We start from the raw sequence: 576716 nt of genomic DNA on the forward strand, positions 1-576716 counted from the left end.
GCAAGAGGTCAACCCGGACACATCAAAATAAACAAAGCACAGATAATGAAGTTCAAAAACACGTTAAATTAGGTAATATGACAAGCCAATGTCAAAAACTGTGATTCCTCAGCGATTGAGAAGATTTTATGGAGTGTTTTGCATACTTTACATATTCATATGTCATGAACTTTAGTTTTGGTAATTTTCGATTTCCTAACAATTTTTTCAAAGATCCCGAAAACAGTGATAGACTTGTGTCTGAAACATTCGTCCGAGCTCTTGTCAGAGAGTACATATTATTCTTAATTAGTTTTAATTGAAAATAGCGTGCAATTCTATCGTTCCGACAACCCTTGCTCGTGTGTGATCCCCCCCGCTCCTCCTCCCCAAAAAAAATCAAATACTTTGTCTCTTATAAAATCTACAGAAAACCTTAAAATTTTTTCTAAGATAAATCTCGCTCTTGCCGACTGGCGTAAAGCCTATATTGGCCCTAAATGGCACATTTGAGGTCCCCAGTCTTCTCAAAATTAGTATTAAAGTCACCCCATATCTCAGAAATAAAAAGAGACAATAGGAATTTTTTGTTCGAGTTTAAAGAACCAAAAGGCTCTTTAAGGAAGACTAATACGTGTAATTTGAGCAATTTTCAAGACACTTTTTCCCGAGATATTGGAGCTGTAAGTTTCATAAAGTGGCTTAGACTTGGAAGGTGATTGTTCTGGTTACTTCCTGTTGAAAGTTTTCAAGAATGTTTCGAATTTTTTTATTTTTTCTTTATCAGTCTGAAGTCGTAGTTGCTAGAAACTCTAATATCTAAAGCGCAATTCTATACTTAAATCAGCATTAGAGAACTCGTTTGCAGTCCTGAAGCCTTGGAATGCATTTTGATGGATTTGTAGCATTTTCAAATTGGGGATTTTCTTTTTAATGTTATGAGTCTGTAGCAGATAATAGCTTTGAAACCAATCGGACAGCCAGACGCTATAAATTTGATAAAGACGGACAATCCACTAAAACAAAGATAAATCAGTACTGTGTCGAGAAGCACAATATGGAAAATATAGTAATGAAAAAAACATGAAATAAAAAATTATCTAAAGCAAGAAGAATTGACGTATGAACTTCGTAGTTGGACAGGTCACTAGGCCCCAAAACACAAACAACAATTACTAGCCATTATGTAACACAGATGCCAAGGAGACAATTTCCGGAAACGTCTCCAAAAAAAAAACGTAAATAGATGTAAACTAATACATAACTTGCTAACATGAAAGATAAAAAAAAATCGAGATCGTCAATGGGCAAGAACCAAATATAGCCAAGCCTAAACACTTTTGTCGACGGTTCTTTGAAAATATATTAATTTTAGCTCTGTTGATACACGAGGGCGCATTAATGCTATGGACCGTGAATGATGAGTTCATCATTCACGTTCAATGACCTTTGTTTCTTAGAATATACTCCAATCCTAATAAACGCGAAACACCTTAAACCCCCACAAATATGTCTTCCTCTGTAATAGGACTAATTAAATTCCCATATGCATAACGACCGCCAGAGTATTTAGTAAATTACCTTAAATTTCAAGTCTCAGAGACTTTGAATTTAAAATTTCAACGAGGCGCTCGGCTACGGCATTACTGCCGTATCATCGCTTCCATCGATTTTCTAGAGCAGAAACAAATCCGATGGGCTGAAATGGGCATAGCTCCAGAGCCAAGCCCCTTGGTGAACACTGCGAGAGGTAGCAATACTCTGCACATCGACAAAGCAAACAGACTCCTTCTGGACATCTTCAATTCTCTGAAAGAAGACGTGTTTTCCAGCGTTTGGAAAATAGTCTGTTTTGACACATGTAAAAAAATGCAAAACCGTTAGTGAAAGTCCAACGGCAAGGGGAAACGAACGAAAAGGGCTTTTACCCAAATCACCGTACCAAAAGGGCGAATCTATCATTACAGCAAGAAAAGTGTACAGAAAATAGTATATCCAGTGGTGGCCATAAGTATGGAATATTTTTTGAAACTTTATTTAGCTAAAGGGCCTTTACTTTTTTTCTTCCATTGTGTTATATTTAAATTGGGATAGGTCAATTCTACATTTTAAATCATACAGTATTTATAGAATGTTGCTATCAAAAATTTCACCGATAAACAAATTTTTTTAGATGGACAAAAGTATGAAATATCATAGATTTAAATTTATTTTGCATTTAGTATTCAGTATTGAGTGTTACAGTTCGATAAAATTTGAAACCGAAATGGTTAAAAAAAATATCTTTCGGAAGATCTTCGATCACGAATAGTGGAGATGTCAAATAACGGAGCCAATCAGAAGGACATCGCAAAGACATTTAATGTGAACCAGGGGTGTGTATCAATAATTTTGGGAAAGTTTAGGGTATTTAATGCCGTAAAAAACCATCCGAAAACAGGACGTCCCAGAAAAACAACAGCCCATACAGACCAACGTATTAAAATTATATCCTCCAAAGATCCCGAAAAATCATCGCGCTTAATAAAGGAAGAAATTACAACTAATAGTGGTATTGAAATTAGTGATCGTACTGTGAGGCGTCGTCTATGTGATACTGGATTGTTTGGACGATTGGTAGTGAAGAAACCATTAATTTCCAAAAAAATTCGGAAGGCCAGAATTAAGTTTGCACGCTCACATCTGTTTTGGACACCCGAAAAATGAAATACCGTTCTTTTCAGTAACGAAACCAAAATCAAACTGTTTGATTCAGATGGAAAAACTTATGTTCTGCGACCAATAGGGAAGAGATTTGATCCCAAGTACCAAAAGCCCACTGTTAAACATGGCGGCCAGAGTTTAATGGTGTGGAGATCTTTTTCGAGATCTGGAGTTGGCCTATCAGTCAAAATTGATAAAATAATGGATAAGTTTTTGTTCAAAAATATCATAGAGCAGCATATGCTTCCATTTGATGAGGAAGAAATGCCACTGGTATGGCGGTTCCAACAGGATAATGATCCTAAACATTCTTCGCGGTTGATCAAAAATTGGTTTATTGAAAAGCAGATAAATGTTATAGAATGGCCTTCACAATCTCCTGATTTAAATCCCATCGAACATCTGCGGGACCATTTTAAACGAAAAATTAGACAAAGACGCGTGTCAAATACTGAAGAATTGTGAAGGATCATACAAGAAGAATGAAAAAACATTTCTTCCTCAACGTGCCAGAATCTAATTGATTGAATGCAGCGTCAATGTCAGGCTGTCCTAGATGCTAAGGGGTATGCCACAAAATATTGAGTTTACTTAAAATGGCAGACTCCATACCATGATATAAAAATATTCCATACTTTTGTCCAAGTGTAATTTTTCATTTTCATTTTTCTAAAAAGTTTTTCAATTAGAAATCTTAATTTTATGTTATAATTATAGGAAATTAAATAAATAATAAATCCTTCAAGCATTTGTATAATTTCTGTTTAACACTTTTTAATAAATATTTTATCAAATTAAAATAATATTCCATACTTATGGCCACCACTGTACATTAACATAACATCTTACATACATGGAAGAATTTAGCGTCATGGTAATTAAGGTAGACATTAAAGGTATGTTCAAATCGACATTGCATCTGGAGAAAATTCTTGGGCAAATGAAAATATATACAGTGTTTACATAAAGTATGGAATAAATGTAGCATCGGGTGTTTTTGATGCTACTTAAGATATAGGATGTTGGTTATATCTTTGTAATGAAATCACAGGTCAGAGAGAAGGTATACAAGTTTACGTTTATTAACAAGGAATATACAGACTAATGAATGTAATGAGCGCGGACACGACGACTGCGTTACAATGACCGACCGTATCCCAAAAACAAGGGCAAGAAGAAGAGAGCCCTCCATGCCTTGTCCAATCTTAAGTACCAACGCCCATGGTGATAAACCATGGGCGTACTTTCGCTAGGGTGCCATCTGCACCATTTGCCGCATCAAACCGTGGCATCTTAGCCGGGAATTGGAACTGCAGCTGTGGGACCGACAAGGTCTATTGCGGGCAATCCCAGCACCGACAAAGTCCACTATATGCAGCTCCAATGCCGACCCGGTTTTATTGCGGGGATTTCCAACATCGACAAAGCATGGCATAGGAAATTCTCATGCTCTGGCCAATGCCTACCAGTGCCGTGTCTCAAAGGGTATTGCTATCTTAAAATTAATGAATATTTACAAAATAGGTACTAACTAAAACATAGGGTTAGTTGCGTAACCCTACATTCGGCCATCCTGCGGCGACAATTGTCCCCAATTGTCATCCTCGGATTCTCCATGAACCGCTTCCATTCTTTCTTCGAGGCCCATTCCCCATGGCTGGTTTGCGGTTCTTGTTGAATCTTCGGCGGTTTCTTCTTCCTGGGTCTTCTCTATCTGTCTCCTTGTCTCCTGCCGCAGCTCTTTGCGATCTTCCTCGAACCAAAATTGCCTTTTTACCAGCGCTTCGGTTTTGTTAATCCCGAAATGCCCTCGGTCGTGTGTCTGCCTAAACACTCGCGTTTCCATACTCCTGGGAACTACCACTAAACTTTTCCTATCCACATTTTTATACAATAAGTCATTGCTTAAATAGAAGCCGTCGGCCTCGTTGCGCGCTTTTGCCTGAATAATTTGCCCTAACTCTTCATCTTTGTTGTGCTCATATCTCAAGCGTGCAACCAAACCGCCGTCTTCTTCACTAATATACATAATTACAGGCAAAGAGTTCCTGCTTAGCGCATCTACAGGCGACATGTCTTTACCTAGCCTATGAACTACTTCATACTTAAAGTCATCTAGCAACAATACCCATCTTGCTATTCTTAAGCATAATTTCTCCTTTCTTATTGTCGCAGCGAATGCTTGACAATCAGTTACAATTTTAAATGGTATGTTTAGTGAATACGCTCTAAATTTCTCTAATGCCTTTATAATGGCCAGCACTTCTAATTCATAACTACAGTACCTGGATTCGGCGTCGGTCGTCTTACCATTAGCATAACGTATGGGGTGAACTTTGCCGTCGCTTTCATCTTTCTGCATTGAGATCATCCCGTAACCCAAACATGACGCGTCTGTATGTAGCTCTGTGTCTACCCCCACCCAATATATCTTCAGAACAGGTTCATTAATTAATGAAGCCCTCAATCTTTCGAATGCTTCTATCTCCTTTGCACCAAAATGAAACTTACAATCCTTTAACCTCCGATAGTCCACACATACCCGAATGGAGCCATCTTTTTTCCTGACCACGACAATTGGACTCGCATATTCAGAATTGGACGGCCGAATAACCCCTTCTGCCACCCATGCGTTCATAAGATCATTCACTTCCTTCCGTTCTGATGCAGCCAATCTACGCGGTCGCGAGGTTATGGGCTTGTCGGAATTCAAAATGATTTTAGCCCGTACGCCCACATCTCGCGTTGTTTCCGGTCTGTATTCCTTGATCATTTTTTCTATCCCCTCTTTATAGCGTTCTTCTTTACTGTGCTCTAAGTCAATCTCTTTTGCTTCATTAATAGCGTTGAATATATGGGGCTGCCTGATTTTATTAACATCGGTCTCATCATCGTCGTCCAACTTTAGAAAAGTGGTCTCCCCTCGTCGAATGCGAAGCTCGACGCGATCCAAAAAATCTGTCCCCAAAATAACCGGATGCTTAAGAATAGTGTCGGGTACGACATGAAACTCTACGGCAAAGTCATCACACCCTGCTGTCATGCTAGTGGTAAACGAACCCATTGTTTCGTTTACCTCAGACCCTACGCCCTCAAAACATAATTGCCTAGTTACTAACGGGGGTGATCCCAATCTCTGGTATTCCCCCTCACTCATTAGAGTTAGGTCACTACCCGTATCTACTAACGCTAAAGTCTTACCGTCCTTAATTGTCACCTCCTGTTGGCACCGTTCCTTTCTAAGTTGCGACACTACGTACACCTCTTTGGGCTTTCCCGGACACTCCGCGGCGATATGCCCAAATGTGCTACACTTAAAGCATTTTTTCCCTTTTTCCCTCAAGGGACACACCACACTCACATGGTCCTCGGCTCCGCAGTTGAAACAGCGCCTCTTCGCCACGCTTCCCGGAACTCCAACTTTCCCCTTGTCCTGGCTCTCCACACGTCCTGTTTTGCCAGTTTTCCTCTCTGTTGGTTTTACCTTGGACCTCGTCATCTCCTGCTTCATCATTTCGTAGTGCCCAAACCTTTCTTTTAGCTGTTTGATGTTTTTAGCGCCGTACAACACAGCTTTATTTACTGCATCATCAGGGATGCCCTCTATTATGTACTGAATGACCGCCCGCGCCTCAAGATTTGCTGGCGCCGCAATCTGCAGCATTATATACGCATATTGTTGGAGCGTTTCGTCGTGTTTCTTCTTCCTCTTACTTAGGTTCCTATGTACCTGCAGGCTATCCACGGCCTCTTCAAATTCGTCCTTCAGTGCTCTCTTTAGCTTTGCCCAAGTTTTCCCGCATCGCTCGTATTTGACAAACATGCTAGCTGATCCTTCCAGCAGCCGCTTGCAATAAGCTATCCTCTGGATCTCGTTCCATCCACACAGCTCGGCCATCTCCTCAAAATCTTCTAGCCATCGTTGTATATTTGCGTGACCATCGCCGCTGAACTTCTCCAGGGATCCTTCTACGTCTTTAAACGTCAATAATACACGCCGTGACACGTTCCGTCTTTGTGTCACTGGTGTGTACCGGGCGCGTTCGTCATCGGTGCCCTCGTCATCGTCTTCGTCGTTGTGATGCCCTTGGCCGCTAAACGCAGGATTCAGGACACGTGCGTCTCTGTGCCTATTACCTGTATCTGTACGTCTTACATCATCAGCAGCTTCGGCATCCTCATCGTCTTCTACTTCGTCGTCGTCTTCTTCATCGTTGTATGCTCCTTCTTCCTGGTCGGATACGCGGTCTCGCTCAAGTAGAAGCGCTGCTTTTAGTCTCGTCACCAATTCATGCTTTCGACCCGTCACCCTTAGGTTTCGTCGCCTGAGCTCCTCTCTGAGCTCTGACACCCTCTTTTGCGGAAGCCGGCTGTCTTCCAGTTCTACTACGGCGACACCTCTTGCGACCTGGTTAATTGTATCTTCCATATCTGGCTTTGTTTCTTTAATTAACACTTTCACACGCACTCCCGACTTTATACCTTTTCTATTACTGTGATCCCGGACGAGCCCCCAAATGTAGCATCGGGTGTTTTTGATGCTACTTAAGATATAGGATGTTGGTTATATCTTTGTAATGAAATCACAGGTCAGAGAGAAGGTATACAAGTTTACGTTTATTAACAAGGAATATACAGACTAATGAATGTAATGAGCGCGGACACGACGACTGCGTTACAATGACCGACCGTATCCCAAAAACAAGGGCAAGAAGAAGAGAGCCCTCCATGCCTTGTCCAATCTTAAGTACCAACGCCCATGGTGATAAACCATGGGCGTACTTTCGCTAGGGTGCCATCTGCACCATTTGCCGCTTAGCCGGGAATTGGAACTGCAGCTGTGGGACCGACAAGGTCTATTGCGGGCAATCCCAGCACCGACAAAGTCCACTATATGCAGCTCCAATGCCGACCCGGTTTTATTGCGGGGATTTCCAACATCGACAAAGCATGGCATAGGAAATTCTCATGCTCTGGCCAATGCCTACCAGTGCCGTGTCTCAAAGGGTATTGCTATCTTAAAATTAATGAATATTTACAAAATAGGTACTAACTAAAACATAGGGTTAGTTGCGTAACCCTACATAAATTCAATTAAAAATCAGGTATTGCTTTTTTGGAAAAACGCTGGGACTTTGCGACTCTAATTTTTTATTGCGGTTTTTTGATGGTAAATATATGTATACAAGGTGACCCAAAAACAAGTTACGACCGCCAACTTCATTTTCTCAAATAGAAATACTTTTTTTCCCATTTTTAAATTATTTATCGAATTCTCAGTACACTTTATGTAGCATTGCCTATACCTAAACTCAACAGTTATCGAGATATTTACGTCTGAGCATAGCAGTAACTGAGACGAATATTATGACAACTATCAATAGATTTTCACGGAATACAATATGGTGTAAGTAGAAACAATAAGCGTTTACTAAATCAAATGTTCAAATTGAAATCCTTTTTGTGCTTGGAAGTATTCCAAATGGTGGATAAATTCATGCTGAACCATATTTCTTGTTCCCGAATCAATATTAACGCATTCTCTTCTGATTCTAGTTTTTCAGTCGTCAATCGTTTCAGGTCTAATTTGGTACACAATATTTTTTAGATGGTTTAACAAAAAATAGTCTAAAGGATTAAGAACCGGAGAACTTGGGAGCCATTCAATAGATCCACGCTTTCTAATCCATCTGTTGAGAAATGCTATATCGTCGAGATACTGCATAACCTGAGCTGCATAATGCGGTGGTGCATCATCACCCTGGAACCATAAATTTTCGTCATACATCATTGGGTTGTTATAACTGGGAAATAAAGTTATTAAACTGGGAATTAGATGTAAAAATTCAAGGTATCTTGGACCGTTCAAAGTCTGGTCAAAAATGTAGAGGGTAATGATTAAATTTTTGATAAAACCCGCCTAAACATTAATTCTTCCAGGCTCCTGGATATGGTGTTCTCCCATCCATCTAAGATTTTCCTTTGTTCGAAAGCGACAGTTTTGTCTATTAACGTCGCCGGTTAATGTGAAAATTGATTAATCTGAAAATAGAATATTTTCAACTTGGCGGGGAAAATTATGGCACATATCCATTAGGATTTGACATAATTGCATTCGTCGGTCTGGATCGTCTTCATTTAAGGCGTGTACAAGAAGTATTTTATGCAGATGACATCTTCCTGGTTTTAAAACCTTATGTACACGTGAAGTAGGAATATCGTAATCGCGACTAATTGCCGAATGCTGCTGTGTGTATTTTCTTGCACAAGGTGTTCGGATTTGGAGTGTTTTGACAGAAAAATCCCATTTCTCGGCTAGATAGGGAAAAACTAGCATACATGTCAAGAGCTCGATATTTGAAAAAAATTTAATGGCAAGATCGGTATTTCGATATTTTTATAGTCCATGGAACTGGAGGGTGTTTTTCAAATTTCGACTATTTTCAAAATTCCTCAAAACTTTTTTGCTTAGGACAATATTGAAATACAATGCAAACGTTCTTAAGACGCTTTTGGTCGTGATTCCATTAGCGTGTTTAGTTGTTTGCTACAGTATACCGTTCTTCAGCAAAAAACTAAGCACGCCGCTGAAATCATATCGACAAAGTGCCTTAAGAATGTTTTTGTTTTACTTCTATATTATCCTAAAAAAACGTTATGAAAAATCTTGAAAATGTCCAATATTTGAAAAATGCCCTTTAGCTTCACGGACTCTAAAGATATCGAAATACTGTTTTCGCCATTCATTCTGTCTCAAAAATCGAGCTCTTGAAACGTATACCATATTTAGCCAGTAAAGGAGATTTTCCTGTCAAAACATTTCAAATCCGAACAGCCTGCAGAGCTAGTAAAACATTACATGTTTTATCGTCATTTATTGCAGAACGTCCAGCGTTCAGCTTATCTTCCACCGAACCAATATCTCGAAACTTTCTTTCAATTTTGCTAACTGTTCAATTGGTTTATTGGTCTATCAGGATATTTGTTAATAACTAAAACACACACACCTCCTGTTGTGTTCGCGCTTTATCACCATATTCAATCATCATAAAAATTTCACTAGTTTGTGTTATGAATGAATACATCCTAATATAACTTTTAATTGAAATGAAACCATCTTGAAGTCAAATCAAAACTGACGAACATGCAAATTTAAATATTATTGAAATGTTATGTATTAAATGAATAAAAATTACCTCTTCTATGGAGACAAATAAACAAACCTACCAAATAAGACGTCGTCTTCATTACTGACAGGTTCAGACGTAAATTTCTCGATAACTACTGAGTTTAGGTATAGGACAGTTTACATAAAATATACTTAGAGTTTGATGCAGAATTTAAAAATTACATAAAATATAAGTATTTCTATTTGCAAAAATGAAGTTAATGGTCGTAACTTGTTTTTGGGTCACCCTGTATACATGCATTTACCATAAAAAAAACGCAACATAAAATAAAAATTGACGTGTCTCAACATTTTTTTGTTTAAACAAATACCTAATTTTTAATTGAATTTGTTCCATACTTCATGTACGCATTGTATAATTTTTTTAAATGCCCACCTTATAAAAATAATACAATTTTATTTCGAAAATCTCAAGATCTTTGCTGAATATCATATTTATAAATATGTAATAAATATAAATAACTAAAACAAATACTAATGTAAAGTCGATTTAATTGGACCACTTTTATTAAACTGATTTTTTCATTCGAAATAATTTACAACTGGCTAAATTGTCAATTACACCAAATGAAACGACTGTTATTAATCGTCATGTATATTAAAGACAAATCAGCACAATTGTTATATATTTCTCAATAATGAACAAAATTTTAAATCAAAACTATGTTTCAAATTAAGCGACCAGCCGTATTAATTAGACCATGGGTCGACCAAATTGTACTTAGATATAAACAAGGCAAAAATATTAAAAATTAATGCTTTTCTTAAACAAATATCTTAGAACTATAGTAGCAGTTAGGTAAATATTAGCAGCAGCAAATTAACTCGTAAAACAAAAAAAAAACGATGATCCCATATGTCGGAATTGCTGGTATAAGTTCCATGATTCCAATCATGGCAACATACACACTTCAACCAATCCGCTTTAGGTCCTTTTTTCTTAAAATAATTACATTTGCATTTAGCACATTAATTCTCTTAGTCTTTTGATATATAGCTCTTTAAGATATCTAAAGCTAAGATTTCTTCTTCGTAGACTGATTCCTCATTATTGCTTTCCTTCATCCTACGCTTACTTACACGTATCTTTTCCGTGTTCTGCTTCTCTCTATTTTCTGCTTTACAAATCCATCTGTTTGCTCTATTTTCTTTAGTTTTTTTTTTCTAGAGTTCTGGGGTAGATTTTATCTTTATGTCGACTCATGAGAGCGTAATACCAAAATTTGCCTGCTATTTCTTTTGTGTGACTAAAATTATGAGGAATGTAATATTTCTCTGCAATTTGACAAGCCCATCTGCGAACATCTATAATTGTTGGACCAAACATATACGATGTTCATTTCAAAGTGAACCATCTGAAATACCTCTTATTATTAGAGAAAAAACTTAAAATAGTAAAAAAAAACGTCTTTTTAGATATCCAGAGGGAAATTCAATTTGACATTACAAAGAATTGTATGTTACCTGTTCATCCTCAGCAACCCCCACTTTGATACTTCAAGAGGCATCCCCCATCAAGATGCACATCATTTTAAGTGGAATTTAATTTGCTGCGTAACTGTGCCAAGAATATGGAAATCGACTAATGGAGTCAGAAGTTAGAAGGAAAAATGTGTACTAGTGCAAGTTAAGTTTGATCAAATAATATTTTTTTTTAGTATTCAAAACGTGAGCCGTTATTAGCGAGCCAATTATAAATTCTGTTTTCAAATGCCTTGTGAATATTGGCCAATGTTTGCCTAGTAGTATTCCTAAGTTCCAGGAAAATTATATATTTTAATTGTCGAATACTTTCAAATGGAACTCTAAACATTTAATTCTTTAAATAACTTATGAGAAAAAGTCTAGTGGACTGAGATCTGGAGCGCGTGCTGCCCATTTTAATGCCCGTCTACTGCCAATCGGTGTTTCAGGAAATCGTTAATTGAGCCATTCTCGAAACAGCCTTTAGCTTGATACGAACAAAATCCTTAATCAATGTGTAATCATTATTTGATGGTTTTTATTGTCATTTTTCTTAAATAACGCTGAATTTATTAGGTTTAATAATTTTTGTGTAATATGTAATATACCCTTAGACAAAGCACAACATAAATAAATTTTTTCTGCATTCGAAAATCTGTACGACTTTTGGCTGGAATAAAATTTTATTTCCAATAATTTAAACTTTTAAACCAACTTCTTCATTTTCTTATAACTTACTGCTCCTTTTTTTATCCTAATGTTGATGGAATTTTAATTTTTATACCTTATTTAGAAAATGCATACATTTACGTTACAGAACGGATTTATTTTTTTGTGATTAACACTACGAGGTTTTGTACAGAGGTAAATTAGGTTTAATCGGTTCCAAATGACTTCCCCTATAGCTCAAAAATTTTGTAAAGCCATCTACCAAACACCCTATATAATATGCATTTTTTTCCACAATCGACGTATCTCTAAAACCGTGGTTGCCGTAACAATCCGGACCTTAGCACTAATTTTTTTGCTTCTTCCGCTTCTATATTCAAAACAGTTTAATTCCGTGTTATTTCTTCGTGAAGTGACGTATTTAAGATGCTTGACAATGTAGAGCTAATTCGTTTGAGGTGTATTTACAGGCAATTGCTCAGCGAATTCCCGAGATATTGGCGCTCTCAAAGTATGAAAAGTCGAAGCATGTACGATACTTTGCGTAAATCGAATAAAATACGTGCTATATTGATCCTGGTTATTATATTAAGGTCCCAGGATTTCATCCGAGGAAACAGGGATCAATATGGGATCTAAATCAGAATTTTCGGGCTAAAGGTCCTTAAAAAATTCTGTTTGAAGGTATTTTTCAGGTAAGTGCGAAATCAGAAAAATGGTATGAAAAATACGACAAAGTAAAAAGCCAAAAGCGAACCGAAGCGATTGATTTGAGATATATTTTTTTGAAGCAATTGCTCCACGAATTCTCGAGATTCGATTCGATTTTCGTCGCCTGATAGGAATCCGAAATTTAGCGCAAAAAAATGCAGTTCGAAGCTCTGAAATTTCACTGCTTCCGCAAATGTTCAGTTTTCACTACGTAATAAATTGCTGAAATTGAAATTAACATAAAGTATCATAATCCTCGTGAGCTAATCTGGGTATAAAATTGAAGCTTAATAATTCCACCAATTCCAATATTCTGTTTTCGATAGGCTTAATATACTAGTACCTATAAACCGATGCAACATTAGTCGATTATTAACTGGATATGGCATAGTATTAATAAGCCGGATGATGCTTCATTACACACCAATTTCAAATATATATATAATTGTGATTTATCTACTTCGCCGACACGTACCTATTAGACTCGTTACTCTGGAACGAGGCAAGGAAAAAGTACATCAATTCCAGGTATCCAGCTTGTTTCGGAGTATCCAGAGTTGGAGCATTCCCGGGGGAACGTCCCGAACAACCAAAGCAAAAGTATAATACCCGAAGAGACGGCTCCTCGAAATTGAATTAAGTTATTTGTCAGCTGAAAGTATTTAAATTCAAATTCGGCCGGTTCTGTCGTCGGGATTCAATCCAGCAAAATTATTTCCAGAACGCTTTAGTAGCACTTTCAGCATATTGAATTGCGAAACAACACAACGATGCAAAAAGCCTCGCGAAATTAAAACAGGGAATTTTATGTGGAAACCTCCCTCTTTTGTTTTTGAATTGTAAATCGAGTTATAGAATCCAGAGTCTGGAAGGAAATGGGCTTGACTGCTGAATACCTAATGAGGGTGAAAGAAGCAATAGACAGCTTTCAATAAAACGAGGAAAAGCACACTATTCAAAGAGGGTTTAAATCTCCATTGCCGTCACGGTAATAGTTGTTTTTGTACAGGGTATCCGGAAATAACGAAGAAATATTTCGGCAGGCCATTCTAGATATTAAATCAATAAAAGAAGTTCTTATGAATATACCCCAAAAGTTGCTTCTTAAAGTGTTTGAACCCTCTGATGACGGTTTTTTCGCAACATTTTTAAATCGGTTTGCGCTAAAACATAAAATTTGGCACACTAGTGAGTTGAAATGGGAAAACTTTTTTGTGCTAATAATTGTAGATTTTAATCAAGGGGGTCACATCCAGGGGTCTCCTCTGTAAATGTTGCCCTAACTTTTTTTGTTTTTGAAATTTCTTAACTTTTTAAGTCAAATTATTGAATCGCAAATACACACAACCAAATTTATATGGAATCACCCAGTATGTTCCAAAGAAGTTACTCTCAGTGAAATTAGGAGCTAGAAATTAAGAGATTACGTTAAAAAAGATTTGTATTGCAAGAACTCAGAGGAAAAAACAACTCTCTATGTAATAATAAAAATTAACTAAAGACTCTCATTTTCTAAAAGCAAGATTTATAATAAATCCAAATTATAAATGAAATTTTAGGCTTCTTAGGTGTTCTAGTAGCATGTATTTCCACCCCTAGCTTCAATACAAGAATAGGTTCGACGAGACATGCTTCCCATAAATTTCTCAATTTCATCTTGAGGAAGATTTTTCAATTTTCAAGAACTACTTGTATCAGTTGTTTTGCATTTATCGGATTGCGTTGACGAAACTTAATTTTATTTTTAATCATGTTCTATAACTGTTCTATGGGATTCAGGTCTGAAGAACGAGCAGGCCAGGTTAAAACTCTAGTACTCTCCATTTCCAAGATATTTTTCGCGGCTCTACTGATATGCGCTGGGGCATTGTCGTGCGTTAATAAAAAATTCTACGGCCCTTCTCCAAATTGTTATTATTGGTTGGAGCACTAAATCTACGTACCTTTATCCAGTTAAGGTGGATCGAACAGAGATTAATGGAGTATTTTCCCTTATAATTATGCCACCCCAAAACGTTACTGTTCCCCCTTCATATTTCGAAACATATCGGACAGCTTGCAGCCTGACTTGCCCCTCGCCGCCTCTTAAAACCGGAATCGCCAATCATCGGATCTAAGACCAATCCAAGTTTCGTCCGAAAACAGGACGTTTTGCCACTCGTCCGTTGTCCAGTTTTGGTGCTGTAAACACCAATTTAATCTGTCGCGTTTATGTTGCCTTGTCAATTTAGGGACCTTTAGTGGCTTTCGACTAAGTAATTCTCTAGCTCGAAGTCGTTTTCTAATTGTTTCGACGAATCCGCGCATCTCTGTCGCTTTTTGAAGTTGCCTTCGAAGCTTTGAATTTGTATCTTTCGATTGCGTCTAGCTGTTTGAGCTAAAATTCTGTCGTCTTGATCTGTAGTAATCTTTTTGTGACTTCTTAGCCCGTTTTGTAGTGTTCCCAGCTCTAAGTACCTTGAACAGATTTTTCACCCTTCAAAACCATTCCTTGTGGAACACTAACTATAGGAGCAACAGATCTCTGAGACATTTCTTATTCCACTAACGCAACTATTTTTCCTCTCTGTACGTTTGATAATCCCACAATAAACATTTTAAGGCAATTTAAAGAAAAGAATGCGAATTAGAAAATCTGGGTCGTGCCTTCTCAATTAATAAAATCAATACTACTAACGTACTAACATTAATATGTTGTTGAACTCAACGTGGTTTTTCAGTCAAGTATTATCAAACAAAGGTTTTTTACTTGAATGCAAAAACAAATCAATAAAAACACCTTTCTGTGAAATACTGGGTGATTCTATATAAATTTTGGTTGTATGAATTTTCAGTAACAAAGATCCTCTTATTACATTTCGTTGGAATAGACCGTTTTCCAGAAAAATGGGTTTTCATAAACCGAGGTAAGATTACGTCGACATAGAAATGCATCTTAACCATAGTAGGCATTCTTGTAATAGAAATATTTTTCTATTACCCAGGAATAACAAAACTAATATCATTAAGGATTTATCGCTTATCCACAACAAATGTAGAAAATAGCCTTCTTTCATCTCAATCCATTCTCTTAATTCTTTTCATTATAAATTTCGATGTTCATCATGTAATTGTGCCTCGGTTCATAGAAACCCATTTTCCTGGAAAACGGTCTATCCTAACGAGATGAAATACGAGGAACTTTTCTACTTAAAAATATTTGCGATTAGGTAGTTTGATTTAGAAATAATTAAGAATTATCACAAGCAAAAAAGTTAGGACAACATTTACATACAAGATCCCCCGTATGTGACGCCCCTGACGAAAATCTACAATTAATAATACAAAAAAAAATCAACTTCTTAAACTAAACCGAACTGCATAATTTTAGAGCAAATCGTTTCGAAAATATTGCGAAAACGCCATCTTACAGTATGGCAAATAAGTTTGAAATATCCTCAACAACTCAAGATCTATTTGTCATAAGCAAATATAACGAATCTGATGAAATAGTTATTTCCCCGAAAAATGAGAAAAGTAATATTTTTGCCCACGCGATTTCTCTTGCACGAACGACCGGACGCAGGAGTTCTAATAAGCGTTTAGAGGGGGAAAGGAACTTTTCCCATCAAGAATTAGGAACAATAGTCTTTCTACGATCATACATTGTGATCTCAGATATTTTGTTCGATGAACAGATGTCACAGACACTTAGTAATTAGTGGGGGAATACAACTTTCAATTGCATTTGTACGATAAAATAGTGCCACTTTGCAGCACTAGCTTGGGAAAGCGTAACTTTCTGAACTCAAATGGGAGCAGAAAAGTGATCAAATGAGTCGTAAGAAAACGTGTTTCGCCTCACCTTACTTTCGAACATTCCTTGATAAAAGACTTGCTGACACATACAGTGTGGTAACTATTACTGGAACAAATTCGGTACCTTTGTGACATTTGACTTTTGCTAAAATTGCTTAAACACGTCAATTTTGATTTTATCCGATACGCTTTTTGGTAGTGTTTCGATGCTACAAAATGCCACCATACCAACCCCTTAGGTGGGATGGTAGTTACCATTAAAAGTTTAAGTGGAAAGGGAACTCAAGTTATCCATGATATTAACGATGTTTGCAACCTGAATTTATCCAATGTGTTACTTTCCTTCATAAGGCAAAATAATACTGAAAATAATATCTTTCCTTTGTTGAATTTTGCCTTTTTCACGAAATGTCTGGAATACCACAATAATACGAGTATTGTAGCAATACAAAATGTAACTCATTTCGTTTAATATAAAAAATATATATATTTCATGTAAGTTATAAAAATTACAAACAGTGCTTTATTTAACTGAACCTTATAAAGTTTAAATTTTAATAATGATTGGAGGCAAAGTCCTAACGCAAAATGATTCAAATTCCATTATTTCGATGAAAGTATGCTCATTTTCCATTCAGTAGTCAAAAGACCATAAATAAAATAGAAAACAACCAGAAGTCATTGTCATGTAAAATACACTCCTAAAAATCAACCCCAAAAAAAATGTATGACGACACAAAAGCTAATACACTCACGACTCAAAACGTCTTTTTTGAAAATATTGAAAAATAAACATATTCCACCTTACATTATTCATGATATAATGCAAATACATCAAGAATTGCTTAAGGATAATATAGACCGACGAGTGAATTTTGCAAAAGAACTGGAATGTTGTTCATCAATTGGAAATATCTATGGAATGGATTTTGTTCATTGATGAATCAACTTTTACCTTAAATGAACACGTCCATAGACATAATCACCGATTTTGGAACGCAATAAATTCTCATTGGATCAGAGGTCAGCAGTACCCTTTAAAAACGAATATTCGGACGAGTGCCCTACGGAACCGAATATTCTTCATTCACAATTTAATGGCCAATAATATTTAAAATTTCTTCAACACCAAATGGTTCTTACATTATCTAATTTCTTCCCTGGCGAAGTAAATCCAGGCATGCCGGACTGACGGATTTGGTTACAAGCCCGGAGTACCACCATTTCATTTTGCTCGTATTGTTCACTTCTACCTAAAGAAAACTTTTCCAAAGTGATGGATAGGAAGAAGATATTCAACAGAATGGCCACCGGGATGTTCCGATTTCACCCCTCTCGATTTTTTTTATGGACTCATCTGAAGTCTAAGGTTTACAACACGAAACCAGATGATATAGATAAACTCAAAGAACCGGTAAGAAAACAAACTAGGCAAACGACTCGAAATACTTTAGAAAATTTAAGAGATAAATTTTATCATTGTTTACGGCTCTGCCAAGAAGTCAACGGCAAACATTTCAAGCAGTTGCCAAATAAAAAGAAATAATAATTTGCTTGTATATAATTCTGCGTATATTCTGGTATGATTTAGTGCTATGAAGAAAAATAATATGTCAGATAGTCAGGTTAAAAAGAACTTTAAAATGATCTATCACTTGAAACCCTTTTCCATTTAAAACTTTTAAGGATACCTCCCACTCTAGCTAAGAGGTTGAGATTTATTATAGCATCGAAACACTATCAAAAAGTATATCGGGTAAAATAAAAATTCACGTGTTCAATCGAATTAAAAACAATGATATTGAGAGGGAGAAGGATTATCCGGATAGAATATCTCTGAGCCACACAGTAAATCAGATTCGATTATATCAAGAACAACAATTCGAAACATTATTTACGCTATATATGTAAGAAATCAATATGTAACAATCGCAAACCTTCTTAGACGAATGTTTGAAGAATTATGACTTTTTCACTTTTCACTTAAGCCCTTAGGTGCAAATAGTGGTGTAGTAAGCTTGGATTTTTAGCCTTTTTGCAACGAAGCCTTTATTTAAAGGACTAGCTTGGCATTTTAAACTGATTCTAAAAAGTTTTAAATCCAGTTGGTTACAATAGCACCTCGAAGATCGATTATTGTGGATAACGCTTCGTGCCACTCCGGCCTTTGTGAAGTAACTCCAAATGAATCCTGGTCAAAATATACTACTTATCAGAAAAATTGCAACACCTAGAATTAAAGCGTATATTTTATCAAAACTGGTATACGTACCTAAATGCAGGAGTAGTACATTTGATCAGATTTTACATATAACGCCATTCGTTACATACAGATAATATTAAAACAAATAGCTATATCAACGTTCGACGTATTAGAACCATGCTATTCAGCAAGACAATGCCGGACACATGTTGTTCGTTGAGCTATGACTCACCTATAAAGTTGCAATATTAATGCGCTGCCTTAGCCTCCGCGCTCTCCTGATTTTGCCCTCAAAAAACATCTATGCGACATGACATGAAAAACGGTTACAATGCTGGAAAATCCAAAACGTGTCTTAGTAGATTTACCAATTGCAATTTAAGTTACCTGGGATACGCTACTTCAAAAGGAAATTAACTAGAGTCAATCACATACATATATGTACGTACACCTAGCAAACTCGTATTATTTCATAGTTAGAACCATGATCCAAGAAATATTTTTAATTATATTGAAACCCTCTCATAAATTATCATTATTGGTAATTATAAATTTATGTTTTGATTAATAGGTTGGAGGAAAAAACATTAATATCAAAATTTTCGATCTCATAAAATTAAACATACAGCAGAAAAATTTTATCGTACTTAGAAAAAAACATAAATTAATATTTTGTCGGTCCACCTTCTGCATCTATAACTGCTTGCAACCTTCTGGGCATGAATGAAACTAAATTTCCTGTAATATCTGGGGCAATTTCACCCGAAGCCGAGGTTAATGGTCTTTTTAGCGATTCTTGCTTTGAAATTTCGTAATTTTGTGCTTTTCGTTCTAATTTGTCCCATATGTAGGAGTTCGATAGGGTTCCTGTCTGGCAAGTGTGGAGGAAAATGAAGTTTCTCGGGCACGTTGTGAAAGAGCCATTTTTTGGCATCCAAGACGGTGTGTTTAGGATCGTTGTTTTGTTGGAATCCATTGCTTTCCCAATCCCAAACATTCAACCGAAGGGAATAGATTATCACGCAAAATTTGAAGATTGTTCCGATAGTCCATTACACCTTCAGTGAAAACTAAATTTCCCACATTAGCCGCAGACATTGAGTCCCATACCACTTACGCTGCCTCCCCGTTGCTTAACTGTGGGTAACAAGTTTTCAGGTTTCAGCTCTTCATTAATTTTTCGGAATATTTTTCTTTACCATCGGAACCAAAAATATTGTACTTGCTTTCATCGGTAAACGAGGCCGAACTTTAAAACTTAAGGCCCTTTTCTAAACACTTTTTCACAAATTTTAGGCGTTTTCTTCTATTTTACTGAGAGATCAGGTACTTTTGCTAGGAACTTTCCATGAAATCTCTTTGATCTCCGAACTCTTCTTATAGTTTCAGCACTGACACAATTTTCAGTTTCCCTACAAACTTGATCAGCCAATTTCGAAGCACTAATTTTCGGGTTTAATGCAACTTTCCTAACAATAGTCCGAATATCGCACGATCTTAATTTTTAGGGCGTCCAGGTCGAAGTTTGTTAGGGACTCTAAGTTATTGGTTTTTTTGGTTTCTATTTATTTTTTATTGTTGTTAATGTTAGGTTTATTGTATACTGTCATTTATTCCCTTAAGTTACGCCTATGTACTGCGATACTTATTCGGAGAATACCATCTGGGTGCCAGACCACATGGCCCATCAGGCCAAAGCTAAGGATACGCTTTGGTTGGGGAATGTGCTACTAGTCGAAGAAGCTTTCTCTATAGGGACTATTGCTTTGATGGTCAATTTGTTGGACCCGCAATATTCCCAGAAAAGCGATTAGTATAGATATTCCCCAGATGGCCACGAGTTATGGGATTCGTTGTAGCCATAGCTTATAATGGTTCTTGGTGGTGGTGCGCCCCTGGTTGGAATTCTTCGGGGTTAGTACTTAAGGGATAATCGGAGCAATTTTCGCTCTCTCTTTTTCTGCTTTTCCTGTGGTCTTGTCGGGAAAAGCTACGTCGGTGTCGGGATGTGATCCGAATCATACCGTGTAACCCGCCCAATAAGCATTCTCCCTATTCTTCGTTACTTAGACAAAGATTCTTACATTCTTTTGAGATAAGTGCATAGTTAATACAGTCCATTTTTACATAAAACAAATTGTTTTTGTCGTGTTTCATTTATCGAAGGAACACCCTTAACAGAGTTTGTTATTAGATGAATTTGTTAAATTAAAGTTTTTCATAATGGTGTGCACTGTAGAACGAGCTAGTTGAATGGTTTTTGCTACATATTTCACCATAAGGTTTTCCTTCGTTTCGTAATGAAACTATGAATTCTCTAATTTCTTTTACAATTTCTCTTTGCGACGCGACGTTAGAGATTCAAAATTCGATTTAACGTGTTTTATTGAAAATTTTGCATTAGACTAAAATGTCATTTGTGCATATTTTTGCAATTAAAATCCATAACGCCCAAAAAAAGTTACATTCTTTGTGGTATTTTTGCTGCATGTTCACATTTATGAGATCAGAAATTTTGATATTAATTTCTTTCTTCCGATCTATTAATCGGAGCTGAAATTTTTAATTACCAATAATGATCATTAATGAGAGGGTTTTAATATATTTAAAAATATTTTTCGGATCATGATTGATCATGAACTAGGAGATAATATGAGTTTGCTAGGTGTACGTAGGCTGATGTGACTGACCAGATTTGCTTAGCAACATGCGCAGAAGGGTTTCTGAGAGTGTAAATTCACAAACCGATTATACGCATTATTGGAATTTTAGAGATTTTCTGGACTTCAGTTTGCACGCAAGTTAACTCATTTGTTATTTGTATTGTTATCAATATACTTACAAAGCTTCATTAAAATGGGCGCATTATTTATAGGTGCTGCAATTTTTGTGATAAGTAGCATATAAATAAATGTGCAGGGCCGTGATATTATGACAACATGTGAACCTACATGATTTGCCCGTACACCAAAATATTAAAAATTCCTTTAAAATTCCACGCGATTTTTCGAAGCTTCCAAGAACATTTTGCTAAACAATTTTTTTAAGCGAATTTTACAAAAAGTTGAAAATACCTCCGTATATGAGGGCAGAGTAGCGGCGGTGTTTCGTATGGGCGACTACAAATTAGCGAAACGAAGAAAACTAACTTAACCTTAGCTGAACTAATTTAACTCAAGTAAATCCTTTAAGTAAGTAAAAAATCCACTTATAGCAACAATTAAAACTCCAGACAAAGCTGCACCGGGACTCCTCCAGGATTAAAATAAGCCGGAATGCTACGCGCGAACCGTTTCTAATAATAGGCGTGATTTCATTAATTCAAATCCAAAGACTTCGAAAGTTCCTTCAGAAATTTCTATATCTTCATAATCCCCCTATTTCGGGCGAACGGGAAGTGCTTCTTTTGTGACTTTCGAAAGGGCGAATTACGAAATATACTGCCATTGTTAGGTAAAGTTGATGCTTTAAAGGTGATGATTTTTCTCAAGGAGGGCATATTTTTTCATTTATTTCACGTAAAAAACATAAGTTCATGAATCAAATTCCCTAATATCAATTTAGCAATCCAAGGGCGTAAAATAAAAAGAGGGAAGCTTGATTGATATCGGTGATTACTACAAATCGTAGAATCAGCTCCGGCAAAGTTGCCAATAAAATCGAGGCCATATTTTCCGATCCGGAGCTTGTCTCTACAGCATAAATTTCCACGGGGCCATAAAATGTGTAGTGTTCGAATATATTGCAGCTACTGATGAAAAATTATTATTTGTTGATCGCAAAAGAATTTTCTGGCACGTGGCTCTCAACTAAATGCAAGGAAATGGAACAAAGAAGACGCATAAATTGTTTCCCTTTGAAAGCTCCGGAACTGAAATATTTATTTTGGCAATAAAGGCACGCATTCCTCATTGTGCGTTTTATGAGAGACTTTGGTTCCATATTTGCCATCTCCCTTTTCGTATTTATTCAGCTTCTTGAAAAGGAAACGTATCATTGCTTTACGGATTCTTTGAGTGTTCCCCCAGAATGGCGTGACAGAAAGAGCGAACTTCTGCTAGAAAGATGTTTTGATATCCAGATATATGCTTTTCCATTTTGATAATAATTCATCTGTGTAAGTCCGGATATAATGCAAATATGTTTAATTTTAGGTGAGAACCATCCGATCTTATCACCCAGAGGTATTGCAGTGAATGAGCCGAAACCTAAAAATATGAAAATCAAAAGTTTAACTATCTGGACTCAAGGGCTACTCACCCGACACGTCTATTAAAAGTTTGCTAGGATTTATAAGTGATACGAGTTCGAAAATTTTCAGCAAAATTAACTTCAACGTGTACTAGTTTTTAGAAATATTTTCGACTTCCCGTCATTTCCGGTTTGACCGGAAATGGCTGTCACCTTGCTTATTTGAAATGGGACTCCCAGTATTGTTGGGAAAAAACCCAACATAAATCAGCGTTATTGCTGGGTACCAATTAGGCCCTAAAGACGTTGGAACAATCCCCAATACATCTGCTGCATTCCACCCCGCGATGCAGCACTTACCCCCACGTGTTTAAACCCGGCCACCGTGATGGCACTGGTTCCTTGAATTATCGCTGTCCCGATTTATGGGGGGCACCAGATAAATCTGTCAAGGGAACCAGAGAGCCACATCTGGGTTTTGACCGTGAAGATTCTTAGGAGAAAACTTTCCACAGAACTAGAGGGCGGTGTCAGTTGGGATTGGTCAAGATCTTTTCGTGGTAATCTCCCTCCAGCCCCACCATCCCTGGGACGCAAATAATCTAGGACTCCCAAAAAACATTCTCTCAAAGACAATACTCGCGAAAGCTTCTTCCCGTTTTGTGGACACTCTCGATCCTTGAACGCGGACTCCCTCAAAATCTCTCTCATATAACTTAACTCTAAACCAGTGCTCGCGAAATCTCTCTCTCTCTCTCTCTCTCTCTCCCGTTTCTTGGACACTGCTCGATCCCTGAAGCGGAACACCATCAAACCTCTCTCACAACTTTACCTCAATCTCTACTCCATAACTCTTTTACAAGACACCCTTCAACCCTTATACGTATCATTCTCAGATCTCGGGCGACCCAATACCGACTCTGTAAATATATGTATAAAAAGTGTATATAAAGTTGTAAATCGTAGTGTAACTTAGAGTGATATCTATAGTATAAAGTAAATTACTTAATTCGTGCTACGGAGTTTGTATTTCCTGAACCCTTGAACCCCGTTTATAATCAATTGACGCACCAGCGTCTGGTCCTTCGAATTAATAACTCACCAGCAAAATAGGAGATACCTCTTCGGGTGCCTTGTGAGGAAGTCGTTTCTGTTAGGCAGTGACTAAAAGCCCCTGGCCTAAACAAATATATTATTTTATTTCTAGATTCTACATTTTAGGTAAGACACATTTCCTGTATAATGTCATATACTTACCCCTTACCCTTTTTGAGAGATTTCAATTTGAACAAAACACTTACCTCCGTAATGACCAATTTTAAAATTGCATATCTCCGCAATGACTAAAAATATAATCTTCGCATTTTGCATAATGTCAATACGTAGTCTTAAGGGCACACTTTAGTATTTATATAGCTTAGTTTTGTACAGGGTGTCCAAAATTCAACTCTTAACATTTACATTTTTAAAGTTGCACAAGTTTATTTGTCTCAATGGAACATCCTATAACTTTAAGCAGTATCAAGCAGAAAGTGTAATTCTTTATCGAACCGTATAAGGGCTACCTATACCTACCCCAAACCATTTTAGAAATAATTAAGTTTTATGTAAAACTAATATCACACATTCATTCTGGAAAATTTTTACTCTTCACGTAGTTAATATATACACTGGGGTATTTCCTTCGTATCCCTGCAAAGTTCAACAATATCTGCAAAAAAGGATCTGGAAGGTAAATTTTTCATATATTCAAAAAACTTACCAGAACGAATATGCACTACTACTTTCACATAGAACTTCATTTTTTCGAAAATGATTTTGCATAGTTATAGGTGACCCTTGTACAATTCGATAAAGAATTACATCCGCATCTTGATACTGCTTCAAGTTATTGAGTGTCCCATTTAAAAAAATAAACTTCCGGATCTTCAAAAATGTGAATATTAGAAGCTGAATTTTAAACATCCGGTATAATACTACGCCATATAAATAGAAAAAAGGTAAACTAAAGACTCTACATTGAGTTCATGCAAAATATGAAGATTACGTTTTTAATAAATACGGAGGTAGAAAATTAAAAAATTAGTCATTACGAAGGCAAGTTTTCCATTAAAAGTCAAATATCTCAAAAACGGAAGGGTGTCTCAAATATTACGTATAATCTAAAAATAAGATAATACAGGGTGTTTCCTAAGTACGGTACATAACTTCGGGAGCGTATTCTATAGCTAAAATAAAAGTAATTTTGTTATATAAACTATATCCCAAAAAAGCTTTGTTGCGAAAATACAGGATGTGAAAATTTTATTGTCTGAAATTTGTTGTCTCACGCACAGATAAATAAACGGTATTGGTGACTAGTAAAATGTCGACAATTTCGCTGCCAAAAAGGCAAATGCACATTAAAAAAATTTATATCTGCAAACAAGTATTTCTTCTCTTAAGAATAATAAAAATTAATGAAAAAATTTAGCTACAATGTTTTTTATTTATTTACTCAAAAACGATGCGTCCTACGAAAAAAAGGCAACAGACCTTTTTTCTTTCAAATCGAACACATAATTAAAAAAGGAACAAAATATTAGAAAAGAACAGTGGCGTACCACATTTTTTCTTTAAAATATCCAGGAATTATCCTATCCGCAAGCCACTGGTTACACAACATTAACTGTTTTTAGACTAAAATACGCACCGTTACTAACTCTCAAACCTCACAAAATTTCATTAAAATGTCTCAAGTAATTTCGGAAATATTTAAAACATTATAATTTTTAAAGAAATTTTCACACCCTGTATTTCCGCAACAAAGCTTTTTTGGGATATAGTTTATATAACAAAATTACCTTTATTTTAGCTGTAGAATACGCTTCCGAAGTTATGTACCGTACTTAGGAAACACCAGTATATTACGAATCCTATTTAAAATAAGAAAGTTGACAGCTATTTCTGGTTAATTCGACATTGACGGAAAATAAAAAATATGAAAAAAAATTTTACACATCAAAGTTAACTTAAAACCAGATTTTCAAATTCACATCACTTTAAGAGTCTAGTAAACTTTTAATAAACGGGTTGGATGATTAACGCTGTAAACTGTTCTGATCATGCATCTTATGCAAAAGCAAAGAAAAATTTGTATGTGGGCACCAAAAATGTGGCGGTGGGGATTAATTCTAGAAACAAATTACCCTTAGAATGTATTTATACCTTATGAGGGTTTAAATTAGTCGAAAACTTATAAGCAGTGTGGTGATAGTTTATTTAAAAAAAAAACAGGGTGTCTTCTTTTAAAAAATCGGATTTAAGGGACTTAAAATGTGAAAAATTTGGATTTTTTTCACACACTGCATAAAATATCTCTAGAATTGAACATATTTTCTGGCAGAACGACCCTTTGTTTCCATATAATAAAGTTTTCGAACGGTTCAATTAATACTACAAAAATTTATTGAAAATTTCGAAAGGATTATTTTTCTTTTGATATATACTTTAAATTACATTAACTCAAAAACTGTCAAAAACATTCATACTTTATAATTACGATAAAATTTTTATAGTTACAAACGGAATTATAACCCGTAACAAAATATAAGGTGTGTCATTTAAAAAAATGTATTTTCGTCACTCCGCGATTTGCTAGACCACCTTGTAAATCCTGTCGAAAATATTAATAATAAAAATTCATGAAAAACTCAACAACTTTTATATTAAACTTTGTTTTATAATCTTTAGGATTATTGAGATAAGGTAATGGAAATCGATTATCTAAGATTTAAGGAGATGCGCGTCAAAAACATGCTTTAAAATACCTTGCATTGAAAAAGTTAAATTATACTTAAAGATGGAGGAAAATTGAAGTTACTGTTGATTAACAAAGGACACAAAAAAAATCAAAAATTGTTAAGTGGAAATGTGCCAGAGACACTGAAAATTCAACACCTTTAATCTAAAAATTCTTTAAAAAGCCTTATTGTCAGTGTTACGTAAAATACCAAAATTAAACCTAAAAGAATAAAAAGCACACTTTTCACGTTGTTTCTTAACCCTGTCACGGATCTTCCTAACTAGCCTAATAATATACTGAAATACACTAAACCTAACACTCTCTAAAAATATCTAAAAACAAACACACCTTTGTTTCCTACAATCTCAATGTGAAGGATCATTTTGGGCGCGATAATAGTCTTGCTCCGCTCCGGAATGACGTGTCGCATATAGTGACCCTCTTGGACACTATCACGTTCGTTTCCGAAAACTTAGAATATATTATCTTAACACCTAAGGAACCTTAACTGAGATACACTTGACAGTCACCAGCCTTGTCAGTGGGAACCGTTGGAACCGTGAGAACCTTGCCAAACACTAGGGTGCGGCTGCGTATACGGAAAAACTCAGAGAAATGCGCGTAGAGGGATTGCTTCAGGTAAACTAACTTCAATGCGCATAGCAAATACAATATATAGCACACATCGGAAAAGTCCAAATATGTATTTATAAATCTTAAAACCAATAACAAGTAATTTCAATCGTAGTTTGTACTGTAGTATATTAGTGCAAGTCCTAAATCTGCATACATATTTTTAATTGAAATGAAAAAATCTAAAAACAATTAAACAATTTTCGTGCATATATAAAAAAGTTAGAATTTTGCACTCTGCTCGAGTATTAAATTGATTCAATTTCATTTCTTCGATGATAGCTGATATTTAGTAGGTGCTTTGAAAATACTGTATTTTACCATGGAACAATATTTATCTCTGGATGAGAAGAATCGAGCGGTAAGCGTTTTTCAATCTAGTTTAGAACAAAATGAAGTAGTTGAACGCACGGGTTTTTCCAAAAGTGTCAAATCAGGCGATTGTGGAGGCGCTCTAAGGAAACTAGAATTCAATCCAAATAACACCCAGGACGTGGATGCATTACAACTGCAGCTCAACATCGATTTTTTGTGTTAACAGATAAAACGCAACCTACAATTACGGTACCTGAAATGGTTGCAAATTTACAATGGGCGAATATAAGTCAAGGTATTGTTAGAAATCGACTATAAGAAGCCAACCTTCATAATCAAAGATCACTGATATTTCCATCTTTTTCCAAAAGCAATCGCTCTGCACGATTGGAGTAGTGTCAAGAATATCGAAATTCAAATGGAATTGATTTGGTTACATTTTTATTCACTGACGAATTCAGATTTGGATTTCACCAAGATTCTTATTAAATAAGAGGGTGGAGACATGTCCAGGAAGCCTACTCATATAAAGGTGGTATAATAACGGTATGTGTCGGAATAATGATTGACGGCACAATCAAACTCGTTTTTCCAAATCGATTTCTAAAAGCTCGTCAGTTGATAGATACCAATCTTGACCCTCATCATTTTCTGGCACTTTTGGCCAAAACTTTCATCTCGTGCATGATAATGTTCGTCCACGTCTCAACGGTATTATGACAGACTGGTCGACCAACGAAGCCTTCGTCGCATTTTCGTGGCCAGCACAATCGCCAGATCTGAATCCGATTCAGCATGTCTGGGACATGTTTCAAAGAAGAATTCCAGCCGCATATGGCCAAAATTCACGATGCCTTTCGGTTCCGGGAGCTATTGTAGGAAAACTGAGGAAGGGTATCACAAACGGAAATCAACAAAAGAAGAACTGCGATGTATTTATAAAAATTTCCTTAGACTTTTCCGATGTGTGTATTAAATAGTGCTCTAGCTAAGAAAAACCACTGAACTAATGAGAAACGTGAATAAAAGCTCTCTTAAATAACTTAAAGAGCCATAGTGTCTTCGTTATGACTTTAGACCCGAAAAACAAGATGATGGATAATCCGTAAAGCAGCAGCAGTCAATAGGAACAAGTTGGGGACAAAGTTAGTTGAAGACTTGGATCGTTATGATCTCAAATATTTCATCACGGTAAAATTTATGTGAGGGTCTGCAAAATATCGCGAATTCGGCGAAGGAACGGAATGTCGGGACTCAGCTAAGTGTTACTGAGATTTATAAATATTAATGAGAAAAGTTAGTTTAGCACACAATCCATTGCGGGGTAAACTTTCAATTAAGTCGATTAAATTGCCGAACTGAAGCCCTTTCTAAACGATTACATTCAAGCGAACGAAGCTCGTCTTGTCAAATTTCCTCCCTAAAGGGTTTTATATTGTTAAGTTGGAACAACCTGACACAATATAAATCAAGAACTATTATTAGAAAAGGCCTTTCGATCCCCCACCTGTTTCATTCATTTAACTTTCAGACACATTGACAAAAGGAATCCATTTCCCTAAGTAAAAAAAAGAAGAAAACCAATTTACTCCAATGCCACTTACGCCCTCAAAAACTCGTATTTATCTTGTTGTCTAAACATCCAAGGAAACGAAAAAGCCCCGAAATCTTAAAGGCTTTTATCTGATTCGAGTCTTATAATCGGGGACAAAAGGGCCCCTTTTGCATTCAAAACCGCCATATTTACATGCGGAGACTTATCGAGTCCCTACGAGCTCCTTGTAGTTTCCACCCTCAGCCCTTATTTATGCAAATTTCTGGAAAATAGAAAAATGTAATTGTTTAATTAGCCGTTACTGTTCCACGAACTGTGCCGGATTTAGATTTTGATACAGATCGACACGAAGGAGTCGTTTTTCAACATGCACAGATAGCAGTCTCAAATGCATACAAAAGCTATAAAAGAAGTGAAAGTAACAATTTAAGATTTATAGCAGGTTGAAAGGAGGCAGTTTAGGAGAACATTAAAAGACTATTCTATTAAATATCCTCCTGCACTGCTACCAAACCTCTCTGGAAACCTTGGATATTATAGCTACTTAACACTCCAGCATGTTTCAATTCACTCCTCCCCTAAAAGCTCTAATTTTAGGCACCATCGGTTTAATTTCTCTAGAATTTAACAGCTTCAGCCGATTGTTAGCTTTAGAGCAGCTGAGCCTGCATATAGGACCAATATCAATATTATGCATCCCAGTGCTTTTGGGGCTTCAAAATCTGCAAACTTTAGATTTACCCCAAAATTCTAGTTTCCTGCACAACTATTAGTTTATTAAAAGTCTAAAGTTGGGCGTTTTGAGTCAAGGGAAAAATTTCCTGAGTTACCTTGCCATCATGAATTTGGTTGCTGAAATTTGCCTGAAATTTGTGAATATAAATTTTAACTCATTTTCCATGGTCTCTCGTGATACTTTGCGGCATCTTAGGATGGCCATAAGGCCTATTGGCAATGTAATGCTCTGAAATGTGTAAATCTGGCCAGCTTCAGATATAAACCATATAATAACTTAAATACATTGACGATACTACTTCACACTCGATAAAGTTTAATACAACTTTTGGATTTGAGTTAGCATCCTCTCAACGTCAGCTTCAAGAATTTATTCCATCATCCCCAAATACTAAAGTATGTAAGCTTGGCAAAGACTGGATTAATCCCCACGCTCAATTTCCTACTTACATCGTTCCAGAGGTTGGAAATTGCAATTTGAACCGCATTTCTCTCCAATCTAAGAGATCTGAATATCCCCAACAACCCCATCGTAGAAATCGCAAAATCTTGAATATCCAGAGCATCCAGATTCGTTGTGAGGAGAACGCCCTCCTACAGCTCAAATTTAGTGGAAAACCCTGGATCAGCTGGAATAAATGAAAGGGAGAGTGCAAAGAGAGGCCTTTTCCAGTTTTGGCAGGAATCTCGTTTCTCGATTGCGATGTGCGGGACTCAGATATTTGGTTTATGTCCGGGATGTTTCTCCATATGCATGAGCGGATTTAGCATTGATCCACTGTTTTTAGCCAGAATGTGCTGACCACGCGGGTTCTGGAGGCTTCATATTATGAACAATTCAAACTTGGGATAATGCTGGAACTGAAGCCAATCAATATTTAAATCGTCAATAATATTACGCACATGATCATTTGAGTGCAATGTAAAACCTACAGGGTGCTCCAACAAAAACTTTCCATCACAGTTATTTTGATAGTTGCAAAAGTATCCTAGAACGCTGAGATGCGTTGATTCAATTTTCGAAAGGGACATATGATGGCAAGAATTGTAAATTTATTGAAACAACCCCCGTGGGGGGTGCGATCAGCTTTGAAATTTCAAATCGGACCATGAGTAGCATGACTCCTCATTTTAAAAGTGATAAAATTATCTTTAACATCATTCAAAAATCAAAATTTTTTTTTTTCTGACCACCAGTTCTGAGAGAAATAACCCCCTAAAAATGCCCCGAAATATTCACAAAACCCCTTTAAGGGACCCGAATACACAAACTTTTCATTATCATGACAACAATATTTACAATAATAAAGCAAAAAAAATATATTAGATATTACTTACACTTTGCTCAGGAGTTTGAAATTTATTTAGTACTTTGCCTTCCTTTGAGCTGCATCCAGAAACCTTAAGGGAATTGTGCATTACCATTATATTTCTGAAAATGGTTAACTCTACGGCAGAAAGGGTTGAACTAATTTCGTCGTATTTCAAGAGCAACAATTGCGCTCGGGTAGCACCACAAATTTTCAATGAAAGGCACCCGGAAAAGGCTACATCCCGTGTTTATGTAATTCCTTAGGTACGAAAATTTCAAGAAACAGGGTCCATACATAATAAAAAGTTGCAATTTGAGAATCCTCTCAGAAATGAAGCCACCGAAATCGCTGTAGTTGGCCAAATGGAAGTTGATCCATGAAAATTGGTCCATGAACTCGACGAGGACGATCCCGATCGTCGCCTTCAGTCGGGTGAAGTGTTGACTGATAGACTTGTGGCTAATCCCCATTTATTTTACTCGATTTGCTTTCGGACGAATGTACCTTTTTCGTAAATGGATTGATTAATCGCCATAACTGCCGATACTGGAGTGATTCCAATCCGAGGCTTTTCATAGAAGAACACACTCAATTCCCTCAAAAGATGAATGTTTCGGCTGGAATTCTCGATTACCAAATAATCGGGCCGCTTTTTCTTACAAGAAATCTTAATGGAAAATTGCACTGAATCTTCTGGAAACTGGCATCGGCCCGATGTGTATGGAGGTCATCGAAAATGTTTGAAAACGTTTTAGAAACCGAAGTGTGGTTTCAACAGGATGGATTTTACAGCAACAGTACGTCAAATACTAGATGAAAAACTCCCCAAGCAGTGAACACGTGGGCGAAAATCCACTGAGTGGCCATCTAGGTTACCTGATTTAAACCCCTCGATTTTTTTTGCAGAGTCACTTAAAACAAAAAATTATCCAACCCAACCGGATTTCCTGCAAGAATTAAGGAGACAGAGAGTTAAAGAGTGTCACCTAATCAGCCCTGAAGTTCTTGGAAATGTTCGAAGAAATATGGAGCAACATTTATTTTATTGCGTGAGCGAGGATCCATTAAGTGGCCACCCAGGTCACCTGATTTAACACCCCTCGATTTTTTTTGTGAGGCCACTTAAAATCAAAAATTTATCAAACCAAACCGGATCCCCTGCAAGAGTTAAGGAGACGGGTAATGGAATAGTGTCACCTAATCGCCCCTGAAGTTCTTGGGAATTGTCGAAGAAATATGGAGCAACGTTTATTTTACCTTTTCGATAGGTACTTTGGGCGTTATTTGTCTCAGAACTAGTGGTAAAATTTTTTTTTATTGGGTATTATGTTAAAAAGAATTTTATCACCTTTAAAATGAGGGGTCACTCGACCCTCAGTCTCATCGGAAATTCCAAAGCTGCTTGCGCCCCCCAGAAAAAGTTGTTTCAAAAAATTTGAAATTCGCTCCATCATGTGCCGCTCTCCAAAACAGAATCAACGTGTCTTAGCGTTTTAGGATATTTTTACAATTATCCAAAATAACCGTGCTGGGAAGTTCTGTATTTTACGCCCTTTTGTTATGTACACTGCATACCAAAACATTAAACCGAAAAATTGTCCCAACGAAATAAAAAATAATAATTTTCACTAAGAAACTTACCCTTGTTGTGCGTTTCATGTGTTGTTCAAGTTGTATAGATTTAATTAAACACTATGATAAAGTTCGCATTAAAACTTCACCAGACCTTCGCGTTCGCGTGTCCGTTGGACTAACCTTTACCCGTTAATGACCATTCATTCATTTATTTTTCTAGTGCTAAAGTCCGCATTTCATGCCGCCCCTGCCGCAATTAGAAAGTTGAATGATTCGCTAACAAGTCCCTAATTAATTTCCCCGAAACCAAAATAATTTCAACACATTTTTCAGAAAAATATCTTTGGTATGGGGCAATAATTATATCAATTGCCGTCAGGATCGAACAGGTAGCTAGTGAGGCACGTGCAAATATAACGAGCAAACTTGAACTTCAATTTCCCATTGTGTTTGAATACTAAAGGGTAAGTGACTTGTTGAGTAATAGTAATAATTTTCAGAAAAAGAACTTTCAGGGGCGCATTTGTCACCTCAATCGTCCAGTCACGTTCAGTATAAAGCGTATTATACGACGGAATTAAAGTCGCTTTTATCCCCATTATGTTACCCCCCTGACAAGTTACACTGAAATCTAATTTCCTCAGTTTAAGCTGGTAGGCAGGATTTTTTAAGTGGGTATGTATATTGCTTTACCATGGCAACACCCAACAAATTCTTATTAACACAATTTAATTAAGTACGATTTACACTTCTTAAGATCCCTTTCATGAGAATTTCAAAATGGCTGTCTGCGACGCTGTTGACGCCAGTTTCATCTCTGCATTTATTAAAAAGTAATTTAAAATATGACGCAAATTATGTCTATTTACGTGGTGCTCTCGACTCGCAACTCCACCCTTTGCGCCATTAAGGGCATAACGTAATTATGTGTGAATATTCATGGAACTTTTTTAATCTAACGTGCAATGATAAAGCACTAAATCTCGTTATAAGGAAATGGCGGGGAAGAGCCATTTTCGTTTTATTTGGGGATTTAAGTGCATGTCATGTTTAGTTTCATGCAAGGTTAAGCGCCTAAAAATAGGCAAAATGTTTACGAAAAATTCATAACATTTAAAATTTTAATCGTTTGATGACAAATATCTTTTTCAAAAATAGTCCAGGGTTTCTAGAGTTATCCAGGAAACAGTTTATGCCATTTTCATTATTTTCGATTTTACAGCTGTGAATACTAAAAAGACTCCGTGTTTCTGCTATTAAAAAAGACATAAGAATTTTGAACCTCAATAGTTCAATCTCGATTTTCTCAAAAACTAAAAAAGAAATTGCAACACGGATTCGCCCCGGTCGTCCCAGATTTTAACTTTATTTGTAATAGACACAAGAAAGATTAGACTTAAAATATAAACAATTTTTTAAGAAATATATAAAATTACAGTTAAAGCCAAACAACGCCAGTGATATTTTATGGGTTAATAATTTATCCAGTGGATGCCAATTTAATTAGATTGGATAACTACTGTTATTAACTCACTGACTTTTCATCAGCTGTTTATCTTTTATCCCCATGTGTCCTGAAGGACAAGTTAACATTTTCAAAAATACCAGAAAAACATTGGCACAGATCTTAAAATCAATGTTAATGAACACAAATAGCAAGGTGACTTTTAAATAATTTTAATAAATCTTGAAGCCGAACTATGAGGGCTCAGTTCGGTTTTAAAGTCAACTACGTCCCTGAGTTGCTGATGAGTTCAAAATCTAGAGTTTCTCTTCTACCGTTCACATGAAAAAAAAAAATTTCGAACGAGCCAGAGGCGGACTTAGCGAACTTTCAATTCGACGTAACTTAATGAAACTAAAATTTTATTTTCAAAATTCTGTAACAATTTTTTAATGCGAATTAAGTATTTTTTAATAAATTTTAAACCTAACTTTACCGCACTCTATTTGAACTGAAAGAATTGTGTTTCAAAAAACCTCAGTGCTTCGATATTTAAGTATCGTACCGAACCAGATTTCGAAAACAAAATAATTGCACTTAAGACAATTTTTGTTAAAAAAAAAGTTTTTAGATCCAAAATATGATGTAGATTTTTTTATTTTTTCATGAACCGAATTTCATAAAAACCAGAGATGTACTGGACTAAATTCCGAAACCAGGAATGTACGAAACTATAAATCAGTAAGATTTTCGAAGAATGCGTAACAATCTTCAGAAACAAGTGCGTTGTTGGTTTCTATAGAAAGTGTAGATCCGATTTTTTTTTATTTTGCTGGAAAAAGAGCACAAACTTGCCAAAAATCAGAAGTATGTTAACGCATATTTAAACATCTCTGTAAATGAATGCAAACAACAAATTTTACTTTTCAAATTTCGTATCAATTATTTGTAGAGGCGAACCATGCCACTAACCTTTTGACGATTGATTTTTTCATTCAAGCAAAATCTAAAATTTCTCTACTTTCCTTGGAATAAGATCCCTAAGATGACAGAGGCTTACCTGGCCACATTCACAACCACCAGATTTATTAGAAAACAGAGGAGTACTGAGTCCAATTTCGAACATAGCGTAAATGCGTACAAGGAAATTTTGATTAAAAAAAAATTGAGACGAATTATAGTTGATTGTTTTGTGATAAACTTTATATCTGAGGTCTGCTTCTGACCCTGAAATTATTGAATGAATTTCGAAAAACCAGGGATGACCTGGGCATAATCTTCAAAGCATGAATTTTCAAAAATATAAATTATCCGATTTTGAAAAATATGTAACAGCAATTAAATGCGGACTGCGTTATTGATTCTATGAGAAGTCCACACCAGAGGTTTCTTTATTTAAAAAAAAAAAACAGAGGCGTATCTCCTGACATAGATATACTAGCTGAGTCGGTTACAAAGAAAAGGATTTGATTTTCAACATTTTCTAACGAATTTTAGCACAATCTTGTAGAGGTGAAGTTTCACCTTTGAAAATTTAGAAACTTTTTGACCAAAAAATCAAAATTTTTAATTTATAATTGTTCAGTACAATGGACTAATATGAATCACATATTTGGATTAAGACCCTGAAACTTAGAAAATACACATCCATTTTACAGCACTTCTGCATTAATTCCCCATCACTTTACGCGCAAAATCGCAAAGATAAATATCAAAATGTGTATGTATGTCAGAAACTAAAACAATTAGGTTTGAACAGCCTTACACAGGCGGTTAATTTAAGCGATTTTTTAAGATAATTGCTGAAACGGAGTTGCTAGATATTGGTGCTCAAAGCTTAAAAGCCCAAGCCAAAGAAATTTTCGAGAAAAATCCGAAATTTTGAAGCACCGATTTTCGCTTTATTCATCTAATGTGGATTAATTCTAATTAATTCGCTCAATTATTTAATTGAATAATTGAATAATTATTCATCTTGGACATTAGTTCCTAGGCCCTTGCAACTGCAAGTTCATGGCTTCAGATCTTTCAATTCGTTACACTTTCAAATTCAGAAAACCAGGTATAAAAAGAGCGCTTAAGCTAATGAAAATATCCAAACCCTATTTACGTGCAGACAAATGGTATACAAAACCTCCCCCTTTTATAAAAATTCACTTCCCTTTCGGAAATTCTTCCGACTAAAATACAAAGCTCAGTAGAATGCTCTAGATGTTTTCGCTTTAAGCGAACTATTTACTGGTATATTCCATAACGACCGTTTTAGTTCGAAAAATTTTGCCCCCGTTAATTTGCAGAGAAAAGTTTAGAAAAGTTAAAGCTGGCCAGAAACAATTCTGTTAAGTAAGTAAAAAATCCAAGTATGATGAGAAAAAATGTTAAAACTGCCGAAACACTTTTACGTGCGAAACCAAAAACGTATCTGCATTTATGGCTGCGAATTGATAGAAATGCTTCTACTCCCTTGGATGCAATCAAGTAAAGAGGTTTAAGAAATTCAATTCAACTAATTGAAACGTAACTCCACACCAAAAAGTGGGGCTTAATATTCCTCGTTTTCGGGACCTGTACAAAAGCATATCGCTTAGTTATGGGGGATTTCTAGTGTTATGGAATTTGTATAATTATTGCTCGCTTTAACGCAATCAAAGTTCGATTTATTAAATCAAAGTTCCCCCATTGAAATTTGCATATCAGTTATTTACAAAACGGTTTATGTGTCAATTACATGAAAAATCTCCGAAACAATTGATTGGATATATCAGTCTTTTGGGAGCAGGACCGCCAGTTCCATTCAATAAAAGATAATTTGATTACCGCAGGCTAAAAGCGTTTGAAAATTTGGGAATATTGAGCCGGAAATAAAATTTAAATTATCTTTAGTAAAATATTAAAGCTAGTTGTATTAATGGGCAACACAGCAAATATAGCCACACATATTTATACTCATATATTGGGAACAAAATTATGAAATTGCGAAACGTAATAATAACAATTAATCAAGAGTCTATGGCACTGCGATTTTATTTGGAAATTTAATACGGAACCTTTTTTGAATGGACGACAAAACAAATAAATTATTAATTATAGTGCGGTTTAATGGACAATTAAAGCAGAATGGGAAAAACGTTGCAGGGCTAATAATAGGTCGTCCAGAAGACACCGATAGCCAATTGATCGAATGTTCAATTTCGCTAAAGAAGATAAATTCGAAAAATCCAACGGACTATTACTCTCTATCTATATAGAGAGCAATTTGTTTTCGAGCTAGGGTCAAGCTTCTGTAATTGAATTTTCTGGCTAATAAGCGATATAACCCCGAAGAACTACCCTTTAGGGATTTTTGCTCGAGCGTACGACATAAGTGCTCAAATAGTAGGAAAATGTGGAACGGAATTAATTCAACCCTTATTTCGTTAGGCTAACAAGGGCATAAATCACAGGCGAACGTTCCTCCTCAGGTTACAAAGCAATCTGGAAAAACCTTCCCTCATTTTTCACCTTTAAATGATTTCTCTCCTGGGGGAAGTAAAACGCAGATATAACGGTTGTTACGTCATAAATGCGTGACTCCAGACTTGCCTTTTCAGAGTTATTTAAATGCATTACTCAAGGAGAATAATTTGACGCATTTCATTGTAAAATAATAAGCCTGGAATTAAAAAAATGACCACCTCTTCCGGGGGTAATTAATACTCCAGACCTGGGACGAAGTTTCATTGCTTATTTTTTTTATAAACGGGGGTTTGCCTTAATTAGAAAAGGGTTTAGAGCGTTTTTCACGCCGTTGAAATTTGATTTATATTTCAGGATTTGAGGGTCGAAGGGACCAGACTCTTTAAATCCGTAAGGTTCTGAAAAGCCAAATTAACCGATTTAAATGTAATTTTCATTCGCCATAGTATCAGGAGAAAAAGTTGTGAATTGTCCGACCTAGCTATGTAGCTCAATCTGGTTAACTATTGGTCGATATTGGATTATTTTAAATTTCCAGAATTTATGGGATTGCATCTTATTCTTTTTCAATCCCGGAAAGGCAATTTTCCACGTGACTACCCCTTGTTCTTATTATGGAATATTATGAACCTATTAATCATAAAAATAATCCCTCAATACACTATTCTAGAGCTCTATCTTTACAGTGCTTTCGTAAAGTATGGAATTCATTGAATAATATTAAAGGCACCATGTTTTAAAAAAAATTCTTGGAAACGTCGATTTATTTAAAAAAAAAAAAAAAATTTTTGTATTAGTGGTATTGATGACGTTATCGGCCATTTTTTTAACGAACACCCCGGTGTTTTGACTCCAAATATTAAAGAGGATATTCTTTCAAGTATAAACCGTTAAATAATGTTGAAGTTATATAAGGAATTTCTTTGAGAAAAATAGCATTGAAATACACAAACCAATCTTTGTCATTATATCTACGGCAATGGACAAAAAAAGGGCCAAAACAAGGAAAATTATCCACGGCAACCGAATGCTTGTCGTTAAGTCAATATCATTTTACATTTTGTATGCATAATTATCTGTTTAGTACTTACCATTTAAAATTGGTTAAAAATGGCCAAGTTAACTAAAAGGGGAAGAATTGAAATCCTCCGCATGTTCGGATTTGGAGATAAGGTACGTATCCAAACAGAAGCTGCAAAATTATTTTATACAAATCATCCTGGCAGAAAACCAAATAACAAGAGCAAAGTTTTTAAAATTGGAAAACATTTAAAGTGTTTGGACATATCCGAGATCTACGTAAAACTAGTCGGTTTTCGATATGGGAAAACGAATAAATTAATATTTTAATAGCAGTGAAGGAAGATCCATAGTCCACTGTCAGCACCGGTTCATCTATGTTTAATAAAGTCCCTTCCACTCTGGACAAAACATTGAAAACGAATAAGTACCATCCGTATAAGGTGGAATTAATTCATGAGCTAGCTCTCTGAAGATAATTTCGATCGTTAAAATTAGTTTTGCGAACGAACGCAAAAACTCTACAACAACGATGAAATCTTGGTAAAAAGGGTATTTTTTCCTGATGAAGCCACATTTACTTTAATTAGTGTTGAGAATACGCCTTGCTCCGAGGATCATTTCGAGAAAAAGAAAAAAAAACATTCCTGCTAAATAACTCTTCAGTTCAACCATTCTTTCCCAAACTTAGGGAAAATTTTAAAAGAAAAGCATAAAAATATACCAAAGGAGAAGTCAGTTGTTATTGAAATAACCATGGTTCTTCCCCGTCTTGTGACGATTAATAGGCTACCGTGTCAACGGGGAAGTCCCTTTTCACGGAGTAAGCACGATTCTTCCCCATTCCTAAACCATTAACGAAATAACCGAATTAAGAAATTCTCCTAAGTTTAGCATTGAAGAGAACTGATATTTTCTCACCCCGTGACGCTCTATGCTAGGGATCTCATGTCCAAATTTCAACCTAATTAGTCAACAGGGTGAGGTGTAATTTGGAAAAAACCAAGGATACAGCTGCGCTACAAAACATCTACATTTCGGAGGAAGAACAACAGTTCTCAGTTGCCCTTTGAACCTGTCGCATTCTGCGGAGAACTTAATTAAATTTCCTGAGAATAGCCACTCTTAGAAAATTTCAATTGCAGGAGAAAAGGAAAACATTCACTCAAAGTTACTGCCATGGGTTATTCGTAATTTCCTGCTTAAGTTAAAATGAATGAAGTGTAAATAAAGTGAACAGTGTAAGTAATGAACCCAGAAGGACAGAGAAAGGATTTGTCCAAAAAACTGACTACTCGAACGTTAAAGAGAAAGCTAAATGAGGGACATGGGTATGATTGAGTGCCATTCGCATTCACAAAGAAAAAGTGCCAGTTCTATTGATTCCGACTAAATGGTGCAACAATTAGCTCCTCCATAGATGGTGACCGCCAAGGGTTCCTATTTACGTCTTGAGGTGTGAGTACGACACTCACGAAAAAAGAAAGACAATCCAGGTTAATCGATGGTCTACGTTTAAGCACTTTTAGGAATTGCCTTCCTATATAGTTAGTTCTAAGTTTTAAGCGATTCCAGAGAATGCTGTTTTCTCTCCTTTTGTTATTTTATGTTTTTTAGTTTCCTAGATTAAGATTTAAAAATACTAGTTAAGGACTTTTTAAAAAACTTAGGTGCTAGTCCTTGGTGAACAATAATTTATAAAAAATAATATTTTTCTTTCGTTAACAAAAAAAGATTATCTGGCTTATCCGATTGTTTTAAATGGATAACAACGATTCGCCAAAAGGCAAGCAGGTTTTTGCCAGACTCTCCGGAAGTGAAGATACTGAATCTGAGGTTACTGTGGTGGAGGGTGTAGAAACTGCTGGTGCCGCAGTAACGAGAGTGACCGGAACGGTGTCAGGGTTATTCTTGCAATAACCACGCACTCCAATAATAGCTACATCAACTGGCAAAACTGTCGCTATTAGGCTTCTAATAATCCCCATTAAGCAATGGATTTTGACAGCTAGCACCCTCAAAAACTGACTGTTTGGTTGTGATAAGACGCGATACAGTTCTGGATCCTTATTTTTTCAACGGTGCTCTAACTTAAGAACGGTATTTAAGTTTTCTTCAAAAGTTAGTCCTAGCCCTAGTTACTTTATGTTCCAATCTAGAAGAACCCGATCTACCAAATACAAATCTACTATTTCAATGAGACGGAGTGCCTCCCCATTGCAGCACCTATGCGAGCATATTTAAACGGATATTTTCCAAATCGTTGGAAGAGGAGCTATAATGGAGCCAGCTGTTTCACCTGACCTGACGGCTCTTGACTATTTTTTGTGTGAATATTTAGGTGCATTCCACTGGGCGATTAAATTTGAACGATTTAAAACGAGAGTTGTCAAGAAATGCGGTTCATAATCCTTCAACGACAATGTCCAAAAATAATTTATTTACTGTCTTGCTGAATAGCAGGCAGCGAATGGAGATCAGTTTGAATATCGTATTTGATGTGGCGTTTTTCCTTTTTCTAAATTTTAAAATTGAATCAATGCCGTTTTTCTCGAAAAATATTGTATATAGGGTCATTCACGGTGAGTGTCCTGTTAAAAGTTTACAGGGTTCTAATATAGCTAGAAATCTGAAATTTTCGATACTGATGTACAGGAGTTTGATCTGTTGAATTAAAATATTGGTATCGTTGCGACGTTGACAAATCTATGGGTAACTGACAACAACTTTGTTATTTTAAATGGCACACCCTGTATTTTATTACATTTTCGAATTTCCCGAAAGATTTAAACTCCAGTTTATCTATCATGTGCCATAGCTATGTTGAACCGTTTTCGAAATAATTTTTTTTTATTGATTTGAAAACAAACAGCTTTGAATTGAAAAGGGGCATATCTTTTCAGCTATCACAGCTAGAGAGTGAAAATTTGAGTTACAGACTGTTATTAGTTATCCGTATTTTTTAATATTATACATTTTTTGAATTTACATACAGGGCGTGAAAAAATTAGTGCGATATCAGAAGGATATAAATATGAGTATTAAATGAGAATCTTAAATAGAACACCCCATATTTTTGGATGGCACCTGAAAGATCAATAAATTCTCCATCGAAAAGTATTATACATTAATATAATTGTTTTCAGTTGTTTTTGAGATATTGGCAAATGTTTTTATATAATAATAATATATAATTTAATATATAATTTTTATAAATTTTTTATAAACATTTTCAGCAAAATCTCTAATTTTATTTATTTTACGTAGAACTAATTTATTATAAAGGATGTTACAATTTCGTTTATTTTACGTTGTTAATCTATAGTCTCCTCCTAACCAGATCAACTAATATGTGGTGCCTTTTACTCTGAAAGATTCTAACATTTATTTTGAAAACGGTTCATCATAGCTATAGCATATGATAGATAAACTGGTGTTTAAATCTTCCGGGAAATTCGAAAATGTAATAAAATACAGGGTGTGTGTCAGGGCCAACAGTAATTACTTATAAGCCTACATATTGGTGGACTTGGCCAATTCCCACCTGTTCTATGTTATATGCGTGGGTTGTCAACTTTTATCTAGTTTATGGGACTTCAGGGCTGTACGGACGCCACCGCGAAGGAACTGTAGGCAGATTTCGCACATGGCTCCAGGGCGTGAGAAATCTTTGTTACATTGGCCAGGCCTCACGAAAATCACTAATTCTGGATGATGATTGCAAAAACCTTTTGAGGTTTTGTATTTCCATCATTTTGTATGAAACAAACACACCGGACCGAGGGAATCGGTCTACGGCAGTTCTGATTGGCGAGTACGTAGGCGGAGGGAGGCTGAAAATTATAAACTTGGTCGCCACCACCGCCGAAACCGAAAAGCCTCAAGAATTTTCCAATGAGTTTTTTTTTCGAATTCTCTTTTCAACCATACAGAAATAACCTCACTCCATTTTTTTCGTTATATTCTTCAGTTTTTATAAGCCAGTGAGGTTCTGAGCAATATCCAGTTATCAAAATAAAGTGTATACAGGGTGTTTCCTAACTACGTGTAAAAAATTTAAAGGCGTAATCCTCGACTGATTTTGAATCAAAAATGTCTAATAAACATATGTCCGCAAATGCCTTGTTTCCAAGATACAGGGTGTTTGACTGAAAGACGTTGAAAAAGGTTTTAAAGGTTTCCAAAGGTTTGGTGGTATTTACTAACTTGTTTATTGTTAGTTTTTTTTGCTACTTCCACTACTATAAACAAGATAGTCAGTGTTATTTTGGTGTTTTACTTTCTAAAGTGAAAGAATTTAGTTCTGTGTCCCAAAAATCAGATTATACCTCAGTTTTGAAAATTTTTCAAATGCCTAATTACACTAATCAAGAAATGGCCAATATGGTTTTTGTTTACGGCCTTGCTGATGGTAAGTGTTTGGCAGCGAGGCGCATTTACATGGAAAGGTTTCCAAATCACCAAGCTCCCAATCACCAAACCTTTAAAAACCTCTTTCAACGTCTTTGTGATACAGGATCTCTTATGAAGTAATGGTGGTCATTTTCAGCAATTCTTATAATTAATCATTAAAGCATTTCCCCAAAAAATTGTCTTTTCTAAAATTCAAACACCCAAATTGAGTCATTTTGGAAATAAAATCTCTTTTTCTTGTCACATTTCAACACCCTGTATCTTGGAAACAAGGCATTTGCGGACATATGTTTATTAGACATTTTTGACTCAAAATCAGTCGAGGATTACTCGTTTAAATTTTTTACACGTAGTTAGGAAACACCCTGTATATTACTGAATTACAAGGCCTTTGTTTTGTGAACCTTTGCTTCAGGGTATAAACGGGTAGTTGTATTCCGGAGCAAAACAGTGTGCCATTTAAAATAACAAAGTTGTTGTCAGTTACACATAGATCTGTCAGCGTCGCAACCATACCAATATTTTAATTCAACAGATCAAACTCCATTACATCAGTATCCAAAATTTCAGACCTCTAGCTATATTGGAACCCCGTAAGCTTTTAATAGGACACTCACCGTGAATGGCCCTGTACGACCTCCCTTTATTTTTCACTGTTTCAAAAAATATGCTCTTTAATATTTGAAATTAAAAAAATGACCAAAGACGTCATATCTGGAACAACGATGACGTCCTCGAAATGACCTTTTTTATAACACTGAGTGTATTTTTAAAAACTAAACCGACGTATCCGAGGACTTTTCCAAAAGGCGTTAATTTAAATATTAATAAATTTGGTCCATATTTTACGAAAGCACTGTATAGGCGCAGGCGAACAGAATTTAAGCGAGTGACACGGGAAACTTAAGTTTTATTAATACATACATTATCTGATACCTTCGGTAACGGTCCTTTGCACGTGGAATGGTGGAACTTGTAAGCTGCATGTTCTTGATATCCCGTTCCTGGCCTAAAAATTACCTGTTAAATCCATGCCGCATTATCATGAATAATGTCGGGGTTCTTCATTTAAGGGCAGCAATAATGGTCTCCTCGGGCAATTTTTTTTATACAAACGACCATAATTAAAAAAGAATAACACGTTTTTCAGGTGGCTGAGATTTGATTTATACTCCTACGGTTGAACCCCAGCCAATAAGGTCAAACAGCATTCTCGATTCCGAAGGGCATAGTTTCTTGCTCTCTTTCTGTATTTAGTCGAAGACTTAATTGAATACGTGAACGTTTGTTTTCTTGACGCGAAAAATAAATTATCCTCAAAGATTAATTGCCCCTTTCAGCAGCGTTAGATTAAGCGTTTATTGGATGGCCGTTTAATGACCGTTCTTGAAACAACAAATGACAAATCTTTAGGGGCTAAATATGACCCGATTAAGGGGGAGAATTAAATAATCTTCAATTAATCCTCTTTCACGTAACAACGTATTAACAAGGAATGGAGATGATGTATTTGCCCTAAACAAATCTGATACCGTACAAAGTTCAGAGTCTAATTAAAACTGCTAACCTTCATCAAGAGTTAAATTTGTTACGGCTTGTGACTAAACCTTAATTAGCATACATTTTACGATTTAATGTAAAAGTACGATCATTCCAACGCAAACACAACGGCTGTTTCTACGTCAGGGTTAAGAGAAGCCACTAAATTGTACTCGTTTAGTACAATTCTCATGGGCCGCCGTATTTTATCATCGATTTTTTCCTTTCAATGGAAATCGAAAGTTCCTGTTATTGCTACGGCCAATTCATTCCCCACAGCAGAGACAAACACTGAATAAATCAGTCAGGTTTCAGGTAAATAAAAGTTTGTTCATCCGAAACAACCGCACTCCATTATGAAGGGGGAAATCGGGAAATTTTCCGTTTTTTCCCTATCTCTAGATAGAGTGCTGAAAACGTTTCACGTTTTAGACGAACGCTAACTCTGCAGCAAAGGAAAATGTTTTTTACATTAATATACTCCCGTTCTAATGCAAATTTATCCTGAGGGACTTTTGCCCGGGAAATTGAATTTCCCTTGTTTATACGTCGCGACGAGAGGAAGACTCAACCATTTTTTAAATTAAACCCACCGGCTCCGGTTTGTCGAGGAATGTTGCATGTAGTTCACAATATGATATAAATATTGACAAGAATGTTTTTTTGGGCCACTCACACGCTTTACTCAACCTGGAAAAACACTATTTTTTAATATTGAATAGCGCGTAATAGAGTCAATATAAATGGAAATTTACCAAACATAACATGTAGCAAATGAAAACACGAAGCAGTTTATTCAAAATATTCAACCGATTTTAATTTAAATCGAACAGACTCCGTATAAATCGACATATATTTTTACAGTTTTTGGACATTCGAATTAAGTACTTCTCCTTTAAAATAAGTTTCTTGAAAACTAGAAGAAAACACAACTTTTTGAGCTCTTTAGAATGATCTTTGTCTATGATAAAATCACATTTACCTAGGGCCACACGGGATATTGATGTGAGATCATTACTCGATTTGGCATCTAGCAAGGTCCTAAGCTCTACAGTAATTTTCTCTATGTTATATTTTCATCTATATAATATCAATACTTACAAGTTTGGATCAAAGTTAGGAGCGCTCGTTCACCGTAATGTGAAGAAACTTGCCCAAGAACATTGCCCATCCCGGTTATTCCAATAGAAGAGGTCGCCACCTACAAAACAAATGTTAAAATATGTAGCGTGTAGTTCACAGACTGTTGATAAGGATAACGTTTAAAACCTATGTTTTCCATAGAAATGTAACTATATCATCAGTTTCATGTAGCAAAAGGTGCAGGTAGGGTGATGAGGTCCTTTTCCAGGTTTGGATTTTAGCTTCCAACAAAGCCTTTTAATAAACATTCTCTCAGGTTGCTGGAACTCTTAAACTCCGGCTGCAAAAGCGAATTGAGGTACAAAAATAGAATTTTCAAGTATCTCCCCAAAGACGGACAAAACTAGCACAAATAATCCGTTCCCTTAGGATACGGCGCGAATCCGGAATCTGGAAATTATAAAGAACAAGCACTCTAGGGTTATCTTTGTGTTTGACAAGTCGGATTTTCCTTGAACGGGTATATAAGCTGGGGCTATTCACTCGAGATCCTGTCCTCATTTAGGTGCATCACAAGAACTATCGATTTCCTTAGCAGTAACAGGCCCGCATAAGCTCGATAAGTCAACAGATAAAAAGGTCTAGCTTTCCTGTAGAAAATGGGGCTACGTTGGAAAAGCCGACAAAATATGCATATTTAATATAGCAGACATATGAAAGTTTGACGAGAAGTCGGTTTTATTGGTTGCAGTCGGCATTTGCAGTGAAGATTGCCCCCCGAGGAGTTTCGCTCCAAAATACTGCTTCGCAGTGAAAACAAAGTTTTGTCCCAATGTAAGCTGGATTTAATTGTGTTGCTTGCCATGAGTAATGGGATACAATAAAAGCTGAACGACAAGGCCTGTGTAACGCTTTTTGTCATTGGGGCGTAAGCCGATTTTGTACTATTTAAGTCGCAATTGGTACAAAGCTTCTCACTCCCATGTACTAGCAGAGTAATTGATTACGCCCCCGAATTTATAGTTTATCGTCTTATTATGACAGGGTTAATTTAAACTGCTTCGCAAGGCTAATTTGTAGATATGAGAATTAGAGTAAACCCGAGAATTCAGCACTGAAAATTATCGCTATTGAATCAACATTTATGCATAAATAGCATTTACAGATGCAAGATGACGAGGAATATGACGGCACTGTATAAACTTATTGCAAGATGTGTTTCGTCAGCGTCATAACAGCTCTTAGTAGATGCATTATAAATTTCAATATTTCAACGTGTTCTAGTTCAGACTAGTGTGCAATTTCACCTATCCGACGCCCCCAAAGTGGGCCTGAGACGTGATTCGCAAAAAGATCCGTAAAAGGAATAAAACTAAATACATAATAATGCCCGAACATTATGATGAATGTGACAATGCCGAATTTAATATCCGCCAAATGTTGATGAATGTGTACTTACGGCGTAGGTGCACGGAACGTGCATTCATTTCACGTTGAGTGATTATTTCTAACCGTTATACAGGGTGAATCAGAATCAATGAGCCAACGCTAAACTGGAGACACTAAAAGCTAAATTATTGTCATTAAATTTAACATGACTTATACTAATGTCGCTGCTTAAATTTCTCAATAATTAAGGAAGTTTTAACAGTATAAATGTGGAAATTGGTAGTTTTATGCTTTTGGTCCGAAAATGACCAATTTCAAGCTTATATTGCCGTTACTTCTAAAGACCGCCAATTTCACCACATTATTTAAGAAATTTAAAATATTTTTTTAATACGTTGCGTCACGCTTCAAACAAATCAAGAATCTGAAGGAAAGCTCAATTTTACAAAGAAAATGTATTCTGGAATACGTCGTGCAAACTTATTAGTTTTTAGGTTATTTGCATTTAGATGGTTCAATGTATTTTATTATATTATGATTCTTTTTAGATTGTTTTTGCTTTTTTTCAACTTTTATTCCTTTCAAACTTTGCGACAAAGAATACAAGAAGCCACGAATACATTTCAACATAATAAGAAAACTTCGTTTAACATTCAGAAACATTTAAGAAAATGTGTTTTTAATGCATTTGGGGCAAATGGTGGATACTTCCAACTTTTCATTTGAAATTTGTCATTATCACTATTGCCAACAATTGTTATTGTTATTTATTGTTGCTTTAATTCTCCGTACCTTTTCACCTTTTAATATGTCACAACAAAACATATTGAACTTTTTAAATGTAAATAGCCATTTTATTTAGAAAATCTAAAGGACAGTACATCTTCTCTGTAGAATTGAGCGTTGTTTAAAATCTCGACTTGTTTTAAGCACGACTCAACAAATAAAAAAAAAGTTTAATACATTAATTAAATAAAACGGTGAACCAACGCCCTCTAGAAGGAGTGTCGAAATTAGTTAAAAAATTCGTAATTTCCACACTAAACAAACATTAAACTGTCAATTTTCAGAATTCTACTAGCCAAACTTTCTTAATTATTGAGAAACTTTAGGATAAAGTCTAAAGTTTAAACTTTAAACACATTCTATCTTTTATGCCAACGATCATTGGTATAAGCCATGTTGAGTTCAAATAGAATATTGTGAGGTCTAGTATCTTCCGTTCAGTATTGGTACATTCTTTCTCACTCATCCTGTATAACTCTCTACTTGAATTTTTTTAATTTTTAGGTCATGTAATTCGCCTATGTAAAGAAACATACCAAGACGAACGAATTATATAATTTTTTTATTTGCCATTCGCCACGAAGAAAAACGAATTACATAATTATTCTAAGTTCGCCATTGTTTCAAGAAATTTATCGCTTCGAATCTAATGAGCGTGCCCACAGATCATGCCAGATTAGACAAATATGTATCATTGAATATTATTAGTAAGGAAAATATGTTATTCACAGTATTGCTAAGACTTTTATAAATATATTCAAATCAATAAATTTTTTGTTAATTTAAGTTTTAAATTTGATTTTTGACTTTTCTTGAAGTCCCCAGTAGGCAAGCAATGGCCTACTGAGAATTATAAATGGAGAAGTCAGTTTCCGTATTCTAAAAGCACCTCCTGGCACTCAACTTTTAGCGCTGTAATTTACATTTAGATTTAATAACATCAAGCTAGTTTCCATAGAAACCAAGAATCTGACGATACCAATGCAATATTTCCATGGCCATTACCTTGTAGTTGAAGCACATTAATATTTATATTTAAGCGCTAAATTATTAATGTGTATTGACAACTTTAATTGGCATTTATAATTTTTATTTGCATTTAGGTCCTTCTACTGAGCCCTTTAAAAATAGCTCTAAGTTTAAAATTTAGGTTTTGAAAAATTAGGCATTGAAAAAAATTTGAACTGTCTTAGAGTATGTCGTAAAAAGCAAGTATTTTATATGAATATGTTTTTCAGATAAAGAACGTTAATAAAGATATTTTTAACACTCTATCGAGAGGTGAAGTTCATTTCCTGTCTTGTCTAGTAAGTAATTCCCTCAAATGTACACAGACACACTTTTATACTTTAAGAAGCCCTAATAAAACGCTGATAATAAAAATAGGAGTTACGAAAGCTATTTACGGGCTTATTAGGGCTCAGCCCTTAAATTCCCTAAAATCACTTTTCATTAAAATATAATTTTATTTACGACAAAGGGCAGACGACACGTAGTATCTTCATTATACTTAGTTCAACCCAGCTGCCTCGCTATGCCTGAATTTTAATAGATAATACGGGGGGAGAAATCGTGTTCAGCTTTGGTTTGCAAGAACGTCGAATTATAATTTATCATAACGACCCTATAAACGAATCTCTTAAGTAATTTCTAAGGTTATATCACATAGCGCCTGAAGTAATGATACGTATTATTTATTTAATGTAGGAATATATAGGGGAGATCTCGGATGCAACGAGGGTAACGCATAAACAAACAAATCTAGATATTGATTCTCTTAACAATGGCGAATAATATATTTTTTGCTATTAATTTTAATTAATTGTTTGGTGCTGCTACTTTCTTAATATCATTCGAATTATTCGTAGTGCGTAGTATGAAACGCCATCTGCCGGAACGCGTCACTTACTAATTCTCCATGGTAAACCTGCCGTGCCATTTTAAGACTGTTTTGAGTGGTTTCAAAGCCTTATTTACGTTTGTTTTAAAAAAGACAACATTTCAATACACCCTGTACGACATAAAAATTTATTCCGCATAATCTGCCGAGACATGAAGCACATGTATTTAATATACGAACGTATGTACGCCGATATGGGGAATATGGCAGCTCTAAAACGAAAATACCCGGTGTTTTGTCGGTTTTATTTCCGGGTTTGTGTCATTTCGTACGTGCCGTTGGCGGTAATGTTCATAATAAAATCGCAGCCGGAAAATCAAAATATGCTCCTGTAGCATAAACGCATAATGCCAGATAAATTTTTAATTCCCATTACAGAACAACAAGGTCATTGAATTTCGAAACAGAGCCAAATGCGGCCGGAAGTATATCTCGTGTCCGGAATGTAAAAGTTTGAAATTCTCAGCTGAGTCAAGAGGATAGTTCGGACTTTTGTCGTTTAATAAAATCCCGGAATAACAGCCGTCATAAAATTAAAAACTTTCGACATCTGCTGACCCAGGGCTGGAGGTAATTTAGCTTAAACTTTTTCCTTCGGGATTTTGGGATATAACCTTATTGATATTGATGATTTGAAATAGACATCTGACCCTATAAATAGGTTCTTCATAAATAGAAATTTTAGATTTCTAATCCTTTGAATGAAGTATTTTCAGTTAACGTAAAAAACGTTTTTACATGCGTTTTGTAAGTTTAAGACTGATTGTTCACTTTTTTTTCTCTTTTATTTTACGCACTAAAATGCCTCATTCACAAGTAGGGGTTGTTGCAGATGTGAAATTGCACGCCACTCCCGTCTAAAACTGACTGAGAATGATAATAACGTTGACCCTCCACTATGGGGTCGAACGCAAGCCCCTTTTAACGGTTTCTCATCTCAATCGCTGAGGAATGATACGTTTTTGGCATAAGGCATATTGTCATTTTAAAAGGTTGATATAAAGTATGCGAATGGGGTGATGATTGATCCCAATTTAACCTTACGGTATTTGTTAGTATTTACCGTCTTTTTATGCGTTCAAAGTTGACCTCTTGTTCAAATGTGGGTAACAGCGTGTTATTTATGGTTACTGAACCACACATTGGTTTTCATTAAATAAAGTGTTCGCCCTTTTGTTTCACACCTCTTCGAACATGGTTCCTTGGTAAAGATGCAATCATCGTTCCTTTTAATTTTGTGGTCATTATCAAAAACCCGCTGGCATAGATTTGACCTACGGAATTTTTTATTGTTAATGTCAACTTAACGTTCTTTAATTATATTTTTTAAAGGTCCAGAGGTTGAGCCAACACAAAATTTCTCACATTTGCAAGACATTTTTATATATGTTTATCACATTTTCCTTATATTCATTCTCGCTTCGTGGTTTTGTCTTTGCAAAGATTGAGCGTAGATAGTTCTCCATCCTAGAGACTGTTATAACGGTAAATTTGTTTGCTGATCATTTAATTTGGTCCCGGTCAAATCTGTCACGTAAGGCCTAAAAAGATTTCTAAAGGGCCTATTTTAATTTTGCCTCTCTATAGGCTTTTCAAAATTTTGGAAAAATTGTTTATGAAATTAGTAATAATTTTATTTCCTATGAATATAAAAAAATTATACTAACAATACCTCTAGACCTACAAAAACGGAAATTGATGAATACCAAGATTTCATTAAAAAAAACAAAGAATTTTATAGAACAAATACTTGCCGGTAAGTAAGCATGAATAATACTTGGTTGTCTATGTTTGGACAATACATCAACCTTGGACACATGGAAAGAAACTAAATCCACTAAAGTAACCACCAAAATAGATAATTGGATTTTAAACAAGACTATTTAAATTATGTTCAATGATAAAACAATAGCACTTGAAATCAATGTTTTAAAACGATAACAAGACTCCTATTTATCAAAAGCGGTCCTTCGTCGGTGGTTGAGAAGAGGAGTGTTCACATATTTTACATGCTCAACATTACAGAAAAAAACGTTTCTAAAACATTGTCACGAGCTGATTGATTCGAATAGAAGGCAGAGTAGAAATATAGTTAAAACGGAGGAAAAATACACGATTCGAAATGGAAATTTAATGGAATGCTATTTTGCAGTGGTGGATCGAATGTTTTGTGGGCTTTCATTTTAGGCAAAAACGAAAAGAATAGGTGCACTTTCATAAACGAAATTCGTGCAAATGTATTGTACAATTGGGCAAATGGCTCCTAGCCAAATTTGCCAATGCGACTTTTAATTTAGATATTAAACTGGAGGATAATTGGTCACTCGGTATATACAAATAAATAGCTCTCATTTAGAATTTCAATCTCTCAGACGCAATTAAAAAATACACAAAATCAATTCTTGACAAATGGCGCGTGAAGGTTTTCAGTTGAGATTTTTTAGATGATCGCTGGTGCGCCAACGTAGTGGCGCTATCTACGTGAACGTGTGTCTGACTCTTTCGCAAAACAAACCTTGCGATAGTTTTGAAATAACATTTTAATTAATAGTTTAATATTAAATCATTTTTAAGTGTTTTAACAGAATTTTTGGAAAGTTTGCTTTGATACCAATCTTTATCTTGGCAAACTGTAGGCTAGGCAAAGAAATAAGCTAAGTAGATAAAACTGTTTTTGATGTTATGCAAACATTGATCTAGATTTTAGTGCCTACCGACATTAGAAATTTATCAAAACTTTGCACTTCATTGCATTCCATCATGCAAACGCATGTTTCTGGTTGATGCGAATTTTCCAGTACGAGTTTGGTATGCGTGACCCCTCGTTTTGTACTAATTAAACTGGAAATTATTTACAGAAAGAGCTGGTAAGCCCGCTTACCCTTTGATTTACGCGTACAATCACATTGCACGGATTTACTGGGACGTGAGTTATGTTAATAGCATAATATACGGTAATTACATCGAAATGAAAAAATTGACAACTCACGTTCTCGATTAAATATTTTCGTATGGTGCGTGAGGAGGGCACAAAGGGCCCGCTCTGCTCTCGTCCGGTTTAGACAAAAACCTTTGAATGAAGTTCAATTAAAGGCTCATTTCATAAATCACAATGAAAAATAGTGGACGCCGAGCCGAGCACAATCCGCGTCAATTTTTTAATTAAACGCCCCTGAAACAACCGCTAATCGATTTTTGGGAACGGCTGATTGGGCGGGATTAGTGCTCTTATCTCCCCGTGTTATGCACCTAAATGAATAACGACCTGTCACCTTCGAAATTGAATTCTGATATTTATCAACCGGTCGTTATTTCTTTTTTGGGGACATGGAGCGCTTCCGGATAAGTGAAAACGGCATACGACAAGTTTGTGTTTTAATACATAGTTTAATTGAATACAGATTTTTTTATCGCAACAAATAGTTTAAGTTTGGAATTTTTAGCGTTTACACGATGTGGTCAAATCTTACTAAAAAACAAATAGCATGCCAGTAAATATATCTTTTTCCCATCACTCTTAAAACGATAACAAATAATGTAGGTAAAAATAGTAAGTTTATTATTATTTCACTTTTGTTCTTTAAATATAATCAAAATGTTGATGTCAAATGTCATTTGGGTGGTTCTTGTTACTTTACTTAGTTGTACAATGGTATTCTATCATTTTCACAATGGTGCGGAGAAAGTTAAGTTCAAAAGAACAAACCAGAGCTAGAGGTACGCTGGAGGCTGGACCAAAACAACTGAATGTAGGCAAATTGTTCCACGTTCCTCCAAGTGTGATATCAAAACTATTAACAAGGTTTCAGCAAACTGGAAATGTTACAGAAAGACGGCTCACATGGCAACCGCAGAAAACCACTGCTGCGCAAGATTGACTTATTACAGTTTCTACGCGAAAAGAACCCCATTCGACATGTAGGCATTTGGCCGGTACTCGAAGTTTCCATTGAAACAGTTCGTAGGAGACTGAAAGCAGTAAACATGGTCTCGAGACGCCTTTTAAGAAGAGTTTCCCTTACCCAAGCAAATAAACTTACATGGCTTGAGTGGGCAAGAGAGCACATCAATTGAGGTGAAGAGTGGCGTTTTGTATTTTTCACGGACGAGTCCAAATTTGGCCGTTACTCTGATAGTCGGCGTATTCGCATCTGGGCAAACCCTGAACTATGCAGAAACTTAAGAACTGTACAAAAAGTGTATCCTTTTAAAGAAAACACAATAATAGTCTAGAGCAAAATTTGTTATGGTGGCAAAAAGTAAGCTGTACGTATGTGAAAAAGACGAGAATACATAAATCTACGAAGAGACTATCATCAACAACATTCTGTCAAATTTTCAAGCTCCTATAGAGGACATATTCCGGTTTTTGGACAATAATGTCCGACTATATGATGCAGTAAACGTTATAGATGTGATTGAAAATGTAGGTATCAAATATTTGCCGCTTCCATCAAGATCACCCGACTTTAATCCCATTGAACAAGTGTGAGACATGTTGAAAGAAGTGCTGAATAACATCGACTGGACTCTCAAACAATGCCACGGCTTCAAAACTTTTTCCACAGTTATGGAGAAATTTACCACAACACAAGATAAACCATCTCATTGAAAGTGTGCCATATCGATGTAAAACAATTATAGACGTTAGGGAGGCCATACGACATACTAAATTTTCGAGATGCAATTTTTGTGTTATTTTCAATTTTGCAAAAATTTTTTATTATTCGTTTGGTCTTCTTAAATAAATTAAAAAATATTATCAACAATAATTTTTTAATTATTTTTTGGCGAGAATTATAAAAAAAATCCTGTTACTAGCTCTAAGCGATAATCAAAATTTATAATATCCGTAACTTTTGTGGACAATTTTAGTTCAAAATTAAATCTCTATTTGCCTAATTTCTTCAATCATCAGCGTTATTTTGTGGGTATTCATTGCATTCTGCACCGATCTGCAATGGCCAGTGGTATGATCACGGGGCAGATTGGTTAAAAAAAAATTATTTTATGATTTTATTAATCATATACTTCATACTCATTGTATCCACTTCTGTGTCAACGCTAAAAATGCGAGACTTTATCTGTAGTGTGTGGCGCGAATTTCGAATTACGCCCGCTTTCCGGGTAATCCTCTAATCTTCATTGTTCTGTCTGAATACGGCGACTCGCATTGTTGATGCAATTGTCTGCGGTTGAATTGATTCAGCTCTAAAATGAATTTCGAATAGGTCCGCTATTACTAATCAGTCCTCTGCAACTGCACGAAAAATATTGAAATCTTAAATGTTAATATGAAAACAAATTGATTCAAGAATCAATTTCCTCCTCCTTTAAGTTTCACCAAAGCATCACAAAATATCATACCATGTTTTTACAAAATTCTTGACAATACCGAGAATCAAGTTTTGTCTCGAACATCATGTGAAATACAACACTTCTGTACCTCTCGGCGCCATCTGTGAGCAAACGTACTAAGTTAGAAATGATTCTTTGACAATATGGCGAATAAACAATCACCTAAGATATTTTTTTGGTTTATTTAATTGTTCTAAATATACAGCAAGTTTCAATGAGCTCGGTAAAATACCTTATTTTAAGGTGGGTATATCATGTAAACCAGTATTAGATCACAATACAATATGAATTTGAAGTTGTAGAAGATGTTGAAAAAAGAAATTGATTTTACTAATCTGTAGACTGTTTCCTTACAAATACAAGGTGAAGAAGTATTAGATGTTCTGAAAAATATCTGAATCTAATCTTCAACACCCCATATCTGGAAAACATTCCTATAGTTCTGCTGGCATAAACTGACCCGTCTTGTATATTTAGAATAAAGTACGTTCAAATACGCCATAATTGTAAATGCACTTTATATTTGCCGTATAAAGCAACTGCCTTCACAACGATGTCGTGCATGATTAAAATTCAATTATTACCTGGAGCTGTTAAAGAAAATTACTTCCTGGACAAGACTGAAAATTAATTTTTAACAGCAGATATTCCCAAGACAGTTACCCAACTAATAATTTAATTACAAAAATGCATACTTCTTTGTAGTCTGTTTCTAATTAAGCACAAAAAACCGCACTTAAATTTAATCTGAAAAAAGTCTTTTCCATCCCGTATTTTCCAACATCAAAAGTGGACTTAATAAAATGCTAATTATAAGTTACTTACATTACGATTTCGGAATGCGGACGGCTTAAAGGCAAGTCTCTCTCACTAAGGATTCGCAATTAGAATTCAAAAGTTAAAAAGCAATTTTTGCAAGATATTGAATATCAAGCGGCGTCTCCGTCGAAGTGAAAAAGGCTTTCAGTTCAAGGCAATGGTGGAATGTAATAAGGGATGCTGTTAATAAATTCAAATTTATGCTGCTGAAAACCACACAAATGGTCCGTCCCTGGATAGATCCGTTATACAACAAAGGGTAATTATTTAAACGTCTCGTCTGGCTATTTCCCAGTTCAAGTTCCATTTACGTGTTCGATATAAAGTTGTGGCAACCTCCAGATTTATGACATGTATCCCCCATTAAGCCGCATTGTTCCCAGGCTTTGGGGCGATAACGCCACGCTCGAGCCCCGATTTCCGGGACGCTTAGTCTATTTTCCTTATTTTAAAGCATCCACAAAATGCTCCCCGCCTTTATAGGATCACCCTTTTATGCAACTGTTGAATAAATAAATTAGCCCCGGCCTGACTTGAGTCGAAAATAAAACGATCAGCCACCTTGTTCGCTCGAGCTTTATGACCTCCTTTTGTATCGTCGACGAAATAGTTTGTCAAAGTGCCAAAGCTCTTAACTCTATTAAGATCAAAGCTCGTATAAAGACTCTTCCACGGGGCTCCAAAATATGGCATTAAATAAGAATTTATGTCTTTGAAGGAAAATCGTCAAATAATGGCCCAGTTCCGAAAGTGGCACTAAATAACTTGTACCACCACTTTGTGTTGCATGTTGAAGATCAAGTGAAGCGATAAGGAAATTTATGGGTAGTGTTGGCCAAGTTACTCAAAAGGGATCATCTATTATAGATTTAGCATAATTCTGGCCGAAAAGCGCATTAAAAAAGGCTGTAATGCCTTCCGGATATTGGGGCCGACCGATCGAATTATATCCCAGAAAACCCGAGAGGAACACTGCTTGATGGCGGATTTGCCCTATAAATCTTCAGGTTACACGAACTCCGTGTCACTTTTAAAGTTAAGTTCTTTGTGTGCTTTCGGGCTGCAAACTTTAAATTCAATAATTCCGAATTAAGGTTATGCCATATTCTCGCCTCGTTCCTTGTTGGTGGTACAACAATTCTATTGTAAATTTTAGTTTTAAACTCTACAGAACAGTTTAAAGCTTTCGTATTAAATTTTTTTTTTAATTATTATATAACTGATTGTATGAGAAGTCATTTTAGACTTCGTCGGTGCATTATTAATTCATCGATTTTCAATGCATTTAAATGTGAAAACTCTTTAAAGGACTCAAAAACAGTTCCAAAAAAAATTTTAAATCACGTTGAAGAATAATCGGGTAAAATTACTATACAAAGAATTCCAACAGATGGCGCAAACACCTATTGCGCCATGAATAATTCAACGGAATTGTGATTGGGGGTTCCACCTACAGCAATTTCAAAAGAGATTTTCATTCACCATTATCTCAAGAAAATTTTGTATGTTTACCGTTTAAAAAAATTACATTTGTTTTTTTTAATTTATTTAGTTATACAAATAAAATTTGAGATTTATTGCAAATCATCAGAATAAATTTCACGACAAATTTAACTACCTTTTCATTCTAATTTCATTAACTATGGATAATCATTAGACTAGTATGGGTTACCTAATAGTAATACATATGTAAGATTCGATATTAAAATGAACTTCCAAAACTAAAAATTAAAATTTGTAAATATTATATTTTTAGTCATCGATTATTTCAGGTATCAACGCTCATTCTGACACTCAAAATTTTGAACATGATTGCACAACTTAATATTAATTGAACCAATCAACGCCTTCTTTCTTTTACGAAAACCCTATGCTAGATAAATATCATTATCTTGGACAACGGTGTATGGCTGCTTATATGATTCTAGATAGATTTAATTGCAAAATTCTTTATAAACAATCAGGAAGAATACAAAAACTTTGAAGAATAAAAATAGTTTAGATTGGTAAATGTATTTCTTTAGATCAATGCACATATTTCTCTAAATCTCATATGTATATTATCAAAATATTTCTATTCACCTTTTTCGCAAGGAAATGTTAACTATTTATATTTACGTCTGTTAGTACAATTATTTAGTTTATTCGTAGGTGGGGATGGTATTTAATGACAATTTTTGTTACAAATTGTCAATTTAGTTACGTTTGTATAAGCATGACACGTTCTTAGTTAGCCACCTAACAACAAAAGTATCTTTGTCCCGTAAATAAGGAAATATTCCTCTTGGTTTTGCTTATACATTTCGAGTTGGGGAAAAATGCGCTGCGCCCGTAATCCCGGGTGTGTATCTCACTGGTACGGCACCCGTTCTGCTAAATCATCTGGAAATATCTGTCCAAACTTTCCGTTCTATTTCTAAACAGAGAAGTAAGACGTTTTAAAAGCGTTGCATTTTCCCCCGCAGCTGGCACAGTTCCGTCTTCGCTACATAAAATCTGCATTTTAACAATATGGCACATCGTTTCCATATAGAGGAAAACAACCGGCACGAGAGGGTTTCGGGGAAGGAAACGATTATGAGGTGGAAAATATTGTATTCTCGTTTTATTACCTTGGTCAAGTTGTGGCCACAAAACCGTGAATAAATCTTATATTTCTATGTCACCATGCTTTAAACTTTAGAGGTAAAACAATAATAGTAAACATGTCCGAGTGGCATAAAATCCTAAAAAGCACTCCATCTCAACCCCGTCTCTAGAATGGCCTGAATTATTTGCAATTTACTTGAAATATTTAGCCGGCGGTCTCGCACCGGCGCCCCAACTTTTCTTTTCTAGCCCAAGACTGGCTCGTATATTGTCCATATACCGTTCAAATTTAATGTTATATCAGCGTATATAGCTCCCTTAGGTTTTACAAAGTGTCTGCACAATTCTGCAGCTCAAATTGATGCTTCGAATATTCCATTCCTTCCAGTCAGGCAAAGGATAATTATTTGCTTTATTTGCCTCTCTTTTTGGCTCTACATTGTATGCCAATTTCACACAGATGTTCCCACCGATAACATATTTCTCGAGCCCGCTGAAAAAGAGCGTAAAAAGAACCGCATACAGCCGTTTCGTATACATTTTACATGTACGACCGGCCAAATTCTGCCTTGCTCCGTAAAAAATAAACAGAGTAACAGACCTCCAGCTCTCGGTTAAGCTCTAAGTTTCACTGAATATTTCATTTAAACTGTTTACGAATTAGAGTGAAAGAGATTTCGAAATCGTTCTTGCATGTCCAACTAGGACGTTAAAATAATTGCGTGTAAAAATAAGGTAACCTGTATAAGTGACGTTCATAATTTACAAGGATTTAACGCCCTGTTCTGCTGTATTAAATTAAATTGTTAATAAGGGGGTAATGGATTTGAGAATATTTCGGTTTTGATCCTTAAATTTAAATTTGCAAGAGTTTTAGTGAGTTTAAAATGGTTCCTACATTTGTTTAAAATAGTTCCTTATTATAACACGTTATAGATTATGGAATAACACCCCAATCCACATTTACAAAGAATCGATTTTTTTCACCATATTGTTAAAAATGTATACAATTAATTTTCCCGCATTTCAGTTGAAACGCCTATGATATCTGCAATGCTTCTAGCGAATTCAAAATTAATTTTAAAGTTATTTCCTCGGGGTGTTAAACCCTCTATAGTTAGAGGAAGTCACTTCTTTTAGGGAACTGAATAAAAATTTAGTGTGATTTAGCAGTGAGTTTGCATATAAATATAGAGAAATAATTGGCGAGTTTCCTGGAGTTTTTCAACCAATTTCCTTTTAAAAACAAGCGTTTCAAGTCCGGAATATCTTTTATAAACCTCAAATTATGAAGATTAATTACCTGGTTGTTAAATAGATCGGAGGCTTTACTTTCTTTGATGAGTTGTATTGAAATATTCATTATAAATAAGGAAATATCAAGCCTAGTGGATAATTCTGTTGTTAACTTTAGTACGGCTTTAAACCTCATTTGGCATATCCCTAATATTTGAAAACTATCTTGGAAATTCGAAAGGTGTTTGTGTGTGCTCCCAGAAAATGGTATGTGATTTCTTAGAAAGAGGAAAATGTTTAATAGCTTTTTCTAAGATTGAGGGTTAGATATAATTCTCATTCACCGATATTTTATCCCACGAAACAGCTCTGGGCCGGCGCAGAAAAGAAGTGGAATCACGGGGTTTTTTAGTGAATACGCTCAGTAAGCGAATCTCACATTATCCAGCGGACAGAACAAGCTAGGTGTCTTGAAGATTTTCCTCGAAGAAAAAAAAAGATATAATGCCCATTTCATACATTTTCCTAAATTTTTAAGCAAAAATTTGAGGTCGAGGCTTGTTAATGTCTTGATTTTAGTCTTTATTAAAGCGCATATAAATAATATAATTATAGTAAATTGAAAAGTATGTACATTGGTTAAAAAATATTGCAAGTTCCGTACACGTACAACGACACTATAAAACAAACAATAGTTGAAAACTTACTTAAAGTTCACAATCTGTAGTAAAATTTTTCATCACCATATTATCAAGAATTCCAACAAATAATTTTTCAATAAATTTTAAATTATTTTTATTTATTGCTACACACCTTAAAACAAAAACTAAATTCTTTCCTACTGAAGCAACATCTAGTTCTTCACCGCACAAATACTGAATCATCCTAGCTGCTTTAAAGTTGGTATAAGAATTTTTTCCTTGGAGATAAAATATGCGCCCCTTAAATTGAATTTGTACCCCAGAAAAATCAACATTTCGACGTACTGCATCGGATATTTCGATATACATTCTTCAACATCGTAACGACCTGGATAATGCTAAACATGCAGATTCGTTGGAGCGCCTTCGAATCCTGCCATCTGTGGAATAAGATGGAACGCCGCCTCCTGGAAACCTTGTTGTGCTTTTGTGTGTGAAAATAAAAATAGAAAGTCCTAGCCGTTTACCCGATTTACTTAGGGGCAATCAGTCGTGTCGAAAGATTAGCCATATTCTTCCATATGTTATACAAGATAGAGCTAAGAAGTAAGTATAGGGAGTCCGGGATATAATATAATCTCTAAAATCTAACTAAAGACGTTGTAAGCGGTATAGCGTGATCCTCGCAAGGTTATCTAGGCACGTTATTTATTAATTTTCATTATCTCCTCGACGGCCTTTCGCAGGGCCCTTTCTGCAAACAGCTTAGTTTTTGTCAGTCGCTCAACTCGGAAAATGCGAACTAGCCTTGTGGATAATTTATAATTTCATTCCGGTTTGAGCGTCTTGTCCCTGTTTTGTCCTATAGGGGGCTTTTTTGTACTAGTATATGGTTTGCAGTTGGTTATAATAGTTAAATCTAAAAATGTCTCCAAGAAAGTGAGTCCCATAAGCTTGTAGAATGAGTTCCGCAAAAAACTCTGCTAATACAATTTCTTTTATTTTAAAGTTAAGGCAAGTTTTCTGAACGGGACTGCCCTGGATGAAAGGAGAAATATGATAAATCTGCTAGATCAGACTATTGAAGTTGAATTAGAACACCAAATGAAGTTCATTTTGAAATTTATCATGAACAGAATCTTTTTCAATTGCTATGAAATTACACAGCTAGAGACCCCGCGAAGCCATCTCTACACAAAATATTTAAAACTCAAACCGGTTTCCCTTGTTAAGATCGATTTAATTTTGAATTTGCGTCAATGGTTACAATGCAACTACAGGTCAATAGATGTCGCGAAACTGGCTGTTTGACACAACATGTCCAGTAACTTCATAGAGCAAATTTTGTATTTCTAACAGGAATTATATAAATTGTAGATATTTCATTACCAAAAAAAATGTTCTTGATACCATTATAAGAGATAGAATAAAAATCTCCAGAAAGCAATATAATGTTCCTTATTATTTCTTTAAAGTATGATTTTAAATTTGTTTTAGTTGTATTCACAACCAATTAAACCAACTTTTTTCGTATGCATATAGATATACTTAATATTCTTGTGGAGAGATAGTAATTTGGATTGATGCGATAATTAGTGGTGAAAACTGATTAATTAATGAGTTAATTTCTTTTCCATTAGATGTTCATCAATTTTTCAATCATCCAAAAGTGCATACGGAATGACGTAATTTTTATTTCATGACTCAGTAACTACAAATACTAGTTCCTCACTTACAAGAATTTTGTCACTGTCAAAGTCATTGTGAATGTGACTTTCAAAAAGGTAGTAAACTTGTTTTGCATTTTCTATATTGCGTTCTTGAACGAATCAATTAAAATTTTTAAAGAATCTGATTCCAAAAAGCATAAGAAAAATGAATGGAGATAGTAATAAAACCGACCAGTTCGATGCCCTATTTCTCTCAATCGCCCAACATCATCCTGGAGGTGCACATCAGGTATGTTTTTTACTTATTAAAATCAACTTCCTATGAATAATATGATTTTACACCACATTAAGCTTTTAGACACTTTTGTCGAGTTCTTAGGCCGGAAAACAGACTTTTTCACAGGCGCTATGAAAGGTGAATGGGAGAAGGTACTATGCGACTTTAAATTATAAAGTTTAGATGATATCTCATGTTTGTATTGCAGCTAGTAATGAATACATTCAGGAAACATGAGAAAATCAGCTTTGAGACCCACGAGGCGGAGTTGAAAGCTAGACGAGCCAAAGAGGCAGCTAGGAAAGCTAAGCAAGATGAAGAGGAGACTATAAAACCTGCACAAATAACTGAACTTACTAATGAAGAGGCTGATCGCTTACAGAAAGAAATAGATGACACTAAGGCAGGCCCGAGTACATCAACTGCTAGTAAAGAGACAGTTATTTCGCCTCAGAAAGTCGAGGATGATGAAGATGAGACAGAAAAAGGGAAATTGGTGCCTAACAGTGAGAATGGGTGTGATTTGGAAAAGTACAAGTGGACACAGACATTGCAGGATGTAGAGGTAAGCACCTTTAAGGGGTTTATTTTATGTCTTAACCCATTCAGAGCTAAGAAGGTTTCAAGTGTGTTAATAAAAACCACATTACAGGCCCAGTGCTATACATCTATGATTTCTTTTCTTGCACCTTTATATTGATGACATATATATTCAAGATACTTTTGTATCTTTACTGACTAGGTGTCATATATGTTAGAAAAAATACCAACCTGCCTGCTACTATTGAAGCATGGCACTTGGGTCAGCAATTATTGTCACGGCTCTACATGCTAGTGTCCCCTTCTTTAAACTTCTTTGTGAAAGGCATTTTATTAATGCTAACTTTAATATACTAATAAATGATATCATTTATCCTGAATGGGTTAAGCAAAAAAAATTTGAAGGCAACTCCTGTTGGATTTTTGATGTAAAATGTTCGTCATTGTGATGATAATTTGGGAATGAGTGGCGAATCATAGCTGTATTGCATTGAAAATCTTTAGAGAAAATGAAATATCACAAACAATGCATTTATTAAGCTATGTGTTACAGTACCAAATGGATTTTGGACATTATATATTTTACATGTGACTCATTTGTAAAACAATACCCTCCTTTATGATTGAGTTACTGTCAACTTTTATAATAACTTGGAACTTTTTAGTAGGTATGACTTTCATGAAGAAAACTCCAGTTACATTTTATGTTTTGATTACCCTTTAAAATATTTTACTTAGGTATTTTGAAGGTATCTTATTCAATAGGAGCACCAAACTTTAAAAACTCAAGTAAAGACATAAATAAATGCTTACTATCATGACAATTTAAAGAACCTTCAAATTTACCATCATTTTATTCTGACGCTCATTTAATTTAAATATTACATAAATATTCATAAATACATTAAATACTGTACATTATCCTATTCATATTAACTGGTGTTCTCATATCACAGTAATAATAATATTATTTAATTAATTTACTTAAAATATTCACAATGCCCTAATGAGGCTTATATATAATTAAACTTAATAGTACATTAAGGCAGTGTTTAAGGGCCAATATTCTTTAAAAAATGGCACTTGGACACCATTGATTTGGTTACAAACTGCTACAAAAATACAATATTATTTTCCAATAATGAAACTGTGTTAAGTACAGAGTAAATAGTAATAATGCTATTTAAGACAAGTACATAGCTTAGCAATCTTGCTGGTATCAGTATCTTCTTTGGTCTCTGGCTCTCACTGCAACAAATCCATAGTTACGATAAATTCTTCAGACAAAGGAACAACTTACTCTCCATAACATAGATGGCCACAAGTATGCCCACCATGAACAGGGCGGACATGCTAAGTACTAAAATAGTAAGCTGATGCTTCCTACAGAAGCTGCGTTTAGGAACCTTGGAAGGTCTGGAATTCACATTGATGACTGTAAAATGCATAGAACTGGCTACTGAAACATTGTCTGGCTCCGGTCCTTGTCGCGTCTTGGGAAGGGCCGCTATGAACTCATTGTCTTTATTAGTCTTCTCCAGGTAGTATTGGATGTTGAGGTCTCTTGTACTTATCGCCTCATCCTCCGGGTTTTGAGGGTGGATTTGTGCGAGGTTCGCGGCAGTCAGTAGCAAGGACCCCGATCTGGCACTCTAGAGTTGCATTACCATAATTACTCTTAATTGTTCTTGAGCTTGTATTGTTATTGCCACCTACATATGCACGATTATTGTCTCGGTCAAGATCAAATGTAAAGGTCGTTCAAGACATTTAAATTCATCGTAAGTGTTCACGGTTTGATATATGTAGATAATCGTAAAGGTTGTCATTTATTTATGATAATTACCAGTGTCAATGGGGAAAATAATTATTGGTCTTACCTGGGTGCTGTTATTGCTGGAGGTGGAACCCTGCGAACTGTTAGAGCTCCGAGCTAGTGTGGGTCTGGGGATGTGCCAACTCTTCTCGAGATCTGCGGAGATCTGAAAAGAGACATTCAGGGTTTTCAGAAGAATTTTTTTTTAAATAAATTAAATCAGAAACTTCATTTTTTTTTTCTATGAAGAAATTAAATTGTCAATTCTCTATCAATAGGAAAACTGATCAGGTCGAAGCGTCGACATTGTGCATTGTGAACTATTATTGAGTATTGTAGGTTTCAAATTCCACCCTCTAAGACATCTAAGGCTCATAGACAGAGCTAGACTGCCAAGTTTATACATTTTCTAGGGAATAATGTTATATATCAGTAATTTCTAAATGAATTTAATTCATTTGTATATGTGATTTAAAATCAAATATTTATATTAGCCAAATACTGGTTAAATAGCACGTTTTCAGTAAAACTGCATCGTTTTTCTGCAAAAACACGAGTATGAGGAACAAAGGAAATAAAGAACAAATTTCAAAATTCATTTAGATAAACAAAACCCTTGGGCAACTCCGTATGGGGATGAGTTTCATCTGGTCCAGGCATCTGTTAATTGAGGTTTCTTTTCCGTTGGTCTATATTTCATGCATTTTAAACTGTTTTTTTTACTCAAAGTCATGTGTATTATGTCTACTAGTACAATATAAATGATTTTCGTTCTTTCTCGATTCTCACTCATGCATTTCATCACTGAAACTGGTTAACCTCTTGGAATCTTTAGGTAGATTGCACTCAGTCCTCGTCGCGTTAAAAATTTTTCCCGTTAATTAAAATCTACAGTGACACAATCTAACGCCCTTAAATTTTCTCGTAATACCCAATGATCTAACATTACCGCATTGATGTGGTAATCAGAGGTCTAAAATCGGAAATTTCAAGATCACTTTCTCTTCTTTACCGTGCAGACGAGACTCTTGTGCAAAGTTGCACGTACGCGTATGAGCAATCTTCATTTATAGAAATATTTATGTACGAAATTTAATAATAACCAACCAGACTTCCTGATTTTTTCTGGTACGCAATAAACGACCTACAATTTAAAAGCCCAATTTTTTGTGCCACCGCACCTAACTTATTAAATGTCGTCAATGAAAAAAGTTCAGGTTACATTACCCAGGGTACGTAAAATGTGTTGGTTACAAGGGCGTTAAGTTACTTAAACTTGTTTCGAAACAAGTTTTGTGGTTGTTGCAAGGTTGTTACTAGCAAGAACATCTTCGGTTGCAGCAGATGGTGAAAGAATGTGTGATTCTGGGATTTCCAGGGCGATCACATTTTTGCACAAACGCGATAAAAGTTATGTCAAAGCGTTCTGTTTTCAAACGGTATTGAAATTGGTGGAGATCCGGTAGTGTAGGAGCTCAAAAATGCTCATAAATATTCATAAGGCAAGGCCGTTTGATAAACTTTGAACGTAAACAATTGTGGTTTTTGAGAAATATTTATGAGGCCATTCGAATTGCGCAATAACTATACTTAAACTTCAGTGATACCTTGCACGAAAAATTCTCGTGACGACTATCCCCAAAGAGTGTCGTGACTAATGTTTTTTTAAATTAACAATTTGATTTTCAGGGATAAGTAAGATAGGATGTTAATTGTCCAACTGATAAATTATCCCAGAAATGTTTGACCAATGACGGGCAAGTCATGTTGAATTTGTCCGAGAAATTTGGGAATTTTTTCTCACACTTTTATAATGATAGAATGAGTGATATATTTATGTGATGTAATGACAGTTTTGACATATAAAATGAAATACCATTACGGATTATTTCCCGGAAGAATATGGGCATAAGTAAAATATTTTTCTATTATTTAGAATTGAGCAAAATTTTGCGGTAATTTTTTAATTAAATATTTGTACAATTAAAATAAATTTCCTCGACTGAACATTTTATAACTCTAAATAGAAAAGATTCAGCAAGTCAAGTAATACCTAATTCACTTATATGTGTCATCTTTAACCCGTTTACCCTGTAGAGGCTAAATTTAGATCTGGCAAAGACATTTAGACGGGATGCCTTGCTGATGTGCATTTTTGTATTTGCACATACGTAGATCAAACTTAGAGTAGTGACAAATACACGGAAGTATTGGCCTATTAATACTTGAACAGGAGACAAGCGGTATCGATTCCAATAATTTCGCGGCATATTATTACCATAAGAATGATCGTTATTCTTGGATTTATCGGTCTTAAGTTGGGCAAAAGCGTTTTAATTCAGTTCCTTGTTACCACATGGTTGTGTAGAAAAAAAAAACAGTTTTGCGTACTACTTTGGGGATATTTAAATTGCGAATTGCGGTAAAAAGTGAGTTTTTAGTAATTAAAAATTGCAATGGAATTTCTTAAGCACTACGATTTTGTCTATTTTTTATTTTTATTTTTGTATATTTTGAAGCCTGGAAAATGTGACAAACATCATTGGTTTAATGCATCAAAATTAATAGGAATATTCGAAATAATAGAAAAAATTTAGAAGAGTTTAACTATGTTGGGAACTAAACTAACCTAAACTCACCTGAACTATAAAGATATTTTAGATTTCTTCAAGAGGTTTTTTAAGCGAAGTATAAAAGTAAAAAAAAATCAGAATCGAAAACAACTTAATTAAGAGAAAATTAAGATATTTTCTGTCAACAATTCAAATTCAGTAAATTTTTTTCTGCAGGCAGGAAAAGTTCTCAAAATACATTTTACCAATTTTTTAAGATTTGACAGAGAACGGAACTTTTTGACATCAAAAATTCAAAAATTTACAAAAACCTTCCAAAATTTATTGAAATTTTAAAATGAGCCATGATATCAGTCCTGACCAAGGGACAACATCGCTTTCTAGAAGATAACATTATGGTAGATATATTTCGATGAAAACACATGTAAGACTCTAAATTGTATTGCCAGGGTTTAAATTCGAATATTTCTTTTTGTTGTGTGCGACGGCAATGTCAAGTCGCAACATGATGTATTACAAGGTATAACCACTTAAAGCAACGGATTCTTGAAAGCGCCGTTGCCAAGTGTAGAGATTTTCTCATAAGTTCTATTCTATATAAATGATTGAAGACTATTTCTTATTTCTGATAATTTCAAAATATATCAAAGTCAGGATGGAAAATGTGTAGGTCTAGATTTCTGGAATTGTAAACTTTAAGAATAAAAGGTTTATTAGTTTTTGTGTCAATTGTATAAATTTTGTTCCATTTGAAAAAAAAACTTAAACATTCTTTACCCTTAATTTTTAAAAGCTTTGCTTCAATTTTTCTGTTACAACCATCTCAACCTTGCAGGCTTGACTTGATCTCTAAAAACCTCTCTGATGACATGAATTTGAATTTCAGGGTTTGAATTAAAAACTAAACTACAGACTTTAAAAACTAAAATTTTAATGTAAAATTATAGCACCCATCGACTCAAAAATCCGTTAAAACGTCATTATTTGTTAACTTATACGAAAATCATCCGTCCAAGTATTATAGGTTGTTTATCCTATTCTCATTACAGAAGAATAAGGAATACTCCCAAAGCTGTGTTGCCAGATGTATTTTTTTTCTGATTAATTATGTTATTTGTTAAGGATCAAAGGGAACTTGTATCCCTGATAATTTCAAAATCTACTGCAATTGGGTCGAGAACTACATAGATCCGTATTTGTAAACGAGAAAACAGGAACTTTTTTTGAACTGGCATAGCAATCGCATTAATTTTCATATTTTTCAAAAAATTTTGAAAATAACTTAAACCGTTCTGAGATGTAGTTTTCGAAGGCCTTGCCTCAGCATGGCTCTGAAAATCGATTCAAAGCCTTCACTCAAATTATTCTAAACTGCAGATTTGACCTCTGAATTAACTAACGTGTGTGTGTTCCATTTCAATATAGGTTTGAAATTTCTAGCGTTTATGTAGAATCAGGTACAGTGCACATGAAGTAAATAATAAAATTTCAAAATGGAAGTTTGCAAGGAAATCTGTTTTGCGGCCTTTCGACTAGTTACGATGGATTCCCGTTAGATAGAAATAGAATTAAGCTCAAATAGTCAAAAAACAAAGCATGTAATTAAAGAAATTATGTGTAAACAATGAGATTTGGTTTTGAATAATGAACGTTAAAGCGACCACCTGGAATAAATGGGTAAAAAAAACCTCCTCAGTTTTGGACAGAATGACTGTAAAATAACTTTCTGCAGGTGCGTAAGTCAGTCTGTTTCATCAATGTTTTTTCTCTAACTAAAGTTTGACAATAATTTTTCAAATTATGAGTTTCATTCATGTATACGATATATCAAAGGTGTCATGAAAAAAAATTAGGAAAGGCACGACAAAAGTGAATATGAAAAGCAAAAAGTAACAATTCGTTTCAAACATCAATTTACATTTTTGTATTTCAAATGACTCACAGTATGAACAATTATGTTTTTTTTTTAAACGTTTAATAGATCCTGATCAATCCGGATTTACGCTTTCACCTGACGTAAGTGAAGCAAAAAAGCAATTTCAAATTCATTCCCGGGGTGCGCGCTATGATAATTAGCTTTTCAGCACCAAGCTACGCCCACTGTATTCAAGTCATTTGCTATCTTTGACCATTGACCATGGCATGTTTGAGTCGACCAAATCCATTCATTGCTCCTAGCGTGAGTTATTAGCCACATTATGCAACAATGATTGATTCTTATTAACACGCATATAATGAAGATCTTTTTAGATTGTGTTTATGGTGGAATTTGTGGCATTTTGTACAGTAATTAGTGGGTACAATGTAAGACAATAAATCGCTACTTGACCGTGTATTATGCAACATAAAAAAATTAGATAAGATACATGGTTTCCAAGGCAAGGTTTCATTGTAATTCTAATTGTGAGTGGCCTATTTTCGTCGACGAATGAGGTCGATTTGGAATGAAATAGTTTGTTTTGCTAAAGATGAAAGTTTGTTGCTGTAATTTGGGAAGCAAGTTTTTTCACACCGGATATAAATAAGTACAAAAAAAAATGTGTATTGCATACCTAGTAACTGCATCATTGCGCCGCGCATCCTTGACTTGCTTTTTAATTAATAGCTATATAATTAGCGCATGGAAAATTGCCATAATTACACTCGCAGTGTAAATGTCGACGCTTTTGCACAACGGCTTTACAGGAGTGTTTTAAGTGACACTGTGCTTGCCTACCTTTGAATTTTTTCGGGCCGTTACGAAATAGAATTAATATAATCGTGCATAATTGAAACGCAACTCTTATCTCTCCAGATGTAGTAATGTGATATGTAAACGAAAATCGTTGCTAATTATCAGTATTGTACAAGAATAAACGATATGCTCAGCCGACCTTTGCGACTTTTTAATAAAAGCTTGAGTAATATGTAACTTAACACACTCGTGTCATTGTTGCCTATTTTTTGTAACAAAATTATCTGTCGAGCCTTCAAAAATGAGATCTAAGTACCCCCATATGTCTACGCGCACCCACACAACGCGAACGCACTGATTATGGTTGATTACTGTTCGAATCAATATTTCATTTTTTAAATAAATATCTATTTACAATGAAATTTATGGTTACCATATTAACAATGCTAATTGTTGTTTTTTACACGTAAGCCATTACATAATCTTGAGTATGTATTTGTATTGGAAATTACTGTTAATGATTGTTCGGAGTGTAGTCAGGTTTGAAACAAGTGCTAAAATTGCAGGAAGTAAAAATTGGTTTTATTATTGAAAAATATTTGTGTAGGATAATGGCTATTTTTAGAGTTTTGGCATTTCTTTGTGCAGGTAAGTGTCGGTTTTATCGGGTTTTTCGTATCTTGGAGATATGAACAGTAGTATAGAAAAGTAAATTTGGTTATTTCTGTGCACAAACAAATCAAGAGCTCGTTTCTATCTCTCGGTCTTCATGATTATATTATTAATGATAAAATTTACGCAATAAAATCCGAACAGTAACAAATTTATTTCAAGAATTTATAGTTATTCAACATTTTCATGGTTCCTGGCTGTAACTTTACATGACTAGACCGAAAGCATCTTAAATGGAGCGTGCTGGGTAACCATAGCGATATAAGGTCAAGGCCTCGTAAAATATAGGGCAAGGTACTTTTTGATGTTTCGCTTTATAGTTTGCACGTCCTACTTGGGTTCAATGATGGATTTTGTGTGCCATTTTGTTTCTTCTCTATGGATTTCTTGTTCGAAATCGTTTCTTTGCTTCTGAGGATGTTTTTCATAATATGATTTTCGACGTATCGGTGTCACGTAATAGCAAAAATCATCGTTTCTAGCTTAGAGAGACAATTCTAGGCTTAATTTGAATTATGTGGAATCCTGGAAATTCTCTCGATTATAGTATTGTATGTGAAAATGGATTAATATTTAAAGAATTTTAAAACATATTTAATTTTTTGAGCTAGACTAAACTGTTCTAAAATGTGGGAATCTTTCTGGAGATTTTCTGCTTTTTAATTGATTTTTACAGCTGGAGTTAATCAAGATTGCAAACTTCAAACACTTTCATAATATATCTCACAGTATTAATCATTTAATGTTATTAGAAGAGCAATCTTCGATCCGACATGATATTTCTTGCATTCACTTACCTGACATTTGGGCAACGAGAAAGTTAACATAAAATTCTAATTAATGAAAACTTAATTCGTCAATCAAATATCGAGAATATAGTTGTTATATTTGCATGCACATAGGTATTTAATGACGTCAACCTTTCGCAAAGTCAATTTTATTAAATATTTAATGGGTAAGTCTGGAGAATGCCAAAAAGTCTGCGTTCGGAATTTTTGCTTTACCATTTATGTCAACTTTTGGTTATTCGCATCTTATAGAAGTTGGTTTTATTATTTTATTTCGGTTAATTCAGGTGAAACCTAATGAGATTAATTTGTATTTTAATAGTTATAATAGTTTCTATCGCCTTCCAAACTCAAATCTACACTTAAAACCAAAACTTAAATAAATTCAAATTTCCAGACCTTATTCAGTCATCCTAGGGGCATTTACACCCCTGAAAGTTAAGCTAAGGTAGACTTTGAAATTTCCAATACGAAATATACAGAGTGACCCAAAAGTAACCTGTCATACTTTTACTGTGCCTTCATCGATGAATGTTCAGGATGTTAATAAAATATGTTTCCTAATTTTAACCAATAATTAAGAACATCGTTTTAAACAGAACTCTTTTGTATAACAGAGGTCGTAAATACAACCATTTCCCCGGAAAACTAAAAGAACATCTTTTGAGAATTGGCAACGTCGCGTCGTGCTTAATTTATTTTGATACCTCCCTAATTAGCCGCATAAACTAGATACGTTGCATTTGCACAGGTTTTTTGGGTCCAAGAGGTTTTATGATTAAAAGGTGAACCTTATGAGATTCCTGAACTCTTTATATGTGAAAAGAATAGAGCAATTGCTTCTTTAGCGTTTTATGAACGTTTGAACGAGAAGTTAACTTAGGCGACCTTTAAAGGGTCATATTTCCAGAGTTCAGTGCGATGTTACCGGTTAAGTTTACTTTTACAGTTTGAGTTCTATCATTAGTTTCAATTAAGCTTTAAATTGCTTTTAGCAATGTTAATGCTGAATAATTTTAACTTCTTTCGTTACACGTCAAACAATCAACATCTGACAAGTAGATTTTTGAACATTCTATTAAATTTTTAAGCTTATCATAGTTTTTCGGTTACCAAATTTAACATTTTTTTAAAACTATTAAGTTTTCGACCTCTGTTGTACGGGACTTTCTTTTAAATGACGATCATTGGTTAAATTTACGAAACTCATTTCGCTAACATCCTGTATAGTTTGTGCCCGCATATTAAATTGACCTTATCCTCCGAAGAAATTTAACATATTATATGACAACCATTTCGGTTTATTTAAAACTGATTCAATATTTACATTAAACTTCCCCAACTTTGGAAATTGGCCAATAGAAAAGCATTAGACGAATATTTATCCCCTCATCTTTGCCCTATAATCTCATCCTATGAAACGAACCTAATAAGAGTGGCAGTGTCAATGCCATTGAAGTGATTTTGAAAATTAGACATTGCCTATTTTCACCATAGTTTTGATTCTAAAATTCACATATTGGTGAGATAAGTAACATAAACGTGACGGAAATGCATTCAGCTAAGATCAAGAATCAAGTACTTCAATACTACAAACAGGACAGACAAAATTTTAAAATGCTGGCAATTGTGATTTCTAAAAGTGCGTATTTTTGTAATGTTTGGTCTTGTACACGGAAATTCAGTACAATTAATACATTTTATCAATACAAGTGACTGACGTCCTCAAGGCTCCATTACCTGATCCGTCCATTCTCGTTGAAATATCTACAAGTATTCATGAGTTCTCATGTAAATACCCGGTTTACTTAGTTCTCTAGCCAATTTAATAAAAACCAATGAAGATTCTAAAGGAGATGGTAAAACATGTTAGGTTGCATTGACAAAAGTTAATCTCTCGTTCTGGTCAGATTTAAGGAAATACCAATGATGCTTCGAAACTCAGTCAAGACGTTACTTTCGAATAACTTCCAAGCAAATAACCCTACAAACTGAGTAACACTCTTCACGAAATATTTTTCTTCTCGTTTTAGGTCTTCTAGGACTTCTGCTCTCACACCTTATTTCCTGTTCAACGTTCAAACTCCACCTTGAATACATGCAATTTTTTTATGTTGTTCATTTCGGGCTACTGTTTTATAAACTAACAACTTCAAATGACACCACGATAAATAACCTAAAGAGTTCATTTCGGGTGTTCTGGGAGGCTATGCATGGGATCGTTCTCTTTCAGCGTTATCCATAGCACCGGGTATAACATTCCATATAGTAGTTCACTTTTTATTTTATCATTGTGTTTTTATATTTATCTTATTATTTTGTTAATGGTGTAGCGTATGAAAAAAATCAAGAGAATTCTTTTCTTGAAAATTGAACAGCGAATTAAGGAATAAGTTTGATTGCATTAAAAGGCGTTGACACACTACTTGAACCCCTTGTATTTCCGGAAAAGGTATTTTTGATGCATTTTTAATATGGAAAATTAGAATTAGTTTTTCATGCAGCGTATATTGTTAATGTATGTTTATTTTGGGACTCCATGCAGTACTGCTGTCACGAAAACGTTAAGTGAGAGACCTTCTAATCCCAATACATTTTATATAGAAAAGGTCAGGTCCACCCAGACTCTCAATCCACCCTTCTCAAAGACCCTTAAAATCAACTTACGTTATCCGGGATAAAACTCTTATTATCCATATTTCTGGTCTGTTTTTTGACGGGGTGTACTCGACAAACAAGAAGCTCCCACCCTCGGATACCATCCACAACACACCACTCTCTTCGACTCCAAATTACGCGTTCGGAACCGTTTGAAACGCTCTTGGCGCTCGATGGGCGCGTAAGCTCGTTCTTTACTGCACGCGGGGCCCCCCAACTTTATCTTAAGTAAGCTAATGCGGTACCACTGGGGATCCCGCCTGGTTGCCACAAATCCATTATATTTCTATCACAAATAGGAGGCCACCATCGAAAAATGGCAACGTAGGGTCACACGCGAGATCATTCATGAATATGTAATAGTAATCACCAGCTGATGCCGGATCTAAGATAACGTTTCAGGACTTAGGGCTTTGCCCCAGTTTTAGTGACGATTGTTGGCATCCTGTTCTATTAAAGCGAAACGAGTAGAACTCAGTCGCCTGTAGTCAAACACTTTAGTCACTGAGTAAACGAAGCTCAAGGTGGTTCCTCCCATTCTTCCAGTATAATACCTTAGTTTGAATTCCCGTTGGGCATGTAACAGTATTGCACAATAAGTTGCCACCAGACTGCCGTGCAAATATGCACACAATAGTGGTACTTATAGCTTCCACGCCCATCCAAAATTTCGTTATGTCACTGAGCATTGTTCGAGCCAATAACCTTTCAAACGGTTTTTTTAAATTATTGTTTTCACTGATTTGACTTGCGAAAATTCTTTATTTGTATATGTGTTTGTTTATTCGTGTAGAACAACATCACAATAATGAAACTGAGATCACTTAATGGGTTCGGGATACATTAAACCTATAATGGTAGTAATTTAAAAGCTCAGGTGATCGTTTAATTGATGATGTTGAGATGTTGAGAGTGCTTTTGTGGGAGACTTGTGGAGTACAATTATTTGAACCAGGTTTTAACTCTTTTTTTTCTTTTTTGTTAAAAGTTGTCACATTTCTAGGATTCGAAGAGATCCATAAAAATCCGCACTTGACAATGCTACGCTTGACGGTTGAGACCGGTTTGAGTCAGTTCAGGTTAACTTAAATTTGTGGATAAGTGTTTTTAAGTTAAAACCTTTTTTTCATATAATTTTGAAGCATTAACCCCTCTACTTCTAGTTGCACTCAGCTTTTGTCCATTTCGAACTGTGGTCCAGTAAATTTTTGAGAAACAAACTCGAAAATCTCCGTTTTCGTGGACATGATTATAGCTTTATATTAAAAACCCTAAATTCGTACGCAGAGCTCAGTCTTAGTTAAATATCACCATTAGATTTGTATTTTGGTTCCCGTTTCACCTGTTTAGAAATTCGTCCAGTACGCCTATGGCTTTTGAAAATGGAAATCTCAGTTTTTATAGACATAATAATCTAAATGTATAATTTTGACCTTAAAAACCCTTTAGATTCAGTCTCGTAGCAAATTGTTTGAAGATTCCATTCATTTTTAAAGCTTTGACTTCTAGATTTATACATATATTTTCTCTCACTTTTTACCTGCTTAGAAATTCGCCCTCTACGTCTATTACTTTTGAGAATTAAACTCGAAAATCTCAGTGTTCAAAGATATGATTTTGGAAAATGTACTCTACGTGCAAAAATAGCTCAATTGGCGAGACGTGGGGGCTAATTAATTATTTTTAAAAGCCCGGAGAATCTTCAGCCTTTTTTATAAAGATGAAATATACAGGTTGTTTGGAAAAGTTGGTGCAGCACTTAAGGAGATGACAGTAGATCCAAAATATTTTTTATACATTTAAATTATCAAGTCAATAATATTATTTTTTACTGAATTAAACTTTTTTTAAAGAAAATAATTCTCTACTTTTGTTTTCGAATATTGTGAAGTTTACTCAGAAATAATGATTTTTTAAATAATGTATGACTCAAAAAAGTAACTTCTTTAACATTTTGATGTTAGTAGGCATTATTTTTGGTAACAGTTCATTGTAGTGATTGTCTTTTTCTGTAATGAACATAGTCTGCACGCGGACGACGGAAATCAAGAAAATAAATTTCTATATTAAATTTTAGGTTATAACTTTTAGATATAAAATATGTAAAGAACATGCAAGGGACAATCACTAAAATGAAACTATCGCTGTGAAAGATGCCTACAATATAAATATGTCCAAAAATGTTGTTCTGATTCATACATTATTTAAAATAATAATTTTGTATTTCTAATTAAACTTTGCTAAATTCGAAAAAAAGTAGACAATTTTTTCTTTAAAAAAATCTAAATAATTAAAAATTTATATTATTTACTCGATAATTCAAATGAACGAAAAAAAAAACGAAAACATTCTGTTAATTCTATCTACCCTTATTCATAATCAATTATGATGAAACTTATAACGATTAAATACCCTCATGGCATGCTTAATACATTCGCTTTTAATTTCACTATGTTAATCAGAAGTAAAGTTATTTTTAAAAATATCAAAATGAGAAGACTCCTTTGGAGGGCTATATCTCAATAACGGTGCTCCATCGCATCAATATTTATAGAAGCTTTTTTTACTATTTTTGGCTCTACTTTTACCTCACTAAGTGTTGTACCAACTTTTGTAATTATCCTGTATATTATGATTGCAAATTGCAAAAAATGTTCACTGGTTTGATCCATTTATCTTTAAATTAGTCTACAAGATATTTGTAGTGAAGTATTTGAGTAACTTTTTTCAAAATAATTATATAGATATATACAGGGTTATTCACGCTATACGGCTCGGAATATTGTGGCCAAAATACGAGGTTTTCTAAAAATTTTTCTTTTGGGTTATATGGGGATCTATTATGGCTACTTTTTAAAATTATTTTCATATTATACAGGGTGTCCCAAAAGTGCTAAAAGTATCAAAGTTGTGTTTTTTTAAATGGAACCCCTTGTATATTGTTGCATTTTTGGATTCTCCGATCAAAATAAATGTGTGTTTTAATAAGGTTTACAATACCTAGCACTTACGGTTTTTGAAATAATTTAAATTTTGTAAAAATTTGGCCTAATTTTCATGTTTTAACCACTTAAGCAGTATTTAAGTTATGTAAGCGTAATTTACAGTGTAGTGTAATAATGGATCATACTTTATATCCCAATCATGAAAAACTTGCCAGCTTATACAGGGTGTGCAAAAATTAAAACTATTCAAATGAGGACTTTAAGTGGCTATAACTGGATTAATTTAAATGCAATGCCATATTTTTTAACTTACCAGGATATGTAGTTTTTAAATACCCATCGAATGGTACTAGGGTGTTCATAGCTAAGTCTTCGCGTTTTTGCAGAATGCACTAAATAATGGCTCCTTGCGCCATTTGGCGTCTTTTAGTTCAAAGTTCTAAATCACATATCAAGTATAACATAAAACGGAAACAAAATATTTATTACAGATGTTCGAAATGTCGACCGTCCATTTCCAAACACTTACAAATTCTTTTTTCAAAACCACCGCTAAATCTGGACAACATTTGCGGAGTAAGTTTCAAACGCGTCTCTCATACGTGTTTTCATGTCCTGTGGAGTTGTTGGAGGCGTATTGTAGACAATTCCTTTTATGTATCTACACAAAAAAAAATCTAGTGGAGTTAAGTCCGGGGATCTGGGGGGCCAATTTTGAAATCCGTTTCTTCCTATCCACCTGTTTTTAAAGTTGGCATTTAAAAATTGCCGAACCTCGCGATGATACCCACCAGTTTCACGCGACACTTCCTGTCTCGTGAAACTGGTGCAATAATCTCTCAAAAACGGCTGGCTTAGGATGTTTTCTTTCGGGAAATCTTTGAGCATAAACTCGAGAAGCCAATAAACAATTCTTATGACATTCTCCAAGAATAAAAATCATGTCAATACGCTCTTCTTTTGGATAAATCTTCATTTTGACTATTTGCACTCGTTATAACACACACGCCTTAATCGGTAAAAACTAAAATGATCTTGACATTAGAGAGGATTTTTAGAGTAATAGAGAGTTTATGGGATTCGGGGTAGCTTAAATACCCAATCAGGGGATCGGTACCCATTAACAGGGTCAATCCACAGTTGGTAACTTTTTAAATCCTTAAACCGTATCTTGAGACAAAGGCAAAAATTGAGAATTTACGGGGAATTGCAGCTGTAAAGAATTTGACCAAATATGGATGAATTTAGACCTTTGTCTTGATAAGGATAAAAGAGTGAAAGTTCCTTTATGCAGGGCAACCCTTACAGGAAGAAAATGGATTCCCAACATATGGTCATCACGGACATGATCGGACGGATTGCATAGGCATAGGCGTAGCCTGAGGGTACATTACACACTCTAGGAAAAAAATACCTTTGCAGACTAAACTAAAAAATAAACTAAATTAACTATCTGATATTTTGAAATATCATAGGCAACTAGATACATTGGAACTTTGAACTAAAAGACGCCAAATGGCGCAAGGAGCCATTATTTAGTGCATTCTGCAAAAACGCGAAGACTTAGCTATGAACACCCTAGTACCATTCGATGGGTATTTAAAAACTACATATCCTGGTAAGTTAAAAAATATGGCATTGCATTTAAATTAATCCAGTTATAGCCACTTAAAGTCCTCATTTGAATAGTTTTAATTTTTGCACACCCTGTATAAGCTGGCAAGTTTTTCATGATTGGGATATAAAGTATGATCCATTATTACACTACACTGTAAATTACGCTTACATAACTTAAATACTGCTTAAGTGGTTAAAACATGAAAATTAGGCCAAATTTTTACAAAATTTAAATTATTTCAAAAACCGTAAGTGCTAGGTATTGTAAACCTTATTAAAACACACATTTATTTTGATCGGAGAATCCAAAAATGCAACAATATACAAGGGGTTCCATTTAAAAAAACACAACTTTGATACTTTTAGCACTTTTGGGACACCCTGTATAATATGAAAATAATTTTAAAAAGTAGCCATAATAGATCCCCATATAACCCAAAAGAAAAATTTTTAGAAAACCTCGTATTTTGGCCACAATATTCCGAGCCGTATAGCGTGAATAACCCTGTATACAGACGCAGACTATGTTTACATTGTACCAAAAAAAAAACTATTTTCTTTGTACAAAATTTAAAACCATCCCGGTTAAAATATTGAAGCTAACGTTTTTCCATCTTTTCACGCAATTCCTTAATATGTTATAAAATGGTTGTTATTGGTTTCTCATATTAAATATTTCAGAGATTCCTTGAAATCTGTATATATTTTCCTGTTAGTAATTTTATATCGTCTTTGTTTGAATGTCGTTAATGACGATTTAACATAAGCATTTTCTTAATGTCCTGTACCATCTTTAATTTATGGAATTTTATTCTAAACAATGACCTAGAAGAACTAGACGTAACAAACAATCCCCGGCATTCCGCTAAAAATTCCTTCGTAATTTTTTGACTGGAAGGTTGCCATATACTGATGTTCTTATAACTTCGTTTTGTTGCCAAAAATGCGAAAGAGGCCAGTTCATTTCCCTCCGATTTCGCTGCTATGGGGCCGTTTCTCATTATCATGGACCAAAAAGGGCCATTGAAACTGTAAAAAAACTGCTCTACGTTCATCAGTTCTTCATCTTCCCAAGGCTAATTGTGATTGATTGTCTCATATTAAAGTCTTTTTAATGAGGTACAAAAGCTTCTCTGAAACTCGTCAAACCATTATCGGCTATACAAGGGCGAGAATAACGACAATTATTTTTCCATACAGACAGTCTCATAATTAAAATTTCAAACAATGCATATGACGGAACCGACTTCGACCTATCCCTTGAGCAAATAATAACACGTGGAAGACTAAATCGAAACAAGTAGTTCTTGCCTCCGATCTTAATCTACAGCAAATTGAAAATCTCTTTGAGATTGGCCGGCAATGACGTCAGAAAGGTAATTCGCTGGAGACCTTGGTATGGGTGATATTATGATCCAATTTGATGACTATTAAGCACAATGCTATAAGGAGGTTAAAGAAGACATTAATCTTTCTTCATAAAACAAAGATTTTTCAATTATAACAAGCAAAGTGGACACGCCCTAATGTAATAAAATTAATTATCAATCAAAAGGTATTTTGCAATTTCAAATCTTTGGCCGGAGTTATACGGAAGAACCTGTGTATTGACGTGGAAAAAAATCGCTTAGATTTGGAGCGATAACTCACTTTCAAGGCGTTTCTTCCTCTTTCGAAGCCATCACCGTGATCCAATTAATTACAGACCACGCTAATTAATTACAGGCGGCCCTCCTGTAAACCTTGATGGATACTTGATTCGAAATTAAATCGAAAGCCTTCCGCGGTTCACCAATAGCTCTATGTCCACTATTAAGTTGGTAGAACTGGGAAACGATGAAAAGATTTTTTTAAGTGTTTGCTTTCATGGATTTACGTACCGCATCCTTATAAGAGGTCGCTAAAAATCTTGGCGGATTATTCAAGGGATTTATGATGCCACTTAATACATCCCGCTTAGATTCAAGGTTTAACTTTTATACTTTCCGTAGTCACAAAAGATTGCTAAATAATTGGTCAATTTGTCCAATCTCATTTACATATTACTACAAGCTGATATTTGTCTTATAGACTTGATCTTCAAAATACAAAAAGAAATGATTTCCTACAAGTCCGTGACGAAGTCATGAGTCATTAGATCTGAAATTCGATGAATGACTTGATAACTTACTCAGGCGATTTCATTTTAATTTTTTTAACCTGCCTCAAAGTGACTTATATTTCGTTAAAGAGCTTTTAAAGGGTAGGAAAAATAACGCTCACAGCCGATCCCAAACCGAAAAACATATTTCAAAAGGTACTTAATCAATTAAAGGGGGAAATACATGTATTTTTTAGTCATTTTTTTCTGGGAGGTTACTGCGTCCTCTCAGTTGCAGCTTTATATACAGTTGCGAGATTAATTATTCGTCCACTAGGTAATTTTAAAAGAATTGAAGATAACAAAGCCAAATGCTACGTTTAATATGAATTAAACCTATCCTCTATTGAATTATTATGTTATTAGGTAATTAACAGTAAATATTAATATTTATTAAAATTTCTTGGACAATAATAGTGCTTAAAATATTTTTAATGCGGAGCGAAATTATTCGTCCACTTAGAATCAAACCCAAAATATTTGTTATTTGTTTTTTTTTTGTAAATGAGTTATAGATAAACTGAACATTGTATTTCTGATATTTGAGTAGTATTCTTGTGCACAGAACGCAAGTTAGTTCCAAAAATGGGTCGTAAATCTTCGAAAGTTCCGCCTCAAGTTAGAGCATTGATTGTAAAATTGAATAACGAAAGAACATGCAGAACGTGCAATAGCCAAAATTGTTAGAAGAAGTAGGTCAACGATACAGTCTATTATAAAAAAAAATATAAAACGACAAAAACAACTGAAACATTGCCAGGAAGAGGAAGAAAATGTGCCTTTACCGAACGGATGAAACGAGAAACTATAAGAAAAGTGACAATAATTTCCAAATATTACGGCAACAGATTTGGCAAAAAGTGTTGCAACAGATTATGGACGAGTTGTACATGTTACTACCATAAGAAAATTGTTAAGAAATAATGGTTTGAAGGCACGAGTAACTAGGAGAAAACCCTTTGTTCATAAGATGAACAGAACCAAGCGTGTTGAATTTGCTAAAATGTATCTGTAAAAGACCTTGAATTCTGGAAAAAAGTTATATTTACAGATGAGACTAAAATTGAGCTGTTTGGAAAGTCAAAGAAAGTTTTGGTGTATAGAAAACCCGGAGAAGCTTATAAACCTAAAAATTGAATCCCAATAGTAAAACATGGGGGTGGTTCTCTACTTATCTAGGGCTGTATGTCCTGGCATGGAGTGGGTAGACTTCATTTTATCGACGGGAATATGGATCGCTTTGTCTATTTAAACATTCTTAAAAATGATTTACGAGAAAGTGCAAATGAAATGGGGATTTTAGATAATTATATTTTCCAACAAGATAATGATCTCAAACACAAAGCACAGATTGTTAGAGAATGGTTGTTATATAACACACCAAGAGTATTAGAAACTCCTCCTCAATCACCGGATGTAAATCCCATTGAGCATTTGTGGTCAGAATTGAAAGAAAGAATGAGGAAACACAAATTATCCAATAAACAGTAGCTTAAAGCCAAATGTCTGGAAAAATGGGCAAAAATCGAAGATGTTACCAGAAAATTGGTTAAGTCAATGCCTGAGAGATTGAAAGAAATTATAAAATCAAAAAGGTATCCTACACGATACTGAATTATGACATTTTATAGGATTAAGTTAGTGGACGAATAATTTTTACTTTACAACAATTTACAATTATATGTTTAAAAGTTATTATTAAACATGTATTGGTATTTTTCGAGGCTTATATGATATATTTTGTTTATGTTATAAAACTAAAAAGATTTGAATAATATGGATATTATTCCAATTTTTTTAATTTTATGTGGGTGGACGAGTAATTAATCTCGCAACTGTAGTTATTGTTGACTATAATAACTACAAAATATTTCTTTTTTTTTTAATACTTATTAACCGCGAAACAATGGCGGCTTAAAATGTGCAAGTCAAAACCTTCAGTACACTGTGGAACTCGATAAAATCATCTGTAACAGAAGTGTCAAAAAAAATCGGTAATTTATGGAAACACCCTTTGCACGAACCTAAAAACTTAGGAAAATTCCTAAAATTCCAAAAGAGAATCGTTAAAAAAAGGTAATGTTTTCTTTAGAAATTATTGTTGATAATTTCTTTATAGCGGTGAGCAAGAACTATTCGAGAGGTTCATGCAAAGGCCAACGAGTTAAGTATATTCTCTTAAAATTTGAGCCAAATCGATTTAGCAGTTTTCGAGTTATCGTGTACGGCGTTGCGAAATTTCGGATTTGGAGAAAAACACGTTTAAAGTTTTAGAGAGAGAAACGCAAAATTTAAGAATTCAAACCTGTATTGGCGTTCTGTGAATGGCTTCCTAAACATCTTCTAAGCACATCTTCCCTTAACAAGTCCTCATGTACCAGCAAAATATTAATTTGCACATTTTGGTGAAGAGGAAGCGGGTAGTTCTATTATTCCAATCCGAGTCTCTGCACTAGTTAAACGCTCCGACCGACCTCATGTCATTTCACTTTTAGCAAGAAATAATAGAGAAGAAGACCCGAAATCCGTTTCACTGTTTTCCTAGAATATTCTAAATATGTTTTCTTACCATTTTAAGGCAAAGAAATTCTCAACAAATTTGTTCTATATACAGTGTGTCCACGGATATAGTGCACAAGAGGAAAGACATTTTTATTATTCATTTTACGACAAAGTTATTTTTTATAAAATATGCTGATTATTGAGAAAATGAGTTTGTAACATAAACATTTTAGATTAGGTGTATAGGATGTTAATAAATTAGAAAAACATAAAAATGCTTCAAGATAGAAATACCATTATTTATTATTTTTAACAATAGATATGTGAAACAATGTTGAACTAAAAAAAAATTTAAATACCAATTTTGGAATGAAAATTCGAAAGTATTAAATTAAATTACCTAGTTAAAAATTATTTAACATTACTACTTGCCACCTCGACACACTTTTCTGCTAACTTAATCAATTTACTGTACACTTTACCAATAATTGCCGGCACATTTAGTTCATGTATTGCTTCCTGTATGCGCTCTTTTAATTCTTCCTTATCATATGGCAGATCATTCGTATAAATCTTTTGTTTTAAGAACCTCATAGAAAAAAGTCTAACAAAGAAAGGTCAGGCGGTCTAGCTCGATCATGGATCGGGCCAAACCTCCCTATCCACTTTATGCCAAAATGATTATGTAATCATTGTCTGATCAAGGCACTGCAATGAGCAAGACATCCTTCATGTTGCCAAATCATGTTATTACGTACTTTTGATTCTAAAGTATTAAGAAATGGTAAAATAAATGTTTTCAAAATGTTCAAATACACGTGCTGGTTTAAATTTCCCTCTATAAAATATGGATCAATGGTCCAATTCAAAAAAATTCCACACCAAACATTAATTTTTTGGTAATGTTAAATTCGTTTGTTTATTACATAATTGAGATTCTCGAAAGCCCAATGACGACTATTTTGGGAAGATACGTGCACGTTTGTGCAAAATGTAGATTTATCGGTAAAAAAAATAAATCTGTGAAATTTCTGGTTTTCAAAATAGGTTTCATCTATCAATAAACACAACACTAAACGTCTCTTCATCTTCAGGTTCAAGTGTATACTGCAGTTTTTCGCTTAAAAGGTTTAATCTTGTTTTCATTAAAAATTGTTAGTAATTCACTTTTGCTTAAATTCACTATTTTTGCACGCTTCCTTAAAGATAATTTCGGGTTATCTAAAACTGGCTCTATTGCTAGTAATCTAGGTGCGTAATTTTCGTCATATATTATATTTTTTTGGATTTCTTTAAATTTATCACCAATCCAGTTTCATTGAATTTTTTCACTAATTTTAGCAATGTTTTTTTCGATACAGGCGTATTAGGAAATTGTTAATGGAAAAAAATGTATAGCGTATTGAAAAGGCACATTTCCCAATACCGTGGCATTGTATTAAATAAATACATTCTTCTTTGCTTAACATTTTCAAAATGTTGTCACAAAACCAATACTGGTGGATATTAAAAAGATATTGTTATGGATAATGACATAAATGTCATGTCATCAATCGAATATCATGTTTCTTTTTGTTAAATGTAAATAATCTATCTTGAAGCATTTTTATGTTTTTCTAATTTGTGAACATCCTGTACATCTAATCTAAAATATTTATATTTCAAACTCATTTTCTCAAAAAGCAGTACTTTTTATAAAGAATGACTTTATTATAAAGTGAATAATAGTAACGATTTTTTCCTCTTGTGCATTCCATCCGCGGACTCACTCAATACTTCCGCCCCTTAACGAAATTTTCTTTCTATATGAATAATCTATTTCCAAGGAAACACTTGAAATGTCTCTTAAACTACCCAGCAATTCAACGAAAAATGTTATAATTGTGCAACATTGAGCGCATCTGAACATCCCACGTCACTATAATGTGTCATATAGTCCCAAAAAAAACTGATGCCCCGTTGCCAATTTTAAAGAAATATTAGTGCAGCTGAATTTCTCGAGACAATTCATGGGTGTTGGTGACAATCAATTGTCATCGATGTTGCAGAATGAGGCGTTCTTTGTCTACTTGAAAGCACATCATTTACATGCCCCTTTAATCACTCAACAATTCAAAAGAAAATATCACAATCCGGTAATACTGACCGCGTCCAAACATGTTTCGTCACTGATAAGTTGTCGCACAGCTGTAAAAAAAGGCTGGTGACGCCTTGCCGATAAAAAAAAAATTCAAAGCATCTGAGTTTTTCGGGACAACTGAGAAGGCATGGTCACTTCGAAACGGACAATTTAATTACGCCTTTAGCAAACTCGACTATTCAGAGCAAAATGTCAGTCCGGCAACATCGCTCATAAGGTGTCGTGTATTTTCAGAAACAATGGACTAATGCGGCGTTGCCAATTATAAGGAAAAAGCTAGGGCAGGCAAGTGCGTGTTCGTTATAATTAAGATCAGTTCTGATTATTTGTATTGTAAAATAGGTCGTTCCACCACTAAACTAAACGCATTCGTGAACACGCAGGATATGACAAAACGCCGGAAAGTCTCACAGAACAAAAAGTGTTACGCACTTTTCTGCTTCAGGGCACAACAATATTGTTTCATGAAATGTGCAGAAAATCTAACTTCGTTAAAAAGCAATATCAAACCGAGATAACCTGCTTCATGCGCCATTCTACATGTATGCCCCGTCCTTTGTGTTCAAACGAAAGATCAAGAATGCATTTTAATTAAATTGCGATAATGTAGCTAAATTATATAATTACTGCTTAACTGTACAGTTTTTGCCTCGCCGATTCAATTATAATTCTTTACCTAACTACTGCACTTACATGACATAATGCTCGATTCAAATTTATTGAAGATGTATTGTAAACCAGTCCTCGCAGTTAAAGAAAAATCATAAAAACTAATTACTCTCGAGTTTAAAATGCGGAAAATTGGATGTGACGTTGAGTGTTGGCTTCCATGTTGTCTTAACCTTAGCCATAAATCGGGCTTAAAGGGCCGAAAGACCTTGCAGGGAAGACACGCAAATGTCAATCAGAATTTTTTTAACCTGAATTCCTGTTTCTGTGAACACACTGCTATTATTTATGTTGATTTAATCAATGCGGATGATTTATGAGCAAGATCGAGAATCGATTATCCTTTGTTTCGTGCTCCGGTCGTCGTTTGGAAGCTGCTTTAAGGAGATCCATCCTTGAATGGCGAAAAAATCATTTAATCGCAGCTCCTGAGAATTACAGTACTCATCACTAGCGACGACAATAAATTCCTGCTTAGATCGCAGTATAGACAATAATGGAAGATTTTCTTACGACAAGGCCTTTAAATGTGTTTACACGAATAAATTTGAGCCCGATGTGGATATTTAAACGTTTACATAGCCATTGTCTAAGTGTGCGTACACACGCGACCGTCAAACGAAGATGGAGACTCACTGGACCTCAACGAAGTCGCACAAATTCAGGTCAAGTGCGCCATCAGGCCTCGCACACATCACAATTTTCCCTCAGCGTAATTTATAAATGCATCCTTATGAATTCCATTGAGCATTTCGCAACTAGTTGTGAGTAAACATTTCATGAAATATCGTCAATTATTACGCAAGGTTGGACACGATTCGGTTTTTACATCTAATTGTTATTCTTTCCACCATCACCTAAGTGGAAACAGAATCATGTTGCTTCCTATAATGTCGAAATATTCGGAAAGAGAGTTTCTTTGATCATTTGGGGGTCAGTGTTAAATGTTCAATTAAATGCAAATTGAAGTATAAAATGGAACCAGAAGTGACGGTAGGACCGTGCCGTTAAAGAATGGACAGAAGCAGGTGATGCTTTATCGCACAGTCGGTTATATAACATATTTGGATTAGTCACTTAGTTCAACTTTTCCTTCCACCCTGACCTCTTCATTATTTCTTAACGGTTTGGTTTTGACAAAACTACAGGGTAAACAACAAATCAGATGTAATGTAATCTGGTAAATTCAGACGTCCATTGCCATGTTTAATACGGAATTGACCTGAACTAAGTGTTTTTTTAACCAAATAATTCATATTGGAAACATCAAATGAAAATTTGTAACGTATGAGATATATATGCGACATATGATGTCTGAACCTTGAGTAAATATCCCATTTTAAATCAATATTTCAGTTTCAGAAAAGTCTCCAATTTGACTCTTACCACATGTTCAATATCTTTGCCAGAAAGTTCCGCTCACCATTTTAAAAGTTTATATATTTTGCGTGTTTAATTTTAGCCACGAAATTTCATTTCTGGTCTTTATTAATCCGTATCAATTGCATGTTCAATCATTTTCATACTAAAAAGTTGAAGTTTCAAACGTATGATGTTCTAAAAGTTCATATAATTTAGATTTTCTTCTAGGCACCTACGAAAGTCAACTCAATCTATAGAAATGGGGACCATCAGTAACTATTGAGTAAAATTGAACCCACAATTTATAAGTACTTACTTAATTGTTATATGGGAAACCTTAAATAGGAACTTTAGCGATTTTCAAGCAATTTTAAATCTGAAATATCCAAGATCAATCTTAATAGAAACTTGCGATAACATCATGTAACTTTAACTAGCTCACATTTTAAAATAATTTCAATTAATTAAACGGATATTTTTAATTTTCTCCATGAACCATCCATTATTTATTTTGTGCTGGATTGATTGACCATCAAGAGGTTACAATTTCTAGGAAATTTTGAATTAACTTAGTTCCGGCTGAAAAGTCGTTTTTAGTCATTTTTAAGCAAATTTTTTTCTATATTTTTCTACTTATACGTGTATACATAGTCAGGGAAGTTGAATAATATGTCCGAATATAGTAAATTTGCCTTAATCAAGAATTTGCACTTTTGTTAATGGCAACCTTGCACCAATCTTGCTATTCAATGTACTTGGCTATTGGTTGCGAGTGCATCAAGTAGATATTGGCATAGTTGCCAAGACTTGATGGTTTGTGTAAATCTTAGATTTTGGTTGTTACTTACGTTAATTCATTTAAGGCACGATGGCTAATTGCCTCGAAAAAAATTTAGGAGGAAGTATGGAAAAAATTCAATTTCCATAATAACTTTAAATATCAAAAGGTGTTGGCTTAAGACGAGTTTTTTTTAACGTCAACCAACTATTTGGAGAAATTCGCGAATATAGCAGTTCAGAGGCAAGTAATCCCCATAGCTTATTTCTTCTCTTTTCATATTTCCAAGGTAAAAAAGCACTTATTCAGAATGTATTCTATCCAAAAATTACACCCTATATGTTACTTCAATAGGTAAAACGACATTTAAAAGTTTTTGCTTCCATCTCTTAATTTTCTGCGCACGCTGTAGATTCCTAATTATCTGTACTTATAAAGGACACATGCAACATTAGGGATTTTCCGAAGATTTAAATTGCTCTTCTAATTTTCTTCAAGAGTGTTGATGGTACTGAAATCTAGACATGCAAACTTAACCTGACCTTAACATTTCTATGACCTTTCGAACTTCCTTATGTTCCATCTATTTAACTGCAACTAGTTGCTTAATGGGCCATTTATTTCTTTATTACAATTTTTTAACCACAAATACTTTGAGGACACTCCCTTTCCCTCTGCAATGATATCACTGCGTTTTTGTATTAGAGCCAAATTCACCGTTTAGAACCTTCATGTCAAGGTCTAATTCACACTTTCCCAGAATTTTTGATAAACCAAAAGCGCTCGCATAATATAACTTGAAACACATCCCCGTTGATGTTAATTCGAAATGCGTGCAAAGACCAATCCCCTTTTACCAACGGTATTAGCCTGGAAACACTCACTTTGCGCTAATGAGATATTATAAATATTTGAATGGGTAAAAACCGACCATGACTTATTGTGGGAATGCGGCGAACAGATCTAAATAATGCATTTTTGCCGGAAAAATTGTAGTTATGCAAGCGCAAAACTTTATTACCGTATACGTTTCTCACCTTATAACCCGCCCTGTATATAAAATTGAGCAATAATGCGTGGACTACGCACTTTGCAATCGGAAAATTTATAGGAACAATTTCGAGGAAAAGAAAGACAGAGATACATATACTATATATATATATATATATATATATATATATATATATATATATATATATATAAAGACTGCCTGCCCAACCTTGTAATACCAATATACAAGAGAAACATAACTCCAATGCAAAGAAAAATGACATAATGTAGATGGGCAAATTTATTTAACACATTGCCATAATACACCTTACTCAAGATGTATGTTTATATAGTAACAAACTTGAGATCAGTTGGATAACGTTTATTTGCTCTCGTACGTATTATGGGATCAAGGTTACTGACGAATTGGTGAAGACACCAAGAAAAGGGCCGTACTCTAAAAGCAATTTAAAACTGGATGTTAGCAATATGACTGACCTAGAACAAGGTTAAAATAATTATCCCAACAACAAATATATACAATCACGGGATTAATAAACACCGACATAAAAACTTGTCATTTATAGCTCTCGATCGCGACCCACATGTGAAGAATACGCATTAATGCATATAGTATTTAATTAAAACTCCGCTTTATTATAAATTGAAATGGAAAAACATTAGCTCAGTTGTATAAAAATGAAAACGCACATAAAGAAAAACTGCATTATTCGGTATTTCTGCATAAACCAAGGCCATCGTTTAAGATATTTCAATTATGGTGTTGCAACTGAAATTTTGTAAAAATTTTGAAATCGGCGAGTCATGTGAGTTGCGTAACGTCATCGCCTTGGCATCGGGCATCCAGGAATTGCATTTTAATTGCCGTTTTATAGACCAGTATCAACAGATTTCTTTAACTAAACTAATATTTATTGAAACTATCTAAAAATCATCGCAGATAGGTATTTTGTCTTTACTTTTTTTCCACGTTTTTAATATCCGTGTGGAATTCGGATGGCAGTGAAAACTCTAATATACCATTATTATTGTTTACAGTCGAGTTTAATTAATTAAAATTACGTTTAAAAAATCATTATGAAAAAATTCCGCACATATACATAAAGTTTCGAGTCATTTCGTTGACAAATTTGAATCATTTGGACCAAAAGATCTCCAAATGGTGTGTAAAACCGCATTAGACTGTTAAATTCGTTTTGCAATAAGAAAGGTTCGATCAGTTATACTTGCCGACTTAAATTCCCTCGAGTATAATTTTCTATAAAACTTCCCCCAAAATTAATTTCTTAAATCTGATTTCAATTTTCTAGTTCCTACAGCTCAATCCGTCCAAGCTTAAAGCGTCTAAATCAGTTACTTAAAATCTCTAACTTCCCCATATAAAGAAAGTTTCGCAATTTTAAGAAAATTCGTTGCATTGTTAAGTGTTACTCTCCAGAAACTCTTGCAACCTAAAACGTCTTCAAACTCGCTGAAGCTAACCTTAAATGGTCTAATAATATGCGAAATTTCCATTATATTTCCGCTCAATCAAGGATCACTTCTTTGAGCAATTTTCCCCTAGAAACTTTTCCGTAAACTCTATGTTTGAATTTCATACCTTATACCTGTTTATTCTGTGAAATTACCCAGTTTTATAGCTTTAAAAAAATAATGAATTAAGAAAAAGTTATTTTAATTTAACATGTGTATTGACAATTATGATTTTTCTTCAACAGTTTTAAAGGAAGATGAGCATTCGACATACAACTCCTTTAGATGTTTGTTAGCTCACGAATAAATTAACAGATTTTTGTGAAGAAATAGACATATTTAATAATATCAACATTTAGGTGTCTAAGAATGTTATCTTTAAATGATACATCCTATATGGGTTCCTATACCAATCTTTAATCGCTGATAAGTTTCATTGCTTCAACATCGGTCATCCGCCATAATTCTCAAAATCATTTCAAAATAGATATTTTACTGCATGCATTTTTAATTTAGTGCGATGTTACCTCATGCAACGTGTTACAATTTACAAAAATGTCTATTAGAGCAGGAATTTGTGTGCCATGTAATCGTAAAACTTTTCAAGTTGCACATTAAAGCGCAATTTCCGAAAATTTGCACTCTCTGATGAAGTGGCAACATCCCATTGCTCTTTAGTTTCTCTATTGTAATCGCTGAGCTATGTTACCAAACTGTGCCAGATTTCTTTAGGAAAACGAAAATATTTAGTTTTATTTCTCTGATTTTTAAAAATTACTCTTCGTCAAATTTCACACCCTAGTTTCTGTTGAGTTAAATAAGGAAGTTATTTAAAACGAATTCTTATAAGAAAAATGTATGTAGGAAGGCTTTTAAGTCTTAATTGTTTTTTTAGAATTCACCATTCATGACTACAAAGAACTGATCTTTCCTTTCAAGCCCATATATACCGCAATATGGTTTCTTCATGGCAATCTTCAATCTTGACAAAATAGGATATCGTTTTCAAACGTTCAAGGGTGATAGCCCATAATATGACCTAAACACATTTTGAATCCTACGGCCTATTATTGTGGATATCTTAGAGAGGAGAACCTTGAACTTTTTCTTTGAATAAATCGATAATTTTAGTTTACCGAACCCGGACGCATATTTTTTTATTAGACGAGACCACTTGCGCTGGTCTGATGGGCGTTTTAAACTGGTTCCATGATCAATGCAGTCCTGGGTCACGATCAATTCGGTAGAATCATTTAAGGCGGATTCGCAACATTCATTACTCTAGACATTCCGTGAATCGGTACACATCGTTTCTGTGAAATTGGTCTTACGTACTATAAATGGTAATTCTATCATTGATTAAGATCTACCGCTATCTGGTAGTAAATACCGGTTTTTTGTTGGTATTTAATAGTTATTACTATTGTCTAAGAGAGGTAATCAATCCGGGAAAAGCAATAATAAAACGATTAAATCAAGTAAAGCGATTGTTTTTTGGTGTGGCTGCAGACAAGGTCGCTATTTTTGGTCATAAATAATATAATTATATTCGATTTTTAAAAAACCTTTTATTTATGTTTTTGAGGCTCAATGAACCTATTGTCATTATATAAATTGCGTATAAAGGTTCTGTGTTTACTATTTGGATAACGCTTTTTAAACATTTGCCGAAAATTCATTGTTAAAAAGAATTTGAAAACAAAGCGTCTGAAGTTTTACGACCAAAATTTGAATATTAAAATTTTGATAGCCTCGGATTGTTATAGTCAACATTGGCGCTACATTACCACCGAGACATTTCAATCCGAAAAATTACGTTTTTGCATTATTTATTTAAATTTATTAGACAATTGTCCAGGATATTATCTAAATTCTCTGAATTAATGATGAATCTTAATTATTACCTTTAGAAGCTGTAACAATGCCATTTCAATTTTCAACATTGCCACACTATAAACGCAATTATTTACATTATGATTTTATCGTCCAGAACCACTGATTATGGTACAAATTTTTTGCGCTTGTTCAAGTTAGACGCACGCATGCCTTAAGGGGGGTAACCGCCTCATTGAATGCACGTTCTCTTTTAATGAAGAGAGAGCACTAAGCCATAAGTCTGGTTTTAAAGCTTAATTCGCATCCAAGCTTAATATTTATGGCAATAATTTCTCACCATATGAAGTACGTTTATTAAAACTGTTTGCACTTGCGTTAAAGAGTTCTCATTAATGTTCAGTGTTTCAGTAAAATTGGTAATATCGTACAGATATGAGGCTCCATTGTTACGGAAATTTTGAAAAATTGCTCAGATTATCGGTGATATCAATTTATTAGAGGAAAAATCTTAATTTGGAGTTTCAGTTCTCCAAAATGATATTTCTTGACAATGGTGAACTTTGGGCAATGGGTACTTTGCAATTAACTAAATTCTTTATTTGTAAAACCTGTAGAGTGCCAATTGATGTCAAAAATATTGAAATCCAGTTTCTGCAGACTTATAGAGCGCATTCAGACAGTTAATTTAAGATGTATTATGAGGCCCATGGGCCTCGGATAGTCGAGATATTGACGCCCAAAAATTGAATAGTTGTAAAATGTGGACATATTCAAAAGAATTTTATCGTTTTTCGATGGTTGTTTTGAGTTAGTTTTTAACTAGCATGAGTTAAACAAAGTCCGCTTAAAATGTCTTGGCTTAAAAACCATAATCATATTTTCCCAAACGACAGAGAAGTCTTGTTTTATATCCAATTCCTACCGTGCTTTTGTAAACACAAAAATTACGAAACAAGGACATTAAGTGGTCATATGTTTTGCATACTACCATAAATTTTGCTTTATATGCAACCTGGAAAATCCTTTGCTTATATACTTCCCACCTTATCTACTTCCGTTTGCTTTGCTACTCAAATTTTCCGAATATGTGCTTTGACTGCGAAACAATGTATTTGCTTGAAAATTTCCCAAACACATGTTTCGTCGTCTCGACATATCGAGAAAATTAGATCCGTGACTGGTCATCCCACAGAAATAAATCACCATCACTCTTAGATCACAAACCCATTTCGACCGGTAATCATTAAGTAATAGCTTTTAATGAAAAAAATGGTACTTGTTCAGGTACTCGAAGCCAATCAGTCTCACGCAGGTGTATAATAATCTTGATGATCGGCCTTGGATTTTTTCGGAGCATCTTCTTCTATCGGGTTGTTGATGGTATTCTGCATATGATAATTGAGCACTGAGTAATTCACTTGACAGTTTGTAATGAGACACGGTGTAAGTTTAAACTACTTAGGTGAAAAACAAATAAAACTAATTGGTCCGAGATGATCTAACTTTTAATTAAATGATTTTAATATGCGGATGTCGATGATGGCTGGCAAAAAATAAGAGAAAAAGTTGAAGCGTGAGTGATCGCTATTTGATATGGTATGGGTTTTTATTTGTTTAATAAATGAATCAGGTCTTGGTCTTCTTGAAACCTACCTGCCCGTCGGATTTCCCATAGTGAACGTGCAGGTAATAAATTGTGTGTCACGAATGATTTAGTGGCAACATTGATACCCTGCAGACTGTGACGTGAGAAACTAAAAGAGTTCGATTAAAGTGTGGCCAAGTTGTGCAGTGCGATTCAGAAAGAAATTTTATGAAATCTGGCAACACTCTTTTAACTAAATTGATAGGCACCCAGTCTTACGTTCCTTAACTCGTACACACAACGTTGTCAGTGTTACTTAATACTCTTAGGAACGCTATGTACAGAAAATGCTCAAGCGAAAAATTTTTAAAGAACACTTCTTATATGCAGTTTATATGTATCAAATCGGCCTACATAAATCTGATAGTTCAGCTTAAAACTCAACATAAATGAATAATTCATAACTCTCTTTGCGTCGCTTTCAGTTCAAATTGAGTACATTATTGTTACCTTTTTTAGTGGCATTCCTCTAGCACTAAAATCACTTGTACTTCACTACAATCCTAGAACCATCATACTAAGTAATTCCTTCAAATAACACCATCAAATTTACCTCAATTAAGGAATTATTAGTATGCAATACCAAAGCTTCATACATGGCTTGCATATTGGCATTGAAGCAAGTTCAGGGTTGTAAATAACGAATAGTTTTATTGTAATATATAAATTCTTATTAGGGAACGTCACATAATATCCTGGAATAAATACTGGGTGTTGTCGACCTTTGTTCTAGGAGTTCTAGCAATCAGAGCGAGACTGTGTCGTCGATCTTGAATACTATTGCATAAGCTGTAATTCTAATACATTAAGGAAAAAATTGCATCTGAGGGTCAGGTAATGAGTAACGAGCATGGAACATTTGCTAGTGCTGTCTTTATGCGTTTGGCATTGTAGAGTCTAGTCGATTGATTACGCCCCTGGCGTTTCCGTTGCAATTAATCTAATTAAGTCATATGGTAATAACACGGTAATCTTGACGTAGTAACTCATAAACATGAAAACTCCGGAATTTTTCATTTGTTAATCAACGCATCGATTTGATTTATGCGCTTCTTCCTAGGTGAGGGTGCCCTTAAACGTAAACTTCAGAGCCAAACAGAAGGATGTCGTGGTAAATATCACCAAGAAGCATCTCACTTGTGGTGTGAAAGGGCAGACACCTATTATAGATGATGATTTTCCGCATGAAATTAAATTGGAGGAGTCTACATGGGTAATACAAGACGGAAAAGTAATCCTCATTACTTTAGAAAAGGTTAATTTAAGTTAAAACAAAAATGTGAAATCTTTAAAAATATATTTTTAGATCAACAAAATGAATTGGTGGAATAAACTAGTCAACTCAGATCCTGAAATAAGCACTAGGAAAATCAACCCTGAACCTTCAAAACTGAGCGATCTGGATGGTGAAACTAGAGGGTTAGTTGAGAAAATGCTGTTTGATCAAAGGCAAAAAGAGATGGGCCTGCCTACGAGCGATGAAAAGAAGAAGCAAGACGTAATCAATAAGTAAGTTATAATTGTTGTTGGTTGGATAAATTTTTATTTGGAAACTTTAACACAGGTTCATGGAGCAGCACCCAGAAATGGATTTTTCAAAGTGCAAGTTCAACTAATTAGTATTTTTTTCTAGTACCATCAATTGGTATTGATACATAATTATGAATTTTTCACTTTACTATGGCCATTAAAACACATTCGAACTTATGAGTATCCAATTTTATTGAAAAAAGACTCAAACCTCCATATAGTGCAAAAGCAAGGAAACAACTAAAATTAACAAAGCCCCAGATAATCCTATCAAATACATAACTCTATTGGAGTCTGCAGCAATTGTCGGTAAAAAGTCTTCACTTCTAGTCTGGGGCGCGCTGGTTTCCTTATAGTATTGAGAAATATCTAAATAATTCCCTCTGAATAACTTAAACTTTTACCTATGAAAGAGCCTTACCTGCTTGTCCCTCTAGATCCAAAAAATCTAAATGACCATAAGATTTCACATCCAGAATTTCCTCTAATGACATTTTAGAGTCTTCTGGGCCCTCCCCAGGAAATAAATAATCTGACACAGTTATGTTGCTCTCTGGTAGGGTAATTAAAACTCTTCTTGGGGGTTCATGAACACTATTAATGTCTGAAAGATGAACTAAGGTGAGCATTCCAACCTTCAATAATTTTTTAGAACAGTACCATAAAAAAAAATTAGTTCATTCCTGTAAATTTTTGTGAATGATATGACAAATAAACAGGAAAAATACATTTATTTTAATAACCAGAAATAAATTTCCCACCAAGATTATCATATTTCATTTGTAGATCTCACCTTCACTCAGCTCCTCTTCAGTCAAAGAATCCCAATGCATCTCCATTCTTGTACTCAAACTCCTCATTATATCCTCCTTAACTGCCCTCACAGCCTCTCTGAAAGTACTTTTAGAGCTGATCCAGAATTGACTTACAACTTCTCCTACTACCCTTATCTGTCCCCCTATACTTGTAGGCACTATTTGATCTCCTATTGGAACACATTTTTCAAAAATTGTCACTCCAGTTGGCTTGCTACTTTCACTATTATCAACTTTACTTGTGGAGATCCTTTTTCTCTTTTTGCCCAAGTTTTCAATTTTGTCATCAAATTCTTTAGCTTCATTATCAAATAATATAATTCCATCTTCAAGCTTACTATTGATGCCATCTAGCATTACTTTTATGTGTTTCCGCAAAGGTCCAGAAGTCTCATTTTGTCTCAGATGATAGATTTGATCAATTTGATATGTGCACAAAAAATTCACCAACTTCATACCTTCTTCAACTACCTTAATGTCCATTGGATACACTCTTAAAGTTACTACATCATAAATTTTTGCCGAATATTTATGGGTTTTTGAACAAAAGTGCAACACAATTTTGTCATTGCAGCCAGTTCCAAACAAATAAGGCTGAGCTGCTAAATTCTTTTCAAGAGCATTTAAGATGGACTTTATCTTGGGGCTTAAAGGATTCAAAATGTCCTCATCAGTCACGGCAAACACCCCTAAAACATACATGCCACCAGGCAGCATCCTAGTGGCATGCTTTGCATGATCTGCCATCCAACTCTCATTGACTTCTTGAATGCTCCTTATGGGTTTACTAGGCTTGCCTTCATTCTTGTCCTGTTCGCTTTGGAAAGGAGGCGTCTTTGCCAAATAGTCTATGTAGAATGTTTTCATGCTGATCTGTTAAATAATGAGATTTTGAGGTTTTATAGTAAGAGTGAGGGCTGTTTTACCTGGCCTAAAATGAGGCCCACGGCGCATTTGTAGTTATTGGCGATGTTTGACAAATAGGTAACGAAGAGTGTTTTTGCTTCAGATTGACGGGCCATTGTGGGTTACTAGTAAAAGGAATGTTAAATTATTTTTTTTTCAATATTAATAGAAAACCTGAACAGTACTTTCGTAAACTAATTGTGACAGTACACGTCAGACGCGTCGCACAGCTGATATTGACAAATTTAAGATGACGGGAACAGACCATAGTCAAAATATGATTTCATCTCACCTCTACTTATCGTATAAAAGTGAAATAAAATGTTACCTCCTTTTAATCGAATTCACATGTAATTTCTGATGCATAACAAAAGTTATTCGGTGTTTTAAATATCAATTATTATTTTTATTATTATATTATTATACAGTTTATTATACAAAAAAAGTTTTTTTATAAGCGTTTACCAATTGTTACAGTTGTTGTGGTAATTTAACAGCTAAATCATAAATACGAGAATAGTATCAATTATATGAAACCTAACATTTCTGGAAAATACAAATGGGAAATTCTTTTATCAAATGAATTAGGAATTGTTCTTTTAACAATTTTATTGTTAATTATTCCATTCCATCTGTTACAATGTGTTAAAGCCATTACTTATAAATTAGGTTCTCTGTGCCAGTTGTTCTACTGAATGTGAGACCGCATAAAATGTCCTGACAAAGGTCCCTCGTCAGAATATCCGGCAATTTCTTGGGGAATAACCGCGCTCTCTTCAACTCCAGTACACGGACGGCACATACATTCAAGGGGTGCTTTGGTAGTTACCTAAAAATCAATTTGTCAATATTATTTTTGAGGAAATATTGTTTGTTTTTGTATATATTAAAATGGACAAGGATTTCTCCTGTACCCTCCATAAATTGAATGACGTCATCATATCAGCCTATTTCTTTTAAAGAAATATGGCAAAATATTCAATACCTCAAAGGAATCAGTAAAAGTAATAATAATTTTTCTGAAATTGTAACAATGTGGTACAACTTTTATTTCTATGTTTTTATATTTATATATTTTTCAGTCTTCCAATGTGGCAACGATGCCTCAAAATTGACACTGACAGTAATTTTGACACATTAATAATGGTTGCTTGTGTAGTGGTTTCTTTAACAATTCCTCATAAATCTTTTTAAATAAATTTAATACAAAAACACGTGAAAGTTTGCAATTAAAATAATATTTTAGCAGCAATATTGTCACTACCTGATAGATCAAAAACTAGCTTATTGCATCACTTTTCAACGTCGCTTGGTAAGCAATTTAGCCCCCTTGATACAACCTTTGTTTTCTTCGATACAAACCTTAATAAACTTCCTATCTCCCGGTTTCGCTTTGGGGCAAAAGAGAGATACGGAAGCTTCGCGTTCTCCTGATTCCTGGCAACACATACAAGATCGCTCCATTTGCCAAATTTTACTCCCCGATACCTAAAATGCCAGCTTGCAATACTGACCTTTTGGCTATAGTTGCATTACTACCTGGATATAAGAAGCACATCTCCCAGTACAGGCAAAGCTCGGTATTGGCTTGGGGACACATCCTGGATATTGTAGTACATGGATTACTGGGGTTACTTGGCATTCGTCAGTCACACTTGCTGCTGCTATTCCCATTTTCTTATCCGCCCTCATGCACATGCTTGTCAGAATTATCACCACCACAATATGATGCCATAACACTGACAAGACTAAAATTGCCTTTGTATTACTTAATTCATCTTTGAAACAAAAAAAAAGGAATATTACCAAGCCTGCAAACCTTCACAATAACTACCATACTTTAGCACAATCGTCAAGATACTCTTAGGTTTAATAGAGGATTTTCCTTTTTATAAAATCCCAGCAATGTATTTTTGATGTTTCGTTGTCAACAGCATGTTCAGCTCTGTTTTTTGCAGAAAAGTGATTTTATGGCTATTTCATGTAGCACAAGTAAGCTACTATTGATTCCATGGGCCCCATGTGGCTAGCTATTGACCTCCCTTTGAGTTTCAGGCTTTCAAGTGCTGGGTAAAGGTTTTTATTATGTGTTGTTCTAAATTGGTGACACGCGAATTAAATGTGAAGGTTTATTGTAAGTGTTGGAGATTGCATGGAAGTTTATTTAAAGTTTGTTGTAGTTATTGAGATGAGAAAATATGTGATTTGTTATTGAATCAGAAATACATAAGAGAGCAATAGTATTTCTTCAAATGCCTTTCTCTACACATATAATTTCCTTAAAAAATTCTTGTATTTTCTCTCCTCAGGAAAGAAAGTATAGTCCATTGATTTTTCATTGTTGCTCTTCAGATTTACTTACACTAAAACCAGATAATGAAGAATTGGATAATATTAGTAAATTTTTCAATTTGAGAAATCATTTGTTTATTTTCAGTGGTTTTTTAAATATTGCTTTTAATTTGTTTTACCAGGGCATCGGAAGATTCCATTCTGGGTTACTTACCCTCATAATTTGTATAGGCCAAACCTAAATTTAGATTTAAAAAAATTGTCAATTGGAAATATCTATTTCTGCCAGGTGACAAGTCTTAAGTGTTCAAGATTTTAAGCTTAGCTTTGGATCAGGGAGAATTTTGAGGTTACATTTTGGACTATTCAAGAACTGTTGAATAAATCAGTATCAATCAGTTAATTAATCTGCTTTGTTATCAAATTTACATTTTAAACTTATTGGAAAAATTTCCTACTTAATACCAAACATATTCAATATTAAGAAAAAGTGGAAAATAGAAATATTAAAACAACTTTGAAACAGATTTCTATAATTAAAAGGTTAAAAAGAATACAAAATATTTACAGTATGTCAATGGGATTATGTTTACAACTTTGAGAGTAGATTCCTCTTAATAAGTAATGAAAAAATGTAATTAATAAAATGCTTGCCAATATTTAATTTCAATAACACTAGGTCAAAGTTAATTTTTTTTTAAATAATTATGATTATGCAACAATATATACAGGGTGTTCCACTAAAGAGTTTACAGCAAATATCACATTGCAGGTATAAAAAAATATATTTTAATAAAAACATGAAAGATTGTGTTAGAACTAGAAATAGAAGTGATAATATAATATACAGGATGGCATATAAACCTAGTACCAAACAAACTTGCAATTTTTTTTATCATACACTCTGTATATTTTTGTATATTTGAGTTCCTAGTCAAAATATAGGCACAGTTGATATAGCATATGCTGTATTTAAAATTAAGAGATTGTGAAGTGCATTTTAATTCAGAATTTAATCAATCCATTTTCACACTTACAAAAAATAAGACCCAGTTAGAAAATAAATATTTATTATGATATTAAAAAAGCAGTATTTAAATATATGCACACTGTCCTTGAAATTCTAAACATGCATTAAATCATCCAAGCAGTTTCCTTGTACAAGATTTTGGTATCATATTAAGCGTGACTGTATGCTGAGCCTCTCCAATGTGATCTTTCATGTCTTTTAAATTGATTCGGCGGGTTTCTTAAATAATTAGGGTCAGATAACCATACAGAGAGAAATCCAGTGGGGTTGATTCGAGCTTTCCTCACGTATAAAGTACTTATGCTATCTGATAAGTGATGAAAAGGACTTCTTTAAAAGCATTAAATTTTTTAATCATTAATAATTTTACAATCTCTTGATGTTAAATATAGCATATGCTATATCAAATATGCCAGATTTTCATTAGGAACTCTAATATGCAGAAATATACAGATAATACCATTTAAAAATTGTCCTGCATTCAAGTCCCAACCTGTGTTTTTCATTATCATTTCAATTTGTAGCTAAAATAAAACCCTATATGTTTCTATTAAAATCATTTTTAAAATTTCTACAGGGTAGTGAGATATTTGCTGCAAACTATTGTACGACACTCTTTCTATAATAATTATATATGTAATACTTGATGTATACATTTTTTTATCATTAAATCATACATAAAGACGAATTCACAAGTTCGCTATTTTAAAATTCTAAATAATTACTATTTTGGGAACTATGTGCCAAATCATTAGTATTGTGAGTATGTGTGTGGCGCTAAACTGACGAAATCTCAATACACGCATGTGCTTATTTCCCAATTATTCTGTGAAGACTAACGAATATTTGGCTAGAGAGATCTATTTACACATTTGCATTTCCCAAAAAATGAATACTCACTATTCAAAACTGGCTATTCAGATCTGGCTTAACGTAAAACAGTAATCTCTCAAGTAATCTAAAACAGGAAGTTGGATTTTCAATTCAATCACCTTTTAGATCCAGGTTTATTGTTGTTAAATTGCGTTCTTGCTCAATAATATCTGATTTAGCTCCGATTCATCTTTACACATATAAATAAATACTACATTCATATGGCACTACATTCAATTATATTAAACATTTCTCCGTCATTTTAGACCTACTTAAAAATGCCACTCATTCATAATGCCTTTTAAGAAACAACCAATAGGCTTAAAAAAATGCACTAAGGCAGACTCAAATGAATCTCTTACTACTGCAGAATTAAAAATCAAGGACCATTCTCTGAGGAAACAAAGTGCCAAGTTAGATAAGGAAATTGCAGCTTTAAGAGCTCAAGGTAATATTTAGCATTACACCTCAATAATAGCCGTGATAATTGTTTTTGTCAGGTGTTACTGAGGATTTAAAACCAGAAATGGAAGCCTTACATGAATATAATGACATTAAGGACATCACGCAGGTGATATTGGGATATCTGGCTGATTTGGAGCATTGTTCTGTGACTGAGTTGCATAAGAGGTATGGTCTGCCATTGGAGGGGGATCATTAAATTGAGGAATTAGTCACGTGAGTACTTGGAACATAATATATTAGTTCTCATTATTAGAGGCATAAAATTGTAATTTCTATCGGCTGAAGTCTCCACATTTGTAACATTTACACTCTGAAGGCTCACGTAGCTTGACATCTAATGAGTTCTCTCCTTCGGTAGTAAGACGAACTCCGTCAGGGTCATAGCAGTGGCTCAATGTTATTACTCGTTCTCTTAAGTAACTTTCACGGCAGCAGTAGCACTCCTGTATTGACAAAATCAATTAATTTTTTTAAATATTCCATTTGTAGTTAGCACCTTCAAAAATCCTGTTGGAGTTATTACCGACGGCTGCACTTGGCTTTTGCAGGAGCCTTCACACTTGTTGACGCTCACTTCGCCGTTGCAGGTGCGTTGCAGCCTCCCCAGCTCATCAAACTCCTCTAAAATCCACTTTATACAATTTATTTACTCACTCAAAGAACTCACCTTTAGTTATGTGTATTTCCGAGGGCAAAGTCTCACACGTCTCCTCAGGAAGATCACTGACACAATAACTGTATTGAACCGCCAGGAATATTGTAACAACAACTGAAAATTGCTTGACTTGGAAAGGCATCTTTCGTGAATAAAGTTCCAAAAGGGCGTCAAAATCTTAAAAAATCATGCCTGCTGCAATCGCGGGGCACGTCCATCTAATAACGTTGGTTTCGTGTGCTCTCGCCCTTTTATATTGAGCCATTTAGATTTACGGGCTCCTGCTGCCTTGACTACATACCCCGCTGTCCGATACACATTTAGGATTTTATGCTAAAGACCTCAGTGGCAATCTGAATATTATATATTTTTCGTAATGTTTATGGCTTTAAACAGGCAAGAAGCATGTCGGACACGTCGGAGGAAATCTGTGAGAGACAATGTACCGATAAGGAGGGCGACAACGTTTGCAGGGATTTCGTTAGAGGAATTTGCGACAGGAAGTCTTGTAAATACAAACACGATAACGACATTCGGCCTCTCAATTTCTGTCATGACTACCAGAATAATATTTGTCCTAGGTTGAATTGCAAGTAAGAATAAATTTGTTTTTAGAAGAATTTTTCCCCATTTTGCGGCATAATGCTGGATTGGTTTAATTTTATGCAGAACTACACCGGCTGTATTTAGTTATTATTTCTTATATATTTTCATATCGCTTTCATCAGATAAAAAACGGATATTGTTACTCTATGAGCACTTATGCACCTGCAGAGAGTAATTTTACAGCGACTGTCCAAAAATGGTTAAGTGTTTTATCCATTTATTTCATATGTTGAGTGACACTACACAACTGAATGTCATTTTTGCTTAATTTCTTCAATTATGTGAACTATTTTGTGGCGACTTACACTCATTGACTATCGACCGGTAATCATGATTTGTAACCAATGGACTTACCGTGAAACATATTTGTTTGTTAATTTCCATTTGTCATTGTATTATTTCATATTAATTGTACCTACTTCTGTGTAAACGCTAAAAATTCTAAATTTGATCACCATGTCAACATTGCAATAAACGTTTATTTGACATTTAAAACACTTTAGTGCTGAGTAATCTGTGAATACTAACGATTACTTGAATAATAATTGACGTAAGTAGTTTTCTGATAAATTTCAGTAAATATGACATTAGCTCAGTGATGTTAAATTTCGGAAATATTCGAATGTTGCGAATGTATATGATACGGACAAACTAAGGTTATTTTATTAGTTAAATCCAAAAAAGGGGGTTCTTTATGCCAACCATCCAGAATTACTTACACTTGCCAGTCGCGTGGCCGAATCTTAATCACTGCATTTTTCTTAAGTACTTCGGTACCAAATCTATCGTCCATGGACGGTGAAGTGGTTCTCTGTAGTATTACTTTTTTACTTCCAAAATGGAGAATCACTACATGGCAATATTTACGGTCTACATCTTTATATCGTCTGCAAATCCAATATACTTAATTAGAGTTTCAAAAATTCAGTTGTCCTCATGACTTATCATAAAGATCCAGTTATCAAGATAGGAAAGAAAAAATGAGCCTCTCGAAAATATTGTAATAGAAAAAGAAAGTAAGAAATAAGGTGGTTCATCAATATTATTTTCCTTATTAGTTGTTTTGCAAATATTTTTAAATGTATCTTTACTTATCTTATGTACCATACAGAATACAACAGCTGTGTATAATAGAGTAATAGAAATTATTATAAACCCAACAACATACCTAATATGGGTAAATAGTAAATTCCCTTCAAATATTATACCTATTTCTAGGTATTGCTTGTCAGTCTCCTTAATTTCTGTCCAAACTTTAAATATTTTCGCAGATTTATTCACTGCACTCCTGAGGAAGTGGAAGCATATAAACGCACGGGTGAAATGTCCAATCAGATATTAGCGGAAGCTACCCGGAAAAGTCAACTTCCCGGAACTCCGCCAGTTTGTAACCAGTTCAAAAAGGGACTATGCCGGAGAACGCACTGTAAATTTCGGCATGTAACGCGTGAGCAGGAAGAACAGGAGATCCTGGAACTTATCCAAAATAATATACAAAGGAAACATCATTCTGGCATCATTCATGAATCTCATTCTGTTAATGGTGAGTCATAGGTACATCTATTAAGTAGACTGCAATACCTTGAAGATCAGCATTATTCCGAAAATCCAAAAAATTAGACACCCTTATTTGTAATTTTTTAAAATTGGTTTGTCTGATTGATATGTGTTCTTGAAGCACTTTTTATGGCTCTACAGACAATTTTTATAATATTATATAAATATTTTGATTTATGAGTTCCATGATAAATGTGTTCCAAACATACCCAGTTCGATATATTTTAAATTGATGTCAATAATTATTAAAAATATGTAAGATCTGGTTTAACATAAATTTTGAAAAGGTTGTGAAACATTGCATTTTCTGTGGCCAAACATAAGTCCAGATAAAAACTCGTAGAAATACTGGATGCTGTGGATTATAAAATGAGAAAAATCAAATATCTTTACAATAGCTCTTTCTTGGTGTGGAATTTTGCAATATTTCGGTTTTTCTATTATAGAATCTGAGAGAATCTTCCCTACAGCCATCCTACGACGAAACGGTCCCAGTTATGACGACTACCAAGAAAGCGGCATTCCGTTGGCAAAACGTCGCCTCGTCGTCGCTGAAGAGATGCTCAATCGCGAAATTCAATTAGAGGCTGACCGGAACCGAAACCTCTTCAAAGGCTATTTCACTGGCAGTCCGCCCCTTGGAGTACTCGGTCGCGTGGATGCCCGCACTCTCATGCTTGAGGAGGAGAACAACCTGCTTCACAAAGAGGTGGCGCAGCTAAAGAAACAAGTGCAAGATTTGACGGCAACTAATGAGTTTTTGTTGGATCAAAATGCCACATTGCGGGTTACAAACATTCAACAAAACGTGCCTGCTGTCACATTAACCAACAGTGCGCAGCCGCCCCAAGTTATCCGAACAGTAACAGCCAGCGTTGCCACTGTTCCTGTAAGTCTGGCGACCGTCACCACTGGAACTCCTGTGTCTGGCAATCCTGTATCCATTGCGGGGTGTCCTACTGTCAGCATAGCATCCCCTGCGCAGATTTTGGCTCCCAGTCAGCAAATATTAGTGACTACAAATCCCGGACAGTTGGCCTTGACCAATGCCTCGCAACAGCAGCAATTGTTGGCAAATACTGCTCAACAATTAACAGTCGCCAATGTTGCCAACGTTTCTCCGCACTCACAGCAACAGCAACAGTTGGCTTTGGCGGCGAATACCACGCAACAATTGACGGTGGCAAATGTGCCTCCACAGCAATTGACATTAGCCAATACAAATTCGCAGCTGTTGCAGTCAAACTTGGCGGCAACCAATCAGATTACAGCCGCCATTAATACGTCACAGGCAATTGCAATGTCGAATAATGGTGCGTCGACGCAGCCGATGGTGTCGTACCCAATCATGGCGCAGAATTTGAGCCATCCTCTGGCGCATTAACAGAGAATGGTGGTTTTGGTGCGTGTGCGCGAAGCGTGAGTCAATTATTTATGGCAAAGACAATATTCATGAGAAAAAAATTTGTGTTTTGTGAGGAAAGAAAGTTGATATTATTGAACCGTAAAATAAACAACTATACGTGGCTTTCAACCAATATTTAAGCGATAAGTGAGTTCTGAACCTTTCGCAGTGCTACTGTGACGACTCAACCACACATTTTTTTGTTTAAGTTCAAGGTATTTATTTAAGATGCGAACAGAGCTTATATATTATTTGGAATTGTGGAATATCGATTCATTTATGTGTGATTGAATGTGAGTATTCACTTGATATTAAATTTCCTGAAATGTATAAAGGGTGTTACAAATTCGATGCCTTAATATTGCTATATCTCTAACCACAAGAAATGGAAAGTGGTTAAATGGAGAAAAAAATTGCAAATTTTGATGCGCAACGATATGCTAAGATCGAGCTAAGTCCGATGATATCCGAACACAAAATCAATTTTTTTAAAATCTTTTACAGGTAAGCCGGCCATCACCTAAGTAGGTTGCCAAAATTCTTTTACGAGGTATATGCAGTATTTTTCCCACGACCATGGAACATATACAAAAAATAAGATAAGAAAGGTTTGACTGGCAGGGATTTAACCTCGAGATGGAAATCATATATATTTTTAAGACACGTAGGAAGACATGTTTTGCCTAATTAACTAATACAAAAGTACATTACTATTTAGTCCGTGACGCTGTGTCTAGTTAGCTTTCCTTTGAGAGCATTACCATTTGCTTTCGCGATTACTTCTACAATATTGTTCGTTTGTCATGTATACTTTCGTAGAGGGTAGTGAGAAAAATATTTTATTGCCTCTATGCAGTGATCATTTTATGAACTTCACCGTTGAGATCTCTGTTAAGAAACTGCAATTTTAAATCTTTATCAGTTCTGTAATCATCGTTGGGAAATATTCGCTTCTCACATCTGTATTTACACACATTCGATCCGAAGCCACACCTAGAGAAAAATCGCTTTTATTTCAATACTTATTGAGTATTCCTAGTTCAAGGTATCGATGTTTAGTGCAACATGAAGAGATATTGTCGATACAAGTAAAATATGCTGCTTGAGAAGTTAAACACGCAATTTTTTTTCTGTCATATCTTCACGTTTCTCTATCTTGTACATATTCCCATATGTATAAAAATCGACTTGGAGTGTCCCTTAAGATCGCCAGATTTGTCGTTCATTGATTAATATGAGAACTTCTTAGAGCGTAAATTTTTTAAATTAAATTAAAAACAAAAAGGTATTTTGTTTTAAATGCTTATTTGACGAAACTCAATTACAGAGGAGGTTCTAAAAGAAAACAAGACTTTAGATTTAAAAGTCTTACCAGTTTTCAAAGTTCTGTATTTATTTATTGTATAATGAAAATAAATTTGAGAAAGTCACGTGGTTGCGTCATTCTTCGCGATCCCTTCGCAAAACAGTGAACAAGGGGGCGTCTCCTTTTTTACACTAAAGACCTTCACGATTTTTTAGAAAAATCAAAGTGGTGGACGTTAAGAAAATTAATTAACAAGGACATTAAAGTACAAAGTGATTAGTTTTAGTAATGGAAAATCTACTAAAACCTTAATTAGTTTTAAAGTAATTACTATTTATTTTCAACCTTCCTATTTCTGCAAGTCCTTATTTGAATGAATAATATAAATATTATAATTCTTATATTAATTAAAAGTGATTTATAGTGAGAGTAAATGTGTATTTGTTATTATCTCATTCTTGAAGTTTTATTTTAGCCAATTTGAGTAAATAGATCAATCAAAAACGGATTCTAACAATATAAAACGCGTTTTATTATGTCAGCACATTGTCATCAATTCTACACCAATCAGTCTTCTTTGAGTAATTGACTCAAGTCAGAATTGAGTTGAATTTCCAAAGGCTCTTTACCTCTGAAATAAATTAAATCATTATGCTTTCCAACTAAATCACCATTATTTACTTACTTAACAAAGAGCCGAGCACCAGATATTCCTTTCAAAAAAGCGTTACTTCCTTCAACATACAATGTACCCCCCTCTCTGAGCCCTAAAACAGTGCTTGAATCATCCTCTTCAAGATATTCCTCTATTCTTTGCTGACGTGTTTCCCCTTTATGTTTTGAATTAAGATCTGCATCTAAGTAGTGAGGGTTAATGTTGAACGGAATTAGTTTTAGAGCCTCAAAACTTGAAGGATATACTATAGGCATGTCATTGGTGGTGTTGATGCTTCTGGTAGCTACATTGGTACCTTATTAAATTAATAATATTAATTGATATTTAATTTGCTCTTAAATACCTACCTGCACTTGCAGATATGTAGGGAATTCCATGCTTTAAAACTCTATTTCTAATTGGCTGGATTAAATTATTGTCATATAGTGCTTTCAGTAGTCGGAATGTGTTACCACCTCCAACAAAAATTGCTTCAGACCTTTGAATTGCTTCAACTGGTTCTTCCAAATTATGGATACTTTCAACCTTAAAGCCTGTTTCATGTTAAAATTTTATAAATATATAAATATAAAGAAGCATTACCCCATTTTTGGAAGGGTTGTTGCACCATTTGCAAGTATTTGTCATGGTTAGTGAGAGCATAAGGGATGAAGAGTACTGTGGATACATTATTTCTGAGGATGGTAATTTGTTATAGAATGAGTGTTATCGGTTGTCACAATTACATTGTTGGCTTTGCATATTAAAATTGTAGTAGTAGTGATACTTACTTCGCAAGTAAATCATTTATATCCTGAGCTGCATATTCTAAGAAATCAAATCCATGGACTCGAGATGAGGATAAGAGCAGAAGCTGCCTTTTAGCCATTGTTCAGTTGTTGGGCAGCAGCAAGAAATTTGAAAATCTGCTTAAATGAATTTACCTATTATCAAAGCCATTTATTTTCTCAGGTACTTAATGGGAATTTAGTGATAAGATAAGGACATTTATACCCCAAAGTTAATGATTACTACACTTCCCTGATAAAAATTCTGTAACTATTTTGATATTTTCAAGGTTATAGTACACATTTTGATCCCACTGATTTAACCCTTTTAGTTATTATCCCATTTTTGCAAACCCTTAAGACCTCTTATGACTCAAATAAAAATATTAACTATCATGTTGTTATTCAATGATGAGTAGGCTCCACGGCAGGAGCTGTAAATGAAAAAAAGTCGAAGAGATGGAGTTCTCTGGGGGAATTAGTAATTCTTGGGAATATTGTGAATGAGTTAACTGAAGAGAAATAATAAATGCAACGAAGGAAATCTAGCAAGTCAGTGGCTGATTAGTAAAAACTACTTCCCATTTCTGATTTTTATATGTGTTAGTACGAGATTGAATAGATACTCTGAATCTGTGTTCCGATTGAATATATATGGAATTCTTGTAGGTTTATGAAGTTCTATGGGCATTATAAAGGAAATTTGTGGTGGTTTTTGGATTTTCATCATGTTTCAGTACGAGTCTACGCCCTTACATTTTCCTTGGGCTTAAAATTTACAATTTCCCTATCAAACTCATAAATTTCTAAAAATGTAAATAATTGAAATTAGCTGTTTAGGTTATGTTTCAGTATCGGTAAGCGCAGGACAATTATTAATAAAAACATTCGCTCTTACCTGTCTTTCCAGCACACACAAAGATGCAAATATAATAATACCTACTAATCACGTGATATGCTGTTGGCGCCATTTTCAATATTTTACCGGCTCTATCTCAGTGTGTAACAAACGAATTTATGCTGAGGTAAAGAAAAATCAAACTGAGCCTTCTGTTTTTGATGGATAAAAAGTTTCTGAAATTAAGGACCCATACTCTCAACGAGTAGCGCCCCCAAGCAGACAACCCCCGAAAACAATTTGGAAATTGGTCAACTGGACAGCACGTAGCCCGTACCCTTTGGATCTGGCACTCTGTTGCGGGCATATGCCCATTATTACTGTCGTAAATCATTCAGGACCTTGCACTATGGAAAAAATGCGATTGCGAGGTAGAATGGAAATCAGGCGAAGAGCAGGAAAAGTGTTTAGTGGGTATTTCCTACAACCCGTCGGGCGAAATCTACAGTCGGATATCGCATAACACCGATAATACCAATAATCTCCGATTAGCGCTTAACGCATTTACCTGATATGTTACACAAATAAAAAAAATAATTTGGGGAAGATCCCAATTTTTTTGAAGAAAAAAGGACGGAGCTTCCATGAGTAGGGGAGTTGTCTGATGTCTCACTCTCGGCAATCAGTTGGCTTAGGGTTAGCTCAAGCGGCAGTTCCGGACCCGAGGAAGCCTAGTGGATTTTGTGGGAATAGAAGAAAGGACATGCGTTGTGTGAGTAGCGTCGGAAACTGTAGGATACAAACTTTTAGTAAAGCTATAGGTACCATTACACCATGTCTTCCTCCTGTGGGCCCCTAATCTAAACCAAAAATATTTTTTAGGCAGTATACGCGTATATTTTTTCGATGGATCAACTAGATAGCCGATAAGATACAAAAATATATTCCTCAAAGTTTTATGATCCCATACAAAGACTTACCCACCTTCCTTAAACTGCAACGTTCCCTTAACTCTCAGCGTTTTTTACGACTAAAAGAAAATAGGCGACCATGCAATGATAACACAACGGTGTTTTCAAGCTTACACTATGAAATATGAGATGGAGCCACAAATCATAATTGGTGGCATACAGGGTGGTCTATGGTGAGAGGAACATATTTTAAGCGATGTCATGTAACTAACGGTTCAGTTTCGAACTGTTTCAGCCATATTCGAAAATTACAATAAATATTCTTTGTTTGCAGATGCTTTATTGATTGCCCAAAAATTAACAATAAATGTATTAAGTGTAAATCACATAAATGGAGGTAATTGATACGTTTAATGCAAAGACGGTTCAAGATGTCTCTTTTCCTTTCGAATACATAATCTGCTTAGTCGAGAAATCTAATTAAGAGCGGAATCAATTTTCCGCGAATTTTCGGGTGTTCGCACATTTCTTATATTCGCTGTACCTGTTCTTCCCTGGAGTTGGTGGGTTGCGAATACACTTGAGATCTCAGAAAATCCCAAATATAAAAATCCAGAGGTGTGAGGTCTGGGCATTACGGGGGCCAGAAGGAAAGGAGGAAAGTGGCGAGTTTCCATTAAAATTTGCTAAATGCTCACAAATGTTCAAAGAATAGAAATTTGTCGTTATGGAAATTGCCGTTGAGTCGACCTAACCGCTTCAAGTACATTATAATTAGTAAAACTATACATAAAAACCATATTCGTATATTCTTCTGTAGTAATTTTGTTGTAAATAAAAATATGCTTATGTTACCATTATAATTGTTTTAATTTGATTAATTAAAGATAATGCAAGTTGCTTTTTTTCCGTACATATGAAACAATATCCTTAAAAATGGAGAAAAACATAAAACTGAATATCTCTAAAATAGTTAAAAATTGGCCCATTATATATATGACATTTTTAATTGGAAATTAACTATATAATTATCCCTTGAAATATTTTCCCTTTATCATAGAACACTCAGTATACTGCTCTCCGATTCGATAGGAACACACGAGCGTGAGACTAAAAATTTAAATTAGTTTATGCCTATCATAATTACAAACATAAGCCGGTTTTATTTGTTAATATGGCTTAAACTGTTACCGAACATACACGGACATTAGCAAATTAAAACAAATCATCATAGAAACTGATGTTGCTGTTAATTAATTTCACAGGCACACAACAAAAAACAGATATGATATATGACGTCAACGCGTAAATCCTCCTTCTCAAAATTACAGTCAAAATTTCTAAATAATAATTATTAATCAGGCAAACAAGTCCATTTAATTATCATAATTATTCATATATACTAGAGATAAAACTTACAACCTTTCAACAAATACATTAGTTGTCTCTCTTGAGCTTGTGCAACAGTGTTGCAATTGCATCTACATATTTCGGAATGTATTCTATTGAAACATAGAAAATTCATTAAAAAAAACCTAAAAATTGGCACTTAAACATAATATAATTAGTCTTGACTAGATTCAGTACTCCGTTTTTAAATAACATTATTTCAGGCTTGGACACTCAGTCTTTGACAAATATTCTCCACCCTCACTCTGAGATGTTTTTGAACATCCCCCGATAAATCGCTCACAGTTACAAAGCGACACTTTTGGAAACTGAAAATGTCACTCAAAAACCCCATAAACTGGTCTTTGAAATACACGCAAGTCTCTCGTAAAGACTCGTCAGAGCCTAAAAACCCCCAAGCTAGTAATGGGGACATTTGCTCCGAAATTGAATAAAAATGAGCCATAAATCCATTAGGGAACTTTAGTCTTCTGCGTTTCGCCTTTAGCACAGACCAAACTGCTGTGGTCAAAGCAGTCTCCTTGAACCCTTTGGAGAGCCACCTATTGTGAATCACCGCCATTACTGAAGAAGGGGGCGACTCCAAATCCTCGAAGGCATCCATTAGAATGTAATCTAAAACCACATCGTAAAAGGTCAAAGCTTTTACTCCTCTAGTGCTCAGTTCTTCCTCCATATCCCGCCACTGATCTGAATCTTGGATAAACTGCAAAATCTCCTCGTAGGCGATGAGGAAGTCTTTGGGGTCCTTATCAGCGTACAACATAAGATCCGCGAGAATTTGCCTCCCGGCGTCGACGAACCATAAGTAATTTGAAGGGTCACGGAGCAAGTTCTGAAACGCTAATCTTAAGCAGTGTAATTTGGCTAAATATTCCCCATCTGAGCCGCATTTGACCACTTCGGTTCTGAGAGTGCGACAAGGAATACCGCCATTCTCAAGCTGCCTCAAAGCGGCCTGATACAAAGGGTGAGAATCCAAGTCTGGGAAGTAGTCCGAGAATTCTTCGAATTCCTTTAAGTCTGCGACCTAAATAGGGATAAATTTATTGAAATAATTGATATTGCGGGGCTTACTTGATCCTGAGCGGAAGCAAAGCTTTCCCCTCCAGACAAATCTGTGTCAATTCCATTATTCTCTTCTCGGCCGCTTTCAGGTCTAAAAAGAACTGACCTTTCATCCAAGAAAAGCATTTCTGAGTTTTCCTAAAATTGATATTTAGAAATTCTCTACTATAATGAGATATGCACTTTGCATGAAAAGTTCGGCAACCCTGAAATATCTCGAAAAATGTACAATTTATTAAAAATATCTTATATAAAAATTTTACGAGTTTAAAAATTTTACCGTTTTACACTGATCACACATATACAAGGTGTTTCACATAGTAGTAATGAATTAAAGTTGTTTTTTGTTATGAAATGGCAAACTTTTATTTAGATATTTTCTGGTAAATTGTAGTTTTCTAAACACATTTCATGTAACATGTCTTATAACGAATTCTAGCAGCGCAACAGTTATCGTAGAACGAAAGAAAAAATGTTTTTATGTAAATTAACTTATTTTTATTGAAGAAAGTGCTCAAAATGTATCCCTTGAACGATTTGACAATGAACTGAATTGTAACAGAATTTTTCATTGACATATTCCAGATTTCCAATAGTAATGAGACGGCATTCATCAATCATTCTTCTTCTTAACTCATTTAGATCTGCCGATTCCATGGTACACACCTTATTTTAAGTAACCCCATAGAAAATAGTCAAGAGTCGTCAAGTCTGTTGATCTAGGCTGCGGTTCAACGTCATCTTCTCGTGCTATCTAAGCTACGTAATATGGAAGCTGATTACTAGATAGATTAGGCAAAGAAAGCTGTTCATATCACCCTTATTAATGCCACTTAGCATGACCTTTTAGATAATCAGATTTGTCACATATGCACATTTTGAGCACTTAATCCATGAAAAATAAGTTCATTTGGTTTTCTTCATTCTTACAGTCGCTACTGAACCGCTAGACTTAGACATAAGACATGTTGCATGAAATGTGTTCATAATGCAAGGATGTCTCAGGAAATATTATAAAATGTATGCCATTATATAAGAAAAAACATAACTTCAATTGTTTGTTATGTTATGACGCATCTTGTATATTTCTAAATACCGCAAGATTGTAGAATTTTTAAATTCCTTCAATTTCAATTTTTATATCAGGTATTTTTTAATAAATAGTTTTTTTTTATATTTCAGAGTTGCCGAACTTTTCGTATAGTATATGTACTATGCTTACTTGTAGCTCTATGGCAGAGTCCAATAAAAGTTGCAAATCTTTGCAAAAGCCCGCTTCTTCAGGGCTTAACATCGCTAGTGGACCGCTGTCTTTGGACCTGTAGACAGCCAATGCGTCTTCCCAATAGCTGATACAGGTCTCCAATGCCTCCATACCTAAAAAGACATTAAAAAAGTATTAAAAATACCGGTAGGTAGATGTCAATCATCAGTCATACATATTTAAGTACTGCCAAATATAGCAAGTATTTGGGTTTCCCTTATGATCGAATCCAGCAAGCTTTCCTTTTTTGGAATAATATGTGTGTGAAAGAATATGTTATATTGGGGCCGGAGACTGATGGTTGCAATTGACTATTAAATTTATTATTACTAGACAGATAAAGTATGAAATTGCGCGTAAATAGTCACAAAATAAATCAGGTAATTGAAGAAATGGAGGAAAAAAATTAGATTTGGTTTTGAAATATGAGTCAACGACAATATGTGATAAGTGAATAAAAGATTTAGATAGAGTAAAATGACTCATTACGGGCGCGTAAGTGTGCCTGTTTCATTAGGGCCTTTTCTCTAACTAGATTTGAATGAAAAACGTAGAAATTAGAAAACGGAAATTTGTAAGAAAATCTTACAATTTTGAAATTTTCTAAAAGAAAATTTTACATTTTTTAAAATTTTACAAAAAAAATAATTTTTTTGGAAATTTTGAAATCTTCTCAAAAGTTAAAAAATTTCCATTTTGTAATTTTTTAAATAAATTTTTTGCATATCTTAAATGTGACTTGCATTTGAAAACAAAATTTAATTTTTTACGTTCATTAAAGTATTGAAAGAAAATTTTGTAAGAAGTAACTTTTTCGCTCTACCACACTCATTACATTGCTTCTGAGAATTTGCGCTATTAGGACGTGAACTCAAATTCTAATTGTGCTCAAGTTTACCATTATTCTGCACACTCGCCCAGCACAAAAGCAATGGGATCATTGCTGCAGCAACAAATGGGCATAAACAACGTTGTCACTCCCATGTGCAATAAATATCACCATTAACATGTTGATTCAATCGATTAATGCCGATTGGACGAGGCCGAAGAAAAATGCAAATAGGTTACACATTCATATTCACTACATACGTCATTTCTAGGACTGATACATAACTCAAGAAAGGTAATGAGTTCATTACAACGACGGCGCCTATAAATTACGGCGTGACGCCCTGTTTCCATTGCATATGGCTAATTTCTTTTGCTTCCAGACACTGACGTCATTGTGGTCGAAGGACACAATTGCAAGATCTCTTAGGTCAAAGCTTAGTCATAAAAAGATAGTCGTGGTCACGATGATGTGGTTGATAAAGGATTTTCAGTAGTGTTGCAGCAATATTTGAAGATAAATTTACTCACCGTTAAACCATTGCTACCATCTATAAGCTTATGAACGAATTTAATTAGGCTCTTTTATACCTTATCTATTAGTTTTTTTAAATCCTATTTTAAGCTTAGTTTGATTCAAAATTAATTTAATCAGTATTTAGAGTAAACCTAATGTTTGAAGCTCTATTTTAAGGCGATTAGTTTGGATAGGTGCAGTAGGCAACCTACAATGTTTAAAATCGCGCGGGCGCATGTAACCAATCAATGGTGTATATTTTCAGGTGTTCAGTGTCTCTCCAACTTATGGGGGATGTGTATGAAATTCGCGCAGTGTATAATTATTTGGATTGATTGGAGAGCGACTCTCAAAGTGAAAAAAAAAGGTTTTCCTAGTGCAAATTAATTACCATTCTTGGATCTGTGTTTTTGTTTCGTTGTCTATTTACCGATTTTCTTTCATTAGTTGCAGTAAGCTTCGATTCAAATAAACATATAGGGTGTCCTAAAAGTAATGACACCCAGAGCAACGGCAGATTCCTCACATCAAGATACGAAGCTCCAGCGCAATTGTCGTATTTGGAAAGGTAATATTAACAAAGGTACAGGGTGTGAAAGTTTTGGATTTTTTTCGTATATCTCACACAACTACAGTTTTTGAGATAATTTATTTAAATTTTTACCCATTTGTTACTTTTGATGATCCACAAGTTTTGACGTATTTAGAGAATTTAAAAACGTACGAGGTGATATTTTTTTGGACAGTCAGGTCCCGTTTTACCATTCAGAACTTTTTTGTGGTGCGTCACTGACTGCTTAATCCCAAAAATGTGAATTCCACGTTCAATTTAGAAACTTTTTGTCTTTTGCAGTTTTATCGTATCGGTAACCATTTTCGAGTAATTGGGAAAGATTTTTGAAAGAACATTTTTTTAAATAAAATGTTCTTTCAAAAATCAGGGGTAATAAGATAAGTGCATCAATATTACCGCAAATTTTGCACGAAAGCGTGTAATAAAAATAAGTCAGGGCATTCGTACTTTACAAATACCTCAGAAATTTTTTTTAATAATTTTTTTTGCAGGGCTTTCGTAGAAAAAAAGTATATGCAATTTCTGTTCAAGACACTGAAGATTTTAGAGGTCGCATAAGGCGGGCCTGCGAAGACATCAGAGTTCATCACTTAGTGTCAGTAAGAAGGTTAATTAAAAACACGATGCCTATTATGTATTCAACAGAATGGGTCGCATTTTGAACATTAAATTTAAAAATAAAATGGTGCCAGATTATTTATAACGTATTAATGACATGACTTATTATTACACATTTTCATGCAAAAATTTTCGGTAATTTCGATGCACTTATCTTATTATCCTCGAAAATATTTTTAAAATAAAATATTCTTTCGGAGATTTTTCCAAATTTCTCAAAAACGATTACAGTTACAGTAAAATTGCAAAAGACAGAAGTTCTGGATGGTAAAAGACGACTTGACTACCGAAAAAATATCAGCCTGTACGTTTTTAAATCGTCTAGATACATCGAAACTTGTGGATTATCATAGGTAAGAAATGTTAAAAATTAGAATAAATTATCTCAAAAACTATAACAGCTATGTGGGATACATAAAAAACAAACATTTTGACACCCTGTATCTCAAAAATGATATATGTTTATATGACTTATCGCATTTAAAATAAGGTACTATATCGAATGCCCGAGTCCTGCTAATATCAAGTAACTCACTCTGTATATGTATGTATTACCAAATAGTGCCGAGAGCTGGCGAAGTCTACAGAAGTAGGCATTTGTTGTGTTTGCATGGGCGCTATTTTTAAACTAAATATCGATTTATCAATAACAGAGTAGTACGTTATCAAAATCGCTATCAAATTGGTTAAAATTGAAGTTTTTCTGTGTTATAATTATTCTGCGTTGTATAAATATTTCGAAAATAGTTTTCAGGCTAGTAACAGGTGTACTTTTTTTACTTAAATATTAAACACAATAATATCTTTTTTTGATAGCAACACTTATAATGCGCAGAAAAAAATTCGACTTTTTTTAACTAGCGAAGACAATTTCAAGAGGCGCCCCCTATTGGTTACAAAAAATCGACAGCACTAAACTTCTTTGCTAAATGCGAAAACCTCCGGATACCTAATATCAGTACGATACGTCAAAAGATTCTGAACATTTGAAATAGAATCAAAAATAAGATTTTTATTTTAACACCCTGTATCTTTGTTAATATTAATTTTCGGAATACAACAATTGCATCGGATCTTAATATTTTGATGGCAGGAATCTGCCGTTGCTCTGTTCCATTACTTTTGGAACACCCTATATAGCTAAACTGAATTAACCCTTCGGCACCCTTAATTTACTCGAAGACCGTAAAGTTGTTTAACGTTAACATCAGTCTGAAATCGAATTTGAACTAACGTGAAATGATAAATCAAAGTCACTTAAAAATTCAGATTTTTTTGTGGTATTCCTCTTGATCTCAAGTGTTGATTCGATTTTGCAAATCCCATTGGTACGCTGCTAGTTATCGATGTTACAACTATACTTACTTTTGTGGAACTTTCAGTTTATTCAATAGTTAAGGCATTATTTAATAGTTGTATAGAGATACCAATGCTTTTTCACTTCGAAAATCTAAAGTATTCATTGGCGTACCAGGACGTAAATAGTTTTTTTTTAAGTTTAAAATTTCGTCTTTTTATGCGTTGACTTTAGTATTATATAGTATAATCCACGTTTTTTATCCTTTAAACTGCGACGAAAACTGTCAGGAGAATTAATATTCATAGTTTTTATTCAAAACCCACATTTTAGGTCGTGTCAAGACATATAAAATTTTCAAATCCAAATTAAGTAAACTTTGACAAATCAACCCCACCTTGGAGGCCTCTAACTTGTTGTCATCAAAGTTAAATTAATTTTGCATTGTTCAGAAACGTATTAGTGTTTTCTCTAAAATTAAGATGTTATACAGGATGATAGATATTATTTGAGGATATGTGGGAACAAAAAAATTGTTACAATCCTATAGCAAATCTAAGCGTAATCTTTTGCAAAATATCAATCTTTTTCAAAGAGATGTTCTTTTTTTAGTTAATAGTGATATTTTCAGTTACTTGCCAGAAAATTAGCAATTTTCTCGAAATTTCAAACATAAATTTAAAATGAGTTTTGTGAAACCCCATCAACCATATTTAGAGACGCCCCTGGGTGATTTTTGTCACCACAAAGCGTATTTATATTATAATTAAAATTAGGCCATTAAGTAGAGTCCTAAAAAATATAAACATTCCGGAATGAAACTCAAAAATCTTCAAATTGTGTAGTAAAGTTGTAACAACGGTTCTTATGGCACCAGTAATTGGACACAATTCTCTGAACCAAGATGCATAATCGTGTGCATATAAAGTGCCATCAAAGGCATTACATGTGGTGACTTTCGACCTTTTTAATAAAGCCATTTTACGACTCTCCTCAATGTGCGCTAATAAAACAGGCGTTTTATTCGCACAAGCAATATCGTAAATTGCTAATATCCACTCAGGTTCGCTGAAAGCTCCAATAAGTAGCTATTAGCTGAGTTCTATAAATAATACACTGCAACTGCGTAACTTTCTCCATAATGCCGTATACAAGATCATAACTAGTATCAATAAATAAAGAGCTTGTAGAAACATTCTCTTGTTGTACCGTATCAGGCATTCCGCTTGAACGCTCCTCAGATACAGTTTAGGCAAAAATTTATAGTTTTACTAGTTGGGGACTAGACAATGCCTCCTATTAAAGCGAAAAATGCGGCACTAATTTGTCTTAGTCGTCTGATTGATTTTTTGCCATCTCACATGGCTTAGGTGCTATAGAGTCGAGGATTTATGTGGGTTTTAATTAGAAGGCAGAATAGGCATAACGGTAAAAGCAGGTGCGACTTCTTCCTCTTCCCTTTCAAGTTGGATATAGACGATATTTTTATGCAAGGGAATTCTATTTGAATCGACCCATTAGGTACAAGGACAGTAAAGGGATAGGCTGTCTCAGTCTCCATGTAACGTTCATTCATAAGCTTGTCAAGGCACCACTTTGAAACCTTATAAACCGTTTCTTAGCAAAGATATATCTTTTATCACTTTTAGTTACTCCTAATCCTCACACCTCTTATGTTCTGTATCCTGAACGTATAAGGAACACTTGCGACCAGGTAAACGAACTCAATTAAATTCTAATTTGACTGACACCTGAATATACGCAACTAGCAATCTCCGCACATTCAGTGATTAACATTACCGGATGCTGAGTGGGTTTGTCTGGGAGATGTAACATGAAAAATAATCAACTTTGATTCTTTCTAATGTACATATCTCCGATGTATCAAATCCTTCATTAACCAGGTCCTAACCAAAGTTTTGCCACAAATTAAACCAACTCAATTCGATTCTAATTTAATTACTATTTACTACAACCAATCAACAATACCGACTCGTTCATTACACACACGGTTGTTAATACAAGATAATAAGTAGGGGATGTAACATGGGATAATTTTGATAAAGAGTTTTTCGAAATTCTTATAAGTGGTAAAATGTTGAAGGTAAGATTGTTAAGAAACAGTAGCTTAATAGAACTCAGTTTGAATGCACGAGATAACACAGTTACTAAAGGAAGGAAGAAAATTTTGGAAAATTGCAATTTCAAAAACAGGCCTGCTGCATCAAATGAATTTCACACCGACTAGTTCCTCATAAAACATTGTGATTTACTGGTAAAATTTACAATTTTAATTGCTATAGTGGGATCGCGTTGAAGACAACGAGACAAATTATTACCAATAGGCCGTAAAAAGAGGAAAAATTTCAAAAATTTTTAGTTAACTAAACAGACCTTCCGCATGATCGAACTTCGGGTTGAATATTTCTCATCTAACGTGAATAATTGGCAAAATTTCCAATTTAAATCAAGAAACAATGACGTAGGGGTAGCCTATGAGGCTCGAGGTCGCATTGTATTTAGAAGTAGACAAATTTGAAAAATTATAACGCACATAAAAAGCCTCTTGCAAAAATGAATTTCAGCCTGAATAATCCCTGACGCTTTGTAAATAATTGATAAAATTCAGAATTTGATTGATGAAGATACAATAGCGTAATGGAGTCGTTTTTTAGACTACGAAGTAAATGTTATGATATTAGGTTCTAAAGGAGGCAAAATTTAAAGAATTTTTAAGCTAATCAAACATCCCTTCCACACTAACGAGTTTTGAACTATATGATCCATAAAATGTGGAGAATGAATGGCAGAATCGGTAATATCATTCGTAAAGAAACAGTGGCACAGTGGGGTCTTCTTTGAGATCACAAGATAGCTTAGTTCCCAGATTTATCAAGGAAAAAAAAACTGGAATTACTCACGTAAATCCTCTACAGCAAAGCACTCAGATTGATTTTCAACTCTGTAAACGTATTTATATGAGTCGTCCTTAAAACCTAACATACAACAAAACCCTTGTAGCCCAATAGCATGTACTTTATTTTGAAGCGCCGCCATTTTATCCATTGACTATGTTTGTTACAGCCACCTTCCACAATTTCTGTTTCTTATAGCTATGATACACAAAAAAGTTTTTAAACGTTGTAGATGTACACTATCGGACAAAAGTACAGGAACTCTGGTGGTATAAGGAAGTTTTTAAGTATATTAGACCAATCAGTATCCATGTAAATCAAAATCCTTTGTGTTTGAAGAATGTGTGATTCGACGTGGTATTAAATTTAAAAAGCACTAAGCTGATTGCTAATAATTTTACTAATGTTAGACATTATTACTACGACAAAAGAAGAACAAAATTTTGGATTTTCACATAACACATGGTGCCACAATCGAAGCAAGTTCATGTAATCAAATTACATGCTGAATCAGCTTAAGCGCATTTTTTTTATATAGAAATAAATATGCCAAAGAGCAAATAAATTAATACGGACTGAAAAACATGGCGGGGAATGTCTTTTTGTAAAAAGCGTAACTGCCATTTTTCAGGATTTTATTTCTCCCTTAAACCATTCAGAATTTACCTGAATGGGAATATTAAAATAATGTCGCATATAGATCCGTGGATGTCTGTTCTCGAAAAGATTGCTGAAATTCCTGATTCGAAAACTCACTTTAGACTGCTCAATGCCGATTGATCGAAGAAAATTACATATACCCTACGACTCTAAATTGTACCTCTTCCCCCCTTCGTTAACATTCTAACGAGTTATTATTTATAAAAAAAACAAAAATAATATTAAAAAGCACAAAAAATACTATCTTTAAACATTTGTTAATTTTTTTAATATTTGGGTTACGTCACCCGTAATACAAAACGACCAATGTTTACAAATTTAAACATAAGCCACGTAACACCTCAACTTAAACGTCCTTCAAAACGATATTCAATGGTTAAACTATATTGCAATTTAAATGCTACTGATTAGTTTTTGAGAAAAACAGGTATACATTTGGAAAAAAATCAATGCAAGCTCAATTAAATAGTACGTAAACAATGAAAAAACTTGTTTGTTGTTAGCAAATTAGTTCGTTTTAGATTTTGCACTCATAAACAGTCTTAGTTTATTTTTATTTATTAATTATTATTTTTTTAACCAAAAGACTTGCATACAAGCATAACAAAGGAAATAAACGAATTGCCCATCAACAAATAAGTTTTATCATTGTTTTTTAATCGCATTTTTTAAACAAATTTATGCCTGTTCTTTTCAAAATCTAATTGATTGATTTTGGATCGCAAAACATCATTGAATGTTATTTTGAAAGATCTTTAATTTGAGCTATCACTCGACCCATGTTTCAATTTAAGAAAACCGGCCATTTTGCGCTAGCGATGGCGTAAGCAACATTTAAAAAAATAAATAAATGTCAAATAATAGTATTTTTCGTCCTATCTAACGCTACTTTTCAATTAAAATAATAATAATAGTTTGTTAAAAATGTGGTAAGCAGGGTGGGAAGGAGGGTCAGTGTAGAACCGCACGGCATAGCCAACGCCCAGCCGAGAAACTGTTAGTTTTGAAAATAAACACATCAATAATAAAAGCATAGATAAGGGAGCGTGTTGTTCCAGGGCGTTTTTCCTTGGATTAGGGTAGGTCAATTGCGCTTTATGAACGGCACTGATCAACATTCAAGAATACACTCCAAGATGGTATGTTGCCCTATGCTGAGTGAGAGGTGTCTGAACTGCATTTTCGCAGGACAATGAATCGAAACACTTATACCGCCTTATTCAAGAGTGACTTTACGAGCAGAATCTCCAGGTTTTACAGTGGCCGGCGTAATCACCCCACCTAAATCCTATTGAGAGCTTACGGTAAGAAATAGAATATGGAATTCCTACTATGAGGTACCGCCTCTGCGATTTGTATTTCGGTGAAATAATGCCGCGAAACTATCATTCCTCCTTGTTCAAGAGCAGTTCCACGATCGGAATGTCTGTTTCTACGGTGACAGGTGTAATCACTAGATCTCGCTATCATTAAGATCCTAAGGGAAGAGGTAGAACAGCGGACTCGTACCACAAGGTTTGCAAATAAACAGTCTTCCAAAGCTGACATAACCGAGATGCGAAAGATTGTGCCGATTTTACTGTTCAATTGAATCAATGCCGTGTCGACGTCATAAACCTTCTCATCAATATCTCGAATTTCTGCATATCCACCGATCCTCACCAACCTTCTCTAAATACCCAGGAATTCCTTTACAATGACTAATCAATTTTACAATTACCAAAAATTATCAATGACACATTACGAGCTTCCCGTCTGTAGTTCACAAGTTTTTGGATCCCTGGCGTAACACGAAGCCCCAACAATGACGTGTCGGCGACCAATGAAAAGCCCCATCGGAGCCCCACTACCCAGACCCGGCCGGCATCCCGGATTTGCGCGGGCTCCGGCTTCGGTGCCCAGACTTCGTTTTGGATCCGTTCACGTCGTTTCGCTTCGAGCGGATCAATTTCGACGCAACGCAGTCAAAACACCGATAGATCAACCCCCATCAAGTTAGTGCATGTTCTCCGGTATTGGGTGCAGTGCCAGTGTTCAAGTTCCAGCAGTTCAGCCGTCCCTCAACAACCCCCAAACGTATTGGATAATTTTTTTAAAGCCCTCATTACGAACTGTAGGATTTGCCTACCTAGTTGGCTTGGAACTAAAGGTATGTAGGGGTTGTTATGCAATATGGGGTAAATGCGTAGTAAAAGGGAAATCAGTTAAACGAGGCACGCTATAGAAAGGAATGTGTGCCTTTTTAAAAATGTTTTTTTGTGCGTGGCAAAGGTCAGGTAGAATATCAGACCGTTGAAGAGATCTAGTTTGGTATACGGTTCCGTGGGCCTTTTCAAGTGTTCACGGTGGTACTTATACTATGTAGCAAATATTTTCTTACACTAATTATAGACATAGAATTATTTCCATTTTCCTTATTGTTTCATAAATAGCACATTCATTCTTCCATGACATGTTATATTTTAAAACCATAGGCGTGACCACTGGATGTCCCGTGAGGACGTCTTGAATACTATGGGAAAAGGTGGGTTTATGAGTTTGCCTCCTTCCATCTCTTTATACAATTTGGTGCGTTGCAAGGGAGCTACCTAACATCGCTCAGATGAAGGAAATGTTTTTAACCCTTCGGCAATATGCTTCAGCCCCTGAGAGCATTCTCCTGCCCAGGGGGGCACCTATTCGTGATTTTAATTCATAGTACAATTTACCTTGAGACGAAGAATTGATAAAACGGAGCAAATAATACATCGGAGTATTTTGGTATATTGGGCTTGGTACGCCTCTGCCCTCAAAGGAGTTGGAGCTAAGTATGATTCTGATCGTATTTTTTTCAATTTAATAGACACCGAGAACTGTTAGAATATGCAGTAGTCATTATAATAAATCAATAAAACTAAATAACGAGTTTTTCAGGGTATAACTGAAACCTAATTAGGGTTTTCAGTCATTGGCACCACATGCAATCGTACAATCCAGGCTTTCTATGCCGCTGGTTTTAAAACAATCAAGCCACCATCAATTTTCCACCATACTATTGAAACGGAAAACTACGCATTAAGTTTTCCGGGGGACAGTGGAGCACTATAATTTTTAAAGCCATTTTTTGCGGGCAAGGGATGTTTTTCAAAGAATTTTTAACGCAGGCATTGGTACGTTTCTGTCTTTCAGTCACCAATTATTAGGTTTTACAATAGTCTGTGGAGCAACATATTTTTACACAATTTTTTCCTCAAACAAAATTAATTTTTAAAGCAAAATAATTTTTCACAGGGATTTATGTATCTAGAAAAATTTGCAATTCACTTTTGGTGCGCCTCTGTCCTTACTACAATTAAGCAATTTTTTTGCATAATTTTAACATAAAATCGTTGATCTACATAATATCTCGGTATCGTTTGCGTAACTTTCCACTAATCACAATATTGGAAAAAACTGTTTAAAATTATATTAAAATGTTCGTCTATAGTGACCCTTAAGTTTGATACGCCTCTGGATTTTGAGTAAACTAATTGACAATTTTCTCCTACAGTAACTTGCGTTCTCACACAGCAACATATTCTATTACTAAGAAATCCTCCTTCAGCTCAGCCTTTCACAATCCATATCCCTCTTTTGATGTAGTATGTTTCTAAACAAACCCAAGAAACTATCATTTCTTCATGATTAAATGTAATTGGAATTTAAAATTTTATATAACAAAATCCAAATGTTAAAGGTTATCTCTGTTCCGAATGATAAATATCTTTTGACGTCCTTATTAGCATAAACGCTGGCAATTTCGCTAGGTTTGCATGGTTCTTGGGTACTTCTCTCATTTATTAACACAGTGGAATAAATCGGTAGTATAATGCAGTGCACACCTGAAGAAGTAATTTCAGTCCCCTTTGCATGCGAAGTCGCATAGATAGTGTGTTCTATACTTAATTTATTAAGATTAATACAAATAGCAACCGTTGTCATGCCATCCCATGGAAATTAGCTATTACATGAACCCTAATAACCGTTTGACCATAAACTTTTATTGGCCTTGGCACAGCATTAGCTTGTATAATCAATAATTTCTTCCTAGACCCATGGGAGCTACAACGAATTATCCATGTCCCTGCTAAAAGCAAAAGGAAACATATTATAATTTAATTTTTGAATCACGAGCCAATGCACGCCATTCTTGAATTAAAATCGTTCTTTTTAACTGGTAGGGTTAAGGACCTAGATATTACACACATTTTTAAACCTGTTCTCTTTATCGTTGAACTTGAGGATCACAATAATACTTGCGGCTCGGACCTAGTCTTGTGTAGGTAGGCAGACTAATAAGGCTCATTTTCCATTGATTTATGTCCGGCTTTGAATTTGCAAATTTCAACCAACGGAAATGTATTAAATAACCAGCAGGAAAACCATTTTGAACTGGTTTTATATGAATAATATCTTTTTGTGGCGATTACATTTAATTAACTCATGGAAAATTTTTAAATATTAGGAACGCCGCACTGTTGCCAATGTGTCTTTGTCCAGATCAGGTTAATTCGGGTTAGTTCAGGGAGACTTCATTTTTGTTCGCGATTAATGTTCCGTGATAACTTCAATTATTCTCAACAGCGCTACGTTGTCATGTCCAAACTTCGAGGTTCGTCATATTTCTGTTAGTGCAATTAGCATCTTTTGGGCATGAGCAACACTACCTGATTTATTTATAATAATAAACAGCAGTTTTTCCGGTTTTTTTTTGTTTTAATAACTGCCCCATCTTAAACAATGTCTTTGTGCGAACTTTCGATGACCTATATTAGCCGATGTATGACCTCCTTAATGATAAAACAATTTATTCATAAATCCTCAATGAGTAAAACACAGATGTTTAATACGATGTTTTGTTGCTTAAACGCTACCAAAACATTTCGTTCGTCTCTCTCCAGCGTTAAACCAAGTGAGTAGAATTTAATCGCTACCTCTTCTGCGGTTTTCTCACATGACAAAATGACCAATTAAAAATGGCATTGTTCAAAGGCCAACGAACAGGTACTGGTACCGCTACACTAATAAAATACCACATACATGAATGGATGCAGCTCATTACACAATGAAATCTCCATGCACATTCTTTTCCGCTTGATAAGTACCAAGGTACTGTTTAACGGCACAAAACTCTATAGGTCAGGTTTATGACTTATTAAATCAAGATCAGAGACATTTCATGTTGGACTTTCACTAATTTTAATAATATGGCGCCTGAGATCTGACATTTCGGTCGTGTGAAAGAGCAGTTATGATTTTTGATAGCTATAGAGAACAAAAAAGAAATTTCTTTACGGAAAAATTGCAAGTTCAGTGAAGCAGAACACTTTGTTATGGAGATTATCATATATATTGTAAGGCCAGTGAATTTAGAAATGGAATTTTTTATTTGTTTAAATAAAAAATCGAGGAGTCACATGTGAAATTTCACGATACAGCGAGCCTTGAATTTTAGAATATTAAAAAAGTTGTGTGCGCTCAAATAGACCCCCTATTCCAATGAATCTCGGATAGAATCATCGTTCTAATGTTGTGAATAACTAGTTAAAATTTTCAACTTCTTTTGGCAGGAGGTCAGGGCGTTGGTAGCCCTGATTTGATGACCCGATTGTCACAACCACCGAATTATGGATTGGAAAATCGTGTAATAATTGAATTGAACTGTACAAGGAATTGCTGGCCCTGCTCATTTTAGACTGAAAAATGTATTGTGAATAAATGGTAAAGTTTTTACTTTCTTAAGAGGTTATTGCGTACTAATACTATATTTTGGAACGGCAAAAAGACCTCTTGCAAATATAAAAAAATATATTCTTGAAAATTTGTAATTATTCAAATACATGGTGTTTGGAAAAATTGCTACAAAACTTAAGGAGGGGGGAAAGTAAAGCCAAAAATTGTTTTAAAAATTTCGGTAAATATTGATCCAACGGAGCACCATTACTGAGATATGGCCTTCAAAAAGGTTCCTATCATTTGGATATTTTCTAAACTAACTTTATATCTGGTTAAGATAATGGCATAAAAATTGTAGGTAATAATTATACTTTAAGGGTCTTTAACTACGATAGTTTCATCAGAATCGATTATAAATAAGAGAAGTTTTGTAAATTTCCTTTACAGAAATATTCAATTATTTTATTCATTTGAATTTAAAGCAAACATTATTATTTAATAAATGAGACTTTTTTGGAGAAAAAATGTCTACTTTTTTTCCCAATTCGACGTATTTAAGTCAATAATAATTATTTTTTAAATAAAGATGGACTAGAACAGTAATTTTTTATTAACATTTTCACCTTGTTAGGATTTTTCTGTTTCATTGCACTTTCAAGTTTGTTGTGCATTGTCATTTACATATTTTTTAGGCATTTTATAAGCCAAAGTTATAACCTAAAATTTAATATACAAATTTATTTTTTTTACCCGTTTGCTTTGTTATATTAATAAATAATTATGTAGGTATGTTTGTAGGTCTCTTTTTTAACATACAGACTTTTCATTACAGAAAGTAACAATCACAACAATGAAACTGTCACAATGAAAGATGTGTGTTATGTAAAAAATGTTAAAATTCTCACTCATAGATTATTTCTAACTAAACTTGACAAAATTAAAAAAAAAGTAGAGACATTTTTTCTTAAAAAAATCATATTCATTAAAAAATATTTGAAAAATTTCGTTTATGGGTAATTAGAAAACTACCTTCATTTATAATAGATTTTTATGAAACTCATGAAAGTTAAAAGCTCTTTTGAAAAAAAGAAAGTTGTTTTTTAAAATATCCAAATAATAAAACTCCTTTGGAGAGCTATATCTCAATAGCGGTGTTCCATCGGGCCAATGTTTACAGGAATGTTTTTAATTATTTTTGGCTCTATTTTTCTTAAGTTTGATACCAACTTTTCGAATCACCCTGTATAAGACCCTGCTAGATCGAGTTACTAAGTAAAAAAATTTCTCAAGTGCTTAAGGAAAAAAATGAAATTTACATTTTCATTTTTTAATGGAATACAATTTTTCAGTTTTCTGAATGTGTCATTAAGTTGTAGTCCTCAAAATGTGCAAAAATCTACAGGATGATTGAAAAAATTAATTAAAAAATTTGAATTTTTTAGTAAAGTATTTTAGCATTTTAGTAAATTTACATAAATTTAAAATAAAAGTACATATTAGGAAAATTTTGATATAAAGCTTTTTTTTGACATTATAAAGTTTCGAACCGGTTAGAAATAGCCATAGGAACACGTAAATTTAAATTAATGCCATTGTAATGTAGTTTTAATATCTAAAACTACACATTGGTATCAGTTAAAAAAATCGTTTTTTTAATCACCGAAGTGTGATAAAACTGAACATTAAAGGGAATATTATTAGGGTACTAATTTTTTGATATGATGACATTTTAAAACTAAGAGAGGAAGCTACAGGGACAGATATATCCTAATTAATTTGTGTAATATATTGTTTCGAAATATGCAAAACAATGTAAATTATCTGGTTACAAAGTCTACTTTTTGGTCAGTGAAGGGGGAGGAAATTAAAATTAGAAACAACTGTTCATATTTATGCAAATTCTAATAAGAACTAGAAGAAAAACAATATAAGTGAGGAACAAGTATTAAAATTGAGCAAAAAAAGCAGTCAATTTTGTGAAAAATTACATAAACTTCAAACAATTATTTCAAATTGATTCTTAAATTTTAATTAAACCAGGAATATGGCAACGTTATTTCGTGTAAGTTTTTGGTAGATCGACAAGAAACTCTTCAAATATTAGCACAATTATTTCTTACTTTCGCACACCTTTTTTAATTCAATAATTTATTTCTGACTTTAGGGCAAAAAGAGAGAAGAGATTATTTGTCTTTATCACTTACGATGATATTCCCCTGCATAGGATTTCTCAATTTTTTGTAATAATTTGTTCCCTTTCTGTTTTTAACGGATTTAATGTGTGGAAATATAAAACTAAAAGAATCTCAAGATGCTGCATAATGAAAGGCCGCAAATAAAAATACATTTTCATTCTTTTTTCTCAATTTAACTTTTCTTTTAACGTTTCAACGCGAAGTTTTAGCAATAAATCTTGCGATAAAAAAACAAATTATGTATTAAGAGCATTTCTTTTCTATTCGACTTTTTTTTGGTACATTTCCTCTGTTTCACTTAACGTCGCCCTAGAGTCTATTAAAAAGCCGTACCTAATACCAGGCAACTTCTTACATAAAAGCAAGTGAAATGGTACTATACTGAACCCCACCTAAACACTTCATTTCTAATCACCAGGTGTGAATAACAGGTTGTGCACTATGTGGCATTTTTATAGCTTCTCTTTTTGTCTGGCTTTGCGGAACTCCGGACCAATGCTTTATGGTATTTAAAATGTACAGGCTGTCCGACGCTTACCATATCAGACTTAAACTATATCACATTTGGGCGAGCGTATTCGAATGAGACCCACCACGTAGGTCGGTTTCAATTATGCAAAGCAAGGATTATATTACTTCAAGACATGATACCAGATCCCATTCAAAGTCGTAATATGCGTTGAACATTGCCAGTGTTGTATTGAAATTTTATGGGGAATTTAATTTGAGATTGTGGATCTGGTATACGTGGAAAAAGAATCAATTTTCCGCATAAACTATTCGTCTAATTAGTTTCGCTTTCGTATTTCAAGACCTCCCCTCTTCATCATTGAAACTTTAATATGAGAGAAGGTTACCGAGTCTCGCCCTCGTACATAAATAAACCGGGTTTTGGGGATGTTGCAAACTTTGCAAAACTCGGGGCGAAACTCGGAAAATTTAGCTTGGAGGCACGTTTCTTTGTGCTATTTGAAGGTACAAGACTAAATTGCATTAGTGAGGTGAAAAAAGTTCAGTGAACTATGAAATATCCATAATGAGATTACACATTATGAAGCTTCATATCGGCTAAAGAGTTTTAAAAAGATTTGCCACCTAAATGTTAGAGCATTGGCAATTCAACCATTGAAAAGATCAAGTTTGGAGCATTTCTTTGACTTTTGGTTCATTGAGAAATTGTATTGATACATCCATCAAATTGATCGGCTTTGGCCTTCCTGCTGTGTTTTATTTTCACATTTAGACAGAACATCGCAGCTATAATTCATCACTGACATAATACTGCGAATGACAGCTAAATATGCTAGTCACTTCGATATGGACATGTTCCGCTTAGGATGGAATTACAAAAATTCTTGTATACAAGCGCATCCGGGCACTACCCCGTTATTATCCGGCTGATCTTCGAAGGAAAATATATTATCTTCAATTATTTACAAAAGCAAAGCAAACAGTTCTTTAGATTCCCGAGAAACAAGCCGTAGGCAAATAATGAGTCATACATCACGTTCATTAAACCTTAACAAATCCCTTGAGGCCACGAGAAAGTTTGCAGCTAACAATGAGAAGTACTGTGTACTGTTAGGTGTTTTACCACCTCGTTTTTCACGCTTTATCCCGCCCATTTTCCAGCATCAGAAAGAATAGTAGTAGCCATAGTCCAAACGTGAACATTTCGAAATAAATTGCAATCCTGGAGAAACGAGGCTGCAATACGCCACTGTCTGTTTACTAATGAAGTAGAATATTTTGTCGATTTCGTACACTGTTCGAAGGTCTTTTTTGTTGAAGTCCAGTGATATGTTTTTATGTCCCTAAATGTACTGAAGCACTGGTTTTTTAAATCGGTTTCAATCACACTGTACTATCACATGTAAACCTAGCGACATTGTATGTTTTCCGTTGTCGTAATTTTGAAGAAAACTCAGATTGTCCGTTCGTTTCACTCTTACTTATTCAATTGAAGTAGAAAAGTAAAACGAAAATGAACCCGGAGCACCCCGAGCTTCATCCCGAACACACCTTTTGATTTGACACAAGGCGACGAGGTGTTTTCGTCATACAGACGGACACAGCAGCAACGGCAAAGAACAACTTCGATTTCTGTTTTCATGTTAGAACTGATTTCGACCTCAATATTTTGTTTTGAGGTCAGGCGTTGGAAAACTGTTAATTTGTTAAAAGGAGTATGAGATGGTATTGGACACTTCGCTATAAATAAAGGGTGTTACAATAACAACGCAGGAGATCAATTTGAAATAATTCACAGTTTTCTGTGGTAAAATAATGATTATTGATTTGGAAAATAGACACTTGAGAAATAATGGGAATGTGAAATGCATTCTTTTGACGAAATCTTGAACAATTGCTTTGCATAAATATAGAGGTATTTGTTTGCTGGAGAGTTCAATTTCGGCCTTTAATACTTAGGTGGTCTTTGGTTTGTAGCCATAAAAATGAGATGTGCCCCCCCTCCATCAGAAAAGCCACGGGGTGTTAGGTTACACAATCGTGGAGACCAATTCTTGTCACCTTAACGGGAGATGGCCCGACAAGGAAGACTCTCGTGTAAGATCGTCGATTTTTGACGGGCTATATGACAAGTGGCACCGTCCTGCCGAAACTACATGTCCCCAAGAACGATATCTTGCAAGTGGGGCACAAACCTCTGAGTTATCATGTCGCAGTAACGTTCGCCATTTATCGTTACTGTATTACCTGCATTACTAGTTGTAAAAGGACCATGGCCCATTGATTTTTCTAAATATGTTTCTCTTGAATTATTCTTTTTTTTTTTTAAGTCCCAATAGTGCGTGGTTTGTACTCAAAAGTTGCCGAGTCAGTTGGATTTAGTAAGGATGGGTTTGGGAACTTTTCGTGAGAATTTAATGAAGAGTGGCAGTGGAAGTATTCAATTCTTGTGCACTTTGACGAATCGAGATCTCTGGATTCTTGCCTGTACTCTGACGAACTGCCATGATATTTTCTTCGGAACGAGGTCGTTTTGTGTCTCTCATACCAATAACTAAATTATTACTTTCAAATTTATCGATTATTCTTTTTACAGTTAGCGAAGAAACATTATTTCGTACGAAAAATGGACGCACTTTACGAATTGTAGCAACCAAGCTTTCACCATTTTCACAGTAAGACTTAACAATAAGGTCGTGTTGCTGTACCATATATCGCTCCATGTTTACCAAGTCCCAAGTGCCTCCTTTCGACCTGGCACGCGTATTCACTTATTAAAAGATGACAGCCAAAATGGCGCGTAATTCAAATATTGCATTCTTATTCACACACCTTTTATTTAACTTCACAGAGGAACAAAGTTTACTGTGTAAAAATTACTACTTTATGTGGCTCTCAAGCAGACAATATATTTAGCTTACACTCATCCTTCCTACTTGACCGTATTTTTGCAATATAGACATCAAGGCGGTCAATTGGCAATATAGTCACGTCCCTGTGGTTAAGTGTGTCGTCTTTTTTAAGAAAAAGTTCAGTTATATATGCTCGTTTTAAGGCATCTTAGAAATGCGCCGTGAGAAAATCCAATATATTCAGAAAGCGTGCAAGAGACCTTTGTGATCGTCGCAGGAGAGTACCAATCTAATGGTACTTCGTACACACATTGGCAAATACGTGTTACTACTTTTTGAAAGAGACCAAATGTTACTTAAAGTGAGGGTTTCCTCAGGTCAAAATCGTGACATTCCATCAGGAAAGTTGAGAAAGTAGTTCACGAAACGTGATAAAGAAGATTAATAAGTTTTGTCCGAATTAATATTTCATATCTTTACTTTGGGCCGCTTTCAGAGTGATAGATTGCCTGATACAGCATCCTGCAATTACTAAAGAAAATCATCTATGAGTCAACTTTAATGCAGTCCCCAGGCCTTCAAGTGCTATGCCATGTGTTCTTATCCCTTCTTATCTCTTCATATTATCTCTAAACGTAATTCGCACATTTTGGCCGGCTTTGTTGGCGAATTTCCCCATATAAGGACTTTCAAATGGGTCGGTCAATAAAACTCTGCCAGCTGCGCTGTTCTATAGGGACATCTGTCCCAACCCTCAAGATTATATATTTATTATAGGTTCAGCTTGCAATGTAGATCAACTTGTGGTTATTTAGCTTACGTTTTAATTGGTAACTGCGATTGAAAGAATAAACCTCACATTAGTCCCATATCCAGTGTCGGTGGAGCAGAAAATTACATGTGTAGGCTTACGGCAGTCCCGTCTAATCGTATTAAATGCAACATTAATACAATTAGTTGTTTAATGTTGCTGCAATTTATTTTTCGCTGGTTTATATTGATTTTCATACTGGAAATTCCCAGTATAAGTCTTTGACCGATACCGTATTGTCGAGGTTTACATCTCTATCACAAAATCAGGTGACATACTGTCGACGCCTCAGAGTCGCAATTATTCTTATGTAACACTTCTAGTTTTGAGTTAATTACTGAAAACCGGGAAAAAACCGAACGTAATGCTTATTTACGATTAGGTTGGCATGTAGTACGTGGAAGGCAATTATTTAGAAATCAACACCAAAGGAAAACGGTATACAAGTTTTAAAAATTACTACAAAAAACAGATTAAAATTCCTCTTTCTTTCTCCCGAAAAAATTACAGTTAAAAGTCTTCGATGGTATTTAGTCTGAGCTAAAGAATCACCATAACAGAATAACAAAAGGCCAATTTGTTTCTCCGTATGAGAACCGAGGAAGGCATAACGGAAACACTGTATTATAGTGCTCAAGGCGTAGGATGTAAGCGAGATTGGTTAGTAACTAAATGGGTACTACAATAGTGAATCAAAAACGCAGTGACTCATGTGTTTCTTATGAATGGACTTCTTTGCTGTTGTGACCAACGCAAGTTGATTGTAATATTATTAGTCATATGTATTTCGTTTTATTTTATTTTTTTAACAATTCGTAAGCCATTTTCGGAAAACTTTATAGTTAGCATTTTTTTTTATCCCGCAATACTGCGTAAACTGACAAGCTTTTAAACCGGCGGAAGTTTTATTATGCATACAGGGGATCCCGAAAATGCGTGTCAAAAATTATTTAAATAGTATCTGGTTTAAACGCCTTGATGAGCAAAGCTCTTGAAAAAAAATAATGTTTTTTGTTATCCCTGGAGAATGCTTCAAACGGTTTTAATGAAATCCATTGTGCATTTATTCATTACTATAGGAATTATGTTCGTGTAATAGGCATATCTATTCGTAATATGCACGTGATAAATTCTTCCCCATCTTCGCTCGAAAATTACCAGAATTTCTCATTGGGTAGCTGTATCACATTGATTTTTTTTCTAATGATTCATTAGCCCTTTTTCCAATCTTTTTATCTCTTGGCAATTTCTCATATGGTTAACATTTCATGTCGAAAAAAATTATATATATCTTTCCTCATACATAATACATCCATTCGATAATTATCGATACTTGTCCATGTAAACGTTGATGTCACTTACGGAAAATATCTTAAAAAGTCATCAACATTTTTTGAAGTGTCTTTTGAGATCAGTAATGGAATTTTCTAATGAAAAAATAGCTGATATGATTAAAATTATGGGTTTTTGCGAACATAATCTGAAACCTTGTGTTACGGTTCCCGAATCGTCGAAAAGTCAATCGCCGAAGGTTTGTACGAGTGGTCAGGTTCTTACGGGAGTCCCATATACCCATATGGCAAAAGATCATAATTGTAACCGTATCGGTTATTTATTCATTAAAGAACGTCATTATTCATGTACAACTTTAAAAAATATCAATAAACTTTTATGACATTTTCCATCAGTGACACCAGCATTCATATCGACAAATATCGGTAATTATCAAAGAGATGGCAAATCGGTGTTATTTATGAAAAAATAATTTTTTGTTTGGACGTGAAATGTTAACTATACGAGGAATTTCCAAGACATAGAATAGCTTGAGAAAGGGCTAATGTATCATCAGAAAAAAATCAAAATGATACGGCTACCCTGCGAAAAGTTCTCGTCAGTTTTGTACGAAGATGCCAAGAACTTTCCACTTGCACATTGTAAATAAACATGAATATTACATGAAAATAATCTCTGTACTAATGGATTCCATTAAAATCCATAGAAACATTCTGCAGATATAGCAAAAAACTTGTTTTTGTTTTTCAAATTATTTTTGAACCAAATTTTAATACATTGCCCCAAATAATCTCATGATGCCAATTTTGACTTGCATTTTCGTGACACTCTGTATATGTAAATGTGTAGTGATGTATCGCTGATTTAAATGCCAATATAATCACTATTCAGTGCAAGGTGAATTCTCCATATAAATGCAAAGAAACCTGCAGAAACCTATTATGGCATGAGTCGAACGAAGACGAGATAGCCATAAATTATGTGTATGAGACACAGAAAGCAGCAGTCTAGGTATGTTTGACAAAAACATATTGACATTTTGTCAAATCATAACGCAAGTTCGGGAGAGAGCTCAAGTTCATTTTCATTTATAAATTTTAAATAAGTAGGACAGACAGACTGACATTTGTAGTTTTATTTAAGTCTATTGCTATTAGCGCATACTAATATCAGTATATTTTCATGGGTTAATCGAATTTAATATGTATGTAACACGGTATTTTTGATTTTTAATTTAAGTGATGTATTATCAACTTGTTTCTTTTTAAACAAGGATGACACAAAGATGTAAAAACATACAGGATCTACTTAAAAATGTGTCTTTTTGATCGCTGAAAGGCGATGAAAAGGAAGTCAAATTCATTTTTAGAGACTCTGAAATTTCAAAACGATAGCATGCGAAAATAATAAACAAAACATATGGAGAGAAAAAAATTCACACTTTGCTTGTGGAGGAGAGTTAAAATTGTCATAAATTAAATAATTTAGACTGTTCAAGAGGTAAAAATTAATAGTGACAAGTTTTGATTTTAACTTTTTACAAAAAAGGTCACCGGAAAAGAATTGATGCCATGTTGCAAGATAAATTAGTGTCTTTCTTAAATATTATTTACTCGAACTGCTCTGCCTTAGAGCGGCATGTTAAATATCGAAAATTTTCTCTTTTTTTTGCCCTATATATTCGAAAATTTATTTGCTTTCACCATTCATAGAACCATCCCACACTGCAATACATTCGAGCACTCAAAACCCCACATTTTGCCCAATAATCCCGTTGCAAGAACCGGTAAGCACTCGAAATCGAATTAACGGACCAATATACTTTGCTATAACTGCCCACAGCTGCATAATCTCTCACCTACGAGGAAATCCATCTGTTTAACGTTTAATACGGTTTTAAATTTCATTTAACGGCTAAATACTGTTTATGAAGTGTTAATACCGTCGATTTGCATACACCACCTCAATCATAGATCCACCACCTGCCAAGAAGTGCAATAATGACGATTATACGGGACATGAAATAAGTACTTCCTGAACGAAACCGAACTATGATTATTAACTCGTCTATCTTTGTTCGCGGTCAATAATAGAGGCAGTGTATAGCCTGGCCATTAGGTATAGATTACTGCACGAGTCTTTATATGGACCGACGGCTTTTAATAACGTTAATTATTCTTCATGGAGCCAGGAATATCGGCTCTGAAGACTCATTAAACTTACAATTAGTAAGTCACTCACATGGTGGATGGATGTAAATTACATTCTGGGTAATCATACGTGACATTGAACTTGCATGAAAACAATGAAAGAATTTCAATTAGTTTTAGTTATTTTGTTAAATTGAAATCGAGAATTTGTATTGGTGAGTACAGCCCTGGTTAGCCCAAGGGGAGTTGGGGGTGCGAAATTGCCAGTTGCCATGCCAACTCCCTTGCAACTCCGTAAACACACGTGGCTGGAATGCTTTTCTTACCCCAAATGCCAGCCAGTTATCTGGAAGTTTATCTGCAAGATTAGGACTTTTTTTGGGGGTTAACTGCTCATTGCTCGATTGGATATACGAATAAGTTTTGCATGAAATGTTGAGTTTTTTCCCTTCCAAAAAAAAATAAATAAAACCTCCGGCTCAATCTCCCCGTCTCTAATCAAATTTCCTTCATCTTCACCGCACTGAGCAGCACTAGGGGGGAAAACGTAATAAAATCCGAATAAAAATCTTATCTAGTGTAAATGAGAAACGATTTTCCAGTCTTTGGTCGCCCTCCAAAAAGGGCAAATTTTAGGTTTGTCGTGCATTAGCACCTCCTAGAGACTTACGCTCTTCCCACGAAAATCATCATAAATCCTTAGACTGACGCCATGCAGTATTTGTGTCGTTTCTATTAACTTAAGGTTAATTCTCTAAAGTCACGATCGCGCAATTCAAGCGCCAACTACATCGTAACCCAGAAACAAAATTGATATTGTAGTGGAGTGTATCACGTTCCATCTTCCAAAGATACAATCAAGGAGTCACGTGCTAAACTATGGCCAATGACGCATTTTCGATATAACTTGGTCATGATTATTAGAAAAAAAAAATTGAAAATAAAAACTTGCATTTGACTATATTTTAAATTGGGATGCCATCAATCAAGTTCGTTTTGACTTGAACTGGAATACTCTAAATGATTTCAGTCAGGATCAAATCAAGTAGAACTAGAATATAACGCACTTTCAAGCAACTTTGCGTGTCATTCTCATTACATGCAGAGATTCGTTATAGGCGACAGAGGAAAAAAGCTTGTTGATTCAAAAATTCTGTTTCAATCTAATGCCAACTTATACAATTTCTCGTTGTAGTAAATAGATATATATTAAATGACGAAGAAAAGAACAAAAATATTTTTTTAAAAATCTTAAATAAATTTCAAGTTTAGGTAAAACACAAGTTCATAATTTGGTTGTGCATCTTGCGGTTTCTCGATATCCCTTCAGTTATTTTGGTGTGGAAAAGATCTCTCGCATTCAAAAAGTTTTCATTTTCCGGATAAGTTATCTGTACATGAAACGCTATGATCTTCAAAGCAGAAAGGGCCTTTTGAGCTATGAAGGATTAAAATTTCATTATTCCTCTCAACTTCCTACTCATCAGACGAACCGTTTTTTCTTATTAATCATTGGCCGTTATTTCAATAATGCCATTATCATCGAGAAATTCAGCAAATTCCACATATTCATAAACCGTGTCATATTTATTTAAAATGGTTTCCTCAAAATTACAATTGAGCTGGTTGTTTGATCCATTAGCTTAAATTTTCAATTTCTCCACTCGCTGCAGAATGTCCCAATGGTTCGTTATAATCGAACTTAAAGCTCCAAAAAATAATAAATATAGCACGTTCATTCCGAATTTGTTATAACCGAATAAGAATGTATAGCTATACGAATAAAAATGTATACAGGGTAAATCTTAAATAGGGGCTTTGCTTATCACACGACAGACCTCAAAAAAAAAATAAAAATAAAAATATTATTTAACAATTTTTCGAAATCTTAAAAACAAGTGAAATATGCGCGTATGAAAGTTTAAATAAATAACAAAATCTTTAATTATTATTCACTCCAAGACTGATTATTAAAGGTGTTCGAAATTGTCGTAATTAGTTCTATTTATACAAACTGTCGCTCGCTTTATGCACAACTCTGTACATGCTGTTAGAATATATCATTTTCTGTCCGGTCACGCAGCTTTGCTACTGTATAAATTTCAGTTTTGAACACCAACCTTTTCATTTAAATCCACAGATTAAAATCACATGGATTTAGGTCTGGCAATCCTGCCATCTTATTGGTACATTGTAACCTATCAACCTGCTAGAAAATTTATTAGTTAAAGAATTTCGTACTATCTTTTAGTTTTCTTCATACTCGATTAATTCGGTTGTTTTTGAGATTTATAAAAAATGTTACATAAAGTTTTTGCTTAGTTTTTTCATGCCTATATCATGTTAAAAGGAAAACCCTTGCTTAATATTAGCTATATATGAATTTGGATGGGACTTTATTCGTTCGTTATAACCGAGTATTCGTTAACACGTGTTCGTTATAGCCGAACCCTACTGTACTGTCCTACTAAATAGGCTCCACCAACAAAACAATGGGGATATTGCATTTGAATCTTTTCGTCTCGATCTATCGCAGTTCGCGAAAAATATTAAATTTGAGAGAAATTTAAGCAAACATTTTCAAAATGATATAATTTTCCAGGTGAACTTCATATTAACATAACGATTGGTCGTTGAAACCGCTAAGGGCGGGAAACAAATACTTTAAAATTTTAAGGTCGATAGCCATGCCTTCGAGGCAATACATTCACCAATTTGTGAATGTCTTTCTATTAATTTGAGAGCTGTAAATGAGATTTTCTGAGTTTGTCTTTGAATTTTTGATCATAGAGAGGCTTAAGCCAAAAAATCGCCATGAGAAAAGGAAATGAGTTAGAATTTCAAAGTTTTAAGATCACAATAGACATCAATAAGGGTTATAAATCTGCATATTTTTAGCCCTCTCTATTTTTTTAAAAGAATTATAGTTAAATGTCATTGAGTGCGTTTTTTATTTTTATTTTTTTTTGTTAGGCAGAAGTTTCACCAAAAAAACTCTCCGACTTGAAGAGACATCAGTTAACAATTTTAAATTCTGAATTCAAATAAGCATGAATCAGGACTATAAATGGACTAATTTCAGTGTGTATTCGTCTCCTGGTTTTCTTTTAGAGATATTTAAAATTGTTAACTTAAGGGTAACTAAAAATGTTTTCTTGGAGTATTGAAATTGATTTAAATTTTTTCCACCATTTTCCTCGAGAATTTCATCAATCCATATTGCAACGTTAAATTTTATATTTACATTAACAAATTGGGGCATGGAACACATCTTTTAACCAAGAAATAAATGGTTTCTTATGTATTGTGGTTGATATTTTTTTTATTGTCATCCATGACATTCAGGTTCTTCTATGTGGTTTCAACAAGCGCGTACTTAAATAACCGGTAAATAACCCAGAAGTCATGTGCTATTTCAGATAATTTTTGAAGCAGAAGTGTCAACAATTTGTGAGATAATTGATGGAAAGTTTATTGAGCAGCTAATGAATAGCATATATTCATATATAGGGCGGTCCTCGGGGAGTGCTACAATCTGCGGAATCCAGTTTAGACATCTAACTTAAGACCATCTCCGACAAAATTTCAATATCATTGAATTTTCAAAAATTCATATTCCTAGCCCTGACTCACTCATAAACTATTAGATGTTTAATTGCGTTATTATCATTAAAAAATAACAATTATTGAACAGACAACTAATATAATCCTTAACGTCAACATGCTTGAGTCTTACAAACATAAAAATTATAACATTCATAACATTATTTGTTAAATATTTGAATTTATTTTGTCTGTAAATTGGAGCATAAACATGGGCAAATTCAGTTTCGGTCAAGTTCAAACGAAACTATTATTGTGCTATTATCACTATCATAACCTCGATTATAGGAATTAAAACTGCTCAAGGTTTACTCCATGACACACAATAAGACCAGAATAGGAAAATGCCAGTGTGCTGAAGTTTAATAAATTAATCCCTCCCTTTTCAAAGGTATCGTTTTCCACCCTGTTTAACCGTCAAAGACAAAAGTGCCTTGATTGGGATTCGGACGCAATTGTGTGTTACAAGTCGTCTTTCAAAGGCTCCCCCCATCCGATTTGAGGCATCTGTCTGGCTTTTTTCTTCTATAAATTACTTCCCATTCTTTGATATCTGAAGAGGCAACAAAGAGGATATTTAACATTACAAGTAGAATTTATTGCCAGGGAAATGCGATGCCCAGTTCATGTTGAAAGCAATCAGTACTTCTCCGGAAAAAATCCAATCAGAAAGCGGCATTTATGTTCGTCTGGGGCCCAGTAAGTTAGACCAGTTGGTCCAGGTAGTTGGGCGAGCCCCTGTCGGGGCTTAAATCAAGTCGATGTAAAGCGGAACCTCATGTAGATACTAATAGACTTTTGTAACGTGTGAGAGAGCTGCTATTGCCACAAATGGTTCCTTCTAACCATGTTTTATTTAGAACACTAGAAGTTGGATTTTGTTTGCCATAGTTAGTATCAGAACTGGGAGTTTGTACAACATCTAGCAACACTGTCAGTCCAAAGGACAATCCAGCCATTAATCAGTCTGATCGAATAGAAACAAATGTTTAGAGCGACGTTGCGAATTTATTGCAATTAAGATAACTTTTAGTTCCTATTAAGTTCCTATATCAAGTACAACCTACTTTAATTAACAACTTTTTTAAATGACTTAATTCACATTTATTTAAATGACTAGAACTCACTAACTATACTACACTTAAACACGCTGTATATTTATGAACTAAAGAGGTTTGTTAGAATATTGTTTTGCGACGCAGTATTTTTGTTATAGGACTTGCATAGTTCCCTGTAGTTTAATGGGAAACATTTAGGATTTAGTCCCCTAAAGCAGGATTTTTCGTCCATTCGGAAAGTTTCCAGGACGCAACGCATTTTCTGTGATAGTCGGACGTTTACCTTGGCAAAAATAATAGCTGAGGAGAGCTTGGGTGAATTCAAGTCATTCAAGTTCATATCAAGGGCTCTTTTCTCTGGACTTACTTCAAATCACTTCATGTAACTTCAGAATCGAAAATGTCTTCGCAAACTTATGTAATCGTCAAACTGTTTTCGAATGTCCATGCGACCATTATTGCTTATTCAAAATCATTTAATAAAAACTTAATATAATAAAAAAATGCACTCAAACAGACTTCTTTAAGTAGAGGAATAATTATGATAGACAGATTTAAATTAAGTTCAGTAGAGTGCAGGTTGGAGTAAAATTTTCCGACAGCTTCAGTTAAACTTGTCTCAATTTCAGTTACTTTGTCGGTAGATTCTCAATGGCTGCTTCACCTAGCTAATCAGTAGGTAATTAATATTCAATTTATTTCTGCTTTCGAAGGAGATGAAAGCTAAGTGGATTAATGGTAATTTGCGAGCTTAATCTAATCATGACGTGGATAAATCACCCAATAAATTTGCCTAAGAGAATTGGGATGAAGAAGCGAGAGGAGTGTATTTTTCCCATAGGGCGAAAGTAATTATTGATACACCACTGCAATGCATTAATGAGGCATCAATTGAGCCCACACGCTCTCAATACGAATGTATAAACTGATTTTTAAATTGAATTAGATATAGACTTATAAATCAATATATTTATATTAAACAAACCGAGGAAAATACAGAACGTTTGAAGAGCGCGTATTTACTTCCAAACAAGAGGAGCTAATTTTATTAGCTCCCTTGCTCCCACAATAGAGTTACCGTTAGGGCATCTGCAGTATCTTTAATAAAAGTGTGAAAACACGAATCTGGGAGTTCATCATTACAATTTCTTTTACGTTGTCATAGAATAGTGACTGTAACGCAATCGCGCTATATGTAAATAAAAGCAGTGAAACCAGACAATACCATGATTGACAATGAAAAGGCATTGTGCCGGTGGGTGCAAGATTAATGGTTGCGATTTGATTGCTTTGACGTGCTTTTGGAATCTTGTCGGGTCATCTTTCTAAATTGCCGGTTTTGCAAAAGAGAGTTACCAAGATTGTATCTCAAGAGAAAAATATGTCTCAGTCACAAAGCAAATTTTAAATGTAAAAATGCGGATAAAAAGAATATCACTTTAGTGGACCAGTTGACCTTCATAAGGTACCACCAAAACGACGAGATTTGTAGGTATCCGCACACACACACACACATACACATACATACAAGTCAGACTGGTTATGTCTTTACCCGAAATGAGTGGGAGTATTTCATCCTTTAAATTTTAAAACCATGAGATGATTTGCATTGAATGTGGCAATATATTATTTAACGGGCGCCCCCTTTCACTTAAGGTAACTGAATTTTTTTTTTAATGCAAAAGTGTGGGAGAAAGATTTGAAAACGTGGATGCCCAAACTGAACCAAAACAAAACACTGGACTTGAAAGAGGAAAACGTTACAAGAACGTACAGGAATGATGTCAGAATACCTTGACAACAAATCTGTTTTTTGTGATGCCGAGAATAGTACGTAATTTTGAGGACATACTTGAGGAATGTTCGAAATACTTCATCAGAATCATTTGGAAACGTGCCACTTTTTTACTTTTACACAAAACGATGTCAGACACTTGCCTTCGACGGGGTGTTCGACCCCGTATATTGTCGAATTTTTAAATTGTCTTCGAAAGTCCAAAAATGTTTTGTATTAGAAACCTTATTACGATATTTAAGGGTTTTCGAAATATGACATATTTTGAATTTCAAAGGTCACAAATTTAAGAATTAATTAAAATAGAAATGTGAAAACCTTTTCGCTCTAATTTCCGTGAATATTGTGTACTAGAGGAAATATTTATAAAATTTAAGGAAAATCGAAAAATTCAATAACATACAGGCTGTCAAATTAAAACGTTAAAGTTGGTGCCATTTCTACGTAGTAGCATTTGCTTTGAGACATGGAAGATAAGATAAATAAAAAAATCCTTCATCAATCATAATTAAAAAATTTTACTACATGCGCATGAAAATGTCCTTACTGCACTTTATTGGTGGCTGAACTACCTTTCGCATCGCCCAGTCAACCGCATTCAGTATATGGTAAAGAATCGATGTTCGGATGTGTTAGTTAAATAACCACAATGACTTTTAATAGTTTTAAAAGATTAGTTACGCCGCTGTTTTTTTTTTGTAGTAGAAAAGTTTGAAATTTAATTTGAAACATAAGTGCTTTAAGAGACCTAATGGAAAGAAGCAATATCCTACCATATAGAAACTAAAATGGCAAAAACAGAATACATCTCAGCATTCTAAAATTAATAAAATCGTAATGGCCATTAAGCGCTGGCTTCAAAAACTATCTCAAACTTCCATTTGTTCCAAGTCTTGAAATTTTAAGAAAATTAAAAGTTGGGAAAAGTAATGGCATTTTAACCTGTTGAAGAATTGAGAACATTTTTAGATATGTAACGAGAAATTACAGGGTCGTACTACAGCGGAATTGAAAGTGACAGACTGAAATTTAACATAATTAATGATATTTTAATGGTCTTAAAAAAGTCGGTGACGTCACCCTTTTTCAATAGAAAAATTACCACGAAAAGGCCAGGGTCACACTGCAAGGAAATTTAAAGAAGTAGAAATAGATTTAAAAAAAAAGCACATATTATAATTAATAAAATTCTAGCTGCTTTAAAACATTATAATATGTCATTGTTTCTATATACATCTGGGAGATCCCAGGTTCTTCTTGCATACTAGAATTCAATAAATCATCGAAAAGGGAGCAGGGTCGGGTCATATGTAAGTTTAAGGACAGTTTTTTAGTTTTCTTTGAAAACTCGGAAACAGGAGACAATTTTGTTGGGTCAATTTATAAATTACCCGATTTTTAATATTTAAATTTATTTTTTGTAGTTTCGAAGAGTGATGTTGCTATGCAGTTCAACTGAAAAGACATTAATGGGATACTCATATTTTTGAAATCTAAAACATATACAAAAATTTCTCAGAGAGAATTTAGTTGCTGTAGGGACGTCCCTCATTCTCTATAAACAAAAATTGTAAGTCTTAAAAAATGTTTAGAAACGAGAAGAAACGAAATTACTTAAACGTACTATATTCCTTGGTCAGAGTGTCACTTCAAAACCTCTTCTATAATATTATGTGGCTTTTTTTTATATCTGCGCATCTCTTTCATTATCTTTCAAATTTTATAAAATATGCGTATCCTGGCTAACTTCAAAATACTCATCTTCACCGAATAAATTGAATATTATCAAAGATAACTCACTATCTGCTCACATAAAGTCACGGTTAACCACACATTTTGCACATGCAATGATTCATCCTATTTTTGTGCTTTTTTTCCATCTGTCTTCACCTATTTATTAAACGTCGACATGCAAATTAACCGACTACAACAAGGTAACATTTACATATTAATCGCTTTTAATTATACATTAATATGAATGATATGTTAATTAGAACCAGTAATGGCGGACCTTTGCTAGGGCTTAGTCTAAGAAATTATCACAGTTCAATACACAATCAGAACGCGACGTCCTTAAATGGGCTTGTGTTATAAGGAACCCACTGTCCTGTTGTTAGAACCTCGTAGGTACCCACTGAACTGCACCTGTGCTTCGAGAAATTTAAAATGTAAATGGACAAACCGTCCTTGATATGTAGTTGATTACGTAACAATCTACATTTTTATAATACAGCTATTGCCATCACGGTTTGTATAGTAATAAATAACTTACTACAACCAAAAAGTACCCGCTTCGTACTTCAACATCAAAGAGATACGCTAATTGACAAGCTGTCGGATGGCTGAAAGGGTCGCTATAACAAAAACATAATGTCTATTGTAATGCGATAATTGAATTGAAGTGAGCAACAGCAACACCTTTGCTCTTTAATAATACCCTTGTTGTCCGTTGCACTGGACACTTACCACAGTTAAATGATAAACTGCCGATAGCTCATTAATATTTATTAAAGAGGCTTGACGCCATAAATTGTTTCATTTAAAAGTCATGAAATGTGTTACAAGATTTAAGTGTCTTTCTAGGTGCTTGTTGTATGTTTTTGTCAATTATGCAGATCAGAGACCGATGTTGGGGGACTAATAGTTTTCAATTAAGATTCATTTGACTTTCTACACCCAGAGAAGTGGTTTGTTTAATTAGATTTAGAGATTTGAAGAGGATTTCTCCAGTTTATTGAAGACGAAACAGGCTTCTGTAAGACAGAGGACTGAAACGAGGCCGTTATAAGGAGAAGAAATTTAGGCTTAAAATGTAGTTTTGTCCAGATGCTTCTTGTCTCTATAACAGTTCTTGATGGATCGAGCTATAATCAGAAGATCCTGATCTGAGGCGATTTACGTCGCTACGAAAAGAATGTTGAAATAGGCCAGGTCCAAAAGAGCATCTAAATCTGATTCAGTGGCTTGAAGAATGGACAAATTTTTTAACAATTGAAAAACCACTGAAAAATGACTGAAAATACCCTAGAAAATTATCATCTCATCATCATACATACATTTCTTGAATAAAAGAAAGCGATCTTACTATTTTGGAGAGCGGGCCTTAAAATGGAAGTGTAAAGCGGCACTGTTTTTAGGTATAATCAGTAATATCTTACATACAAATTTTATGGAGTAGTATACATAGCCAGAAATGCACTAGGAGATATTTTTGGAAGGTCTTTGTGATTTTCGAAAGATCCAAAGGAAAAAAGCATATCAGACACATCTTCAAGAGGGCTAAGGAATTAACACAACTCAATTTAATCATGCATCAGAGTTCAAGATTTTTAACAAATTTTAAAGATTTTGGTACACCACTGGAAACCTATAATTGAATGCGAACATTTGCGGAAATCTTTAAACAATGCGACCATCAGAACGCAGTTAAAATACGTAAAAAAGGTCAAACGCGTCTCCAAGAAGGTGTAAAGAATTGGAACAGTGCACTTGATGTCTTAGAATTAGTAATCAGTTTTTTGAAATCACCTTTTCCCGACGTTTCGGCGTCAAATTAGAGCCTTCTTCAGGGCGATACCATTTTACTGTTGCTTTTCTAGTCTAGTAGAATGAGAAAAGTATACGAGTATTCAGGTACTCTGACATGTTTGTAACTGGAGAAAAGTCACGCATTTATTTTTCAAGTACGTAATTCCCTTGTCAAGTTAAACCAAGCATAAATATAAACATTAAATTACTTGACTTCATTCATCTTTAATATTACTATCGAGGATGATGAGAATTTCCTGGTTGTGATTCTATGTTGGCTCATCAAATCAGGTTCTTTGTTGGTACTCTGCCTGAAATAATGTAACGGACATAACGCTACTTTAAATTTATGGTCGTCGAACCCATTTCGGTAGCATGTTTTTCCAAAAAACCGTACTGGAAGTCAAGTTGAAGGCTCGTTCCAGTAGACAATCATTCGTGCTAAAGGAAATCGTTCATAAAGAAGCAATTTGCAGTTGCATCACTGCGATAAGGCATCCAACCTTGGCGGAAAAAATCGCAAGTTAAGAAATTGGAACGGAAATCTTGAACGTGAGATCTAATTCCTTATTAGAATGCCATGTTGTTTTTTTCATTGGCGCCGTCTTTGTACCAGTCGTCTTCGACTGAATCGCAAAATTCACTTTGTTTATGGTTCATTTTCGTATCATTTCCATCTTATTAGCATTCTCAGCTCGTGAGGGGTAATTATTACTAATCAAACGACGCACAGTGAAAAATGTCTATATGGCGGAACGAGTAAACGAGTCTTAATAATAAGGCAGTTGTTGATAGTGTGGTAGTTTTCAAAAAAAAATAATAAAAAAATACATCACGCAGATAACCAAGTAATGATTGATTGGCACTGTAATAATGTAAACAAGACGTATAATTACCGACAAACTTGATAGTGAAGTGTTAGTCTTCAGTTCGGAGATATGAATGTGTGGATTTCAAGAACTAACTGTAGGTGGTAACATACGCATTTGACACAACAGTGACACGGACTAAATTGTGTTTCTATGCACAATCGCATAATAAAATTCTAAATTAAATAATATTATTATTCGCCATTATGTCAGGATTGTTGGAATATCCCGGGAAAAGAGGAGGGTTAAATCATTTGCTACCTTTGAAACAAACAATTTCGTTGCTGATTAGTGAAGAGGCAACGCTTCACACATTTTGGCTCTTAAAGTTGTTCCCTTTAATTGACAAAATCTGTAACGTAGCAATGGGTTTTTGAGGCGAAGAAATGCAAACAAATGAAAAATGCTGCTAGTGGCTCTGCAATTAGTGACACTTTTCGTAAATGGCAATAAATCTCTTCAGTAAAACCTGGACTACCACTAAATTTTACAATCACGAACAATGGAAATTATCTCACATTATGTCAAGATTATTAGAAGGTGAAAATTTTAATATATTCCAATAAGATTCTATAACATAAGCATGCATGCAACGTGCCTTACAGAAGCATGCATCTTCGAATGAAGCACGCAACAGTCTGGTATTCGCAATATGCAAGTGATAAATTACACCAATGGTTTTGCAATTGCTTCCTGGAACGTTTTGATTGACACCTCCCATAAATCTTTCCCATTTCCATAAAGTTAAAGTCAAAAGTCAAGTATCTAGTTCGCCAATATATTTTCTCGCCAAACAACAAGAACAGTAATAAAATTTAAATCGTCCGCCGGGTACTACCACGTACTTGTATATATAATTTGTTTCAGTCAGATTTTATCACCTTCCTTTACTACGTTTTAATTGCAAGCATGTTATTAGCTGTTAAAGTCTTTTAAAGAGGTTGCACGTGAAGTCGTTCTGGATCTAAGTTATATACAAGAACTACATACGTAAATGAGCCAAGGAGTAGTAAAATAGTAAAATTGAGATTTCGGAATTCGTGCAATATATGTCGAAATCAAGCTATAATTTTGATTGAACTATGACTGAATTTTTATTTATCTGATCTTCGTATTGTTTAGATTGATAGCAGCCAAAGGATGTATGTAGTTTCGCACTCGTTTCAGGATACTATTTTACCCTATATTTTTGTAAAATTCCTATTTGTTTTTTTCTGCAATTGCCATATGTGTCGTTAGAATATATTCAAAACTCAGGTTTAGTATTTTTTTAGCCTTTGAAAAGAGTTACGCTCCTGCCATTAGGTGTGAACCCTGTTTCAGGTATTAATTTTTGATCTTGGAACTATAAATTCGTTTGTTATCCAACTAGAGACGGATCTACATAGTTCACGTGCTTCCGAAAATGCAATAAATTTTTCAAGCTTTCCCAACATTTTCTGTGTGTAAAAAGTCCCACCGCAAATATGTTAAAGGGACAAATATTTTAGATTTCCGTTTAAACTCTAAAATATATAGCTTTAACTGTCAAAAAACCAAAGGTACATCTATGGTTTTGATCCTCCAAAATTTAAGACATGATGATAAATAGCTATGTTCCGTCACTGATGAATTAAGCCACATGTGTTTCAGATATGTATGTCTTTTAAGCACTTAAAATTGTGTCCGTCATTGACCGATCAATGGCGGTCTAACTGTCGGGTTTTAGCCTAAAATAGGTAAGATGTATTACAAAAATTTGCAAAAACAATGTGAAGTTACATTACTTCAACTTTTTTTACTAAGCTTTTTAGAGTCTCTGGCTCCTGGTACTAAAACCAAATTACTTTTTGAAATTAAGCAAATTGTCAGCTTAAAATTTGTTTTAGAGTTTAAAGTGGTTCAGTGGCATACCAAGAAATTTGGAATTTTTCTAAATCATTGAAACCCTGATTGGTTGAAATGTACTGCATATATAAGTTATCAAACTTTCTTCTTCCTATTAGCGCAATCCCTGGTTTTTGATATTAAAAACCCGTCACGTTTCAGTCATTTTAAAGTGTATAGGAAATTTTCAACTTATATCGAGATTCCCAATGGCGTACCAAGAAAATGGCAAAATTTTAAAATGATTAAAATCGTAAAATTATCGTTATTTATTTTCGAGTGCTGTGTGTTACCTTAGTGAATTATTGTGGATGTCCTCTTGGATTTTTTAATTTTCAGAAAATACGTAAAAAACCTTTCTAACAACGTTTTTGTTGGCACCATTATCTGGTTTCTAAAGTGCAATATAAAGGTTCTCAAATTTTCGCCATGGGAGGATTTGGACGATTTTTTCTTACATCATGAAAAATCAAAGGTATCTAATAATTACTCTACGTCTGGAAGTTTATTTGGATGCGAAACTTCTGTTTAAATTCACTCTACCAAATTGACATATTACTTAAATGAAGACAGTGGATGGACATGGTAGAATTTTATTCCAATTTCAACAGAAATGCAACTGCGGTAGTCGCATGATATGATCAACAGTTTCTCAAACGGAATCAACCACATGGAAAGCAGTTTCGATACATAAACATGCATGTAAGTATATGGTTATGTATCTAAACTATCTTTTACGTGGTTCATTCAGTCACGTATCAGAAAACTGAAGAAATTATGGATTGTTTATAAACAAGCAATTATTTAGAATCTACACGAATTAATTAGTTATATAACGTCTTGCATTACTTTCTACTCAGTGTATACGCCGCGAGTGCGTTTCTACTTAATTTGAAGTAGAGGTTTACAGTGTCCACTGTATTTCATTTCACTCACAAATGAAGTTTGACGCTCACACACATTAGTCATATCTTTTGTTTGGCCTAAAGAAAGACAAATGCTTCCAAAGCATACTATGGCAAAAAATTAAAAGAGAGAGAGAGAGAGAGAGAGAGAGAGAGAGGTGTCAATAGTCACATCGTTGAAGAGGTTCTTTAAAGCATTTTCCAAAATTGTTAAAAATTCACCAAGATATTCACAACCAAGCCAAGTCAGGACAATGTCATATTGAGTGAGTTTTCTACTTAAAATTTACGCCTAGAACAATTCTGCTTCACTACATTACTGTTTCATGTATAAGAATTCCCTCGTGAACCCTTGCCAATAACTTTAATTAAAAATATTTAATTTAACACTACATCTAGGTGTATCGACACCAAATGCGTTTTTTCTTTTTCCTATAGTTCCTCATGAGGTCATCATTTGGTCTCATTTGCCTCAAGCCCGTATCTACAATTCAATCCGACCGTCACCGTCGCACACAAACCATTATGCTTTGCTTGTAACAAGTAATTAAACGTAATCACCAATCTAAACAAAACGTGCGCAATCACCTGTATATACAGCAACGTGCTAACGGTTCTTTTCTCTTCTCCGAACTTATGCATGAAATATTACCTTAAGTAAATATAATTCACACTTGGTTTTGTCTTCCAGGTCAGCCATGTCAGCGCATATCCTGCTTCTTATGGTGGCCCTATTTCTGGTGCCTTTAAGGGCCGATCCTGTGAACGTCATATCTTCAAACTTGGAACAAACTGTGACTTCTTCAACTCTACAGTGGGTGTCCACTGACAGTCAAGACCATGCTGATCTGAAGTATGCGGTAATTGCTGCTTATCAAATCTCTGAAGGTAATTAGCTATTCATTGTCACTCTATTCTTCTAATTTATGCATTAACACTTGGTTTTAGACACAAATAATGAACCTATAGCCGTAGAGGGTACCCTCAATGATTTGATCCAGGAGCCGGTCTATATTTGCAGGGCGAAAGTAACTGGTGTCTGGGTTATTGGACAGTTAAGATCCAAAAATCATGTTTGCGTAGCTTCGCTTTATCGGAAAGTGGAGGAGTACCATCAGTTTGAAGTCTTAATCAATATAGATCATAGTGCTAGGTTGAGCTGGGTGAGCAAGAACAAGTACAACAACATACCTCAAGGAGCTGTAACTAGTGGAGAGAACGTTTTGAGAACCATTGTAGCTAGGAAACCTATAAGCAACCAAAAGAAAGGAGAAAGGTCTTTGACCCATTACATAGGAACATTCATCCCCTCAGAAAATCTAGGATTCTACCACTTGGTGGATGAAAACAATAATGAAATCCCTTCGGAAGAGGGAGAGCTTTTAGTAGAAACTGAGCCAATTTCTTATGAATTCAGACAGGTTAAGTTTAAGAGAACTGGCAGGAGGTTCCCTAAGAAAAGACAAATTCTAGCCCAGGCGGTATTGAAGAACGATGAACATGGAGTGCAAAGAGTGGAAAGTGTGATGACTTATAATTACAGCTACTTTCTCGGATGGGGGAAAGGACATGGAATGCTCACAGGCTTGCCCTTTACGGTCTATCTGCCCACAAGCAAAGTAAATGGAACTTGGGGTTTACCTAGGCCTGAAAACAAAGTAGTAGTAGTAGATGTGGAGAAATACTTAAGTGAAGGCACTGCAGTTAATGTTTCTTTAGTCGGAAATTATACTGAAATGGAAGTCCCCTATATGGCCACAGTGGTGGCTTTTTATGAGGATGGAGAAAAATTAGAGTTTACCATTGAAGACACCAAAAGGGAAAATGTAATAGTTGATACGTTCTTCGAGTTTAGTCCCGCATATTTCTTGCACAATAACAGCTTCGTGCCTACCACCACGACCACCACCACTACCACCACGACCACTACTACAACAATAAGGACTACTTCCACTACTGAAGAAATATCACCTCCGCAGGTGGTACGTATAAGCAAGCCTGATGTGAGAAGCAATACAAAGCCCTACGAAGAAGGTACCAAAGAGGCCGCATCTATGACAAACCCTGAGCACGTTTCCGCTTCAACAGCCTCCGGGGCACTTTTACTTAATGCCCTGTATTACATTCTCTTGGAGGCTGTGATGAGACTAACATAAGCCTGCTTACAGTGAAAAAGGGGCAGCTTTGATCTTTAATGTTGTTGCTGTTTACGTAGTGCTAATGTGTAAATAAAGTCTGTATATAGTGTTTGAAAATGTTTTTCAAATCGTCAGTTTATTTGTTGTTTAATTTTATTTTATCGTTTGTTGCCCTAGGTTTTAAGGCGGATTTGAGAAACATTTCTTCTCGGGATATTACCGTTAAGCGGTAGCAAAAGTCTATTTTGCTACGAAAGAAAATAACGAATAACGTGTAGAAAAGGTGTCGCGTAGTGTGTGTTATATATATTTTTGCTAACGAAACAAGTGTAGTCAGTATTGTAATAATCAAAGCAAGGTGATATAAAAGGAGGGACTTTGGTTCGTTTTCATTCCAAGTTACGTATTGCGTTAAGTACAAAAAGTAGTTTAATGTGAAAACACTCTTCTAATAAAATAGCACTGGCCAGAACCTACTCGGGCAGCTATTACTATAGCAAAATAATATCAAATGTGTTTCTAAGGACTGATTAAAAACTATGTATAAAACAAAATAATCGATAATGTACATTTTCAATGTATTATGTAGATATCCATGATGATATTAATTAATAAACTATCACAATGATTTGCATTTTTTATTGCGAAATAGCACGCCTCTGATATTTAATACATGCAGAAGCTAATTTTTTAAGTCACATGTGGGCAAATCAAGTAATTCACAACAATGCATTATGTTGTGTTAATATTAATGAGGATCTTGCTGCTCTGATGTGGGCTGAAATTAAAGCTTCGATGTCAGGACGAAATTTCCATCTGATTAAGCACAAAAAAACTGTATTATTTCCAGGAGATGGGCAAAATTAATATGAAAAGGGAAATTTTCTGTTAACTGATTAGATCGCTATTTAATCCTCTTAAGGATTAATCACCGAGCGACGATGAACACGGCTGTAGTGGGACATTGAGGAACTCGTGACATTACTAAGGATACATGAAGCCAGCAACTGTAATATGGGCAAATTTCGATGTTTTTATAGGGAATCTGCGAAACAATAAGAGATAGAAAAAAACTACTAAGGCATTCTTGATGTTTTTTTTAGATAATTTCAATGCCGGTATCAAAATTTTTATCGTATTTTGTTCCCGCGTTATAAACGAAAGTTCGTTTTTTAGCATTTTCGAAAAGTCTTTCTATTTTTTTCGCTAATTGCATAAAAATAATTTTTACATTATTAGGGCACTTTGTTAAGTCAATGATGGTGATTAAGATAATTTTTTTCTGAATTATATTTGTTCTTGGGCACCATTAAAAAGACATTTCATTCTCTTTAAAATAAACTACGATTTACACAGTATCTTATTAATTTTACACATCTATTTTTGAAAAAAAAAACACTTTTTGTGATAGGTGGCTATGATATTGACGTAGAGAAACAAATGACACGCGTAACTAAGACGTATAGGCAAATTCCACAATCAACAAGTTGTGAAAGCGGCCGTCATTACAGTAGTTGTTAAATATTTTCCATTTTAAATGAAATGTTTGCAAATTATGAAAGATATATGTTACGATACGATTTTGCTCAAAGTAACAACTTTGACGTTGCATCCGAAATTTATTTCAATTGTTATCTACCTCATAACATCGGAGCCGTCTCAGACTTATTAAATGTGAATTTTTGTCGTAACTGGATGTAACGGATCAGTGAGGTGGCCACCATATTCTTCCGATTTAACGTTGCTTGATGTTTTTTTGATAGACACACAAAAAAGAATTTACATATGACCACTAGTTACAATGTCTAGGAACTTTGACAAAACTTCATTCAGTGCATTAATGAACAAATCTGCAATATTTACATATTTAATCCATGCAAAATGTTGTGGAGTAATGCAACTTATGTATTGTAAATATTGGACAAGAGATTCAACATTTACTATAAAAAGTATGTTTGGGTAGGTGGAGAGGTATATATTTTTAATGTTGCTAGTTTTTTCTTAGATTGTACAGGTTTCATTATTTGATAAAGCTTGGAACTAATTAAGAAGATTTTTTTAGATTTAAATCAAAACTACATGCCTGCCTCAATCATGTGTGTCACTTGTTTATGTATGTTAATATCACAGCAATCAATCGCAAAAAGTGTTTTTTTTTGTAAAAGTAGGTATGTAAAATTAATATAAAACCCTACAAATTATAGTTAATTTTAAACAGAAAAAACTGTTTTTTATTGATGTCAAAAACAAATATGATTTATATTAAAAAAGATACAACTTTAATTCACAATTCTAAAAACTGTGGATTTAAAATTTTTTTATCATTATCACCGGACTGTACTCAAAAAGTGTTCTAATAATGTAAGTTATTTTTATGCAACTAGCGAATTAAAAAAAATTGGAGGGTTTTTCGAAAATGCTAAAAATCAAACTTTTATTTATAACTCAAGAACGAAACATGGTAAAAAAATGTGGAAACAGGCATTAAATTTGTGTCAAAAAAGACATCGAGAATGACTCAATTATTTTTTTCTGTCTGTTACTGTTTCGTAGATTCCCTATAAAAACATTGTAATTTGCTCGCCCGATACAGGCTGTCAGTAAAATCCTCCTCAGAGTGTCAAATAAACAAAGGTACCGAACACTGTTTTTAATCTCGTCGTTTTTGATATCATTATTTGTACCAAGTGCAAATTATCGCGACTTACATTTATGTAGATTATATGGTAGAAAACTAGTCAACTTTAAGACATTTTGAAAATTTAAGATGCAGTATAATGCTTTGCAATAGAATCTATGAGATTTTAGAAAATTTATAGTTCGATTTAAGTTAAATTGCAATAGTTTCTTTCGGCATGTGAAATGAGATTTGATACGATTTAAGATCTGCTTCAAACTAATTTAAGAGAAAAATAAAAGCTCGACACAGTTACTACTAATTATTATCCGTCAGATTTAGTTCTAAGCTGTAATTTAACAAAATGTTAAAAACTCCGAAAAAATATATTGTTGTAAAGCACTCTTTGATACATCCTAACGTAATTTAAACTTTAATTTAAATTCACGCATACTAAATTTTGACTCAACTTAAAATGATAAAAAATATTATTCATATATGATTCTTACATACAAGTCCCAATTAGGGCATACGACATATGTTTATTTTTATTATCGGCTCGTCAAGTTTTGGTTAATTTGCATTACTAATTGACATAATTTATGACCGTTTACACCGTTCGCTGTTAATTTATACGGAAAATTAAGGAACCCCTAAAATAAACAATTCCATGCAATTTTTAAGTTAAGTGACCAAAAGGTTAAAGTATAGTTAAAAATTGCCCGGTCCGTACAGCCATTGAACTAATTGCCAGTAAAATCTGATTTAAATCATCATCATTTTAATCATATATATCAATGAGTATGTATTACAAGAACTCACTAGGAAATTCACGAGGTAGTATAATATATAAAAACAAAATTTAACCCGATTTAAAGTTTGATTGAAACTGATTTATAATAACTTCAAATTCGATTTCGGTTAATTAAAAATAATTTACCTTGCTGACATTAATAAAATAAAGCATCCATTACTTTTCTCTAATTGTCAGGTCCTTTTCAAGGGTAAAGTTTAGACCACGATTAACGCGATTTAAACTAATTTATGGTAAATTTAATTCTAATTTAACCGAATTATATTATTATGAGTCAGCAACAACTAAGAACCCTGAAAATTTAGGCGGCAGTATAAAACGCTATGTAATTACATTGGACGGTAAGCATTTAAAATAAATTTAAACTGGATTGTAAGTCTTTTTTAACCTTCAAATTCGTGTAAGAAGAAAATGAAGTTTTACTTGATATTAAGAACGGTAATGTTTTAAATGACGGTTATCACGTAAGGTAGTATATGAAACAGTCGGATTTAATCTCGATTTAAACCGATTGATTGACAAAGAGTTTTTATGTCATTTCTGCTTAGCCTGAGATGAGCATTAGCGTCTTAATAAAAACTTGAATTATGTTTATTGACGGGTTAAGACGCCATATTATTGTAGTATATTTTCATTGAACATTTTGTAATTAAACAAAAATATTCTTCTTAAAAAATGTTAATATTTAGGGTAAACATTACAGAATTTTTTTAAAAATAATATTTAAATTGTGGCGTCTCTCTTGGTATGTCTCTCTGTATAAGTACGTGGCATTAACAGCTGCAACATTAAATTGAAATATCTGTATAGGGATATTTTTAAACACATATTTTTTAATTTTTAACACCCCATATCTCCCAAACGAAACAATTTGTTGGTGTGTTTTGGTATATCAGCTTTTGAAGTATACAGAGTGTTCCTAAATATCAAATATGTACATGCGGAAGGGGGTGATTGTTTAACATATTTCATGACTAAAAGCTCATATAAACATACTTCCGCAAATTCTTCGCTACCTATCCCAGAATATTTAAAATACAGAAATGTTTCACTTTTTTCTTTATAAGTCCTGCAGTTTTTGAGATATTGAGCTAAAATTTCGAATATAATTTACGGTGTAAGACTCATTTTTTTTTTTTTGATAACCTAAAAAGTGATCATTTTTAAAGGGTCATGTCCCTTTCCTTCCCGAAAGCTTTTTTGCGGTATACCGCTGATAGATCCTAAAACGTAAAATACCTTTTTTACGTTGATCAAGAACTTTTTGATCTCTTGTGGTTTTTTGTATCTGCGCCAGTTGTCGAGACAAAAAAATAAAAACGACTTTTTGTAATGCGCCACATGAAATTAGAATTTATTGTAAGTAACTATTTTTTATAGATAATTCCCTATTTCTAAAAATATATAGAGTATGTTTGGAAGTACCTATTAAAAATTAGAGTGGGAATGACCATAAATAACAATAATAATATTAACAAGGACTGCAAAGTTGCAGTAATTGTTTTAGGTGATTTTCAAACTTTACAAATGCATTCGCCGTTTTTCTAATTGATGACCGTACTTTTTCGAATACCCCCGGACTATTTCTTATGGTTTTTATTTATCTAATATTCGATTTCATGACTCATTAAAAGTATTCACTTTATATTAATTTTTTAAACTTTAACACACTGTAGATAGGTAATTAAGCGTTTGTGGCTATGTTTATTTCAACTATTAGTCATAGGATAAGATAAAGAATTACTCCCTTCCGTATGTAAATGATATTTAGAAACACCCTGCATAATTTCGATATCCCGAATTATTAAATCCGTGTGCGAATTATCCATGTCACCATCAAGAAACAGAAAATGTATAAATCAAATTAATAAATTTAGATAATTACTATACCTCACAAAAAATCATTATGAAACGCTAATGATTTATTATATATTGTAAACAAAGGTTCCCTGTAGTTTGATTAACATGCATTTTAATCAAGTCAATGCAGGGGTGTACATATCAAAATTTTCACATAAGATTTACTAACAAAAAAATAAATGAGACATCGTCAGTGGTTTAGCCCACGCTGAGTGCTGGAAAAGTTCTCAATAGTTTAAAAAATTCATCCATAAACATTACAACTACAGGGATAGAATAGGTGCAACACTGAATTAAGGAAGATTGTGAAAAATTTAGATAATATTTTGTGTAAGAGCTTGAACAAAAAACCATATATGTGAATAACTGTATATTGTATACAGTAAATATTCCATAGAACTTTGAGAATATATATATAATATATATTTCACCCTAATAGAAATAGAGGTCTATAGAACGCAATTTTGGAGAAAAAACTAGCAAACAAGAAACAAATAAAATGAGAGTAACAATTTGTAAAAGTGGTGGCTCTTAAAGGTCTCATACGTCAATGATTTAGTGTATACTGAATGCAGTTAATGTTCTGTATAATTTTAACAAATTATGCTATGATAAAGTCAGAGATGAAGGTACTGGACGCAATTTTGCACTGAGGAACCAGATGAAAAAATTTTAAATTAATTTCTGAATATCATTATAATTGAACGAGATTTTCCTCGGTATTTGAAGAAATTTCAGAAGCAATATTTGTGCGTTAACCTATCGGAAACAGAAACTTGTGTCAACAAAGGGCGAATACACCCTCATAAAACTCCGTGGAAGAAGGGAGTTTCACCATTACTTTCCCTAATTGAAAGCATTTTGGGGGTGAAAAGGTTGTTTGCTAGTTGTAGAAAACTTTGCAGTCCAAACAAAATGTTCGTTGTTAACAATGCTTTTATCTAAAAACACATCGGTCAATAACCTCGAATTGGATTTCTGCAGTAAAAACGAATCCTGCAAGAATGCAAGAGGCGTCCAGACGCACCGTCGACTCCTGCAAGGCTGACGCCATGCAACGAAACTGTCTCGCATTCAGCGACCCACAAGTCCACTTATTTCCTTCAGAGAAACCAGCGTTATCGATCGAAGAATCCCTTTCTATCCTAAATTTATTCCCATTCGGGTCACACACTGTTCAGACCCACCCCCAAAAATCCCTTGAGATTAGTTTTTTGGGCCAATTTCGCCTCGCAATTTTGTGATTGCAAGTACTTGTTCATGTCCGTCAATGGGCCAATTTTGCAATTTAAAATGCGATATTTTTAGCCGTGACCCTATGGTTAAATAACACAAGTTATCTCATTAATATAAAGTTGATTGAGGTGCTTTGTCAATAAAATCATTATTCCAGCGGTCGCATTATTGTTATTATTTATTTAAGCCAGTGTGACGTGGTGGATGTCGCCCACAAGAGCAACAACTTGTGTCATAACTTCTAATTGTGCATATGAAAATGGACTTGAACTTTTCGAGATTGGCGTTAACACGAAGTGACAATGCTGATTCGAATTTAGTTAAGATTGATTTAGTTTTATAGATCAAACAGGACGCGTTCAATCTTGTGAGGCATTATCCTTGAGACTTGAGAATTAAATCTCTCATTGCTTCAAGACCTACAGTTATTTTTTCTCTCTGATAGCTGATCAGTAATTATCTCACACAAGTTAACAGCATATTTTAAACGCTTTTCTGTTTGAATTGGAAATGTCCATTCCCAAAAAAAGGATTTTCCCTGCAATTTCCCAATTAAATTCATTAAAACACTCAGCAATAAGTAGGCAAACTCACGCCCTGTTTGCAAGACTGGGAGCGAACCAAGGAAATAATTAACAACAACGTGTGAGAAATTATGTTTGCTCATTAATTTTGAACTAAATTATACCGTGGCAGTGCTAATAACAATCCATAAATTGTCAGCATAGCGGGAGGCAATTTACGATATAAAGCTCTGGAAGTTAGAGCGTTGAAAACCCCAATAAGAAGTTAAATATAATGTAGGTATGGGGCAAAACTTGAGGTTTAAATATAAACTTACCCATCACTCCTAACTGTTGAGGAGTCAGCACCACATCTCCCTTTGCACCATCCATAGCGTCTATGGTAAGTGACCCACTAGCTATGCTGCTAGACACTATTGAGGCTTTTTCACTAGCACTAGCCATAGCTGAACCTTGTCTAGAGTAGCGCTCCCCATAGATGTTACAATAGGCTGCACTTCTCCTGCCACTACTTGCTATACTCCCATAATCTGAAGAAAAAAAGTGCCTATTAATGTATGCACCTAAGGGTGAGACCCTTGTAAGTATTAATGACTTTAATACAGTATGCTTAATCTTTGCTTAAGGCTTTTTGAGTAATTATTTCAAGAATAAGGGAACAGTTAAAATTATGCAATAAAAAAACACTGAAGTTTAATATTGAGTTCTCAAAGATTATTTACATTTACAATTTCACAAATAAATATCTCCAAAATAACTTTGTTTCAGAACAATCCAAAGATAGATATGAAATTTATGAAACTTTTGTACATTTATGTACATGGGCAAAACCCTGAAAGTCTTTGAGAATACCTTGAATGTGTACCATAAATGAATTACAAAATACCTTAGCAATCTGCCCCTTGAGACAAATCAAAGGTGAATGTACTACAATTATAATACTTTATCCCCTCCATACTCGCTTATCATCCACTTTTTACTAAAATATCTAACTTACCATTAGGACTGCGTACCCCAGAAAGCCTGGACCTTTTTCCATTAATATTGCTTTGTTTAAGTCTAGAAGGATCTATGGGATGTTTTCTTCTGCGAAGATACCTCGCTAAGCCTCCGACAATCACTATGCTAGCCCCCACTGATAGCAGTGCTATCTGAAAAGCCCCAGAACTAAGATGTAAACAATGGGTCTTCGATAAGTAGTAGTTTGAGTTGCAGTTACCTTTTGGGGTGTTGACAGAGAGATGGTGAAAGGGGGAAATTGCCGTGTGTGTTGCAGGTATCCGGTAATAGGGCCCAAGTGGGGTAACAAGGACATAATTTAGGTTTCTTGAGGAAATTGTATTAGGGTTTGGAGGTTATGAAACGCATAAATATACTGGACCGTCTTATAAACGCGAGCCCGTAGGGATCTTGTATGTTATACCGTAGAACGAGATATCGGGTAGGGTTTTCAGACACTTAGAAATTTCGGGAAGTGTTTAGTTTATTTAAAATTAGAATTAAAATACGCTCTTTAGGAATACAAAATTAAAACTCCCGGTACGCGTTACTCAAACTGACATTGACACGTGACATATGAACTTTAACCTTTTTACTCTACATTCTTTACAGTAAATAAAAAGTCTAACCAAGAAAAGTTCAAATAATTCAATTCATGGGTTTCAATTTCTTAAAACGTCATATTTACAAACTAACCGCAAATTTACTGTAAACAGAAACACGTTTTGAAAGTACATACTTCAAAATTTCTTAATTTTCTATTAAAAACCTCTTAAGAATGCCTAAAATAAAATCCGAAAAAAAGACCAGGGTCCATAATGAAGTGGCCAAACAAGGTAAGTTTCTACAATCTTTTTCCAACATCTCTATAATCCCATAAACTTTCTATTCAGGCATTATGTTCAACAAGGATTTTGGACAGCACATTCTTAAAAACCCCATGGTGATCACATCCATGGTGCAAAAAGCTGCTCTAAGGCCTACAGACACAGTCCTAGAAATCGGTCCAGGTACTGGTAATATGACAGTGCGCCTTTTAGAGCAATCAAAGAAAGTTATTGCCTGTGAAATTGATACTCGATTGGTGGCTGAGTTGCAAAAAAGAGTGCAAGGCACCCATTTCCAGCCCAAGCTTCAAATAGAAGTGGGTGATGTTCTTAAAAAAGATCTGCCATTTTTCAATGTGTGTGTTGCAAATGTACCATATCAAATCTCCTCACCATTGGTATTTAAGCTACTATTGCATCGGCCATTCTTTAGATGCGCGGTTTTAATGTTTCAAAGAGAATTTGCACAGAGGCTAGTTGCTAAACCTGGTGATAAGTTGTATTGTAGACTTTCAGTTAATACACAACTACTGGCACGTGTTGATATGCTAATGAAAGTGGGAAAAAACAACTTTAGGCCTCCACCAAAAGTGGAATCTTCAGTTGTGAGGATAGAGCCTCGAAATCCTCCACCTCCCATTCCTTATAGTGAGTGGGATGGACTTACAAGAATAGCCTTTATTAGGAAAAATAAAACACTTGGAAGTAGCTTTAAGCAGGCAGCAGTGCTTGCAACACTAGAGAAGAATTATAAGCTGCATTGTAGTGTTCACAATAAGGTGTGTTAGCAGCTTTTTTTGTGGACTATTTTCAGTTCTTTTTTTAGGATGTTGCTAGTGATTTTAGTATTAAGGAAAAGGTTGAGAAGATCCTGGCCAGTGTGGAGGCAGCAGAGAAGAGGGCGAGGACAATGGATTTAGACGATTTTATGGTGTAAGTAGTGAGTTATTAATGATGTGAAATCAGGCAAATACTAGCCTTTTTTTTCAGATTACTACATGCCTTTAATAGTGAAGGCATTCATTTTTCATAAGACTGTGAATAATATAATGAGGACGTTGTTGGTACAAATTAAATAAAACTAATTATTGTTTCTATTGTGGTCATTTTTATATTTTCCTATTTTTTGGATTTGTGTACAAAAAGACTTAATACATCTGAGTCTAAAAACAGTTATAACTTTATTCCATTTTTCTATTCTCTCTTATACAAACGTATCTACAGGATAATTCCAAAGTTAGTTAACTCCTATTAGCAAATAACACTTGATAAAAATCATTATTTTAATTATTTTGGAACTTTCCTAAAATATAAATACTATTAGAAATATGGGACATTTTCTTCAATAAAAATTTGTTACTTTCTATAAACTATTTTAATGATTTCAATAAAATATTGTAGAAGTTTTAGATAGAAGTTTAACATCCCATATTTTCACTAGTATTCATATTTTGGAAAAGTGCCAAAGAAAAAAATGCTTATTTTTTGAAGCCTTACTTCTTGTGAGGAGTTCCCAACCTTAAAATTATCCTGCATATATATATTTTAAACACAAACACCAACAGTCATCCTATATAACATAATTTGGGGCTGTAATGAAATACACAGAATTTGATATTTGGCTATACAGACTGCACTGTGCCAAAGTGCCCCCGTCTTTCAAAATACCCCCAAACATTATCAATTCTGATTTTCCATAAACTAAAGAGTACAAAATAGTCTCGTCCGGTCCCTCCTGCACGTTTCTAGGGGGCAACCACGTGGCTGCCCCTAGCCCCGTCATCGTTTCCGAGATATCGAGAACGTACAAACCCAAATAATTTGAGTTTTTTCGCCGTTTAATTTTGTAACACGAATCCAAGAATGGATTTCTATTGGGCGGATAAACTGATGGCAGTTTACAAGCCTCGGCAGCGTTTTGTATTTTGTTCACTACATTTTCATTGTGGAGAGCAGGAGGTTGCATGAAGGAGTTCATAAGAGGACCTACAAATATGATTGACTAAATATAAATTAAGAAATATGTGGAAACTCTAAATAGTAAGTTAAAACAAAGTTGATTGCAATTAGTGATAGACTAATATATTGGAATCGATGTCAAAATGTTTAGCCAGTATATATTTTATGAACGGATATTGAATACTAAAGAAGTGAATTAATTGTATTTAAAAATCTTTGTAAGTAAAATGGAAAGTCAAAACAGTAAAAAGTACAAAAATGTACCTGACATGAAATAATAAATATTAAATGAGCCAATACTAATATGAATAATAAAATTTTGGTAGATTAGATTTCAGGAAATTTATAAAATTTTCAGTTAGATCTGCAAGATAACTCATTTCCGTTTGCCTAATTCACAGTTCCAGCTTCTGAGAACATTGATTCACTATATATGCTGCTAGCAATTGCGAGTGTATATAGAGCTATGCATAACAGCTCAATAACCATTTAACATTACTTTACATAAAACCAAACTGAAAGGCTATGACTAGCACAACTTTGGCAAGTATGAAACAAATGGATTCATTGAGTTAGGAATCATCCATAGAATTAGATTTCTTTTTATAATAGCTTTTTTGGGTAGAAAAGGGCCAGGCGATATACACATATCTCGATACCAACTATAAAATTCATATCATTCGATTTTCAGTTTATATAAATTAACGAGTGAGTTACTAACCTGGTATTCTCAGTTGCACATCTTCATCATCATCATAATCAATATTATTTGCAGCTAAGTGATTTGGATTTGCCCTCCTTACATTTCGAAATTCCCCTCTTTGGCCATTAACATTTTCATCACGATCTGCAATCATATTTTCCTTCTTACTGAATTAAATTTCTTTAAGTCCTCACCCAACTTCCGACTTGCCAAATCAATCCTCTTCTTCCGTGCATCCTCTGAAGGTACCTTAGCCCATTGACTCCTAGGATAATAAACAATTGGCATGTCCTTTTCTTGCTTCACTCGGTTTAATATTACAATTTTATCTCCAATCTACAAAAGTTCATTAATCAAATTAACCAAAGACAAATCTTAAAAACCTACCTTACAACCAGGATTGCTCCAAATATTAGAAGGGGCATTTTCCTTGCCTTCTAACTCCACTTTAACCCAGGTCCAACTCCGACCCTCCATGTTTAACAACCAGCAATCTGAATATTGATGGGTGGGTCCTCCAGATCCTCCCAAAATTAGCAAATTTTTATCATCTAATGTGACTTGAGTGTGTCCAAAACGGGCATTAGGCTTGGGGCCTATAGTTGTAAAGCAAATCTATTTTGCTATATCTGCATTTATTGAAAAAAAAACCTCAAACCTATAACACGCTGTTCCTGCCACGTCCAGTCTTTTAAATTCAATTTCCAGACTTGATTAGATTTTTCACAGTGGACTACAGTGCTAGGCTTCTGAAGGCCTCCAAATACTATCATAAAGTCGCCTACAATTGACGCTGAGTGTCCCGCAGTAGGTGGGGGCGTGTTTATAGTGCAACTGCTTTTCCAGCTGCTTGTTGTAATGTCGTAAATGTGTAATTCGTCGAATAAATGCCAACTCTGATACATGGGGTATGAGGGCGGGTATGTCCAACCACCAAATAATACTGAAAAAAGAAAAGTAAAGACATTGCATGTTTTGATTTAAGGGCAAAAAACAACTTTTTACGGTGTGAGACTTGCAGCAACAGCTCATCGACACCCATTATTTATTTATCATAGGAATATATAGGTCCTAAGAAAAGTTCCATATTAAAGTTTCATGTTTGCAGACAAGCTAATTTTTGTTGATACTTTGAATTATACAAGGTGGCTCAAGATTAAGGTATGTAGGCCACATCCATTTACAAGTTCATTTTTGTATTAAAAAAATTAAAATCCAGCGATTATATTATTCGCTTATTTTATTTTTCTGGTGTTTTCTTTTTTTTAAATGCAAACATACTTTTGAAAAATTTATAATAAATATAAAACATAATTTTTTTTTGAGAGACACTAAATAAATGATTCAAAATATCTATTAAAATATAGGTCATAAGCAAATACAGAAAAAAATAATAAATTGTGTGACTGGATGGAATCTGAGACAAAAACTCTTCCCAGAATTAGTTTCGACTTCATCAATATTATGAATATTTTTCGACACTTTCAAATGAGATTTTAAGTTTAAATCTAGTTCGACACAAATGAAATATAACATATGACAAATACCTGTTTTAACTGGTAAATAGTACAAATTAAAAACACTTATATTCAATTTTTTTGAGGACATTCAGCCAAAAATAGCTCAAACACTCATCCAAAAACCTCAATGTTAAGTTCACTAACATCATCCCACAACGTGTAGGTTGCATCAATACAGTACAACAAAGCACCATTCAACACACACAGTAAAAATAACTCACCTAAGGAATTTTCATATCTGACAAATGAACTGGAAGCTTTGGGTGATGGATAGTTTCCTGTGGTAAGCGGCCTGATCCAAGTCCTGGTGGATAAATCAAGCTTCCACAGATCATTAAAAGTGGTCATGGCACTAGTGCAGCCCCCAAATACATACATACAATTATCACAGACCACTGCTGAGTGGGAATAGCGTTTTGATATTAAAGGGCTTGGAACTTCCTGAGCTGCTTTGTCCTCGGCTTTATTCCATTTAATATCAAAATCATTGATTGCTTTGAGGAAGTTTCTTTGTTTGATTCTAACTACATCTACATATAAGCAGAGTCTGAGATTTTTCTTAGTAAATTTTATAGGCTTATTCAATAACTTACTTTGTACACATCTGCGCCACAATTTCGACACCCTCATACACTCATGTAGGTCTTTGTAAGGAGAAATTAAGGACAAAATGTACTCCAAGACTTCTTCTGGTAGATCTTCGATGGTTACGATCTTTTTAGTGGAATCCATAATTGATTCTGTGAACCTGACTGTGGCATGTGAGAGCGAATACTGATCAGATACTAATAACACGTTTAATCGTGTAAAAACTCTTTAAATACGTGAAATTTTTGCTTGTTTTTGTATTATTTTTTGATGATATTTCGCTGAAATTTCTAAACCACCAAAATTTAAACGTCATGAACAGGAATTTAAAGAGTTTGACGTAAGTTGAATGAAATCAGCTGTGTCTGTGTCAAAGCCACTGAGTGAAGTGCAGTTTAAAAAATAATTTTCTATCTCTTTTTGTTAAGTAGCATTAAAGAGAAAGGTAATAAGGCCGACATCTTTGTAACATGACAGTCTTCAGCAGCGCCATCTTTTGAGCCATATCCTAATAAAGATTTCCGCGATTATTCAAAATAAAGTATATGCATTGTAACATGCAAAGTACACGAATAAAAACACACTTCAAAAATGTTAATTTAATATATATTGACCATTTATGTACATTCTCTTTAATATCTAAATTTAAATATCATTATACATTGTGTCAACGATAAATCTAGCAGCTATGTATACGCCCGCTTTGTACAAAACATGTCTAAAATATCTAAAAAACTACTTTTGATTTTTTGTATAAAACTCTACCTTGTATAATAGATAGAAATATTTACGTTTCGATAATAGCGCATATTATACAAAATTCTTTGTTGTAAATTAAGCGAGAGTCGGGCTGAATAGGCCGCACGTGTGTATTCGTTTATTTGGCTTAAACTATTAAATTCGCCCTTCGTATTGGCCCTGAAGTCTTACACAGTAATAGTGCCTAACAACAAGTGTAGGAAAAGTTACATGTACTTAGTATGAAAAGAGGAATTTTTCCGTTTTTATTAAGTAAATATAAGTATAATTCAATTGCACAAAAAATATTTTTTCGTCATAAGACTTCAACGTTTCCTTATGAATTAACAACAAACATAAACTACCAATTAAGTTCTGAACAAAAGTCTTATGTACATTGAAACGTCCCGAGAGTTATCCTGGGAATTTCAATTTTAAGTTACAACCAATTGGGTCCCAAGCAATTATCCAGTACATTAACTGCATCACCTCTTTGCATATCGCTAAATATCCTTCTAAGTTCAGTGAGTGCATTGCTACCTCTATTTCTAGCCTCCCACAAGTCTAAAATGCAGTCAGTGGGCGAGGGCTTGGTGGCGAAAAAATTGATATATCTATCAACATTGAGTACATGAGCGAGCATTCTCCAATCATTTCCCGAAGGAGTGGGAGGGTCCAAGCAATGGCACAATTGTTTCCTAACTTGCTTGGTCAGTCTGAAAGTGAAATCGTCGCATGTGGATACCCCGCGATCGGTCACTATGAGGTTTTTGGCACTTGAAGAGGATTTTTTGGAGTCGGTAGTTCCACTGTTAAGGTGGACTTTTGGCACTTCATCTCTGCAGTAAATGTCAAAGAGTTGCTGATAGTCGAAACCTTTTTGTTGCACTCGCAGCTTGAAGTTTAAGTTTCTGCTGACCTCATAGGATTCTAAAGTGAAGCTGCAGTGCAAACTGTTGCTATTTGCTTGCCAGACGTGCGCAAATGGGACCTCTTGATAGCTACTTCCAGGCTTCGCTTGCCAGCCTTCGCTTATAGACTCCAAACTAAGACATAAAGCATTTCCTCCATCTTGGAAAGTAATGGAGCGAGGCTCATCTAAGAGATAACCACCAAGGCGCTTTTCCTGCCCAAATACAGTCTCCATGGAACTCTCTGTGTCTTCAAGAATATAAACTCTTATACAATAATCTGTGGTTGTCTGGAAGCAGAGCTTCGGAGCAAATACTGCGAGCTTCAGTCTTTTGATCGCATTCCCATTTACCGACTTACCAACCACTACAAACCTGGACATGCACTCTGTGACCAAATAGGCAGAATCACTATCTAGCTGACAAAAAACTCCAGTGTTTATAGTCTCCTGCCCTAGAGTAACCGAACACTGCCATTGAGAATCGCTACAATCGCTCTGCAGCACCGAAATCGACCAATTGCCTCTACTAAGTTCTGCACAGTGAGGTACTCTGAGTACCACAGCCTTATTTAAAGACACATTGGGTCCACAGGACACCACAGGGCTCAACTGAGTCAAGTGCTCTGCTAATTTGGGTCGAAAACAGTCTTCGTTGAGTATGGAGAGGAAGATCTCCTGTTTCCTGCTTCGGGAGACAGCTCCCTCTGGAACCAGGAGGTTCACCCCCGATTCGGCGAGATTCAGGAAGGCACCAGTGTTAGTCACTGTGGCGCTAGTGTAGTTTCCACTAGTAGTCGGAGTGACTGCATAAGCCGTTGGTAGAGATGATAAGGGAAGAGTTACTTGTTCCGTTGCTACGTCGTAGGTCGAGTCAGCTGGAAGTATATCTCAAATTAGTATATGGTAAAGACCTATGTATATAGTTTAGGCAGATTTAAGGAGAAAATAACTGTTAATGAAATAGTTCTTTAAATGAACAACTGTATAGAAGTATCCTTTTTCCACCTCTACTAATTTTTTTCTGTTGGTTTTTTTAATGATGTTTACGTCATCGGTACGCAAAATTGCCGATTTTTAAAAACTTTTTTAAAGCCGCAAGACATAATTTTAAGAGCAAATTCCGCGGAGGGTCAGTGGCATCGAGGATTTTTTTTAGAAGCAACAAATTATTAAAATTGTTTTATGTCGCAATGATTTATAGCAAAATGAATAAATCGCCCGAGAAAGGATCACTGTTTCCATGCCATTTCTCGATAATTTCAGAATCGAGACTTTTCGAACGCAACACTACATAAGGTGTTTCTTAAACATGCGGCGCAAATTTATGGGGATATTCTTTGGGAAAAAATTTGAAAATGACCAACAGTGTATGTCTAGAATCGCTTCATTTCCGAAATGTGGGGTGTTACATTTAGAAAATGGTGTTCTTCTATTTTGTCAAAAATTATTTTGGAGAGTTATAGTGTTTTTCCTGGGACTGGTTTTCTTTTAGAAAGAAATTACAAGACATTTTTCAACCACTCTGTATACATATAGTGTCCAGGTTTATCCTGGACATAGGAGATTAACGTGGCAATTGGTTTTTATTTTTTTGCCCTTGCACGAATTATCTAATTGAAATTTGATTGTCCACGTAACCATTCGAGGTTATCATTGGTCAGAGTAAAGGTCAGAATTAAACAAACACAATGTTGCTAACAAGATAAGCGTAAAAACTTGGTGTTAAATTAATTTTATCTTTTTATTATTAATTTCTAAGTAATTTTAACATATTTACGAGTAAATTCAGTAAAAGATCCATGGAAAACCCTAGGGCAATTCTCAAGTGATCTGTTTTACTGTACTCATACTAAATAAACTGTGTGAGATATAAAAGATATAGGTTATGTCTTTGTGTAATCTTTATAGGTTAATAAGAAATTTGTTTATCATGAGGACATCAAAGCAGATTACATGATAATTTTTCTCAGGCATTCTATAGATTTTTCACTAATTTAACTCGTAAATAAGTAAAAAATTGCTTAAAAATTAACAGAACAAAAATTCATTAAACATAGGGTTTTTATGCTTATATTATTTGTTACTTTGTTTTTGTTCAATTTTGATCTTGACTTTGCTCAATCGTGGCCTAGAACGGTCACATGGGACATTCAAGTTTTTAGAATTTGGAGGCGTTGTAAGGCAGAACGGCTCAAACTACAATATTGAAAAAACTTCTGAATGATGGCTGGTCTTGAGTAACATAGCCTTCATGTAAAAGGTGTTCAATTGGGTAATCCGTGCAGACGCAAAAAAAAAAACAATTTTCCAGGCTTATGCCTTTATATTCAGTGGCCGCCTGGACACTAGGTGTTTTCAGGACGATAATGACGTAACAACTTACAATTGTTCGTAGAGCCACTCATCAGGCTCCGCTTGCCGCTAGATGATTCTAGTGTGGAACTGGTGGCCGGAGACATTTGAATATCGGACGCAGACGCCAGATGTGGCACGTCATAATGGTGTTCTGACACTGATCTGGTGACCGAGGTGGCCGGTGTGGTGTACGGGTATTCGTAGCAGGCGGCCATTGTTTGGGTTAGGTCTGGCTGTAGACTCAGAGACTTCTTGTCCTGTTCGGGAAAAAATTCTGATGGATGGTAGTCTGAAATTAACATGTAAACTTGTGTCTGTTTGAAAAAGGTGTTCCGGACTTACCACTGGCTGCCATGTTGTACAGACTCTGTTGTTGGGTCTTTTTTCTATACAGGCGAATGACGAAGAAAGATAACAAGCACACCATGAAGATCGCCACTGTCAGTCCGATGTAGAGCAAAATGTCATTTTGAGTACTTTGAATGTTAGCTGAAATAAAACTACTTATAAACATTGGAAATCAATTTGAGTTGAACTACAAAATGTGAAAAAGGAAACATACACAACACACAATAACAAACTGGAGGAACATTTTAACGCCCTTGGGCCACCTCTCGGGAAATGACGAAGGAAAATTCGTTATTTTCACTTTTTGCCGGCACGGTGTGTGCCGAGTTCATTTAAGAAAATCCGATAAGTAAACAAGATTGCCATAGAGCTCGGCTTTTGGGGGCGAAATATAAGTTAATCCGGTTTCAGGTCAGGTGCTTTTCCCGAGACAAAACATTGTTTTCAAACGAAGAACAACGAGGATGTTTTGCTTCGGTTACAGCAGGACAAAGAACGTAAAGGGAAATGATTCTACTATGTTTTAGGGGGATCATGTGAATTCCTCTTAAAGACAAAAGAATATCGTTGAGAATTCGGAAAAACATGTTGGAGATTTAAGTAAGACCTACGCGACAAACTTAGTCATTTCTCATTAAGGGACAGAGTCAATAACCATGTTATATAGAAGTATAGTGAAATGTCTTACATTCGGGTCCCGCGACTGGGATATCTACTATCTGGGCGTTCATTTAAGATTTGACTATGTTTGCAGTAGCTCGAAACGTATTTTGAAAAGAAGTGATTTATTTGTAATCAAATGTTAAATAGAATATACTGATAGTGAGGAGTCTGAGTGCAGTTTTTAAAGTACTTTGCAGTTCTAACAATACTGATGAATATTTGAAAAAACTCTAATTTTACAGAAATTAAAATAAAAATTTGAATATTTTCAGGAAAAATATTGCCAACTCTCTAATCTATTAGGTAATAAACCGTGCATGTCTACCTATTCTTGTTTAACTCTTAGAACTTATTCTATATAGGCCCTGAAGGTTTGACATTTTTTAGTTGAAAATCGTATATCCTTAATCATCCTTATTTAGGAGCACTAAGTCCTTTTTTATGTAGCATCACTTTTCACTTAAAAAAACATTAAACATTTGAAATCTTGACAAGTACTACTTACTGACTCTGGTCGAATATACAGTGTGTTCCCAAAAATGTGGGTAAAATTTCAAAGTGAAAAGTTCTTGTGGAAAGATTGTATTTAATCTTATAAATTGTTTTCCAAAAAGTTACACTTGCTAAAATACAGCTATTCAAAATTTGATAGCGAAAATGGTATTTTCTAAATAAGTTTTCTCTCTGTTGATGAAAATTAATTAATTAATTTCAAAATAACAAATTTAGTTTTTGACAATTTCAACACAAAAATGTTTATTTTGGTATCTAGGTGATAAAGTACAAAACACACGTAAAATTCTTTTACAAATACTCTGTTAGACAAAATGATGTTTTTTTAGAAAATGGTTCATTTTATATACTTCAACCAATAGTACTATTTTTAGATACGCCAGAAATCTAATAAACAACAGAAGAGATAAAAAACACAGGATCTTAAAAGTTCGGGGATAAAAACGTTGAAGGAGCCTTCCTTCCGCCGCCCTTATGGTGTAAAAAGAAGTGTTAACTCCGATCTTATTAAAATTGGTATGATTCATGAGTGACTCAAAATTAATTAAATTTCATTAACTGGAAGAAAATTTATTTAGAAAATACTATTTTTGCTTTCAAATTTTGGACAGCTGTATTTCCGTAAAGGTAAGTTTTTGGAAAACAGTTTATAAACGTATTTTACAAGAACTTTCATTTCTGAGATATTGCCCACATATTTGAAAACACCCTGTACAACTAAATATTATAATATATAACCGCCGTCTATTTTTGTGTATGAAATATACAGTATGTTTTATGTGATCCGCAAATTTTCAACTTTCAAGGTAGTTGGTTAAGGAGGGTTCCTTTTAAAAGAATCAATGAATTGAAATTTTAACTGTCGGTATCAGTTTGAAACTTATTCTGAATTTGAACCTTTTTAGTGTATTTGAATAATAAATATAGAGGATGTCCCAAAAATGTTGGTACAAATCAGTACAGTGTGCTAGGGACTAAATGAAAAAAATGTATTTGTTTTCATTCCACAGGATGTTTAGAATGCTTGTGAATTCTGCAAATTGGAAATATGTCTCACAGCCTTTGATTTACAGGCTTGAAATTGCTAACAAGGTTTTTTCCATATGATAAATTAATTTAAAATCTTTTCCAAGTTAATTGATAATTGGCGTCACCTGCATCTCACTTGGGTACAAAAAATCCACTTACCTATTTTATTAGTGCCGATAAATTGAATACTTTTACGAGTTTTGATGCTATAAATTCATTTACTTCAAAAACGTATTCTACAAAAAAAACTCACATCTCTAACCATTTTCGAGATATGTTCAATTAAATTTTTCAGCGCGTTGTCAAAGATTTATAAATTTTCAATTTATTAACAAACAATAAAATATCCCACAGGTGTCGTATTTGATTTTTTACTAACGTTTGCAATATCGATGATTATTCATAATTACGTTAACGAACAGCTTGTTATATTAGTGTGATTAGTAAATTGTGTTATAATGTCACGAATACCTCTGCACGATGAATTAATTAGTATTGACATGAGAAACACCGTTTGTGTTTATGTACAATTGAATTTTCGAAAACGTCATTCTGATAAAAGATATCTGGAATTTTATCCAAATTATAGACAATCAGATCAACGAACATTTAAACGAATTTATGATAAACTGGGTAAGACTTGTCCATTTTATTCAAAACAAGATAATGGAAGTCCAAAAATGCTCACTGTCGACCAATGAGAGAGTCTTTGTCCGAATATTAGAGGATTCAGACAACAACACCAGATGTATCTTTGAAGCAACAGGATCAGGAAATCATCAATTCCTAGACTTTGACGGAAAGTGAGACTGTTTCCATACAGAATTGATCTATCTAATTTTAAGAAGTTGACATAAAGTTGCTTCTGAAGGTTGCTCTAAAAGCAAATTCGTGACCCTTTACTTAGGTTAGAGAAGTCATACATATTAATTTTCGATTGTTGGAGTAGGGAACAGCTGTGGCCACCAGGAAATCCCGATTTAAACCCATTAGATTTTTTAAATACAAATCTGTTCCTAAGAGCAGAGAAGAGTTTGGGATAATATTCAAGAAGGTATAAATACAGTTAAAAATAATAACCAAACCCTGTTCAAGGTGCTGTCAACTTTTGATTAAGGCCTGGAAGATGTATTCGAGTAGACGATTGATGTTAACAGTCAGGAAGGCCGGCAGTTTAACTAAGAATATTATTAATGTCTCTTAATAAAGTATACATAAAATGTAGATTACTGGGCAAACGAGACGCATCTATAAAGTAATAATAATCAAATATTTTAAATGCACGGAATCATTAAATTGAAAATATCTCGAAAATCGCTAGAGATGCAATTTCGTTTGCACAATTAGTTTTGATGCTAAAAAGTTAAAAGTATCAGAGTTTCGAAAAAAATGAAGTTATCGGCATTAATAAAAAAGTTAGCCATTTCAAGTTTGTTAATGAAAATTTGTGAGATTTATTTCTAAATTACAGATTAAAAAATTACTGACATCCTGTGGACTGAAAATAAGCAATTTTTCTTCAACACTTACTTGTATCACTTTTTCCCGGACATACTGTATAAACATTATTAAAAAGTTCACTTGGCCCATCTTAAACGACCCAAGTTTACCTTAAATTTAAATAGAAGCAACTCTCTTCGACTTCCCGGAGACTGCTTCGGCAATTTCACATTTTAACTTTTTCGTATTGATGAGATCTCGCATTAAGTATTTCGACGAACGAGTTCCCAACTTCGGAATGGACTTTCCGGAAAAGAGTTTATGAGGAAATATCGATAAAAGCAAATAAACATCCTCCCTGCAAAAACTTTATTGTAGGAGAGTTCCAACTTTGCTTCTTCATTCAATTCCGTTTGCCTTTAAAGGGCCACGTCACGGGTTTAAAGGAAAATAATTAGGACCCTCCAAAGGGACGATCCTCATCTAAAACAACTAAACCTCTTTTTTCGGATTAGGACAAAACGCCCGCATTCGGTGAAAAACGACCGCCCGAAGGAACGATAACATCTCAGGAAAAGTTTAAGGGAGTTCTACCTCAAATGCGGCAAAAACAAAACCCACTTGTCTTCCAGACATGTCCAAAGAAAACGGCAAAAAAACCCTCTGTTAACTGCGTGTTTTCATCCCTTTGCAAGGGCTATTAACTGTTTATGATGCGCAGTATGATGAGGGCTAATCCTAAAAATTACCAACAGGTGCCAATTTCCACGGAACCTAATTAAGCCGAAGAGGCACCGCTTCATGTTCCAAGTTTATTCGCAAGTTAATATTTAATATGGTGATAAAACGGAGTGATAAAGTGGAGAGTTTCGTGTCTTGGGTGATATAACCGAGGAAGGGAAGGTCACTTAAACAGTAGCTAACCTTAGGAATTCGTATTGAAGGGGCAGAGTTATCATCTTGGTATCATACAATAAAGGTGTCGTCTTCTAATAAGAAAGATAACTGTGGACCTTGGTGCAAAAACGAGAAGAATACTCAATAGGTATCAAAATCAAAAGCATATTTGACTCATCCCTTTCATAAATTTGATGATATGACAAAATTGATGATGATTTATCTCTTCCTTGCATCAACTGAAATACGATACAGGGTGTGTTGCATTAGTAGACCAATCCACTAACCGGAGATTTCTTATGCGAAAATAATTAGATTTTCCTTATGGTACTTCTTTCTTTGGTACTTCATACTCATTACACAGGGTGACAGGGTCAAAAAAAACCCTTTGTAAATATCTTGATGAAGTTTTTCACTGATGTATAGTTTGAATAGGCACACATTTCCTATAATTTGGGTAAAGAAAATATGAAGAAACCATGGGGAAAATGGGTGGTCATGTATAAGTTCTCTCCTCAAATTTATACTTGCGCATGCCAACAGTGTATTTGTCACTTTTCAAAAAAAAAATGATATAACTGAACTTGTAGCACTAACGAAATAAGAATTTATTTTATATCTAGTATAATTGTGAATTTTACCACTTTTAGTGTAAAAATGTTTCACGTGAAACCGTTTTTACTGTTAACAAAGAATTTGAATTTTCAAAAAAATTGGATGTTTCTCTTGAAAAATCGAAGTTGACTTCAAAAGACAGGTGAAAGTGACCATGGAAAAAACATTCAAAGCATAAAAAATTTAGTTTCTGAAAATAAAAAAATGGTTCATGTGAACATTTTTTTGTACATCTCGTTTTAAAGATATTTGCTCGTTCAATATATCTAGAATCGCCCGGTATAAGCGCTGATTTTTTTGCTTTTCACATTATCAATGGCTTAATTTGGCGCTTGATCGTATAATACGAATTTTGTGTTTGCATTACCGCAATACTTCCATTATCACGGGTTTACGTTATCGAACGTCTGTTATAACTATTTTCCTCCAGGCACAAATGCGGGACTTTTTCAATTCGATAATTATTTCCAGTCATACAGTGGATGATTCTTCAAGGGGCTGAGGAGCAATTAATTCCTGCAACCGAAAGCAAGGACCCCTTTTTATTAATTCCGCCGCCCTCTCCGTAGAGCGACATTTCCACAATTGCCCAATTTGCGACCATTGCCGGCCCAAGGCTGACCTATTAATTAGGCAATTTGGGGACATTGCTTCATTAAGCATTCGTTGAACATACGAGTCCTCTGTTTGATCTATTGCCACTTCTATATTTCGTTTGGACGGGAAAAAGAGCTGGAATTGTTTTACTGTGGCTTCAAGAGCTCGGATGGTCGCGATCCAGAGTGTGATTCATCGGCCAAAGTTAAATCCTCTTGAATAAATTTTATAACTTTATTAAGCGCGGAGCTGTTTTCGTTCTTGTAAGTGTGGAAATCCGAGGGTTATTTCCAAGTCGTTGGTGTCGACACCATTACGTTGAGGTTTTATACGAGGCACTTGAGCCTTTTTGATGTCTTCGACTGTTGCAGTGTGGCCTTATTTAGTGCTGAAAGAAAACGTCATTGAATTCTTTCCGCATTTCTCATTTATTTCCATATAACCAGAGTTTGCACATATTTCCCGACTGTCGAAAACACGGCTCAAAAACAAAAAGATTTGAAAAATATGGCAAAAACGGGCAGATAAATTCCGAAGTGTCATTCTCAGCGCAGCTAGCTTATTTCCCCGTTTCCTTTCAGTAATGTCCTCCTTCGTTCCGTTTTATAAAAGGATCACTTTTGTGTCATTTAGCAATGCCGGACGAAGCTACGAGTTATGAATAATGAATTTTGTAATTTGCTACTTTAAAACCCTTAAGGAAACTACGTCGACACGCGATAGACACTTAACGCTAAGCTCAAATAAAGGGTGGTCATTAAAACCAAACCTCAACTAGGCGTTGAAATATCGCAGGGACGTCTTAGATACGTTCGCCTCTCACCTGTGCTCTGTGAGATGTTTGATGGTAAAGAGCGAATGGCTTAATCCGCGACCTCCGTTCGTCTACTGCGAAGTTTTCTTTAATGATCACCAGTTGTGAGCACGAATGTAATCACCTAGAATTTGATGTTTAATGCGCTTTTGAATTTACTATTTATCTTTAGTTATAAAAAAATCTTGATAAGTGCTAAAGTCATTGTTTAAATGAAATTTATTAATAATTGGTTTTAAAAGATCAAATATAAAGACAGATAAGACAAAAAAATTTCCTTGTTATCACTCAGAGAGAATGCGTAGCTTCAAAAGCTTTACCTCACCTTGGATATTTTATTATGTGGTGTAAAAAATTAATTAAATATTTATTAATTAGTTCGTTTTGATAAAAAATCAAATAGTTTCGACCATAATTACTTCGATATTAAATTTTAAACAATGAAAGCAACTCAGTGACAAAAAACGAAAGTTTTCATACCAAATTTTCAATTAAAAAAGAAATTAATAACGCGTATTTCCACCACTGGGATCAACACCAGTTTGGAGACGTCGGTGGATGGTTTGAACAAGGTCAGTTATAAGATCTCGAGGAATATCCTGCCATTTTTATGTAGCGACAATAACAAGCTCGTGAAGGTTTCTGAGAAGATTTCTTCGACAGCTCTGGAAATCATGTCTCAAGCGTGGTCTATAGGGGTCACATGACAAAGGAGGCCAATCTAAAAGGTTGGTTTCCTCACTTTCAAGGTAGTTATTTATTGCCGTAGTACAATGAGAATGGACATTGTTTTCCACAAAGACAATTCTGCCACCAACAGCTCCTCGCCATTGTTTGACACATGAATTCAGAATGTCTTTAATGCATCTATCGCTCGTAAATTTTCCTTGAACATGAACTAAGTCGGTGCCTGTTGTAGCAGCCCCAAACCCGGCATTTCCTCTCCCCGGAAGGAGGTACGGGGGAGAGTGGCCAAGATGACTAACTCTTGTTGGTTGTCTGCAAGCTCGGCGGCTATCATTTATCCGACAAATTTTGGTCTCGTAAAACAAAAATCAAAATCCTTTGGGTAAGAGTATGTGATCTTCAGTACACTGCAATTAATGAAGACTGTGTTGACATTGTAGCCGAAGAACTCTTATGAGTTGACGACATCGCAAACCAGAGTGAATGATTTGTTTTTTTACCGTTGAACAAAAAACAGCAACACCTAGTGGATATCTAACTTCCCTTCGAAGCTCTGGTATTGCTAAAGTAGGATTTCACAGAAGTGTTCAGTGTATATAGCTATTCTGTCTTTATGCCTTCCGCCACTTCAGGGTCTTTGGCGCATTGATTAGTGGTGCACAGATTAGTCTCTAAATAGCGATGCTATATGCAGGAGACGTCATTTTGAGAAGGTCTATGCGCTCAGCTGCAAACCTCTGCGAATGTCTTACTTCCATTAAAGCCACTATTCTTATATGATCAATTTGTATCGTCACTTGACGACTAATAATAGTCCTTTGAATTCTATATTGAGTTGCTCATACAATCAAAATAAAGGTCGAATTCTTTATTTAAGTAAAAATTAGGTAAACGGTTTTTTAACGATATAAAAAGGGTACAGCGGCTAATAGTAAATTATAAATATTTAGATAACAAAAAAATTTGCGGCCAATTATTTTAACACAGAAAAATCAAGTGATTCAAAAAAAATAAAAGTCGTTCGAAAAAGTTGAAAATTAGTGTATGGATAGAAAATAAGAAATTAATAAACTTTTTCCTTTATGGTTTTTCAAAATGTTGAGAAATAATGGTAGATTTAAGATATTAAAATAAAGCAGTTTTACAGTTATAGAAGGTCATGTATTTTTCGATTTATCTGTCATTTCTCCTCATTTGTGAAGCACAACCTGAAGACAAAGCCAAAATTTAGTCAAATTCGAAAATAAAAAAAAAATCGACATGATGCGGATTTCACGGTTGACTCTGTATCTAATATGAAAAGTGTCAAACACCTTTGACTGGTAGAATCATTGTATTATTTAGTTTGGAATATTCTAGAAGATTTTCGAACATTCTAAATCGATCAATTCCAACTAATCTGTCGCTTAAGCAGTTTAGTAGAAAAACCATTCTAAAACGTGTTCCATAGGACCGCAAAGCATTTAGAGGTTGTTGCATCTGCAAACGCAGATGTATGTTGTGCATCTTAAGATAAAAGATACACTCACACAATATATGGATTTTTCTATCCTCCAGATTGAAAAAAGCAGCTCTCTGTGATACATAAAGTTCTTCTTCATCATTAACGTCAAGATTACAACCACATGAGGTTTACTAGCTTATAAGGCTCAAACTTTCAGGGGATATCAATCACTTAGTTGATATTTGGACAAAAAGGTGATGATTATTTTGTGTTCCTGACAAGTTAAATACCTCTTAATGTTGACAAAGAAATAAGTGTATACATTCATTGGGTGTTTGACCTCTCATGAGATTTGTTATTCGGGCGGCTTGGGCGTACTCTTTTATCGAAACTGGCGAATAAATTTCCAGCCAGAGCGGAAGCAGAGAGGGATGTTTACAGGGCTCAGGAAACAGTCTTGATTATTTATTATTATGGGACATATATAAGGGAATCTCATTGTGCACCGGGAGATCGGCCGTTTATTGCCATTTTTATTACCGACTGGTCCTCTGGACGCTTCTTAGTTAATGGATAATACGGGTTATCGGAGGCTATAACTGCGATTTATCCATATTCTCTGGCGGTCGGGGTGAAGGAGGGGGAGGGGGGACGATTTGGTAACTTAATGAGGGGGACATTCATTAACGCTATTGCCCAATCAGGATGGCCACAAATCTTGCTTGAGAATTTAATAAGACCTCTTTAACGGCCGTTTGGCGTCTAAATTTAAAGCCCCCAGACCGATGCAAATTTCGTATTCAGCGTTCGATGGACGCATAAAACTTACCCCCTTCGGTCACGTAATGAACATTTCCGAATCCTAAATTCAATACTACTTATGGGCAAACTCTCCCATTTGCTGAATTGATTTCGGGTCATATGCTCAATTTTAACGAAAAGAAAAAACTCGGCGTTATTCACAATAGTCGCTTCATTAACCCAACGATCTAGAGCTATTTCAGGTTTTTATTCGGCCGTAATTATTTTCAAGTTTCTGGAATTTCTGCACACAGTAAATCACTCGCCTCGTAATTACCTGGATCCGCTGAAAGGTTGGAAAGGCGACTGAAGTCGCGCCAAGTGCCAGAGCTAATTAAACCGTGTATAAGTTTTCGAAAACGTTCCTGTTAACGCAAAAATCTTTCCTTCCAATACATAACAGATTTAGGTTTAACTGGTTGCCTAGACCCATGGGATGACGTGGCAAATAGATTCTCATTGCGGCACGCTGGCGCAACGTTTGCTTTTTCTAGCACACTGGCGTGTTAGACATCTAGAGCTTAGGAGATTCCAGGACAAGTCGCAGGCGGGATCTGAAAGCTTGGACAGCTTTGCTGAAGAAATTTTTGGTCGGATAACATACGACATTTGAATCATTTTGTGTTTCATATTTTATATTTGCTTTTATTATTTCTCATATATTTATAAAACTCCTCAGAGAGGGATCGGAAGAATAAAAATAACGGGGACCTAAAATGGTTTAGCCGATCTGCTAAATCTCATTTTAAGGCAAAAAAATTGAACGGTAAATGCATACCTTCTATGCTTCCGGGCTTGACCATACCCAATCATTATATTGCTTTGTCCTTTTTGAGATGTACAGTGTAGTTATAAAATTTGGTATAGTGGTTGGTTTTCCGGGGTCGTAGGCGATGAGCAATTGGTCGTAGACGATGTGCAGCAAAATGCCATTGAAAAAAAAACTATTTATTCCAAAGTATCTCCGAAAATTCGAAAATTTGAAATTAATCGTTTTTTAGCAATGCGCTTTCTTAAAAATTGACTCATTACGCGACAAGAGCGCAAGAACGAAAAAGCCTCTTTACTTAAAGATCCAGAAAGACACGTCTGATGGTATCGAAAAGGGCATTGCCCGGATGCCTGTCTAAGAGATATAAAACGAGATAGAAAATGAGACGTGAAAATCGATTTAATTTTAAAAGAGTTTTACTCTATTCTGGGGCACTAGAAGCCCGAAAAAATCATTTCCATCGTGGTAGCATAGAACACGAAGAATTGAAAAGAAATTATTAGAAGTGTTCATGTAGTTAATAGATATGGCAAGTTTTTCAACTTAAAATTTTTCACTTTCGAAACTCGGTTGTAATGAATTAAACTTCGCCACGTTTCACCCTGTACATATGGATTTGTAACGAGCTAGAAATTTGAAGAGAAACCCAAAGATGCTCTACACCTACATGCGTACATTTAAGAAAAAGGGAAGACAACGGATGAAATTTCAAATTGTGGCGAAATTTTGACGTTATAAAACTTAAAAAAATGGTATGAGGGTTTTAGTATTGGACACGTTTGTTCAAATTGCTGGATACTCCTGGATGGAAAGGATAACTGAATATATAGGGTGTTAATTAAGTACTTTTACAACACACTAACGAGTGATTTTTTCGAGATTCGTATCAGATTGATTCTTAAGATAAACGACTTAAAAAAAAAATGTTTGGTATTTTGATTATGATATTTTTGTTCAATTACATGTTAATTTGTTAAAATTCTGGAAATTAAGAGCATCGGTGATGAGAAACTCAAATTGTTACTTAGCTTTTTGTTTAATGTTATACGTCACCACATACAGTGTTGAACTTGGGCTTAAATAATCACTACTGTTAATATTTGACGCTAAATGTAGCTGTTTCGAACTTTAAACTACTTACAAGATTAAGACTAAACTACTTGTGCAAATAATTTTGTAACTTTTATAATAATTGCTGAAAATGATTGCCGTGTACTATGTTGTGCGCATGAGTTCGTCTTAACATTGATTGACGAATTCTTTCGAGAATAGCGGGCGTGTAATTAATAATGACACACGCTTCAAGTATCCTATTTCTTAGATATTTCTCATTTTGGACCGGAGTTTTGGAAACTAGCAACTTCAAGTGATCCGACAGAAAATAATCCAACGGATTCAAATCTGAAGATCTGGGAGGCCAAGCTTGCGTTGCCGCTCGTCTCATCTAACGGCTAGGATAACAAAGTCTTTGTGGAAGAATGCAAGACCCAATAAGGTGACCACGGATAATTGCAAGAATAAAATTACAGCACTGTATGTGGAGTACTCTAACATTAAACAAAAAAGTAAGTCAATATTTGAATTTCTCGTCACCGATACTTCCAATATCCAAAATTTTGCTAAATTGACATTATATTAAATAAAAATATAATCAAAACACCTAACAATTTTTTTTTGTTAAAGCCTTGTATCTCGAGAACCAAGCCGGACCTACGCTCATATGAAACTTTTATTTTGAAATTAGTCAAAGATTCACTTTTTAAACTTTGTATAAGTACTTAATAAATACCCTGTGTAACATGTTAACATGATAATTTATTGTAAATTTGTCACAAGTAAATTTATGTCTCTATTTTCCTCACGATTTTCAAATAAATTTGTTTTTATCTAATGTACGTTACGTATATGGAAAGCACACGTTGCCTTCGGATCTCCACACTATAGGCGCCCCCGCGCGTAGTATTTTTAAGATTTTGCCTTTTTGATTAATAACGGCTCGTTAGGAGAATAACTATAACACACTCGCGTGTTAGCCGCCCTCGTCTGCGGTCGCGCGTAACATTTGACGGTCGTGCGTTAAGAGTTACTTTCCTCGCGTGTTATGTAATTAAATATCTACAGTTACGTTTTAGCTTTGTCCATGACAGCTAAATACTCTAACAACAAAACATGCACTGATGAAGTGATTGATTGATTGACGCGTCCCCACATATTATTCTCATAATTTAAACATTCTTCAAAGTCACACATCAAATCCGGACTAAAATCATTGTGATGTCGCTGTTTAGTCACGCAGAAGGTACAGAAGAAAAAAATCACTAAAAAATTAATACTACATTGACTGTTCGTTCAAGGACCCATCAGGAAGTGAGTAGGTTCAATTAACACGAGAACGCACGTGCATGCGATATTGCCACGTTTAATTATTTAGCACCAATGATGGCGGTCCTATTAGAGGTTTCCCTTAATGGAAAATTGCATTACTCTGCACTGACTGAGGTAATGTGTAATCCGCCACACGCAGATGAGTTTTCAAGGGGATTATTCATATCAAAACCAGCGATTATATCTTATGTCTTCCGTTAGAGATCTTAACAGATAATGGGTTTAATGAGGAATTGCGAAAGAAAGGATTCCCTACGTAGTAGTAAAGTGGAGCATCACCTATTCATCTCCTGCAACAGGCAATTCAATTTTTGGAATTAGCAGATCGTGAAGCAATTGGCAGGGGTGCAGTATTAGTTTATCTCTCCGAGGGGCTCTTTGGGATTTTCAATGTAACGGGGGATGGTAACAATGCGTTTAAGCCCATTACCCACGTCGTATTCGCATTACGGTGCGGTGCCATTGAATACGCCTCGGTAATATACCAATTTGACTAGCTTGTCGATAGTTTAATAGTATGGTAAATTACCTTGAAGTCACGAGGGGTGGTTGCGAGTTAATAGTGGCACTATTAGAATTTTCACACTGCCGGGGTTTAATTTGAACTGTTAAAGCACCCTGCCGGGGGTGTTAATCCTGACATCCAGCAAATATTAGCCTTTTTAGCTAGCCGTCATAACCAGCAGCCGCTAAACCGTCAAGATAATCCCGAGTTATGACCGATCAGGGCTTGTGCAAACACGCCGATGGCGAATGTTTGCCCACTCTTGATCCCTCTTTATTAATTTCCAAATTTGTCACATGAGCTATGGGGACGTAAAAGCCCTTTTTCGCAATCGTAGATAATAACTCTTCTCGACGAAGGAATTTCGTTAAGATTTAAATAATGCTCCCTTGTGGTGCAGTCGCCTTTGTCACGCGGAGGGATGTGAGGGCTTACGGAGGCATTTCCATAAGGGGGACCAGGGTGAATACTTATATTCTGTATGAGAGAGCGCGCGCTCTCTTAAAGGGAATAAATATCTGTCTGGCAGCTTTCGTCTTGCGATTTTAGAGGGACCTAGGGGAAGGCATCAAAGGCATTGTACCAGTATTTCGCTTAAAAATATTAAAGAAGTTGTCAAGACACCCCTCCCCGTGCGTCCCTGTGCTTAACTAAACCCGTAAAACCTCACCCTTTAATGAAATTTTTTGGTCTATTTAGAAATAGATAGTACCACAGTGATTTGCTTTTTGAGTAGTTTAAAATACTGCACGCAATTATGAGCGTCATGGTTGTCGATTTTGTCAATTTTGAGACCCCGCGGGCCTGTCTCTGATCGATTTCGTCGCAATTTAACAAACAATACTTTATTTTTGCTGAAATTTCTCTTATTACCTCTCGGAGTGTAGAAAATCAGCGCCTTAGTGCTTTAAAGACAATTTTTGATTGCCACAACTCAAAACACTAAATCAATGGCTTGTGGTAGTCTTTTAGCTGCAATAAAATTGTCCAAATAGGGAGTGAAAGTGCCGATTTTCATTTTCGATTTCAATCACAATAAATTTCATGATAAGCAATCAGCTCTGATTTCTTATTATTTGGGCACTTGTTGGCCCTCTACTAATAACTATTCGATTTACAGAGCAATTTCTATGCTGTGAAATGTAACAAATAAGTGTTATGTGTTTTTTGGACAATGCAAGTTTAAGAATATTTTTATAAATAGATTGAGGTTATTTTAAAATTGGTTACAAAATAAAGTTATGCATTTGTAGTGTTAGAAAGTGTTTAATACACAACAAAATGAAGCTTTAGATATTTATTAGATATCTAATATAGATTTCTAAATTATGCCTATTTATTCACGAGTTGTAAATAAACTAAAAACGCCCTTTTTTTGACTTAATAACAAAACATTCTCAGCAACCAAAAAAGCATGGCCTCTGCGGTTATTAGCTACAGCCCTAATTCTGTATTCCATATTCAAAATGATACTGTTTATTTTCGCTTGGGATATCCTCTCGTATTCATCTTACAACAATTCCTACAAAGGTACCGTGAATGTTGGCCACATGTTCTTTAAAGCATGTTCCAGATATGCTCAATGGGATTCAGATCTGGCAATTGTGTTGGCCATAGCAGAGCGACGATACTTTCGTTAATCCACCAGTCCGCCTCAATACTGGCGATATGTGGCCGAGCATTATTGCGCATAAGACGAAAGTTGTTAACAGCGCCAGCAAATGATCTGACTGTAGGGTCAAGAATGATACCGATGTACTGTTGAGTTGTTAAGAATGGATTTAGGAAAACGAGGTCGGTTCTACTGCCAATCGTCATTGTGGCCCATACCCTTATTGTATCACCTCTTTTTATATGAATGGACATCCTGGACATATCCTAACGGTTCAACATTTCTAGAGCGTCTCCACGCTCTTACTAGATGAGAATCTGAATTCGCCAGCGAATAAAACTGTAGCCGGATCAATTACATTTCAATTTCGATATTCTTGACACCATTCAAATCTTGCAGAGCGATTTCCTCTGGAAAAAGGTGGAAATTTCAGTAGTCGTCGATTATGAAGATTGAGTTCTTGTAGACGATTTCTAACAGTATCTTGATCTGTAGGCACACGGTGCCCTCCTATGTAAGTCTACAACCAATTCAGATGCCGTAATGGTATGTTGCCTTCTGGCTGTTAAAATGTAAAATCGATCTTGAACTGCAGTTGTAATGCGTCCACGTCCTGGGCGTTGTTCGATCGAAGTTCCAATATCCCTAAAGCGCCACTAAAAACCCACTGATTTGACACTTTGGGAAAACTCATGCGCTCAGCTACTTCAATTTGTCTCAAACTAGCTTGAAAGAGGTCTACCGCTCGATTAATGTCATTCAGAGTTAAATGTTGTTTTTTTCATGGTAAAGCATATTCAAAACAGCTGTTAAACATCAGCTAGCATCGAAGAAATGAAAATGAATCAACGTGATAATTTAGCAAAGTACAAAATTTCTAACTTTTTCATATCAGCGAGAAAATTTGTTATTTACTTTTAGATATTTTCAATCAATCGAAATATGTATACAGAGTGAGAACTTGCACTAATATACTACAGTATTCACTAGAATTCGAATTATTTGTTATCGGTTTTATTATTTTTAAAAAATATGCCTAGACTTTTCCGATGTGTGTATTTAAATCAATCTCATTAGTCCTTGAAATTTTTATAACGAAAAGTATAAAAATGAGTCCTTCCGAGATGAAATTTTTATCCTTGAATCATACACGACACAGTGATTTGTTTTGCGATTTTCGGTACATTATTTCCCCAAATTGGGAAAAAATTTTTACACCTATTTATATTGCCCTTCTTGTTGCTTTTTCCTACGCCTTTCGTATTTTCGAACAAAAATAGCAAAGGACGAATTGCGTGAATATCCTTATATCATCGAATAAGGCTGAAGCTGCACGGAAGTGTCCCAGGGGGTGGTGATGTTCAGTGAAAAAATCCTTTGTTCTATATAATTGAACGAAACTGCTATTTCTGAAAATGTCTCGCTTCTCCAAAATCAACTCCTACGCCAATGAGTTTCGGGGAAATTCCCGTGCTGGCTCTTAAGTTTGAGCCCAAAGCATCTGGCTGAACTGAGGACCGTGATGTTAACCGACGAGGAAATATCATTTAAATATACTTAGAAAACGAAACTGTTACTTTTGAAATCCTGTGCCCTCCCAAAATCAAATTGCCACGTCACTGATGGATCAATCTGGTTAAAATCAGGTGCACACACGCGGTGTGGTTTCATCTCCGAAAAATTCGTTGCTATGTGAATGAATTTCAGGAAAATTCTATCGTTGATGGCTTAAACCGAAATTAAAATCAGTGGTGTGCCGTGTTTGTTAGAAATATTCCCCGAAAAATTAATATTTTATGAAATTCCTCTTCGAACGCACAGCGGTAGAGATGCATAGATCATGAACATCTGTGGATGATGATCCATGAAGAGGTCCTGCACTGTTCAAATAATGTCGGGGCAAAATGAGTGAACCACAAAGGGTAGTTGCGGCATGAAATATCGATAATTTAATCTGATGTAATCCCATTTTTAAACTTCCAGTGTTGCGTAAATACACATTCAGCTCTGCGTTAATGAATAGGTCTCGTTGCAATTTTCCCGTTGGTTTGTGGAGTTCGAGCCCCCATGATTTTTCGAGTTAAAATTAACTGGCAAACTGTTCCCATACCGTGAAACACGTTTCATTAAAAACAATATACGACCGTTCGATTAACTATTTAATAACAGCGTTATCGTTCGCAGCATGACCCATACCGAGTGTTTACGAGGCGCAATCCATTCGCCCCCATTACGATTACAAATTACTCCAAAGTCGTATCGTGACCGGATCTCCGATATGGGTTTTTCGTGAAATGTTAGATGGGTTTTCTGTGAGGACGATGGCTCATTTGCATCCATCGACTTTTGACTTTATGTATGAAATCTCGCGAGCTCAATCGACCTTTTTCTCATAAATTTCTCGTCGGAAAGACAAACACGTCCAGCTATTTGTCTCTTTCGAACGCTCACTCGAAAAATAGGCCTGTATCTGTCCCGGAGACATGGCGAGAAAATAAGAATAAATGGGCTTTAAACGTGGCTTTTTGGTAAACTTGCTGAGGTCACTGTGGGAAGCAGCGTCTCTGCATTTTTAACGAAAACCTTTTGTGGGACTTTTACATAACATAACGAGACCGAAATTACAGACTTCGGGGTTATAAAGGAGCTTGTTAAATCCGAACGGTGATTGCCACCTTTAAGCATACACCTCGTTACAGATATGGAATATCTCCTTTACACCGAGGCTTCCAATTTTCCCGAACTGAAAACATCAAATCAGACCCAGCGAGAGACATTTCCTGCGTGGGCTAGACTTGTAAGTAGTTCTTTGAAGGTTTCGAGTACCGCCAACTATTAGGAGAAATTATAAAACTCCCACTGTTATAGAATTATGGTTTTTAAATGATAATCAGGCCGAAGGTGTGTACCACTTCTTCGTAATAGTTCTGTTGTAATAAAGTGTCGCACGCTTTAGGTGCCGCCTATAGATTAATTCCAGAACGGCTTTTCCTTATCATTTCGGTTATCTCAAGTTTAAGCCGTAACGTATGTGGTCACTACTTCATGCTCAGGCAGCATAACGAAGTCAAAGAATATTTGTTTTGTGCGGTGGGTGTACCCGCTAATTGTTTCTTAACTGAAGACGGAATGAAGGAGTTGTACGAAACCCAAGGAGCTCTTCAAATACAGGGTGCTGTTTAAGTACATGCCCAAACTTCAAGCTGTGACTCCTCGAGTGATTTTAAGACGAAAAGTTTATGCAAACACTCGTCCGATAATGCTTCGTTTTCAGATACAGGGTCTCAAGTTTTTTTACTCGATTTTTTTTTTGCAAAAATCTACAAATTTTTTAGCCGATTTTGTTCAAATTTGGCAATATCTTTTACGGTTATCATTGCTATTTATACGCTAGAGACTTTTTAAAAACTTTTATGTTTTTTTCGCATTAAGCACATTCACAGCTGCCCAGGTCACAGGACTTAAATCGGTTAGATTTTTTCCTTTGAGGGCATGTAAAGTCATTCATTTATAGAACTCTGGTCAGCTCTGAAGAAGAATTACTCCAACGTATGCAGGATTCATGTAATCACATAAGATATACGTCGGGAATATTTCAATGTGTTCGGCAATCGATATTCAGGCAAGCGGATGCTTGCCTTGGAGTTGGAGGAGGACATTTTCAGCAACTACTGTGAGTTTCGTGATACTTATTGTTCAATATTTTTTTATTAAAAAATATGCGTACGAAGTGTAGTTTTAATAAAGCGTTTTACTTTTTTTAATTTTTTTACATTTTCGGCTTTACCCCTGTGCACACCGCTAGTAAAAAGAGGCAGACAGTTTCTTAAAAACTTTTTTCGTACGGTACTGAAAACTGCACCAACGTACGATATCATCTTAGCGTGCACCTTTTTAACATTTAGATTTTTTAAAATATGTAACGATTAAAAAAATGTAATAATCTGTATCTTGAAAACGAAATATTACATGATCTACATATGTCTATATGAACTTCTCGTCTGAAAGTCACTTAAAGAATCTTTTCCTTGAAGTTTGGCCATGCACTTAAATACCACTTTGTATATCAACTAGGAAAAAATCATCCAGTCCTTTCCAGAACTGAACTGAGGACCGCCTAAAGCTGGAATTTTCCTAAAATTTATCGACGTTCATTTCATCTCCCGTACACCCCTTGTTTCAATCAGATCAGATAACAACTTTTCAAAGAATCGGAACTAGAATTCATTTGAAACTCATTGGCGTAACGACTCCTTCACAAGAGGTGAAGTATTTTAAAAAAAAACAGTAATTTTCTTAAATGGGAATTTTTAAGAGAAAGTTTCTCTTCAACACCCATACGCTCCGAGTTTTCATTAAACTGAACCAAGAAGTTTTATTCTTACACTGAACATTCAGATGTCGAATTTTCTTGAAACTCACTGGCGTAGCAGCTCTTTTATTGGAGCTGAGATAATGTTAAAATCCTCTAAGTGACAATTTTAATGAATAATTGAAGCTTCAACTCCAGTAAACCTTTGTTTTCGATCAAATATAAACAGGTTTTTCGCGCTCATATTGAAATCTGAGATTACTTGAATTTACATGAGATTCATACGCGTAGTTGCTCTCTGGTGGGAAATGGGATAAAAAAAATCTTTAGTAGTTCCATCCGTGATTATTTACATTCATTTTTAAACCTAAGAACAATTTTTTTTTATTCATTGGCGTAGCAGTGCTCTCTTTGAAGATGAAATATTCTTTAAATAAATTTTGTTTCTTTTTAAGAAGAATATTATTTTTAATCTCAGTATGCCTCTGATTTCAATCGAATCGAACTCTTAAATCTTTGTGGATGTACTGAATACTCAATTAGCGTAGTAACTTTTTTTGGGAGATGAGGTAAAAAATAATTTTCTCAAATATTAGCTTTTAAGAGACAACTGAAGACCAACTGAAGAAGGCCCATGATTTCCCTCAGGGTCCATCGCGACTTTTGTTTCTCTATACCGAGAACTAGAGTTTACCTAAAATTGGCGTAGCCATAGAACTAAATGATTATTTTCATTTTCGTTTAAACTTCAAATTATAAATCCTTAAACAGTCAGATGCAGGACTATCTGTGGAAACGATATTTGAACAACTGCCTCTCTTCAAACGAAGACTTAAAAAGGGAAATTGGGAAACGTCCGCATCACATAAACATCCCCTCAATCCGAAAGGTAAGCAATCAAAATCTTATCCTAATAAAGTATTAATAACGTTCTCCTCGAGCCTATATTATAGGCCAGGACCCTTTTTCCTTCTTTTGAAGGGAATATTAAAATTTCAAAATAAAAATTCCCAATTCCAGCCGTAATCCCCTGGGATTAGACGTGCGGTTGTGATTAAACTTCCTTTAATCTCTGCGTCAAACATCCCCGATGAATGAATATCTTAATAATCCGGCCAATATTAATTTTTCCATTGATATTTCAGCTTCCGGACACGAAGATAATTTAATGAAAAACGTCTCGGAATTTGGCAACGGAGAATTGCTATACAGGGTAGCTTTCTGTGTAGCTTTAAACTGTATACCTCCTCTCCTTCACCTCATTTTTTTCAATTTTTTTCGTTTCGAAAGCAGCATTAAATAGGCCAAAAAATACTATCTTGTAACGTTTATTTATTTGACGAAATGTTGCATATGGTATCTGCAGGACAGAATGTTCCAATTTTAAAAAATTGAAAAATGGGTCAAATGAAATCTTTAAAGGAGTTTAAAAACTACATTTAGTGGTGTAAAGCGATTCAAATCTATCGACTAGTTTTTGGCAAAAATAACCATGAATTTCGTAAAAATGCAATACTAATTCAGTTAATTATTTCGTTAAACAGTAAAAAAACCTGGTTTTTGCTAAGAAGTTTTTTTTTTCGATTTTGTACTCACAAGCAATCTTTAACTATAGTTATTCATTTTTTTTTTGTTTTTTAGACAATTTAGACCAGGTATAGGTATATATTTCCTAAATACACGGCGCAAAAAGAGAATATTCCTAGGGTCGGAATAAGCCAAAACAGTTGTGTGTCCAGAAATATTTGATTGCCGAAATACAGGGTGTTCAAATAAAAAAAAAATGTAATATTTTAAAAGGTTTGTAACTTAGCGTCTGTCGTTTTTCTATAGAAAGCTTTAGTAGCATAGTAAGTAGTGATTGAAATGAAAAGATCACAGAAATCGTGCAGCAAATTTGGGCATCTGTCAATATAAACCCACAGAAATATTAGTCAATTTGTGTCTGTAGCATAAAATTACTTTTGATTGAAAATTTCAGTTTATGATTCAAATTCTCGTCATTTGTGGAAGGTTTTAATTTTCTGATTCGATATGAAGAAATCTGCGGCTAAGTTACATCCAATGCTCTCAAATACTTATGGTAAGGCAACAATTAATGATAAAACGTGTTGTTAGTGGTTCTAACATTTCAAGAACGGTGGTTTTCACGTCGAAGACCGACACAGGGGTAGACGAGAGAAGGTTCTCCAAGATGGTTCGAGGCATTGTTTAACGAAGATTCATGTTAAAGTGAAGAAGAATTTTTCATGATCATTAGTAATTCGAGGATTAAAAGGCAGACGACCGCAATTATCGACAGACGCGATAAAGTGATTTGGCAGCATGACAATGCTCGACCCCATGTTGCGAAAGTGGTCAAGACATGCTTGGAAACATTAAAATAGGAAGTCCTACCCCGTTCGCCGTATTCTCCAGACCTTGCTCCCTCTGACTATCAATTGTTCCGATCACTCGCACGTGGCATGGTTGATCGGAACTTCTAGCCTCATTGATAAGTGAAAAATTGGATCGATTTGTGGATTGTTTAAAAAGATAACCAGTTTTTTTGACGTGCCCGAAAGAAGGAAGAAATCGGTACAATACTTTGGATCATTTATGTAAAACATTTTTTTACAATAAAGTCAAATTTCGGGGAATAAATGGCGGAAGCAAAGTGCTACGTACCTTTTATGATTTCTTGAAATTGTTTAAGCCGATTTAAATGTTCGATATATAAGGTGGTCCCTAAAGGTCTTTCAATATCTAAGCAGCTGATTCTCTCGATTGATCTGAGACGAAAATTTTATATAAATGTATGTCCTAAAATAAGTAAATTCTGAGATACAGGGAGTTAAATATTACGAAAATAAAATATTTTTTTCAAAAAAATGTCAGAAGATACCAGTGGCCCACTCCCCATTCCCTTATAAGAATTAACCGCGTATACTTTTTGCATGTGTGTAGTTACAGAATTTTTTTGAAGTACGAGGGAAACGTACTGCTTAGATTACTGCTTAACTTTACTGAGTTACAATAAAGTATCTTTCACCGTTTTGAAAATACGAAGAAAAATACGTTATTTTTCTTAATATTACTTAGCACCCTGTATCTTGGAAATGACTCATTTTAGGACGTACGTTTATATATCGTTTTCGTGTTAGGACAATTCAGAGAATCAGCTTAAATATCCGAACACCGTGAAGGACCACCCCGTATAATAGCCATATTATTCAGTTTCTTTCACATTTATCAGAGGTCATATGGGAATTTCAGGGGCATGCCCAAGAGGTTGGCCTGTCGGAACTATACAGAAAAATCGCAATCGAGCTTCTTTTAAATGCCTGCCGAACCCTTTCGAAAACGCCATGTTTTTTCAGCGCCCTGTATTTCGGAAATGAAGCGATTTCGATGTTTATGGACTCTTTTTTTCGGGTTTTAGTTCGAAAAACCTCCCCTTAAATTTGCGTCGCATAGTTAGTAAGAGCCCCGTATACAAAAGGGTCACACAGAGGGTGCGAAAATGCTTTTGCTCAATAACAGGGGTGGTGACACGGTTGTGTGCAAACACGTGATTCCCAGTGACACCCCCCTGTTATCGCGGCTTATAATCCTTGAATAAACAAATCTGTCGAACGATGGAAACTCAAGGAAACTTGCAACTTTTGACGAAATAATTTATGAACTAAGAGAACTATTTGAGTCGCCATTAACCGAACATTATATCCACTTTATTGTGACAAGCTTATTTATGATCTTCTGCCACATTCGGGACTGGGCAACGAATGCTAATATATTTATCCGGTCGTATTTATAGAAAGGTGTTAACATGTCTTCAGGTCTGATATTCTAATAGCCCGGGGATATTAAGGATTTTCTGCATGTGCAGATGAGAATTTATGAGCAGTCTAACTTGGGAGCCGGCCATATATCTAGTGGATGAAATATTTCGTCAACAACCGTCTAGTTGAGTTATTGTTGCACGGAGGTAAAAGTACAGAGGTGTCTGGTATGGATGATCGATCAACCCCAGGCAATCGAGCGAGACATCCTTAAGCTTAATTTCAAAGTTTTCCTAGTTTTTTAGCTTCCCTCCTTCTTAAAAAAAAATCTATATACAGGGTGTCCCACAAGTGTTTCATTATATTTCATTGGGTAATAGTACATTGAAAAATAATATGACTCCCTATATAAACCATATTCCAATAATGCTTCATTAAGAAGATACAGGGTGTTAAACTTTACTTAAAAAATCTAACTTTTATTGATATATTCAAAACCGTTTGAGATATGTCAATTATGTATTGAACAAAATGGCCACCAATTTGAACAATTTCTATAATGTTATAGCAAATAAATAATATTTAAAACAAACTTAATATTATTAAAACCATTTAGAGAATATCGTGCATATAGACGGTATTCAATTTTTTACTGGCAAACGATACGTCGGACGAAAAAGAGTCAAGTGAGCATTTCTCTTCTAAATGAAATTAAACTTCTAAAAATAATTTTTATTTTGATAAAAAGCAGTGGCGCACCATGTTTTTCTTTAAAAATGTGCTGAGAGGAGTCCGTACGCACGCCACTGGAGAAACGAAAAATAGCCCTTTTACATAAATAAATGCGTCTACATTAACTCTCAAAACATGCCAAATTTCACTTACATATCTCAAACGGTTTTGAATATATCAATAAAAGTTAGATTTTTTAAGTAAAGTTTAACACCCTGTATCTTCTTAATGAAGCATTATTGGAATATGGTTTATATAGGGAGTCATATTATTTTTCAATGTACTATTACCCACTGAAATATAATGAAACACTTGTGGGACACCCTGTATTTCTTTTACATATATACATATATATACAGGGTGTTTCCTAACTACGTGTAAAAAATTTAAAGGCGTAATCCTCGACTGATTTTGAGTCAAAAATGTCTAATAAACATATGTCCGCAAATGCCTTGTTTCCAAGATACAGGGTGTTGAAATGTGACAAGAAAAAGAGATTTTATTTCCAAAATGACTCAATTTGGGTGTTTGAATTTTAGAAAAGACAATTTTTTGGGAGAATGCTTTAATGATTAATTATAAGAATTGCTGAAAATGACCGCCATTACCCATAATGCACACTTCCATCCTTCTTCTAAAGATTGTCTCACTCTCTCGAAAACTCCTGGTGTGTTGCGTATCGTTTCACATCCGGTAATTATACGTTCCTGAAGTTGATCTAGAGTGTTTATTGGGACAGCATAGGCAAGTCTCTTCAGATCACCCCAAAAGTAGAAGAAAAACTAACAATAAACAAGTTAGTAAATACCACCAAACCTTTAGAAACCTTTAAAACCTTTTTCAACGTCTTTCAGTCAACACCCTGTATCTTGGAAACAAGGCATTTGCGGGCATATGTTTATTAGACATTTTTGACTCAAAATCAGTCGAGGATTACGCCTTTAAATTTTTTACACGTAGTTATGAAACACCCTGTATATTTGGAGAAAACTGCTTTCTCCGATCCAGGGCATGGGTGCCCAGTAGACAGTGGTCGCAACCCCGCTCCCCCACATCCTGCAGTGGTGGGTTTGAGTTTTGTCCGTACGCCGCGGACAGTATTTCATGAAATGAGTCTGCAAACCTCGTGCGGTATTCGTGTTAGCATGGCAAGAAAACCCCTACAGGGTGAAAAACTGGTTATGAATAAAGGATTTTGATGTAGTGGAAAAAGCACACAGGAATTTAACATCGGTTTTGTTGCAGTGGCGGTCGAATATTTACGATAAGTGGTTACATGTCGACGAGGCAAAAATGCATTTATCATTTCCCGAGTTGTGTGTACACGCGTTGATATTTTTTAGAGCCCTCCCCCCATGTTGCTCCGCTTCAAAACAGTTTGTTTGTGGACGAAAATGCGAGAAAATCCGGCAAACATGACAAGTCACGTATGGAATAATGGATCTATTGTACTCCGTAGCGAAGGAAACAGCATCCATCGAGGCACATAAAACAATGCCGGCATTTATCCGAAACGCCATTTAGCCGTAATTCTTATTGCGAATAAATCAAAGGGACATTTTGTCACTGACCGAAAAAATATGGTCCTGAGATATGGACGATTTTTGTCACTGAAAAGCCAATAATTAAAAATCGGTGCCAGCGTTATTGCGGGTCTTGAGGGTCAGGAGGTTGCACCGTGCACTCCGCGGGGTGCAAACGTGAAGTCCGTGAGAGATGCCCGGCATTTACACTATTTGCACATTTATGAAAATTATCGGAGACCCCACGTTGGGCATTTTTGTTTGGGAACAGCGAAGCGACCTCTTTGTTTTGAAAAATACGAGGCTTGCGTGTTCATGGTGTGGTGGTAGGTACCAACGGCTTATGTATAATTCACCGTACTCTTTCCTCTTTGACCTCCTCTACGAGGATAGTCCCAGAAGTACCCGATCTGACATGTGGATGGCAATTTTTTGTTGAAAATGTGCGTTTATTACAAAGACTTAACCTCCAAAAGTTTACGTCTGAAGTTTGAGGGTGCCTACGTTGGATGATTATTTTTTTTTTTGGAAACGTTTTTAATGAACGCTTTAAGAGATCTTGCGAACGAGGAGAAAATTTGTCAACGGTACGTGATCCAATACTTTCAGCAGAAAGGTCTTTGTCCATCCAACATCAACGCAGCGTGAGATTCTAGTTTAGGGGAGTCGAGCTTTCCACTAACATCTGCAAAGTATTGAGTGGCAGAGCTTAAAAGCGGTCGTACGAGCGGCCAAGACGAACAGCACAGTGGTCGGCCCAACGACACTCCAAATCCGATCGCTTCAGACATTTTGGCGAAAATCCACAAAACTGTAATGGCAGATAAGCATTGTAAAAAGTACTGTACGTACAAAGCGTCCACGCGACTCCCTCCCTCTACCTTTTCATATCTTGAAATAGAAAAGAAAATTAACAAAAAGTGCTTGAAAGTTCATGTATTTTTTCAAGATAGTCAACAGTTTTACACAGGGCGTTTAATAAACGTGTGCCAACCCAATATATGCATATAGGTCATACCCCAAATCTTAAAATTTTTTATACAATTTCAATAGTTTACTCCGGTGCAACGTAGTTCGATGGTGGTGTTTTACAAATATATCTTGACTAGCTATAAAAGAAAATGACTGATGTGGTCAGTAGTAGTTATTTGTTTTATCATCGTTATGGATTGTTTCAAAGTCAAATTCAATAGTTTATTGCATTTATAACCAATATTTTCTATGAAAAATCGTATATACTGAAGAAGAAAGACGCTAAATTTTGCCGATTCACTTAAAATATGAATAAAAATGCTTCAAAAGATATTTTTTATTTTTCTTATATACTAAACTTTAAAAAAAATTACTTTTTAGCCCAACGGGAGTATGCTCTTGGATATCCTAATAGGAATACATCAAGAAGGAAGACATTGAAAAAATTTTTAAAGAAAATGCAAGAAACAAAATCTTTAAAAAACCAATAAAGAATTGTGCCAATTAATGAAAGAAGAAATCAGAGAATTCTAAACTATTATAGGCAAAACGCTAATACCTTTTTGTGTATTAGAACTCTCCAAATCAATCTATCTAGAAGACTATTACATAAAGTTTTAAAAAAGAACCAAATGAAAGTGTACAAGTTTACAACTGTGCAAAAATTGACAGATATTCATATTCAGAACAGTTTAAACTTTTCTAACTACAAGTTAAACCGCTTGAGGGGTAGTACAATTTTTTTTTTTTTTAATTATGAATATATGAAGCAACATTTTCGACAACTAATGTGTTTAATAGACAAAATGTGCGCACTTGGTCCAATCGCAATCCAAATTTAATAAAACAAATAAAGCTTCAAGACAGAACCAATTTTCATGAGTGATGTAGCATTATCAGCAATAAAATTACTGGACCGATTATTTTCGATAGCACTATGACGAATCAAGTTTTATGGGTTTTTAAAAGAAGATTTTTTTGACTTCGATCAAAATTTATCCCTTGATAAGCGTAATTAAATTATTTGGCAACAAGATGGGACGCCACCATATAGCACATTTCTAGTGCGCGATTTCCAAAATCGGGAATATCAAAGATGGATAGGAAGATATGGAACAATTCCATGGCCACGAAACAGCCCCGACCTGATCACGTTGGACATTTTTTTATGAGGATACCTAAAAAACAAGATATATAGTAGAGAATTGAATAATACATTAGATACGATGAAAAGAAAAGTCCAAAATGTAATGAATCACATCATTCAAAGTGATTAAACAAAATGCCTACAAAATTTGGAAAAAAGATATCGATTACGTGTTGCATATGGTGAATGAACTTTTACCAAAATTTGTGAAATCATAACAAAAAGCAAAGAAATAAATTTATGCTGCCTTATTGTCGTTGTACTCAATTTAATATAATTTAAATTTTAATTAGTAATATTAATCATACTCGTGTTGGGCTCAAAAATAAAATATTTTTTGGGTTTAGAAAATTTGAAAAATTAAAAATACCATATGAAGTATTTTTCTCATATTTTAAGTAAAGTGGCAAAATTTGGTATCTTTCTTCTTCAGTATATATTTTCTATAGAAAATATTGGTTATAAACGTAATAAACTTGAATTTTATTTTGAGACAATTCATAATAATGATAAAATAAATGACCACTACTGACCACATATATATTTCGTAATGAAACGTAAAATTTAAATATGTAAAAAAAAGTAATGCTTAATTGTTTAAAAACTGTAATATTGGGTTGGCAAACGTCCATTAAACAATCTATATAAAACTGTTGACTATCTTGATTAAACTACATGAACTTTCAAGTACTTTTTGTAAGACATTTTTTTCCATTTCAATGTATTAAAACGTTAGTGGAGAGTGGGACTTTTCGCGTGGATACCCTGTACATCACATTTTGATCGAATAATTGGATATGACAAACCTGTACCTGAACGCAGGGCAGAAAATTTTGACTTTTTGGCTACATATTCCTAAGCGTTTTGGAGAATATATTTTACTATATCCATATCCGTTCATAACAGGACAGACCAGCTCGCATTCGCTTGATGAGCTGATGAACAATTGGACATGAGAGAACTGTGCGCAAGATGGGCGCCGCTATTACTCGCAATTGAACAAAAACAGCGCAGTGAGGACGTTCCAAGGGAGCATTTGGCAAAGTTTCGCAGCAATAGATCCAAGTTTTTGTGTCGATTCATATCCAGAGATGGAACATTGGTCCATTCTTTCACACCTGAGACGAAAGAGCAGCCAAAGCAATGAGTTCAAAAGTGAGAATCGATCCTAAAGAAGGCGAAAACCGCTTCATTTGCAGGAAAGCTGATGGCGTCAGTATTTTGAGGTATACCTAGGATAATTTTCCTTAACTCTCTGTTTAAAGAAAAAACAATAAACCGCAAATATTATACAAATTTAATTTAATGTTTGAACGGAGAAATTGGGAAAAAGCGACCGCATTCGACGAAAAAGAAAATCTTGTTGCATCAAGACAACGCACCAATCCACACTTCCGTAATTGCGATGACCAATATTAATCAACTTAGTTTCGAAATTTTTCCTCACCCACCCTATTCGGCAGATTTAGCCTCCTCAGATTAATTTCTATTTCCACATTTGAAAAAATGGCTCGGTGGACAGAAATTTGTTAATAATCAAGAGGTGGAGTCCCTGGTTGACATCTATTTTGAAACATTCGAAGCGTCCTATTCTGGATAGGATATAGAAGCCATTGAACTTCGTTGGAACAAGTGCATCAATATCAAAGGAGACTATGTTGAGAAACAAAGTAATATTTTCCTATTTTTTTTCTTTAAGTGTTAGGTCGAGCACTTTTGGAACTATCGGTGTTACGCATTTTCTAAAAACCACAAGTTATTTTAGCGTCCACTAGATCGGATTTTCTACTATTAATATTTTCAAATTTGACATTAAAGAGATCCTGCATGTAAATTGGGGGTAGCTTCAGCGACAAATTAAGAGTACTTCCTTCTGCAAACTTGTACAGGATTAAAAAACTTTAGAACTCCTTTGTATGGCATTTTAAATAATCAGCACTCTAGGAAAATTGAGAAAATCTCTACGATAAGCTGATTATAACTTCTCAATTTCGTTCTCATTACCTTTAAGTTTTGGTCTGAGGCTTCTTCTTGTCCTTCAACTCTGTAAAGACATTTTTCCCTTTCCAATCCATACCCAAAATGTGACTTTGGATACTTTCAATTGTGATTTATCTAATTTGTCAGTTAGGTTTTTAAGAATGCATCGCTTTGTTTTCCATATTATAAAACTTGAGAATTAAGAGTGAAAGAGTTTATTTTTTTAAAAAGAAAGGAAAAAGACATATCTGTAACTAAATTAGACAATCCAGCATATTTGGTCGGACTATAGCTTCAAAAATAAACGTTTCAAAAGTGTAATTTTGAAGAAACAATATTTGACCACTTTTTGGCCTACAAAACTTGTAATTCCCATCACTGCACAGGTACACCCACTACTTTCGTCGTTGGCGATATGGAACGTGAACTATTCTAAATTATTTTAGCATGGACTGATATAGGGTGAAAAGAGAAATTGGACTAGACATACCTGATACAAAAATTGCTTCGTTTTGATTTTTATAAGATGTTTAAGTAATGTAAATTTTAAAGGCACAATCACGTCATCCTTTCGAAACTCCAAAAATCGACTAAAAATTAATAAGTTATTTTGTCAAGAAAAATTTGTAATTATCATCACTGTGCAGATTAGTTCAGGCTATTGTCGCCTTTGTTTATTCCCCTAGAGTCAGATAAAAAAATATATCGAAGGTGTTCTTGGATAGTCTGGTCTAGTGCTAATAATGGAATTTTTTAGTAACTTATTTCAACACGCATTAATATTGTTTCGACATATTTTTGACATTGTCATTAATATCATATAATTAACTTAATTAGTGTTAACGAGTTACGTTACAAATGGACTGATATTAGTTATGATAGGCATCCTTTAACTTTATCAATTTCGATGTTATTACAATTTTGACTGTGGAAAATCGGAGTTTTACTCAATTAGTGATTCATTAATTAAGTAGGTATTATTAAACAAAATTTTCAATTTAGCGTTAACTTCTAACTGATCCATTTACAGCGAATTCCTTAAAATATGTATCAATAGTTTAAAAACTCTCGTGTCAGATATTATCTAAAGGAGGGAGATAAATGAGAAATACATAAAAATAATTAAATTGCTAAAAATGAAGCCTTAAACAGCTGATGATAATGTCTACACATGCTGGAAGCAGAATAACTGCGCCGGCGCCTAATTTCACTTATTGACGTTCGCAAAGCAGCCACTTTTCAAATAGTACCTGGTGCGCAGTAAAGACGCGCCGTAGAATTATTTCGACTTTCTGGCTTATTTTCATAGCTAACTTAGAGGCTTTACTTTCGACCTATTAAGAGACGTTGGAATTATCTGTTTATTAAATCTAAGAGTGGCGATTTTAACTGAATGTTAAAGTTTAGGATAGTGAAATTTTTGAATAAAAGTATTTTGAGTCGCAATTCCAAACATATACGGGTTTTCTATCGAAAAAGTTTAGTTTTCAGCCCAATAAATCCAATTTTTTAATTGACTCTGCGCTTTAAGGGCGAAAAGGACGTTTTTCCGGTCGCATTTGTTTTAATTTTCAACCAGCCTGATGGCGTTCCACTGTCGAAACCGGGTATTTCCTTCCATGCCAGTAACTCCCTGTTTAATTTGTATTTAGTTTAGCGCCTACGCGTCGCTAGATTTAAAATTGTAGCTACACCGGCTGCGTTTTTCCCAGCGCTAAGGCCATTTTTAAACTTGACGCTGAGACGAGAAATCTTATAGGGCTGAGAAAGGTAAATAATAAACAGGAATTCTCTACTGGTATAAAAGGAAATTGATGTAAGAAGAGGGGAGGCTTTAAATATTCAACTGATAGACATCGAAGTGCTGACATCTATGAAAGTACTGACAACACTTTGAATGCAACACCATCTATTGAACGTCCCAAAAAATCTTATTATCTCAGACATTCTTCTCTTAAACGCTATGCTTTTTTTAAATAATCTAATCTGATATATGGGATAATAATATGGTCATTTTTATAATCTGTTGCCTTTTTCTGGAACTATGCCTTACCTTCAGTGACCCGCGTAAGCTCCGTGGAGCGACACATATTGGATGAACATTGATTGGTCTGGATGTCTTTTCCAGTGCAACTCTTCTTGGTAATCCCGGTTCCAGGAATGCACTGACGTTTCCGTACTTTGACGCAGTCGTCGTTGCAGTCTGACCATTCAGACCAGGCTGACCAGTGTGCCGGTTCCACTACACGAAAATCAATAAACGTCATTTACTATACACATAAAAATTCACGAAAAGGAAATTAAAATTTTCATGTATTGGTTTAAAGCTGTGTCAAGGATTGAGTAAGATAAATGTAACGCGTTTTTCCCATGATTAGCTTTAAGTCACCATTATTGAATGTGTTGAATAACTCTACGTTTTCTTTCCATTTTTCTAAAATAATTGACAGAACAATAATGAGGCGTATGAATGTTAAATGAAACGCCACATAATAATGCACTTCACACCCTTGATGTGTAAGATTCTATCATTTGTCCATTTTTTTGCTTCAGTACTATTAGGGAAGAAAACAATTTGAGGGAATTACAATATATAATCGTTTTGTGATATACAAGATTTCCCACTGATTTTTAACAAAAAAATTAATTTGTTTCGTTTTTGATGAATCGTCATCAATACCTAATATTTTTTATTTTTTGTTGGGAGCTCATTGTACAGGGTTAGTTTTTATAATGTGAAAAGTTGCTGCGAGTTTATTGTCGAAGCTAAGAAAACGTTGTTTATAGATGGACATATTTTTATGTCATGATATAAGAAAAAAAACAAATGAACATCAGAACTCGAAAAAATGAAGTAAAGTTAAATTTTATTTTTAAATAAAAATCTATGTATATTAATGCATATTTGAATTTCGTCAATTTTTTCTTTTCAAAAATATATAATATGACAAGGTTTGATCCTGTAGTTTTCGATCTATTTCAATTTAGAAGAATTAAATATCGAAAACTGCTGGAGCAAACCACGACATATTATATATTTTTGAAAAGGCACAAATTGGCGGAATACAAATATACATTAATATACAGGGGTTCTTATTTAAAAACAAAACTTAACTTCGCTTGATTTTTTCGGGTTCTGATCTTCATTTGTTTTTTTCTAATATCATGTCATAGAAATATACATCGATCTATAAACAACTTTTTCTTAGCTTGGACAATAAACTCGCAGCAACTAGTCAGATTATAAAAACTAACTCTGTACATATTTTAATTTTCTCTTAATTTTTATTATACTTTTTTTCGTGCTTCCTTTAGTTTCACTAATATAAAGTCATTTTAAGATAAGAAATATTAACCAAAATCACTAAAGAAATTAAGAAATATGACAACGGTTCATTTCAAAACCGACTAGTGCTTAAATGAAGTTTCCCTGTCTTCTACGCCTCCGGTGTTCTCCATTTAAACAAAACATTTTAAGAAATTACAGTCGCCATTTCAAGAATGAATTTTTGTCGAGAATCAGAGTGCAGATGGTTTATTTTAACACTAATGAAATATGAAACTTCAATAGAATGGACAATATTGTAGGGTTACAATAATATTCTCCTTGACTTTTAGTATCCCTTAGTGTTTGGGGTATAGACAAGAGGCTCTTGATGAAATTATAGGAGCAAAATTATGGCTTTTTTGAAGAAGAATTATAATGAAGGGTTTAGATAAAGAAGAAGTGAAAGTATTATGAGGACTGATGAGATAAATAAATAAAATATTTCCTCAAAGTGCTTTGTTAATTTATAAAAAACAGATTTGTACAACCAATTATAAATCAGTGATTTCTTATCCATTCACCATCAACTTCTTATTTTATCTAGTTATAAATGCCTAATGATTTTCCACCTCAAAAATCAAACCACTTAGTATCTACGATAAATCAAAATAAGGGTATATTTACCTTGTGTGTAGTGTGTTCAGAGTGATGTAGTGGACTGTAAACTTAGCCTAAACACAAATTAAGGTGCATTCACAAAACCCAACAAGTGAACGCAAAATTTGTTCTTTATCTTCGATAATGCCAACAAATAAATCAAGCCAAACCTACACCCTTACCGTTATTGTCATCATAGTCGTAGGCGGTGTCCAGGACCAACTCTTCTACGTAAGCAGTGGACAACCGACATTAAAAGCAATTAAAGGAGGTAAGTTCAATCAGTGATTGATAGGGCATGGGAGTTTGTCGATGGCTAGTTCGAGTCACGCCATACCCCCCAAGGCGGGTTTCTCCAAATTATGATAAAATGGTGGGCTCGGCCCTCATAAATTACTCGGATAATCAATATTTGTTAACTCGAGGATCGGAATAGATAAATCTTTATACAAAGAGAATTTGTTTCAAATTTAAGCTCAAGTTAATTGAGGGGAATAGAGGTCGGTTAAATTTGAGAAATTGGAAGCTCACGTGCTCTCTACAATGTGGTCTATCTTTCTTAATTATCTTAGGTTAATATCTTATTTAATTTACATATAAATTAATTTAAAATGAAGGCTACGCCACTGGCATATTTAGAATTCAAAGCGTGAAAGGTGGAATACCAATTTAACGGAAATTTTATCCCAGAGGCGTGCCGGTTTTACAAAAAAAATTAAATTAAATCTCTTCGGTCCGGTCTTTCTGCATATTATTCAAAAATGGTTTTTGCTTGGATGATTTCCCATACGTTTAAATAAACGGGTAAAAAATGTTTGTTAATAATTTTTCGAGACATTTTTCAAAAGATTTTCTAAAAAGTTATCAAATCTGCCTGTTTCCTTTAATTTATACTTCAACACATGTTTCCTCTGTTAAAACTGAGTGACTGATTTCGACATTTCCAAAAATCTCTTCAAATTTTAAAGCTTTTTAGTGAGAAATTGAAAAGGACCAACAACTCATATCGAGAATTTTATTTATGTGCTTTTTGGAATTTTCTCAGTTTACCGCGGCAATTATTGAGCATTCTAAACAATTTTCAAGAAGTCAGTAATTTTATCATATTTTTAATTTAGTTTAATTTTGCATTTAAAAACAGGGAAGATCATATTAGGAGGTACTGAATTTTACGTGGGTTTTCCTATAGTCTGTCTGGCAGTGCAATGCCTTGTTTAGAAAATCTATTTTACATCATTTATACACATATACACTTTCTATACAACAACAATGAAATTGACCCCTCCTCCTCAATCTTGGGAAATAAAGACTTTCCGGAAAATTCTCAAAATAGTTTTTAAGAGCAACGAATTTACTTATAAAATTCAACCTGGAAAATTCATCTTTATACGGATTTACAGTCATTCTTTAAAATTTTAATAGGCATGAGGAATCATATGACATCTCAAATTCAAAGTATTTAAAAACGACATTTAATGGTGTAATTGATTTAAAATTTATTGGTTAGGTTTTGAAAAAAACAGGTATGAATTTGGTAAACATTGCAATACAAATCCATTTAAATTGCACGTAAACGATGAAAAACTGGCCTGTTGATGGGAAATTGCCTGACAAACTGAGATTCTTTTGCAGGATTTACAAAATATATATGTATTTTTCTCATAAACTAATGAATAAATTTTGAATCGCCAACACTGAATGGAGTTTTTAAAGACCTTGAATTTGAAGTGTCATATGACCCCTTGTGCTATTTCAAAATTTTAACAGGGTTGCTGCGACACGTATAAGGGTGAAGTTTGAGGTTCAAATTCGACCTCCTCCAAAACTGTTTTCACGTATTAATAAAAAAAATCTGAAATGTCCTTATTTCGCAGGGTTAACAGGTGGTCAAGTTTTCATTAGACGACCCCGTGTATGTTCTACATACGATTTTTCAAGATATTAAAATCTGTTTCAGAATTCTCAAATCCCATTTTAGAGGGTACAAAGTGACAATAAAGTACCAATTACCATACGGAACTGCCAAAGACGACTCCTTAGCGCTAAGGTATTAGTACGCACTAACTATGGTGAATAACCCGGGGGTGAGGAGGGTGACCTACCTTGAGGACAAAGTACGCAGTCTTTTGTTCTCTTCACGGCCAGCCCATGGCAGGGCAATCCTCCATTGCTAGGAGGAGGGCTGTTGCACACCCTAGTGGACGTTTTCCCGGTGGCCAAAACCTCTCCTGGACACCTGCAGTCCGTCCAGGGCCCCCAAGCTGACCAACCCCCATTTACTAAAACAACGAAATAAAAATTAATGAGAGGAACCGCAATGAGAGATGTTTGATTGCTTCATTAGACTATTAGGTCGTTCTAGTCGACAAGTCTCTATCCGAGGGATTTTCGAAATTTATTACCTGTCACAGCATAATAGGAAAACAGAGTTCTCACCGTTGATTTTTACAGGCATAAATTACAAAGACGGAGATTACCCGCCCAGATTAAACGTTATGGCTGTAACACACTAAAATTTCGTAATTTCCAATTAACATTTTACTTAAACGCTGTCAGATTATAATTGAAAAATAATTAATGGCTAAGGCTGTAGCGGAGAGAAAATCGTTTTAATAATAAGTTCGAGCCATCAATCAGGTTTAAACATTGTTGTCTTCTAAGTGTCTGGTAAAAATCGGATCAAATTGATTAGACAACACTTTAAGCTGGTGACCTTTGACTGCAACTTAATGGGTTCAGCAAAATGCTTTGAGGAAACTTTAATGAACGTGCGATATTATTTCAATTTGCAAAAGCAGGTACTTTCAAGTTAAATACCCGTTAAATAGGCGCTGTTTCCTGGGGCGTTTGTCTTGTAATTTCCTTCAACTTAACAGCTATTGGTATGGCAGGCGGTTAAAGGTATTTTTTTTACAAATCCATGATGATTCGCCATAGTGGGTGATGGGAATTTTAATTTTAATAGAGACTCTCAATATTTAACATGTTTCAACGTAAAGACCGCGAAATACAGGGTGTTGATTAAGTACACGCGCATATTTCAGGGAATGAATTTTTAACTGCTTTTATCACAAAAAGTTGCTATGAACGTTGAATCGCAACTTCTTCGTTTAAGAACTAGAGGGTGATGAAATTTTATTTTCAATTTTTTTTTAATTTTGAATATTTCCCGATAGATGTTGGAACCGGGCAAAATTTGGTATATGGGTTTTTTCTTATGACGCAAGGTCCAAATATTGTCTTAATTTTTTTACTAGTGATAGAGGGTGCCAAATACAAGGTTCCATTATATTATAATCGGCGCCAACTTTTTTCCGCTACGCTATATGTTAGGTTGATGTCAATGGGCTTATTGCACGTTTACTTCTATTGAAAAAAGGTACTCTGAGAAAGTGTCTGTAGAAATAACCGTTTTGAAAATAAACGGGTTTGCTATTAACATGGCTTGGGCAAAATTGACTTAATAACAATTAAATAAATTATCAAACTTAATTTAATAATATAATAGATGTTGAAAATGGTCCTTTCCGATTTCTACATATTTATTATATAGCATTTTCTATACACACTTGCGGACAAAAGTACGGAAAGATTTTTATTTTGTACTGTATTTGTTACTATGAACATCGGTTCATTTAATTGTATTATTATATTGTAGGTTTTTATTGACAGAAGGTTTTTTAAATATGTTTACATTTTTGGGAGGCCGATATCTCTTTTTTTGTTATAAATATTGTTTACACCTCGGACAAAAGTATGGAAACATAAACATTATTAGTTGTTTTGAGCCGATAGTTGCTACAGTTTTCTCATTTTGTGTTCTAAACATCTGCAAAGATGGGTAAGAATAAGTATTTCTCAGAGGACTTGCGCAAAAAGATTGTGGAATTGGATCAACAAGGTTTAAAAAAAAATGTTATTGCAAGAAATTCACAAATTAGCGAAGACGCTGTGTCCAAAATACACTGAGTTTCAAAAAAACCGCCACACCAAGAAGGACGCATTGTATGTATTTGAAATTTTGGTATGATTTTAGACTTGTAAAGAGAAAAAAATGATAAAAATTTCAAGTTCGTATTTTAATGCGATATGAAGTTTTTCTTTACTTTTTTATCTGTGACGATCGTTCTTTTTGCAAATATATTTTTACAGGCGGACAGCGATAAAGGTATTATTGTTAGTACCATATTGGATGTGTGGTAGTGCAAAATGCCTCGTGTACGCCAAAACGCAGTTTATCAACAGTTAACTCCCTTTGAAAGGAGAAGAATTGTTGGTATGCATGAGGCAGGTTTACCTTTCCGCGAAATTGCACGTAGATTGGATCGAAACGCATCAACAGTGCTAAGAGCTTGGAGAGATTGGTCTAACGAAGGGTCAGTAAATCATCATCGTGGTAGTGGCCGTCCAAGAATGACGAACCGACGCGAAGACCGGCGACTTCGTCGTTCAGCGACAGGCGCCCCGTTTGAAACAATTCCGTCTCTTGGTGCTAACTGGGTGGCCACCCTAAATTGAAGGGTCTCCCTTAGTACGATGTATCGCAGAATTCGAAGTTTTGGACTAAATTCATATCGTCCTATGTGTCGGCTTCCATTATCACGAAACTAGAGAGTGCAATGGGTGGATGAGTGGAGAAGAATCGTGTTCAATGATGAGAGCCGATTTTGATTATGGCGATCTGATGGACGGTTACGTGTTAGAAGGCGCAGAGGAGAGCGATTAAATTTGAACTTTTTGGAAAGGCGTCATTCTGGTTTAACACCAGGTGTCATGGTTTGGGGTGCCATCCAGTATGGTAGTCAGTCTCCTCTTGTTTTCATTTATGATAGATTAAATGCTCAGAGGTACATTAATAGTGGATAATGATCACAGGATAATGATCCGAAACATTCGTCAAGACTGGTGAAGGATTGGTTTCTGGAAAATGCCATTAATGTTTTAAAGTGGCCGTCTCAATCACCAGACCTAAATCCGATTGAACACTTATGGGAGCATGTAAAACGATAAATAAAGCAAATTAATGTCTATAACAAAAATGAGCTTTGGGAATCCATACAAGACCAATGGTTCAAAATTCCTGTAAAAAGATGTGAAGATTTGGTAGATTCGATGCATAGGAGATGTAAGGCAGTAATCAGTGCAAAAGGTTATGTAACTTCATATTGATGAAATAGCTTTATGTTTATTTATTTTTGAATAAATGTTTTCTTTCCACACTTTTGTCCACATTAATTTAGTTCTACCTCAAATTAATTAAAAATGGTAAGTACGAACGTGAATGGAATTTGATATATACATTTACTTCATACAAGTGTTTAATCTTTTATGGAGCGTTTTTCTTAAATTTATTAAAACAATAAATACTGATAATTCAAAAATATTTCCATACTTTTGTCCGCAAGTGTATTTACAATGCTGTCCGATTGTTACATCTCTATCCGAAAATATAGAAAAAATAATTAATAATTAAATTTCATCGCCCTCTAGTTCTCAAACTAAGACGTTGCGGATCTGCATTCATAGAAACTTTTTGTGATGAAATCAGTTAAATATTTATCCCTTGAAATTAGAACATGTACTTAATTGGCACCCTGTATAGTGTCCACTCGATAATGCAATTAATGCAGGAGTGGCATGGATTCGTCTGCATTAAAATGAGTGTCTAGAAGTTGCTCTAGATGTACCTTTATTCGTTGTTAAGAGATTTTCACAAAGAATTTTTACCTCAGTGTTTTCAACCAAGCAATAATTGCGTCAAAACTCACAATGGTAATTGCTTTGATGGCAAAATTTACAATGATAGCTAGTACTGTCTTGAAGTGTTCATTTTTTAACTTTTTTTTCTGTTTGTAAACCGACTTTCTATCTGAACGACAGGAAAAATTGACTGAAAGAAAGTTGCAATTTTTTCTAAACATCAAGTTCTTTCGAATTGAATAAGAGCCACGTCAAAGCGGACAGCGATACTCGCTTCTTGGGTAAATATTAGCTGAAATTAGTAGGGGGGGGGGGGGGGTACATACTGTTTTCTAAATGTACAGAGTGTCCGGAAATAGCGTATAAATATTTTGAGAGATGAGTCTAAAAATTAAGACAATGAAAAAATTCTTATAAAGTTACCGCAAAATTGCTTCTTAAAGGAACTAGAGCCCATTAAAATGAAAACGTTGAAGATGTTTTCTTTTAGCAACATTTTCAAAATAGTTTGCACTGAAATTATGAAATTCTGTATACTATAATAAGTTGGAATGGGAAAACTTTTTTTGTGTTAATAATTGCAGATTTCAGTCAGAGGCGTCACATAGAGAGGTTGTCTTATGTCAATGTTACCAAAACTTTTTTATTTGCGACATTTATTAATTTTTAAAATCAAATTACGGAATCTTAAATACTTCTAAGTAGAGATGTAAAAGACTTCTTATTTTATCTCATTAGAATACGCTGTTTTTCACAAATGTAGATTTTTATGAACCGATGCGTGATTCGAAATGCATCTCAAAGAACATAGTAGGCCACCTTGCAATAAAAATATTTTTTTATTAGCTACCAACAACAAGACTAATATTATTAAGGATTTATTGCTTATTTACATCAAAAGTTAAAAATGGCCTTCGTTCATCTTAATCCATCCTCTCACTCTTTTCTTCAAAGATTTCGATGTCCATATATTCGTGCATCGAGTTATAAGAACCAATTTTTCTGGAAAATATAGTCTATCCTAGCAAGATGAAATACAAGGACTTTTTTTACTTAAAAATATTTGCGAATAAGTTATTTGATTTTGAAAATTAAAAAATGTCACAAGTAAAAAAAATAGGGCAACATTTATATAAAAAATTTCTATATGTGACGTCCCTCATTAAAATTTGAAGTTATTAACACAAAAAAGTTTCCGCACTCTAACTCACAATAGTATACTGAATTTTATAATTTTAGCGCAAACCGTCTCGAAAATGTTTAAAAAAAAAACATTTCCAGAGTTCGCCCTTTAAGGGAATCTGGTCCCTTTACGAAACAAGTTTTGTGATATGTTTATCAGAATTTTTATAATTTTTATAAATTATTTGAATCTCCAAAATTACCTCTAAAAATATTTCGACATTATTTCCACCGACCACCGATGGGGAGGGGGTAGGGGGGTAATAGCCAAATTTAAGGGAATATTTCTCGCGGAAAAATAAGAAAAGTTTGTATGAACACATGTCAGGAATCGTTTCACTTCCGGAATGCAGGTTGCTGAAAGTAAAAAATTACATTTGTTTTTTTCATTTAAAAAAATGTCTCTCTCATATGTAATTTTGTTTTCGATACTAAAATTAAAACTCAATATGTTTTGCACAAATTTTACACAATTTCAAAAATTATAAATAAACGTAAGTAACGTCATAAAAATCGGTTAAAATGACTATCATTAACTAAGATTCATGAATCCAATCATACAGAGACTGTTTTTCTTATTTTAATTCAAGGATTAGCCCTTAAAATTTTCCCCGCAAATTTGGGAGACACCCTACATGATAAAAAATAAGGAAGTTTCGTTTTTCCGATATTTCGGAATTTTTCGATTTGGACCTTCAGAAAGTTATATTGAAATTCAATTTATTCTTTAGGTGAAATTAACAAAAAATTAGTACTATATCGAAAGGTGTATTTTTAAAAATAATATTTTGTTTTCTAAATTTTTTTTCATGAGAACCAGCTACCTCAAAACTGCCAGTGGAAAGCGCTTTTCGGGGAGAAATGAGCTGAAAATTACTACCAATCAAGGATATACATATCTATTAAAGACGAGGAACTAATTTTTTTTTTATTTCTTTACTAAATAATGACTATATCGAAACTAACAGTGGCATTTGGTTTCTGAGAAAAGAATAGCTAAATATGAATATAACATCAGGGCGTTTAGCTTCGAAAATGCGAAAGCTGTCTTTTTTATTTCAATTTTTTCCGAATTGAGTGATAACTACCTTAAAAGTGACAATGGTAATCGCTTTCCTGAAAGAAATTAGCTGAAAACAAGGAATGTTTCTACATTTGATGTATTTGGTGTTGCTGGAGTTTTCCCCTCTCACATGAATTCACCTTTAAAAACCGCAAAAGCTTGTGAGCAAATAACTCCCCAACAATTGAAAAATGTCCAAATAAACATTTAAAAAATATTTTAAAAAAACGTATTGAATTAACAAGCAGGATAGTGGAAACTTTGAAGGTTTAGTTTATAAGTTTATTTATTTTATTTTTTATTTATTTTTATGGCTGCCCTGATAAAATAATATTGTTAGTAACTATTAAATGAATTTCTCCCAAACGGTTAATAATTGTTATTTTGTGTAAATTTGGTACATACTCATTTAAAGAATACTGAATTCAGTGACGTGCTTATTAAAAAAAAAAACAACCTAATCGTATTTTTTTTCATTTTTGACATAGAGAACAAGTTATAGTACGTCTTGGTCGGGTAAGTTAGAAAACAATTTTTACTGCACAAATAGAGCTTTTCATTCTTTATCTTTTAAATCTTGGTTCTTTGAAATAAAGTTAAAAATACAAAAGTTGCAGGGGTGTTTAGATCTTAAATGGGTAACACAGGTACATATACTTCCTCAACCCCCTAGCAGAGATGAAGAACTTTTTATATGTTTCAAGTGACATTTTTTAAACATAGCAAAGAAATTTAGCGAATATAGTTGAATCTCTCTCAATTTCTCAGTAAAAGAGAGTGTTTTCCTTCGTTTTAACACCGGACAATGTTGTTTTAATAGCTAATAATTTGACCCTTAGAGCCCAGTTATTAACGAACTCTTAACTTTCACTTCTGTCTACATAGCTTCCAATTAAAGTTAGGATATATGTATGATACGACAATTAATCGACTTTGCACTTCTTATGTTTACCAAGGAGAAATGCTAAAGTTAGACTTCCTACGTCAAACTTGAGGATTAGTCTGTTGAACCAAGGAAGTAAGAAGTTTAGTCAACACAATCCACTCATGTGCAACGTTGGACATGTGTGGCACCCTGGTGGTAATATCAGAGCATGTCGGGGATCTATTCATTTGTCAGTCAGATTTTTAATGATAAATATTATAGTAAATTGCTCAATCAATTACCTGCTGAGTGGTTTTTTAAATTATAACCCTGCCTGGAACTTTAGAAAAGGCAGACGTTAATACATATTTCCTTTCAGAAATTTTTCAGTTTGACATTTAAATTCATAATCGGTCGAAATGTTTAGTCGCTTGCTCGAAATGCCTGAAATACCCCCCGAAATGTGCGTTAACGTGATCGAAGGACTGAAAAGCGCCTACAAGAGCAAACTGCTGCTTTTGGAGCACCATTATTTGTTCCACGAGTTCCATTCGCCGCCTCTGAGCGACGCCGATTTCGACGCCCGACCGCTCATTCTCCTGGTAAGCAGTTTATAATTCGCCCTTTGTCCCGAAAATAATGTTTTATATATATACGGGGGCAAAGTTTCCTGCAGAGCACATGGGAGATTCGACGCGTCCGCTGCTTTAATTCGCCTCTCCATTTATCTCGGCCCTTTTCAGGTCGGACAATACTCCACAGGAAAAACCACTTTCATAAGATATCTCCTGGAAAGGGACTTCTCTGGCATGCGGATAGGGCCGGAACCCACCACCGACAAATTTATTGCGGTGATGTATGGTAAGTATAAGCTCTTTTTATTCTTTGTAGAGGTTTAAAACTCGGTATTTTTATTGATTGATAAAACATACTTTTCTGAACTTTAAAAGAGAAAGATGGAGTGATTCCAGGGAACGCTTTAGTGGTAGACCCCGAGAAACAATTCAGACCCCTATCGGACTTTGGAAACGCCTTCCTGAACCGACTTCAATGTTCCCTGGTGAAGTCTGTAGTACTAAAAGGGACGACTATAATAGACACCGCTGGAATTCTCGCAGGTTTTTATAGCTATTCAAACGTGTAGCCCGCGAAACTTGGCACTTAGCCAGCCTCCGTAAAAGGTTAGAAGAAGCTACATTAACTTGAGAGGGACCCCCGGAGCGAAGACAAATAATTAACATTAAACTTTGTGGGTAACTCAAAGGCATAGTTTCCCGGGTATATAGGAATAGTTCTCCTGGAAGTTCTTTATGAATTTATGTGGGCATTTTAGACGGGTATAATGGCCAAGTTTATCAAAATAGTTTCGGAAAACAGTTTTGAGGAAAATTCTGGATTTTCCAGGTGAAAAGCAGCGTATAGATCGGTGCTATGACTTCGCCGCTGTCCTCGAATGGTTCGCCGAGAGGGTCGACCGGATTATTTTACTCTTTGATGCCCACAAACTGGATATTTCCGACGAGCTCCGGCGCTCCATCGAGGCGCTCCGGGGCCACGACGATAAGATCCGCATTATACTTAACAAGGTACGATTTTCATGGGGCAGTTGCCCCTTAAAGGTGTTTCTTCCACTCGAAAATTCCTGCCATATCGGAAATGTAGTTAAAAATCTCTGGAATCTAAGAAGGCAGCTAAGGGTCTGGCTCCCTAGGTGAAATTCATAATTGTCGGAGAGAGACAGTTCGCATCAAAAATTAATGATTAGAGAAGCTATGGAGGACTTGATTTCATTAAAACTCAGGATTCAAACAAATGTATATCATGCCTTTGCAAATTATGAGTAACAAACTTTTCGCTCGTTATTAGGTAGGAAAATGTGGTAAAAAAACGCAAAAAAGTTACAATATGAAACGAGTATGTGGTTGATTTACAAAAGCTATAGGAAATGTTCGCGAACTTTTTACCCACATATGATTTCCTTGATGTTCAAGGAGGTTTTTGAAAATTTAGAATAGTTTATGCAGGATTATAGAGCTTATAAGATAATTTATTGGAGGTATGTTGAAAGTAATTACTTCGTAAATTCCCGAGATAGCGGTCCTATTAAGATTTGAAAAGTTCTAAAAAGTTCTCTTTTATTATTCATTAACCCGATCAGGAAGACCTTGAACAAAGTTTCGAGAAAATAATTGTCCATTATGTTTTTGGTGTTTTCTTCTTTTTTCCGAACTACATTAACGAAACACAGGAACTCCGTGGGAAATGAAAAATCACTGGGAAAACCTGCCCGAAATTTGCAGAGAAAACCCTCACACCAGGATTTCATTAAAGGATAATCATACAAGCTTAAGATCTAAAAATTACAATCGAAGAAGGAATCAACCTTTATCAAATGGAAAGGCATTTTCAGGATCAAGTCATATTCTGTCTATTTCATATAATTTTAGACTGACTTAATGAGACCAAAAAAAAAACAAAAAAAAGCAAAATATGGTTCAAACTACAAACGGCATTAACAAGAAATCAAATAAAGCAAAGACACGCCGAAACAAAGAGCTCAAATATCACCTCATTATCTGATTTGTACGTATTTGTTTTTTTGATATTACTGAGATGATAAAACGTGCAAGATGAATTCCTGGTTGTTTACAGAATCAAAGGGTAGAAACAAACTTGCCTAAACAAAACCAAATAAAAAGACAACATAATGGTATTCTCAGTGTAGACACCATGGTGTTTTTCTTAACTTCTTAAACTGGACTTATTAATTTATTTCAAGCTGATATGGTGGACCGTCACCAGTTGATGCGTGTCTACGGAGTTTTGACGTGGTCCTTAGGAAAAGTGTTCCAAATTCTTGAAATATTGAAGGTGTGCTTTGGTTCGTTTTGGGACGAACCTTTAAAATAACACATACTTTGAACAGACTTACATATTTCTGGTCAATTTTTTAGTCAGCAGATCTGGTAGGATGTTTGCGTTTAGATACAGGGTGTTCTAGAGTTGAAGTGACAAAAGCTTAAGGGAAATTCCGCTCAGCAAAATATGGAAAAAAGTTCATATGAACATGAGTTTGAAAATGCTTCGTTTTCGAGATACAGGGTGTTTTTTTTCAATTCAAGTTTCTATTAATAGTTTAAAAATGGTTTTACTGATTTTAATGAAATGTTTACGTTTTATTAAAACTACTATCATACATCTGCTGGATCAATTAGGTTCGATCCAGAATTTCCAAGCACGTACCCACCGAGCAAATCAGTAATTTTTTGCAGAAAATTATCACCCTGTAGTTGCCATGTAATACACAGGTAAATCACTAAAAATACATTTTTGTTTTTTAACTTTTTTAGTGCCTCGCTTCGATTTCGAGAATAAATTAGAATATCATAACTCGGCACGTCTCTAAACTCCATAAGGAAACATAAAAATGCTTAGAAGTTATCCAAAGATTTATCGCAGTGCGTTAAATTTATGAAAACAAAAAAAATTTAACTTGAAAATTCTGGATCTAATCTATTTAATTCAGTAAATGTGTGGTGATTCTTTTAATAAACCGTAAATATTCTATGAAAATTAGTTAAAGCGTTTTTAAACTATTAATATAAAACTCAATAAAAAAAACTTAACAACCTAAATGTTGGAAACGAAGCATTTTTTGGATATTGGAACTGGAACTTTTTTCCATATTTTCCTGAGCGAAATCTCTCCAAGACTTTTGTCACTTCAATTCAAACACATCCTATATATTACCACGAGAAACTTGTCTGGATTAATTTTTGGAAATGAGAAAAATTTCAATTGCTTTTCGTAGGAATATGTCAAAAGGTACGTTCTCATATAATAGTTGTTCAAAAATTTTTTATTAAGGGCATGGCAATATTCCTGTTTCTACTTGAATATACAAGAGAAACTTCTTCTATAGATGTGAAGTTAACCGAAAGCTCTTTAAAGAGGAAATCCAGGATCTTTTCCGCGACTTGCAAAGCTTACCCAAGAACTCTGCCCTTTGCAAACTCAACGACTTGATTAAAAGGGCAAGATTGGCTAAAGTGCACGCTCTAGTGATAACAGAGCTGAAGCACGAAATCTCAATTTTCAGCAAGGCTAGCAAAAAAAAGTATTTGATTGAAAATCTGCAGAATGTTTACAAGAACGTACAGAAGAATCAGCAGATTTCTTCCAGTGGCTTTCCAGAGATTTCCAAAATGCAAAGGAGTTTACGCAAATACGATTTCTCAAAGTTTCACTGGCAAAAACCTAAATTGTCTAAGGAAGTCGATCAAATGTTGTGCGACAAGATTGTCGAGCTTATGGTGATGGTATCGCGTGATACGAGTCCTCTCATGTTATTGGAGGTAAGTTATAACAATAATTGACCTCGAGGTTTTCAAAATTTTGCCGAAAATTGGTCTTTAAACAACAATGTAGTTTCAACTATACAGACTGAACGTAAGTGCGTGCTCACAACAATTCGAGTCGCAGCAGCGACAACAAGGGAATATTAATTGGGTTTGTTAATATTTCCACACTGTTTCGCTTGAGAGGCCTCTTCAATTGTCGCAGCTCTAACGCCCCTCAAATCGGAAATTAAAAACGCCGGGTTTGGAGTGTAAACAGGGGCGTAACGAATCCATTAGGAACAATGGATAAATCTAAATCTATTTTAGGACATAATTTGTACAAGTATGATTCACATTTTCATTTGCCTTGAGTCATGCTTCGTCATGAATTTTTTTTTGTGTGAATGGACCTGAAATACCCAGAAAAAAGTTTTTGCTGTCTCTGCTTTTCTCACTGAATGTTTAACTTCGAGCTTTGCGTTTTCCACTAAAGCTCTCAACATTTTCGTCCCTATTTAATCTGGTTTGTGGTTCATTGACAATTCGAAACATGATTTATAATAATGTTTTTGCTTGATTTAGTTTTGTGCCTATTTGTTTCAGTTCTCGAGAGAAATTTTCGACAGTTTGTCATGGTTATTAAGTTTACTTTAGCCGATGTTTTTGAAGCATAATTTATCTTGTAGTGTCATTTTTCGTTCGAAATATTTGAACGTTTTAATTTTTTAATGATTTGTCGGCCAGTTTGTGAAATTTTCCTTCTTCTCATTATATAAGTTTTTCGCTAAATTAGTTGAAAGTGTACTGATGTTTCTCAAGGATTTGCTCAATTAACAAGTCATTCTGATCAGGCCGCAACTAGTTTTACCATGTACACAACATAATTACTATTCAATTTTCAAAAAACTTTCAAAACTGGAAATATCCTTTATCAATATTTGTTCAGTTTTTTTCTTAAGTTTTTTTTAGAATCAGTGAATTCAACTTGGTGAAATCATTCTGAATCAGTCAACAACCGGCGAAAAATTAAATGTAGGATGTGTCTTCTCATTATTACAATTATTAGTATTTATTTGGCTAAAATTGATAAGCCACGTTGTTTTCCTCCCTTTACCTATTCATATTTCGAACCTAAATGAGAAAAAGTTTTAAGATTTCTCAATTTTTGTCCCATTTGTCTCAGTTGTTTCAAGTTTTTTAAGCAGACATGTCCTAACGTGAATTAAGTTTCTTTATTTGCACAATTTTGCTTTAAAAAAATATTTTGCTTAAGAACTAACACATGAACGATTAGACTTGCAGTAGAAGTGTTCACAGGAAGTTATGAAGAAGAATGGTTTAATTCACTAATTACGGGCGGTTTTACGTTTTTTCTTATCCATAAGGCTTGATGGGATCCACTTGTCTATGGTACCAGGTGTCCTTATGTAAGATAAGATAATTAAATGCGATGGGATGCAGACGATCACATGATGGTGCAGATGGTTCCATGATTTACAGATGGCTATATAACTCATGTTTTAAATTTTTTATATTTTTAATTATCTTATGAAAATAGAATAATTTAAAAGAAAAAGACACCCGATTTGAACACTTCCTATAATTTTTTAAACACAAGTCAACGGCTCGAAATATGTTAATTCATGTTTTCGTTGGTTGATGTTAATCCATAATCAGAACCTACCGGAAATATCTAGAACTAATGAGAACATACTTCCTAAATGAAGAAAATTATTTCTGATTGCTCAAACTTTATATCTTACAATTTTGAGATTTTTTTAGGTCCTCCATTCTTTAAATTAGTAAAAAGTGCTTTCCCAAGATTAGTTCACCTTTTAAGCCAGATTTAAAGCCTTAAAAACTGTATCATCCTCTACCACCAACAAAAAATAACATAAAACTTGCATTTGAATTTGTTTGAGTTGGTCACGATAAAGCTTGGCGGTAAAAATACCGTTTCCTTTCTCAATATTTGGTGAGTTTTTGAAAAAAGCTAAGCAGTACGAAGGTTCTCATACAAAATCCAGACCTGTTTAGTCTTGTTTTCTATTCTTCCTTAAACGAATTAAAAGTAAAAATATAAAGGTAACAAATTGACCTTTAAAAACCAACTTCTTTTCTTGTGTACGCTTATTTCTTTTAATGTCTCTCAACAGTTTTAGATATGTTTCGTTCTTTCCGCAACCTGAATTAACGTTAAAGAAACCAAAACGGAATGATTAAAAATTCTTATTAATTTGTTAAAATTGTGTTCCTTTTTAATTTTCAGTATTTTATTGATAGCGATCTCTTCTTATTGCGGTTTGAATTTGAGGTATGTTTTAGTGTGTTTTATCTTATTAAGTAATTTATTAACATTTGACCTACTGCCGCCAAACGTAGAATATGACATTTTTTTATTTCAAAATATTGAGATCCCAGATATGTATCATCCTGTTTTCCCTCTTCTTGAAAATTAGTTTTTCGAATTGCCTTAGCGACGCTTTCGACATTCTTCGAACATGTTTCTTCATGCTTTTCTTTTTGAACACTCTAAGCTAAACTAAAGTAATTGGAACTAATCAGATAAAATGTCATTATTCTCATATATGTGTTGCACATTGCCGTCTTTATCGACATCATTTTTTGAAGCATGAATTGGACAATTTAAATAAATTTTAAACTGCTCTTCGCATATTTTTTCTCAAATTTGCTCCTTCCCTGTTTTTAGATACATGGGGGCACTTTGAAAACCTAACTGACCCCTTTGGGGTACAAATGCGGCAAGGGCTGCAGCGCCGGATACGGGGAGCACGAATAGATCGTTACCAAAGAACGAGCCTCATACGATCTCCTTTTCGATACTCTGGAACCAGTAGAGGGGAAACTTTGTGAAGCAGCTGCAATGGCAAGTGTACATCCTACAATCTCAAACATAAAGTTTGACTTTAACAGACAGAAGTTATGAAATCCAAACTGCCCAACTAAATTCTGGCAAAAATCTAGAAATTGACAGATGTGGATAGGGACGGGTTCCTGGATAAAGATAAGGTTGCTTTGGGAATGCATTTCATCAATATGAAACTGAATGGAGAGGACATTTCTATGCTTTGGCCCAAACATTTGGTACTCCCAAAGAAAAAGTATAAAGTAAATCCTGTTTGTCAACGAGTATAGGGTCTTGCAATAGTTTATAGTAATAGCATAAAGCCAACAATTCTTTTCTTCTGCAGAATTGTATGGCACGTAAAGGCGTATTTACACAAAATTATTTTCTAATGTACAGGGTGACCTCAAAGAGTGTGACGAAGTATAACTTCGTTATTTTAAATGGAATCCCTCGATTTATTGTTATTTTCGGATTAGTCGGTAGATTTTAAGATCAGTTTATGCAAGGTCCCCTATCTTTAAAATTTACCATTTTCAAGTTATTCAGAAAATTTTGGAAAATTTGGCAGCTGTAATGTTCTACAAAAATCGGTATCGTGCGCTAACCGCTGTGAACTGCGAAATCAGCTTTCTGAGGCTCAAGGAAGACCTAATCAGCTACGTTTTGACGTGTTTTAATTTAAATAAAATTCTCTACAACTGCTGAAATGGGCCTTCGAAGAAGCATACTTTCAAACCTCAATCTTCAACTTGCTTATATGCAATGGAATGCCTTGGTTTTCTTGACGGTATTGTATTCAGAATTCAAAAATCTTCATGTTGTGAAAGCTACCCTATTCCTACTCCCAGTCACTTCTGAGTTACCGAAAATTGCCCATTTTTGGTTAATAAACGTTTTGATAATCATGAAATATTTCAAAATAACATTAATATGCAACATATGGAAATAATAAAAAAATGTTATATTTATTTTTACATAAAGCATCAAAATCCTGGTTTTATAAATTTTTTAAATTAGAAAATGAAAAAATAATCATTTTACATTCACACTATATTAAATTAGCCTAAACTAATCTGAACTAAAGTTTGAACACTGAAAAATCGTTTATTGTTTTATATCCATGACAATCGTAAATTGCAAATAGCGATAAGCGTACTTCATCAGCTGGAGAAAATGTTAGAAGTAGTGATAATTGTCATTTTCACGTTTTTCATGATGATGAAAACATTTAGAAGCCAAAAAAGAGCAATTTTGGGAAATTTCTAAATTACTGCATTTAGGGGTAAGGTAACGTTAACAAAATTCATATATTTTTGAATTCTGATTACGAAGTCGTTGAAAAAATTGAGTCCTTTTTTAAAATAAGCATATTATAGAAGTTTCAACTCACGAAACTTCGGAGGGCTATTTCAGCGGTTGTGGATGGCTTTTTTGAAATTAAAGTACGTCAAAAAGTAGCTTATCAGGTCCTCTTTGAGCCCCGGAAAACTAGTTCTGAAATTCACAACAGTAAACGCACAAGACCGATTTCCGTGGAACCTTGCAGTTATCGGATTTTCCGAATAATTTGGAAACGGTAAATTTTAAAGATAAAAGGTCACATTACATACACTGACCTTAAAATTTAACAAGAAATTTGAAAATGGCAACAAATATTGGGGTTCCAGTACGAAATAACGAAGTTGTATATCGTCACACTTTTTGGGGTCATCCTGTACATCAGAAAATAGTTTCTAAAATATGCTTTTATGTGCTACATAATGCTGCAGAAGAAAAAAGTGTTAGTTTTATTGGCAGAGAAGGTAAGGAAGCCTCACACGTTATTACAAGGCCCTGTATAATTAGAAGTTTTCTGGAAAACTCAAATGTTTTTTTTGGACGTTTCAGTGGGCTATTGCAGAAAAGATGGAAGATTTTCAAAAAAAGTCTTGAATTCTGTGTAGTAAGGCAATACATATTTTGTTATTAAAGACAGCAATTTTTAATAGTCACGCGTCGTTGCATTTGGCTGCGTTTACCTCAGTAAGTTTGTTCCAATAGAGACTCAAAAATCGGCTTCAAGCTGGAAAATGCCTATTATTCTCGGTTGCTATTTGATGTAACACAACAAACCTGAAGGCGATAAGGTCGTCCCATAAACGGCGTAGTAATTTGTGTTTATTAACTTCATAATCCTGCTGCAGTATAAAAAAATAATTACCAATAAAATCATCGACCATAAGCACCGTAACGACCCCATTATTCTCGTATTTATTAGCGTAATTCTGTCAGAAAAGCATTGGTTGACAGACACAAGCTTATTTTAGAGCACTTTTTTTCTGACAGATCATTATTCCTCATTTCCTCCCTTTTAGAGAAAATGCTAATCAACACCGAAAGCCACTCGAGACCTCTCGTCTCTTCCCTAATTGTGTGCACCTTGAAGACACGTGGAACTGTTTATCTGGAACAGTGGCGCATCCAGATGTTTTCCCATGTCACATGAAAGATCGTACCGCCGCTGTTGTAGTGGTGGTACCCTTCGAATGGCTATTTTTAAAAATAATTAGTTTCGGAAGCTCAGTCACCAAGCTTGTCGAGGAAACACCACCTTCGAAGGTATTTTTGGTCCAAGATGTTCACGCCAGAGAAACTTCAAGACAAATTACGAACGTTGCCTTCGCAATTATGAGTCGGCCATTAGCGCTTTCCCTGCAAATGACGCGCGTTTAAACCAATAACGTTTGAAGGTATTTTATGTGGAAAAAACCTTTATGGGCAGCTAAACGGGACATAAACCGGTAGTCTGCATGTGCATCGAGATGGTAATCTCAGAACTTTTTTAAGAGGCTCGTTCTTTATGATTTTAATAGGCTTGTCTCTTATGTCCGACGACAGTGACGACATTATAAAAATACAGTTTATGGGCTGTAGGAAAGATGGTTAAACGGGGAGAAAGCTCGGGGGGGAGAGCACGATCGTAAGAGTGAGGAAGATCTAAATCCCAAGGATCTTTTGCTTGATAGACATTCTTCGTACTAAAAAAAAAATAATAATTCAATTTAAAATTTCGTAAGTTAAGGGCAATGTTTGTCATACACTTAGTTACACGTCGATCTTAACGCGGAATCATAGACTCTGAGATTAAGCTCATCTCACAGATAATTATCGGGAATGATAGCTGAAGGCCAAGTAAAAGCTTCCCCGTAATCTATGCGCAACTTCATGGCAAAATATTGACTAGATTTATCTAAAGAATGTAGTTCCGTCTTGCAGTGGCAGACATACGGGGGTTGGTCTTTCGAAATCGTACACGATATTATTAACTCTCAGCAGATGTTGGCAGTTTTTACACTTATTTAGAAAAGAGGAACTAAAGTGTAACTTTTTTCCCCCCTACTCAGAAAGTATCTTAAATTTCACTACCACTCGATTGATGGTACGACCATGTGAAATTGAAATATAAAAACAGTTTTACCTTTTTGGCACAAAACATATCCTGATTCCCAATATTTCCTATCTCATCTAATGATATTTTCCCAGGAAATAGAGATGAGATATTGAAATTCCTTTTGTCGCTCGTTTATAGATACGTTCCACAACTCAAATAGCAAAAACTGTAATAACGGATCAAGGTTTTCGCTACATTTTTTTTAAAATTCTAATTCATCATAAAATTGTGATAAACCTACTCATTTAGCATATTGAGTACTGAATACATACACTACCGCTCATACAGTGTGACCCACTTAAGAGCGGGACACCCCTGTAAAATTTTTATTTGTGGTTCGATTTTGATCATTTTTTTATATGTTGTAGGGCATCAAAAACTCTATTTTGTGACAAGTTCTTGTTACGCTCGCTTAAAATCTAAGGTCTACTTTGCCCCTTTCTCATGACGAAATTTTAAGAAAAGACATTAGGGAATTTTTTATTTTAAATTTAGCTTCAGTAATAACTTTAGAATTATTCAAAATGGCTGTATTTCAAATTTCGTTAAAAAATGTTTATCCATAAAAAAGTTATAGAACAATCAAATTTTATTTAATTTAAATTAATTAATGATTCAATGTGAAAAAAAAATTGTAACGAAAAGAGATTTAATTCATTTTAAAAAACACTTGCTTCGATTAAGCTACCGTTCAACTGGATACATTTCTCGTATCTTCTTCTAGTATTACTCATTACTTTTCTGAGAGATAAGGGAGTAATTTCTTCACAGGCGCGTCTCAACCTTATGCATAGTTCTTCTCTATTTCTGGGGCGGTTTTTATATACTTTTTGCCCAAGAGTACCCCACAAAAAGAAATCTAAAGGGGTCAGGTCCGGTGATCTGGGTGGCCATTGTATTAATGGACTATTCCGTCCGATCCATTGATTGGGAAAGTTTGTATTTAGCCACTGCCGAACAATTTTCGCGTTATGTATAGGACTTCCATCAAGTTGAAAGTACATGTTACTTGTGTATAATAGTGGAAGATTGTCAATCGCATTGGATAATTCATTTCTCAATAGTTCTAAAAAACTTGCAGAATTCATATTGCCCTCAAGAAAAAATGGACCGATAAGTTTGTCATAGATTATTCCATACCAAACATTTACTTTTTGGGAATATTGACTTTTGCAGTTGATAATCCAGCGTGGATTTTCATGAGACCAAAATCTACAATTCTGTGAAGAAACTATCCCGTTAGTAGTAAATGTAGCTTCGTCACTAAATAGAATACATTTTAGAAAATTGTTGTTATCTTGATACTCCCCTTGCACCCACAAACAAAATTCCAATCTTCTGTTCTTGTCTCCTTCCTCCAAAGTATGCAGAAATTTTGGTTTAAATGGCTTAATTTTATTCTTTTTCAGGCATCGACGAATGTTTTCCCTCGGTACATTTAAATCTAAACTTGCTATTCTTAATGTAGCATGTGGGTTATTAGTAAAATAATTTAAAATTGCGATTTCTGTATCACCTTCATTTCTATTTCCAGGACGGTTGTTTTTTAACAAATATCTATCAACGGCTCCAGTTTCATTAAATGTACGATTTATTCGATTCACTGTACTTTTAGTAATCGGACGTCGATTAGGATATCTTGTGTTAAATATTCTAGTCACTTCCCTTACACTTCTGTCATTGTCACCAGAAAGACGCACTATTTCAATTTTTTCCCTTAAAGTTAATTGATTATTCATATCTGAACTTTTTCTTCAATCAAAAACAGTTAAATTTTCTTCTAAACCACCAAGAACTGATTTATTTATTTACAAAAAGACAATTGCATTGTATTTAATGACAAGGATAAAACAAGTGACTTAACTATGTTTATTGGATCCGTACTCAGCCAACTTGACCAAAAATTATTACATCCAGATGGTTCAATAAATTTAAAATTGGATTGCTCTACAACTTTTTTATGGATAAACATTTTTTAACGAAATTTGAAATACAGCCATTTTGAATAATTCTAAAGTTATTACTGAAGCTAAATTTAAAATAAAAAATTCCCTAATGTCTTTTCTTAAAATTTCGTCATGAGAAAGGGGCAAAGTAGACCTTAGATTTTAAGCGAGCGTAACAAGAACTTGTCACAAAATAGAGTTTTTGATGCCCTACAACATATAAAAAAATGATCAAAATCGAACCACAAATAAAAATTTTACAGGGGTGTCCCGCTCTTAAGTGGGTCACACTGTATGTAGAGCAATTTTTTCAATTTGACTTTTTTTTAATAACAACACGAATTTGATATAGTCTATTACGTTAATTACTAATTAAAGTTAAAAATAAATATATTAATTTTAAGGCTTATTTGTGAAATGTTTTAAAACTACAAACAACGTACTCTAAAATATATAGGTCAAAAGTAGACCAACTGACATATTTCTTATATTTTCCCTTAAAATGAAAACTCCTATTTAATATCTAGTGGCATAACCCTTATTTTTAATTAGTTCCCAACATCAATTGTTCATAGATTTTAATAGTTTTTCAATATGATCTTCAGACATTGAGTTCCAAGCATTTTGAACTTTTTTGAAAAAATTAGCTATATTTGTTTTTTTTTTCCATGAATTCTTCGGTCAGTTTCATACCGAAAGTTCTTTATGGAGTTCAGATCTGGGCTTTGAGCCGGCCAGATCAATACATCAGCATTATGTACCATTCTTTAATTAATTTGGGGATCTGTTTTGGGTTGTTGCCGTGTTGGAATGTTCGCGGAAAGCTCATATTTCCTTCTATCCAAAACAACATGTGATTTTCTAAACTATTTTTGCAAACATATCGATCCAAAATACTATCAATTTTACTACTGGAGTCATGCTAAACCTTTTCAAGCATCTTCAAACTATTATACCGCCACCTTCATGTTTAACCGTCGATTTAGAGTATACTTCTGATTTAATTGTTTGGTCTTCTGGTCCAACAAATTCCTTCTGATTTAAACAGTTTAAATCGAATTCCATTTGTGCAAAAGGAGTGTTTTTTATTTTTCATATAGTCAATTCACAAGCTTTTTCGCAATATGCAATCTAGCCTTGTATTTTTCTTTGAGATGAAAGGCTTCTTCGCCGATTTTCTCCCATATAAACCAGCGCTTCTTAATCTTCGTTTTATGGTACTCACCGATACCGAAGCACATAACTCTTGTTGCATGCGACTTGCACTCTTGAACGAATCCTGGACGGATAACATTTTAATTCTCCTGTCCATCAGTTTTTCGTTTTCGACCACACTTAGCAAGTTCATCTAAGGTTCTTCTATTTTAAATTTTAGAAGTTACCCTTGATGTTATTTATTTATTTAAATTTAAATATTTTAAAATCTTACACTGTTTTTCACTACTTTTAAATTTTTCTGAGATTTTTCTTTCAACTGATGTGATAAATGACCATCTCTTGGAATCTTGAAATACTTCTAGTCAAAACTGTAAGTAGTAAAGCCGATTTCATACAATTATATTAATTAACAAAGTGGTTGCTCTACATACATATGAACCCTACAAAAAACAAAATAGTCCGGAAAAAGGACATAAATAAAATATTTTCAAAATGTATTGTGTTAATTCTAAAAAACTATATTTTTCGATACCTACTTTTTTTTAATTTTCAATTAGTTGCTCTACATATACTGTATTTGTAATGGGTAAGAGGTTCCACACAAAGAAGCAAACACGTAAATAACTGACTACGTTTACATTGCTTGATTTATGTCGTGGGAAAAAATGTACATGGCGCATCTGCGCTTTCTAGGGTATTGCTCACTATTTCTTGATTAAATATCATTGATTTTTCTTTTACAAATGCTCATTGTCGCTGCTCTCTACGTTCGGGCTTATTATTTGGTTTCTTTAAGAAAATTTTTGTGCTCTTCTCCCAGTTTTCGATAGTTCAGTTTAGATTTCACCTCGTTACTCGCTTTGTTTCGTATCTTCTCACCCGATTCGCCCTACCCTTTTTCCATCTACAATTACTCACAGAATTGAGCATACACACATATGTTAAAATGCTATAATTTCTTAAATAACTATCTGAAATAAACAAATTTAAAGTTTTTATGGTCTACATTGATTTATATGATATTTTAAATCATAAAAAGTAATAAAATATTTGAATATTTTTCAAACTTAATACACCAAATTGTTACTATAAATTGTTAAATTATGACACAAAATTGAGCGTACACCATATTAATAAAAGCGCAATTTAATTACAAATAAATATAAAGTTCAACTTCGATATTTTGTGGAGTTTCCCTGAGAGTCCATAATGGCTTGAAGTCGTCGTGGCATCGATTGGATTAATTTAAGTGTGTAATCAGGTGATATTTCCTTCGATGCGGCAAGAATTACATTTTTTTATTTTTCTTTATTTTTGGGGTTTTTATTTTGAATTTAAGTTTTATATAGATACCATAAATTTTCGATGGGGTGTATGCCAGAACCCCGTGAGAGAGCTTTCAGCAATTTCGGAACATTATATAAGCGCCGTTCGCGAACTAGTAAACCGAATGTTTCGGGTCGTTATCTTGCTGAATGTAATAAACCCTTGGCATGTTCATTTTTTCAGCTGAAACTCTTAAATTTTCCTTTGATATATTCAGGGTGATTCTAGATAAGTGGGACAACGAAATATATTGAAATCGAGAAGATCTACAAAAACAATGTTCAAAGTCTTCTTTATTTTCGAGGCCTCAACTTTTTATAATGTCAATTTTTTTTCAAGGTCACCCTCACCTGTCTTTTGGGGTCAACTTTATTTTTTCAAATGAAACACCCATTTTTTTGGAGATTCGCATTCTTTGTTGGCAGTAAAAATGTTTTTACTTGAAACATTTTTCGCTAAAAGTAACGAAATTCATAGCAATAACAGACACAAATAAAAAAAAAAATTTCATTAAACTTTATTAATTTATTTCAACACTTTTATTAATTTTGTAGTAAAGTTTAATTTATTATAACAAAAATCAGTCCAACAGATGTTCGAAATGGTCCCCCTGCTGTTCAAGGCACTTAACAATTCTGTTTTGAAATTATTGTTTGGTATTTTACAGCATTTCAGTGGTAATGTTTCGACAAGCGTTTTTGATCCGAATTTTCATGTCTTCGGAAGTATTTGGCACTCGACTATAAACTACTTGTTTTAAATGACCTCACAAAAAAAAATCTGGTGAAGTCAAATCTGGTGATCGGACTGGCCAGTTAACTTCACTACCACGCCCAATCCATCTTTGTGGGACATGTTCATTTAAAACTTCTCTGACATTCCTAGCATAATGAGCGGGGCAACCGTCATATTGAAACCACATTGTCAATCTTTGCTCTAAATTAACTTCTTCGAAAAGGAGTCGCAAATTTTCTAACAAAAAATTACAATATTTCTTTGCATTGAGGTTTCCATCACAGAAATATGGCCCAATCAGATATATTCCCAAAATACCACACCAAACATTCAAAGTCCATGGTCGCTGTCTTTCCACGTCACGCAACCACCGCGAATTCTCAACCGACCAATAATGCATGTTGTGGCGATTCACTTCACCGTGGTTTGTGAATCTGGATTCTTCAGAAAATAGCACATTTGAAAAAAAAATTGCATTTTCATGGAGTCTTCTTTGTGCCCAAGTACAAAAAGTCACTCGATTTCGGAAATCATCACCATGTAATTCCTGATGCAGACTTACGTGGTATGGATGAAATTTATGTGCGTGTAAAACACGTCAAACAGTACTCTGCAAAAGACTTGCATCTCGAGAAATTTGACGAGTGTTAATGTGAGAATTTGCAGCTACTGCACCTAAGACCCCAATTTGATAATTCTCATTCAGATGAAGTGGTTGAGCCTTTTCACGTTTTTTTCTCTCCAAATTGTCTGTTTCTGAAAACCAGTTCACAGCACGATAAAAAGTGTTACGCCCCGGAACATTTTTGTCTGGAAAACGATTGGCATGAAGTTCTCTTGCTTGGTCAACATTTCTTCTGGATTCGCCATAAATTAAAATCATTTCGATTTTTTCGTCTTTATTAAACTGCGCTACCATTTCAAAAACTGTAAATTTCAATGACTCACAAAACGAATAAAACTACTTTCGTGAGCCTTAGACTCTTAAATCGAGCTATCCGCCTAAAGGAATCTGCTTGTCTTTTTATCTTAAAATTAAACACAAACATAAAAATAACAAAAAAATAAAGGTGTATGTCTCAGTCTAGACTATACCAGAACATAAATAGGAATTAATTTTAAAAATTGCTGGCGCTAACTACGTATGCCCGCTTAAAGGATATGGATTACGAGACGAAATCTATGCCTATTCATAAACAAATCAATCATAAGATTCATTGATGGATTTGTGGAGTACACAAGTCTTAACACAATCAATGAAGAACCATAGTAAACTATTTTCAACGGGATTTAACTGTTTTAACAAAAATTTTATAAAATTGGACTTGCAGCGTTCGCGGGATAAGAGTTTGGTATCATTATGAATTTCATTACTTTTAGCAAAAAATGTTTCAAGTAAAAACATTTTTACTGCCAACAAAGAATTCGAATCTCAAAAAAAAAATTGGGTGTTTCATTTGAAAAAATGAAGTTGACCCCAAAAGACAGGTGATGGTGACCTGGAAAAAAATTGACATTATAAAAAGTTGAGGCCTCGAAAATAAAGAAGACTTTGAACATTTTTTTTGTAGATCTTCCCGATTTTAAGACATTTGCTTGTCCCACTTATCTAGAATCACCCTGCATATATGAAAACAAATCTATCCATTACTCCGTCGATGAAGTACAATTTTCCAGCAGCGCTGGCCGACATACAGCCCCATAACAGCACAGATTGTCCACTGTGCTTAACAGTCACAACGGTATTTTTCATTTACAGTTCTGTATTCCGTTTTCTCTATACAATTTATTTTCCATCCAATAAAAAAAAATCATTTTGGTTTCGTCAGAAAAAATAATTTGATTCCGAAAATCCAGTGATTCATTAACGTATTACCAAGTAAAATTTAATCGCTTGATTCTATTTACTTTAAAGGTGTCTGGTGTCTTCCGAGCTAGTCGTCCATTATAATTATTTTTTTAAGTACCCTGTGAACCGTTTCTGTAGATTCTGATTGTCCAATCCTTGACCTCACCTCCGCAGTCAATTTCAGGATACTCTGTTTGCGAGCCTGTTCAATTTGACCCATAATAAAACGTTCATTCTTAGCACTAAGAATAATTTTTCTTCCTCTTCCGGTATTATTTTTAAGTGTTCCTTCGTATCGAAATGTATTTATAATTTTCTAAATTGCGGAAAACGTTCTGCCTATAATTGTACTGATTTCCCGCATTCTTTTTCCATATGAAAAAAGTTTACCGATTATTTTTCTTTCGGATTCACTAGTTTAACATCGCTGAGTTTTCATCTTGAAAATTCTTATTAGGCCACTGATAGCTGATATGAAACTGAATTGCTTATGGGGTACTGATAAATCCAAATTGCTTATTACCAACATTTTGATCAATTTTTTTAAGCTCTTTAATTTTTTTCTGTTCTTGTTTGGTCATGTATGCTCAATTTTGTGTGAAAATATTCAAGAATGTATAAAAATTATCTTGCCCCATTGACTTCAATATATTATGTTTATGTTTTGGTATTTGAACGTTGAAGTTTTCAATAAAATAATATACTGCATGACATAGAAAAAACGATACCCCGTAAAAATGGTTTTATTTAAATAACTTGATACGGATGTTTCTTACGCTAAAACAAACACTTCATTAAAAAAATGAACAAATTTAATTGTTAAAAATCTAAAAAAAAATTGTCGGTCCTCCGCGGTGTTTTATACATTGCTGTACACGTCTAGGCATGAATCTAATGAAGTGATTCATATCTCTTGGGGGATTTCGTTCCAGGCTAACTGGAAAGCATGACATAGCGTCGCTAGGGTTTGTGGAGGATGGGGTAAATTATGCAACCTTCTACCTGCAATGTCCCATACATATTCAATCGGTGAGAGGTCTGGAGGTAGAGATGGCCAAGCTGGCAAATTGATTGCATTTTGTTGAATGAAGTCCATAGTCACTCTAGCTACACCTGGTCATTCATTGTCTTGCTGGAAAACTGGATTAGCAAGTTTCCAGATAAGGTTTCAGGATTTCTTGGATTTATCGTTGGGCTGTGATACTGCCGCTAATGGAGAGTAAAGATGACCCGCTACTATATGCAATGGCACCCCAAACCCTGACTCCAACAATTTGATGGACATGTCTCTGTGTTGTCAACTGAGGATTCCGTCTTCTTCTTACTCTTACCCGACCATCATGCATACCAAACAGAATCTGGATTCGTTACTAAATACGATATTATCCCATTCCATGGATGGGATGGATCCGTTATTTGCACCACTGCAATCGATTTTTACGATGCTTTCAGGTGGAGGGTAACACAAGATTGGGATAGGAAATCAGTCCAAAACTTTATGTCTGGAGAGAAATAGTTCGAATCCCAATGGGCCATCCACACTCAACAAATCACTGATTCGCCACAGTCCTCGACGAGACGAACCTATCTCTTAGGATCATAATTCGAAGGTAGTGATCTTGGCGTTCTGCAGTTCTTCGGGATCCTTCAGCAGCACCTCTTCTCCTGCCTATTTGGTCTTCTCGGAACCATCCCAGGCACCATCTCACTGTAGCGTTTTCCCTACGATTGGGTCTAGTGAGGATTTCCCTAAATGACTGACCAGCTTTCCGTAGGCCTATAAATTCGACCTCTTTCAAAGTGGATCAATTGATGAAAACTTCGCTGCATTCTGGGTCTAGGTATATTTGATGAAGCTAAAAGCACTTTCTAAGCACACTAAACACCAATAAATGATATTTCGCAGTCATATTGTTGATATTTTATTGCAATTTTTGTAGTAAAAACAACCGTGAAATTCCTGATAACTCGTAAATGCATTGATAAATATAGTTAAAAATTTATTCGTTTTTTGGGTCCCCTTTTACAAACGGCCATATGAAAAATTCTTTGAGTAAAATCATTTTTACGGGGTGCTCTCTTTTCTACGTCACGCAGTACAGTGGCTTTAAATTATTTGGCGAAAATATTTATCACGAATAAAAGAATAAAACAATTTATAGCGAATGATCGAGTACGGTCAATTTTGTGATTAACTGTAAGTCGGTTGTCGCTTTAAATTTATTCCAATGAATTGTACACCACATGAAGATAAACCCAATTCCTGGTTCACACACAAAACCAAGCAAAAGACAAATATTTCCCGAAAAAATCCCGTAATTCTTGCGGTACGTATACATGGTTCGGCGTTAAAACAACACGACGCCATTGAAAGCAAAATCAACACCGACGGTTTCGTGACTAGTTCTTGTCTTGTTCGTCGTGTTGCTCTACAAATAATCGTTTGTTTATGTTTTATCTTCTAAATGGACTCTGCTGAAGCTTTTCTATCGACTGCGATAATTTATAGCTTTTGGGAAATTTATAGGAAGTTTGGTTTGTTGCCTGGTGATGAGGAGATTTTTCTTCCTGTGCAATTAATCGGGACAAAGCCGCCCTCTGCCAGTCAGAAAGAGAGGAGCAGGTGTCCTGATCATATTAATACTACCAAGGGGAATATAAAAGTGTAAAAGCATGATCGTTTTAATTTATAAATAGCGTGGGGGAGAGACAGGGATATATAGGCAATTTAACCTCCACAGGTGATGACGTTACTTTGGATAAATGAAGGCTTATAATCTGCACCGCGTTTTTACTTACCCTCGAAAAACTGGGAAAACAATGGGGAAACAATTAAAAAATAATGAACTCTCGCGTAATTGTATACTTAATTGGCTTTGTTTGGCTTCGAGCGATCTCGGAATTCAGATGTCCCCACTCGACCCTCCGGGGCCCTAAAAGATGTTTTTGCAGGAGTGATTCGTTTCAATTAACGTTTTTAGGGTTTTTACCCTTCCGGTGTAATTTAGCCAATTGGAGGCTTTTCCTAACGCATTATGTTACATCTATCGTTATTTCGGCTTGTCCAAAGAATTAAGAGAAACGGCGTGTTTCCGCCCATGTGGCACGATTGTTTCATCTGGTGCAGAAAAAGCTTAATAAGACACTAAATTATGCAAGGGGGCTGTTTTTATGAACCGACTCCGGGCACGTGCAAAGTTTATTTTAGTCCCAATTCCCTTGTTTTATGGTAATAAACGAAACCAAGCGGAAAATGGGGAAATCAGCCCCAGAACGAGTTCATTGGTGTTGTAGCTCTTTGTTTAACTTCGGCCTTTTTAATAAAAAACCATTATGCAAATACAACGGCCCCATTACAAGAAAGGGTTGATAGTTCCAGGAGGTTGAAAGTAATCGTGGTTGCCACTAAAACTTGTGTTTAGGAAATTGGGGATGAAAGCGACTGAGTAATGTCCAGTCACGCGATGTTTCATGCACGCCACGGGGTGTCCGGAACTTGAAAACTAATACAAATTGGTGGGACGTGTATCGATACCGGGACGTAATTGCCCTGCGGGATCGATGTGACCTGAAAACATGTCTTGGAAATGAATAATTTAGGCGCCATTGATGTTTTAATTGCTGTAGAAATTGTACTAAGCCACGATCATTTTTCCTTCTAATGTCTTGACGAAAAAAAGTCGAAGTAACGCAAATTTTAGTTGGAAAATACATTTTGTAAATTAAAAATCGTTCAAAACAAGTCTTTTTAAGGGATTCGAGTGACTTTTCATTTCTGGATTAATAATTTACGAGGGCGAACACTTTCAAAAATGTCCAATATGCTTTCAAATTTGCTGCATCTACTGTTGAAACTAACAATAAAATTTTATAGAAGTGGCAAATTTAACTGTTAATTTATTAACTAAAAATTATTTAAACGATTCTTCTTTTTAATTGTCGAAGATCTGGCAACGCTGCGTTTTGAAACGTCAGGTAAGGCTTTTTACCAATTTTTCAAATTTTTTTAGTTTTTCAAAGTCCGATAATATTTACATTTAATAAGTTGTTTCATTTACTGATGAAACTCACCACCACTGTTCATTCAAGTACTCTCTCGTCAAGATGAGATTTTTAAAGGGAAACAGGAGTAAAAAAATCAAAATTTGACATTAATTTTTTAATGTTAATTGTAATGATTGTTTAAATTCAACTGTTCTCCTTTTTGGTAAGTCGGCCAACACTGTACAATGACAAGTTTTTAAGAGAGAGTAAGTTTTAAAAATTTCCATCTACGTGATTAATTTGTAAATTCAAACAAATTATTGAAATATCATTCCTTTACAGAAGTTGTAAGTGCGGCGTCAAGTGCTTTAAGTGTAAAAGTAAAAACTTCCAGGAGTTTTTCAACAGTAAAAAAACACTTCGAACAAGAAATATTGAACAGAATATGACTTTTAAGTAGCAATTGCGTGGAACAGTTTTCTCAAAACTGAAATTTATTATGAGTTCCGGTATTCAATAAGTGCGCACCACAACCAGAGAATCTATCTACAGCAATCTGACACATTTAGAAGCGCATAATAAAAGAAAGACCATGGAAAAAGTCGATAATTCTATCGCACCTGGCGCGCACTTTTTGGACGTCCGAATTCGTTATTAATAGTATGCGATACAGTGGCGCAAAGTCCCAAAAAGTGGCAGTCTAAAAAACGAATTCAAATAATCATTATTAAATCCTTCATCAGATCAATTAACTTTTTCATCTTAGTGCCTGATTCACGTGACATAAAAAAATTATAATTTACTTAAAAACGTGTGTGATACGTTGTTAAATATCTCATGTCTTCCAGCAAAATTGACATTTGCTTCAACTGTGTAATATCTGCCGATAACATATTTCTAACAATATGGCGTCAATGCAAATACTACTAGGGGAAGTATATACGTGCAAAGGACATTACATACGGAGATTCTTTTTATGGAATCGCGAGGATAATTGATGAGACATTTCACAAACAATTAGGTATAAAATATTCTGTCTTGCGACTAAGGCAAAGAAATAGAAGATACGAATATCACAGAATGAAGCTGCCACAACTTTCTTAATTCTGTTTTTATCCTCATTTATTCTCATTAGACTTTGCACACATTTATTGTAGTTGTGAGAAGAGACCAGGCATATATCATTTTTAATCCTCCATTAGTTTTTGCCCAAACACATTTCTATATTTTCCAACGTTTTGGGGGGAGATTTGGTCAACAGTGCATGATGTTGTCGTGGCCCTTACGAGATACTTACATATTTGGATTTTTAAATGTTGGTACTAAAATTTACTTAGTACCAGGCAGTTACAACTACATAATCTCTTACCGTAAACGACAATCTGTGACACAGGCGCCATCCTTTTGGCTGCAATATTTTCAGCAACACAGGTATAATTCCCTGTGTCTTGAGTGCGAGCCTCGGAAATCAAAAGATGCCCCTCAGTGGTGACCAGGACCGAACTGTCCGACTGCAGCACTTGCCCCCCACGGAGCCAGTACACCCTGGGGGGCGGCATCCCTTGAGGGGCAATGCATTTCAGTTCCGTGTGGTGCCCCAATTCGACTTTGACCACCGGCTCCGGGTTAAGATCAAACTGCTTTTTCAGGTCTGCAAGACAAAAAATCAGAATAAATTATACAGCAGACGAAGAGAGGGGGCTAATTAGGCCTTTTACGAATAAAACATTGGCGCAACCTCATTAAGGCAACATCTTTATTGACACAAATACTAATCATATGTAATCAGCTTATCAAATTTAATCGTCTCGATATCTTCATAATCTTCCAAATACAAGACGACAGGAATATTTTTCACACTCATCAGATTGGTCTCTGCCATGTCGATTAACGACGTATAATTAGCGTGTCTTGCCGACTACTTTTTACTTTTCACCAGTCAAGTTTAAATAGATAAATAATCTGATGATGTCGGTTGATAACCGAATATGTACACAAGGCACTGTGTAAATTACACCTTTAACTCTAAAGGTATTCATTAAGATGTAACAGTTTGACGATGCTACAGATGAAGGTATACCTGAAGAAAGCATATGTGATTTTATTGTCAATATTTTTAATTTAGGTTAGTACTATACATTTTTTGCTTAGTTGAAGGAACTAAAATAGCTCTTTATGCAAAGAGATGGTAAAGACGCTAAAGAGGGGTTATTAACAGAAATCAAGTGGATGTGGAAATATACGAGGCAGCAACCAATTCACTTATTAGCCAAATATTAGGTGATATATAGTAAATTGCTTAATCAACGCCTTACGATCGCCATTTACCATCTACTACCTAAATTTTGTTTAATGATCACCCGTTACTTTGTGAAATGAACAGATTTTTCATGGAGGATGCCAGCACCACAAAAGTGCTTTTTCCAACCTGTTTCGTAAAAGATTTTTGTAATTTCTGAGTTACAAATGCATCCAACATGATGCTATGAAACCATCATGTGTACGTATAAAATTCTGTTGTTTTCCTTTTGCCATTAAGTAACAAGAAGTAAAATTGGCAATACAACTTTTCGTCACCAGTGTCTGCAAATTAATGCTTTACGTAACTGGTCCATAACAGTTTCGAAACATTAAAGAGCGTCCAAAAGTCACATTAAACACCAAAGTTAGGAAAAATGCATTGTCTTTTCCTAATAATTCTGCTCTTTTCCCCCCTGACGAGTATGTCCTTAGGCTTAGATGATATACTCGTAGATGCAAATGAAACACAAGATAAAGAGTTATTTTAAATTTTCATTGGAAAAATATTAGGTCGCGACAAAAATGCACTATAAAAATATGAAACCCCTATTTTTTTTTAAGTATGAAGGGTAAATTATGGGAGTCCAAATTCTATGTCTAAACCCAAATTTCCTTTTCTATAAACTGTTGTCGAAAAGAAATGACATCTTGGCTAAAGATTCAAAGAGGTAAAAGACAATAAAATTTCATTAAAAAAAAATTAAAAAGCATGCCATTGAAGATGAGTCACGCCTCTGATTATCCAGAATCCTTTGACCCAGTGCTGTGCCACACGGGTGGATACTGAGTTGAAAAATTGAAGAACTCACTTGTGCAAACCAAGTGACACTTAACGCAAACGGACTAAATGCATCATAGAATTTGAGGATTAAAACAGAACAGCTTGAAATTTACGTTGCAATCAGAAAAAAAAATGGTGAAAAACGATGACGTATCCATCAGACATTGATCTAATGTCGAAAATGTGGTGAATGTTGAACTTGAGAATCTGCGATGTTAGGCAAATGCAAATTGCCTTAGAACAATTATCACAACTTTAATTTTTACAATTGCAAATACCCAAATATTCTCAATATCTCGTGAAATCTAAGAAACAGTTTGTGAAAATTCAGAGGCGTATCAATCTTGAATTTAAAAGACTAAAGGTAGGTTCAAATTTTGACTCGTCATAAAGTTTAAGCGAATTTAGTATCCTTAAAAACAAGATAAGCCATTATTTTTTACATCTAATAAATTTCAAATTTGGTTTGAATTCGCAAAGACAAAATAGGTTCAAAAGAGTAAAATATGAATTGAAGTTTTATCTGGCAGATTTTCTTTGAGAATCACCGTGGAAAAGCTGTTGCGGCCTTTCTTTTACCGTAAAATTTCAGAGCTACATCAGGAGATCTATGATGATAGATATATAAAAACGAACAAGTTTGAAATGATAACTGGAAAAAAATTTACAAAGTGTTCATTAATTATAGGGCAAAAATTCACGGGGTTTTTCCCCGGATTATTCAAAAAATATTTTGTCCTTTAATGATTTTTGAAAAGTCTCTTTCTTCCAAAGACATAGAGTGAGAAAATTTTTCTATAATAGCAACATTTTATTACTAAATATTACATGTAAAGCTTATTAATCTACACGAACTGTTGAAAATTACTACCTCGAGTGAAGTAGACTTTGTGAGGGCTACCTCGAGCAATCCATTTTTTAAGAATCTGACTTCGTCGATAAAGAGGATCAGCGTCAGTTCCTGCATTTTTCTCTATCATGTCCTTCATACTGTTATGTTCTATTTCTAGCGTTCTTACTGTCACTGACCTTTCTAGTCTTTCAGGTCGTTTCAATGTGCTGGTTTTTCGAAGACAGTGGTGAAGAGAAAAAAGGTGGAAAACGTGAAAGATTTCAAAAATCGGATCACTGCTAGGGGTAACGCAATAAGAAACGACTCTGGTATTTTTAAAAAAGTTCGGCAATCATTGAGGGAAATATTCGATTTTTGCATCCTAGCTGGGGGTAGTCATTTTCAATAGTCGTTCTAGAGTAAAAAGCTTTACATGTAACATTTATCAATAAAATGTTGCTATTGTCGAATATTCTATTCGCCCTGTATCTTCAGAACAGAAAGGTGTTTCAAAAATCATCAAGTGTTAAAATATTCTTAGAATAGCCCCGGGAATAATCCCCTGAATTTTTGCCGTGTGTTTAACGGACATCGTATATAACTAAATTAAAGAAACAGGTTAAGGAACGGATTATGCTGCTGGTATTTTATCAGGTCGAAATGATTAAGTTTCTCTTTCAATCTGACGACAAGGAACTGAACGGATCAGTAATGTTTTAAGAGGAAAATGAGCTACCTAGAAAGACAGACACTTTGGACGAGTGATAACTGTCCTCGGGTATAACTAGACTCACACCATTATTAGGCGAAAAAAAAGTTAAGAAAGACCGGTTACGCCACTGCCGTTTTTACAATTTCAAGTGACTAGATATCTCTTCCAAGGTGATAACGAGACAACAAATCTCGTGTCTCGTTATCACGAGATTCGTGTTTGAATGTTCGATTTCATTTTTCGAACTGGGCTTAGCTGAGGGTGAGGGGTGAAATGCACAATAGGCATTCAAAACGTCCTAATTTAAATCAAATTGATTTAGACATAATTTTCTTTACGCAAAGATGCAAGTGGGTAATTATGAAATGAAAGCAGCACATGTCTTTCGTTAATACGAGAGAACCAGGCAGGCCAAAAATATAAAACCTACGTTCATATGAAGAATTCCCCCTTTCATTTCACCGTCTAAAACATAATAGTTTTACTACGCTCATTTATCTTTCAGATAAGAAACTAAGGAAAATTCAGTAGAGTAATTAATCTTCATAAAAGTACATTACATTTCCTCTTAAAAGGGGATATATTATAGGAAGGTTAAAAAGTATGTTTGCGCTGCATTTTTATAGTTAGTTGAGCGGGGCGAAGGAATAAAAATGCAAGAGTAAACATGCCAAAACAACCTGGAGACAATCATGTTTGCACAGTGTGCGTTTCACTAAAATGTTTTCCCCCCGGCAAAAAGGCACTTTAAATTCAGAACAAATAAAATGGAAAACGACGAGGATTAGATGATGTATGCTTTCAATTTAGGAGGTCTAACACCGTGAAATCTTAAGCAAACTTTGTACAGCGTTTAAGAAACGTGAAACTCCGCTTTCAGGACAAATTGACCTAAATATTTCCGCTGATTGGACACAAGACGCTTGATGCTTTGAGTGCTTTCCACCCCCACTAACTAAACCTAAAATAAATTTCCTGAAAGCGAGTAATGTGCAAACCAATTAAAATCCAACTTTCTTGTTGAGCAACCTTTTTGCTAACCCAAACACAAACAGGTTTACATAGTTGAAATGGCTTATCTAGAATTTTCATTTTGGGAAACTTTCCCGTCTGAAAGGCGAGTTTTTAAGTTAATTTCGTCTCGGTCAGAGGAAGGAAATTTCTAATTTTATGTAAACGGAATGTTGAAACTAAGCAAATGAGCTTCACCGTAAACCGCTATTAAAAATATATAAGGCTTTCATTGGAAGTGCCTTAAAGACCGCATAAGAAGCCCCTGCAAGGCGGGATAAAGGTTTCGGGGTTGGTAACCCTCATGTGTAAGAAATCCCTCGACCTCTCTACTTATCCGTCCGATTCACTCGAGTAATTGGATATCCAGTGTCTTATTCTTATATAGAAAATATCCAGTTTCACTTATTAGTTTCTTTCCACGTGTTATATTAAGTTATAATCAAGTTATAGGACACTTCCTGCTTTTTGTTGGGTTTCTTATTGTGTGTTTTTTCAAGGGCTTTCGTGGGTAGTAAATGGATTAAGGGCCGAATTCAGAAACTCGGCATGAGCTGTCTCGTTACCTTATTTCGACCCAGCGTATTAAATGAGATGAAAAGGGCAAGTTCAGACTCAAGTCCCACTCTTCCTCAAGTGTTACGTCTGAATTTAGCGCTTAATGTTGCTTAGTCAGTCACAAAATTTTTTGAATTCTCTTTCCGCCCTTGTAAGTCCAATGTGTACTGACCATGTTGTGGTCAAACAGCTGTCTCATCGATTATTTTACCCTCTTGAAACCCCGTGTAGGTTTTAAATTAGTAGGATTAGTCATGTTTTGCTCATAATTAATGCGCGAAATAAATTTCCCATAAAATATACGGCTTAGTTTCGCATTTCCTTCTATCATACTTACTCTTGCATTTACCCATTCATATTCGACCTCATATCGTGAATGCATCCCCGCAAATCTCTCGGTGTAAATCCAGCTTAAAAAGACTCCGCAAATATGGGTAAATGGGAAACGGTCCCGACTAGCTGAATTCCATTCCCCTCACTTCCCTAAAAGGGTTGGTCGTACAAAAGACGGATGCATTTTTAATTTGCCGTTTCCGCAACTTTGGTCACAAATTTCCAGTAATTCTGCACAATAACCGAGTAATACGGCCCTGGGGAATGATAGCAGTAATGCAAGTTATAAATCTTCATCCAGGGACTGCATGGAAATTTAAGCTAGTGCCGGGAATTATTTAAGCCTACAAGCGCCCGAATGGAGACATCTGGAAAAACCTCTGGGATTAGACTGCTGGAATATATTTTGTCCTGGGGATTTTACGTATATGTAAGTATATTTCTATTCGGTTTAAAACTCTAAGTGTATGCAATAACCTGGGTTTCTTCTTGATGACTACGTGTATGTTCAGCTTTAGGTTCATGCATCTTTCGTCCTGTTTTGGTCCCTAAACTTTACTCACTTCAACGAAATTTTTTTTCTTGATAATGCGCAGTGTAAAACTCAATTTAGAATAAATAATTTGTCTTAAATCGTAAAAGACACATCATACGGCGATAGAGAATGACTAAATTGACAATTCCACCATTGTCCATGACTTTGATGCTCATCATATGAGGTCGCAAATTGGTAGTATATCTGGGGATTAGAGACTGGTCTGATTACTCATATTCCATGTCTTTTACGAATTAATTCTTATATTTTGGAGTGGAACTCGATGAAGTTAAGGACTCGATTCGAAAATAAACAGAGGCGTAGTTAAAGCAAAGTGGTGAATGACAGGAATTTTACAAGAAATTAAAAACATCGTAATAATTTTGTAATTAACAAGCGTAGGACAAAAAAGTACCATCTGAATGAAGAAACTCCTGTAAACGGCAATTTTATTTTGGGCACACAAACACACCGAGGACAATGAAAGTCGCGTATAAATTCATTGAAAATTAAAGGAAATATTTTTCATGAAAATGCTGGAATATGACAAATACTATTTTTAGTTGTGTATTTTTTTATGTAACAGACATGTATAAAGGATTACCCATGCAGTAGATAAACGAACTTTTTAATTTTTTTCTTGTGAATCCCTATGTATATTGTATATTATGACGTTTTTGGGTTCTTTGAGATATTCTTAACATATTTCATATAACATATTCAAGTATAAAGTCAACAATTATAGTGGTCTGCTAGATCGCCTGACCTTATCCCTAGGGACTTTTTTATGGTGTTTTCTGATACATAAAGTATATTTAAATAAGCCCAACAATACAGCAGAGGGAAAAATCAAGTTACTGATGAAGCTCAACAAATACTTCTTCAAATGATAAACAAAGTTCTTGAGAAATTTGAATTGCGGTTTGCCCACTGTCAGAAAGTCGACAGGGCACAGTTCGTACATTTACTATATTAGATTGTAGTAGTTTATATATTTATTTTTTAAGTATTAATAGTTCTATCATTATTTTTATTTTTTATATTTTTTTCGAAACTTGTTGAACTGAGACGTGGGTATGTTACATGAAATATATTCAGAATTTCTCAACAAACTCAAAAAAGTCAAAATATACATGGAGTTCAATAAGAAAAAAAATGAAAAAGTACATTATTCTTCTATATGGCGAACCCTGTACAAATGTCAGTTACGTCAAAAAATGCACAACTAAAAATAATATTCGACCTGTTCCAGCATTTTCATGCAAAAAAATGTCCTTCAATTCGTAACAAATTTATACAGGACTTTTGGTCCTCCATGTACTTATGTACATCAGGCGTTGGTTTTAAGGTGCTAAAGGGTGGTCACTGAAAGAACCCTGACCTAGGCGTTACATAGCAGTGTAATGTCTTGGATAAACTCATCAGTTATTATTTATTCGGCGAGTTCACAACTTACTGCGACATTATTTTTAATGGTCACCCGTTGCATTTTGCCATAAAAAAATGATTGTCATTAAGCGCATCAGTTACATGAATTAACTCATCACAGATGTACCAGAGAACTTGTTTACCATCTGTATCAGATTGCACACCCCAAACATGAATTTCATCCCCCATTTTCGTTTCCAGTCTTAAAAATAAATTCGTGTGCAAATTTATCCTTGTAAAGGAATATTATGGTGGCGTATCCCAGAAAAAGGGTTTAATAATACGGGACGTAACACATGGCGTCGCAATATCAGGGACGTGATCCGAATATAGATCGGGATTAGCGAATAACCCGGTTACAAAGCAATATATTTCCGTCGAAAGCTAAAAGCTTAAACGCCAATTTGGGGGAAACCCCTTGGAAGAAAAGGGAGACGAGAAGAGGATTTTCGGACGTTGTACCTGGAGGTAAATATCGAATTATACGGCTGAACGAATTAATTGAAACGAAAACTATAAGAATTTCAATTATGAGGCCCTCAAACTTTTATGTTGGAAATTTCAGGCATTAATTCCAAAGTTCCCTCGAGGACTTCCTCATTAAATCGTCTCTGCAAACGGCAAAAAATCCGCCAATTTTATTATGCCCGCCGATGAATAATTCAGCGAGGAATTAAACCCTAAAAGTTGGCAAAGGGGACTTAATGAATTAATAAAGTTGAGTCAAGACAGGGTCCTGGTTCGTGAGGGTTTGATGCATCACTATATTTTTTGATAAACACTAATATTTTGTTTCATTAAGAAAATTAATTCCAATGAGGAAGCTTCAAGGAACAGGAATCAACAAGCAACAAGTGGGCCGAATGGAATTAGAGTCGTCGGTTTACTCCTGAGAGCTTTGATTATTTAATTAGGATGGGGCCTAATGACGTTTTGAGGTCAGGAAGAAAGAACGGAAAAGGAACTACTAACAAACCAAATTAGAGGCGAAATGACTCCAAAACGATGGAAGCTAGAGGGTAAATAAAAGAGTTAATTGACGGACACTGCAAGGTTTTAGGGGCCTTATTTGATAGCTCAATAAACAACTTCGAGTTACACACAAAGCGAGTTTCCTTTCGCTTTGGAAAAAACGTAGGTAATGGAAAATTATAGCCATTGTCACAGACGTTCCTGCGAGGCCCATTTATCATTTTCAGCGACAAATCTGCTTGGCAACTTATTTGTTGCAAGTTTTTCTTTCAACTAAAAATACACATATCAAAGGGATTTGCAGGAGGACCGTGAACAAACGGTTCTGACTGGAAATTGTGCGATGCTCTTGTTGCCTGTCACTCTTCTCCTCTTCTGTATTGTCGAACCTCGCTAAACGTGAATGGAAACGAAGTGACAGGTTTCCTTCTTTCTTCCATTCTTTCAGGATCACTTCTCGTTTAACGAGTTGCTGAAGGCAACTTGGAGACATTTAAATTTAGTCGCATAAACCCATAGCCGGAGGGTGTGTAATGTTGAGGGAAACCGAAAGAATATTTTATTTGTCTGGGACTTTAAAACAAGCTTGGCTTAAGGCTTCGCATTTTATAAAGCTTAATAAAGAGATTCTCAATTGATGAGCGTAGTTACGTGAGTTAATTCGGTTGGACATACAGGGTGTCTCTACAAGGACTATATAAAATTCTACCGCAGATTTTCGACGCGAAAGCACAACCATTTTAACTCAATTTACCTTAAATTATAATGAAACCTCAAACTTACTACCACACGCCCCACTTACCCTAAAAGAAAACTTTTACTCTAAACACAACTGAAGTCTTATATCAAAAGACAGCACATCAAAATTAATATAAAAAAATCATTACTTTATTTGTAATACTATCGTCTGAACAGAATGCCCTTTAGGGGAAATTTTAGAAGCGAGAAAACGGAACCATGTCATATTTTCCATGCACCTTGTAGAGGGCGCTGTCATAGTTAGGTTAATTCTATTTAAAGACGCATAACTTTTTTATCACCCGGTTTAAAATTTATTTATGAGTAAATTTGTGTTTTCCTACACGTTTTATTAAAAAAGGTATCTCGGCACAAGTCCCTACGGGCGTTTCGTCATGAGATATTTAAGATTTAAAGTTCACTGCAGGTCTTGAAAAATAACTTTATTTTATTTTCTATTTATTCAACAGTTGTTAAAAAAAATAAAAAATTCAATTAAACTTCAATTCTAACATGTATTTTTTAAATATTTATATTTTTATTTGACTATCATAATTTTTTTATCATTTATTCTGCTTGATGAAGTTGTATCTACTCCTACCTATTACGAGTATACGTGGTGTTGATGATATTAAACATGTTTCACAGTTTGTGCCGTTTCAATATTTCAAGTGGCCGAAGCCTACATAAATGTAGAAATGACACATATGCTATTACTGTATGATAAATACAGTACATTTTAACTTTTCACGTTGAATTCATCTTTGTATACAGGCTAACAGAGGTTCCTTCGAACACTTACTAAAATATAGCCTGTAATAGACTGCATTTTTGTAATCATTAATTTTGTAAATGTAGATATTTACAAAATTAAATTTTCATTTTCAAATAGTTTATATCGTATTTTTACCTTTTGATTCTTTCTATTTCAATTGAATGAACAAACTTTAAAATTAGTTTTTAAGACATGTAACGAAGTTTACAGTCTAAATACCTCAAAAAGGAATGCCCGTAGGAACTTGCAGAAGCATACTTTTTTTTAATGAAACATGTAAGAAAACAGAAATTTAGTCATAAATAAATTTTATACTGGGTGATAAAAAAGTTATGCACCTTTAAAGAAAGTTTACTTAGCTTTGACAGCGCCCTCTACAATATGCATGGAAAATGTAAACGGTTTCTATTTTCTCGTCCCTAAAAGCTAACAGATGTGATATTTTGTTCAAATGGTTCTATTACAGACGGAATAATTTTTTTTTACTTTTTTTTAATATTAATTTTGATATTCTCGGTTTAGAAATTGTTTTTGGCTCAAGAAAAATTGGGCAAAATCGTCATGGTTTCACTCAAAAATCTTTGGCAGAATATAGTAGAGATCTTTTAGAGATGCCCTAGAATATTTCGAAAATCTTTTACAAGCAGTTCATCCTTCAAGTTTGATGCCTATTAGTGTTTTTTATTATTTAATTTTTATTATTATTTATCGTTTTTTTTTGCAATCATTAAGGAAATTTTACGTGCTTCTTATTGTACCTGGTTTCGTAAAGCAAAGAGTATGCATTAAATTTTGTTTGCGCAATGAATATTCTGTCTCAGAATCGTTGAGGGTGTTACAAAACACTTCAAGTGATAAGGAAATGTCGCAAAAAATATTTACAAGTGATAAAAATAACTTACAAAAGGCCGAGAAGGAGTTTAAGACAAACAGCGCCCGGCCGACCATTAACATCTACCCATGAAAGCCACATTAAGGAAGTCAAATATTTGGTGCTCCAACTCATCTATTGACAATTAGGGACTTTGCTGACGTTACCTGATACTTCCTTTGGATCAACCGTAACCATTTAAAAAGATGTTTTGTGCCACAAACGCGTCACATTTCGATTGGTCAAGCAAACTCTCAACTTTTTGAAAAAAAGCATCAACGTCGAAATGTGTCAAAAAATGAGTTTGGAGTATTAAGACGTCAAAAAACGCATCATTACGGAAAACGAGACTTAGGTCTATACATGCGACCCCAAAAACTACCGACCAATCAAGCGAATATCGTGCTGAAGGTGAACCCAGACCAAAGCTTCACAATCAAAGTCATCTTGACAGTTTTCTTTGATTATCGCGACGGTGTAAATTATGAATTTGATCCTCTAGGTCAAATTGTTGACAAGGAATATTATTTGATTCTTATGCGTCGTATGCTAACCTGAACTAACCTGAACTAACCTGAACCTATTCGTGTTAAGAAGCCAGAAGTATGGCCAGAAAATTCTTAAATTTTGTACTACAATTATTCACCGTACCACGCTGCACTGGTTCTTCGAAAACATTTTGTCGAAAACTCGACCCACATCGTTCCGCGACCACCGTATTCGCCTGATTTAGCACCGTTGGACTTCTGGTTGTTCAACAAGCTCTAAGGACCGCTCTGGGAATACCGTTTCGACTCGATTGAGGAAGTAAAAGCCGAATTGAAGAAAGTATCGAAGCCCATCCTGGAAAAAGACTTCTCTGACTATTTCGAGGATTGCAAGAAACGATGGGACAAATGCATTGTGTTGGACGGGGAGGACTTTGAAGGCGGTGAAATTTATGCGAGAAAATAAAGGTTTTTCATTTTCTAAATAAATTCACCAAATTTTTTTTATCCCAGTAGTGTACTGAAATATTCCTATCCAAGCCAGCTCAGGCCAAGTTACGAGTTTTATAATGGTTCCGGTTCCCTATTTCGGGTTTCCCAGGCATTTATTATGAGTCTTCAGTTTGTGCTGGGCATGACTAAAGACATTTTCTCTGCATTTCATGGATCATTTAACGAACCATAAATGGTCATATTTAAACAAGCACAATTAAAATAATTGTTTTTAAAACACCATCACAAAGTGCACAATTAGTGCACGCTTCATTTCACTAGAATATTATATTTGTTCCCTCTGTTTGGGCGTTGTGGGCGGTCAAATACTCATTAACTTTTATGAGCTTATTCAATTAATAACAATCGTCCCATTCCGTTGTTACGGTTTTGAGGGAGTCTGAAGTGTTGCGTGATCTTCAAAGCGGCGTATGGAAATTTGGTGACATTATTATCTATTGCGCACAGAATTATTAACACGTCGTTAAATATTCGTGCATCATGGCCCAGAGGGCTGTAATTTGGTAATTTATGCCGCATGCTACGATGGTCATTATCATGGGTGTATCTGGCAATGATGTATCGTACAATAGTCCAATCAGCGACAGTTGAACGCACGACAAAGTTTTATCTGCGACGTCTTAAAACGACGGTAATCGCATTAAAACAGCTTCGCAGGAATAAATTTACATTTACTCAGGCTCAAGCAGGAAATTTATTAAAATCATAACATCATCAGGGCTCCTGCTCTAGTTTAAACATCTCACTCAAAGACTCGATGCAAAGCTGTCTAATTGGCATTCAAAAGATAATCTAATTCAGTTTCGGTGTAAACGTACTAAAAGGGAGGCGCGAGGGGGTGTAAAATGCTTTCAGGGGGCGCATCGCTTTAATACAGCTAAAGCGTTCTCACGTTAGTCACTGACTAAATAGAAATTCTATCTTAAATGCGTTTGCAAATATCTGTCCCCCTGTTTGCGTTATTTTGATGTTTAGCTTGGAATGCTATATTATCCGATGAGGGTGGACCGTCCCCCGATTTCGAGCGAAATTTTGTATATTTTCAAAGTGATGAAATAATGGTTTTCATCAACGTCACTGGTAAATAACGATTATTATTCCTGTTTTGTGGTCCTCGAGCGTTGACGAGGGTCCGATCAGGTCAAAATAATAGCGCCGGAATTCGGTTTGTGTCTTGTTAAATCTGCTCAATGAAAGGGAAACTATGTCTTAATGACATTAATTTAAACGTAGATTGAAAGCTTTCAGGTTGAGTAGGTTCGAGGCACGATGTTTTTCACTTACCATCCGACGCTTATCAGAGATCGGGTTTTGAGGCTGTCGGATGTCAACAGGAAGGACGAAATATTAGTACACAGCTGGACATCTTTCAGAGCATTTTCTGCGAAATAATGCTGAGAATTCCACGAACACATTTGATGTGTTGGCTTATAAGAAGCTTCATTTTGATTTTGGAACAACGGTAATCGGCAGAATTTCTGAAAAATTTGATCGTGTGGTACGGGGATCTAATGCGGAATGCTGCAGGTTAGTTCAGGTTCGCCCCACCATTGCTGACTTATTGTACATTTATTTCTATTGAAAAATGTAACCGTTTTGGAGATAAACGGTTTTGCATTTAACACGAATTGGGTAAATTGATTTGATAACAATTATTGAAATTATCAAAATTAATTTAAAATTATGATAGTTGTTGAAAGTGGCCACCTCTGAATTCTATATATCAATCTATTCTCCTCAAGAGTCGATTATTATATTAAATAAGTCTTCTTTATTTTCCACCGGATTTTTGTACACTAGGGATTCCAATTTACCCCAAAAACTGTAATACCGCGGATTCATGTCGGATGTCCCAGGGGTCCGTGTTTTGTCCAGATATAGAGTGTTTCAAAATAAGTGTCGGAAAATGAAGGGCGTAATTCCTTGGCTTGTTATAAGAAAAAAAGTTCCTACTGATATGGGCCCGCAAACGCACCGTTTTGGAGACACAGGGTGTCAAAAAACAATTTTTTTTCCGGCTTTTTGACAATATCTCAGGAATCGTTTGAGATACAGGATTCCGGTTTTGTACACCTACTATCATGAACATTAGTGACGTTTTGAGCGCTACTTCAATTGTTTTTCATATCCCAGAAGCAAATATTTTAGCGTCGCGTGAGATTCTTTTTCCCTAATTTTTACGCCTCTGGGAAATCACCATTCTAAAATCACAACAATTGTTGAAAATGGCCTCTTCCTATGATAATGCAGGTCCCCAACCTACGTCCAAGCGACTGACGTACCCGTTCGAAAATGCCCGGAGCGATGCGGATCGTATTGCAAGATACAACAATGCGATTTCTCAGTTCTTCAACAGTATCAACTGGTGTAGTGTAAAATAAACTTTTTAAGACCTGAGAACCGAGAAGGCCAAGCGTGTGGTCCAATTGTTATGATTCTAAAATGCAAATTTTTCCAGAGGCGTAAAAATTAGGAGCAAAAAAATCTCGCGTAACCTTAAAATTTCCCTCCCTGGGATATGGGAAAAATTGAAGTAGTGCTCAAAGCGTAACAAATGTTAATGCTAATAGATGTACAAAATCGGAATACTATATCTCAAACGATTTCTGAGATATTGTTAAAAAATCTGAAAGAAAACTGTTTTTTGACACCCTGTACCTCCAAAACGGTGCGTTTGCGGACCCATATCAGAACGAACTTTTTTTCTTATAACGATCCAAGGAATCACACTTCATTTTTCGACACATGTTTTGAAATACCCTGTATATATAAATACAAACTAAACTTATAATGTTTCTAATTTCAGCTTTGGGACATTTTCTTTAATTTAACTGATCTCGTAGATCTCACTTTATGTTTATAAACAGGGTATTCCTTAAGGACGTGTCCTGTTTCAGGAGATGAATTTTTAACTGATTTTATCACGAAAAGTTCCTATGAATATTGATGCGCAACGTCTTCGTTTAAGAACTAGGAGGCGTCGAAATTTAATTTTTGATTATTTTTTTATATTTTCGTACAGAAAAGTAATAATCGGACAATATTGTAAATATATAGAAAATATTATGTAATAAATGTATAGATGTCGGAGGAGACCATTGACAACATCTATTATAATATTAAATAAATTTTAATAATTTCAATAATTTTTATTAAATCAATTTTGCAAAAATCATGTTAAGTGCAAACCCGGCTATCACTAAAGCGGTTATTTCTTCAGATATTTCCAAGGGTGCCCTTTTTCAATAATAGTAAATGTACAAAACCTGTTAATACAAAAGTGGCATACAGTGTAGTAAAAAAAAGTTATGGCCAATTAAAATATGATGAGACCCTATATGTGACGCTCTCTATTGGTAATAAAAAAATTAAGACAATATTTGGACTTCGTGCCATAAAAAATTCGTATATGTCGGGGAAACGTTAGGAATATTCTCCATCATTGATAATTTTGATGTTTTATTAAGTAAATTGATAGTAAGGCAAGGCTAACGAATTCACCACTACTCGACCGCAACCTTTCCCTTCTTTTCAATTACTGCCTTCTTCACAGTTCCCATCCCCCGTGGTCCTCTTGACTTAAGGGATGGTACCTGTTCGTCCTAGTTTTCCCACGGACCGAAACTGCACACATGGCCCTTAATTGCGTCGGTAATGGTGACCTCGTTCGACAGTGCTTTATCTCCACGATAAACCTGTCAACCTGCTCTTCAGCCTTATTGCTAACTCAAATTTTACATTTAAAACTTAAGAACTAATAAATCTCCGACACGGCCAACCTGACATTTCACTCGTCCTCGGGTGATTCTAAAATTCAAAGACGACAATCAGTTCAATTCGAATAATTTCCCTATTTTGTTTAGACAAAACATTTCCCAAATTCAACTGTTTCCTTTTTTTTTTCCATCAACACAAGAGAATACAGATCCCCTAGTAATATCCCTTGAACTACTCTCTCTCTCTCTCTTTCTCTCTCTCTCCGACACATAACTTCTCTACGCTGTCTCCTACCCACTGCGCAATAAACAACATTCGACTGATGTTACTTGCAGTTGCAGTAAGACATATGTAAAGCTACCCCAGTGTCTGCTAATACAACGTCTCTTTCAACGTTCTACTCACTAACGTCTCTTTCAACGTTTTCCTCACTAACGTCTCTTTCAACGTTTTCCACACTAACGTCTCTTTCAACGTTTTCCCCACTAACGTCTCTTTCAACGTTTTCTCCACTAACGTCTCTTTCAACGTTTTCTCCACTAACGTCTCTTTCAACGTTTTCAAACTCCATGGGAATATTACTTTCGGGCATCTTTCGTAAACTCTCATGTGCATATTTATATGTTCGATTGTTACTTAACGATTTCAAAGCATACCGATCGCCTTCTAATACTTCAGTTATTAAGAAAGGCCCTTTGAATTTTGGGTCAAGTTTTGTCTGGTGTCTTTCCTCGTTTTTGAGTAAAACAAAATCCCCAACTTTATGTCTAATTATTTTTGCCCTTACCCGATCAAATCTTAGCTTATCATAATCGGCTACATTCTTCATGGCTTTTACTGCCCTATTCCTAAGTTCCTCAATGTTACAGGTTAAATTATCATTGTCTACACTATCTACTACTAATCCTAACGGTCGAGCAACCCTTCCAACTAATAATTCCAAAGGAGTAGCCTTTATAGAACGATGGATCGTGCAATTCAAAGCCAATTGGATGTCTTCCAGCGCGTCTTGCCAAGACCTATCACTAGTTTCAATAGCCGTCATCATATTTTTGAGCGTACTCATAACCCTTTCTACTTGCCCATTAGCCCTACTAGTACCAGTTGCTACCAAGTGTAATTTTATACTTTGCAAGGAACAAAATTCACGAAATTCCTTACTCGAGAAACACCTTCCCTGATCAGCAATTATTCGCACCGGTACACCAAACAGCGAAATAGCAAATTTTATAGCTTTGATACAACTACTAGAATCAATTTTTAAGGTGTGGTATAGAAGGGTATATTTGGTGAACGCATCTACTGCAACTATTACATATTCTTTCAGGTCACTCTTCCCACTTAATTTTCCCGTTATATCCAGGTGTATAGTATGCCACGGAATTGCTACTTTTGGGATAGGATGAAGTTCTGACTGAATTTTCCCTGTACTTGATTTCGATAATTTGCATGTGATGCAGTTATCGACGAATTTACGCACATACTTTGTCATGTGTTCGAACCAATAATGCTCGTAAACTTTGTCCAGAGTTTTGTCCCAGCCCAAATGCATAATCGATTCGTGTACCTGGTTGATCACAGACCATCTAAAAGCGCGAGGAATGATAGGTAGACACCTACTTCTTCCATTTCGTTGAATTTTCCGATGTACTATTCCTGTCCTTATTTCATAAGTTTTTGCAATAGTTTCAGGTAATTCATTATTTTGAATCTTAGATACTAACGCTACTAGTTCTCCATCTTTACGCTGTTCCGCTAGCAACCAGTTACTCGAAATTTTAGCAAGATTTACCCGTTTCTCTACTACCCTACTATGAGATCTCTCCGGACGATTCTGATTTATCGGAACTTGGTTTCGGGAAAAGAAATCAGCATGAGCCATTCGTTTTCCTTCCCTATATTCGATATCAAAATCATACGCTTGCAAGAATGCCCACCATCGATGTACTCTAGGTGTCAAATCGAGCTTGTTTCGCGAAGATTTTAGTGAATTACAATCGGTAAATACAGTAAATCGTCGTCCTTGCAAATAGTGCCTGAAATGTTTAATAGCGTTCACTACCGCCAAAGTCTCTAATTCGTAAGAATGATATTTAGATTCCGTGTTTGAGGTCCTCTTACTAAAATATTCTACAACTCGCGGTAAACTGTCTACTTTTTGTATAAGTATTGCCCCATAACCATCTGCACTTGCATCCGTATACAATTCAATAGAATATTGTGGATCAAATATCATCAAAACAGGTTCGTTAGTCAACAATGAAATCACTTGTTTGCGAATAGATTCATGTTCAGGCTTCCACTGGAAGTCCTTTTTACACGAAGTCATTTGATAAAGAGATTTCATCATCTGTGAGAATTTAGGGATAAATTTTCTGAAATACGAAGATAATCCGATGAATTGTCTTAACTGGGTGACGGTTTGTGGCGGTGGCAAGGAGGTCAAAGCTTGAATTTTCCTCGCGTTTGGCCGGACTTCGCCATTACTGACTTCATAACCCAAATATTGGACAGTACTTTTGAGAAAAGAGCATTTTTTTATATTGAAAGAAAATCCGGCTTTTGTGAATCTTTCTAATACTGTTCTCATCCGTGCGATTGATTCATCCACTGTTGTTCCCAAAATCATGATATCATCCATGTACACTACGACATATGAATATGCTAGATCTCCCAGCGCATTTATCACAGCTCGTTGAAAAACAGCCGGAGCATTTTTTAAGCCAAAAGGCATAGCTAACCACTCATACTGACCCTCCGGAGTAACAAAAGCCGTTCGTTCAATTGAATCTTCGTGCACAGGAATCTGATGAAACCCGCTCGCCATGTCCAGACACGTAAAGTATTTTGAGCCAGATAACCTAGCGATCTGCTCAGAAATAAGCGGTAATGGGAATTTGTCAGAAACCGTATTCGCATTTAATTCGCGGTAATCTACACATAGACGGTGCGAGCCGTCTTTCTTTTTGACAAGCAACATTGGGCTCGAAAATGGGGAACAACTAGGCCGAATTACACCTGCTTCTAGTAGTTCGTCAATTCTATTCCTAACTATCTGTTTTTCGTCTGGACTGAGGCGGTACGCCCTTCTCTGCACAGTTTTATTAGAATCGACTAGCCGAATTTTCAATTTTCCAGTCGACACTCGTGTACGCGGAATCTGCTTAATAAAATAATCAGAAAATTCTGATAATACGCTTATTAAGAAGGATCTGTCTTTGCCAGTAACATCGGTTTCTATTTCGTTCAAATCAAATTTGTCACTGTTTACTTTCGCTACACATGCACTAACGGATAAAGATGTAAAAAGATCAACCCTATCATTTGTCATGGCAACGTTAAAACCTTGGCTAAGAATTTCACGACCAATCATTATATTACAATTCAAGTATGTGTCTGGTATTACGTGAAACAAAATTTCAATTAAAATTCCATTTATAATTACTTCAGCTCGAATCTGAATTGTACTAAATACAGTAGCATTACCTATGCCCTTTAGCGTTACTACTTTATCAAATCTTTTACCATGGAATTTACTAGCTACTTTTTCTACCATCAATGAACAATCTGCCCCAGAATCAAAATAAAAATGATACGTCTCACCCGAATGAATCAAAGTGCCAGTTGGTCCAGAGATATGACACATATTGACCCGCTTCACATTGGCCTCTTTCTTTCCAGAAGATGTTGATGCCCTCGCTTCATGGTTAGTACATCTTGTCGAGATGTGTCCAACCTCACCGCATTTAAAGCAAGTCACTGAGTCTTTGTGATTGAAATTTGTTGATATCCTTGTATCCGAACCATTTCTTTCTTGCCTTTTGAAACGGCAGTCGGCGATTTTGTGGCCAAGTTTTCCACAACGATGGCACCTGACGCTTATTACTTTGGGTTTTTTTGAATCTATCTCCGTCGATAGTTCGGGTATTTTCCGTTTTCCATACGAAAAGGCTTTCAGTTCTTGTTGCAACTGTGTTCTCGTCGTAATTTTTGTAGTAAATAGTGTACGTTGCAATCGTCCATCAAACTTTGCCATATGGGTCAGCACTGTGGCTATTGCGATTTCTTCGGTCGTCATGGATTTCCATCTAGTCATTAACGAATTCATCAAGCGTGTTCCATATATCGATAGACATTCTCCTTCTTTCGGTTTACTATTCAGGATAGCTGTCAACTTGGCAGCCGGTGTTTCAGCGCCTTCAAAACGTTCAATGAATAGGTCCTTAAATTGTGACCAAGTGATGCCCGAAAAACAAATTTCAGGGAGCCATTGAGACGCACTTCCTTCCAGGGCTTTACTAAGTGTAATTATCAGATTACTTCCCTCCAATGGATTTTCTCCCATACACATGTCCACTGCTGCACACCAGGCTAGTGGTTCGGCTCCAAACTTTTCCGGGTCAAACTTAGGTAGAGTCACATTCGCGTTGTTTTTCACCGGTTGCGCGGCTTTCATCGCGTTGATTAACTGCAACGTATTTTCTTTTTGTGCGTCTAATAAACTACGCCACTGTTCTTGAGAAATCACTAGATGCGCGTCCGATCCCACTTCTGATGTCGGGGAAACGTTAGGAATATTCTCCATCATTGATAATTTTGATGTTTTATTAAGTAAATTGATAGTAAGGCAAGGCTAACGAATTCACCACTACTCGACCGCAACCTTTCCCTTCTTTTCAATTACTGCCTTCTTCACAGTTCCCATCCCCCGTGGTCCTCTTGACTTAAGGGATGGTACCTGTTCGTCCTAGTTTTCCCACGGACCGAAACTGCACACATGGCCCTTAATTGCGTCGGTAATGGTGACCTCGTTCGACAGTGCTTTATCTCCACGATAAACCTGTCAACCTGCTCTTCAGCCTTATTGCTAACTCAAATTTTACATTTAAAACTTAAGAACTAATAAATCTCCGACATATACAAAATTTTGTCCAATTATGACACTTCTATCCGAAAATAAAAAAACAATTAAAAATGAAATTTCGACGGCCTCTAGTTCTTAAACGAAAACCGTATGGACCTACATTCATAGGAATTTTTGCGAAAAAATCAGTTAAAGATTCTTTCCTTGAAATAAATAGATGTACTTAATTAACACCCCGTATATATATATATATATATATATATATATATATATATATATATATATATATATATATATACACCTGAATATGAACATAAACCTAAAAAGAGAGCTATGAGATCGGTTATATTTAAAAATAATGTGTTAAACTTGAGATTTTGTTGGTAGTTATAGGAAATCTGTAAGTGTCATTTTCTGCCTCTTCAAGATTAACGTAAAGCAGTTACTATTAAATCTAAAATTTTCTTACTGAATGCATCGCTTGAAGTAATATTTAATTAAAATCTAAAAATTTATTTCCGAATACGAAGAACCGAAATTTTTTTTTTTTTAATTCTTTATAGAAAAACAATATAGGCGCTAGAAATATTATGTATAGTTTGTGGTTCAGATCTTTGCGTGTGTATCGAATTAGATAGCACGTACATATATGTCTGGGGTGTATGGGTGGGAAAGTATTATTTAAATTTATCTACAGCCTGTACTAACTAGTCAAAATCGATAATAGGACTATATACGAGTTGAACAAAGGTGGTGGTATGAACGTATGTCTTTGAGTTAGTCGTCTTTTACAATTCTAATACAATCAGATGCGTGACAATATATGTTAATGATTTCACCGTGTTGCAATATATCTATAAACAGTTTTCGTGATTTCAATTTTATTTTTCTGGTGTTTAATTTATAAATTAATAGCTCTTTATCTCCTCATTCTTTACCTGCCTTTCATATACCACCTCTTTTTTATTTCGATCAAAAAACGTAAAATGTTTGATATGCCGTTGATCATATATTATATTGATCTTGAATTGATTTGATGTATATGATTCGTATATGTATCGAAACTATAAATTATACAGAAATTTATTAGCAATAAATTGCTTTTTTATTGTCAAGTAATAAACCAGAACTGATACAAAAGAAATGTTTAATGGGCGACTAATTTGAAAATTGAGAAATATATAAATAAAAATATTTCATTAAATTTAAAAAATGTTCAGACTTCAGGAGAGAATTTCTTAAGGAACCGAGAACTGAGCATTCTCAGTTAACTTCGAGGATTTTTTACTAAATAAGAAACTTTTCATCTCGAGAGAATAAAAGCTGTCTGCGATAGGGTAACAGAGGAATAGAGGGATCTTCTACAGAAGAGGAGACGAAGGTAATTTAATCATTTGAGCTGATTTTAGCTAAAAGATTATTAACCGCGATTCACCTCAACTTCCACTTGAATTAAAAATTTAGTAATTTTAATTAACCTAACTAATCCACTGGTTATTATTTTGTTTTGTTTTTGAAGTTTTTGGAATTTCGGGAAATATGTTGGATATTTTTTGTGTTATATTTGCAAATATTCAGCTCGGCGATTCCAAATACAGAAAAAAAACAGCGACAAGAGAATTTGTAATGTTAATGAAGATTTTTAGTTTTATCCTTTATTAAATGTTTCCATTAAATCCTCAAATATCCTGTATATATACAAAGTATTGGAAGACACTAACTTCAACTTCCGTGGACTTTATCGAAAAGTAACTAGAAATGTGTAAAAATACCAAAAGATAAAATTTGGTGTACTCACCTAAAAACAGTTATCTGATAAATATGTATGAAACAAAAGAAAATATTATTTTTTTAATAATATTATTTCTAATTAGATTTTCTAGAAGAAAAAAATTGTTTACTTTTTTCCGAGATCGACGTATTTTAGACAAAAAGAATTATTTTTTAAATAATATATAACTTGGAACAGTAACATTTTTTCACATATTTACATAGTAAGAATCTTTTACGGTGACAGTTTCATTGTATTGATTGTTACTTACATGTTTTTTATCCACTTTATAATTCAAAGTTGTACTACAAAAACATAAAAATGTATTTTTTCGTTAGTTTTTTGCTTTATTATGTTAATTAGCAATTTTGTAGGTACGTCGAAACGTCTCTTTCAGCGTGTACAATATTTTCATTACATAAAGTGACAATTATTACAATGAAAGTATTACCATGAAAGATGCCTAGTATGGGAGAATGTTAAAACTCTCACCAATAGGTTATATAAAAAATAATTATTTCTGCCTAAACTATGCAGAATTTGACAAAACCTGAGAACTTTTTTCTCCAAAAAAGACTAATTCATTAAAAAATAATATTATTTATTTGATAATTCAAAGGAATAAAAAAAATCTCTTAAGGTTAGTTAGAAAACTACCTTTACTTATAAATTATTATTATGAAACTTATGGTAGTTAAGATTTTTATGGTATGATTATAACCTAGAAATTTCGTTCCATTATCTTAATCAGAAAGTTATTTTAAAAAATATCCTAATGAGAGAATCCTCTTGGGAGGCTTTATCTGAGCATCAGCACTTCGTCGGATCAATGTTTTCAGAAGCTTTTTTACTATTTTTGCTGTACCTTCACCTCCTTAACTTTTGTACCAAACTTTTTCTAACACCCTGTAGATCATATGTTGACCCTGGATAAACGTCAGCATTTAGAAGTGAGATATTTGACGAATTCGGACCGACTTGAAAAAGATATTTTTGGACTTTTGTCGACCCAAGCTGATTTTTTACATCGTAATTATGATTTTTTGTTGACACTCTTTGGGATTTGTATTAAACAAAAAAATTATATATTTTTCCATTAATATCATATATGGTAAATGTCCTTTGAATATCGTTTTCTCCGGTGTTTGCAGCAATTTTCAAATTAATTAGTGCGGTGCTTCAACTTCTTTTAACATCGGAAATCTACATACATCTGGATTTTCGAGAGTTACAAGAAAGAGAAAATCTCAAATCACTTATAATCAGCCTAATAAAGGGAGAAGAACGTCCATATATTCATAAGAGAGCGTTCCATTGCCTTTAATGGTCTCCACATTTAAGTGAGTTGATATATCAAACAATAGGGAGATGTCGAGACGTTCCATTCGAAATTTCTTAGCTTCACATAATGACGAATGAAAGTCCTAATCATAAACGTCAATATCCAGATGGAAAACTGTTAATATATCATTCATAGACACTATTTTCTGCTATAGGTATAATATACAATTTGGAGTTAAAAAATTCATTAGCAAATAACAAGCAAACGTCGCTTTTCCCATGGAAATAATGGAGACTTTTAATGTTACGAAGCGGCGAGTTACGTTGGAAACAATAGAAAATTCTCTTTCTTCTAAATTAAAAAGGTCTTTAGAAAGTTCTGAAATATTAGCAGACGGGGGTTATGAATAAAGTTTATCGATTGTCGTGAACGCCAGAGGCCTCAGATTCCTATGCCATTATACTCACTAATGAAAGTGATCTAGATGAAACAGCTTATCACATTCGAATCTAAAACGAAGTAGACAACACGCTGCGTCTTCATATCATGAGATGAGACGCAAAAACTCTCGCTGTAAACAGGATTAAGTCAATAAGTCACTTCGGCATAAGTTTTATGGTCTTAATCCCACCTGTATTCACCATCATCGTTCTCACAATGTAATGGGCCTGATTTATTGGCCAAATCCTCTAATCTAGCAAGATTAATTGATTTCTAAAAACACGCAGGTACCGTACGTTTTGATGGAACTGATCCTCTTCAATGGGGATTAGTTACTCGCGTCCCACCATGTAATATTAGATATGAAGTCGTTAAGGATTTTCCATATTTGTACGTCTTACTTTAATGGCTGTCAGATTATGGCTGTAAACCAAAAAAAAAATCTATTTATTAAGGAAGTTTGTAGTCCCCTGCATTTTCCCTCTTTAACGGCTAGTTTTTGATATCGATCTTAGCTTAAGGGTGGAAAATAAAAAAAGTCCATCAAGGAAAGTTTACGGCCTTCTAGGTTAACCCTGAAAAATGCAAGAAACCCATTAATACACCCCACAAAACATTAATTAAATTTAATACAGCCCTTAAAATTTTAATAATGCCGAAAATAGCGTGGGGCCCTCGTCGGGCTTGGGAACCGTTATAAAACTTTGAAGGAGCGTCTGGTGAAGCCCCCACAATTTGGCCCGAGATAACCTTATAAATTACAAGTTTGACTTTGTAAAACACCTAAATATGCACTTATTTTTTGTCGAAGCTACCGCATAACTTCCGTGGGAGACGATTAAAATGAAACTGTTAGTCATGAGAGAGATATGTATCTGCATTTATCATTTTCCGCATATTTTTGCATATGCGAATGTATCATTAAAGAAACGCTTATCAGTTAATCGTTCTCGTTATCAAGGCTTATTAAATTATCTAATTGCGTGGGTCTTCGGAAATCGCAGTCCATTAACCAGTCGTAATGGAAAAGTTGTCTGCGTTGGGTAATGATGGCTAAGTTTCGTTTATAATGACCAAAAAATGTTTGGGGAAAAATTGAGAGAAATGGGATTGCTCCTTGGCAAAATGGTGAATGGATACAGAAAGTTTCCGACGCGAGTTAATCAAGAGAGAAACGGGGAGTACAAAAGTACGTTGAACTTCGTCTTAACGAGAAAATCATGTTTATGTTTCCGTTAAATAACCTGTGTAATTGTGAATATAAAAGGCGAGTTTTTACAGAATCTCTGTTAGAAGAAATTACATCGTCTATTTCCTATATTACGAGACGACTTTCCTCTTCAGGCATCTTCTATACTATTTTGATGTTGATAAATGCTTTTTCAAGGGACGAGCCAACACTTTGCTTCTAACTGCTTCTTTCAGAAACTTAAGGAAAATTTCTTTCAAAAATACCTGTGGTTTTGATCTTTGCATCTTTCTTATGTTAAAAACATGTTTTCAAAAGGTCATTCACGTTTATCTCCAATGGTTTTGTATTTTTAAGACGTTCGAAATTGGTTGAGAATGGGTATTTTGGGCCTCTAAACGACTTTTCATCTAAAGCGTAGTTTCCAAGAGCGCAGTCTGTATGGTGTATATAGATATTTTACAAATACAGTTGGAAGAAGGGAAGGAGGCAATTTTTAACGTATTTGTTTTAAGAAATATACATATATGCGTAAAATAAGTTTATACTTTGCAGAGAACACTATACACTCTGAGCCAAAAAACGATAAAAGACATGGGATCCTCCCCTCCACCCCCAACAAAGGGTAATGAATACTAAATCGCTTAAATTAGAAAAAAGTTGCGTAATGTAAAGTAAATTAATCTGTTTTTATATCGGTTAAATTCCGAATGGTCGCGAAGATATCCGGAAAAAACGAATTTGGCGGTTCTCAACAAAAAACTCTGATATAGTTACAGTTGGAGGAATTAATATTTTTAAAACAGTTCTAAGCAATATTGCCCGTTTTCTTGTCAAATCTTTACTTTTAGAAATAAATTGTTGAACTTTTAATTTTCATATAGTCGCAATATCGAATATTTACATTTTTAAAATCATCATAAATTTCCTTTTCTAGCCATGTATGATATAAGGTGCTTTTCTCAGAGACTCTATGGGTTCTTGAATTATTAAAACACTTTTTGATAAGTTGACCATAATTTTGACTGATAGAGTTGGTACACGTTAAATGAATGAATACCATAGAAACGGCAAAATTATTTTAAAGTTATAAAAAGTTAAATTTGGTTGATGTAAATATAATTAATGCACAAAATTGCCTCTCCAATGAAAATAAATTTTATATGTTGTCATGCTACATATTATGTCACAGAGATTGTGTAGACGCTGAACATATGCGTGTAGTTAAATCAGTTCTCAGAAGGAAAACAACCTGGAAAATCCATATTTAGGAGACTGGTGTTTAATTTGAAGGAATATGGTTTGCTTAAAGCGTTTATTTATTTATCATCTACCACTGCTATAAGCCATAATCATTGTCGACTTATTAAAAATGTTTTAATGGCCGTAACTCATAGAGTTTCTGAGAAAAATACCAAATGTAATACGAGGCTGAAAAGGGAATTTTGTGGCGATTTAAAAAAATTAAATATTCGATCTTGCGCCTATATGAAAATCAAAGTTAGGGACTTAACAAGAAAACTGGAAACACTGGTTAGAAGTTTTCAAAAAAGTGTCTTCAATAATGGAAAAACTTTCAATCCTCTTATTGCAACCGTATAAGAATTACATATTTCAAAAATCGAAAATCGCCAAATACATTTCTTTCTTGATACATAACCATTCGGAATTTAGCCAGTATGAAAACAAATTATCAATTTACTTTAAATGGCGCAACTTTTTCCCAATTTAAGCGATTTTGTATCTATTACCGTTCTCGAGATCCCCATTCTCTTCATTCTTATCTGGGACATATTGTATATGTTCTTGCTCTTTATAAACTACATTACGTAAAGTAAATGTGTATTGAAATTGTCCAATTACCTTATCTCCAGTCAAAGATTTGTTTGAAACTCGTTACGAATTTTAATGCTTTCTAAAAAAGTAATAAAATAGCTTTCCTTGCTATTTTAGTCTTTCCTTCACTAACGAAACTGTACTTAAAAAAGAAATTTTCGGATTAAAACCGCACTGCAATTTTTATTATATATAATGGAACTATATCCTATCGCTTTCCTGGACATCTAAAATACCTTTATAACGATTTTGATGGTCCCCAGCTTGTTAAAAAAGAAGTAATTTCATTTTGCCTTCTCTGCTCGCAAAAACAGTCTATAATGTAGGAGGATAATTCCAGAAATATCCGACTTATCACTTAAGGAAAAAAATGTTTAGAAAATATTACATTATTTCCCAACATAGCCTTCTCTGAGTTTGACACACTTTTCACCACAATATTCTATAGCTTCTATATCTATTCTATATAAATATATGTTTATAGTGAAAAGCCCCGAATGTTCCAAAATTAGTATCAATATCGGACTCTCCACCTTTTCATTTTTGACAAATCTCTTTAGACTGGTCCATTTCGTTAAGTTTGGAAATAATAAATAACCAGAGAGGGCTAAATCTGGTGAATAGTGTGGGTAGGGACAGAGTTCGAAACCAAGTTGATTGATTTTTGTTATCGCGTTGACGGAAGTGTGGACTGCGTTGTCTTGATGAAACAAGACTTTCTTTTTCGTCAAATGCGGTCGCTTTTTCCCAATTTCTTCGCTCCAACGCTGCAATAAAGTTGTATAATATCCTAAATTTATTGTTTTTCCTTTAAGGGTCATCAATAAAAAACATCCCACGTTCATCCCAAAAAACTGACGCCAACACCTTTCCTGCCGATGGAACGGTTTTCGTCTCCTTTGGAGCCGATTCTCCCCTATGAGTCCATTGTTTTAATTGCTCTTCCGTCTCAGGCTTGAAATGATGGACCATTTGTTTCATCCATGATTATGAATCGACGCAAAAAGTCAGCGTTGTTGCTACGAAACTTTACCAAACAATCTCTTGGAACGTCCTCATTACGCAGTTTTTGTTCAATTGTGAGTAATTACACTACCCACCTTGCACAGAGCTTTCTCGTGTCCATTTGTTCGGTCAAAATGTCATGTACAGTACTTTTTAATATTCCTATTTTCAAGTACAGTTTTGTGGATTTCAATCAAAATGTCCAGAGTGGTCAAATCGGGATTGTCATTGGGCCGACCACTGTGCCGTTCGTCTTGGCCGCTCGTATGGCCGCCTTTAAACTTTGCCCCCCAATATTTTTGCAGTTGTTAACGAAGGATCAGATTCTCCCAGAGTAGAATCTAACTTGCTTTTGATGCTGGATGGGTCCTTGCAATATGGGAAAATTAAGAAAAAATCGCCACCTACATGCCAGGTCGGGTGCTTTTGGGATTATCGTCGCAGATAGTCGATAAAATCGAGAATGTATAAGCCATAATTCATGATTCTGGCTAAGCCAATTCGATATACAACTGACCCCCTGCTTTTTTAATAAACTTTCCGAAATGATTACTGTTCATGGCGTGCCAGTGATAAAACTCCAAAAGTAACTCTCTCCAGACTCCAGGCAGCCAAATCAATACCGACTTATCTTCCCTGAAACATCATACTTGACTCAAACTTTAACTCGTTACGAGTACTTACTTGGAACCAAACTAAACTCCACGGTGACAAATCCGTCCTGAACTTTTTTATGGATTCCTCGAAGTTTGCCCGGAAAGAGTACACGCCAACCCGATAACGATATTTCACAGGGCCGTCAGTTTACGCCAGCTTATATGAGATATACGCAGCTTACAAGTTATCTTTAAGGTTTACGATATTGGATCATATTTCCTGCTGATGTATTCTGAGTGTAGATTTTTTCACGAGCGCATCTAGGGGCAGAGGGTGACGAAAGGGCCATGTAAAATTAATGCGTTACGGAAAAAAAGTCAATTTCGGACCTTCTAAGTAGTAAATGATATGAAAAGTCCCTTAATGTCTCAATGTCCATCCCTCATCCCTAAACAGTCTACTTGGAAATGGGGTGCTTTTCAGAACAATGGAATCCGTCTCATCCATCGCGGAGGGTTGGGAACAACTTGTTCGGGGGATTTGCTTTCCTTAAGATGACATTTTGATATGACTCAAGTTTTCTTTATCCCCGGAACTTTCCTATTGATTTCACTTTTAATGTCGAAGGGGGAGCCAAATGACGCGAGTGTATTTAAATGCTTCCAGTGTTTGGCTTTTCAGCCACTTTCCCAGTTCGCAACCAGAGCCGATTTATGGGAAAATTACTTCGCCTCGATTTAGACAACGAAAAAAGACCGAGTTTTCACCTATTTCGCCCCGATACTATTTGTCACTGCAGGCGAAGGTTGATATATTTATGTGCCTCGAAAACGTCTCCACCCAGCTCCTTCGCTAATCGCTTCGTTTATTCTCTGCCGCCTTTTTCGGAAAATGCACGCTTGGCGGCTCATTTTTCCACCCCACGGAGCGCGTTGACAATTATAAAACTATCGCGTCGAGCTTTGGGAACAATTCTATTTTTCACATCCGGCCTTATAAATATCCCTGGAAGGCTCTATTTGTAACTGTCTGCCGCAGTTTTTGCCTCTGAAACAATACCATCGAGCAGACTTATAAATGTTGGTTACCCAATCGACCGCTCAAAGGGCACCAGATAAAGGAAGTGGCAAAGAGCCAAGTTTACAAGAGAAATTACATTTTGGCACGAGATAAGGTTTTTTTCAGTTTGCGGTTTGCAGGAAATTTGTTGATTTTATTGGCAACCTGATTCAGTTACACTAAGACCGTTCTCTTTAGATATACCATTACCAACGGTCAAGTTTTGCCAACCAAACTATTTATTATTATTCATACCGTATATCATTTTCCGCGAAGAGAACCGCTCTGTGAACCTTTCATGCGGACATTTTCTTTTTTGGGATCCACAGAGACGAAGTAGCCGCTACGTTTTAAATTTATTTTCAAAGTCTACAGAACGTCCCAAACTCACGTAATTGATCAAAGTTGCATTTTTTTCTAACGGAACCCTCTGTATATTGTATCGTTTTTGGATTCAACCATTAAAAGAAAATTAAGTTTGATTAAGTTGAACGCTATCTAACTCTAGCGGTTTTTGAAATAATTCAGTTTTTGTCGAAATGCACGCTAATTTTCAACCTCCGAACTCCCATCAAATATTTAGGGTTTTAAAACAAAATTTTAATATTGGTGGTAGTTTTTTTAGTCTACAAAATTTCAAAAATTTCACTCAAAAAAAAGCGAGAAAAACGCAAATTATGAAAAAAAATGTGAAACTTTGCCACCCTGTATATCGAAATGGTTGTTTTTTGACCATGGATCTGTTACCAATTATTTATTATTTCGCAAAATACTAATATCCCCTGAAATATCTCCATGACGAAATATTAGACCGTATATTCAGAGTGATCATTTCTGGAGCTCAACCATGAAAGGTGCGGATTCAGTGAGATTTGGGCAAATTTACGCAATTTTAAGTTCGAGAGTGTCCCTTTTTAAAACTCGAAAAATTCCGAAAACTTTCGAAAATAGTCGAAAAAATCTGAAATTTTGGGACATTTTTTTTCAGATTCTTTGGCGATCGCTGCAAATTTTCCACAACGTGGGAACGTCATGTACGTTTCGATTTTCGGCAACCACCATCAACTTCACATTTTAAAGGCCGTCAGTAACTTGAATTTTCACATTTTTCATTTAAAAATTTCTTTTTCAGTAAGACGCGGTATCATATGTTAGGGGTACAGCAGTTTGGTGCTAATATCAAAAATCCTGTATTTGGTAATAAATGCGTTGGAAATAATATCCATGGTTTTATTTCATAAAGACATTTTTCATAGTTCAAATAAATTTTGTCCAACATTTTTGCCCTAAATTGTGACGTAAATGTTTTCAATGGCCCATCTTACGCATTAGATTAGTAACAATATTTCCCTTAACCGGCTGAATAACTGTTAGATTCGGCAAGATGGTGCTCGGCCACGTAACACTGGGAGAGTGACTGGTTATTTGTCTGAAATATTTCCTGGTAGTCATTTTAAACAATAGAGACATATGTTGGCCAGCACGTTTACCAGATCGTTCTCCATTAGCTTATTTATGGGAAATTACGAAACACCTCATTTATAAATCTATACCCATTGGCATTAATGCAGGATTTAAGAAGACGCATAGAGCTGTGCTTGGAAGCGAAGGACAATACTTCTGAGCGCCTTTTGTAATTTTCATTATTTACCAGTTTGTTATTTTGTGATTTTCAAGGTATCTCTTGCAACAATAAGATTTTTCATATTTCCACCAAACTGCAAGAATGAGACGTAGCATGTGGCGCATCACCATAATCAGAAAAAGCTGAATTCAAAAATGTGAACATCAAAGATGGCGGCCCTAGAAAATTAAAGTCGAGGATGGTCATCGACGGGGAAAAGTGGCAACGCTAAAATGTCTTGAACGTGGCAAAAGTGAAATAATAAATAAAAACTTCTTTCCAAAATTTCAGTTTCTTTCGAATATTTCCGAAAATGACCCAAATTTGTGAAATTTTGAAATGGCATATTTTTGAGCCCTAAATTGCGCTACTTTGCCACAATTGAACTGACCTCGTGCGTTTTATGGTTACTGAGATCCTTATGGTTGAGATCCCGAAGTGGGCTCTCTGTATATATATTCAAAGTAAGAAATGTCCTTATTAATTTGGGCTCTATAAACTTGAGCGATGGTATTTTGGGAATCGAGTAATGTCCTCATTAATGGAGCAGTAATATATCTTTTATGTAATTAAGCGGTTTAAGATGCAAGATTACTTTGACGTATCGAATCTTCGCGATTTTAAGAGTGCCTCTAAAATAAAGGTGCTTCAACCAACATTTTCAATGTCCCAGGACCTTAAATGAGGTGTCCAAGGCAAATAAAATAAAATTTGAAAATGGTTACTTCATTCATTTGGAAAAACGTTCACGAAATTGCGCATCGAAAATTTTTTTAATAAAAAATGCGTTGCATCAGCTCTAAGAACTAATGTACGCTCTTAACACACATGAAGAACACATCATTGATTTTTGCAAAACCAAAAAACTGCAAAAATTAGTCACATACCAAACCAGGTTGGAAAATACTCAAGGAACGTCAGTTTCTGTTTTATTCGGTTAGGAAATAAAACCTCCCCCCCAAGTAAGAATTCTTGAAGAGGTGTAATTGCACGCTATTCTCAGTTAAAACTAACCGATAACAACACTAACCCTTTACTAAGAGTTAAAAGCTCCCTTATTAATGTGTCGAATATGTAAAATATGTGAAATACCTTGAAATTCCTAAATCGTTAAGGAATGACCGTTTTTATGAGAAGAATCATGGCATCATTCCGCAAGGTTTGAGGTAAGTGGTCGGTGTTCGATGATTATACCTGATTAAATCTCTAGTTTTTTTTATAAAATTTCACTATCTTTGTCGGTGATTACTCTACGTGGTATTTATTAGCGTGTAATTTTTTTTTTATATTTCCGAGGTTGACCCTATTCAAGCATAGGTAGGTACTCAAGTGTTATTCATGCTTACTGAGCAAGAGGTCACAGAACGTTTTTACTGAGAAAATTATTTGCGTTTTCTTTGATTTTACACTTGTTTGATAATAGCCTTCTTTGGTGACGATGTAAGCATCGTTCTTTTTAGTTATGCAATCATTATCAAAGGCATGCTGACATATTTGATCTATGAAGTTCTCTAATTTGAACATAAGCTTAGTGTTTTAAAGGTCTAGTTGTTTCATCAGTATACAAGGTGTCTTTGAACACAGTGTCATAAATTCAAGCACGTACTCTAGTTTCCAAAATATGGCGAAAACTTCATATAAATATATATATCGATATACGGGGTGTGAAAAGTTGCTTCTTGAGGATGATTTACTTTGCACTTTGTAAGAACTATTGCCTTGCATTACCCGCTCTTGGAAAAATGCGGCAATTTCTCTACAGAGATTCGGAAAGAGTGGAAAAAAATTATAATAAAGTACAAAATTTTATTAATTTATTCCGAACGTAAAAATATGTGGTCCGATTAAGGGCAATATATTTCACAGACACTTTGTACAATTTCTCACAATGGGAAGAAATTTCATATGCGAAATTCCTTGCACGGTTATTTGTGGTTTTGTCTTTTAAGCTTTGAAAGTACTATGTTTTCTATCCTAAAATTGTTCTTATATCGAATATATTTCCTAATAGTGTGATTGCAACTGCACCGTTTCAACAACTTCCATTGGTGGGTGAGCTGTTATTCCCAAACAAAATGAAAGATAAAATTAACAAAACACCTTAAACATGTAAGACAGAAATTCTTTCACAGCTCTGAAATTTAAATATACATGAAAGTATATTTCGAGGATTTGAGAAATTCAATTCTGCTACTCATATTCAATATGGAAGCCATATTATTTAAATCCTACACGTTTTTTTATTAAAAAAAAATTGAAGAGGGAACGTTTTAGTACATGTGCCACTGTTAAAACGTTTAGGGTCGATGTCTCGGGAATCCGTGAGGCAATCTTCAAGTCTCATGTTCATACCGACAATTGAAAATATTGGCTTTTGAATCGTTGCCATATGTAACCACGAACCAAAAGAAGCATAAAATTTACGACTCAAAACAAAATTGGCTTTGGACGGGTACTCATTCCTCGCAGAACCATAAAGAACCAGCCCGGTAATTTAAAAACCTCCTTTACAGCATAATATAGTGGCTGCTATTGATTCGCAAAACAGTTTATTGTCGGACTGAACAATGCCGGAATGATATATCCGAGGCCCCGTAGCGCGTGCACATTTTCGAAATTAAAATCCGAAAGATGGATTTCACTCCAAAGAGTTCCTGAACTGTTCAGCCCCTTTTGAGCGAATCATACGCTCTGGCTTTTTATTCCGTTCACAGTAAGCCGATTGATTCCCTGAAAAGGGCCTCGAAAATATATTCCTCCATTCCCGGAATCGAGTTAACTTACTAGAGAATGGCTAATCTTCGTCTTTCATTTCGGCCAAAACTAATATCTAGAAAATTATGTCTGGGATTGGCTTTCTAGGATATACGTAAGACTTAGATAAGCCCGTGCAATTTATTGGATGTATGAGAAGAGAAAGTAGTGCATCAGATACGCCGCTTTTTCAATTTCTCCCCTGTATTTAAAGGAAGCTTCTCCAAAGCGCTACAATTACATAGTTGATTCTGAACCTACCCCTCATAATTCAGAATCCAAAACCGGAATATTTCACGCTCCGAAAGATTTTTCATTCTTTGTTTTATTTGTTTTCACCAAATTTCCAAATTTCTTAAGGCGCCTGTGGACATGCAAGAGAGCCTCATTACGTAACATCGCCCCGCAACAAATATGGGCGCCACTGCCTAATGACGTGCCGTAACAGGTATAGTGTCGTCGATATTTCTTGCGAAGTTCTTCCTTTTGATGATAGTGTAGAGAAGTCCAATAAATAAGAACTTTCAGATTTTCATTAACTTGAGCTACTTAGAGGACAGGAAAATTGTCAGGTTTTCAATAGGAGCTCTGAGAATCTAAGAATTATTTCTCAAAACTAAACCGCCGAATTGAAAGGCTTTTACCATTTCAATTAACTATGTTTAAGACATTTCGAAGTTCGTGAGACGGTTTCAGCATTAAATTAAGTTTTCAGTGCCGTACTAAGAAGTCGAGATTTGTTTAAAATACTAAAGACTTGCAATAAAGCAAAAATACAACTTTTTAAACTACTAGCCCTTTTTAAATCGGTTCTGCTCCTGGCCTTCGCGTAAGTATACAAATCTATTATAGAATTCTCTTACAGAAAAATTTATTGGATGACACACAAATATCGACAAAAAAGTGTCCGCGCTTCGCAACTAGGAATTCTATAAAGCAACGGAGTCCCTCTCCCAGTTCTTGCAAGTTAAGCAAAAAGAGTTTGGGATATTTCAAAGCATTTGATAAGGTTTTAACTTGAAATTAAATTCGTCAGTGTCGTACCAAGAGGTTAAAAAACATTAAAACTTGAAACCAAAAAAAAAAAAAAAAACTATGACAGCTATTTTGATTTATCGACCATTCGTAAGCCCTCTGAGTTTAGAAAAGAGTTGAGGAAATCCCCGATATTAATGGTGGGAAGTCCAGAAATAAAGGCGAAAAGCATATTTTTAGGTCAGACATGAGGGAAGACCTAAACGCATGCAGTGAAAAGCAAAGAAATAGAGAAACAAAATAGAGCAGGAATGCCAACAACACTGATTAATACGCGTTTAAATGCTAATCACATGAAGAAAAAGAAGAAAATTACATGTAGGGCGGCACAGAAAACAGTTGCTATATGTTGTTGCTAATGATTTTTTGAAACAATAGGACCAATATTTTTGTAGTAGAAAAAAGGCTGTGCCCTTAAAGAATGCTTTTGGGGCAATGTCAGTCCTTACCCGATAATGCAGCACTATTGGCAACTTTTTAACAGTAAATCGAATTTGGTGATGGCAAAAGGAAATACAGGGACATATTTTGTTAATTTGAAAGATTTCGTACAGATAAGGTAACAGTTTGCGGTCGAAATGCTGAAAATGCAAATACTGCAGGTGGAAAGATAATTATAAGATATAAAATTATTATAATATCCTAAAAAATTATTTGAATTACATGTTTTTTGTATTTTACCAATAAATTTCTTTTATAATTTCTTGTCGCTGAAGCTAATATGTCATTCACAACATTAATTTCGTCTTGCCGAGGAGTAATAGTTCCATAAACAGTTCCTGTGAGGGTGTCGTAGAACGTTACTACTTTATTATTCTCTATCCGTGATCAATTATACAAGATCTTCAGTTCATCACGAACCATTCGAAATATCTCTTGATTCGAGAAAAAAAATTTAAATAATAAAAACCGTGTATATTCATACCTAAGGGGAGGTTTAATTTGACATTAGAGAGAATTGTATCAGTCACCCTCAGCTACCCTTACTTTGACATGTCAAATGGCACCCCCCATTGAGTGGCATATCATTGCAAGTGGAATTCAATTTGCTCTGTAACTGTATTTGTGTTTTTGTTTATTTTTTCATTTTGCCGTTTTTTTCATTTTTCCGTTTTCGTTCGGTTTACCGAGAAACCGAAATCTGTTAACGGAGCCGTGAGTTGAAAGAAAAAATTAGTACTAATGCAAATAGTTTATTGAGATAAAATAATTCATTCTTTTAAGTACTTAAAATGTGAGTCACTATTAACGATAATAACAAAGTCAATAAAGCATAGTAAAGTAATCCTCGTACAAGAATGTAGTAAGACAGATTAGTTGTATAACTAGTAATGTCTTATAAAAGTGCTATACATTACACGATCACGGTCATTTTTATGTTTTTCGCATCAGAATCATACCAAGTGACCCAACTAAAACTTTGCGCCTCGATCTTCAGTATTTAAAATGAAAATGTGTGAAAGCGCTCGGACCCGTCGATTTTTGATTGAAGAGGGACAATTTTTTATTAGTTTGTTCGAACCCTTCAACTTCTACCCCTGAACAAGGGTGACAGTCACCCCCCAAAACATTTAATAGAAAGGGGTGTCGAGTGGTACCTCATTTTGAAGGTAGTTGTACCCTGATTATAGCCTCCAAGTTCAAAGTCACTGTCATTATCCCCCTTCATATAAAAACCTGTCAAATTTAAGAGCTCCACACTTCAAAAAGAAGGTAGGGTGGCTTTTACAAGTGAAATTTTACAGCGAATATGTTACATAACATAAGGCAACGCTTTGAAAAAAGTTTATTTTATTGCGTGGAGATATACGGTGGTCATTTTCAGCGTTTAATACATTTTTTAGAAAAGTAATGTGAGCACTTTGTACAGTTTACCCGCCTTTTTCGGGACAAAATACAAATAAATAAACGCATCTTTTTAAATTTTGGGGGTAGAAGTGACTCCCGTCGAAACGCTTCAGCAATATTTCACATTTCAAGGTGTTCTTATCTTCACTTTGAAGTCTGTAGCTTTCATCGTGGTTGCTCACATACTTTGACAAGCTGTCACATCAACGGGGATAATCGCAGTGATTTCGAATTTGGAGGTTACAGTTGGAGTACAACTACCTTTGAAATGAGGTACCACTCGACATCTTTTTTAATCAAAAATTTTGCGGACTATTGTTACCCTTGTTCAGGGGTTGAAGTTGAAAAGTTGAAAATACAATAAAAAATTATTCCCTTCGATTGAAAGATCCACAGGTCCGAGCGTTTTTACACATTTTCGTTTGAAATGATGGAGACCGAGGTACAAAGTTTGCGTCGAGCCACTCTGTATAAGCATTTTATGAGAACAGTTTTAACACTAAATCGAATTTTTTTCCAGCTAAGAGGATTAAATTATTAGACCACTTCTGTAATCAAACGCTAGTTGAATCTCGGGAAAGAAATAGCAATAAAATATAAAATCCCGGAGGGGATTTATACGGCAACAATACAAGGAATTAAACTTGAAAATCGACGCTCAGTCGTTTTTTTTTGTAATTATTTATGTGAGACACTCAGTTCCCTTAGATACACAAACGACCCACTGAATCTTTAATAACAATTGCTCAATCAGCAGTGCTCTCTTCATTCTAAATGGAGCCATTAGGAAGTTACACTCCATCTAATTCCACCGTCAGAGAGCAAATCGAGCTTAGAGGGCAAAAACTAGCTAGAATTGAATTAAAAGTTTTCCTGTGTCGAACTGTCCAATTGAAATCAGTTAGTTGATCGATCCTCCGCCCTCCTAGCAGAAGGAAAAATCCGTTCTAACGAGGCAGCTACGAAACGGGATTATTTAGTCGTTAAGAGCTTTGGAAAATTGTCGGATAAATGCCAGAGGATCAACTTGGACACGTACGTCTCGCCTTTGAAGAGGGTTTCCGGCAATGTGACGCATGACGTCACTTTGGAACAGCCCCATCAAGATCACCCTGAGTTATTAATAAAATGCACATAATGTGAAAGTCGGAAAGCGTTAAATTCGAGTACAACAAGCTTCATATTAATGAAGCAGCGCGTCCATAAAGAATTAATTGTTCGGGCTTAATAGGGGATGTCAGAGAGTATATAGAGCGACTCAAAGTGGCAATTTTGCACCAGCCAGCAATCGTGTTGTAATAACTGTGTCGCATAACAGTTGGAAACCTGTAACGAATTTCTCGTTAAAGAGCTGCCAGGCAAAGGAACAGGCATTCAATTATTTCCAAAAATCGCCCATCGATCGAACCAGGGTGTTTTCTTTATGTGTCACAGTCCGTTTTGATACCCATTTTTCGTGTATCGTTCATTTTGGCCACTTTCCTTATTTTGAATCGATAACTTAATACATAGGTCTTTTCTCTCCAAACACAAAAGCCTTCTCGATATTTATTGCCCGGTATTAAAAGCGCAAAGTGGGATAATAACTTTAAATTGTATATTAAATAGGGCGTAAATTCAATTTCGTCTGGGCCGGTGCTAATACTATAAATAAGAGCCTCTGTATACGGTTTGTGACGCTCTTTTGCCTCACTTAAAAGCCGAGCTAATTATTATTAACTGTTTGTAGCTGAGATGGGACGAGGAAATTGATTTTGGATTTTGTAATAGGTTTTTGGCCAGATTTTACTTTCAGCTCTGGCATCAAACAAAAAAATAATTAAAACTGGGGCTGCAATGGATTCCGCAATTTAGCGATTCGGCGCCTCCATACTCGCGTGGTTCCTCCTAATCGGGTGACAACTTCCCTTGAGTGGGGTACCGTAACGTAATTCGACTTACATAAAATATTTGAAAATGATCCGAACTTTTATTACAATAATCATTTAAATTCTCGGGCAACTTAGCGACGCCGCTGGACTCGTATATTTCAAGCAAATAAATGTCCTGATCAATTGGAATTTTTGGAAATTTTTCAGGTACACAATGAAGTTACCAGTGGCGCCAATAGAACTACAAAACATCTTCAAATAAGTAATTAAAAATCACGAAACCACTCAAAGTAGATAGTTGCATAGAGTGTTTCGTGAACATACCGACGAACTTTGAAAGGATGTAGAACTCATTCAAACAAATATTTAAATCGAATAAAGTTAAGTCCGAAACCGCTTCGTTTCTAAGACACAGAGACTATAATTTATTTTTTTTTATATTTATTTCAGAAACGGTTTGGTATAAGGATATGAAATAAGGGACACGCTATGACGGGATAAATGTGCGTGTCACTTACACCAGTGGCGTCGGTGCAGCCATGTCACGTTTCTACATATATAAATGGGTCAGAACTATACTTCGAAAGGAGAAAATTATTTTGCGATGAGCCACGTTTCACACATGTTTATTTTCATGTCCTCAACCTCTACTAACAGAAAAGTAAATTAATTTCTCCTAAGTCGAAAGAAACATCGCACATGGAACCGTTACCGGTTTTTGGAAGGTACAGGAATGAGAAACCTTTTTTTTTTTACTTGAAAACGGCGAATCAAACAACAAAACACTAAGAGGCCTTTTTTATTTCGAATTGATGAAATATTAAAAGAATATAGCAGCTTTTAAAAAGTCAATGCAGTACCATTTTTTTTTCATTAAAAACATCCCATAGAAGAGCCTTACCGGCGCCCGTGATTTAAGTGGAAATAATTTGCCGACTTCAGAATATTCACATTTATTTTGCCACTGTTCGTAATGTCATGTTCTTCTTCTAAGCCGTTTATGTAGTATTTACATATGAAAGTATAAAAAATGTTTAACTAAAAAATTAAACCCTCCCTATTTTAGAAACAAAACGATTTTGGACCAAACTTAATTCAATTTAAGTATTTGTTTTTATGAGCTCTACATTCCCTGGAAGTTTTACATACGTTTATCAAAACACTCTGTATAATTTCCCAATTCTCTTGGGGATGCTCTCGAATTGCGATATTTGAATCAATTTTTTTTTGTGATAAATTGAAGTTTTTGGGAATTTTTCCATTCAAAATGGACGAGTGGAGGGTTTTAAAGAGAGAATTTGTTTATGTGTGAAATTACGAAATTTTATTCAAAGCAATTTCTTACTTGTTTAAGAAGGTCCCCTAATTTTAGGCATCTAAATCACATTAACTTAGAAAATTCGTTGTCTCCAATGGCTTTCAGAGGGATTAAAAAAAAACCTATTTGAAATCTGCGAAAGTTCTCTCAAAACAATTAGTTAATTCCCCGACCCTCTTGAGACGTGCCCGGATTCAAAGATTTAAATCAAATTGACCTTGCGGCAAATTGAAGATGTTAGGAGTTTTTGTGAGCAAAAGCTAAATCTACAGAGGCGTGGTAACCTCTAGTCCTGAATTTTTTTACTCTAAAACATTTTTCAAATATATTCAAAGTAATCTCTCCGCATCTGTCGCAGTACAATAAAATTGTTGTTACGAGGTTAATTTATTCACTAAGTTGTAAAATAAAAGCACCTGCGTCTATTTCACAATCAGTTAGCACATAAAACCGATTTAGCAATCGATTTCCATTACAAAAACTGTCAACTTTATTTCCATATAGAAACAAAAATTTCCCTACTCCGTTATTTTCCGTAGTTTTCGCATATGATTACACCAATTCTTTTCTTCTCCTTTTAATCCTATTTTCCATATTTTAAATTAATTTTTCATTTTATCAGTTCTTATATCTATCACCATTCATTCCTCTGTTTCTCATTCTACGTCAAAGCTGAGATCATCATGATTCAGTACCTGTCTAATGTTATGATATTATTGGTGATAATATATTAATAATTGATAATTTATTATTATTAACAATTTATTGATATTAGGAATCAATTATAATTAATGAAGTCTAGCTGTTTTCTGTTTCGTGAATCATTTTTTTTTTCAATATCGTAATATCTACATTATACGTTCGACTGAAACCACATCTTGGATAAAATTGTTGAACTGAACGAAAGTAGAATTCTTCTTTCCTCTTAAGTTAAATAAGTAAACATTCCTGTTTGTCTCTCAGCCTTAATCGTCCACATCCTTATTCTATTTTGCTCATTTCGTAGAACTTTGACATTATCACCCTTTCTCTTTTTCTCTTCAAAACCTTGACTTTTATAATTTTTTTTTACATTAAATTCTTCACATTCTTTTATTTAGTCATACATTGGACTGAATTTTTGAACTTTTCTCTTATATTTGCCTCTTTGTTTTTGTTCTTCAATAGGTATTTAAAAATTCATAAACCAACGTTGTACATAAACTTATCTCGAATGCCCAGGGACTTACCAAAAATGAGAAGTGCCATAATTACCGCTGTGATTTGCAGCTTGGATTCTCTCAGTGTCTCAGACGTGTTCAGTTCTAACGTGTATTGTGATATCTTGATATTAGTGCCCTTGATCTCAGTTTATTTAAATGTATGCTTTATGTATTTTTGAGATTTTAAATCAATTAGCAGTGGACGAGTAATTTTCCAAAACGTATTCTTATATCCATCGAAAGCGGATTTCAGGTTACTATTAGGAATTCCAATTGTTTTTTTATTTAAATTCATGAAATAATTATCTTGCGATTCCCTGACTGAATTTTAATGTTTTCAAAAAAAAAAAAACACCATGTATGTTTTCGGGATTTTGCCAAGAATCATTGCTGATCAGTAATTCTGTAATGCATCTCCATATACCAATTTCTAATGAATTTCTTGTTATTCACTATAAACAGATCCGAGTTTTAAACATTTAAATAATGTCTTTGGTTTCTTTATATAAATTTCAGTGATTCCAAACGAATCGCCCTGTACAGTTTTACCATTTTACGTACGAGACGGGAGCAATTCTATAATATACAATGTGTCAATTTGAAACCTTGAAAGCCCCATTATCAGTAACCGGAGAAATGATTAAAAAATCGCAGGAACATGTCGATTTGGTTATAGAGGGGGAACAATTTTTTTGTACAATTCCCTGTACTCCTTTCAATCCTTTACCACAGAGTATATCTTAAATAGTAAAGGGGGTTAAGTTCTACATCATTTTGAAGGGCTTTTTATTCCCTACCTTTTAGTACCTCATTTATTAGATTTGATTGTTGCGTTATCAAGTTACGTCTTTGATCAATCTAAGTACGTTTTTCTTATTAGTATTTTCATAGCGTTGAAACTAAGATTATTTTAAAATTCAAACATGTCTTATGATTGGAAAATTGTCGTAATAAATCAATTTACTAACCTATTGACTTTTATTTGTAGAGGTGGCTATCAAAAGGAAAGTTGCAATTCGGCAAAGAACTGAAATCAATTATTTTATATAATGCGCAAGAACCGCGGAAGTTTTTCATGCTAGAAATTCTAGTTCTAATGTGAGTTACAGAGACGTTTTGGACTTAATGTAAAAAAAAAAAATTATCGCATTAAATTGTAAACAACAAAAGGGCCGTTTGATGTGTTTTAAATGAAGATGCTCGAATGGAAATTCTAGCATTACCGTGTCCAGTCGTAGGTCAAACTACAGTGTCACGTGAAACTGTACGAAAAGAAGTGAAATTAACTAAATTCCATTATTGCAAAATGCAAATTCTACAGGAGCTTCATAACTACGATTTTGATAGAAGAATCAAGTTTTGCAAAATTATATCTTGCTTAATTAATAATAATCAATTGTTTTTAACGAAAAGTTGTCAAACAAATTCATATTCAGCAAGATGGAGCTCTACCCCATTATCTTCGCTCAGTGCGAGAAAGCTTGGAGAACAGATTTCCCAACGTATGGATTGGTAGAAGGGGACCGACTGAATGGCCTGCAAGATCACCAAACTTAACGCTGTTAGATTAGCAATTGTAGCGGCATGTAAGATCGGTTGTTTAGAAAACCCGGCCTGATAATATTGAGGATTTAAAAAAAAAAGATTTACAGAGACAAGCAGTGTTATTCTAGAGGCGGTATTAGGAAAATGTCAGGAAAAAGTTTTATAATAGCCTGTATTATTCTTTGGGAAATAATGGAGAACATTTCAAACATTTAATAAACCAAAAGTGTCAAAAATAGCAATTTCAATGTTGAACGTGATCTCTTTTTAACTACTATTAAGCAAAATCATTTGTTTTATATAATTTAAAACGACTTTGCAGAATTTTACTACAACAATTTCCTAATCATAAGACATATTTGTGTTTTGAAAATCTTAGTTTCAACGCTATTGAAAAATTAACAGGAGAAATGAATATAGAATGATCAAAGACGTCTAACTTGAGATCCCAATAGTCAGATGTAACAAACGAGTGTACAACATGTACTAATTTATGGGGAATGAAAAGCATTCTAAAATGATGTATCATTTAACCCCCTTTACTATTTAAGATATTTCAGAGGGTAGTTCTGCAGGGTAGAGGCGCGGTAAATTCTATGTAAAAATTGTTCTCTCTCGATAACAAAATCAATGCAATCTAGTAATTTTTGAAAAAATCTGTCGTGCTTCGAGATAACGGGGATGGCAAGTTTATAAACTGACACCCTGAATGAACCTTTATCAACCCCTATAATGGTATTCGAGTCATCACTAGAGATTTGAAGTAGTGCCAGGTTTGAAATGCCCCAAAATTTTACTCATGAACCCACTTTAAGTTTTATTTTGAAGTTTAACTCCAAATTAATGAAGTTCTGCAAACTTTGTCAGATACACAATTCTTGCTAATTTCGCAGTAAAGGCGTGTTTTTCTTTCCAAGGAGCTCGTGGTTCTGCTAAAGTTATCAACCTATCCATTGTTTGAGTTTGGCACGAATTCCGGTTCATCCGATTTATGTCCGGTGCTAAAATTTTAAGCAAGTATGCTGAAGTAGTCAAGATTTATTAGCAAATTCCTTTTATGTATTCTTCAATTATTCTCAAGCTGCAAGAAGTTTTCTCTTCTTCTTCACGCCCCCACGAACGTGACCCTGCAATAGCAAAACGCTAATTGCCATTACCCTAACGAAACAGCAAATTGGACTTTAAACTTTAACAAGTAAAGCAACTAAAGCGACCATCCCTTATTAGAAGGCTTGTAAAAGACATCAGAGCCAGAAATTTCAATTAAACTTCTACAAAATGTTTAACTTAAGTCCGCCTCCCGCAAGAATGGAATGGAATTGAAGCGCTTCCATTGTGTCCCGCTCTTTATTCCTTTTTTAGTGAAACTTTTATGTGGTTAGTTTGATTTCGGATTCCCTGGCATTTCGAATCGAAAACGGAAACACGCCTTCGGCCCCTTTAAGGCTGTTCTGGATATAACTTAAGACGCGTGTCGCAAACCGTTTCGGAGCAATTAGTTCTGGAATGGCTGTAATTGAAGCCACGTGTGCTTCCAAAAACTGCATACGTCTCTTTGGCTTTGAACGTTTTGGGGATATTAATTCCCAGAGGAATGGGTTATGACGTGCGGATTTCAAAATATAAGTCAGCTTACTTAAATTATTAACGGACACTTTGGCTGGCGCCAAGGGCTGATTTGTCTTACCGTTTCGGAGAAATTGGAAAGCAAGAACTTGGCCCATGCACTTCCATTTATTTGGCACCGACCGAAATTCATCGCTCCGCATAGAACACTCTTGGGAGTTTTTTTGTTTTTTTTTTTCTCATTCACATCGAACGTACATTTCAATACAAAGCCCTTTGAAATCGGTTATTTTTTAACGTCAAAATTAAAAAGTCGGACAATGAAGAGCCCCTTTCAATTCCCCCTTTTGCTTCGAATCTTTCCGCCTGAATGCCCCCCAGAGTGACACTTTTCAACGGACAACTATTAAGGCCCTAGTTAGAATAAGTTAAATGTTCGTTCGAATACACGTACAAGAAGCAGGCAATTCCGCGGGACAGACAAGAGCAAATGAAACGTGCCACTTCTGCGACGTTTCACAAAAAGAGACACTTGCAAGTTATATTCCTCGTTTATTGTGCGTCACACTTGAATTTTCAATTAAGGAGACAAGCCAAGTTCAGAGACGAGGAGGACAAAAAGTTCAACAGACGAGCGAGTTTTAAAAGGAAAATCTCGAAAAAATCAATTACAAAAGAAACTTGTCACGTGCACAGCAGCTTGACATAACAATCTCTTCAAAGCGTAAATCGGGGAAGGAATAATTTTTTTTCTCGGGCTGAATGGGGCTTGTTCGTCCGAAATGATGAGAAATGCTAAATTCATCTCCGTACATACACAAGGTCAATACTTTTAATAACAGTCTATTAACAAAATAAGCAACAAGGTCTTTTGTAACGGTTTAATGGAATGTTTTGTGCTGAAATAACGGCAAAAATGTTCCCAAATTCATTTAATTCCACGTACGATGCGATCATTCTATCTTGATGAAATTTCATTTTTCGTTAACTTTTTTGTTTCTAACGGTAACAGTAAAGGCTGTTCTGTAAAACTTCTTTACCAGCTTTGTGTGAGTTTAAAATGAATTCCCAGAACTGTCAAATTTTGACATTTACTGAGGCAACTTGCATTTTTTTAACGGATCATCCTGTAGATTATATCATTTTCGTGTTCTAGGGAAAATTCTGAGCATATTTTAAACAACAATTAAGGTGCCTATCTTTTACCGTTAGTGCAGGCTGCCAATTTAAATAATTGAAAATTGTTTTTATATAAAACGGTCTTGTTAGAGTTAGCGATTTGCATTCCGTAAACGGTAGTAATGGCATTAAAACGCGGGATTGAAATTATTTTTCTTTACAATGTTATACAATTATTCTTTTATTACACACCCATTAGGCAACCAACGAAATAATTATGAACAATGAAAAACAAATAACAATCAATTATCTGCCACTATTTGTTAGAAGAATTGCTAAACGTGACCACCCTGTTGCTCAATGCATTTTTGATACATCTTAATAGTACGTCTCAGAGAATTAATGACGATTTCTGATTTCTGTTCAAATTCTTGGACAAAGCTCGTTATTCTTAATTTGAATTCTTGAGTGTCATTGCATGATGTTTCGTAAACTTTTCACATATGCCCAAAAGAAAAAAATCAATATCGTTAAATCAGGGCTATTTGCTGGCCAAGCTCTTGTTCCCCCACTTCCAATCCTCTCTGGATATCAAAGATTCAGATAATTTTCGACATCCCTAATACAATGTGGGGGTGCCCCGTCTTGTTGCCAAATTACACTATTTACTACATTTCGAAGCGAATCGTTGATGTGATTTGCAATTCTCTGTTTCCAAAGTTGTAAATAAAACTTTCCCGTTAGTTTTCGATCCATAAATAAAGGGCCGAAAATGTATCTTCTAATATGCTGCACTAAACATTGACGGACTCGTATTACTAACAATTCCCGGATTATCTTGTGACGAATAGCGGCAATCTTGTTTGTAGCAGTCCTTTCTAATGGGAAATGACCTTTCGTCTATCCAGAACATGTTCTTCAAAAAATCGTTATTTTCATGGTACCGATTTAAAAATATTACACAAAAATCATGTCTTCGATGCTCAGTAAATTTTTGCACTTGCTGATAATTGAAAGCTCTATATTTTTTTATTTTTAGAACTTTGTATACAAAACCGAAACTAACTTCTGCTTCTTGAACCCTTATGGAATTAATTAGATGAGCTTCCAAGTACCCTCAATTCATTAGCTTCATTTAAAAGTGAGAAATTATTACAGCTTTTCTTAATAAGTTTGAGGGACCCTGTTTCGACGAACTTCTTATAAACTATCAAAAATTTATTTAGATGGAGCTTGTCGCCCCACCAATGTTTTAATATAATTTCGACGCCCTGCAGTTGCATTTTTATTAGCCATTAATTTAAATTCATTAAGAGATTTTTTTTGTATTGAGAATTGACACATAACCATTGTAAAAAAATGTATAAATCTCAAAACGATTAAAACTAGAATTAGAACGATTTATTTATTGTAATAATTTTTTTTGACAGTTTTTTTAACGATTTTTTGTATGGTTTAAGTTTCATCAAAAACAGCCTTTGATTATTTTGTATAGGAATTTCGAATTTTTGTTTGCATATTAGTCGACCATTTAAGTTAGAGGCTCTTGCATAATGTGAACGCTATTTTCAAATATACAGGATTTTCCATTAAAAAAATTCAAATTACGTCAATAAATGTCAAAATTTGACAGTTACGCGGTTCATTTTAAATCCACAAAAAACTTAAGGAGAAATCCTAGAGAACAGCCTTTGTCACGTACTGACATCTTTAAAATCCAAAAAGTTATTGCAAAATGAAATGTTATCACGATAAAATGATCACATTATACAGGGCCGCTTTTTAGTACGGAAAACTAACTCATACCTCTTTCGATATTATACAGATAGAGAACAAAGTTAAATATGAAAACTGTTATGTAACAAAAAAACTAATAGGTGTCTTATGTGTGGCATTATACTGGATGACTCATTGAAACATGTCAATAACACGTACTCGTTTTATTGGAGCGCCCTATATATTCGTAAAAATTTAATAATAAATGATTCGCGATAAAATTTCTGTCAGTGTCTGTTCTCGCGATTGCAATTCTTCATAAAATACCTGATTTCCAATGTAAAACATAAGTTTAATGCAGTAAAAAGATAATGAATGAAGTTTTCTTTTTAAAAATCTTTCATAACTGAAGGATTGCGGGAGAAACTCTAAAACTGTTCTGGAAAGTTGTGAAAATTCTACTCTTAAAACTCAGGAAACTTATATTCATAATTCAAAGTGAAAGAATAAACCTAAGCCGTTTCAGGACTTGCAAAACTGACAAGAAGAAACTTCATCATTAAAAAAATATTCCAGTTTAAAAATACTTAAAAAGTTGGAAAACATTTAACAGAAACTTCAACCCTTTTAAGAACTAAAAAAAGTGAGTGAAAAATATGAAAACTATCCATGAACTCGAAAAATTGAGTTCGGTGAATCATAATAACTGAAATCTGCATCGTCTACAAATTTGAAAATTTGTACTCTAGAAGTGGTTGGTCGTAAAGCTTCAAATTCTAATAAGAAAAAACCTCAACAACTTACTTTGATTGATGAAATCTAAACATACACTACTAAAATTGCTGAAATTGAGGCAACATTATAAACTCAAAACTGAATTACTTTGGTGTCAAAAATATTGATTATTTGAAAAATGTTCAAAAACTCTGAGGGAATCGGACATGGAAATAATATGCAGGATGTAACTTATCATCACGGAGATATTTCACGGAGCGACAGTAATCTGCAAAAGATGAAAAAAAGTTGCTAATGGACTCATAGTCAAAAAGGCATTAAAAATCTGTTCTAAATTAATTGCACAATTTTGTTTTAATTTAAACAGCTCCATATCTATTATAATTGCCGGGATTTCAAGTGTCTTGAAGTTTTAGACACGTAACATATTTTTTTAATTCTTTGGAAACATTTTATCAACCAATATAGGTTGTAGCCGTGGAATTATACATTAAATTCAGTAAAAACTAATTATGAAAAATGTGGGTAGAAAAGTTACATTAAACGGTAAACTAAAATGTATAGGGAGTGAATATTCAAATTATTTTAAATAGTTTGAATGTTTTCTGAGTCTTAACGCAATTTTCTTATTTTTGAAGATGATGCCGGATTTGTCACCGCATCGTTAACAAGGGCATTGGGACGAGCCCTTAGTGAAGGAAGAATATTATTCTCAGTTAGTTTTAACTGAAAATAATGGGTAATTCCACCGCTATATAATTCTTATTTTTGTGCATGGCGTTATTAAAAAAAAAAATAGGAAAGTGTGAAGTATCCACTTCAAACATATAGAACATATTTACGCAAAACCTGCATATTATAGATATCCTTTTGTGTTTCTTGAAAGATTGATAGAGCTATGGGGGTTGATTTTTGGGGTGCGGCCTATTGTGAAATAAGAAGCAATTTTCACGAAAAAAATAATTTTTTTTTCGACAAAAGCTGAACAATTCACTTCACATATCACAAAACACTCCTTCTAACAACAATTATATTGATAGAACTGTGGAATTCTGCGAGCAATTGCGCCCAAAATAATCAAACAATAATCTCTATCAAATCTATACACTTGTATAAATGAAAGTGTGTCTCGAACGCAGCTAATTATATTTCAAAAACGAAGAAAATTTCTCGGAAACAAGTAATTTCCAGCTTTTTACCCTTTTCTCTTTCAGCTCCTGTAAGTAAAACCTGCCTCAACGTTTCGATTTTCATGTGTCAGTGGGAGATTCAAATTTTTGATCAGATTCAGATTTGGTTGGCTACAGCAATGACACTGCGACTGACCACATATTATTTCATTCACATCTATCGATTCATGAATAATTCAAATTTCAAGTCAGACATTGGGTGCGATCATGGAACAATTGGGAGACTATTATGCAAATTTCGGCCCTTTTGTCGCATTTAGTAAAATGCCTACTAAACTACTTGATACAAAGCTTTCTAATTTGATGTCCCGTTCTATAACTTTTAAATTATTTACTGATCGAAGTTCATATAAATTACATTTCGACTGATAATATTTGCATTACGATTGCGATTTTGATTTAATTTAGATAGGCCGATGCATGCGAGCGGACATTTGAAATTGCGAATCTAATCAAATTACATGTCCAACGTTGTTTCCCATAGTTATTATTTACTTTGATTGGGTTTTCTCTCTCGCATCCAATATTTTATTAATATCTGACAGGATCAAGAGTTTGAAGAATTCGAATTCAGACCTAATAAACGCTATATCGAATTGTAGTAATTCCTGGCGGCCAGGAAATAGAAATTTTAATCACCTCGCAAGGGACAATAGGAAGCAAACAAATAAAGCAGCCGTAATATTTCTGGACCCCGTTGGCGTTTCCTGCAGGAACGATTTGGGACACATGAATTTCCATTGTTTCTGGCTGTTTTCACGCCGTTAAATTTTCAACGGAAAGTCTGGAATAACCTCACAAAGGACATTCGTGACGTGAATGCGTTGGCCGGACGCAACTTTGGGAAATTATGAGATTTTTAGACAATGTCTCTGTGTCCAAGGGTTAGCCAACCCTCAACTTCTTTCTCAAGTGAAATCCCTAATTAGCAGGAAGCCGAGAGAGGCATCCGACTGTAAGGTGTGCACCAAAGTTGGCTCGCTTTTCAAGCTCTAACTTCATCTCTGAGAGGATTACAACCCAGAACTTGCAGTCCTCTTGCCAGTAAGTAGTTTGCCAGAGAATAACGCTAATTTTATGCAAATAATTCAAGCACATAATTAATAACCGCCTCGGTTAAATTTGCCAATCTCAGCTTTATTATTTGCTGTTTAACTTTCAAGTTTGAAGAGGTAATTTTCCGGGCTCTTAATGTAACCTAATCAGGCGTGGCTTTGTTTAGCACTTGAACCGCAAAAATCCTGCAAGAGTAAATGATAGGTTCGATGGTACCGCTGCATTGTTCCACATGCTAATCAGCCTTGAATAACACGTTTGTGTATGACGTCCATAAATCAAAAATTTTTGCCGGGCTTAAAAGGTTGCGAAGTAGTCTGAATAATTATTGTTTTAAGCCAGCCATAGAACGAAGGATATTTATCAAAGGCAGGACTTGTCGATGTGTTGAAGCCGAGCTTTCGGTAAATCAATTTTGGGATATGGACAGAAGATTCCAGCCTTTTGTGTATATGGTTAAATTGGACCGCCCGCTACGGTTTACCTGGGCAGTTAGTGGCAGGGCCGGACTTTGCGGGGGCTTTTGTTTCAAATTAGGGGAAACTGGATCAACGACAAAACAATCATTCAAAAATGAGGAACGGACATTGATTAACGTTAGGACCATCAATGGTGGAAATTGAGATCGACGAAGTGAATTTATTTATAAAATGAAAAATCGCCCTCGAAGTACTCCCCGCGCGACACTATGCACAAGTCATCGTTTTTACCAATCCTCGAAATAGCTACAGAAGTCTTTTTCCAGGGTGGGCTTCAATACCTTCTAGGATTCGGCTTTTATCTCCTCATTCGAGCCGAAACGGTATCCCCGAAGGGGTCTTCTGAGCTTGTTGAACAGCCAAAAGTTTAACGGTACTAAATCAGGCGAAACGGTGGTCATGGAACGATATAGGTCGAGTTTTTGGCAAAATGTTCTCTGAAAACCCAATGTAGTGTAAGATAGTGCATTATCGTGGAGTTAAAATCAAGAATTATCGGCTCATAATTTTGGCTTCTTAAGACGAATAGATTCACGCAAACGACCCATAACGTCTTGTTAACAGTTTGGACTAGACGATAAAATTCAATTCGCACAGCCCCACGATAATCGACGAAAACTATCAACACGATGTTGATTTTTGAGCGACTTTGGAGCGGTTTTTTTGGTAATTTTGAGTTTTTCGCACGATATTCTCTCGATCGATCCGTTGTTTCTCGGTCGTACGTATAGACCCAAGTTCTATCTCCCCCAATGATGTGTTTCATGACGTTTTGGCAGCCAAAATTTATTGTTTGACAGATTTCAACTCGACCCTTTTTTTTCAAAAAATTGAGTGTTTATGGAACAAATCGAAACTTGACTTGGCACGAAACATCTTTTCAAATTTAGGTTAGGGTTGATCCAAATGAAATGCCACTAGTATCATCGATAATTCTTAATGATCAATGGACGATTTGGAGCACCAAATCTTTGACTTCCTCGATGTGGCTTTCATGACTGGATGATGACGGTCATCCGGGCGCTGTTCGTCTTAAACTCCTTCTCGGCGTTTCTTAGAATCTTTGTACCACTGGTAAACGTGTTTTTGCGACATAGCCGAAACCGAAGGCCTTCCGTAACATACTAAAAGTTTCTGCGGCAGAATATTCATTCCGCAAACAGAATTAGGCATAGTAAAAATCGAAAAAGTTACTTTTGTATATTTACGAAAACACGTGTGGCTATGCAGCAATTGAAAATATTGACATGAAACTTCGCATAGATATCACAGATAGTGCTAACCAGCTGCAAAAAAAAATAATTTCATGATTTTATGGTGCCAGCGAAGTTTAAATGAAAAATTCACCATATTTTTCGATCGCAGCGGTATAAACTGACCGTTAAAACATGAGACGTATGTGACAACAGAAATCGGTTGATTTTAAGGTTTTCGTTAGTTTTCGGTTTAGTTCAGACCATCATCAATGCACCTAAATTCTGAATAATCCAAAGTAACCTGTTGTTCGAACTTTTTAGAAGCCTTGAGTGTTTTAAATCGAATTTTTCAAAATTCCTGAGCGACCTGAGAAACAATTTTGAAAATTTTCCGACAACGGTTTATTTTGAAATCAATTAACTTGTGGTCCGGGCAGAGCTAATAACAGATACATACACATGTTTTAGCTATTCCATATCTACGTAACTATTTTTCTTATATTACTTCTAATATGCACACAACTTCAGCTAATTCTGTATTCAAAAGCACGGAACTCCGTATATCCTAGAAGCTTCCGAGATATTTCAAGCCTCCTTTTATTATCGCCTAAGCCCCGCTCTCGGAGTCCCGAATGTGTTAACACAAAACATAAACTAGATCGCATGTTATATTCATACAGTATCGGCAAAAATGGCGAAAATATTCCGCCATAAATCGTTCAGTGAATGCCGAGGGACTTAGCGAGGACATTCAATATTGTCTCCTTTTGAAATTATGATTCCTCCAGTATAAATTGTCAAGAGAAGAAAAATACACTTTTAGAACACTTTATACGACATTATGAATAATGACGATACTTATTTTAGCATTAGGATGTGCCAACTTGGACATTAAGGCCTCTAATCTCTCTTGAGCCTCTGAAAGCCTAAAGTTGGAATCCACACCTAAGTTCTCGAACTTAAATTAAATTTATATTAGTAGGTACTCTGGAAGTGATACTGTAGATCGTATCTATGTGTGCGGCAGTTATATCTGTCCCTTCTAAACCAATGAAACCTAAGCCGGAATTAAGTTTATATGGAAACGGCTCTTAGAAAGTGTCTTTGGGGAATTGCTTATTTATTTTAAACGAGGTTGGTTGAAACCATGGAAAACTTAATAGTGAAGTTGTGAGTTCATTCATACAGATAGAATTAACTTTGCCTTACTAAAGGTAATTTTTACTAAAAATTTGGATTAGAGAAGATGAGGAAATTAGTGTTCTGTGAAGAAAACTGTTACAAGTATAGTCGGTAAAATTTGTCATTCAGCCGAGTTTCCCGCCGTTTTTGTGTGTTGCTATAATGCAGTCGAGGGATTATGTTTTTTTCTCCTCGGATCTCTAATAAGTTTAGCTAATGGAACCGATATTTCCACAAAGAAGGCTGACCAAAAAGGCCTCTAGCAACTTTTCGAACGAATGCTACCTCGGTTTCTCGAAGATGTATACGATGGTGCACCAGCATATTTCAGTGTGGTTGCTCGTGAATTTTTAACGATAACATACTGAGATCGCTGGATTCGTCGAGGCGGCCCCCACTTATGGCCGGCTCGATCACCGGACTTAAACCCCCTGGATTATTTCCTATGGGAGCATCTAAAGTCATTAATTCATAATACTCCCGTGGACAATGTGGAATAGTTGAAATATCGGATCATTGATGCCCTCTATAACCGGACATCCTATGTAACTGTCCTCATGTGCCTAAGACCCAGCCCTAATCATTATACATTAATGTGATAGAAAATCTTTAAGCCAAATTAGAAACAGAAATTAGAAAATACATATCGAACAAAGAAACGCTAAAGGGAAAATGGAAAAAAGTACCTCTCGATTAAACCCGAAAAATAATGGAATCCGTTCCAAATCATCTACGAAAAGTAATATTAAACAAAGATTTACCAACGAAGTAGTGAATTACATATGTACATAATGTATGTACCTTATTAAGGTATAACATACTCATTAATTGTATGTAACATTTAAACTTTGAAGTTCATTAGCGCGGTTAATTTATTTATGTGATTATTTATTTATTAAAGACTGCTTAATTGTTGATTTAACTCATTATTTCAAATAAACAGATATCAAGGTATATTATAGAAATATTTATAATGTGAAGTTCCTGATGTAAATTTATCAATAAAAATCTATTAACTTATGAGGTGTATCATTTTCACTTTGAGCCACCTTGAGTCTGCTAATATGCAAATAAATCGAACTAGAAAAATAATTTATGAATCTTATCAAGAAATGCTATTTTGTGTAACTTTTGCCATATTGTAGGAATTAGTTTCGATAGTTCCGCCGAATCGATTTCGTTACACATAACTAGCATTTCTCAATTAATTAAATAATTAGCTATTTTTCAATTTTTTCGAATAAAGTGGTCGTGTAGAAGTAGTATGAGTGAGAAACCATTTAGGACAAATAGCAGAGTAAACGATTTCGACCAATTTAGGAAGACGAAAATTAGCAAGACAGGGCATGGAGAAAAATAAGGGACGAGAGTAGGATTACTCGCAATGATATAGTGAAGGAAGTCGCGGGGTGGGGGATACTGACTGGTAGTTGGTAATGGTTGTTTCAGTTGATGATGAACTGGCAGAACTGAATATCTAGACTGGTCAGTGTAGTAGTAACACCATTGTATGTGAAATAAATGCATGGGAAACATACTCAGTGGAGAGTTGTGTTCATGGATAAAAGGGAGAAGAATGGCTTGAATGCATGGTGAACGAATGTTTTGCGAATAACTACAGCGATCAAGGTATAACTTTCAGGACGGTAAAAAATGAATAGACTTAATGGTCTATATATATGTTAAGGCATACGATTGAATTGTGAGGTAAGATTGGTTTGTTTCGACGTGGATGGGCAAGCAGAGCAAGATAGGAAAGACTTATGGATAGAGGACTTTTGAACATATACTGATGAGATAGATAAAACTATTTTGCTTTAATGCAATGAACAGTAAGAACGAATCCGAAAGGAATGCTGTAAAGATGCCGAAGCATATTAGAGGGGTACTGAGAAGTATAGTTCTGAACGGAAAGAAGAATGAGTTGAAAGGTAATGCTTGGTGGTATGGTAAACGGAAAAAAGTTAAGAAGTGCGTCAGGAAAGAGCTAGAAAGAAATTATTGTAGAAAATCACAGATAGTGGAAAGGATAGGAAATGGAAGCTTCTTGATCCTCGGCAGTGGCGAAAGGAAAACATCTGCGGTACGCTTTTTCGTTCTGGAGAGTAGAATGCCCCTAGAGAATGACGTCAAAAAAATGTGTTAACCTTCTGTACGTCGGAGCTTTTTAATAAACACTTTTGACGTAATTTGCCTGGAAATGTCGACTTGTCAGAGTATAGAATTGGTACCCCTGGAGAGGTATACCAAGATTTTATAAGAATAAAGTTGAAGATAAAAGAGAGGCGTGATGGATTTTCTCGATAATCCGAAACAACGTTCATGGATGTGGCTGATATCATGGAGGAGATATCAATTCTTAAATTGAAAAATTACGACAAATTTCCAATTATGGCCACATTGACAAGTTTCATTCGAAAAATTCTTTTAAAAGGAAAATTCAGAAATTTCGATAAAAGTGCTATTTGATCTGCTCTATAAACACTAAAATAACAAAAAAAAAAAGATGAATTTACTACTCAAACTTGGAGGGTACTCAAAAAAAATTGCAACTATACTATACTAGTATATGTATATTGGAGCCTGGTTTCACCGAATATTATAGTTGGGAGGGGTGGAAGGTCGGTAAAAGAGACTAAGAGGGAGTGGAAACTAATCTGGGATATGTGTGAAGAATGGGATGGTAGAGGCAGGTTGTGACGCAATGATTGTAAGACCAGCATTATGTATTTGGAGTAAGGGTAAAGAACTTCAATTTCTGAATAATACAGGATGTCTTAGGAAAAGTTGGATAAAAGCATTTGATGCATTCCTACGTCGCAGTATATCTGGATAACAAAAAATTCAAACGTAAATTTCGCAGGATTTTGAAATGGTTAGGAATTTTATTCCGTAACCGTACAATAAGTACCCGAAGTAAAAAAGTAGAAATTTACATAGGTACATTTTCCATACATTAAATATTTTTGGTCTTTTGTGAATAAGCTTCGAAAGGACTTAGCTATTCCTATAAAAGCATAGAGCTGAACAAAGAAGCTAAAATCGTTCAGAAAGAAATCGCGGAAATTCCTGACGACTTTGAGGAAAAATGTTACAGTGCCTGGCTTACTGACGATATTCCTGAACTCAAATTATAGCTCTTTCTCCAGACACTTTTACGCCCCTAGAAGAGAAACTCAACACCTTTGATCGGAGAAAGAGCACTGATGAATTGCCTTTCTTGAGTTCTAGATTTTCCGCCATTTTTCTTTTATCTAAGAACGCTCTTGGCTTGTCCCAATCTACAATTTTGAGCCACAAGAACGTATTAAAAATCATCCTCATTTGAGTTGAAGTGGAATCATCGAAAGAGTCAAAAATTAAATATCTTGAAATCAGCATGGATTTTTTAGAGGTAGAGGCCAACTTTAGAGAATCTGTTGGGTTGTTTTAAGAGTACGCGATCAAAAAAGGCGAACCCGGGAATCAAGTTGATCTAATCTTCACACAGTGGCTCAATGTGAAAATATGATACACCTCCTAATTTGATAGATTTTTATTCATAGATTTGCATCTGCAACTTAACAAATAATCATAATTTTTTTGTAATATGCATTTATATCTACTATCAAATAGCAAATAATGTGTTAAATCAACAATTGAAGAGTTTGTAATAAATAAGTAACCACATGATCAAATTGATCGCGCAAATGAACTTCAATGTTTAAATATTGCCTACAATTAGTGACTATATTATTCCTTAGTAAAGTACATACATTATGTACATATGTAATTTACTACTTCGTTGGTAAATATTTGTTTGATATTACTTCCCGTCGACGATTTGAAACTGATTCCATTAATTTTCGGGTGTAATCGAGCGGTATGTTTTTCCATTCTCCCATTAGCGCTCCTTTTATTTCTTTCTTGTTCGATATGTGTTTTCCAATTTCTGCTTCTTCTAATTTGACCCAAAGATTTTCTACCACTTTAATGTCCTTTAATTAGAGCGGAGTCTTAAGTACATAAGGGCAGTTATACGAGGTATCCATTGACTTTGGCAGCAAAAATTCAGGGGATTATTCCGTGGACTATTCTAAGAATATTTTGTCTATTAATGATTTTTAAAAAACCTCTTCGTTCCGAAGATACAAAACGAGAAGAATTTTGGACAGTAGTAATATTATCTTACTAAATATTACATGTGAAGCTCCTTAAACTACCAGAATTGTTGAAAATGACTACCTCCAGTTAGGGTGCAACAATTTAATCTTCTCATTGATTGCCGAAACTTTTCAAAAACACCAGGGTTGTTTTTTATTGAGTTAAACACAATAATGATCCGATTTGTCAAGTTTTCCACATTTTCCAGTGGAGTATTGTGAACTAGTAACGTTAGATGCCCCCACAGAAAATAATCCAGGAGGTTTAAATCCTGGGATCCAGCAGGCCAAAAGTGAGGTCCACCTCGACCAATCCAGCGATCTCCGTGTGTTATTCTGGGGCAGAATGGTGCATGGTACGTCTTCCAGAAACTGAGGTAGTGTTTATTCTAAAAAGTTGCGCTACACCTTGCCGGTCAATCTTCCTGGTAGAAATATCGGTCCTATTAGCTCACATCGGTCGTATGTTTAATGGACACCCTGCATAACAACCATTCTTCGACTACCTAGGCTGTGCGTTTCGCATCAATGTCTTGATGAAATAGAAAAGTATTTACAATATTTAATTTTTCCACGTTATATTTGAAGTTTTCTTTTAATATTTTAATATTCTTATGTTTGTCCATTATTCCGCCACTAGAGTGGAGCATCCCTGTGCCAGCACTGGACGTACGCCCCCACACCATTACGCTCCTTTTGCCGTGTCTTACGATAGTCTTTTGATTTTGTTCTTTAAGCTCTTCACCTGATCTTCTCCAAACATATCTACACCCATCCGATCCAAATAAATAAAATTCATTTTCATCGATAAATAGAACTGTAATCCAAAATTCTGGATCTTTATTCAAATGTTCCTTTGCAAAGGGCACTCTAATTTTCCGATTCTTTCCGCTAACGAATGGGTTTTTTCCTGGCAATTCGACCAGCAAGATTGCATTTTCTATTCTTATTATTTCCGGATTAACTTTCTTATTTAAATATTTTCCAACTTCAAGAGCAAGTTTAGGGGCACTTAATCTGGGATTTTCATTCACTTGCCTTACAATCCATTTTTCGTCAGCATCAGTGAATATATTTCTTGGGCTCTCTTTTCTTTCTTGCGATTTTACCCTTCTTCTGGCATTTCTCTATAATGTGTTGAACTGTCGCTGCATTTTCTTTTTATGATTTCGGCGATAGCCCTGATAGATTTTCCTTCCTTGTGATGGGAAATGGTTGGTTAACTAAGTTGTGTGTCCGTGCATCATGAATACATTGTGTTAAACGTGACAAAAGTTGCTGGAAATTGCACCTTCGGCAACCTTTGTCATCAATTTCGCTGTTTCTATGAAAACCGTTGGATCGTTCACATTGAGCCAAATTATTCCGTTACGAAATATTATTTAATCCTTATTCGTTTAAGATAGATAATTTGAAAATATATACTAATTAAAAAATATAAAAAACGAGAATTCCTTAGTGTTTATAATTAATTCATCACTTCATATACCTTCACAACTTAACTTCACATTCATTAATTCATAACAACTACTAGCTCAACTAAATCTTAATAAAAACACTATAAATCAAAATTACTGTTTATAAGCGCACTCTGCACCATTCCTGCAATGAAATGAGCTCTTGAAATTTGTATATATCACTTAAACTTTGATATTCATTTGTGCGGTCAATTTGTCCATGTGATTATTTAATGATTAAAGGCGTTGCAATTGTTCATTTGGCACATTATTTCGAATGTATAGATGTCAAAATGTACCATAGAAATGTTTATCATTATTTGTCGAGATGCGCGTGCAAATCCATGAATAAAAAATGACCAGCTTATGAGGTACAGCATTTCCACTTTGAGCCACTGTAGATCTACTAATAAGCTGTTAAATGGAAATTTCCGCCGTTGAACTCGCAGCATCAACACGCCATAAAGAAGCGATATTTTCCATAATAAATAAATTTTCACCAACAACAAAATTGGCTGACACCTCTGATATTATATCGCCGTTATCCTCCTCAAACCTCACTCGAAAATAACAATATCCTCCAGTAATTCCAGCCACACCGCCGATTGTGCTCTGTACAATGGAGGCTTTGTTGCGTTGAAATAAAATGGAAACTATTAGCTCCGAAAGGGGCGTGCTAAATGGAAATCGGAACGTTATAATGTTTAATAAATCGTTCCGGCTAATTGATAACTAAAGCTATTAATTACGGCCGTTTAAATTATAATGTAAATCGGACATTAGCAGTAAATGTAAACCTGACAGTGATTTGCTGAATTCCGATTTAGTAATGCCGAGTGAGGTCAGGTTTACGTCACGAGTTCATTGGCTCCAGTGAAAAAGTCCTAAAAATCTAATTTCATTGAAACCACAAAACCCGTCGGCCCGGATAAATATAATCCAGAAAATTGGATTATCGTTCAAACACCATGCACCGGAAACATGAGCTGGTACGTCAACAACGAAACAACAGAAGCGAATTTGGGCATAATTAAAGGGCCAAATGACGAAACATTGGCGTATAGATTTTAGCTCTAAATTGTCAGCCTCTTCTGGGAAATACAGATTTGCATCCTAATCCAATCAGGCTTTAGACTGAAAACTTGATAGATTTTCGCAGATTTCCCTTGTAAATGAACGCGAACACAAACAGTCTTTACTACCCATGAATATACATGGCAAACGGCTTTTCCAGGAGAAATTTCTAAAAGCTTAAAAATCCGGCTGGCAATAACTCAAAGGGCGAACAAAAAGCCGACTTTTAACCGTCTGAAAGGGAGGCAGGGCATTGTAAACTGGCCCATGGAAACAGATTTATGTGCGGCTAATTCTTTCCATACGCGCGGAATGTGTATGAAGACCAAGCGAAGTTCGGCCCTGCCCGGAAATTTGTCAGGGATCGAAAAAAGTCCAGACCATTAAACCGGAGGAAAAACAAAAGAGAGGTATGCAAAACGCGGCCGGGGAGCCATAAATCTGAATTTTATGGAAACCGTTAGTGGTTGGCTTTCACGAGTTCGCGGTTTATCTTTTATTGAAATTAATACTGCGAAACTATCGGGCGAGCCGAGACAAGGAGACTTTTTCAGGTTTAAATGCATTGATTTATGACAGGAGATTGAGCTGAAATCGGGCCAATTTATGCCAATGGGCTCTATAGGACAAAACGGAATGAAAAACCTTTTTGTGGCTTAGTAATCTGCATTTGAATTTAACGCTATATTCTATCTAAAGCAGATTTGAGATGTATAAATATCAAATTTCTACCAGAAATTTTAGTAAGTCCATTGACCGCATTCAGGAAGCAGCATCGCTGCAGCGGCTGGCAAGAAGCGGTGAAGCATATTTTGCTGGAAGGTCGAATTTTGACTCTTCAATTTGCACAATATCAAATTAGAAGCTATTCGTTGAATCAAATTATTAGACAAAAAGCAGGAAGCGAATTCAAACTCGAACTTTTGCACCGCTACGCATACCAACTTTTTAACGACCAAACGTCTCTTTGTAGGATCAACACTTTTTTTATGAAATAATTATGGTTTCTGAACGATTTCTTAATTATTCTAACGGATTTTACGTAGTCTTCTATATTGGCATCACCAGAAGTTTTAGAGATATTTAATCGCAATTTTAAAGTCCGGAAGCCCGTCCACGTCTTTGAAGAGAGTTTGAGTCTTCAAGATTCAATGAAGTTTTAGACCGTATCTACAACTATATTGAATCTATTTGAACATACATTTAATCAAGGTTCGGAAATAATTACTCATGAGTTAACGTTTTCAAAGTAATTATTTCGCTCACGAGTTATCCATAATACTCTTATAATTTAGACTCGTAACTGGGTTGTTTTCAAATAACTCATACATCAAATCTATAACTTATATACTTACGACTTATATTTTAAGTAAGAGACTAAAATTAAAAATTGAAAACAACGACAATTTTAAAGTTTAATATTTACAAAAAAAAGGAAAACATTTTTAAGCTTAATTTTTATTGGTATTTATGATATAAATTAATTTAAAACACTACATATATAAAAAATGGAACAGCGTTCAGTGAGCCTCGCGCAAACAGTCGAGGAGTAACTCAGGAGTGAATATTTCCGAACCCTGGCATAAATGACATCCCCGTGATTGAGCATCTTGAATTTTGTGAATAAGTCATGAATCCAAAAGTAACTCGGGAATCACAGTTAAGAACTCATGAATGAGTTTTTTGGAATTTTGCATTTAATCTACCCATTTGAAGCTTAAAAATTTCCCTAGGAGAAGAAAATTCTTTACAGATTGCCACTTCGACATCTTTAGGAGCAAAAATTCATTTCAGAACTCGAAAGAACTCTCTTATAAGCGTTGTCCAATTTCTATGGAAAGCGTCTTAAGAATTCCTCAAACAATAAGAAATAACCTTAGTGACCGAACTAGTCCTGAAAACCTAACCGTGACGAACTTTTTCAAAAAGTTTCCAAAAATTTTTTTGACACCCGAAGTATGGTCCTATACATTGACAAAAATACCCTTAGATCGCAAGACACACGTTCGAATCTTGAATAATATTTTTTATAGAGAATGCTGAAATCTGATGAAAATCATAACACCTTTGACTAAACTGTATAGTTATTATGGATTTATCCCCATACAATGTGTCCAGTTTAACGTGATGTAATGGGCTTTTTAGACGGTACTCTGTTCTTCTTGTTGGAGATGCAAGGTAGATTATAAATTAGGAAAAAGTTACTTTTTTTACATGCCTAATAAGTTAGAGTAAACTAATTCTTTTCTGAACGCATGCGTCTAATGTGAAAATAATAAAATTGACTATTTTAAACATGTTGCATATGTTATCCATTATTGAAAAGACACTTGCAAAATTTACAGAGTATGTTCATTTCAAAATTACTTAGACAAAAATATAAAATGTAAAGTTTTCACCTGGTATGTATGAAAGGAAAATGCACGGTATTATGCGACCTTAGATCCCCTTTCCAAATAAACCCATCTCGTAGTTCTAACTGGTTGGAGTACGCCCATAAGAGTCTCACGTACATCTTGTTAAACTGGACACATTGTTTACATATAACAATTGTTGGCGAACATTGTGAACCCCCGGCAAGGCTACAGTTAAATGTTATAAACGAAATTATTTAACTAGTCAGAGTACCCTTCATATAGTTTATAAGAAAAATACAGTTTCAGCATAATACATGTAATAGCTGCTACCTCTATGATCCTAATAGGTCATCTGTGTTACAGGCAAAAGTATACGTTACACACTTTACAAACTTAGTTTTTTGTACCCACTACACTTGTGCACAGGGCCACTGGATACTAAATTCTTAAAATTTAGTTGCCAGTATGACTGATCTATTATCGACACATATTCACAAACTGCTAGTCCTGCCCTGCTGCTTAATCACGGCGAATTAGTTATTAAAAAAAGCAGACAGTAGACCTACTTTCCTGTTTGCTGCATATGTTTATATACAGCGCCTGTAAAAAGTATTGCAACACGTTTATAACTTCCATAGACCTGATATTAAAAAAAACCTTAAACACGTATAATTTTTATTTAAAAAATGTATTTATTGCATTATTTTTTATCTTCAAATTTTTCAACCCTCTCGAGTTACCTCTACTAACGTTTTATTTTGAAATGCAAAAACACCCATTGTAGTATATCGAATAAAAGATAATTCACTAAGGGATATAACGGTATACTCAGAACTGAAATTGGGAAAAAATTTGACAGTATGGTTCATCCACTGAAAGCATAAGTAGGTTTTTTGAATATTTTTGAAGAAAGAAATGAAACGCCATTGGTTCTTCAGAAAATAAAACTAATTCTAATTGCCCTGTTCGTAAATGTCTAGGGAAAAAAACTCTTCGATATTCTCAGGTAAGAAAGGATTGATATCTTTTGGGAACTTTTATAAATGTCTGTATTATCAAACTTAAATTTGCGAAATTAACGAAGTATTTTCTTAACAAAGAGTTTTTGAATTTCAGTTACCTTTTATAACATATTAGGGTTCGTTCCGAACGTAGAATTCATAATTTTGTGACATCCTGTAGCTCTTATGAAGTGTAATGAATTATGATCTTAATCATAATTCATTCCTTAGAACAAAAACAAATTATTTTAACGTTAAACTATAAAAATTATGTATCAAAGCTGACCTGACATTCACATCAATAGCACAAAATTTTTTAGGAACTTTTTTCAAATTTGTCCAAGTCTCTCAGAATATCTCAAAATAGTTACTGCATGTCATTCTGGAATATTTTCGTCATTTCAAACTACTCAAAAATTATCTCCCTTCAAGACCTTCGGGGTTACTCAAAAGCCCAAAATCATTCTTCATCGGGGTTGAATGTAAAATGGTGACCTTGGAATTTTCTTTTTTTTTCAGAAATTCTTGAAACATCTCCCCTTATTTTCACCGTAAAGTTATTTCTGGAAATTAACTACCGTATGTCACATAACAGCTCATCAAGTGAATGCGAGGTGGTCTGTTGTGCTACAAACGGATATAGATATAGTAAAATACGTTTTCCAAAATATTTGGCAATATGTAACAAAAAGTCCAAATTTTCTGCCCTATTTTAATGAAATTCTCTCCAGTATGACTTGTTGCACGAAGAATGTGGAAAATCGCACGTTAAAGAAGATTTTCCTGATATTCCAATAGGAGTATTTTGAATTATTTCGTCTATTTTCAGAAGAAAGCACTAGCTTTAGATAAATCAAACACTCAGCCTCCTCACGTTAGGTGCCACTAAACTCCAAAAAATTTTCAGGTTCTTCCATATTAATGAAGCTATTGTCCCTAGTTCGAGACTTGATTCAGAAAATTCCTTTATAACCATTCTAAATTGATCAAAAGTTCTGTTGAGATCATTCTAGATTGCACGCAGATCATCCCGGCAGATGTGGGAAAAATTATGGATTAGAAGTAAAACAAAATTTCGAAATGAAAAACTGAAAATTGTAATCCTGGCTGTGAAGAAGAGCGGCGTTAATCGTATACATTGAACTATACAGAAAGCCTAGTGAAGGAACCAAATTGTCAATAGATGCGCAGGAAGCAGGTATTGACTGGCACAAGAAAACTTTCTAATTAACGATATAACAAATAGGAATTTTTGATAAAGTTATATTTATTAGAATAAATTAAATAATATGTATGAGACAGAGACAATGGCAAATAGTCACGCTACGAGGATAGTCCCAGAAGTATCCGACTTAACACTTAAAGAAAAACAAATATTAAATATTATTTTTAAACAGTCCCCCTTGAGGTTGACACACTTTTCCAGCGATGTTCTATAGTCTGTTTATAGTAAAAGACTTGAATGTTCTAAAATAGGCATCAACGTCGCACTTTATTTCTTCACTATTAGCAAATTTCTTTCCACCGATTAATTTTTTCAAACGTTTGGAAATAGAAAATAATCTGAAGGGGCTAAGTCTGGCGAATAGGATGGGTGAGGAAAAAGTTCGAAATCAAGTTGATTGATGTTGGCCATCGTCATGACGGAAACGTATATTGGTGCGCTGCCTTGATGAAACAAGACTTTTTTCTCGCCAAATGCGGTTTCTTTTCCCTAATTTCCTCGCTCAAACGCTGCAATAAATTTTTTTAATGTTCTCCGTATATTGTTTTTCCTTTAGACAAAGGGTGAATAAAAATTATCTCACGTGTATTCCAAAAAAGTGTCACGTCATCACTTTTCCTGCAGATGGAACAGTTTTCGCTTTGGTGTCCATCTTTGAGTCCATTGCTTTGACTGTTCTTTCCTCTCAGGTATGAAAGGATGGACCCATATTTCATACACTGGTATGAATCACCGCAAAAACTCGGCTTTACTGTTGCGAAACTTTACCAACCACTCCTTGGAACGTTCTCACTTCACAGTTCTTGTTCTATTGTGAGTTATTGCGGCACCCATTTTCCACACAGCGTTTTCATGTCCAATTGTTCGGACGAAATACGATGCACAGTACTTTTTGAAACGCCCATCTTTTAGTAGGGTTTTGTGAATTTTCGTCACAATTTCTGGAGTGGTCGTCAAATTTGGAGTGCCAGTGAGTCGACCACTGCGGAGTTCGTCTCGTCAGCTCATACGACCACGTTTAAACTTTGTCACCCAAAATTTTACACTTGTTAACAAAGAACCATGTTCCACCGGAGTAGAATCTAACTCCGCTTCGATATTGGACGGACTAAGACCTTTGAAATGAAGGTATTGAATCATGTGATCGAGGACTAAGGTTTTGCATGTTCACAAAATCGCTTAAAACGTTCACTAAAAATGGCTCCAAAACAGGCACAAATCAACGTAGCACCCTCAAACTTTAGACATTAGCTTTTTAAGGTTAGTCCAGGTTAATTCAGGCGTTAGTAATATAAGTAAATTTTTAACGAAAAATTGCCATCTGTGTCGATTCGGGTACTTCTGGAAATGCCCTGGTATTTACCACTCCAAAAAGAAATAATTCACACTGCAGATTCGGGTATTCCTCATAAAAACTGTAAAATGCTTACGTTTACCAGTGAAACCACGCATTTTGACATACAGTGCATCTGTGTATTTCCAGTGTCTCGGTTAATCAGTAGTAAAATTGTGAAAAGAATTTTCTCATGGGTGCGCCATAGAAACTAATAATCATTATTCACTAACGATGACTGGTTTAAATGCATATACGTTATGTCCAAAGATACATAAAGCTGGTAGCAATAAATATCGGCTAGAATTATGAGCGATTTGTAGCAGAGGCCGGTCATATCTGATGGTCAATTTATTTTGAAAACCTCCGCGTTTTCTATTACACTTTAATAACATCCTTTATTTCAATTCGGGACAAACTCATCATGGCAAGTTAAGCGATTTCGTGCCAGCTCCTTAAAACAGTATTATTAACATCTTAAGCTGTTTTGTTCATCAGTATAGATGAGTGTTTCTAAACCCTGCAGGAATAATAAGCTTGAAAAGTTTTTGATCATCGCCAAAAGGGATTTGTTATTAAACCACATTAATCAGAGTGGAATAATGAAAACACTTTGAAGAGTTGCAGGCGCAGCCAAGTTCTGCTGCACTTACACATATTTACACTTATACAGGGAGTGGGAAGGTGTAAGAAACGGCGCTATATTTAAAAGAAACCTGGAAGATTTTTTCCTGTCAAAGGCGAGTCGGAGGCAGTATCGACCCCGAAACGTGAACAATTTGGCCCCAAGTAATTAGAAAGCCCCAAATTTTTTCGCGAGGAATGAAAAATGGATTTATTAATGAAGCCCCTGGGGATTTATTAACGGATTTGTTAACCGGCAAGAGGAAATCCCAGAGACTAGAGTCTATAAAAATTAGCAGCTGCAAAAATACCGAGAAGACAAAGCTGCAAAAACCGTGTATAGCATTATTAATAGTGGCATTGGAATGGCGTTGAAGCTGGTGCAGCGACTCTGCATTCTAACGATTGCCAGGCCATAAATATTGATAACTCCGCACCAATACAAATTGGAAATACTTACTGAAGGAAAATCCGCATAACGGCCATACATAACTAGTTTTGTTGCTCCCTTTGCGGATGTCGAATATCTATCACTCGCGTACGATCTTGGCGAAAAACTTAAAAGGGAAACACCAGCGATACTTCCGATTTGTTTTAACGAATACCAATGATTAATATCCATAGAAAATCGAAGAAATTCGCCTTTTCGACGTTCCCGAACTGCATCGATAATTTTCCAACAATCCAAGTTTGTGATCAGGGAGTTACGTTTAAGTCGGTCTTGCGTTGGTGGGGCCAATAAACAATCCCCGACGCCAACGCACGAACGTGACCCTCGGGCGCACAATATAAAGTCCTTAAAAACTTTTTTAAAAGGAAAAATGGCGCCCGGGGCGCTTTTGCTGCCGTTTGTGCACGCTGAAACGCGCTTCCAATTAACGCGAGAATGCGCCTGACATATAAATAAAATGACAAATGGTTGTCGGCTTAAATTAGGTTTTCAATCCAGATAAGCGTTTTGAATTATCCGAACTGGTTCGTTGGGCAGAAGTCCGATAAACGCGTGACGTCTCCGTATCTGGACCTTTAGGTGAGAGAGGGTGCACTTAAACCGCCGAACTAGCTGAATGTTATTTCGGTATTGGATCACGAAATTTACATTATTATTGTACAGTATGCAGGATGTTAATTAAGTACATCTAGTTGTTTCGTGGGACGAATCTGGTTTTATCACAAAAAGTTCCTACGAATGTAGGTCCGCAACGTCTTCGATTAACAGCTCAAGAATGTTGAAATTTCATTTTGGTTTTGGTTTTTAAAATTAAAGTAACTGCCACGTAAACCACGTAACTACCTGAATATAATTTTGACATTTCATCACGAAACTTACATGACTGTTATACGTTACGTAACGTACCGACCATCCTCAGAATAAAGGGCCTCTAGTAATGTCACTTGGCCACGTCGATCTACATATTTTTCGTTTTGGGCACATTTGAGGTTTGTTTCGACTTATACAAGGTGACTTAACCGGTAGTTTTTTTGACACGTTTCCTCCCAGTGGCTCTCTTCGACTTGAATCTTGGTCTACAATGATTCTTCACAAATTTCATAGAATATAAAATGTTCATAAACCTTGTTTATTGCCTATACAGGGTTATTTACCCAACTCGTACATTAAAAGTTTATTAGAATCTAAAAGTGATACGAATTTGGAAATTTACAATTAAGTGAACTTCGATGTATACTATTTTTTTAATATTTACAACTTTTGGGTCACTGCCGATTTAATCTGAAATAGTTATCAACTTGCTTGTTTTGAATGGGACCCCGAGCGTATTATTTTATTTTTAGTTTCTACGTAATATTTCAGACTCATTTTCTGTATAATCTCCTATACCTAATATTTACCATTTTTGAGATATTTAACCTTGAATTAAAGACGTGACCCTGTAACGACCAATTTTAAAATAACATATCTCCGCAGTGATTAAAAACATAATCTTCATATTTTGCAGAATGTCAAAACAGAGTGTTAAGTTTACACTTTTACTATTTTTATAACTTAGTATTGCATGGGGTGTCCAAAATTCAGACCCTAACATTCACGTTTTTGAAGTCGCCAAAGTCTACTTTTACAAATGGGACACCCTATAACTTTAAGCAGTATCGAGTAGATAATGTAATTCTCTATAGAACTGTAAACAACTTTCGAAATAATTAAATTTTGTGTTAAACTAGTAGTACATATTCAATCTGGCAAGTTTTAACTCTTCACGTAGTTGATCATGGAAAAATAAATAATGTGTTGCTCGATCATAGATGAAAGTTATTAAACAAATTAAAAAGATATTAGAAAATTTACCAGAACGAACATGTACTACTACACTATTACGAGTTTCACATAATGAAGCATAATTATTTCGAAAATGGTTTGGAATAGGTATGGGAAACCCTGATACATTTTGGTAGAGAATTACATAATCTACTTGATGCTGCTTAAAGTTGTAGGGGGTCCCATTTGAAAAAGTAGACTTCGGCGAATTTAAAAATGTGAATGTTAGGAGCTGAATTTTGGTCACTCTGTGCAATACTAAGCCGTATAAATAATAAATTTTAAACTTAAGACTCAGTTTTGACATTCTATAAAACATGAAGATTATGTTTTTAATTAAAGGTTAAATATCTCAAGAATGACAAAGGTTAGGCGTAGGAGATTATACAGAAAATGTATCTGAAATATTACACAGAACCTAAAAATAAAATAATATGCTCGGGGTTCCATTTAAAATAAGCAAGTTGACACCTATTTCCGGTTAAAGCGGAAGTGACAGGCAGTTCGAAATATTAAAAAAAAAAAACTACACGTCGAAGTTAACTTAATTACAAATTTTCAAATTCGCATCATTTTTAGATCCTAGTAAACATTTAATGAACAAGTTGGGTAAACATCCCGTATACCTAAACTTGATAGTTTCTGAAATATTCAAGTTCGAAATGATTTATTTAGGACATTATCACTTTATTCTCTTATCGCAGGATTAAATGCGTTTTTGTGTTGTAGAATATTGCATTACCACAAGCTTTGATTACGCAGGACTCGTAGTACCACAGGGTGGCCGGCCAGGTCGCCAGACTTGAACTTCCTAGACTTTTTTTTGTGGGGTTGTATTACGGACAAAGGACATCCAAATAAATCTAACAATCTTGGAGGATTTCTCGTCCGTAGTTTTTCTCCTATATGATCATTGTGAGATATTCGAATCGAATAATTCCTTAAATTTAAAACTGATTCGTTTTGTTCAAATGGTTTAGTGAAAAAATATCTTTCAATAATTATTTTCATCTGGGCTTTTGGTAAGTCATTTATAGCTTTTGCATTGCTTTAGAATGCATTTATACTAAAAATTCAAGATGTGTTACCATACTGCAGTAAAAACTAAGCCCTATATAGCATTATTCTGGCATTATTTTCCATTCCCCTGGTGTAATCTAAATAAACGTGAAACAAGAAAACAGCATTTTCCTTTCTCAGATTCGCATAACAAATCCCCTAAGAAGATAAAAAATTCATCGTCAACTTCTACATAGGCGTGGTGTGTAAGTAAGTATCCCATTCTTAAAGTGTTTTCCTTGTTGAAAAGCATCCAAGAGAAACTTTCCTATGACTGGGGATTGGAAAAAAAAGGCTTGGGCACAGGTGTCTTAATAACGTAGTTGGGTCCCCATAGGGCTCCCTCAATAATAAATGGTGTAGTCCGGAGGCGTGGTCACGAGATACCAAAAAATCGTCTTTACTGGCCTGCTGCAGAAGAAAACAATTTTCTGATACATTACCCTACAAAATGGCAACAATTCAAATTTGTCTCCGGAAACAAGAAGCTTTATAAATATTTATAAAAATCCCTTATTTTCTCCAGACTGTTGGCGATGTTTGCATTTTCCATTTACTACGCGGTTTCCGCGGAATACATCTTTTTCGATCAGAAATATGCAAATTGGGTCGGTTTCTTGTAAATGTAACATGTAAACTAGCAAAACTTCCTCCAAAACGCTGAAACAAAAGGACAAAACAACGTGCCGAAACGCGACAGAACCGTACTTGTTTCCAAGGGAGGAAAAATCCTGCCGGGCGAATACTAAATTATTAAAGGGCCAGGAAATTGAAACCGCACACCCCATTTTTGCCTACATACAACAAAGTGGGATATTTAAACTTGATGAAAGGGCCCCGTTGTTGGACTTTAGAATGGACACCAGGGTGGAAACGTATTACAACTGGGACATGTTCAAATGAATGCCGGCTTTTGCAGGTACATGAAAATGTTAATAAGGCATTTTGTTATTTTTTTTCCCGAGCTTTATGTTTTTCTATCATAAGGTTCAATTAATCTTTTGAGTTTTTATAGGGAATTCATATAGGCAACAGATATAGGCCTAAACCAAACGCACACAGTTTCGAAAACTTAATTCAACCTTTGGTATTTTCAGACTTCAGCGGATTTCTTCGCGCTTTTCAACGACTTAAATCTTAAATAAAGCCTTCAAGCCAACGTCTTAAGACTGCAAACCCCCCATTAAATCCACTGCACTTCTATAAATAATGTTTCAAGAGCCATAAATCCTAACATTAACTCCGGGGCAACATATCCGCTTAATTGTTTCGTTGGCCATTAATCTGGGTAAATACTAATTGATTATTGAAAGTAAATCATTGTTGTTTCAAAAACTTCACAGTATACTTTTGGTTCAAAAATGTTAACAAGGTCACGTAAATAAAGTACTCGCAAAATTAGTCGATACGAAGCATTTTTTCGTCATTTTTGAATTTGAGAAGTGTTTTGCACGATTTTGACACGAACAAAAAAATTCTGAATGTCCCTTTCTTCTAAAATTACTGAAGAAATTAATCTTTAAAGAAAGGTTCTCAATGCCTAATATACAGCATGGAGAAAAGCACCATGCAAAATTATTTTAATAGAAACCCACAAGAACAAATTTCAGACTCGTTTTCCAGCTTTATCAATTACTATTCTATTCTATTTATTGATGTCAGAAAAGAGCAATGCGCTGACTACATCCCAATCAAAGTACTATGTGAAAATGACGTGCCAAGGGAGGAAACAACCATCAGCGGGGATACAAACTAAGAGCAGGGTAGAATAATAATTTAAGAGATCTATCCAAAGAAATAAAAAAATACTATCGAAACTAAAGAGGCCATTTCGGTCATATGAACGGCGGAGGCACCAAAGTGGAACGGTGCAAAGGTGCAAACGTGCAAAAGTGCACAGGTGCAAAGGTTAGGTTCGATCAAACCAGTTCGACGTCTCGACTTCAACTATTTCTTCGTGAGTCCATGATTACACATAAGAAGAACTATCGTATGTACATCATGACATCTTCCTTTTGCTAAATAAAAAAAATAAGCAAGATATAATTGATAGTTCTACATCTACTACAATTAAGTAAACTCAATATTAGTTTTCAGAATTGACATTTTTAAAGCAATCCCAAATCTAAATGTAATATACTATATTGTATACATTATTTACATATTCCTCTATCGGTAGTATGTATATAATATCATAGCACCTTCAACATTATCGTTTGCGCTGTTGTGGTTATCACAGTCATAAGGGTTTTCACTATCATAACTTACAGGATGAAATTTCTTTTGTTGCCTTTAATTTTTAATTGTTCGATTTATTATATTTTCTTTTGTTTTAATTAATTTAATGTTATAACTTCTGCTTTTAGTTTACTTGCTGCTAGTATTGACCCCAACAATATTAAACTTATTCTAATTCAGGACTAAAACGTACTGACACAAATTTGAAATCTGGTAGACGTTAAATTTACAATCAAAATGTTACTTCTGACAAGTTTGTCTCTGAATCAGATGCTGCTCACAGCGTTTTTCTTTGACAATTTTACGTTTCTATTTGTTTTGCAGCCACAGGTAGAATTTCTTTTATTTCAATGCAATAGCAGTAGAGACGAGATTCTCAGTTAGAATTAACTGAGAATAGGATTCACCATTAACCAAGAACTGAGACAAAATCCCTTGTTAACGCTTCAGTGGCAAATTTATTATCATCTTTAGAACTCACGAAAAAAATATTTTAAAAACAAAAATTAACAGAGCTAACGTATATGGATTGTAAAATATGTGAAATATCCTGAAAATCTCTCGACTCAATCGTTGAGAAATGATTGTTATTTAACGTAACTCACGTCATCGTTTCAGAAAGTTCATTTGAGATAAGTGATTGGCGTTTGAGGAATGTACCTAATTTAACTTGTTTTCTCTAAAACTTTATTTTCAATATTGGTGATGAATCTACGTGGTATTTAGTTAGTGCTTAGTTTCTTTTTGTCTTTGAGGTTGACCTCTTGTTCAAGCATAGGAAACCAAGTGTATCCATGCTTACTGAACAAGTCGGCATGCATCACATTCCCGCTTCTTTGATGATGGTTAGTTACAGCGTGAGCCCCGTTACCAATTATTAGTCTATGGGGTATTATTTCCAAACAAAATAAAAGAAAAAAATATAAGTTATTGTCCAGGGACGTATTCCAAAAAGCCAAAGGTGCTACGTGTAAATTTGTTTTATCTCAAAAACCTTTCCTAAAAACGAATTTACCACTTCCAACAGTTTCAATCTGGCCATTTGATTGTGGAAGGGGACAGGTCTGTCTGCTGAAACAATGCCGAAATCCCCATTATTGTGAAAATTGCTCAAATAATGGAGAGAAAAATTGAGAACGGTTAGCTGAAAAAACAACGCGTCTGGTATCCTTAACATCGAGAATGTGTTCGTTAGCGAGTAATTACCCTCCGAGATGTCGTATTCCCTTTCAAGTTTTTCAAATCTACGTATTGTAACAATTTACTGGGGTTATACGCATTTTTTTTCCATTAAGTTCAAAAGGACTAATTAGATTATTTTTTTAGAAGTAAACCCGTTCTCTGTTTCTTTTTTTTAAAGGTTAATGTCGATGATGAAATTTGAACTTTTTCTTTAATTTTCAAAAATTATGTTTCAATCTTTTTGATAAAAATTTCATTCTCTTGATAAGTTTTTACAAGATTTGTATTGTAAGTTATCCAGAAGGTCTCAACAAATAGTAACCAAGTACCACGTCTATAAATTATATCAACATTATACTGGACATTACTTAAGCGCATGGTCAAATTTCAAGGGGTGATTTTTTGAATGATTCTAGGTCTATATAAAATAGGTCCACTAATGCTTTGCTCTTACGATAGACGGTGTCGATCTTTTTAATGCGTTATATGTTGAAAGAAACTACTAAATAATAAGACGGCTCAAACTAATATGGACTTGAAACTTGGTGACCGTTTTTAATGCGTTTCAAAGGGTTCTTTCAAGCTGAAAATTGTATATTTCCTGTTGCCAGTGGATTTGACAGAGGTAATGCTAGAAGTTTAAGAAAAATTAAACAAGAAACTATGCTTAAATACATGGTACGCAATTTTTTAAAGTACAAAAACATTTAACAGTAGGTTAATGCCAAATTTCAACAAAATCGGATAAAATATTATTAAAATTTTTATGGAAAAAAAAGACCAAAAAAAGGTTGACACCCTGTATCTTGAAAATAAAGCATTACCGGACTCATGTTTATATAAACTTGACTTATTAGAATTACTTAAAGAATCAACCCTCAAAGTGTGTCCACGTACCTAAATAATACCGTGTGTACCTGTATTTGTATAAGCATTTTGCATTATGGGACAAAATTTAAACGGTTTTCTAACAATGGGAATTAGAGGCCGGTGATCAATTTCAACATACTTTTTCCATAAACATATTGGTGAAAACGTAAAGACCGGATAAGTTATTGGAAATAGTTCCATTCCCGTTTGTGTCCAGTTTTGGCAAGATGCCATTGGCTGAGCCAATGGCACTTTGTGAAGCATCCACAGATACTGCTGCACTTTTATTTAGATCGTTTGTAAACTGCTCTCCACTTTTTGTATATAATCCCAATGTCCCGGCATGTGTTCTTTAAGTGAAATTCGTAACTGTTTTGGTACTAAGGACATATTCGGAATGAATTTAGACAGTAGGAAAGTAATATCAAACACCTTTCCAGGTCTTTTTTACTATCGGGTTACTTTAAATTTCCTATTGAAGTTATCATGATCAGATTTTCTACCCTGATTCGAAATTAAACGATCCACAAATTTTACTTTTTTTTAATGACACTCGCATTTATTTCAAGGTAAATTTTAAATGTCTATTTTTGGCTTTATCTAAAAAAGTTTTTAATCTTTAATGATGCCTTTGTTCAGTTAAGCCCAAGATTAGAAAATCTGCAACGTAACTCAATCTCACCAAAGTGTTGTTTAACATATTTCTGAAATATTTCTACTCGTAATGCTGGATTAATGCTATAGGGCATGCATTAAAATCGGTAACTCTAATGGTGACTTTAACATACATTTCAGAGAATTCTCCTTGTGTAGTTGGAAGTGCCAAAATACTTGGCCAGCATCCAGCTGGGAGAAGAATTTTGCATTTGATACCTCTGATGTAAAGCTGTGTAGACTTGGAGTTGGAAACTTTTTCGAAAGCATTGCTTTAACGGTTGAGGGTCAATGCTATTGCGTAAAACACTCCTTGGAGTAATTCGAATCCGAATCAATATCCGAATTCTAAAGCAATAACTTGTGTAAGATCTAAAAAATTTAACAAAATGATTTACTTCATTGTAATTGAAGTAAGATTTATCAACAAACGGACATCTATGGTATTTAAATGAAGAACCTTACGTGCCTCTACAGGGAGAAATTTTACACACTTGAATACGGCGATCTGGGTCGCCTTGCTGTGTTTAATGAGAAAAAAATATAAAAGTTTTAGAAAAACTCAGGGACGCACCAATGACAATAATAACAGTGCCAAATTTCAATCAAATCGGTAAAAGGATTATTAAGATTTTTAAGAAAAAACGGTGCTTTTAGAAAACTTTGACAATCTGTATCTTGAAAACGAAGCTTTATCGGACTTAAGTTTATTTAAACTTTTCCTTTTAGAATCACCGAAGAAACTACCTCTTGAAGTTTAGCCATGTACTTCAATAACCCCCTGTATACAAATTTCGTACAAATACAGCTATTACGTAGTTTTTTTATTACGTAAGCAACACTTTCCAATAAGCAGTGGAACATCTAAATGAGCAGAGAAGCGAGCCAACTCACTATGCTACAATGATCTAGAATATGTCATACTATATGGGAAACTGAATGCAGTCAGGGTACACCAGGAGGAAGAGGCAGAGACAAATTTAACATTAAGAGGCAAGAAAAAACAATTTCTTACTAGTACAAGGAGTATCTTTCGTAACGGCAGCCACATGTAGGAAAATATCACTTTCCCGCACCAAGACACAAAACCATTATTTTTTCGAGATCAGTGTCCGTCTATCTTTCTGGAAGAAATGGATTTTCAGGTTCTTTGTTGTCGATGTGTCGAAATATGCTGCTTTGAATATTGTTGTGAGCAGTTTATACACATCGATACTCTGAGCGAAGGGTTGATTAATTGAATTCTCGAAATGGATCAAGGGTCGGTGGCTAGGGATTTATGGTGTATAATGTGTTTGACGAGCCCTTACACGGGCAATTGTGTAGAAATTATAACAATGGTTCACTGGCGTAGGGCAAATCAAGAGCAAACCGAATGCGTATAATAGACTTGGCTTTGCACCCCGCCAAAGGGCATTGTGCGAAGAAATTGATATAGATTTGTGTGGATTTGAGTCAATATAGGTTGAGCAAATAGAATTTTGCTGAAGCCGCATATTGCGAGCATTTCCAGTAAAATCACAAGGGTCGTAAAAATTTTCGCTGACCCGTGTTACTATGCTCCAGTCTTATTACTAACCATGTTATTATTACTTAAATTTCGACGAAAACTGGCACTCTTAAAACGGTAGTTTTCTCATTACTTTCCTTGTTGTTTCCGCGAAATATACATCTCCGACTTCCGTTTGAAATATGCAGATTAGTTATGGCTCGTAATGCAGCGAGTAAATTCGCAAAGTTAGAGGGAAAACATTCCCCGGAAAGAGGAGGCCAAGATATTCAAATTTTCGTGTGAGACGGCAAAGAAAACGGGGAGTTTTATTCGACTGATATAGGAAAACTTTTCTGTCAGCACGAGCAAGTTACATTTTCATACAAGAATAAGGAACAGTGATATTGAGGCGAAGTTCATTGGAATTGCTGTTTTGGAAATATATGGAGATTTTCCAAAAAAAAAAAAAAAAGAAAAAAAGAAAGACGTTCTCGAATCTAGGCATCGCTTAAAATCTTGCAAATCTTTATTATTCCGTTAAACAATTCCATAAAATTGTAAATTAACAGTTTCGCTGGTTGGACAAAATTTCACCACATAACATGTTTCAGGGGGCGTGGCATTTCTAAATGCTTGACGTTGCTTGAAACCGCACTTTAAATAAAGTCATAATTGCGCAATTATTGTCTTTTCACCCGAATCATTACAAATTATTAAACATGACGTTAAAGCACTTTATTACTGCATTAGATCGTATTATAACCGTAGGTATAAATACATGCAAATCTGACCGTAAACTTACGCAAACTCTCTCTTGCAATTTTACGAGGCGCAGCCTAAACGGATCAGTTTCAGCTAAAAATTGCAACATTATGATAATAACTATAGTAATGTGTTTATTGCGATTTTCCATCAGTAGTTCGTCTAAATATTTACAGCGGCGTAAGAACAACCCTGGCGGGGGTAATAAATCCGATGGAGCCGCCAAAAAGAACCACATTAAACAGTGCTTTCAGACTAATGGGTTTAATAAATTACAGATGTAAATAGTGACTGTTTGGAACTCGATCTCCATATGGAGAAATGTTTATCTGTGAATAATATGGTGTAATGGGTTTTCTTTCAAATTGCAAAAAAGGAAATTACATCTGGGAATGGTTCAGCTATTGTTTGCAAACTAGACATTTTACAGAGGAGAATAGGATTTCATTTAGCTGTTTTTTCAACTCCTAGATGTTCCGTCATCTTTCTCATACCCGTTGGTCATTCTCTAATACTGTCCTTTGCCATATGTATGTTTTAACAGACGTTCGACATAAGTAACTGAAATCATCTTAAAGAAATCCAAGAAAAAATCATAACGCGATTGATTTTCGCCTTGATTTCATGTTCTCAACTACATTAGAAATTATTTAAATCCTCCAATAAGAGCTTACAAATCAATCAAAATTTTCTTAATTTTTATCCAAAATTTTCGCCCATGTTACTGCTGTCCGGCCTGTTTGTATACGCAATTTTACATAATGAAAATCCGCTGAAGTAAGGCCAACAATAGATCACACACGACAGTAGATTTTATACTAAAATTATGGCCTCCATTGTACTATTTTCTCCAATAGTTTACGTTCAATATTCCAAGTTCCCTAAAACATACGAAAAAGAGGCTCTGGATAAACTAAATCAATGATAAAATCTTAAACCCTATTCTACTATCTACGGCTATTTATGGTATTTAGACAATACCAGTTCGACATTTTCATTAGTCATGATGCCTGCAAGGTAATTAACATAGAGAGGAAAAGCAATTGGTCTCAAAACTGAACTCTGCGGCACCACATGCAGAACCATTGCAATGTCAGAATGGTGCTCAGCAAGGGACACATACCGACCGCGGTTCCGCAGATGGAATCCTTGGATGGAGAAGGACTCCTTACCAAAGTCGATTAACTTTGATGTTGACTGACGACTATAACAGCGCACTATTGTGTGTCAGTTAGCATACAGTTAGGTCAGGAACTACACAGTCAGAAGCCTTTGACGGATCGAAGAAAGATGCCTCAGCATATTTCTTTTTCTCGAATCAGTTCTGGTTATACTTCGACGCACACCCAATCCCCGAGATCATTGACATACCATTACGAAAACTTGACTACTGGGAAAAGATTCGAATATTGGCGTGTTCTAAATATGAACGTGGTGTTTTATCGTTGACCCAAATATATTCCTGAAAAGAGGTATTATTCATTGAGATATGTAATTAGAGACATTTGCTTTATTCCGATTGTCCGAAGGTCGATGCCACTTGGGAAATTTAAAGATGGTCAGGGTAAATCTCCTCTCAATACGCATCTTAATCAACAGCGTGAAGCGAAAGATCACTGCAATCGCAGCACCAAGGAGAGGCAGGAACGTATTTTTTTTTTAAATATGATGAGGTCTCCGAGCTGAATAAATATCATCATGCAAAAGTTAAAAATCGTGTCGCAATAAAAATTCTGCTCAACAAATTAGTTCAAGTTAGTTCGGAACAAATGCTTTTAATGTGACAAAAAAGATTTTCTGGTTGAAAATTGCTGTTTTCTATTATCGCCCGTAAAAAGTATTATAACACGTTTATAACTTGCATAAACCCGATATTTAAAGAAAATGCTTAAACGCGTATAATTTTATTTAATGTACCATTTTGCGATGTTGAAACTTTTCACCCCTGTTCGGCTACGCTTACTAACTTTCTACTTTCAAATGGAAAGGTTCCCAATTTAGTGTATCAAAAGAATGGTAATTTAAGAAGGGATACAACGATATATTCAGAACTGAATTTGGAACTACAGCTTCCTTGAAAAAAAGATGGAACAAAGCCCATTTCGTAAAAAGATTAAAAATTTTAATCTTTGCTTCCTAGATAGACAAACCATTCTCGTATGACTTTAGAAGAGAGTGAAAAAGTGACAATAACGCGTAAAAATTCCAAATCGTCTTCAATGGAAACAACTTTTAGATACAAAATATTTTGGTTTTCATGAAATGAATCAGTAGTTGAATTCAGTTATTACGCATGTACCGCAATTAGAATATAAAAAAAGTGGATTGTTTTGCTGAGAAGCAAAGAATTGAAATTTTATTTATTTTTTGAGGGGATACAGAGATCTCAAAAGAGCTTACGAACAGGTGCGTTGCACATTCAATGAGAAATATCCAGACCCAACCACTGATGGTAGCGTAGTTTGTGGGATTAATAAAGATTTTCAACAAACTAACCGATGAATTTGATGTGTCTCTAAAATCAGTAAACAATCTTTTAAAACGAGAAAATTTCATCCATCCAAAATTTCCGCTACACAAGATTTAACACATGATGATTTTGATCGCAGGAAGGAATTTTCTAAGTTGATGTAAAAAAACGTACTCAGGATAATAGCTTCTCTTCTAGAATTTCGTTTTCGAATGAAGCAACGCTCTACCTAAATGAATCTATTCATTCACGTAATTGTCATTATTTGTCTACCGACAATCCCCATTAGATGCAGAATCTGTAGACACAACATCCGCGAAAACTCAATGTATGAAACGGCCGCCAGGTCATCGGCCCATTTTTTTATAGAGGGGAACCTAAACAACGCGTGATACTCGCAAATTATTGCAAAATGAAATAGTTACATCAATCGCCGCAATTTTTCCTGGAAAAGATGAGGAACAAGTAACCAATGATATGTGGTTCCAACAAGATGGTGCACCACCACATCATGCAATGGCTGTGAGAGGGTATCTTGGCGAGATTTTCCCTAGGAGGCGGATCGGGAGAACAGGCGCAATAGACTGGCCGCCACGATCTCCAGATCTTTCGCCCCTAGGTTTTTTTTTGGGGAGGAGGGGGTCATTTGAAATGTCCCGATTACAAAAATAGACCATAAAATTTAGATCATTTAGGTCTTAGAATTCGAACAGAATTAGAACTAATAACAGAAGCTAGACTGGATAATTGCATAACAGAGTTCGAGGAACGACTGACTCATTACCAACTTGTTACTGAAGCCCAATTTGAACGTTTAATGTAGGAATTTCAATTTTGTTTAATGCAATAGTGAGTTACTTTATTTTGCATCTAATAATTATATTTTTTAAGGAAATTGTAGACCCAATTTTAGTTCTGAGCATACTATTGTATTCCTCGTTGAATTACCTTTCATTCAATTTACGTACTGCGATGAGTACCTTTGCATTTGAAAATAAAAAGTTAGTAGGGGCCGCTGGAGAGGGGTGAAAAATGTGAACGTGGAAAATAATGCATTAAATATCTATTTTAAAATGAAATGTAAACATGTTTAAGCCTGTTTAAAAAATATGAGGTTTATGAAAGTTATAAACCAGTTGCAATACATTTTCCAAGCCCTGTATTTAAACCGCCCTTTCCATAAATTGCAGCGATGTCAGTTACTAAAATAAAATATGAGTACTGAAATAAGATAGTCTGTCTACGAATCAGTGTTCCAGAAATTACGATATTTCCATATATTCCATTAAAATGTATATTTAAAGGCTGCGTTTAACATTCAGGCCACGTCGTCGAGGCTCAGAAGAAAGGTTCCAGCCCAAGGAGTCGCATTCCGGAAATGAATATTTTCTCTACAAATTGAACCTTTTTGACGTCGAAACAAATTTTGAACTGTTGAAATTGAGCTGATTATTTTGGTCACACGGCAAGATCTTTTCGTCGAGATCACCTTCCGCTAGTTTAAAGCCTCTTTCCTTCACTTATTTCCTTTGATTATTTCCCTTTTTTTCTCCTTGTTCGATCATCAACGATGTAGTATTCGTACAAGGAGGTAAGTGATATTTTGACTTTTATCGATGCCTACACTGGAGATTCATCGATGGAATCGTCAAAAACTGGCACCGATCCAAAACGCGATAATTCCAAACACAATTTCTGAATGTTTTTTCAATTCTTCATTTCCGGACACAAAATTTAGGACGATTGAGACCGACTATCTAAGAAAATACACAGAGCACGGATCAAAAGCTTTGAGCCCTAACTGCCAATAATATAATCGGTTATTTCAACTTCGTGTGAAGGAATCATTTAACATCCTATGAATAAACACGTAAACAACTGGTATGCAAATAGTGAGAATTCTCGGAAAATATTTTTAGATTTCCGCTCTTCAATGTATTTGATGATCGTAATTGCAACATTTCGTAGTTGAGGTCAGCGCTTCGATGGGAAAAGAAGTGTTGAGCGTGAAATTTTTGAATAAAATGGAAACATTCAGCTGAGTTAGTTGAGGTGTGAAACTCCAATTTGTCTTTGTACTTCCGCTTACTTTATTTTCGCGCTCAGAGAACTCCCGAGCTAGGGCTGAGACAAGAGAATTTCAGCTTCCATAAATACGGATACAAATCGCCGCTTTTACCGGAGCTTTTAGGATATTTGCCCTTTTGTATCTTAAAGTAATGCATTTGGTATATTAATATAGTTGTGAAAAGCTCTGCTTCGATTTCTGAATCGCAATTTTTCATCGTCGAACGCCCCCGGAAAAGAAGAACGGGCGTCTTGGGTGGCAGCCAGATTTATAAGTTTGCTTATGGGTGTCGATAAAACGGATCGCTTTTTTGTTGTTTCTCTTATAAATGACGATGGCGCGTAATGAACTCCAAGATGATACAGGGGATTATTTATAAATGTGTCGCTTTTCTATGTTGATAAACAGTGGTTTTGTTGACTAACGTTCTAATCGAAAAATATACACGCCAGAGGATGTAATCGAGAGCACGTTTAACTTCTTGGCTATAGGATTCCGTTTTGCGTGTGTCTGTTCACACGGTTCTGATTTGATGACAAACAGTTGAGACTATTTCTGGATTTCCTGAAGAGAGACTTACTAAATCATTGCATACGGGCTAAGCCTTCGAAAATATCATTGCTACTACTACGATACTACAGGGGGAACAGCTACCAAACACAGGAACAGCCCAATTTGTCAGTTCCTCAACTCCCTGTACTAGGTTATTTATACAGCGTGTCCGCGAATATAACACACAACAGTAAATAGATTATTCATTTTACTACAAAAGGTCATTCTTCATAAAAAGTTCTGCTTGTTGCACATGTGAGATTGCAATACGAACATTTTTAATGAGATGTAAAGAATGTTAATAAATTAGGGCAACACAAAAATGCTTCAAGATAAAAATACCATTATTTCTATTTAACAAAAAAATCGAGAGAGTCCATTGATGACGTGATATTAAAGTCAAAATCCATAACGTCTTATTTAATATCGACCAGTATTGATTTTGAGACAGCTTTTTCAAAATTGTTGAGCAAAGAAGATCGTATTTATTAAATGCAATGTTACGGTATTGGAAATGTGTCTTTTCAATACGATATAGATCCTTTCCACGAAAAATTTCCTAATAGGCCTGTATCGAAAAAAGCATTGCTAAAATTAGTGAAAAAATTCAACGAAACTGGATCGGTGATAAATTTGAAAAAATCTAAGAAAATATACGACGAAAATGATGCATCTAGATTATTAGCAATAGGGCCAGTTTCGGATAACCCGAAATTATGTTTAAGGAAGCAAAAATTGTGGATTTAAGCAAAAGCGAATTATACACAATTTCTTAAGAAAACAAGATTAATCTTTTTAAGCCAAAAACTGCAGTATAAACTTGAACCCGAAGATGAAGAGACGTTTAGAGTTTTGTTTATGGATAGATAAAACCAATTTTGAAAAAAAGAAATTTCACAGATTTATTTATTTTTATCGATAAATCCACATTTTGCACAAACGTGCACGTATCTTCCCAAAATAGTCGTCATTGGGCTTTTGAGAATCTCAATTATGTAATAAACAAACGAATTTAACATTACCAAAAAGTTAATGTTTGGTGTTGAATTTTTTTGAATTGGATCATTGATCCATATTTTATAGAGGGCAATTTAAACCAACACGTGTATTTGAACATTTTGAAAACATTTATTTTACCATTTCTTAATACTTTAGAATCAAAAGTACGTAATAACATGTTTTGGCAACATGAAGGATGTCTTGCTCATTACACAGCCTTGGTCAGACAATGGTTACATGATCATTTTGACATAAGGTGAATAGGGACGTTTGGCCTGATCTGTGATCGAGCTGTGTCGTCTGACCTTTCTTTGTTGGACTTTTTTCTTTGGGGTCTTTAAAACAAAAGGTTTATACGAATGATCTGCCACGTGATAGGGAAGAATTAAAAGAGCACTTACAATGAGCAATAGATGAACTAAGGGTGCCGCCAATTATTGGTAAAATGTACAGTAAATTGATTAAGTCAGCAGAAAAGTGTGTCGAGGTGGCAGGTAGTGATGTTAAATAATTTTTAACCATGTAATTTAATTTAATACTTTCGAATTTTCATTCCAAAATTGGTATTTAAAGTTTCTGTTAGTTCAACATTGTTTCGTAAATTTTTTGGTAAAAATGATAAATAATGGTGCCCCTATTTTGAAACATTTTTATGTTTTCCTAATTTATTAACACTTTGTACATCTAATCTAAAATGTTTATATTGCAAATTCACTTTCTCAACAAGCAAAACTTTTTATAAACAATAATTTTATTCGATCAACAACTTTTTATGAGCCCTACATCCTTTGAAAGTTTGTCTGCATCTTTACGAAACACCCTGTACACAAGTGAATAAGTTTGAACACATGACTAGTTTTCAAAATTCTAACTTACATGCAACTTCCACCGTAGCCGGCTGACTCTTGATGCTCCCCTTTCCATTCCAGGCATAGCACTCGCATTTGAATTTCTCCTTCCCGAAAAACTCCTCCACCATATCCCTGGTGACATTAGCCTCCACTTCCATAATCCTAACTCCAGTTTGCGGGTCCACAAACTGAAAGTCTTGCGCCTCTACGTTTCGAGCTCCATTACACTTGAAGTAGACCCTCAACGAGTGCGCAGCTCTACAATGTAAAGTAGCCACTTTGTTTTTCACCACAAAAGCATTTTGAGGCTCCGCCAAAAAGATAGGGAGGTCTGTATTGAGGAGGAGGTTTTCGTCTTGTTCGGGGGGCGTCGGTTTCGGAGTAGAAGCGCTGTTGGAGGTTTCTTCGAGCAACGGAGAGTCTGCAAATTAAAGGAACATTAATTGTTGCATGGTGGGTCGTAAATAGCTTATCTGAGACGTACATCTTGGCAAATAAATTAAGGTAATTAAGGGAATCATGTCATCAGATTCCTGCAATGATATGTGAATCTTCCTAATTATGCAGGCGTGCTTGCCGGCTGTGCGGGACTGTAAACTGCTTTCGGGTTCGGATAAACTTGGAATTTTCAGAGATTCACTCGCATATATATATATATATATATATATATATATATATATACGTGGAAAATCAATGACAGTCGAAAGCGAGAGTTGAACATTTTTCACACCGTTCGTCGAGGCCCTAATCAACTGTCAAATTTTATGCGAACGCGCGGTTTCCCCTTTTTAATTAGCGGCAGCGGATGGCGCCCGTAATTTATGATTACGTGATTACGGGGAAATGTGGAAAAATATTATCGGGTGTCGGATTAAAAACGCGGTCGGCGGTAATAAACCAAAAAAACGGGAACCGTTTTACCACATGACGCAGAAAACATTTTAATTTGACTTGACGCAATTTGTCTTTGAAGGAGGAGGAAAAACCCCACACGAACTGATTGTCATATAGTTAGGAACGGGAATCTTTGCGAAATCGAAATCTTTTCACCACGCTAAAATGCAAAAAAAAAAAAACAAAAATCAGACATCCGTTTTCCGATCGGAGAGAGAGACAAAGCAGAGAGTGTCCACGCGCGAAGTACCCCCCTCCCTCTGGCTTTTCAATATATATTAAAATAGAAAAAAATTGTAACAAAAATTACCTGAAAGTTCATGTAGTCTTTTAAGATAATCAGCAGTTTTGTACGAGATGTTTAATAAACGTGAGCCAATCTAATATTACATTTTTGAACAATTAAGCATTATTCTCTTTACACATTTAAATTCTGCGTTTTAATACGAATTTAACAATATACACGTCATACCTCAAAACTTATAATTTTTGAAATATTTACAAATATTTACTTCGATGCAACATAATTCAATGACGTTCTATAAATGTATTATATCTTGGTTAGCTATAAAAACAATATGGTTAATGCGGTCAGGAGCAGTCATTTGTTTTGTCATAGATTAAATTAGAACAATAGCTAAACAAAATTTAATTTAATAGTTTATTGCGTTTATAACCAATATTTTCTATGGAAAGTATATACTGAAGAAGAAAGATACCAAATTTTGTCCATTCACTTAAAATATGGGAAAAATGCCTCGTAAGGTATTTTTTATTTTTCGTATTTTCTAAACCAAAAAAATATTTACTTTTTAGCCCAACAGGAGTATGATTAATATTACTAATTAGAATTAAAATTAAAATTAAATTAAATTGAATACAATAACAATAAAGCAGCATAAATTTATTCCTTTGTCTTTGTTCTGATTTCACAAATACTAGCAAAAGTTCATTCACCATGTGCAACACATAATCGATATCTTTCTTCCAAATGTTGTTTGCATTTTGTTGTATAACTTCGAATGATATGATTTATTCTATTTTGTACTTTTTTTTTCATCGCATCTGATGTATTATCCAATTCTCTACCAAATATCTCGTTTTTTAGATATCCCCATGAAAAGGTGTCCAACGAGGTCAGGTCGGGACTGTTTGATGGCCATGGTATTGTTCCATTTCTTCCTATCCATTCTTGATATTCCTGATTTAGGAAATCGCGCACGAGAAATGCGCTATATATGGTGACGCGCCATCTTGTTGCCAAATAATTTCATGACGCTCATCAAGAGGTAAATTTTCAGTGAAATCAAAAAAGTCTTCATTTAAGAATCCATAAAACCGTTGATTCTTCAAAGTGCCATCGAAAATAATTGGCCCAATAATTTTATTGTTGATAATGCCACACCACATGTGAAAATTTGTTCTGCCTTGAAGTTTTACTTGTTTTATTAAATTTGGATTGCAGCTGGTTCAAGTGCACACATTTGGTCTGTTCAACACACCAGAAGTCGAAAATCAACTTTTCATCATTTTTTTTTAAATAAATTTGTATTGTCTCTCAACCGATTTAACATGTAGTTGCAAAAAGTTAATCTGTTCTAAATATAAATATCGTAAATACTTGGACAGTTGTAAACATTTTGTTCTTTTTTAAAACTTTATGTAGTAGTCTTCTAAATAGATTCATTTGGGAACTTCCATCCATAAAGAGGCATTAAGATTTTGCCTATAATAGTTTAGAATTCTGATTCCTCTTCATATTAATTAGCACTGTTCTTTTTTTGTTTTTTAAAGACTTTGTTTCTTGCATTTTATTTTCAATTTTTTTAAATGTCTTCCTTCTTGATGTATTCCTATTAGGACGTACGAGAGCATACTCCCGTTGAGCTAAAAAATAAATATTTTTTTAAGTTTAGAATATACGAAACATAAAAAATACCTTTTGAAGCAGTGTTTTTTCATATTTTAAATAAATTGAGAAAATTTGGTATCTTTCATCTTCAGTATATTCAATTTTTCATAGAAAATATTGATTATAAATGCAATAAACTTTTAAATTTAATTTTGAAAAACTCTATAACAATTGTCTAACACATGACTACTAATGACCACATCAGTCATATAATTTTTGTAGCTAATCAGGATATATTTGTAGAAAACCACCATCGAACTATATTGAACGGGAGTAAACTTTTGTAATTATTTCAAAAATTTTAAGATTTGAAGTACGACATATATATATATATATATCGTTGAATTCGTAATAAAACGCAGAATTTAAATATTTAAAAAAAAAGTTATGCTTAATTTTTCAAAAAATGCGATATTGGGTTGGCAAATGTTTATTAAACACCCTCTATAAAACTGTTGACTCTCTTGAAAAATGACATGAACTTTCAAACACTTTTTGTTAAACAGAAATTTTTTATTTCAATATATTGAAAATTTACAGGGGAATGAGGCTTTTCGCGTGCGCACCCTGTACAAACGAGCGCTCTGATCGTTGTTTTCTTATATAACGCATTTTAGGAAAATCATCCCTTAAGGAGCGTTTACACGAGTAGTGAGCAGGAGCGTGAACCACGCTTTCGTGGGGTACGCCTCGTGTGAACAGTACATTCGAGAAAGAAGAATCGAAAGGAAAGACGATCACGATCGTACCTCAGACATGGAAAGGTAATCAACATGGGTGAGTCACGCATGAGCGGCTTCGAAACTTTTGGAGTTATAGAAATAAATCTTCGATATGGGGCCCTACAAATGAGGGATTTAAAAGAATGGAAGAGTTTTTGTAGCCCTGAATATGTTTCGTTTTACAATCCAGTTCCTTACCAACCATTTACGCTGCCTTGTTTTTTTTTATCTTTCCAAGAGTACCATGGTGTGATAAAAGTCAATGTGGTAAGATCTAGGTACATCACTGCAATAGTTTCTAGTATACTCTTAGAGGAAGCCATGCTCACGACCCGTGTAAACGATTTGATATTTGTGGATTATTTTCTTATTTCACGAATGATAGTTTGATACTTTCGTGTCCCACGAAAGCGTGGTTCACGGTCGTGGTTCACTACCCGTCTAAACGCTCATTTAGGGATTCATCTCACGCCTTCGTGATTCAACAACACAAAATTTCGATAATTGCTTGAAACATAAACTGCCGATTAAGATGAAATAATGAAAAACAAAGTAAGTATTAAATCACAAATCAGGATTAAAAACGTACGATATCAGATAAAATAACAAATTATTTCAATATAGCTCATCGAGTGCTTTTATGACGGGATGACGAATGCAATGGATGGCAGTTGGAAGACCCATTCTGATCCGTCATGCGATAATTAGATGAGAAGTTTAATTGAGCAAAAGTTAGAAATGCTTAAACTACTGCAAGATTTATTCGATGTCGTAATTATTCTACTACGACAAAAAAAATAAGGTAAATTTATTTAGAATATAAAAAAATCATTATTTATTTTTTCAAATAAATTTCATCGCATTTAAACTACTCCCCGTCCGACATAATACACTTAAGCCATCCTTTTTTCCAATCTTCTAAACGGTCAAGAAAGTCTTTTTCCGGAATGGCCTTCATTACTTTCTTCGATTCCGCTTTAACCTCCTCAATCGCGTTGAAACGGTGTTCCCAGAATGATGTTTTGAGTTTGTTGTATAGCCAGAACTCCAACAGTGCTAAATCAGGCGAATACGGTGGCTGTGGAACGATATGGAGGAGTGTTTAGCAAAATGCCTACGGAGAACTAATACTGTATAGTACAGTGCATTATCGTGGTGCAAAAACCAATAATTTTCTGCTCATAATTGAGCCTTTTGAGGCGAATATTTCCGTGCAAACGATGAATGACGTTGATTTTTGAGCAACTTTGGTATTGTTCTGGTCCATCCTTTACATAACATTGGCTCGATAGGTAAGTTATTTCTGGGTCGTATGTATGGACCCCAGACTCATCTCCCGTAATTATGCGTTTGATAACGTCCTGGTAGTCAGAAATCCTTATTTGACAAATTTCGATGTTACGCTTTTTTCCAAAAAAAAAAGTAATTTTGGATTCAATCGAGATTCGAGGTACAAAACTTCTTTTAAAATTGTTAAAGTTCATCCCAATGAAATGCCCGTATCATTTGGCAAAGTCCAATTGTCAATGAACGATTGTAAGTACCAAATCTTTGATTTCCCTGAAGTAGCTTTCATCGTTAAATATTGATGGTCCTCCGGGAGCTGTTGGTTTTGAACTTCTTCTCGGCATTCTTTAAAGTCTTTGTGTCCTTTGTAAACATTTTTTTCATTCATCAAAGGCCTTCTGTGACATCCTTAACGTTTCTGCTACAAAATATTCATACTGCAGATAAAATTTAATGCAAAAAAATTTCGTTAATTTATATATACCCGTGTTAGGGATTCTAAGTTATTGATTTTTTGTTTGTTGTTATTAATTTTGGTTTTTGTTATGTATTTGTATTTTATCCCTTAAGTTACGCCCATGTACGGCGATACTTATTTTGAAAATACCATCTGGGTGCCAGACCACATGGCCCGTCAGGCCAAAACTGAGGGTACGTTTTGGCTGGGGAATATGCTGCTAGTCAAAGGAAGCTTTCTCGGTCGGGACTATTACCATGATGGGCAATTTGTTGGGCCTGCAATATTCCTAGAAAAGCGACTAGTATAGATATTCCCCAGATGACCGCGACTTATGAGATCTGGCGTAGCCATAGCCGGTAAGGGTTGTTGGTGGTGGTGCGCCCCTGGTTGGAATTCTTCGGGTTTAGTACTTAAGGGATAATCGAAGTAATTTTTGCTCTTTTTTCTTCTCTTCGTGTGGAAGCTGCGTCGTGTCGGGGTGTGATCGAAATCGTAGTGTGTAACCCGCCTAATTAAGCATTCTCCCTCTTCCTACTTAGACCAAAACTCTTTCATTATTTGATATAAGTGCAAGTTAAGTACTGTCCATTTTATGTAAACCAAATTGACATTTTCGTGGTTTCATTTATCGAAAGAACCCCTTAACACCCGCGACTTTTAAACTAAAAATACATCTTATTTTTTTATCACAGCAGTGTTCCTTCCATTTTCTTTTTGATCACTTTCGAGCTTATTATTTACACTTTAATTGGCGCAATCATGAACATTCTAAAGGTAGATAATAAATACATGACAAGTAGCGTTTAAACTTCCATTCCTGTGTATCGAATGTGTTATCCAACCAACGACACTCCAAAATTATTATAATTGTTTCAAATAAACTGTGGAACTAGAGAATATTTGTGCAATTTTCTACAAAGTTGGAACATCGAAAACTTCAACTCCGCAAGGGTCAAAAAATTAAGCAAGAAAAATAGGAGAAGAACAGAAAAAAGTAGGAATGGCAGGTTCCAAATGGTCACCTCTTGAGATGAGGAAGAGGAGGAAAGTTTATTCAGATAGTAATTTGTACTTGCTCGGTCAATTTAGTCAAGAAAACAGTTTAGATGGAGTGAATTTTTACTAATTTATCAAACTTGAAGTAACGATCGCTCAGTTTCACGATTCTGGAATGTAGAACGTTTTGATGTCAATCAAAAAATGACGTCAAAATAACTCATGTTTTTAAATCTTGTACCTATATACCAGACCCGTTTAACAAACCACTATGACGTAATTTTCTGGTTAGGTTCTACTCGCCATTCTAGAGAATCTGGCCTGAGAAATGAGGATAAATACTGTAGAAGGAGCATACAGATGAAAAAACGAAAAGGTTTTTAAAATAATAATTTATCATCTGAAGGAGCAACTAGTTGAAATTCTAAGTCATTGTTATGTGTCGTTTTTCTGTTGAAACAATCCTTTTGCATCTCAAAGTCCGGTTCTGTAAAATAGTTGCAAAACAAACGATCGAACAAAGCTGCAGGTTGGTAGTAAATGCCTCAAACCTAATCAGATTGGAAAAATGCGCATAGATAATGCACGCTTAAGGAAAGTCGGTAAAGAGTTCGCTGATTTATCGACGAAGATCTATCGAGATTTACCGACCGACCAACTACTATGCGGTTGCCTTAGGCCGGTACAGTTGGAATCTGCCATTGACTGAGGTGAATTTAAAACAGCCAAGATTTATACTTAATTATTTTCTTGTAGTTATTGGTAAGGACTGTTTTGAGATAAAATGAAGCGTTAGAACTTCTAGCTTCCTGGTAAGCGCTTCTATTCAATAGAGATAATATTGAAAAATTACACCAAAGCGTAGACATACCCTCAATTTTATATGAAATGCTTCACCCAGTAATAATAATAATTGAGTTTTGAAATTTCAGCACGATAATGCTTCATGGCGGACTATCAAATGATCGGAGTTTCAATTAAAAAAAAACATTTATTAATTAAAACGTTGATAATAAGTGACTCCCTCGTACGGTAATGCAGGCATGTACTCTTCGTGACATGCGTTACAACAAATGATGAATACTCCTCTGTGGTATTTCATTCCATGTTATTTCAAGGTGGTGGCGTAGGTTATCCAAATTGTTTGGAGGACTCGGTAAGTTTCGAAGACGGCCACTCGTCACGTTCCAAAGATGTTCCATAGGTGATAAATCGGGTGACCGCGCAGGCCAAGGAAGCATTTCCAATTCTGCTTGTTCCAAGTACCTTCGAGTAATGTTCGCATTGTGCGACCTTGCATTGGAAAATTCCATGTGGTAAAGTCTTCGTGAAAGATACTAATACTGGCCGCAGGACGTGATTTATGTAGCGATGTGCAGTTAGGGTGTCTGGAAGAGACACAAGAGATTCTCGACCAAGATATATGGCACCCCAAACCACAACAACAGATGTTAAGATTGGTGGCGGCTTTGACAAAACTGCAAATTTTTTCTTTCTCCCAGCTGTTGACTGACCCTTCTACGACTATCATTGACGCACTCGTCACTGAAGACGATATTGTTCCAGTGCTGATTCCAACAACTTGTTTTTGACGCAAGGCAATTCTGAAAGCTTGGTGTTGTGAGGTCAGTGGAAGCAGTAGATTTGGGCTTATTCAAATCTGCATCGCTGAATCCCTTTTTTAGACCACGCAGAGCAAATCCTCGCAATGGCAGCGTGGTTCCCATTCATTCTTTGGGTAATTTCACGAAAAGAAAGTTCGCCCTCCTACATGCTGATAATTCGCCCTTTGTCAAAATCCAACTCGTGGGAGAAATTTCCACGCTGTCGCACTGAGGGCATTTTAAGATGTCTCATTAACAATTCAGCAACAAAAAAAACTAACTGATATTTACATGCAAATATTATTTTATTTATTAAAAATTGAATAAAAAATCTAGAAGGTCTATGACAAAAAAAACCTATGGCGTTTTTCAGTTTTTACTGAAATTTTGACCATTTGATACTCTATTATGAAGCCTTATTTTGCCAAAATTACAAGACTTAATGATTGTTGCTACTGGATGGTGCATTTCATCTGAATCTGGGTGTATGCCAAAAAGGCTTCCGTAACAAGCTTTTGTTACTCTGCATCAATTTGTGGGTGAAACTCAATCAGTCATCAGTTTACCAAACATTTTCAGGGAACTGCTATCTGGTGCAATTAAAATGATGGAAAATTCTTGAAGATTGCATCCCATGCTTATAATATATGAGAAGTTTCTGTTTACGAGAAATATGTCTCAAAGCTTGTTGCACAAGCGACCCAATTTTCCAGAATAAAAATGAGAAAGTTGAAAGGGATAAAAGATGAGAAATCGGGAGTTGGAAGGAAAAGTTCTTGGGTTTCGGGGATTGAGATAATTTGAACACGAGTACTGTATTTCCCCGAAAATAAGGCCCAGTCTTATATAAATTTTTACTGCAAAACCCGCTTATTTGGGAAGGATGTCGTATTTCTCATGCACAATAATAAATATTTGTTCAACTTCAAGTAACAAAGTTATTTATTATTTATTAAAAAATATATATATAAAGTTAAAAAAAAACTATTTAGTGGCTATGATCCTCGAAAAATATATTCTCGTTATGTTTTTCTGAAATATTGTCATGAATTTGTAGACTCCGAATTCCTGCTTCAATTTGTTGCATCTTCATTTCTAGTAAAATCACTGACACTAACCTCTCAAGTTGAGCAATACCGCTCTCCTCAAATGATCTCTTGTTGTCTAGGTAGCCTGCTCGGAGGGCATTAACAACACAGCCGTTTGTTATTTTAATCCATGCATTCTTCACCCAAGTAACGACTTTCTACAGTTTAGGCTTTATGAAGTTTCCACATCGATTTCTCTTTATTCTATTTTCAGTGAAGTCATTGATTTCCGCACACAAATGATCTTTAAATGGCTTATGTATTGTAATATCAAGAGTCTGGAGATCTTCATGGCATTAGAGCCAGAGAGTGCTAGCAGAATCCTACACGAGCATAACTCTTTTGCGACCGTGCGAAACGAATGGTGGAAATGCATAGATCCAGTTTTTCTTGCTCTTTGTGTTGACCAAGCTTTTTCAGTTTCAAGAACGTAAACACCTGAAATATGTTCGATTTTCTCTTTCGCATCTTTAGAGATGATTAGAGGAGTAACTTTCTTTCCATTGAAATTAATTGCCAAAATACATGTAATGCGTGTACTTTTGTAATCAACGGAGGAAATACAGATCGTAGTAGTACACTTGTGATCAATGGTAGTTTGAGACTGCTTGACCATCCATAGAAATGCAACCATAGCAACCATCTTCGACAGTGAGTACGTGGAGCAGTCGATTCCATAAACGAAACATTGGAAAAGAAGCTCACGCTTAATCACTATCTTCCAACTTAAACTGTGTTGTCAATCTTCTTAGCGACAGTTCATATTGCTGAAGGAAGCTTTCTACCTAGTGTTGCGATGCTTTGAATTCGTCTGGCGGTGTGTCTAGCTGTAGTACCATTGCGAGGACAAGTTCTTGAATACCAACTCTACGAACTACCAAACACTTTGCTCTTCTGTCAGCAATCCATTCAAATATAATGTTTCCCAATTTAGGCGATAATGGTCGTCGACCCGATCCACACGCTTCTTGACATTTCCCACATCAACATGTTGATTTAGAATATTGTACTAGGATCGCCACTTTCAAACCATTCATAGGTTCAATTTCTTTTCCTCACAAAAACTGTGAATTTTTTTTCTCTAGAGTCTTCAGCCATTGTCTCTTTGTATTCCATTGAATAACTCTTTCTTTTTGCACTCATTTTATGTTAAAAAAAATTTAATGAATAACTAAAGGTTGGCTGCTGAAACGGCGTCTAGCACACGACCAATCAATGGCGAATGGTGTTCGCCACTGACCGACACGCAAACCGGGAGAGGGGGTTCCCCGACTCGTCCGCTTAACGAAATTAGCTAGGGCTCATTTTTGAGGGTAGAGCTTATGTTAGAAATGTCTCGAAGTACCATGCTCGGATCTATTTTTTGGTTGGGTCTTATTTTAGGGAAAAGACGGCATAAAGATCGGCTTTAAATGAAAATAAAAATAAAAATCCGAGGGAATACGTTTCGAGACTCTTCAACCTCTACTCCTCCACCCCACAAGTTGAGGCATCATGTGAACATATAAGTTAAGGGAACATTTTTTACCCTCTATTTCCTTAACTATGATTGATACTCAGTGCTGTAAAACTGATCAAACATCAAGTAATTGGTTCACAAGACCATCAGACCGGCCTGTGACATTTCTAAATGAAGTTAATAGGGATGTGTCTCCTTCTTTGTCAACAGCACGTGTCTCATCCATTGTTCGCGCGTGTTCCCTTCCAAGTTTTAAATTTCGGTCCTCAATTAGATATAGGGGTGGCAATTAGTTCCCAGCACGTAATTATCGTTACGTGGGAAATTGAACATCTTTTATAAGAACTAAGTATTACAGGTATCATAACGACAAAAAATAAATAAATTATCGACGAAGAAGCGGGAGCAAAACATCGGCAATTTCTCAAACATTGGTCGTGATTAATGGCGATATAAGAATGCGCCCCGAGTGATATAAGAAGACGATTATCGGGTAAGAGCGGAATCTCGAGGCCTCGACCGACAAAAGGTATGTCGGAAAACGTAATTAAGCTGTTAAAATCGCTAAAGAGCGTGGCGAACATGGCTAAAACGCCCGGTGACAGGGCACAGAACAAATTAGTATGTGATAAAATGTAAATTACATAACTGGGAGATGTTGGGAGAACCTCTGACTAAAATTAGTCAACTAGGGCGAAAACAATCACGCCAGTGACTCATGAGTATCAGAGTGATTTCTTGGGCAACCACCACATAATTAATTACTCAGGTGCCTTAACCGGGCATTCCTTGAAGGCAAATTTATAGCCGGTGGGACTTCAAGCGTAGCGACGGCCTTAAGGACTTTAAATCACTTAAATTATTCAAAGCTCAGGTTTTTCGATTCGAAGGCCTGCATCGAATCTAAAGAGTCTTGATTTTCCCGGTGACTATTTTTTCCTCTTCCTCGAAAAGAGGAGAAAAACCAAAAGATGTTGGCGTGCCCCGTCGTGCAGACTACACCAAACGTCTCTTCGCCTCTTCGAATTTTTTTTCATTTCCGAATTGAAATTCAAGTCTTGCTAGCGTTGTTTCTCCCTTTTGTCTCGTGTTTACAATCTTTTGTTCGAACCGCCCGTTTTCGTGTCTTTTTTCTAATAAAATTCAAATCATCCACGCAACTTGGGCGACATCGCCTCGTCTATGAAGTTGTCTATTATTAAGTTGCGTCAACCTCATCAGCAATGAATATTTATTAAGAATCTTTTCGTCCTACGCCCTGTACGTGACGACAAGCAAAGAAAGTCTTCTCGCATTAATTCCAGGTCAAAACATTCACGGAAAAAAAACACTATAAATCGATTTGGAGATATCGATTGACATTCACAGGCCGTGTAAATCAAACAAAACGGTTATCAGTTACTCGATCTGGCCGTCAGACGTGTTCTTTGATTACGGCATGCATCACGTTGTCAAAATGAACGTCCTTTCACCAATAATAATCGAACGACATCACAGTTATGAATATTCCTCAACAAAAGAGTTTTTATTAGTCGTTTCGATATGGGGCCTTTGGATTTCGATTCTTTCGTCACTTTCTATTGTCAGAGCTGCAACAATCACCATTGGCTCAAAGCGGAGTTGTGACGTGCGTGGGGCTATTTGTACGAGCTTGATAAATTACATTAATCTATTGCAAATAAGTTTTGAATCGGTGATGATTAATAGCGACAGGATTTCTTAAGTACCCAATATCTCGGAGAATGACTGCTTTTAATTAACAGACAGATATTCTCTGCATTTTTGATTGTGGTGAGGTGGATCTTTGCGTACCTCGCACTCCGAAAAGTTACGCATTTTGGGAACTGCAGATATCCATTGATCCATGAAGAACTGACTCTTGGTAGAAAGAGAGAGGTAGCGAGTATCAGTTTTCCTTAACGAGAAATCGGCGAGGAGCGGAAAGCATGAAAGAAAAATTTGCTGTTGTAAATGTGCCTGGAACCACTGGAAGAAGATAAGAGAGCCTGAAATACACGAGGATAGTCCCAGAAGTGCCTGACCTAAAACTCAAAGAAAAAAAATTTGAAAAATACTACGTTATTTCCAAAATTGTCTGCTTTAAGATTGACACACATTTTCCAGCGACGTTCCATGAGTCCTACGCTCTGTTTATAGTAGGAAGCTTAGAATATTTCAAAATAGGCATCAACCTCGGATTTCACCTATTCACTATTAGCAAATTTCTTTCCACCGAGCCATTTGTGCAAGTTTGGAAATAGAAAATAATCTGAAGGGGCTTAATCTGGCGAATAGAATGGGTGAGGAAAAAAGTCGAAATCGAGTTAATTGATTTCGGCCATCGCGATTTCGGAAGTGTGGATTGGTGCGTTGTCTTGATGAAACACGACTTTTTTTTCGAAAAATGATTCGTTTTTTTTTATTTCTTCGCTCCAATGCTGCAATAAATGCATTTAATATTCTCCATTTATTGTTTTTCCTTTAGGGAGAGAGTCAATAAAAATTACCCCACGTGCATCCCAAAAAACTAACGGCATCAGCTTTGCTGCACATGAAAGGATTTTCGCCTTCTTTGGAGCCGATTGTCCTCTTTGAATCCATTCTTTCGACTGCTCTTTCATCTCAGGTGTGAAATAATGGATCCGTGTTTCAACCATTACTATGAATCGATGCAAAAACTCGACTCTATTGCTACGAAACTTTACCAAAGGCTCCCTTGGAAAGTCCTCACTGCGCTATTCTTGTTCAATTGCGAGTAACAGCGGCGCCCACCTTCTCTGTCCTGTTATGAACGGATATAGACATAATTAAATTACATTCTTCAAAATGTCTGGGGATAAGTAGCAACAAAGTCAAAACTGTTGCTCTATGTTAATGAAATGCTCTCCAGTACGCCTTGGTACACGGAGAATGTGGAAAATTGCACGTTAGAAAAAACTTTCTGATTTTCTAATAGGAGTGTTTTGAATGATTTCGCTCATTTTCAGAAAAAAGTAAGATAACTCAAACATTCACTCTCCCCACGTTAGGTGCTACCTAACTCCAAAAATCTTTCGGGTCGTTCCGTGTTAATGAAGTTGCTCCGCCTAGTTTGGCATTTGGTTCGGAAAATTCCTTTGTGACTACTCTAAATCGAGCAAAAATTCTTCTGAAATCACTCCAAGTTGCATACAGATCATTCCGACGAGTGCTGGAAAAATGATGGTTTAGAAGAAATAAAAAAAATATGGGGATAGAAAAGTGAAAATCGCAATCCTGTTCGTTAAGACGAAGGGAAAATTGGAAGTGTAAATTGGACTAAATTGTCAATAAACGTGCAGGAAGCCGGCATTAGCTGGCACAAGAAAACCCTGTAATTCACGATATAATAAATAGGAATTTTTGTCAAATTTGTATTTCTTAGAATAAATTAAATAATATATATAGGATCCAGACAATGGCAAATAGTCACGCTACGATGATAGTCCCAGGAGTATCCGACGTAACACTTAAAGAAAAACAAATGGTAAATATTACATTATTTTTCAACATAGTCCCCCTTGAGATTGACACACTTTTCCAGCGATGTTCCATGCCGTGTTTATAGTAAAAAGCTTTGAACGTTTCAAAACATGCATCAACCTTAGACTTCAACATTATTGGCAAATTTCTTTCCGCCGAGTAATTTTTTCCAGTTTGGAAATTGAAAATAATCTGAAGAGGCTAAATCTGGCGAATAGGATGGGAGGAAAAAGTTCGAAACCAAGTTGATTGATTTTAGTCATCATCATGACGGAAATGTAGATCGGTGCACTGCCTTCATGAAACAAGACTTTCTCGCCAAATGCGGTCTTTTTTTCCTAATTTCTCGTTCAAACGCTGCAATAAATTTGTTTAATGTTCTCCATTTATTGTTTTTTCTTTAAAGAGAGAGTTAATAAAAATTATCTCACGTGTATTTCAAAAAACAAACGCCATCACTTTTCCTGCAGATGGAACGATTTTCGCCTTCTTTGGAGCCAATTCAACTCTTTGAACCCATTGCTTTGCGTACTCATTTATCTCCGGCACTAAAGGATGGACCCATGTTTCATCCATAGGTATGAATCGATGCAAAAACTCGGCTTTACCATTACGAAACTTTACCAACCACTCTCTTGGAACGTTCTCACTGTGCAGCATTTGTTCAATTCTGAATAATCGTGGCACCCCTTTTATGCACAGCTTTCTCATATCGAATTTCTCTCTCAAATTGCAACGTACAGCACTTTTTGAAATGCCTATCTTCCAGTACAGTTTTGTGCATTTTTACCACAATATCTGAAGTGGTCAAATCTGGAGTATCATAAGGTCGACCACTGCGGAATCCGTCTTGGCAGTTTGTTCGACCGCTTTAAAATTCTACCATTAAATTTTACAGTTGTTAACAAAGAACCATATTCTACTAGGGTAGAATCTAATTCCGCTTTAATATCGAATGGACTAAAACCTTTCTAATCAAAATATTGAATCACGTAGTCAATGACCAATCTTTTTCACGTTTCCAAAATTTCTGGAACTGTTCACTAAAAACAATTCTTACACACACACACACACACAAATCAACGTAGTACCCTCAAACTTTAAACATAAGATTTTTACGGTTGGGTCTGTATAACTTTGCTTCCGCCGTTTTTCCATAGAGTGCTTTAATGGCAAGTAGTGGTCGAAATGAATATGTAGCTCATAGACGTCGCGCAAAAAACTTGGGCATCTGCCAATATAACTCCATGGAAACATTAATCAATTTGTCTTTGCATCAAAAGTTATTCTCGAATGAAAATATCAGTTTATCGGCAAACTTCTCGTCATTTGTGGGATGTTTTAATTTTCTGTTTCGATATGAATAAATTTGCACCTAAGACACATCGAATGTTCCCAAATACTTATTATGGTGAGGTCGCTATTTGTGAAACAATGTATTGTCAATGGAACGCATCAAGAACGGTGATTTTCATGTCGAAGACGGGCATAGCGAAGAGAGAGAAGATTTTCAAAGATGCAGAATTGGAGACATCACTTAATGATGACTCATGTCAAAGTCAAGAAAAATTTTTCACGATCATTGGAAGTTTGAGTTTAATCCGAACATTGAAAGACAAACGGTCGCAATACGTCGACAGACGCAATAAAGTGATTTGGCAGCATGACAATGCTCGACCCCATGTTGCGAAAGTAGTCAAGACATGCTTGGAAACATTAAAATAGGAAGTCGTACCCCGTCCGCCGTACTCTCCAGACTTTGCTCCCTCTGACTGTCACTTGTTTCGATCAGTGACACATAAGCCTGACTGACTTCTGGTCTTATGAAGAAGTAAAAAATTAGATCAATTCGTGAATCGTTTCAGAAGATGGCTAGTTTTTGAATGCGGGATTCATACGCTGTTCTATAGATGGAAGAAACTAATACAATACTGTAAATCGTGAATGTATCATCCATTTTTTACAATTAAGTTTCGAATTTCGGAAAAAAACGACGGAAGCAAAGTTATAAATCTATTAGGAAAGTAAGGTTAAACAATAGAAAGAAGAGGACAATCGTCAGCATTCATGCAGGAAGCCAACTTGAACTGGACGATGTCATGAATAATCAATGTGAAGACGAGAAAATGCATTCAGTTATAAAAAAAAAAAACCCTGAAGCAACAAAATAGAAAAGAAGAATTCAAAGTTTCTTTCAGAAAGTTAGGACAAAGAAGAAAGAGATACAGAAGCACCTTTAGTCAAAAATTTACGAGCAGTTGACCTAGAGAATGAAGCAACTGGTTTCCAGGAGATTTTTTGCAGGAATTTGTTCCAGGTAAGTAATTGAAAATCAAGAGGCAAGGAAAAATTGAAGAAAGCAAAGTCCGTCTCTATAAAGCTCTAGATTAATCATGGAGAAGAACAGAAAGTGTCAGGTCATCGTCCTATTAAATTTTTAGAGAAAAAGAGATGAAAGAAGAACGATTGTGTTGTCACATCAGAAAGAGCAAAGGGGAAGTATCGCTGATTTTTTTCTAATTTTCACTAGATAAAAAGTATCATTAGGTAGAGGTAGCTCTTATATATTTTAGAAATAACCTCTAGATAGTAGGCTTTAAGCTACTAATCGGGTAAGTTGAAAAAAGTTTCCACGCCCGTTGAAGCAGAAAATGTTAGTAGAATTTCTTTGAGAATAATAACCTCAATTGAACTGATTGATTTCGAAGTTTTAGCAGATACAATCTAAGAGATTGTTGCCTTTGGGTCTTCAATTTAAAAGGTTCCCGAGGGAAACTAAGGAGAATTCCTATGTGTTTTGGATAGGAAAATATTGGTGTATTCTCTTCAAATATACCAACTGGTAATCTACTAACAGGTTTCTAAATTTTTGTAATTATAATATAAAACACGTGTCTTTAGATATCCGGTTCAAGAAGATTTATGAGTCAAGCCTGAAAAGATACTAATGTGTTTCGAAGAATACAATATTAGTGTAGGTTCTTGTTGAAAATACTAAAAACTATTCTACCGATTAATTTACAAGTTTTTGTAGATAAAATATAAACTACTGGTTGCCCTCAGGTATTCAATTTAATAAGGAATCTAGAAGGCAAATTCCAGAGGATTCTGATGCGTTTGGAAATGAAAATTTTAAGATAGCGATGTCTATTTTCCTGATTCGTTTCCAAGTTTAGTTAGTTAAATAATTTAAAACACCAGCCACATTTAGCTATTCAATTTTAGAAATGTTTGTAACAGGCAAATCCCCAGGGGGCTTCCAACCGATTTGAAGAATACAATATCAGTAAGAGCTCTTTGAAAATATTAATTGATAATATAATACATAATTATTTTCCAAGTTTTCGTAGAGAAAATGTATATAAAACATCAGCTGTATTTAGACATTCAATTTAATAAGGATATGAGAGAAGGTTCCCACAGGGCAAATCTAAGAGGATGTTCATGTTGTCTCTCAGATAAAAAAAAAGTATCTTGCCGCCTTCCAAGTTTCCGACCATAAAATGTAAAAAAGAATAAATGTCCTTATTGCTGTTGTTTGATCATGAGAGACTGGACTTTCGTTTCAAGTTAACATTTTTTACCGGAATGGAAACCGTAACAACAGGTCTCTATTTGGTAGTGGTAGCGCAGCCTCCAGAGAATATTTAACAATTAACTTACAGCTCACATTACAAAAAGCGCACCTATTTTACATAAATTTACATGCCGTATAATCGGTACATTTTGACAAGATACCATGCATAATGCCCGTTTAGCATTTTATTTTGGTTTTAAATGGACACTTTATGACAACGAGTAGGGCTGTAAATTATCGTTACTTTTTCGAGCTCACCTCTCTTTTCGTCTGTGATTTGCATTCAGGCCGCACATACACGAGCAGATTTTAATTAGTCCCTGGATACGACTATACCTCTTCCGACAAACGCCCGGTTCTATCTTGATTGTGGTGCTATCGCAACAGATTTATTAGTGGACGATTTTAGACCGGGAAAGCCCACTTAATTTGTCACACCCAGGCTTGGATGATTAACTGTCCGTTGAAATTTTCAAATTAAAATTTTATTTTCATCGGCCTGAAAGGTTAATTGAAGCTAATTCTGGACTTTCTATCTATTGTATTACCAATGTATTCACTGCACATTAAGACGATTAAAATTTTTATTGCCATGAGGTTTTATGGAGGAAATGCGGTCGCCCGAAAAGACTCCGAAATACTTAACAACGCAGAACAAAGTTATCGTAAAACTGTTTTTATTGCGCAAGATATTAATACAAGGAAAAGTGGAGGGAAAAGGACGGAAGAACAGCCCACAAATCAGCTCCGATGCAGGGCAAAAAAGGATTAGTATTACCGTTAGTATTATATATTATCCGATTGAAAACTATAGAAAACAATAACTCCATGTAGAGTCCATTTTATCATCCCGATACCAGGGCAGTAAAATTTTATCGACAGCCTACAAGAGTTGTTCGCGACAATATGAACAAATATTTTCTCACTTGCCTGTAGCCAATGACAGATTTGAATGGCGTTCCTGTTGTCCCACACAGCAGGAATTTGAATGCTGGACTACGTTTGAATCCTCTTTTATTATTAACTGGTACGCTCTAGTTGAAATATGCGTTTCGTCCCGAACCATAGGAGGTTCGGACTCAGTTCAAAGCAACAAAGGGTCTTTTTAGTCTGCTGACCCTATTCACATCCATTTGCGAACTTTAATATCGACGATGTGAATAAAATGTCAAATGCAGATGGACTGCATATGCTTTAGTGTATAATATAAGAGCGATAGCTTCGGACAGTAGATACGTAACCAGATTATCCTGCGATTTTCGAACAAAAAGCGTCGAGATACGCCAATGATTTTTTGAAGATATTTTACGGCAAATGTTTCCCCGACGGTATCAATCGAAACCTCCTATTCACTTTTCTGCCATACAAGACGGGGGTGTCCAGGGCCAGGTAACCGTACCAATATTTTTTTTTGGAAATTTTGGAAATTTTTCAAATTTCTCAAATTTCTCATCGGTTGAAACAATGCAAATGAGAAGCGATCGTTAAAAAAATATATTAATTCTACTACAGCAAAGCTCTACTAGTCCGAACCTCCCGTGATCAAAAATTGAAGAAACGTAAATTTCTCTTATGTGTCTTGCAGTCCGGATCCACCACGGCTGGGTAGCCCAGGGAATCCCCGACTATGAATTGAGAGAATGAAGAAGAATCCGTGAATTAATTTTACTTATGTCTAAGGAACGTGGTTCCAAAGAGGCCTAATAAAACGCCAACTCTCAGTGATAAACGGAATAACTTGCAACAATTATCATAGAGGTGTCAGTGGAAAACGAAGTATGATGTTGATACCTCGACGGCAATTTCGAACATTAAGAAAAATAAGGAAAATATAAAGATATATATTCAATATTTTTAAATAGCAATGCAGTTTGTTGAGATTTGTTTACATTTATGTTGTAGTTACATTGTCAGTAGCGTCCCCACACCACTGAAAAGGAAAATTCTACGTAAAGCCGAATATTCAGAAATGGAGAATTAATTATATGCGTGATTACAGCCACAACGAGAAGGACATTTTGATTTACTCTAAAAAACTATAATTATAACAAATCTATTGCCAGCAGAGGATGGGTAAATCAGTTTAAACGAAGATGGAGTATTAGTTATTAGAGAGTGGTTGGAGAAAAATTTTTCAGATTTATCTTGCAGGCATCCTTTTCTATGAAAATTTAGCGAAAAAATAACGGAGTTGAATTTACTGTCAAGTCAAACATACAACGCGGATGAATCTGTATTCTACCGGAAACTTCTGCCCGATTGGACATTGGTTCACGTTGCAGAAGCGACTCCTTCAGACAGAAAGACTTCCTAGGATAGAGGAACTTTTCGTGCCTGTACGAATGGCGATGGAAGACGTAAGGTCAAAGTGATGATTATGGGCAAAGTCAAAAATCCCAGAGCATTTAAATCCGTTGAATTTTCGGTCGAATTATTCTCAATAAAAAATGCTTGGATGAGCTCAGCCTTGTTCATAATATGGCTTCAGGATTTGCAATGCGAGTGGAAAATATCTAGACAACAATAATCTAAATATATAAGCAACTTTATTAGTGGACAATGCTGCTGGTCACTCTTTAGAAGAACAACTGACCAACGACGATGACAAAATCATAACTATGTTTTTCCCACCTAATTGCACACCTCGTATTTCATTTTCATTCAACCTATGGGTCAAAATACCGTACTTTTAACCAAAGTGTATTATCGAAAGAGCCTTTTGGTGTATGTATTATGTTTAGAGAAAAAATACATTTCCACTTAAGAACATCAATTTGGCAGTTGCAGTATTTTCATTAGCTGATTCTTGAAAGAAACTCTGACGTGAAATAGTAATATACTGAAGAATTTTGGAAAAAGGATATTTTGCAATTCAATGGATGAACAACATCTTAATGAAGCCACATTAAATTACGAAAGCGAAGAGGATTCAGATGACGATATTCCATTGACGGCTCTCAAAAAGAAATGGTATAAAGATCGAGAGGAATTTGCTGAAATCGGAAACGTGCTACAGAAGATTAATCCAAACAATTACAATTCTGAAGAATTAAAACTACGTGAATCGATCATTGGAGATGACGACCATTTACAATTGAATAAAGTTAGTGACAACGTGGGCTATTATTGTGACAAAGTTTCCATAGATGCACCAAGAATAAAACATGAAGAAGCTATTAAGAGTTTCTCTACGTGCATTCAATGAGCAGAGGAAAACAATATCGCAATAAATAGCATGACTATGCTTAGAATGTATCACCAGCGTTCAATAGAAGTTAGACAGGGATGTATTCGCCAAATAAAAATATCTGAAATTTTTAAATAATATTTAAACATACGCTTATACCACATAATTTGCACATTATTTTACCCTTCATTATACACTATTTTAATGTGATTCCAAAATCCGGATTACTCCGCAATCCGGATCGGACGCATTATAATCGATCGGAATTAGTGAAGCTTTACTGTCTTTGGAATTCCTATCAATGAAGAACTACATCACAATAATCTTTAGGTCGATGCAAACGCCTCAAATATGCCTCAACATTGTGATCAAAACGACGTGAAAAAATTATATCCGACTGATGATTTTCACATGAGTAAAACGTTGCTTAAGAACCTGAATTTCTTGACGCCGGCAAACTTCTAAGGAACGAAAGCTGACATAATCTTCAACTGAGTGAAATTGAAATAATTTGACCTGATTACGTGATTTTCAAACTTCAAACCTGAAGTAGCTTAAGCCCGATTTATTTGTAAATGTATCTGTGTTGTCGCCAGTTTCGCATGATCTAAAGAACTTAGCTACAAGACCAATACGAATTCTGTCCCACCACCATTTAAACTCATTGTTTTGCTCAGTCATCTTGTTTGCCATTTTATCTGTGTACAAAGCTCCAGGCAATCAGTCTTTTGCAAGTGTGTCAAACCAAATTCAGTTCATGCAAAATATCAGGCGTTATATCTACATTGCGCATTACGTTGTTTCATAATCTTGGGAATATCATGTAAGACTGATGGCAAACCCCATAAGGTTTCCGTACAAGCCAGGCTTAAGATGAACGCAACACCTTGACTTTAATAGGCAAAATGAAGGTGTGAAATTAACGTGTTTTCGCCTAAAGCTCGGTCTACGCGTAACGTTCTGTGTTCAGCAATGCATGATCTGAAAAACCACTAATAAGGCTGATACAAATCGTATGGCAGCACTGACCAGCTCAATTTTTTGCTTAATCAACCTGTTTATCGCTTTCAGTAACACAAAACTTTATTAATCTTTTGCAAGTTCGTCAAACCAAATTAAGATTATATCTACACGTGCCGTGTTGTTTGACAAGTCTGACTTGATCGCGGAAGCCTGACGTATACGGTAGATGAGGCTTTAGATAAACCAGATATTCTTAAACTCCCCAGAACTGAAGTAACTTCGATTTACCATATTCAGTTCTTCAAAATTGAAGTATAACTTGATATGATTTCCGGCTCTCCAAAGTTCAAGCTTAGGAAAAGTCAACTAATTTGGACATGTTCGTGAATTTCCCAAACCTTAAGCCTCACAAATTTACTACGTTTCAGTTTATTTAAAATTGAGGTAACTTTACTTGACTTAATCTACATATATTTCTATAAAATTGAAGTTCCTTAACGTTATTTTTTTCAGTTTCCAAATTTAACGTGACGGAAATTAATTCAATTTTTACTACATCTTAGAATCTTAAAAAATCTCATCTCAACCCATTTCCATTGTTTCCTTGAAGTGAAGTAACTAAACTTAGTTGACTTTCAAATCTTGCGAGATCACAAACATAACTTGGTTTCTATATTTCCAAAACTGAGATTACTTGAAAGAACTTCATTTTCCTGGGCTTCGCGAAAGCCAAGTGACTTAAATTTTGCTGACTTTTAGTTCTTTTAAATACTAGTAATTTGACGTTACTTGCTTTCTACTTCTCCAAACATGAAATAATAACTTAATCCAATTCTTTATAGATGACCTGATTCTTTCCTAGCTGTTGCTAGAGTTGTTCTCCAGGTTATTTCACCGAATTTCGTTTGCGTAAATTTGGCTTGAAACTACTGCAACAACATATTCAAGACGTCTCCATGTCTTCGCATGCCCTATGGCACGTCTTAAACATTTCAGATAATAGATGACAACGTGAAAATGGTTTCTGAAAAGCATTTGGACACTCGTGAAAAACAAGGTATTGAAGATACTTCAGAGACGTTTTAATTACAGAACTGTTGCGAAAACCCGTTTAAACTTAGACCAACGAGACGTTTTATTAATCAAAATCAGATGACTTAGCTACAGAGGTTTTCATATTGTTTACACATACAAAGTGGCCCGTTCAAAACTGTCCACCTGAACCATCTTGAATGGAATTTTTTCTTCAGAAAACTCCGAGACACGTCAATTTTACTTTCAAGGGGGACATTTTTAGATTATAAATTCGTAGGTGTAAAGTCATCTCTCTAAACGGGGAGGCAACCCCTTCAAAATTTTAAATGACACGGGGGTCAAGTGGCATATCAAATAGAAGGTAGAGTAGAGACTCGATAATCCGGAGAACGATAATCCGGTTTTTTTGGTAGTCCGGATTGATACTAAGTTCAAATTATGTATCTTGTAATTCGGATCGTATGATTTAGTAATCCGAATTTGCTATCGTTACATACGTGGTCATCAGCTCTAACTTAACGCATTATTTCAAAGCGCCAATACATAAGTTATGAGGCCACGTGCTCCAGCACTATTGCTTACTATTATTTCTGCTGATGCTATCTAAGTACTTTTTAGTTTCCTTAATGCCAGGGGCAGAAGTAAGAAGTCAGTCAGAGCTTTATATCTGAACCAGTAACTTACCTGAATATTGTACCAATAGTATTACCAATAGTATTAAAGCGTTTTCTTGCTCGCGATATCTTAAGTTATATTACATATTTGGTGGCTGGGTGTGTTTCAACGTAGTGTAGAATGGAGAAATGTAAACATATTTCTTTGTCTATAAAACAAAAAGGTGAAATATTAGACAAATTAAAAAATGGTGTTAGTGGTAAATCACTTGCGCTACAGTACAGCGTTGGAACGTCTACTGAACGTCTACTATTTCTGATATTAAAAAAAAAACGAGGATAAAATAAGGAGGTAAGATTAGTTTATTTTGGAACGTCTTTTGATGGTGACTTACTCATCAATATTTTAGATTTATTGGAATTTGTCATTCTGAGCCAGGTTCTCGTAAAACCTTGCGGCAAGCAGAATATCCGGAGATGGAAGAAGAATTGTATACCTGGTTCATTAAACAACGAAGCAAACATATTCCTCTTTCGCACGAAATACTAGGGGCCAAAGCTCGACAACTCTTCCAGAATATTTATGAAAAAGATACATTTATTGCAAGCAGAGGTTGGCTACTTAATTTTAAAAAAAGACATGGGTTGAGACATCTTAAAATCTGCGGAGAGAAATTATCGAATGATGAATCTGCTGTAACTCCCTTTATTGCGAAACTTAGGCAAGTAATAGAAGCTCACGATCTTCTTCCTCAGCAAATTTATGATGCTGACGAGTCGGGTCTCTTTTGGAAATTGCCGCCCGATAAAACCTTAGTTCACAGCAATGAAACAATGGCGCCTGGAAGAAAATCCAGCAAAGAACGAATCACGTTTCTAGCTTGCACAACGGTGATGGTACCTAAAAACTTCGACTTCTTGTTAATGGAAAAACTAAGAATCCAAGACCATTCAAGAACATAACTTTACCTGTGGAATATGTCTCTAGCAGTAATACATGGATGACTTGTACAATTTTTATGGACTGGTTTCACAATTCATTTTGCAAACAAGTGAAGTCATTTTTAAAAAACCAACGAATTCCTGAAAAAGCCTTATTATTGATTGACGATGCACCAAGTCACTGTTCTGAAGAGGAATTGATAAGTGAAGATGGAAAGATTTTCACTATGTTTCTGCCACCAAATTGCACAGCTTTAATTCGACCCATGGATCAAAATGCTATCAGATTAACGAAGCTAAATTACCGAAAAGGACTTTTAGCACATATTCTTTCAGTACTTGAAGACGAGGATGATATTTTTAAGTGCCTTAAAAGTGTTAATCTTATGTATGCAGTTTGTTTGCTCCATAATTCATGGCAAAAAGTGGCCACGAACTCTTTAGAAAAGTGTTGGCACAAACTTTTATCAGACAATTTACCTGGTTGTGACCCAGATGATCTGATTGCCTTAAGCTCATTACAAAAGAAATGTCAGCAAATAAACCATTGCTGCCAAGACAAGTCAAACGTGCTGACACAAATTGATGGTGAGATTCGTTCAAATATTGAAATGAATCAGTGGGTTGAGAATGCAGAAAATGTTATAGAAGATGGCGATCTTGAGCATGAGGTTATAGACGATGAGACCAGTGATGAAAAATTCGATATCCAGCCAAAAAAAATCAAACATGTGGATGCAATAAAATATTTTACATTGGGATTGCAATGGGCTGAAGAAAATAATCTCAGCGTCACAGATTTTCTTATACTAAAAAATGTACAACAGAAAGCTATAATTAAGAATTCTTCAATTATTGCGCTTTAAAAACAAAGTAAAATCTCCGATTATTTTAAATAATGTAGTATGTTCCTAGTATTTAGTATGTAGATACATACTAATAGATACATATATAGTAAGTAGACTGATCTAATACGTTTTAATCTTTTTGCATTATATTTGTTTCGATGTTTTGAGAATTAAGTGTATTATACATATACACATTTAAATGTTTCTTTAATATACATGTACACGCATATGTATAAAAATGCAAGATGGGATAATCCGGATTTTCTATTAATCCGGATTAGTCCTAACTTTAATTGATACGGATTATCGAGTCTCTACTGTATTTGAATTTTTGCCCCAAATATACTGATAATTTTTTACTGCACTTTTAATATGTAAAAACCAAACGTTTTAAAACATCGATAAAATAATTCGAAAAGACCTTTTTTTTTAAATAATGTTTTATTTAATTAAGTGTTCAAGTTACAACTCATTTATTTCCATACAAAAATAAAGTCTTCGTTCAACCTCTTCCCGAACATTTCGTAGAATTTTGGGAGTTATTTCATTGCGTGCTATCACTATTTGGTGGCGAGAATCTTCTAGAAAGGTAAATTTCGTTTTATGAACAACAATTTTTAAATGTTCCCCTAAAAAAAAGTCTAATGGTGCTAAATCAGGCAATCTTGGGGGCCATCCAGTGAAACCTCTCCTACGAATCCAGTGTTCGGGAAAATGTTGATCCAAAAAGCTATGTAGAAGAACTGCGTACTGGGACGGAACACCATTCTGTTGAAAAAATACATCATTCTCTGGGAGCTGATCGTCGTCTTGAAGGATATCCCCCAATGTGAGGGTAGATAAAGTCTTGAGGCAGATTGACATATAAGTACTATCAGGTTATCGGGTAGAGAAAAAGGTCTTATAATGCGAGTTCCTAAAATCCCAGCCCATACATTGAATTTTTCTAGATACCGTGAATGCTGTCCTCTCATAATTCTAGGATTCATATCACTTCAATACTGCAATTACGTTTGTCGACGAAATCATTCAGAAAGAATCTGCATTCGTCAGAGAAACATGTAGAATATATAAAAAATTTAGTTTGATCAAAATGCTTTCACTCATCACCTCACAATATTGCATACAGTGTTCTAGGTCACCTTCATTGAACTCATGAATGAGATGCATCTTATAGGAATGGAAATCATGCTTTTTCAAGATCCTCTGAATACTACTACTGTATTGATGTACTACTGTGGAATACTTAATGTTTTTTTTAATTCTCGGGTACTTGAAATATATTTTTTTATTTACATCATACAGTTCAATATGTCTCAAAATTGCAATCTATGCAGCCTTGTTGGTAACGGTGTGTCGCCTTTCATATTTTTTGTTAACAACGGATCCAGTCTCCATGAATTTAGATATTAAATTCGTCACGTAGGGATGGCTCACATTCTTACCGGGATGCCTTCCATTAAAAATTCTTGAAGTTTTTCGGACTATTTCATTGTTTTTGAAATAGATGATGACAATTTCAATCCTCTCTGCAGTGTTGTAAATCATGATGCTTTGAATCGTCGAATGAATCGACAAATTTTGCGGTAGAATTCTGGTCAGTGTAAAATCGATAACAAAACCCATCACCTGAACTTAAGAATTTGATGATAAACATTACTTTTTATAGCATTGGTGATTTTATTATTATAAAGTTTAGGTAATTTTTTTCGATTTATTTCACCGATGTTTTAAAACGGTTTTTTTACTATATTTAAAGGCGGACCAATAAAATTTCAGCATACTTGTATAGAGAATTGAAATACATTTGTTTTGATGTACCACTTCACCCCCTCTTCCAGTTGAGATTCTTGAAGGGGTTGCCACCCCGTTTTGAAAGATGACTCTACACTTATGCATTTATGATCTAAAAATGGCCCGATTAAGAATAAAATTGACATGTCTCGGAGCTTTCCGAAGAAAAAATAGCTTTCAAGATATTTCAAGTGGACTGTTTTAAATAGGCCACCTTGTACGTGCAATGCTCGAAAAGCCCTTTCGAGAAATTTAAAATGTTTGGCGAACTTCTTCACCATTTACCCCCCCAGGCATTCAATGTTATGATTTACTCCCTGCTATGTGTTGCACGTTTTCCCATCTCTTTTGAGGCAATTTTTTTTGCTCTCATCCCTTAGGCCTGAACGTTTGGATGAATGAACAAAATGAACAATTCACTACTTTCTCGTTACGCCGATAGCACCATTATGTGAAACTTTAAATCTGTCATAACGGAGTTTCAAAACGATGACAGAATCAATGGAGAAAAAAGTTCCTTCGTCAATTCTTTCATTCCTCAATATGCAACTAATTGAAGCAACTTAAGATTAACGTCTTCTTTCAAGCATTTCTCAGGTTGTAGGTCCCTATCTTTACTCTTGCGAATAATTCGCGAATCCGCCACGGCTACCGGTTTTAAGACATCAAAGGCAGTGAATTAAAGTATCAAAATAAAATGTATAAAGTAATCTGATGAATCTTATTGCCTGTTTGCGTGCACCCTGCTGCTCGGCTCTGAAAGCCACCGTTTTATCAATCTGATGAATTAATTCGGAAAATCTCGTTTTACATCTGATTCGCAGAGACGTGGGTGGACTTGGATCATGGAGATGGTTTGGATGAGGTTGCCCTGAAAGATTAATTGTGTGGTTGTTTCATTGTGAGGCTCACTAGGGTGGCAATTTTGAGGGTGAGATGCGAAATTGCAGTACGACCGGTGCAGAAGAGAAAAAATGGAGAACATGGGGGAGCATTATCAGTTATTAATAATAATCTATTAATTGGAAAAGCGACAAGCTTGAAGGAAAACCATCAAAATCGTGAAACATGTACATACATAGATGCATACGTCATTAAAATTATTACTACGATACAGTGTGGACATAAAGTATAGAAGATATTAATTAAAATCGAAAGAGTTGAAAGAAAAAAAATGCTTCGTCACATCAACCTTAATTTAGAAATATAAATATAATATAATAAAAATATTTGTCATGACGTCATTAATCTCGTAGATATGACGTCATACCCTTTTTTTTATTGCAATCCAAATTTTTGAAATTTTCATTTGCAAGATTTATCAATTCTGCATACAGAATGATTAAATTTCAAATAGGTGGCATAACAATTTTTTTCAGGAAAAAAATTCTACAATACATTCCAACAAATTGTGTGGCCGGGTCCCACATATCTCTATAACCGATGACTATGAGGATATCGATTATTTAGGTTTCATTTAAACACACAACATTTTAGTTTGCGATACTATCAAGATACTGTAATTATCGTCTCCAACCATCAGACTTGAAATGTATCACGATAATACCGCAAAACAAACTTGTTTACTCTGTTAGAAAAAAAATCGAAATATAAACGAGCAAAATACCGATACGCCTACACGTTTAAATAGAAGTTCTTTGTTGAAGTGGATAATAGAATTTTTTTTCGAAAAAACATTTTTTTCTAGTTCATTTGAAATTTAATCGTTCAAATGACAATATGACAAAATGGTGTTGCAATTTAAAAAAAATAGCGCATGACATCGTATTCACAACATTAATGACGTCACGAGGATTTTTTTATATAAAAAGTTGCGCATTTATAAAATAAGCTTAACGTGACCGAGCATTTTTTTTCTTTAATCTACATGAATTCTATTTAATATGTTCCATTCTTTATGTCCACACCGTAGAACATTCGTGGCTTGAAGCGCCTTTTTTACTCGAACGTCGACATTCGATAATAACTTAGTGACTTCCCAATAATACAATAATCCAATATGGACCAATAGGACCCCCATAACATCCACATCTCAATCAGCAAAAGGCGTCAAAGCAATTAAACTAAACATTTAGCTTACGTTTTCTTTGCCCTATCAACAGTCATATAACGATCTTGTTCGGCTCTTAAAATGGGTTAATGGATAGTGAAGAGAAATAAACAAATAATTCGTCCAAAGAGAAAATAAAAATGTTTGTTTTGAAGACTTCTCGATGATTATGCGCGTTCGGGTAAGGATTAATAAAGATATTGACACGCTAACGATCCAATGGACTTGACTATTAAAAAGCCTCGTTGAAGATAATTGATGAGGCTGTTTAACCTTATTACTGGCAATTGAAGCAGGAGGCTCTATCTTGACCGATGGCCCTGTTCCGTCTGAGTGAAATCCATTAATAATTCACATTCTTCAATAATAATTAATCTAAGAGGGAAAACCGCAAAGACTGTCAAACCTATATCGCTAATAACCATTTGCACCAATGGACATTGGAGAATGTATGACCTAATAGGTTCATAAACGCCTTCTTAGGTTTCATTAAGACTATCATGTCGGCACATTTATGTACGCGCATCTTAATGGAAGCAATTAATTTATGATTTAAGAGGTTGGAAAGAGGTAAAAGTCGGAATTTGTAGCTTGTGCCGGGGAATACACCTTCTTGTAAAAGTTATTGTCAGGAGGTCCTTTTCTCGACAGAAATCCTGATTGGATCAGGCTGTAATTACGAAAGTGGATCGGAGATAAACGGCCGAGCTGGGGCGAGCTTCAATAGAATTTAACGAAAATGGTCGGATTAGCAAGTAGTACAAGAGCATTTGTTCCATATAAGATAAGGCTAAAGGGTGTTTATACACCTTTCAATCAATAAAATATAATTGAAGCTATACTTAAATACTTGAAACTAGGAGCGGCTTCCGGAATTTGAACAAGACGTTCCCGAAAAATATCGCAGAATTGGGAAAAACGAAAGAAAAAAAAATTACAAGCGATTCTAAAAGGGCTAAAAAACCAATGTGAAAATTCATGTTTCTGATATTTCCGCTACATAACTGTTGCAGGAATGACCCAGATAGTAACTACTAAGAATATTGGAGAGCTAGAAAACTTCTGACTACTTTGCAAATACGGGTCTATTGTAACAGACTGAGAAGTCTTATAAAATTCAAAATAAGTCACAATATAAATGGCGCAAATGTTTCTAAGAACTTTCAGCATTATCAACTACTTCAATTGTCTTCTATTTTGCTAAAGAGAAATGAAGAAGAAAAGGGTGAATTTAATTTTCTCAAGTGTCAGAAATTTAATTCAATATAAGATAGGCAATATTTGTAGAATAAAATCACTTAGAAGGAGAGGCGAGGCAAGACGGTTAATTAATATTAGCATTAACATTAGAGAATAAGACAAAATGAATCTCCTAGGAATAATGAACAGAATACATAAGTAAAGTTTGAGACAAAATACTAGATTCATTTGGAATTTTTAGCAGTGAACCTTTTCGAAAAACCGATAGTCATAAATAAAAACATTTTCTCTAGAATCCGAATACTTTGAAAGAAGACCTTTGCGCAAGTCTGTGTCAAAAGGAAAATTAACACGAGCGCAAGTAATACTGAAAATACGGAAAGGTAGGTGATTCGATAATCCTAAAGTGAAGCTAACAATACATTCAACATGAGAAGCTCCGCTTTAGATGGAAATGTTTATTCGTGAAAATGATAGATTTTCGGTCGTAGGACTTACCAGCACTGTGGCAATCAATTACGACCATATGGCGAAAATCGACCACGTGGTAGGTGTATTTTTCGCAAGGAAAACATGTAAGTTAACCTGACGAGAAGCTTATATGACAAGCCTATATATATATTAAATAAAATCACAGCAACGGAAAAAACGTTGGATCTTGGATGTGTTCATGAAACGGAAAGTCCTGACAACAAAAGAATCTTGTAAGAAAGAGAACTAAGAGGAACGACACAAATAATTAGAAACATATCAAGTTATAAAAAGCGGCGAAAACTATTAGGGAAAAAATGATTGAAGGATTAGTGAGTAGAATCTTGACATGTAATCTTATGTTAATGTTATAATATTAATATGCAATCCACACAACCCTAAAAAAATTCGTTCTCCATCAATATAAAACATTAATTGATACATTTTCATGATGCCCTTTATGTAGTCTCTCAACGTTAGATTAATGGTTTAAATTCTGTAGGATGCTTACTGCTGGACATTATAATTTTCAAGAGATAAGCTCCAGGACTATGGCAGTATTTTTCGTGAAAGGGCAGACTTCAAAGTGCTAAACATTTCACTGCGGATCTAATTATCCGGAAAAGCCCTTTGTGAGCGGAGAAATTGTTTTCGGCAACGGCTAATTTTGGCCAAATGACCTGTTGAAAAGGAGAGCATTATTTTAAAATGGCCGATGTTTCGAAGAACACTCGTTAAACAGAGCAATAACTCCGACATTAATTTGAAACAAGTTTAAATTACCGACGTATTTGCGTTATCGGGGGACTTTTGCCGGATTTGGTTGCAAATGCAAAATAAATTAGGAGATATTCACTTCTTTGTTGTTTTTCACCATCCGAAGCGATACAAAGCAAACGAAAAACGAGCAATATCATTAATTGCCAAGCTGCCATTAAAGGACCCGCAGGGTGTACTTTCCATCATCTCCCGAAACTAATGACTCGCATTCGGACCCCCATATTTTTTTCCTTTAAAATCGTGATGCAGCAGTTAAAACTCGATCTTCTCGTGGAGCGGGCCCTCTCGAAAAGGAATTAAAAAATCCTTTTCGGATTAATAAAGACATCAAAATATTTTAAGAGCCCGCCTAAAGTCGCGATAAATCATTGCAAGGCGCGTTTTGTATTGCAATTCGAAGAACCGACGTAAAAAAGTGTCCTGTCACTCGTTAATTCACCGCCTTTCGTTTTCCTACCCCAACTGGAGGGCTTTATGATGACGTGATGAAGCTCGAATGGTTTTTAAGTGGTTAAAATAGTCAATGAAGAGGGCTAGGTAAATTTCTAAGTATTCCGGAAAGTCACACTTGGCATCGCCGCAATTTTCACTTGTCGCGACACCTTTCTAATAGATGTGAGGCAGCTGCGAGAGATGCCAGGAACTCGCCAATGTTGTCAGACTTCGAAAATATTCTGCAATGATTGGCATTTTTTCAAGAAGAACTTTTTCCATTCTTTCACTTATCAAGAGACAAAAACTCATCAGATATTGATTTGTACACAGTCGAGAATATTTAGAATACAAATAATCTATCCCGAAGCGTGTCACTAGAACGTAAATAACTTGTTCTAAAGCGTTTTTTGTGACTCGCACCTTCGCAACTTCGGACCCCCAACAGAGGGGTTTCTTCATTGCAATCTAATGGGGTCAAGGAATGTGCATACATTCATTAAATATCAAAGAACGAAACATACAACGGAGGAGGCAAATTAAACTTTAAAAACCAAAAAATTCCACATTCGCAACGTTGCAACCGTTGCTTTTGTTCGTCATGCGATTCTAGCACTCTTTTCAAGAATATGACGTCAATGTCAGACCCGTGGGAGGATAGTCGAGGTTGCCAGACTGTGAAAAGTTAGTAAGAAATCAGAATTATTTTCTCGGACTCTCCCATTTAATAAGTTACTGAAACTTCTAAAAAATAGTTTTAAATGCTGGTGGGAACATTTAGACCACCAATAATTTGTTCGAAAGCGTCTTTTTACGACATTCTTATTCGAGTGATAAATTAGGAATAATTAATAAGCCCTTTGAAATGGCCGCTCGTAAACCGAAACATTTCGACTTTAATAAAGTTTGTCATCTAAAAAACGATTTAATTAAACGTTCGGGGAGATATTTTCAAATCGAATGCCCCCCGGTGACCTTAAAATTTATTTGTATTACCGTCTGTTCCGTACTTTAGCTGATTAGTTTTTAAATATCCGTCAAGCCCGAAGGGTGCTACCTACTTGGGATTTCTTACTTTACTGCCGAGTGCATTTGCACGAAAAACTGCCTCGTACGCATATAAATAAAAGCATTAAAATCCTGCGGGTCTGGGCTGAGAGTGCACTAATCTCAGGCAAGGAATGTAATTAGGAAAGGAAAGCAGGAAAACGAATTATGTACCTGGAGTGAAACGGCCTAATGGGCAGCTTTAAAGGCCTTATTTAGCGAAGCTGCCCACGCTCAACTAAATGAAATGCGTAAATTGAAATACTTTGGTGTCATGTGAGACAAACTGCCCAAACCAGATAGTTTACAGTTTATGTCGGCAAATCAAATGAATTGGAATATAATATATGTACGTCCAAAATGACGTTCCCCGGGGACACAATCGTATCTCCCTCAATGAATGTCCTTCGTAAGTGACTGATAGCTCCCTGTGCGCTCATGTTGACATAGAAACGCTATCATGGAGATTTCAATTATGCTATGTGACTGTATTGTTTTCGTTTACCGCGCTGTAATAGGGTGTAACTGTTTAGTTTGATGGAACATCCACGCTCCCTGGAGTCAGCTATTTCGGAAATTACATCGCCTGTCAGTGGAGCTTGATTTTGGGACCAGATAATAATATGGATATGCATTACTATATAAACATTCGACTCCATCAAGTTGCGAGATATTACAATAAGGAGGAAATTTACCCTGGACGGCCTGCGATAGGCCAGTATGCACGGAGTTAATTTTTGTAATTTAACAAGTTGCTGCGAGTTTGTTATGGAGGTTAGAAAAAAAGTTTTTTATATAAAAACTTGGCATATCGACGGATTTTTTGCGATGTGATATTAGAAAAAATGAATGAAGACCCGAACCGGAAAACGTCGGTCTGAGTTGAGTTTTTTTTTAATGAGATTCTCTATAGACAGTAGTGGTCAAAAGTAGATACACAAAGAGAATTTTTCAAGTAAATCGTGCATGTGTTAATTGATCTGTTTCCTATCCATCTGTGTTATCTGTCGCAAAAAAAGGTTATAACAAATAACAAATGAATGTTAATAAAGTTACTTTATTGTCAATAAAAAAATTATTTTTTGGCATTCACCTGGTTAAAAGTAGATAGACGTAGTGAAAACAGTTCAATTTACTTTAAATTCTTAAGATATCAGAAAAATACTAGTACAATTTGCATTTGGCTTATAATCTGTAACATGCCTCGTGGTGTAAAGGCTTTCACTGATTTAAAAGAGCGAATTGTCAAAGCTTTTAATGAGAGTGAATGGCAAGTGTAAATTGCCCGCATGTTCGGTGTTACAAAAGGCACTATTTGCGCTGTACCATAAAGATATCAAAGAACTTGATTAATTAACCCAAATCTGAAAACTGGACGACCGAACAAGCTACACAGAAAAGATATGAGGAAGATAAACGCTATTTAATACTAAAAATCTATTCGTGTCTGCGAAACTTCGATCTGAGCTGGAAGTTCAAAAACTATAAGACAAAGATTAGTCGAAAAGAAATTATTTCCACGTAGACCATCAAAAAACCCACCATTCAGTAAGGAAAATCGGAAGAACCCAATGGAATTTACTAGACAACATATTCATTGGTTCAAACGGGATTGGGAATGAGTTTGCTGGAGCGATGAATTCAAGTTAAATTTGTTCAATTCCGATGGCATTCAATACCTCAAACGTTCCACTGGTCGGCGATTAAACACTAAATACACCAGACCCACGGTTAAGCATGGAGGGGGATCGGTAATGATACGGGAGATGCTTCAGCGGTTTTGGTATTGGCCCGCAATATGAAATAAATGGAATCATGGACAGGTCTATGTGCAGAGACATACTTCAGAATTTTACGTTACCTTAAGTTTAAGACAATTTATCCTTAAGATTCTATTTACAACACTAAAACGGCAAAGATTCCCCAAAGTTAGTTCAACCATTTCTTGAAGGAGAAAAAGTATAAATTTTGAAGCGCTCGATCTACATTCCATAGAAAATCTGTCGCAGATTGTTGATCAAGGATTGAGAGATAAAATTTTTTAAATTCCGATCACCTGTTTACTGAAATTAAAGAAAAGTGGCAAAATATTGATCCAGTATTATTAAACAAATTGATTTAATCAGTGCCGAGTCAATGTCAGGCACTCACTGGCAATAATGGGTATTTTACCAAATATTAGTGCTTTGGAAAGGTTCCAATTGATTTTTGAAATCATTTGAAGGAAATTGTTATATTTTTATTTTCATTTTTAAATTGTCTATTTACTTTTGATTGGATGAATTCCAAAGATTTATTTTTTTATTGACAATAAAGTAACTTTATCCACATTTGTTTAGTATTTCTTATAATGTATTTTGCGACAAAATAACATACATTCATAAGAAATACATCGATTAACAAATGCATAATTTAATTAAAAAATTCTGTTTTTCTATTTATTTTTGGCTACTGCTGTACATATTAATGCATATTTACATTCCGACAATTTGCCCCTTTTCAAAAATATATAATATATCAAGGTTTGCTCCAATACTTTTCGATATATTTCAATCGAGAAGATGGGGTGCGCCTTTACGGCCCTATGACAGACAGATCAACAGATGCAGCCACAAACGATGGGTTAAAATGTGTTAAATCCTTAAAATAAAATAAAAACTTGTCAGCGTTAACACCACATTGACCTATGATTAAACCTATTTCCTCAAATTAGTGAAGTTGACAAAAAAAGAAACAAAAAAATCACAAATGTTCAATATGAACTCCAGTACTGTATATACACTTCATATAATATAATGTGTGTTAAGTTTCAAAATCGTATGTGTAATAAAATCAGAATTTTTTTCATTTGTAGTTTATGTGCACTGTTCATCTTTATCTCTTATTTTATTAAAATCTGCATTATTGTTATAGTTTTCAAGTAGCCTCATAAAAAACTATCCATCGGGGTTAGATCTGGGCTATTTGGAGGCCACACAATAGTTCTTGCTTTGGCTATCGAAACTTCATACCTCTTGTTTAAATAATTTCTTATTTCTATTACATTCTGCGGAGATGCTCCTTTAAGAGGATAGAGGAAGCTTGTATGGGGATAAAAAGGAGCGTAAATGGCCCGAACTGCATTAACATTCTTATTATTTTTGTAAACTATAAACGAACAACTTTGAAATTTTCCTCTTCGTTAAACATTACTTTATATTTTTTTGATAATTGAACAATTAGTAATAAATAAACTAATGTTACTTAAAAGTAACAAATAATACTTTCACGTCTTACTTTTTTTTGTTTCGCTTCTGACCACTCATTGCTGCTTGCGATATGCTTGGCCTAACAGCATGCCTCGTTTTTTTCCATACTTCATGTAAATTGAATATGGAAAACTACTGGAGCAAACCTTGACATATTATATATTTTTGAAACATAATCCATTAGCGAAACTAAAAAAAGCATCAATATATAGGAGATCCTATTAAAAAAAAAACTTTACTTCAGATTTTTTCGGGTTCAGATATTCATTTGTTTTTGCTAATATCATATCACAAAAATAAACGTTAATTTATAAAACTCTTATATAAACGACTTTTTCCTAGCTTCTACAATAAAGTCAGGGTAACTTGTCAAATTATAAAAATGAACTTTGTATTTACGTAGTAGATATTAGCCTTAATAGTGACAAATTAAATTTATTTGTAGTCCATCTAGTATACTGAGAGCTACGTGAATACACTCTTGGCATCTCTAATAAAACTTATTGAATTCAGAAGCGCAAGATGTTAAAGAAAAATAAAATAATAGAATTTCAGGAATTGAATTCTTCTTTAAACGTCTGTTACTAATATTTTAAATGGAATACCTCATATTTTTTTGGTATATAATCCACATTTTCCATTTTTGAGACTACTGTATAACATTTCTCTAATACTGAAGTCAATTTTACCTGAATCAGTTTTACCAATTCTTTACTTTTTTAATAACAGAAATTCAGAAAAGAAGTTGGTAAAGTAAGACTATAAATATATTTTTGTAAGAATTTAAACGAAGAATTACCTAAAGGGCTTCAACAATCCCTTCTCTAGAAAAACGTATTTCCCAAGAAAAAACAGTACTTGAAGTATATCAATTCAAGTAATTGAATAGTTCAAAAACAAATTGAAGCACCAATTTGTTATTGGATGGGTTTCCAAGAAAAGATACGTAATGATTTAAATTGTAGAGAATATAAATAAAATAGAGGGAAAATACTAGAAAGAGAAAAAGAAAATAATTAAGTGACAAATGGTGGGACAAAAAAAAACATAAAAAAGTTCCACTAAAAATATAAAAAATAAAATCAGAACCCCTTGAAGGTATCTTGAAATACTGTTTCAGGAGAGTGAGAAAATATCATGAAAAAATAATAAGAAAAAGAGATTAAATTCTCGCCAAAAGAATGAATAAATAGAAACAGACAGAGAATAGGTAGTTAAAGGTGGAAAACGTCGCCAAGTAAATCCAAGCACATAAACTGGAAAAGTAAAAGGAGGAAATGAAATCGCTTGGAGGAAGAGACAATTTCCAAGACCAAGATAAAGAAATGGATAATCAAGTAATGAGGAACACAAAAGCCTAAATAGACACGAAACTATTATAAATTTACTAGATTATATAAATCAGCTTGGAAAACTCAAAAGGAAACTTCCGATTCTTTACTACATATTTTTTAGTTCAAGGTCTAAAGTACAATTTTTATTCTGAGAAATTCTATATAATTTTTCCATTCGAATATTGCCTCTATTCGCATCCTACATAACAAAAAGCAACATATCGAATTACATCCTCATCCCGTAAAGTGCGTCGCATGTCCCCCCTTAAGAAGGACGACGATAACTTAAATTTCCCCCCTCGACGTCGTCGTCGTGTCCAAAGAGACATTTTTACATCTCTAAGAAGAAAATTTTAATAATACAAACCTTGATCGTTGGCGCGAACTACCCCCCAAAAAAGCACCATTATTAACGTCCCGAATGACAGACCAGGGGAGCGGAACGCCATGGTTACAGGGGGTGTCCCGGACAGCTACACTCTAAGGGGTGCGCTAGGCATCACTAGCGGCGACGTTCGCTTGTCTCCCTGTCACATGACTTGATACGGGGCCCTCGTTAACTGTTGATCTGGAAGAGAAGGAATTTTCAGCTTTCGGGTTAATGAGCTTGTGTTAAGCCTAAATTAAAGGGAACATCTGTTTATAATAAATGTAGATCTATAGGCTGATAAGAATTAGAAAATTCTCTTGCTCCCGGGGTGAGACGCTGACAGCCTTAAAGACCACATGGAGTTATGATTTATTCAGAACCCACTATCAATCTTCGTAACAACATATTTAGGGATGCATTTTTTCCTGTTCGAAATTTCTTCAGTCATTTATTTCGATGCCTCGGAATCTGCCACGTCAAGACCAGTGGGGTGACTCGACATTCCCCATCATTTAACCCAAAGCAAAATACACTTTACGACTCCTCGTATATCAAACCATTATGGCCTGGCTTTATTAAACAAACATCATTTTTACCTGATTTATTACCCACTTCTTGGCAGTAAAACTGTATTTAATAGAATCTCAATCGAAGTTTACATGTGTAATAACTCAGAGGCGCGCTTATAATTTTTCGAGGGGGGTATGAATATTAATGAAAATTTCCAACGCACAAACACGTCTTATTTGCAATTTGTAAACAAAATAGCGGTGCATTTGTCTCGTTGCTTTATCTTCGAAGAGGCGCACTAAAGCTGCCACCTTTTAAAGCTTCCTGCAGCCTCGTAATTTATAGTTACGTTATTATTTATATTTACAAAAGACTCTATTCATAACGCGGAAACATATCCACGTTTTTACGGTCTTGAAATGTGGGGGTTTACGGTACATAATTTGAATAAGTGCTCTACCCAGGTGGAATGTCATAGCTGCGGCAATAAAGTGGAGACAACTTCTTCACGATTTTAAGTCGAAACAAAAACGTATGATTAAGAAATTGAAACGTGTCATTGCCACCAACAAAAACCTCAGAAGCGTCAGAACTTTATTGTAATCCTATTTTTATGTTTATAAATAAAATTCCAAATCGTGATGGTCTTTTTCCCGGAATTCCAGGATTTTTTTTATGATCTAAAGATCTGGAAAAAATCAGAATTAGAATCTGAATTATTAGGGGCAATTCACGTCTGTTTACCACATCTTTCGATGATGAATGCGTGCTCCAAATCGCATGATTGGAACAGCGCTCTGGAAACTTCTTAATATATTTGAGACCGATGATCTGTAGCAAATAATTGCCGGCATTTCACATACATAATTCTGATGTTAGATGTGTGTCATGCCAGTGCATTCGCTGCACATGAAGAGGCCGGAAATAACTTTGAAAAATTTCGGGAGGTGATTCTAGAGATTAAAATGATTTAAAAAATCTTATAAACGTACGCCAAAAATGGCTTCTTAAAGATGCTAGGGTCCCTTAAAGGGGGAAACTTTAAAGGTGTTTTTTCGCAATAACTAATTAATCGATTTTGTGTTAATAATTGCAGATTTTAATCAGGGGCGTCACATGCAGAGGGTCCTCTAAGCTAATGTTGCTTTAACTTTTTTGTTAGCGACATTTCTTAATTTCTGAAATGAAATTACTCAATCGCAAATATTTTTAAGTACTAAAGTCTTCCTATTTCATCTCGTTAGTATAGACCAGAGAAATGTTTTTTTTTTTCGAATCGATGCACGATTACATGTATTACAATTGCGTTCCAGAGAAAACAGAGCTTAAATCTGAAAAACGATTGGTTCTCACTTTACAGTCGCGAAATCGAGAAAATAAATATCCAAGAAAATCCTATCTCAGAAGTTAAAACGGACACTAGAACACGGACTTTCTGAACCTCACTTATCCTGTCAACCTTATTACCTAAACTTAATAACGTTGGGAAGAACTTTTAACTTCAGAGCAGAGTTAAATACCATCAAATGAACCATCGGTGATGTAAAACAAAAAAGATTCAATCGCAATGAAAGATTTTCAACTACCGAAAAAATATGAGTCAATGTATTTTCATCACGATATAAGATGCCTCACTGTGCAGACCCTAAAGTTTAACATGTATTTATGAAATGAAATAAATATCTAAAGAACTGTACGAGTTGACGTGAAGAAAGATTTAAGATTGTGAAATTTTTAACCTTCACAGCAACTCGAAAATTAAGAATTTTCGAACCCATATTCATAACCTGAACTAATCTGAATTTTTTTTCTTGAATGACCATGAGAAACCTGAATTTTAAATCTCCCTGCCTACGCTGACTTATTACTTCCAACACGTCCCTTATGTGTTACGACTTCTTCATGTTAGTCACCTGCATTATGTCTAAATTTTAGCGATACTGTTTAATAGGCAATATATTGGACAGTGCACACATCAGTATCACTATGCAAATTTTCCATTGTCTCTTTACCTAGGCCCGATTTGAAAGTCAAATTGAGCGCCATAAGGTTCACGTTATTTTCATTCCGCGCCCCTCTAATGTCCCATTTTTGTCAGTAAACCAGAAGGTGTAGACGTGGAATTTACATAACTTCATAAACACATTTTTTTAATTTATGTTCACACCTCGTTAATGTGTAAACAATACCCGGCCTGCTGGCAATGTTTCACCTAATTTTGTCACGTTTTTTTTTCAACTGAAAAAAATCGTTTTATTGCTCGAGATAGCGCTCTATACAAGGTGTGCATTAAGTAGTTATACAAACTTTAAAAAGTGAATTTTTTACTGATTTTAAGATACAAAGTTCATATAAACATGGATCTGTATCGGCTTGGTTCTACAGGTACAGGGCTTAAAAAAACGCCTCCAAGATCACCAGACTTGAACCCTTTGGATTATTTTCAGTGGGGTCACTTGAAGTCCCTAGTTTACAAAACACCAGTCCAAAACGAAGAAAATCTAAGAAACAGGATACTTGAATCGTATGCCAGGTATATCCTAATTATTATGTCAATGATAAGGCGAATTGATGCGTGCATTGCAGTAGGCGGCAATTGTATTTTTTCAGCAATTATCGCAAATGTTATTATCTTATTTGTAAAAGTAGTTTAGTCTTAGTGATATAGCTGACAGTTTAAAGTTTGTGCAAATACCTTATAACCACCCTGTATATACAATTCTTCACAAAGCAAATGAGAAAGTATTTGCGATTGTTTTTAAGCTCGGTAAATAAACTGCGAAATGAGGTCTGATTTATTTTAATGCCCGCGATTGCAGTTATCGATGATTGAGGGAGGCTCTGTTTATGTCGGGAAAATTCCTTTGGGTGAACGTCCCATTTGAAATGGGAGGCCACCGGTGAAGCTGGCCATCTCCCCCCCGAAAAGTGGACATTTACATACGAAATTGTCTCGGAACCGGACGGATCGATTTATGCGGCCGACAGAGCTTAATGGCCATTAAAATCAATAAATCCACTGGAAACAACATTAATAATTGTCCGAAAGGAACCCTTTTGATCTTTTAAAGCAAATTCATGTAGCGATTTCAACTGGCGACGGCATTGTTTGATGCGACGACAAGAAATGAAAAAACGATAGCAGAAGTTAAACCAGAAAATTAAAGTTAACGCTTACATGAAAAACTGGCTCTTAGCCGATTCATAAATATTTATATTTCCGTTAACGGTCGGTGGTCAAGTGGCCAAGGTATCACTTAAAGCAAATCGATGTTTAAGGACTATTAAACGAGAGGAATCTTAAAAGCTTAGAACTTGACACCGCTAAAAGTCGTTTTATCTGCCGAGAGCTCTTTTAAACTGTTTTGAGAGCGGCCCTAGCCGAGGGCTCGACAATACAAACTTTTCCCCCTTCAAGCCCAGCCCTGTTTTCCAAACAGCTGAAAGTCGACTAATAAAAAGTTTACGATAAAACAGGGACCAACTAAAAATAACTCCATTATTTAACCGGAGCAATAAATACTTCCAATCGGTGTTATTTGGGCCCTTTGTAGCTGTGAGACAGTGCATGTGTGGGCACCATTTGGGCGATGTCGATGTGTTGGACGTTTCTTAAAGAGAAGAAGCTGTGGATGAGGTATCGGAAAAAATCGCGTTTAAGCAACGTCGGAGACACTAGAGCCTTCAAAAAGTTTTTTTTTTTATGAAACAAAAGCTTTACAAGAAAAACAATTAAAAATGGAAGAGCATTTGCGAAAGGAAGCAATTCGCAAAGTTGTCTCTTCTTGACTGAAACACTTCCGTTCAATGCTGTTAATAGCAATTGAGGATGAAACAATCAAGCTTCCTGCTCTGAATCTCTGAATTAGCCCCTAGGCTTGATTTGAAAGTATTCCTTCCTCAAGCATGATAATCTGCTCTAAATAAACTAAGACCACCTAAGACAATCCGGCAGGTCTGCAAGATATTCTGTACGTGTGTCTCACCCGATATTTCCATTAGTTAAGACTCTTCAGCGACCGGAAAAGAATCAAAAGTACGTTCCTTCGGTCAATAAAACTGACAAGGGTGCAGACTTATGTGAAGGGTATGTGATCTAGCGCAGTTTGTTTTAGTTCTTATTAGAGCCATTGTCGGTCTTCGTATTAAAGATGCGACCAATTTAAGTCGATATGGAGAGAAGAAAGAAGGGCGCCAATCGATCCACGACTGACTGTTATTGTAGGAATTGTTACGCATAATGTATTTAATAATAATTAATATACAGCAGACGCTCGATAACGTAAATATGGGATAACTAAAACTTGCGCTAATGTAAACACATACTTCGTTCTATAGCATCAAACGGAACACGCGATAATGTAAACAATGTATACGCTCGATGACGTAAACAACTTTTTGCGACGGTGAATCGCCGATTTATGTTGGGGATTCACCTTTGCAAGAAAGTACGACAAACCTGGCAAACCAAGCCAGTCGTAGATGGTGTTTAGAACACGTTTATACATACGTTATAACAACCAATACATTGCATGCGTTAATACATTTTTACGATCATGGCATCCATGTCGTATAAAAGAAAATGTTTAAAATTAAGTGAGAAAGTGAAAATTATAGAAGAAGTTTCATTAGGCGCTGGAGTAACACAATTAGCAAAAAAATATGGTGTATCAAAAGCAACAATTTGCAAAATTAAGCGCATGAAAAGACAACTTTTACAAAGAACGTGCAATACATTTGGAGGACCGGGAAATAGAAGAACTTTAAAAAATGCAAAGGCACCCAAAATGGAAAATTCTCTGTATAAGTGGTTTTTACAACAGCGGGAAAATCATGTTCCAATTAGTGGCGAAATACTTAAAGAGAGAGCTAAATTGTTAAATCAAAAACTGAAAGAAACTGAAAATTTCGTTGCTAGTGATGGCTGGCTGCAACGATTCAAAGGAAGATATGGAATTCGACTGTTATCTATATCTGGTGAAAAATTATCAGCACAACCATAATTAGTACAACCATTTAAAGAAAAATTGATAAAAATCATTAAAGAGTTAGATTTAAGAATGGAACAAATTTACAACGCAGATGAAAGTGGTCTTTATTGGAAAATGTTACCAGAGAAAACTTACGCTGCATCATATGAAAAATCTGCTCCGGGTATAAAAACAGAAAAACAACGAATAACGTTTTTGGCCTGTACTAATGCTAATGGTTCACACAAGATAAAACCATTGGTAATAGGAAAAGCACAAAATCCACGATCATTTAAAAATTTTAAAGTTCCTGTTGATTATGACTGTTCAAAAACCGCCTGGATGACTAGCGGTATATTCCTGAAATGGTTTCATAAGCGCTTTGTTCCTCAGGTATAACAATAAACAAACACAAATGATCTGTGCATAATTTAAAGATGTTTTTCAATTTGTAGGTAAAAAATTTCCTAAAAGAACAGAAGCTTCCAATAAAAGCGTTATTACTATTGGATAATGCACCATGTCATCCTCCAGAACAACAACTGAGGAGCAGAGATGGGTCAATTTTTGTTATGTACATGCCTCCTAACGTAACATCAATAATTCAACCAATGGACCAGAATATAATAAGACTAACAAAACTGTACTATCGAAAGTTTTTACTTTCATCTGTTTTGTCTAAGAATCCTCAAAACATATCTGATGCTTTAAAAAAAGTAACATTAAGAGAAGCTGTCACAGATTTACATATGGCCTGGAGTGAACTTAATCAGGAAACTATTGCAAAATGTTGGAATAAGCTGTTTAGTACCAATGATGAAGATAATGAAGAAGAGAATGTTCCCTTAAGTGTAATTAGAGAACGTTTGCTATCCAGCGTTGACTCTATTGTCAATAGTGCATCATTGGATGTTGTTAATTTATTGAAAGTAGTGAATCCTAACACTGTTTGTACCTCAGCTGATATTAATATTTGGAACGAGGACAAACTAACGAATGATGCTACTAAAGATGAGAACAGTGAGAATGATGAAGACGATTCCATTGAAGCAAAAAGTTTGGTGACTGATGCCCAAGCTGTACATATATTTAATGAAGCTTTAGATTGGGCTGAAAGAAAAGAAGTGTCATACGCGGATATTTTAGTTCTTCGTAAATTACGGGCTCAGGCATTGGAAGATAATGCTAATCGCAAATTTACGCAGACTAAAATTGCTGATTATTTTTCTTCTAATTAATAACTACTTATTACTACAATAAAAGAATATTTGTTAATTTTTTATAGGTATGTTAGTATTAAACGTTTCTTTCAATAAATCTTTGAATTTTTAAATTACGTTCGCTAATGGAAACATTTCGATAATGTGAACCACACTTGGTTTTAATTAGTTCACATTATCGAACGTCTGCTGTATAATTCTATTTAAAGGAGGAAGAACTAGCGCAAAACTAACATCTGAAATTAAAAAACAACTAGAAAAAAAAACAAATGGGAAATCTAAATTTGAAAATTTCTGGATCTTACAAGACTGCGATACATGAACGATTTAGCAGTATACTATTTGTACGCCCAACAAAAAAAATACTATCTTTTGACGTTCGTTTATTTTTTAAAATGTTGCTTACGCCATCGCTGGCGCAAAAGGGCCGATTTTTCAAAATTGAAGCATGGGTTAAGTGACACCTCAAATAAGAGGTTGAGTTGAGAGGTATTGAGTTCAAAATCTATCGATTGGTTTTTGAGAAAAACAGGTATAAATTTAGTGAAAAATGCGAAACGAGTTAGGTTAAATAGTACATAAACAATGAAAAAATTTGTTCGCACAGCATGCAAATAGTAGAAGTGAACGAAGTTATTTCTGATACTTGTTTGGGCTTAAAACATTACGATACACTAATAACTTGTACATTAAGCTCTATAAGAGTCATTACAATTTGTAAAAAACACGTATTTTAATCCCGTAGAAGAAGGCGCATATGAAATTGAATTTAGTTAAAAATCAACAACAGAAATGCTAAAAATACTAGGAAAAAACTACTAGATTTTATAATTTGGTGCTGTAAAGGTTCACCAAATTGAAAAAAAAATTACTTAAGGACCTCACGAGCGTTGGCACACCAAGTGCAGTTTCAAGGAATCAATTAGAATTTAATTGTACTTCGGCTCTTAAGATTAGTTATCGTGAGGGTTGTACAAACTATTCGAAAAAATGATTCTTCAGACGAAATTACATCCTGACGTTAAATTTAAAGGCAACTAGTTTTATTTCCAAACTAACACGAAAGATAAATTCCATTTTAACATTCCTGTTTATCTAAGTGGCAGTTTAAAGAAAGAAAAAAAGAACGTTTACTACATTAAAACGCACTTAACAGTACCGAAGGTCTAAACGTTTCAGCTGGGTAGTTCCTGTGTTTAGTCCAGGGCTGCATTTAGTATATTTTACCTTCTGCAACTGTGACGTTCTTGAAGATTTCGTCTAATTAGTCAAATCGTATTGGACATTCATATTTTGAAACATTTTGATCTTAATTTCGCGCAGATTTTGATTTGACAACGAATCATAATCCCAAAATTTTGGGTAATCCTGACACCGCAACAAGCTCGTCTTCTATTTACAGACACGTTCATAAAATTGAGGCGACAAAACCTCTATATCCCCATAGCGTTTTATTAGAGACAAACTTTTATGTTGGCGATAATTGAGTGAAAATGACCATCTACGAAGGAATAAAAAAAGCTGCAGATATTTTGACAAATTCCAGGTCAGGCTTTGATAGAGCTGGCCTGGATAATCAATTAGTGACCGTTTTGCAATAAAACGCTTTCATAATGACCGGTCATAAACGGAACGATCCGTGTCTGGGATGTGTTATTATTTTAATTGCGAACCTACGTTCTTATGGGACAAGTCTTATAGCCTTGTTTAAGATATTTGTGTTGCAATTATTTTTAATAACTTTTAAAGGCATTTTAGACGATGCGCGGTCGTGTAATTACACTGATTGACAATTACCCGTATTTAAGTTCAATTATCCCGATGGGAGCGAAATTCAGCGTACAGTAACCTGAAATGTCATCAAAGTGTAACGTTACCATTAGCAAACAAAGCTGTACCGCGATGGCAGGAGGAATTTAGTAATTGCACGAGCAAACTGCGCACTTCTGATTTGTAATTTACTAATTATTGTCAATTGTTACATTAAAGATGGTTGCAACATCTGCATAAAGACCATGCCAAGCACGGAGCTTTGTTGTTCGCCACATTTAGCACGGAAAGTTCCTGATGAACGTCGATGTAGCGAATTTGCTAAATTTGAACGATGGTTCAAAATAACTCTTGGTCTTGGTGCCCCTCGTATGAAGAAGCACAGCAGATTTCAAAGCCATTCATCTTGATGCCGACACGTCAGAAAAACAAACCTCATTGAAGTAGCAACATTACAGTTCAGCTCAATCGGATTTAAAAATTTTTCTCCTACTTGGATCGTCCTTTATTGCCACTAGACCGAGGCGTCTAATACTAAAAACGGAATCCACTACACGAGCTACAATAAACGCTAATGCCCTTAAAGGGAAAATAAAATGTCCTTTAGATCATTAAACTCGCGACTTATCTGTTCCAGTACGATTCTCCAGTGTTAAATAAAATTAAATCAATTTACGTTCAGCGATTAAATTGAGCGATCACGTTTACGGGGATGCTTTTAATGAAATTACGTTTTAGTTGATGATGCTAATGAAACATTAAAAAAGAGGTTGTCGAACAAAATGAGAGCGCAAAATGAATTAATAATGAACGGGTTGCGTGGAAACTGGACATTAAAGGACGTCAGAGCATCGGCATGGAACCTTAGCATAATAAATAAAAATTTGCATATAAAAATATACATAGTAATTGTAAATCATCTATTGTATCGAAAGAGTGAGCGAATACAAAGCACCCAAAGTACTGATTATTTATGTAAACCCGGTCGTTTTCATTGTAGTGGATCGATTTATTGATCCACTAAAATGGTAATTCTTGACCTTATGTAATGCTAGGGGGCGTAAAATTGTATAGGCTTTCTTGGTACCACCAGGCAAAAGCCTTATGCAGGGATTTTACAATAATTAAGTGTCACATTAATAATGAATTGTTAATGAATTTAATAAACGAGGTATTGTTTACAGTGACAGAAATAATTAATATTGTCCTATGAGCTTGCTTACATGAGTAAGACATCTAGGGTTATCTTGAAAGCTTGGATCAACTTAATTTAATATCGAAACAACGGGATTTTTTTAAAACAATTTTCCGCCTGTGTATGTGTGTGTCCCAATGAAAGCACCAACTAAAACTAAAATTATAAAAAAGTCGCATAATGGATAAATAAATTGTTGCAGCTAGATAATGACCGAGATATCGCTGATTTATTGTTCATATCTGTTACACTTACTTTCTCCCGATGACCGTTTTTATGCGATAATTGGTCGTTATTTTTAATTGAAATTGCAAAAACAACGATTTATAAATGGGTTTCATGCCTCTGCTTTAATTACGGGTACATTTTTTTCGTAATCAATGCGAGAGGAAGAGTGATTCTGTAATTAGACGTCTTGAAGATATAGCAATAAACAATAAACAATCATACAAGAGTTCATAACAGCGGGATTAACAACAGATTTAGGTCAGTGGATACCCGACTTTACGCTTTCACGGTAACACTAAGAGATGATTCAATGGTCAATTGTTCCAAAAGGGGAGAGGGAGTCCCACTATTTGTGTTTGCTATTTTGGAATCATATAGCTGAAGATACTTAAAGACTATTCTTCAAACTCTGCCATTTACCACTAAATTGACCTGTATTAAGTTACATTATAAAGTTTTTACGTACTTGTTCACTGGTCGAATACAACGTGCCGGACTGTAAAGTCATAATTTGGCCCGTGCTAGAGTTACCATAAATGTTACGAAACCGTTCTCCATTTTAATTCACGTTGGTTGGATTTCGTTCCCATGCTCTTATACAGCTGTAGCTGACTACTTTTGACGATTTCCTATATGTAGTTTCGTCAGCGAGTCATCTCAAGCTGTTTTGCAGTGTAAAATAAAATATTTGCTAATTGTTCTGAAGTCTGACTACGGGTCTCCACAAACAGTGGTCTATGTCCGCAAATTACCCTGAACCCAAATCAAACTATCCAGTTTCTCGGTAAAAATGAAATAATAGAAAGAAAATAGCATATTTCAATTTGTTTTCAAAATTAATTTTCAATTTTGTTCAACGTGTGCTAGGAAGAATTATAAATAAATTTTTTAAGTTAAAACCAAAAACATAATAATCATCTCAAAATTGCGCATTCTTGTTTCGATTTCCATGATCTGCACTTTAAACATTTTTTGAGATAGTGATCTCAAAAAAAAGTTGTGTGTGTGCTAAGGATCGAAATTGGAACAAACTGTCATAATACACAGAATGACTCATAATTTTTATGCTAAATTTTGACAAATGAGCGATAATCAATTTGTCAGAAAAAAATATTTTATGAAATAAAAAAAATGTATAAAACAATAAATGATAAATTTTAAACTTTGATGTTCGTTTAAACATTTTAAAATGTTTTCTTATTTAATTCTACCCTACTGTACTGAATTTCACTGATATTGTAATGTCATCCACATGGATACTTTTTGTAATTATTATGGTTCTATTAAATATTAAGGAAAAGTCGAAAAACCCTACATCAAAATGAAAAAAAAAAATTTGTTATTTGCGAATGTATGTACGAACGTATTTGCAAATACTGTTTACAGACAAATTATCGGAGCACGCTCAACCATTTTATTTAACTTTTCAAATTTGAAAATAGATTAATAAATAACGATTTCGTGGTTTTAGCCATCTTTGATACAGCTTTCTGGAAATAGACAATATGATATATCTCAGTTAGACTTGATACTTTATAAGTCACTTTAGGTTTGAAGCACAAAATACTCGGAGAAATAAAATGGGATCTGACACAAAAACAAGAAAGTATTATTCTGAGTATTGTCAGCATATTAAATAGAACCATTTTTTTGAATAAAGAAAGCTCTTTTCGATGTGGAATCTGATATAAAATTTCCTGAATAACATTTTGCAAGACCTCGTATACAAAGCTGGCATTGTACTTGGCTAACGACCATACTATAATAGTCACACTTATAGGGTTTTTTAATTATGATAATAAACTTCCTATCAGAGGATGGTGAACTTCTTAGATTTTTTCTTTTCAGTTTTTCACATCAAAATAAAAATCTAGATTTACTCATATTTTCGCTGCATAAAAATTCCCATTGAACTAACCTGTTTGTGTAAAATCTAAAACCTCTTAAATTGATGCGTGTTTGAGAAACACGAGTAGGTTGGCGCCCTATCACCGTCAGCTGTGAAAATAAAAAGAAATCGTAAAAATGACAGTGTTTACATTAGAATGTGTTACACGGACCACACAATGGGGCCCCACTTAAAAGCCGAGGTTCTTACAGTTTGTCTTATCAGAGAGTGGGTCTTTATTTACCGGCGCGTCGGAAGAAATGAACCGAGCGCGTATTATAGTCATCTGCCCGGGTAGCTCAGTCGGTAGAGCATTGGACTTTTAATCCAAGGGTCCAGGGTTCAAGTCCCTGCTCGGGCGAAATTTTTTTTTCAATTTTATATCAAATTTACTAGGTTAAGAACTATTTAAGTTATGTTCTTTATTTTGTTAATAAATTAAATTTTTTTAAATAATTTTTTGCTTGCTGAAATGAATCAAAACGAGGTTTCTACAAAAAGATAATAAATTACTCCGATTGAGGTCAATGTGAAAGACGCTATGATAACATCAACACATGGTGTTAAAGCGGCACAAGTGGCGCCATTGGCTAGATTTTCTTAGAAAAACAAATTCGACTCGACAATTTGAAGAACAAGGTATTAAGTAACCACACATGTTCCTTTGGATAATTATTTCTAAGTGGACGTTAACATTGGCAAATATTTGAGGCCCTCACTAAATCCATTAAAATCAATCTCTTTGAATTAGCGGGAAAATTTATTTAGTTGACATCTCGAACGAACAGCCTCTGATTTATTAATCCTCCGTAACATCCAAAGGTTAGATTTATATCCTGCACTTCCTGTTAAATGTGTAAAAATAAATCCCCTGATGATAAAAATATTTTTTACTCGGTTTGTATTAGTTTTTACGAGCTCCTGACAGGGCCGCAGTAATAAAATATAAAACGTGTAATCACCAGTTTTCTCGTTTTGATATGTTGTTTCAATTAGCTATCAGCTCCAGTTTTAATAGAACGACGGATTTGAGTCCATTAGGCCGTTTGCCGATAAATCATGATTATATGCATGATACGTTCACTGAGCACTAGAATTGTTATTTATTATCCGAAGACTGGAAACTGACAAGCCAAAAAATTACCCGAAAGAATCCTATCAGATGACCCTGTCAACCCCTCATTGTCCGTTACATTCTATTTTGAATGGCGATCGTTATCTGGCAGACCTACCATGGGTGGCTTTGTTTGTCATTCCCAGCTCGCATCGAAATCTTCTATACATATAGTCAAGCTTCGTCACAAAGGGTTGGAGAAATTGGGGTTTTATTGTATTTGATAGATTTCTGATAAGAGATTTTACAGCTCTTGATTTTTATTTCGTCAGACGTCTGAATCATTACGCCCAAACGCATCAGGAAAGTAGTCGACAAGACAAACACGATCTTCTAATCTAACATCGCACAAACTTCCATGTAGAGACGTTTAGCGACCATCTATGGAAGATGAATAAGGCATGGGCGTGGGTCGGACGCGGCGCATCGAAATCAATTAGGCCCCATAAATAGCGGATATTTTAAACAGTATTTACAACTACAAATTATTGACCCATCATCCGCATCGCTCCCCCATTTGATTTTTTCGCCGGGTTTATGAGAGCCGTACATGCAAAACGAGTCGAATTTTACTGTAATTACCGATATTATCGTGAGACCTGGTGAAGTGGAGTTTAAGACTTGTAATAGAGGATATTACCCGTAATTTAAAATCAAGGCCAGGGACGGACCTGCGATTACAGCTGATGAGAAAGTGAAACGAAGAAATCATTTAAATGGTCTGGGGTTCAATAAACTGTTTGATGGCGCAGCGAAAAAAGCAATCTCGAAATGTCACTCAGTAACGGAATAGAGCGATTGAGTCGGATATAAAATTGCACTAAGCGGATAGGTACCAACAAAACGAAATTGAAAATAGTGAGACACGCACTGAAAGAAAAGGTGAAAAATACCGATCGCATCGAATATTTTACTATCAAACGAAATTTACCACAGAAAGCATGTCATAAAATATCTTGTGAACGTGAGATGTTCTGCATTGACGAAATCGCCAAACTTTTACAAAAGACGTATGAAAAATACCAAATTTACATTCATTTAAAATAGAGAATTTTATAAGTCAAATATATGCCAGCAAGCCTTTGATCGTGGTCACAGAATGGAGCCATTTTCAGAGAAGCGCAAAATAAAAAAGAAATGCACATATTTTACTTCATAAAAACAGGTGTGTGGCCTCTTGTTCTCTAAACCTGATTAATACTTGGTTACCTATGCTTGAACAAGAGGTCAACTTTGGACCCATAAAAAGTCATAAAGAACCAACTGCTTGGAACGACCAACACATATAATAAAGTTATAAACGAAAAAGTTAAAGTAGATACAATGATCGAACGTTAATGCTAATTTTTGGTTTTTATAATCATTTTTTCCCAGATTCTACTTCACGTTTCGGCGATAAATTTGACACCGAAAGGTATTAGCATTCATTCGAGCTCTTAGCAAAGGGCAAATATTATTCTCAGTTAGTTTTAATTGTGAGTAGTGTGCAATTCCATTAGTCCATCTACCCCTAGGTACGTGTGAGGGATTCGTTCGTCCGAAAAAAAAACTATGCAGAATTTTTTTATTGCTATTAGGAATTTTCAAAATTTTAAATGCTTCTATTAGTCGCGAATCTCAGATATGTTCAAAGAATAAAAACAATTTTAGATCTTATATTGAAAAATTAGTTTCTTACGAACATTTTAAACACAGCCAAAAAAAACATGAAATTTTCTATCCATGTAGATTACGATGAAGAATATTCATCAGATGAAAACTGCCCGATTCTGGGAGAAAATTGGACATTATTATCGAACCCTGACGCTATTAATAAAATATAAATTGCCAAAAATGTTTTAAAAACTGAGGACATAAACAAAACCTCATTACATTCAGTAAGAGATCTAGCTCTCTGTCCAATGATAGAACAACGTGAAGAGACTTGATCATCTAAAAAGAGCCATTTTCTGTTGGAAATCAAGAATGAGATTCATCTTTTCACGAAATGTTGATAATGCAAAACTTTTAAAGTTATAATAACCGAAAACCCTAAGAAAGCATTTTAAACCCAATGTAAAAGAGCAAATAAATTTTTATATCTATATAAAATTAAGCAGTTAAAAAATGCTGGTAAATAAATGCTTTTCAGTTCTTCCGGGTGCCAACCGACCGTCAGGATCTCAAACGTCCGTCGAAATCTGAATAATTCCAAATCTTTGTGAAAAACTGAGAGTTCTGCTAAACACAAGCTATACAGCGGAAAACTAAGGACTTCGTGAAATCAATGAATTCCTGAAAAATCAATAAAATTTCTCCGAAAAACTTTTGCTTCAATTAACGAGGGGTAACGTGAACGTACCAATAATTTCGAAACATCTGTATTCAATTCGAAAATATTCTATAAAACTAAGCAATTAATGCAGACATTATCAAGGATAATTTACGTGATATTCCTGCTCTTCAAATAATCATAGGAGTACGGCAAGGGGGTAAAACAAGCTCAATTTATGCAAAGAATACTCGCTTTATAAATAGAGAACAGTCTTTCCATGCAAATTTCAATCTAAGGTGTAATTCAAACCTTCCTTTTTCGAAAGCGGAGTGCCCAGTTTTGACATGAGTACACTGAGATTAAGAATGCCGCTCAATTTTTTAATCTCGAATTATTTTTTCGAAATTCTGGTAAGACAAAAAATTAATAACAAAAATACCCCCAAGCCTGTCCTGTGTAAACGGGCTTATGATTTAGAATTTATTGCATCTTAAAACTATCAGAAAGTGAGACGTGCTCGGAATGCCCAAATCTAGAACGATTTGTATCGTGATTCGTGAAGAACTCGCCTGTTTCACCTTTAATTCGACATGCCAGGAATAAATTTTCCAGGATTCAGGATTCACGGCGCGTCTTGCAAATTTGGCCGGAAGTATTGAGCCGAAATGAGGTTTGGGGTGAAAAATGTTGTCGTAAAGGAAGTTTGCTTGTTGACAATAACATTACATTATTATCGAGCAATTCGAAGGCGTAGAAAGCAAAACTTAATCAACAAATGGAAACTGTTACCTGCCTGAAGTGAAATTTAATAGATCACCGAAGTGGAAGTTCGTGATATTTCATTCCTACACTGCCAGACGTCAGGTTTCGGATTTTGTTTATTTTAACTCCCGATTCCGACAAAGTAACAAAAAGAACAACGGGAAAGAGAAAAGAGTTTCGGTTCGTGTCGTTATTTCTGGGACCGCTAAGTGGAAAAAATAACACGCCAAGTTAGTTGAAATAATAAAAGAAATGCCACTTTTCCTTCTCCGAATGTGCGTCTTTTGCGTAACCGTGACATAACCCGACAAAGAAAATAATGAAATTCGAAAATAGAGCCACTGAACTTTCTCATTACAAAAGGCATGCAGCAATAATATACATAGGCACGTGCTTATGGCCGTTATGGCCGAATACAATACTCCATTAACGCGAGAACAAAAAATAATTACATTTTAAAAGTACGGTTAGGAGTAACAACCTAAATCCTCTGTTTATTACTTCTAGTATTTTTATGGCGAAAAAAAATAATAATAAAGTGACCTCCGCATTGGTCGACTGATCGAGACGAGATTGATCGGATCTACGTACGATGCGTTCCAAATTTCTCAAATCGCTGGGATCTTAAAAATGGTAAAATATACAGGATTACTTAATGAGGGCGAACTTGTCCAGCTGCACGACGTGAAAAATGTAGAACGTCCATAAAAATATCTAAAAAAAACCGAAATTGTCGAAAAACTACTGAGATGGTATAAGTATATACAGGGTGTCCCAGGATAAAGAGTTCACCCTAATCTGAATGCCTTTTTTGTTATTTGTAAAAAAAAACGTTAAAACCTCAACTTTGATAGGGAGGGGAACATTATTTGGTAGAAAAGTCATTTGCGATATTTCATCTCTCTTCCCCTGAAAACCATAGAACCATGAACCCCTGGAACCATGTAAACACTAAAATGTTTAAATTGGAAGAGGAGTTGCGTTCTACTCGGGTTGAAAGGTAATTTGCTCTTCCGCGTGGCCAAGCTTTTATTTTTTACTTTTGTACGTTGGTCTTGTAGAATTTAAACAAAAACCACAAAAGGTGATTTTAATCGTTTTTGCTGATATTTTATTTATTTTATCGTAGGAAATGTTAATTGATGTGACCTCCATTGACCTCTATGCACATGTACAGCTCATTCTCCAAACGTCATCACACATTATCTAATATTTCTGATGTTATTGACCTACAAGTACGTAGCCAACTTTCAAGGGGTGATTCTTTGCGCGATTCTAGGACGAAAAGGTTATATAAACATAGTTTCTGTAACGCTTCGTTTTCAAGATACAGGGTGTCAATTTTGTTTTATCGTTACATACTAAAAGAAAACTCCTAAACAACAAGAAATTGCCATCTCATACCTTAAACGTTGACACGTTGTAACAGTTTTTAATATAGTACAAAGGAAGCTTTTAATTCAGAAATGTTTTGTCTCATTTTGTTAGTGGCATGTACAGAGGTGACGCTGGAAATTTAAGAAAAATCAAACGAGAAAAATACTGTATTAAACTACATTTAAATGAACAGTACGGATTTTTTTTAGTAAAAAACTTTTAACAATAAGTAACACGACACTTTCAATAGTTCCTGAAAGTATCCCCCACCTACCAAAATACAAGATGCTCCCCCTCTTCTTCTCATAACTTACCGAGTTCTGAAATATACCAGGTGTGTTTCTAATAGTTGGACAATCCCCTATAATTACATTCCTAGACTTTTTTAAAGTTTTCACTTGTGCAGAAGTAGACTAATCGGGGCGCGCATAATTATATATTTTTGCGAATATCTTTTGAACTACTGTTCTTCAAAAAAAACTGAAGAGGAAAGAAAGTTCATAAAAGACATAAGGGAGTAAATGAAGTTAATGAGTAACAGATAAAAATGTTATGGAAAAAGTTCTGCTGTGAAGTGTTGAGACTGCCCATGGAAAACGGAACGCCCTGTAGAGCATTTTAAATTATGTTTCTTTTAGTTTGTTCCTGACACGAAAATTATTGTTCTTATCAATTTTGAGTTAATTATCTATACAAATAACAAAGAAATTAATGGAGATCTTAAACAAATGAACCCTCAATACCCTGTAAATCGAAATGGAAACAATTTAGGACGTACCGTTATATGAAGTTTTCATCTTAAAATATCCTCATGATTCGCCTATTTCATTTTTTGCCATCCATTAAGAAACCGCCCTGTATACCTACATATATGTAACATATAAATAGGTTACGAGAGTTTAGCAACTACTTTGAATAAGTTGCACCTGTGTAATGTCGAAAGTGTTAATTCCAGCAAATTGCTTCGAATAATAAACTCTTAAAGTTGTATTAAAACGGGTATGGGGGGGTATTAAAAGGAATTAAATTCCACCGAAATCATCACAATTGATTAGTTGCTTTCCACCGAAATTATAAACTTATTAAACGCCACAATTAATCAATACCAGGTCTGCTTAGTGTCAGCTTTAGCTGAATTTTCTTCCATCATTCATTATGCAAGTCAGTAACGTTCGAGAAAAAAAAAACATACGAAGGAACAATGGTAGTTTTTTCGGCTTTAATGGACCGACACGACTGCTCAATCAATTAATAACTAACAATAAGCGTACTTCATTTATCGACGCACGCTCTTTGTGGATTTATTGGATTAAAAGTAATTAAATGACTGGCCTACAATGGGGGAATTTAATTGGAAGAAAGCTGGCAAACAAACGATCGGGCGCTATTTCCAAGAAGAACCTTTAGGAGAAGTAGTACGAACGGCTGCCAAGATCGTAAATAATTGTTATGCACAAAAATACCGTCACTCGCCAACCCACGTAACTTAAGTTAACCGCGGTTTACGACCATCCTTAAAGTTCAGCTTGAGACAATGTTTCTCTGTCTGCCCATATAACCTTTTCATGTTCAAAACCAGTACTGGTTGATCTGATTGTCGCCCTCAACGTCGATTTTTTTCAGTTCGTCGTTAACAACATAATCCACTAAGTGTCTCATTGTCTTTGGTCGAATATATGGCTCACTGTATGTGTACCCACGGCGCTATTTTATCTCTATACGGGGTGGGTGGAACAATCGCACATATTCACTTTTGCTAATCCACATAAATAAAGTTATCCGAGACCACGACGTTGTCTCAAATTTCGATTACGTAGGGACAATGGCATTTTGTTCGGGCCAAGAATAATTTTTATCGTCACAGCAGGGCGGTTCGGCTCAATACGGATTTCCGTTAATTACGGAAAAAACTCCCATTGTTTAGGGCTCTTTCTTGTAATAAGGAATCCTTTTGCTTCGAAGGGGCGCGTATATCCTTGTCAGGCTCCCCGTGACGCTAAACAATAGCTTCGCCCTTAATTTATCACGCCTTGGGACTATTTCCTATCGCACTTTCGCACAATCGACGTCTTTAGATTGAACTTTGAGATACTTGCCTGTCATCAATTGTATTTTTCTTTAAAGATTTTTCCGCCTTGGTCATTGTTTACAAAGCCACAAAAGGGAATTAATTTACCCTCTTCTCCCTGACGGCCCGAACAAATTAGACCGGCGCGTCAATCACCTAATTCGCCCAATATCTCGGTGATAAATCTTCTTCTATCAATAGCAAAGTAGAGAAAGATCACAAGGACCCTAAAGTTGAGCTGCGACATATTTCAGCTGGAACTTAATGAAAGATGCAACTCAAGGGCCGCGACAGACCATGGAACTAAAACCAATTTGGCGACAAAAGCATGTGCATCTCTTACACCATGGAACCTCCATCTGCTTTTCCAATCTTTGTCAACACGATCGCAAATACTGCAAATTCCTGGAAACAGTGTTGAAAAACCTTGCTTGGGGACTCATTTTGAAGACAAACAGAACTGAAGTCGCGCGAGGACAGGAATTGAGAGCAGGAGGAGCGAGAATTTGAACAAGAATGGATGAAGGATAAAAGGCAAAGAGACGTGAAACTGAAACGAAGCCGGTAACTAGTCTGTATAAACTACCCCTCGAAAGCAATCAAAATGAAGGTCAACGAGACACACAAACAAAGAGGAAAGAGGCATATCTCGACGAGATTTAGAAAAGATAGGTATCAAATAAAAAATGAAATTAAAAAAGTCAACAGCAACCTCACATAAGCTGGTTCTGGACACCTACAAAGGTGAATGTCGACTACGGACACAATTTGAAGAAAGGGGGGGAAATGTGTGAATGTCAAGAGGAAATTTATGAACGAAACAAACTGAAGGCGCACGAAACTAAAACGAGGCGTCGACAAAAAGCAAATGTGGCAAAATCTTAAGCCATCACTACATTTAATCCGGAAAACGCGGAGGTGGATTTCGATCATTGTTTATCTCTGACCTCAATGCCACAAAAGGAATTTAATTTACCTTCTTTTCCCTGAGATTCCGAACAAATTAGACCAGCGTGTCGTGTCAATCACCTAATTCATCCAATAAATCTCTCTGATAAATCTTCTCCTATCAATAACAGCAACATATCGAATATACCCCCAAGAAGCTATGGAGCTTTGTTTGGCCATCATAACCGAGATTTATATCCAATCATAAAGACAGTTTAATAGCTTCCTCGAAGTTATTTATTATGCCAACGCATATACATTCATATGATCCACGTCGTAAAATTGCAAGAAAAAATCCATAGGATTTTAGCATCTGTCGAGCAATTTTATCTTCCATAACAGAGGAAGATCATCAACGTTCAGTGGGAGTCGAAAAAGACATTTGTCTCAACGAGGTAATGAGACAAGAATGGATCGTGTAGGGTACGGGATTGCGAATAATAAAGTCAAAACAATGACAGCTCGAATGGAACTGTAGGAAGATGATGTTCTTATTTGCATTGGATATTTCAATTTAAAGAGGCGCCGGTGTTTGCTCGAATTACCGATGTGACGCTAATGAGATGAGTCTGCGAATAACTCAGAAACATCAAGAGTTTTCACCCAGTGTTGCATTATTTTCAAAACGTACCCACTATGCTTGTAAAGGTAATGCAACACATTTACGACTTTCATAAGCGTGATGTTTTCTAAACATGCTTAAACACGTGTAATTTTATTTTGATAAAGGTTTTTAGGGCAGCAATTTCGACGTTCAAATTTTTTACCCGCATCCAGCTGCCCCTACCAACTTTTTATCATCATATGGGAAGGTCCCCGAGGTAGTATATCAAGTGAAAGGTAATTCAATAAGGGACACAACGGCACATTCAGAACTAAACGCGGATCTACAGATTCCTTTAAAAAAAATAAAATTATTAGTTGCAAAATACAATAACTCACTATTACAACGAACAAAATTGAAATTTCTGCTATACATGCTTAAATTAGGGCCCAGTGACGATTTGTCGAGAACTCAGTAATTCCTCGAACTCTTCTGTACAACTATCTAGTGTTGCTGTTGTTACTAATTCTAATTCTGTTTGAATTCTAAGACGTACAGCACCTAAAATTTGTCCGTGTATTTTTATAAATGGAACGTTTTAAGTGACCCCGCGCAAAAATCGAGCAGCGTAAGATCTGGAAATCGTGGTGGCCATTCTATTGCGCCTCTTCTTCCGATCCATTTCCTGGCGAAAATCTCACTAAAATTCCTCTCACGGCCATTGCATAATGTGGCGGTGTCCCATCTTGTTGGAACCAAATGTTATTGGCTACTTGTTCCCCATTTTCTCAGGAAAAACTGTGGCGATTGATAAAACTATTTCGTTTTGCAATGAAAACAAATATGATGCGTTAAGTTCCCTTCTGTAAAAAAATGGACCATTGAATGAGTGACTGATTACACCAATCCATACATCGCGTTTTTGCGGAGGTTGTATGTACAGAGGCTGCATCCAATGAGGATTGTCTTCAAACCAATAGTAACAATTATATCAATGAAAAGATTCGTTTAAGCAAAATGTTGCTTTATCGGAAAATACAATTCTAGAAAAGAACCTATTATCCTGAATGCCTTTTTTGCATTATTTCACAGAATTCCAGTGTGTGATCAAAATTTTCAGACATCAACTCTTGGGCAAGGGAAATTTTGAAGGGATGGCATTTTTCTCGGTTTTTACTGATTTTCCAGATATATCAAATTTATCGGCAAGTTTGCCGGTAGCCTGTATGGGGTTGTCATCGATAGATAAAAGCATGTCTAGTGCATATTATCGCCATCAGTTGCTGTTCGAGATTTTCCACATTTTCAAGCAGCTCTCACACTTCCAGTTTGTTGAAATCTTTTATTAATCTGACACACTCCACTTGCATCCATAAATCGACCTGGATATATCTCATTAAATATGAGACACAGCCCTTCGTAAGTTCTTTTGCGATCTCCATACCCGAAAAAGATTGAAATTTCAACTCTCTGTTTCAGAGAAATGAATCATTTTTTTAATATTCTAATTATGGTAAATGACTACTAACTGAATTCCACAAGAATTAAAATATTTTGTATTAAAAACATTTTTTACATTGAAAACGACTGGGAATTTTTACGTATTATTGTCATTATTTTACTTTCTTTCAAAGCGAAATAAAAATGAATTGTCTATCTAGAAACTAAAGATTAAAACTTTTAATCTTTTTACGGTATTTAGATTTTGTTCTATTTTATATTATAAATAAAACTATAGATCTAATTTTAGTTCTAAGGATACCGTTGTGTTCCTTATTGAATTACCTTTCATTTAATATGCTACAATGGGTACATTTCCATTCGAAAATAATGCATTAAAGGCCTTTTTTAAAGTAAGATTATAGGTGTTTAAGCATTTTTTTTAACCATCGGGTTTATGAAAGTTAAAAACCTGTTACAATATTTTTTTCAAGCGCTCTATTTAGATTCAGAAATTATCATATTTTGGATTCTTGCAACCAAAGAGTATCTTCACGTATTTTCAGAGTTAAATATAATGCGACAATATCATTTTTGACGTTTTTAAGTTTCAGGAAAGTTCGCTGCTTTACCCATTCTTATTTAATATGTTTAATTAGTAAATTCCAACAATTTTCGTTATTAATTTGTTGAGCATTCTTTACTCTTGTCCTTTTATCAATTTTGACTCAATTGCTCCTCATTTTTGTCGGCTTTAAAAACTGGTTCAAATTAGTTTCCATTCTAACTTCTTTACTTTTTTTCTTATTTTCATGTCTAGTTCACTTTCATGTGTTGCTTTTTTAAACTAGTTTTAAGGCGATTTGAAGGAAATGTCACTCTATAGTATTTCTAATGGTTTAATTGGAAGTTTGACAAGGAATGTAAAAGTTGTATAAAATGTGAACAAATTCTTATCTATGACTATGTTATAAATTGGCATAACGTTAGTTTGCATTGTTTATCATTTTTTTCATAGAAAAGATGCTTCTGAGTCTGGAACCTTGATATTCGAGATATTGTAATTTGAAACCACCTATCTTGAGATTTTCACATGTTGATAACACGCGGTTTCCTCGTTTTCGCAAATTTATAAAACGAAATATCAGCTAAAAACACATAAAATTTTCTTGAATCTTAAATTAATTTTTATTTATCAATTTCGAACATCAATCTTCGAGATTTCGTCAACCTTAAAAATCACACGAGTCGATCATTTTCATCCAAAAATTCTTCGGATTTATTAGACATTCGAAAGAAAAAAATTCTTGGAAAACTCCCTCCGAACGGGCCCTACAACCTACCTGCTTTCACGTAAAGACAAATTCTTTGTTTCAATTTACACACTACTGATAACTTGTGGTCCACCCCAAGAATGGCAATAAATTTGAAACCCAAAAACCATTGCATCGCATCAGCCCCCAGGAGCCTTCGAGAGATGCCTGGATAAGCAAAAGAGGGTGCAAAGCAGGTAGTTTTAAAATGGGATATTAAGGCCCTAAGTTCTTAACTTCATAAAAGACGAATAGCCCCGTTGAAAAAGTTGCAATTAGGACCTCCTCGAAACGGCTTTTGTACCTATTCTTCCATGAGCAGATAAGTGCCTTTTTGTACGTTTGCATTTCTCGGCCCCCTGCTGTGGAGTAATCGAATAAAACGGTCGACGATTAAAAATGCTTTTTCCATTAAACTTGCTAAGAGTTTCGTATATATGATAAGCCCTCCTGCTTAATTGAACAACAAAAACCCCGTATGTTTGCAAACGATTTTATCTAAGGAAATCGATTTGATCCAGCTAAGTGGCTTGATTGGACAGAAAAAATTTAACCTGAAGAAAACCGAATGAATGACATGCAGAAAAGGCTTTAGCAGCAGAGGCGGTACCCAGCATAAAAATCGATTGTCTTTTCGTGTACTAAACCTAGAAACGTGTATGAAACACACGGTGGTCTCAAAGGGTCCTCCAAAAGAATATGACAGAAGAATTCTTATATGCTTTCTATGGGGTAAAAAACTGGTGTTAAGGGGTTGCGTTCCGCCTCTGTGTTCAGCCCGAAGGTTTCCGCTGATTGAACATGTCGATGGAACACGCAACGTCTCGGTCGTTTAAGTGAAACCGTTTACTCCAAACAATCGGCGATTGTTCTTTATAAAAATAGCGGATTTGCACTAAAAAGCAGGACTCTTTAACCTCGTTTAACCTTTAAATGCCACCGCAATCTTTAGCAAACCAGAGGTTAATGTGATCACATTAAAAACTTAGCTGCGGACCACCTTATCCAATCGCCGCACTAGATAATTTCCGTCAAAAGGGAAGATGATTGATGGCCAGCCAGCCCTGTCCGGAGGCCTTTTATGCATGTAGAACCGACGTAACATTTCCAAAGGAACGATCTAAGGGATCAATTTCTTGAGAGGTCTTTCGGGGAGCATATGGTCATTGAAGGCCATCACAAAAAGGCCTTTTGACGACCCACTTCGCCACCGCAAGCCTAATTAGCTTTAGGAGAGGGCTTTTCGTTGGCTGCAGCCACACCAGCGGAACGGGAGTGTTTGCTGATTTTTCTTAATGGCTTTTCAGGTGGGATACACATGATTTAGACCAGACATGTAACAAAGGGACTTTATTAATGAGAGATGCAGTTCAATGATAAACCTACAAGGCCAGGTTACAAAATTGTGTCTGGTTTGGTGACAGAGGCGTGAGCGCATTAGGTGGTCTCAGTTACATGCTGTTCAAAGAGCATTAAACTAACTATAATTATCGCAATTAGCGATGGAGGCTTAGGAGTTAAGGACGTGTAAATTCGCAAGTAAGAAATTAAGTCCAGAACGGCGAGGGTTGGCCATTGTTACGTACGTGTTAACCGGAAAGCATTTAAAATAGTTCCTTTACATGCGAGCAAGAAATATGGACTTGTAAAAGCGTTTGATCTGTTTACTGCCGCAGTCTAAATATTTATGGGGGGAATTTGCATGTTTTCGCAGTTTGGGCTTAACGGCTGCAAAGTGGATTAGTCATTGCCCAAAGTCTGGAAACATAGTGAGCGAACCAACTTTTAATTGAAATTTGTAAAAGCCCCCCAAGAAATATGACGATATGTGAAGCTTACCTAGGTACCTTATAAAATAAATCCTGAAAACTTGGTGAGAAACGACTGAATAAAATGGAAACGATTCCGATGAGATTCTAAATAATGCAGATTAGAACAATTCTATCGACCTTTTGGTCTTTCTGCATTTGTGACAAAAACGCTTCCACCTATACATAAATAGTCATTTATAAAATGCAAGGAAAATGAGGACGAATTTTGTTTTCACTTTAACAGTATTTTTGCAAAAATCAGCTCACAACTAGGACTACCGATATGACCAAAGGTAGCTCAATCCACAAGATGATTCACAATGCAACCGACACAGAACAGGTGCGCCTGGAGGACCTAAAAACATGTCGATTTTTTATATGAAGTTCTTTGAGAAGTTGGCTTGAGAAGATGAATAAAAAAAATTGAAGAAATCCTATATTTCAGGAAAGCCATTACCTAGAATAAACAAATTCACATTTCACGCAGAAGATGATATGCTATTATTGATACTGGGGTTCTGCCAGGGAAATCGCCGAAGAAGTGTAGAATAATACCGAAGAAGATTTCTTAAACATATTATTACACATCGTGATATATTTGTTAATGTTGAACGTAGACATCAGGAACGGGTTCTGTTCGTATAAATAATGCTGGAAGACGCACTAGCACAGTTAAGGCACAAAGTGAAGAGCGCATTTTAGAGAATATTGAAAATCAACCCCAAACCGGCACTCGACGAATAAAAATAAATAAATAATAAACAAAACGAATAATAATAAAATTTCGACTACAAAGTTACTATGAACAGAAGTAAGATGCTCGAAAAGTTTGTAAACTGCATTAGCTCGAATTAGGTCAGATTTGACAACTGTCGTATACTAGCAACAGAACAACTAAACGGCAGGTGGAGCATGGCCGTTTAGTCTTTGAGGCACATAGTAATGTCTTTTTGCTCGAATTGATTGATTTTGACACCAAAACACATATCGTTTTTAATGTACGGGAGTGCAAAAAAATATATATAAAATCAAATTTATTACAACATTCTCAAACCTTAGGTGTCAATTAGATTAGAGTTAAAAAAATCATATAATTTTAAGGGTGGTCCGCCCCTAAACGACCCCTTGCCGAGTTTTCAGCCACGTCAGATTTTTAGCAAATAAAGACGTCAATAAATCAAAAGCATTTTTCGAATCCGGTTGTTCTAGGTAAAGGCTTTCCTGAATAACAGAATCTTTCAACTTTTTTATTCATCTTCTGAAGCCGATATCTCGGCGACCGGCGGCATCAGAAAAAAACTTCATGCAAAAAATCGACATTTTTTGAGGTTCCCTGCGCGCACCTGTTCTATGTCGGTTGAGTGAATCAGCCTGTATAGAATATTCCAAAGGCATTCTCTTTAATAAGCTGTATGAAATTGTGTAATCCTGATATTGGCGGAAAAGTTACCATCATCATGAGCTCGGCGTATTTGCTAACTTTATCAAGAGAATTACGTAATTTCCATGACACTAATCTGATTGATAAATCTACCATCATATTTCATAAAATTTTTCTATAAAACCTGTGAAAACTTCTTGAATTTATTTAGTCTCAAATACTTCTTTCACAGAGCCTATTAGGAAGCACTTATCAATCACGCTAGTCGCAGGCTGGTTATAGTTGAATGCCTTGAAAATTTGAAAGTAATCGTATCGATACACCCAAAGCAAAAAACTAATAACCTTACAAGGAAGATAATTCTCCGAGATAAAACAGCAATTTAATTTAATGCAGTACGCTAAGAACCGTACTGTTAAAGTGGAGACTAATAAACGCTAAGGATTAGGCAAATACAATTAGAGATTATTTTATAGTGGGAAGATTCTATAATATGCTAAAAATTCGTAATTTCGTAAATGAGTGTAAACATGACCTAATAAGGGCCACAATCGTATCCTACTTTCCGAACATTAAAGCCGCGTTTAGGAGATCGTAAATTTCGTGGTAAGCACTTCGGCAAACAGAAATAAGCCAAAAGCGCGGAATTTACGCTTTGAAGCCAGATTTTGCGGATTTACATGTACCGATTACGGCACCACGAACAGGAGAGTCTGTTGTGAACAACAACGTATTATTTGAAATTTGATAACAAAGCCCAGAGACATCAATTTCGTGAAATGGCGGCACTGAAGTATGAACAGAACCTCAATAACTTCTTCAAAGCGTAGCGTTAATGTAACACAATAAATTACCGAACTAGGACGTTTCGGAGCGAGTGAAAGGGAAGTGAATCGGGGGTGGAAAGTAAGAAGAAGTTTGCCGGTTCCTCCCCCGAAAACATTTATTTTAATACGGAAATGAGGCTACAACTTTGCCGAAGAACGTGCGTTAGTGGATGACTTACGTTCCTCGTTAGTCATTCGGGACTTTTAGCACAGATGCTTTAACGTTAGCTAATTCATCGATTATTATTATTACGACCTGTGCAATTGTCTCTTCGAAGAATTGCCATTATTTATAATACCCGAGAATTAATGTGGACAATATTATTGTTTGCTAATTGATTTTCGTGTCCCGTTCTTGCTCTTATTTAGTCAGGACGCAACGGGCGAAAACACACACAACACACAAGGATTAACCTAAAGGCGGCAAAAATTTGAAATGAATTCATTAGTTAAGCTCCTACCTCAATCCCACACGACTCGATATCAAGTGAAAAGAAAAACATTGAAATTCAGCACAAAGCACAACTTTAACCCCATTCTTGGTGACTGCGTTTGTTTCGTTTCAATTCTATGTTGAAACTTTTACGAGGTTGGGCTCTAATAAACGGATATGAAAGAGATAAATCACCGGAGACTATCTCTTGGGTGCATTAATAATTATTCCATAAATCTAGGAAGGAGGAAGCGGTCTTGTGGTGAATTTTAGCCGTGTAATTTATACGAATGTTCACAACAACTATTTTATGCACAGCTGGCCTCCGAGAGATACACGTGTAACTTTTAATGGGTGAATGGGCGCACCGACGTATAACAGGGAATACGTTAACGCAATTTTTTCTGTAATGTATTAATTTCGACTACAGAATTCCCACAAATGTTAAGGGTGAAACGGTTTTGAAATACCGCCTCGCGTTTTCGATTTGGCTTTCGAAACTTCCAGAAATTCACATCACTTTTTGGAAACGACCTCGGTCGATATTCGCAATTTTTGTGCGAACCAAGGAACACCAAGGTATCCGGTTAGAGTTGCCAGGCAAGTTATCCGCTCAACATCCCGTTCGATAAATTAGCAGTACCCACATCCCTAACCCCTGACTGGTTTGATACTCCTAGTATTACACCCCAAGCAGTCAAACCAGATAATTATCATCCTCGCTGGTTACTTTTGTGATCTGCAACTTATTCAAACCAACACACGGGCAATTTTATATTCGACCCGCACCATTGGGATCTCGAAAACTTGATGAGACACGGGGAAGTTCAAACGGGGACAAAATTGCGTAATTTAGAACGCGATAAAATGCCGGTCGCGAAATTTAGATTGTCCAAGTACTTCCGAAGATGGCCGAAAAAAACTAAAAATTGAAGATTTCATTATTATTATTATCATTTTTAGCGTTATTTGAAAGTAAACCCAAAACCGGAAGTACATTGTCGCAGCCACTTTTTCTCATCTACACGATGAAGTTTTCGGATTTGTCATCCGACGTTTCACCTTTCTGCAACTATCAACAACTTTGTTTTCTATGGGCGTCACATTAGATTTTTCGATAGAAAAATAATCGAATGGGAAATCTAAATGCGTCATCGTGAAGCTCAGAAAAAGCGACAATGAAAATGTGCCAGTGGATTTGGGCTTCCCTGTTAAATAATGCGAAAAAATAAAAACAAAGTCTCCAATTTTTAGTTTTTTCGCCTATCTTCGGAAGCACCGATAAAATTCAAATTTTGCAATTTTGCACTTGATCAAACAGTAACCTACGCAATTTCGCATCCATTGAAACTTGTTTTCATCTCCTCTAGTTTTCGAGATCACATTCGAGTCGAATTTGAAATGCCCTGCATAGTCAAAGTGGTGTTTGACACATTCTAAACTGGGCGATTTTTAAAATGAATAATTTCATGGACAACTGGGCAGATTTTTGCGTTAGGCCTACTTTCGATCGAGAAAAGCACCCTTAAAAAAGTCTCACACCCCTAAATCTACCCTCGACACTCGACTCGCACATCACTTGATAATTTCCCTACACCTTTTACATTGTACATCCAATTTCGAACCACATTTAACTGAAAATATTTTATATTTCCATGTCGGTCCATGAAATACCGCCAGGCAAACAATTTCTAAGTTTCTTAATAAGAGATGAATTAATATTCTGGACAAAAGAACCAAAGTATGAAAATAACATTCTCCTTACCAAGTTGGCTATCGTGGAATACATAAGGTTTAACGTATCATGATGATATTCCAGGGTGCGATAGTACTGTGCAAAATAATGAAAAAATGCTAATAGACCCATGGTCAAAGACGCGCCATTTTCGACTTACAGGGTGGCGAAGCTTCGCATTTTTCGCTAATATTTTTTGTTTTGTTATGTATGTTTTAAGCTAAATTTTAAGAAATTTCATACACCTATTTTCTTTATGACCTTCTACAACAAAATTTCAAAATCGTCGTTAACTATTCGTACGGAGTCATTTTTCTTGAAGTCATACTATTTAAAGTTTTGCATATTTTTTAAACACTCTGTATGGTACTAAATTAAAATTAATTCTTCAACTCTTTAGTTCTTTGATCTCTTGCAGTACTTTCGTATCTATCACCGTTTTCATAGAATTTAAAAAAATATCTATCGATGCAAAATGAGAAAGTCCACTTTACATATTCCGATCTAGAACCCAGTATTATGGCTAAGCCTTGACCATTTTAATAATTTTGTTTTGATTTTTGACGTTTCGCATTTTCAAAAAGTGAACTCAAGGAATACGTGTGAAAACCGCAAAGTATGAAAAAAAAAATTTCTACCCTGCATATCGGAAATGGTGCACTTTTGACCATGAATCGACTAGCATTTCTGATGCATATTTTGCGAGGTACTATCCGCCTCTAAAACATCTCCACGGTAATATGTCGCATTCTGTATAAAGAAAGGACAGTAAAATAAAGACGCGTTACAATAAATTTGATGTTTGTACAGTATGCTGGATGTACTGATTTGGAAGGACTGAATGCAACACGACCCTAAGCCGAATCGACGATTATGCAACTCTTGGAATTTTCACCGAAACGAATTCGTCATTTTTAATCAGAACTGCAAACGGTTGCACAACTGTTAGTTCTATTAAATTTTGCCACTTTTTTCTACGTTTATCCCCTTTTTTGGAAAATGACACTCGAACTAATCTATGAGGGCGAAATCGATTAATAATGATAAAAATAACGTCACCATGATACGTCACGTCATAGACGGGATTCACACATGTGAGATTAAACGAGTTTCGAATAGCGAATATTCAGTGTTTGGCAAACGGCGGGTGTTCACGAAGCGAACGAACGCTGAACAAACATCAAACCCCGCACAACGAATTTGAATTCGTGCAGAACTATGATTAATAGAAATTGAATGAGAATTTTATATTCGATTCGTTTTCGCTACCGTCAGCTTCGCGAGCTCTATCACGAAAATTTGTTCAGTTTCAAATGATTTCGCGATCTACATACGTTCTACAAGGTGCGTTTTCGTTGATCAAACGAACACCAAAAGAGCATAAAATTCAGAACGATGCATTTGAATTCGTTCGACGAGTACGATTAAGGGAAGAGAAATCTAATGAGAATTTTGCATTCTATCGGCCTTTGTTGCCGTTTGCTCGAAGGGCGATCATATCAAAAATTTTTCCGATCGGTATTGACGAGATCCGCTGTGCATTTGTGTATCAAAAGTAGGAGGTACGAATTCGTTGTCCCGAGTCGTTCTTCTTGAAATCCATCAAAAGCTCCAATCTTTTATAGCGATCTCGACATTGGTAAATTGTAGAGAGAGTAAACTTAAAACATGGAGGTAATTCGTTCCGGGTTCGTTTTAAAAATTGGACACGAAATTACCACCGTTTGCATTCACGTATGACGGGAGCATACAGAGAAACATGAGTTGCTTCGTTTGCGGTAAATGCTAGGGCAATTTTGATGTGTAGGAGCAGCATGGAATATAACGTTTATGTCGTTTTTGTGCAACTTAAAAATGGTATTACTCAATTAGAACTCGCCCACTAGTCTGCTAGCATATTTAATTTTAATAGTATTGTGGTAAAAATGATTAGAAGGACACTAGATCGGCTTTAGGCTGGTACGAGTCGTACGCTACAATTCGCTTTAGATTTCATTTTTTTATTCCATTTTATCAATTACATTCACAGAACGACTGAACACCGAACGAACATCGGACTGCGAAAAATGAAGTTCGTTCTGCGTTCGATTGCTCCACAATTACACGAATTTGTTACAACTGTGGAGTTTCCAGACCCTATCAAAAAAGTTTTCATTGAGCAAGGTCAGACCACAAAGACGGGTTCAGTTGTATGATTTTGTAAAATACGACTATTTGACAAAATAGTCCTACCGTTGTATTGAACTAGTTTTAACTCCAGTTCAATTTGATTCAACAATGTCGGTCACGTTACAACTGTGGAGGGCCCACTTTCGATCCAAAAAGTTTTTATTAAAACTGAAAAGCCGGATGATGAGCACTTGTTGCCAAAAGCTGCAGGCGATTCAAATTCAAAAACGAAATAAACGTAAAAAATCGAGAGTACTAGTTTAACGAAGATATCAATATACTAACAAAATTACGACGAATATCGCGATTATTGGCCTAAATGAATAAAAGATCAAATCGATAATAATTTGCAGTGATGTAATGGTTTACTGCAGCTGGTCGAAAAAAAATGTAGCATGTAGCAAACGGACATATTATCCAGTTCGACAAAGCAGTACTGCTGGAGTTAACAGGTGTTTACTGCAATTCAATTCGATTCAATACTGCTCAATGTGAGCACACACGGTTAAATCTTGTCCAATTACATTGCATCCAACGAAATCGTTCTGTGATGTTGAATCGTAAATTTATGGCGAATTCGAGCGTCCAAAAAGTGCGCACTGGATGTGGTAATATGGTCCCCGAATGCGATCTGCGCCTATATAACCTAATATGTTATTGCACGTTATAATAAAAGAAGATTCGCTTTTTTCCCACCGATGTTTGAATCATGTTCTGTGTGTGTGATTGGTCCATTTCACCTTTGAATCACGACTCATTTGCTATTCAAGGGCGAACAAGAAAGTTACATTTTTGTAATCGGTAAATCTTCTCCTTTTGCCTTTGTAAACTTAGTTTCATGTTCCAAAGGAGAAACGGGACTTCAGATCCGAATCATATTTTTTACAGACCTAAATCTTGACTCAAATTGCCAATAAAATGAAAAAATTCGAATTTTACATAATAACTGGTTTCGATTGGAAATCGCGAGTGGAAAAAAGTGGCTCAGGACAAGTCGTACTGGGTCCACTCTGGCACGGGTGGCCTAATTTTTTTATTGCTTGGAAACGCATTATAATAAAAAAACACACCAAATAGCTGACTAAAAATAAATGTATTGTGAATTGAAGCATGTTAATAGCAAAATGGGAAATTTCCAATTGTTCAATTCTACTATTGTGTTTTGACCAAAAATAGGTTAATTTACCTGGATTTTAGCTACCTAGCATTGTGATTTGGGCTTATTTTAAAAAGGTCAAATTACCCCTCAAAACAACCCCACGCCCCTAAATCAACACTCGATTCTATTGACAAGCTTCTTCAGCTGGCGATTTACTCACATTTTTTCACTTTACTTACTCTGTAAATTTCGATACAACTTTAACTGAAAAATTCTTGAATGGTAAAAGACACGGTCTCAATGCGGAACTACATTTTTTACCTAACCCAGGCGAGTTAGACAATGTGTCTGTCTGAAATTTCAACTAACAGGATGATTTTTCATAACATTTTTATGTTTATTAGACCTCAAAATTATTTAACATATAAATCTATTTAAAAACCACCACTTATTTTTCCAATATCTCCTCAACCCAATATCCGTGTGTAACAACCATATAAATTCAGCACAAATCCTGACTGCTCAGAGACGCATCTGTCGAGTAATAAATTAATAATGAATACAACGGAATTAGCGGTCACATGGCTCAATTTTACATGAGACTTCGCCCTAATTCCTTAACAGGCTTACGAGGGCTTAACATTTTTTAATGCGGATCCATTGATAACACTGTTTACCTCAAAATATACGTTGTAAAGCTACAACTTGATAAAAATGAGAAGAATCTTATACATTTCGGCAATTAAAGAATGTTTGGAAGGTTGAAGGTTTCTACCAAGATATAAAATCATCGCAAATGTGTATTTTTAGAATGCCGACATAAAGTAACGGTCAAAAGTAGATACACAAAGAGAATTTTTCAAGTAAATCGTGCATGTGTTAATTGATCTGTTTCCTATCCATCTGTGTTATCTGTCGCAAAAAACGTTATAACAAATAATAAATGAATGTTAATAAAGTTACTTTATTGTCAATAAAAAAAATATTTTTTGGAATTCACCTGGTTAAAAGTAGATAGACGTAGTAAAAACAGTTCAATTTACTTTAAATTTTTAAGATATCAGAAAAATATAAGTACAATTCGCATTTGGCATATAATCTGTAACAAGCCTCGTGGTGTAAAAGCTTTCACTAATTTAAAAGAGCGAATTGTCAAAGCTTTTAATGAGGGTGAATGGCAAGTGTAAATTGCTCGCATGTTCGATATTACAAAAGGCATTATCAGGATTATGCCATAAAGATATCAAAGAACTTGATTGATTAACCCAAAACTAAAAACTGGACGACCGACCAAGCTACACAGAAAAGATATGAGGAAGATAAACGCTATTTAATACTAAAAATCTATTCGTGTCTGCGAAACTTCAATCTGAGCTGGAAGTTGAAAAACTATAAGACAAAGATTAGTCGAAAAGAAATTATTTCCACGTAGACCATCAAAAAACCCACCATTCAGTAAGGAAAATCGGAAGAACCCAATGGAATTTACTAGACAACATATTCATTGGTTCAAACGGGATTGGGAATGAGTTTGCTGGAGCGATGAATTCAAGTTAAATTTGTTCAATTCCGATGGCATTCAATACCTCAAACGTTCCACTGGTCGGCGATTAAACACTAAATACACCAGACCCACGGTTAAGCATGGAGGGGGATCGGTAATGATACGGGAGATGCTTCAGCGGTTTTGGTATTGGCCCGCAATATGAAATAAATGGAATCATGGACAGGTCTATGTGCAGAGACATACTTCAGAATGTTACGTTACCTTAAGTTTAAGACAATTTATCCTTAACATTCTATTTTCAACACTAAAACGGCAAAGATTCCCCAAAGTTAGTTCAACTATTTCTTGAAGGAGAAAAAGTATAAATTTTGAAGCGCTCGATCTACATTCCATAGAAAATCTGTCGCAGATTGTTGATCAAGGATTGAGAGATAAAATTTTTTAAATTCCGATCACCTGTTTACTGAAATTAAAGAAAAGTGGCAAAATATTGATCCAGTATTATTAAACAAATTGATTTAATCAGTGCCGAGTCAATGTCAGGCACTCACTGGCAATAATGGGTATTTTACCAAATATTAGTGCTTTGGAAAGGTTCCAATTGATTTTTGAAATCATTTGAAGGAAATTATTATGTTTTTATTTTCATTTTTAAATTGTCTATCTACTTTTGATCAAGTGAATTTCAAAGACTGATTTTTTTATTGAAAATAAAGTAACTTTGTCCACGTTGCTTGATATGCATGATTTAATTGAAAAATTCTATTTGTACATCTACTTTTGGTCATTACTATATTTATAGATAGAGGACCAAACGTCCCGCATAAATTCGTTAAAAATGGAAGGAAATATTTTTCATGGAAATGCTGGAACACATCAAATATTGCTTTTAGTTGTGCATTTTTTGACATAGTAAACATGTATTCAGGGTTACGCACGTAGCAGATAAATGTACTTTTTCATTTTTTTCTTATGGACCCCATGAATATTGTGACGGTTTTAAGTTCTTTGAGGAATTGTGAACTATGAACGTCTAAATTCAACAGTTATGAAAATCTTTACGAAACATAGCAATTAGAGAGTGCTAGATCGCTAGACGTCACCCCTATGGACTTTTTATGCGATTATCTGAAACACGGGGTGAATTTAAATAAGCCCAACAATGTAGAACAGTCATAAAATAGAATTACTCAAGAAAGTCGAGAAGAATGACGAGAAAAATTCTTGAAGCCCGGCTGATCCACTGTCAAGAAGTCAATGGAGACGGATCGAACATTTAATACATTAGATTATAGAAGTCTATGTTATTATTTTTTAGGCATTACTAGTTGAATGGTGGTTTCTATTTTTTGTAATTTTTTTCGGAAATCTGTTGAATTTAGTCATGGGTATTATTCATGAAATATATTCAGAATTTCTCAAAGGACTCAAAACGTTATAATATAGTTCCATCAGAAAAAATAATAAAAAAGTACATTTATCTACTTCATGGGTAAACCCGTATACATGTGTGTTACATCAAGAAATGCACAACTAAAAACAATATTTGATGTGTTCCAACATTTTCATGGAAAGTGTTTCCTTCAAATCTTAACGAATTTATGCGGGACTTTCAGTCCTCCATGTAGAAAAACATGAAACCGTCCTGGCAGTATGATTTTTAAATATGTGTGTTGAGAATTCTTTGAATCTTTCCATAATGAGCTGAATCTTGCCTCTCAAAAGCGCAATGGCTACCTGCCTCTCCACATCGTTTGAACACAACGCACCCATTAACCCATCCCCAAGGTGAAAAGTCATCAAAATCGAACAACACCCAACCCAAAGCAGTTGAGTGTGTTTATTAACAAACAAGACCCTAGAAGACCATCAGAGACGGGACAAACAGAGGATGCTTCAAATTAGTATTCAAGACCGGTTGGTTATTGCACTTTATGAATCGTTAACTTATGCTTTCGTTCAATTAAATTTAAATTTCAACTTCATAAGCACGATAAATTGCTGTAAAAATGTCTACTTTCATGACTGAAATGATTATTGTAATTCTTTCGTCGGTGGTATGATGCAACAGCCCAACAACATGATTTGTCATTCACACGATGAAATCTCAATTGGACCGCATTGTGACTGTCTAGCGATTAATCAAAAATCGCTAATATCCCGATTAAGCTGTTGAGCATGGGACGTGAAAGCATTTTAATGCTTTTTCTACTAAAATGGACCGCGAAGAAAAATAGTCGGTCGTGGCGAACGCATAGAAAAACAATGAACTTTCCACTTGTAAGGAGAAGAAGCGAAGTGTGTCAAGACTTCCAATGCGATAAGCTTAACCATAAAAAGCATCATTAGACCGAAATTTCAGGTGTCTTGGTGTATATACTACTTCTCAGTGGTAATTATTGTTTACTTATGATATGCATTGTTTGCTAAACAATTTGCCCTTGACTGGCTTGATCAATCGATATAAAAAATAATGCCCATCGACAGTTTACAGTCGAGTACGGAAATCACGTTTCTATTTATGGTTATAGGAACCTAACGTTAACCGCCTTATAAGGCTAATCGAATGCGTCTAATAACGAATTAATCTGTTTATATTACGCCATAAGCGTCAGTGCAACATTCTAGGAACGTTATTTAGACGAACGATATGGTTTTGTTAACAGTCAACTGAGCAGCAGAAATGGTCAAAACTGGTCAAACAAACAAAAACACCTACAATGGTGATAAATCCTCCTTCAAATACTGGCTCACAGATCATGGCTCAATCCTTGCAAGACGATCAGATATTTAGCCTCAGAGCATAGCCGAGCAGGTATCCGGAGTTTTCCATAAATTAGCTGTGGTTAAGAAATATTTTCAGCAAGCCTGCTCTATTGCTGATGCTTTAACTCAAAACACCGCTCTGAAAAATGGCTCTGAAGCCTTAAAATGAAACTCGGGGTTTTGAAATCTTTGCCAGAAGCTGTTTGATGCCAGTTAATTTTTTTTTTATTGGTTCTAGTGCCAAAGTTTACATTAAAGCCTCGGTTCAACCACAAGTTGGTCATTGAATAATATGATGGCTGGATTGCTCTATTCAAAGGAATAAAAACTGTGACATTGGGCCCGTAACGTACATACATATATCGATCAGAATCGTGAAAGAAAACAGACTCATAAATGTGTTTTTTGAGATCGAAAAAAAATCTACCCGATCGTGGAGCATTTCCAACAAGCCAAGGACGAGAACCACACAAGCGATATTGAATTTCATTGTTTTCGTAAGCCATTTTGTGCATAAATGAGAGCAAATAACGAGCATAAAATGATACACTTGCTCAATGACAGACAGATAACTTGAACAATGACCGTTTAGACAATTTGTTGATTAAGTAAAAAACAGGTTAACTGCTATACCTTTTGCAAAAAGGAGTTACAGTATAAAATAGAGAATGCAACATTTAAGGTGCAACGTCGAAATACATACCTCAAACACTAAGCGTCCTGTAAAGGAAAGTTTAGCATCAAGCTTCAGGCACTCTGAAGGAGGAATGTATTGGGACTAAAGTTGATTTCCCTTCACTCCCCGTGTGAGCGGGACGCTGGTTAACTTCTTAATTTCAAATGGCATATCGAATTTTTTTACATATTCGGATAATTTGACTAAAAATAAGAAGAATTTACCCGAAATATTTTTTTTGATTCATACTAAAAAACACTGCAAGTAACGAAATTCAATTTTTCTTTCACTTATTGTTTACCCGAAGGTTTGATGATATATGTTTTACAATTAATAACAATAAACAAACGTAAATTTTTGTATAGTTTTTATTTAAAGTACGCGCTTAACCTGACATTCCTGAGCTTCAATGCACTTATTTATCCGTGTTTCAAAGGACTCTTCACATCTACAGAGTGCGTCTTCTGGAAAATGGGCACAAGCGTTAATAATTCGCAGAACGACATCCCCACGTGTCGTTGGTATTTCTTTGTAAACCTGATCGTTGAGATATCTCCACGAAAAGAGATCCGACGAAGTAAGTTCTGGAGATCTGGCAGGACAATTCACCGGACCAGATCTGCCGATCCATCCACCGTTAAAATTACGATTAAGAACGTTTCGCGTTTAAAAGTAGACTTTTTATTTGTTCATGTTATTGTTAATTTGTCAAATTTTATTACCATAGAGCTTTTTTTGGCCCTCTAGAATTTTTTTTTAAATGTGGAAGCCGCCATTTAAGAGATATGAATTGCATTTCGCTAATTACAGTGTTTTCTAACATGAATCGAAAAAATGTTTCGGACTTATATTTTTTTTATTTAGCCATATTATCCTAATATGTAAAAAAATAGGCTTGTCATTTGCAATAAAAAAGTTAGTCCCCGCCCACACAGGGGATGAAGGGGAGTCGACTTTAGCATCAAAACAGTTCCTCCTCGGAGTGATTAAAGCTTGATACTAAACGTTTCTCTATGAGATACCTAGTATTCGAAATATTCCGAATTACAGGTTAAATGGTACACACTGTATATTATTGTCTTTACTTTTTCCTAGAAATGCTCAATACAATCAAATATCGTCATTGCAAATTTATAATAGAGACATGCGGCGTCAACAATTTTAAATTTTATGAAAAAGTAGTTTTTGAATATAAAAAAAGTGGAAAAATTCGCGGAACAACACTGAATTTTCATTACGTGTGGTTCTTCGATTTCTCCAATTACTTCAATTTTCCTTCAAAATGCACTATGTAATGGCTCGAAAACACAGACGACGTGACTGGAAGTTTATAGTGAGGATTAACAATTTTTGTTTAGTAATCTAAACTGTAGCCGGAAGAAACTTTAATATTTTCATTCGTGTCTAAATTAAAACAAAAAAACGCAGAAAATTCATCTAGGCGTTCAGTCAGTATGTGATTTACCGTTTGACTAAAGCAGGAACTAACAATAAAAAAATTACATTTCAATTGGCTAATTGAATTTTTAATTCAATTAAATCTAATAAAGGCAATTAGACGTTGTTGAACTAAATCCCCGAGATGACAAAATAATTACTAAAAATTGCCTTCAGAGTTGAAATGTTTTAATTAAGTGGGATTAGCTTAATCCCCTGGGAGTTCAATTTACATTTCATTCTATTGCGAGGAAGGAGTGGATGAGTCCAAGAAGAGAGAATGTGCCGGACAGCTGCTCTGTTGTTTACTAATTAAGATAATGTCAATTAAAAGCCACGAGGGCCAGAAAAATTGGCTTCCAATGGGAAGACAAAAGCAATTTAAGTTTCTGAAACCATCAGAAGTATTAATTTCGTTTTGAGGTGGAAAAAAGTGACACAACCGAGAGAAATTTAAAAATAACGAGATCTGTGTGTTAGCATAATCACATCTTCCACTTCGGGACTGCTTATCCCATTATGAATCAGCCTCATTTCTTGGAAATTACGAAACTTCTTGGCTAGATGGGTTTCTTATAATTTGCTTTTGAAATTTACGAAAATAATATAAAGGAGGAGCTCGTAATACACGAATGTTTGCATGGCATATTCATTAACTTAGATTAATCTATTCTTGTCCAATACGTCACTATTGGCAGTTAATCTAAATAAGTCATCAGAGCTTGAACAAGAAGGTTAAAAGCAAACAAGACATTCTCGGTCTATTAGCAACAATTAGAGGTTAAGTTAGGTCAAACAGCCTCTTTTGTGCCACATTTACTGATTATATCAGATCGCGTTGCAGCAAAGCCACCTCACAATTTCCGTCTTGGTTGCTCGTATTCATTATTCATCGCAAAGCCAATAATAATAATTTGAAGTGTGAATAATTGAATTAACGATGGAGCAAACACATTATATGCAGCCCAACTTTCGATATAAACTTTCGAAAACAACAGCACGTCCGCACTAAAACTGCGGAAGTTCTGAAAGTGGGTTTTGCATCGAAACGCGACCGTTTAGAGCTAAAACAATACTGAGAGGTACCGTAAACGAGTTTGTTAATTTAATTTGCAATAAATTCGTGTCGAGTATAAAATTCAAATTGCCTTAAACTCCAGCCGTTTGATGTGAATTTGCAGGCGCGACACTCTAATTGGCTGTCTACTAACTTTCAAACTTAATTTTCGGAATACTGGAAACACCACTATTGTTTTATTACATAAATGCTCCCCTGAGAAATATATTTTGCATTGCTAAGCATCAAAATGAATTGCCGCTTCCGGTCACTTCTATACCTAAATTTCCCGTCCCAATAACACGACAAAACGATATCCCTCCCCTGGGTTTCCTCGGCCGATAAAGGAACTGACCAGCAGGTCCATTTTTCAATCGTTCCTCTTCTCATTGCGAAATTTGTAGTTTTTCTTCTTAAATTTAACTCCAAACTTGCAGTCAAAACATCGGTAAAAAGTGAAATTAACGCGTCAAAGACCGAACGTGGAGTAAGTAGAGCGACGCACAATAGATGGAGTAATGGAAACTGTTCGGCAATTAATACGTACATTAATGAGCGATTAATGATCACAGCAATTAAAAACTGGACGAATTCAATTAAGTTGAAACTATAGATTCGCAGATTTAATCTGAGATTCAAAGCTCAATTATTGGATCGATTCCATTCGTAAATTCGATTTTTTTGTTGTTGCTGGTTCTTACTTGAACTTTGTGTTACCTACGCCTTTGTTTTCACCCGCTTCGCAGGCACGTTTCTACAATTATAGAAAGCTTTCACAGCCTTCAATATAAACAAGTTGGGTTCCGGAGAGCATCCCCAAATTTCCACAATTTAGAGGTATAGTACACATTCTAATCATGTTACACACATTCCGTATCGAACGTCACTGACTTTGTTGAAACCGATTCAATAAGCTTGAAATTATGATATTTCATTATTTCTGAAACCTAGTGGCGAACATGCATGGTTTCTTAGAGCTCACAAATTTTCCAAGTTTAATAAATCGAAGTCGAGTTTTATCCCTAGAAAATTTAGTAGGTGGTTATTTCACTATTGGTTACCACCCTAAATGAATAAAAACGCTGGGGAGTCCTTAAAAAGTCGTAAAATTCAGGTACCTGCTTTGTGAGCTTTAAAGCATTTTTATATATGTTTTGTCTTGGTTCATAACTAAAGACTTCAATGTGAAGTCAAACACTAGTGGAAAATTCTAAATTCTCAAATTTCGATTAGATACAAAAATTAGGCTCGTGGAGCTTTCTTAAAAAGGCGTTTGGCCGCGCTACTGGAGACTTCAATTTGAAGCCTACTGAAAGTTGTTCACAATGAGATATCTAACTCAGAATTTAAAGGTCTCGGTAATATGAGCTACAACGATATTGAAGATGCTTCCCAGATGTTTTGGGACTTTACTGGACGCTACCCTTTCATACCTAAAAACGTACTGAACATTCAAAGTGGTGAAATTTTACTTCGTGGTTCGAATCTAAATTCAAGGACGGTTAAAAAAATAGGAAAAACATTGTTCAAAATTGCCTAATGACCGTACAAGACTAAGATCTAGTCAAGGTAGATGTCGGGATCGGCAAGGAAACCATATTTGGGTAAAGCTCACGACTGGCTCGAACTGAACGTTGTAATATATAGATACGTATTCACTACGCGAGCGAACATCGAACGCCGAACAACAAATTTTAATTCGTTCAATGTGTACAATTAGGTGAACGCAAATCGAATAAGAATTTGATGAGCATCGTTGATCGAAGAGCGAACTTAAAAAATAATTCATTTCTGGTTTGCATTAAAAAAAAAATGAACAGTAAATTGTGGCTGAACGAATTTCAAACGATCTTCGTTATTCAGAGTTCGTCCGTTAGGTGAATAAGGACCTTAATCTAGTCAGTGCCGATAAGCGAACGCAAACGAGAAACTAATGATTGATACATTACAAGTCAGTCATTATACATGTCGGAATTAGCGCTTAGTCGATTTAGCTACTCCTAAGTCTGCCATTTCAGAACAGATTAGCTGTCTTAAAAAGTGTGGAGCACTGTTGAGTTAAACATTCTAAATGAGCATTCGTGGCGCCAAGGATTCGCGAACATTGTACCGCAATGCTCGCCTTGAGCCATGTCGAGGATCTGTTTAAGTCCCGGTATTAAAATATTATTTTTCAACTTCTTATGTACACAGCAAGCCAATTCAAGGAGAAAAATGCCAATCAATATTTCACACTCGGTAGTCTGTGGACCACAAACAATGGCCTACAAGTCTCTCGTATGCCTAATTTAAACAAATAGCGAATTGTTCTCTCTTGCAGTACAAATAGAGAGACAGCTATTTGTCTTTATGTTTATTGTTGAGTAGAACAATTACCCTAGAAACAAATACCATAACCCAGATGGGTGTCAATGAATCCAAAGCAATCGCGTGTCAGTACCGAAACGTCGAGCTGATTGCTAAGGGGATATGTAGTGCACTGCAGTCAGCAAAAGCCGATCTGAGTCTGAGGGACTTAACAAGATCATCAAACTTTTACCTGCTATCCAGATACAAGATCAAAAAATAAAAAATGTTTCCCTTCGATTTTTAACGAATTTGTTCGGGACTTTTGATCCTCTATGCATATGGAGTCTCAAGGACTTATCGTCCGCGGAAGGATTGGTTATGTCACTGTTCAACAGAACAATATTAATTATAGAGCATAATTAATCTTAAAACCACACCCATCGTTGCAAGTTTTTTCACATTCATTAACACCTCATTTTCGTCCATTCCGATCCTAATTCTATATTATTAAAAATCTCTCTGAAAAGTATCATCAATTGGACTTCTCCACAAAATTTTGGCATAATCGGCAAATAGGGTAGAGTTTGCAATTGAATCAAACATATGGCAAGAACTCCAGAGCCGAACTTTGGGGCACCTGAACTATCTGCAATATACCACATGCGCAGTTTAGGAACTTCACCCTTCGATTTTTATATCTCAAATACGATCGGAATCACCGAAGACTGATATATCTGAAACCGTTTTGCTGCAAATTGTCAATACAGTAAAGCATCTTAGAGAAGAAAACATAACATTGCCCGTGGCCCTGTAAGAGCAAAAGCCAAATTATGCTTAACTTAACACCCCATACTTTGTCAAGAAATCCTTAATTCGCCCGTTAAAAAAATTATCAGTAATTTTTTAAAGCATTTTTAAGCCGTCAGGCACTCAAACGAATTGCCCAGAGCCAATAAAAGATTCGTATTAATTGATAAACCATAAGAAACAACGCTAAAAAAATCAAAAGTAAGTTAATTTTTCAAAATTCGTAAGTCAGTAAATCGGCAACAAATTTGTGTGAAATTCATAGTGCTGTAGAGTATTTAAATTAAAACTAAATTAAAAAATATATTTGCAAAGTACAAGAATCGTTTATTTCTTGCTTAATGCTTTTTGGCTGTTTAATTTCATTTCAATACCTGCAATTAGCCAACTTTGGGAAACAGATTTTTTTGCTTGTAGACTTTTGAAAGAAATTCGAAACAATTTTTGTATGAAAATGACATTCATTTTAGGGCAAATGTACACTTTGTTCACCTGTATTATTGTATTACTTCAGAACTCTGGCTAAAGAAAACCCATAAAACTCCCATAAATGTGAAACTAAATTTAAAGACACTTTCCTGATACTTTCTAATTAATTCCAGTCATGTATTTAACATTAAGGTCCAATTCAAATACTTAAAGACATAATGACATTAAGCGAATATCTTATCAGAGTAGTAAAGCTACGAACATAACAAATACTCCATATTAATCCCTACCTTAACAGTCAAGTTAACAGTCCTGAACCTGTATCCACCTACTGCAAACCATATTAGTATTTGTTCTCAAGTCAAGTTGCAAGAAGTATTTGCTCATATAAGCTTTACTATAAATATTGGCATTAATTCGAGCATAAATTAATGCAAATTAGAAGTACAAAGCATTTGTAATAAATTAGTTATTAGAATACAAGGAAGAATACAATAAGGATTTTTTATTTCCAGAAATGTGCCAAACTTGTATTTATTAGTCATTATTAGTCATCGCGCATAATTTCAAGTTTTCAAAGCTTTTTTATAGACGTGAAAAAAAGAACTCTGGTATAGATCGGATTTGAGGAAAATAACAGGAATGTACTAGGCCCAAATTGGGGGTTGATTGAAAAATAGAGATAAGAAGGTTTTTCCTACGAGTTCATGTTGATTAAAGATTAGAAAAATTAAATTTGCCCATGCACCTGTTCCCCTCAACCTTTTTTTGACCGATTTCTTTAAAAACTTTGACTAATCCGAATCTTAATTAGAGCCAAATTAACCTCAAATAGAGGACAAAGGTAAATTTTTTTATGGTTACATCCAGTAAATTCTATAGTTCCCAAATCCGTTCCTTCATAGAACAACAAAAAGGTCCCAGAACCAACACATTTCTGCATTTTTCATTAAAATTCGTCACGAATTGGGAAGCAGAAACTTGACAATTCAATGCTCTTCAACTGACAATGGACAATTTTCTACTCAAATATTAATTATCATTAGAAAGAGACCGGAATCTTCAGCCATTAATAATTATCCTAGACTACATGGTAATTTAACTTTATCGGTGGGAAGTGGACCAGACCACATAGACCAACTTAAACCGCATCAATCATGCCATGGAAATTCTAATTTCAAGCCTAACAATCGGGTCGAATTACCGAGCAATGAACTTAAAAAAAATGGATTGTTTGAATAGTGAAAAGTTTTTTGTTTTATTCGGATTTTAATTAAATTAGCTGCACAAAATAGGCCAAGAGCCGAAAGATCAGAGTTCTGGCAACTTTAGCTAGAAGATGGTTCAATGCAAGCCGAGAATCGGACCAATGTTTCCCCCATTTAGATCAGCTTTTCTTAAGAAAATTACCTAAAGTTGAGTAAATTTAAGGAGAAACATATCAAACTTTTGATAACTTTGCTACCAAAATAGTTTCTACCGATTAGATAAAATCGGAGCAAAGCGGAGGCTAATTGCCATGGAAATTATCCGCTCGGTAAAGTTAGCAGAGCTCTGACGGTTTCAACCTCGAAGCAGGCACTCAAACCTAAAGCCTACCGAGTTCTTCCCAAAAACACTAACCATCAAAATTCGATAATCCAACAGAAAAATCCAAAATAAAAATCACAAAATCCACGCACACAAATAATCGAAATTTTCAAAAAAAATCCCAAGGAAAAGCACACACGACAGCGATGTTGTTGTTGATCCTGCGAGTCGGAAAAGCACGTTAAGCTCGAGTCCTCCGGCAGGACGACACAACCTCTACGTCCAAACGTTAACGCAAACTAAAGCTAAAGCCACACGAAAGCGTAAAGAAGTTCACGATCCGTGCGGTTGCGCTGATAGGGATGGATTAACGTTTCATCCGGTATTTGGTATGTTCCACCTTGTTTTTCAGATTTTTTTGGCATTTTGATTTTTTATCGAAAGAAGTTGCATGGCGTTCTTGCAAAAAGTTAAAATCACCGAATTTAACTGCAAACACGATTTCACACGGGGATATAAATCAGGGCCGTAGAGAGGATTATTATTCCAACGGAAAAATCGTTTCTAACCAGGTTTTTCTGCGGTGGGAAAAAAATTACGGCCCTGAGTGCGTCCTAGATAAGGATGTATAGGGTGTTCGGATTTGGAGTGTTTCAACAGGGAAATCCCATTTCCTGGTTAGATAGAGAAAAACTAGCATACATACTAAAAACTCGATTTATGAGAAAATATTAATGGTGAAAATCGTATTTCTATATTTTTACTGTCCAAGACGTTAGAGGGTGTTTTTCAAATTTTGGCCATTTTCAAAATTCCTCATAACTTTTTTGTTTAGGACAATATTGAAGTAAAACAAAAACATTCCTGAGGCACTTTTTCGATGTGATTCCAGTGGGGTGCTTAGTTTTTTATTAAATCTTACCACTTTGTCAAAAATCGACATAACTTTTTTATTTTAAAGGCAAATCTCAATCGGCTATGATTTCAAAAAAATACCCGTTAAAACCTTTTTCAACTATGTTAGTATGTCTATCATTATTTTCAAAAATAATTAAAGCGTTAGACTTTTTACGTTTATTATCAAGTTGATTTTGGCATCAGCTGTCCAAGTAACGTTATTTAATTTCTGCGTCAAAGTTTTTAATGTTTAGTGTTGATTTGGTGCCGATTTTTTAAGTGAAAATGATAGATATCTATGAAAAATATGACATGATAAAGTGATTCATATTGTCAGACTAAACATCACAAGGAACCTATGAGTTATACTTCCATACCTATTCCGAGTGAAATCAACCAAATTGAAGAGTGTTTGAGCAATTGAAAAATAATTTACAGAATTGTGGAAGCGTCAAAAGGTGTAGACCAGAATACTACAATTTCAATGAAGACCACGAAATTAAAAAATTTAATGTAATTGGAGAAATTTTAGAAGATCCAACATATCGCTTATTTTTGGAAATAACTATCGATATAGATCGACTATAATCGAGCTCTTGACATGTATTCTAGTTTTTCCTTATCTAGGTGGGAAATGGGACTTTCTTGACAAAATACTCCAAATCCGAACCCCCTGTACATTGGGGTCTCGTAAATGGATACAGACGTGGTTAAATGACAGAAAAGTTGCGCATTCAAGAAGGAGAAACGGAAGGTTAGTTTTACGATATTAATACAAAATTATATTTGGTTTTTCTCTAAATTATTACTAGTGATAACTGATGAAAACTAACACCACTTTTCCATTGTTGCTCTTCAGAAGCTTCAACATGACACATTTTGATGTTATTCTTTCAAACAACATTATATTACTATTTCATTAAGGCATCATAATCAGTAAATTACTCAATGCTTTAATTTATTATTATTATTATTATTATTATTATTATCATACGTAGAAATATAAACACAGTCATGATAATAATATAACATACAAGATAATTAAAATTTGCTGGTCACCATTAGGATTTCGAAAAACATAAAAAATACGAAGTCGCTTAAATTGAGGCAATGTTACGCAGTTTCGAGCTTTGTTAAATGTCGTTTTAAAATTTGGAAAATACCGATTACTTCCGAAGATATTTAACAAAAAACCGCGATTTCTACAAATGGTTTTGATTTGTTTTTTAGTTATTTGAAAATATTTTTTTAAATGAATTTCACCTCGTTGAGGCGATTTTACTCGTTTATAAGATGGCATCGGTAGATTTTTATACAAAGTTTCGAAATTTGGAAATCTTCATCAATGCCGTTATTTAATATGGAACTGATTTTTTTAATTGCATTTTTAAAAAGCCGTTGATTTTTTAAATTATATGATGTGTCACACTTCTGGTGAACACAAACGTAATAGTACAAAATACATTTTTAATCATTAAAATAACGAAACACTATGCAGACAACTGTTAACATGGAAACAAAAAACTCAGTTCCACAAGACGCCGGTTTTGAGATGTTAAAGTTTGTTGGATAGTTTTGTAATACTTACAAAACTATTGACAACTTCCTGATTTTGAAAAAACATATTATAGATTACCTAAGTGAAGAATATCGTGACATGTTGCGACTTGATTTCATATGCTACAGAAATTCAGTGCATACTAGTGAAGTATATCTTGAAGAATATCCTGAAAGGCGGCAGCTGCATTATTCATATTTTTACCGATTGCAACGAAATGTTGTAGAATATGATGCATTTAGTTTGTTGTTTCCATGGTAACGCTTAGGTCTGAGTTTCATTATTTTATTTATTAAGACTTTATTTAACTCTGTTACTTTCGATTTTACTACAAGCGTGAGACATCCATTAATTCAGAAAATCGAATAATTTCAGAAAATGCAATAAAAAATTCAGGTCCGTATCTTGAAAAATGAAATTGGTGGTAATTCCCAAATTTCGAAACGTTATATATAAAATCTAATTTCGCCTTTTTATAAAATAGCAAAAGTGCCCATAAGGAAGTGAAATTAATTTCTTTTCTTCATGTGTTTTTAGTTCCCTTCAAATAATTAAAAAAAAACCATCTATGGAAATTTCGTTTGTTTTCGATTATGTTTGGAAGTAATCGAAATTTTCCAAATTTACAAACGACATTTAACAAACCTCCAAAAAAGGTGCAACTTTGCCCCAATTTAGGCGACCTCGTATCTAGTATAGTTTTCGAGATCTTAATGATGAGCAGCAACATAGAATTATATTGTATATCGAATATATCATATTGTTACTATAATATAATAATATTAGACATAATATTTAGAAAACTTTTAAAGTCTTAACAGATTATTTAATTTTCAATTGTTCGTTCAATATTTTCCAGTAACACGATGGCTAATTTTAATCACAATCATAATAAAAATTTAGTTATAATTATGTAGTTAATGTAGCAGCGAAAGAACACAGCTAAACCGTAAAGCTTTTGGACGTTTAAAAAATCTGAAAAAATACAGGGTATTTAAAAAATTGGTAACAAGCCACAGTAAATGCTGTAACGGGTGAGAGGAGTGTGTAATGCTATCGTTTACTGAATATCCCGAATTATCGCTTCATGAAATTGAACATATGTACTACAAGTATCCTAAAATCAATAGTGGGGTCTGTTTTACGCAGATACCCTCCCTTTAAATTTAGAATTCGATAAGAACTTCAACCCCGTGATGACGAAAAATGAAAAATATTTTGCGCATGCACATCTGAAAATTTGCAGATGATCAACATTTTCCGTATAAAATTATCTGGCGGAATAAAAATCAAATGACAATTAATTGAGTTTTCAGTAAAAGAAATACGCGTTAGTTATCCAGGAGAACCTCCGTGTACATAGCATTGCATAGCAAAATCGCTTTGAATCTATAATGTGAGTTGGATCATTGTGTCAGCGAATAATTATTCCTTTCATTATTTAATTTACGATTTAATTGATTTTTTTTAATGGAAATACAACTATGACTTGTGGTCCAAATGTCAAGAGAGAAAGCCATTTGATAAATATTTCTTGGGAAATGTTGCGTTTTCTTTAATGTAAAGACGAATTCCCAAAAATTCCCTTAGAGTAATTCCCTTCCAGAACCCATCACTCTAGGGTACAAGTGGCATATCGAGGTGTTAAATAATAAAGGCGAATATAGCTCGGATAATGCAATATTCTCCAGAACATCCAGACGGTTGGCACAATGCACTTCCAACTTTTGACAGGCGGAACTGGTGTCTCGCATGTTATACAATATGAACTCTGCAACAACATCAACGAAACAAACGTGATGGAAACGAGCCGGGATTATTTATATTAAATTGGGATTCGGGTCGGGAAATAATGCTGTTGATGCTGGACGTGACAGACATCTCGTTTTCCGTTACAAAACCCCATTTAATCGTCTATGATGGAATGAAGATGATTTTTACTAATTTTATGGTCAAAAGAGACACCATTCAGAACTTAAAAAAAAAAAAAATTATCTCGTCATAAGTCCTCAGGATAAGTCACTTTTTCCGTAACTGGTGATTTACGGAGGGTGAACAACACTTACTTATTAAAACCGGGAAGATTCACAATTTTTCCTTTATATAACATTGAACTGAATTTCAACCAACGCTCCTCTTCCGAACCCTTAACAATAATGCCCCGAGTGTCACGCAGATTCATCTGAGATGATGGATATGCCGGGTTATCGCAAACGAGGCTTAATGCTATCACACATCCTTCTCGTATCAGGGCTTTTCATCTCTCAAAGGGGCCTAATTAAGACAAGCTGCTAATAGAAAAGACGTGAATAATGTATTACCGAGTTTTAAACGTCGTCAGCCGGGAGAAACGGTCTTCTTTTCGCGTGAAAAGACCACCGGGACATCGACTGTTGTAATAAATCTACTTATCATCGTTACTATCGACGATGATAATAGAGTCAATAGTTCAATGAAATTATTTCTTTTCAACCACTGAGGCAGAAAAAAGTATTAATTTACCGATAACAACGTTGTTTACAATAGGGCTGGGCCTTATCGCCTACTACATTGTTAACCCGAAGTAGTAAAACGATAATTTTGAACGGTTTCCAATTAATAAATGTTTGTTTTTTGGGCAATCTACTCTCATAACTCATAACTCATAAAATTATTGATTTATGTAATGGTACTTGAGAAAATAGTTCAGAAAATTATTTAGTTTGGTCAAATTCTTAATTCGTTTCACTGTGCTATTTTCACTGAAATGCATCGAGAGATGCAACTTCAAAAGATCTTTGGTCATAACTGTCTTTGTTGACTACGTAAGATTGAAAAAAGACAACAAACAAAATCCTGCTTATGTTATTGGTTGTAGCTAGATACAATCGGCCAGTGCTATTGTTGTCAAATAATATATTAAACAAAAGGGTGTGTTATTCTACTCGAGTTATTGTAGCATAGGGAATTTTCACAAAATATACATTTATATGGTATATACATGGAAATCTTAGTTACTTAAGGAGATAAAGGGTCGATTGAATATAGTTTAAGTTCAGGATAAGTGACACTACATAAAAGCAATTTTCTGGGTATTATATTATCAGATCAAAGATCGCACGTTTCTTTTTTTGGTAATCACCTCCATCAACTTCTTTTTTTTGTAATGTCAATTATGAACTTTTTATTGCGACTTTGGTGACCTATCACAGAATTAAATAAAATTTTGCTTTTATTAGTTTTTAGTTCTTTCGTACCTTAGATTTTAGTCTGATGTTGATTTCTAGAACGTTTAATGTGATGAGGACTTGGATTTGCAAATTTTCATATCCACTCTAAGTACTAACTATGCAGCTCAAATACGAGTGTAGTAATTGTGTACTTTTCCGAATGCAAATATCAACACATAAAATTATTTCAATCTTCTTCCCTTTTTTCTATTTTTACATTGAAATTGTGAATAAATGAATCTCGGAACTTGTCTACTAAAGAGTTCAATGGCATATCTCATCACTAAAGTAAATATTACCTCTTTTATAATTATTTTTAGGTAAATTTATATTGTATTATATTATATAATATTAGGTTAATTTTGAACATATTTTTTACTTTTCAAATTTTTACTTGATACACTACTGAATATTCAGAATTCAATTCAAGTAGGTGAGGGCATAATGGCATAAAATTTTTAGCATTGAAGGTTATTGTATACTATCTATATGAGATTCAAAACATTTTAAACATCAACGGTTACCTTACTTGCCTTTGTTCTTGTACGTTTTGCAGTGGTAACTTTCAGCTTTAATAGCTACAATTTATATATTTTAACCCTGAAGAGGATCAAAAATACGGTCGAAACGTCGGCTTTTTTGAGATAATAAAAAGGTATATTAATTATTGTCACCTGAGAACTAACCTTCCTATTTTACAGTGAATTTATTGGATTTATTAATCAAATTACTAATGGCTTAACTTATTTCTAAAATTTAGAGATTTTACTTCTCAAATTAATTGATAATATAAATCGATTCTTCAATGAGACCATGTTTTCCCTTTTGAATTATTGATGTCTGACAAACCATTAAATATTTACTAATACATTATACATATGTATATTTTATTTATAACACATCAAGGGTGGTAATTGATTTAAATTTCCAAATTTACAGTAGTTGTTAGGGCAAACTTTGTTTAAATCTACAAGGTGAGTTATTATATGTATTTGGACACCTCATGGTCAATGTATTAGAATCCGAGACAATATCTCTTAAATTACTAGAAAATACCCAATATCCCGCGTTTCTGTAAAGTGCCTCTCCCCCCTTCTGCGCAATTTTGAGCATTTTTATCATATAATATACTCACAACACTTCACCTCTACTTCACTGTTTCGAATATAGGATTCCAGATATTTACAAAAATTCAGAAAAAAACATCAAATTTACTTTACAGTGATGTACTACAAATTGTTATTTAGCATTAACATGACAACAAAAGAAGCTTTTTGGAAATTTAAAAAAGGCACAATATTTTTCATTATTCATGTTTGCATTAATGTATAACAGACTTGTATTTGATTCACAATGAAAATGGATTCTTAAATCCCACTAATATAAAATCATTGTTATTGCACATTAAAACATGAAGAAAAAAAATGACATAATTTAGGCATTTCGAAAGAAAAGTCTCATCTGGCTGTAAAATTCAAATATTAACTTATGATCCATTATTGCAGTGGAAATGTTATATTTTTTTCGAATATGTAAAAATATTTGGATTCTTATATTTCAAATAGTTAGGCCAGAAGTCGTTAATAATTGTCACATATATAAAGAAATTGGAAACCATGGAAATTCATTATAAGATGAAATGTGAAATTTCTTACTCTCAAAATTGCTAGACAATCGAAAAGAACCACTTTGCGGAAATTCTGACGTATCTTTTCGTAGTTTCTCATGTTTTTAACGTATTTTCCGTGACTCTTCCAATAAATGAAATCCCAAACAGAAACTCTTAAAACGAGCTTGTGTAAAGAAAAAGATTACTTCAGCATTACGTTTAATCGTCTTTTCCATAACTTGACTGTAAACCCTCCTAAGCCGCATTGGAAAAAAATGCACAACTTGAAGCAACATTTAACCTTTCCTCTGAGATCACGATCCAAATTCATCCATTACTCGTTTAACAATGGCCGACCAATGATGGACTTAATGATAACATTTAAACTCAAATTATTTTATTGTTGTTGCTCTCGTTACAATTTTTTAAAGCTCGCAGAACTGTTAATAGAATCGTGCACGTCCCGGAGCTGTGCTGTTCCAGTGTTAGATACTAAAAGTCGATAGGTTAGTCAATTATTTAAGGCTTTGAAGCAAAAGGCTTTATGCTAATAAAATTGAAAGACAAACTGAAAAATAGTGAGAAAGACTTTATTCGCATTTCGACGAGAGAAAGATCATTTTATTCAATAGAACAAGGCAATTTGCTCTCGGATCTGATAGCTCGAATGTGCCTTCAGCTATAAAATATATAAAAGTTACTATGGCTGAAACCGATTTCGTTTTAATGGGGTCGCGTTTCGTAACTTAATGATGTATTTTACGGCCATTTTGAATTATTATTAAGAGAATTATTCCACATTTATACCCAACAACAGCAGCATAATCCCTATACATAAAAAGGCCTTTTTATCGCCGAACTCCCAGGAAAGTTGAGACAATAGGATGACAAATAGCCCTTCTTTTAATTAGAAACATTCCATATAAAAATCCTCAAGCCATGAGCTCTTTATGGTGTCATATATTAGAGGGACGTCTGATGATTTATGTGAGGCGAACTCGAAAAAATTATGTTGTATTTTTACTATGGCCATATTTTATCTCCTTTTCCAGTCCCAAAGTTTCAGTAAAAAGCCAGGAGGACCACTGACGGATGGCTTTTTGCCTGTCACACAGGCCAGGACTGTAACAAATCGCCCTCCTTTATAAACGATCCTCAAATGGCCTTTTGTCTTTTTCAAGCTTTCCATTCGTTTGATGAAAGAAGTTTCCCATTAACGAGGGCTTTTAACAAACTATTCTTAAAACTACAATAAGCAAGGAGCACTGGAGCCGGCCCTGTTTTGTCTGGAGACTTGCTACATAAGAAGATAGGAGAAAGAAGCTTCAACCATGATTTAACAGCTCCCCTGAATTCATTATTAATGGCCCTGTTTTGGAATTTCAGGCTAATCATATCTTTGCTGGCGTGTGTTGCGCATTTCGGGATGACTTTTATATCTGAGGATAAATCGTCAGTTTATCCTAGTTTTTTAAGTGGATCGATCCAGGAAGTTCCACGGCAAGCTGATGGAAGGAAGTTGAGGGTTGAAATGGATGTCACTGCTGCACTAGGAGTTCACTTAAGAGATTCCAGGTGCGATATCTGATGTGAATCGTTTGGAGGATAAATATAAAGAAAAACTGCCGGGGTGAAACCAGGTCAAGCGTCAGCCCTAAGGGGTTGCGAAAGTTTCGAGTGGAACTCTTGACGATATTACGCACTCCAGGAACTGTCGACGTTTCGAGATCTCGCATTGAGATTAGGTGTCAATAAAAAAAACGTTACAAGGGCACAGTGGTTGGGAAAAATTCTGTGGATTTTACGTAACAATTCTGGTATGGTTAAAACATCTTTTACGACTTTTTAGAATGGTTAGGGCTGAAATCGAGTGGATCCTCATGCGATAATACGACGATCCCAATCTGGGCGTGTATCAATTTTCCATCGAAGGGCCAAAAAGCAGCAAGCAGCAAAAAGCGTATTCTAAATTTACCGCCTGTTTGCCTTAGCAAAATATCCCTAATCAGACAAAATATCCAATTCACTAAACAATTTATTTGAGAACTCGAATCGATACCTTATTGATACTTTCAGTCAGTCTTCAGTTTCATTGAAAGCAGGTGTTACAATTCTTTCATAAAAGTTTTACTTTAGTTCAAAATCGAACACAAACAATTCAGCTCCGGTTAGTTCAGGTTAATTCAGGTTCCCGAAGAGATTTCTTTTCCATTATGCTGGAACTTAAATAATTTCGAACTCCTATTAACCATTTTTTGTAGACTGATAAAACGTAAATAACGGTTTATTATGGTCACACAATTACCCAGCATTGTATGATACAACTGCAAATTTCTTAACGAATGTATTATTGGAAATGGTAATTATTGTAATTTCTTCCTCGTTAACGCAAACAGCGTAATTCAATGTTGCTAGGGGTATTGACAATTCCTCTCTGCTATACTTTCTATCACAACCATTAAAATGGCCGGAAAATAGATTTATTTGCAAATGTTAATTTTGTAATTTTTACATCCTTGCCAAACTTGATTATTTTGATGCTTCTGGAAGCTGAATAAAAATCGAACATTATTCATACATTTTAAATTTTAATTTTGTTAGAGAGGGGTCGGCGATGAAGCACCGACCGAAGGCACTTACGCACCTGCACAAAGTGATTCTAGAGGAATTCAGTCTAAAAATGTGTAAGTTTTATCGTCATTTATTCCACGTGTTGAGTTTAACTCACGTTTCAAAACCAAAATTTTACGTTGCCGAAAAATAATTATTTTTGGAAATAGTCGCAAGTCATAAGCGCTTTATTTCGACGGGAAAATGGATAAAAATTCAAAAGCCAACACTTCGACTTTTCATGAGACAAGACGTGTCAAGGAGAATTTGCAGCGCTCTAGTTCAAGGTTCAAACATTTCCCTCCCAAAGTCTCTTCCGCAGGGTTATTTTAAAGGTTGATCGACTTGTGCTTTATCCCTTTTATATGGATTTTTCCAAGACGTTCAGTTCACGAAATAGTGCGGTTTCCCTAGCGATAAAACAACGATGGATCCTTACCTTTCATGACTTTCCGCACATCTTCTCTTGAAATATTCTAATAAGCGTTTTTTTACCATCACATTTCGACGGTTATATTCGCGAAACACGGCAGTGTCAGTCTGCTGATTGTACAGGGGCCATTCCACTTTCGCTTCTAGTGGGTCCAGCAAGTGGGTGTGTGCTCCGAGCCCTTTTGCGATTTTCTGCAGACATTTCCTTAAAGAAAAAAAAAACAAAAATTCAGCTTTACGAAGAAATTAGAAAGATCAACAAGTTGATTACAAAACTCGTATTTTAGCTACTGGAACGTAATTGGATCGTTGACGAGAGACTTTGATTAGCATAATGAAATGCGGTTAAATAAGCCATCTTAACCACTTAAACTTCCCGAGAGTAAATATTTAAGACTTCTATATTCTGGTCAAGGATTTTTCACGCAAACAAAACGTTGGCAGCATTTCAATTTGCATCAATTAAACATACTTGAATTCATAGTAAAAATTGCCTAAGACACGTTTTAACGTTTCGGCTTGGCGTGCTCTTCAATTCCTCTCTTCACCGGGTGGTTGTTCGCAGTCTCCTCCAATTCCGCCTGTTTCTTCTTGAAAGTAACGATTTGCTATTTCGCTTTCGAGATTTCCCGCTAATTTTGCTGATCTGCCCAATCGGCTCATGTTCCACTGCCTTAAAGACTGCAGAAACCGAAATCGGTGAAATTGCTTGAATTTGAGCACCGCACGTCCCAGCCTTGATCGTAAACATATTTCAAATGATTTCACAGCATATTCAAGCTCATGCTGTTCGTTCAAAACAATCCGTCAATAATTTCGTTTTCTGTAGTTCTTTCTTCTGTAATAATCAAGTGGAACCAGTGGAATGACCGCAAAGCAGATTTGCTTGCAAATTTCTATTTTGCAATTTTATCATTTAATTAATATTCATTGCGCCTGCTTCTGCCCAAAGGCTAAAAATTTCAAACTTAAATTGTAGAGTCAACACGCTTTGAAGTGTTCATAGGTAATCCGTTCATCACGCTTTCCGAGGATTTCCTTATGAGTAACTTGAATCAAAACGTGCGTTACACGGCGGTCTGAATTGACAACTACTTGATAGATTGCCCTGTTTAGATAATCCAGCCCCATTCACCCAAATGGAACACAAAACATTGACCGACCGGCTTTGGGTTTCACCCGAACACTGTATACACGGGGACATAAATAACTTACGTAGGAATTGACATCTGCCTAATACGGCAGGACTAATCCACGGTCCTGGTATATTTATTTAAACTGGGCCCAACCCTTTCGTGCGAGTGGGATCACGCCACTGTCTGGAAATTTACTATTTGAATATAATAGGACCAATAAAATCGAAGACAATGATAATTTGACAGATGACACGGCGACTTGTCTAGCTCTATTGGGTATTATGGTAATGGTTGCCGTGAGGCTTTTGATTTATATTTTATGGTATAAAAACAGTGGATATTAACTACAGTTAGGCAACGCGCAATTACGTGAATAGGAATGTTAATAAATAAATTTTTAATGGACGCATGTGTTTAATGAAAAAAGTTAATAATTGTTCCATTGAACTTTCACAAATAGGAGCTTACCTCACCACCGCCTCATAAATGGCAATTTAGCAGTGGCAGGAGATAAATATTTTACATCTCACGTTCAACACAGATTAATAGAACCGGGTTCTTTAGCCAGTTTTTCAGTGGCATTAAATTGGATTATTAGATGATAATCTAGATCGCCATATTTCAGGGATATATACTTATACGAGACACGGGGCTTTTTGGTCCTAATTTGCATCCGACATTGAATTATGCATGGGTTAGAAACAAAGCTCTCTTTTATAAGTCCTAAGTTAAAGCCGATCAGACGGAAGTCTCCTCTTTGTTTGGACGATTGCAGTTGAAGTATTGTTTAGGGGAGTGCTCGAAGTGACATAATTTCAAATCGACTTTCAGAAATTTACGAATTGAATTTTGAACTTAAGCTCTTAAAAATGTACTGATTAACCGGGTTTTAACAGTTTCGATAAATTCCACAAAAAAAAAAGAATATGGCAACAACGCTTTTAACGAACGTTTTTGTTTTTGTCAAAGTTTGAGAGAGTGCAATTCTTATTTATCACATCAATGTTGCCAAGTATAGTTTAAAATCGTGCAGAACATTTCAACGTAAACAAGACGAATATTTTAAGAATCCGATGAGATTTTCCTTTGATTTTAAAAGTAGGTAATCCATTAACAAGAAGCACGTTTCAGGAATACAATGCGTTAAATAGAAAACAGAACACCCCCAAAAATGTTTTTTTTTTATAATTTTTGGTATGCATGTTTGCATATGGGAACACAAAAAACGATGAAATGTTTAACCATATTTATCAATGCCTTTACGAGTTATCAGGAATTTTAATTTTTTTTTACTATCAAATTGCAATAAAATATTAACAATATGACTGCAAAATATCATTTATTAGTGTTTACTGTGCTTAGAAAGTGCTTTTAGATTAATCAAATATGCCTAGACTCAAAATGGAACAAAATTTTCATCAATTGAGCGAATTTCAAAGAGGTCGAATTTATGGGTGTGCGAAAGGCTGGTCCATCATTTAGGGAAATCGCCACTAGATTGAACCGTAGTATAAACATTATAGTGAGATGTTGCCAGACAGGGTTCCAAGAAGGGTAAATAAGCAAAAGAAGAAGTACTGGACGATCCTGAAGAACTACAGAATGCCAAGATTGCCGTCTTCGAATTATGACCTTAAGAGATGAGTTCGTCTTGGTCAGTCGTCGCTGGTGGATCAGCGATTGGCTGAGTATGGAAGATCCATTGGGATTCGAACCATTTGTCGCCGAATAAGAAATTTGGGACTGATTTCCTAACGTTCCCATCTGGTGTTACCCCTAACCTTAAATCACCGTCAAAATCGACTGCAGTGGTGCAAAAAACGAATACATTAGACTCTCAAATGGGATAACATCATATTTAGTGATGAATTCAAATTCTGTTTGGGTGTACATGATGATCAGACAAGAGTAAGAAGAATATGGGATGGAAGACATAATCCTCCGTTTACAATATAGAGGCATGTCCATCAGACTGTTGCGGTAATAGTTTGGAATGCTATTGCATATGGTAGCAAGTTCCTTTACTTTTCATTAGAGGTAGGATGACAGCCCAACGATACATCCAAGAAGTACTGAGACCTCATCTCGTGTCTTAGTTGAAAACTCTTGTTAATCCAGTTTTCTAGCAAGAGAAGGCATGACCACCATTGCTAGAGCGACTATGGACTTCTTTCAACAAAGTGCAATCTGCTACATTGGCCATCTCCATCTTCAGACCTCTTACCAATTGAACATGTATGGAATATGGTAGGTAGGAGGTTGCATAATTTACCCAATCCCCCACAAATCCTAGCGGCGCTGTCATGCGGTTCAGTTAGGCTAGAATGACATCCCCCAAGCGGACATCAATCACCTCATTAGATTCCTGCCTAGACATGTACAGGAATGTATAAGACATTCATCATCAGACCGCGGAGCTCCGACAAATTATTTTGTTTTTTGGTTTTTAACAATTAAATTTGTTCAATTTTTTAATGAAATATTTATATTAACGTAAGAAACATGCATACGAAAAATTCTTTAAACAAAACCATTTTTACGGGGTGGTCTCTTTTCTATGTCACGCAGTATACATTCCTTTCTGCAGAAACAGGCAGGTATCAGGCGACATCATAAATTGCATCGGTTTTATGATAATCAAAAAGAACTTTAAATCAACTAGATACGAGAATAGTCCCAGAAGTATTCGACATTATACTTTAAAAAAAAAAAATTGAAAAGTATTACTTTTTTCTCAACGTAGTCCCCTTTGAGATTGACCCATTTTTTCCAGCGATATTCTATGAGTTCTACACTCTGTTCATAGTTGGAAAGTTAGAATGTTTAAAAACAGACATGAATCTCGGACTCCACCTCTGCATTATTGCACCGAGCCATTTTTTCAAGTTTGAAATTAAAAAATAATCTAGAGGAAGGGATAAATCTGGCGAACGGGGCGGACAAGGGAAAAGTTGAAAATAAAATTAATTTGGTTTTGGCCAACGCGATGACGCAAGCGTAAACTGGTGCGTTGTCTTCATTGAACAAGACTTTCTTTTTCACCAAATGCAGTCGCTTTTCTCCTAATTTCTTCGTTCAAACGTTGCAATAAATTTGTATAAAATTCTCCGTTTATTGTTACTCCTTCAAGGAGATAGTCAACAAAATTGTCCCACGTGCCTCCTGCACTTTTTCTGCAGATGCAACGGTTTTCGCCTTCTTTGAAGCCGATTGTCCTCTTTGAGTCCATTCTTTCGACTGCTCTTTCATCTCAGATGTGAAATAATGGATCCGTGTTTCAACCATGAATCGACGCAAAAACTCGGCTTTATTTCTGCGAAATTTTGCCAAATGCTCCCTAGAAACATCATCACAGCGATGTTTTTGTTCAATTGTGAGTAATTGCGACACTCACTTTGCGCATAGTTTTCCCATGTCTAATTGTTCGGTTAAAATGCCATGTAGAGTACTTTTTGAAGTACCAATCTTCTAGAACAGTTTTGTGGATTTTCACCATAATTTCTGTAATGGTCAGATCTGGTGTGTCATTGGGTCAACCATAGCAGAATTCATCTTGGCAGCTAGTGTGACCGCGTCTAAACTCTGCCACACAATTTGTTACAGTTGTTAGCAAAGCACTGAATTCTGCCAGAGTAGAATCCAACTCTGTTTTGATGTTGGATGGACTAAGACATTTCAAAATAAAGTAATAAATAACGAATCGATGATCAATTCTTTCCATATTCACAAAATCGCTAAAAGCAATTGATCAAAACGGCTCCAAAACAAACCCAAATCAACATATCACCCTGAAACTTTATACATACATTTTTTAAGGTTGGTTCAGGTTAGTTTTGGTATTTGTAATATAGGTAAATTTTTAACAAAAAATTGCCTTCTATGTCAAGTCGGGTACTTCTGGAACTATCCTTGTATATCCCCGATAGTCTCTTCAAATGGTTTTAAGATAATTATTATTGACTGTAGATTTTTTCACACATTCAAGGTGAAGGAAATAAGAGCGAGACGCGGTTGGAAAATCAGTTTTATGACGTATTTTTGCATTAAGTAGATTTTTCAATTCCCTAAAAAAATTAATTGATAATGGAATGAACAGTTATGGCAACGTTTCGTTTATCTTTTGTTTCTGAAGATGCACAATCCACATTGGCAGACATCGGACAGGAGCCTGAGTACACGAAGTTGTCATATTGATAAGAATATATGAAGAATAAAGATTTTCTTATTAATCAATTTCTTCCTAAGGGAAAGCAGATTTATTTAATCATAATTTTTCGAAAAAATCTCCATTAATTTTAACTCGAACTGCTGGATACCAGAAGGGCACTTGAGGTTTGTGTGAATCTGCAGGTCGCATTAGACGCATTTGTTCCTCCAGAAAGCTTCTGGTTGATTTGGCAATTCCCTGACATAAGCGCGACCTAAATTGAGAATCCCCAAAGAGTTCCCCTATTTAAATATTTGATGTTCGCATTGACATCCACCCTTCCGTGCGATCGACTGATGTCGGTCTTACTCAACTTTCCAACATCAGTCATTATCTGCCCCGTATCATCAAATCCCTTATATTTGTTTTACACATCGTTACACTACAATAGTCTTGGGGATGAGGATTATATCCAGATAGAAGTTTCTTTATCGGCGGATATGCGTCAGCCCCCACAAGAACCGGACAAAAGACAGTCATTTTCTGGACAAAATCTGCGGAAATTCATCGTAAAGCCAAATCCCGGCTCTAATTCTCAATAAAAGTTTGTTCTTCAGATAGGTCTGTTTGCGTTCGTTTATGCGACGGGCATCTTTGTTATCAATTTGCTTATTATGGCCCCAATAAAGCCGAGCAAACCAAATAAAAACCTTCCGTGGACAAACTAGACCAAAGGTGTTCAAACAACGCTTGTTTACTGTTATTCCGGAGTGCGGATAGCTTGCTCTGTAAATATTTTAATAGCAACTTGGCCTATCTTGGGGCTTTAAACACCTACTTTTTCTTTGGTAAATCATCTCCGAGCACACTCAATACCTAACGATGCAACATATAATTGTTATCGTCATCCCCTAAGTATCTCCCCGTTTTACATTTACCCAAAGCTGTAATGGATGGCGAAGCATTCCTGCAAAAGGGAAAAGTCGCCTGATCCACAGGGATTCATCACAAGAGACCGTCTGATTGCGGCTTTTCAATCCAGATCCGAAACGCTTGATGACAAGATGAGTATCCGTTTTGGGAGATTTAAATATCTCGCAATTGGGGCCGCCCGCAATTACTGATGGGGCTTTGTCCTCGACTTTACGGCCATAGCTGCTTCAATTCACTATATTATTTATACATTTTTGGAATAACATCAAAGCCGGATTAAATTGCCACTTACTCACCACTCGGGTTATTTGCCTATAGATTTAAGGCGTTTTCCCAGGTGCTTCTGATTAAACAACTATCCATCACTCGATCAGGGCCCCAAAAGCCCGCTTTGAGGAGGATTTTGTTACAATTTATGTGCGTGATATTACTCAATTAACCATGTTGGTATCGTAACAACGGTCTTAGGTTTATTTAGTTTTGGTTCACTGTGTAGATTGATGTAACGTATTGGCAAGATCCGGGTTGGATTCTCAGGAGATTCAATAGCTAAAGTGCAGATTTAATTACCGGAATCGGTACGATTTGAATTTCAATTGCACAAAACCGAGTTCACTTATCCCATGTAAATATAGATTTTTCTGCGTGAGGAAATTTTCAACTAGGTCGAATATTCTGGTGACCAGGTAATGTGGGATTTACCGACGGGTCTACCCGACAAAAACCACGGGATTCCTGTTGATCCAACCTGCGATGCCTCGGGACTGTCCCTGAGGGATATAAGCATCGGAGTAGAAGATGCGTGTGTGGTTTGGATTAGCTGGTGCCCTCTAGCGCTCAGTTTCTTTTCTTTTTTTTCCAATTTTTTTTAGAACTTTATTGTGAATTTTTTATTTCTCTCGTAACATATTGTGCCGTCACCTTATGGAAAAGCGGATCTTTATCTTCTTGTACGGCTCGTTCTATCCGTTCCTTTTCCTTTACCATTACGGAGATGGCTTCGCTACAGCGGTCCCATTTTGACATGCTCTCCAGCATTCTGTTAATTAGGAATTCCGGAGTCAATGTAAACATAGTAAAAGTGAATATCTCCTTTTAATTAAATGGATTTCAATTAAATTTGGAGGAGTAGTCCGTCCCACTCTTACCTACCGCAAGTTATACTGCAAAGTAAAACAAAAGATCATTCACTGTACTTCGAACTATTTATCTCAAACACGCCATTTAAGCAGTTTTTTCTTGCAAATACTGTTTGAAGTGGTTTAAAAACTTCGGATTTTCGTTGTAACCGCTGACGTCATATGCGACTCTTTTAAACTGTTTTCAAAAGTATCCAACATATATGTTTGAACCTTGTCGGAACTAAAACCGAACTAAGCTGAACTACTAACTGAATATGGCGTTTTTAGAAATTCACATTTTTGAGCAAGTCATGGGAAAACGAACTTTTTAGTTTACCGGAATTTCTGATACGTCTACCAAGATCTTCCCTTAGTAAAGACCTATAAACTACAAACCGCACAAAACCCTCTATAGAAAAATCCGAAATAACATCACTACTCTGAACAACACCCCTCACCCTTAATCAAGTTTTGCATGTGCTCATTATGCCGTAAAATGTGATCTCAATACCCCCGCATAAGGGTACGGTGCTGGCATCCTGGGAGAGAAAAAGCGAAGGAAACCCGATCCGAAATAATTTCCCAATTTAAATTTAAATGGTGCCCTTACCCCGATGCACGTCTAAGATTACGTCAAATTGGTTAAGATCGGATGGGGATAGGGGTGGGCCCTACAGAGGTAACTCAATATGACCTACTCTATTATTTGCCCACAAATAGTTGGGATCGTGGGAACAACCCTGCACCTACCTACGCCTCTGGAAATTATTTTTTAAACATGTTCCGAGGAACAACTAAATATGTAACACTTTGTCTTTCTGAAATTTCTTAACAAGTGACAAGCGGGGCCCGGTTTAGGTTGATGAATATTCATACCAGAGTTTTTGTAAGCCAACCTCCCACGACATGCTCGTTTCCCATAGCAGGACCGTGTTAAAGACCGTCATTAATACTTTTGTTAAGATAATTGGTTTAGAGTTACGTGAAGGTATAGTGGCGTCAAACGGATACGACCATTATTCTATCCTTTTGGGTTTTAAACATTGAAATTTCAAAGCGCTAGAAAGGGTGCTAGAGTTTTTTGTAGCAGAATTTTAACCACATACTCTACGTATAAAAATAATAATAATTTGCTATATAAACTATATACGAGAAAAGCTTTGTTAAGGAAATACGGGATTTTAAGTTGTTGAATTATTATACATTTTTCAATTTATCTTTTACGGATCCCAAAATTTTTGAGATATTTAATTCAAATTTTGATATAAGTTGATAGCACAGTTAGACGGATGCCCTTCACATTTTTTTCTGGTGGTGAGGAACTGGCTAAATGCAAACTATCCACAGTGATGGGTAGATCGTGGAGAACCAGTTGCTTAGCCTCCACGATCGCCCGATCGAACACCTCTAGATTTTTATATTTGGGGGTTTATGGAGGAAAATGTATACTCTACTTCTGTAAACTCTCAAAAACTTATAAGGCAGATAAGAAATTCTGCTCAGAATTCGAGAAATGTTCGGCGGTCTTTATGTCGATATTCTAATTTATGTGCAAAACGTAATAGCTATTATTCCGAATAATTTCTATAATAATTATTATTTTATGTTGATTTATATTATTTTATTATCAAATCGCTGTTCGATCTATTCTCTATTTGAAATTACTGTTCTCCTCTTCACGGCTATTATTTTCTATTTGTCTTTCGTAAATAATCCACTTTGTTCTTACATCGTCAATAAATAAATCTTTACCCCGGTTTATACCGTAGTAGAATATTAGAAATACCAGTAAACAACCAAACCTACTGAAAGAGGAAAGCAGTATGCATTACTTCACCATTTTGCAAATAACTGAAAACCGGTGACAGATACTAAAATGTTAAAAAAAAAACATATAAGTTTCTAGATTGAACATGCAATTTTAAATTCCAAAAAATAAATGTTATACTGTCTCCCACAAAAAGGTTTTGGGAGATAAAATGAGTCATAACCCCAAAAATTATCACCCTGTGGGTTTTTACGATGATCTATTATTATCTAGTCACGTAGACCCTAAAGAGTAACTTATGATCAAAATTTGAGCTAGATATCTTTAAAATTTTAGGATTTATAAAAAAATATTGAAAAAATCTAAAACTTCAACGTCCTCTATTTCCTTAACGTAGCATTTCTAGAATATAGTTTATATGGCAAACTCACATTATTTTGATGCGTAGAATACGTGGTTAAAATCCTCATACAAAAAACTTGAACAAGCTGCATAAAAAATAATTAACATTCAAAAACTCTTTACTTTTCGTGTTTTCTGTTACATTCAGCAAAGTTATTTACTCAGGTACACACAATACGTCACTGGCTATTAGAAATATTTGGAAATGATCATTTTGAATCTTGTGAAACAGGGGCATATCTAGTTGAAATTCTTTATACTATCAAAGAGAAAGTTGTCGTTTGTTTTCTGTAGAAACTTGGCGAAACGCCAATGGCACATTGTATATTTATTACATCAAGGGTTTTCTATAATTTTGAAAACATGCTTTTTAAACATATAGAAACGTGCAAATAATGATATCAAGTAGGAACCCGCAATAGCGAAAAATCAGGTAAATTTCAAAAAAGCGCTAGCGATATAATGTATATTAAGTATCGTGAAGGTGCTGTCTACTGTGAAAAATGTTGCATTTGATTACAGTAAGGCAGAAGTGTACTAGAATATATGTTCATGTAATAACAAAGACCATAAAAAGAATAAACAATGAAATTGTTTTATAAAAATGCTTGGTGGAAATTGTGCTGCGCCAATGACTATTAAGCCCTGTAAGGATATCTCAAATACTCACTTATCCTTAGATTCGCCACTGGTTCATGTTTTACTACAGAAAAATTCATCATTTATTTTTGAAATAATTCCACTTAAGTCGAGTATTTCTTAAGTAGTAAAATAAGACATTCTGGCGGGATAATTTTAATGTAATGAGACGACAGGGTGTTAGGGAGATAAATTTCGTAAATTTAACCAAAAATTAAGAATACCATTCGCCACAAAAATGTTCCTAACAGCACAGATTGTAAATACTACCATTTCCCCGGAAAACAAGAAAACATCTTTTGAGAATTGACAACGTCGCGTTGTGTTCATTTCATTTCGATACCTACCTAACTAGTCACAAAAACTAGGTATGTATTCTTACATTGGTTTTTTGGGATTAATAGATTTTACAGTATATAATGAAGAAAATACACTAAATTTATAAAATATTAAAATGTGATTCTTATTTTATTATTTTGAAAAACCACCTACCTTTAAATTATTGTTGTCATCTCTAACTCACATAACACATTCCACAGTTCACACCGCTCGCATCACAATCAAAAACAGAAATTTATTATTGTTCTTACTACATTAAACGTTAGAAATATGTTCAACATTTGAGTCTATGCATATTTGATCTATTCCGAGTAGTCCCATTCGACAACAATTAAAATTGGTTCTTTGGCTTTAGGACCGACTTCTCGCTTTCGACCTCGTCCTTGTTGTATATGAATTATGCTTCCTGCATCCAGAAGAATTTGGAAAACTTGTACATAAACAAATATGTTTGTAGAACCGGAAATTTTCTTTCTGGATAGCGATTAACATGAACGCGTTGAATTTTTCGGAATTTTGTAACGCCTTTTCATAAATCAAACGAAGATTATGATAATCGTGTAATGAATACATTTTCACGTAGGTACTGTTAGTCAACCGGAATATATTCGCGTACTAATAAAAGGTCAAGTTTTATCAGCTGTTGGGTACTAAGGAATTGCAAAAAATAATCGTAACAAAAATAAACTCCGTTTCCTCAGTTAAGTTCCGTGCAGTGTTGCCACTTAAGTTTACCTGATATTAGTTATTAATTAAATTTTAAACTTCCTTTAGCACCGTTATTGTTGGGTAATTTTAACTCTTTTTGTCGCACGTCAAACAATCAATATTAGTCAAGTCTATTTTTCAATATTCCATGAAAATTTTAAAACTTATCATAGCTTTTCGACCCCTGTTGTAACAAACTTTTTTTTTCAAAATAATGTTCTTAATCACTGGTTAAATTTACGAAAGTTATTTCCCTAAAACCCTGCAGTTTCATTACATTAAAATGGCTCCACCAGAATGCCTTACTTTACTAACACCCTGTATAGACATGGCAATGGAGATTTCATTCTTTCCTCAACTTTAAGACGAATTCATATTTTGGCTATTTTCGCATACTAAGATATACTGCCAGATCTAAATATAAGCCTCAACTGTCTGGAGGAACAAAAAAACGAATGGCACCATAAGCAGGTGTTAAGAGGCCTACTTACCCTTAGATCCGCCACTGAGTCGAGCTTTACTATTTTTTTCTTTTCTTTTGTTAGGAATAATGCCTGACACAAGTAGCGGTTATATGAGCGATGGAATTACACTGTGTGATTGTGATGATGATGAATGTGAGTATGTGAAATATATGAGATACTTTGAAAATTCCTCGTCCCAATCGATGAGGTATGAGAGTTTTTAATAGGAGTCATGTCGTCATGTTAACACGTTGATTTAAGGTAAGTGATTGATGTGTGATTATTATACCTGAGTTAACTTCTCCTGTTTAAAGCTTTATTATCTATGTTGGTGGTTGCTAGAAGTGGTGTTTGTTAACGTTCAGGTTCTTTTTGTGCTCGAGGTTGACCTCTTATTCAAGCACATGTAGGTAACCAAGCACTGAAGAAGTCACATATCCGTTTTGTGTTTATATACACTTTCTTTGGTTTTATGGTTCTTGGATAATGGTTCCTTGGTAGCGGTACAAACGTCGTTCCATTTCATTCTGTTATCTTTATCAAGGACATGCTGGCATATCTTTAACGTGTGAGGGAGAGAGAGGGAGAAGAAGAGAGAGAATGAGAGATTTGAGTCTTTGAAACACCAGGTTTTTTGGAAAAAGATTTTAACAAAAACAGAACTTTTGCAAAAATTGTTTCTACCTAAATAAGACATTTGCACCTTTTGTTTTCGATGTAAAACTGATCGTTAATACTATATTAAACAGTAAAATTATTAGCAAAAACACAGTGCCGTAGTTGAACAGCATCGAGATGTATCGCCAATTTGAAATTTCACACATTCACAATTAATTTTATATACATTTTTGTCGATAAGTTTGCTGTTTTGTCTTTGTAAGTTTTTAATATACTGCCTCTCTGTCCTAAAAACTTTTCTAACACTGAATTTAGTTTCTAATCGGTTGTTTGACAGGTTGTTATGCATAATATAAGAAGGTTGGCAGTAAGTCTATTTTACTTTCGCGTAATTTTAGCCTGTTTGAAATTGTGAAAATATTTATCTATAAAAACTACAATAATTGTTTTTGTACTAAACATTTTTATGTATGTTTTTCGGTATTGATAGTTTTGCCCGATCATGTAGACATTTTACAATACTCTTTTTCACCATGATTAGACGGTTGGAATTATATTATATTATAGTTTATGCAATTGTCTGTGTGTTTTACTTTTCGGTAAACGATTGTATTAAAACTTTTGTAAATTTTTAATTAAAAATATCTAAGAAAAAAAGTGTTTCATTTTGTTTTTCCCAAATTTTTTAGCAGATTTTTTTAAATTTAAATGATGGAGCTATCCGAATAATTACATATACGTATGGAGGGCACTGGAAAACCCATTACCCTTCTCGGCGTTTGCAGAAAATAATCATTTTGATACTGAAAATAATTCGTTTCCCAGCTTATTTTTTACAATTGAAAGTGCTTCATCTATTAGAACATTTGCGAATAAACTAAAATTGTCGAAAGTCACTAATATGTGATTTGGCAAGTTTTTCTAAAAAGGTACTAGAATTTTTCATATAAGGCTTTGTGTTCCGTACTAATAAATTGAGAATATTTAATAGAAATCTAGATGAACCTATGAAAAGGGTGATACTACTAATAATAGGCCTTAAGAGACCATTTCTTCGTGGCTCTTGGAGATCCCATGTAAATAACGTGTATTAATATTGTAAAGTGCTAATTTATGTCTTTCTACATTTGTGGAATTAATCTAATGCTTTAACATGTGTTTGTCTCTTTAATATTTGTGGACAGTTTTTAAACTAAATAAAACGGATGCACCAATCAGTTACTCCAAGCCATCCCTTTCGAACGAGGACCTAACCCATGTCAAAAACTGTAATTTCTCAGGACTTGAGACAAGAGCTTTTCAGAGTGTTTCACATATTCACAATTCATGCACTTTATTGTTCTATTATTTCCCGTTTTTCTGAAAAATTTACCATGAATCCTGGTGGCGATAACAGATTTGTCATCAAAACGTTAGGGAAGGTTTTCGTCCTTAGCAAATGATGATTGATATTTTCAGTTAGTTTTAATTGAAAATAGTGCCGAATTAGACTACTCCAAAAACTCTTCAGTGGAAGCCATCACACCCAACCAAATAATAGAAAAAATGAGCTTTTGTGTTTGTTGGCGAAGCAGAATATTCACAGACTTTTTCCCTATCAAAAATACACCTATTTTGAACTTTGCTTAATTACTGTTGGATATTAGACCTATTCAAAATATAAGGACAATTCTAAAACTTTGTTTCAGAAGAAAATTTAAGAAATAATTACCAATGCGCCTTAAAGCCACGAAACATACAGGGTGTCACAGGGGAAAATTTAAAAAAAAGCTAAAACACGTTAACTCTGGTAGGGATGTGCTTTCTCTGAAAGGTAATTTTATTTTTTATATGTTTAAGCTTTAATTTTTTACGTTGGTCTTTTAGAAATTAAATGAAAACCAAATTACTTGATTTTAACTGTTTTTACTGATATTTTATTCATTTTATAGTAGGAAATCTTGAAAATGACCTCTATTGACTTCCATGCATATGTTCAGCTGATCGTCAAAGCGTCGTCTCGCATTATCTAACATTTCTGGTGTTATTGACCTACACTCTTCGATGATTTGGGCACGTAACTCCTCGAGGGAATCAGATTGTATGTCATAAACTTTGGTCTTCTAATATCCGCAGAAGAAAAATTCCATGGCACCAAGGACAAGCGATCTCGCAGGCCATTCCACTGGTCCTCTTTTGCCTATCCGTCTTCCCGAAAATTTTTCAACTAGAAATTGTGGAAGAGCAGCAGTTTCGAGTAGAAATTCCCCATCTCGTTGAAAAACTATCATAATTCTCGTTCTAAGAATGCGAGGATTTTGTTCAAGTATTTCAGTTGTCTTGGGAAATATGGCGTCTTATAGGAGTTGTAGATAGTTTCCCCCATTTAAGTTTTCAGGAATTAAAAATGACTGAATAATGTGATCACCCAAAGTTCCTGTTCAAATGTTCATTTTTTGGGTTTATTGAGTATGGGTCTCTTGGAACAAATAAGGGTTGACGCTACTCCAGAACAACAGTTATGTCTGTTTAATTGCTACAAGACAGAAGTACAAAAATAAAAAAATAAAAGCTTAACCACGTAAAGAATAAAGTTGCCTTTTAAACGAGGAGTAATACAAACCTTCTTCTAATTTTAAAATATCAGAAGGGTGAGTTTCAGGAGCACACGGATGACATTTTGAAACCAAATTTTTCGCCAAATGATGTACCCCTCCTTTACAAAATTGATGTGTTTTAGCGTTTCTCCTGTTTCAGAAACAAGAGAATAAGTATTCAGGGTGGACACTTTTTCATAGGACACCCTGTATTTACAATTAAACTTCATGATAGCTAAGTCAAGTCAATAATTTATTTTTTAAGCAATTATATGTACCAGGTATACAAGTATGAAATGCGGATTTTGTGTTCGAAAAATACATGTCAAATTTGAAACAACGATTAAAGTTAAATTATTCAAAGTATGCTCCATCGCTAGCGATACATTTTGTCCATCTGTCAGGTAATTCATGGATACCACGCCAGTAAAAAGTTTCCTCTTTTGCCGCGAACCATTTATCTAACCATTTTTTCACATCATCGTACGAACCAAAGCGCTGTTGCGCAAGTGCGTGACCCATAGATGCGAACAAGTGGCAATCGGAAGGGGCCAAGTCGGGGGAGTAAGCCGCATGGAGTAATACCTCCCAGTTGAGCGCTTCCAACGTGTCACGAACCGGTGTTGCCGTATGTGAAGGAGCATTGTCGTAAAGAAAAATGACTTTGTGTTGTCTTTTCTGATATTCTGGTCGTTTCTGGAGCAGAGAACGGTTCAAATCAAGCAATTGTTGTTGATAGCGTTTGGTATTAACCGTTTCACCAGACTTTAACAGCTCATGATAGACCACTCCCTTCTGGTCCCACCACACGCAAAGCATCGTTTTCCTGCCAAAGCGAGTCTTGCACTTGAAGTGGATGATGCACCTGGATCTACCCATGACTTCTTGCGCTTTGGATTTTCAAAGTAAATCCACTTTTCGTCACCAGTGACGATACGATCCAAAAAAGACTTTCTTTTGTATCTTTCGAGCTAAATTTCACATGTGTTTTTGCGTCTCTCTATTTACTTGTCATTCAACTCATGTGGTACCCATCTACCGACCTTTTGAATCTTTCCCATCTCTCGTAGGCGAATGGAAACAGCTTGTTGACTAACGCTTAATTGCTCTGCAAGTTGTTTTTGTGTTTGTGCATCGTCTTCGTCCAATAATGCCTGCAGTTCTGCATCTTCATACTTTTTTGGTGGTTTTCAGCGTTCCTTGTTCCTAACATTAAAATCGCCACTTCTGAAACGCCGAAACCATCGTTCACACGTATCTTGCGATACAGCATGTTCACCATAAGCTTCTTGAAGTAATCGGTATGCTTCAGCAGCAATTTTCTTTGAATGAAAACAAAAATTTAATACTGCCCGCGAATGCTCTTTATTTGGCACAAAGTTCGACATATTGAGCGCAGTACAACACTACTATGCAAACACTTTTACAATTTATCATATAGTCGTGGCTATCACTTGTCGATGGCTATAAATAAAAAAAATAAAAAAACAATCATTATCTTACTTCTTGTACTGATGCACTATCGGTTTTTCAAATCCGCATTTCATACTTGTATACCTGGTAAGTCAAGTATTTGTGCCTTTAGTGTTAAAGTAAGCCATTCTGATCGAAGGACTCCCTGTATCACTATTTGAGGAGCAGAACGCAACACCCCAAATTTGACTTTTTATGTGATGAAACTGTGGTCACAGCTTGAGAAATTTTTCCCAACTTTAAGACGCATTATTATTTTGGCTATTTAGGCGTAACTAAGATATACTGCTTGCTCTAAATATAAGTCTCAGCTGTCTGGTGGAACAGAAAAACGAATGGCTCGGCATATGTCTGGCTAATCAATGGGTCGTTCAGAGATTCTTTAGCGTTCGTTATTTTACGGCCCATCTAATCAACCACACATAAATAACCAGGCATTTTTCCACCCTATCTGCCTGTTTCCAGAAAGATAAAAATCGGCCGCGCCACTGTTCGGCTGGTGGTCCTTTTTCCGATTTTTCTTTACAACTCTCTCGAGGAATGTCAGTTCATTATTTTTCTAATTAACTACACGTTTAGCCACCGGATTTAAGAGTTTTAATTAAGGGAGAGAATTTGTGAGTTAAATGAAACACCTTGAATAATGGGATATTTTCTGTGGCGTACGAACAAGAGATTTTTGATGAAGTAGGTACAGTTAAACTCGTTTCACATTGCAAATTCGCTAGTAATAACATAGTCCGACTCTGTTCTTCGATTCTACTGTGCCTCAATAGCTGAACGGTAATAAATCACCATTAAGAGCATTTTTTAGAGTTAATTGACTAAAAGTTTGGATTTTTAAAATGCTAGTTAAGGTAAATTATTATCTGATCCGAATTTTTACAGTTAGCTAACTGCCTTTTGATGTCATTTCGGGCTTATCTCAAGCCGATCCATATGTTTTCACGCCCAATTAAGAACACGAAAACAGCTGTGGGTTTATCTAATTTATTTTAAAGGCCAAATAATTATTAGGTTTTACCACTCAGACGGATTTTTGGTTTGATTTGAGCATTCGAATGCGTTAACCGGGAATCCTCTCAACCGTTTGATTTAAATTTACCAGGCTCTAACTGGAAACTTTTTGAGTGCTCTAGGAGCGGCGGATGAATCACTTAGAGCGTCGCGAGATGGCGATAAATCAGGGTATGATCGAAGGGATGCTCTTGCCATACAATCAACGCCTAAACAATATATTTCAATTACCCCCAAAGCGGAGCTCCGAACGATGTCACTTTAACTACTTGTTTGTTATTTACAGCTCAACGCATATCCATAAAAGGGGAGAACCAACCCTATTTGCGCCATTGTTTATTTCGGCTTAAAGCTCTTCTGATTATCATTATAGCTCAATTCTTAGCCTCTATCTCTTATTTATAATAAGGCGGTCCCTTTGTTTGCAACTTTATTGTCAAACGTATAGGGAACTAAAACTCGTTTGGATAGAATTAGGCCCAATTCTGGATGGCGGTTCATCAAGTCGAGTGTGATTGGTGTTTTTCTCAAAAATGTACTTGATTGAAAATGGGATTGAGTAGGGGTTCGGGTTTCTGTGATACACTCCCTCTCACCAGATTTTTTTCTTCAAAGAGTATGTTAACTTCGTTATTTCTCAGCCCTTTTCTCGAATTTCAGGCTTATTCAAACAGTTTTAAATTTCTGTCTGAAAACTCCTGGAATCTCGAGCTAAATTAGTAAAAATGGATTAGTTTAAAGTTTTGATTTTGATTGACAGATTGGTTTGCTCTAGCGAGCGCTTTTTAAAAATTCCTCAGAATATCGACTAGTTCGAATCTTCTCATGATCTTTTTCTCCATCGTCAGTTTCTTCCTTCAATGTAGCAAGGAGATTGACAATATTGCATTAGAAATTTACCACTGATTCAGACTTTTTAGAAAATACTCTACTGTCCAGAGCTTTATTTTTGAAAATTTTCCCACAAACTCTAACTTCCGGCTAGAAAATAACACTCGTTTTATATTCCCCGAACATCCAATAATTTCTCCAATTGCGTGATGACTAGTATTACATAATTCAATACCAAGCCGCGCCATGTATCTAATATTCCATTAAAGTATTGTCTCATTCAGACTGTTAATAAACCTTTGACATTCATAAATCATAGTTATTTTCTAGCTTTTCAGCAGTATTCTTTCAGTGCTTTATCACTAATCCAGAAAATTGACATAGAAAGCCCTCTTGTACTTAAAAATCGTTCCCTCAATAAGAGTCGCCTACTCCTGTCACATGCAGAAAGCGGGATTTCCCCAGCAACTTAAAGTATTTGTTCGCCTCTTCCCGGTAAAGAAGAGCGGTCTCGGATGGACGGATTTGAATCCACTTTAGGGATTAAGGTCCTAAATACACTACACTCCAACCGCATTTGAAAACCGTTGATTTTTTCTATTATTTAAATCCCTTGCAGCCGAGCTTTCGTCCGAGTTTTACAAAACAATGAGGTCTGATTACCGGGGTTCTGTTCATGGCAGAAATCTCACATTATAAAGCAGAATAACAGATTAATCACTCAGGTCTTCGTGTTGGCTCATCGGGAACCGTAAAAAGTGTTTTATCTAAAGCAGAGCAATAAATACGAAATAATGTACATGTGCCATTACATCTGGGATATCTGGCTCAGTGGAAGTGTTAACATAAATTTACTCTAGAACAGCTCTTAAATAGATAGCCCTCTTGAACGCCGTTGAACACTTAAAACCATCCGGTTTAAAAATTGACGGTTTTCGGCGGTAGTTCTCAGGAAACCCTCTAGTTTTCACTTAAAAATTAAATTAACAACCGTCTTTGTATGATACACTTGAAGCGTAAAAATACTTCGTGGAAAAATTACAATTCCTCCTCTAAGTCGATGTCCATGGAAAGCCAATTAATTTTTGCAATGACTTCTTACCGGAAAAAGAGCGATATGTTTCTGCCTGAAGAAACGTCCTCCCTTTCATTTACCCCATGGAGCGACCGATATTAAAAAAAATCGCTTTCTATCAATCAACATTTAAATCGGGGAGAACTTCCGGCAGAATGGGGCTTTTATATGTGGGGACGGATTGTTTGAAATGCCATAAACAGTCTAGAAGAAGTAGTGAATATCACAAACTAAGGAAAAAAACATTTCAATGAAATTTATGTAAACTGGCAGTTAAAATTAACTTTGACTACAAGTTCATGCTTTACTAAAGAAAGAAAAATGCAAGGTATTTCAAAATGAATCTGCCACCTATTTACATAGGTTACTGTATCCGAAAGAATAAATAATGTTCATACGAACATGTATCCGTTTTCGTTTCCTGTCTAAAATGCAGGGCGATAAAAAATTATTATTTTTAGTTTTTTTCCTTATAAGTTCGTTCAAGCATGAAATATTTTAATGAAAATTGGAGGTGTGTAAAATAGGACTATACACGTTTTTAAAGAAAATAACGTGTTTCAACTTTTAGTATAGTCTTTCACAAAAAAATATTATACGCCGCTGGTTAAAAAAAAAAATTCTGAATGCTTCATATTTCTATGAAAAAAGAGGTTTCTTGAACATTTCCTTTAGTGCTAACCAGTTCCATGGAAAAAAAGAAATGCGACAATCTGCAATTGTTTAACACAATAAAAAAACACACTAGAAGTTTTTCAAGCAGGTGCGATAATATGCAAAAAAGGAGCAGAGCATGCATCCTTACAGTTGGAGGGGTATATTCAACACCACAGGTAATTTGTTCTGTTATCACTTTTTTTTTTTTTTTTTTTTTTTTTTATAGAGGAGGGAAACCTTCGAAAGGTACCCGGTCCGATGTTCGAGCGACCGGGTTATGTGGGATTCGTCCCTGAATGGAACGCCTACCCACTAAAACCCTCCTCTCTTCACCCTGGATCTCCCCGGAACCGCCGCTAGGCATTTACTTCGGGGAGGGAGGGTGGTGGTGCTCTCCGGCCGGGAATCGAACCCGGGTCTCCCGCGTGACAGGCGGGGATACTGACCACTATACTACCGAAGAGACTTATAAGTAACTTAATGTACCTAAAGTACTTTTGTACTTTTAATATTAGATAGCAAATAATGTGCTTTTCCATGAAAACACTTATGAAATATGAAGCATTTAGAAATTTGTAATTATTTTTTGTAAACTCGTAGCGTGTCACACTTTTGATTTAAAATATTCAGGGTCACATCGTGGAGACGCCACTGGTCAAAGTGGAGGTATTACTTCCCCTCAAAACATGTGGCTACACCTATTTCACGTTTCCCCAATTTCCTTAAAAATATTTTATGCCTGAACGAACTTATCAAGAAAAAACTAAAAAAATAATAATATTTTATCACCCTATATTTCAGATAGAAAGCGAAAGCGAACCTATCTTCGTATGATTTGTTTCATTATTTCGGTCATAGGAACCTACAGTAAGAGATTGGCAACTTATTTTGATACATCTTATATATGGAGTGATCGGTGTTGTGTAGTTCTACTCCCATAAACTTCTACAGAGGTGATCTGGAAGAAGAGGCAGAAATATTCCAGTGATATGGTGCATTAGGTCTCCTGATCTGGGCCCCTTGGGATTTTTTTATGGAGTGTATTAAAGGACAAAGTAAGGTAAAATAATTATGTAGTAAGAATTAATTTTTAGACCTTTTGAATTTGTGAAAGTCTATGTAAATCCGGTAAATACCAAAGATAAATTACATCATTGGATTATTTAAGAATGTAACACTCTGAAGAATAATCCAGAGGTGTTAAGAATGTAATTTTGCAAAAGTGGAGAGCCCGATTACGCATCCAGGAAAATCGGGGTTACTTTAAATACTTCCTATAATTTTTTACATTTATCGTTTTTAATTATTAATATAAATTATTTTTATTTTTTATTTTATTTATGAGTTCAGTTTTTGCGGTAGATCAAAAAGTCTGGGCGGCCATTCAATTGAAACCAAACAATTGTCAGATTTACTTCACAAAAATCTATAATTTTAAGCTTATTAGTCATTTTCTTAATTCGAGAACGCCATTATTGATCTAAAAAGAAGCTTCAAACAAATTATGATACATTTTTATGTCATTTTCTATAAGTGATATCAACGTTCCCACCAACCAGTATCGATAACTATTGAAGTGATTGCAAATTGGTGTTCGGTATGAGAAAAGAAAATAATTTTTTTCGACGAGAAATTTCCAAGAAATAAAAAATTTGGAGAAAAGGCTAATGTATCATAAAAAAAATTAATACGATGCAGCTACCCAGTGAAAAGTTCTTGTCATGTTTGCACGAAGATAGCTAAGAACTGATCACTTAAACATTGCAAATAAATATGCATGTTACATAAAAATAATTCCTTTACTAATGAATAAATGCCCAATGGGTTTAATTGAAATTCATTAAAGCATTTTTTTGATATAGTAAGAAATATTTTTTTTTTCAACCAATTCGACTTTCAATGGCTTCCGAACGAAACATTTTTTCCAAATAATTTTTGAACCAAATCTGAATGTAGGTGTATTGACCCAAAAGATTTCACGATAACATTTTTGACATGTATTTTCTGGACACTTTATACTATTATATTATTTAAAATTATAAGCCAATATATCTTGCATTTATTAGCAATAAACCTTTCCAGATTAATAGGAATTATTATGTATATGTATGCAGGGTGGTACATTTAAAACAATTCATTTGAAATATCTTGAATGGAATTTCTTTACTCTGAAAACCCCGGGACGCGTCAATTTTACTTTGAAGGGAGGCATTTTTAGATCATAATTTCGTAGGTGTAGGGTTATTCCCCTAAACGCAGTGGTAACCCTTTCAAGAATCTGAAATGGTACGGTGATCAAGTTGCACATCTAATAAAACGTATTGCAATTTTCTTTACAAGTATACTAAAGTTTTTTTCTCCACCTTTGAATATTGCAAAAAAACCGTTTTAAAACATCGGTGAAATAAATCGAAAAAAATTACCTAAACTTTATAATAATAAAATCACCAATGCTATAAAAAGTAATGTTTATCATCAAATTCTTAAGTTCAGGTGATAGGTTTTGTTAGCATTGAACGGGTAGTTTTGTCTCTATTTTACACTAATCAGAATTGTACCGCAGAATTTGTCGATTCATCCAACGATGCGAAGCATCATGATTTACATTACTGCAAAGAGGATTGAAATTGTCTTCATTTATTTCAAAAACAATGAAATGGCCCGAGAAACTTCAAGAATTTTTAATGGAAGGCATTCTGGTAAGAATCTGAGCCATCTTTACGTGACAAATTTAATATCTAAATTCATGGAGACTAGATCCGTTGCTAACAAAAACATGGAAGCAGACACACTGTTACCAACGAGGCTGCACAAATTGCAAGTTTGGGACATATTGAACTGGATCATGTAAATCAAAAAAAGTTTATTTCAAGTACCCGAGAATTAAAAGCAACTTTAGATATTTCACGTAGTAGTATTCAGAGGATTTTGCAAAAGCATCATTTCCATTCCTGTAAAATGCATCTCATTCATGAGTTCAATGAAGATGATCCACAACACCGTATGCAATTTTATGAGGTAATGAGTGGAAGCATTTAGATCAGTCCCAATTTTTTATATTCGACATGCTTTTTCGATGATGCACATTTTTTCTGACGGGTTTTAACAGACATATTTGTAAATATTGGTGTGACGTGAATCTTAGAATTATAAGAGGGCAGCATTCACAGTATCCAGAAAAATTGAATGTGTTGGGATTTTGGGAAATTGTATTGTACGACTTTTTTTCTACTTGATAACCTGACGGTTGAATCTTACTTAATCTGTTTCAAGACTTCATCTACCCTCACATCGTGGACATCTTTGAAACGGAAGATCAGATCTCAAAGAATAATGTATTTCTGCAACAGGATGGCGCTCTGCCCCACTATGCAGTTCCTGTAGGTAACTTTTTGGATCAACATTTTGCCGAACACTGGATTGATGGAACATGTTTCATTGAATGACCTCCAAGATCGCTTGATTTAGCACCATTGGACTTTTTCTTATGGAGTCGTTTAAAAACTGTTATTCATAAAACGAAATCTACCTCTTTAGGAGACCTTCGCTACCGAATAATGATAGCATATGATGAAACAACTCTCGCGATGCTACAAAATGTTTGGATGTAGGTTGAAGAAAGACTTTTTTATTGTATGGAAGTAAATGGGTCGCAATTTGAACACTTAATTAAGTGAAACATTATGTAAAAATTGATTTATTTCACCTATGTTTTAAAATGGGATTTTACAATATTTAAAGGCTGAGCAAAAAAATCTCAGCATGCTTATAAAAGGAATTCAAATATCTTTACTGTGATGTGCCACTTGACCTCTCCCCGTGCTATTTAAGATTCTTGAAGAGGTTGCCATCCCGGTTAGGGGGATTACTCGACACCTACGAATTTATAATCTGAAAATATAGCCGTTAAAAGTAAAATTGACGTGTCACGGGGTTTTCCGAGGGAAAAAATCCATTCAAAATATTTTGAATTGCCACTCTGTATATAGAGGATGTCCGTTTATGCAACTCAACCGTGAAAATGTCGTCAACCGTAAAGATACGATGAAATCGAGGTAAAGGTGCACAATTCGTAGTTGAAAAAATACCTTTTCAAAATAAAAAAAAATACTTATGCTCTTCGGAGGTATTCGAAAAAAAACTAAAATTATGAAAAATGTGTTATTTCGTCCTCAGCTCAACATGTGAGGTAATTCAAAACGATTGGCGCTTCACCATTGCAATTTTTTTCCGTCTACATTGAACTGAAAGCAGTTCTTGTGCAAATCATTTTTCCGAAAATTATTTCTCTTTGCATAGACTATCTGCACCAACAAGTTGTGATGTTAAACCGGCCTCAAATAACAGACTAACTAGAAAAATTACCAGCAAAGACACAGTGACGTTGTTGCTCACTATTTGAGGATGCGAGGAAACGTACCTTCAAATCTTCAGAAAATCGAAATGTTTGGACAACTTGACGGTAGCTTACCTTCATTTACAGTTCTCATTCGTTACATTGTCATTTTTCTGCGATAAACCGAATATAGAGGTAATCTCGTTCTCGCTGTCATTAATGCAAGAACCCCTTTGTAAGACGTCTTTGACAAATGACAATTTGGGTTTCGCCGATATTAAAATTGCCGAAGGCAAAAACGCGCGGTGGTAAAACACCTTGATTGATATCCTCCTACACCACAACAAAAATCCAGAAAAGCCCCAGGTAACGCTTCAACTCGGCGAAATGATTAGATCATCGTTCATGTCAGCACTAAACGATGCGATGGCAGCTCTTCCACAATGCTGGATTTATGAAGGCTCATTAACATAACGCGACCCGAAAAGAACAATGAATTCGCTGGCGAAACTGCCGGGACCAGAAAAAGCTCGATATTTCATCGATGCGCCATCGGCTTGACAAATGTGAGTGCCAATGCCACTCGCATTAGCCCGACCCCAACCTCAAATCACTTCCGATTCTTCTTGTTTTGCGAAGTTTTGTTAGTAAAAGTTTCTAGAAAAATTGCGAAAATTTCGTCCGTTAACCTACATCCCTTTGCCTCCCTAATACTAACTTATTCATCCCTTAATTTCGGACGTGGGTTGCAGTTCCGGATGTGCTCCTCATAAACATTTAAAGAGTGAAATCCCTCGATTTCCCTGGGCCTATCGAGGGTAAATTAAACATTCATCCGCATCTTCGGGTTTAGCTGAGTCGATTTAAAAAGGTTTGACTTAAATTCGTAAACGAATGCGAAGCTAAAGGCCTGTCAAATGCAACGCGAACAGGCCGCGTGCCATGGATATATGCAACTGATATACTGGCACACGTGCCAATTAATGAGCTGTATCGGACCGGTGGAACATAAAATTAAATAAATAGTTAAACACACAAAACGCATCTGCCGTTGGCAGGACTTGATAAATGGACTGCTTGATGGTCATTCCTGTGTCGGTAGAAGTTTAAATTCTGCAGCTTCAAAGCTCGACTTCCTGCTATACGAAACATTGAATGCGTCCGGAAATACCGCGCGTCTTAAAAAATTTCCTCTCTAGTAGGATATGGAATTATTTGACCGCGAAACCGTATATCTTTGATATGTTCTGAGTAATATCAAACATAGATGGCCCAAAGTAACATCACTTAAAAATACAACTCTGTTTACCTGTATTATCAGTTGGGTTTTATGAAAAAGGGTCTTTTCCAAGATTCCACGAACTCGTGTGTTGGTTGGTTAAAGCTTTCTAAGTGCAAAAAATGATGTTTACCTTCGAACAAAAAGCCTTTATGGTTGAGTCTTATTTTCGAAATGACGAGTTTATAAACGGACAATGGGCCTATAAAATTCAACCCTGTCTTTAAGAGTTTCGTGAAAAGTTTCCCCACATTACGGTGCTGGAATTGCAATTTCACGACGCTTTGACTTATTTTATGAAATCGTATCGTGAAGCTGACAGTGATAAAAAAAATCGGGAAGTGGTAGACCAACTAAACGAACCCCAGAACTTGAAAATGTGAGGCGAGTGGTGGATGGCTATCCCAGCACACCTTTAAGACCATTTCCTGTGATAGAAATAGTCTGAAAGCTGAAAGGGACCTACAGACGTACTTACAACTTTACTATATACAGGGTGAGTCGGGAGGATCGTGCCAAACTTCAGGAGCGTGTTGTACATGAAAAATAAATGTAAAAAAACTCAAATGTTGTTATCCGATTTTCGTTTGTTTACAAGTTATAGCGTAAATCAAATTAAAACATAAAATTAAAAAATATATATATAAATTTCATAAGAAATTCCATAAATTAACGTTTAGATATCATAGTGAATATTCAAAAATATTGTCATTAACTTCTAAACATTTTCGGCTTCGTCTATGAAGAGCATTCGTTGCGCTACTGATTTTTTCATGTCTTTCTTTAATAGCAGCTGCAGCATTTCTAATGCGTTGAATTAGTGCATATTGAGTGTCCACTTTTACTCTGTACACTTCAGTTTTAAACCAACCCCATAAACAATAGTCTAGTGGTGTGAGATCTGGAGACCTTGGAGGCCAACTAATAGGGCCATCACGACCAATCCAACGTCCGGGAAAGGTACGTTTATGGTAAATAGAATCCTAGTTAAAATTTTTTATTTACGCTATAACTTGTAAACAAACGAAAATCGGATAACAACATTTGAGTTTTTTTACAATTATTTTTCATGTACAACACGCTCCTGAAGTTTGGCACGATCTTCCCGACTCACCCTGTATATATAAACAATCTTTATTTCCTGAGAAATAGGCTATCGACCTGTTAGGTCTTTCTACCCGTGATACAATGGTAATCTTTTAGTGACTAAATACTATCACATTACATCTGGAAGTGCTCCCAAAGGGTGCTCGAAGGGAAAAGGAGGTGGGATTGTCTTGTCTGTCTCGTTAAGCAAAGTGGGCTCAGTATAGTTGAGTTGTTGGTGTTCTTTTTCCATCTGTTCTGTAATTGTCGTAGTTTTTCTGTTATTCTTATCATGTTTGTGCGTTCATACAGTAATTGGTTGGGTGGGGTGTGTAACGGGTTTTCGGGGTGTCTTAGTTTTGTGATTAGTCTTAGTGCAATCTGTTCTGTAGTCTGTATGTGTTTGCTTGTTTTTTCTGTTGCATTTGCCCTCAGTACGTGCCCGTAGTCCAATAGTGGTCTGCATATGGTTTTGTATATTTTTATGGCAGTTTCCATACTAATCCCTTTGTCTTTGTATGTCAGTGTTCGGAAGTGTTTTGCCCTTTTTATAATTTCTAGTTGAATATTTCGTACGTGTTTCGTAAATTTTAGTTTATTGTCTATTGTTATTCCCAAATAGTTCACGTCGTTCCTTGGTTTAGTCATGTGTCCGCCTGTCATTATTGTTGGTGAGCTGCCTTTGATGTGGTGATTTGAAAGTAGAAGTTGATTTTTCGTGTCGTTTGGCGTTAGTCTCCATTCGTAAAACCATGTCATGGTTCTGTTTGTCAACGTCTGAAGCTTTTTCACGGCTTTCTTAGTAGTCTTGTCGTGTGCAATCAGCGCTGTGTCGTCCGCGTATTGCAAAATGTATGATGTTTTGTCTATGCATTCCTTGTCCTGTAGATCATAGTTGTATATGTCGTGGCAGTATATATTGTAGAGCAGTGGTGAGAGCGGCGAACCCTGTGGTAGCCCCTGTTCCGGGGTGAAGGGGAAGGAGAGGGCAGTGTCAATTCGTACCTGAAGTTGTCGGTTTTCTAGCAGATTTTTGATTAAGTAGATTAGGTATTTTGGTGTTTTCAGTTCGTGTGATTTGTATAGCAGACGCCCATGCCAGACACTATCAAAAGCCTTATTAATGTCCATTAGTAGGCTCGCCGTTTTGCCCCCCGCCAGTTGCGTAGTTTGTATGTTGTTCGTCAGGGCGAACAGCGGGTGTATGGTCAAATATTTTGGTTTGAAACCAAATTGATAGCTTGGTATGTGTTTTCCGATCAGTTGTTGCAGTCTGTTTTTTAGAATGTGCAACTTTACTAATTAACATAAAAAAGCAAAAGGACGCAAGAAAATAAATTTTTATTTTGAATCTTAGATTAGAATTTCGAAAAATTTAACTCATATAACGCAAAAGTCACAATCATTACAATTACTATACGAATATGTTTAAAAAACATATTGCTGTTATGAGCTCTACGTTATTAAAAAAAAAGTATTTCCGACTTTTTTACAAATAAAACTCCTAATATTTCTGTTAAAGGTAGTTGTAAAACCACCCTAATTTATAATCGATTTTAATGAAGGTTTAGATCGTTAAAGACTTTTATGGTATAATTATTACCTACAATTTTCATTCCATTAACTAAATCAGGACAAGTGAGTTTAAAAAATATCTAAATGATAAGACTTCTTTACAGAGCCATGCGTCAGTAATGGTGTTCTGTAGAATCAATATTTAAGGGGCATTTTTTACTATTTTTGACTCTACTTTCACCTTTTCAAGTTTGCACCAACTGTTCCAAACACTGTACATCATTTATATTTAATAAATTTCATAATTAATTAAAAATAAATTACATATAATAATAAAACAAAAAATAATTTTTATTTAATTACATGATTTACAATAAATGCTCAAAATGTTGTCCATCATTTTTCAAACACAAATTAACTCTATGTTTTACATCATTAAATACTTTAATGGGAGGAAAATATGTTCACATTCTTATCGAATTTTGTCCTTAAGGTCGTCAATTATGTGTATCGGAGTTTTAAAAACTGCATTTTCAACGTTCGGAACAAGAAATAGTTGAGTGCGGTTAAATGCGGAGATCTTGATGGTTAGATGCAGTCCGTTTATGAGCTCATTACCCCATCGTCGTAATATTCCTTAAGATGAGTGAAAATTGTTCTAGCTGCATGAGCCGTTGCTCCATCCTGTTAAAAGTATCCGTACCGCAATTCGTCAAAGTAAAGTTGATTAATGACTTCACTATATTCCGATATCGATCAGTTGTGACGGTGTCATCGAAAAAAATAGCTCCTGCTAAGTCTTCATGAAATAGCAACTCATATTCCAATTTTTGAGAATGTAAAGATGTTTCCGCAAACACATGTGGATTCTCTTCGATCCATATTCACAAATTTTGCGAATTCACATAACCCGACAAATGAAACCGTACTTCTTCAGCAAAAAATGTCAAATCCAGACTGTCGTCGTGCATTGTTTGCTTAAACAAATTGCAATATCTCAATCTCTTTTCATATTTCGAGAACTGCAGTTCTTGTTAAAGATGTGCTGGGATTGTCATCCACTACTCGGCTTATATTTTCAACAAGTTCTGGAGTTCGTTTAGTTGGTCAGCCATTTCCCGATTTTTTTTTGAATACTGTCAGCTTCACGAAACAATTTCACAACATAATTCAAAGCGTTGCGAAATTGCAATTCCAGCACCGTAATGTGGGGAAACTTTTCACGAAACTCTTAAAGACAGGGTTGAATTTTATAGGCCCATTGTCCGTTTATAAACTCGTCATTTCGAAAATAAGACTCAACCATAAAGGCTTTTTGTTCGAGAATAAACACAATTTTTTGCACTCAAAAAACTTTAACTAATCAATACGCAAGTCTCTGCAATCTTGGGAAAGATTATTTTTAATAAAATCCAACTAATAATGCAGGTAAACAAAATTTCATTTTTAACTGAGTGATTTTTAAATGTTCGAGATTACGCGGAACATATCAAAGACACACGGGTTAGGGCTCAAATAATTTCACGGCCTATTACCGAGCAATTTTTAAGACATGCGGTATAAATGTTCGAACATTTTTTCATATTATTCGAGAAAACGAAATTGATTTGGCAATATCTTGATTAAGCTATAAAGCTAGTCTACGCAATCAACGATAAGGTTCACTTCAGCTGGAAAGCTGTATTTCTAATATAGACGGTGTTTGGTAATACGACGCATTCCCTTAGGAGGGGGACAGGGCGTGAAGCAGTGAAAAAATTTTACCGTTACATACAGTTGTACAATAAAGTATACGCACCCCCCTCGAAATATGGAATACTATGAAAAACTACGACTAGGTTTTGAAATTATCCTAAAAAGGCAATCAACGCAATTATACACTGACTTTCAAAAAAACCGCAACACCAAGAAGAACACATCGTACACGTTTGAAATTCTGGCATTACGTTGAGTCGGGTAATAGATAGAAACGATCAAAATATCAAAAGAAAATTATTGTGAATAAGTGAAAAAATTTAATAATAATTTAATAATGGGTGGTATCTCCTCTTAAATTAATACATTCCTGTAAGCGACGTGGCATGCTTAAAATTAAATTGTCAATATCTTCCTGTGGTATTGTATCCCAGGCAATCTGCACCTGCTCGCGGAGTTCATCTATGGTCTCTGGAAGGCGAGCTAAACGTTGAAGTCTCCGACCCATTATATCCCATATATGCTCTATTGGGGACAAATCTGGAGATAGAGCTGGCCAAGGCAAAGTATCCAAATTTTCAGCTTCCAAATACCTCAAAGTATCGTTGGCTACATGTGGTCGCGCATTATCCTGTTGAAATGTGCTTCCAGAATGGTCGTGCATGTATGGTACAAGAACCGATTCTAAGATACTATTAATGTACCTCTGAGCATTTAATCTATCATAAATGAAAACAAGAGGAGACCGGCTACCATACTGGATGGTACCCCAAACCATGACACCTGGTGTTAAACCAGAATGACGCCTTTCCAAAAAGTTCAAATTTAATCGCTCTCCTCTGCGCCTTCTAACACGTTACCGTCCATCAGATCGCCATAATCAAAATCGGCTCTCATCATTGAACACGATTCTTCTCCACTCATTCACCCATTGCACTCTCTAGTTTCGTGATAATGGAAGCCGACGCATAGGACGATATGAATTTAGTCCAAAACTTCGAATTCTGCGATACATCGTACCAAGGGAGACCCTTCAATTTAGGGTGGCCACCCAGTTAGCACCAAGAGACGGAATTGTTTCAAACGGGGCGCCTGTCGCTGAACGACGAAGTCTCCGGTTTTCGGGTCGGTTCGTCATTCTTGGACGGCCACTACCACGATGAAGATTTACTGACCCTTCGTTAGACCAATCTCTCCAAGCTCTTAGCACTGTTGATGCGTTTCGATCCAATCTACGTGCAATTTCGCGGAAAGGTAAACCTGCCTCGTGCATACCAACAATTCTTCCCCTTTCAGAGGGAGTTAACTGCCGATAAAGTGCATTTTAGCGTACACGAGGCATTTTACACTACCACACATTTAATATGGTACTAACAATAATACCTTTATCGCTGTCTGCCTGTAAAAAAATTTGCAAAAAGAACGATCGTCACAGGTCAAAAAGTTAAGAAAAACTTTATATCGCATTAAAATACGAACTTGAAATTTTTATCATTTTTTTTCTCTTTACAAGTCTAAAATCATGCCAAAATTTCAAATACATACAATACGTTCTTATTGGTGTTGCGGTTTTTTTGAATGTCAGTGTATAACAACGTACTATATCAATCTATCGACCGTAATAGTCAAATCTCTGAAAAATATAACAAAACGTTCATTTTACGGACAAAAAAGTATACATACTATTTACAAAACAAGATTCACCCTTTTTTGTTTTTAAATTCTGTTTCGATTATGTTATTAGTTTATGATCGATTGAGGTTTTGAAGAGCTTCACTTATTTAATTAATAGTATATGTGTAAAAATGGGCAATGAAACGAAAGAAATTCCATACGAAGTGCGTGAAATAATTGTCAAATTAAAACGAGAAGGAAAATCACATCAGAAAATTAGCAATATCGTGTCAAAACCAAAATCTAGTGTGCAAACAGTGATAAGAAACTATCTTAAAAGTAATTCTTTGGAAAATAGACCTCGAAGTGGACGACCTCCTAAATTAAGTGCTAGAACAAAGCGACAAATTGTTAAAATTGTCCGAGAAAAACCTACAACAACAGCAATTGACTTAGCCCAACAAGTTGAAAATATTACAGGAATAAACTTGCATCCTGAAACAATCAGATTAGTTTTACGAAGTGCCGGGTATAACAGCAGAATTCCACGAAAGAAACCACTAATTAGTGATACTAACAAAAATAAAAGAGTTCAGTTTGCAAAAGAATATTTAAAGAAAGATGAAACGTTTTGGAACAGTGTAGTTTTCAGTGACGAGAGTAAGTTTAATTTACCTGGATATGATGACAAACAAAAAGTCTGGCGAAAACAAAACTGCGAATTAAAACTGGAAAATATTATTCCAACAGTAAAGTACGGTGCCGGTTCTCTGATGGTATGAGGTTGTATGTTCGGATCTGGGGTGGGGAATTTGGTCTTTATTTGAAAACATTTTGGACCGTTTTGGTTTTCTGAATATATATTGAAAAACAATTTGATCCCTTCAGTTCGCAAAATGGATTTAAAAGACTAATGGATTTTCCAGCAAGATGGAGACCGGAAACGTACCAGTGGGATTGTTAGAGAATGGCTACTGTATCATGTTTCTCATCAACTTAATTATCCACCTCAATCACCTGACACAAACCCTATAGAAAATGTATGGGATTATTTAGATCGCCGAGTCAGGAAACACAAAATTTCAAATAGGAACGACCTGAAGAGAATTCTGCTGGAAGAGTGGAACAAAATACCAACAGAATATTTAAAAAAATTAGTAAGATCGATGCCCAATAGACTAAAGGCCGTGTGGAAAGTAAAGGGGAACCAGCAAAATATTAGTTTTTATTTATTGTTACTTTTTTCTAAAATTAAAGTTATCCGTATGTATACTTTTTTGTCCATAAAATGAACGTTTTGTTATATTTTTCAGAGATTTGACTATTACGGTTGATAGATTGATATAGTACATTGTTATATAATTGCGTTGATTGTCTTTTTAGGATTATTTCAAAATCTAGTCTTAGTTTTTCATAGTATTCCATATTTCGAGGGGGGTATGTATACTTTATTGTACAACTGTACATGTTCCAAAACTCAGTTGTTGTTGCGTTATTTTGATTTTAATTTTTTTTTATGACTGAATGACTTCGGAGTGATTTTTCAAAAAATCTTTTGATTTTTTTTACGCTCTCCACTCGATTCATTGCCCAACACTATAATCTTCCGTATGAAATGAAAAATGTCCGAAAATATTTGGATTATGTGAATATTTTAAGTAAATACTTTTATAAAATAATTTTTGAAGATTAGTCACTCAATTACTTAGAAGTTTTTTCCCAAAAATGTTTAAGGTAACATGTGGGCAAATTACATTAAAAACTTCCTCATTTCAATGGCTTTTCACTGAGGTATTACATGTTGAACAAATCAAAGCTAGTTTTTAAAAAAATTCACAAATCATCAAAGTGTCGCAAAAAAATAACGAAACATGTTACAAAAATAAGAGTAAAAATGATATTTATTTAGATTTGTTTTGCAAAACAAAGAAAAAATTATTTTTATTACCTAAGGCAATGCTTGAAATAATGGCCCGTTCTTCAAATACATGCACGTGCCGGTTTTCTGATTTTTGTTCGGGTCACCCGTATATTAAAGTAAGGATGTCCAGCAAATGCACGTCGAAATTTTATCATAAGATTGTTTGAGTAAATATATTAAGATTTGGTTCAAAAATTATTTTTAAAAAGTATCTTCTTTAGATACTATTGACGGTCAAAGTTCTTGAAGAAAAAACATATTTTCTGCTATATCTAAAAAATGCTTCGATGTATTTTAATGAAACCCATTGTGCATTTATTTATTAGTACTGGAATTATTTTCATGAACCGTTCATGTGTGTTGAGAATATGTAAATGGTAAGTTCTTAACCATCTTCGTACAAAAATGACGAGAACTTTTCAATTGGTAGCTGTATCATGTTGATTTGTTTCTGATGATGCATTAGTCCTTTCTCCAATATTTTTAACTCTTGGAAATTTCTTGTACAGTTAACATTTCATGCCGAAAAAAATTATTTTCTTTTCTTATACAGAACACGAATTTGCCATCACTTCGATAATTATCGGTGCTTGTCGTTGTGAACTCTGATGTCACTTATGGAAAATATCATAAAATTTATCAAAATGTTTTGAATATTTAATTTTTTTTTTTTAATCAATGATGACGTTCTTTAAAGGAGAAATAACTGATTTGGTTAAAATTAAGGGTTTTTGTAAAGATAATCGAAGAGTTGTTTGGTTTGAATTGAATGACCGACTAGATCTGCAGTGAAGACTGAATTAATTAAAACATAATAGTTGAATAATGAAAAACTATAAATATAAAAAAATTAATAATTAAAACTTATCATATCAGGAATTCAAATTGACTTTCATTTTCTTGGATCCATAACTGAATTCTGCATTGGCAATTAAATTGAATTTTCCTTAATAATTCTGGATTTTTCTTCAGAACATTCTTAAATAATACGATGCCGTAATTCTTTTTCAAAGTTTACGGGACTCGCATAAACTGCTACAAATTCAAAATATCTTAAAATTAATTCTTTCTAGTTACTTACTATACCTTATCTTGCCCACTAATGGATGCAATTAAAAAATTTTTGGAGTTCAAATCTGGACACCTGATCGGCCATTCCCCTGGAACATTTTTACCTCGCCTTCCAATTCACCTTTGGGGAAATGCACGGTGCAGAAATTCGCTTACGTCCGAGTTGCGGTGCAGAGAAGCACCGTTGTATATAAGCGTTAGTTAAGTGTTAGTCCTCTGAAGAAAAAGCATATTTTCCATTAAACCTAGTAATATGTTCTGTGGAAAATCTAAGTCATTTTCTCCATTCAATCTGCGCTGTAAAATAAAGAAACTTAGAAGGAAATCGTCGATAATTCCAACCCAAAATATTAATACGAAATATATACACCTGTGTATATATATATATATAAATAGTAATTTAAAAATGAAAATAAAAGAAAAAAATACGTTTGGAAATGTTCCAATAGAGTCGTTGAAAGAAAAGGAAACAGGATCGTTTAGTTCGTTTGGTGAGGTGGACTTAAGAATCGTTGAGAATTTGTTCAAGTCTTTCGGTAATTCTCATGATGTGTGTGAATTCATTTATTAATTAGTTAGGTGCCTTACTTTGTAGTCAGTTTTAATACAATTTCTTTAGTCGCCATTGTGTTTTTCTTCGTTTTTTACACTGCATTTGTCCTGAGTAAATACTTGCAATCCAACAATAGTTTGCAGATGAACTCGCATATTTTTGTTTACCGTTTACGTGCTGATCTCGTTTTCCTTAAGCGTTATTGATAGAAAATGTTTTATTCGTTTAGTAATTTTTGTTCACATATTTTTATCATGTTTAGTGATTTTAAATTTTTTGTCGATTGTTATGCAAAACTATTTTACATTGTTTTTTGGTTTAGTTGTGTAACCATCTACTATTAATGTCGCGGATTGTGCTTTAAGTGAATATTTAGAAGGTAGAAGTAAATTTTCGATGGCATTTGGTGTTGGTCGCCATTTAGAAAACCATGTCATTGTGTTGTTTGTTAGTGTCTGCCGCCTTTCCAGCGCTTTCTCAGTCGTTTCGCTATGTAGAATAGGGACAGTTTCGTCAGAGTACTGCAATATGTATGTTGTTCTGTCTGTCATACCTGGATAAGGTAAAAAAAGTAAAAAGAACGGCATATCTATCATCATCATAACGAACTGCATCCACGGCGACATTGGAAGTACTGTATTTTAGTCCATAGATTTATAAAGGAACGGGAACACATATTTAAAAGTGAGGGTATAAACCAGAACAGAAAGGAAACAAGAAAAAACACTAATGAACAATGTCAAGAGAAGTGGAACGAAATACCAGAGATTCAATAGACATGAAAGTTTATAACATGGCTCAATGGTTGGGTAAAGAGAAAATATAGAGAAATCACTGATTATTTAATCAAATTAAGAGAAGGAAAAAACTATAGAGAAGGTTCATACAGGACAAAGAGTAGTCGACTGAAGAAGGATGAACATGAAATCCGAAGTGAGGGCGATATGGGAGGTTCACAAGATTCACTGGAAACCAGGAATCTTGCATTCGGGGGCCGATTAACATCGTCAAATCATTGGCGTCCGGAAGTACATAACATTTACCACCAATCCGCTATGCATACATGTATGTACATACAGGGTCAACAAATCAAAATTTGACACTCCCTTAATTTTTAAAAATAAAGAGTTTTTGGATAGTGTATAAAATTTGCCAAAAGAGTTCTTGAGAAGAACAAATTTTACATAAAATTTAACCTCCAAACTACATTCTTTGCAAGCCACACCAAGCTTCTTAAAAATTTTAAATGGGCCGAGGAGCCATATGACACTTTAAATTTAAAATCTCACAAAACTACACTCAATGATGTAATTCGATTTAAAATCTATCGATTCTTTTTTTCGCAAAATAGCTACAACTTTCGCAAAAATGTCACATAAACTTAGTTAAATCGTACGTAAACACTGAAAAAACTTATTTGTTCATAAAAAAAATTGTTTGTTTTAGATTTTGTGTTAAAAAACTGTCTGTATTTAAAAAAATAAAAAACAAAAGGATTAATTTTTTTGTAAACATAAAATTGAGAACAAATCAATTTCCTATCAAAAAAACAAGTCTTTTTGTTAGACTCAAACCTCATTGTAATTTGCCCAGCCTATACCTATTTTAAAATTTGTGGATTACGGTAGTTTATTATTTAATAGGTAATCTAAAATTGAAAAAAAAAAACAAATTACATGTGGATAATCAGAACTGAAACTCTTTCGAATCAGGTTTCACATGATCTACAGTGTTATTTGGGATTCTGAAATTGAATGCAGTTTCGCGAAAAGGAGTTGTTTTAGTGAATGCGCATTTAACTTAAAAATGTCCCCTCCTTGAAAATCAAATCGACATGTCACGGCAATTTCTAATATCTTCATCGTAGTTCGAAATAAGCGAGATGCAAAGTTTTCAATGGTTCACTCTGCACTCGTATATTGACATTTACATGGTGGCCCATATAAAACAGTGCACCTAAAATATATTGAATAGAATTTTTTTCTTCGGAAAACCTTGAGACATGTGAATTTTATTTTAAGGGGTACATTTTTAGATTAAAAATTTGTAGGTGTAGAGTCATCCCTCTAAACAGGATGGTAACCTCTTCAAGAATCTTAAATTGCATGTGGGGTTAAATGACATATTAAATAAAACTTATTTCAATTTTCTTTACAAGCATGCTGAAATTTTATTGCTCCACCTTTAAATACAGTAAAAAACCCGTCTTAAACCATCTGTTAAATAAAATAAAACAAACATCTTTTTTAAGTAATGTTCATTTAATTAAGTATTGAAATTGCTACCCATTTACTTTCATACAATAACAAAGGCTTTGTTCAACCTATTCCCGAACATTTTATAACATTTTGAGAATTATTTCACCACATGCTATCACTATTCGGTGGCGAAGGTCTTTCAAAGAGATAGATTTTATTTTATGAAGTACAGTTTTTAAATTACTCCTTAAAAGAAAGTCCAATGGTGTTAAATCGGGCTATCTGGGGGTCATTCAATGAAACCTCTTCTACTAATCCAGCTTTTGCCAAAATGTTGATCAAAAAACGTACAGGAACTGCATACAGAATATAAAAAATTGGGATTGATCGAAATATTTTAACTCATCACCTCACAAAATTGCCTACAGTGATTTGGATCGTCTTCATTAAGCTTATGAATAAAATGCATTTTATAGGTAATGAAATCATGCTTTTGTAAGATCCTTTGAATACTACTAGGTGGAATACCTAATGTTGCTTTTAATTCTCAGGTGCATGAAATAAACTTTTTTTGATTTACATGATCCAGTTCAATATGTCCCAAAATTGCAATCTGTGCAGCCTTGTTAATAACGATGTGTCGCCTTTCATGTTTTTTTTTATTAGCAACGGATTCAGTCTCCATGAATTCCCATATTAAATTCGTCACATAGGGATGGCTCAGATTCTTACCGAGGTGGCTTCCATTAAAAATTCTTGCAGTTTCTCGTGCTATTTCATTGTTTTTGAAATAGATGATGACAATTTCAATCCTCTCTGCAGTAATGTAAATCATGATGCTTTGAATCGTCAGATGAATCGACAAATTTCGCGGTACAATTTTGATCAGTGGAAAATCGAAACAAAACTACCCGTTCAATGTTAACAAAACCCATCACATCACCTTAAGAATTTAATGGTAAACGCTATTTTTTGTGGTATTAGTGAGTTCACTATTATAAAGTTTAGGTAATTTTTTTCAATTTATTTTACCGATCTTTTAAAACAATATTTTTTTACAATATTTAAAGGCGGAGCAAAAAATTTTCAGCATACTTGTAAAGAGAACTGCAATACGTTTTATTTGATGTCCAACTTGACTTCCGTAGCTTTTCAGATTCTTGAAGGGATTGCCACCCCGTTTAGGGGATAACCCTACACCTACGAAATTATGATCTAAAAATGCCTCTCTTAAAAGTAAAATTGGCATATCTTGAGGTTTTCCGAAGAAAAAAATGTCATTTTAGATATTTCAGGTGGATGGTTTTAAATAAGCCACCCTGTCTGTATATTTACCGATCAGAAGCCTGTTTATTTCTTATTAACAAGTTGGACTGGGATCAACTAACATGCGGAGTCCTCAGAATGGTATTACCAAACTCGCTGTATTTCCACTTTGTTCAATTGTTTCCTCAGTGTTGATTTTTTGAATGCTCAAATTCGCCATTAGAAACTTCGCATAGCATTATTGTCTTAACAAACGACATCCCCCTTAACTTCTCGCATCTTCCGTTTTTGCTAAAGGAAACAAACTTAACAACCGCAATGTTAAATTCAAAGGATTATCAAATTAAACCGGTCTTCTAGAGTAGGAAAACAGTGCTCCGTCATTCTGGAGAACTTGTAATCCAGGTCGTAAGCCGCATAATCCCTGTCGGGGTGCAAAACCTCGTTTCGGCATTATGTGAGTTGAGTGGTTGAGGGTGTAACTAACAAACAAGCCGTTAAGTGACATCTTAACGTGCTTTCTTACTCATCGATCGAACGAGGCGATTTTTTAACCATGGAAAGCAAAATAGGCAACACCCTTGGAAACGCGAGAAATCGTGTTTCCATCAACCGCATCCAGACGTAACCAAATCCCGAAGGATGCGCCGCAAATGTGTTTGTTTGCGACAGGATCCCACTTCATCTTGAAAATTAGCCGTAATTAATGCCGGACAAAACTCCAAAAGCTCCACTAATTAAAGCACGGACAAAATCGGGAGATAAAGAGGAATTAAATTTATTTTCCTTTTAGAAATTAATTATTCGCATTCATTTCGAAATGGTCACGTTCGTAATTGCGTTCGCATCGAAACACTGGATTAAGTGGAATTTGTTACAATTTCTTAATAAGACCAAGAGGAACATAATATATAGAGTGGACGAATATTTTTCATCTCGTATAATTGATCAAGGGATCTCTAATAAAATATTTTTACTTTTCAGGAAACACTCAATAATTTTTTCAATGCCAGAAAAAAGAACAATGCCAGATTCATCCCGAGATTTTGACTAAAGCCGTTTACAGGGTGTAATATTTAACTTGAAACACCGGAATATCTCAAATAATAAGCACTCTACGAAAAAAATGCCTATTATGAAAGTTCAATTATTTCGTGGGGAAAACACAGTGATGCTAAAATTAGTGACCCTCCGCCCATCCTTGTAAAGGGGGGGGGGAGGGCAACTTTGAACTTGAACTCGAAATAGCATCACCCACTTTTTATTGTAGATTCAAATTCTGCGGCAAAATATACGTGGAATTTGTCTAGAACATTTTCTTAGATTCATGATAGATGACGATGCAATCAACTAAATGTAATTTTCCTTTCGCTTATGACTGAGCCAGTGAACTGGCCTGTCAGACCACCAGATCTTACTCCGCCAGATTTCTTTTTGTGGGGCTATCTCACAAACGCAGTTTATAAACAAGTGCCAACGAGACATGATAATATGATCGGGCGTATCAGAAATGCTCGTGCAGAAATTTCGGCAGACACACTTCTCAGTTGTGTTCGGTCATTTGAAATGCGTATTAATTAGTGTATTGATGTTGAATGCCCTAATTTTGAGTACTTACTTTAAAAACTAACTGCAGTTCTTTTTTACATTTATTTTAAAACAGATTTCGTCGAACGTTGCGGAAGTCATATGCGAAAGGAAAATTAAATTTCGTGGATTACAGCGCCATCTGTTATGAATCGAAAAAATGTTTCGGGCAAGTTCTATGTATTTTTTGTCGCAGAATTCGAATCTGTAATGAAAAGAAGGGGATGTCGTTTAAGAATTCAAGGTTACCCCCCATCGCTCACACAAAGAGAAACAGAGGGGCACTAATTAATCAATATATATCTCCCTCGGAATAATTAAATTTTCATAATATGCATTTTATTCGTAGAGCGCTTATTATTCGAGATATTGCGATGTCTCAAGTTAAATATTACAATCTGTACATCATTAGAAAAATTCTAAAATTATAAATGTGCACTGCTTTAGACTTTCACATTTCTGTTTCACGCTGTCTTCTACTTAACCAAAAATATCTTGAAAAAAGGTCAATTGCGGATACTGATCCTTGGAGAATGGCTTTTCAGATTTTTTTGGTGTCCGAAATTTTACTCCTCTCCGATGTTCTCAGTGAGCAGTTTCTATATATCAACGATAGTCGTCGGCTAGAGAAGTAGATATTTTATTTTTATACTGAGTGTTTAGTGAACGGATATCGGGTGGCTTAACTAATTTACAGCCTCCAGATCGCCATTAAGACGCGTGTTTGTATCAGGCCTTAAAAGCTCGAACTTAAAATATATCTCTTAAAAGTGTTTGGGTTACTTAAAAATGCTTTTAGGGAGATATAGAGCGCCGCCATGGTTCGCCTCAAGTGGCTATCTGCGGTTTCTCGAAAAAATCCGGGTATGAAGGCTTCAAAAAATGCACAAAGCGATAAATTTATCAAACTTTTTTCACAACGTAGCCTCTTTGCGTCCCTTAATCTCCATCTGTGACGTTTTTAATCATAGAATCGGCACCAATTAAACGTTAAACCCATTAATTATGCATCGATTTTCGCTTTGAACGAATAGCGAAAACTGATCGGCGACGTTCTCTTATGTGGGCAATAAATTATCTCGTGAAGCCTGTTATTTGTCTGTCTGGAGATCAATTGACAAGCAATGTACAGACCATTTAAATTCAAAGTATTTGCCATATTTCAGAATTGTTTATTAGCTGTAACGCAAATAAAGGAGAAGCTCTTCGTAACGTACAATTACTTGCATATTGCATAGCATTGCAAATGAAATTGGTTTTGATGAATATGGAATGGAACATTTCAAGTATAATATGGCCGTGTCCCGCCACTGCTTATGCATATACAAAATATTCAACCTATAATCTACAAATGATAGTTAGAACTAGAAGTTACTTACGAGGGATTAGTTAAAGGTAAAAATTCGAACTCAATTAGAAGTGAGAACATTTTTTATGTATAAAAATATTAATAGATTTGTCTAATTTACTTCTCTCACACAAAATATCCGGAGGAAATTTTGAATTTTTGGAAATTTTTGAATCTCCTAACTCAAAAATAAGAGATACAGTTGATGAAGACTGGAAAATATTCTAGAGGAAGTTTTGAATCCACGAAGCACAACGATTAGAATTTACTCAGTATATAGAAAATAACGTATTCCGCCAATGATTTATGAGGCAATAAATAGAATTACAGTATTGCATAGAAAAAATTTGTACTCCCATAATTTGCAGTCAAAGATGTGTCTGACTGAAATTGCAAAATTTTCTGAAGGAGTTTTTAACTTTACCATTTTAGATTATTTCGAAAACTGAAATATCCAACAAAAAGGTCCTCCGACACTGATTTTTATGTGAGAAAGCAGATTTAAATTTCAGTTATATATTAAAAAAATCATAATACTTTAACATACAAAGCATAGGGATACCTATCTGAGTTTATAAAATATTCGGAAGCAAAAGTTAAATTCATCATATTTGTGATTATTTTATAATGTTTTTAGACACGATGACACCAGCAATAGACTTGCTCGATCCTTAACTTAGGTTTAAATTACAAATAGATAAATGAATAAATGCTATGATTTATAGAGTAGAGGCATGCCCAAGCCGTAATCTTAAATATTCTGCAGAAACTTTGGAATGTATAAAGTTAGACGTTATGGCAAATTGTTATGTAGTATACACAAAAGAGGGCTGCTCCGCCACTGATTTATGTGCGACACAATGGATTTATATTTCCGTGGTATAGAGAAAAATTTGAAATTTCATAATCTAAAAATCAGGATGGTAAATAAAGACAAGTTTGGAAATTATCACAGTCAATATGGACTTGCTCCCCCACAGAGTTACATGTGAGACAATAAATTTAGACCTCAAGTATACAGGGTTGCCCATAATAAACTCTGCACTTTAAAAGGCAAATACTTTCTAATCTAGGTAAAAACATTTTTTTTAACTAAAATATATTTGTGTCTTCTAAATAACCTCTATCAACTTCAATGCAATATTAAATTCTAAGTTCAAAATTTTGCATTGCGCGGCAAAGGAAATCTCCATCTTGCTTTTTAATCTACAAAAAAAAAATGTATCAGTTTTGTTAAGATTTATATTAATTATGGAAATAAGTAGTTCTCTAAAAATTATTTTTCAATTTTTATCCCAGTTTGTTCGTTATCAATGTGAAATTTCTCGCGAAGTCTTTACCAAAGAACTCTGCAGTCCAAAAGTCGTCATTTGGTGTAGTGCTGCAATATTTCTGGAGCTAAAAGAGCGGATTTGATATGAAATTGCAAGAAGAAAATTGAAATTTACTTTACCAGGTGATGCTAACTTAAAATTCAAAATTTTATTGAAGGTGATGGAGGACATTTAGAAGACATGATTTTCAAAAGTTTAATAGTTATGTAAATTATTAATAAAAACATTGAAAAGAGCCAAACACTTTCGGACTTTAACGTACAAAAACGAAGCCATATCCATGAAGACGGCCACGCATATCTACAAAGCCATATGCAGATCTGTACTGGATTATGGAAACATTATATTAGCAAATACAACCACAAAGACCAGAAAATACATACAAACATCCGAACAAATAGCTCTACGAACAATAACGAAGATCAGACATCCAAACAACTCTTTACACAACCCACCGACACAACTACTGTACGACAGAACCAAGTTGAGTCGAATAACAAAAAGGCACAAAACTGTACAGATAAAGTTTAAAGACCAAAGGGATAAAAGGGAAAAACTGAAACCTCTCTGCCTGACAAGACCCACCCAGGATTCATGGTACTCACACCCGAAACAGACACTACTTGAATACTTCAATAACTTACCATAGGAATTACGTACAGACATCCTCTTTCCTTTTGCATGTCAAAATAATATTGTTTTGTGCTTTGACTGAATGGAAGCAAAGAGGAACCATTGTAATCTAGGGTAATGTATGAGACTATATATTACAACTAAAAACCAATAGAAAAACAACACTCACAACCTAGACATACTAAACCCACTTTGCTTAGCAAGACAATCCCGCTTCCTTTTTCCGCATCCAAACTGTTAGAGCATTTCCAAACCTAAAATTATCTCCTAATTTCATTAGAATTCATAAATTTAATTTCCAATTTAATTTTTTTTTCTCTTTTTGTCTTCCGTAATTCATAATTTAACTTATAAGAATCCATAATTTAATTTATATTAATGTTGTTCAAATATGACTAGGTTAAGTTGAAAATACTCTAAACAAAGGCAGAAAGACTTAACGGTCGATAGCCTATTTCCTAGAAAATAAAGATTATTACTATTATTATACTAATAAATCCCATAGAATTAGATATACAGTGCTCAAAGTGACGATTCTCACGTAAAATAATAAAATTTAAACATTTTTGGCGAATTTAAAAAGCGGCAATTCCCTTATTTGTGGTCTGACTTTGATCAAATTTTCAGGATATACGTAGAAAAATCCCCTCTACAGGATCATTAAAATCCTACTGAAAAATTTCCACCATACAAGAAGTTTTCGAAATGGAGTTTTTTTTAAGACCATGAAAAGCACTCTAAAAATTTAATTTTCAAAACTTGCTCGAACACCTAAACTGAGTTTAGGATTGATTTTTCATTATACAAATTTTGAACAAAATCTGTCGAAAATTATGGGTCACAGAATTTTTTTCCCGCTGTACGAATACTTTTTTGAGCGACTGTATGTAGATTAGTCCAATAAAAATATTTTTCCTTTGATCAGAAAGTATTTACTTTTAAAGTGCATGGTCTCATATGGGGAACCCCATACAAGAAAATATGTAATCCCAAATCAAAAAGACTAAAAAATTCCTTATTGAGATCACAAAATATTTTTGAGGATTATTTGCATATATAAAATCAGATGTATTTTAAAATTACTATATGCGAAAAAAGTGTTTTATTACTGATTTTTTATTAAATAATTAGTTTTTTTTTATTTTAGTTTTAAAAATGAACGTAATTCCGTAACGTAAAAATGAAAGGGATAGCTAGGAGACTACTCCGGTGAAACTTGTTTGCTTTATAATATCAAAAACTTTTGAAAATTCTTACATTAAAAAAGGACATGCTTACCGCATTGCACTATAATCTAAAAATAATACGCATGTCTCACTTAGATTATATTACATAATTTATACATTTAGAGGTTATTGGAAATTAAGATGTCCGAAAAGGATTTAGCTGCTTCTGATTTGTATGAAACAAATTCAGTCATTAATAAATACAGAGGCGTGCCTAACTAGGACCGCAAATCATTTTTAAAAAAATTTTGACTTAATAAAATGAGACAATTTTTGGAATTATTGCATCCAAAAGGGAAGCACTGCGCCATTGATTTATCTGTGAGATAGAACTTCGCGCTACTCATTTATATTTGAAACATGTGAAGATGTCAGTTATAAAATGTAGAGGCATCCAGACCTCCGTGTTTCCCGATACAATACATTCCAGAGCAACTTTTACATGTTATTGTTTAGAGATAAATGAAATTTTCGTCACGTTCGAACGCAATAAAACCATAAAAAAAATGAATAAACCTCGATGTTATGAAAACATGAACTGGCGCCGCAAGCGCGTCCTGAAACGGGATAAAGCAATTTGTAGAAGTGGAAAACCAATAAAAAAAAGCCCTAAAAATCGAAATTAGCCAAAGTTTTAATCGTCGCAGACCGGATTAGCTGGGAATGCAATCGTCCAATTATTAATACAGTGCATTCGATAAGCTGTCTGGGACTTCCAGTATATTGGACCAGTCCTTTGTGTATCAGGGAACAGACACACATATATTTGTAAATCCATTAGCGCTGAGATATAGATAACAAATTTCCAATTAGGATATCAAAAGGTGTCAGTTGCTGTGACATGTTTATATCCACTTTCGTTGGGACCCAACCTCGATATTGTTGTTTCTGGCGCTGCAACAGATTGATTATCAAAATCGCGAAAAGCAGTAAACCACACAGGTCTATCGCAGGACTCGTGTTTTGCAGGCTCTGGCTGATAGATATTTTATTCCTGCGCTGCCACTGACGCCCCATTTATCAGTTAGATGAGTCACGAATGTGTCAGGCACACGAAAATATTCCTTTTATACATCTTCTTCTTGCAATCTCAACTACCGCTACGATTTCGAATATACGAGTATTCAATACAAAATTAAACTTAAACTTATTATCTCTGACATAAATCAATGGCAAGTCATGCCCTTTTTGGACGTAATAATTTACAAAAGCGTCTAATTCTACATTGAAAGGCTCCTCTGGAATATGTTGCAATCTCAGTCAGCTATTTACTCCTCTGACTTTTATGTTATTTTATTTAATTTTTTTCCCGTATATAATACTTCCGAACTAAACTTATTATTTTACACATAAGTCAGTAGTGTAGTATCCGCATTTTGGATTAAATAACTTCCAAAAATGATTACACTGACTTTCAAAAAAACCGCAACACTAAGAAGGACGCATTGTATGTATTTGAAATTTTGGCATGATTTTAGACTTGTAAAGAGAAAAAAAATGATAAAAATTTCAAGTTCGTATTTTAATGCGATATAGTTTTCCTTAACTTTTTGACCTGTGACGATCGTTCTTTTTGCAAATTTTTTTACAGGCAGACAAAGGTATTATTGTTAGTACCATATTAAATGTGTGGTAGTGTAAAATGCCTCGTGTACGCTAAAATGCACTTTATCGGCAGTTAACTCCCTCTGAAAGGGGAAGAATTGTTGGTATGCACGAGGCAGGTTTACCTTTCTGCGAAATTGCACGTAGATTGGATCGAAACGCATCAACAGTGCTAAGAGCTTGGAGAGATTGGTCTAACGAAGGGTCAGTAAATCTTCATCGTGGTAGTGGCCGTCCAAGAATGACGAACCGACCCGAAGACCGGAGACTTCGTCGTTCAGCGACAGGCGCCCCGTTTGAAACAATTCAGTCTCTTGGTGCTAACTGGGTGGCCACCCTAAATCGAAGGGTCTCCCTTGGTACGATGTATCGCAGAATTCGAAGTTTTGGACTAAATTCATATCGTCCTATGTGTCGGCTTCCATTATCACGAAATCACAGGGTAGCCCGACTAGAGTGGAGTCTGAGAGTGCAATGGGTGGATGAGTGGAGAAGAATTGTGTTCAGTGATGAAAGCCATTTTTGTTTATGGCGATCTGATGGACGGTTACGTGTTAGAAGGCGCAGAGGAGAGCGACTAAATTTGGACTTTTTGGAAAGGCGTCATTCTGGTTTAACACCAGGTGTCATGGTTTGGGGTGCCATCCAGTATAGTAGTCAGTCTCCTCTTGTTTTCATTTATGATAGATTAAATGCTCAGAGGTACGTTAATAGTGTCTTAGAACCGGTTCTTGTACCATACACGCACAACCATCCTGGAAGCACATTTCAACAGGATAATGCGCGACCACATGTAGCCAACGATACTTTGAGGTATTTGGAAGCTGAAAATTTGGATACTTTGCCTTGGCCAGCTCTATCTCCAGATTTGTCCCCAATAGAGCATATATGGGATATAATGGGTCGGAGACTTCAACGTTTAGCTCGCCCTCCAGAGACCATAGATGAACTCCGCGAGCAGGTGCAGATTGCCTGGGATACAATACCACAGGAAGATATTGACAATTTAATTTTAAGCATGCCACGTCGCTTACAGGAATGTATTAATTTAAGAGGAGATACCACCCATTATTAAATTATTATTAAATTTTTTCACTTATTCACAATAATTTTCTTTTGATATTTTGATCGTTTTTATCTATTACTCCACCCAACGTAATGCCAGAATTTCAAACGTGTACGATGTGTTCTTCTTGGTGTTGCGGTTTTTTTGAAAGTCAGTGTATTTTTACATACAAATTTCATAGTTTCTTACCATTTCACATTTGAAAATTTTGGAACCTTTCCGATTAGCGGAAATCAATCCTAAGGACGGACGCCTGTGACTTTTAAATTATGGATTTATAAGTTCGAAAACTTATTATTTTTCATTAGTGGAGCGCAGCAGTATTTGAAGTAATAAATTTCGGAAAGTCCGATTTTAAAATTACACTTAAATAAAGTGGGTACACACCAAAATTTTAAAATAGTGTGCATTTCTGGACTTCAACTATGGGGATCGCGGTATCTCAATTACCTGGCCAAATAAGGTAAGGTAATAAAAAAAAACGTTTTTCAAAAGTTCAGTTTCGGATCTATTTTAAAAAAAAACTGAAATTTTGACAAACTTTTATTTTGTCATTTTTTTGTAATTTTGTAATTTTGAAACAGAATATTGATGAACTTAAAATTGAATAACTTTGTCCCAGTTTCAGCCATTTTGTACTTGTTATGGTTATCAAGATCCTCATACTTAAGCTACAGAAACAGACACCTCGTATATGTTGAAAAACAAAAAATGTTCCGATCTAACAGCAAACCTTATTTTAACAAATAACTTTAATAAAAAAAAATGACCTTCACAAAGATTTTCAGATGAATCACGTTAAGGTTGAGTCGAAATATCAATTGTCTTCCTTCTTCGCTTATAATCTGGTTATTTTTCAACACCGGACGCCACTTGTTTCTGAAAAAATCATAAGAAATTACTGTTACACAACAGACATTTTTTAAAATGTAGCAAAGTGAAAGTGGCATTGAAAGTAAGAAATTTATAAAATTATATCTTTTTGAAAAGGGACGTTAGAGAAATGGGCTAGAAGGTATCGTTCCAAGTTAAAAATTCTAAAATAATGTTAATATGTAGTTATATTTTTTTAAGATGGCGTTTCTTTAGATATTATTGTGATTTTGAAATAGTTCATAGAATACCACTGCTTTTTGAAAAATTGTCTTGGTATTTAAAGAATTACAAAAGAAAAAAACTGGAGGTGAATTCCACTGGCATGGAAAGTTTTTCTTTAATTTAAGAAATCTGTAAATAATATTATCATTTTTCTTCTCCTTGTAAGTATAATTGAAAGGAGGTGTTATATTGAGCCCGCTCCTGAGTCTTCTATATGCTAATGACAATGACGAGGCATTTCATTTCATCACAAGTCAGTAAGCAACTGACACATCTTGACAACTGATAGCAATCTTAAAAAAATTCTTACATATACAGCTTAACCACAATTTGAGTATCTTGTGTTGTCTCATTCGAAGACTCAGACATATGGTCGCATTTTTTCTTTACTTTACCAGGTTTTTTAACTGCCTTAACTGCACGGCCGTAGTGGTGGCTGTAAAACTGACCTGATTAAGGAGTTACCAGAAAAGAGACTGATCATGAAATCATCATATCTCCAATTGTGACAGCTACACATAATTAGAAACAACAAAGGGCTAGAACAATTAAACAATTAATATATATATATATATATATATATATATTATTGATAATTAATGCAAATAAAAAATTTAATTTGGCGAGAGCAAGTATCAAGGAAAGTTGACGAGCCGATAATGAATGATGAATTTATGCTGATCGGTGAAGATAGCCTTAAGCTTGTGAGATACAATTAAAATATGTTAATAATACGTGAATTAAAAAGGCATTCAAAGAAGATATGATTTAAGTTTCACAATCTTCACATTCCCATATAGGAGGTTCACTTCTTTTAGTTCCATGCGATGCAAATAACTTGTTGCAGTGTGTGATTACTTCTAATTCCAATCATTGACGTAATCTTCTTTCTGGGTAGATGTCTAAAGTCGTGGACTCACAGAGTCGTATAGGGGAGTCGAATAATGTTTACCTATATTTTGCTTTTCATAAAAGATATACGGATTCATCTTTCTTTCTATTTTTCCCATGTCACCTCAAACATTTAAATGTCAGTAAAAATTCCTTTCGTGGCAGAGGATGTTCAAATACACTTTCGAAGTTAGCCCTTCTTTTCGCCAAATAATCAGGACATTTACTACTGGAATTTCCTGTATGACTTCAGATTAATGACAATATGACTTGAGGACTGTTCCGATTTAACTTAATATCTTTCTACCTTGCTGTAAATGTAAGATGATCAGTTTTGGTTGATATTTAATATCCAATCTATATACAACGCACTATGGCTACCCGAAAAAACTACACGATTTCCAGTTATCTGTTTCTATAGGCCATATATGTATATGTATACAGAATGTACGTTTCTGGAGATCAATCATGGGAATCTCGGTAACCATAAAAAATACAAAGTCGGTTAAGTTAAAGCAAAGTTAAATAATTAGGAGTTCAGGAATATGCCGTTTGAAAATTTAGAAAATTACGATGGCTTCCGAACATATTTGAAAAAAAACCTAAATTTTGAAGAAATATTATTCTCGAATCAAGCGGAATGTTCTCATTTACTTCACATCACGAGCAAACGAACAGGATAAGATTGAAATTGGGTTCGACCAAATATGAGCGTTGAAAATAAAGGTTTCAAAAGCTAAATGATATAAAATACATGTATAAGGTGTCCCAAAAATATACCGACAAATTTTAAAGGGTGGTAGCAGACATTAATACGACTTTTTAAAAAAAATAAACATATGGGTCGTTTGAGCAGAAAAAAGGCAATATGATTTTGGTCATTACAATCACTTTTTGTTCATGTTAGGCGTTGTTTGGTTGATAAATAAACGATGGCTTACAATAATTGTTCAAAATGTTCGCTATTTATTTCAATACAAAGATTGCACCATCACTTTATTGGCTGGTGAACCCTATGAAATATTCCGGGAATAGCTCCTTGATGTGTGCAACTGGCCATTATTCTTGCTAACAGATCTTCCTCATTACGAATAAGCGTTTCGTAGACCAGATATTTGAGATAACTAACAAAATCTAGGGTATTGAGATCAAGAGAAAGCGCGGGCCTGGTTGCAGGACTTCTTCCAATCCATCCTCGCATATCAATAAGGTTTTCAAATGAGAATTTAACGCTTTTCTTTGTTTTGCGGGCATGTGTTTCTTAAGTACAAGACTAAATTAGGTACACTTTGTTACTTATAAAAAAACAATTAAATTAGGTATTGAAAATATCTTTCATCCGCAAAAATGCATGCCGCAGCCCTTTTTTCCATATTATCGCTCACTCTTTGAAAAATTCTTAGCGTATTTTTTCTGTTTTAAACAAATGAATTATACAATTTTTTAATTACAGATTATTACGTTTTATTTTCTTCGGTAGAATACATACACTTCCTGTTAACGTTAACATGTTGATAAGATAAGCTATATTTTCCTGAAGCAAAAAGTAAATAACTAGATACTGCCACCCCTTTGGAAATTTTCGGAATGATTTGTCAAAAGTTATTTTTAATTTAATTCCATCCACTTCACATTATACCTTATGTCTTTTTCAAAAATTACGTAAAAGCGATAACGTACAAGATTTTTTTTCGCTGTAAGACATTTCTAAAATTGTTGTATTAAAACACCACTTCTTTCTGCAGAATTCCCTTGAAAATTACAGAATTGAAATTGAGAAAAAATAGAGCAATCTTACAGTGGCGTAGGAGATATTGGTTTAGTTTAAGAAATTTGTAAAAAATCTTCTTTTAAACCAACTACTGAAGATCAGTAGCAAAATTAGTTAAAAATTTCTCTTAAACATACGATATTGTTCTATTTGGAGATGAGTTTTGTCCTATTACTGTGATATTAAAATAGTTCTTCGGACGTGGCTACTTGACATTTATGGAATCGAAATCGAAGAAATTAATAATGGGGTTACCATGGGGTGCAAAGGTTTTACTGAAGTTAATAAATTTGTTCTTTTTGACAAATAATTTATGTAATATACATATATACATTAACTTATACATAAATATAATAAATAATTAAAAAAATAAAAATGTGTACAGTTTTTCTTTTGGAAAGTCAGTAGCGCACATAGAAGATTGTTCTTCGAAGTAAAAGACTTCCCAAATATGTATGAAAAGGTTTCGTTTGCAGGCGAGTTTTCTCCTATTACTATGATTTAAAAACAATATTCAGAACGCCACTGCTTTAAAAAGAATTGCCATAAGAATTACAGAATTAAAATACAATAAAATTACAATTGAGTGGAAGGTGTTTATTTGTTTTAAACGATTTGTAAAGTTATTCTTTTAGATAGTGAACTTAAGATTAGTAGTGTAAAAAGTTTCTGCTTTGGTTAAACATTCCTAAATGAACTTCTTTTACCTCTTAATCTTAGCTTAATTTCCTATTTCAATAGCTCTAGTTCGATCTATTTTCCTCACCAAAGTTAATTATAACTTTTTCAACTGGTCTCAAAACCAAGAAGCCCTCTGTAATTAAATTTCTCGCAAATCCTGTTATAGATCGTTCAATACTTATAAGCGCCACTTTGCTAAATTTATTAAGAAGAATGCTATTACTCTGCATTATGGGAACGTAGGGTTTTATGGGAAGATTGAAATCGAAGAAGTTCGATAAAATTGCTGGTTTCCTGTTGAACTTTAAGATTTTCCGTTTAAAGCCGCGTGCTTGGAATGCTCATCCTGGCATAATTGAAACTTCCAAGTTTTACATTCCCCATTTTTCAAATTTGTTATCGCAGCTGTTGCGGTGGTCTTGGGAATAAATATGGAAATAGTGAATTAATCATTGCCTTTGTAAGCGGTGAAAATTCGGCGCAAAGGCAATTCATTCGACACGCAATCACGCGTTGTAAAGTAAGAATAAGGCCCGAAAACCCTCCAAATGGTTATTAATTAAATTATTGAATTAATTACGTATCCAAGAACATTCCCAGAGTTTCCTATTATTAAGGCTTCAATCTAATATGCAAGTATTTTAATTTCGATAAATTCTTTTAGACAGGTATGCGATTCGATGATCAAACCTTTGATCGCCCCTATTCTCCGCTTCATTACCAGCCCCCGATACGTTTTTCCTTTCTGTATTTGCCTGACCGTAAAATCCAGCCCGCATAAACCCAAATATCCAGGGGGTTACGTTTTTGAAGACGTCATCATATTCTTTAATGATGTAAATTCGATTCGAGACCCTCAAGGGTTTGTTTTTATTTCAAAGTTGGTCAAAAATTGGAATTTCCAGAAGGGATCAAAGGCATACAAATTAAATAGCTCTAGCGCAATAAGCTCCGAACCGGACAAAGTCTCGGAGAAATATTTAAAATCGCTTTCACACATAAGCACCCTTGAAAATATGGCGCAGATACCCCATAAAATATTAACGCCCACACTTAAGCCCACCCTAAACCAGAGCCGAATTATAGTTGCAAATTAAATCCCAAATTCCAAGCTGCAAAGCTTTTGTGTAAGAAGTCATGGGCGTGCTCACGATTTTGTCTCGTGAGCTATAAGGGAAGCAAACTAATTACGTCTCCGTCTATGGGGAAAAACCAACCCAACCCTGGGCTTCAATAAACCGGAGCCTGCCGACGTGAAACAATCCGTAAATGATACTTAAACACATGTTCCGCGAATCGCTTAATAATGATTCTGCAGGACCTGCGGAATGATTATCGAATATCTGGGGGTCCCTAAAGGCGTGGGCGTAGGTGATTCAACTCCCTCATTTGTAAATATTTTATGAACAAATGTTCTAGTTTCTAGGGCTTAATGAGAAAAATATCTAAAATCTTCTTTAAAAGGCACTAATAAATGTTGATGATATTTTTTAATCCGAAATAAGTAGAATTTGTTTTAATCATGTAATATACAGGATGGTTTATATGCAACGTAAAATTTTTGAGGAGCTCATGACGGCTCATATTAGTCAAAAATCGGTGAAGGAAAATACAGAAAGGTGGTGAACTAATAAGTTCATAATGTTCAATAATATATAGGAGTGCAATGAAAAAGAATCAGTTCCTATATACAACTATTGTATTTTGTAATACATGTATCAATAGATGAAACAACGATATATGAAAAATCGAGCTAATTTTATTTTATCAGAACTTATAACTTCAATAGATTTACGAATTTTGATACTTTAAATTCGTCGGCATAAAAAGTTATTGTGCGAAAAAACTGGTATTTCTAACGATTTTTGAGATGTTTTCAATCGAATGATTCCGAATCTTTTGTTAATACTCAAATCCAGGGACTAGTACCAGAAGAATCTTTAGAAGGACGGGAGCCAGCAACTTACCAATTTCTAAACTTCTACGTAAAAAGATGTTTTCCGCCACTGTATTCTCATTTGAACTTTGTTGCCGTGAGATTTTCAACCTAGAATAGATTTCTCCAATTTGCTACTCTAATAGCAAATTCCTGACCATTTGTTCTTTAGTAGAATATTGTTCACCGACTAGAGAACATTTACAAAGAGAGATACACTGAATTAAACAAATAGCAATTCTTACAATCTAAAAAGTTCTTATTTAATGAGAAGACAGTACTTTCTACATGAATTTTCAATTAATGTGTAGTGTGGAATTTTAGGAGATACGAGTTTAGGACCAATTTAACTTCCGCAAAACTAAATGGGGAACAGTACTTAAAGTTCCTGAAAAACGACTTACCTCTAGTTTTAGAGCATGTGCCTCTAGTCTTAAGACAATATTTTTGATTTATGCGAAATATCGCTTTTAATCATTTTCTTATACGTATGAAGAAGTTCATGAATATGAATGTTCCACATCGATTAATTGGTTGGGATAGTGAACATCTATAGCCATCATGAAATCCCCATTTAACTCCATTAGACTTTTTTGTTGGATTTTTTAAAGTGGTTTGTATACCAATCCATATCTATGAGTAGAGAAGAGTTATGAGATGATATTCAACAAGGTGTACATCTTATACAAGCAGAAACAACACTACAAAATGTTGGTTCAAGACTGAGAAAATGTATTGGTGTAAACGATCGACATCTCGAAAAATTACCTGTGTTAATTTTCAGTCATTTTCATGATATAGGTGCGGTTCTTAGTTCAACTGAGAATATTATTGATTTCGTTCAAGAAAATATCGGTTAACGACCGACATCTTAATACTTCTCTAATATGTTACGAACTCGACTGTTTCAAATATTAACATTTTACTCAACTAAAAAAAAATGTTTTCACGTTTTATCTGGCAGAATCAAGAAAGTAATATTAACAAAAAATATGAAAACGCACGAAATCACTAAATTACATCAAATACGTACCGGAATTCATAAGTTATCTATAGTGATATAAAAGTTAGGTCGATTTTTTCATACCACGGTAAAGTGCAGGTGACACCACCAGTCAGCTTGTTGTGCCCAAAACCCCTCTAGGAGTATTTTTATATCTGTAAATCAAAAACTGTAGGATTTATTACCTATTTACAGAATGAAAACAATACTTTGACGTTCTGTAGAATAAAAACAACCAATTAATATTCATGTGTACCGTGGTTTTTGGATCACCTTGTGTTGTATATTTTACATTAAAAAAAAAACAGTTTCCTCAAGCGGCATCAACATGGCGAAAATTACGTTAAAAAAATTTTAATTTATGTTCTGATAAAGAATCAAATTCCTCGAAACTTTATCGAAAATAAGCGTGTTAAGTAATTGTCCCTTGTAGCTGATTCATAATATTCAAAAATAACCAGGATGTCTCATAGATCTAAAAAATTTGAGATTAAAGCACTTTAAATCAATCATGTCCAAACAATCTTTTAAACAATATTGCAAAAAATATTCTCATAAATCCTCATATTACTTGAAGATTAAATAAGATGTGTATAGAAATTTCAGTACACAAAAAAAGTTGCATTAACTTTAATAACAACCAAATAAAAAAACCGCATACTATAAATTGTTTTTATAGAAAAAAAAGTGGAGTTTTAGCGTTCTAAACCAAGCGAAAATAATCTATCAACATTTTGAGAATTTATGCTTCATAAAGCTTTAGGAACTTATGCATCAAAATGGAAATTCTGATAAAAATAGGAACAAGATAAAATGTTTAAATAGTTCAATGTCGCCAATAAGGAAAACCAAACTATCTGATAAACCATCGGCGCTCAAGTCAAACATTTTTTCGCGAACGAATATCTGACATTCTTATTGATAACTAGAAGTGTTTGAAAGAATCCCTGATTGACCTTATATTGCCAAATAACACTTTTTTCCCTCATCTGATGATCGATTCCTAGCTCGTGTCCATTGATCCATGAATCATGAGATGTCTCAAGAGTTCGAAATGTCAATGCGACATTTGGCCAAAGCCCCTAGAGAGCGTTTACTGCAATGTGCTCTAATTCTCTACAGAATCAAATTACTAGAACATTATTTACACCTGAACGAAATCGATTGAACCGTCTCAACTTGGAACAATAGCAATTGAATGGAAAAGTATTTTCAAATGATTTCTAATCTGTTTGACGCATTACGAACTTCTTCGAGCGACAATTCAAACTATCTTTTGGCCTGAGCCCCATTGTCTCCCTTTCGGTCCGGAAAATTTAATTATGTTTTGTCGCTGGCAGACATCTACTCGGAAAATCTCTCTGTTTTGTTTCAAAGCAAGATGAATGACAAAAAAAAAGTTTCACAGAACTATTCTGAAGATTTGTCCAGCAATGCTGTCTTTCTAGGTGATGCAATTGATAAATAGGCCCGGTTCTTTAATGAAAATCTACGATTAAATCGCCCCAATAGCTATTTTCCCCCTCTCTCCAGATATAAACCAAATCGTTCCGCATCATATCCCAAAAAGAGATGCACTAAAAATCCATTTTATGGGACATTGCGACAGTCATTGCTGCCCGTGATTGTGTTATATTTACCATAAATTCGTCCATAACTCCGCAGTCCCCCCTTCGTTTATAGGACTCTTACAACCCCTGTAAATGAATAATAGTGCGTCAGAATCGAAGGGAACTGAATTTTCATTTTATTGAACGTCGGAAAAGGTGGAAATTTGAAAATCCGCAGTAGTTCTTAAAAAAGTTATTACACCCCGGAAACTCAATCTTTCTATGGCGTCACGTCCCGTCTCTTTCCGATTTAATATAGTTTGGAATTAAATAATCGTGCGTTTGGCAGCTTATATGTGTCTGGAAGTCTGAACTATTAGCAGAAAAGAGTGGGGAAACGGGGAGAAATCGGGTATTTGCAGGAAAGGATTGAGTTGGTTTCTTAACAATATATGAAAAGACTGAATAGAGGAGTAATAGAAAATTTACTAGACATTTAATTAAAGGTTAGCTTCAAAGAATTCCTTAAAATTACAATCAAACACTAGAAATTTTCACGAAAATTCATCTATACTTGCGAATTTTTTTTTCTACAGGCGCCATCTGTTGAGAATCGTTGAAATTATGTAAACCGCAAATCAGATAGGGAACAATATTGGTGGCGCCGTCTGCCAGAACGCGTCTCTTACTAATTCTTTCAAATTGGTTTCCAAGTGTTTAATCAGTTCTTGAGTTATTTACCAACGATTTTGTAGAAAAATCTATAAAAATCTTGATTTATTAATTGAAAAAATATTCGTCTAATATTTTTACAAAGCATTGAGCGATAAATCGAAGTTAAATCTCAATTCAATGAAATTAGCTATTGGAAGGCGTACTCTATAGATAAAGACAAATTTCTAATCGCAGCTCGGGAAAACAACGTTTTGAAAACTCTAAAATTCGTTAGATATCGACCTGGGTATAGTACATAGGTGTGCTATCCATTTTTTTCTACCAACTACTAAGTTATATAAGGATACAGCAAATATCAAAGCAGACGAACATAACAACAAATTACCATAGGAAAATAGTCCTAAAAACTAATAAATTCCGTTTCGAGTCGCTTTATTTTGGAAGTGAAAAAATGAAGATGCATAGGTAAATCAAAGAAACATGCCTAAACAGCTCTCAAGAAAGCTCATAGAGTGATAAGTCTAAGCTTTTGCACTTGAGTGGACATAAATTCTACTTCCGACCGATCAAATCAATTGAATTCCGGATTTACGGCTTGCAATGGAATTTAAGAGCAATTGCACTGGCTCTAACTTCTCCGATAATGTTCTCTACGTGGCCAGGTATAGACGGCTTTCAGGTCAATGGATCGATGTTTGTGTTATTTGAATCAGCTTTGAAACATGGATAGCCAATTTCCATATACAACTAAGCGAATTTGTTGAACGGTGCCTTAAGAACTTCAAAGCGTTACTATAGAAACACGTTGAAAAACATTTCAAATTTTTTCAGTATTCAATATACTGATATATTTAAATATAATAAAAATAAAACAAAATACAAATGTATTTTAATTATGTGCCTATAGGCTAAACTATCATTATTGCTTCTTTACGGACCTATTACAGGATGCTTAAGCAAATATAATAATAGTCAAATTCAACCCCGCGGCCACTGTGAATAACTACCGCAAATCACACAAATCGCATACGTGATGAGGTCACCCTGATACGGTTTTACCAAGACTTGAACATGATAATTAATGTTAACTTGAATATCGCTACTGATGCAAAAAGTGGATATTATTTTAAGTTGAGAATATAATTTTTCTAGGTAAATAACGTCAAAATAACCCCAGAAATAAAAATTTGTCTTTTAATGCTGCGACCGAATTCCTAACTCTACGCCCTGTTATATCGAGAGGTTACTAAATAGTAGATGGCAATTGGGTTATATTCTTTACTAACTCGGTACCCGAAAGAAGCTATTCTCAACAACTCTACATAATTGCAAACCTTTTTGTGACGTGTGCTTAATAAATCGTTTCGCTCTATCTATTAAATAGTGGTACTGGAATGTTCGCTATCGTAGATTAAAGTCCAATATTAGAGCCTATGAAAACTTTAGATTCGGGTAATATTAAAAATATCAGTAAAGCTAAGTTTACTGAATTGTTTCGACTAAATAAAACACTTTTTATTAAGCTAGTTAGGCTGTTTAGGAATGATTTGAATTTACTAAATTATAGAAATAATGTTCCTGTGTCAACTAATATTACATTCCAATTTTAGACTAGGGGATTACACAAAAGATTTGTTAATTTTCAGATTTCACTTTTGCAGTTAATCAAACAAGTGCTCACAGGAAGCAAAGTTTTTTAAGATTTCTCCAGGAACTTAAACTGCATAAAAATAACCAAATCAGAATAGACTATTGATCGATTTCTTCATTTCAGTAAAAATTATCTTGCTGGCAAAATTAAGTACTTGTGCCCTTTTCATACATGTATATTGTTACATATATCTGATTGATAATGAATGCATTTAGATATATACATATCTATGATCTTTTGATGTATTGTCCTCTGTTATGGTCATTTATAATGATAGTAGTATAACAACTTAATAAAATATCTCACATTTTTGTATATTAAGTTTTGGATATCAGTGTATTTTATTTTCTTATAAACCAAAGTACCAGGAATGTGGAACAAATTAGTTCTATCCTTCCACCGCTTTCACCTACTAAGCTTAGTTCACTATTCATATCTAAGCTTATGAATTGAAATTGTTATGTTATGTTTCTGCTGACATAACAAATACATAAAATGGTTATTTTGTTTTTTGCAAATTATATGAGGGAAGCCCAAATAATGCTTTACTCATTGTAAAATATATTATTATCAAAAGCTCTAAGCAAATAAAGCTTCATATAAAAAATTTATACATAGTCATGTTTGCCCATCACTTTTTTACAACATTTCTTCTTTGATAGTCAATTTCCCACTTTTATTGCACATAAGACCTTTTGAGACTCAGTTTTAAATAACTTATGCTTTTCTAGAGCAAAATCGTTGGTTACCAAAGATTTTACCCCATTTAAATACAATTCTAATGATATTCTTCTGAAACCATAAAATGAATGGAAAACATACAGAAATTGGTCAAATTGATCAAATTAAACTTTATGTATGTAAGTTAAAACAAAGCAGTAAAAATTTTGTGTAACTGTTCTAAAATTTTCAGATGTTGAAGAATTCCCCAAAATCATGAGTTGAATCTAAAATACCACTAATTTGGCTAAACATATCAAACTGGGCTTCATACATCTACAAACATAAAATATTGGATTTAAATGATATGAAAGGTCTAAAATTATTTTTTTCTATCAAAATGCCATAAAATCAATACAAAGCATACATAAATTGGCTAAGTGGATCAAATTAAGCTTTAAATAAATTTAAAAAACAAAAATTGTCCTTAAGTGTTTCAAAACTACCAGATATCAAAGATTTGCCAGAAATTAAACAATGTTGCAGCAGAGAAATCACAGATAATGGTTTGAGGTACAGTGTTAATCTAAAAACAATGGTAGCCCTATTAAACAATATCTGCAAAAAAGTGATTAAAGCTATCAGTACTTACACCTCTTTCTTCTAAGGTTTAAATTTTTTTCCCCAATTTGGTAAAGTTTTTTAATGAAAGTCAAGTTGCAAATTGAGATCTTCTCAAATCAGCCATCTTGCCCTTAAGGTTACTTTTGTAACTTGATCAAATGCAGATGCAGAAATTTATTTTAAAAAAGAAGTGAACATTTTTTTTACTTAATAATAATAGTGATTTTTTACCAAGTTTAAAAGCATTCGGGCTTTAGGGTTAACTCTGTCCACGATTCCTTAAACTTAGCGCGGGTATTAGAGGCGATATGGCTACCTTCAGCAAAGTCAAAATGATTTTCCATACATAGCGCAATATATTCCAAGTTGTTGAGCTGAGGTTTCATAATAAGTTTAAATCGGTTTGAACGACGCTAAATTAATAAACGAGAAGTGCTCCGTAAACATAACCTAATTTTGCTTTACCGAAAATGGAGATAAATGGATATTCATTTCAATAGAGCCCTATCGAAAGTTCTCGCCTTCCTCTCTTGCTGCACCGGAACTAGTAATGTCCAGAACTTGTCTGAGTGAGATAGGATAACTATAACCTTACCAACTGGCCTTATAGTTCGTATCATGTCAACATTGTCAAGAGTGTAATACAAATGCTACATTGTTAAGCCTCCGATAAAAGCAATCAGTGACAGTACGGTCGCTGTCATCGTTACCTCGACGACTTGAAACTCACGGTTAACGTTATCTCTGTTGCTTAAAAAATTGTCTCTGCTCTGTTTCAGCAGTGCGTGAGTTGTCAGAAGTCAAAACCGAATTCTATGTTGTGAACCAGTTCAGAAGCCGGTAAATTTAGTTCAGAAATAAAAAGAAAACTTTTTAATTAGAACGACAATTTTACTATTAAAAATAAAAAAGAATTTTAAATAATTCCATGAGTTCAAACCAAACCCAACTTGGTAAAACCCACCAAAATAACCTCTTTACATTTATATCCAATTTTTTCCTTTATAGATGCCTCAGATATTTTTTTAGAATTACTGGAAGTAGCAATACACAACGTTCTTTACACTCGAAACCTTTACCCTCGCTCAATTTACACCCCGAAAAAAAAATACGGGGTGGCTGTATATCAGGCCATCCACCCTGAGGTGGTACAGTACATATCTGAGTGTCTCAAAGCAGTGGAGTTCTACGCTCGGAAGAATCAATTGAAAAAGGTGTTTCTTTGTTTCGAGCTTGATGGAATCGTGTTGGAAAAATTTGTGTTTGATTTGCTGCAAATGCAAGGAAAGTCTATTAAGTAAGCAGTCAATATAATATTAATTTTTAAAAGTCATTGCAAATATTTGTTTTCAGTGACACATTTTTGGTTGAATTGGAATCTACACTGAGAACATTTATGCTCAAACTGCACTCATGTCAAGTGTATTTACAGAATATTGAAAATCCTGAGAGTACTTTCAGTATTCAAATTGAGACTAGTAATGTATCGAGTTTAGAATTTAATGAAAATCCTTCTTATCAGGTAAGAAATCAGGTATGGTTTTTCCTACTGAAACATGGTTAAATATTTTTATTAGAGTTTTTCTTGGATAGAGCAAGATTCTACTACTACAAATGCAACATCAATAGTGCCTCTACATTGCATTCAAACTGACTTTTTAACTCTGCAAACATATATTGAGAAATAGCATGGATGAAAATCTTGAGGGAACCAAAACAAAAACTTTAGCTGTATTCAAAAATGTAATAACCAAAAAAAGAAAAAAAAAGTGCAAATTTAAAACCTATAGATTTTCCGAAGACGAAGACTCTTCGCCTTCAGAATCTGAGCTTGTGATTGATGATGATGTAAAGGAAGATTCAGTGAAGAGGCAAAGGAGAAGTATTGATAGAGTACACCATAAAAATGAAGTTTTGGCTTTGAAGTGCCTATGGGGTGTTTGTGATGATGTTTTCTCAGATATGGGTAAACTCCAGGAACATTTAGAGTGTCATGCTAAAGAAGCTGAAGGTATATTTGGTGTTGACATTTGTAAATAAATATTTTCAACTAGTAATATATATGAGTCAACATAACAAGGAAAATTTTTTAGTCAACTTTTAAACTGCTGAAATTCAATTAAAACCCCCAAAAAAATTTTTTTTAGAACCAAAATGTCAATGGGTGCATTGTCCCAATCCAGACGACATTCCAACATTTGAAATGTTCCTCAGGCATCTTTCCTATCATACTTATATTTCCAAGCTCATCAATATAGGGGAAAATATTTTGAATCGAAACTATCTTCCTGCATGCTCTCTAAAAGCAAGCTATTCCATTGATATACCATATTCGGGTTACACATGCGAATGGGAAGGATGTGATAATCAAACTTTTAACACAATTCAAGATTTTTTTAGTCATATGCAGTGCCATGTTTTGGGTGCACCTACAGGGAAAAAGAGAGGTTCCTCAGAGGTTATTCCTTGCCAGTGGAGTGGTAAGTAAAATTATTTTCCTAGTTTATTTATGATGCTACGTTCTATTTGTAACAATGTAAGTTATTTCTCATAAATTGAAATAAAATCCAGGTTGTGGTGGCAAGTATCCAACTCGCTACAAATTAGCAGATCATTTGAGAGTTCACACTAAAGAAAGACTTATTGCTTGCCCCAAATGTATGGCACTTTTTGCATCAAAAACGTGCTTTTCAGATCACAGGAAACGCCAACTTAAAACTGACAGTATGTATCATACTACAACTACAAATTTTTTTGCAAACTGTTAAGGATCAATCTGAAATTCAGACTATGAGTCGTTTTATCAGAGAATCCCCAGTTTTTAGAGTTTAAGAATTTTTGTGTTCCTTCAAAACTGACCATAAGTGTATTGAACATTTAAAGTTGTATTTTAGTGCGAAGTTATCAATGTTCTCAATGCCTCAAACTTTTCTCAGTTGAGCGCCTCTTGAGCGATCATATGAGATCGCACATAAACCAATATAAGTGCACAATGTGCGACATGACCTTGCCCAAACCTTCAATGTTGGCCAAACATTACCGATATAGACACATGAACGTACGGCCTTTTAACTGCCCGCATTGCAGTAAATCGTAAGTGAAGACTTTTGTTTTGACAGATTTGTGAGTACAATAATTTTGCAGGTTCGTCGCAAAATGTAACTTAACAACCCATTTATTAACCCATCAAGAAAAACCTTTTCAGTGCGATCAATGCGAGTTTGGCTGTAAGAGCAAAGTTGGATTAAGAAGTCATATGAATAAAGTACATGGACTGGTAACATAATTTAAACTTAATTTTTGTGGTACATAAACTAACGATTTTTGTTTAGGATTCTGAAGTTTCATATGAATGTGAAGTTTGCAACACTCAGTTTAAGCGAGGTGACTATCTCACTCATCACTTGATGAAGCGCCATAAGTTCCACTGGCCCTCAGGACATTGTCGTTTTAGGTCTTAATAATTTTTCTTCCCAGAAGTCTTGGTAATCAAAAAAGACTTGCAGATATCGCAAAGATACAGATGGGGTCCATCGTTTACAAACAGTGCGTTATGAAAGTCTCGAAGTAACAGAAGAGATGATTAGAAGCGAATCTATGCCTGCAACAAAACACCCTAGTGCTGTCACTTATCATGTTAGCTGCGATAAGGACACTGGTGGAGAATATAAGTTAACCATTCAACAGGGAGATTCTAAAAAAATTATTGATGTTAAGCCAGCAAAACTTGGGAAAAAAACGAATGGGCCCGATATTATAATCACTATAGAAGACTTGGACGAAAGCGGAAATGTTGTGAAGACCACGGAAGTGAATTCTAGGGAATTTTGTTTGGAAGCTTGAAAGATGATTTAGGTATAGCAGCAATATGCCTGATTTTTAATAAAAAAGTGCACTAGAATTCACTTTTTTTTATTTAAAATGGAACCTACTGTCTATTTTCATATTTTTTAGTTTACTTTTAAATTCTTATATTTCATGTAGCACACACTATTACGAAATTAAACTATTCGAAATATCGACGTTTGAATACGGCACTTTATGCTTTTTATAACATCGTAACTTCCAAACGGTTTAGGCCTTGGTAAAGCAGCTTTTACATGTTTATCTTAATTTTGAAAGACATCAAATTTCCAACTTTGACATGCATAAAATTTTTTGATTAAATCATTGACAGACATCGAGTTTCGTATTTTAATTGAAATTAAAATTTTAAGATAGAAATTTCAAAGTAACTATGTCATAATTCAAATCGCTCGGAAGTTACCACTGTTGAAAGTGGAATAAGCGCTGTATTTCAGATTGATTTTACTAAAGCAGTTGAAAGTTGGAATAAGGTTTGCTAATTGAAATATTTTTAAGATTTTAACGGCACATCGGAAAATGTGCAGTTGGTTTTAATTAAAATAAAAAAGTTCAATTCTAATGCAGCTTTTGATCCAACCCGTATGTTGAAAATGCACCAAGAAATATCCAAAAACCCATCTGATTATTTTAACATCCTTAAACATGCCTACAATTATCTTTCAATTGATACTTTAGTGTCTTATAGCCAAAACGTTTGCAATTCCATACTCTCAATACCTCCTAATTCTCAACATCGCATTACGTTGCGGTCAGGAAAACAACAATAGCATATACATATATATATATATATATATGTATACTTAACTATTACATTATTTTTTTTAAATTATTCGACTTCGTGCGAAAGCTTTTTGATTTCTCGTTAGAAGCTCAAATGCTTTTCAGGAATGTAATCGACAAGGTTATGTGGTAAGTTAACCAGCTGAATTGCATATATCAAACTTACAATGGCAATGTTAATACAAAACAATGATCACTTAAACCTGAAACAAATGACTCTATGTGTTTTATTCAGCCTATACTCTCATGTATCGAATGAGCTTACTTTCTTTAAATGTGTAACTCCTTTGCAAGTTGTTGATAAAAGTCAATAAATTTACTCACCAATTTGTGATAACTTTCCTTCAAATTTCATGAAGTTTTTAGTTTTTATTTGCAATGTATTCAAATCAATTGTGCTCCTGTCTCTTAAATTTGCGTGATATCAAAAATGAAATTGTCCGCATACATAAATTATTTTTTGCCCTTATCAAAAATTTAAAGTTACATTCTTAAAGTTGACTATTGCTATCTGTTGATTGTATTTAACTTAGATATATAAACTCTGTTGTTACCGTCGTTTGCTTAGTGTTAGAATAATTGAGTAACAGAACGACATACACATAAAATCATAGTGTCAAAGCAAAAAAACATATGAACAGCAAACAAGAAACAATTCATAAAAATTTATGAAAATTTGAAATTTTAATTTGTTTCGCATAAAGTCGATTTCACTTAAATTTTAGCTCATTAAGCCTTTGATCTTGAACGCTCATCTTAAGACTCCCTAAAGAACAAATGGTGCAAAATTTTGAATAACTCAAGCATAATTTGTCCCTCTAGATCAGATGATTAAATTAAACACAATATCCTGTTATAATGGTCTGAAAATCATCATTGTCTTGTGGTAATAAGAAGAAACCATAATATGAGCGGAATTACATGGAAGTAAATATTAAACCATAGACTAAATTAAACGATATTATTTTTAAAATAAATTTATTACTAAGTACAAATCCTTATCACACATTGAAGATATACCAGACATAAATACAAAAATTCACTAGAAAAATCCTCAACTAATACGATGTTTGAGCTTATATTCAAATGGTAATCTAAGTCTTGTTGTACAATTACAATTAAAGAAAGAGGTAAAAAATATCTAAAAAAGGCACAAAGGCTATACAATAATAAGTTTAAAGAGTATTTTTTAGGCAGTGTTTTTTTAAACATATTTCCCTACTTGCGACTATTGCTGCCAGTCCACTGACTCCTCTGCTGCAGCTGTAACGAATTCCTGCTTCCATAAGTGCCTTCCTCCTCGTAAGCTTTATTCACAAGGCCATTTTCAAAGATTTCTTTAGCAGGAATGCTGCTAGCCACACTGCTTCTATGATTTCTAGGCACGTTATTGTTGGTCAAGTTATTAAAATCATTTTTTGCGCCTAAAGTTTGCATATTTGATTTTCTACGCTCCGCCATTACTGAGTTCACACGCACTTCCAAAGCTTTCATGGTTTCTCTTCTCATTGTCATGCGCCTGCTCAATACTGGAGTACCTAAAAAAAATGTTTTTTGCAAATTTTAAAAATAATTATGCAATATTTCTACCTCCATTAGGGTTGGCATTAAGTTTAGCAAAGCGCTTCTTGAAAGCAACATCTAAAGTACCGATTTGCCGCTTCTTTTGCGCCGCCCTTTGAATATTATGAATCGTTTTGCGCCGTCCAATGCGGTCCGGTCCTGAGCCTGAATCATTGTCATAATCTGCATCGTCAATGCCTTGAAGCTTTTGAAGTTGCTTTACTATCTCCACTGCTTGTTTGTCCAGTAGAGCATTAGGAGACATTTCTTCCTTCTGAGTACAAAAAAAATGATCTTTATGGTTTTTACGTAATTGTGGCAATGACATACCTTCTTGGTGCATAGATTGAGTTCAGTAGAAGCCAAAATGTGGGCTAAAGTTCCGAATCTATGGAATAACATAGCGACGAATTGGATCACCAAAATGAGAGCGAAAAAGAACACGAAGACTAGACCTATAGGCTCGAGCTGCAGGTACTCTTTGGTGATGTGCACCTAATGAGATTTCAGTAGTGTTACTACAATTATACAAAAAGTTTCTACAGTAACTTAAAATAGAAGAGAGAACTGTACAACGTGCAGTAATTTCAATACACCTGTGAATATATAACATGTAAAACTGCAAGATTTCGTGGGTGTTGGCATAATTCAGAAGTGTTTAATGTTGCTACTGCATATTATACAAATATTTGAGAATAGAATTGTGCATTAATTCTAGATATAGTGTGTGGTGTGTTATTGAAGTCAACAGTGTTATCCACAAAGTATAGTAAAAGAAGATTGTAATGTTGGAACGACACAATGTGGAGACCCAGAACAACGATCTAAATGTGCCCGTTTTGTCTGACATGGCAATGTATTGTGGGACTCGATAATGTACGATTTACACAATGGTGTCAAAAACAATGAAATTAATGCCATTTATTATGGAATTTGTAGATGCTTCCATGCATGCTAAACTTATAGACAAAAGTAATTAGTTTTAAGAAGTGCATCCCATATCCAACAATCAACAACACGCAATAATTGGTGGTGTATGTTACGAGGTGTGCTCACCCATAAAATGTTAGAGCCATGAGGACCACGTGAAATGTACAAGTGCTCTGATTAGGTCATCCAACAATGTTAATAATCTCACCAACTGAACTTAAAACTTGACCACAGGAAGACACCTTCAGGTAAATTAATAACACAGTAGTAAGGTGGGAGGAAGGGGAGACTGAGATTGCGACTTCTCGTTTGCGACTTTGAGGCCTGCTTTTACTACCTTTAAGATAGGTAAAAGTAGGAATTTAGAAGATTGTGTGTTGCAATTTTGGCCCAACAAAATAATTTGTTTCAGCTATGAGAAAACGCAAAAGGTTTAGTATACGGTAAAAACTGAGTATGTACTAAGTTCTGGGTTCTCTTATGCTTTGGACACTTGATTTTTTTCCTTGGGACATTATTATGAATCTATCAGTCTAAAATATCCCATATGTTATGCGATTTTTCAAATTTCCTAACAGCTAAAAGGTTGATTCACCTTTGAAATTCCTATACTCATCTCTTTTAAATTTGAGTTATAAGGATTAGTAAAACATATTAAATAGATATCTTCAATTCTTTGTAAAGCAAATGTTTTATACGGTTTTCTTTTAGTCCCGGAAACCGATATTTTTCCATGGTACACCCTATATGTTATTCAATGTGATCCTACCACTCAAAAGTAACATTTCCTTAATACAGTTTCCTATAGGTTTTTTACCATTTCTCGGGTAATTTGAACTTTTCTGCTCCTGCATAGTAAAAAAAAATAAAGAGATCGTAATATATATAAGTTTGGATCGAACATAGAGAGAGAACTTGAACACAGTTGGATGCTGTCAATAGTGCCCATTTCGAACTAGAAATGCGAGCGATTGACTTTTACGAAGATTGAACGAGTTAAAAGTTAAAATTTTTTTAAAAAGTTTTTCTCGTAGCTCTGAAAATCTTTGAGACACTCAATGAACTAATGACTTTCATTTGTAAGAGGCACCGCACATAAAGAAAATAATGTTAAAAAGCACTTTTTAAATATGATATATAACTTTATACTATAGCGAATGGCTCAAAAACAAAGCGTGATATACGTGAAAAATGGAAGCAACAAATAAGTTTCTAAATTGAACATATCATTCAAATTTTCTGAAAAAAATGGTCAGTGAGATATAATAAAAAATGTTAATTGAATTTAAACTTTTAACACCATATATGTCGGAAAGGATGTGTTTGCGAACCTATGTTCCTATGAAATTTGCTCCATAAAATGACCTAAAGAATTACACCTTGGAATATGTATATCCCGATCTCGAACACTTTGTATACGTATTTATAAAAGCACACTTTCAATGTTTTTTAAAGAAAACTTACTGATATGCTTCTAGTCGATTTCGATGAATTTCAGCCTACATGAGACCATGATTAAAAAAGTTTATAAAATTAATTTCAAATTTAGAAACTTCACAGTTTCTTATAGGGCATCCTGTATAATGTAATATCTCATTTTTTCTCGAGCAATATGATAATGAATAAAAAGAGCAGTGTGGTAAACTACTTTATCGTACTCATTTATAAGCTGAAGGTAACACACGCACAAGTTGAATAAAAAGGGTACACGTCGGAGACGAAATATTTATGGGCCCCGTTACGTCATTGTCCTCCAGCAAAAAGATAATCATTTCGGGATAGTAATACTCTACAAAATATCACGTAACTGTTACTCACATTGTATAGACCGTTGGTTGTAAATTATATTCCTCCTATTAACTTGTTATAAAATTATAATTAAAAAAAAAATAAAAATCAGCATTAAATAAGTTAAAAAATACTACGTTTTGATAATTATTTATTTTTTAAAGGTTTCTACGGCACTGATAGCGCCAAATAAACGATTTTTTTGTAACGTAGGTATTGTGACAACCCAAATTAAAGATTTTTGAAAACTATATTGAATGGTGTATTGCGATTCGAAATCTATTGATTAGTTTTTGAGAAAAACAGCTATAAATTTGGTAGAAAATGCAATATAAGATCAGTTACATGCAATACAGCGTAAACAATGAAGAAACATGTTTTTTAATTGGAAATTGGTTTGTTATCAGTTTTGTACTCATAGTCTTTGGCTAAATAAATAAACAAATATAATATTTACAGAGTGTCCGCGGATGGAGTGCACAAGAGAAAAAAAAATGTTATTCATTTTACGGCAAAAAGTAATTCTTTAAAAAAAGTTCTGCTTGTTGAGAAAATGAGTTTGCAATATAAACATTTTAGATTAGATGTACAGGGTGTTAATAAATTAGGAAAACATAAAAATGTCTCAAGATAGAAGTACTATTATTTTCATTAAAAAGAAAAGTCAAGATAGTCGATTATTGACGTGACAGTCTTTTCAATAATGATTAGCAAAGAAAAACATATTTATTTAATACAATGTTACGGCATTGGAAATATGTCTTTTCAATATACTAGATCTTCGCGTGAAAATTTTCCCAATATCGAAAGGAGCATTGCGAAAAATAATGAACTAATTCAATAAATCTAGATCGGTGATGAATGTGAAGAAAACTAAGAAAACATACGACGAAAATAACGCACATACATTAGTAACAGTAGGGTAAGTTTTAGATAACCCGAAATTATCTTTAAGGGAACATGCAAAAATAGTAAATTTGAGCAAAAGTGAATTATACACAATTTTTGAGGAAAATAAGATTAAACCTTTTAAGACAAAACTGCAGCATACACGTAAACCTCAAGATAGAGAGAAGTTTAGAGTTTTGTTTATGGATAGGTGAAAACTATCTTGAAAACCAGAGATTTCACATATTTATTTTTTAGCGATGAATCTATATTTTGCACAATCGGGCACGTTTCTTCCCAAAACAGTCGTAATTGGGTTTTCGAGAATCCCAATTATATAATAAACAAACGAAGTCAACATTGCCAAAAAGTTAATGCATGGTGTGGAATTTTTTTGTATCGGACCATGGGTCCATATTTTATAGAAGTAAATTTAAACAAGGGCATGTATTTAAACGTTTTGGCAACACGACAGATGTTCTACTCATTGCATGGCCTTGGTCAGACAATGATTACATAATCATTTTAACATAGGGAGGATAGGGAGGTTAGGCCCGATCCATGATTGAGCTCGATCGTCTGACCTTTCTTCGTTAGACTTTTTTCTATGAGGTCCTTAAAACAAAAGGTTTATACGAATGATCTGCCACATGATAGGGAAGAATTAAAAGAGCACTTACAATGAGCAATAGATGAACTAAGGGTGCCGCCAATTATTGGTAAAATGTACAGTAAATTGATTAAGTTAGCAGAAAAGTGTGTCGAGGTGGAAGTCAGTTATGTTAAATAATTTTTAATTATGTAATTTAATACTTTTGAATTTTCATTCCAAAATTGGTATTTAAATTTTTTGTTAGTTAAACATTGTTTCATACATTTTTTGGTAAAAATAATAAGTAGTGGTGCTTCTATTTTGAAGGATTTTTATGTTTTCTTAATTTATTAACACCCTCTATATCTAATCTAAAATGTGTATATTGCAAACTCATTTTCTCAATAAGCAGAACTTTTTATAAAGAATGACTTTTTGCCACAAAATGAATAATAAAGATTTTTTCCCTGTTGTGGCCTCCATCCACGAACACATTGTATATACAATTGAAATAAATATAATCGAAAACAAACCAATTTCCTATCAATAAACTAATTTTGTCTTTGTTTACGTACTATTTAACTGAGTTTATAATGCACTTTTTTACCAAATTTATAGCTTTTTTTGGTCAGAGACTAATTGACAGATTTTAAATTGTAATACACCATTAAATGTAGTTTGGAATGATTTTTAATTTAAGGTGTCACGTGACCCATATTTAACTTTAAAAAAATACGCCATTTTGCGCTATCGGTAATGTAAGCAACATTTAAAAAATAAACAAATCCCAGAAGATAGTATTTTTGTCCTATTTAATGCTGCTTTTGAATAAATTTTTTTTAAGTTAACAAGTTGGGTACAATTTAAAACCGTAAAGTATAATAGAATATTATGAGCAGGTTTTCGGTTTAAATAAATTTATTGCTTTGGGCCAAAATTCCAAACTCATCTGCAACGCCGCACCAAATCACTAACCACAGCCGTAGAGTAGTAAGTCCCAGACCAAGAGACTCATTAGTCCACCAAACGCCAGAAGAAAAGACGAGATTTTTTGAAAAAGAAGACCTTTAAATACCTCGGAGGTTTCTTCGACGTACGTGATATTCGTACGCACTCCCAGAGGCCACTTAACGTGGATTTGGTCCTTGTTCAATTGCAACAAGAACACGACTAACACGAATAGAGCATTGAACATGAAGAATGCGAATACCGATTTATTCCGAAGCTCGATTAAATCTTTCGCGATTCGGTCCTGGAAAAGTAAAATTTGCGTTAGTACTGCCGTCGGCGGTGGGATCGGCGGCACTTTGACGGAAATAGATCAAATCTTCCGTCAAAACTACCGAGCGATCCCACGATAGTTACCTCTTGCGAGCTCTCGTCGTAGGTTATGTTGGTTTTTACTCCAAAGGGCCACTTTATGTGCAAGTTGTCCTTTTTCAAGGTCAACAAGAACACGATCAGCACGAAAAGGGCATTCAGCATAAAGAAAGCGAACACCGATTGGTCTCGCAGCTCTTTTAGATCGGACGCTATACGGGCCTATAACGCATTGGCAAATTCTTTCGTTAATAATAACCTCAACAAAAACTTTCAAATCATTAAAACTACATAAGGCCAATACCTTCTCCTCCTTGTTTTCATCTAACGGATACAAATATTTCTCCAATAAGTCCTTCCAGAATTGCAACTCATTGCTATTCAAGTACTCCACCTCTCCTTTCAGCACATCTGGATCTTCGATCCAGTAGGGATTCACCAAGTCATCTCTCTTGTTTTGCGGCACTGTCGAAGTGCTTTCACTGTCAGATTCAGAAGAACCGTCCTCAGCCGCATCTTCATCCACAGCACTCAGAACGTGGTGATGATCTCCGTGTCTTGAGGAAGCACTCATACTGCGCTTTCTCGAAGCATGTCCAGTTGGATCAACAACTCTGAACAGCACAAAGTCACATTTCGAAAAAAAAAACACAAAAACCACTCACTTTTCAATATGATCAAGTCTCTTTTGAAGTGAATCTAATGATTCCCCAATATGAATCAGCTGCGCTTTCTCATCTCCAGCCTTCTGATGAGTGCAGAGCATGCATTTGAAAAGTCCAGCAAGGGAAATTTCAATACTGCCCTCATCATCCTCACTAGTACCCCCATTTTGCAAGAAACCAAGCAGGGACTTATTCTTGACCTTCTTCTTTGCTTCTTCAGCCTGTTTCTTTTCCTCTTCGAGTTCCTTCTTGGTTTTTTTCACAGCCACTTCTCGGGTGCCCCAGGAGACATTGTTTAAGTTGATGATGGAATAGAGAATCAACAGCAAGTACATGGAAGGAATGGAAAGCAAGTAAATCAATCCTGGGACGATGCACCAGAACTCTTGAGGGTGTAAACAGGCTGCTATGAAGAAAGAGGTGGTCATGGCTATCAAGAAAATAGCTGATGGGGAGCCGATTCCGTCTTCGCGCAGCTGTAAGGCTGTTCCCACGATTACTGCCATCATGATTAATGCATAGCCAGTTGAGAGAATTTGAGCCACGATTAACTACAAACCAAAGCAATAAATTATTTTAATATTTCAGGTTTCGGACAATAAAGAAATTTCAAAAGTGGTAAAAACTGGGCACTTGTCTTCTCGAGTATACAGTCTGTAAATGAAATAGAGGGACATATTTTAAGGACTGATTTTATATTCGAAAATATGAAGAAAAGTTGGTATAAATATGGGTTCAAAAATTCTTCTAAGCGAGCTACGGCTTCTAAGAAAGGGGACCACCAAGAAATGCAGATTGGCGGGAGAAACCAGAGAGGAACAATATTTACTTCACATATTCCCGTATCCTTTAACTTTAATGGCAATTTAATATCGAAATATGATTTGTTTCCTAAAATTACACAGAAAAGATACTCTTGATAAATTGTCGTATGACAAACCATTTAAGAGATACGCCGCTTTAAAGGAAACATCACAAGGTGAGAAGCTGAAGTTGAGTAGTGAAATTGTGTAGCAAAACAAAATTTTCCTTTTTGGTAGAAGGTATGAAACAATAACAAAACTTAAAAAATCAAGTTCAAAACTAATAAACAATTTCACTACCTAAATTCAGCTCCTCACCTTACAATGTTTCTGTTAAATCGACATATCTCTTAAACGGTCCGTCCTACAACAATGTATTAAGACTACTTTTTCTGCGTAATTTTAGTCAAGAAATGTAGCTCCCCCCTTCTTGGGGGCCACATTCGAAGGGCCGTAGCTTCCTTAAGAAACTTTTGCGGACCCATGTTTATATCAATTTTGCTTAATATTTTCTAATGTAAATCCAGTCCTTTAAATATGTCCCCCTATTTTATTTACACCCTGTATAAAAATAGACTTCTCAGTTAAGAGGGATTAGGAAAAACAGTTTGGACAATTATTTTTGGTCTGAAATCCAGTAGCTCTTTAATTTTAGATTCATCATCATAAGTACTTTTCAAAGAAATTGTGTATCGGAGAAAATAAAAGAGATGTTGCAACTCGGTTTTTGCAGAATTAGAGTACGTCGAAATTGTTATTTTAAGGCATTTATAAGGCTACTGTTCTACGAACTCCCAAAATGTCAAGTGGCAACAAGTAGCTAAGGAAATTCTTACCTGAATGTTGGATTTGCAAGTGAAACAAACGAGCATAAAGAACAAAATCGGGTATAAGTTGTAATAAAAACTGGTCCAGTTGTCGATTTGGAAGGCTGCCACGAAAGCCCCCACCAACATAAGAAAGATGGTGCCAGGCCCCAAGATGGTACCTCCCATCAGTAGGATTTGATAGCCAATGTAGGGCATTGATATGTTGTCGTTCACGTCTATCGTACGTTTGGAGTCCATGAGTAAATCCATGATGTTGGCGATGGTCGAAGGCACCCAGCGACGCCGCTGGTTGTAGAATTCATTGAAGCCTTCAGGAGCATGAGTGTAAGCGTCGGAGGCAGCGGAATATTCCACTCTGTAACCTCTTTGAAGAAGCAAAGTGCATAACCAACGGTCTTCTCCCTGATCGTATTGTACGTAGTGCCTAGCCTCTGATGAGCTATACGAGTAAATCATTGAAAAAAAAAACATCCAATTTGGAGTTATCACCTACCAAGTGGTATACTTCTTCATGACATTATCATCCATAAGAGCCTTTCCTCTGAATAACGAAAAGCATCCAGGACTACACAGCACACATCCAATCACATGTTCTGTAGCTTTTTGTAGCCAATGCCCAATAGCGTACTCGAACAACTGATACCACACCATAGGCCCTGAACCTAGTGGATGAATGCGACCACAAGCAGCCCCCAAATTTCTATTCTTTTTCATCAAATCAATAAGCAGTAATACCGCCGAAGGCTGAAAATCAATGTCACCATCTAACGTCAGAAGATAAGTATTCTCAGCAATCATTTCTTTTCTGTCCACGGAAATCGGCAATTCCATGAGACGATGACCAAGGAGGTAGTACATGTACATCACTTGAGACCAGCGTTTCCGGTGCCTGATTTTCATTTTGTCTTTCAGATGGGCAATCATCTTGGTTTTGCCCGGCAATTGCCAGATGAGGCGACCTCCATATGGAGTGGGAATTTTCTTAGGGGGGCGCACTCGAATGTGAGTCTGATGAACGTCGGAGGCAGCTTCGTCAATAGTAGCAATCAAAAGCTTGACGAATCTGTTTACTTGAGTGTCGTCGTCGTTATGATCAGCAATTTCAAAGGCGTCGTCGAAGAAAATGTGAGCTAGAATGAGATATGTTAATGCATCCTGTTTTTAAAATATGCTCGGTATTTTTAAAATATTATACAGATTTTGAGGAGCTTTATAAAAAGGCTTATTTTTCCCTCACGATTGATAATAACGTAGTTTGTAAGTGACGGTGGCTCGATTAAGCAGAAACTCGATTAAAATTATATGTTTTTGTTATTATCTGATGAATAACTAATAAGGAAAATAGCCTGATTTTAACGAAAATTGCCCTCAATGAACAACTTACTCTCGAATTCGTAATAATCAGGATCGACGACCCTCAAATACTTCTGCGCCACCCTTCTGGCAGACTGGTCTTCATCTAACCGCAAAATGGACTTCAAAAACTCCATCATCTCCTCCTTATTTTCGTGCCACATGGTAGCGCACGCATAAATCCTCGTAATATTATCGGAACTCTTTATGGTTTTATGCGAAGAACCATCGGTATGATTGGAAATAGTCTCGTAGTACTCATCAGCCTTCTCCTTCTGGATTTCATCCAAATCCTCAGTCTTAACATCCGCCTCATCGTCTCTCCTCCTATATAAGCGAATTACCAAACCATCCAACTAATGAATCTACCATAATTACCTATTCATGCCCATACTTTGGTCAATCAACAGCCCTTCATACATGGGTATCACAAACAACTTCTCAGTTCGAGCTAAACGTTCACACTTTGGAGTCCAAATGTGTAAAGTTACCCATGTTTGAGACAACAACCATAATAGCCATATCCAGGCATGCTGATGTGAAATGAAATCGTTCAAAAACGTAGCTGCAGGTATCTCGTAGAACAGGTAGTCAGGGATGGTATCGTGGAAAAAGCAGGGGTCTCCATTGCGAAGACCACAAGCCGTGATTAGCAAGGACACCGCTACTGGAATTGTAAGGTTGACAGGGAAAGCGTACGAGAAGCCTTGGATCATAATTTTGCAGGCGAATTTCCCGAAAATGTAAGCTAAGTATGAGGCCAGGATGCTGATCATGAGGACGTAGATCGGGCTCCAGTCATTAGAAGAGATCACAGTGTCGTCTCCTGTGGGAATGATTTCTGAGATGTCTGGCAGAACTGTGCCTCCCAATACGGGTTTAATCTAGACAGACAGAGACGATCTTAAGACTGAGAAATAATTAGGCACTGTGAACTTAGTGATAAACACTCGAAGAAGTGAATAAAATAAAGGGTGTTTTTAAATACGTAGCCATACGTCAAGGGGTGATTCTGTGAATTATTTTAAGCTTGTATAAACATAGGTCCAGTAATGCTTCCTTTTCAATATACAGAATATCAAAATTTTTTAAAATCGTTTTTTCGTACAAATCTTAATAATCCTTTGGCCAATTGTGTTGACATTTGGCACTATTAGTTACGGTGATTATTATTCTTTACGCGCCACTGACTTTTTAAAAACTTTTATATGTTTTTTCGCATCGGGTTGCATCAACCTCTATAAACGAACAATTTTGCATGCCATCCCCAAACCTTGTAAATTTAAACCCGATGGCCTCGGTGACCACGACTGTGCTTAATGCGGAAAAAATATAAGTTACAAAAAAATCAGTGGCGCATAAATAACAATAATAACTATAAATAACACTGTCGAATTTCAACAAAATCGACTAAAGACTTATTCACATTTCTATAAAAAACGGTTTTTTGAAAAAAATTTAACATCCTGTATCTTGAAAACGAAGCATTACTGGACCTATGTTTATATAAATTTTTCATTTAGAATCATTCGAAGAATCACTCCGTGAAGCTTGGCCGCGTATTTGAATAATATCGTGTATAAACAAAAATTTATTTCAACATTTCAATTCATATTCGTTAGCGGGAATACTGCTGTATTTCTATTGGTTACACGATTTTATTTATTTAGTGGTTATTACACGTGTTTTGTCGGTATTTACGGCATTGTTACACGCCATATAGACGTCCTGGAAAATACCAATTAATTACGCTGTTTGAAGTCCTTCAATAATTATTATAATAAAAAAACTTTTAGTAACAGTTCAAGTGTTTTTTAACATTTTAGTGTTCGCAAAGCCCAACAATTGTGTTCACTTAAATGGATCATATAAAGCACGTCAAAAGAACAGAACAAATCTTATTCGTTTAACGTACGATATAGAGTGATTCATTACTAACGGGACCAATGAAAACTGGCGATACTACGCATCAAATGGTGACGGTTGGAGAAAATGTGCCTTATCCGAAAGTTGATAGTTTCAAATATACAGGGAATTGAAAATTAATATTTTAATTAATTTTTTTGTCATTCTGAAAAATTCTAGATTAAACACTTGAAAATTTGTAAAGTTACGTTTCCTTAAGTAAGAAAAAGATACGCTTTGCAATTTCTTTGTTGCTAATAGAAGGCGCCAGTTACAGTCCATTTTACAGAATTGATAATTAATAATTTTTTATTCTGTATGTTTGCCGTGAAATTTAATTCAAATATTAAAAGGGCAATAATTTTTCCATTAATTATGTATTCTTGTTTAATTTCGACTTCTCGGTCCGTTTTCGAGACAAACCTATTTAATAAACACTATCTTTAAATTTTATACTCGGAGAAATTAACAGCGAAACAAACCAAGTTCTACAACACATAAAAATAAAAACAAATAATATATCGAATAATGATTTAAAGTAGTTGTCTAACTGAAATATTTTCAAAAAAATGGCAAAAAAAAAGAATTGAAATTTGAACTTTCTACTTCCTGTACATATCCGAAACTATTAACTTTCGGATAAGGCATATTTTCTCCAATTGTCACCATCTGAGGTGTAGTATTTCCAGGTTACGGTTGAACCATTGTTAATGGATCACCCTGTATATTTGAACAATGGGGAGCAGTTAGTCAATATCTGTTAGTACCAAGAATTAGAGCAAATAGTTATTTGTGTATACGTAGAAAGAAGTGCTATGTACATTTTTATTTATGTGGAAAACATACATGGTGTCTGAAATATGTGTGGTATATGAGGTGGCGTTCAAGTAAATTTATAACGTCATTGCTCTGAGAGATTAAATTATGATTTACACGATATTACCGCGAGTTAATTAAATCAGAGCTGGCTAAAAGTGAATAAATTAAGTATTTGTGATGTCACGTCGCCACTTGGTGCAACGAGACCTTAGGGGATCTCATTTTCCAACATTTCGTTACATAATGACAAATTTAATTTCGTTTAAATCAGCTGCTTGTTATAATATGTTAGGTGGACCAGCCTTACATTAACTCGTGGAAAAAACTGATGTGCTGTTTTTCCCTTACATCCCAAAACTTGTGGCACGCACTGATAAAATAAACGGCATTTCCTTAAAATTCCCTCTTACAATCCTTAAATTAAATTTCTTCTTCGGTTCCTAAGAGAACAAACGAACTATTTAATTTTGTCACTCAACTTACCTCTAGAACTGTAATCGGATGCACGTTGAAACTCTCAGAAAACTCGGTGAAAAAGAAGGCCACTTCTCCCTCCCTGATGAGCAACACGAATAATATGGTCAGAAAGAAAACCAGTATCTTCCATATGGAAATGAACATGTAGTTAAAATATCTAGTTTTATCAAACGATTCTCGCAGTTTTCCCAATCTTTTTATAAACGGTAACGGCGAGTGTTTTGAAATGTAGTTTTCCCACCATCCCATTGAAATGAGGAAGATCGTTATTGGTATTATCCATAAATCTGCTCGGTTTTCTATTATCGGCCACACGATGAAGCCTGTAGCCTGGGCAGATATCGCAATAAGGTCCATTATCACTTTGATGAACCTGCTCGATTCTTTATTATTCCTCGATAGCAATCCTGCGGCAAACAATTAACTGATAACTCATAAATTCCTAAGTTTTTACGTAATACTATACCTAGAACTCCTGGAACAAAACACAGACAATTGGTGAGCATAGCTCCTTTGACAACATCAATGTCGGGAAGGACATAGAAAGCCAAAAGAGCTAATCCAATGGTGTGCGCGGTTTCAGGCAGGCACATGAGCAGGAAGTGTGGAAACGGGGGCCTCTTTGAGGATTTGAAGTAACACATTCTGGTTGATCTGAAGAGGGCACCGAGCTGAGGCACGCAGAAGGCAAAGAATAAACACCACATCCATGCCACCCTCTCTTGAGTTGGCAATTTGACTATAAACTGTTTTTCTCTACCTGAAATTCCAGTCATTATACCATTGTTATAGTTTCCTCCTGACCCATTTACCTAAATCCTTATTACAGTAATGAACTATTTTATCAGGCTTTAGTTGTGAAGTCATAAACAAAAGTGTCCCTTTCGATATGACTCCCGAAGCTAAGACTATGATAAAAGTGACTAAATAGGCAACAATTTTTAAAATTTTGACTGTTATTTCCAGGCATTTTTGGTTCGCCATCGAGCCGCTCTCCTCCTTGATAGGAGGGTCCCTGAAGACGTCCCATCCTTTGGTTTCCTGAACAGTCCTGACGCTGCAACGAAACAATGAAACATAAATTCACGTAGAGATAAAATCATATTGGAAGGAAAGAAGTGAGGCAAGGTCAGTATATTGGTAGATACAGTTTTAAGTACATAATAAAAGTGAGCGGAGTACTTTCTCACTTCTTCAGTGCTGTGTCCTTGTTATTTCGCACTGGCGTAGATGTCTTAGGGCATAAGTAAAATGTTCGAAACACCTTCGATATCCACGCCAATGCGTTATTATGGTTCAGCACTCATTGCAAGTTTTTTTTTCGCGTTTAGTGGCAGAAACCCAGCTCTCCTTGGCATTTGCGTCGTTGAAAGCACTCAGCCGAATTACGGCGCTCTTAAAGATCGTTTTTCTTCTTTGGCTCGACATGAATAAGGTACCTCCTTCCAGAATAAAACTGCATGAAGTCTAAAAACACGCGACGACCGGTTCGATGAGGCGAAGGAACGTCCTTCTGCGTGGGTCCAAGGAGGGTCGTTGTATCGCGCACCAGGATGTTAGTCAGAAGCCTTGATAGCAGCCTGAGAGCAGCAATAAAATAATTCATTAATCGGGCATTCCACCTTTTGCCAAAGCCCTTTGTACACCAATTGACCTCTCCGGTATGGCATTTCTCAAAGGTCGCTGTCCGCAAATCAATTTTGCTAAATCACACCCGTCGTGATGGGCATTCCCGCCCACATTATCACTTTAAAACGAGCATTCCTGGGTACTCTCTACATGATAAAATATCCTCCCAAGCTTGCCACTCGACATGTAAACTGCGATTACTTCTTGCAAGAGCCATTGGTCATTTTGTTATTCAAGGCCTGCAACTCCTGCAAAAAATTCATTTCGATTTATTGTCGCAGCCACCGCCTGACACGAGCAATAAGTACTTCGCAATGTAAGCTCTGTATGACAAGAAGTCCTAGGACAATGCGCTTGTTATACTGGGTGCCACACGCAATCCATCTTAAGATATTATCTCATGAAACGTGGAATTTCTCGGGTTTTTAGGATGACTTCTTATGAGTCAAATTACACAACGCGAAAGATCTCGAAGAACATATCAGGGTCGCGAAAATTTACCAGTCTACATTAGTCATAAAGGAACAATGTTTCACGCCCTGTATAAAGATAAAATCAACTACCTAGAACTAAATAAATTGTGCTTACGGGGGCAGTAACAATAATAACCGTAGATGTGGGTGTATTTGACAATAAGGCACTTATAATATGTTGGTAGGTTTAAGCCGGATTTATAGATTGGCATAACGCAGGCATCACATAAAAAGCTTGAAACGTGCAGAATACGTGGGCCAATTTGCAGATGGTCAAGCTTTGCACAGCACAACACAGGATGTGGTCAATTTTCATGTCTTGTGTTGCCTTGTGTACCTTGTGTCAACCCAATCGAAAGTCGTTATGTTCCAGAGTAAATTAGAAAAAAGACACAATTTATGCAAAAAAAGAAAGCACGTAAATAGTCGAAACTAGAGACAAAATGAAATAATAGAATTTCGAAGCACCAAACAAAGAATATTTATTGTGTAATCACAAGAAATGCTTTTACCAAATAAGGCTATATGGTATGTGCTGTATGACACATACAAAGTGTTGCATTAGCTATTTAACCCCTATCTAGTTTCTATATTTTTGACATTAGAAAAATGGTTCGAACCGGTACCCCCATATGTGACATAAACTTCCTCATTTTTAACGGAACTCTCAAATTTTCTGGCATTGTTAGGGTTTTCACTAAATTTTAAAGCTAGTTTATGTAAGATGTCTTATTTTTAAAATTTATCGTTTTGGAGTTATTTTGGAAAATTTGAAAATTTAAACAACTGCAAGTGTTAAGAATTTTACTTAGTTTTGTTTCTTAACTTACTGGTACTTATAGCCCTTAAATTACGCTCATGTACATCGCTACTTACTCTAGAAGATTCCCAGTCATAAAGGTCCTTTATGATGGAGAATTACGCTATTTTCCAATAGCGGTTTTTGAAAGTGAGTTTTTATCGAGATCTATAATTCGTCATGTCTGCAATAACTCACTTTAGTCAGTGATACAGTATTCACCCGAAGATTGCAATTTACAATCTTAAGCTCATTGCTAGCCTGTGATGGCTTCTGATAGGAGTGCGCCACTGCGTAGAAATCCTTAATTTTTAGTACTTAAGGGCCGAACCAAGTTCTCTCCCTCCCCCTCTCTCTCTCTCTCTCTCTCTCTCTCATTATTTTCTCATTTTTTCATGATGCAACTTGTATAGTAAGTTTAACTTGCAAATTCCCATCACGACGAATTCACGATTAGTATTTAGGCCGTTTTGTTACAAATAAGTGAAAATTGTAATACAGTGAATTTTTGCAAACCAAATTTGTGTTTTCGTGGTTTCATTTATCCATGGAATCTTAACAGCAAGGTCCCACGGAAGTGAATGTTCTTCCGTAACCGTTGCGAATTTTGGAATTGGTGTTTCATGGCTAAGAAAGGATCTAATAAGCTACATTTTGAGATTTTCAATTTAGGAATAAAATCTTCCACAAGCGTCGAAATATTTTTCACGATTTCAAACATCTATAACTTGTTTATTTCAATTGGAATCTCCCAATCTTCTCGACGGCATCGTGTTCAGAACTTTAAAAATGTAGGTGTAGATTGATCGAGAAATCTTGATACATTTTAATATTTCTTTTTACTTGTTTATCAAATTCAAAATAAATTTGAAGCATATCCCGTTTTTCTTTGGGTATAAATGATAGTTTTAGGCATTTTGACAAACACAAAGTTAAACTGTAAAAGAAATATATTATAAAAGTCTTCGAATCATGGTTATTGTTTATTTTTCTTTTCTTTATCAAATATAGAAATTTTGAGAAGTCATTTATGACGTCACCAATATATAGGCTTGACCCACAGAAGGGGGCAATTTTCTGTTACGTAAACACTACTGGATTTAGGTATAAAATGATGTCAATAAAGGTTGCAGACTTTTAAATTCTGAACACACTTCCGTCGAGGAAACCGAGATATTCCATTTAAAATAAACAAGTTATTGACGTTTATATCGTGTAAATTCGAAAGCGATTTTAAGAGTTGAAGAACTTAAACTGAACCTTAAAAAACCAAAAAACTTGGAGGTTCCATTCAAAATAATGAAGTTTATCTTACGTAAGGGGAACGGATCAGGCGAGGGGGACAATGAGGCCATTTTTAAGTTATAATTCTAAAATAAACGGAGATTCCATTTGAATTTTTCTAATGTCAAAATAAAAACATTAGATGGAAAAACAAAGTTAATAAGACACTTTGTATATGCCATATAGTATATGCTTTACAGACTGTCCGGATATAACGTACGAAAAATTTTGAGAGGTGATTTTAGATACGAAAATAATGAAAAAAGTTCTTATAAACATATTCTAAAAATTGCTTCTTAAAACAGGAATTCTAAACATGATTTTTCACAATGTTTCCGTAAGGAATTGGAGGATGAATTGAGATAAACGAACCCCATTTTCAATGTTTGTTGTGAATAAATGATAAATCCTTAATAATATTAATCTTGTTTTTACTGGCTGATGAAAAAAATATTTATATTACAAGAATGACTAAAATGTGTATTAAAATACACTTCGTTGTTCACCTAATCGTGCATCGGTTAAAAAACGAATTTTTCTGGAAAACGGTTCTAACGAGTTGAAAGAAGAAAATTATTTTTATTTGAAAATACAGTAATGTTCGCTTATAACGAACCCGCTTATAACGAACTTTCGGTTATAACGAACTAATCTATGAAGTACGAACTCAAGTACATTTAAACGTATGTTATTTTTGTCATTTATAACGAACCCGCTTACAACGAACTTTCGCTTATAACGAACCTTAAATTTTTAGAAGAATAGAAAAACTTTACGGTTATAACGAACTTAACGCGGGATTTTACCGAAGTCCCAAAGAAGAAAAGTAAACAATTCTCGGGGAAAGTCCAAAATCGTTTGAAGCAAATTGCTGACACAAACGACACAGTTGTTCCTGTATATTGATAGCGTTCAAAGAATTCGTTCGTTAAAAAAATCATGAGTTATATCATTAAAAAAAAAAACGTAAAGCTTTAACTTTAAATTGTAAATATGACATTGTTAAACGGTTGCAGAGACATGCCAAACAGAGTGAAATTTGTTCAGAAATGGGATTAAGTAAATCAACGGTAAGAACAATAAAATATGCAATGTTCACAGATATTTTTTTTTGTTATTCCAGTAATTTTCCGGCTTTGTAATAAATTATGTAATTTGAAATGGTATTAATACGAATTAAAATTTGACTATACATATGTAATTTTAGGTTGCAACAATTTGGAAAAATAAAGAAACAATCCTAAAAACCTTCGAAAGTGGACAAAATTCAAATGTAAAAAAAATCAAAAAGCCCAATAATTATGAAGTTGACCAAAGACTCTTAAAATGGTTTTCTCAACAAAGAAATAATAACGCAATTGTTAGCGGTGCTATATTACAATCAAAAGCTGAAGATTTTGCAAGTAAGGTGTCCGGAAACCAGGAACCGAAATTTAATAGAAGCTGGATCGAAAGGTTCAAAAGAAGGCATAATATTACGAGTGGAAGAATTGCTGGAGAATCGACTTCAGTTGATATGAACATTGTAGATGACTGGCTGCAAAACAAATGGCCAATAATTAGGTCAAACTTTAAGGATGTGGACATCTTCAATGGAGATGAAACCGGTTTATTCTTCAAGCTTACACCTGATAGAACACTAAAGTTTAAAGGGCAAACCTGTGAAGGTGGAAAGCTTTCCAAAGAAAGAATCACTATATTTGTTGTAGCGAATTTGACAGGATCCGAAAAAAGAAAGTTATTGGTAATTGGAAAATCTAAAAACCCTAGATGTTTTAAGAATATTGTACAATTGCCAGTAACTTATAAGTCCAATAAAAGGGCATGGATGAATTCAGAGATTTTTATAAATGCATTACGTGAATGGGATGAAGAATTACGCCGTAAAAAAAGAAAAATCATATTGTTAGTGGATAATTGTCCGGCTCATCCCGATGTTAAAAATTTGATGTGGATTACGTTAGTGTTTATGCCACCAAACACTAGTTCTAAATTACAACCTATGGATCAGGGTGTTATCCATAGTCTAAAGAGTCATTATCGACGACTCCTTCTCTCGGAAATGATATCTTGTATGGATAGTGGTAAGGAAAAATTTATTATCACTCTTTTGGATGCAATACGCTTTATTCATATGGCATGGCAAAAGGTGTCAAAGCAAACGATTAGAAATTGTTTTCGACATGCCGGTTTTTTCGAAAATGAGAATTTTGATTCAGATGATGACTTACCATTAGTCGAATGGCTTAAAAAAAATCAATGCAAAAATAAAACCGATATTCAAGAGGATTTTCTTCAAACCAACAACGATTTTCATGAATTTGTTCATGTGGATGACAATCTTGTGAGCGTTGAGTTTTTAGACGATAATGCCATTATTGCGTCTGTGTCTTCTGCATCTGACACTTATGATGATGATGAGGAAGACGAAGATGCAGCATATGAGAATAATGAAATAATATCCGTTCCTACAACCACAGAAGCACTTCGATATGTTTCTAGTATTCGTCAATTTCTTCAATCGCGAAATACTCCACAAAATGTTCTCGATGGAATAGCCCATGTGGAATTACATATAAATGAAATTCATTTCACCACAATAAAACAAACCAAAATTAGCGATTTTTTTCTTTCTAATTCCTAAAAAGTGTTGTTAAATTTAACAAATATGTATTATTTAAATTGGTTACTAGTTGAAGAATGTTACTTGTTGACTTTTTTAAAATATATATGTATGTAAATAAAGTGAGTTATGTATTAATTAAAAAAACAATCATAACACCATTTATTGCTTATAGCGAACTTCGGTTATAACGAACTATTTACTACGGTCCCTTGGGGTTCGTTATAAGCGAACATTACTGTATTTGCAATTCAGTAATTCGATTGAAAAAATTAAGATATGTCACAATCAATAAGTTAGGGCTACATTTACGTCCCTTTTGTACGTGTCGCCCTTGATTAAAATCTGCAAAAATTAATACAAATGAGTCTTCCTCTTCCAACTTATTAAGTATACTGAATTTTGTAATTTTAGCGCAAACTATTTCAAAAATGTTTCGAAAAATTTATATTCAGGGTTCCCCTTAGAGGGGTTCTTGAATCTTTAAGAGCCATGTTGGGGGCTGATTTTTCTGTTATTTTAATCTCTAAAATCACCTCCCAAAAAGTATCATTGTTGTTTCCGGACATCCTTTATGATATATGCTATATGACATGTGTATAATGTATGTATGATATATGCTGTTTCACTTGTAACATGGATTTTTTTACCCAATACATGTGCAAACCACGGTTCAAAATTTTACACTACTAACTTTCAATTACAAGACGCTTGTATGAAACTTTGAGGGAATTTTCAAAGTATCTTGCCAGCCTTGGTGTTGGTCGAAAGTAATTTAAAATTAATTAAGCGAGCTATGTGGTTTGAACAATGTTATCGCTTACATACCCACGTCAATGAAAATGGTATCAAGATTTTAAGAAGGCGGGATTAATTTCAGTTTATCTGATGGCGTAACCTTAATTTGCCTCTTGTGAGGTTTTGACTTTCCTTGTGTTTTTACGATCACTTTGAGCTTGCCAGATTAATCACATACTGTGATTTGCAATGAGGCCTTGATTCGCTTTCAAAGTTACTAGCAGACATTCAAACCGAACTCGGGCTGTAACTAAAGTTGATGTAGTAATTGATAAATGAAGAAGCGCCCTGTACTATTTTTATTAAAGTGTAAAGAAAATTCCCTGTCTAGTGGGGTTGTCAAGAAATATTTAATAATGTCGGTTAAATTTAATATAGTTCTAGCGACTTGATGAGTAATATCGCGGTTCCTACTGCACGAACGGAGAGATTGTCATTACTCTTCCTAACAGTTTGTCTTGGGGGGCCACGGGAATTTCATACATCAACGACTTGATGTAATCCTAGAGGAAAAAATCCAACGGGTTTAAATCGGGGCTTCCCGCTGGTCACCTTATAGGTGGTCAGATCCCGACTTAAACCCGTTAAATTCATTGTTCAGAAAAATGTTGGTTTAGATTATCCTGCACAGTACGAGCAAAATGTGCTAGTGTTCCGTCATGTTGCAACGCCGTTCTATCGCCATAGGAACATGTGCATTGCCCAATAATTGAGGAAGTCAGGAGGCAAAAAAGTGTTTATTTTGTTTGATTTAATTCTAGTCGCTTATGTTGAATATCGAAGTCTTTTGAACAAAAAGTACTCTGGAACCAATACGGCTCACTTTTGACTAGGGATTTCCATGCAAATATTAGTGACCTCAATATTTCCTATAATAGCCTTAAGTTTGGAACACCATGAATATATAATTACCCTAACTGTATGCTAGCGCATAATAGACTTACAAAAGGTGACCAGTTTACAAGATATCCTTCAAGTTCCCAATGACACAATATGTTGCCTATCGGCAAAGTTCCTAAGGTGATCGGTATATCGGAGGTTCTGGCCGAAGTGAAGAAATTAGTTGCCCTTCAGAGAAGCTGTGTGTCAATCTGAATACCAAAGACCTCCGGAGAATCTCTTTTATTAGCGAACATCATAAACCGAGTTTTATATTTACAATTAGATTATTTCTGTGACAATTGAGACAATTGTCTACTAGTGGTTGCTTAATCAAATGCTCTTCATGCAGTCACCAGTTGCAATAACCATGTAGATGTTACTTGCTAGGAGATGCTTTGATAAATATGACTCGAGGTCGTTGACATAAAGATTAAATAACAAAAGAGGAGACGGTGCACTACCCTGAGAATATACCATAACCAGGCTCTGTTAAGGACTATTGAACTTCACCAATTCTAACTATCATAGATCTGCTAAATATATAAATATGCAACTAATAACCCATTGAACACCCTTCAGGATCAAGGCCTGCTACTTTTCATATTTCCGGAAAAAGACTCTTACATATGTATATGGGAAATTCGAGTATTAGAAGAGAGAAATATAATATATAATATATTTCAGTGATACCTATGTATTGAAAAAGAGTGAATTGAGGTGGACAAAATGAGACTTCCTCGCCACAAAGCAAATAAATCTACGCAATACAGAATTTTTTACTGTAGATCAGTAACCCGGTATCAGTGCAAAGTTTCAGGTGAAAAGTCGTTAAGTATCAATATGGTAGAAGTTTATCACTAAGAATGCATCATCAACAAAAAAGAGAGTTATTGCGCTTCAAGGTCAACGAAAAAAATTGAAATAATGAAAAAAACTCACACCAACATTTATTTGAATGATTAAAAAAAATGTGAGTTGGAGAAGGGGAAAGAAGTGGATATAGAACCTAAATTGAGTGGCAGGAAAGAGAGCCGTACCTAGTTTCACTCAGTTTTGTAGAGTAAATTAAGTCACCGAGGGTTAATCTCAACTACCTACTTATGTATTACCAAATATGTGAATGTATTCTACATTTTTTGCAATTCTATGAAATCAAAATAATGATGAAAATATCGATTGAAACTGACTCAGATATAGAAACAGGGTCCATAGTGATAAACATAACAATACGAAATCTCCTCTGTAGAGTGTGTTCACTTTGACACTTTCTTATTTAAAATATATATCTAGTCATGTCCTCATTCTAGTCGTGAAATCTAATTTACCTTCGAAAGTAGATATTCATTTTCTTCAAAGTCAGATGTAACTTTACTTGACTCAAATGCAATTTTAGTTACAGATCACCAAACTACTGAACGAATTTAAATTTAAAAAATATTAGTCCAGAAATTTACTTCTAAATGTGATTTGAAATATTGCAAAACCCGAAAATTAGCCCTGTTGCCTAGTCTGTTCTTTTTCGAATGATGAAGCTTTTTTTGTATTTTTGGTTTTTACAGATTCTTTACTACATCTGCCCTATCTAGTTTTTTTCACCCTATAAATATTCGGTGGTTGAACTGAGAATAAGGGTATACAAGGTGTAACATAGCATCATGAAAATATTTTACAGAGCGATACTACTTTGCAAAATAATAAAAAAAATTTAATAGATCCATGGTCAACAACGCACCATTTGGGATATACTGGATGACAGAGTTTCTAATTTTTTTAATATATTGCGTTTTTGTTACGAACGTCTTGAGTTCAATTTTTGAAAATGCAAAATGTCAAAAAACAAAATAAAATTAGTAAAATGGCTGAAACTCAGCTATGGCTTCTTAGATTACAGACCAAAATATGTAGACTTAACTTTTGTAATTTAAATCAATAAATATTTTTGCAAATTCTACGATAACGATGAAAGATGTGAAAATATTGCAAGAGAAAAAAAAGCTAAAGAATTGAATAAGGAATATATATTTAGTACCAAAATTCATACAGGGTTTCCAGAAAAAGGTCCAGAGCATAAAATAGTATATGACCCAAAAAATATATAACATTATGGGTTTGGCTACCGACAACTTTGACATTTTGTTATAGACAGTCTAAAAGAAAGTAGGTGTACGAATTTTCAAAAATTTACCTAAAGACATGCTTGAGAAAAATGCGAAATATGAGAAAAAATGTGAGTTTGCCACCCTGTGTGTTGGCTATCGTACTTTTTGACCATATTTCTATTAGGATTAAAAAAATATTTTGAAGAGTATTGTCTCCTTCTGAAATATTTCCATGATGATGTGTGACTCTTTGAATACAGGGTGAATCGGAAAAATCACGCCAAGTATCATAAGCAAATGTGTAATGTAAATCAAGAACAAATGTATAAAACTCAAATGTTACTCGATTTTCATTTTTTTACAAGCTTTAGCGTAAAAGGAAAAAATAAATTAAAAATCCATAAAGATATTTTATACATTAACATTTTGGTCACCATAGTGTTATGTTCATAAATGTTTAAAAACACCATCATTGACTTCTAAACATTTTCTACTTCCTCTTTACAGGGCATTGATCGTTGTCCTGATTAACTAATTTCTTTTTTAAACAGCAGCTGCTGCATTAGTAATTCGTTGAAGTAGAACACCCCGAGAGTCAACTTTTATTTTGTATACTTAATTTTTAAACCAACTACATAAGCAATAAGCTAATGGTGTGAAATTTGGAAAATTTAGAAACCAACTAGTAGGGCCACCGTGACCAACCCAACGCCCTGGAATGCTTTCGTGTAAATCTTGTATAACCATTACCAAAACCATAAACAAACGCCATATTTGCATATTCTAAATTTCTATAAATGTTTGATATTTTGTAATACTTTAATTGAACTGCAAAATATATATGTTATCAATATCATGAATAACAAAATTTTATTTGAATTGAAAATAGAACGCGAGTTAGAAAAAAATTATTTGCGGTATAACTCATAAACAAATAAAAATTGTATAACAAATTAAAGTTTTTCTACATTTATTTTTTGTGGAAACACGTTCCTAAAGTTTGGTGTCATCTTTCTTACTCACTGTGTATAGTCTGGACAAATTTCAATGTTTTGAAGACAAGGCTACTGGAGCGATTAAATATTTTTTCTTGTCTTTTACTTTGGAACTAAAAATACAAGTTCTATGTTACAATTTTCGATAAAACCTCATTTAGTTATTACCTTAGTTACATAAATATAATTGTTACATTATTTTGCTTCAGTTTTTTTGAGCATCATGATCATGTTAAGGACATTTTATAATTCGATCAATTTTTCAGTTATAATCTAAAGTTGCACTTTTTAAAATATAACCCGTGGTTGATTTAAGCTTTATTGAGAAGCGAATTTTTCCCTTCAAAATGAACTATGGTATATTGGAACTACTATGGACCGAAATTAGTTTTTTTTACAAAAACAACCTTTTACAATAGGTACAGCGGTTTACCTTTGCATAACGTGCTTTGTTCGTTCAGAAAATGTCTGTAAAAAGTTATGGAAAATATTATATGTTTCTAATGATTCATTCAAAGAAATAATAAGGCCAACATTGCTTCTGAAACATATTTCAATCAAAATCATGAAAGTGCACCGCCTGATAAATTCATTTGTCATTTAAATAATCAAAAAAGCACGTTGTCGATAGGTAAATCGCTAAAGCTTATTGTAAAAAGTTCTTTTTGAAAAAAAAGTAACTTCGGCCCATATTGTATAGGTCTAATATGTTATAGTCGACTTGAAGGAAATAAAATTCTCTTTCCAATTATATATAATTCAACTGCGACGAATATCAAAAACAAACAATTTCATGTTAGAACTGAAAAACTAATCTAATTATAAAAGTTTCCTTAACATTATCTTAATCTACTCAAAAAAGTGTCCCAGTAATGCAGCAATTATATTTATGTAACTGCCGTAATAACTACGATTTATCAAAAACAGCAAAAATCAAACTTTGGCTTCTAGCCTGAAAACAAAGGCTAATTAAAATTTTAATTATTATTCCACTAGACAGCTAAAGTTGCATAAAACAAACATCAAGTGTCTTCTATTCTTTTTTTTTTATCCCATATAGTTACTGAGATTTCCTACATACGTATCGAAATATGATCTCTCTGTATATGTATTATAAACAGCAGTAACTAGAAGATTCAGAGCAAAATGGCAAAACTTTCGAATGTTATCTTATCCCATTGTACCAACAAGATTAACATCTGAGAGACCATGGGTCTGAAAAAATTGAATTTCAAATGTAATGTGTTTATATGTAAAACGATGCTAAAATATGTATTCTTTAGAGTATTCAAATGTTTTTCTTCTTTATCTGAAGAATATAACGTGTCTCTGAACATAGTGCCGTAAGTTTAACCATATATTCTTGGTCTCAAAATATGACGAAAATTCATATAAATATATAACAAAAAGCATTTGGGTTTCACTGTACAAGGTGTGCAAAGTTAGTTCTTAAGGATGGTTTCTTTGGCAAATGAAATTGTGTACCTTATTACATTTCGTGCTCTTCTGGAATCTCTATAAAGAAATTGCCACTTTTTCCAGGAGGAATACTAATTTTTGTTGCACTCAACTTTATTGACGATTTTATAAGAAAAATATTGAACTCAAAGATTTTTACATAAAAAAGGTACCCTTGTTGAAAGTCGGAGTCTTTAATAGTTTTCGAGAAATTTGAAATTTCACAAAGCGTTGGATACTATGTTTTATTAAATAAATATCAGATTTAAAACTCATTGAGACTTGAAATGAAACAAAAAAATATTTGCGATATTTCCGTATATAACAGCTTTTATTAATAAGGTCTGGTAGTGAGAATGATACTGATGAATGATAATAAAATAAATTGAATAAAAAAGGTTATAAATCTGATGTTTATTTAATAAAACACAGTATCCATTGATTTCTTGTCCCAATTTTCTTCAAAACTTTTGGAGATTTAGACGTCCGGTAATAGTTCTTTTTTATGTAAACATTTTGAGATTTTATATTTCCTATAAAATCATCAATGAAGTTAAGTAGAAAAAATCTATGTTCTTTTTAAATGCTACCCCCCTATATTACTTGCCCCTGGAAAAAATGGCAATTTCTTCATAGAGAATCAGAAAGAGTACAAAAAGTTATAATAAAGTACAAAACCATAATATGAATAAAACCACCTGTCGTGTTCTATTAATCCTTTCATACCAAAATCAAAGTTCTTAAAAATGTGTGATGAAGCTATTGAGCGAGAAGATTGCTATGGTAAAATTAGTAGATAGTTCAGCAGCTACGTACTGACCTTCTCTGAACTGGCTACAGAAACCAGGAGTTAAGAGAGAAAAGTTAAAAAAGTAAGGAGAATTATAATCGTTGTTAAAACGCAAGCTGTTCAGGTCAGTTAGGGTTTCTGAGATTCCCGACGACATTGGAAATACTACCCTGAACAATGCTAATAGATCAATTGATGCTGGAACGAAAGCATGGGGGGTGTAAATTAGAATTTAAATGAAATAATAGGAAACACTATCGAAAAATTACAAAAGAAGTGAAACGAAATACCAGAGAACAACTGGACAAAAAGTTTAAACCACGACTGGATATAGAGGTAACAAAGAGCACGAGGAGATCAACTACTAGATGACGTAATTTTTATCTGAACATGGGTGTTTTGTATGGTATTATTTCAGATTCAAAATAAGCAATTGTGATAGGTGCTGGTACTACGAAGAAAGCGATACTGCAGAGCACCCAAAACATCAAAAGTACAACTTTTGCATGCAAAAAAAAACTGGAAGATGGTGGATACATGGATCATGATTCAGTTTAAAAAAAGAGAAATGGTGGAAAATCATAGGGACGGTTGACGTAGGAGGGAGAAAGGCTGACTGAGGAAGGAACAAATATAAATCTCACCCCCCCCCCCCCCCTCTTAGGAATGCTGGCCGGAAGTCCTGGGAAAGATCCAGAATGTGAACTAAATAGGCCACGGTAGACTGGATACCAGGAGTCCCAGGCTGAGAGGCCGACTAATGTCGTACTATCAATGATTTTCTAAAGTCCATAACGTATTTCATCAATTCACTAAAGAAAAAAAGGCTTCTGGCACTGATGAGTGTTGATTGTGGGAAAAACCATATGACTGGAAACACACAATATTCAGATCTCCAAAGTTTCCCAATTTGGGGAGAGAATTTAGTAAAACCTGTATGAAAGAATTCAACAAGATAACCTGGCACCTATTAAGATCAAAGAAACTGGGAGGCAATCAGAAAGTAAATGAAAGCAATACTGAAGAGTGAAATTGAAGAAGAAAACATTTGTAAACAACAAACAAATCTTCAGAAACAAAAACGAAATATCGGGAATAACTATCTTTTTTCGTGGGAAAACTACAATGTAGAGATAATTTCTCTAATGGGAAAAATGATTTCCACTCCTCATCCGAAGAAATGCTTTACGGCGGTATCAAAGGAGGGGGAGTGAATGGAAACCGAATGAAGAACGGAGAAAGTGTTTAACGGGAATTCCCTATAATTATTAAAGTGAATTCTGCACTGGAAGGTCGAATAACATCGACATCACCAATGGGTGCCGGTCAGAACTTAACGCATTTACCGCATTCGCTACAAAAAAAATATAGGTTCGGGCTAACGCAACATAGCCAGATATAACATAAGAACTCCATATTGTGTGATTTTATTATAATCCTTCCTCATAATATAAATATTTATTTTAAAAAATGTAGCAATATCGACGCCAATGTTCATCTCCCTTACCCTTCCAACTCACTTTAACTGCACTATTGGTAATTTTCAAATATCATCGTTTTAGTCTCAATTATGCGGGCTTATTCATTTAATTCTTAGTATAATCTTACCTTCCTCCATAAATATTTTCTGTAAGTGGAGAGCTTTCATCGTCCGAAAAATTTTCGTCACTGTAACTGTTGTCGTTCCGTATATTAGCAGTCATTTCTAGAAAGAAAAAAAATTCAATGAGCACATTTTCTCAGCGAACCAATGCAACAACATTCAGCCTCATTTTGAATGTGGTAGCTGCACCTTAAAATTAGTGTCAAATACCCAACAGCAAATTGTTATTGATTGTAAAGTTCCTGACATTATCAAAAAAGCGAAATTTCTAAAGCAACTAAGCAAGAAATTATAGTCGAAAACAAACATCTTTTTCTGCGGGCAAACCGCATCAATAATTTATTATGTAACCAGAATCATTGATGAAGTACCGTTCGACGGTAACCATTCAAACAGCACACCGACAGCGGGGTTGAACGGCCTAAAATTAAATCCCGAGAGTTCATCTCAGGTTAGAAAGGAGGCAATTTCATTTTCACAGTTACTCTCGCTTTCAGCGGCTCAAATAATTAAGCGTGTACCTGCACCAGGTATATAACGGTACCAAAGCGCCCGAGCCGGTATAGAAAGAAGATGAACGAGCACCTATTCAAGATCTAGAAGAGCTTTAATTTCTCAGCGTTGCGGAAAATTGGCCTAGATTACTGTGCTTCATTTGCAAGAGAAATCGAAAGCTACGTGCATTGAAATTGAGTTTTCACCAATTCCTGTAAAGATAAAATAATCTTTTTCAATTTTTTTTAAGACAACACAGAGCCAATCTTGTACAAGTTGCCATAATTGTTGTCTTTTTTCACACCTTCGCCATTATTTGCCAAAATTTGGGTGTGCCCTCGTTTGTTGTTTGTCAACTCCTTCCACAAATACTTTTGTATAATAATATTGAAATTATCTTTGTATTTATTAAGGTGGGGCCCCAGCAACTATGTGCCTGTTTCCTTGAAACAGCACTGATTAAGTCACGCTTTGGTTTCTGCTTTGTAGGTGCTCTTGACGCAAATGTTACAGAACAATCGTTATTTCCTACGATTTAACTTTAATAATTCTTCCGGTTTTGAAAAATAATACGCCCGTCCATAATATAAAATTTGATCCATTATAATTGTTGTAATTTCGCCTATTATGCTTTCTAATTTTTTTTTTGGTGGACTCGCCTGATAAGTAGCCACTACAGCACCTCTTTCATAACGAAAGCATATTTTGGACAACATTTTCAGTAATCGTCGATAAAATTTAGCTACTCGTTCAAACGGTTCTTCTCTGATGATTCGAAAAATGATGATTAAATCTCGCAGATAAGCATCATAGTTTTATAATGACCGTCTCTGGATCCTTTTATGGACGTTAAAAAAGCCATTAATTGTGCATTGCAACACATCCCTTTTGAATATGTATGTTAATACATGTTTAGAGTGGACTACAACATGATGCCCCGGGAAGATGCTGGCAAGGTCTATACTATTTCACGCACGATGAAGTAATGAATTGATGTTATGACAGTTATTAATGTTTTAATAATTGAAATTGTAGGTCAATAATACTTTTACATAAGGTAAGGACTATTAGAGAAAATCTTGTAATCTAACTACATTAGTGCCCCGTGGAACAAATCTGACAAACATCAAATGTGTGTCAAATCTCGTATTAATTTTGATTTTCAACTAGCCAATAATTTGAATGGAACCATAAATATTTATTGACTTTATGCATATTACTGCAAATTCTGTATTCATAAAATAAATTTTCAATATTATTTTAGCATAGAGTAATTTTATAACCAATAAAATCTGATAAATTTATAATTGCACTTTGAAAATATTCCAATCCGGCACGCGACCTTCAACCAGTGATTTGTGACATCCACAATTACGACCAATGAGAGAACTTCGTTCTGCTGAGATTATAGTTACTGAAAAGTAGTGCAAATTTCAAATTTATGAGAGAGTATGCTTTTAATATTTATTTATTTTGTTTGTGTATTGATTTGTCTCCTTTTGGGTGTTTAGCACTTGACAATTGTTAAAATTTAGAAGTATTTTACATCAGAAATAAGTCATTTGGCTGCGAACGAATTTTGCACACTGTTCATTTCCCTCTCTTTTGTTTTTTTGTTATAATATTTAATGGCAGCGGGCCAACACCGTTGAAGGTTCCTTTACAATTCTTCATACTTCAATGAATTTAATATACTGGTAGAATTGAAGTTCTACATGGCAACAGGTAAGTAAAATTTAGATAAATGTTTTTCCTATATATGTATATGTGTATAGAGCATATTTGCCTGAGTTCGGATGCTCCAATTTCGAATGTGCATAGATAAAACACATTGAAGTATTACAAAAGGATTTTCCTTCTGCGGAGAATCGTGGCTAGGATATGTGTTAATTCAATTAAGGATTAGTTACTCGTCAATCGTCCTTGATTATGAAAATTGCCTTTGAATTATACAAAAATCGTAAATAATTCCATAAAACTTGAAACCTCTAGCCACTAATATTACACAAGCAAGTTTTGATCACAATATGACAAAGAAAAACGATAAAAAGAGATAATAAAACTCAACGTATCTGTGACAGACAAAGAGCGAGGGCAAATCTTTTTGTCTTGCAGATTACATATTTTCATTTAATTAATATTTTATTTTCTTGGATTTTATATATGTGCGAAAAAACCTTTTCCATCCTCAAAAATTAAGGTTGCCAACTTTACTGGCTGTTGATATCACGATGATAGCGTTTTGGTTTGTGTAAATTTTATGGATTTTTAAAGAAAAATTCATAGAAAAATAATCATATTCGAACTAACAAGAAGATCTATAACAATATATTAATACAACACAGCCATCTAATCTCAATCTGTAATAAAATAGGTAATTTCAATTTTTTCTCATTATGTTTTTTTCATTTATTTTTTTATGATGGTGACATAGGAACAGAATCATGTTGCATCAGACATAGATAGGATCAAGTCAACACTAACAATCACAACACATAGACGGACAACACAAAAGGAAACTTTGGTTGCATCATTGCAACACCAAAATCTCCTGACTCATTTCTGCATCCACAAACCATAACAACATGTTCATAATAATACTGAATTAAAGTAACCAACTAAAATTCATCTGCTTTGCGACGCAATTAAGGTTTCTGTTTTTCAATAAATTTTAATTACCTCTTGACTTTTTTCCATGCTGGGTCATTGTTCTATGAAGATGACTTTGTTTTATGAATCCTTTGAATCGAAACCGATTCGATATGGGCAATGGTTTAGCCAGTTGAAAAGAGCCAATAACACAAGATTTTATCGCAGTTTCCTCTCATTCTGTTTTCGGATGTGTCACAATCGGATGGGCTTCTGTGAAGACATCACAGTGATGCAAATATGTTATAATGATTATTAAAAACGCATTATAATAACGCCAATTATCGGGCTTTTTCCCACATTCTTTGGGAACAATAATTTTTTTACGGCAATTTCGCCGCTCTGATTCGCACGGGGCGACCAATTTTTGTTATGGGAATTACAATGTGTAAATGTAAAAATAGTATAGTACAGAGGCTGAACAGAAAGCTATATTTTGTTACAAAACGAACTAATAGTATAATATACATAAGCCTGCTTGAACAGCTTGCTTTGGGCTTGAAAACAGTGCGAGTGAAAGTAGGTTAAGATTGGCAGCTTGTAGAGTATTATATACCACAATTGCCAGCCGGTATATACCATGGTAAAAATTATATCAATGGGTTATATAGGTCTAGTGAAAAGTTGTTTCGGAGGTAATCACTTATGGTATAATATATTTGTCATTGGGAATTTTATGTCCATCAGTTTTAAATTTTTATAATTAAATGGACATTACATTAATGAATTTCATAATGTTAATGAAGTTCCAAAAGTGATAGAAGTATTAATATTTCTGTCGGGACTTTCCAAATTCTAGTAGAAGAGCAAAATTTCTGTTGTCAATTAGTATAGTAACTTATACAAGACGTACAGTAATATCATATTTCGCGAATCCGTGATTTAATATAATATTAAGCCACACACATTAAAATGCTCCAGTCGAGAAGTCACTTATAACAACTTACCAAAAAATGTATAAATAGATTTCCATCAGTTAATTGAATGGGTTTTCGCTTAACGGATGAATCTGTTAGGTTCTGGTAGCTATTTTGATATAAAGCGGGGGGCAATAGAGATGATTTTAGTTGGTGAATGGTATGCGTTGGGTACCTCAAACTGGTGTGTTTTATTCATATTTAATCCCATAAATAAAACTTAGATGAAAAGACATATCGGTTCCAGGTATTAGACCCCCTGTACCAATTGCCGACGAAAACTATCTAAGAATTTAATTATTGACAGACATGATATACTAATATTCAGTACCAAGACTTCTTTGTTATGGTTCTGTAATATGTTAAAAAAATTGAATGTCGATAATCAAAAGATATCTAACATTTCCTGCAACCAAACTTCTAAGAATTAGTTCATGTTTTTTATACATTTTTGCATATTATTTTCTGTAAGGCAATAAGAAGGGAGTTTTTTTTATAGAGAGGAGTTATTATATTTTTAAGCATATGAAGAAATGTTTTACCGTCTGATTCAAACTTTTGACAGTGCATGAAATTTGCCAAATTAGCAATCTAATTTTGTTATTGAACCGTGTAATTATAAACAAGGCGTAAAATATTAAAATTACAATAAAATCAGTGAACAAAGAAACACCGTCGGAAACACCCTTTCATAACCGGATAATTCTTTGAAATTCGAATCGAATTCCACACTAATTTTAATGAGGCAATTCGAATATTTTTGGCTTCTTCATTCGGAGCTTTATTATTGAAGACCCAACTGTTTTACTGTTTATAATAATAAGTAACCCTTATTTCCCACTAAACTATATATCATGTCAAAATGTTAAGCTGCAAAAACGACTAGTATTAACTTAGTTTTATTTAATTGCGTACCAACACGTAATTGCATGCACCATATCCTTTCTTAACTAGTCATACAACTAATCCGGATCTAGTTTTCGTAACAACCGTTTCGCCACAAGCACCGTGTCAACATCGCATTCAAATATTTTATGACGAATAATATGGAGACAATGGATCTTTCTAACAAATTAGTCACACATGAAGATGAGGTTCCTCTGTCCTTGGCCATACTGGAGATATTCATCAATGATGAAGAAACCTTTTTCATGTCCCCGGTAGTTGACCAATTTGCATCTAATAACAGTACTTATCGTAGATGATATTTATGGTGATGCAGCGATGAATGACGCTATGATACATCTCTGCTTAATTAATAATTTTTCTTCCATACATATCTAACGGCAGTTTGTATGTCACATATGGCTGGTGAAATTGTTCTTCACACATACTTCTTCCTCATTTTTGTGTAATAAATACCGTTTCCCCATCCATCACCTCTCCACACACTCTAGCATACAAATGAAGAAAGCTGAAATGTTCATACTTACTGAACTACTCTACTTCCTACTTTTCGTCAACTTGAGGCCGTAGACATCCGCTTGAGGGGCACAAAAATCGCTAAACTAAGTCACCCTCGTCAGTCAAGTTTTTAATTTCATTTTCGTCCCCTCGAAAATCGGGCGTTCTTTCGAAAAGGGGGGCGCGCGCGTTACGATTGCCCCATCCTCGATTAGCAATCTCACGTTATCAACCAAGAACTGTCAGCTGAAGAAACGAAGAAATCAAATCCGTTGACTGGAAGGAGGTTCGCATGCGCGGCTGGTGGGTGAATGTCTTGGCGCGTTTAGTCGAAGACCTCGAAGATTGCGGATATTCCTGCAAGAATGGATCTAGACTAGCCGATATCGTGTGATACGCAAATTACACCTTTCAGGTTATTTTCATAATGATTTTCAAAGATTTGTCCCTAGAAAGGGCCTATGAGTATTCATGTAAAGAAATTGTGTACAATTTGCCTGAAAGAATCACAATCATCAATCGTACTTGATGAAGAATTAGTGGGAGTGAAAGGTGATACCCGCTCGTCTAAATCTCCTGCGAAGGTTGGTTCGCTTGGTGAGCGCGGAAAGGCGAGCGTGTGACGTCACGGTTGCAGAATGAAGAAAACGGTATCGGTTGTGTTCGTCGCTGAAGAAATTTCTTGGTTATTGATGGTGCTTGGTGTAGGCAACCAGATATTCTGCGGTCACGTAGTTCAACCGTGGTTAGACTAATACAAACATAAACATTGGAAGATGTGGAAAATTCTTCGCGATATATGAAACCATCTCTATCTGTAAAAAAGATACACACATACACGTACACGCATTTAATACAAAGAACTACAAAAAACTATTGTCTAATGTTTCAATTTCTGTACATGTCTTGTTATTGATCCTTATGTGGTAAAGTCAGCTTTTTACTCTTCTTTCAAGACTTACTATGGTTTTTAAGAAAAAAAATATACAGGGTACTCAAATTTATAAAATATAAAAAAATACTTTTCCCTAGTCCAAACCTGTAATTTATCAACTCTGTTAATGGATAGTGTATGTTCACATGTGGCTACTAACAAAATTTAAGCTGCCTATAGAGAACAGGTCCTAAAATTGTGGCTATAAAGTACTTGAGGAAAGGAAGGAAAGGATTTTAAAAAAGGTTTATGCCCTGCATCTCGAAACTAAATCAAGATTTACTTACGGTATATGGGTTTATTTCAATTACGGTTAATTACTCTAGCCTTTGGTATCATATGTTCACTTAGTAAATTCTGAAACACCCTGTATAAACTTAACATTTGTACCATGTTCTTACAATTCGATATATATTTTCCCAAAAACAGTTTAAATGAAGTATGGATTATAGGGTTGTTAAATTTATTACAGAATAAGAATAAATTAAAAATATACAGGGCGTCTCAGTGAAAAAAAATTGGGTTGGCACATGTGACAATGCATTTTGTACTCTAACCTGTACACTATTATATTATTCAGAAAAAACTTAATTAAAAAATCAACTGCTTATTTCGGTTATTTTGTAATAAAATATATGGTTGTCCCCGAGGCGATCCTTTTCATTATTACAACCCTGTAAATCTTCAAATTTTTCTCTTACCTAAATTTAAAATATAGTTTAATAAGTCTCTTTAATAACATTATTTTGATATCTCTAGTTTCTGGATTTGAAGAAATTGGGAAGCTTACAGATCTAACAATAAAACTTCTATTTGGCAAACCAAAAAAATCTTTAATTGCATACGATTTTAAAGCCTTTTTTAAATTTTAGTGAACTCTGAACAGTCGTCCTCAAAAACATATTGAAAAATAAATTATAAACAAAATAAATATAACAAAGAACGATAAATTGCAACTAAAAATATTATTAATTTAATTACCTACAATCCTATAGAGTGAAAAGCTAAACAGATTTTTTTTCACAGCCGGTTTTTTCCTATATTTTTGTATTATTGATTAAAAATGTTTGTGCAATATTTCAATAAATCGCGTAAGAATTAAGAGCAAATTTTTGTCATTACAGTCTAGCTGTTTCATTACAACCTATATGTGTTTGTCCCTTAAGAATCGCTCATAGAAGAACAAGTACTTGTCATTACTTTGATATTAATGAATTGTACTATACACACTAATAGCACGAGCGAGATAGGATTCAGCTCGACTATAAATGAATAACTTAACTTAAAAAAAAATTATAATAATTTTTTAATTGCTTATAACTAATCAACTTCTCAATAGCAAAATTATATATTATTAGTCCTTCTTTGATAAAAGCTTCCCTCAATGAATTGATTTTTTTTTAATAAATTAATATCAATATTTAAAAAAGAAATATATTCTTAAGCTTTTACGCTATTTTTTACTGTTAACATAGTCTTTTCTCAAGAGTTTGTTCATGTATCCTCCTATGTGCATTCTGATCCACTCCGGCGGTATTGTCGCAAAGAACGTCTAAAAAATATAATTATATAATTCAATAAATTGCGATATGTACTAATAAATGCTAGAACCATTAACAATAATTATAAAAATTAATGAAGTTTGTTAATAAACTAACAGAGAATTTTAGCCAATAATCTAGACAAGATGGTGAATGGGCTTTTGCGAAGAGGTCATTATAGCGAATACTTATTATTTTATAAATTTAGATTAGTACTAGATGATTGTAAATTGTAATGAGTTATTTTGATCATTGGTAATATTAATAAAAATTGTTCATGAATATTTTGGATTAATTCAATTTGAATACAGAAATTTTCAACTATTGTAATAAAAAAAATGTTTGACCGATTTTATTTAATTTAACAAAATTGATACATTATTTTTTCATTTAAATTTATAATTTTAAGGTATAGTGATATCTACATTAATCTACGTTGGTCCTTTTTTTTGTTTGCTTTTAAGAAAACCTTTACCTGAATTCCGTGCGTCCAATACCCACTGGAATCATCCAACTTTCCCAGCATGGACACGGCATACCTGGCGTAGCTTTCCGGGTCTGGAACAAACAGGCTTTTACGATATATCTTCTCGCTGAAATGGTTCATTTTGGTGGCAACGAACATGGGTGCTAAATGCTGGATCGTGAGACCTTGACCGCTATACTCGTAGCGAAGCGCTTGAGTGAAATTCTTGACGTAAGTCTGTAAAAAATCCGCATAAGAAATTATGAAACATTTGATTAAAAATAAGAGAGAAATCAATCATAAGACGGCCAAGGGATAAATTTTGTAATAGTGAAAGGAACCGTTTCGAGGTAGGTCACGATATGTGACACAAGTGTTTAAGGACATTCCAGCCGAGAGATAAACCAATTCTCTAGCGTCGCAAATATATTTTTGACTATTTGATTTATTTTATGTTAGAGCAGAACTTTAATCTATTCGCCAACACGATATTACGAATTCTCGTACGTACGCAAAGTTCATCTATTCGAGTTTGGAGAATTAGTCCCCACTACAAATACGGAGAAACGTCAATAGTGTGATAAAAATGTCTCCTTACTAAAGCTTAATATGCCGGTCAAATTAACCTTAACCACTTCGAAATCACATCGTGCTACTTTTGGCCACTATTGCATAATACACGCTCTGATTCTAGTACTTTCATTATTGTCAATGGCTGTTATATGCGACCTTAATAGAACTAAAAATATGTTATTGGTTTTGAATAAACAACACCTCTCCATCTTTATTAGGAAATGGTCTTATATTATAATATAAAGTTGTTTGATATATTTTTTTTTTCATGCAAATTTTTTTACTGTATAAAGTAGCGTAAAGTCGTTATTCACAGCGTTTTCGCATAAGTAGGTTCAGGTAACGTGGAGTTACCAAGAAAATTGCAAAAGAGAAGTTTAGAAGCAAATTTTTCTTATGTGCGTTCCATTGGTTGCAATTGATTATTACGGATAGATAAAAAATGAAGTAGAATATTTGATATTGAAGATATGAGAATGAAAGAAATTAAGTAAAGAACTAGGCTTGATTTTAAAATGTTAGTAAAATCTAGCATATGAAATGAATGGACTAAAAAATTTATACATCATGGACACAGTGAATGTTAAATTTCTTTAAGCAGGTGCTCCACGTACTGACGGACCTTCTGTAAGCAACGGCATGAGCACAAAGGAGATTTGCTGAGAAGTCTCAAGTTTCTAATTTTAGTACTTACTCCATATACATTGTAGTATAGCTTAAATACTAAAATTTCTTAACAAAAAAATTTCACCTTTGAAGCTGCATAAACGTTCATCAGAGGTAAAGGCTGCAGCTCGGAACCTGAAGAAATGTTGACGATGGCTCCTTTGTGGCGAAATTTCATAGTTTCAATGAATGCCCTGCACATGAGGGTGACAGCCCCCACGTTGATTTTTATTATGTCCCAAAGCTCCTCTTCTGGAACTTCTCCCAAATACATTGGGTACTCGTATTGCTTACCCACATTATTAACTGTAAAAAACAATGTTTATTAACTTTTATGCAAGACTTAATGGTGGTTAATGATATAATAGATCAGGTCAATTAGGGCTCTAGACTAGTTAGTTAAGTACATGATTTCACTTTCGATTGCTTAAACCCGTGCGAAATCATCTCTCGGGTATTGTGCAATGTTAAGCGTTATTTATTATTTATTCAACGAATTAAATTCTTGAAATTATTATTGAATTTCGGATATATTGTTAGTAATAGAGATCTGAGGTGTAAGGGTCATACCTAAGATTCCCACAGGAATGCTTCCCACCTCTTCCTTAACTATGTCCACAGCTTTTTTGCCCAAAGAAAAATCGGCTTGAATAATCTTGGTTTTAACTGTCGGACTGGTGTATTCTGAAATTCTAGGATATTTTAAAAAATGCTGCTAAAGATCAACAAGTCAAAGTATTGGCCGATCCTTTATCTGGAAGATAAGGTCTATTGAAAGCAAAACTTCATCGTTGAAATGAAAATTATCCATCGGATAAAGTTAACCGGACTTTGATTTTGTGCATTCACACTAACCAATTTCAAGTTGAGTTTTCATCAATTTGTCCATACTCCTGCTTACGAGAATAATGTTTAAGCCCCGTTTTGCCAATTCTAGAGCGTAAGCTTTACCAATGCCATCTGTTGATCCAGTGATTACTGTGAAATTAAAGATTTTTTGTAAAATTTGTTGAAGAACAATTTAAATATACAGTGTGTCTCAAAAATATAATATTCTTATGAAGATATAGTTTACCTTTTCTAATAGAAAATTCAATTTTAAAAAGTTCTAGATTTGACAAAGACAAGTATGAAGAGCCCTAAAAATCAGTGTTTCATTGAGGTCGTCATGCAATTAATATTGTTTTTTATATTACCGTTGTACAAGAAGAAATTGATGAAAATTTAAATTTAATTAGCAGTGAATGTTTGAATGGTTATTTACAAATGATGGAATCTTTTTTGGGATCGAAGCTGTTCTCAAAACAATAAGAATTATGAAGCCTGTAAAATTAGAAAATGTTATATTTTTTATAGCCTTTAATAAGCCACCTTAAGAAACTTGTATTTTAACGTACTATTAAATATAATACTTCTTTCTAATTTCATTAACTTTATATATCTTAAGCTACTGCTTCCTGGGAGAATGGTAAAGTGGTCATCATAATTATGTGTAGAATTACACAATTAGGAAATCTTCTTCAGTATTTCTCAACAATCTTCTTACAATTATCTTCGCAATACCATAACATTAATAACATTTCAACTTGCCCACTAAATAAAAATTTCCTAGCCATTTTCGAATCGAATTGCGCTGGGATAAAGTCACATTTAGGATATCTGTCACTTGCATGATTTCGGCAAGTAACAAATCAGTTACCAGTTAAAAACCGCATCGTTTTTGATTGGTAATCCCTTTAAATTTTTTAACATTTGGCTTAATTCTATTTCACAAAACTGAGATATTGCCAAAAACGACAAGGTTTTCTACAAATTTTCAAGAAAAATAAAGATTTTCGATTTAAATTTCCTATTAAATGATATACGTTTCTTAGTTACTTTGCAGATAGAAAAATTTCACATCTTTTAGACCTTATCTTACCCCTGATCCAACCCTAATTGAGCATCTATCGATTCTACTCTACCAATTAAATATGCTGATAAGAATAAAACGTGTTTCAGATTTGGTTATATTATGATAACACATAACTGAAATATGCCGTTTTTTACAAAATTACAAGCCAACTTCGAAAGTTAATATCTCCTCAACTATTAACCGTAAAAAGAAAACGTATTTAACAAATTGTCCTATTTTCAGGTCTTTTACACGTATCTGCTCTTTGTCGGTTACATTACGACTCACCCTGTAGACGAATATTGCAACATACACATAAGTATTCTTTAGGTATGTAATTTACTTGACGTAACAATACGGCATTGAATGTAAATAAAAGCAATTAACAACGTCATGTACCGTCATTAGGTCATGATTGCATTAGAAACCGTGATAAAAAGGAACCTATTATTATCTTATGTGCAATGAACTCTGTTGGAAATTTTTGTAGATGTTATCTTATTCGGCGATTTGTTTTAAGAAAGTCATGGAAAAAATTGAGAATAATTTTATTGGTAAATAATAGTGTTCTGCAACTAGTGTCACAAATAATAATATTTACACGAATAAGGCGGTTTGTTCACACGAGCCGAAAGTGAGTGCCACAATGTCGTATGAGTGTGGCAAGTGATTTTGGCACTCGTTTCATGTTATACTTTTTCAACGACTGGTGCGACTATAAAAGTTTTTTTCTTGGTCCCGTTTAAGTTTATTCAAGCCTATTAAAAATTAACCTGAAATAAGTTAGTGACATTGATAATTTTATTTACCACGTTTTCTATATTAAAAATCATATATTTCATTATTAAATAACAATAATTGTAACCACAGAAATAGGTCTCTAATAGAAATTTGTTAAAAAAAAACGAAATTTACCAAAAAAATTTCTGTCAGTGTTTGAGCATTTTAAAAAATCCACAAGAGTATCATAATACTTAGCATTTGATTTTGATGAAATTTTTCTCAAAATATAACTCGGTTATCGAAAATGATCAATAAATTTTAGACCAATCATTTCAACATCATCGAATTTAAGTAATCTGGATCAGAAAAACTCACGAATGTACTACTTGACTGGTGTTTTTTTTACATTCTAAATTGCATGTATGCGTACAGCCTTAAAATTTATATTTACAATTTTTAATGCACTTGTTATATCACATATGATAAGAAAATGTGTTTTGAATTGAGAGGCGTCAAAATTCTATAGAAAGAACATTGATGGCAAAATGCTTAAACACCTCAGCAAAGACTGCAAGAGCATTTCAACCTCCATTAGTGTTTTTTTATTCGAAAACAAAAACAATATTAGAATTCCACGATTAGTGTGTGAAAAGAGCTTGGTTCGCAGTAACAAGAATGAGTAAAGCATGCGCATGAATGGTACGTTTTATTGGTACGGAAAAACTGCTACTGGTGCGTTTTTATTAGCTTTTAAGACAGTCAGAGAAAAATTCGTTGTCATAACTCGTTCCCCTCGATGATTTTTTCCTATGATCATTTAACAAATAATATTTTATTGTCGGAATATTAAACCCCCATCAGTTACCATACTGCATGACTCAGAGATATCTTTACAATTATTTCATCTACATCAGCGTTCAGATTATGATTGCCTTTAAAAAAAAATCATTTTAGGTTCTTTAGGTTTCAATACAAAGCCTAAAAGCAGTACATTATTTTGTTACGTCAATAAGGTTGAATTGCATCACGAAAGAGCTGTTAAAAAATAATTTTATTCGGGAATTTTTGCAAAAGAAAACAACGATTTCATTAATGTTCTAGTCTATTAGTCGCAGTTTAGAAACATAATTGAAATGCTCATGGCTATAATCGCCGCTGTGAATTTACCAATTATTTTAACATGCCCTTTCTGCGTGTAGACTATAGAAGTTGCAACATTTAACTTTTCAAGTTCCCAAACATCCAATATCCACTAATTTGAACTACTCGCATCATACCAGACTGACACACTTCTGTCTCGTAACACAATGCAAAGCAATACCAGGTTTCGATTTAAAACTAATCGATGACTGATGAACTTTATGCGAAAAGTATCCCTGGCAACTTTGCCATTCACCATATATAACCTATCGGCATTAACAGCCATACTGGGTGAAGCGTGAAATGAGGTCAGAAACGCATTAAATATGCCTCGTTACGAAATATCTGATCTAAGAGAGCCTTTACAAGAGTAGTTTGTAACATTGGCAATCAAGCTATTATACGAGTAGTACGGCTCATAGAAGTAACAAGTGTGTTTTAATTGCTCATCAAACTATACAACTCGTTTATTTTATTATGATTGGATTATATTAAAAATGCAAATGTCGACTTTTACTTGACTATTGTGCTTTTGTTAAATTGCAAAATAAACAAAAAAAGTAGTATAAGTTAATGCGTACTTTTAGAGTCTAGAGAGATAGTCTTTTAAGTGGTCTCATTAACAAAACGACACTTGCTTGCGCAATTAATAAGGCCGTATCATCGCTATTGTTGAATCTTTACCTCACCATAGCATACAAGAAATATTAGTTTACTTACAAGCCCAGGAACCGTACTTCTTCACAAAAGACGAGTCCTCATTGGGTAGGAAGAGGGGTGCCAGGAGGGCTCGAAAAATCTGCAGGAAGCTCGAGATGAGGTCCGCGAAGACGAAGATGAGGACAAAGATGCCTATTGATTGTAACGTAAGGGAGAGCAGTGATAACTCCATTGTCGGCTGAAATTTCTATATTCACGTAAAGATCAAGTAATACCACATATGTATTGTATATATATATATATATATGTTTTGATGGATGCTCTAACATGAGCAGATAATATTTTTTGCTCACTACTTGAAGAGAACAAAAACATGCAACATGGAGCAACTTTGCTTTATGTGTGACTTTCTCGTATGTTTATAGTAACAAACAAATTGCAAGCATAAACCATAAAATAAATAATTAACGAATAATTGATCTTGCGTGTTTTGCAAGATTAACTGCTTTATTACCACTTTTTGACGACACAACAAAGTTTATAAAATAGGTACACCGATTTTTGCACAACATTAAGTTAACAGCACATAACAAATAGAATTTATCACTATTGATTTTAGCAGCCCTACAGGGTATCCTAATATTGCCTGGGTGGAGGATATAAACGAAGCTTGTTGAATATCTTTTTGGTTGAATGTACGAAAGTAACCTGAACTCGAGAACTTCGCGTATGAGACAGAGAAGCTGAAGCTGACTTCCGTTCCGTTCATTTCAACATTACTCAAACACTCTCCAAGAGATTTAAAAGTGTATATGCCAGAGGCCGAAACTCTTTAACCTTAGGACAATCTCGCGAAAATGTATGAAAATGCTAGTCGCCCCGGACTATTAGACCGAGTTTTCCAAAAAAATATAATTTTTTAATTTTTTTGCAATAAAAATGAAGACATTTTTTAAAGCAAGGCACCTTAGTGAAGTTAATTGGTAATTTTATTAAATTAACACATTTCAATTTAAAATTTTATTTATTAACACTTAATTATAATTAACATAAATAGTATACTTATAAATCACATAGCAAATTTCGAAAAAAAGGTCTATTTGTATTACCGACAGATATTTTCATGTACAATTCTGGTTGTTCCTTACAATGATGGTATACTTTTGTAAGGTGCTTCTAGCACATGTGTGTATTATATTTATAGTGGGAAAATCAAGTTTTCCCATTTTTACAACCGCAATAGATATCCCTCCCAACTGGCACTTCTTGAGTTCTTTTCTTTTGTTATTTTTTTCAATTTCTTTCAACCTACTCTATAATGTTCTGGAAAGATTAGTAAGGGCTGTGCTTCTTTTCAGATTTGAACGTATTAGTGCATTAACTATATTTCTTAATAAATTTTGTTGACGTAAAATATTATCATCGGCGTTACTGAACTTGTAGAGTAGATCAAAAAAGTTCATACACATATTTGCGATAAGCCTTCGCTCGTTTATTTTAATAGAAATAAAAGTAAAGTAAAGTTAAAACAATAGTTATTGGGGCGAATATGTTAAAAAGTTAATAATCAAATATAATTTGGAAGGAAAATGTTATAGAAGAAAAGCAGAACGTTATGAGGTAATTTATGGTGTTCTTCAGTACATCGTACTGAAATACGCATCAACAGAATCTATCAATAATTTAAGACGTTTTAAAATGAAATAAAACCTCATTTTACGAGGAACGGTTAAAAATAGAAATAGGACATATTGGTATCACTTAAAAGGGCATTAAATAGTGATTCTAATGAATACATAAAAATACACATCCAATTTAAAATAAGCAAGATATTCTAAATCATAAGTGAGTAAGATGTATTCAATATTTTTGCTCCTCCTGTATATCAAATTTCAAAGGGACTATTTTCAACTTGAAGAAGTATCTATTGTTAAAACGTACCGGTGAAAAGACAGTAATTAACTAATTCATTTCACGAAGAAAAAAAATATTTTCTTCACCCTTGCATTTTTACATTTCGTTAAATTTTTCAAAGAGTATTTGTTTTAGACCTATTGAGTGTTATACAAACTTCTACTATTTTCTTCTTCTAATTTCAAATATTTAAAAAATATGGACTGTTGGATTTAAAAGAACGTAAATTTGCATTGTATCTTTTTTTTGCACACCCTGTATAAATGACAATATTTTAAAAATGTGCCCTATAAGGTCGTGCATATAAGTGTAAAGACAATTTTTCATCAACACCATTAATAAAGCCGTAATCGTCCGAGGCGCTCTTGTTGGACCACCCTGTATATATGTACCACTCTTGTGTCATTTCATAAAAACACGATTGAGCACTTCTGGGAACATTTGGAAAGACAAATAAGAAAAGGAGAAATTTAGAGCAAAGGGCAACTTCGCAATATTACTTTAGACTAATATTCCAAAATACCTAAAAATATTACTTATAATTTAGTTCAAACAATGACTAAATTTTATTGTTATTTAGGGTCATGAAAGTATGGTTTTCATAGTGAATGAATACTTTTTTAAGCATAGCTAAAAATATTTTTATTTATTTACCTTGTACAAAGAGACAGTTTCCTAGTTATATTTTCCACAAATCTGAGTAATGTCTTATTTCTACGAATACAATAAATTTTTATTATTTAAATTGTTCTTAAATTACAAAAGTTCAAAATGAACGAGGTTTGCCTTGCGAATATTTTTGTGACCTACTGTATATACCCTACCAATTTATCCCAGCAATATTTAGGAGGATATCAATCGGCACCAAGGACCATCTTCTAATATTATAAGAACATTCATAAGATGTAAACCACATTTCCAGAACATCAACCTTCTTTAGTGTTATTGTATGTCGTCATTATGGCTTACCTTTCATGCCTTATATTCTTCCTCATTACCTGGTCTGTGTCATGATGGTTCGTACTGAATTACACTAAAACATTTTTCTGTTTTAAATCGGTTTAAAAGATAGAAAACAATTGTAAATTTTTGTTGTTATTTTTTGGCTTTGAAAACTCAAATGGTAACTCACGTTTTTTTTTCATCGTGTCAATTACAGTGATCTTGAAGTCTTGAAGTAATTTTTTTACAAAGGGTACTGATGTAAACCAATTGTCTAAAGTCAAGTTTATGTGTGAATCATAAAGATGCAGAGACCTAAAACCGCGTCACCGGGGCTATTTGATGTTTTGTATGGGCTGTCAGGCTAAGATCTCACATAAACTTTTAACTTCGAAGCATAAAATAGTTTTGCATCAGAAATAACAAACATTTTAATGCGATATTTTTGGGTTCAGACAGAATATATTGACAAAAATACTATCTCCTTCTAAAGGCGGAAAGCATTTTGTCAACAGTAACGAAACCAGAATAACTATAGTCTTTCTCACAATTATCAACAAACTTATCAGAAACGGTACAAATCGTAACTAATTTATCAAATTTCATCCCTTCTCAACGACTATCGGTATCATCAAAATTGGTGGAACGTAATGAAAAGCGGAACCTTTGTAAAGACATCGTAAGGTAAAAATTTTCTACTTCTCAGTCATCTCTCCTCTAAAAGCCTTTTGCATTTGAACAACTCAAATGGCTTAGACCATTTATAATACATAAATTCAAGAGTCCTATACATTATCTAATTTTTTCAGTCTGGTTTACAAACCGTTCTGGTAAAAAATTGTTTCGAGTGGATTGTATATATTTAATACTAGTTTCAGCTAGGATAAATTATTATGTCATCTATAATATAATTTCAGATTTCTAAAACGTCCTTCAAATTTTCAGTGGGTTGTATTACCCCTAGTAGATAAACAAGTATGTTATTTCGGTAACAGTACCGTAAACGGTTTTCGCTCCGATCGTTCTGATTTTTTAATATGTTATTCTAAAGGTCATTTTGAACAACTTTTCTAAAGGGTCAAGGGCGTGCAAATGCTTCTTTCACACTTTTTTTTAGGTTGAACATTTTTCCAAATCCAACTGTCTTACGGGATCGTGGAGCGAATAGGGGTGCTGGATGGGGCAAACTGCTTCACTATGGGTATGTAATATTTTGTTGTTGCTTTAAACATCTGAAACGTTGTTAATAATTACCTCACTCAGCACTCCAATTCACTCGATGAAATCCGAAAGACACTTCACTTAATCGACTAAAATACTAGCGTGGCCACTGCGCAAGAAAGATACACAAAAATTTTACAATTTTATTTTAATTGCAATCGCAATTGTAAAAAAATATAAATTCTGATCAAAATAAGTAAATGAAAAACATATTGCTTGATAAGAATTGAAACTAAATGAAATAAATTTCCTTTACTGAGGTGATCCGAACTAACCTGAACTAAATGAAATAAATTTCCTTACTGAGGTGGATTTAACTTTGCAATTTCAATAGAGAAATAATGAATGAAAAATGGAAATGTGTTACCTTACCTTACCTCACCTTACCTTATCTTACCTTACCTTACCCCACCCAACACTCCTATTCGCTCTACGATCCCGTAAGACAGTTAGATTTGGAAAAATGTTTAACCTAAAAAAAAGTGTAAAAGAGGTATTTGCGAGCCCTTGTCCCTTTAGAAAATTTGTTCAAAATGACCTTTAGAATAACATATTAAAAAATCAGAACAATCGGAGTGAAAACCGTTTACGATATAATTACCGTTATTTCTTCTAATGCTGATATTCTTTGGCTTTGTAGCGTATTTTCTCCAATGGGTCTTACCGTTTTTGCCCAATGTGGAAACAGATCAATTTAGTGTACCAGAACTGGTACCGCATATTATCTACAGGCATGAATAAGTTCGTTCGCCTTTTTAGCAAATGTTAAATGCTTCAGAATCAGAAATCTCTTGCTCTGTTTCACTTTGGTGATCGAGAAATCTTAAACTGTCTTGTTCCCAACCATCTGGTCCATCTTCATCCACTTCAAATTGATTGTCACCATCATTTATCCCTATCTCCAAAAGGTTTTCAAATAGGTTTGCTCTCTTCCACGACTAAATTTTATGTTTTTTTTTATTTACAATGTAAAAAAGACACAAAAAACACCTAAACACCTGCCTAAAATTTTGTTACGTACTAGTTCCTCCGCGCTCTGAAACCCAAACTCACCACTAGGTTAAATAGACGTGCCCTCAACCCTCGCATACTCATACAGATAATCACAAAAAAAACTGATCTGACCTCTCAGAGAGTAACGCGACTGTTCGAAAATTAAATGGAGGCTGCTGTCCCTGTACTTAGTCTCCAAAATATTAATCTCCAGTGAATGTTTCTGGGCAACAAAGATGGAACTGAACGACATGCTACTGCAACCCCAGAAAAGGTGAAACTCCATGAAGGAATGACATACCATGACCAAATCGATCCAGATCAAGAAATTGCCAGGACGGGAAAGCATGCGTTGCTTACATGGAGAAAATGGATGCGATTAAATGAATAAACAGATACTACTAAAGAACGAAACACGAGAACACGGGAAAAGTTCAACAAAAAAATCGAAATAAAAAAAAAAAGAAACATGGAGAAATCTTTGCGCTTAACTATGGATATAGCATTAGGGTAGTTAGCTGCGGATATTTTAAGGTGAGATTCTACATGGAAAAATAATGATAATTAGTCATATAAACTATGTTTTAAAAATGCTCCGTTAAGAAAATACAGGGCTGCAAATTTTTAGAAAAAATGGAACTTAATGAATATTTTCGAAACCGCTTAAAATATTTCAATGAAATTTGATATATAAAGACAGTTTATAAAGAGGCATTAATTGCAATAAAAATCTGCGTTTCAATGCAAGTTTGTTCAAAATTATTTTAATACGACAAATAAAACAATAGAAAATTTCGCACTTGGTTGGTTGGATGGGTTGACGTCGTAATGAAATATGAATTACAACTAAAAAGATATAAAAAAAACTATTTTTATGACAAGTGTTGAAAATGACTCCTTTCACTTAATATTCACGTTTCCGCCCTTTTTCTCATCGAATTGTGCACTCTTTCCAATATTCCCGAAGTATTTCGTATTCTGTCGTATGTTGCAGCTATCCTCTTTTTTGCATTGAACTTCATATTTTTAATGCAATTAATCTTCATAAACTGTCTTTACATGCCAAATTTCATTGTAACATCTCAAGGGATTTTGAAAATACTCATCAATTTCCATTTTTCTTCCAAAACTTTGCAGCCCTGTATTTTTGTAATGGAACATTTTTGGAACATAGTTTATATGACAAATTATTATTATTTTTTCATGTAGAATTCCACTCGAAAATATCCACACGTCATTGAAGAATACCCTGTATATTTTCCTTTACTAACATGCAGAGATTTTTTGTTGATTTGAGCGTTGATATTATATTAGTTGAAGAATTGATGTTTAAAATTGGATTTGTATTGTGGCAAAAAGGTAACGCCTTTGTTGTTTTTCAATAAATGGTATTAAAATTCAGTGTTGCAAATAAATAAATATATTCAGTATTGTTACTTCTGTGAAACTGAATACTTCCAGTAGATCGTGCGATTTGTTTAACATCTTCCGAACATGCTATCATTTTAATAATGAAACATGGCCAGCTATCCATTTCCGCAATTTACAAAAATACAAGGAAAAGGAGAGTTATTTTTAAGTTTTTTTTAAGAATTCGGAGAGCTATATAAAGAAAATACCGGGTAAGCAGTCAGTCTTAACCAGCAGGTAAAAACGGATAATTTTGCCAACTGCTTCAAACTCAAGTTTAACAGCTCATAAATTTGCATAATAGGGTGGAGCCCAAACCAATATACAAAAATGTATGGAAGTTTATTAATTGTGCCACACAAATCAAGAGAAGAAAAATGAAGAGGATTTCACCGCTTAGTAATAGTCACAAGACACGTCAAATGTAGTTTGTTGATGACCATATTCACTGGAAAGAAAATGAAGGAAAATGTAATTTTTAAACGAAAAAAAATTCAACCTCAACGATGCTGATGGTTGAGCATACCATTATTATGGCATACGGAAGGAAGAAGTGTTTTCAAAAAGGCAAATTTGAGGATAATGGTATGAGGAGGCAGAGGATATAACAACAAAACGGAGTTGTGGTATAGTTGTGGCAAACTGAAGAACAGGAACTATCTATAATTAATACATACTTAATTAAAAAAATATTCAGAAGCATGATCACGTGAAAACTGTTTTTCGAGAAGAATAATACTTTTGTACATACCGCGAAGTCGCAAAGGAACTTTTCAAAGACAAAAGTTATGAAGTTGTGCAATGGCCAGCGATGTCTCCGGATTTTAACATTATTGACAACGTTTGGTAGTAACTTGCCAGTGCTGTTTATAAAGATTACCGACAGTTTCAAAACACAGAAGAATAGAAGCAAGCTGTCCAGAATTAGTGGGATAAATTATCATAGGAATATGTTCGTTGCCTCTATGAGTCCTAACCAGATCGCATGGCGAGTTTACTAGATAAGAGAGGAGTACGTACGGGATACTAAAAGAATTTTAAAATTTTTATTGTCACTATTTTTTAAGAGTTAATAACATTTTTTTACGAAAGTTTCATCTTTTTGCACCACCTAAATTGGATTTTAATTCAATCCTTTATAAAAAATAATTTAAAAAAATAAAATTATCAAAATTTCGTAGCATTTTAGTAAAAAAAATAATGTTTATTGCAAAATATCGATAAGCAGTCGATATAAAAACAAAGAATTAGAAAATATATCATAAGCTCTCTTTTTGCCCCGTACTTTATGCTGATGTCATGGCAATCATTTCGAGAAGCATAATATGGAACGCTGATATTCGAAATTATGCAAGAAAGTATAGAACATATGAAAGTAATACTTACCGAGCACAAGACAGAGGAGCTAATTATATGTAGATTATGTAAAATAAAACGTATCTCAATGCAAATCGAAGAAGAATAAACAATTAAATTTGGAGAAAAAAAAAAGTTTCGTTTCAAAAAACAACACTAAGCCGAAACGTGAACACGAAAGATCACTTAAAACTGAGAACTAAAAAAATAGAGAACTGCGTTACCTGCGTTTCAGACAACTGGGACAGGAGAGTGTTAATATATACATATATATACAGGGTGTCCTCGAATTACGTGGCCAAAATAATACCGCAGATTGTTTGAGTGAAAATAAGTCGATTTAACTAAACTTCCCTCAGTCCAAAAGTTGATAATTATGGAGCTACAGGGTGTTAAAGTTGAAAAAAAAATCACATTTTCTTTAATATCTTTCGATTTCTTTGAGTTAACTTCACGAAATTTCATATTTGAGGGTGTATTAGGATACGAAATTCAAATTTATTAACGATTTAGTTGTTTCTTCTAGGGGGCGCCACAAACGACCATTAGGACACATTTAAATCTCTGTAACTTTTTCGTGCCACGGTGTATATTATTTTGGTATTTAAAAACCTTTTTCCCTACCTTTTATACTTAGAAAAGGTATACTTTATTGACGTCGCTAGAAGCAACGGTTTTGGAGAAAAACGCATAATTCTAATGCGCTGCATATTTGCGTTAGCGCTTTTAAGTAAATAACTCAGTTGGCTATGTTTTTAATTGACATTTTAACACTTGAATTTGTTTCTCAAATGTCAGTTTTTTTATTTAGCCCTCAGTTTTTCTTGTCAGTTTCGCTTCTTGTTCCTGTAAATATCCATAAGTATGGCCAATAAATTCACTTATTCTGAAATGGTGGATATGCTGTTAGTTTATGGACTTTGCCGTTGTAATAGTCAAAATAATATCTGATTTTGAAAACTTATTGTTATACCTTTACTAATAATTATTTTTGAAAAACTTAATTTTTTTTAACGGAAAATAATTTTAAGGTAATTTGCATGCATCATCAGGCTTAGATGCATTTTTCTCCAAAACCGTTGCTTCTAGCGACGTCAATAAAGTATACCTTTTCTAAGTATAAAAGGTAGGGAAAAAGGTTTTTAAATACCAAAATAATATACACCGTGGCACGAAAAAGTTACAGAGATTTAAATGTGTCCTAATGGTCGTTTGTGGCGCCCCCTAGAAGAAACAACTAAATCGTTAATAAATTTGAATTTCGTATCCTAATACACCCTCAAATATGAAATTTCGTGAAATTAACTCAAAGAAATCGAAAGATATTAAAGAAAATTTGATTTTTTTTTCAACTTTAACACCCTGTAGCTCCATAATTATCAACTTTTGGACTGAGGGAAGTTTAGTTAAATCGACTTATTTTCACTCAAACAATCTGCGGTATTATTTTGGCCACGTAATTCGAGGACACCCTGTATGTAGTGTGATTAATATTGGAGGACCCGTAAAACAAGAAGAATAATATATTCAGCAGCTCCATAGTGATTCAGTTTCCCAGAATGAAAGAAATAATTTTTTCTCTAAAAACCCAATGACGATCGAAAAAATATAGATAATCTAAAAAAAGGAAAATAATTTTAGATATTAAATTAATGAGGAAATGATTGGTTTAGTGAGAGGTGAACAATTTGTTTTCCGATAAATGTAATGTGTTATATTTATTAATTGTCACATATTGTCACTGTAATTCCTACTTTTATGAAATAACGTTAATCCGATTTTAAAAAAATTAATACTTTAATGCACATTTTAGAGTTTACCGTTGACTTTTCTCTCTAAACCCTATCAGTTCTACAGTGTATTGTTTATATTGTTCACTTAGTGGGTCATAATGCCGTTACATACTGTTGTTGTTCAAAGAATTGCAACACTGATACAAGATGCATACGTGAAACTGTAAGAGTTATGGGTGAAAGCCCATGTACTGTACAAAATATGTACCAGTGCCCTCAACAGACTAACTCGCTAACTTGAAGATCAGGATCAGGAAGAAAAAGAGTTGCTAGCCAAAGGTATGATCGGTCTTCAGTATCTACAAATTTGCGGAATGGAACAGCCTTTGCGGTTTTCTGCGAAATCAACTCCAAGAGGTTAAAGATGTTAACGTTAGCGAGTGGACCTTCAGAAGAAGGCTTCGTACTGCTGGATTGGCTTGCAGAAGGTTGGCTAGAGGGTCACTGTGGTCCCACCGACATAATAACAAGATCGGTTTTTGATCGAAATTACTTGGTACTCAGTGACGATGACTCGAGCAAGGTACGGTTTAAGGTGAGTCGCGTTTTTGTTCTTAACGGGTCAGACAGACACCACGGATGTAGAGAAGATCTGGAGAAAGGTATACCCCGGCGTGCGTGAACCTACTTCCATTTGGAGGTGAGCCCGTCATGGTTTGAGCAGGAATTACTTCACAAGCACGCATAGAGTTGATCTTCATACAGAATAGCTCTTTGATAGCTCACGTGTACATTACGGACTTTCTGGAAGATCATGTTATCCTTTTTATGACGACTTTGGGCGAGCATGACATTGTCATACAAGGTAATGCTAGACCTCACACAGCTAAAACTACCAGTGAATATCTGGATGAGATAGAAATTGGTCAGTTTGGTTGGCTGACACTTAGTCCAGACATGAATCCTATTGAACGTGTCTGAGATGAGTTGGGGCGACGTATTCGAAAGCATACACCAGCTCCAAGAAATGCCCAGGAGCTGAAAGAGTTGCTATTGCGGGAGTGGAGTAACACTGACCAGGATGTGATTCTTAATTTAATTCAAAGTATGCCTAGTCGACTTCAAGCAGTCATTAATGCAAGAGGAGGAATGACGCATTATTAGTTTTCAATTTTTTCCATTAACGTGCAGTAATCCTTTTAGTCGGAATAATCCTAAGCTCATATTCATTTAAAATTTAATTTTCCTGTTTTCCCAGAATGAAATCATAAATTAAAATAAGGTTTTCGATTGAATATTGAATATTAAGTTTGTTACAAAATACAATAAGGTAATTTACAGTCAGCAAATATAAACCTAAAACAAAGAATTTAAAGAAGTTGCACAATTTTTAAGTGACTTTTTTTGTTTACTAGTATATTGCAAACAAATGAGATGATTTTAGTTTTTAAGGGATTAAGTAAGCCTGTTAGCAACGAATCATGTCTTAATATTTATCGAGTGTGTCTGAATAAACGCCAGCAGTGCAAAGACAGCATTCGATTCAACGCTGATTTCCATAGCCGTTATGTCAACATTTCGAAAATTACTTCATTATAGTACATCGATCAGCACAGAAACCACATTGACAGGCACTGAATATTTTAAAGCCCGGCACCCTCGTTTTACCACTCCAAGCAATAAAATCTGTCTAAATTTAAAACCAATACCAGTCTCTCCTCAATTATAAAATGGCAGTAACACTTTCACCCCCTTCAGCGTATCATTAGACAAACCACAGGCAAATGAGAGGTTAATAATCAAAGAAGGGGAGTTCAAATCGGTTACGGCAGATACTGAAGTGATGAAGTTTATATATTTTTGGTACACCCACGAACACTTATGATTTTATTCACGTCCGTAGGATAAAAATGAAGAAAATATTTACAATAGGAATATCGCGCATACGAGGTGGAAATGCACACAGGGAAAAAATCAAAATCACATCTACCATCATATGAAAGGGGAAGATGATTGAGGATATGATGAACATACTATCCTCCACCAAATGCATTCAGGCCACTCCAAGTCATTTTTTTAAATGGTATTGGCATGGTTGCGACGTATCGTCAGAAAGCATTTTTAATAAGCTTTTCGATGGTACCATAATGTCTGAAATTGCGCCCTCAAATATACTTGATAATGCTTACAATGCAAAATCTGTGAATAAGGCCCCTAAGCATACAACAATTAAATGGTTTTTAATCAGGAATAAAGAATATAACTGAAAATTTATTTAAAGTTTTATTGTAATTAAATCAAAGCGTAAGGTTCGCCTCTTAACATCAATAAATTTTAATAATAACTGTTCATTAGTTTCCATACAAACGTATAAACAACATTCACATTCATGACATGCAATGACAAATGTTTGCTTAGGAATTATACGATACTAAGCAATAATTTTTCCTTTTATCTCTTTAATTTTCTCTGGTTGGGTTTTAAACACTACAAATTTTAATTGTTTTGACAAGAATAAATCCGAGGGTGTAAGATCAAGAAACCTAGGAGGCCATACCACCGCTCCTCTTCTTCCAATCCATCTTGAAGAATCATTGTTATCTAACCACTGGTTAAAGGGTGAAACAAAATATGCTGGAAATCTTAGTAAATTTTCAACCAGTTGTAATTCCCAATTTTCATCCTGCCAAATCTCTAGCTCAGCGGTTATCAATGGTTCAATAGCATTTTCTAAAAGGTCACAATAGATTACACCATTCGAATTACCGTCAATATAGAAAGGTCGTATGATAGCATCTTCAAAAATCCCGTCTCAAACATTTGGTTTTTGTAAATATTGAGTGCCTGCTTCTCGCATAATATGAAGGTTTGAATTATTACAGAAAGTACCATTCAAGTAAAATGTGCACTCATCACTGAAGCAAACGTTTAACAATAGTCGGAGCTGGTTGGTAATCAAGGCTTGCATCATCTCAAAATGTTCAATTCGTCTGTTTGACTCATCTCCATTCAATTTAAGATAAGTCTGGATTTTGTATGGATGAAATTTGTGTACTTTTAGAACTTTTCGAACCGATATTGTTGATAAGCCAGTTAAAGTAGATGCTTGACAAATAGACCATGCCCATACCCTTAAAAACATGACTTGGAGTGGCTGGAGTCAATTCGGTAGAGGATAGTGAGGGTTATCATACCCTCAATCATCTTCCCCTATCATATCATGGTAGACGTGTTTTTGACTTTTTCCATGGGCGGCATAATTTTTAAGATATTGACATATACACTTTTGAGACTCCACCCTGTATATGCGATATTTGTACTGCGGTAAGTATCTTTTTTCCTGCAGACGCGAATAAAACCATAAATGTTCTTAGATGTACAAAAAATACAAAAACTTATAGTTTTAACTTCAGTACTTCAGTATTTGGATTTAAACACCCATTTTTTGATTATTAGCCACACGTTTGTCCATGATTGGTTTCCTGATTCGCTGAAAAGGATGAAAATGTTACTGGCATTTTATAATTGATGAGAGACTGATACCAAATAATTCGTAGCACTCACAATAAATTGAAAGAAAAATTGCCCTTGTTTCACTTATCATGGTTGGCAAGTCCAGCTTCAGATGTGGAGCCTTTGTTAAAAAAAAATTATCTCAGGTAGGATTTTACAATGCCTCAGCCATTTTCAAGGTATCACTGTGTAAATTGTGTAAGTCAATAAAGTTTTTCTTTTAATGACATATTTTTGTAACCAGTCTTAAACTGAATTTTTGTTGTTTTTTAACCTTCAAAATAAAAACGGTACAAACAACATAGATGTTTTGATTTCAACATATCGCTGTAAAACGTCTTAATAGTTTCACGGAATTCTGATTTGAATGTTCTCACTATTTTCAAGAAGCTGGAATTGGTTTATATTTATTTATTTATTATATTCATTCCAAATAGGTTTTGAATTTTTTACAATATTAAAACAAAAACAGGATGAAATCAATGTGAATCAGTAATTTTCGTAAATTTTTTCGAACTCAGAATTTATCTGAGTTTTTTTTTTCAATTTTCCAACAATATAGTTTATCCTACTTTAACTAAACTTTACTTTACTTTAATTTATTTTCAACTAAACTTCTTCCATTTCACGTGGATTGAAACACTGGAAAACTTCGATAATTGAGGAACTTTTCTCTCTCAAATTCAAGAATATAGAATACGGTTTCAGAAATTTTGGGTTTAAAAATTTCAATCGTTAAAAAATTTGGGAGATCTGATGGGAAAAATAAATTCTATTGTGAAAATCTTGTGGAATTAATCGATTTTCAAATACAATACTCTCGATTTCCAACCGGTAAACATTTATCGCTTATTCATGCATACGGCTCGGCCACCGCTCTCAGATGTAGAGGGAGAGTCAGTTCTTTCGAAGATAAGTAGGTGAAGGTTGCAGAACAATAATCTTTAACGAACGCGAAACTTTATTTCACTGTATCACATGAAAATTTTTTTTTGTAAAAAATGTCCAGTTCAAATTTTAAAATATAGCATATGCATTCTCTTTCTGGCGATGGGAAAGGTGAGAAATCGTTAACAAAAGATTAGTTGTTTTGTTTCAAATTTTGATTGTTGTTTTGCTGCAAAATCGGCAAAAGTCACGTTTTTCTATTTTCCATACACGGAAACCAGTAGTAAAAAAAACTTAGTAAATTTTTAGATACATACTTTGTAATATGAATATTTGCGTGCGTCTAGAATTAGGTAGCAAGTTCGTGTCAAGAGTCTGCAGGGGGAATGTAATATTCAAATAATAAAGACTGAGATAAATGATGCATGTCGTGTACAAATTAAACGGATTAAAATTGGTAATGAGAATGTATATGGGTTGGATGAAGATGGTGGTATAAATGTATGTCTATGAATTGATTATTTATTACAATTTTAGAACAATTTTATCAGAGATTTCACTGTATTCCATATAGCTATAAACAGTTTCTTTGATTTTGATTTTCCTCTTCTGGTGTTTAGTTCATAAATTAATAATTCTTTATCCGCCTTTGTTATATCAGTTTTTTTATTTAATACCAAAGGCATAAAGTTTTTGACACACTACTGATCATATTTTATATTAATCTTGAATTAATATGATACATACCAATCGTATATAAGACATGCATACAAAGATCCATACTACAAACTATATGTTAAACGGAATTTTGAAACTCTTCAATATAAAACATTGCAAGTTTAGCGGAAACTTATACAGCATGTCACAAAGTCAACCTTTATTTTGGAATTTTGGGCATTTTGAGGATTGTCGATGAAGAAAGATGTTGTAATTTTATTTTATAAACAGAAATTGACAATCTGAAATTAGCTACACAGTATATGTGTGTGTGTGTGTTTAACAATAATTTATTGCATCACTAAGATTGCTATGTTTTTAATTAAAAAAACTCACAATCACTTCCAATAATTATCGTTTACTCGATGTGAGCTACTTATGGTCAAGTGAAAGTGATTTGCCAAAATTAAAATTCACCAATGTCCAGGTACCACAAATCAAATTAAATAGAACTGAATAGCAGGACAGAAAAAATTAATTTAGACAGATTATTTTATATATTATATCTCATTATTTACACAACATTTTTTTAACTAAAATAAAAAAAAGTCAGCTTACTTCTTTCTTTTCAGAGTTCTAATCCATACAAACAAACTCCTCGCACATCGCACTATATCGCTCTATTGCTAGCCGTGACCGCAAGATCGTAAAAACTATTGACTGGATAACACCACAAAGTATACTTAACTACTACTGATAATAACAATGATTTAGTAAGCGACAGCTTCAATACCGTGAACCTGCTGCAAAAGAGGATTAATTCCCCACCATCTGACAATTAGTTATTATTCCTCAGGTTTACTCTACACAGCAAGATACTTTCGATTTACTCGACGGTTTATCTACCACTCCACATTACGAGGATAGTCCCAGAAGTATACCACGTAATATTTAAATTAAAAAAAAAAATGAAGTATTACATAATTTTTCAACCTAGTCTCCATTGAGGTCGTCGCACTTATTCCAGCGATGTCCAGTGGGTTCTATACTCCATTTAGAGTACAAAGGTTCTAATGTTTCAAAGCATAAAACTCCAACATTATTGGCAAATGCTTTTCTACCAAACCATTTTCTTCATTTGTGACAATAAAGAACAATCTGAGAGAGTTAAATCTGGTGCATAGGACGGGCGAGGAAAAAGTTCGAACCCAAGTTGATTCATTTTGACCATTGCGCTAACGAAAGTGTTGACTGGTGCATTGTTTTGATGAAAGAAGACTTTCCTTTTCGCCAAGTGCGGTCGCTTTTTGCTCAAACGTTGCAATAAAGTTGTATAATATTATTTATTTGTTGTTGCTCCTGTAACGAGATATTCAATAAAAATTTTCCCACGTGCATCCCAAAAAATTGACGTCGATTTCATTGAATCGACCACTGCGGAATTCGTCTTAGAAGTTGGTACGGCCGCGTTTATATTCAACATTTAATAGTTGTTAACAAAGGACCAGATTCTCCCAGAGTAGAATTTAATTCTGTTTCGACGTTGGGTGCATTAAGACTTTTCAAATGAAAGTATTGAATCATGTATTGATGAAAAGTTTTTTCAATATTCTGAAAATGTGTAAAAACGTTCACTAAAATCGCCTTCAAAATAAGCAAAAATCAACGTAGCACCCTTAATCTTTAGGTACAAGATTTCTCAGGTTAGTCTGTGGAACATAGACAAATTTTTAACGAAAAATCTCCATCTATATATCAGGTCGAATACTTTTAGGACTATCCTCGTATGTATCGAAACGGTACCCTTACATTGTTCTTCCTATAGTATCCTCGTTGTTTGGGCCATTGTGTATCATAGGAGGTTGCGATGTATGACCCATTGATAATATTGAATGAATTAAAGCAGAATAAATGACTGACTACTTTTAAATCAGGTTTGAGAATAGTATTAACAGAAAGTGAGACTTATGACGTTTATCACGTGCTGTATGCAGCTGCCAGATGCAGTGTTATTGCTCTTGTTATATGAATGCAGTGAAAGCGCTGTTGAGATATTGTTTTTGAGATAGAAGAATGTTGAAAGTGAAGAAATCGCGAAATGAATATACGAATTAAATGAAATAAAGTAAAAAGTTTTAACGAAGATGACGAGCAATACCGGGTGACAAAGTAAAACGAGCAGAGAAATAAAAGTAGGCACAGACCAGGAAAAAGCTAAATAATGTTGAATTGAAATACAAACCAAGAAACAATATTTTACAAAACGTCAAAATGAGAAGACGAAAAATATAAATCAGTTAATAGTGGCAAATCCCTATCAATATACAGCGCTCGTAAAAAGTATTGGAACACGTTTTTAACTTTCATAAATCTAGAATTAAAAAAAAATGGTTAAACTCTATAATTTTATTTAAATAAAGGCATTTATTAAATTATTTTCGATTTTCAAATTTTTCACCCCTATCTAGCTACTCCTACAAATTTTTTTTTTTTCAAATATAAAGGTACCCATCGTAGTCTATCAAATAAAAGATAATTAAATATGGGATGCAACGGTATATTCAGGACTAAAATTGAATCTACAATTTCATTAGAAAATGAAATTATTGGATACAACATAAAGTAACTCACTATTACATCAGACAATGGCAATGACTCAGTCGTTCCTCAAACCTTTTTATGCATTTATCCAGTGTTGCTTATGTTATTAATTCTAGTTCTGTTTGAATTCTAAGACGTCAACGTAACCTATTATTGTAAACGGCGCTTTTTAAGTGACCCTATGAAGAAAAATCGAGGGGCATAAGATCTGGAGATCATGGCGGCCATTCTATTGCGCTTTTTCTACTGATCGGTTTCGTACGAAAAATCGTATCAAAATACTGTCTCACAACAGTAGCAAAATATGGTAGTGCACCGTCTTGTCGGAACCAAATGCTATCGGCTACATGTTACCCATTCTCTCCAAGGAAAAATTGCGGCGATTGATGTAACTATTTCGTTTTGCAATAATTGCAAGTATGATGCTTTCCTCAAGTTCCCCTCTATGAAAAATGAACCTATGAACTGGTGACCGATTTTATCCATGCATACATGGAGTTCTTATGAATGTTGTGTATGCAGAATCTACATCCAACGAGAATAGATCTGTTTAAGTAAAATGTTGCTTCATCCGAAAATAAACTTCTAAGCCAGAATTTATTATCTCGAATGCCTTTTTCTTGCATCAATTGAACAACAGGTAAGGGAATTTTTGTATGGATGAAATTTTTCTCGTTACAAAAGATTGCTTACTGATTTTACAGATACATCAAATTCATCGGCGAGTTTGCCAATAGACTGTATGAGGTTTTTATCGACAGATAAAAGAATTTCTAGTGCTTTACCGCCACCAATTGCTGTTCGAGGTCTTCCATATTTTAAAACCACTTTCACCCTTTTAATTATTCGAAATTTCCTGTTAGTATGACAAATCATACTTCTATCAATAGGTCGGTCTTGATATTTCCCAATGAATATTAGATACACGTTTTCGTAACTTTCTTGTGATATCCATACCCTGAAAAGATTATAATTTCAATTCTTTGCTTCTCACATAAACGATTTATTTATTTTTTTAATTCTAACTTTGGTAGATGCCTAATACAGAAATTCAATTACTAATAAATTTTATAAAAACCAAAATAATTTATATTAAAAAAAATTGTTTGCGTTAAAGACAATTTGGAATTTTTACGTCTTATTGTCAATTTTTCGCTTTCTTTCAAAGTGAACTAAGAAAGGTTGATCTATCTAAGAAGCAAAGATTCAAATTTTTGATATTTTTAAGATATGGACTTTGTTGTTTTTTTTAAGGAAACTGTATATCCAACTTAAGCTCTGTTTTACTGGGTTTACTGTTGTATTCCTTATTGAATTACCTTTCAATTGATATACAGTAATTATCTTTCCATAGGGAAACAAAAAGTTGGTTAGGATAGCCGAATAGAAATGAAAAATTTTAATATCGAAAATAAAGTATTAAATGCCTTTAAAAAAATATATACGTATTGCAATACTTTTTACAAGCACTAATATGCCCATGAACATGGTTATTTTAGTGTTGACTAGTCTAGTTAAGATGTAGAAGTATATTTTCAGTATTCTGCCGTTATGGTACCATAATATTATAATATGAGCACAAAGTCAGTGTTAAAGAGACTCTGAAGTTTGTTTCTAACTAACCCACGAGAAGCATTAATTAATATGTTTGAAAGGTGCAAATCATTCGATTGAATTTCCAGGTTCAATTATTTTATCTGAAAATCGCAAATTCTAGCAAGTTGAATACCTTTAACGCATTTTTTGTTAAAGATATTAGGGGTACAAATAAGTTTCCGCCGTTTAACAAAGCATGGTCCCACCAGAAGGTTATGCTGAAATTGCTAGATGTAAATCTTACTATCGCAAGTTTGATCAACTAGTAACAACATAACCTAGAAGTATTAGTGGTTTCGTATCAGCATCACATTTTTTTTTCTTGCAAAAATGTCAAGTTTTGTGCCGAATAAGCGTCATTTGCGGGAACTTTTGATTTACTTCTTTAATTTGAAGAAATCTGCAGCTGAGGCGCATCGATTGCTTGTAGAAGCATATGGTGAGGCTGCTTGGAGTGAGAGAAGTTGTCGTGAGTGGTTTCACAAGTTTAAAAACGGTGAGTTTAACGTGGAAGACAAAGGACGCAGTGGAAGGCCGAAAACGTACGAAGATACGGAATTGGAAGTGTTATTGGAGGAAGATTCGTCTCAAACACAAAAAGAACTTGCACTTACATTAGAAGTGACGCAACAAGCAATTTCACATCGTTTAAAAATGTTGGGAATGATTCAAAAACAAGGGAATTGGGTTCCTTATGAACTGAAACCCAGAGACGTCGAACGCCGATTTTGCATGAGTGAAATGCTGCTTGCCAGGCATAAAACAAAGGGTTTTTTGCATCGTGTAGTCACTGGGGATGAAAAATGGATCCATTATGATAACCCAAAGAAGAAGAAATCATGGGGTCCACCTGGCCATGTTTCAACATCAGTAGCCAAATCAAATATTCATGGAAAAAAACTCATGTTGTGTATTTGGTGGGATCAACTTGGTGTTGTATATTATGAGTTGCTCAAATCGAACGAAACTATTACTGGAACTCTCTACCGAACACAATTAATGAGATTGAGCCGAGCACTCAAGGAAAAACGCGCTCATTACTACTCTAGACATGACAAGATTATTCTCCTACATGATAATGCTCGTCCGCATGTTGCGGCACCGGTTAAAACCTATTTGGAAACACTTAATTGGGAAGTCCTACCCCACCCGCCATATTCACCAGACCTTACCCCATCCGACTACCACTTGTTTCGATCAATGGCACACGGTCTGTCTGAGCAGCGCTTTACATCATATGAAGATACCAAAAATTGGGTCGATTCATGGATAGCTTCAAAAGATGAAGAGTTTTTTCGCCGTGGTATCCGAATGCTGCCAGAAAGATGGGAAAAAGTAGTGGCCGTTGATGGGCAATACTTTGAATAAAACGTAATATCCCGTTCTTTCACAATTAATTCCAATTTTTTTATAGAAAACGGCGGAAACTTATTTGTACCCCTAATAAAACATAGCTTCTCAACAGGGTTGATGAGATTAGCATGTTATTTCTTCTTTACAATCTTCAACGAGATAAAAAAAAATCTTCATAAATTTATAATAGTAATCGGAATGTAGGATCCGCTAGTCAGAACGCTTAATTTTCCAAACAATCAATACTGTCTGATCAAGTCGAGATGCACGCAGGGAAAATCTGTATTTTAAATTAAATAGTATTAGTTAGAGTAGAATAGAAAGAACGGGGGGAATAAAAGGTGACGTACCCTGATGTTACGCCCATGCGTACCGTACCTGCAGTCGGAGTGATTCTCCAGAGTGGGTTCTCCCAGCAACATCCTAGAATTCGGGTCACGGAAAAGACCCAAAAGGCGAACATCTCTTTGTTTGAACCAAGGAATAAGGGCTCGAACAAAGAATGGTTCGTGGTGCTGGCTCGTAGCAGTCAGATGTGGTAACGGTCGCCAGCCTCTACTTCGGGTACGACACTGTTTCATTACCCCCAAGGGGGGACACTTAAGATTGGGACAAGAAGGACCTCTCTCTGGTCGGGAACGGTGCCGAGTGAACAGTAAAAACTAAGTAACGCGAGTGTTTTCTTTCATCTAATTAAGTTACCATTTAAGCCTTTAATTGTTACCTATCCGAATTGCAAATAAACACTCTAGACAACTTAAGAAAAATCCTACAGGAATAATGGAACTTTTCATTCATATCAAGAATAACATGGATTGTTTTTTTTGTGGAAACGGTCAAAAATTGAACAAAATCTAATTATGTATTAAGACTAATTAGGGAGAAAACTTCTTATGGTCTGCTTGACGAATGTGTTTTCATGGTGCACCGAATTATTACGTGAATCTAAATTATTTACATTCAATGTGATATGGCGATGTACGTGATCTGCCGATTTTATGGAAAATTTTAATAAACAAACAAGTCTACATAAGAATAATGTAAGTCATGTTGCAATACTTGTGTCGAAGTAGCTAGTAGGTCACAGTACTTTGGATTATTCAAATATGCAACCAACTGTTTTAAAATAATTTCTTTGTTAACCAGCTGTGAGTAGTTCACACTCACAATAGAAGTTACATAAACCTTGAAAATGTGACTTATTTTCTTCTCTCGACCTGCATAGGCCATACAACTTTTTTCTCTCGCTTATAAGCAGAAAACGGCAAACTTAATCTCCTAGTTTAAAATAGTATCTGCAGTTTTTAAAAAACAGGTTTTTTCCAATTAAAATGAAAAACTGAACAGGAGGAAAATAAAGGCAAAAGAAAGTACTTTTTACTTCCTCGAACGTTAATGTTTTCATGGAGAACGAAAGCGGTAATTTCGTCATTGGTGTAAATGATATTTACTCTCATCTGTATATTAGAAAGACCTTAAAAAAATTACATTTCTTCCCAACTGAACCTGCGATCTACAGGGTGTCCCACAAGTGTTTCATTATATTTCAGTGGGTAATAGTACATTGAAAAATAATATGACTCCCTATATAAACCATATTCCAATAATGCTTCATTAAGAAGATACAGGGTGTTAAACTTTACTTAAAAAATCTAACTTTTATTGATATATTCAAAACCGTTTGAGATATGTAAGTGAAATTTGACATGTTTTGAGAGTTAATGTAGACGCATTTATTTATGCAAAAGGGCTATTTTTCGTTTCACCAGTGACGTGCGTACGGACACCTCTCAGCACATTTTTAAAGAAAAACATGGTGCGCCACTGCTTTTTATCAAAATAAAAATTATTTTCAGAAGTTTAATTTCATTTAGAAGAAAAATGCTCACTTGACTCTTTTTCGTTCGACGTATCGTTTGCCAGTAAAAATGTTATATACCTTCTTATCCTCAAATCTGTCATATAACTTATTATCCCACACGACACAAACCTTTCCCAATAATATGGGGTTATCATAAGAATAATTTAGAACAATTGGACTTTCACCAGACTGCCCTTTCGACTATACGAACAATTAACTGCGACCAAAGTCTCAAGTCCCCGGGTGTTTGCCCTTAATATAATTTAGATAAGTTGTTCTACACACATATAAGTAAGTTTCAGCCCCAAAAAGGAACATTATAATTTTTCTTCAGACAGAGTGCATAAGTGTTAGACTCTCTTCAAATTCCTTAAAAATAGTTCAGAGAAAAAGCATAGAACCTTAGTATTAAAAATAAAGAGTTGTTAGTGAGTTAACAAAGTCGTCTTAATCCTGACAAATCAACGTCGTGGTGTCGATCACGTATAAAATATCGGCTGGTGTCACAACACAAAATTGAATACCGTCTATATGCACGATATTCTCTAAATGGTTTTAGTAATATTAAGTTTGTTTTAAATATTATTTATTTGCTATAACATTATAGAAATCGTTCAAATTGGTGGCCATTTTGTTCAATACATAATTGAGCTCGCCTGTTCATTGATACTCTGATACGTTGAAATATTCCAGGTGTGTTTTAAGTTTAACACTCTGTGTCTTCTTAATGAAGCATTATTGGAATATGGTTTATATAGGGAGTCATATTATTTTTCAATGTACTATTACCCACTGAAATATAATGAAACACTTGTGGGACACCCTGTATATGCACGATCTTGAGTATAGTTTCAGTGCTGAAAGTGACTCGTTTCCTTCCTGTGTGTGCCACTTTGGACGAAGGAACTTTTGTTCTTGTAAATATTTAATGGTCGACGCGTAGTGAGCCGCTGGCGGAAAAAAGCACTACTTTATTTCCTCATAATATAAATACACTACATCTGAAACCGCTGAAGGTGTTTTTTTAGGGGTTAATAGTCTATGAGGCGACACATAATTTCTCGGGTAATTATCTGCAAGATAATGTCGAGTGCACTCGAACAGAGGGGCACATGTGAAAAATCGATGTCTCGGAAAACCCGCCTTTTCTTGATAATCCCCGGTGCCATAAATATCCGCGTAATGCGCTCGCATGGCCGCTGGCTGTGAATCGAGATAGCGGACCCCCTTTTCAGCCCCCCATGTCAGAGGGCTCGGATGTACAGGCCGCCCTCCGACCGGAAAGTCATTATATTGTTGTTTGGGTTTGTCGTATGTTTTCGGATTTATGTACGTACGCTATCTCGGCGAAGGGAAACCGTTCATATTCCGGATTTATTTTAGTGTCTTCCTAATTTTTCATATTGGTTCAAGTGGAGAGTTCTAAAGAACTTCGAGGAGAAGAATTAAGGAATTGCAAATGGGCGTATTGAATGGTCTGGAAGTGACTTCACGGTAATATGAAGAGAATTGAAGAATAGAAGCTTCGAGTACTTCTCAAATTTCTAACGACCATTAGGAGTAATCAAACGGTGGGGTTTAATGATAAAAAAGAATTTTTGTGTGATTTAATAAGTGATGTTTTTTGGAATCCTATCGAGATTGCAATAACATGGGATGAAATGATCTGCGTGACATAGAAAAGAGAACACCCCGTACAAATGGTTTTATTTAAATAATTTTCGGTATTCACATAAAAAACGATCAAATTTTCAGCCATATTTATCAATGTATTTACGAGTTATCAGCAATTTAAACTTTTTGTTACTATAAAAATCGCAATAAAATATCTGCAATATCACTGTAAAATATCATTTATTGGTGTTTAGTGTGCTTAGAAAGTGCTTTCAGATTCATCAATCGAGCCAGTTTGACAGAGATAGAATTTATAGGCCTACGGAGGGCTGATCAGTCATTTAGGGAAATCGTCACTAGATTCAACCGTAGTGAAAACACTATAGTAAAATGTTGTCAGGCATGGGCCTTAGAAAAGCAAACAGGCAGAAGGAGAGGTACTGGACGATCTCGAAGAACTACATGCGAAAAGACGCCAAGATCACCGCCTTCGAATTATGGTTCTAAAAGATGAGTTCATCACGTCGAGGACGCTGGCTGATCAGTGGTGAGCTGAGTATGGATAGCCCATTGGGATGCGAACCATTTATCGTCGAATAAGAGGTTTTGGTCTGATCTCCTATCTTCCCCATCTTGTGTTATCCTTCACCTCAAATCATGGTCAAAATCGACGGCAGTGGTGCAGAGAACGGATATATTGAAATCTGGAATGGGATAATATCGTGTTCAGTGACGCATCTAGATTCTGTTTGAATAGGCATGATGGACAGGCAAGTGTGAGAAGAAGACTAGGTTAAAGACGGGATTTTCAGTTTACAATACAGAGGCACGTCCATCAGACTGTTGCGGTAATGGTTTGGGGTGATATTACACATGGTAGCAGGTCACCTTTACTTTTCATTAAAAGCACTATAACAGCCCGACGATACATCCAAGAAGTTCTGAAACCTCATCTCGTGCATTATCTGAAAACTCTTGTTAATCCCGTTTTTCAGCAAGATAGTGCATGACCACATGTGGCTAGAGTGACTATGGACTTCTTTTAGTAAAATGCAGGCAATTTGCTACCTTATCCACCTCGATCTCCAGACCTCTCACTGATTGAATATGTATGGGATATTATAGATAGAAGATTGCATAATTTATCCCATCCTCCACAAGCCCTAACGGCGCTATGTCATGCTTTCCTGTTAACCTTGAATAAGAGCCCCCAAGACGATATCAATCACCTCATTAGATCCATGCCTGGAAGTGCACAGGAATGTATAAGACACCGCGAAGAGCCAACAAATTATTATTTGTTTTTTTGGTTTTTACCAATTAAATTTGTTCGATTTTTTAATGAAGTGTTTGTTTTAGCGTTTGGTACGCGTGTTAGAAACGTACGTACAAAAAATTATTTAAATGAAACCATTTATACGATGTGGTCTCTTTTCTATTTCACGCAGTATATTTACAAATAAAAACGATTTTGAAAGAAATCATAGCCGAATTGCATTAGTCGACCATGGAATAACTACTGAGCATGATGTCAATTATGATGAAATAACAATTTTAAACAAGCAAACTATTTGTAAAAAAAGAAATTATTATCGTAAATTTTCAAGATTAAAAGAATAATTGTATAGATAAAAACACCGTCATAGGTAATTTTAATATTGGATACTTTTATATCGTAGACAAACTCAAAATAAAAAAAACAATAACAAAAACCTCGATAAATGTATCGCAGCAGTCATCAGTGATAATATCTCTCATTTCCCGGCATTCAGCAGAGATATGTGGTATTTGTTTCTTTTGTTTTTTTTTCTTATTTTAGGTCCCCCGTCTGCTTGAATGCGACTCATAACACCCTAAAATAATTTTTATAACAAAACTTTATTATTGCGAAAATTTTCGTTGAAACTGGAGATTTCACTTTTCAGCCTATCACCTCACTCTAAAAGGATTTTATATTTTGAGTGCTAATTTTATCATAAATAGCTTTCAACAAATATAATTCGAAGATCCAACGTATGGACAACCCCCTGCCCCACCAGAATTACATCCTCTCAGTTCCTATTGAATTATACAGGGTGATTCATTAGGAATGGTACATAACCCGCGATAGGGGACACCAAAATGCAATGATTGGAACTAACATTCCTTATATCAATGTTGTTTTTTATTATTACAGAGTGTTAAAAGTTCAATTTTTATTTTAAAATTCTTTGATAACGTTTGTTTTCATAGCATCAACACCAAAATTAGTATACTTACATTTTGTAAGGTTCCAAGTGTAATCTACGGCTACGGTGTATTTGGTCATATACTTTATGAGTGCAACTAAGATCAAACTCTATTCAATATGATGAAAAATATCTATTTTTTATTCAAAAGAGACATTCTCGTTTAGTCTCGATATCTCTCTTGGTTTTTCGGGGTTTTCATCCATACTCTCATTTCATTCCATATTCGTGTCGTATCATTTGAAATCCTCAAAAACGATAATGGCTGTGATTTACTCGCATAGCGACGCATTACTTAGCTATTATTACTTTAGATTGTCAAAGTAATTAGACTATTTTCTTGTCAGTTGCTCCTTTTAAGTAATAAATTGTATTTGTATGCAAATAAAAATGTAATTTAAATGTGAAAATGCCAAAGCATAATAACTTTTCTTTTCCTGAAATGTGCAATATGATTATGTTTTTCCTCAAATACACTTCATAATAAGATTTATTTTTCATTTGTAAAAGGCGGTTAATGTTTTTAATTATTTTTTTAAATAATTAACTATTTAAAACTGTATGATACGTATTAGCCTATGGGTAAATATTTCGTAAACAAAAAGAGATATCGGGAATAAACGAGAATAACTTTTTTGAGTAAGAATCGACGATCTTTCATTGCACTGAATAGATTTTGACTTCAGTTGCACTCATAAAAAAATATGACGAAATATACCAAAGCGGTGAGGGTGGTACTAACGTCCTCTAGGAATTGCGTAAAAATTGGACCGAAATTGTTATTTCGCATCTTATAAGGACACCAATTTTGTTGTTGATGCTATGAAAATACAAAAAATTATTAAGGAATTTTAAAATAATATTTCAAACTTTAACGCCTTGTAATTCTGAAAAACAAAACATTGGTACAAGTTATGTTGGGCCTAATCGTCATATAATATTTTGGTGACCCTTGTATGTCCTCTAACTTTTATGATGGTAATGTTGAATGCACTGTTTTCAATGCTGTTTTTTTGGGAAATGAGGCTAAGATATCTAAATTTAACTTAAATAATGTGTGTGGACTCCCTTCCCTAAACTTTCTTTCTCTACACTGTTTCGTACCTTTTTTTTATATGTTTTTCCTTACATTCTGTTGAACTGTAAGTCACCTAATAACCGTTTGAAAACAACTCGGCTTTTTGTTAAATTTTTTTAAAATTTAAAACGTGTGTGCGTACCAGTAGCTTGGCATAGTGTTTTCCACTCACAAAGATCTTTCTATGTTTCACTTAATAGTTTAGGCGATGTTTAATAGAACGTTTCCTATTAAACATAATAGCTGCATTAAACGCGAAAAGCTCTGGATAACAAAAAAATATTTTAAAATATATGCGTCTAACATGCAATATTTACATTACGAAAGGCAATTTAATGATGATAATGAGCACTTTTCCTGCATTTTCAGCTGACATAAAAAATGTATAAGGAAATGATCGAGGTTACAAAGCACCTTTCTTATTACTTTAAAATTGGTGTATCTGATCTAAATAAGCAATGGGAGGCTTGGCGAATGGTAAATCGACTTAGAAGTGAGTCAAATCCTAGGAGTCGCAATTTAGTTTAACTCTAAGTAAATTTTAATATACAATATTTCTCCATGATATCGTTAGGTATGTGTTCAAGAATTACTCATAATTCAGATTTTATTAAATTTAATCGTTTTTTTTATTATTCCGACGAATTATACACAAATTAGGGCTGCTATAATTAGCAAGAAGAAGACAAATTCATTTGGTTTGGGATGGAATGGTAGCTGTTTGCTGCTATAAACATCTCGACAGAGAGTGGCCAGTTGCCACATATTCTTAAGATTATTAATGTGCTTCAATTAACTAAGAATGACGATACGAGTGACATTTCTAATTTTAGAGCTATGGCATTGTTTACTCACCATTTCTCACTCACACAAGTTCTCTGAAATTGTGACGTAATTCCTGTAACGTAGGTAAGCTCATCTGACCTTAAAAGAGGTTTCGAACAATACTATAATTCCTTAGAATTTTGAATTCGTTATTTCATACCATGAACTGATTCTTAAAGAGCATTTTCTATACCCTACAACTTTAAGTTCTACCCACCCTTTATATTGCTTACATCAGGGGTAGTACAAAATTGCGGATATTCTAAAATTGAACTATTGGTGAAGTGACTCGTCAAATTACAGGTTTTTCAAAACTACATTCAATAGTGTATTGCAATTCAAAATTATCGATCAGTTTTTGAGAGAAATAAGCATAAATTTGGTAAAAATCCAATACAAAGCCAGTTTAATAGTACGCAAAGAATGAAAAATTCTTGTTGATAGGAAATTGGTGTGTTTTCCATTTCCTTTTTTTGCCAAAGACTCTGAGTACAAAATCAAAACCAAACCAGTTTCCTATTAACAAACAGGTTTTTTTATTGTTTACGTACTATTTAATTTTTGAGTTTGTATTGCATTGTTTTACCAAATTTATACCAATTTTTCTAAACTGCTGCCGGCAACATAAGTAACATTAAAAAAAAACAAACGTCAAAATATTTTTTTTATCTGGGGCGGAAAAAACACTCCTGTGGCGAGAACTGGAGCGAGAAGTGACCTTATTAAAGAGCCTTCAGTTGATTTGTTGTGAGAATAAATTCGTTTTCGTAAACTTAAATAACTTGAGCTGACCTTAGTAACAGAATTTCTCAATTTCTCAATTGTTAAAAACAAAAATATATTATATAATCTGAACTGATTTAGAAAGAATTCTCCGGGTTTTGCCAAGTAATCTTCTAAGCAGGGTTTTTGCAGCGCAGAATTCATAACATAACGTATAAGAATTGCACGGAAACTGAAACAGACATGAATTTTCTATATTATGTATGTATATGCTAAACGTTGCATAAACGGTAATAGGCATCAGCATAAAGCCGACTTTAAACATATGTTATGTATTTTGTTGTGTGATATGCGCTGCATAAGCCCAGCTTAACAGAAATTATTCAAAAGGAAAATAGGTCGCGAGCATCGCCAAAACGTTAAATTGAAAATTTGACTATTTTTTTAAAAGTATTTAAACGGCTTTTAAGGAGCAATTACTACAAAATATAAACCTCAATTCGTCAATAAAACATCATTTTTTCCAGTTCTAAACAACTTTATTTTGCGTTTCACGCTATGGAGTTAAGTATATTGTAGAATAGTTATAATAGTAAAAAGTACCGCAAATATCAGAATATTTCAGCGAAATAGTAGTAAACCCTAGTAACTTCTTTAAGGTAGTATATTAATGGCGAACGTTGTATTCGTTAAAAGGCCACTAGTCCTAAGTACCAATAATACGGTGTCACTATACGAAGCCCTTGTATAGAGGGCAAAAAGTACTAGTATCTAAACTACATCTCTTGTGTTTTTTTATTTCTTCTTTAACGTGTTTCACTAGCCAAAACTTTAGCGACAGGCCCTTAAAGGGTAGTTTTCTTCTACAGGCTGTGCTTTCGCCATCCTCTCAAGAACCTTTAGCAAAATTCGATATAATTTTTACCTTTTTTTTCTCAAAGTAGAAATAAAATTTGTCTGCACAGAAATTCAAAAGAAAACCCCTCTAGGGCTTAACACAACCTTTTGTAACCATATACTTTTTGGACTAGGATTATATTGCTTTAGTAATTCCAGAGCACAAAATAAATGTTCCCTGGGATTCGAGACGGACTATTACATATCAATAAATAATCACTAACAGTATAATTCACTTGGCAGCCCTTAATTCCTCAGTCGATGAGTTAAAAAAGTGCCTTAAGTGCAAGTCTAACCTGCATATAGATCCGCACAAAAACCACCCCATGACTCACTTTACTGAGAGAAAGAATAGCAGCTTTCTAATAATAAAATTCTTCTACTTGTGTATAAGTATATAAAATAGTTACACGAGAAATAGCTATAATATAGTTTCGCCCCTAAACATACAAAATTCTTTAAATCAGAGGGTTCTTTTCAGTTTTAACGGTTTAGCAGCTATAAGTAACATTAGTAGCATAATTACTAAGACAAGCTTCGGTAAAATCGCAAATGTCTTGAACTCAAAACCTTAAAAACTATTATTACAAATATATACATATCTAAAACTATGTTAAAGACAGCGATTACTATTGGAGGGTGGCGAAGAGGGTCGTTGTGGGAAAATTGGAGTTTTCGGACATCCAATCCGACACATGTTGGGTGTCCAAAAAGCGGTAAATTTGGAAAATCCGTCCTAGTCCAGGGGCGTGTCTAGAAAACGCTGCTACAGGGGCAAATGTTTCTCCAGGTCGTTAGAAACCCTTGTCCCTGGAGGTGGAGTAGGATGAACTCTGCTGAATCTGAAAAAAAATGAGATTTTGTTACATAAAATGTGAGGAAATAGAGATATTTATTGTATTCAATTAGCGGTAATTAAAAATGCATTATCAATTCAAATTGAAATTCAAAAAATCACGAAAAATATTTGAAGTGTTTTCAATTTACATGCACACTCGGTGATAATAATTGTTTTACAAAATTTATATTTATCTTTAGCGTGTAATTACAGTAATTTTCTTAATGTTCTTACATCCTTTAGCAAAAAAATGTGAATTAAATACAAGATAAGGGCTCTTAATGCTCTCTAAATTCAGGTGTAACATATTGCGAAATGGTGATAATGGTATTACAAGTGATGAGAGAAAGAATCTAAACGAGAGAAACACTTGAATCACTTGTAAACACTTGACGAAACTGAAGACTTCAAGAAGAGTCTTTTGAGATTTAACGGCTAGATTGAATTCTGAATCCTGAATAAAAGCATAATATTTTTGAACCATAAACATTTTATATCCAACAACACTTCCTTGTAGTTACATTACTGATTTACACACAATTAGTCCGATATAGATCACAATCAGCATCATTATCTCGTTAAAGGGTATCCAGACACGATTGAGATGTTAAAAAAACGAATTAATTATTTCAAAACTTATTTAAATAAAGCACAAAGTAAACATAGGCATTTTTGTTAAAATTTTATTCCGTTTCTTTCAAAAACTAATTAAAAAAATTAGATTGTCTCCAATGTCCTAAACATTCTCGTATTTTAAGATTGTGGCTAAACATAAAATTTTATATGATAAATGTCGAAAAGAAGGACTTTTCTTGTGAAAGGAGGCCAAAAAGAAAATGAAGGACATTCGTCGACCATTTGAGTATCATCTGGTAACCCTAATTATATTAGCTTAATTCATATTTTAAACAACAACCCTTATTTGAAGCCATTTCTGTATTAGCCTCATGGTCAAGCGTCTAATACTTAAAAGTGCCATATCCTGCCTGGTAATGTGTTTCGTTTCAGTAATGAAGTTAACTAAAGGTAAAACATACTGATTTGGGAAATCAAAAGCATCACACTCGCCACTTGGAATCACCTGATGTAAAATTGAAATAACTTGCTCTTTTCCGATTTCTTTTTCTGTTATTATAAAGAATTAAGCGGAGATGTGCTAATGCGGGGTGTCCGGACATAACATTGAAATATTTTGGTAGTTGATTTTAAAAATTAAAATAATAAAAAAATTTCTTATAAACATACCCTAAAAATTGCTTTTTAAAGGGGCTAAAACCCCTTGAAGGGAAAACTCTGAAGGTGTTTTTTTCCAATTTTTTCAAAACGATTTGTGCCAAAATTCTGCCATTCTTTATATTTTAATAAGCTGGAATGGAAATTGTTTTAAAGAGATTCTACCCTCTTTACGAAGCGATTTTTGTGCTATGTTTATAAGAACCTTTTTATTATTTTCATCTCTAGAATCGCCTCCAAAAATATTTCAATGGTATTTCCGGACACCTTGTATACCCTCGAAGTATTGTTTCTTTACGACCACTTTTCCCTTACTTATATCCTCTTTTCAGTATTCTCCTAGTCCTTTCCATCCTAACTCATGTTTGTTCGTTCTTTTCAATATTCGACTTCTTCCTTTTTGATCTTAATCTCGCTCATGTTTTCAGTACAGACCCCGCATGCTAATTTATTTTCCGACATTCTTGCTTGCTGATATTTTTTCTAGTGGATCACCATTAGCTTCAATTGAAATCGTATATCCATTTGCATTTAAAATGCAATGAATATATGATGAATATACGATGTGGGCATTTGAAAATATCCTGCAGCGTCGGGCTTTCCGCAGTAACGACAGTTGCACGTGATCGATTTATGTATACAATGCGTATAGCGCCTAAAACTTAGATTAAAGGATTTGCGTCAGGTAGTAATCCGTTAATTTATACTCGCAGGAAGTCCATTTCTTTAATCCTCGGATACGCCGCTCCATCCATTGCTTTTTGTCCATTGCATTTGTTTCGATATTTCTCATCGTGTGTGTCATCTCGTTATGTTATGGACTTTAGCGTTCTTATCAACTGCTCGAACTCTTTGTTTCTCATTATTCCTTTCTCTATAGCTCGGAGCATTGTTCTACGAGCAAACCAATTTAATCAGAAATTATATCGCACCACGTGGACATTGTATCTAAGAGTATTAATTGAACCACTCGCTACCACCCTCGACCTAAACTGACGATTGCTTCTAGATTATCAGTCTACTTCTTTGAGGGTATTATTTTGACCACTCTTTCTTCTCAGATATGAAATTATGGACTCATGTTTTACGAATCATTATGAATGAACGCAATAACTCAGCTTTTTACTGCGAACCTTTGCCAAACACTCCCTGGAAACATCCTCACGCCGCTTTTTTTCTTAATCTTGCGTACAGCTCTTTCATATCCAATTTTTTGGTGAAAATAGCATGTACAATACTTTTTAAATGTCGATCTTTCAGTACAGTTTTGTGAATTTTCATCGCAATATCTGAAGTGGCCAGATCCGGAGTGTCATTGGGTTGACCACTGCTCTAAATCCTCTCAGAAGAGAATCGAATTCCGCTTTGATGTTGAATGAACTAAGACCTTTCAACTGAAAGTATTCATTCATATATCAGTGACTAATTTTTTCCATGTGCACAAAATCTCTGAAAGTGTTCACAAATAACGGATCCAAAACAAACATAAAATAATGTGGCACTCTGAAACTTTAGGCATAAGCTTTTCTCTAATATTATGCTATACAAGTTCTAACACTTCAATAACATCTAACCTCATTAAACCTGAAACCCCATAATAAAAACTACATAACAAGAGAAATGATTTTTCAAATAATTAATGATGCTTAATGATAGTAGGCCTGATAAATGATTCGTAAATACATGTAGAAAAATAATGAAAAAACATTCATTCATAAACTGTGTAAAAATCATATATCTCTTATTATGCATATTTTATTATGGTGTTTTAGGTTTAATTAACTTCTTTTGCGGTGATTGATAACCTTCTAAAAATAAACTCATAATATCTGAAGTTTTTCGACATTTTTTTGAGGACTTCTGGAAACTTTTTAAATCATTAAGAAACTTTTCATGCAAATCTAAAACATTCTGAAATAATTTTCAGTTTTGAAATTTGCCACGTAAACCCGTTTTCTATTCCAACTATTTTCAATAGAACCATGTAAATCTTATGAGTTTGTCAACGGTCACCGCACTTAATCCTAGTCAGAAGTGTAGTCTTTTGTGTCTTTTAACAAAATCTAAATTTCGTTTCAAAATCGATTTGAAAACGGATTGAAAATCAGGATGAAAAACCACACAAATTACAAAAGATACTGGAATCAGTTTCGAAATATTTGCATTTTGAGTCAATAAAAACGTAGTAATGGATTCATTTTAATACAAGTTATTCTGATTATTAGAACAGCAAACTCAGAAGCTACTTACGAAGTAATTTATTTCACTGCTAAGTCATAGTGTACCTTAAGCAAGTTACGAAGTGAAGAAACTCCATTGATGAATTGAGACTGAGTTTTACAAAAGTCTTAAATAGTAAAACCAAGGCCTAACACAGAGGCGTCCCACGATTAAAAGGCAATTATCGGCTTGTTTATAATTAATACATAGCTTCAAAGCGATATCCTTAGAAGAATAGCAAAATTATTCTTTTATTGAAATGTTAGAGTTGTACCGATTTAATGAAACTTAAAATGGCTTAAACTCTAGTTCTTACAAATAAAAGGATGAATGTTTTATTATACAGGGTAATCGTAAAAACTAGCTGTGTACTTTAGCCACATCCGGTATATTACCTAAAAAAGTTATGATGCTCGTTGGCGTAACATACGGGTACACTACATGATTGAACACTAAAATTCGTAGTAATTGTGCTATATACGGAGTGCATTGTTGACAATTTGGCATCCAGCTTACTTTGAACTATGATGAAAGTATTAGAAATTGCCGCGACACGTCGATTTTGCTTTCGACGGGATCACATTTTACCGTTAAATGTGGAATCACCAAACAACCCCCTTCGGAGGGGAGGGGGGTTGCATTCATCTTTAAAATTTCGAATGGCACTACGGGTCGAGTGGCACATCATTTGAAAAGTTTTAAAATTCTATTTGTCAGCGTATGTATATATTTTTTAATCACTTGTTAAACAATAAACGAATGTAATCCATAAATTTTAAAATATATAGATATAAGCTAGAAAAATGATAAAATTTGAGATGGCTACATGTAAACCCTTTCCAGTTTCAATTTGTCAAATTTGCATCCACAACCACCCATTTTTAGGTTTATTTGGAAGTAATCCAATTTGAAGGGAAAACTCCGAAAATTTCAATTCTTTTCAAAATATATTTATCATTTTTCAATGTAACTAAAATCGGAAAAAAATGACATGCTGACAATCGGAATTGAAAATCGTTTCAAATAAGGAGTCACTCGACCTATACTGCTTTTCAAGGGTTTAAGTTGGATACGCCCCCGCAGGGAGTCATTTTGGTGAATCTGCGTTTAACGCTAAAGTGTGTCTCACTCGATAACAAAATTCAAGTGTCGGGGAAGTTTTTAATATTTTAATCGTGGTTCAAAATAAGCCGGGTGCAAAGTTTCCAATGGTACACGCTGTATATAAAATCGGAATAAACATTTGCACCTAGAGGCGCCAGCAAATGATTGCTGCCGCTCCGACTTAGTGCGCCTCTGAATTAGTACTAATAAAAATATAAACTCTTGTTATGCAACTTCATTTGTGGTGTTTTCTCTTGTACCACTGCAATTTCGTAGCTTTTCCTAATGTAGCTGGTTTCTTCCAGTGTCCACTCACTTTTCACAAATTTTTTAAATCGAGTGCTGCATCTAAAACTCAACTTTTATCGTTTCTTTTGACGGGCACGATTTGCGATAACGCTCATTTTTAGGGAGAATCTGGTGCACTCAGATTAAAGGAAGAAAAATCGTTTCTTGCTGAAGAAATTACGTTATCTGTAAGCATAATTTCCAAGATGGTTCCAATTTTTGTTAAGTACATCGATATTTCATAAGCGAAAAGCGTTGATGGATGTTCTGTATATCATAGACGAGTCGTAAAAGCCAGATTTTTCAAACAGCTTGGACTTTCGCTTATCCTTGTTATTTGCCCGAAAAGCACCACTTTATGTTATTATCTTATTATTGCGACAAAATGTTGTGTCCGTGGTTATTTTCGTTGATCTATTTCTGGCTGGTGCTATTTTCAGTACGTCGCAGGTACTAGGAATACGACGATACAGATGAGAAACTTTAAATAGCCTATACGAGTATGATTCCAAAGCGAACTTTTTTCCGACCACAATAAAATGACAAAAATCCCTGGATTTTTGCCTCTCTGTCCCCGCAAAAACTAAAGACGTGCTTTAAAAATATTTACGAGCGGATGGCTAATCTTGACCACTGCCAAGACAGCAGAAAATATCGCCGCTGTACTTCCTGCATGGGTTTTGCAATATCGCAAAGCAAGTGTAAACATTGATTTAGAGCGGACACTTTGGAATAAAGCTTTCACGGATTAAGTTTTCTTATTTGTTGTTGTTGTTTCAGGACTGGCACTTGATTGAATCCGACCTATAACTTCCCGTAATCCTGGCACAGCTTGGGGTTGGCTTCCGGAGAGTAAACAAAGATGTGAATGAACGAACGCACCCTACTCTAGTTGGCCGGTATTATTAAGTCTATTGCCAACTGGAGGCCCGTCAATGGACACGCACAGTGGTTGGCAGTCTTGGTGTTTCCTTGGCCTAGAGGAGAAAGTGCCAAAAAAATAGGCAAACGCAACACGGTAATGAACTGGATTCCTGGATTAGTTCCGAACCATGCCAGAAATATTGGCGTAAACCTGGAAGTTTTTTCGAAAAAGTACTTCAAAAGATGGATCACTACTTTGGGAATGAAGCATTGGCCATCGTGTCATTTTTTTGTTTTCCCTCTTCAACAAATATTAACTGTATGAGACAACGGACACCACACAAAGAATCAGCCTTAATCAAATAATCCCCAAATTTTCTATCGAATGGTCCTCTAGACTGAGTCCTAGATACATACAGAGTGTAACATTTAACCGGTAATATGAAAATGTAGATTCCGCGCTTATTTTCCATATAACTATCTGCAAGCTTTCGACACTGTGAAGAGAATAAGGGTACTGGGTGGGGAGAGATAAAACAAAAAAAAACACTTAAAAAATATTATAAAAAATATAATGAAACCTAACCTACCGTGATCATAAACAAACCCACCATCAGTGTTTTAAGTATTTTTCAATTATATTATATTTTTGTTTTTATTTGGGTAAGAATTGTGTGGTTAGGTTAATTTAGGCCTTGGTAAGGTTCCCTGAAGTAATGCCTAATGGCGGTTCCGTTGTGGATCCAGGGTGAAGAGAGGAAAGGGGGTTTAGTTGGCCGGCGCTCCCTGAATTGGGACACCGACCCGACACAAAAGGGGCAAGCAAGATTGCCGAGTGCCAAATTTTCGATGTCTGCTTACCGATTCCCTTGAATCTCTATAAAAAGAAGATTTTGATAGGGTTGGCTATGGTTAAGGAGATCAGGGTGAAAAACTATAGACACGCGGGGTTCTGCGTCATGGTAATGATTGATGCTAATAAGAACGCTTTCAATACGTCGCTGTGGGAGCTCATTGGGAATGCGCTGAGGAGGGCCCCGGTGAACGGGTACCTCTTGAACGTGCTTCAGAAGAGTGGCAGATCCAGTTTTGGTGTTGCCTGACGAGGATGTCCGCAAAATGACATGAGGAGTTCCTCAGGGGTTCGTTCTGAGCTCCACCTTGTAGAATCTGTTTTAAGAAGGGATATCCGCATGATGTCACTCCGGTGGCATATATGAATGACTTTGCGTTGATGGTCGAGATGAAAAACGCGGTAACCCTGGAGACGAGGACCAGGAGTGCTATGCAACTGGTCTTTAGCATGGCGACGGATAAGATGGAGGCGGTATTCGTGGGGTGGCGCAGGAAGACTTGGAGCATGAGTCTGAGAATGGACGGTGAGACGTACAAGACGAAGGAATGTGTGAAGTATTCAGGTATATGGTTCGGTAAGTACGCTTGCTTCGGTGAGCAGGCCAGACGAACGACCGATAAGGTGGTACAAGTGATAAGCAAGCTTAAAGGCATACTGCCAAGGGTGAACAGTTTGGGGTACGGGAGGAGACGATTGATGGTGATGACTAATGCCTACAGGACAGCTCCGACACCGGCGGTGCTGGCTGTAGCCAAAATATCAACGGTGAGAATCAAAGTGAAGGAGAAAAACATGATGTGGGAGAAGGGAAGAGAGAAAAAGAACGAAGTGCGAAAGTGGGTGATGGAGGAATGCGAGAGGGAATGGGTGAGGTATAAAGGATGGGTTAAAACCTTCACACCGAGGATTCGCAAATGGTACGAGTGTGAGTGGACGAAGAAATGCTATCTCAGATTTTTACCGGGCACGGGGTGTTTGCAAAATACCTGAGGCGGACCCGAGTGGAAAGGAATGCTAAGTGTTAGTACTGTGATAAAATAGAAGACACCTTGGAGCATACGCTATGGGTAAGTCCAGATTGGGAAAACTATTGTGCGGTGGTGAGGAAGGAGGGACTCGACCTAAGCCGAAGAACGATAAGGAACGAATTGTTAGAAAGTAGGGTGAAATGGGAAATGTTTGAGGAGATTCTGACAAAGAAGATTGAAAGAACGAAAGGAAAAAGAGCGGGGTGCGGAACCGCGTCCTCCCTTAACTCGGTGAATAGACATCCCCGATGAAATACCGAAAGACCGTTTCAGGGCGCAAGAGGAGAAGTGGTTCTAGTGAGGACGTAATGGTCGGTCGAATCCCACACTACCACGCTGTACGTCCAAGCTGGGTATTTTTAGAAGATTCCCACCTCCTCAAAAAAAAAGAGTAGGCTATGGTTTAGTTAGGGTTCATTATAACATTTATTATATTTTTCAACTGCGTTTTTATTTTATTTTACCTCATCCAGAACCCCTATTCTTTCCACAATCATGAAAACTTGCAGTTACTTATATGAAAAATAAGTAAAGAAATCCGCAATTTTTTATAATCAAGTATTCCAATATCAAACAATTATTTTTTTCAAATAATAAACCAGTAATTTTTGATGGATTAAACTGATATCCCCCCCTCCCATTTTTTGCAGATTCGGATAATGTAGCTAAAAATAAGAAAAATTTGTCCAAAACTTTTTTTAAATTCATGCTAGAAAACACTGTAATTAACGATAATCAATTCATATCTCAAATAGTAACCTCGACTTAAAAAAAAATTCTATAATAATAAAATATGACAAACAATCGTTAACGTCACCATATAACGTCTACAAATAAAACAAGTTTCAACCTTAACACATCTATCACCAAGAGCCCCATGATGTAGATTTTCAAAATCGTTTAAACTTTTGTGAGTGCGCATCTGGATAGATAGAACGAAATCCCAATTTTTTCCATTGTATATTATTCTCTGCCGAGTTATCATTTACAAATCACGGAACAGTTAATAGACATAACATGCATTACTAGAGTGTTGAAAATCCACATTGGCTTCGACAAGTTGAGCACCAGCGTCTTTGGACTGTCAACGTATAGTGTGGGATCATTGGCGGTAAACTTATCGGCCCCCACATAATTCGTGGTAACTCGAATGATGAAATGTACTGGAATATTTTAGAAAATGAACTGCCCACATTGCTCCAGGACCTAAACTTAAAATTGCCTCAGAATATGTGGTTTCAACGTGTCCATTGTCCAGTTCACTATTTTGTGGTGGCATCGAAAGTTCTTAATCGTAATTTGAACAGTCCATGGATCGGCAGATCTGGTCCTGTAAATTGGCCTGTCAGATCTCCAGATCTCACTTCGTCGGATTTCTTTTTGTGAAGATATCTCAACGATCAGGTTTACAAAGAAATGCCAACGACACGTGGGGATGTCGTTCTGCGAATTATTAATGCTTGTGCTCATATTCCAGAACACGCACTTCGTAGATGTGAAGAGTCCTTTAAAACACAGATAAATAATTGCAGTGAAACTCAGGAACACCATCTTTAGCATTTACTTCAAATAAAAGCGATATAAAAATTCATGTTTTCATTGATTCTAATGCAGGTATCATCAAACCTTTCAGTAAATCATAAGCGAAAAAGAGATATTAGTTCATTAATTACAGTATTTTCCAGCATAAATCGAAAAAAATGTATCACGTAAGTTTTTCTTATTTTTAGTCGCACTATTCGAAGCTGTAAAAAAATGAGACTTGTCATTTGAAATTAAAAAGTTAACCGTCACCCCGCCCAAAGGGGGAGTGGAGGGGAATCGTGTTTAGCACCAATACATTTCTCCCTTGTAATTAAATCATGATACTGAATATTTCTATACACAATGCGGAGTATTCGAGATATGTAGTTCGATATTCCAGGTAAAATGTTGTACACTGTATATTGCTTGTTTTTTAGTTTTGAATTCCTGACGAAGCTAATGCTTGCAAATATTATTATTACTATTAGTTTTTCGACGTTTAGTACAAATTTCACTAATGTAATTTCTTTTCTTCATTTCAACTGCTGATTAATTGCTGTTTTTTACTTGAAAAGGGTAGTTTTTCCTACGTTTACCACCCATTTTTTGACACAATAGCCACACCTCTAAATCCTCGATAAAAAAAGATCTTTGTCGACTGTTGATGTTCCCACGTGCTAGTTTTTTCTTTAAAATGCGTACTAATTAACAAAACGAAAAGTTATCCATTTTGGAACAATCACATTTTCAAAAATATTCATTTGGACTCTCCAAAAGCTATGGCAAATTTCTTTATTTAAAAGCTCGTAGGATTCTTTATAATAACTGCAAATTTCATTCACGCGATTTCCCACTATATATACAATTCTTGAGTTTCCCGTAAAATCCCTGTGAAAAATTTCAGAAGTCTGTAATTTCCGATTCTTCACGGAAATCTGAAAACCATATATTTTATCAGAGAATGCGTAGTTTTCGCTACGTTTATTAGAAATTTCTTTGACGCAATGTCCCCACTTCTAAATCCTTTAACTGTAAAAACTATCCATATTGACTCAATAATACCTCTATGGCGAAATGTTTTCTCTAAAATGAGTAGCATTCGTTGCGTTTATTACAAATTGCAAATTTGCCTACATCAAATTTTGCTAAATTTTCATTACGCCTATGGCGAGTACTATGTATAATATTTAAAATAAAAATCGTCGGCATTCAGCGGCTTCAACGAGGGATTAAAACATACCACAACTATACACTAAACATTGCGAAAAACATGAAATTACGCAGTAGGTCGCTACGATTTTTAGAATAACATTAGAAGTATAATTAACTTTTTACCACACTAGATGATATCCATTTAACACCCCTTTGAACTCCTATGAGCTTATTTATGATTTCAGAACAAATCAATTATAGGGATATACAGGGTGTCTCTAAAAGGTCTGTACAAAAATTCTACCACAGATTTCTGAGGTCAAAACATGACGATTTAACCCAATTTCCCTTAGTCCAAAAGTGGACGGTTTTCGAAATACAGGGCATCAAAGTGAAAACAAAAAAAAGCAAAAAAATTAATTTCGTGGTTGGTAATGCTGCTATCTACACAAAATGTCGTATCGGGTGGTTTTTGGAGATAAGAAATCAGAATCCGTTTACATTTTCGATGCACAATGTAGAGGGCGTTGTCAGCGCTCGATGAACCCTCTTTAAAAGGGCATAACTTTTTCATCACCCGGTAGAAAATTTATTTATTACTAAACTTGTGTTTTCCTACATTTTTTAAGAAAAAAAGGTCTCTTGTTAAAAATCTCTACGAGGCTTCTTTCTTGAGATATTTGAAGCTTAAAGTTCGCTGCATGTCTTGAACAATAATTTTAATGTACTACATATCTATTCTTACAGTTGGATCGAAAAAAATCAAAACATAAAAATAAATTACAAATTACTTGAAAACATAGATACCAAACGTAAATACGAAAAAATTATACTTTTAGTAGATGTTCGAAATGACCACCATTGACTTGCATACAAAGATTAATCCGACGCAAGAAATTAAAATGTACTCTATTCATCAATTCTTCGTCGTTCTTTAAAATGTTTACTGCATTTTGAATTCGTCCCCATAGTTCCTCTTCACTATTTATGGCAGTGAAGTATACCATGGACTTTAGAGTCCCCCATAAAAAATAATCCATCGGAGTTAAATCCGGTGAGCGCGGTGGCCATGGTACCGGAGCATCATTTCCTCTACTTATCCATCTTCGTGGGTACTGTTGATTTAAATAGTTGCGCACATTTATAGTAAAATGTGGCGGAGCACTGTCGTGCATTTAACCACATATCTTGCCGAAGTTGTAATGGAAGATCTTCCAATAATTCTGGCATTGTATTTTGAATATGTTCCAAATAACTTTCACCACTTAATCGAGGCGGCAAAATGACAGGACCAATAATAAAATTGTCAATTATTCCTGCCCACACATTAATCTTAAATTCATGTCGATAATGTACCACTTTCGTAGCATGCGAATTCTCATCAGCATAAACATATTCATTGTGTAAATTAGTAATTCCATGTTTATGTTTGGTATCTATGTTTTCAAGTAATTTGTAATTTATTTTTAAGTTTTGATTTTTTTCGATCCAACTGTAAGAATAGATATGTAGTACATTAAAATTATTGTTCAAGACATGCAGCGAACTTTAAGCTTCAAATATCTCAAGAAGGAAGCCTCGTAGAGCTTTTTAACAAGAGACTTTTTTTCCTTAAAAAATGTAGGAAAACACAAGTTTAGTCATAAATACATTTTATACCGGGTGATGAAAAAGTTATGCCCTTTTAAAGAGGGTTCATCGAGCGCTGACAACGCCCTCTACATTGTGCATCGAAAATGCAAACGGATTCTGATTTCTTAGCTGATAGCATTACCAACCAAGAAATTAATTTTTTTGCTTTTTTTTCTTTTCACTTTGACGCCCTGTATTTCGAAAACCGTCCACTTTTGGACTAAAGTAAATTGGGTTAAATCGTCATGTTTTGACCGCAGAAATCTGTGGTAGAATTTTTGTACAGACCTTTTAGAGACACCCTGTATATGATACTAATGATGGTAAATTTTGAAATTAGTGACATTCCTAAAGGGTGTTCCAAACAAACGAGAAGTCGTAAAGTATCATTTTTTTTTCATAAATGGAACCGCCTGCATTTTTTATGTGAAACGATCCTCCCTGGTTGTTGTGATAGTTCTTAGATTTTTTTTTAACTCTGGGATGCAAGAACTCGGAGCTATAACGTTTTAAAATAAATTTAAAAAATTTTTACAGTGTTTCATAAAAAATTTAAATCACAGTTAGCTTAAGCTAGATTTTGATAGCTTTAGGGTGAATTCTCATTTAAGATCTGTATACCGGGAAACAGTACAACAACCCTTGATGTAATTCTTAAATTTTTAGCTTTATTCAGCAACATCGCCAACGGCCGTGTCAAACAGCACGAAATTTATTCTCTTTGTCAAAATGACTTTGGCTTTAAAAAAAATGCCATGGGTTATGCTGTCATTTCTCTATCAAAACACATGATTTTCCTGACACGACGAAAATCATAAAATCAATAACTACTTTCTAAGTTAATTATTGTAATATCTTATTGTCTATGCCTAAAATTCTAATTAATATCGCCTTTCCTTAATATGCGAATTAATATCAGAAAATACTTTCACTCAGGGTCAATACTGATTTTCATCAAGACTTTTCTCTTAGCGAGTTATAAGAGTTTCTTCTATTAATACCCATAAGCTCTTGCTGTAGCTAGCAAGCCGGGCACCCAGGGGACTAGTCCGGGCTCGCATATTTTTAGAATTAATATTTCTGTCATTTCACTTTCCCATTTTCAAGCCTATTCGGCATTGGATCCATCAATAACTCACGACGTCAGACATACGTCATCGTTTCTGGCAAGAGCGATTGCGGCCTTGGCCTCAGCTTTGTGTATTATTGCGGGTTGAGCCAGCCAAAAACCACTTTGAAGTGTTAAGATTCTGTGTGTATAAAATACAAATTAATAGTATATGCACTCCTATTTACATTGATTTGATTTTTTTCAGTAATTTATGGCTTTCAGTGTGCTGAACTACAGGAGATTTTTTTTCATTGGGAACTCAAGGTCCATGAGTGGGTCTATTTTTGTTTCTCGAGAAAAATTTACTCGTAACTTATCGTAGAGGTCAGCTATTTTTGAAATTATCAGGCAACAACAGGAGATGTGTGTGAAAGCTGTTTTTATACTCGTTTTGGTTTTGACGACCATAACCTCAATTTGAAGAGTGGCAGCAAAATTTTAATTCCTCAAAGTTAAATGGGTATTCTACTCTTAAAGTCCAAAAACAACATAAAATGGCGAAATTATTGAAATTTCAGTCGCAAAAAATATCTTTTGGGACTTACCCGAGTTTCAATTTTTTTTCAATACCTATTTTCTTTCACATTTTTTTTTTTTGGATCTAAATTGTTCGTAGGCGCCAAACTTAACTAACCCCCCAACAAAACGCTTTCAAATATTTACTTATTACAAAACACGTTGTAATTATACAATGAAAAACGCATAAATCTGAAAAAATGTTCAAACACTGGTGCATTCCATAGAAGTTGCGAAATTTCAATGAAATCTAAATTTGCTGCCGTGAATCTCCCGTTTGTGGTATATTATACAAAATAACACACATTTTTTCTTTAACGCATAAATCTCGCAATTTAAAGTTTTTGTGCCCAATGTGAGAGGACTGCCTAAATAGGTAGCAATACAAGTATGTTCATATTTAACACCCATTTTTAGAAACAAGTACTTAGCTAACATGAAAATTGAGACCTTATTTAGAAGATAGTAAAAATACGAAGCCCACGCCCGTGGTGTCGATATTTTTACTCTCTTTTTATTCTACGTCTAAATACTTTATTTTATTTTTCCACGACTGTGCGATAAAGTGGCCTTATCGGACATATTTGCAAGCTGACACTCGTATATACGTGATAAAAATGCCCCGCACATGCCGTGAAATGCATGTGTGTAAACAGCTCATGTGCAATTGAGTTTTCTTTGTCAAAATGACATCGGTTTTATGATTTATCAATTCATAGATCTAAAATTCGATATTAGTCTTAATGCGTAAATAACCATTAGGAAAGTAAGAAAATCGAGTCTGGTTGAGCCAGTTACATTATAAATACATATGTAGCCTCAATAATATCCGAAACGTATGCTTTGAAATGAAAATAACTCTAATAAATTTTACAAGGCATGTTTTCTTTACAGAAACCTCAAAATTTTAACCAAAGTAAAAGCCTTATGCTTGGTATTTTATGCATTATGTGGCAACGTTCTCTACATCGAAATGACAAACAGTAAAAGTCAACTTTCGTTGTTCATTTTTTTAAACAAATGCTAATTTTAACGTTGCTGTCATTAATTCCTGCAATTTTTTTGCACCAATAGTATGCCTTTTTACAAATAAAATTTAAAAAATCTCGCATTTGCAGCTTTAATTTACAATATGACAACGAATAAATGTCAAACTCCCTCATTTTTTTGTTGAAACAAATGCTACTCCCAGTGTTGCCATTTACATTCAACACAGTCGTAAATTTTAAGGGTTCCTCATATTGCCGAGTCATGCATCCAAAATTAGACATAAATTTGAGATTGTTCATGATCGTGTTCATAATTTTTATGTTACCTTTCAAGAAAACTATCAAGAAAAAGATAATGGTGTGACAATAATAAATCCTATACCCAACCCATAACACAACGTCTACCAGAGTTTGATGTCTTTGGATCTATTGCAAAGCGTAGCTTGCCATTATTTGGCTCAGAGACCTATTTAACAATTTCCTCTCTATGCGATCGGGGAACATAGATGGTAGAAACGATGGAATAGCTAGAAGCATACTAAGTGGTGGAAGAAGATATACAGGGAGATAGTGTTGGTGAAATGGTGGTAGTAGTGGGGGAGCTTTCAACAATACCTATATTTCTATTACATTGAACCAAATTTCAGCACCTTGAAAATCATAAGGATAATAGTTACATCGTGAGGAATGGATTATGAATACGACGTCAAATAATCCAATTAGGGAGGGAGAGACACTCACTTAGCAATTAGTAGGTGGTCGCCATAATGAGAGAAAGGCCAGCAACAAATTCTTTCAGAATGTGAAAATATCATGGATAATACAGATAATGAAGAACTTGAACGAACCCTTTAGAGACATTTCTCTTGTATCGATGTTAGTGGTGGAAAGCAACGTTGTGCAGGACACCTATTAAAATCTCTCAATTTTTGGAAAACACCGACTTTCCAGTGATAATTTAAAAAGATTAAACTCCCGCATCGTCTACTGCCTCCATCGCATCTAATCCCAAAGGGTCCTCATTACAGCACACGTATACCCCACATACTCACCCCCTGGAGAATAATTTATCACGAAAAATACCTCTCTCTAGATAAAAATCACCGTCCGTGGAGAGTTATAAAATAAAGATTATATGGGTCAAAGAGTTTGTTTTGAAAGTTTTGAATGAATATGAAAGCAGTTTCACGAAACTGGGCGATCAAACCGTGCTTTAGAAGATAAATTAGCCTATTTTTATAAAACTTTATGGCTCAGAAATTGAATATTATTGCACTTATGAAATTGTCCCACCCGAATCGTCCCGCAGAAAACGGAGATGCATATTTTTAGCCGCAGCAGCCAGCAGCAGCACCAAAGCGCATACAACGAAAAGGACACGCTTTAATGCATCCTTAATAATGAACTTGATTTATCGTTGCGTTAGTTACACAAAGTTAGTCACGTTTAATACTACCGCACTATTTTCGCTCTTATTTATCCTTTGAAATTTATTACTGCACCATATGTTGGCAGTTGTCCCCTCTAAATCAACCAGAACTTTTATCAATTTTCTGCTTCAGATCACTGCATGTTTTATTTATAACGTTCGGCGATTTCAACATGATTTTTTGTGTTTTTAGATAAAAATTTTGGTGCTCAAACTTACCTCCTCAAGCAAAATCTCTTCGCGGACCTCGTTCATTTCTATACCGAAACTTGACTCTTGTAGGAGAACTCGAAGCCATAAAATCCTCTCTAATTGCTGCTCCTAAATTAGAACGCGGTTAGTGTATATTTTAAAAACTAAGGCTATAATTACGTAGCGTATTATAACGTCAACATTCCCGTAAGTTCGGCGTCGCCTTGTGGCGACAGCCACGGACGGACGTCCCGGTGCGAAGCGTCGCGACGCCCGTGCCGAACTGCGGCTTTTAGAATTGTTATACAAGAGCGAGGAGCGTTAATTGTACTTTTTCCTAAAGAACTGTTGTACTTTTTGATTTTGGGAGAACACTCATTTACTATTTGCAGAAATTCAGCATTACGAGGTGCTAATAAATTTGCGGATACATGTACACTAAGCTCCTTAATTACGTAATTAAAATGTCAAGAGGTCTGGATTAAACGGATCTCATCTCAATTATAAGATTACGAACGTGTAATCACCGAGGTTAGCTTTTTTTATACTTCAATAAATGTACTAATTTTAGTACAATTTTGCAGATTGGAGCATCGTTAGCTGCAGCGTCGTCTCGACCCGATGTCGGCGCGTTTGGGGAGCCCCTTTGCTTACCAAAATAATGTACTTTAGTCGACGTTGTTTCGACCAAAAAAAGACGATCCACCTTCCTCTTCCACTCAGCCTTAGAAGAATGCCGATTTCGGTTAATTTTTAGTAAATATGTACAAATCTGGATTGTCATGAAGATTGCGATAATGGACAGAACTTTATCTAACACCCGTTCGAGTGTTACGTCATAGGCAGATACACGTCAAAATGACAGCGTAATTGATAGATTAACTTGTCATGTTATATTCGTTGAAAATCGCAACAAATTATATTAATACAAATGTCAAGTTAATTTCACCAAGGACAGTCGATGGACTGTACTGCTGTAGCAGGAATTTTAATTTATTAACCTGGCGCTACTTATAAATTCATTTAAATATGAGGTCTCTCACTAATATTGTCCAGCAACAATACGTCACTAATTAATTGGAGCACCTTCTCATTTATAGCTGAAATCACGCATTAGTTGCTTCACAAAGAAAATGTATACTAGAACATATAACACATTTCACCGAACTATCTAGGTGAAAGGTGGGTTTGTAAAGAAACATAATAAAGTCTGAATTTTTAACTTAAATTAGAAATTTTTAGGGCTACTAGATCAATGCATTGATAAATTTATCTGAACGACACGTTTCATACATCACGAAACTAGCCAATATTGCGCCTTATTTCAACGTCTTCAGGAATATTATCCTTTTGATAAAGTTCGATCTCGTTCAAAGTAAATATTATGAATAGAACCTGAACTAAGCCGAAGTAAGTGCGGCGTGATCAAAGCAACTGGCAACTTTACCAAGGGGATAATATCCATAGAAACATTGAAATAAAGACAGAGCATTGGCCAATTTCGTGATTTCAGAAAAAAAAATTTCTAGGTAAAATTGCCAACTGATTGATCTAATGGCCTTTAGTGGCCTTAGGAGCTTAAATTTCTAACTAAAAATTTAGCAAATGAAGCGACCTTAAGTCCTGAAATTTATCGCTGACTATTTATCAACTCAAAATGACCTAGAAGAAATGACTTCATAGCTTAAATTTAGAAATCTGACGTGACCTTAAGGGCCTGAATCCTTCGTTTAAAATTTAGCAGCTTCAATGACTTGAATTTACAGGATGTTTCAAAATTAATTATTTTATTTTCAAAAGGTAATTCCCTTTTATATATAATTTGTAAAGTAATGTTTCTGTAGACATGAGGCTAACTTGCTTCGTTGTCAATATACAAAGTGCCAGTTTTAACAAAAAGGCGGTTTATTAATAATTAACCCAAAATGTTTTCAGCGATTTTAATTAAATTGGCTGTGCTTGTTCACATTAATAAAGCGTTTCTTTTCATGTAATTAAATATAGTATTTAAAATAGCAATTCCAGCGACACTGCAGAGGACTGCTTCCTTGACAATTTTCGTAATGAAATCCCTGTACACCACTGATTTTTCCGAGGTTCATCTCTTTATTAAATTAAACGATACAAAATAATACTCGTGCATCTCTTAATTTTCCACATATCTCGTTTAATTTTTTAGAAGGAAGACGAGTGAATGATCAATTTATATTTCAATAGAATTTACAATTTGCTTTTGCTCAATAATTAATATCAATTTTTGTAATAAATCATTATATGGGAAAATTTATTTAGAAAATATGAAGGTTTAGTTGAAAATTCTTTAAATTTAACTGAAGTAACATAAAAAACTTGGATTCGCACCGTGAATTAAGTACTAGAACCATGAATTTCTGGCAGTACTCATTAACTTCAAGATCAACTAGCAAAATCGAATTTTGTTTCTGACAATTTATTGCTTTCAAATTATTTAAAAGAATTGATGGAACGATCTCTTAAGTTTGCATCATCTGAATTTTTAGCCAAAAATTTAGTAGTTTGAAAGGACTTAAAACTAAACTAAGAGTAAAACTGGTAGATAACAGTTTATCAACTAGTAATCTAAAATATTTAGAGTCGTAACTTCAGTAACCTGAAGTTACCTTAGACACGAGAGCATGTACATAAATCAACTAATAAAATGCAAATGTAAATAAATAAACTAATGAAATAAATCACAAGAAATGTAATCATGCGATAGATTCTTGAAGAGGATAAAAAAAATTAGAATAAAAAACATTAAAAGCCGAGAAATATTAAGATCAAATTGTATCCAGCTCAAACCTAGAACAGCTATATAGTGATTTTTTGTTTGTTGTAAAGTCAATATTTTTGGATTTATTTTTAAATAATTTCTGAGATTTTGGCTTTGTCTCGATATCATCATTAGTCAAAAATCGCGAAAAATTTACCGACTGTGTTGAGAAATATTCGTAATCAAATACAAGGTTTTCAATATAAAACTTTGATAACTACCTTTAATAACGTGTTTTACCTCTACAAAATACAACAGAAAAACATCTATCAATATTTCAAAAAAAACAGACTGCATCAGTGATATTATATACCAGCATCTTATCAGTGTTTTAAGCATTTTTTATATACCTTTAAGTCTTTTTGAGATCATGACTGTGTCTAAAATTAAAATTTTTTATATGCCCGTAACTACTAAGCAGTTGAAAATAACAGGAAACGGTCTACACTTATTAATTTTCAACAACCTAACATATTGTAGTACAACCAATACTTCAATTTTAGGTGGTATGACCTATATCTCTCGTATCAATTTTTGAGGCACTGACATTTAAAATTTATTATTTTTTATTTTTTCCCTTTTCAAGGATATGCATAACTCTTAACGATTTAAAAAATTGAAAAAAAATCTATTTTCTTTCTGTCTTAGTTTTGATCCGACAACTATATGAGGCATAAATTTTAGAATTTATAAAAATTTTAAAAATTGTATAAAACATTTATTGAGCCGTTAATCTCAAAAATCGACGGAATTGTGAAATTTATGATCATATTATCGTGTTACCATATTCATCCATCAAATTGGAAAACAATTTTCACAAATTACCTTTTTTCAATGCCTTGTGAGTGAAAATTGTCTTCAAATTATAACTTTCAAAAATATGAAAATGCTTTAAATTCAACATTTTTTAACGAGCAAATCGGTCATAACAAAAAATCGTCATCATCCCCTCCTCCTTTATCTACGGTTGCCATGGAAATGAACGTCAAATGAAACGTCACTATTGGTGGCATTATTCGAGATGCATGGTTCTGTTGTGTTTCAGTTTTAGTTTTTGCCTAAGTTATCTAAGTTTATTGTCATTTTACAAAATCGAGTTAAATCTAATACATTTACCGCAGTTGTGAAATACTTATGACGCTCACTCCTTAGATTTCTCATCGCTGAACGGTTCGAGATTTAAACTTGTAATAAAAACGTACTTGATAACCTTGATGTATAATATAGCATCATTGAGTTTGACAAATAAAGTGATAGATTTTTCTTGATCGAAAACGGCGACCAAATTAAACGGATTGCGTTTCGTAACTAGTTGCGAAATGAAAAGAGATATCTTCATTTTTTAACTTAGTTAACGAACGAGATCAGTGATGCGATTTTGTTTAAAGTTAGGCACATATTGTCATCAAAAAGTGATTAAAGATTTTTTATTGATAAGTCACATAAATGTTTTCAACGAGTAATGTCAGACGGCGTTAAATTAATATGAATGATTCTATGGCACGCTACGTTTAATCGTTAAGATTAAAGAACTAACGAAGTATCGCCATTTTGAAAGGAACTATGTGGTAATGGGTATCGCTTTAAATATTTTTAAAAAAGCCTTTCTAAATAAGAATTAATTTAGTATGCATGCAAATGAGAATGAAGGAAGTTCATCCAATATTCCAAAAATGGCAAAACTCGATTAAGCTGTGTTGTTCAAGTTGTAATAATTATTTATTCGATTTAACTACCATCCACATCCCCACATCTTTCGGTCCTTCGTCTGAATTTTCTAAAACTGTTTTGAATATGTTCCAACGTTAGAGTTCACAGCATTTGTACCTCTTTGCTGCACTATTGCTGCATCATTAGGAAGTGGTTCAGTATAAATCAATTGTGTGAGTTGACCCCATAAAAAGAAGTCCAGTATTGAAAAGTCTGGGGATCTCGCCGGCATCTTGATTGGCCCGTTTCGAGCAATCCAATTTTCTCCAGTTAATTTTTTCCGAAAAATACTTTTAGATTCCTCAAATTTGATACGGAAATGTGAGATTGCATTTTAAACAACTTTTTTTAGTCGAGTTTTTTCGTATCTTCAAAAATAAAAACACTTTAATGGTGATGATTTTTACAAATTTGTTTATAAAACACCCTGTATAACACAGAATCAACTCGTTTTTTTATATACCATAATTTTACAACTAACAGGATTGAACCCTTAAACGCCATTCAAAAACTCCAAATTTTTTGGTCCATTTGCCCTCTTCTTACCTCTATTCTAAGTCACATTGTATATATGTACAGTTCATATTATTATATTTCATAATTTATCTAAAACCGGTTCACTCAAATTAAAACTTCACAAATAAGATCAGGAAAAGAATTGCTCTATGTCGATGACTGATGCTAAAGCAATTCATATAAACCTTTCGGGCAACGCTCTGTGATTGATCTGACGTTGTCACAGTCTGACGACATTTACAGGAAGAGTCCTAGCGCCGTAAGAAAAACACTGCTATGTCAGCATTTTCCATTTAACCATGTAGTAAAGCGATGGACGCAGCATTAATTTTCTCACATTGTTCGCTGTTGTGACTATTATTCTCTTGAGCTTGAAAGTACTCGTACGTATTTAGAATGTTGAAATGGAAGGAATTTCTTCATTTCTCCCGGACTACCTCCTGAAAGTTTGTAAATCTATCTGCAGTGTACCGGGGCGACACAACATTGCACCGCGTGCGCCCCACAGAATATGCCATGCATGCCTCGTTGTTTATGTTCGTCGCGAATCAGGATATGTGGGCCCGCCTGAACGGCTCTAGTTAATGAGCGGCCGTTATCCTGCTCTAAGGACGACGTTAATAGTCCCGTTTATAGGCGACTTTGCCCGAATTTATTTTATGACGTAATAAAGTCGCTGGAACACACGGAACGCGTGACGTAGTTCCGCTAAGCAAACTTTATCGGCACCTTTAATGGTTCTATGTGTGCCTGTGGATGGCATAATGAGCCCATCGAAATTGAGCTTTAATGCTTTATGGTATATTTTCGATAATTCCTCTTTTAGTCTGCGAAATAAGCCCTCGAGTCTAGCAACTTTATTGCTAAGCCATGTCGCGTCATAGCGAAGCTGGAATAGTTCCTTTATAACGTCATTTTATTTCCATAGCTCTGAGTTTAATTTGTTGGAAAAGACGCTGCAGAATTGTGGCCTTTGAAATAATGTGGCGTGTTATCGTTCGCCGAGAATTAAACCGAACATTTCTATTCATGAAATGCCTTGGTGGAATGATTATGGCAACTTTTCTGAATATTACGACGATTTTAATTGGCGTTAAACAACATTCGTGATGAAACTCCTAAATTTTCGGTTTTAGCGGCGCGCTTATTTTTATTCTGGCGCTCTTTGTTGAGAATAAGAATCGCACGAATAAGAAATAAAGGGAGACACTTTTTGAAATATTGGAAATTAAGTCGATTTATAGACTTTATCTGCAATGGGGATTATTCTCCACCGCATTTCCTTCCTACTAGCGCCCCGAAACTATTATTCCCAGTGCACTGTATCGTGAAATAAGAAAATAAAATCGTCTTCTATTTAGATTTGAATGTCTGCGCTGTTAGAAGAATGTGATATATGGCATGTAAACAGGTAGAGCTAAGGCGAAACAGGCATTAAATAGGGCGAAATTGGCACCGGCATCCAAAACCGCACTTGCCAGACACGGCGGCTCTATGTTAATTTCTGGATCGGCCGTGTTTGCTCGTGTAACAACGCTCTTCCAGATAACGTGGAGCGGCTTTTAGCTAATCCACGACATTACCCTTTGACATTACTCTTTGTTACGCCGCGTAGTCGCAATTAGCGCGACGATCCACTTACGGAAAAATAAAAATTCCAATTCTCAGCGGCGTTTTCGTGTAATTAGCCTAATTGCGATTAGCATTTCCGCCTCTTCAAGCAAGGGTCAGCGCTTTATCGTTTCTTTTTATGGGATGTGCGCCCATATTTCACGACGAATTTAGTTCAGTTTTCGAGGAGAAATCTAAAGCGAGCGCCGAATAAACATCTATCTTTAGAGCATTGTTTTTACGACTTTCGAAATTAAACAACGCGTTTTATTGGGGAGAAGCGATGCGCGTTTGGGCACTATGGGATTCTTGACCGAACGACTTCATAAATCCCCTTTATCTGAGATGCTTTGCAGGCATACATTATAGGATATGAATTTCCTAAATTGCTCAGACCGAGGCAAAATGGCTTAAAGAGGTCATAACTTTGACTATTACGATTTCGAAGATTTTGTATAGTCATTTGTCTATTGAATACTAGTTTTAAGTCTTTTCCAATTAAAGCATATAATAAATACCAGAAGTGCTATGTTTGTCATTTTGGTAAGAATAAATTTCAAAATTACCGCCTTTTGAGAATTCCGAACGCAACTGGCGCCATCCGTTGAATATTAGCACAAGCTAAATTTGCATCTTGTCAAAGAGTGCAGATATGTGTAAAGTGTAAGTGAATTTTTGTTTCACTTTTGAGCACCATGTACAGTCCGTTAGAGGGAGATGGAAAAGTGTCCGGTGTTGTACGATAATTCATTTGTCAGTATTAGCTGTCAAGTTTTTTTATTTCATGTTGTGCTGTGTTTGGTAAATTATCTATTTCCATTTTCTCTCAGCAAGAAAAACTAAAGATTCTTTAAATACCTTAAATATGTTAGGTTTCGGTGATCGCCTTCGATCAGCCAAAGACCGTGAAATAGTGATTGAAAATGTCTAATAAAGGGAAGCGAAAAATCACAGTCAGTCTGACCAGGCAAAAGAGCAAGACTCAAGGAAAAGCCCGGCCCAGTGTGTTCGACCGCCTGGGCATCAAAGCGGGGATACTGCTCAAAGGAGAGTACTGTCATCCCTGGGCCCAAACTGGGTCCTGTCCGTACGGAAAAGGTTCGTATTAAATGTGTTCTAACCTCACTCAGTTTCACATACAATATACACATACTCTTTCAAACTCTGCATTAACAACAAACTCAAACACCCTCTCATCAACCCTCCGGTAATTTACACGGGGATGTATGAGGTTCAAACCACATTGAGCAATGGCGGTATCATTTTATTTCGAAAAATTGAAATGTTTAAAATCTCATAAAACAATTCATGTTTCGACTAAAACATATTCACTTTATATGTTAATCAAATAACTATTTAAATTCCTGAACATCCAGGATATTTGCAGTGTTCTTTTTTTGTCAGCAAATTGAGCCAGTGACTATTTCACTTCTAAAGCTAATTAAGAATTCACTTTGAAATTACAATTATCTATTACTGTTTTTAAAACATTTTAAAAAACGTAAGAAGGTGCCAATTTAAAAAAAAATGATTTTGTGACAATCTGTCAACCCAATTTTTGTTAGTCTTTAGGTGTTGACATTTCTCCTAATGGCATTTCACATGACACTTCCATACATACACAACTTACACATTTACACATTTATTACTTACATTTATAAAAAAGTCATTAATGCAATTCAGCACATCTACATGATCTTAATTAGGGAAAGGTTCAAACAGTGATGAATGTTTGTGTCTGCCATCCCCAATTACATCTTCTGCCACTACTTCAGGTTGCAAATATTCAAAAACCCATACCCTCATAAGCCCCTCAAAGCAGCGCGCGGCAAAAATTCAATCCGTATCCAAGAAACATCATGTGAAAGATAGCCACAAGAGAGCACAGAAAGGGGAAACAGACAATTGGGACCAGTGGGGCCCCGAAGAATTGGAGGATGCTGATGCGGACGACTTGGAACGAAAACGTCAAGAATTGCAACGCGAACTAGAGTTGCAAATGAAGATGGAACACAAGGCTCGAAAAGTAATGAAAAAAATTTAGTTTGTTATTAGTAGCTTTATTTGTTATATACACAGAAAGATAAGAAAAGTAAGAAGGAAAGCAGTCCATCAAGTGACTCCAGTTCAAGTTCATCAGATTCAAGTAGTAGCAGTGATGACTCCAGTTCAAGTAGTTCTTCATCTCTTGAAACCAAGCGCAAAAAAGTGAATAAAGTTAAGAAAAGACCTAGTTCGTCTAGTTCTGAAAGCTTTAGCCACACACACAAACAAAAAAAGGCAAAGCCGGTAGTGAAGGACGCTGCGCGAGATAAATCTAAAAGCAAAGCAAAGACACTTAGGTGTGTTTACAAATTTTCATCAATATATTAAATATTTCATTAAATGATCTTCGTAGTACCAACAAACCAGCCATTAAGTCTCCGTCCCCAGTACGTGTCAAAAAAAAGAGTGAGACTCCTCCAATAAAACTAAAAGCATCCTCAAATAAAATAGATGGGGATGTGAAATCTCCTAGACCCCAAAGTCGGTCAGGCGATCGGAAAGAGAAGCATCGCACT

At 34.8% G+C, this 576716-nt stretch overlaps 20 protein-coding genes, 2 long non-coding RNA genes and 2 other non-coding genes across 43 annotated transcripts in view; 12 read left to right on the forward strand and 12 right to left on the reverse strand.

Annotated features, from left to right (window-relative positions):
• Window positions 1-4240: 4240 nt before the first annotated feature.
• Window positions 4241-7111, reverse strand: LOC136349670 (uncharacterized). The gene has a single exon (XM_066301374.1). The coding sequence runs from the start codon at window positions 7109-7111 to the stop codon at window positions 4241-4243; it is 2871 nt and encodes a 956-aa protein (XP_066157471.1).
• Window positions 7112-62252: 55141 nt separating this feature from the next.
• nudC (nuclear distribution C, dynein complex regulator) lies at window positions 62253-95983 on the forward strand. Its single transcript, XM_066299416.1, has 6 exons — window positions 62253-62449; window positions 62512-62589; window positions 62646-63002; window positions 95337-95531; window positions 95583-95785; window positions 95841-95983. Exons 1-6 carry the CDS (start codon window positions 62366-62368, stop codon window positions 95890-95892), a joined length of 969 nt encoding a protein of 322 aa, XP_066155513.1. The 5' UTR covers window positions 62253-62365; the 3' UTR covers window positions 95893-95983.
• LOC136348607 (uncharacterized) lies at window positions 63495-94810 on the reverse strand. 2 transcript variants are annotated; one of them, XM_066299572.1, is made up of 4 exons: window positions 94727-94810; window positions 64858-64959; window positions 64278-64629; window positions 63495-64225 (listed from the first exon to the last, which is right to left on the reverse strand). In XM_066299572.1, exons 1-4 carry the CDS (start codon window positions 94739-94741, stop codon window positions 64197-64199), a joined length of 498 nt encoding a protein of 165 aa, XP_066155669.1. In that variant the 5' UTR covers window positions 94742-94810; the 3' UTR covers window positions 63495-64196. The 2 variants fall into 2 exon arrangements, with proteins under 2 accessions (XP_066155669.1, XP_066155658.1); XM_066299561.1 differs by lacking the exon at window positions 94727-94810 and adding an exon at window positions 74168-74404.
• LOC136348469 (protein odr-4 homolog) lies at window positions 95978-97748 on the reverse strand. The gene is made up of 4 exons (XM_066299308.1): window positions 97548-97748; window positions 96600-97494; window positions 96228-96410; window positions 95978-96175 (listed from the first exon to the last, which is right to left on the reverse strand). The coding sequence occupies exons 1-4, from the start codon at window positions 97641-97643 to the stop codon at window positions 96012-96014; spliced, it is 1338 nt and encodes a 445-aa protein (XP_066155405.1). The 5' UTR covers window positions 97644-97748; the 3' UTR covers window positions 95978-96011.
• A 243-nt stretch (window positions 97749-97991) lies between these two features.
• LOC136348618 (uncharacterized) lies at window positions 97992-103239 on the reverse strand. Its single transcript, XM_066299596.1, has 6 exons — window positions 102855-103239; window positions 102684-102808; window positions 102476-102630; window positions 99067-99178; window positions 98890-99015; window positions 97992-98356 (listed from the first exon to the last, which is right to left on the reverse strand). The coding sequence occupies exons 1-6, from the start codon at window positions 102982-102984 to the stop codon at window positions 98216-98218; spliced, it is 789 nt and encodes a 262-aa protein (XP_066155693.1). The 5' UTR covers window positions 102985-103239; the 3' UTR covers window positions 97992-98215.
• An 8-nt stretch (window positions 103240-103247) lies between these two features.
• On the forward strand, window positions 103248-108171 carry LOC136348461 (zinc finger CCCH domain-containing protein 10-like). The gene is made up of 3 exons (XM_066299294.1): window positions 103248-103435; window positions 104720-104991; window positions 105452-108171. Exons 1-3 carry the CDS (start codon window positions 103248-103250, stop codon window positions 106387-106389), a joined length of 1398 nt encoding a protein of 465 aa, XP_066155391.1. The 3' UTR covers window positions 106390-108171.
• On the reverse strand, window positions 108029-110076 carry LOC136348563 (alpha-aspartyl dipeptidase). 7 transcript variants are annotated; one of them, XM_066299502.1, is made up of 6 exons: window positions 110058-110076; window positions 109163-109297; window positions 108975-109066; window positions 108740-108917; window positions 108402-108687; window positions 108029-108347 (listed from the first exon to the last, which is right to left on the reverse strand). In XM_066299502.1, exons 2-6 carry the CDS (start codon window positions 109176-109178, stop codon window positions 108284-108286), a joined length of 636 nt encoding a protein of 211 aa, XP_066155599.1. In that variant the 5' UTR covers window positions 109179-109297; window positions 110058-110076; the 3' UTR covers window positions 108029-108283. The 7 variants fall into 7 exon arrangements, with proteins under 7 accessions (XP_066155599.1, XP_066155585.1, XP_066155576.1 ...); XM_066299488.1 differs by having other exon boundaries at window positions 108740-108925; XM_066299479.1 differs by lacking the exon at window positions 110058-110076 and adding an exon at window positions 109916-110023 and having other exon boundaries at window positions 108740-108925.
• Window positions 110077-110083: 7 nt separating this feature from the next.
• LOC136348624 (uncharacterized) lies at window positions 110084-111327 on the forward strand. The gene is made up of 4 exons (XR_010733691.1): window positions 110084-110184; window positions 110245-110818; window positions 110880-111141; window positions 111243-111327. It is a non-coding gene; the product is annotated as an uncharacterized lncRNA (long non-coding RNA).
• A 349-nt stretch (window positions 111328-111676) lies between these two features.
• On the reverse strand, window positions 111677-161697 carry Miga (mitoguardin). Its single transcript, XM_066299221.1, has 6 exons — window positions 161558-161697; window positions 161336-161489; window positions 160656-160868; window positions 114609-114763; window positions 113396-113524; window positions 111677-113348 (listed from the first exon to the last, which is right to left on the reverse strand). Exons 1-6 carry the CDS (start codon window positions 161651-161653, stop codon window positions 112518-112520), a joined length of 1578 nt encoding a protein of 525 aa, XP_066155318.1. The 5' UTR covers window positions 161654-161697; the 3' UTR covers window positions 111677-112517.
• Window positions 115989-117127, forward strand: LOC136348043 (uncharacterized). Its single transcript, XM_066298576.1, has 3 exons — window positions 115989-116362; window positions 116443-116563; window positions 117061-117127. Exons 1-3 carry the CDS (start codon window positions 116209-116211, stop codon window positions 117125-117127), a joined length of 342 nt encoding a protein of 113 aa, XP_066154673.1. The 5' UTR covers window positions 115989-116208.
• uzip (unzipped) lies at window positions 123939-153915 on the forward strand. Its single transcript, XM_066299281.1, has 3 exons — window positions 123939-124208; window positions 151841-152037; window positions 152098-153915. The coding sequence occupies exons 2-3, from the start codon at window positions 151848-151850 to the stop codon at window positions 153303-153305; spliced, it is 1398 nt and encodes a 465-aa protein (XP_066155378.1). The 5' UTR covers window positions 123939-124208; window positions 151841-151847; the 3' UTR covers window positions 153306-153915.
• Window positions 161698-161879: 182 nt separating the features above from the next.
• LOC136348540 (probable dimethyladenosine transferase) lies at window positions 161880-163261 on the forward strand. Its single transcript, XM_066299445.1, has 4 exons — window positions 161880-162173; window positions 162231-162943; window positions 162991-163097; window positions 163155-163261. The coding sequence occupies exons 1-4, from the start codon at window positions 162116-162118 to the stop codon at window positions 163195-163197; spliced, it is 921 nt and encodes a 306-aa protein (XP_066155542.1). The 5' UTR covers window positions 161880-162115; the 3' UTR covers window positions 163198-163261.
• Window positions 163262-163316: 55 nt separating this feature from the next.
• Window positions 163317-167260, reverse strand: LOC136348401 (F-box only protein 42-like). Of its 2 annotated transcripts, none has more exons than XM_066299197.1 (7): window positions 166940-167260; window positions 166568-166876; window positions 165485-165769; window positions 165214-165422; window positions 165021-165162; window positions 164845-164970; window positions 163317-164150 (listed from the first exon to the last, which is right to left on the reverse strand). In XM_066299197.1, exons 1-7 carry the CDS (start codon window positions 167076-167078, stop codon window positions 163735-163737), a joined length of 1626 nt encoding a protein of 541 aa, XP_066155294.1. In that variant the 5' UTR covers window positions 167079-167260; the 3' UTR covers window positions 163317-163734. The 2 variants fall into 2 exon arrangements, with proteins under 2 accessions (XP_066155294.1, XP_066155301.1); XM_066299204.1 differs by having other exon boundaries at window positions 166568-166893; window positions 166940-167072.
• A 258-nt stretch (window positions 167261-167518) lies between these two features.
• LOC136348342 (netrin receptor UNC5B-like) lies at window positions 167519-424384 on the reverse strand. Of its 7 annotated transcripts, XM_066299091.1 has the most exons (11): window positions 423935-424384; window positions 413304-413501; window positions 357425-357625; window positions 319617-320012; window positions 236231-236512; window positions 206517-206693; window positions 204597-204641; window positions 202543-202731; window positions 171283-171429; window positions 170969-171229; window positions 167519-169460 (listed from the first exon to the last, which is right to left on the reverse strand). In XM_066299091.1, the coding sequence occupies exons 3-11, from the start codon at window positions 357504-357506 to the stop codon at window positions 168112-168114; spliced, it is 2928 nt and encodes a 975-aa protein (XP_066155188.1). In that variant the 5' UTR covers window positions 357507-357625; window positions 413304-413501; window positions 423935-424384; the 3' UTR covers window positions 167519-168111. The 7 variants fall into 7 exon arrangements, with proteins under 7 accessions (XP_066155188.1, XP_066155178.1, XP_066155197.1 ...); XM_066299081.1 differs by lacking the exons at window positions 413304-413501; window positions 423935-424384 and adding an exon at window positions 403075-403293; XM_066299100.1 differs by lacking the exons at window positions 413304-413501; window positions 423935-424384 and adding an exon at window positions 403051-403293.
• On the forward strand, window positions 362216-364189 carry LOC136347095 (jerky protein homolog-like). Its single transcript, XM_066296781.1, has 2 exons — window positions 362216-363300; window positions 363363-364189. Exons 1-2 carry the CDS (start codon window positions 362998-363000, stop codon window positions 364143-364145), a joined length of 1086 nt encoding a protein of 361 aa, XP_066152878.1. The 5' UTR covers window positions 362216-362997; the 3' UTR covers window positions 364146-364189.
• On the forward strand, window positions 369497-369569 carry TRNAK-UUU (transfer RNA lysine (anticodon UUU)). Its single transcript has one exon. It is a non-coding gene; the product is annotated as a tRNA-Lys (tRNA).
• A 9207-nt stretch (window positions 424385-433591) lies between the features above and the next one.
• Window positions 433592-433663, reverse strand: TRNAD-GUC (transfer RNA aspartic acid (anticodon GUC)). Its single transcript has one exon. It is a non-coding gene; the product is annotated as a tRNA-Asp (tRNA).
• A 33086-nt stretch (window positions 433664-466749) lies between these two features.
• On the reverse strand, window positions 466750-468529 carry LOC136347090 (uncharacterized). Its single transcript, XR_010733427.1, has 4 exons — window positions 468123-468529; window positions 467944-468068; window positions 467679-467840; window positions 466750-467543 (listed from the first exon to the last, which is right to left on the reverse strand). It is a non-coding gene; the product is annotated as an uncharacterized lncRNA (long non-coding RNA).
• Window positions 468530-473766: 5237 nt separating this feature from the next.
• Window positions 473767-474984, forward strand: LOC136348603 (mitotic spindle assembly checkpoint protein MAD2B-like). Its single transcript, XM_066299547.1, has 4 exons — window positions 473767-474026; window positions 474082-474370; window positions 474427-474607; window positions 474875-474984. Exons 1-4 carry the CDS (start codon window positions 474002-474004, stop codon window positions 474908-474910), a joined length of 531 nt encoding a protein of 176 aa, XP_066155644.1. The 5' UTR covers window positions 473767-474001; the 3' UTR covers window positions 474911-474984.
• On the forward strand, window positions 474456-476974 carry LOC136348414 (histone H4 transcription factor-like). The gene is made up of 8 exons (XM_066299210.1): window positions 474456-474595; window positions 474651-475084; window positions 475221-475553; window positions 475645-475797; window positions 475968-476166; window positions 476218-476350; window positions 476406-476527; window positions 476580-476974. The coding sequence occupies exons 2-8, from the start codon at window positions 474763-474765 to the stop codon at window positions 476914-476916; spliced, it is 1599 nt and encodes a 532-aa protein (XP_066155307.1). The 5' UTR covers window positions 474456-474595; window positions 474651-474762; the 3' UTR covers window positions 476917-476974.
• Window positions 476975-478927: 1953 nt separating this feature from the next.
• On the reverse strand, window positions 478928-512810 carry kkv (hyaluronan synthase-like protein kkv). Of its 2 annotated transcripts, none has more exons than XM_066299048.1 (15): window positions 512581-512810; window positions 507092-507188; window positions 492466-492710; window positions 492120-492413; window positions 491660-492060; window positions 488831-489336; window positions 488484-488779; window positions 487593-488229; window positions 487106-487538; window positions 485467-486017; window positions 485106-485415; window positions 484557-484733; window positions 479614-479778; window positions 479311-479557; window positions 478928-479258 (listed from the first exon to the last, which is right to left on the reverse strand). In XM_066299048.1, the coding sequence occupies exons 2-15, from the start codon at window positions 507184-507186 to the stop codon at window positions 478939-478941; spliced, it is 4677 nt and encodes a 1558-aa protein (XP_066155145.1). In that variant the 5' UTR covers window positions 507187-507188; window positions 512581-512810; the 3' UTR covers window positions 478928-478938. The 2 variants fall into 2 exon arrangements, with proteins under 2 accessions (XP_066155145.1, XP_066155137.1); XM_066299040.1 differs by lacking the exon at window positions 484557-484733 and adding an exon at window positions 484847-485023 and having other exon boundaries at window positions 512581-512809.
• On the forward strand, window positions 496424-498686 carry LOC136347054 (tigger transposable element-derived protein 4-like). Its single transcript, XM_066296691.1, has 2 exons — window positions 496424-496908; window positions 497046-498686. The coding sequence occupies exons 1-2, from the start codon at window positions 496888-496890 to the stop codon at window positions 498480-498482; spliced, it is 1458 nt and encodes a 485-aa protein (XP_066152788.1). The 5' UTR covers window positions 496424-496887; the 3' UTR covers window positions 498483-498686.
• Window positions 512811-513806: 996 nt separating the features above from the next.
• LOC136348525 (inactive hydroxysteroid dehydrogenase-like protein 1) lies at window positions 513807-536618 on the reverse strand. Of its 2 annotated transcripts, none has more exons than XM_066299433.1 (7): window positions 536394-536618; window positions 521209-521386; window positions 517587-517709; window positions 517302-517415; window positions 516817-517037; window positions 515502-515729; window positions 513807-515037 (listed from the first exon to the last, which is right to left on the reverse strand). In XM_066299433.1, the coding sequence occupies exons 2-7, from the start codon at window positions 521378-521380 to the stop codon at window positions 514939-514941; spliced, it is 957 nt and encodes a 318-aa protein (XP_066155530.1). In that variant the 5' UTR covers window positions 521381-521386; window positions 536394-536618; the 3' UTR covers window positions 513807-514938. The 2 variants fall into 2 exon arrangements, with proteins under 2 accessions (XP_066155530.1, XP_066155522.1); XM_066299425.1 differs by having other exon boundaries at window positions 513808-515037; window positions 521209-521395; window positions 536394-536617.
• Window positions 536619-574916: 38298 nt separating this feature from the next.
• Window positions 574917-576716, forward strand: part of LOC136348309 (fl(2)d-associated complex component-like) — a 5318-nt gene continuing 3518 nt past the window's right edge. For 2 of the 4 annotated variants that reach the window (XM_066299070.1, XM_066299071.1), the window contains exons 1-4: window positions 574918-575253; window positions 575931-576181; window positions 576235-576497; window positions 576554-576716. The exon at window positions 576554-576716 is cut by the window's right edge. In XM_066299070.1, the coding sequence (XP_066155167.1) occupies window positions 575079-575253; window positions 575931-576181; window positions 576235-576497; window positions 576554-576716 (852 nt within the window). In that variant the 5' untranslated portion in view covers window positions 574918-575078. Of the gene's footprint in view, window positions 575254-575861; window positions 576182-576234; window positions 576498-576553 lie in introns of all 4 variants that reach the window. The other 2 variants (XM_066299069.1, XM_066299061.1) reach the window with 2 other exon arrangements.

The sequence above is a fragment of the Euwallacea fornicatus genome, chromosome 2 (genome assembly GCF_040115645.1).
Source record: "Euwallacea fornicatus isolate EFF26 chromosome 2, ASM4011564v1, whole genome shotgun sequence".
In the NCBI taxonomy this organism is placed as follows: domain Eukaryota; kingdom Metazoa; phylum Arthropoda; class Insecta; order Coleoptera; family Curculionidae; genus Euwallacea; species Euwallacea fornicatus.

Bases quoted from the DNA above. Each gene is read 5' to 3' on its own strand.
- LOC136349670 (XM_066301374.1), bottom strand. From the start codon at position 7,111: ATGGAAGATACAATTAACCAGGTCGCAAGAGGTGTCGCCGTAGTAGAA.
- nudC (XM_066299416.1), top strand. From the start codon at position 62,366: ATGAATGGAGATAGTAATAAAACCGACCAGTTCGATGCCCTATTTCTC. The intron at 62,450-62,511 runs GTATGTTTTTTA...CACCACATTAAG, and splicing joins ATCCTGGAGGTGCACATCAG to CTTTTAGACACTTTTGTCGA. The intron at 63,003-95,336 runs GTAAGCACCTTT...GCTTCTTCCTAG, and splicing joins AGACATTGCAGGATGTAGAG to GTGAGGGTGCCCTTAAACGT.
- LOC136348607 (XM_066299561.1), bottom strand. From the start codon at position 74,197: ATGGATAATAAGAGTTTTATCCCGGATAAC. The intron at 64,960-74,167 runs GTAAGTTGATTT...GTCTCTTTTCAG, and splicing joins AGAGTTTTATCCCGGATAAC to ATCTCCGCAGATCTCGAGAA. The intron at 64,630-64,857 runs GTAAGACCAATA...ATGCAACTCTAG, and splicing joins CCAGCAATAACAGCACCCAG to AGTGCCAGATCGGGGTCCTT.
- LOC136348469 (XM_066299308.1), bottom strand. From the start codon at position 97,643: ATGGCCCGTCAATCTGAAGCAAAAACACTCTTCGTTACCTATTTGTCA. The intron at 97,495-97,547 runs GTAAAACAGCCC...ATTATTTAACAG, and splicing joins TGGGCCTCATTTTAGGCCAG to ATCAGCATGAAAACATTCTA. The intron at 96,411-96,599 runs GTGAGATCTACA...TTCATCTTTCAG, and splicing joins TGAAGAGGAGCTGAGTGAAG to ACATTAATAGTGTTCATGAA.
- LOC136348618 (XM_066299596.1), bottom strand. From the start codon at position 102,984: ATGCCTTTCCAAGTCAAGCAATTTTCAGTTGTTGTTACAATATTCCTG. The intron at 102,809-102,854 runs GTGAGTTCTTTG...AGTGGATTTTAG, and splicing joins GGAAATACACATAACTAAAG to AGGAGTTTGATGAGCTGGGG. The intron at 102,631-102,683 runs GTGCTAACTACA...TTGTCAATACAG, and splicing joins CTCCAACAGGATTTTTGAAG to GAGTGCTACTGCTGCCGTGA.
- LOC136348461 (XM_066299294.1), top strand. From the start codon at position 103,248: ATGTCGGACACGTCGGAGGAAATCTGTGAGAGACAATGTACCGATAAG. The intron at 103,436-104,719 runs GTAAGAATAAAT...ATATTTTCGCAG, and splicing joins TGTCCTAGGTTGAATTGCAA to ATTTATTCACTGCACTCCTG. The intron at 104,992-105,451 runs GTGAGTCATAGG...TTTCTATTATAG, and splicing joins TGAATCTCATTCTGTTAATG to AATCTGAGAGAATCTTCCCT.
- LOC136348563 (XM_066299488.1), bottom strand. From the start codon at position 109,260: ATGGCTAAAAGGCAGCTTCTGCTCTTATCCTCATCTCGAGTCCATGGA. The intron at 109,067-109,162 runs GTAAGTATCACT...TACCATCCTCAG, and splicing joins ATAAATGATTTACTTGCGAA to AAATAATGTATCCACAGTAC. The intron at 108,348-108,401 runs GTAAGTAAATAA...AATTTATTTCAG, and splicing joins GGTGCTCGGCTCTTTGTTAA to AGGTAAAGAGCCTTTGGAAA.
- LOC136348043 (XM_066298576.1), top strand. From the start codon at position 116,209: ATGTTTAAAATCGCGCGGGCGCATGTAACCAATCAATGGTGTATATTT. The intron at 116,363-116,442 runs GTTTTCCTAGTG...TTCTTTCATTAG, and splicing joins TCTCAAAGTGAAAAAAAAAG to TTGCAGTAAGCTTCGATTCA. The intron at 116,564-117,060 runs GTAATATTAACA...TTTTTTTTGCAG, and splicing joins CAATTGTCGTATTTGGAAAG to GGCTTTCGTAGAAAAAAAGT.
- uzip (XM_066299281.1), top strand. From the start codon at position 151,848: ATGTCAGCGCATATCCTGCTTCTTATGGTGGCCCTATTTCTGGTGCCT. The intron at 152,038-152,097 runs GTAATTAGCTAT...ACTTGGTTTTAG, and splicing joins TGCTTATCAAATCTCTGAAG to ACACAAATAATGAACCTATA.
- Miga (XM_066299221.1), bottom strand. From the start codon at position 161,653: ATGTCCTTGTTACCCCACTTGGGCCCTATTACCGGATACCTGCAACAC. The intron at 161,490-161,557 runs GTAACTGCAACT...GGGGCTTTTCAG, and splicing joins CTCTGTCAACACCCCAAAAG to ATAGCACTGCTATCAGTGGG. The intron at 114,764-160,655 runs GTAAGTTTATAT...ATGTCTTTTTAG, and splicing joins TCAACAGTTAGGAGTGATGG to GTATGGAGGCATTGGAGACC.
- LOC136348540 (XM_066299445.1), top strand. From the start codon at position 162,116: ATGCCTAAAATAAAATCCGAAAAAAAGACCAGGGTCCATAATGAAGTG. The intron at 162,944-162,990 runs GTGTGTTAGCAG...TTCTTTTTTTAG, and splicing joins ATTGTAGTGTTCACAATAAG to GATGTTGCTAGTGATTTTAG. The intron at 163,098-163,154 runs GTAAGTAGTGAG...CTTTTTTTTCAG, and splicing joins GATTTAGACGATTTTATGGT to ATTACTACATGCCTTTAATA.
- LOC136348401 (XM_066299197.1), bottom strand. From the start codon at position 167,078: ATGGATTCCACTAAAAAGATCGTAACCATCGAAGATCTACCAGAAGAA. The intron at 165,770-166,567 runs GTGAGTTATTTT...TTCTTTTTTCAG, and splicing joins CAGATATGAAAATTCCTTAG to TATTATTTGGTGGTTGGACA. The intron at 165,423-165,484 runs GTTTGAGGTTTT...TTACAACTATAG, and splicing joins GCAGGAACAGCGTGTTATAG to GCCCCAAGCCTAATGCCCGT.
- LOC136348342 (XM_066299091.1), bottom strand. From the start codon at position 357,506: ATGGCGTTCCGCTCCCCTGGTCTGTCATTCGGGACGTTAATAATGGTG. The intron at 206,694-236,230 runs GTAAGAGATTAT...TCGTTGTTTTAG, and splicing joins GTCACAGATTGTCGTTTACG to TAAATGGGGGTTGGTCAGCT. The intron at 171,430-202,542 runs GTAAGGCATAGT...GTTTTATTTCAG, and splicing joins GCTTACGCGGGTCACTGAAG to CTAACATTCAAAGTACTCAA.
- LOC136347095 (XM_066296781.1), top strand. From the start codon at position 362,998: ATGGAACAAATTTACAACGCAGATGAAAGTGGTCTTTATTGGAAAATG. The intron at 363,301-363,362 runs GTATAACAATAA...TTCAATTTGTAG, and splicing joins ATAAGCGCTTTGTTCCTCAG to GTAAAAAATTTCCTAAAAGA.
- LOC136348603 (XM_066299547.1), top strand. From the start codon at position 474,002: ATGAGTTCAAACCAAACCCAACTTG. The intron at 474,371-474,426 runs GTAAGCAGTCAA...ATTTGTTTTCAG, and splicing joins ATGCAAGGAAAGTCTATTAA to TGACACATTTTTGGTTGAAT. The intron at 474,608-474,874 runs GTATGGTTTTTC...GATTTTCCGAAG, and splicing joins CTTATCAGGTAAGAAATCAG to ACGAAGACTCTTCGCCTTCA.
- LOC136348414 (XM_066299210.1), top strand. From the start codon at position 474,763: ATGGATGAAAATCTTGAGGGAACCAAAACAAAAACTTTAGCTGTATTC. The intron at 475,554-475,644 runs GTAAGTAAAATT...AATAAAATCCAG, and splicing joins TATTCCTTGCCAGTGGAGTG to GTTGTGGTGGCAAGTATCCA. The intron at 476,528-476,579 runs GTCTTAATAATT...AAAGACTTGCAG, and splicing joins TCAGGACATTGTCGTTTTAG to ATATCGCAAAGATACAGATG.
- LOC136347054 (XM_066296691.1), top strand. From the start codon at position 496,888: ATGGGATTAAGTAAATCAACG. The intron at 496,909-497,045 runs GTAAGAACAATA...ATGTAATTTTAG, and splicing joins TGGGATTAAGTAAATCAACG to GTTGCAACAATTTGGAAAAA.
- kkv (XM_066299048.1), bottom strand. From the start codon at position 507,186: ATGACTGCTAATATACGGAACGACAACAGTTACAGTGACGAAAATTTT. The intron at 492,414-492,465 runs GTAAATGGGTCA...CTGGAATTTCAG, and splicing joins TTACTGTAATAAGGATTTAG to GTAGAGAAAAACAGTTTATA. The intron at 489,337-491,659 runs GTAAGTTGAGTG...CTGTCTGTCTAG, and splicing joins ATCCGATTACAGTTCTAGAG to ATTAAACCCGTATTGGGAGG.
- LOC136348525 (XM_066299433.1), bottom strand. From the start codon at position 521,380: ATGGAGTTATCACTGCTCTCCCTTACGTTACAATCAATAGGCATCTTT. The intron at 517,710-521,208 runs GTAAGTAAACTA...TTAATTTCACAG, and splicing joins GAAGTACGGTTCCTGGGCTT to TAATCACTGGATCAACAGAT. The intron at 515,038-515,501 runs GTAAAGGTTTTC...TATATTTTTTAG, and splicing joins ATTGGACGCACGGAATTCAG to ACGTTCTTTGCGACAATACC.